Raw genomic sequence first — 525894 nt, forward strand, 5'->3', positions numbered from 1 at the left:
AAGTTCAACCAGAGTAAAAGGATGATGCCCTTCTCTGCACGTAGCATGGGGGTTGAAATTGGATGATCATTGTGGTCCTTTTCAACCCAGCCCATTCTATGATTCTACCTTAGGAATAGATGAATGTTATGCAGTGTGACTTCCTGTTGAGATGCAAACCTTGAATGCTATTCTTTTAAGTAAAATGGGATGATCTGATAACTGCAGAGCTTGGTAAAGAAATTCCTATGGTTTTAATGGACTTTGGATCAGAGGCTGCTCTTTGGTTCCATGCACACAGGTCAAACAGCCTTTAGGTTTATGTGTTGTCTAGGATTTTATTAGTTGTGCATAGAAACAGAGCACACTTTAAGCAAGCTCTTCCAATAGAAATCTATGGAATGATAACATTTTTTAAGGTGAAGAATGGTTTTCAGAAATGGAAGAAAGACAAATGGAGTTGGAGGGAATAATGTGCAGATCTGCTAGTGAAACATGTTAGGAGATAAAGGGGTCTGTATTGGAGGTTATGACCAATCAGAGTGTACCTAACATTTAATACTACTCTGTAGAGACATCATAGATACAGAACATTGTGTTATAAATCCATTCCTGTAACATGTTTATTCCATGGTAACACTGGAGCAGAGACTTCATTGCTTAATCTGTATGGTGATGCATAAAATCCATATTTATATTCTTGCTGTATGCATATTCCATGTTTGATTACAATATATCAATTTGTTGCATGAGTTTTTCTCTTTGCAACCAGTCTCTTTTAATGAGAGATTTTAGTGTCCCTGGAGAAATTATGAAAACAAGTATCCTGTCATCTTTTTTTTTTTGCTGATTTACTTGTATAGCATGTGTTTTAAGTCATCTTGCTGCCCATGGAAGGACTCATTGGATCTAGTGGGTGGAAATCACATTAACCAGACTTAATATTAAGCATTGTTGAACAAAATTTTTCTGAAATTAATGGTCACTACTTCCTTGAGTACTGCCTATTCTGTCCTATTTCTCTTCTCAATGTTTTTCACCAGCTAGTTGGAATAACTCTTCTGATTGGAGGTGGCTTATCTATCGTATTCAGTGCATTAGCTAGAATTTTGTCCTTATTTAGAGAGAAGCTCTTGCTGTTACAAGGAAAGCTCTATGTATTGCAGTAATGGGAAAACAAGAGGTAGTAAGAAATAGAAATCAATGATGTTATCTAAACATGAGTTGCTTAAGAATTCATGATTCACATTCAACTAAGATATTGATACTTAGTTGCTTTTTTAATGAAAATAAAAATCCTGTTATTTTCTTAAACTGGTAAATGACAGTAAAATACCTATGTTCTAAGCATGAGAACTGTAGCAGAGACCTTTGACTCTTGTCCAGTTCTGTCTCTTTTGATACAGGCTCTGTTATTCAGCTGACTGCTGAGCCCGGAGCAGTTGCAGCATGGAGAAACCACTCATTTAAACAAATAAATCACATTTAAATTATTAGGCTAGTCAAGAAGCGTTAGGGGCTAAATGCATACGTATGAAGCTGCTAGCATAACTGAAGGGGTGAGGGGTCTGGAGCACAGGTCTTATGAGGAGCGGCTGAAGGAGCTGGGATTGTTCAGTCTGTAGAAGAGGAGGCTCAGGGGAGACCTTATTGCTCTCTATAACTACATGAAGGGAGGTTGTAGTGAGCTGGGGGTCGGCCTCTTCTCTCGTGTAACAGTGATAGGACTAGAGAGAATGGCTTCAAGCTGCACCAGGGGAGATTTAGGCTGGACCTTAGGAAATACTACTTCTCTGAAAGAGTGGTCAGGTGCTGCAATGGGCCACGCAGGGAAGTGGTGGAGTCACTGACCCTTGAGGTGTTCAAGGAGTGTTTGGATTTTGTGTTGAGGGACATGGTTTAGTGAGAACTACTGGTGATTAGTGGATGGTTGGACTGGATGATTTTGTAGATATTTTCCGACCTTGGTGATTCTATGAAGGATGATGATCCTTAGTAATCCAAGTTATTTGCAGTTTGATTTTTCTCTACTTATTTAAAAACTTTATAGTAGCTTTGTCTTTTGACACCAAGCTTTATATTGCCACTTGAACTTTTATCTCCCCTTGGAGCTTTGCCCAGCTTGCCATATCTTGCATTTCTTGTGGAATTCCTACCACTTTTCATGAAGAATTCTGACCCTTGTCTGGATTGCTGACAGTGACTTTTCCTGCAGGCTGCTTCCTAACTGTTTGTTAGGCTCTCTAAAGAGTGCAGTTACCTGAAAACCACAAGCAGCCCTCTGTGCCCATTTCCATCTGCACATGGAGTTTCTTGGTTGCTCAGAATGAGTGTAGTTTCTCTTTTTTTCTTTTCCTTAAACAGTAATGGGGTGAGAGCTGATTCTCCTGGATATGGCAGTTTGATTAATTGCCACTACCTGTATGCCATGGGAGACAGAAATGCAGATTTGTGATGGCATAGCAAGGGATACAGGAGAATCATTTATATGATTTCCTTGCTTCAATGAGCTTCTGTGGAAATACTGATCGCAAAGAGCCAAAAATAGTTGTTTACTTTCATCTTTCAACTGTTATGAAAGATTGGAGAGGAAAAAAAGCCTTTCCAGGAAGAAAATAAAGCAAGGAAAAAAGGATTCTGTAGATAGTTTGACAAAGAATACTCTTCTTCTAGAAAAAGTGCTGCTTTTGTGGTTTTCTCATGAGAGAACTGAAGTAGAAATAGAGTTGATTTTTTTTCTCTCGTAGAATTTGGAAGTCTGATGAGAGCACACTGGAGTTTTAGCCTGGGCATTAAAAAAATACATTGAGATATTTCTAGATGTAGGAAGAAGCTTGGGAGTCTGAACTGATCAGATATCAAGGGCCTTAAATGTGAACACATCTGTGAGCATGCCCTTCTCCTCTTTGCACCAAAATGTTTCCTATAAGCACATCCTCTGGATGAAGTTTTGTGGGTGCTCTGATTCTGCATCTCTGTTTCCTGTCTTTGTCCTCCTTCTTGAGGCACTGAGAAGCAGCAGGTGACCTGCTTAGTACTCCACCAACATGGAATGGAAAGGAGAACCAATTTTAGCCACATATTTGAATTTCAGTGGAAGAGAGTAGTAAAAGTAGAAAAAAAAATGTCTTATCTCCTGTAGCCAGTGGGAAGTCTTCCATGGAAGGCTGTTGTGTTAGGAAGAGAGTCCCTTTCATTCAAATTGCAATTCCTGAAGTCTAATTCCTGAAGTCTAATTCCTAACAGCTGCCATATGCTCTTAGGCACTATCAAGTTGGGCAGGCTTTACTCCTTCATCTCCTCTCTGCTCTCAGCTCTTTGTCCTTCATTCATTCAGAAGTCTACAGGAGAATTCCTGTTGGCAGAATGCACTTTAATTTGAACTAACATGGCACTTTGGTCATAATGGGTCAAGCAAAAAAAGGAAATAACTCAAGTTCCTATCTTTTGTTGGTCAGAGCTCATTCCTGTAATGTAAATTGGATTTTTTTATGTCTGTGCTGAGCTACAAAGGATCAAGACTTGCCATAGAGGTGTTTCATTCTAACAGTTCACCCATGGGTTCCTGCATGTGTAGTAATGCTGGTTCAATTCTGCTAATAAATTAACATTGTGATAAGGCAACCCACACCTGTTACATAGCCATCTCAAGCTTTTGAGGAATCGCATCAGCTTTTGGCATATGTGTTTTGTGCAGACAAAGCTGGGAACAGACCCAGAGATAAATCTCAACTTGCTTAGGGTTTTAAGTGTCAAAGGTAGGTTATTCAAAATATTGGCCCTGAGACAAAAATATACAGCAGTTCTCTTTACAGAGGAGGGAATGAAATATAACAGCTTTGCACAAGTCATGTGTTTTTAGTACATAACTTTCACTCTATTGCCAAAAAAAAAAAGTACTAACTACATTGAATTTTGCCTGTCACAAGTAAAAGCACATTTGAAAGCTCTGGAAGTGAAAGAGCTAATGTGCCAGATCATGGATGCCATTGTTTTCTCCAAACTCCTCACAATTTTTACTTGGTTCTTCCTACTGTCTGTTTTTTACATTTCTTTCCCTTTCTTTAGAAGTTGGTGAGAAAGGGCCTCTGAGCACCAGGAAATAGGGCTGAGCATCTATTTTCAACATCCCAAAATTGTCCACACTTAGTAGCTCAGATCTGGCTTCCTCTTATCACCCGCCTTTAAAAGTGTGTTCCCACTCTTTGCTTATCCCAGTCTGAATGTTGGTCTTTTCAAAACATTAGGCTATTTCAAAGTTATCAAGCATTTTTCACATCCGCTGTTGGGAAACTATTCTCTATGCAGCTTCTGCATTATATTTGTGAGCCCGTCAATCTGACATTCCAGAGTTGCATGAAGCTGAAATCTCACTTTCTGATTTAAAAAAGTTCCACAAAATTTTGAAGGAACATGTGATTGTGGTGAATCATTGTGAGTAATTCCAATATTAGTGGTTCTGTACATACAAAAAAAGGTGTGCTTCTTCCAAGGAAGAAAGAAAAAAAGATCATGTATCAGAAGATGAACTACCATGGTCACTGTATCATTGGAAATATCTCTGAAGATCCCATTTTGTCTTCCAAAGCAGATTCGAATTAGGGTATCACCTTGTAGTCAAGTTAGTGTGGACATCAGTGTAAACCAGCTGTCCCCAAGTGTTCCTTAACATGATGTACTTTGCTAGTGGACTAAAATAGTTTTTTTCTCTATGCATCATACTTATCTAAAACTAATATGAAAAGAATAAGTTTGAGGTTGGAGGATTCTATTTTTGACATAAATACTGTATAAAGCCTGATTAATAGGGGCTCTGTACAGCCTTGTATTCTTTGTGTCTAGTGCAGATATCTAAAAAATTTGGCAGAGAGGGACATCAGACGAACTTGTAATGCTCCCTGAAGGGTCTTTGACTCCATAAGTCAGTTAGTGGATTGCACAGCTGCATAAAGCATTTCCATTTATTATGCTTGTAATGAAATAATAGTTTTCATTTAATCATCAGCCCAAGTATAATTCAGTACAAAACCATAATATACTCCATTTCAGAGAATGAAGGGTGCCACAGCATAAATGGTGTATCAGAGCTAAATTCTTGTCCCATGCTCTTTCTCCTTCAGTAGGAAGCTTGCAGCATATCAAGTCTCATGACCAGAATGTCCACATAAGTATAGACTTGGTCTTAGCAGGCTTTAGCTCCTAGTGAATGCACTTAGGGCTTACTGATGTTTGTATTAGCTACTTTTTAATACTTTGTTTTATCCTGATTTAAAGGACTAAATTCTTACATGCTGACTTCACAAACAGTGCAACTGAGAGCTGTGTCTAACATCTTGATTGGTGAAAGTACATAGAACTCATTAAAATGCCACCATTAACTCCAGGCTTCAGAAAAAAACTCCTTTGGGATCTGGAACTGCTGCCTGAATACCAGGCTGATGTCTGCAAACAAATCCGAAGAGTATCATCTCTGCGAGTTACAGCAAGACAGTGCCTGTCTTGGTACAGTCAGGAATGAGACTGGTGCAGCAGACTTGTCTTAGACTTTACTGGGGTCTCAGGTATTTTGTGAAGTGAAGAGTCTCGGATTAGACACGTGGTTGTCACTAGACTGGCAGATCCTGGTTCATTCAGCTCTTCAACCCTGTAAAGAACTCGGGGAGGAGAGATGTCAGGTCTTCGGGCCTATGCTTGTGACAGATTCACTGCATGGCACAGAAAAACACCTATTAGCTATTCAGAACCTGTTTTCGAGGAAATAAAATGAGCTGTGCATAATAGGTAGTGTTATTACTACTTAGAAATCTGTACTTCAAAGTCAAACAAAGCTTTCCTGTTCTCTTGTTGAAATACTGATAGAATTTATCCTTCAATTTGTTACTATAAATTGCCTGTAAGAAATCCCAACAGACACTGAGAATAGATGGCTAAAAATCTTTACAGACCTGGGCTCCTCAAGGGACCATCACAAATCTCATGTTGCCTCCCAAGTGATTGATTCATACAGATGATGTTCTGATTTAGCAGGAAGATGCATATAAACTCATGTTGCCAGCAGGCTCTATTGGTGCCATAGATGGAGAGTCTCAGAGTACATTCCAGCAAATGTCAGCATTAATTTATACTTGCCCAGGGCTCATCTGCTTTTTTCCTGCAATCCTGGAGCATGATGCATGCTGTGGAGGTGTGGGAAGGGAAGGAGGTCAGCAGACTGACCTCCAAGCAAAGGTGTTTGTGTCATTGCGTGTTATTCCCTCTCTTCCTGGAAGCATTATGTAACTAGGGACACTAAGCAGCAGCAGATGTCCATTCAGGTAAGTTGCAATTTAAACTGCTGGTCTGCAGGCAAGAACCACTAATGTAGACTTGCTGCAAAGAGGGGGAGCTTTCTTTACTGGTGGACTTTGACGAAAGTGGGTCCCACAGTATGGCTGTGGCTAAGGGGTCTCGTTCATATGAAGAGCTACAGCAGTTGCTGTTCTACTCATGAACAAAATCCTACAGAGAAAGCTTGACACAGATTTAACTGATACATCCCATTCAGCTTTCCTGTTTGGAAGACAACTTTCAGCTCAAGTGGAGCTGCCATCCTTGGAATTATGTAAGAGATGTGTGATGTGGTGCTTAGGGACCTTCTCTCTAATAGCAACTCATACACCAATTTGATCTCTATGCAAGTCTTAAATGAGTTGTGCTGAGTAGCTTTATAGAAGCACTTGCCCAAAAGTGTAAGGCAAACTGATGGCTGCCCACAAAGCAAGTTGCCTTACTTGACCACCACCTGCACTGTAGAGCTGAGATTGAACAGGGGTTCTTTGCACTTTGAGTGAGTTTGGGCATGATTAGATTTCACAGAGTAAGTTGCACCCTGCCACGTCAAACAGGCATGTACAGTGAAACTGCTTTTGTCAGAGTTTCAGGAAGGGTCATGATTTTTGTGTGAGATTCAACCTGTGATGATGATGAAAACTTGGAGGCCTCTCTTTTCTTTCCTGTATTTCTTCCTCCTCCATCACCTGCTGCTGTGGTGTTCCTGCCTCTCCTAATGGATTATAGCTGCAGGAAGCTGTGACTGGGTATGGCTGCTCTTATTCAACCCAGGGTACCCTCTCCGTGTAGGGAGGAGGTGCTCCCACTTCATGTGATCCAGAGTGTGGGGACTTGCATACTGGGCATGAAGTTGAAAAGGCCTGCAAATATGCCAGTGTTGTGAGTGGAAGCAATGTCTCTGATTGTTTGTTCTCTTTACAGAGATCTATTTCAGTTCATGACTACATGATAAAGGCAGTGTATGCTGTTGTACCAGTTAAAAAGTACACTACTCCTAAGCTATACAGTTTTGTTATGAAGCTAAACACATAAAAGTATTTTGAGGGTGGTGGCTAGTGGGAATAATAATGTGAGATATCAAAGGTGTTCATTTATTTTGATTAACTAGTTTATATTCTATGCTGCTTTTTCTCACATTGATTAAAACATCAGTCTTGGCTATGAAGTTTACTATTTTTTTATCTTTTACATAAAGTTGCAAGACCAAGATAAAAGATTAACAATTTGAACAATAGAATTAAGGCAAAGTTATAATTCAGTGGATGAGACTTCAGTGTTAAGTAAATCATCCCATGGAAACTGAGCTATTTGAAAACGTAGTGGAGATTGGTGACTGAAGATTGTAGCAAACAGGGCATGTCAGAAGGGCATGGCAGTCTGCATGGGCAGTTCATGCAGTATGTTTGAGCATGGGGGGGAGCAGGGAGGGTGGACTATCCCTCCCTCTCAGGAGACCAACTCACCTATTGGCTGCCCCCCAGACTACAAATCTAGCCATGGTGTCCAGTAGGCAGAAAGTTCTTGCAAAAAAAAAAAAAAAAGTGACACTGAGTACCTGTCCAGAAACATGGCTGACCAGATTTCTGGCTGCAGGGGTTGCCTCTGAGCTTGTGGCTACTGGCAGAGGTTGGCAGGGATACCACGTGCATGAGGTGTGAGCAGGTAAAGATCTACTCAGCCCAGTGGCTGAGCTTGAGGAGGAAGAGATTAAGGAGATTAAGGATTGCGAGCAGGAGGCAGACTAGTGAACCAATTCCCTACCATACCTATGAGAAAGGCAGTGAGGTGATACACCCCAAATAGTGGTGGACCCCCTGCACGGTCAACACTGGGCAGAGGGAGGGGACCAAAGAGATGGAGAGGAATGGAAACATTGCAGGCAAACCCCCTCCCTGCTTATTTTGCCTTTGAAGCTCTGCCCCTGTGTAATAGGTTTGAGGCTCTGGAACTGGAAGGGCGGATAAGTGAGTGCACCCAGCAGGTTGTCTAGGGAAAGGCAGTTCACTCCCTGCCTCAGGAATGACTTCACCAAGAAGGGTAATTGTAGGTAGGTAACTTCTTTCTAAGAGGAAGAACAGAGGGCCCCATATGTAGGTCAGACCCCACACGGAAGTATGCTGCCTCCCTGGGGTCTGGGTCAGAGATGTTACCGGAAAACTTCCTTGTCTGGTTTGCCCCTCTGATTACTATCCTTTACTGATAGTTCACACTGCTAATGTTAAAGTCACTGAGAGAAGCCTGAGGGCTAGTAACAGGGGCTTCAGTGAATTAGAGTGGTTAGTGGCTGGAGCAGGAGTACAGGTGGTGTTCTCCTCTAATTCTTCAGTGGTAGCAAGGGATACAGAGAGGACTAGGGAAACGCATCTAATAATTTCAAGGCTGAGAGGCTAATGCCACCACAGGAATTTTGCTTTTTTTGACCATAGGGTATTATACTGAGTGCCTGACCTGATGGCTTTAAATAGGTCCCATCTGTCTCAAAGGGGAAAATGGATCCTAGCCCAGGAGCTGGCAGGGCTTGTTGAGAGAGAGAGCTTTAAACTATGAAGGGGGAAGAGGATAAAACAACGCTCAGTGGACATGGTTGCTGCTGGGGCTGAGGGTGAGGAAAATGGCTCAGCTGAAACGTATCCACATCAATACAGCACGGGCAACAAACAGGAGGAGCTGGAAGCCACCAAGCAGCAGGTAAAGTATGACTTAGTTGCCATTCCTTACCACTCTCATGACTGGAGTGCTGCAATGAATGGCTATAAGCTCTTCAGAAGGGATAGGAAATGAAGGAGGGGCAGTGGTGAGGCTCTTTATGCTAGAGAGTGTTTTGATGTTGTTGAGCTTAGGGCCGGCAGTGATAAGATTTAGTTCCTGTTGGTAGGGATCAGGGGGAAGGCCAAGAGGGCTGACATCCTGGTGAGGATCTGTTACAGACAACCTAACCAGGATGAATAAATGGATGAGGGCTTCTGTGAGTGGCTGGCAGAAGTCATGCAATCACCAGCCCTAGTTCTCATGGGGGACTTCAACTTCCCTGATAGATGCTAGAAATATAATACAGCCCAGAGGAAAGAGCCTAGGAGGTTCATGGAGTTTGTGGAAGCTGGTATGTGAGCCTACTAGGAGAAGTGACCCATTAGACCTGCTGTTCATAAATTGAGAAGGACGGTGGGAGGTGTGGAGGTCAGGAGCTATCTTGGACAGCATGACCACAAAATGGCAGTGTTCTCAATCCTTGGTGAAGTCAGGAGGGCGGTCAGCAAAACTGCTGCCTTGGATTTCCAGAGGGCTGACTTTTAACTCTTCAGGACACAAGTAGGGAAAATCCCTTGGGATTCAGTCCCAAAGGGGTCCAGGAAGGCTGTATACTCCTCAAGAGGGAAGTCTTACAGGTGCAGGCTGTGCCACAAGATGAGCCAGTGGGGAAGAAGACCAGTGTGAATGAACAGGGAACTTTGACTGAGACTCTGGGAGGAAAAGAGTCTACCTCCTGTGGAAGAAAGGATGGGCAACTCAGGAAGGATCCAGATGGGATCCACCCAAGGATGCTGAGGGAGCTGGCAGAGGTCATAGCCAAGCCACTTTCCACCATCTATCAGAGTTCCTGGCCAACCGGAGAGGTCCCAGAGTTTTGGAGGCTTGTCCATGTGACTCCTATCTACAAGAAGGATCATAAGGATGATCAAGGGCCTATCAGTTTGGCCTTGGTGCCTGGGAAGGTTATGCAGCAGATCATCTTGAGTGAGATCATCTGGCATGTGCAGGACAACCAGGGGTCAGGCCCAGCCAGTATGGGTTCATGAAAGGCAGGTTCCGTTTGACCAACCTCTTCTCCTTCTATGATCAGGTGACCAGCTTAGAGGATAAGGGAAAGGCTGTTGACATAGTCTACCTAGACTTCAGCAAAGCCTTTGACTGTGTCTCCCAGGATATTCTACTGGAGAAGCATTGTGCTAGGTGTCAGATCTCTATTTGAGTAAGAGAAATCTTATGTGCCTTTTCATCCTTTACATCACCAGAGAAATTTATAGACACCTATTTCTCTGGGCAAGCTTTTTACGATTAAGAAAAAATAACTAAAAAACCCAGTTTTCCTGGGTATTAAAATAGTGATCTCAGCTGGCATCATAGAAAATACATAGCACTCTCTGTGGCCTTGGTGTGATTTGAAACCATCATCTAGAGCATATGCAGTGCAATCTCCTTAAAATCATAGTAGCTCTGATCCCTGCCAGAGACAGTTCAACAGCCAAAATGATTTTTGATCTGAACCAAAATAGTCATCCTTAGATTCTTAAAAGGAAGCAACAGAAGATGATGAAAATGTGGAAGCTTCTTCAGCACTGCCTCTAGGACTCTGTATTGGTGCCAAGCCTTACTCAGTTTGGAGTGAAACATTCAGCTTTATTCTAACTATTAGCTGTCCTGGCCTGCTGATATTTGCAAAGATTCTATTTCTTTCACAGTTTGCATTTTAGCTTGTTTCAATACTTTTTTTTTAAAAAATGTTGTGGTATAGTTAACAGCTGCGCATTTCAGATAAGTACAGCAGGCATTTTTAAACTGTCTTTGAATAGGTCTGTCTGGTAAAGAAAAAAATACCCATGAAATAATGAGGAAGTGCAGGAATACTGCATTCTGACCATCAAAGGGGTCTGCACACACTTTTCCATGTGGTGTGCATACTGCACAGGAAACAATTCATGATATGGCAGCATACTTGCATTATTCCCGGTACTTACAGTGAGTGAAAAGAAGAATGGAATCTCTAAATAAAAAACAGAATGGTAAGTTTGTGCTGGTAATTTTTCTACTCTGTTCATAACTTCATAGGATGAGAAAATTTTCAAATTGACAAACTATTTTCTATCAGTGATTTTAGTCTTGGTATAATTGTGAATATTTCATGCAGTTACATTTCTTTTGAGGAAGATTAAGTTTTTTTTATTTGTTTGTTTGTTTTTTTAAATGAAAATTGGTTTCTGGTTTGGGCTTGCTTCAGTGAGTTAACCAGGTCCCTTACTTAGGCTTCCAGGAAGTCAGCTCAATTCCTTGGGCACTTCAGTAAAACATGTGCCTTGGAAAACTGGGCTTCTAAAGATAAAATAAGGCTTTAAAGACTGGATTACTGGTTTTCTTGGAATGGCTAAGAAATTCATACAGTAAGCTTTTTTGTCTGGCAGCTGAACTGGCAAGAGAAGACTGTGCCCATCAGGTCTCACTGGTGGCAAGTCCAGTGTTGGAGATGAGCTTATTTTAAACATAAGGGAATTAGTCCAGCTTCCATTTAAATCACTGGCAAAACTCCAGCTATTTTTAACAAGAGAAGAGCTGAGGCAACAGGCATACAAAGCCCTGATCCCAGACTTGATCCCAGCTTTTCTTATACATCCACAGCTCATGCTGAGTATTGTGGTCACTTTAGCAGGATTAAGAGTGAGCAGACTGTTTGGGCAGATTTATATTGCAATTCTTTGTAAGAAATACCGATATTGTCCTTAATAAGTAATAAGTAGTCAGTTGGCAAGGTAAACTGTCACAGTTCCAAGCCAATTGATGAAGTATAATAATGTCATGTACAATTGGTTAAGCACCTCTTCTGTTGTTTCTAGTCATTTTACCAAAACCTATATCCTGAATTTAAAAAAAAAAGTGCAGGGATCTATATATTTTTTTCAAAGGGGGGGGGGGGGAGAGAGAGAGTCAGATTCCAGCCTGAGAAATGCACTGGGCTATCTCTGATTCATGCCTTTCAATATAGTTACTACAAAACCACTGGGAACATACATGTTTCCTTAGATACTGCATTAGCCACTATTATATATATGGGCAATCCAATTCCCTGATGCTAAATTTGCTGTTGTCTTTGTTATATGTATTCAGGCTTCATAGCAGTATTTTGAGGAGAGAAGGGGAACAGGAGGTAACATGCTAGCAATGTGAGACCCAATTGAGAAAATATACATATACATAAGGAAAAAGACTTAGAGTAGCCCAAAAACAGATGGGTGAGGAGAAGAGCATCCATTATATAAAAATGAGGTGACAAAATAACAGTCACCTAGGAAAAGGATTAGCCATTTATGATATGAACTTGCCACTCACTGAGAACAGTGGCAAAACCTCCACTGAATTAAATGCCTCAGTCTCTTGCACAGGACTGGTTGGATGCTATTCAGAGAATAATGTATATATGCCAAGTAATGCTGTTTTCATCAGATAAATTACTTGCCAAATCCATCACCCTGCCGTTTCTTTTCTGTCACAACTCCTGCTGAAGTCAATGGGAGTATTGTCTGCATAACATCTTTAGGACAGGGCACAAGGTTAAACAAAACACATGTGTGGCTGTCCAGGGCCCATCCAGCTTGGCTTTGTGCACCTCCATGGATGGGGCACCCACGGCTCTCTGTGCAGCCTGTGGTTTACAAGTTCAAATGTTCTGTATCAAACTGGATTTTGTTTTACAAAAAAAGAATTAAAGAGATTAAAAGAATTAATCTCTTGCTGTCTTGATAGGAACAAAGATAGAACCCGCAAAGTGCTTAGAAGATCTGCATTTCTAGCTATTAAAATACAACTCAGACACAACAGTGAACTCAGCCTCTCAGTACTTCTTATGGGAAAGTGTAATAGTTACATTAGCTGAGGTGGAATATCCTGTTGCTCTAGGAAGACATTAGAAGCATCCTAAGGGTCACAAGGAAACTTAAAGAAATAAGATAACATACAGTAGCTCATACCATGCTCTGCATGCCTGAAAGATTCTCTTTGTGAGAAATGCCTTGGGATTTGTGTCTCTGGAAACGGTTGTTCCTGTGAGGTGGAAAATAGCTGCTGAGAATATTGTGTGCTGAAGGGCACTAAGAGTGCTCAATGGTTAAGTATGCCAGGGCAGACAACGGGATGCAGAAGTGCTCTGACAGCACCCCGGTTCTCGTGGGGGTCTCAGCCCAGGAGGCAGCAGAGGAGAGCCCCGGCCCGAGGTGGGGGACTGCGGGTCTCTCGAGCCGCTGCGGGCGGCCGGCCCTCCCCCGGGGTCAGTGCTCCTGCGGTTGTGCTGTGCTGCGGGTACAGCAGCAATTCGAGGGAGTCCCAGCAGCAGCTCAGCACCTGGACCACGTCCTGAAAGAGCTGTACTTTTTTTTTTTTTTTTTTTCTTTCTCTGTACAGTTACAGAACAGGAAAATGACTCAGAGCTTAGTTGCTGAGTTTTATACATGAAACGCACGGATAGGTGTGTGCCTCTAGGATACTTGATTGTTGCTGTTGAGGGTTTTTCTGGAGTGATTTCAGAGTTCAGTGCCACTTGGAACACACTTGCCAGCGTGTTCCGTGTGCCCCCAAAGTAGGATCTAACAGCTGTGCATTTTTTATTTATACAAGCCAACAGTTTGCGTATGCAGTCAGTACACGGGGACATATGTTTGCTGGTGCAAGGTTTTCCCCGTGTCCCGCGGTGACGGCTGGCTGGAGCTGCTGCTCGCCTCCTAAGGATTCTCTCGTGCCCTCCGAGTCATCCAGCGGGGACTCCGGGAGCGACACCGCACGTCCTTCCTCGCGCTGTGCCCCGCTCACCTCCTCCCCCGGACTGCCGCCTGCATCCCCCCAGGGAGCGTTCCCCGTGGGACGGGCCGCTGCAGCCACGCTCTGCTGGCACCCGCTGCCAGGCGCGGACCTCGGCGGCCGCAGAGCGCTCTGCGAAAACTTCCGCGCCGGAGCTGCCGGGACTGGCCGCGCTCGCGGAGCGGCAGGGCGGGCGCTGGGGCGGGGCGGCGGCGCCGGGCGGGAGGCGGCCCGGGCCGGGGGACTCGCGGCCGCCCCCCACCATCCCCCCCGCCCTCAGACGGCCCGTGCCCCGCAGCGCTGCGGCCCGGTCCGGCCGCTGGGTGCGAGATGGCCGCCGGTGGGAGCCGCGGACTGCTGCGGCTGTGGCTGCTGGCGGCGGCGGCGGGGCTGGCGGCGGGCAGGGCTCCCAGCTGCCACGAAGTTCGGACGGCGTTCCAGCTGCGGCAGATCGGGCCCCTCAAGCTGGTCCCCGACGTGCCCACGGCTGGTCAGTACCGTCCGCACCGCGAGGCCGCCGTTCGGGGGCTGCCGGGCGGCGCGCGTCTTCCCGGGGTCGCATTCGGGTCCCGCTCGGCGCCGCGCCGCCGTCGGAGCGCTGCTGCCTTCGGCCCGAGGGAGGCAGCCCGGGGCTGGCGGGGCTCTGTGCATCGCTCGCGCGTTTCTGTAGAAGTCCCGGGGGAGGGAGGGGGGGAGGGAGAGCAGCGAGACGTCTGGGTGTCTGCAGCCTGCAGGTATTTCTTGCTGACCGTCACCGGAAGCATCGGACTTTTTTTTCCCCTCCCCCCCGCCCCCCACGTTTCGTTAGGGCTACTGTGATCCTTTTGCTGAGTTCTTCGCGCAGAAAAATCCTTTCAGGAATTATCTCTTAGAAGGCAAACTTGTAGCTGAGTTATTAAGGAGTACTTGTTTTGCTGGCCAGGTGTAGAGGTCCTGGGAAATGTGTCGTAATTTCTGAATTTGGAAGTTTTCTTTTGCTTGTAAATTCAGAAAGTCATTGAGAAAGACAGGAGTAATGCTTTGGAGGGATGTGATCAGCAGAACTCGGTTTTGCTCTGTTGAGCAGCAAGTCCACAGCGTTTAGTATTTGTGAAAATTGATGAGTAGTGTTATGTTCTTTTTTTTTTTTTATATAGTGGAAAAGTTGCACATAGTAAAAGGTTTGCTTTCTAAGTACTCTCTTGAATTCATTGTAAGGGAGTGAAGTGCTTCATGGAGTCAGATGATGTAAATCTTATGAATGACCATAGATCTATCTGGATAATGAAGTCATTTTCCCACTTTCCTCATGTTTTAAGAAAAATATTTGCAAGACTGGAACACAAAAGAAAAGGCTGCCAGTCTCTTACAGAACAGTCTGTAACTGCCTCTGGCTAGCACGCTGTGTGTGTGTGTGTGTATGTGTGTGTGTGTGTGCCGGGATACCTGTCAGTCTGAGTTGTTAACTTCGTTTGTTTTCAGATCACTTCAAGCCTGCAGAGGCTGATGAAAAGAATTCTTAGTTGAAACTAGTTTGGGGTGTGTTTTCTGCATTGGTTTCTGTCTGAGGGGTAGGTTTGATAGGCTGTTGGTCTGAGCAGAGACAGCTCCCGTGGGCATAAGGAATTGCACAGTGCTGGTGATCTTCACCTTCTCTTTGCATAAAGTAGTGCAGATTGCGTGCAGCTGGAAAGTTGTCTATGACTAAGGAGACCTTGGTTTGTGGTAAGAAGATATAAGCAGGAATGGCATTCTGAGGCTTGAATCTTGCTACTGTTCTCTTGTGCTGATAGAGAAATCAGATTCCAGTTGGAGAGCTATATGTGGAAGCTGGGAAAAAAAAAAAGAAAAGAAAAGAAAAAAAAAAGAAAAAAAAAGAAAAGAAAAGAAAAAAAAGAAAAGAAAAAGAAAAAAAAAAGAGAACAGGTAAAACAAGGCTTCTCGTCTACTGTGTTGTGCTCTTTCCTGAGCTCTTCCTGGAAGAAGTCTCAAAGCTTTTATAGAACATATAAAAGACTGTAATAGAGCTCTAGTATTGTGAATGAAGTGTGGGGGAAACCATGTTGTGCTCTGGAGGAAAGATGCCTCAGAGATGGCTTCATTGCATTCCTTGCGTCATACTGAATTTTCTTGTTCAATAACAAGCTCTCAGAAGATAAATGGCAGGAGAGAAGGTGAGGGAGGGCAATATCCTTTTAAATTTTAGCTTTCACAAAGAGGAAAAGGATTTTTGGAGCAGAATAGAGCTAAGGAAATGCAGTGTGCGTTGATCTTCCCTGTTTGTTAGGTGTATTTAGCTCCAGCAAAGCTCCAGTGTGTTATTGATGCCTCTTGCCAGGCAGCAATGCCTCCTGCCTTATGCCCTCTTAATTAATTCAGTACCAAAGCGTTTTCCAGTGTTTCCATCTGGCAGCTGTTATCAGTGGATATACCTTATTCTGCCCCACCAGGCACACAGTAGGGTACTGAGGGCCATTCTAAAAATTCATGACCAGCACATGCATTGGGGTGCTTCTCGTCCATCTGCATGTTGGGTTTCTCAAAAAAAAAAAAACCAACCAAACAAAAACCAAACAAGAAAAAAAACCCACAGAATTTCTGCAGTCATGTTATCTTTTTACCAGATATTTTCAGTCACAGTAGTGTTGAAAGCCTTTGGCCAGTATTTATTGGCTAACGAGTACAATGAATCTGGCAGAAGTTAGTCTTACAGATTATTAAATTCTTGTAATCTTCAGGAAAATCAGCAGCTTGGTTGAGGAGGGAGGTTTTCCAAGCTGGATAGGGAGGCAGCAGGCTGAAACTGGCTGGTGCATAGTTTCTATCTCCTACAGGTGGTGCTTGTTTCACACTTAGTAAAAGTAACTCCAGATGAATCTCACAACCCAGAATCAGTATCTAGTTATTAGCAAAATGTGTGTGATCATTAACAAAATATGCATCTTGGACAAAACATCTCATTAGCAAGAGTTGTAGCTTAGATAAAGCATTATGAGAATGTATTAACCTTTCCTTGCTTTGAAGCACGGTGTCAAGGCCTACGAGTACACAAACTTCCTTGGTTCCTCCTTGAGCCCTGGCCAGGCTTGAGGTAGAATCCAAAGGCGGAATGAAAGCAGATGTTTCCGCCTAATTGTCACATAAACTTGTCTATTCAACAACATAAAAGCTGGACACACTTGTAGTGAAGTTGGAGACCTCACCTGGGAGTGGATGCACTGCACAGGACCTCCCCGTTGTGTGATGATAAAGCAGTGGGGCAACTGGTGCTGTATCTTTCTTAATCGCTATTGCTGTCCTCACGTAGTGATGGTTAGGTGCGTTGCCTTGTTCTGTATTGTACTTGCTGTATCGCTTCACTTACTGTCTCACTGTTTTAAACTTAAGTAAAGATAAATGCACTTCTTAAGCTTGGTGCCTGTGAACTCTGTGCTGGCCCTGATGACAAGAAAACAGGTCTGAAGGCAGATTGTTGATCTCCTCCACAAAATGTATTTGCATGGGGAACAAGAAGGACCCCTGTGGAAACATCATTTGTTCTGTTCTTAAAGTGTGGCCTCCCTGAAAGCTGTCACCTCCTGTTGAGAGCTCTTAGAGATGCTCAAAAGACTCCTCTTAAATTTTCTTTCATAGTTTCAATAAAGATGTGAGATTTTTCTGTTCAGGTGAAATCTATACCGTTAACGAGTGCAGGACTAGGAAAGAATAGTGCTTTGACATGGAGTAGAGAGGAAGTCCTAACAACAGGTATCAGCAGATCTCCTTGGTCTGTCTGAAGGACTTTGTTTTCTGCTAGTGGAGTCTGTAATGTATTTCTTGTGATGCTTTTCTTGAACAAACAGTGAATGTTTCAAGGGTAATTTGCTGCAAGTAGCAAACAGATTGATCAGGTACTGCTGCTTTGGCTGGGATTCAAAAGAAGGGTCTTCCCCAAGACTGGAAATTGAGGTAATAAGCTCCTGGTTTTGTACTTTGATTGTCACAGGCTGAGCAAGCTGGGATGTTTTTGTGGGAGTTCCTAGGTGAACATTTTGATGAGTGAGAATTATATGTTGACTCCAAGGATGAAGAGCTGCATTAATCCTGCCAAGGAACTAAGCCTGTGGTTCCAGAGAGTCTAGATAACTCAAAGCTGATGCTTACCGCAATGCATGGTATTCCTCCCAGACATGGGGCTGTAGTGAGAAATACCTTGTGAACCCTGGGTTGTATTACAGTGTAGCTGCATGTAGGCACTGGCTGTGCTTACGGTTCTGTTTATTTATGGGCTTTTTCCCTGGCACTGATCACAGGGGTGGCTGACTGCATCCAAATTCACTCTAGGAAACTGGATGAACCCAACTGGGTTCTTGGACTTGTCCGCAATCAGACAGTGAATTGTAGCTGAGCCAACAGAGAAGTAGCCCTTGTTTCCTCTGCTGATCATGTAACCATAAGAAAATCCTCCCTCTTCATACAGGCCCCCAGTTCTGTCTCTTTTGCTTCTTGGCTAGTATATGAAGAAAACTATATTCAAACATGTAAGTTGTAGAGAGAAAATTGGGATGACTTCTGGTAAGCAAGAAGGATATCTGTCACTCATAAAAGAGTTCTAGGACATCTTTATCCCCTGAATGATAATCTTGTTGAGGACTGCTGAAAGGACAGTTTGCTTCTCGTGCTGCTCTACTGCTTAACAAAGAGTGTTGGCTCTGGAACTCAATTCTGAAGAGCAGATTTTGTCCTGCAAAGTGCTTCTTTATTTTCTACTGTCATCCAGCATCTTTAAATCAGCAGCATCTTTACATCAGCAGTTCCTTACCGTGTATATGTATGCATATATATATATATATATATATATATATATATATATATATATATATACACACACACACTGAATGTCCCATTGCAGAGCTGGACATGCATTACTAATTTATACATTAAATCTATTTTACTTTGTGACTTTACAAAAGAGTCCTAGATTCCTACCAGAAGCTCCTTGGATGAGTGAGAGACTGTCTCTCAGCCTGTGGCAAAGCTTCTGTCATGTATAAAGAAAGGAGCATGAGCTAGATCCATTTTTGAATATATCCAAAAATATCTATTAATCTAACCATTTTAAAATGGAGGAGGTTGTACCACACTTTATTTTCCCTGTTTTTTTTCTCTTATCACTCAGCTCTTTATTTCTATAATCTCAATGAGAACACTGTAATTCCTCTGGTAAAGACGCAGTGTTGAAACACATTTTGTTCACATCAACATTCTGTCAAAGTCACTCTTAAGCCTTGTGCTTACCAGATGTGAAAGGCACTTCTTTATTGGCTCTGGAAAGTTTTTGCCACATAAGGAAGAGCAACTAATAAGTCTTTGGTGGGAAGGCAATTTATGCCCAGGTTCCTGTTCACCTATGTGAATGTGCATACTGCATTCAGCCATATGGATGAAGAGTATGCCTGGGAGAAAGAATTGTTGGATACACATTAATGCTTAAAAAGAGTAGAATGGTTGAGATTTTTTAGAACAAGCAAAGAAATAATCTTCTTTACATGAAGTTTAATTTTCTTTTAGAAAATATAACTATCATGTCATAGCTGCTAATTGTAACAACCTTGTGAAATGTCCTTGGCATTACTTGTGCCTTGTTACAGTGGGAGATTTCCTTACATGGTACACCTCTACCAGTTTTGTCACTCTCTGAATAGCCTAAGATGAGGCCAGCTGTGCCTCAGTTTTCCCATGTTGTTGGCTGTGTCATGATAATGTTATTCTTAGGGGGCTGAAAGGCTGCCAGCAAAGGGAGCAGCAGGACTGCAGCTGGACAAAGTATCAGTGAGGTACTTTCATTTCTTCAGGCTGATTTCCCCGTAATTCTTTATGATAGGAAAAATGCTGTAGTTTTTCTTGGTTTCTGATTACTTGGAAGTTGAACCTGAAAATCATCCGTTCTTCCCTCTTTCCTTCCAGACCAAGTCCAAGAGAGGAAGCAGTTTGTCCTGAATCTCTGAGCAGTCACAGGCTGTGAACAGTGCTTATGGTGACAGCTATTGTGAGCAGAAAAAAAGTTATGCTTTTGCAGCCTGCAGCTCCTCTGGAGAAAGGATGCCTCCATCATTAATCTTGTTAAGATTTTATGGCCCTTTTCAGGTTCAGATCATCACCAGGAGTGTTAACCTGAGGCTGGTGATGACTGTAGCAAGACTTACGCCAGTGCTAATATCTTTCCTTCTCTGTTTCTTTTCCCAGTTGCCCACTCTGTAATGCCCTCATGGGAGAAATCTGTATGCAAAAAAATCTGTTCAAACTTACTTAGTGCCTCATAGAGTGAATCACTGTTCCACTGCCAGATGGAAACCTCTAGTGCTTGATGGAAATCTCTAGAACTCATATCTGTGAGCCTTAGAAAGTGTCCTCTGTGATTTGCATGACCATTTGGTCTAAGTGAGCACGGAAGACTGGCTTAGTTATTTGGACCTTTGCTGTAAACGTCTGTAAAAAAGGAATCCAAAAGTCAGCTGAGAATTGACTTCCCCCTTGTCATCAAAGAGAATCAAGGGAACGAGCCAAGCATTCCTACGATTCAAGTGGTCTGTTCTTTTTCTCTGAAATCTCTGTGCAAAAGGCTGTAGTCATTTAATTTTTTTATGATCACGTCAAGATCTGGTTATTCTGAATTGCAACGCAAAATTGAGTACAGACTTAGGAACAAATGACCTGTCCTTAAAATATTAGTGACTCCCAAGAGCTGCCTCTGTAGCACCTTATTTGCCCCTGTAGTTGTGCTATCTTTAAGTCTAATCAGAAAGTAACTGAAAAATATCCTCCCCACACCTCAGTTCTACTTAACCGAGGGGTGGTGCTAATGAAAAGGCACTAATGTGATAAGTGGAAGCCAAGTTGGCACAATAATAATTGCTATGTACATCAATAGAATAAGTACATCAAAATGAGTAAAAGCTTTTATAAAAATTAATCATGAAAATGAGCATGAACTTGAGGATCTGTGTCAAGCAAGACTGTGTGTGAAATGCATCCTGGAATAGAATGGATTTCTCTCTAAAAATGATTTTGCTTTCAGGCTATATAAAATGAGCTATAGTTCCAAGCATTATAAAGTCTTTGTAATTGAATCTTTCTCCCATGAAAGCATAAAATAGCATGATGAAGAGGCATATGTTTAATAATACCTCAGATAGATACTCATCAGTTATAGTTTAGAGCACTGCATCTGGTTCTAGGGGAAAACACAAATTTTGATGGATCAGAATAAATTTCCAAACAGCAGCCAAGCCCGTGACACAGAATTTATACCTGCTGTCTCAATCTCTGTCAGTGTGATCAGATATCACTGCTTAACATGGTAGAAGCATGTCGATACCTATGAAGAGATATTTATAAATTCTTGATTCATTCGCATTAAGATAATCTCTAAGCGATAATATGAGTGGATGAAATGAAATACCTAGCCAAAGATTTAATTAATTATCATCTTAAAGATGCATGTCTCTGCTCTGTTTGTTAGAAAGGTAATGTGTCCAGAATGCTTTGTTATGGGTGTCTTTTGTCCATTTCAAGAGCTAATTTTTTTTTGCAGCAATATTAATACCCAGAATTAGATGCCTGTTTGAACTGCTTTAACAATTCTGGACCTTACAGCCACCTTGTGGGAAGAGCATAAGGACAGGATTTATATCACCAGTTTAGGGTGTAAAATGAATCTCATGTTGTTGGGAAGATTTTGCCAAGTCCACGTGAAGTCATGTAGTCTAGTGGTGTCTGATGGCAAGGAAAGCTGCATGGCCAAGAAATGCAGTGTAATTAAATTCACTGCTCTGTGGTTCAGCAGATCTTAGCTGCTTCTGTGCAGTTTATTCCTAAAGTGAAAGGTTTCTACACTTCTGTGATAGGGTGGCACTCTGAGACTCACTATGGATTGAAGGTAACCTCTTTTATACAAAAAAGCCTTTGGCCCTAGCAATGTGAAAGATGAATTTTGGAGTACGTGTGTCCTGGACTGCCTTGGGGCTGTAAGTCTGTAAGTCTGTCCAGCACCAAGTGTCTTCGCAGTATTTAGCGAAGAATTTATAGAGGAGTAGTGATAACTTTCTCTTATGGATAATGCGTATGCTATTATGAGTATAAATTCATCTATTTCGATATTCCTAGTACAACAGTTTTAAAGGATGGTTGTTAATTACATTCTTAGCGTACTCACACATGCAAAATTAAGAAATACATTTTATACTTGTGATTTTTCAAGGTACTAGTTCAAAGAATATAGAAAGCACTTGATGGAGAAATTTTAAATCTCATGGATAATACTGTTTAATGTATCATGTAATGACTCAGAATTCTCAGGATCAAAATCCTCATTAAGCCAGATAACATCCTCAGGTTCTGTCTTGCATTTTGATAGCTAAAACATGAGAGTAAAACCCAAATGCAGCCAGGCAATTGCGTAGGAACTTCACAGCTGTAGAAGACAGCTATTTTCCCCCTAGAAGTTCTCTTTAATCAGCCTTTCTCCTTTTGATCTGTATTGCTTAGTTGTTATGTGCCATATTCTTCCCTGCAGTGTTCTTACTGGGTTTCCATCAATACCAAAGGTCAGTGTATGTAAGCATTTGAACAGTGTATATATATATGGATATATATAGTATATGTACCATATATATAGTATGTAAGCATATGAAGCATATATATATATTTGGATTTTTGGTTTTCTAATTACTTTGCTTGATTCCTGAGGTCATGGTCTTTCTCCAGAGCTCTCCATCACACAGAATGTGTGACAGACACTGTGGAGGACCATTATTGTCTAAGAGTTTCAACCCAGGAAAGAGATTCTATGCTGCAGACCACTGTCAAGTCCTTTATGAGAGAGGAATTTCTGAGAGCCACTTTCTGAATCATATCAGATAGGTTATGGTAGCTTTGTTTGGTGGCTAGTTAGGTTGGATTATTTCTGCAGATCCCTAGATGTTAATGGTTAAATGTATTCATTGTTCCAACAAGGGTCCTATTCAGAGGGGACTGTTCTCTGCTCGTTATGCATGCATAATTTCCATTAATGCTACTGGAGGTTAAGTGTGCATAGTGGGGGGGGAGGATGAAGCTTCTATTTACACAGTTATGTTTGCACTCAGAGATGTTGTAACATGTGAAGAATTGTTTGTTTCCATGGAGCTTTACTTTAAGAAACTTTAAATCTCTTATTTGAAGAGTGGATGAGAATGGGAGAAGGTGATGTTTTTATAACTTACCTACCACATCACACTCCATACTTTGTCAGTAGTTAGGAATATTACTGCAATGCAATTACTAGACAAAGTCTTTGAAAGTAGTTCAGTGCCTGGAAATGCAGGGGTCTTATTTAGGTATAAAAATAGCAACTCAGAATTTTTAGCTTCAGGCACAAAGCTTTTCCAGCTTCTTGACTCATGCTAATGAGGGTGACAAGGTTTTGTGATTTATATACAGCACAGTATTTTCCATAGAAAACATTCAGATTAAGATTCCTCACTTTTAGGTGCACATCAAAGTCATGTAAAAGCCATAAAGAAACTAAGTGGTGCCTAAGAAAGCCTTTCTAGTTCCAGAAAGTGCTTGAACTACCAAGGGTTTTGAATTGCTCTAATCTCTGACATGGGTGATGTGCTGGGCTAGCAGTTTTTTGTTTTGTCGCAAATCATCCATGCACATAGTGCAAAAGGACCCTGACAAAGTCATTTTACTTTTGAAAAGGCCTCCCATTCACATTTACATGTTTACTTCCACTTTGTTCAGGTCTTAGTAGCAGAGCATTTGCATAGTCTTCCCTTTATTCTCAAATATAGAGAAAAATAAGCAAGATTCCTGCTGTGAAATTAAAGCTCTACTCCTAACAGATCTTAAGGGCCAAATTCTCACAAAAGGTACAGCAACTTAGTGCCAAAGGAGCTGGAGTCCAGGAAAGCTTGCCCTGGGTGTTTGTGCTAGAAACTGTGAATAAGGCAAAGGGAATCTGGTGCAAATGGAGTGTAATTAGAAAAATACACTGCTGAGAGCTTCTGAAAGAGTAAGGTAATAGAAAACAGTGCTGGAATGGTCCTGAACTGGTCATCTGGCCCACTCCTGCTAGTTGGAGCCAGGATTAGTTGTATTTAAAGCAGTTCTAGATGATCACAACTTTTTTAGGTTGTTTATTCCAGTCCTTAAGGCCAGGCTGGATGTGGCTCTAGGCAGCCTGGTCTGGTGGTTGCTGACCCTGCACGTTGCAGAGGGGTTGAAACTAGATGATCTTTGTCGTCCTTTTTTTCAGCTCGGGCCATGCTATGATCTTACTGCTTTGGTTTTTTTTTCTCCCCTAATGCAAAACCTGACTCTCCTTTCTTGAAATGCAGGGCTTTTCCTTCTTATCCTGTTCTTATCACTTTCCTCCTTGCTTTAGTATTCACATGTGGAAAAACTCCTTGGGCTTGTGCTGCTCTGTAACAGTGCTCTATGCATTTGTACTGCTGATAGAGAAGGAATAAAGTTTTTTTTTGTTTGTCCTTCCAGTGTAGTATGGGATGTGTAGTAGTTAATGAATGTAGTCAAATGAGCTTTGTAATAGCATGCACACTTCTTATTGGACAAAAACATCAGTCTAAAAGATAACTCCTTAAGACCAGCGTGGTCTTAAGAGGCAGGCATTCTTTTATTATAGTGCTGGATGCATGGGAAAGTCATTCCACCTAACCGTGCGTACCTGGCACAAAAGATCTTCAGCTTATGTACATTATTTGTATTACATCTGTGACTGTTTTCCTGGATGGTACAAATGTATTCAATACTTCCCCAAAAATCATTAACTAGGATTCTGCCTCCTTGCACATGCTAAGTCCTTTTGTGGTGGTGGTCCTGAGCCCCTCAGTGATCATCTGTCTCCCTCTCTGTCTCTCTCCATGTGTCCTTTAGTTGAACTCTCTGGTCTTTTTGCTTTATTAAGGATGGAAAGTTCCTTTTGTGGATGCTTTACTGACTGCAGGACTGAGGACTTCTTGTAACTGGTTCTTATCTTCAGAGTGGCCTTGGGGGGTGTCTTGCTATGTAGGCAGGAACATACTGCAAGCAATCTATTTCCTGTTATGTAAAATGGTCACAATGGTCCACAACAATTCACCCCTTTGAGATTTATAAAATTACATACTTTGGTAGTCTCACTTATGTAATTGTTACAAAAATCTAAAATTAAAGTTCAGTAGGTCATGGATCTAGTTCACTGTTCCATTAAAACAATTCATGTCTTAATGATACATTACAAAATCGCATACATAGAAGCAAACAAACAATAAAACAATCAAATCCATTGTGCTCGATAAATTCTTAAGCTACATTGACAAACTTCAACTTAATTTCATACACATTCTTTTCTACTGTTCTCTCACATCCCATTATAAGAACAAGAAATATCAATCCTAATAATGAAGCAAGACATCCTCTGAGTGACCATCTTCCTATCCCCGGAGGACTTTATTTAGCCCATTTTGTTAATCTGCCTAATGATTTGGCTGTCTTCTGCAACTTCTCATTTTATTCGTTCCTTCTTCCAAATCCTGTATAATATTAGAATACGAACACAGTAGTGTTCTTTGTCCAACTTTAAAAATCCACACACCTCTTGTTCTAACTACAAACTTTGAAGTCTCCATCTAAATTCTGCAGCTGAGGATGATGACCTTCAAGCTCCCTCTTAACCCTGCTCCACAGCTTATTATTAATAGGCCCCCCATTAATAATGGTGTTGTTTCCCTGTTGAGCAAAGGATCTAGAATTCCAAGGTTACTTGTTGGTGACTGAACACCATTTTTTTCCAGCAATCGACCCATTGGGCATCTCCCTGGCTTCCTCTCTCCCCCTGAGGAAGGCTTATTGCCCATTACAAGATAATAATAATAATAGACAGTGACTTAACACAGTCTAACAGCAATAACCAGACAAGGTGTTAGGGACTTGAACTCCCCTTTTTCCACACATTACCCACATGCTTCTGTTGTATTCCTGGTACCTCCCTTAGAGCAAACTGCCCTGACTGTTCAGTCCCAACTTAGGATAAAGAATTGCCTTTCAGTTTCAGGCTGCAGTTAGCAAATTTACTCTTCCTCATCTGAGTTGCCCTAAATAAGCCAGGAAATATAAACATTTGCTTTCCCCAAAAAGTAACTGTAGTTTGATGGTACCTGTCTGTGATCTAAAAGGAGGAGCTCCCCCTTTGCTGCTCATGGACCTGCCACAATCTGTGACATTCTCAGATAGAAGTAAACCCCGACTGTGATGAAAAGCGTCAGTGTCATTTGTTGGCAGGGCTGTTGGCTTATGTTTGGGAAGTTTATTCTAGAGTCACTATCACAGGGGCCAAAACATGAGCTGAGTAGCAGCGATTGAATAGGGCCAGCTCATGTCAGTTTTGCTGCCACTGTGTCTCTGATGGCTGCCGTGCTCAGCTTCCTTTCTAATCACCTGCCTCTGGCATTTCTGAACGTGTGTAACCAGTGCAGTGCTGCCTGCTGCTTTGCGTGGCTGCCTTGGAACCACTCTGCTGCACTGTGACTACTTTGCCCAGCATGACTTATTAGTTCTGAAGCATCAATAACACTGTTAGTTTTGAGTGGAAAGACACAACCAAGAAGGGAAACAATCAGTTTGATGTACTGTTAATAGTACCTTGGCTTAGTGGCATAAGGAAATCATAGAGCCATAGGGGTTGGAAGGGACCTCTGGAGATCCCCCAGTCCAGCCCCCTGCTAAGGCAGGTTCCCTAGAGTAGGTCACAGACTAAAGCATTGGGGCAGGTTTTGAATATCCCCTGAGAAGGAGACTTCTCCCATCTCTCTGGGCAGCCTGTAGCAGGGCTCTGTCATCTTTACCCAAGACATTTTTCCTCATTTTCATATGAAGCTTCCTGTGTTCTAGTTTGTACTTATTGCTGAATTCCACTGTTTGGAAAAAAACTCCATTGACACTTGTTGAATGCTGATAGAGACCAAACAGTAGATGGTGCCTTTTAGCAGTGGTGACAGTGGGTCACCACCACTGGTGCAGATTTTGATAGTTCTTGTTTACTGCTTGCAAAAATGCATAGCTGATGGTGTTGACTATGTTGAAAGTTATTATTTTGTAGGTGAGAATGTGCAGTATCTAAAAACTGTTACAGTGATCTTTAAATCTATTTCCATGGCAAAAAATAGGAGACATTACTTTCAAGGTAATTTAGCTAAGTACTGATAAGCCAACCTGTTGTTCTGCTTCTCAGAGCTTCTCTCCAGTTGAAGAGCCTCTAACCTGTGCTGATGTATGTGGTTATTCCTCCCCAGGTGTTGCAAGAACTTGTGTAGGATTCTACACTTGTCCTTGTTGAACCTCATCAGATTCCCCTCTGCCCAACTCACCAGCCTTTTCAGATCTTGCTGAATGACAGCACAGCCTTCTGCTGTGCCAGCCACTCCTCTCAGCTTTGTATCATCATGAAACTTGCTGAGGAACACTCTCTTCCTTCATCCAGGTCATTGATGAAGATGTTGAACAAGACCTGACCCAGTACCAGCCCCTTTGAAACACGCACACAGCAAAATGCAGTCTCTGCTAGGAACTGTTAGCAATCTAAGGGATCAAATAAGGGGTATCCTTTCACCGTGGTTTTCAGTGATTTTCAGCCTGTTGCCTCAACTTGAAGGTTTTTGGAGCATCTTCTAAAGTATCCTGCATCAGTTATCTTGGTTCAAGATGTGCCAGTGAAATACGGGGCTTCCTGTCTAGAAGGGAGGTGGTAGGACACATTGTGTGCTGTCAGCTTGGTGGCTTTCCTGCTTGGATATATTTGGAACTTAGAGGAGAATAGCTCCATCAGAAGTGATTTCACTTTCTACCTTTTTTAATTCACAACCTCAATTGTTAATCATTGCTGCTTTCCTGGAAGCACCAGGTAGAATCTGTTCCTGGTAGAACATGGTAGAACAAGAACATTTTCCATAGTCTAGGCAGATAGACAAAAAGAAAAAGGTGGAAGGGTAGAAATCCTTTCCCACTTCTAACTTCAGGGGACCCATGTGTTAAACCAAGCTGTTAAACCAAGCTCTGTGACGCAACCTACTTCATCACTGTCCTGTCCTTTGTACAATACTTGGCTTACATAGTCTTGCATGCATATAATCAAAGAATATTAAGATAGTGTATAATCAAGGACAATTGTATAAAGGAATATTATATAATCAAATAATATTACAACATTATAATAATGAAATAAAAGAGTTAGACAAAGCAAATAGATAGGATGCTTACCTGTGTCATGGGCTCACTCAGGAAACTCCAGTGGAGTGGATCTTCAGAAGAGCAATCCTTTCTCACTGGTAGTCAGCTCTTAAATGGGTCTAGGAGAGGTGCAGCCAGGCTCCACCCCTTCCTGCAGCACAGGTGAATTGCTTTCACCTGTGCTCCCCTGGCTGACTCATTGCTTGCCTCAGGTGATCAATCAGAGGTTCAGGCCGTGACTCAGCAGTTCCCATACATGCATGGAACAAGGGATCTGAGTGTAAATCTAGGCTCAGCCTAGCTATAAGAAACAACCCATGGTCTTTTATACATGATATGAAGCTGTCATCTTCTTCTTCTGGCAAATGTGATACCCATCGTCAAAAAGGGCTGGAAAGATGATCCTGGTAGCTACAGACCTATCAGTCTCACATTGGTACCATTATGAAGTGGATAATCTTGGGAGCCATCATGGACCAGTTAAAGGTCAACCAGGGGATCAGACCCAGTCAGCATGTGTTTATGAATCACAGAATCACAGAATCACAGAATGACCTGGGTTGGAGGGGACCTCAAGGATCATGTAGTTCCAACCCCCCTGCCTAGCAGGGCCACCAAACATACACCTTTACTAGATCAGGTTGCCCAGAGCCTCGTCCAACCTGGTCTTGAACACCTCCAAGGACGGGGCATCCACAACATCCCTGGGCAGCCTGTTCCAGGACCTAACCACCCTCCTAGTAAAAAACTTCCCCCTAACATCCAACCTAAATCTTCCCTCTTTTAACTTAAAACCATTTCCCCGTGTCCTGCTATTATCAGCCCTTATGAAGAGTTTACTCCCCTCCTGGGAGTAAGTTCCCTTCAGATATTGAAAGGCTGCAATGAATGGTAGATCCTGTCTGAGAAACCTGATTTCATTCTATGACAAAGTGACCTGCTTAGTGGATGAAGGTAAGGCTGTCAATGTGGTCTACCTGGACTTCAGTAAAGCCTTTGACACTGTCCCCCACAACATTCTTGTGAAGAAGGTGGCTGCCCACAGTTTGGATGGGCGTATGCTTTGCTGGGTGAAACACTGGCTGGATGGCCAGGTCCAAAGAGCTGTGACCAATGGAGGTAAATCTAGTTGGTGGCTAGTCGTGAGTGGTGTCTCCCAGGGCTCAGTACTGGGGCTGCTTCTGTTTAACATCTTTATTAATGACAAGGAGATTGAGTGTACTCTCAGTAAGTCCCTCAGTAAGAGGGAGTGTTGATCAGCTGGAGGGGAAAAAGCACAAGAGAGGGACCTTGATAGACTGGATCAGGCAAACTGTTTGAGTTTCAGTAGGGCCAAGTGTTGGGTCCTGCATTTTGGTCACAATCCCAGGCAACCTTACAGGCTTGGGGAGGAGTGGCTGGAAAGAGACCTTGGTGTACTGCTGGACTGTTGGCTGAATATGAGCCAGCAGTGTGCCCAGGTGGCCAAGAAGGCCGATGACATCGTGGCTAGGATCAAAAAAGGTGTGGTGAGCAGGACTAGGGAAGTCATCCTGTCCTGTACTTGGCACTGGTGAGGCTTCACCTCGACTTCTGTGTTCAGTTTTGGGCACTTCAGTACAGAAAGGACATTGAGGTGCTGGAGCAGGTCCAAAGAGAGGCAACAAGGCTTGTGGAGGACTTGGAGAATATGCCCTACAAGGAGCGACTGAAGGAACTGGGGCTGTTTAGTCTTGGGAGAAGGAGGCTGAGGGGAAACCTTATTGCTGTCTTCCAATATCTGAAAGTTACTTACAGTGAGAGCGGGATTCATCTCTTCTCACTGGTGACAGGTGACAGGACGAGGAGAAATGGCCTTAAGTTGCACCAGAGTAAGTTTAGGTTGGATATCAGGAAACACTTCTTTACAGAAAGGGCTGTTAAGCACTGGAATAGGCTCCCAGGGAGGTGGTTGAGTCACCATCCCTGGATGTGTTTAAAAACTGTTTGGATGCGATGCTCAGGGACGTGGTTTGGCAAAGGGCTGTTAGGGTAGAATAGTTAGGTGTGGGTGGACTTGATGATCTTTTCCAACCTGAGTGATTCTATGATTCTGGGATATGGTACATGATGGATATTGGATATGGGAAGCTGTTAGTATTTTTTTTTTTTTTTTGCCTATGAGTATTATGCAGTTGTGTTGCACTTTTCAACACACTGTAGCTTGTAACAAGCACTAAGTTCTGCCAACTGTTCTTGCAGGAGCGTGCAGATATGCCAAGGAATAGACGAGGACAGGGGTGTGGTGCCAAAATGCTGATACAGCACATGGAAGTTTTTATTTCTTGTGAATGCTCATGCTGAATGAGTATTCAACTCCAGTTCAGTTTAGTCATGTATGATGAGCTCTTTTATCTTTTCTGTGCTCTGGGTTGCCTTCCAACAGGACCTGCCTCAGGTCCAGTTCATGACAACACACTCTAGTATTACATCACTGTCACTGGTTTTGACTGCAGTAGAATTCTGAGAACTGAGGAAAGGAAACACGATGCAGAGACTTTGTGATGCTGTAGACTTAGTGTTGCCTCCTTTAATTACTTATCGTGTCATGGGTGATGGAGCTGAAGAATTGATTTTAGTGAAGGGTGTTTATCTAGTAATCAGCTGTTCAGTTTTGGTTCAGCTTCGTAAACAATTACTACTTTGTGAAAATAATGTAGAGGTTCTCATGGTGCTTTTCTCGGAGGTTTTAGAGTTTTCCTTCTTTCTTCTTCCTAAAAGTAAGTAAAATGAAAAAGATTGGAATCCTAAAGAAATAATTTCAAATACTGGCATAATACTGACAGAAACTATCAAGTAAACTTTGCTTTCTGCCATTGACTTAGGTGCTCGACTTCAGAATGAAAATGGCCATCAGATCATAAGCTTTTGGGTTTAGTGCTGTAAAATTAAATCTTTGGGGAAGGGTGATACATGTTTAAAGGAAAGAGAATGTGTTATTGGAACACTTTGGCTTCATGGCTTTCAGGTAAAAAAGGCAGAAATGGAATTCAAATCTGAGCAGAGTGTCATGGAATTCCTCACTTCTGCAATTATGTTGTTCTTTCCAATTTCCCTTTCTGAGGGTGGTGCCTAAAGATCTATAAGTTCCTTATTTCTTCTTGATTTTTCTTAGCTTTGGTTTCCTCTTCCAGTCTAACACTATGATACTTGTAGATTGACAGCTGTAATGAAAAACAGTAAGAAATGAAACCCACCATGAATGTATCAATGTCTTTGAAATGTTCTGTGCTATACCACCTTCTACAGATCCTACCATAGCAGGTAAAGCAGTTCTTACAAAAAGAAGATCGTGTGCCGTTGGTAGAACAGTTGGCATTAATATCTGAATTATTGTTAGCCTTCAAAGTTGACATGAATGAGGCAATTCACTCCTCTCATAAAGCTATTTTTATTTCATCTTTTGGTAGAACCTAAATAGATGGCCTTGTATTTATTTGCATTCAGAGGTTTTCTTTGTAATAGGGCTAGAAACCTACAACATTCATTTATGAACTTCATTTTTTTCTGTAAACACTGTAATCCAGAGAGAGTTACATATCTCTATTTTAGTTCAGGCTTTTCACAATATGTGGTTTCTGTGGCATTTTCCTGGAAGTACTGCATGTCAGAGTTCTATGACAGTGCTATCCCCACTGGAGAGAAGTAATTGAATTGTTTATTGTTGGCTTTAGATGATACAAGGTAGAAAGTTTTTCTTATATTATTTTCTGGTAAGAAACAATTTTTGCATGTTTATGATTCATGGTGAAAAATTGTATGGGATTTTCAGCTGTGAATGTGGTGAGGTATAATGAAAGATGAGTGATAGTAGGTAGGTTTTCGTAAAAATTTGTGAAAGTTCTTGCAACTTTTCTTTCACCTCTGTATTGCAATTATATATGCTGTCCAGGAAAGTTAAGGAAGGAGTTGGCATTATACTAAATAATGTACAAATCCACTTGATGGAGACCAACTGATCTCTATCAACCAGACTGCTTTAAAATGTTCTTTATGCATCTGTCTATAGTTGAAATAAAAACATAAAAACTAGAAGGAAAGAAAGATGAATCCTCAACGAGTGTAGATTGTTTGACTTGGCATGCACTGTGGAGTTGGTAAGCCTTTGAGCATTCACAATCATACACTCAGCAAGTCTGCCAGATAGGCTCACATTTAAAGAATTTTTCTCACTTAGCATTGCTGGGAAGTCATTTTATTTAATCAGTATTAAACATTTAGTTGCCTATTTGTGGAAGTGCAGGGTCTGAAGGTGGTGGCCTTTGTGCTCTCCCATGGGCAACACAGGTAGTCCTTGCCCTGTGCAGCACCTGACACTTTGCAGTCTGAGTCTTGTCTCTTACATCAAGGCAAATAATCTGTTAAGAGTAATTTGGAAGAAGGTGCCAAAGGCAGATTAGGGAGTACTTATGGGGCTTGCATCAGAGGAGTGGTAACAAACATGAGGTAAGCAACAGGGGCTGCAACAGCCACAGTGTCTGCTTCAGCCCCAGTATAGCCAGAATTTCTGAGGAAACAACCAAGAAAACTGTGGATGTGTGTCATGAGAAGGTCTCTGCCTGCAGCAGCTCATCATCCTTGTAGGAAAGATGTGGCCATGGAACTGGACAAGTTTCTTGTCTGCACTGCTTTTCCAAAACATCCCACAGGCGTGCAAGTGGTTGGAGAAGCTGAGTGGATGGCTTTGGGGAGGAGCAGAAGAGGGCCTTGTTTGAGAGGCTCAGAGTTGGGAAGGAGTGAACCTGTTCCAGCTGTTCAGTAGTTTATGTTCCTGTGAATGGAGAGACGTGAAATTTAGGGCATAGACATGTTCTCCTCCTCAGTCACAGGCATGAGGCAGATTCCATGAGTTTCAGCTAAGGTGGAAAAATCAAAAAGTATAGGCGTGCAGTAACTGAGGGTGTTGGGCAGAAGATGGTTTGCAAACTAGGCCAAAAATCAAAATTCAGGAGTGATGAGGACTGGGCAAGCAACAAAGGGAAGTGGAAAAACCCAGACAAAAAGCACTTAGCAACAAGCTGAACAATTCAGCGTTGTGTAGATGCTATCCTTAAAAGTTCCTGCTCTGGAAGCTGACCAACGCCAGTGCTTGATGGTCTCCAGCTGTCCTGCAAGCTTACTGATGCTAACAGCTCCCTGGAGTCATGGCATCTAATGCTTCTTGCTGTTCCCCTTCCTTTTCTTTTCAAGGTTTCCCACCCCCCTCGAATTTGCTGGCATAGTTCCAGTGAAATCAAGACATCCTCCTATTTTGTCAGCGTTATTATTTTTTTTTTAAATGATTTTGTTTAGATCTATTCAAGAACTCTTGAGGTCATGCGAGTATTTTTGACATGCTTGAGTAGATGGTAGCTACATACCCTATTAATTACACCAGTAGATTATCTGAGTCAGGCATGTCCAACCTGTGCCCTGTGGGCTGCGTGTGGCCCTGCACAGCCTGTGATGTGGCCTCACAAGATCATAAACTTTTAACATTATTCTGTGATTTTTAGTGATACTTTTCATGAGTTGGTTGCACGTAGCTCTAGCATGGACTGCATAGGCAAGAGCAGAATGCTGTGGAGGGGAACATGCAGTTCTGTGCTAACTTGGCTCTCGCACCCACCACACGCACTCAGGTCAAAACCCGTGTGCATGGCATGCTATGCGCTCTTGTGCTGCTTGGTGAGTAAAGTGCACAGATTACTGAGAATAATATTTCAGCCTACCTGCACGTGTGTGTGCCTTTGTAGACACACATTTTTTGTTATTTGGCAGACATCTAATTTTTTAAATTTAATAATTAAACTTTGGCAAATATAAAATTGCCAAAAAATAATCAATCCATAAGACTTCCGAATGCAGACTTGTAGAGTATAATGTCACTGAAGAAATGGCTTATTTGTTGCCGTTAAAGTAAAAAGTACATTAAAGCCATTTTCTTTAATCTTTGCCAACCTATCTGGTGTAGCTACTGATGGTGCCTCAGCAGTGGCTGGTAAAAAAGGAGGACTTTTCAAATCTTCTACTGGATGATGCAGTTGCCACCAGCAACTCATGTTTGGTGAAACACTGCATCTCATGTCAAGAAAATTTATGTGCAAAAGCTTTAAAAATGGATAACGTTGTGCAAATTATTGTCAAAGCTGTGAATTTCATAAAGTCCAAGGGACTTAATCTTTGCCAATTACAGGAATTCCTTATATGTATGAATGCTGATTATGGGAACATCATTTACTTTTCTGATGTAAGGTGGATAATTCAGGGTAAAATGCTAAAAAGATATTATCATTCACGTAATGAAATCAAGTGTTTTATGGAATCAAAATGAAAATTTGTGCCAGAACATGGATAATGGTTCACAGATTTAGCATTTTTGATGGATTTGGCAGCTCTTTTAAATGAGTTAAATATTCGTCTTCAAGGTGAAAATCAGCTTGCATGTGCTATGTTTCAAACCATAACAGCATTCAAAATGAAAATTAAATTATGGCAAGTTCAGATTTTGGGAAAGAATTCTAAGCATTTCAAATCATTTTCAGCATTGGCTGAGCATAGTCCTGGGAACAGCAAAAAAATGCAGCCTTGCTTTCTATATTGATAAAGTAATATAAGAATAGAATTCAAGATTGAAAAAAAAATTTTTTGGGGGGGGTATATTTGCAACTCCCGTATATTATCTGCAAATTTTCAAATAAAATGTATGGACTTGCAGTCAGAAAAATTGATCATGTCACTGTAGTAGAATATTATATGCACCATGTTATTAGAGAAAAATATCCCATGCTTCACAATCACACCTCGTTCATGTCATCGCTTTTTGGCAGTACGTACAGTTGTGAACAACTGTTTCCAAATACAGGGAGAGAAAAATGTCATCAAAAATCTCTGACGAGCACCTTGAGAACTCACTAAGAACTGGAGCTGCTGCCATTGAACCAGGCTGAGTCATTACTTTCACAAAAACAAGGTCAGATATCCCACTAGCATTTTGTTTTTGTTGCACTCTTTTTTTAACATTTTAATTAAAAAAATATTAAAAGTAAGATCAGTTTTGTTACTTAAGTATTTTCAACTACATTAATATATACATACATATCCATACATGTGTAAAATAATATGTGTCCTGAGATGATTCATCTTCACTCAGTCTGGACCAGGCAAGCCGAAAGATTGGACACCCATGATTTATGTGGTGCTTGATAAAGCTGGACGTGTTTATTCCTCTCAATTATTTGAAGTCTGGTGACATAGCTGCTTTTGGCCATCAATGATGCGTTAGTGAGTCTTTGTTATTCTAAGAGGGTAAGGTTCACTAATCATGTTAAATAATATCTCTTTTAATGTACAGTAAGAAACAAGGGACTATGGAAAAGGAATTTTCATGACTTGTATTTTTCAGGTTCAACTTGTATACTGTCAAGCTGTGCTAACTGAGAAGGGGCAAATTCAAGTTCTATGCTCAGTGCTGCGTTGGTATTTTTTTAGCTTTCTGACTTTAAATATTATTTTAAAGAAGCCTTTATCAATGTTATCTTTATTTTAAAGCTAATTTTGGGTAACAGAGTCTCTGCTCCCTGTAGTCTACCTGGATGTTACCCCTGGCTGAAAGAAGCTGTGGGTTTATAGGGTTAGATGCTGTTTAACATGCTGCACTCATTTGCAACAGTGCACAGTGCTGTGCTGACATCATTCGCCTGCACTGCTTATTAATCTTTCTAGCATTTCCTGGCATGCATTTCTTCATTTAAATGTAATAACTAAGGTATTTAAAACACTGGTAAATCAAATAGTCACACTTAGAGTGTGTATGCATTGTGCTTGGTGAGCTTAATATACTTGGAGAGTTTTTCTAGTGCAAAACCATTCAAGTTGCAATGCGACTGAGCTGCATTTGCTGCCAGGTGAAGTTGGCTTGTGTTCTTGTGGATGAGTGTTTCTTGATGGTGGCCTTGCTGCTGTAGGTAATGATGGGTTTAGCTCTTGTGCCACAGCAATGCACATAAATGATTTTACAAACTTCCCGCAGTGGCTGGATCCTCTCTTGCTGGTGTGGCTGTGCAAGTGTGGGCTTTTTTCATGTGTGAAGTAGATAGTTGCAAGGGGTGTGCTGGTTGGAAATTTCTCTTTCTCATTTGATTTTGCCTCCTCCTATAGATGAGTAGTTTTTAGTTACTGAATTTTCCTCAGTCTGAGGCAGCAGCCATAACAGACGGGTGAGTATCAGACTGAGAAAGTGTTGGCTCTTGTTGAGCTGGGCCAGACTCGATTGAGGTACTTCTGGCATGATGAGTCTTGGGGTTTATGAAGACATTTAAAACAGTATTAAAATATTGGGTTTTGGATTAGATCTTTGTTTGGAAATACTGTTGAAAAGCTTGTCATAATATGAAAGAGTAAAAGCTTTCAGAGGATGGATTACACTAAGTTTAACTTCTGATAGTGCTTGTTCAGGAATATTCTGTACAGTGGATGCTATAAGCTGAGTTTATACAAATCAGGACTTACAACAAAATTCTGAAAGAATGTTGTTTAGTGTGTGCTAAAGATCCAGCTTGCTGCATTCATAGTATAGCTTTTACAGTGTGTACAGCATTTTAAAGATGGCAGGATATTTGACATCTCTGCTGCTGTCATGGAGTTATCTAGATCAATCTATGCCTGTGACAGGGGATGCACAGGCCTACTGCCCCCTGGCCCCAAAAATGGAAAGGGAAAAAGGGAAGGGTAGGGAGATGGGAACTGGGCTCAAAAAACAAACAAACAAAAAAAAATCAGCGACCGTGATCTAAGGAGGGAAACTTCTTTTACTAACTGTGATATCGAAATACAAGATAACACAATATAATACAATCTAATTGAAATTGAGGCTAATAAATCAAATCAAATAAGAGAGAGCGAGAGAGTTTTCTGAAACTGAGGAAACCTACTTTGAACTGAAGGCACACGGCTTAGAAGCACATCCACACCCCCTGCCAGGCAGCGAGTCAGAGAGAGAGCAAGATCCCATGACTTCCTTTCTCCTGTGACTTATCTTCCTCTCTGACCATGAGGTCTGCTGGGATATGTAGTTCTTCTTCGCTTCTGAGAGCCAGGTATCCAGCAAGTTGTCAGTCCACAGAACTGGAGTATTAACTCTTTAATTTCCCGTGCTTTGCATGATATTATGATGTGGAATACTCATAGAAAAAAAATTACAAAACCGTGACAGCTGCCTGTTTGAAACACTGTTAAGCTGCAATGTCAACTAGCAAAATGAATATGTATTTAGCTTTTGTTATTGCTAAATTACAGGCCTCTTTGCTTTTGAGAACTAACATGTACACTGTCAAATAGCTTTGTCAAAGGCCAAAGTCACTTTGACTTATACCAGAATTCAGAGTGGAGCCCAAAAACTCTGCTAATTTAAAACAAACAAACAAAAAAAAGTAACCAAACACCACAACAACCTCTGCAGCTGACTTCAGTAGTGGTGGCCCTGTTAACACCAGGTAGGGATCAGTGGTTTTATGTGCATTTGGCACTTAAATAATTTATTCTTGTGATAAAGTGGTGATGCCTCTGGCTTGTATTAAGTGCTTCAGGGTTTCAGGAATTTTGGGTAGGGATTGTTGTTGCTTTCTAAAATGCTTGTGGTTTAGGCTCCAGAGTAGTATAATTTTTCTTGCTCTAAATATGACCTCTAAATTTCAGAAAATACTTCATCCAGTTTTTTAGTCATTGCTCCATTCTTCCAGGTACCACGGAGTAGAAACACAGATGAATAGAGATACTTGCACAATAGGTCAAGTGCAGGTGGAAGATGCCTTTTGTGCTTTCATTGAGGAAGAATGGGTTTGCTCCTGCTCTGTTCCTCTAAATCAGGGATTTGATGTTACAAATTGGCATGTGCTACACTGTATTAGCTTGTAAGTTGTTCCTGCTGTGACTGTAGGTGTCCTGAACAAAGAAGTGAGTGGAAAGTCCAACTCAAGTTGCAGGTGAAAGGCCTGTGATTCTTTGTATCATAATGACTTTAAGGGAAGGGCTGAACTAGATGACTTGCAGAGATTCCTTCCAAACTGACTTATTTTACAGTGACATAAAATAATGAGCAGCCTGGGGGGAAACAGTTATGAAAATCCTAGATAGATATTAGCAGAATAAGATTTGAAATAATGCTATTAAGTTTTCTACCCTATTTCATATTCATGAATGTTGCTTTCTCTCTTCTCTTTGGAGTACAGAATAGCTTTGCTCTTAAACTTGAAGGAGTTTCCCATTAAGGTTTTCTCTCTGTTGATGATCAGCTGTGCTTGTGAAACATGCCCCTCGGTCACCACTGGATCTCAGTGTTCTTCACCAGTTTTCTTTCTATTGGAGAGTATATTTTGCATTAAGATGAGAGATAAGATGAATTCATTTTAGTGACAGCGTTATTAAAGACTTAAAGATAGAAATGTCGGTTCTAATTGAATCTCAGCACCCAGGTTGTTATAGTAGCGAAAACTTTTATTAGGTTTCTATAATTGTGTTAGAAGTTATAGCCCCAGGCTAATATTGAAGCAAGAGAAACTGACAGGTTCCATGCAATCAGTCCCAACCTGATAGTTCTGTGAGGGGAGTGGGACTTACTCTTAGCTGGTCTTTTAAAGCTTCAGCGCTGTCAGGGGCTTAGTGCTGTCTCTGTGAGTGCCCTCTATATTGCTTTTGCTCTGGACCAGCATAATAAATGAATCTTCTGGCTCCTGGAGTGTTCTTCTGAGGACGTAAAGGGATTGGGAGTCGCAGGAGTGTGGTTTCAGCTAAAATCTCTGTACTCACAGTTTTCTGGAAGAGATGTGTGATGCCTCGATGCAAAGAGTATCAATGGGTGCAGAACTGACATCTGTGTGGCTTCCTTGTGCAGGTCATGCATAAGGGGCACCGTGCTTTGAACCATTCTCATACAGGTCTGAGCTTGGTAAAAGTCTTTCAAAGAAGACCTCAGAGGACTGCTGCAAGGGGAAGTGTTCTGCATAGCAGCCTGACATTGCAGAGGCTGAGTAATACAAGCCCTCTGCTCTTGGACCTAGTCTTTAAAACAGTCTTAGTGGCTCAGCAGTCTGCACTATAATGTCACATACACTCCATGCTGCCAGCTCAGAAGTGGTCCTTTTCTGACCTCTGGTTCCATGTGACAGAACAAACATATGCTCATGGGGCAAGCAGGAATTAAAATTAGCCTAGCCAAGAAGCTTATTTCAACCCTAACCAGTTTCTCTAGCACACAAGAGCAGGAGAACATGCTCAGTTGGTCGTGACTGTTCAGCCCTCCTGCTGCCCTTCCAGCGCCGGCACAATGTAGTCACATCTTTGCAGCAACTCGGCTTGTGTGGGCAGAGTCATCATTCCTATTCCTACAATTACTTCCTAAACTGATGCAAGTCTGCCTCCAGAACAGTATCTTGAACGAGTGCAGTCTGTCACAACCATTTTTTGTTTCATGAACTGGAATCAAAATGTAGGTTTATTGAAATGTTTCACTTTTGGTTTTGACTTTTTTACATAAACTAGTTGTGCTTTCAGGAGAGCTGTTGAAAGCTAGAAGGAACATTTTCAGATCAAACATGATGTTTTCAGCAGTTATACTTTTTGGCAAGGCAGATTTGTTGAAGCTCCTCCCTGTGGTTTAATTCTCAGTGAGCTGTTGGCCTGACATTGACCCTGGGCACATCTTCTTTGGATGATGTGCTCAAGATTTTCAGAAGGTCTGGTGTACCCTGTTACCTATTTCTTATTCAGCTGTATGTGCCGTCTTACTGTGCCTTAATCTGCATGGTCAGATGGTGATGATGGCTCATTAATGTTTGTGTCCTGAGTGAAATCCTTGAGAGGAAGGCATAGTTGTGGACAGTCGTGCCCACTGGTCACAATTCTGTTGATTGGAGAGAGGCCAACAGCAGAGATCCCCTTGCTGCTGGTGGGCCCGGGGCCTGCTGGAGCAATGCGTGGTGAGATGGCCAATGCTGATGTTGTGCTCTGTCAGGTATCCAAGCATCCATTCTCACCTCTGTGAGGAGTTTGTTCTGTGGTGAGCCCAAACCTCCCGCAGCCTCTGGCCTGGGGGAAGGGGCAGTTCCTGCCCCAAAGCTGTGCAGGGGCAGGAGAAAGGAGGTGCAGGCAGCTGTGGCCTGGGCCCACGCAGCCCAGCAGGCCCCACCCTGCCAGCCACCATCTTCACTGTGAGGTGGAAGGCAGGCAGCTCCAGACATGTGCTGTTGCAGCATCTCATTGGGAAATTCTTATCTTGATTTGCTGATGATCGCATTGGAAATGGTTCCTTTCTAATATATATATATGTTATGGCTATTTTGTTTGTAGGTTTTTTTTTTGTTTTGTCTTGGGTTTTTTTGGTTGCTTGGATTTTTTTGCACATCTGTTTTTAGATTTGCTCTTACTACTTAATAGATACTTGCGGATTTTTTTTTTGTTTGCTTTTTTTTGTTGTTGTTCTCCCCACTTAAAATGTGTGTTACGTGAAGCAAAGGAGTATTTCTGTCTTCCAGAACTTACTGTCTCCACGGATGTAATACTGCATGACAAATAGTCTGCTGCAGCACTGTAATGCAGATTTCCTTATCAAGCATACAAACCTTAATGACGTACATACATACAAAGACAAAAAAATGAAGAGAAAGTAGAACCAAAAATAGCCCACAAAAAGTTAAGAAATTTTTAATAGACTTTCAAATTTTCTGTAGTTTCAAGGTAGGAATGACTTCAGTGCTTTTGTTAAATATAGTTGAGCCATTACTTGCTTTCAGAAATACTAAGGTTACTGTTAGACAGGCAGAGATCTGCCTGTGTATGGTTAAGCTTATAACCAGGCCTTTTCTTTTAGTTTATGTAAATACCTGTTGATGTTCAGTACTGCTCAAGCTCAGAAGTTGAAGTACTTCCCACTGGCGCTACATAGCACTTGTTATATATAAATGTAGCATCATAGTTTCTTATCTTTGGCCCTACATAGGTAAACACAGGCTGCCACAGAAATGTATTCTATTTTGTGGCAACTATTGGTGCTTGCTTTTCTGTTTCTGTTTTTTTTTTGGAAATCTGATTCAGAAAGGAGTTAAACATGAGGAGAACTAGAGAGAAATGGAAAAAAAAAATGCCACCAAGTTACCATACCTTTTGGAAAACGCCAATGCTTTTATTTATTTTTAACTGCTTAGATGTTTACAGATGTTGAGAGCTTTTCACTAATGGAGGAGACCAATAGGAGGTTCCTTGAAGCGCTGCACAGTGCATATTGGATTCTAATTTAAACATGGTTTTCACTCAGATGTTAAAAGGTCTGATGCCTTTAGCATGAGTTGTGCAGTGGATGTGTTGCCCCTTCAAATGTGCATCTTCAGTGATTTTGCTGTCCCCTTGTATTTAGGTGATTTTCTGTCTGATATGTTTTGCAGGAAATTTTTTAACTTGGTTGTTGCTTTCATGTTAGGAAGCATTATTTATTTTAATGGTATTTGTTCACTTTCTTTTAATAGAGTCAGATTTACAGATCTGTCAAGATAGAGCACCAACATGCTGCACCAAAAAAATGGAAGAGAGCTACCAGGCAGCTGTTCGAAGAGAGAGGATGCAGAGTATCCAGGCACTCAATTTTGAACTGAAGTACATGATTGTTGGCCATACCACAGCTTTTCAAGGTAGGAACTGTTGAAGTACTGCAGTCCTGTGAAGAGCAGCTTGTAAAATTATTCTGTACAGATGAGAGAAAAGCTGTTTTGATTCTTCATTTTTGTTGCACTGCACACTGTAGTCATTGGCTTCTTGTTTACTTCCCTGCTCTTTAATGATCTTGCCTTTAGGAAAAGGTGAGAGTGTGTAGTCTTGACTGTTAAATTTAAGTACCTGCCTAAATCTATTTAGGAAGAGAATGGCCCTTATTCCTGAAATCATTTTAAAAAAGGATTTATGTGGATTTTTCAAGGCATTTTCAATTATCATTTAAGTGCCTTATAGTTGTTTATGCCTTTTGATACTCTTATGTTGTCAAACCATTTAGAGATGTAGAAAGCTCAATTGAAATTTACTTTTTGAAGCTGAAGAATGAATGCTCTAACTGATGTGTAAAATGAAAATACAGTTTTCTCTGCTTTTTAAAATGTTTTACTGCTTACCCGGTCACATGCACAGGCCTGTTTTCTGGAATTATAGCTGCACTGTTGAATGTGAGCACATGAAGGATTCTGTAGTGAAAATCTGTTCTCATAACTCATGATGTTTTCAAAGATGTTTGCTCTAACGTGTTCATACTGGTTTCTTTAGTTTCTTCAAACCATTATTGTTCAATTAAAGGGAGGGAAGTGATTGTGTGATTGTGTAGGATTGTTCATTATTAAGTGTTGCTCACTGGACTTTCTCTAGGAAGGCATTTAAGCATCAACTGTAAATGTTAAATGTGAGATTGATTAAATCAGTTGTTGAGTGATTAATCCAGCTTGCTGACTTCCATGAGACTAATGTGCTTTATTTCATCTTTCTACTATGCTGTATTTAGTGCTGAACACCTTCATGGAATGGGTTTTGAAAACAAGGCAGTAGTTATTAAAATACTAAAATATAAACTTTTGATGTCTATATGATTAAGCTTGTTGTTACAAGGCATTTTTTAAAATCAAATAGTAGATTTTTTTTTTTTTTTGCTTAGTTTCTTCCATATTTTAAAAAGAAGTGACTGTTAGTGAATAAAAGATATCATATTGTAGTGGCAGTGGTAAGTCATGGCCTGAACCTATGGATCACCTCGTGGGAAGGCAGGGCCAACCCAGGGGAGCTCAGATGCATGCAGTGTACTGAGTGACCAAAAGGGGTGGAACCAGGATGCACCCCCTCCCGGTCGTCATTTAGGGGTTGGCAGAGGAGGTAAGGGCATCTTTTGCTGGAGATCCGTGCCTACCTGAGGTCTTCCAAAGGTAAGCAGCTCTTTTATTTCGTTTCTGTATCTGTGGCTGCTGCACTTAGTCTCATTCTCATTTGCTGTAGCCAAAGATTTTGCCACCCTGCTGTTATCATCTGATTATAGCATTACACATATTATCTAAAGTTCACAGTAATTGATGCTGGATGTCATTAGAGATGTGTAAATGCAAGGTGAAAAAAATCTGCTTTTGATTGCTTACTTCTTTTTTCTGTTCTATACCTTTGAGTAAAAAATGGCATTTTGGTTTATTTTACAATCAGATTTTCTAAATGTTTTGGTAACCCCCATGAATTAAAAGTTTGGTTAGAGAGCTCTCTGGAGGAATGCTGTAATAAAAAGGTCCCTATGTTGAAAAGGTGTCTGTTGCCATTGTTAAATGTTGGTGAGTTATTCAAGTAATCTTTTAGTATCGTGACAGAATAGAGAGAAGGTCAGAATAGATTGACCTACCAGCCCCTTTAGGTCAAGCCAGTGGCTGTATGGTCCATTGCTGAGGAGACCTTTTGATGAAATGAAAGTAGTAGTTAGACATTTCACACAGTTTAAATTTACAGGCATGTCCCAAAAGTGGTTAAATAGGTGGTTTGTAACTTGTTACGTCTGGCCTGCTGTCTATGTTAGGTGGAGCATTCAGAAATGCAACTTTGCTCTGTTGTGTTGGGAGCTGTGTTGTCCTTTGGTATTGTCCCAGGTGTCAGTGAAAAACCTCTTTCTCTATCTTGTGTCTTAAACATTTTGTTGCTACACATAGTACTGTGTGAGATACTTAATGAGAAGGAAGATTTTTTTTTTTGTGCTGAATTAACTGTCCTTTTCGTCTGTTTTGGTTTGTTGCTCTTTTGAATGGTGAGAGTGCTAAAAGCACATTTGAAATCTTAACAACAATAATTTCCTTATTTCAAGAAGCTCTCAGCTGCATTTTAGACATCAGGTTTCTTATTGCAATGGGAACTAATCTGGACTTGTGAAAAATAGCAGGTTTTTTTCTTTTTTTGTACGTGGTGGTGTTTACTTGTATGGTTTTCGTGCACAAAGCTTTCTTTTACAAACACACATACACTTTTTGCAGTGTTAGGAACACACTCGCCTTCAGTAGCATTAGCATAGTCAAAGCAAAGCACTAGTTAGTTCTCTTAACTGCTGATGGGGAAGATACTTCTTTAAAATTTTTTTAAAGGGGAAGCATTGCTCAAACCTTGCTGAATTGTTTAAGGAAGATAAGGGGAGGCAAGATTTGCAAGACAGGGGTAGGGAAGATAAGGCTTAAAGGATTGCATCCAGCCAGGATACGCTATTATTGAAAAGAATGTAACAGATAATTGCTGCATCCTTGTGGTTTAGGCTTAACCCAGACCAAAGTGAAAAAGGACAAGTGAAAGACATAGAACTTTCATCCTACAACCCCGGAAGATTATCACCACATCTCAGTACACATGTGGCTAGGGGTGGAGAATATGATAATAATGATAATATTCTCTCAGATGTAATTGTAATGTCCCTCCTACTTGTGGCATATATATGACTTGTCTTTATAAATAGTTCTTGTTGGAAACATCCAAATAATTTTTGTCAGGACGGTATCTCTGATAAAGCAGATTTTATTCGCGATTGCAATGGCGGGCGTCCCGCAAGCAGGAGCGCACCTATGGACACAAGATGACAGTCTTTATACCCTGTTTTTCCCTTATCCATCCCCCTGCCCTGTTTCCCCATTGGCTGGGTACTCCAGGTTCACAATCTTATCAGTTGACGTTTGTTGATTCGTGTGTTATCTGGTGTAGCCATCCTGTTGTTTCCAAGATGTCTCGGTGCTATTGATATGGTGATTGTCTCCGAAGTCTTCGTTAAACAAAGAGCACCGGGGGGGCGATGATGGCAGGCCTTCAGATGTCTCTTCAGGGCTTCCTCGGCATACCATGCTTTGTTCTCTGGTTTGATCTCGTGCAGGATCTTCTTGCAATGTGTGTGACAAAATATACATATATACACCTATATACAGAGCATGCATTCCTGGGAAGGTTTGTCTAGAGGATAAGCGATGTAAACTATCAGAGTTCTTCCCCAAGTTAAGTAGAAGGACTCCCAAAAGGAATTATGACAACAGAGTTCATGAAATAAAAATATTATCCAATTCTAATGCAGAAACAACATTTGATTCCCACAATTCCCCCTTTTTTCTTTTTTCATACACTGTTGATTTCTGCAAAAAAAATTATTTTTTTTTTTTAAGTTTCACTTTCATAGACATCTCCCTCTTCTCCACTTTCTTTATCTTAGGAGATCCTATTTTTCCAGGCCATCCTACTTATGGCATCTAACTGTTCTGCAATTCCCTTTATTGCACTCTTTTGTATAATTTGTAAATCTCCACTGGTTATAACAAATGTAGTTAATCCAATCTACATTCTTGTTGATCATCACCCATCAGGACAGTGACTCAAACCCTGCAACAATTTGATTTCTCACCTTAAAATCATCAGGACAACAAAAAGTGAAAAGTTTAAATCCTTAGCTTGCCCACATACCAAACAATTATTGATATAAGTATGCTTTGCAATGATGTTTTTCACAAGAGATATAAAAGCATTTATATCAAATGCTGCACTTAATCAAATTAACATTTCTAACAATTATAAGAGCCCATATTACTGTCTTTGGATTCACAATTTTAAGGGTCCAGCTGACTTCAGTTCCCATTGTATTTGACGGACCTTCTTAACTCTAGTATGATGTATACACAATGCTTGTTCTTTAATTTTTACTGCTGTGCGGGATGTTAGCAGCACCTGGAACAGACTTATCCACCTTGATTCCAGGGGCGAATGTGAAAGACATCTGCTATATACATATAATCTCATGTTAAAATATTATGTATCAAGCCGTCAAGGCCTTGGGCTCTAGTTCCTAGAACCAGTTTCTCTATTTCCTGAAGTTGTTCTTGTAAACTTACCACATGCTCAGTATTTCATCCCTACCTGGGTAGAGGTCCTGTTTGTACAACATAAGGCCTTTTGTACAATATTTTGAAAGACTTAACCCCACTTTGGCTCTAGGTTTCATTCTGCTCCTAAGGAGAGCCAAAGGCAACAACTTTGGCCAGGATAGTCCAGCTTCCTGGCCCAGTTTTACAACCTGTGATTTAATTAGATAGTTCATCTTTTTCACTTGACCACTCGCCTGTGGTCTGTGTGATATGTGCAATTGCCAATTTATTCCCAATGCTTACTGATCTGTTGGACAATCTCTGCAATAAAGTGAGTTCCCTTGTTGAAGGGTATTGCTGCAGGACCCCCAAACCTTGGTATAATCTCCTGCAGCAATACTGTGGTTATTTCTTTGGCTTGATTGGTCCTGCAAGGGAATGCTTCTGGCCACCCTGAAAAGGGTATTTGTTAGAACTAGCATATACCAAAACCCTCCTTTTTCCTGGCAGTTCTGAAAAAAATCAATTTGCAATTGTTGTCCTAAAAGATTCCCTTTCCCAACAAGCCCCACTTGTACCCTGTTCCTGGTACTAGGATTGTACAGTTACTTTCTGATGTCTGTACCCCCCATATGTTTTATTATGTTCTCTTAGAACCAATTTCTGTAAAGTAATAAAGGGCACAACAATGTGTCCATCTGGGTATGTACCCACCTGTCAGCTTGCTCTCTTCCCTTTTAAATCACCAAATTCCTATCCTCCCTACAATATCTTATAGGTTCTGATTAAGGTTCAGATATTTTAAGTTTACCGTCTGGAATTAAAGCCAGTTCACCAATTTCTTTTCCTTCAGCTGCCTGTTTTGCCACCTGATCCACCATCATATTCCCAGTTTCCTGTACAGTGTCACTCTTCTGATGTCTTTTACAATGTATAACAGCCATGCTGCTCTTTGGTAGATTTACATCATGTGAATTTGTTCTCCATGTGTGTAAGAAAACCTCGCTCTTTCCAGATGGTACCATGAGTGGGTACCACCCCAAAAGCATATTTAGCATCTGTCCATATATTTAAGGTTCTTGTCAAGGCAGTTCTTTCAGCCTTCTGAGCAGAAGTCCCCACAGGTAATGATTTTGCTTCATTTACCTTGTCAGTAGCAGTTACTGCATATCCTGCCTTACAGTTTCCTTGTCTCACAAAGCTGCTTCCGTCAGTGAATTCAGGAATCCTCAGCGTTGTCCAACGGTTCCTCCTGTAGGTCTGACCAACTGGCACAAACAGCCTCCATGCAGTGCACACTGCTGGCTTGGAGGTAGCTCTGTGTTGGTGTTCTGGTTGTTCAGCAAACTGCTTCCTTCTCTTTGATCAGTGGTGCTTTCTGTTGAGAAACTTGATAGCCATTTAAATCAAGAAATTCAGCAAACTCACAGTCCACTGTACACAGTCCTCCTTGGTTACTGTAGTATCCATATACTGCAGTAAAGTTCCACTGTGAGATGGAGGAACCCAAATCTCAGGCTCACAAGTTGACCAGTTCTCAAAAATCACTGGGCTGTTCTCACAACCCTGTGTAACACTGTCCGGGTTAGCTGAGTTTTTTTTTTTGTTTGTTTGTTTTTTTCTTATTTATTTACTATTATTTTGTTTTAATTATTATTATTATTTTTTCCTTCTTCCCTTATTGGAGTTTTCCTATTCAAAGGCAAATAATTTTAGACTTTCTTTGGCAAAACCAGGCAGAAAAACAAAGAGGTGTACTTCAAATCCAGAACGGTAAACCCCACCTACTTATTCCTTAACTTGGTTAATAAAGATATACACCATGGGCTGTATATATTCAACATTTCTAACAATTGCCCTCAAATCTTGTACCAAACTATAGTTCTTGCCATCCAATTTTTCATTTGCAAGATCAGGGTGTTCTATTTAGGTTTCTATCCAATTAATAATCCAAAATTCAAAAAGTTATTTATTATTTCTTTTATCCTCCTACAGTCTTGTATCCTTAAAGGGCACTGCTTTACCCTGGTTGGGCTGGCTCCCGTCTTTAATTTAACTTTTATAGGGCTGCATTTTTGGCTCTGCCAGGCATTCCCAATGCCTGCAATCCTGTGTATACCTGATTTAGGATTTATGTAACTTCTGGGGGTACAACATTGCTTTTCCCAGTTTGTGTTAAAGCCAGACTTAAAATTTTCCGTCAATTGGTCTTGCTTGACACTTAGCTCCAATTTTCTCTACTGAATTTAATCTCTACATTCAACTGTTCTAATACATCATGCCCGAGTAACGGTTTTGGAGAACCTGGCATGTACAAGAGTTTATATATTCCTACTTGTTCTCCTAACTTGTATTTAATTGGTCCCCAAAAAGTAAACTTCTCTTGCCAGAGTTCCTACAACTATTACAAAAATCACCTACGGGTAATAATTCTTGATGTAGCACAGAGTAAGAGGCACCCGTATCAGAAAATAAACCCTTTACCCTGCTTCCCCAGCTGCTTTCGGTCCAGCGGGAGTGGAACTCTCCCCGAGCCCTTCCAGGCTCCCCCTTACCTCTTCTTCTAGGTAAGGACATCCCTGTTTCACCTTGCTCAACTTTGCCTTCCTCAGCCTGTGTTTTCCAAACCCTTTCCACTTTTCATACTTTCATCATTACTGAAATATAATGTTAGTAATTTCTGTTTCACATCCTCCCCTCCCCAGGCTTACAGTGCTCACACTGGGATATCGGTTTCCCGAGATCTCTGCAGATGACAGCTATTCTCACTTTCAATGTCCCGTCCCATCCCCATTCACAAGTCACACACCCTGCAGTTACAGCGGGAGGCTCCGGCCCCCAGCTCTCTCTCTCACTCCGAGGTGTTCTTACAAGCCGCGGTGGGGGGAGTAGTGCGGGGGATGTTCTCAACGACCCAAACTCTAATATCTCAAACTCACTGTTTTTCCTTAACCTTTTTGCCGTTGTTTTTTTTTTGTTTGTTTGTTTGTTTGTTTGCTTTTCCATAATTCCACTATTTGTACACCCTCAATTGCACATCCATATACCATTATCAATTGCATATCCATATACCATTACCAATTGCACCATTCAAGACAGTTTCTCCCACTGCCTTCAAAATCCACAAATCAAACCATACAGTTCTTCAACTTCCACAAACACCCAGCACTTGGTCTTGTGATTAGGGCACTCAATTATAAAATTGGTCCCATTACTCCATTTATGTTCCTGATTTCTTATTCAATATTCCCCCTGGCTCACCAGCAGTGTTTCTCCAGTGAGCAAAAATACAACCCAGGGGGTCTTCCCGGTATCACTTTAGACACCCTTTGTTCCACAACAGCCTCGTACATGACATAGCATAGCACAGCACAGCATAGCACAGCACAACACAACACTTTCACAACATAAACATTTAACAATCACAAAGACAATGACAATAATCAGTACAATTTATCCTCAGGATCCTTCCTCTCTCTGCCTCCTTCCAGGGCCCAACCTGCCCTCTGTATTCATTTTCCACACTTGCATAGCTGCCCACCTAATCATACATCTTTCCTCTCCAGTAAACAACATACCCAATAATAGACATCATTTCCATCCATGAGTAGAAATTTGGCCCCAGAAATTGATCTAATTGCTCTGCTACTCCTACAGGATCCTCAGTTAAGAATTTATTTTCCTTCTTAAAATTCCTTACTTCTCCGCTAGTGAGTGGGGAATTTACATGCCTATTTCCCCTTGTCCCAGTGGAACCTCCCGTAAAGGATACATGAGGGCATTAGTATGGTTAGTTTTAGGGAAGGGGAAATTTTCAGTATCTCTTTTACATTGTTCTAATTCTTTCCTGAGCCCAGCATGCCTTCCTTCCTGTAGAGTAACCCCATTTGCTTCCCCATTTTCTCCTTCTGAGCCTACAACTATTGCCCCTGGTGCTACATTGGGGTTATATGGGGGAGGTAGATTCTTTAAAGGATCCCATTGATTAGTTCTCTTTTCTAGTTCCTCCCCTCCCTGGTCCGGACCTTTCCTTACTAGTAACAGACTGGCTTCTTGAATCCAGCAAGCAGCGTAGTCTGATTCCTCCTTTGAAAAGGGGGTTTTATTCTTTAAATATGAATTCAGAATCTGACACACCAAATCTTCGTCAGATCCATATTCTGGCCAGAATATTGATTTTCCCTGTATTGGCTCTCTAGGCCATGTTTGTATACAATATTTAAGCATTTTTATTGATTTATTTATTTATTTCTCTTATCCATGTCCCTGGTCTTGGGATCATTTTCCAATTCTGAAACATTTTTCCCAAGGGGCTATCTTTAGGCACGACTTTGGAAACCTTTTTCCCCTGTCCTTGGGAGCTCCTATTCCCCATCCCTCCGGAATGCTACTGTGAACTACCCAGCCCACAGGTTACCACACTCCGATTCTCGGATTTAGGGCCAATCCCTCCGGAGCACCTCGCTCCGATTCTCGGATTAATAGGGGTGTACTGCTGGCACTTCGTCAAGTGTCCAGGGTACCGCACACCAACAGCTCCCTCCCGAGACTCTTCCTTTTACCAACACAGCCGCTTCGTCCGTCTCTGGCCGTGCCCCTCGCGGGACAACAGAACCGCAGATCGGGACTCAGCACTCGCTTCGCACTAAAAGTGCGTCTCAGTCACACACACTCACTCGAGTCTCCACCGACCCCCAAGGCAAGAATCAAACTCCCTTACCTTGGTCCGTGCACGAAGTTACCGGGTCCCCAGGGGTCAATACCCGTGCCTACCTGCCCCTTGGCTTTCTCAGAGCCCGTCCTGTATGTAACAGTCTCGGTTTCTTATCGGCCGTCCCAAGGAGTCACCTCACTACCCAGACAGGACCGCTGAAATCAGCGGGGTGCACCTATCCTGTCCAGGGCAGTAGGGAGTCCTCCAAAGAGGCGATAATAATCCCGGACGAGCCCCCAAATTGTTGGAAACATCCAAATAATTTTTGTCAGGACGGTATCTCTGATAAAGCAGATTTTATTCGCGATTGCAATGGCGGGCGTCCCGCAAGCAGGAGCGCACCTATGGACACAAGATGACAGTCTTTATACCCTGTTTTTCCCTTATCCATCCCCCTGCCCTGTTTCCCCATTGGCTGGGTACTCCAGGTTCACAATCTTATCAGTTGACGTTTGTTGATTCGTGTGTTATCTGGTGTAGCCATCCTGTTGTTTCCAAGATGTCTCGGTGCTATTGATATGGTGATTGTCTCCGAAGTCTTCGTTAAACAAAGAGCACCGGGGGGGGATGATGGCAGGCCTTCAGATGTCTCTTCAGGGCTTCCTCGGCATACCATGCTTTGTTCTCTGGTTTGATCTCGTGCAGGATCTTCTTGCAATGTGTGTGACAAAATATACATATATACACCTATATACAGAGCGTGCATTCCTGGGAAGGTTTGTCTAGAGGATAAGCGATGTAAACTATCAGAGTTCTTCCCCAAGTTAAGTAGAAGGACTCCCAAAAGGAATTATGACAACAGAGTTCATGAAATAAAAATATTATCCAATTCTAATGCAGAAACAACATTTGATTCCCACATTCTTAACCTCTACCTCATGGTGTGCAAGATAGGAGGGGCTACCTGGTTTGCACCCAGCATGTGTGCACAGTGCTGATTAAACCATACCTGTGTTATAACTGCTTTGTGGTTATAGAATTTTGATTTCTGTTAATACTGTACTGATGAAATCTCTTTCAAGACCAGTGTGGTACAAGAAGTGGATTTGCAGGAGTCTGACTTTTCCTATAGTGATAGGAATTAAATTTTGGTGGGAGGAGAGTGCAGCTTTTTTAGAGAGTGAGGGTGGTGGTGTTTGTTCATTTCATTTTACATTCCTATCATCTTATTTGCTTTCATGGAAGTCAAAAGACCAACAAAGGGCCAACAATCAGATACTACAAGTATTAATGAGAGAGCTTTGTCTTATGAATAGGAGTGTAGTAAAGCTTCCGTTAAGTATTCCATCTACAATAATGCCTGGGATGTCTTGATCTGAAGAGATTCTATTTACTTTAATTGAAAATATTACTTAAGTAATTTTGCCCACAGCAGAAATAAGACAATTTTCGCAGGTGCCAGAGCTAGATTTGCAAATTTGTAAGATTCCATTAAATATAGTGCAGCTGTAGGCAGTCTTGTTCTGTTTGGGCTAATGCCTGTTTCTGCATATGGTCATCCTTAGAACTGCAGTTTCATGCTGCTGTTTTTCCCGCTTTTAAGTCTTTGGTATTGGTGATGCAGTATTTGCTCAAACACTTCATAAATCAGTCTTTTGCTTGAACTTCTTTGTCTAATGCTGTTGCACATAATTAGGGTTGAAAGAGGCACGCTGACATCAGCTGCAGGGTTACTTCCATCCAAAAACGAACTTTTCTTTCTCTGTCTTTGCACCCATGCCTGCAGCATAGAAATGCACAGGGTGACCATTCAAACAAATGATCAAGCAGGATACTTTAATTTTGTGACTTGCTCTCCTCTTTGACAACCAGAATGTTTTCGTTTTGAAATTGCTGTTTGTTTTTTTTTTAATCCTAACCTTTTTTTAGACATGCATATAAGCAAATTTATTATTTTACCTTAAATTTGAATGGCTGTGTTTCCTATTTCTTGTGGTGATACTATGTGTTACTTGGCACAGTCATCCTTCTGCTCCCCACCCGCCTCATCAGTTCAGTCATGCAGTCACTGCAGTCCTTGGGGACAGGTCCAAACGAGGCAACTTTGATTCATTGTTTGTGGATTAGAAGTGATGTGGGTGTGGAGGCTGAAAGTTGCTGTCAGAAGAGCTATCAATAGTCTGTTAGGAAAGCTTTGTTGTGGGCAGACAGCAGAGAGAAACCTGCCATCCCTTTTCCATATCCTTTATGGAGTGCTAACAGGTGCTGTGTGAGGACCTACAGAAAGCTTGGCTCTGCTCCTATTTTATGCTGAGGCTAATTTGAGGGAATGAGAGACGGAACACTAGTAATTTATTTGCTCTGCTGATAGTCTCTGCAAAGAGACAGAGTGAGATGCTTTGAAACCTACACATTTCATTCACCAAATTATGAGGTAATCAGATACAGTGAAAAACTTGGCAGATTCCAGAAAAAAAATATTATTTGCTGTACTTTTTACTTTTACATCATGGAATAGAAATTGTTCACTGCCTGTGAAGGAAAATATTTCATAAATAAAATACGGTAGTCATAAGGCAATGCTTTTGTGTTGCTCCTCTAAAATAGCATTTGTTTGGCCCTCTGTTAGTGGGGTCAGGTGTTCCCATATCCTCCCCCCTGCAGAAGAATACAACAGCTTTGTAACATTCTGCTTCTCTCCTAACTGTGAAGGGTTTGAGAGAAGCTGTGGTTATATTCTTTGTATGGGGTGGGGAGATGTGAGATGGAAGAGGTCCTTGTTGCTATTTTTAGTAGCAGAAGCTGCTAGTGTGGCATTGCTGTTGTAAATATGTTGTACTGTCCTGTTGTCACCTGATAGCAGCTGACAACTGAGAAGGACGTGAATGATACAAGGCAATGGGAGAACTGGTGGTAGCAGAGTTGGATCCCGGAGCCCCTGGTTCTCAGTGAAAGGTCTGAAAGTGCATATCCAGTTGATTCCAAAAATCCCTAAGCACAAAGTTCCTGATTTGGCTGTCTCTCTGGTAAACTGAATGGGTAAGCTGGCTTCTGTATGTCATGGGATTGATACCAGTACTGGTGATAAGTACTGTCCAGTCCAAGTGGCCCAAACACTTCCAGAAGTAACCAGAAGAAAGTGCACAGGCTTACAGGCAGTCAAACATTTCAGATCTTAATTGGCTGAGTTGCTTTGTTGCTGGCATTTATTTTTACTGAACAAGAGAGCCTACAAACAGGAGAGGAATCGACTTTTAAAAGGATGATAACTTCAGGACAAGGGGAAATAGTTTTGAGTTGAGGAAGGGGAGAATTAGGTTGGATGTCAGGGGGAAATTCTTCACAGAGAGAGTGGTGAGGTGCTGGAACAGCTGCCCAGAGAGATTGTGGATGCCCTGTCCTGTAAGTGTTCAAAGCCAGGTTGGATGGGGCCCTGGGCAGCCTGGTCTAGTATTGATTGTGGAGGTTGGTGGCCCTGCATGTGGCAGGGAGTTGGAGATTCATGATCCTTGAGGTCCCTTCCAACCTTGGCCGTTCTGTGATTCTGTGTAACTTAGAAATATCAGCTTGAAATGTAGGTGACTGGCTAATGGTGTTAAGGTACAGTGACGTTTAAAAAAACAAAAGATATTTGTCTGGGGAAATGCACTCTGTTTTGTAGTTAAATAACACATGCAGTATAGTCATAATACTGCTAACAGATACAGTACAAAGTCAGTACTATTTAAAAAAGAGGGAAAAAAAAGAGCTAACAAGCACCAAGCATCACCATTGTGCCTTTGGTTTGCTTTGCTTACTGATGGATTGCAGAAACATAGAAGTTTTTTAATTAGTATTTTTTTATAATCTTGTATTACATGGCTTCTTTCTTACTCCTTTCTGCCAAGTAGCATTTTGTATGCTGATGACCTTTGAGCTGAAAGCTGCCCGAGATGTATAATTTTGTTTTGGCTCACTGCAAAGAAAAGAAAGAAGCTTCATTAGAGTATTTCTGTCCACCTCCTGTATGCTGTCTATTCCTATTTCCATTTCAATGGGCCAAATGATCTGTATTTTCTAGCAGGAATGACAGCCTAAGGAAGGCTAGAATATTCCTTCTTAGCTGTAGCCTCACGTGGGCAAACTGCGTGCACTTAGACTGCTGCTGTTTGCCTGCTGCTGTTCTTTGTTGAAACATACAGAGCTCTTTATATGGTACTTTCTGTCTGTAGACCTTGAAGCACTGTTGAAAATGACTTTGTTGTTTATCAGTGCTAGAATTATATGCCATTATTGGCTTTAGAACCTGATATTTAGCTAAAACTTCAGTCTTGGTCTGCATACGGGATGGGAGGGGGGATGCTAAATTCTTTTTGTTAAAGTGTCCCTTTTCAGCAAATTAGAAAAGTATTTTTGCAATGTGCAGTATTACCTAATGCACTCAGTTTTCTTTTAATTTTGCATGTTCATAAGATAAAACTTTGAGACGTGTCAGGGTCTGTGAGTAAATACTAGCATAAAGTTGTGAATGGCAGTTGTTGAAGTCATGTTGCAAACTGTGCATTTGACCTCTACCTTCCCAGAAGTTGGGTGTGCACTTCAGTCAAGATTCTAGATGCAGAGATACTAGGTAAGAAACAGATAACATGAAAATGAAAAACTTGTATTGCCTGACCTTGGTTGTCACCAAGGATGGGGCACCACCAAATTTCTGGGCAACCTGTGTCAGTCTCACCACTCTTATAAAAAATCTTGTTCCTTTATAAAGACACAGTCTAAATCTCCTCTCCTAGTTTAGAGAGGATCCTGCTGAGGAGCCTGTGCTCTTCTTTCTCACATCTTTCCCTTAGATACTGAAAGGCCACTCTCCAGTTTCCCCAGAGCCTTCTGTTCTCCAGGGTGAACAACCCCAGCAGGTTGAGGCAGTGATCCTGCCTCTCCACTAGATGATCTACTGTGCATTAAAGGAACGATATAAGGAATGTTTTGTTTTTTATATACCTACAGACTGGAAATTAAATGTGAAAATGAACTAAAAAATAAACTGTTATATTTAAGATCTTCTGTAGTGCATATTCAGCATAAAATGAATGTGTGTAGACAGAGGCTTTAAAGTCCTGTGAGGCTCTACAAATCTTTTGATTTTTTTTTTCCCCCTATGCTTTCATATCCCATTGTATGTGTTCTGAAAACTGAGATTTTTTTTTTTACTGTATTATTGTGCTCTTTGTATCTGTTGTAATTTCTATGGAAATAAATAGGAGGCATTAGTTTGGGAGCAACCTACCCGCTTCGCCATGCTACTGATTGTTATGAAGAATATGAGACGGCATTAATTTTTTATTCTCTCCTCCAATACAAATAATTTTTCTTTTTGGAGTTGTGCAGATTGAGAGCAAACAGAAAGGTTCTGCTTTTTCAAGCAGTGCTGTTAGTTCAGAAGGGGAAAATGGTATCATTATTGTTGAGCATGGAGAGAACAGCTCTGGCTGAGAAAGCTAAGCTGCATAACTTTGGAAGATAGTATACTGGGAAAACTTTGTTTTTGTCTTGTTCAAATACTTTCAAAATTGTGTCACTGGCTGCTGTTTGAGATAGGCTTATAGTAATCTTCAGTCAAATGTAGGCTCTTCTCATGATTGTTCTTACTAAATGCATGTTGTTATGAAGATTTCTACTTGACTTCTGCATTTCATATCAAATGTAGTACAGAGAGCTTGTTGTTTTGTCAAAAGTTCAGCACAGTTAAAGTGTTTTTTCTGTGGCCAAACTGTCCTTTGCTTACGTTTTTCCCTTCACCTTCAGATTCAGCAACGCCATTTGTCTTCAGCTTGTACTTTCTAATGGGGTTCTTCATCTGTAAACTTGCTGTCTATTTATCACAGCATTTTTTTTTGGTCATGATCTGTAATAATTGTCTTGCAAATGTAAATACTAGTTGTTTTCTTCACACAGCTAAAATCTCAGCAAACACTCCTAGAATTTGCATATTAATGATTGTATCATCTTTAAGATTCACACTACTAGTGCCTATTCAGAATTCAGCTTGTTTTCCTAGCCATTCTCTCTTTGATTCTGCTGCTCCATCTGAAATAATGCCTTTCATCTTGTACTTTCCAGTGTAGGCCATAATGCTAGTCACTTGTGTTTTGTGATCTAAATGTCACAGTTTCTGTCACAGACCAATAATGCCAACTTTTTCATTCACTTACCATAAAAATTCAGATGGCATTTTCTGTTTTCTCTAGTGCTGTCTTCTGTGTTGGGGAAGCATGACTGGAAAGATCATCTACAATTTCATTATCTTCCTTTAAATGCCTCTCCTTAAGGTCAAGATAAACAAAATGCTTGTTAAAGTCAATCCAAAATATGCTGAAACTACTGCTCGCTACAATGACCAGTTTTGTCATGCTTATGCCGTTTCTTGTCTTTCCTCCACTGTGTATGTTTATCTGTCAGATGTTGTTTGCCTCTGCTTTTATTGGCAGCTCTGAGACAGGCACCATTTTATCCTGAATCTCTTGTACCTGTGATCTTTATGTTTTGTTAGCATCCCTGGGTACTATAGTATGCAAATGACTTGTTTGGCATTTTTTGTGTGTTTCTGATTGCATTTCCCACCCTCCTACCCTGTCATTTGGGCAGCATGTCAGAAAGATGAAATTACTAGTTTATTTCCCCCTTTGATTTTTCTTTTTTTTTTTTTAACGGGGAAAACTGTCCTCTTTCATAAAAAAAAAATATAGATGACTTGATATGCTTTCAAAATACCAAATTTAAGTGAAAGATTTAATGAAAACCGAGGATGAACAATTAATTCTAGCCTTGGACTGTAAATTCAAGTAAGTCTTTCAAACTCTATCTAGTAACAAAGGTGATGTCCACAGAAATCTTTATAGGATTACAAAAACTATTAACCACGTTGCATATAATGGATATTTTCTAAAGCACAGTAAAACTGTTTTAGTCTGTTTTTGTGCTGAGATGACATGTCCCTAAAGAATGGCTACAAGCATGTTGAAAGCCTGTGGTTGAGAGAGATCAAGACAACACAGGGAGTCGTGTGGCCGGTGTATAGTATAAACTGCCTGATCAAGCAGAGGTTGTTGGTGAAGCCGCCTTCCTCCAGCTACAGGCTCTCGTCCTGTTGGGGACTTCAACCAACCTGACATCTGCTGAAAAAGTAGTTGAGCTGTAGGAAATCCAGGATGCTCCTGGGATGCACTGGGGATAACTTCTTGAGCCAGAATCACAGAATGGCCTGGGTTGAAAAGGACCACAGTGCTCACCTAGTTCCAGCCCCCTGCTATGTGCAGGGTCACCAACCAGCAGACCAGGCTGCCTAGAGCCACATCCAGCCTGGCCTTGAACCTCCAGGGATGGGGCATCCACAGCTCCTTGGGCAACCTGTTCCAGTGCCTCACCACCCTCTGGGTGAAAAACTTCCTCCTAATATCCAACCTAAACCTCCCCTGTCTCAATTTAAAACCACTCCCCTTGTCCTATCACTATCCACCCTCACAACCACCATTCCCCTTCCTGTTTATATGCTCCCTTCAAGTACTGGAAGGATATCATAGAATGGCTTAGGTTGGAAGGGACCTTAAAAATCATTGAGCTGTAACCCCCTGCCTTGGGCAGGATTGCCAATCATTAGATTAGGCTGCTTGATCTTGAACACCTCCTGGTGGGACTGTCTCTTATTTGGACACCATGGAGGTATGCAGTGCTAGACCTGTTGCTCACCAACACAAAGTAACTGACTGCTGACAACAGGCCTGTAGTTGCCACACGGTATTGGAGTTCACACTCATGAGAGAAGTCTGATAGAGTAAGTCTAAAATCAGGATGCTGAATTGTAGAACCGCTAAATTCCAGATCTGCAGGGAGTTAGTCAAGAAAACCCCCTGGGAAACTGTCTTCAAACACAAGGGAACAGAGCTTGAAGGTTTTAAAGGAAGCTTTCCTTTAGCTCTCCATCCCCAGGCATAGTAAGTCAGGAAGGAAAGACAAAAGACTATGGCTGAATGGGACCTGATGGTCAAACTGGAAAGCAGGAAGAAAATGCACAGGCAGTGGAAACAGAGGCAGGTTCCCTGGGAAGAATATAGGGATGTTGCTAGGCTGTGGAGGGTTGGGGTCAGGAAGGGCAAGGCTCAGTTGGGACTGGCAAGAGGTGCAAAGAAGAGCAAGAAAAGCTGCTATGGGTACATAGGCCAGAAATGGAATGTCCAGAGGGAATTAGCTGATATTGTTGCCAGTCCACTCTCAATGATATTTGAAAAGTCATTATGGGCAGGTGAAAGTCTCTGGTGACTGAAAAAAAGGCAATGTTGCACCCATTTTTAAGAAGGGTAGAAAGGATGACCCAGGGAACTACCAACCTGTCAGCCTCACCTCTGTGCTGGGGAGGATTCTGGAACAGATTCTCCTGGAAGCTATGCTAAGGAATGTGGAAGAGAGGGAGATAGATAAGGGAGAATCAGAATGGCTTCACCAAGAGTAAGTTTTGCCTGATCAACCTAGATGTCTTTTCTAATGGCCTAACTGCATCAATGGACAAGGCAAGAGCTACTGATGTCATCTACTGGGACCTCAGTAAGACCTTTGCCATGATTCCCCGTAACATCCTCCTCTCCAAATTAGAAAGATGTGGATTTGATGGGTGGTCTGTTAGATAGCCAAGGAACGGGTTGCGAGTTCATACCCAGACAGTGATGGTTATTGGCTCCATGTCCAGATGGAGATCACTGGTGAGTGGTGTCCTTCAAGGGTCAGTTTAAAATCTTAATCGATTATATTTGTAGTGAGATTGATTGCTCCCATGGCAAGTTTGCAGAAGATGCCAAGCTCAGTGGTGCAGTCTGAGGGACGGCATGCTGAATGAGAGACTTAGACAGGCTGAACAGTTGGCCCAGGGGAATTTTATGAGGTTCAGCAAATCTAAATGCAAGGTGTGTGCCTGGGTCATGGCAACCCCTGCTACCAGTACAAGCTTGGGGGGGGGTGTAAGGATGGAGCACAGCCCTGCTGAAAAAGACATGGGGGGTACTGATGGATGACAAGCTGAGCATGAATCAGCACTGTGCCCTTGCTGCCCAGAAAGCCAACCATATCCTTGGCTATACCAAAAGAAGCATGGCCAGCAGGTCAGGGAGGTGGTCCTGCCCCTCTGCTCTGTGCTGTGAGGCGACACCTGGAGCACTCCATCCAGTTGTGGAGTCCTCAGCACAGGAGAGACATGGAGCTGTTGAAGCACATCTAGAAGAAGGCCACAAAAATGATCCCAAGGATGGAATGCCTCTCCTACAGGACAGGCTGAGAGAGCTGGGGCTGTGCAGCTGGAGAAGAGAAGGCTGTGAGGAGACCTGATAACAGCCTTTTGGTATGTGAAGGTCTGCTGGAGTAGGGCAAGGGGAAATGATTTTGAAATAAAATAGAGGAGATTTAGAAGGGATGTAGGGAACAATTTTTTTGCAACAAGGGTGGTGAGGGACTGGCATAAGTTGCCCCAAGAGGGAAAGGATGCCCTGTCTTTGGAGGCATTCAAAGTTAGGTTGGATGGTGCTCTGAGCACCCGATGGGGCTGTAGGTGTCACTGTTTATTATGGGAATGTGGGACAAAATGACCTTTGAAGGTCCCTTCTAACTCAAATGTTTTTATGACCTTATAATACAGTGGTAGTAGCCTTGTGAGTAGTTCTTTGTTTTAGTTCTGCATGTTGTATGCAGGTTTACTTTATGAAATAGCTTCAGTTGTTTTTCAAGCACACAATGCATGGAACTGTGCTAATAGATAACTAATGGTTTTATTAGTTCTGCCAGAAGCATGTTTGGTAATGATTTTTGACTGTTTTCTGTCACTATATTACTTTGCCTTTTAAGCAAAAGTGTTTTCTTGTTTATATTATCTTTGTGATGAATATATGAACTCTATGGAGTTGCTTGGTCTGAGGCTTTGAATTGATGGCATTATTCCCTGTGAGGTGATGAGAGAAATACAAGTTAAATTCTTCTTAAAGGAAACAATAAATCATCTAGGTAAGATGTCTTCTGATTTAGCCTTAATAGTCACAATGCAGACTGCCTTCCTGAGGGCATTTTGCTTTTGCTGTCATCTGATACCAAGAATGTAAGCAATTTGGGGCAGAGACGGGCTCTTCACTATCTGTTTAAAATTATGCTTTGTTCAATCTGGGCAGCGCACATTGATGCTAGAACTGAAAACCTAGTGAACACACACATAGTGTTTGTGTCCACTTTTCACCTGTGAATTGCTGTAATTATCTTTCATCATTTTCGTTCTTCCCAGTGCCTTGTCAGGCTGTGGGCCATATCTCCAGAGTATGAATGTATGGTGAGAATGTTATTCAGTAAATCAATGAAAAATAATAGACTAGATAGAAAGAGCACACGTGCAATTTGAAGAGTGTGCAGTCATCAAAAGAAAATGAAGAAAAGCTTGCAAAAAGTGGGCAAATAAATCTGAGAGCTTAACCAAGGCTTTACTACAGTTCTGCTGTTTTTTTTGTTTTCGTTGCTTTTGTTACTGTGTTTTTGAAATTTCATTTATTGTCATCATTCTTCAGGAAGTATGTCCACAAGTTCAGTCACCTGGTGAGTTTTCTCATAGCACTTCCACAGAACTAGCATTCCTGCTCTCTCCTCTAATTATATGATGTCCCCCATCTGTGCTGTGTATGTGAGTAATGTGTGTGTGTATGTCAGTAAATCTCAAGTACTGAAGTTGAATTGCTGCAAATACTAACAACTCCACGTTCTCACTTTTCCAAATTAGTCTGACATTTTGTGAAGGAAGTGTATAAAGACCTGAGAAGAAATGTGTTCTGATGTTTTCTCAATAGGAGTCTTAGTGTATGAAAATGGCTTCTGCCCTAAACTACATTCAATAAATAAATAGGACTGTCCTTCAGTATACTGGGGAATCTAATTTTTGTGATAATTCAGCTTTTAATTATACATCCCTTCCCTCTGAAAGTTTGTTGAAGTTTCACTTGCTGTTTTATTCGTCCTCTTACTATGAAACTGAAAACAGAAAAGACATTATCTTAGGCCGTTTCTAGATACAAAGGTTTCAGAATTTTAGATGTTTTTTGTACAAGACTGTAGGCACTGCAACATTGAAATAAAAATAGGAGAAAAAAAAGTTGGAGATAATGAACTAAGTCCAGAAAGACTGATTTACGGTCACTTCATTCTCACTGTTGCATTTTCAGACTTGAAAAAGAAAATGATTGAGACTGGCAAGGTTAAGGCAGCAGATATCCCAGAGCAGGTATGTTTTGGATAATACAACAGCCAAACCTCAGATCTGTGGCTCAATAATGAAAGTATAACGTGTCAGTTTGCAGTGAGCTCTCTTCCACCAAGTGTAGGCTCTCAATTCAGAAAATGCTTTAAAATTTTCAGATTAAAAGACATTCAAAAATACATTGTAATTCTTTTCTGGCTTTATTTTATGAGTTATATGTGGAATGTCTGAGATTCTTCTAGAAGATTTTTGTTTGAAATCACCAGTTTTGTTAAGCAGATGCATTTTTACTTTTAGAGCAATTTGTACGTATATACCTTTTACTAATACATATTATATTATTGATCTAAACCGTATAGCTGTACAAAGAAAGATTATAGAATATTTTCTTCCAGTTATCAACAGAAAGTGATTTAATGCTGCTGCAGTCACACATGGTATTTTAATTATGGGATAGGACCTCACCGTGCTGTGTACAAATCTAAGAAACTGTGCCAATCCCAAAAAGATTATTGATACCATAGCATGAGACAGAGTGAAATACAGACAGAGGGTGTTTAAAAGTAAAGGTGACCCATTGTTATGATGGTATTGTTGTTAGGAAGATGTTGCCTGTGTAGTCTGTCTTTCATCAGCCTAAACAGATTGAAGTCAGAAGGTTCCAAACCTTGACTAAACACGACTATACAGCGTGGTAGGACAGTCCCTCCAGGATTGGCAACAAGTGCTCCACTGTGTTCAAACTGGCATGGAGCATGGTGTTAACGAGTTGCAAGAGAAAGGTTGTCTTCTTCTCTGGTATTACTTTGGAAATTCGAGCCTGAAGTCAGCATTGTGATGTATCACAAAGAGTGGATGGTTTGTCTGAGTTCCAGGAAATTCAGAGGGATCACCCCTTTCCTTTCCCAAAAGCCTGTACATCGTGTTACCTACTGAGAGCTGCATCTGTATCTTCAGCAGCCCCGTTTCTTTGACAGGGAATTCACACATCGCCACTCCATGTACTGCATTTCAGCAGTGTAGAGCAGTGTCTCAGTACCAGTAATGATGTGATCCGTGAAACAGTCACCTTCAGGCTCCTATTGGTTCAGTAGGTTCTGACAAACTTGCAGACAGTGTTCTTTCTCTTCTTGTGTGAGCGTTCATGGGACCCACCTGGCACAAACTGCAATATTCCAACATGGCCGCCATCAATTCCAATGCACTGAAGCTGATATTCAGTTCCATTACAACGAGTTCCTTGGTTGTAATCCACTGATTTCCACAGATGAGCTGATTGAGATGTACTGCCTTCTGTGGTGTGACAGCTGTGTGCCATCATCTGGAACGTGGCTTGTCTTTGATGCTGCTCTTGACACTGCTGAAAGATCCCATCTCACTGTGCTCATATCCTCTGCTTGTTCTCCATCAGTGTTCAGCAAGCATTGATGAATGTCAGTGGATGCCATCTCTTCTTCAAGGAGGAATTCAGTTCCACACCTTTTCTTCATACACACTTCTATGTCAGATGACACTTTGTCAGACTGCCTCTCTGCTGCCATCTGTGGCACCAAAATGCAACAGAATATTGGCAGGAAGATTCAACCTCTACTGCCATAGTACCAGCCTCCACCTCTGATGTCGTGGGCCAACATAATAAAATAAGAGGCATTACTTTCAGAGCAGCCCTTGTGGTTCAGTCAACTTTCTGTCTCAGTATTACTTCAATTTTCTTCTTTGGTTTCTTATGCTTTTCCATTAGTTGCCTATCTTGAGGAGGAAAAGAGGAAGGAGTATGCACGTGCTAAAAAGGGAATACCTTGAATGTTGGTACCCTTTCTTATCAGCTGTCTTACCACTAGTTGAGGGTGACTGCTCGTCAGTTGGACAGGTGACACAGCCACCTATTTTTGTCTTCTTCACTTCTTCCCATGACATTGATATGGAAGCTCCTTTGAAGTAGTTATTGGACCAATCCTTTGTAGCCCAGTGTGGTGAGTTAGACTAAAATCTATAAGGGTATGAATTGAAATAGTGTGAAGGAGATTGGTATGCAGAGATATCTGTTAAAATTCATGATATGCAGACATAATTCCATCTAAAACTTACCCTTATGTCTGGTCTTTAGTCACAGTGGCTGCTCATCATAACTGTACAGAAATATCAATTGAGGATTTTTGCAGAAAACTTCTAATTTGAAGTTATCGTAGAGTCCTTGTCCTGTGTCTTCTTTACATACATCTGTTTAGATTATATTTCAACACTGCTAGCCATGCAGCTGGAGTGTGAGGATATTAATTGTAGTTATGCCTTTCGTTAGTTATTTCATTGAGAATTGGGGTTTACTTAATGAAATACTGGATCCAAAATTTGACTATTCCTTTGAAAACTGAAGACATTTTGTATGCAATCAGATGTTTTGGATTTAGGAAAACTTTGTGCGGTTATAAACATAATCCATTGCATACTTCCTATTAATTTTATTTTGGAAATGAGGAGCTAGTACCATCAGCTAGCAGCTTCTCACTGACCCTCTAACTGTTCTTCAGACTATGCGTTAGGCTCTTGCTTTTGGTTTAAATCAGAATGCTGGTCATCTGTAAGTTCTTCATTAGCCTTACCCCTTTGCCACCAGTGCCATTTTTATTAAAAGAATGATTTTTTTTTCTGCCTTTCCAATTAGATTTCTTAACTAACTAGAGGACTGAGTTCTTCCCACAGCCATGTCAGGTGCTCAGTAGTGTAAGTTTTTCAGTAGGTATACTGTACAGATGCTTAAAGACGAGAAATTTTTAACATTTGCTTACACTTCTCTCTTCTGCTCTTCACTCTTACATACCAGATTGTGTTGAAATGAAGTTATATGGCTGTGTTATCGGAGAGCAGTGTTAATTGGGAAGTGAATCTTGGCTGAATAAGGCAGTTTTGAACACCTGTTCTGTGTATTTTTATTCTAGAACAGTCACGAAAAAAAAACCCTGAGATATCTGTGGTCTTTCTGCATCAGAATAAGACTTGGAAATAAGGAATTTGAGTCTTCCACAAAATCTACACCTCAGTCTTATTGTGGATTATTCACCACTATGAAAGTGCAACTTGCATCAGATTTTAGAGATCTTAACAACCTTGGGCTGCTGAGGATAGCAACTAAATCTGCTCTGAAGTATTAATCTGACAGGAATGGTTTGAGAGACTGGCTCTTTTCCTGTATTAAACAAAGACTTTGATAATCATAGAATCATAGGATGGCTTGGGTTGGAAGGGACCTCAAAGATCATTAATTTCCAGCCCCCTGCCGGAGGAAGGATTGCCTACCTGTGGATCAAGCACTAGGCCAGGCTGCCCAGGGCCCCATCCAACCTGGCCTTGAACACCTCTGTGGATGGGGCATCCACAACATCTCTGGGCTGCCTGTGCTGGCACCTCACCACTCTCTCAGTAAAAAAAACTTCTCCTTGGCATAATGGTCAGATATAGCATACCAAATTTGAGATCCATAGTCATGCTTACATTTGGAATAGATTTAAATCTTAGTGAATGCTTATCTATTATTCTTATTCCAGAGGCATACCTATGGAAACAAGTAGCCTGGGATCTTTCTTTAACTTAGTGTGTGGCTTCTCCTTGGTTTCTCTTTCTAGTATCTACATTTTCCAGACATTTCATTCTTGGAATGCTGGAGGCCCAGGGCTGCTTGTCAGGAGGCACAGTTCATCACTCCAGAAGCCATGTCTTATTCTGTGTGGCCAGGCATAGCTTTCTGTAGCTCAGCTCCAGGGTTCAGTTTGACTCTGGATCCATCGAGTTACTTTTGCATAACTAGATAGAGATAGTAATTGTAGGTGGATAAATAGCACTGGAAGATGCAGCTGATGAGCTGACCAAAACCAGCCATGCTAGACTTTGGTTCTACATGTATTTAATCAGTTCCTCATGTGTTATATATCCTGCTTTTTCCTCTTATTGGTTTTGGCCTTTGTTGTTGTGTGAAAGTTGTTGCAGAAAATGTGGTCTAACATCTCTGGAAAACCATCCATCTGTTTGAATCCATACAGAATCATCCAAGGAAAAATTCTGGCATGCGGCAGAACAGCAGAACACTGCTTCCCTCCTCAACCCCCCCATAGCCTCCATGAACATTTACAAATCTGTCCTTCTGTAAATTTCACCTATAAAACACAAATGTGGCAAGCAAACTATTAGCTCAAAAACCTAGGAATAGTTGTAGGTATCTTTTTCATTTCTTCTTTATTTAAAATTAATGCTCCAAAAAGATAAATTCCGTCAGTTGCAGTTACCTACAAAATAATGGTCAGAAGATGTATGCATACTGAAAATGTAAATAAACAACAGCTGTGTCTTAGGAACATTAGCAGATGAATGTGGAATTGAAGAAATAGTAGACTGCCTATAGGAGGGTGTGAATCCTTTGTCCAAACTGTTTTACTATTGATTTTTTTTCTGCAACTGTGAGTACATCAGTTTATTTCTTCTTTAAAAAAAAAATATATATATATTTGTAATTGAAAGCAAAATACATTCTCTGGTAAGCATCAGTGCAGTTCAGAAATTTTGCAAAATAATTTGCGGGTCTCACATGAGGTAGCTTCTACCAAGATGTATATTGGTGCTAACCTGTTCCTTCTCATCAAAGGAAAGAAATAGTCCCCTCTGATTTTAAATTAAATAGTCTTTACAAAACGGAATAAGATTTTCCCCTTATACTTTGGCCCAAAAGCAGTTGAAAAGTCTAGTAATCTTTTCATTGCTTTAAATGAACTTGACACCCTACTCCAAGGATAAAATGAAAATAGAGTTTTTCAATTAGAAAGCCAAAGGAAAAGGGAGGCTTCTTTTTCTCAAGTGAAGATTGCTATATAAGATTGCTAAAATGGCAAGTCAGTGAATTGTTGGTAGGAGCCAGCTCCAACTCAACACTGAAATGCCTCCTCCTTCCAACAAAAAATGCTTTCTGCAAAACTGGATTTCTGTGAGAAGGATCATTCCTCTGCTCCAGCTGGGTGCAAGTAGGAAGTCAAGAAAGCAAAAGAACTTACCAAATTTTAGCACTTAAAGTGTTTTACATATGTGTATACTGATTTTATTAATTTTATACTAATTACTAATTTTATAATCTGTCTGAACAGAGCAGTTTTGAGGCTATAAACATGGTTTCAACCCCATCAAAAATGGGGCTTGAAAAAGTTTGGAAACCAGTACTCAGCTCTCAAGGAACACAGCGTTTTAATCATAATATTGCAGGCTGCTCTCTTCTGCCTTCCCAGTAACTTTCCTATGGCTTTACTCCTCAGCTGGTGTAGTGCGGAGTGCCATGTAGGAACGTTCTTATTGAAGAGACTGTGGGGTTGTCCTGTCTCTATTCTGCTTTCAGGAATACTGACCAAACTGAATAGAAGAATAAAGGTGTTTATTGAAATTCTGTAGACAGCTACACTAACAGGATGAGTAGCTTCCTTTTTACTTGGAGCAAAGACCATTGTGCAGTATCAAACAAAATGATTTCCTGAAAATAATACTCATTCTCTCAGCGGGGATGTTGTCTGCACTGATAGTATCCTGGATAGTGTGTCAGATGAATGAAGCTGTCCCAGAGTGTTAAAATAACACTCCTTCCTAGAAAGGAGCTGCATAGTTGCATCTAACATGTTGTCTCCTGTTTTTAAAGCCTCCTGTTCTGCTTTAGTGCATGTCCCATTGTCTTTATTTTATATAACAGAGTAGCTACCTTAAAGCAACCACTGATCCTTATGCAGTGAACTGTCCTGCTGCTTTATTTTCATTTGTTGATGTCCAGTTGCATGCTAAGTATGAGTGGAAAGACAGACCATCTCCTCTTTGGGAAGGGTAGCATCTCTCCTTCACGGTGTTTTGTGCACTTGTGACCTTATTTTGCTTTCACTGTCATGAGAGTGTTCCTACTTAGTTGTCTAGTTTTTCTGTGTAGCCATTCACAGCTGGCATTGCAGGTCTGAGCTTTCTGTCTGGGATGAACCTTCTGCATGGGTGTAGTATGCACCACTAGATCAGCTTGACATGCCTGGGGCCTTCCATCTCATTGAGATAGACTGTTCCGTATAGTGTGTCTAAGGAATGCATTTTTGTTCTGCCAACTAAGTTTCTCAATTCCTAAGGAGGGCACATCCTCACATTCTTTCTTTCAAAATCATTCATGGTGACTTGACTGATCACGCAGATCAGGTTCAGTCCTAGGTTCATGTACTTTAACAGTAAACACACACTTAGGTATTTTATTGGCTTGGCATCAAAGAACTTGATATTCTGTGGTTCAAACCTTTGGATAGTTTTAGTGGTCAGTCAGGAAATGAGTTTCAGCAGCCTGAGGGCTCTTGGGCAAAGTAAATTAAGTGTATTTACATGATAACCTTCAGATTTCTTAGATTCTTATTTTTGATAATTTGTCTGAGTAAAGATTTGGATATAAAAATGTAATTAAACTTTTATGATAACCTTTAGAGTAATTCAAACATGTTTTCATGTTGGCTTGTTATTTAAAACTAATACAGTGACTGGTTCATGATGCAGGTAATGACATTTTCTCACACTGTTTCAATATTTGTGTTGAGCTGTTAGCATGAAGAGGCTCTTTTCTTGTTAGCTTTTGGATGCTGTTTCTTTTATTTTCAGCATGAATTATAAATATAAAGAGCTATGGATGTGTGTGTTCTTTTATTTTTGTTTTCAAACCATATTTAGATCCCATCTTTGGAGGTGCTGTCTCCAAGGGAGAAAGAGTTTTGAGTTTTTTGCAATTAAAGAGCTTCATTTTGCAATTAAAGAGCTACATTAGGAAATACTGCTTTTCTGGAAGAGTGGTCAGGCACTGGAATGGACTTCCCGGGGAGGTGGTGGAGTCACAAATCCTGGAGGTGTTCAAGGAATGTTTGGATGTTGTGTTGAGGGATATGATTTAGTGAGAGCTATTGGTGATAGGTGGATGGTTGGACTGGATGATCTTGTATATCTTTTCCAACCTTGGTGTTTCTGTGATTCTGTGATTCATTCTTTTAATTTTTACAAAATAATTCTTTTAATGAGCACATGAGGTGTGAAACAAAAAGTCCTGGATGTTTTTTATTCCACTTAAGTTTTTACAGGCAAAACTAAATCTGCTGCTTGAAATGCTATGCTTTTTTGTTTTATATTGCATTAATCAGCACTGATACTGAAGACTTCCTGATATGATTTGGCTAAAATACGTTATTTGATGGACTGATCTGTAAATGATGCTGTACAAGTGACAGTTCAAGTCATGTGAATAACACAGCAAAAAACCAATAGCTTCAGGTGCATGTTTTTTGTCCAAACATAAAGTTGATATAATTTGATGTTTATATTTTAAACTTGTAGCTCAGAAAAAGACTCAGAATTTATTTTAAAAGTATTCTCTGTTGAGATAATTACTAACAAACAATATACGAAAATGAACCAGAACTACTGACAAGCAGTACTCTAGGATGAAGTGATTACTATCAGAGTTGGTGGTAGTCTTTTTTCAGCATGAACAATAGCAATAAAAGTAGTGGGAGAAACTTTATTTATTTGAAGATGTAAGTAATAATTATGGTGTGCGGTGACAAATCTGAACCCATTGTAACCTTTAGGCCAGAAAGAGTGTGGTGTCATTTTGTTTATAGTGGCGGGTTTCAGTTTGCAGCGCGGTGTGGCAATATGGATGCTATTGCTCATAAGTTGAAGAATAGAATTGATTAAAAGTGTATGCATATGTCTTTGGCTGGTGCCATGAAGAATTAAATAAGAAGAGATAAAAGAAGATAAGGAAAGGGAAAAGAAAGGAAAAGGGAAGAAAAAGGGAAGGGAAGACATTTCTCCCCTACCTCTTGCGGAAAATGAAATTTTTTCAGGCAGCATTCCTGAAGTGTTGCAGTCCTTTCCAAAAGATCCATTCACTGTATCACAGGGGCCTAGGAGTTCCCAGCTGTCCCTGTGTGGCATTAGTGTTTTTAATTAAAATTCATGGACTGGATTCAGATCAGATCCAGACTGCATCTTAACTCTGTGAATGTCTTTGGACATGGCTGAATTATTGAACCTATTTTATCCAGGAACATTAACAGCACGCTTTCAAGTTACATCTGCGGTTGAAAGTTATCTAATGATACCGTTAGAATTCTGTGTAAATACTACTGGGAATCCCATATACTTGACACTGGCAGCACTCAAGATACTTGGCAGTTCCTTGCTTTTCCAATTCTAAATGCCTGTTACTAAGGAGCCCCAAACCCAGCCCGTTCCAAAACATCTACATACAGCCACCTTTTGGGAGAATGTGTGCACATGTTAAATGTCTCTAATCTTGGATAGCTTCTCATTTTAGGCAACAGAATTTCCTGATGAAAAATTTTAAATACTTTTCCAGTCATATTATTTATTAAATCCACATTAGATGTGAATGCCCATGGAATAAATTGATTTAAACTCTACAGCATATCAATAAGCTATTCTTATTAAAAAAAAAGGAAGAAAGAAAATCTTTAAATAAAGGAAACCAGATGCACCTAGCACAAGACGGACGTGGAGCTCTTGGAGCAGGTCCAGAGAAGGGCTGCTAAGACAATCAGAGGGCAGGAACACTTCTGTGAGGAAAGGTTGAGGAAACTGGCTTGTTTAACTTGGAGAAGAGAAGGCTCTGGGGAGACCTCATTGTGGCTCCCAATACTTGAAGAGAGCATATAAACACTGGAAGGGGAATGGCTGTTTATGAGGGTGGATTATGATAGGACAAGGGGGAATGGTTTTAAACTGAGACAGGGGAGGTTTAGGTTGGATATTAGGAGGAAGTTTTTCACCCAGAGGGTGGTGATGCACTGGAACAGGTTGCCCAAGGAGGCTGTGGATGCCCCATCCCTGCAGGCATTCAAGGCCAGGCTGGATGTGGCTCTGGGCAGCCTGGGCTGCTGGTTGGTGACCCTGCACATAGCAGGGGGTTGGAACTAGATGAGTACTGTGCTCCTTTTCAACCCAGGCCATTCTGTGATTCTATGAGAACTCATGTAAGTTTGGTGCTTTTCCTTGGCTTCTCTTAATGAAATGGTATCAAATGTTTCTATCCAATGTAATTTTTAATGTAGTGATGTCTTCTGGCTGGAGAGGCTCTTTAGTTTTTCTAGAACAATACATCTCAGTGAAGCTGCTGCACTAGGTTGGTTTTTGTGTTTTTTTTTTTTTCAGTAGGGTAAGTCCTGTTGTCTGTGGATGATTTCTGTTTTGATTTTGTTTTTTTAATACATTCTGACAAATTTTCAGAAATAGCGAAGTGTATTTTCAAATAAACAAAACTAACTTTTTAGGTCCCAGTGAAATGGGGAATAAACCAAGCAATATGAGAATTATTAGAGTAGTATTAAGTTTCAGAGCTTCGAACACAGATGTGGTAAGTGTGCTTTAAGGACTTCATTTAAATCTCTCTGTCAGCAGAGACCATATGTTTTGACCTGTAGGCTTGTGCCTGAAAATATGTGATACTATTGAGGGCGAACTTAAGAACATGCAGATAAGACTTGAGGAACAGGGTTTTAACAGCATGTCTGATATTCAATTCTGTCTACTCACTTCCCAGTCTTCAATCCTGATTTAAAACTTGCTTTCCTCAAAACTGGATGAAGTCACTAGTTGGTACTGAAGTGTGTCAGATTTCACACATCTCTTATAAAGACTAACTTGAAATAAAGGAGAGAAGGAAAAACTGAGAGAAGAATCTACTCAGAAGTGCTCGTTGGAAGGATTTTTTAAGTTCTCCCTTTTCCAGGTTTTCCATTTTCCAAGTTCGTGTTATGCACCATTGTTTTATGTCTTCCAGGTCAAATTCCTTGGAAGTGAAAAATCCAGCTTTAGAGCAGAAGACAAGTTTTCCTCGTCTGTTTTCAATTGCGTATTTGAAAGCCTGAGAATGCCAGAGTGCACTGGATGGCTACTGATTTCTTGCACTTGCAAGTGGCTGTTCACAGCAGCATAGTGGGTGCTGCTGTGGGCAGAAAAGGGGTTGTTTGACTCTTAGAAGCTGCTGGAAACAAAATCCACTGTCCCCCAAGTGAAGTCTTAGGTAAGATAGGATAAGTTAAGTTTCTGAAGATAAGTAGTGAGCAGTCGGTGAGATGATATAAGTGCAGGAAAAAGTTGCTGGGCAGGGATTACTCCGTGAGAATTGAGGGCATTGTAATTTTTAGAAGACAGGCATTTCTAGGGCATATGCATAGGATTATGGGGGTAAAGAGGAGGATAGAACAGGAAAGAGTCAGTGTGTGTGTTAATGATCTCCCTGAAGGGGAAGTCAGCAATAATTCAATTTCTCCTCTTTCACAAATTCAAAACACAGAGCTTCCTGGCAAGGAGTCTAAGGTTTTGCAAGGAAGATATTGACTTCTGAAGTGTGGAGTACTGATGTGAGTCTAAAGGATTTAGGTTCTTATCTTTGAATAGGAGAAGGTTTGGGACTCTCGTAGCTTGAAGATGACTTCACCTTGCTTTCAAGTGAGATCATTCAGGTTAGTCATTAAAATAACAGTGTGTGGAGAGAATATTGTCAGAAGCTTCTGTAGCTAATAATGCAATGCTGCCCTGAGATAGCAAGTTCATCTGTCAAGTGTAAGGTGTTCTGAACAATCAGCAGTGATGGACTGCAGTGGGGTCTTCTCATGCATCTTTGTCAGTGAAAAATTTCTGCATGATTTTGATCCATCTATTGGTAGTGTCGTAAATTTCTTACTCTAGTTTTGTGTACAGTCACAGTCCAAACATTTTTACAGTCCATGGAGAAAATAGTGCAAGAATTTGTTTACTGTGGCAAATATTTAGAGAGTACAGGGTGTTTCAGGTTTGGATGAAGTTTACAGTATTAGTCCGAATTTACTCCTCAAGCTAAAGAATGTTTGCTAGAGTAACTGCATCATAAGCAAAATGTTCCTAAAATGAAATAAATGAACCATTTTCCAGACTTGATAATCTGCAGGGTTGGTACACAGTAAAACCTCTTGATTTACTTTGGGTAGGAAAAGCAGCTTGTCACAACAGTCTGTTAATGCTGTAGAACAAGATTTAGCATAGTCAAAGCACATCACTGGTAGCTCTATTTCTACAAGGGTTGTGCTGAAAGTAATGCCTCCTATTTTGTGATTTTGGCCAGTGATGTCAGAGGCAGATGCTGGTGGGATGGCAGTAGAAGCCGGCCCTTCCCACCAGTATTCCATAATGTTTTGGTGCCATGTGCAATAAATGGCAGCATGAATGGTAGTCTGACAGAATGGTTGACTGACATGGAAGTATATATGGAGCAAATGTGTGGAATTAAATTCTTCGATACGGAAAAAATGGTGCCCACTGATATTCATTGGTGCATGTTGAATGTTGGTGGAAACCAAACAGCGGATGTGAGCACAGTGAGAGGTGGATGGTGCATTTCAGCAGTGGTGACAGTGACGTGAAAGACAAGCCATGTTCTGGATGGCTGTGCACAGCTGTCACCCATGAAACGAAGAACATCTCGGTCAGCTCAGCCATGCAAATTGGTTAATGGTGTGAATGTGTTGAAAACTAAAGTTTTGTAGCTGAGAATTTTGCTCTATGAGGTGTTATTGTGCTCTTTGTATTTATTGTTTCCGCACAAATAAGAGGCATTACTTTCAGAGCAATCTATGCATTTTTCTCTCTGTTTTGAATCTGATAATCCCCTTATTCCCAACCTTTTTTATTATTTATTATTATTAAGGCTAATTCAAAACAAAACAAAAAATAAACAATTCATTCATTTTTAGTGTCTGAAGAGTGCAGATCAGCAAGCTTCTGCGTTCTTTTATGAATTTTCATCAGTATAAAATAGCAAGTGATAGGGAGTGGCATTTCTGAGCCGGCATCCCTTGAGTTAGAGAAAATTGTCCTTTTATTGTCTTGATTTGGGCATATCCTGTAGATAGAACACTGGGTTTTCATCTTTCCTATTTCTTGCCTGTGTTTAACCTGTAGTGACAGACTGTTCTTTTTGCAGTGCTGCTATACCTTATTGGCTGCCAGCTACCTCTTGGCAACATCATCAACTTACATCTTGGATCTTGCTTTTTAGCTTTCCCTTTCAGAGTGCACAGTGGTTACTGTACACAGAAAGTAAATCAATTGATCTTATTGATTTGATCTCATGATTCTAATGAGATGATGGCACTATGGTCAAATGGTCAAGGAAAATGGGGTGGCTATTTGTCGGTGTACAGACAGAAACTGAAGTATGGGAGGTCTGAACTGAAGTCTGTCTGCAGTTGTGCAAAACTTACCCTTTTTTTCTCATCTCTGATGGTCGTTGTTACAATCTGCTCTCATCTGTTTGTGCAGCAGTTGGGTATTTTTTTTCTCCCCTTACAGTTTTAAGCTGGTTAATTTAATAGAGATTGTTATGGAAATATTTTGATCATTAGGAGAGTGTGACAACATTTTCACTGGAACTGAAGAATTGCTTCAAACAGGAACTTATAGCAGCTACTTTGATTTTTCATACAGGTTTTTGTTAAAAGTATCATCCTCACTATAGACGTGATCAATGTAGATACTATAGTATCTACTTTTATAATACGAAAATGATACTAAACACTGTCTGTAGAAAGCACTGAATTTGTATTCTTGGCCAAAGAACAGTAAATTGAGGCTGTGATTTAATAAAAGGCTTGTAGCAGAGGAAAGATGCAGAGGTTGACTTTATCACAAGTGGCATATAGTTGTCTTTGGATTCTGTTGCTCCCAATCTGTATCCCAATTCTAGATTGTATACTCAGAAGACTTCATAGAAAATTTTTGATTTCAAAGGCAAACACTGAGTCTGCAGGATTTCAGGAGTATTATTCCTTCTCTTAATTTGGGTAACTGTACTGAGATGATTTGATAAGCCTTTAAACTTTACTATCAGTATGAGTAGTCAACTGAAGTCTGGTGGGAAGTTGCAACAGTGGATATCAACAAAAGATCAATCCTTGCTCTGCAATTCATATCGTGTGAAAAGGTAAATGGTAAAAATGGCATTGTCAGGTACACTGGTAGAACAAAGTCAATTGCTTGGCTTTTGTTTAGCTATCAGAATTCATATTCTCTTATTTCTCCATTCCATCCTGTAAACCTATCTTTCAAAGAATATTGTATTTTTTGAGATCTTTTTAAAACTAACTGTTGTTGTCGTACCAGATCAGCCAGTTGGATATTGAACATGATTTTTGGAAGAAAATCTCAGATTTTAAGAAGTCTCTGCTTCTTCCTTTCTACGACTTGAAAGAATGCTTGGTCAGTTTGAATTTGCAGGATCCAGAATGAAAACTTGCAGCTTGCTTTTTTTTTTTTTTTTTTTTTTTTCATTCCACATAGAGCTGCATAGTTACCTCAGCATCGCCTAAACTGAGTTTGGGTTGATTTAAAAAAAAAAAAAAAGCCAGAACATCTCCTTTGCTCCTAGCTTTGGCATTCTTAGGGAGAAAAGAAGCTGCAATGTGTAAGGAAATTTTTACAGAGCTCAGTTATGTGGAAATGTTGTCAATTGTGCTTGTATTTTCACCTGGTTTTGGTTTTATAAAGTGGAGGCTTCCAATAAGTACTTAATGTGATTTGGTCAGTCACAGAAACAGCTTTTCAGTGTTTTTGTTGATTTTTTTTTTTCTTTGCACGAGTTAAAACGTAGCAAAGCCAGGGCTTCAACTCTCTTAAGTAGAAACAGTCTGAAATATTCAGTTGCCTGATAAGTTCACAAAGTCACCATTGGAGGAGGACATAAAATGAGATCTGTGAGTTGTTCTCTAAAAAGATATGTTTTCCAGTTTTATAATTACTTTTTTTAACATTTTCTATTTGTCAGTGTGATTTGTGACTTTTAGAAGCAGGCACCAGAGGCCAGTTGTAGTTGTCATACAGATGACGCCTCTGCTTTCCAGTTCACGCATGTAAGAGTCATGTTAACCACCTTTACCCTTTCCTCAGTGAAGATATAGTTTTAGCTGATTATCCTTCTTCATTTCCAAGTCTTCAGAACAGGTGGGAATTGCTGTGTGGATATAGCATATCCACATATAAATTCACATATGGTATTTTTTATTTTTGTCCTCCCCTAATTTGTAGGTCTCTAACATTCATTAAGGGGAGCTTTTCTGTGATGAAAACTTGAATTATGATTTTGCGGAGCCAGAAGTGTTTCTTTACCTAGGTATGCACTGTGTATTGCTTAAGTACTGCTTTTTGGAGGTACTGACTGATACTTTTAGTGTTGCTAGTTGTATAATCAATGAAAATTAAATAAAGGAATATTATATAATCAAATAATATTAAGATGTTATAATAATGAAATAAGCAAGAGAGTTAGGCACAGCGAGACAAAGAGAAAAGATAGGAGGCTTACCCAAGTCGTGGGCTCGCTCAGGAAACTCCAGTGGAATGGATCTTCCAAAGAGAGAGAGAGATCCTTCCCCACTGGTAGTCAGCTCTTAAATGGGTCTAGGAGAGGTGGAGCCAGGCTCCACCCCTTCCTGCAGCACAGGTGAATTGCTTTCACCTGTGCTCCCATGGCTGACTCATTGCTCGCCTCAGGTGACTAATCAGAGGTTCAGACCATGACTCAGCAGTTCCCATACACTCCACCCCTTCACAGCATGAACCAATGATCAGGTTGACTAATGGGTAAGCTTTTCCTAACACAGAGACCCACTATATCACAACGCTTATACAATTTGCATCACGACGCATGTTGGTACAATTCAAGACAAGTGATGATTGGTGAACGTTGATATTCTTGTATAGGCCAGTGCTCGATGAAGTTACTAGAGGCATGCGGTCGTCAGGTGCAGGTCCATCTTATGTTCCATCAGTCCCATATAGGCCATCACTGGGTGTCACACGTGATCTGACTGTAACACTGGAACGCTTTGATGGCATTTTGTTCCTTCCAGTGATCCTGAAGGCTCGAAGACTCACGGGGAGTAATACAGATGTTTCAAGGGTACCAGGAGGGGAAGGTCTGCTCTCCAGGGCAAGATACAGGCCATATTTCTATCCTGGGTCAACACTTCCGCTTGTACTGGGGCACGTCCCAGCCGCCTGTACCACACCTTCTGGCCAGATATCTGTGGCTGCATAACTATGTCAGGCACCAGAGGAAGTGTCCTGATCTGCCATAGGGACATGATGGGGGTCCCTTTAGCAATGAAGATCGGAGTGTTGGCCACAATATCAGTAGGCCATGTACCTATTACTGGAGGGACTACTGAGCCTCCCACCTCCAACAGTCTCCGTCTCCCCCAAGGTGCAAGTAGGCCACACCACTTGGGTCCTATCTGCACCTTCCAAGGCCATTTTATCCTATGGGTGCCTGGTTCTAAGTTCTCAGGGGCAGGGAGCAGAATATTATTTTCATTGCCAATCTGGGGTCTTACCTGATAATCAGTGCCCGTAATTTGGATCCTAAGCGGGGTGGCCCATGTTGTCTGTAGCATTCTCAGGGCACTGGGTCTGCTGTCTCGGGGTCTTTCATTCAGGTCCCGCAAGGTTTCATACAGTCTTTTCATCCACCCCTGCAGGGACTGGGAGTCTGTCTTCAGGGCAGCCTTAAGAATACCATTACAACATTCAGTGAGGCCTGCTCCCGTGGGATTATATGGCAGGTGGAATCGCCATTCAATGTTGTTTTCTTCTGCCCAGCGCTGTATCGTTGCACCAGTAAAATGAGTCCCTTGGTCGCTCTCGATGACTTGAGGTGTCCTGTAGGCAGACATCAGTTTAGTCAGTGCCTTGATGCCTGCTTTGCTTTTGGTACTGGATAGGCCTGCAGTAGCCCACTTGCAGTGTCGATGCAGGTCAGGGCATCTCTCGCCCCCTCAGACCGAGGAAGGGGTCCAGTGTAATTGACCTGCCATCGCTGGAGAGGATTGTGTCCTCTAGCAAGATGGGCTGTTGTTTCCGGAAATGATCTCGGTCTCATCTTAGAGCAAGCGTCACAATCCTGGCATGCCTGGACGACATCAGGTAGTTGTATGGGCAGCCCCCATGTTTTAGCAGCTGCCCACATTGTCTTTTGTCCTGCATGCCATAGCATGTACCTTGAATTTTTGCTCGTGATATGATGCAATCAATTCTAAAACTGCTACTGAACTAGCTATAAATGGGAGTTGAGAATGTATGTGCTGTAACTGATTTCCATGTGACAGGCACTATTTTATTTCTTCAGCATATTCTTAGAATAAAAATGCCCATTTTCTACTTCAAAACAACATCATAAAGGGATAGCCATTTCCTGGCCATGGTGCAGTTGCTGGAGAAGGTAGATTTGCAAGTACTTTTTGAAATAGTTGTTTGGGCAGAGTGCTGCACTGTTGCAGCTAACTGGCTTGCTGCAGTGCTGCTGAACAACTGTGCTTCAGCCAACTCAGCAAGCAGAGGAATGAGCTCAAAAGTCTGCCGTCATCCACACAGAAGTATCCATCAGCAAGTGTCCCCAGCATTTGCTACAGGAGTGTGAGCTTGTCTACGTGCCTACTGCATTGTGAGCGATCAACACTGACTGGTGTTAGACATGGTCAGACTGTGAGAGGAAATTGGAAGGTTAAGAAGTATCCAGCAATCAGAGAGAGAGATTGATGGCTGGTATCATGCAGTGACACAGGCAGACTGATAGTCCAGTCTTAAGTCCCAGCGAGGGGAGGAAGAGAAGGAGACTTCCAACCTGACAGGTGGTAAACACATGTAGAATGAGGGAGACTGGACCCTCATCTTGGCTCAGGGCAGGAGAAGCATTCCTCTTCCCTCTGAAGTCCACCTAACCAATAAATATGAAGCACTGAGATGGAAGGTCAAAATCAGAAAGGGGCAACCACATTAAGATGGTCCAACTGAGGACCTGAGTTACAATGAGTGCAATTTAAAAAAAAAAAAAAAAAAAAAAAAGGCAACGGGTCTTAGTTACTAGGGACTCTGCACTAAGAGGCACTGAGGCACCTATTTGCTGACCAGGTAACTTCTCTAGAGAGGTTTGCTGCCTGCCAGGTGCTCATATTCATGATGTTAGAAAAAGGATGCCAGATGTGATAAGGCCAGATGATTACTATCCACTGGTGATCTTTTAGGCTGGGTGAACAAGACTAAACTAGGAAATTAAAGAGCATTAAAAAAGACTTTATATTCCTTGGGAAGTTGTTGAAGGGTATGGGAGCACAGGTAGCTTTCTCAATCCAACTAATTGGTGATGGGGATCTGAGCAGAAACAGGAGAACAAACCAGTTGAATGAATGATTATATAGATGGTGTCATACCCAGGGCTTTGATTTCTCTGATCTAGAATGCATCTTTGACATACTTGGAACTATTGACATTGGATGGGATGCAACTGACCAGGAGGGGTAAGAATATACTAGGCAGCAAGCTGGCTGGGCTCATTGCCGGAGCTTTAAATTGGATTTGGTGGGGGAGGAGGATGAACTGCTGAGTGGCAGAGAAGAGCCAGGGAAAACTGTCACTTTAGGGCAAGGAGCAAAAACCTTGAATTTGCCCCAGAGTTTTTTGTGAGGGCTTCTCCAGGAAGGCAGTGGCTCAGCTGAAGTGCCTCTATATCAATACATGCAGCATGGGGAATAAGCAAGAGAAGATGAAAACAGTGGTGCAATTAGGAAACTATGACCTAGATGCTATCATGGAAATGTGGTGGGTTGTCTTATACAACTGGAACACTGTGACTGAGGGCTACAAGATTTTTAGAAGGGACAGGCAAGGTCGGAGGATTGGGAGAGTTGCACTCTGTGTTGAGAAGTGGATAGACTGCAATGAACTACCTGTGAGAAACAGTCACAAACATGTTGAGGGAATGTTGAGTCACAAACATGTAGATTAAAATTAGGGACCAGACCAACAAAGGACATCTGGTAGTCAAGGTCTTCTACAGGCCACCTGATCAAAGGGAGCCTGTTGACGAGGCCTTCTTGCTTCAGCTACAAGAGGTAGCATGCTTGCAGGCTCTCATCTTGATGGGGGATTTCAACCACCTAGACATCTGCTGGTAAAACAATGTGTTAAGCTGCAAGCAATCTGGGAGACTCCTGGAATCTGTAGATGATAACTTACTGGTCCAGGTATTGGACAAACCAAACAGAAGTGAAGTATTACTAGATCTGGTGGTCACCAATTCAAAAAAATCATTGCAGAGGTTAAAACTGGAGGCAGCCTGGGCTGCAGTGACCATGCCCTGGATGAGTTGGGGATCTTGAAGAATGTGAGACTGGAAAATTATCGGATGAGATCCCCTGGGAACCTGTCCTTAAAGATAAAGGAACAGAACAGAGATGGCAGCACTTTAAGGATACCTTTCTGTGAGAGCGCAAGAGCTCTTCATTCCTCAGCAGAAGAAATTGGACAGAAAAGGCAGGAAACTGGCTGAGCAAGGAGCTGCTGGTAAACTGAAGGATAAGAGAGAAAAGTATAAGCAGTGGAAGCAGATGGGTGTACTGGGAGGAATGTAGGGATGCTGTCCTGGTGTGTGGAGATGAGATCTAGAAGGCTAAGGCACAGATGGAATTGAACTTGGCAAGGGATGTGAAAAATAACAAGAAGGGATTCTTTGGATACATTGATCTTAAGAGACAGGCAAAGGGGAGTGTACCCTCTATGATAAATGAGAAAGGAGAACTGACTTCCTCGACATGTAGAAAGTTGAGGCACTTCAGTTCTTTGCCTCAGTCTTCACTACCAGTCAAGCTTCTTGTGTCCCTTAACTTCAAGGTAGGGGATGGGTGAGCAAAATCCCTCTCCATTGTGAGACAGAGCAAGTCTGAGAACATCTCATGTGGCCCATATGATGTACGTCTCAGGGTTCTGAAGGAACTGATTGATGTGGTCATTGAGATGCTCTCCATCATATTTGAAAAGTTTTGGCTGTTGGGCAATGTCCCTGGTGACTGGAAAAAGGGAAACATCACTCCCATTTTTAAGAACGAAAGAAAGGAAGACCTGGGGAAATACAGGCTGGTGAGCCTCACCTCTGTGCCTGGGAAGATCACAAAGAAGATCTTCCTGGAAGATATGTTAAAGCATATGTGAAATAAGACAGCCAACGTGGCTTCACCAAGGACAGTTTGTGCCTAACCAATCTGGTGGCCTTTGATGGAGTGATGGCATTGTTGGATTAAAGAAAGGCAACTGATGTCATCTACCTGGACTTGTGCAAGGCCTTTGACATTGTCCATGTGACATCCTTATCTCTAAGTTGACAAAATAAGGGATTTGAAGGCTGAACTATCTGGTGGATAAAAAATTGGCTGGATGGTTTTAGCCAGAAGTTTGTGGTCAATGGCTCTATGTCCAGGTGGAGGCCAGTCACGAGTGGTGTCTCCTGGGCATTTTTATCCTTGGGACCAGCGCTCTTCAGCATGTTTATCAATTACATAAATGATGGGATCAAGTGAAGCTTAAACAAGTTTGCAGATGACACAAAGCTGAGTGATGCAGTTGACACTATAGGGATGCCATTCAAATGAGCCTAAACAGGCTTGAAAAGTGGGCATGTGGGAGATTTAACAAGGCCAGGTGCAGGGTTTTGCACTTGAATCAGAGCGATTCCAGATGTGTGGGAGAAGAAATCAATAGCAGTCCTGTGGAGACAGACTTGGTGATCCTGGTGGACAAAAAGCTGGATGTGAGTCAACATTGTGCTCTTTTAACCCTGAAGGCCAACTGCATCTTGGGCTACATCAAAAGAGGAGTGGCCAGCAGGGAGAGGGAGGAGATCATAATTCCCCAAATTTTATACTGTTTTAAACTAAAAGAGGGAAGATTGGATGATATATTAAGAAGAAATTCTTTACTCAGAGGGTGGTGAGACACAGAAACAGGTTAGTCAATGGAGTTGTGGATACCCCATACCTCAAGAAGATAAAAGGCAGCCTGATCTAATGAGTGGCAGCCCATCCCATAGCAGGAGGTGGAACTGGGTGGGGTTTGATGGTACCTTCCAACCCAAGGCATTCTGTGATATGTTAATATGGGTATGAAACTACTCTTACCATTAATGACAGCAGTAAAGTGGTTGTTGGTGGAAACCAGTGTCTTTAATCCAGAAAAGAACAGTTGAGACTTCCATGGGTAGGTTTGCATACAGCCCTATCAAACAATATTAAACTTATCAGAAGCAAAACTGGACAGTGCATGTGCGTGTTTATGTACAAAATACTTCAATACTGGATGACAAAGAAAAATATTCTTGTTAAAATCAGTGACTGTGTGCTTTTGTCCTCAGTTACCAAGAATCCCGTGCTTTGAAAATCTAGCCTTGACTTGCAAAGTTCACTGAAAAATATTTATGATGTAGAAAAATGAAGGAAATATTTTTAAGGCTGTGTAACCACTCTAACTTCAAGGTTTTCTGTTATCTTTGTCTCTTTTTCCACTATCTTCAAAAACCTTATGTTTCTTTGAAGAATTGTTTTATTTAGGGGAACATACTCAGGAGGCAAGGTATCTAAACTATCTCATATGGCATACATTTTTACTTGATTTGAAATTTGTGCAGCAGCTTTGTGTAAAAATTGTATTTCACACATTAGTCGTGTGTAGAAATGGCATGGGCTACAACAGTAGCAGAATGTTTCAGACTTCTGAAACACCACCATGATCCAGCCACCATGTGTTTAAATTAAAGAGGGTGAGTATTTCCATTGATTTCTGAGTGATCATTTGCAATCTTAAAATTCAGTACGAGGTTAATAAATTTCACACAAGTTAAATTTATGAGAAATAATTAAGTCAGTATTGCTGCAGTTTGTTACACTGTGAACTTGGTCTTTTTTTCCCCTTAAATTGTGCAGTGTGAGTTGTAAACCCAGCTTAGTTGTGAGAGATGTAAGTACTTGCAGTAGCTGAATAGGAGGTAGTTGTATACATATGGTTTTGATAAATGGACATGAGTAAACAAACGTTTGCTCTAAATGTTTGGAGAACATCTGTTCTCCATAATAGTTTTCTATGAGATTCGGACCATAATATGACTTAAGTTCAAACGCTCAGGGGATTCCCAGAAAAATAAACACAATTTCCTTTTCCAGATCTTCTCATCACTGTATTGTTTTCCAGTGCTTTGTTGTTTTCCAGCATAGCAGATGTTAAACAAAATGACCTACAGTCTTGTTTTTTACTGGTCATACTTTGTGAACAAGGCTTGTTTACAGATGTTATCCTAAACCATTTAATCAGGTAGAAATCAACAAGAAAAGAATGTGATTAGTATCTGGCATCTGTAGTTCAGAAAGAATTCTGTAGGGTTACTACATGCCTTTAACAGAACATAAGAGAATGATTTTTTTTTTTTTTTGCCATACACTATTGAAGTGTGCTTGTACATGAACACTCACACCCACATGTACCTGAAAGTTACAAGGAGGCCTGTTATCAGGCTTATTTTTAGGCTTTTGGTTGCATGCTAGGCCAGTAATGTCCACGAAGGAGTAGTTCTTGGATTCATATGGCACGGCTGCATATGACAGTAAGTTGCCTCCTCAACTGTTCATGCTGAAGCATGTGTAAACTTCTGTTGTGAACCTGTTACTAAACTGCCAAAACAAATAGCTGTTTTTAGGCTACATTTGGAACTTGATATGATTTGTTCTGCAGTTTTGTAGTGCCTGTGGCCTTGGATTCCTCGCAGAGAGTATTATGAAGTAGTGGTGTGGATGTATAGAGTGCTGCATGTACCTGGCCATTCAGCTTCATGCACAGAAGTATAGCTAATGCACTGAGTGACCCCTCAGTGGTTTGGGATATGGTAGCTGATGTATCTTGAATTTACATTCTAGCATGATGTGCACCAACTTTTGGGTACAGACAAAGCCATAAACTGACATTGTACAGTAATTTAAGTTTATTTCTCTATTTAGTTCTCTGAGTTTCAAATTTGACCTACGTGAGTTTTTCTAAGAAGGCTTTCATGTCACATTAACATTACTGTTATGATCACAAGGCAGATTCTCATGTAAAGCTGGCATCCAACAGCCCATTTTTAATTTGGTGCTTGCATTCCTTCCTGAAATGCTGCATATGATTAAGAAAGGCAGGATACGCCAGCAAGGCTGTTAGAGTTTGCAGTCTTTAGAGAATTCCCCAAATCAATATAATGATTTTTGTAAACTCATCCTAGATATTAAACTTATCTTAAAAATGCATTTGTGTTTTAACCATGACACTCATGGCTTTCTTTGCCTGAATATTTTGAAAATATATATATTTTTTCCCCCCAGGTAATAGTGAAGTAAGTTATTTTCAGAGAGGCAAGACTTTATGCTCCATGAACAAAAACTTTAATACATATAATTTCCTGAGCCATGGTGTGTTCCTATGAAGTATACAAACTTTTATGTTTGAAGATGATTGAAACACTAGCATTAATGGTTTGAGTCTGAATGTGTCATCTTTGCTTATCCTAGGCAGTAAAAGGATAAGAGGGAGCAGATTATTTAAAACATATGTAGTTTTTAGTTGTGAGAACATCCACTGATGCTGTAATGGAGAGAGGAAAGGTCAGTGACACTGTTGCCTGCAGTTCAGAGATCTCTCAGCTTGTATTGACCTGATGTAGTGAGTCTCGCAGCATGGTGACAAAATAAATGTGGCTGTATTACTTCCAGACATGAGCTGTCTCATGCAGAGTTAACTTGGGTTGTTCTTCTGGCATGATGAAACTGAAGTCTTGAAAAGCCACCAAAGGGTGATTGAAGGCTAATTTTTTTTTCCTTCTATGGAAGCTTATACTCTTAATGGAAGTAGGTCATCACAGCAGTACTGAAAGCATGACATATACTAGTTCTTACTAACTATTAATCTTGATTTTCTAGACCATCAGGTTTTTGTTTTGTTTTCGCAAAATTTCAGAGTAATTTGAATCAATAGCTTTATGTAAATATCAGTTCATAAAATCACAGAATCATAGAATGGCTTGGTTTGCAAAGGACCTCGAGGGCAAGCAAGTCCCAACCCCCTGCCACAGGCAGGCTGCCAGCTGCTAGATCGAGCAGATCACCCGAGGTCCCATCCAATCTGACTTTAATCACCGCCAGAGATGAGGCACCCGCAGCCTCTCTGGGCAGCCTGTGCCAGCACCTCACCACTCTCTCAATAAAAAGCTTTGCCTGACATCTAATTGAAGTTTTTCTTCTTTAGTTTAAGACCATTTTTCTTTGTGCTATTATTATCTACCTATGTAAAAAGTTCATTTCCCTCATGTTTGTAAACTCCCTTTTAATACTGGAAGGCTGCAGTGAGGTCTCCTCACAGCCTTCTCTTTTCCAGATGGATGAAGCTCAGCTTCTTAAGCCTGTCTTCATAGGAGAGGTGCTCCAGACTTTGGATCATCTTCTTAGCTTTCTCTGGATGCTCTCCAATGGCTTCACATCCTTCCTGTATTGGGGTACCCACACTTGGATGCAGTACTCCAGATGGGGCCTCACTAGGGCAGAGTAGAGAGGGAAAATCACCTGCTAGCCTCCCTTCTTCTAATGGAACCAGGATACCATTGGCCTTCTGGATAGCAAGGCACACACTGCTGGCTCATGTTGTGTTTTTCATCAACCAGGACCCCTGAGTTTTTCTTAGCAGAGTCCCAAGGACTTTTTCTGCCAGTTTGTATACATATCTGGGATGACCTTGACTGATGTGCAAAACCTTGCACTTTGCTTTTTTGAACCTCATTAGGTTCATAAGGGCCCACCTTCCATATTTGTCAAGGTCCCTCTGAATGGCATCCCTTCCTTCTGTTGTATCAGCTACACCTCTCAGTTTGCTGTCATCAGCAAACTTGCTGAGGATGCGCTCAATCCCATAATCTATGTCATTGATAAAGATGTCCAGACAGAAACCTGGGGACACTGCTCATTGCCAGCCTCTGCCTGGAAACAGAGCACCGACCACAGCAATCTGGCTGCAACTTTCCAACCAATTCCTTATCCACCAAGTAGTCCATTCTTCAAACCCATCTCTCTCCAATTTACAGATAAAGATATGGTGGAGGAGCATGTCAAAGATCTTGCAGAAGTCCAGGTAAATGACATTGTTTGCCTTCCCTTTGTCCACCAATGCCATCACTTAATCACAGAAGGTGACTAGATTGCTCAGGCAAGATCTGTTCTTGGTGAAGCCATGCTGTTGATTGAATTCAGTGTTTTAAGTCACGTGGTATTAAGTAGTCTGTTCATACAGTGTGTGCAGACCTTGCATGTCACTTGAACCGCTGCATTCAGTATTCAAAGAATGTTGATTTGTGTAGAACATGTTACATTTTCCTTTACAGTCAGTCTGCAAAGCCTGTACGTGCAGGCAGAGCAGGATGGAAACCTGTATCTGCTTTGTATGTAGCCTTAGATGCAGTCATCAGTCCTTACGCAGTTATGCAGAACCACAGTTTTTTCTTTCATTTAGAAGTCATGGCTTTTAATGCCTTACTAGGGAAAATGGGCAGAATTATTCTGTCTTTCTGTCCTTGGTGACAAGAGTCTCTTCAAGTTTTTGTGCTTTTTGCAGTGATAATTGTCCGGGATATATTGTGTATATGCTGATTAAATATTTAGTGCTTGTAATTGGAAAGAGTTTGTCAGTTGTGCTAACTGCTGTCCTGGGTTTCAATCCTCCTTTCCCCTTTCCTCCTGCTTTGTCTGTCTGAACATCACAGAATCACAGAATTGCCAGGGTTGGAAGGGACCTCAAGGATCATGAATCTCCAACCCCCCCGCCACATGCAGGGCCACCAACCTTCCCACCTAATGCTAGGCCAGGCTGCCCAGGGCCCCATCCAGCCTGGCCTTGAACACTTACAGGACAGGGCATCCACAATCTCTCTGGGCAGCTGTTCCAGCACCTCACCACTCTCTCTGTGAAGAATTTTCCCCTGACATCCAACCTAAATCTTCCCTCCCTCAACTTAAAACCATTTCCCCTTGTCCTGCAGTTATTAACCCTTTCAAAGAGTTGATTCCCCTCCTGTTTGTAGGCTCCCTTTAGGTACTGAAAGGCTGCAGTGAGGTCACCCTGCAGCCTTCTTTTCTCCAGGCTGAACAAGCCCAGCTCCTTCAGCCTGTCCTCATAGGGGAGGTGCTCCAGTCCCCTGATCATCTTTGTGGCAAAGACATCCCTTGTTGTTTTCTCTGTCCTCGTAACAGCTCCACTTCTCAACTTCTACATCATCAGTGCCATTTTACTATGTGTTAAAACAGTAGGTGACTTTGTTAATGGCAGTGTTCTTCATATACTGTCATGGGTTCCAGCACTACCACTGCAGGCAACAGAACAAGGCATGAAATTTGTTGTTAAGCCTTTTTGCCAGGCTGTGTTCAGATTTGGTAGTCATTCTCTTAACAGCTTTTGTATTTAGGACTAGAGGGAACGGCCTCAAGTTGTGCCAGGGGAGATTAAGGTTGGATGCTAGGAAAAATTTCTTCTCAAAAGCCTGCTCAGGTGCTAGAATGGGGCTTCCCAGAGATCTGGTGAGATCTCTGTCCCTGGAGGGGTTCAAGAAACGTTTAGATGTTGTGCTAAGGGACATGGCTTAGTGGGGAAATAGTGGTGGTAGAGGGGTTGTTGGACTAGATGATCTTGGAGGTCTTTTCCAATGTTGGTGATTCTATGATTCTATTTGGAAAGTTGTCCTATATTGTTATGAAGGTGGAAACAATGAAGAAATGGTTAGATACTGGAAAATCTGGCTTATGACACATGAGATGTATTCATTGGAATGTTGTGGTTTAACCCAACAGGTGGCTGAGCACCACACAGTCTTGTGCTCGCTTCCTTCCCTTCCTAGTGGGATGGGGGATAGAATCAAAAAACCAAAGTATATATAACTCATGGTTTGAGATAAAACTATTTACTAAGATAGAGAAAGGAACAAGATAATAATTATGACAAATATATATTTAACAAGTGATGCACAAACAATTGCACACCACCCGCAACCAATGTCCAGCTTGCTCCCAAGCTGCAGGAGAGAGCAAGATAAATCCCCCCTCCCCTCCAAAACTCCTTCCACATGATGCCATATGGTATGGAATATCCCTTCGGCCAGTTCAGGTCAGTGGTCCTAATTCTCCTGCTCGGCTCCTCAGGCCCTTCACTGGGAACAGCCACAGCTATGTGCAACACTGCTTAGCAACTACTATAAACATGTTATGAAAATTGTTTCTCTCAAAGAAACAAAACGGAATCATACCAGGCACTCTGAAGAAAACAACTCTGTCCCAGCTGAAACTAAGACAGGGAAACAAGATCATCTGAAAGTTATGACATTAGGCAGACAGGTTTCAATGAATTGTCAAAGATCAAACACTTGAGATCCTTGTGAAATTACTGTCCTTAATGCATATCTCATTAGTTATCTCTGTTAAAGACAGGGTTGTTTTTGGTGTGAAGTCTTTGATGCCTCCAACCTATTTGGCATATCCTGTGAATTTGGTATGTCATTTGAGCATATCTTCAGATACTTATCAGTAGAGCTTATTCTGATGACATTCATGGCTAAGAAATGAACAGGATTGCAGAATACTTTGGCCTGAAGAAATATTTTATGTCAGTGATTGCAGTAAATGATACTGTACCTAAGTATACCTAATGTAATGTACCTCATAACAAGCTGTAGAATGTTCAAGGTCTGCTCTGAAAGTATGCCTCCTCTTGTATTATGTTGACCCACAACATCAGAAGTGGATGTTGGTGGGATAGCAGCAGAGGTTGAACCTTCCCAACGATATTTCAGTACATGTTGTTGCTGTGTGACAGATGGCAGCAGAGGGGCAGTCCGGCAGATTGGTGCATGTATGGTAACTAGTGAACCATGGCCTGAACCTCTGATTGGTCACCTGAGGCAAGCACTGAGTCAGCTGCAGGAGCACAGGTGAAGGCAATTCAACTGTGTGACCAGAAGGGGTGGAGCTTGGCTGCACTTCTCCTAGACCCCATGTAAGGGCTGACTGTCACTGAGGAAGGATCTCTCTCTGGAGATTGTTCTTCTTGGAGTTTTTTTCTGTGAGCTAAGGACCTGGGTAAGCTTTTCCATTCATTTCCAGTTATGCCTTTCCAATGTGATAATCTTTCCAGCTATATGCTCTCTAAAGACTAACCTAACCACTCTGTATGCTTGTCAATTATACAGGCATCTGACATGGAAGTGCAGATGAATCAAAGCTGTGTCCTGTGGAGGAATTGGATTCCTCCAGGTGGAAAAAATGGCACTCACTGAACATTGATGGAGACCAAACGGTGGGTGTGAGCACAGCGAGGGGTGGATGGTGCCTTTCAGCAGTACTGTCAACAACAGGTCACCTCTGCTGGTGCGGATTTTGATGAGCGTGACTTGCAGGCACGTGAAAACACAGACCTGATGGTGGTGACTATATTGAAAAAGTGTTTTGTAGTGCTGTTTTTCTCTTTGTATCTTTTGGAGCAAACTCTGTGAGAAGCCTGAAATAAGCAGCTTTTCGCATTGTGAAATGTAGCTGCTCTTAGAAATGAGAAATTACTGAGTGCTATGAGTGTATAGCCTACTAGGAGATCCTTCCATGTAGACTATCTGCTCTATTGCCTGATCTGTGGATTCTGCCAATGGGGGAAAGATGGGGCACAGTAAGAAAAACAAAACTGTACTCAGTAATTAGCTTGACTTTTTTCATTCGGCATTGAGGTATGCAAATAAGCAATGTGAATCATATCTAGAAATTCCTTGTTCTGAAAAGAAAGTAGGAAAGGGGACTAGCAAATTGATGTCCCCTGAAAATATCTAGCCACTCTATACTAGACTAATGCAAGTTCTGGACAAAAGCCAGGCACTCAGCTGGTGCAAATCAGTGCTGCCATGAAAGTTTGTCACTATTGAGACTCTGCGTTCGAGCTCTTCAGGTACATTTCTTGCTCATTCAATTACAGAGAGAAGATGGAATTATGATTCATGGAAAGGTTTCATTGTTGCCCAGTAATTTTTCAGCTAAATTAATTATGCATTATTAATATAGTTCATTTCTTTAGAAAAAAAGATTTGTTTATATAATACAGTAGAAACAGTGCATATGAAAAATATTATTGATCTGGGCAATATGTTTTATTGAACAGTCTCATTTTTTCAAGTTTTCCCCCTTTTCAATTGGAGAATTACTATTTCTCTGTTTTTAAAGCTTCTATTTGCAGCCTATCTTAAGTGTGTGTTGAGGTAGGGTTTTCAGAGCTATTTATGTTGATCTTTCAATACAAACCCTTCCAAAATCCAAGTTATGTGTTTTAATCTTTTTTGGAGCAATAAAGATACTGTTCTCTAGACATTTCTAAATGAAACATTTTTATTAAGTAACTGATAATAAGTGTTGAAGAGCTCTCTCAGTCATTTGTTAAAGATTTGCTGTACTTGTATCAGTAATGGTAAAGAATGACACAATCCTGAGAAATGTTGGAAGAGAAATTTATAAGCTTATTCTTTTATGTGGATCTGTTGGAAGTGAATTGTACTGAGGTCTAAGATGTATTAGAAATGATTTCATGAAGCACTCATATCAGAATGTAGTTTTTTTTTTTAAATATATAAATGGCTGATTCAGTTTTTCTCGTAATTAAGGTGTATATGAGCTGTAACAGAGACAGATAATATTGCTTTACTATTATTTGTGCCTGGTAAAGTTATGAAATAAAAAATTAATGGGTTCCCAGAAGAATGTTAGTTTAATAATACTTCCTGTATTCTATGTCATGCAGTATCAGCTTTACGTGAACAGGAATGTGTCATGCTCAGCCTCCAATGTTTGCATTCCTGTTACTTATCTGTAGCTGAATGGATTTGAGTAGCTCTTTATCTCGTTGCTTCTTGAATACACTTTTCTGGCATAATTGAATACTTTAGGTATTTGGCTTTCCTTTTGTTGTGGACTTGATCCTTGAGGACTCATTTTGGAGAACTGATGCATACACTAATGTCAGGAAACAAAGATGGTTAATCTCAAAAAAGAACAGCAGAAGTGAACTTTCTTTGTAGTAAATATTCTCTGTTAGAATGCCTTATGAAAAAGTCTCCTATATTGTGTATGCCTCCAGTCCAAAGGAGTGGTTGGATCTTGTGCTCTCAGCTGGCTGGAAGGCAGTAGCTTTTACAGCAGGATACTTGCCATGAGCTGGCTAGCTGGCTACCAATTACAGTGCTTGCTGATTTGGGATTGAACCATATGCTACCAGGGGAGACTGCTTCATCCTTGGTTTTGTGTACCTAGGTCTAATTCTAGATTATAGCCTGAAGAGTTTTAGGGTAGTTAACCGTACTTCAGTGATATACTGACAGGTTGAGCCTATATGGGATTAATTATCAAACGTGAAGTTTCTCAAGAGAGACTAGGGGAGGTAAGTGCCTAGTTGTATTAGTCACTTTTGGATAATTCCAGTGTAAAAGCCTAGATGATTCTCTCTCTTCCTCATCTCTCTTAAATATTGTTAATTCAGTTTCAAAATACGTAGGTCACACTGAAATTAATGCCTCTTATTTATTTCCATGGAAAAGACAACAGATACAGAGTGCAATAACACATTGATAAAATGCATTCTCAGCTATGAGACACTTTTTTTCAACGTGGTTACCACCATTAGCTGTCCATTTTCACCTGTGATGAACAAAAGTCTGCATTCTGGGCTCATAAAAATCTGCATGGCTGATTGGAGCTGGGATTGTCTTTCACATCACAGTGACCACTGCTGAAAGACACCACCCATTTCTCATTGTGCTGATGTCTACTGTTTGGTCTCTATAAATATTCAGCAAGTGTCATTGACAAAATGTGATTGGATATTGTTGGAAAGGTTCAACGTCTGCTCCCATACCACCAACATCCACCTCTCAAGTTCTGGGCCAGCATCATAATGTGGGAGGCATTATTTTTGGAGCAGCCCTCATATGTAATGAAGTTATATAAGCAACAATACTTCTATTTTTTTTTTCTTTTGTTAAAACATAAAGAAAGACGAGCAACAACATTAAACAAATTAATTAATTAACAATTAATTAACATCAAACTGGTGGAATATTTGATCTTGTTTTTGTGAAGCTACTATGTCAAACTGGTTCAGTGGAAATGGTTGCAGTTCTTAGTGAGTTCCCAGGGTGATCTTCAGAGACTTTTGATGACGTTTTACTCTTTCTATACTTTATCCCTGGGAACAGTTGTTCACAAATGTACATACTGCCCAAAAGCAATGACATGAGTAGTATGTGATTGTGAAGCAAGGGATATTTCTCTCTGGAAAGATAGGTCTTATAAAAGTGTAGTAAAGAGACACGATGAAATTTTTGAGTTGCATATTTGATTGTACATCTGTACTCTGTACAGATTGTTCTTTGTATATTCTAGATGAAAATTCTCAGGTGATATATGCATGTCAACTGTAAATGGAGTTGAAAATGTACCAAAAATTGATGAATTTTTCAGCAATCTTGATATCCTGAATTTCTTTATTAAAAAAAAAGAAAGCAAGGCTGCATATTTTTCACTGTTCCCACGACTGTGTTCAGCTAGCGTATCAAGGTGTATAACATTATTTGCTGTAACATGAGTTAGCTCTGCACTGTGACCTCACAAAATCACAGAATGGCCAGGGTTGGAAGGGACCTCAAGGATTGTGAAACTGCAACCCCCCACCCAATGCAGGGCCACCAACCTTCCCACCTAATGCTAGGCCAGGCTGCCCAGGGCCCCATCTAACCTGGCCTTGAACACCTCCAGGGACAGGGCATCCACAGCCTCTCTGGGCAGCTGTTCCAGCACCTCACCACTCTCTCTGTGAAGAATTTTCCCCTGACATCCAACCTAAATCTTCCCTCCCTCAACTTAAAACCATTTCCCCTTGTCCTGCAGTTATTAACCCTTTCAAAGAGTTGATTCCCCTCCTGTTTGTAGGCTCCCTTTAGGTACTGAAAGGCTGCAGTGAGGTCACCCTGCAGCCTTCTTTTCTCCAGGCTGAACAAGCCCGGCTCCTTCAGCCTGTCCTCATAGGGGAGGTGCTCCAGTCTCCTGATCATCTTTGTGGCCCTCTTCTGGACCCTCTCCAACAGCTCCCTGTCTTTTTTGTACTAGGGGCTCCACACTTGGACCTCCTTGTGTCTTGGTTTCAGCTCAGACAGTGCCAGCCGCACACTGATGTTTGGTTGTTGCTGAGTGATGGGTATGGCCCAGACGTAACCTGCCGAAGAAGGGGAGAAGTTGTGCAAGATTGGAGAATAGGATGGGGCATAGGTCCAGTAGCTGTCCTCAGGAGATAAGACCGTAGCTATGTCTCCTCCACTCTTATCTGTGCCTAACATCGTGTGGGCTGGTACAAGGCCTGAGCTATGACCAGAAGTTGTCAACAGAAAGTGCCACCTTTGGCACATAGACCATACAATAGTGATATAATGTGATGATTAATGTATAAGCAATCTCTCACATTTTTGGGAACTGGAAATGAGGTCTTAAGGAACGAACAGAAGGGGAAATGCGTGTTTTGCATCAAAGAATGCTATTCTGTGACACTTTTCATTTGTTCATTAAATGACTTTTCTAGTTTCATAAGGAAGCATCAAAACTTTGGATATACTTTTCTTATGGTACTTTAATATGTTAGAAAAGGAAAAACAACAGAAACAACAGAATATTTGAAATAAATGTGGTGGTGTAAAAACACTATATACATCCGATTGGATTAGTCCATTTAATCCAGTGGTGATTATAAAAGATTACACGTTTGTTTAGAACCTTTCATGGATTAACCTGGCTAGTTAAGGTTGATCAAATTAGACGTTGTTCTTCAAAACAGTCCTTTAGTTGTATAACAGATGGCCAGTATTCACTGTAATTAGAACATAGCCTTTTGTTTATCAATTTAAAGTATGGTAGCTGAGCTTTTCATCTTCTTTGTTTACTGCAGAAAAACCTGAATATGTGCATATTTTATATATTAACAATATTTTACTTTGTAAAAATTAAGTATTTTTGTGGTATGTTCTTTAGTAGTATTCTCTTTTCTTTCCTCTTCCAGTGGCGGGTGAAAGGTATTTTACTTCCCTAATTTCTCTAGTCTCATTCTTTAATGTGGAAAATACACCAGTTAATCAAATACTCATATTTCAGTTTAATGTGCTTGTAAATCTGAATGCTTCATCTAATTTTCTCCAGAATACTCTTGGGAAATAAGATTTTGTTAACTAGCCCAAAGTAATTCTCCAAATACATTGCTTTAAAGCAGATTTTAAAGAATGTTTTGTCTCTGTCAGAAACCCAGTAGCTCAGATGAAATAATGGTGGTGGTAGGGAACAGCACTGGATGTGAAGGTCTGTGGGACTACCAGAAAAATGAAAATTCTCTTACTGTGTTTGGCGGTTTTTGTCAGTCTCTGTTAAGTGATTTCGTGACAGATGTTATCCCTTTTCAGACTGTGCTTGAGCAGTCAGGTACTGGTACTGGACTCTGTTTTTCTTTGGGTTTGCAGTCTGGTAGCCTGTTCTTCCTATTCATTTCCTGATTATTTGGTTTCCGTGTAGGCTTTCTCCACCAGATTCTTGGCTTGCTGAACCAAGTCTCTCTGAGCCCACTTACTTGCCCTATTTCCAACTGCTCATCCTTATTGCTAACTTTATCCTTGCTCAAGCCTTTGGATATAGCAACTTAGTTGAGAAAATTCCTGGAAGCATCCTTTTGTTGCTGGGAAAGTGAACTTAGCAATTTTTAAGTGTTTGTTTCTCTGCAAATTTTTCTGACCTTAAACGCTTAAATGTTACGTAGCCTCCTTTGGTATATTGTCTGCTTGTAGTCTTTCAAAAACAGTTTCTCTAATATTTCTCTAATGGGATTTTCATCATAACAGCCAAAAAGAAAAACCAAACCAACAGTCCAATAAAAAAAAAAAAAAGCTTGCATTTATATGCCTATTCAGTAGTAAGTACCTATAAGCATTGTAACATTATGGGCCCTATTTTTACTTTCATGACAGTGAATTGATATCCTGGGGCCAATTCTTTAAGTCATTACTCAGTCTTTATTCACAAAAGCTTGGCTAATTTAATTTGGGAATGAGTGACTAGCTATGCATTAAGCAAACCTGGCTGAGCACCACCGGGATTAAGCCACTGGGATTAATAATGGCTCTTAAATAGCAGTTGTATCTCATTAACTTGGTGAATTTTAAGCTTTTCTCACAATTCTCTAGTGCAGGTGTGGGTATTTAAATAGCAGAGTGAAGGCTTTTTGATAATAGGCCTTTTTCTTGTTTAAGGGTTTGGACTCCTGAAATTGGTCCTTCAACTTTTTTCCAGTATTCTGTGAATCTCTGCAACATATTACTGTAGGTAGATAAGTGTCTCAAAAATTTTTTTTGTTTTGTTAAGAGGTAGAAATCATGCCACAATATCAGAACACAGTTTCAGTGTTGAAAAGAGATCCACCTGCCTCTGAGGTGTGCTGCAAGAGGACAGGGGTGGGATGGGCATAGCAGTGTAATGCAGCATATTTTGCATCTGCATCATTATGATGATGCAGGGATCTTTGTTGCCTTTGCATTACCTTTCTGTGGGTGAAAGTGGTCCCTGTGTTAGTAGTGTCTGTGCTGCTTGAAACTAGCATTTAGACAAACCTGCTTGCTTATATTGTGAATGAGCACTTCAGTGCTGGCTAGCATTAATGTTTGCTTATTGCACAAAATATATATGTGCTATACTTTCGTACAGGTATTTTATGCATCAGAGTAGTCACGCCAGGGAGATAATAGGTAAATTGCTACAAAAGCATGACAAAATGACAAATTAGTCATGAAGCATTCATTCTGGAAGATGCATTATTGCAGATCCAAGACTTGCACTTTCTTTTGCCATCCACTTGGCTTGGTGACTTTGAGCCCATTGTTTAACTATTTCATAGTTTCTAAGGCGAGATACTTACTGAATTTTTGTTTGCTTGTTTTTTTAATTACCTGCAGGTAATTTCATTGAAGTATGATCTTTAGGTGAAGTACAAGTAACACACACACAACCAGATTGCATGGTCCTGCCCAGAGACTTGCTGAGGCATTATGTACGTTACAGAAGATGCATCCCAGTGCTGGAAGCTTCAGAGGAGACGTGCATGTTGTTGACATGGGCAACTTCTGTCCCCTTCAGTCGTGCATGATTCACTGAATACAGACAGCTGTCCTTCCCTCACAGCTCACAGCACAACAGGCAAATATCACCCTTCTGTGGGGAAAGCATTTATGGTGTTTGGATGGCAAGCTTCATTTAGAAGAAAAAAGTTATACCCAGAAAAAATAAAGTGTAGGAGGAATGATGAATTACATTAAGATTTTGGATCAAAATAGTTTTTCAAAAACAGTGGCATTTGAAACGCAATCCAAATGTGTCATGGTTATGGTAATAACTGTGTTTACAAAGAAAATAATTTGTTGGACTCTTAATAAATGTTTTGAGCTTTAGTTTTTATTAAGGAGGCAGAACGTTAGTGAGAAATGAAAATGAACAAAATCCAAAGCACTCAACTTTTTTTGGGAAAAATAACCTTGAAATTTTAAAATTGCTGAAGTTTCTTTTTAGGGGAAAAATGTAGCTGAAGCTTTTGCAGCTCCTGGTTCATCAACTAAAGTGAAAGTATAAGATTTGTGTAGTAACTTTTCTTTGATTTTCATTTTCCTTCTTTGCTTTCCTTCCTACTTGCATATCAAGTGCTGAGGAGGAAATTAAATTCTGAAATTGAAGTAATAACTGAACAACAGCACATTTGTACAGAAGAGACTATATAGCCCCAGGGAAATTAATTCTGATTGAAATGCTACTGTTTTTAGACTTTTCTACATATCACTATGTATGACAAATCTTTCATTTTTCACATTTTGTTTCACTCTGTTATTCTTTTGTGGCAGCGGGTTAATTGCGAACCTGTCAGTGGAAAAGTTTCTCACCTGTCAGGAGGCTGATGGTAGGGGAACAAGGCTGTAGAGAGAATAAAGGAAAGTTCAGAGTACTGTTTTGTATCTATATACTAGCTGATTCCACTGAAAATACATGAGACACGGGACTTCCTGACAAATTTCAAGTTTTCTATCTTAGCGGTATATTGTATGAGTCCAGTTCAGAAGTACTCAGAAATGGTCAGTTTGTATGCATGTGCAGTCCCTTTGGGGTCAGGAGGGCTACCCACAAATAAAAAATTAAGGTAGCTTTTGTATGGTGCGGTTTGGGATTGCAGGTATTTGTTTACAGTGAGCAAACACTGCAAATTCTTCAGTTTTTCACTGACTTTGTAACATTAACAGTCAATATAGAATGTAAAAAATGTTGCTATAGAGTAGCCAAAGATTTCTTACCTGTTCCTGAGAAAAAAGTTGTTTGAACCTGAGGGATGAACCCATAGCCAAAACTCCTGTCAAGGTGCAGCCTCTCCAGGGCTAAGTACAGAGGACAATCACTTCCCTGCTCCTGCTGGCTGCACTATTTCTGATACAAGCCAGGATGCCACTGGCCTTCTTGGCCACCTGGACACACTAGTGGCTCACGTTCAGCTGGGCACTGACCAGCATCCCATGTCCTTTTCCTCTGCATACTCTTCCCATGTCTGTAGTGTTGCCTGGGGTTGTTGTGACTGAAGTGCAGGACCTGGTACTTGGTCTTGTTGAGCTTCATCCCACTGGCCTCAGCCCATCAGTCCAGCCTGTCCAGATTCCCCTGTAGGGCCTTCCAACCCCCAGGCAGATTGGCACTTCCTCCCAACTGCTGTAATCTGCAAACTTACTGAGGGTGTACTCAATGCCCCCATCCAGGTCATCAATAAAGATATTAAACTGGTCAGGCCCCAGTACTGACTCTTGTGGAACACCACTTGTAACCAGTCACCAGTTGGATTTAACTCCATTCACCGCCACTCTCTGGGCCTGGCCATCCACCCAGCTCTTTTCCCAGCAATGAGTGTAGTTGTCTAGACCATGAGAGGCCAGCTTCTTCAGGAGGATACTGTGGGAGACAGTGTCAAAGACACTGCTGAGGTCTAGGTAGACTATGTTAGCAGCCTTTCCCTCTATCCACCAGTCAGATCACAAGACCACAGAAAGAGATCAGATTGGTAAAGCAGGACCTATCTTTCATGAACCCATGTTTTCTACACCTGATCCCCTGGGTGTCCTGCACATGCCTTGTGATACCAGTCAAGATGTTCTGTTCCATAACCTTCCCAGGCACCAAGGTCAGGATGACAGGCCTGCTCACCCTTCTTTTAGGTAGGAGTCATGTATATACGCACACTGAACACGCACAGGAACTGACTTGCTGTACATCCACACTTCTTAGCATCTAGAAACCTGCTAGAACCATCAGATGTTTAAAAAAAAAAAAAAAAAAAAAAGGCTGGACAAATCTGAAAGTCTTAAACTTTGAGGCAGCAGAGGGAGAAATTTGTTTTTTCTAAACCAACTAAGGGAATGCAGTATCCAGTGACTCTTGTATTGGATGGAACTATGAAATTACTGATTTATTTTTGAAAATTTTCTCTTAGGTATTCAGGATATATTTTTAGAAAATGTGGCTCTAGGTGTTGAAGTGAGTGTAGAGTGCTGCTGTTGCGCTGTGCTTACTAAAGCTTTACTGTCCACTAACAGCTTTAGCTGTTGATCTGGGAAATTTCAGCCTCCATTGCTTCCCTTTCTCGCCTGCCAAGGGTTTGTATGGCACAGTGCCTTTTGGGCCAGGCCATCTAGAAAGGCAGTTTAGAAGTTCATCAGTATGGAAGGTAGTTTTTCAATTGTATCTTAGGATATAATGTGGGAGTCCTTACAAATGGTTGTAGAAGTCTGTCCTATGCTTGTATTTAGTAGAGAACAATATTGTTTTCTTCTGTGTACAGCAGTAAACTGTAGAAAAATGAGTTTTTGTCAGAGGTCATACTCTACTGTAAATGTAGAGTATGAAAATGGGCAGTGTTTCACCAGTTGCATCTTTGTCTTCGATGTAATTCCATGTTTTGCTCTCTATAACTACCTGAAGGGAGGTTGTGGTGAGCTGGGGATCGGCCTCTTCTCTTGTGTAACTGGTGATAGAACTAGAAGGAATGGCTTCAAACTGCGCCAGGGGAGATTCAGGCTGAACGTTAGGAAATACTACTTCTCTGAAAGACTGGTCAGCCCAGGGAGGTGGTGGAGTCACCGATCATGGAGGTGTTGAAGGAACATTTGGACACTGTGTTGAGGGATGTGGTTAAGTGAGAACTATTGGTGACAGTTGGATGGTTGGACTGGATGATCTTGTAGGTATTTTCCAACCTTAGTGTTTCTGTGATTCTTTTCCCCTTCCTAACTGGATTGCAGTATATATGTGGGAATGAAAAATGTAGAGCTAACTTGTTTTATTTATTTATTTATTTATTTTAGCCAAAACCAGCATTTTTTACTTTATTCTGTTAAATACTGACGCTCTATCAAATGTTGTTTCTTACTGGTAAGAAAAATCTAAAGATTATGTGGCAGTTAAAATGGGGATCTTCCATTCCCTTGTATTTTGTAGAGCTTTATTTAAAGATTTCTGCATGCTTTAGACATTTTCTGCTTATCAATATATTCCAAATTGCTTTCAGAAGCAAATGTATATTTTAAAGCATGATAAGTTATATTTTGCAACTTTCATACAAAATGTTTAATTCCTGATATTGGATTTTAATCTATTTGCAACTGTACGATTCATTTGGGTAAGCAGTATGAACTTAGCATTTTACTCTTCTGTACCAGTAGGTTCTGAATATTTAGTAGGAATACAAAAGAACATGAAATGGTAACTCGGGGATGATGTTTTAATATGGTGTTTGAAGAAAAAGTGAAAAGGAGTGACAATAGAATATGTTTGTTCTGTTAGAAAAACAGCTGGAGTAGGCACGTGGCTGTAAGAAGAATGGTGTTGAGATAGGTATTAACAGAGTTAAATTCAGAAGTGTGACCTGTGGCAGAGATGAAAGACATTCTGCAGCATAAGGAGTGGCAGAGAGCATGATGAATTGTCTAGTAGAGTGGAGAAGATTAATTCATTAAGGCTGAAGGAAGCAAATACATGGAGCATGCTGAAGATGTGTGAAGGATGATACGTGGCAGTTTACTTCTGTCATTAATCTGGAGATGTGCCTACTGATTAACAGAGACCCCTGAAGCTATGAAGAGAAAGATCTCATTGGGGACAGATCTCAACACTGTCTTAGTAGGAACAGGACATTGCTCTCAGAGCTCACCGAAAAACATGGTATGACTTCTGTAATGAAAGAATCAGTCTGTAACTTTTGCTTTGTTTTGTCAGGTTAGTTGAAATGGGAAATGAGTCCTAAATTGCTTAAATACCATGAATTGAAATGCATCTCAGCATTTCAGGAAATAGTTTTTTGTTTGCTTGTTTGTTTTTTAAATAGTTCTGTGTGTCACTTTTTTGCAAACTTCTAGCATGTCGATGTCAAATTTGCCAAAAACACTAAAAAAAGTATTTCTGAAGATACTATGAAGTATTAAGGGCTTGGGGATCTCTGAATGTTTTGTTATTGTGCTCTTCTGCAAAAAATAAAAAAATAAAAAAATAAAAAAAAAAGCAGCTGAAGCAATCTTCTGTTTATCCGTGCACCATTTTAGATGTCATTGATCCTAATACTTCTTCAGTCTTAGCTGCTTCAGTTAGGTGAAGGTTGGGTCCGGGTTATGTGACTTGAATTTAAATGTCCAAGTTATCTCATGCTCCCTGAAGAGTTCTACAGTCAAAGCTGAGACTAGGTTATACAGACACTGGAAAAAATAATGGCCAACTTGCTTGAAGTCCCTTCTTAATAACTTGAACAGTGTGAACACTGTTTAAAAATGTGGCTGTGATTAAGTATGGAAATAACAACTCTGGTTTAGGCATAGTAGCTACTTAAGCACACCAGTCTGTCACTTTAAACAGGGATAGCACCATGAGAGAGAAGGAGCAGAAAGGCAAGTGAATCCATATGCTTAAACACAAAGTTCACAAGGTTATTTGAGCAAAAGAAATAGCTGTCAGAAACTGGAAATCCAACACGAGGGACAGAGGCACAGTCCAGAGTGGGATGTGCGAGAAGGAAACTGAGGGGCTTGAGATGGAATTTGAAGAGCAGAGTCAAAGACAAAAACAAACAACAAGAAATTCTTGTGGTGTATTGAAGATTGGAAAGACTGTGAGAGAGTGGGTAGGTCCCCTGGGTGTGATACTCTATACCCAGAGCTGTCAGTTGCAGGGCTTCATACAGTTATGTGTAAAATATCTGAGGAGAACTACTTCAGGCTATCAGACCTGGGACTGGATCATTCTCTGTTTTTTTTCCCTCTGTGACAGCTTCTTCACAATGACTGCTTTCTGTCCGAAAAACCCATTTCACCCTTTCCTGTTAACTGCAAGATCCAAAAATATATTCTGAATTTCCCCTGGATATTTTTTCAATATTTTGATAATTCTCAGTTAAATCAAATGTCAAATCTAAGGACCAGTGAGTATATGTATGTGCATAGCTCAGGTTCCCATCGTAACATCAAACTTTTTGTCTCTCTTAAGATGTGGGTGGATGTTGGTCTGTGTAAGCCTGATAGACTGCTTGGCTATAGTACCATATCTAAATAGTGTGATCAGGATTACCAAGTTTATGCTCTGGTAATGTAGAGAAATTTATAATGCTCCTGAACCTGCTATACAAACCAGCATTATTATGGAATAGTAAAAAAAAAACTTCCAAATTTCATAATGCTTGTTGATATTTAATTATTCTGTTCCATTCAGAATTGGATTAATAACTATTATTTTTTGCCATGCCAAACTCTGCTTCCATCACCGTGTCGAAATTCCCCAAGTAGGAAATCGCCTCCTTGGCCTCTGAAGAGGAGATTGAAAACTAGTTTTCAAGTTCATATCCTCTACAAATCCTCTCTCCCTCCCCCCCCATTTACCTGATGCCACTTTCATTTTAATGGCTTCTTGCTCTTCGTTAGTCTCTGCTGAATTACTGTTTGGTGTGTTCTCTTCAGCCCTGCCTTGCTAAATTACAGTGCAAGCTTTTTCGGCATCAGTGAGTTTCTGTTTCAGGGCTGTCCAACAGCCTCTTTGAGCAGGGAAGTGCTTGGTCCTTTCAGAGCTTCCTTTCACTAGGATGGGGAGGTTTTTCCAGTGTTTTCCAGTGCTGCAAACACTATCCAAACACTTTTGTTTGAAGGTTCTATGCAGCAGATCTAGTCTTCACCCATCTGCTAAGGAAATGTGTCTCTCTACTGTGGAAGGTTAAGAAATCCAAGAGGTGCTTAGGACAGATCCCTCCTGCTCAGAGCAGAGCTCTCTTCTTTAGCCCTTAGCAGGAGTCATGTGGCTGGGGAAATTGGGAAAAAGGAGATCAGAAGTGGGGCCCTATTGAGATTTTTAAAATTATTTACCTTTCTAGCTTAAGATGTTAATTTTCTCCTTTTCCTGTCTTCCTTCAGTAACATCCACCCTCCTTCCATCTTTGTTCTTTGTGAGCCATGTCAGTAGGAACAGTCCAGTCCAAGAGACATCTAGCCTGTGAAAGCTCCTTAGCTGAGTGGCAGGGTTGGGCTGTCACCCTTTCTCCTACTTATTAGCTGCCAGAGCAGGTCTGCAGTACAAGGGTATTAAATATAAATTTATAAGGGAATTCGCAAATAGTGCAGATATTGTGTGTAACTAAATGGTGAAACTGGCAAAATTGAATGCAGTCATAGTGACATCATGAAACCTGGATGACATCCAGACATTGAGTGAAGTGGCACAGGCAGGCCAGGGAACTGTTAGAACCAGTAAAAAGGAGTTAATAAACATTAAAGTGTGTTTGATAATGATATTATGAGATATTTAAGGCATGATGTGTCCACAAGATTGGAAAAATTATGGCCAAGGCAGAATACATATGAGGCACTGGTTTATAACCATTCCCACACTACATCAGCCTTCCTCCCAGTCTTTCAGAAGAGGGGTATTGTACAAGATGAAATTGAGGAACAAGAGAAAACACTTTGGCAATCTGACATTTGTGGAACAAGAAGGCAAGAGATTTGCTAGAGGAATTCAAATGCCCTTACAGAATTCCAGTTTTTGCAAAGTTTGAGGCTGGTTTCACAAATCCTCTTTCCTGGAGGAAAGCTTTTGTGCGCTGAAGTTCAACGGGGATTTGTAGATTAAGAATTGTATTGCAAAAACAATATAAACTATATTGTATATATAAATACGCCAATGTGCTTTCTTGCACTGGATCTAAAATGCAGCAGATATGTTTTCCTTCAGAGCACAGAATTTCTTAGTCTTTATCTGTTACCCCTCATTTTAAGTCTTCCAATAATTTCATTATTTGCTTGGGAAGTGGTTCACCTTGTTCTTTGTTTTGTTTGTTTTGTGTTTTTATTCTATGCTTTTGAAGGGATCAATCGCATTACAGAGTTATGCAGACAAAATTTCATGCCGAAGAGTATTTGTTAAATCAAGCAATCATTTCTGGGGCTTCAGAGAGTAGAAATTAAACAGTGGGCAGTATTTATTGTAATGGATTTAAAGATCTAGAAAAAGGAGAAGTGGAGAATTCATCTGATAATGAAAATGCCTGTATCTTGAAATTTCTTCTGAAACAAAACCAGCAATCTGTTGAAATATTTCAGTGGTGATTTCCCTCCTCCTTTTAAAAATCTGGTATTTCGTAAAAAAAAAAAAAAGAATTGTTTTTATGGATTCCAAATCAACTTGAAGGTGAAGATGAGCATTTCAAAAAGAAAATCATTACAGACTGTTTGAGTTGAGTATCTGTTGCTGCCCATATGTTTTTTTGTTTTAATATGAATTAAAGGGCAGAAATGAGTGGTGAAAGTTAGATGCATTTTTAGGATGGAACAGCAAGTGACCTGATGAGAGCAAATAAGAATAACTGATATAGACCAGGATGTGAAAACATTACACAAGTGAAAAGACTGGACTATATTATACTAAAGTTAATGGCTGCATATATGAAATAGTTGTACCATGCCCTTTTTATGTCTGAGATGTGTATGAGTGAAGGTTCCTGTCATAGATCTGAAGGGAATTTTTGGTCTTTGGACCTCAATAATTTTCTGATGGGAAAAAAAAAAAAAGTTGGCATAAATATGTACCCAGTGTATTTAAAAGCATGGAGACTGTTGCACAGGGATATCAGACAGTAAAACATAATACAGTGTAAAGCTGCAGCTTACAGCTCCAAAAGTCATCTGTCCCAGATTGGTTCCTCTGCAGCAGGGATGCCTGTGTATCTCACAAATGCATTCCAGTTCTTCTCTAGTCCAGGCTCCCCAAAATTTTTTGGAAATTAGAGTATTGGGTAACACAGGTCATTCACAATAGATGTATGATGTGATAGAAGTATTCCAAATATTTTTTAAGTGTCAAATTTTTCCTGTACTACTGACCACAGTTTTGTTAGTTTAATTCTGAACTTTTTTGCAAAACTGTCTCTTAATCTACCAGGAAAGGGAAACTCTGAATTGTACTTAAAGCTATACTGCTGAAGGCAGTCTTTCAGTTCACAAAGTGATGGAAGCCTGCTGTACCAGAATGGCTAATTTACTTTCCTTATCAGAATGATTTATTTGCAACTCTTATTTTAAATTGTGTTTCTTAATAAAAGATTACAGAGCTTTAAACAGGACTATAAAAACTGGATGTATATGATAAAGTTTAACAATACTGTATCAGGACTTCAGAATGACAGACGTACGTAAAACATAGTTTGATCTCCAATTCAATGTATAACGTTGGCTTGATTGAGTTTCCATCACTAACAACCTATGCTTAACCAAAATAAACCAGATACGCATAGTAGTGTATCAAGTAGCTGTAAGGAATAGCAGAAGCAATTGTGACTTCAGTAACGCTGAGAAGTAAGAAAGAAAGGAAAATTGTAACGTGTTCCAACAAAGACCTGCTCTTGATCTCTGTTTGAGCTTGCACTCAGTGAGAAAATTGAGAACACTGGTGGTCTCCAGCAAGTAAAGCTTAAATACTTTAGATCCCTTATTGAGTCATGGCCTAAGATGAAAAACGTAGCTTTCAGAAGTGAAAAATAAGAGGACTGCTCCTTCTTGTGGAAGAGGCTGAGCAGAAATAAATGAATAAATAAATCTGCGATGCTCTCCCCGGAGTTATGACACTGTAGAGAAAAAGGGTACCATCTCTGATGACCTATCTCAAAAGCCCCTGTTAACAAAATGAACGTCAGCTCTTTGAGATGCCCCATCATTCAAAGTCACAAATGGACTTTCTCTAGCAGTTCTTGAAGATCGGCAAGCCCAGAGAAGAAACATTTGCTCACTTTTAACAACCTTCAAGTCCCTAGAGGTGCAGATTTCAGAATTGTTCATAGGAGCTTAACTGAACTGAGGACTCAGGCAGATCCCTGAGGCAGCTCACTTCGATCCAGTCATGAAGATTTATACCTTGAAATGAAGAAGTTGGATTTATATATTCTTTATTCCATAGCCTATCCTATTCCTCTCTTAGAAATTCCACTACTGCAGCTGTGCATGCAAAAAAATGATGTACTGAATTGAAATCTGGTCAGTGACATACTTAAGAAATGAAGCAAACTGTGGTCCTTGTGAAGCCCTGCTCATCTCAGAGGGTGCCTGAGTGTGTGTGGCAGCATGGCGGTGCAGTGTCAAGGTGGGCTGATTTCAGTCAAGGAGTGCAGCTTTCTGCATACTATTTTGTTGTTTTGGTACTTTGGTCTGTGTTGCTGGGATTTTTGTTCTGTAAAATACCCTTTAGGTATTTTCTTTCTTTAAAGGAAGGAATTTCAGGTAGCCAGTAGGTGTGCTGTATAATGGATGGGGTACTTTCCCTGCTGAGTAACTGCAGCTGGCTCCTGACAAACATCTCACTAGCTATGGAACTGCCAGCATGTGTACTTCTGCCAGTGGTGAGCCACCTGCTGAACACACACCAGCCTTTTTATTTGAAGGAATTTGGGAGGATAAATTGAGGGGAAGCTTTCAACAGAAAGAAAACTCTGTTCTGTTTGTACTGAGTTATTTTAAGTACTGTCCCACCTCTAATCTTCCCAGTAAGAGAGGCTTTGTGAGCATGTGAAATTTTGAAAAGCAGTACCCAGTTTGTTTTCCTAAGCTTAGTGATTTGGATTTGGTGTCTGCTGCAATCAGTTATGGAAGTCTTTTCCACCATGTCTCTTCAGGAATCCAGTGAAATTTGTTGTTCTGACTGTCAAAAACACCCTGAGCAAGTAATCTTCTTCAAGCAAACATCCTTTCACCTTCGCATTTTATTATCAAATAAGTTTGCAAAATTGTCTACAGGGGGAGACAGCAGAAAATAGATGTTGCAGGAAAGATTTTTGGCTTTTGAGCATTAATTGCCTGTTATCTGTAATCTAAGGCCAATACCTCTGCATTTTATCTAGATGTTGATATCCTTCTGAGTGTATAATGGAATTGTGGACAGTACATGATCCATTTAGCAGCCTGCAGCTGTGCTGTGGAGTAATACTGAAGAGTGTTTCAGCTGAAATACTGCGTGTTGTTATATCACCAGGCTTGGTGGATAGTTGTCTAAAAATCTGAAAAACGTGAAAGCCACTGACTTTAACTACTTAGATGAAAGGCCGTGTACATAGAAGTAGCTAGTTAGCTTTTATTTTTTTCTGTAGCTTATTTTGCCTGGATATCTTTATGGAGATTAACCCAAAGAGGAAGGGTGAGTAAAATTGGTAGTTTCACAGTATATTGCAGAGTGAATTTGGTGTGCCTCAATCCAAAGCCAGAAGAAACAGCTGGAAGGTGTTTTGGCCTGTGATTTGTCAGCTAGAAGTATGCAGTGACTGCTGTTGGGAGGCTGGCTGCCATGGTGAGTAACAATCCTTGTCCCTGCAGCTGAAGGCTGGAAGTGGGAGGGCACATGCAGTGCAGTGCTGCAGAGCCAGCTGGTCAATCTGGGTTACAGCCGTCACTGCTGAGCGCACAGGGTAGCATTATTACTGTTACTGTTTTCTTCACTTTAACGTTATTGATAAATGCAGCTTTATTTACTTTTTTTAAATAGGATTTTTTTAAGTCTTATTTTGTGACCTTAGCCCTCAAGTGGCACTCGGAATTGCTTTTTTTTTCTTTTTTCTTTTTTTTTTTAATATTTCTACATTAACACATAAGCTCAGAAAAGGAAAAAAAAAAAATCAGCTTTGTTAAGCTAACCCTATTTCCTTTGTGTGTTTTTCTCTTAGATTTTTAGAAGTGAGTCATGATAGACCACCTTGCTAATTCAGCTGGAAATCATGAAACAGTTCATGACCTTCTGAAACAAACATATTAGTTTTCCTACTGCCAGTTGAACTCTATAATCACAGGGTTGAAAAAATTGTCCCTAGAGACTCCTGACTGGTTGCTCTTCAGTTAATGAGAAGATTCCCAGAAGAATGAAAAGATTCTTAAAACTGAGTAGATCATATTCCTTCTGCTTTGTGTTGAAGGACTTAATATTTTTGGTTCTTTCATCTTAGATAATGCAAATCTTTAAAAATATTAAATCCTTTCCTTTCTCCATAGCATTTAATACACCAGAAGATGCAGAAGAATACAAGCAGAATACCTCAATTTCTTCTGCGTCCCAGTGTATCTGTCAGCTCTGGAATGTTTCTGTGTCAGGAAACATGAGCACGCAGTGCAGCAGTTCATCAGAGACAAGTTTTGTAGAGTACTCAGTGCTCTGGTGGAAGTACAGTTCACATCTGGATTCTAGAGATATTTCTATTCACCTTATAGGTAACATACATAGTGTTCTGTATCTCAGTGGTCATCAGTGCTGTAAATCAGGTGACAGTAACTCCGCAGTGCTTTTTGGTTAGATTTCTTGCTTGCTGAGCCCAGTTGTGTCAGATCCGTGATGCTTTGAGCCCCAACAGACCACCAACCTCTGAGCCTTCATTTGTCTGTCTGATGGTGGCATCATTCCTTTCTGGTCTTGATAGCTGGTCCAGCGTGTAGGTGGTAGAGCTTCTAGTTTCTCTGTGATTTTCATTTTCATGAAGGCTGCACAAGCAGTTTGACCTGATATGTTTGGAATTGTCCCTCTCCTCAGCTAGTATATAGCAACATCTCTGCATATCCACGTTCTACTTAGGCATTAGCTCTGTCCTCACCTAACTGCATTTTAGTTTCTGATTCTCATTTGGCACTAGTGCACAGCTGTTACGGCTTGCTTCAGAACACTTACACTATTCATGGTGTCCTCATCCTCACCTAACATAATTTCCAGTTCGCAATGTTTTTTGTAAACCCAGGGAATTTGGAGTGCTGTGATGAATGACACAGCCAGCCCATCCTGCAGTGGTTGAATGCACTGAGATTGTTCCTCAAACTATGCATAATGTGATAAGTATCGCATTCCAAATTATATATACTTATAATAAAAGCAGTTTGCTTGGGTAGTCGAAGGAGAAGTGATGTTCCCCTTTTATTCTGTCCAACAATTCTGTCCAGTGGGAGGAAATTACCTGCATGATGTAATCCAAGGGATTGCAGTAAGACTACTCCCATGCTAGCACACATAATGCAATTATTCACAGCATTGAAAAGCTGCTTACACTTGTGGGAAAGTAACTCCTAAGGAACTTCAGAAAGAATAAAGTAATTGTTTTGCACTGTCTCCTGACAATAGCAGTTCTGTATTGGTGCTTTTCATGTGTGATCACCACAAGCAGTTACCTCCCTGGCTAGTCTCAGATGTAGTAGCATGCCCTGGCTTTCTTTCCAGACAAACATAGCTTGAGTTCCATCTGTTACTGCATATGTCACTAACAAGTGTGAGTTATGAGAAATATGTGGTTACAGTTTAATATTCAAACTGTTGTGAACAGAAAATAGTAAAAAACTGTGCAAGACTTTGGCACTGGAGTGTTCTGCTTATTCAGAGGAGTTGCAGCCATATATACTGAGTATCTGTTCTGAGGAAACCAAACTGACAGGGAGTGACTTTTTAAGAGCCCAAAATAAATCCTGTCTAACACCACGCACAACTTGGATTGCTGGGCAAACATACCTTTGGGGGCTGACTAAATTTTTGTGATATTATTCCAATATGTCAGAAGTGAGCACAGCATGAAGCTTATTTGGAAAGATATGTTTGTCTCATCCTATAAAGTTGTTTTTTGTTTTTTGTTTTTTTCCCACAAAATATTGTCCAATTTGTTATTTTTACTAAAAAAAGGTTGTTTTTTTTTAAAATTTTCTAAGGAGAAATTGAATTTTCAGTTCACTAAACATCTTTAAAACTGTATGCGGAGTTCTAGTCTGAAACATAAAAGCACACAGGTTTTTTTCTGTACTTATCCTGAAATGCGTGTTAAGGAAATGTCCTTCAAAGCACGTGTAAGCCAGTTTGACAATTGCAATGCTACTTGATGGAGGTGTGGCTTCCAGTTAGCACTTCAGCGACTGATCAAATGAATCAGATAGCATTATTTCTGCTCCCAGTCTCTGAGGGTTATCAGACCTCTTAAGAACTTTGAAGATAGCTGTGTGAAGAACCTAACTATCTGTGTAAGCTGACTTTGTGAAAACACTACAAGTATTTTCTCTCTTGTGTATTGTCAGAACTTTCTAATGAAGTAGTTGTACTTGGAAAGAAAATTAAAAGCATAGCCGATATAGTTGAAGCGCAACTATAGTTATCAGCTCAGTTATTTTGGCCCAACTCCTATTAATACTATGAATTCATGTTAAATAGTAGCTGGGGTGTTTGAACTTTACAGGTATAAATTATATGAATTGGAATTTTGATAGCCATTGTCCTCAGGCCTTTTACTATTCTTCTAGATTATCTTACCCTTGTGATGCCAGAAGTCCCTTGGCCTTTACTGCACAGATATTCCCAAAGAACTATGCACTTTATTTATCTGTGAGTGGAAGCCTAGGGGTATCATAAAAGGTTAATGCCACATCTGGTCTCCAGCTCTTTGCTGGTCAACTGATTTAGTTTCACTTGAAACAGTTTAAAAAAGAGCAAATAATTGCACTCTAAGTGCTGCATATAGAAATAGCATGCACATGTACTAACATGTAATGTAGAGAAGTACTAAAAAGCTAAATTTAATAGCTTTTTCAATCATTTTGTTCACAAACAGTTTGAAGATGAAAAAAGAAGCAGTTCAAAATCAAATTAGCAAGCTGTAGCTGTTTTGTGAAGCATAACAACTTCTTCAAGTTTTCTCCGTAAACTCTTCCACATAATGTGTTCTTTAAAAAGATCAGGGCACGAAGAGACAGGAAGGTTTGATTTGTCGTAGTGCAAATGCAGAGTTTTCCCTGGGCTCTGATAAATCCTTTTGCAGTTTGTTGCAACTTCATTGTATGTTGTGGATTTTCTGAAGGATGAGGCCAATGTGGCTACTAAGCCTGAAAAAGTGTGTGATATAATTACAGTACAAACAGCAGTTTGGATACATTCTGCAGACTGCAGAAATCATTATTTAATTTCATGGCATAATGACCAGAGCATAACAAAAGCTTGATACCTGTCACTGGACTGTTCTATTCTTGTTAAGGTGTCTTTTAGACTTGTATGTCTGCCCACTTCTTTTCCCTTTGCACAAGCAGCCTGTGTAGCAGTGAGCCTCTTTTGTAGTTGGTGATATCACTTCTATTACTGATGCTTCCAGAGGCAAATACTTACCAAAAGTTAATGGTATTTAGTGTTTGTCAGTCCCACCAAAAATAGGAGCTACCTATTTCTTCCCATTCACCCTGTGCAAGATTGTATTGTAAAGAAGCAGCTTACGTTCATGGAAGAGAATAAAGTGCTCTGGGAATGTTTGATTCAGGAAAAGAAGTATGTTCAGTAGTTAGGGACAGCAGTCAGAAGATGTGATTGCTTCCTATACGATGGCACAGCTGTGCCAGTGCTGCAAAGAATGTTTATGTGTATGTAGAAGACAAAGCTTATTTTAATACCATGAGATAAGTTTTCAGATGGTGCTTAATAGTGTTGGCTTCCATTGCTGATGATGAAAAAAAATACTTTCTTGTTTTTGGATCTCTGTTTCCCGTTCTGTTTATGTTAAAAGCAGCAACAGGAGATGAGTAGAAAACAAGAGAGGCTTCCACTTGATCCAACTTTGGAGTTGGAGTTTTTTCTCTGGCCAAAATGTTTATGAGCAAGGTTGCAGTATTTCCTGCTTACATGCTGGGCATCTTATTTCCATGAGACTGCTTATATTATGATGCTTATTAAGATGTTATTCTTGATCAGTTTTGTGAAGAGCTACTGCATGTACATGTAGGAAGCCTGCCATTCTAAAAACACATGAAAAAGTGATAAATTATGTGTTAATAAAGAGCTTTGGTGCTTTTTTCAGTGTAATGACTGAGGACAAAGCAGAAGAAAAGGTCCAGCCCGTGACATTCTGTATTGTGGTGTTTTGCTAGAAGTAAAGAAATGCAGCAGAAAGTTTCTTTAAGTAGCTTAATGGAGTTCAGGTTCTGTCTCTCTAAATGTGACACAGTGTGTTTTGCACTTACATTCTTTTCCAAAATAATCCTAAAATCTAAAAAAACAAACAAACAAACAAAGAAACAAAAATCCCACAACCCAAATTTGTTTGTTATTTAATGATGCTATCTGAGCAATCTTTGTTATTTTTGTTCACATACATAAATGTTTAGATATTGTTGCTTATGCATGAATATGGAACTCTGAATTTTATTGTGTGTGTTACGAGAATTTGTACAAGTGTGACTTCTTGTTGTGTACATAGAATTCTGCATCAAATTTCAAATAACCTGTACTTCATTCCTACTGCTGCAGAATGTGTTTGTCTTGTCCTGTGTTTTGGCAGAAGATTTAAAGGACTTGAAAGCATTAAAAGGAAGCTGCTTTCAACAAATCTAGCTTTCATGCATTTTGTAACTTGGTACTAAGTGAAAGATATTGAAGGGAAAGGGGCCAAATGTTAGTGTGGTCCTAAGAGACCCAAGAAATAATGGAGCAACTTCAATTTGTCATTCTTCTTTTATGATCACGCACAAATCTAAAGTGTATACATACGTTATTTCTGTATAGTTAGATACAGTGCTGGCTTCTACTTTTGGTTTCTTGACCATTCCTAAATACTGTCATTAATGTTTATAATACAGTGGTTTTCCTTGTTGCAGGAGGACTTTTGTTTTGTAAGTTAACGTGTATTCAGTTATTGCAGAAGGAAAGGAATGATAAACGTAGAGGCCTTGCATTAGCAGGGCATTACTCCCTTGTCCATGCTGTGGTGTGAGGTGCACACAGAAGCCTAACAGCAGTGACAGTAACTTGCCCTTCACACGTGTCGATGTTTGCACTCAGTTTTGGAAGGCTGGCCTTGGAAGACTCGGGTTTCAGCTGGAATAGGCCTGTTGTATGTGAGCCTCTGCTGCCGAGCAACAAAAATGGCCCTCTGTGCACAGGGGTGTCTGGTGCTTAAACTGACTTTATTTTGGAAAGGTGGTTCCCACCCTAGTGTTAAAATGTTAGGTACTTTTCTTTGGTCTGTAATGTTGGTTAAAATCTGCTTCTGCTTTGTAAGCACAGGATGAACAATATGAACAAAATTCTCCTCGTGAAGGTGATGTTCATTAAGGAGTCACTGGTGTGTTAGTTCAGGCTCCAGACATGGCTTTGATTTCTCCCTGTAGACTTCAGTCAAAAAAGTGGCTCTTGAGGAGCATGAGAACAACTGTGGATTTCTATCTGCCTATTTATTTTAATAATAAATGAAGGAAAAACTTACATAATGTCTCCTTCACATTCTGGAGAATTTTACAACTTATTTCTGCTCAGAATCAACATATTTGCATATATTTGTACTTTGATTCTGTGGAAGGTTGAGATGAAGGACTGTAAAGATGACCAAGTATTTTTCTTCTTTGAGTGTGCTGAGACTACACAGAGAAACATCCTACTTCTTAGACCTTTGAGGTCTAGGAAGTGTGCAAAGTACCGTAGAAAGTCCATTTAAAGTAAATAATCATCTTTAAAAAAGGATAGGTAGACTCTCTTGCACAACTGCTTGAAGCTGCATTATTTCTAAGAAAAGATCTAAGAATATCCAGCTGACCCAGTAATTTGATTCTCTACTGTCTCTTAATGCCTTACAACAAAAAAGTCAAGTCCTGCACATTTCCTTCTCAAGGGTGATTCTTAGATTTATCATTGGCATAAGGAAGCATATGGTACCTTACAGATGTTTGCAGTGTACCTACAACCAGCAATGTTTTTGTATTGAACACTCGATGCTCTGGCTCTTTTTGCAAGAGGAATAAAGCTATGTGCCATTATCATTTCTCTTGTGTAAAGAAAAATAAACGGCACTCAACTATTTTAATTTCATACCTGTCACAAAATAATGCATTTCCATTTAATTGCATGCAGAATTTTGATAGTCAAGGGACATTTGAAAGTAAAGGGCTTATATGATTTCTAGTCTACAACCTATTACCCCAGGAAGCTCCTAAAATCTGTTTTGTTGGGAGGTACATTGTGAGCGACTCATCTTTCACTAGGGGCTGTTATTTTCCAGGAAATTGAGAATACGTGTAAATTCATAAATGTGTTTCATTTATTCAGATAAGGAGGGTGATAGTTGCAGAGTTTACAGAGGTGGAAGGCAAGGGTGTGTAAGAATCTACTGGCATCATTGGAGAGAGTCCCTGCTTCCATAACCTAATGGTAGGCTGCTTACTTATAAGGGATGAAGTGAAAGAGAAAGCTCCCAATGGCACTTTTTTCATGCTCTTCAGATTTCCGTTGTCTTTTCAATGTGATAAATAAAGATGGTGGTTAGATTTTTCATACAAATAAAGGTAGGTGAATTCAGGTGAATTGTCAAACACAAAAAAAATCTAATGGTACAGTGGCATGTAGCTGACTGCATTACAATTTAGTTGTGTCAGCATTTCCATCACTGACCAAGTTAGGATTTTTTTTTAACGCAGCTGTAAAAGTCTGCTTCATCCTGAAACTTGGCAAGATGTTTCTCTGTCTGAGAAAGAGCGTCTTTCTTTTTAAATGGAAACGCGTTTCATTTTTTGATATTCTTTCAAAGTATTGGTGGTTTAGCATCAGTGAGAATGCTGAAGTGATTCTCAGGCAGAAGGAAACAGCTCGTGCGTGTGTGTAAAATACTAATGTACAGTGAGATATCTTGTATTATCTATATCGTTAAATTGCCCTTTGTGCTGAAGGGATTGTAGTGCTCCACATAGCAAACAAGCCAGTTGCCCAGAGAGATGTAACAGAGGAAGGCAGTGAGCAGGCTCTTCTGCAAAACTTGGCCAGTGTGTGCTAATCTTACAGTATTGTGTCAGCTCCTTTGCTGAGCTGATCTTTGGGCTAGATCAGTTTGTGTTACATTGGTCTGAATTGCATGGTGATGTTCAGCTGAATGCAGAGTAGGATTAGACTGAAAACCCATTATCTGGCCAGTCCTCAGGGGGCACAGAGTGATAGGTTTCCTCCCTTAGCAGGAACCACTTGCCATTCAGAGAAGTGTGAGCATGATTTACGTCAGAGGCTTTTTGTTGTACAGTTTCCAAAGAAAGCAGTGGGAATAGTTCAGATTACTGACTTCTGTGTCATCAAAAAATAATCTTGGGAATTGATTCTATGCTTGTTACTGTCTACAAATCTGTCTACAAATTCTAGCACCTTGGTCAGAGTATAATAGTTACATTGTGCAATTTCAAATGCCTTAACTACAGCATTTCTTAAATCTTTTTTCTTTTTTCTTTTTCTTTTTTTTTTTTTTTTTAAAGCATTCAAAAATGGTGTAGCAAAGTGAAATACTGCTTTCCTGAACTTAAAATTTCATCTCCTTTATAGAGAACTCAATGTCAAGTTCTGGCTGGAGCTCAGGCCAAGCTGATGTTAACAGTGAGAGAATTTCTTCACACAGTATATTCTCTTATTCCTCATTTGTTCTTTGCAAGAAGTGCATCTCAGCCACCCACTCACAGGACTATGAAAGAAAAGCTCCAGCTTACGTTTACATTCACTTATATCAATCTGTCATTGAGCTGCTGTCCAGCAGCTCTTTGTACATTAGCTTTGTCTTGTCCTTCATTCTAGCATGTATCCACTCTGCACGTCAGCTATCCAAATGTGCACACATATGTTTTTTGTACGTCTAGACAACATTTCATACAACATAATTGCCTTTACACTTTTCCCCATTTTTGATGCAATGTTATTTCATAGCAGTAGATACCTGGGATGAAAAGCTAGCAAAACTTTAAGCTGTCATTGTGTTATCAAGATACTGCTTTCACAGACTGTTAAATTATTAAATCATTTCAAATAGCTACAGTTGAGAAGTACAGGTAATGAATGAGGATGAACATTTCTGAGCATTGATGAGATGTACATCTTATTCTTTGACTTTTGTCAGGCTTCACTGCATCTTTATTGCAGGTTTATAGGAAGATTAAAAATGAATTTTTGCCCTGTATTTTATTAAATGCTGATATTGTATAATTATTTATATGGCCCTGTGCAGTACTAATTGTGTGATGGGTGTATTGTGGAACCTCCCTGTTATCAGGTATTCCTGTCATAGTTCCACAGTTGCATGGCTTCCATAATTCTGCCTGTTCAAGTATTCTGCTGTGTAGTTTTATAGAGACATATTCAAGACATTGAAAATGTTGTAGTCCTCTCTAAGTACTCAAAACCAGCAGTGCTTGTTGATGTAAGGGATGTTTTGGTGACATGTCTAGCTGTATTGCCCAAATGCAGTGTGAGTTAAAAATAAAAATTAAAAAATCCAGATACATCAGACCTGTGCCCACTGGAGTCTGTGAAGATCTAGCAGTGACCACTAGAGCTTGAGCCAGGGTCTAACTAGAGAGAATACAGTAATCTTTCTTAAAAAAAAAAAGAAAAAAAAAAAAAAGTCTGTGTTAAGACATTTCTTTATTATGCACATGTAATATTTACCTGTCTTTTTTGTCATGTTACTGATGAAAGCTGTATTAACTATTAGTGTATCCATACTGCTGATTTTGTATACCTGTGGGTGTCCCTGCTCAGGACATTGTTAGTTCTGTGAATTAGATGCAAGCTGCTTGCTGTTAACATCTAACATCTTTCTCTCTCTCTCTCTCTCTCCTGCCCCTTTTTTTTAGAGGCCTTTGAGTCCTTCCTGCGCTTAGCTGAAAATCGCACAAGATCTCTGTTTGAGGCAGCTTACAGACCTATGGCAAAAGAAGCAGCAGAGCCTGTTAAAGAACTTTTTACAGACATCTCCCTCTACATCCTGGGTGCAGAGACTACAGTGGAAAATGCAGTATTACGTTTTTTTGACAGTCTTTTTCCTCTGGTGTATAGTCGGCTAATAAATCCAGGAATTACTGATTTGTCAGAGGACTATACAGAATGTCTTCGGCTTACGAGGCAAGACATAAATCCTTTTGGACACTATTCTAAAAACATGGTTACAGAGCTGTCAAAATCTCTTTGGGCAAGTAGGATGCTCAGCCAGGCCCTCAGTCTGGGCACTGAAGTGATAAATACTACTGAACATGCTGCCCTCACCAAGGAGTGCAGTAGAGCTCTAGTGAGGATGCAGTACTGCCCACATTGCCAGGGTCTGACACTGATCAGACCCTGTGTTGGATACTGTCTGAACGTGATGAGGGGCTGTTTGGCCAGTGTGTCGGAACTGGATATGCAATGGAGGGAGTATATCTCCACACTGGAATATCTGACTAATGAAATGGGTGCCTCGCATGATCTGGAAATAGCACTGACGGGAATCTGGAACTCCATCAATGAAGCCATCCTGCACGCACAGTTAAATGGACCACAGCTTTCTGCTACAGTAAGTGCTAGGTGATCACTCCCTACCCCCATCTATAAATTTCATTACTAAATATTTGAACAAGTTTGTGTTTTCTGTAGATCAACTTTTGATTTTCAACCAGATCTTTTTGGATCACATGAACAGTCCATGAAAACATTATGGAAGGGGTTCAGTAGAGTCTGCACTGAAATGAAAGGAGGGATGGGGGTGTGGTGGAGGTATTTCTAGCTTGTCTGCAGTATATTACAATATTATACTTGATATCAACAGCATACTTTTCATACTTTAAAATAGTCGATCCTGGAATTCTAGAAACAATGTTCCCCTGGCATGTAAGTATTTGTAATGTATGGAGGCATTCCATAGGCAATAATATAGAGGGTTGAAACAGTGTGTTTCCAAATAAATTCAAAGAAATTTACTTCTTCATAATTTAATAGTCACTTCATTTTTGTGCTGATGGTTGAGACATCAGAAAGGTAGGAGAGGTCTACAGTGAGTACCCTCCTCCAATGAAAGTTGGAAGAAGCAATAGGAAAGATGCTTATTTGATAGCATTTACATTAGCAGAAGAACACAAATACAGTAAATTAATTCCATCTTTTTAAAGTGGGAGACTAAGGTGAACATAACTAGGATGGCAGAGTTCTTATAAATAATAGCATCATCTTGACTGATTGATATTCTCTCAAGCTTTTGAAAGTTACAGCGGAAATTATTGAAATGAGTAATGGTGTTATCTGATGACATCTCTGTGAAGTTTAACATGGCTATCAAAATGTAGTGTGGCCTTAAAGAGGAGAAAATCTAATTTAAAAAGAGAAATGCGACTAGATCTCTCTTTCTTAGGAAAGGAATTTAGAAGGAAATGTTCAGATCTAAAATTTAATTCCTATTCTGAACTTGGGTCATCTATTATGTAAAAGGAAAAAAGAGCTGAAAGATTCTGTGCAAAGAAAATATGGCAGGGGTGTTTCTGGGCTAAGAACATTTTTTTGCCAGGAGGAAATGGCTGTAATTTGTAACCTTCCAAGATATGTAGTGCCACAGCTCCCTTCAGTTTAGAAGAGCTGTTGGAAACAGTGACCGTATATATGCAACTGATATATAAAAATAATAAATAAATAAATAAATGCCCCCCACTCCTAGTTATCTGATAGAATTTTAACTGTATCGTTTGAAGTGATTTTAGTTCACATTGCCTGAGGTTCTGCTTTTCCTTTACATCCATGACACTCACATCTGCTAGTTTGATAAACGGGGATAAACATGAAATATTAAGAAAAGATTTGTCTACTTTCTTAGCTGCTACGCTATTGGCCTTGGAGCCCACATGTGGTGTAGAACAGATCTTGCTCCTGCTAACGTCTTGCTGGTAGCATCATAACACATATGTATATGTTTATGTATAACATATATGTATATGTTTATGTATAACATAAAGCAGTGTTAAGTCCGGAATGCATAATGAACAATATTCTCACATCTGTTCTCATTTTCCTTATCAGATTATTTATATGCAAATCTAGGAAAATATATTCTTAATTAATACATACTAGTTTTATCTGAGTATAGATAGATACCTCTTAAATCATCGCATTGCTTCATTATTGATTACGCAGTAGTAATTAGGAATAATCTGAAGCTTCCTGACTACTGGCAGCAAAAATGGTCTGAGAGATAATACTTTTTGCTATATATACAACATGCTACAAAATACTGAATTGTAATTCTGCATGGCATTTGTAAGCCTCTTTGTATGCTCTTGTTTAGTTTAATGATGGAGTAAAATGCATACATAATCCAGATGATACCAGATAATTACAGATGAAGTCAATGAGTATACTACTTCTAGCTGATTTCAAAGCGGCATTACCTCTGAAGTTTGTGACAATTTTCTTTGATGGATATTCATATCTTTTTTTTTTTTGACTTTAGTCTTTCTCAGTTCCCTTGCTTTGAAACTTTGAAACGCTTTCTTTCTTCCATTCAGAATGCATTCAGAGGTGTTGTTTGAAACTACATTAATTCTTTCTCCCAAGCAAAAAAAAAGAAGGAAAAAAAAAAAAGAAAAGAAAAAAGAAAAGATTGTCTGTTGGTTTAGGGACTGCTCTGCAGGGTAGTAAAGGGTGTTTTCTGTTTGACAATGAGGGACTGTATACCAGTTTGTTATTCTCAGTCTTTAGCTTTTTCAGAGATCAGATTTCTGCAGGGTAAGATTGTGATTTGAAGACAGAGCGTGTTCCACTATTTGAGCAAGTATTTAGTCTGATATTGATTTAAAACTTTACTGAGTAGTTCAGAGGATAACCTTTATTTAGAAAATCGAGCTTAATTAAGTTGAGTTTCCGTCTCTGAAGAAATGGAAAGGAGTTTAATGTCCAGCTTTAGGATTTCTGTCTGTGAGATGGCTTCTTGGAATCTGGGCCCCAGTTCTCAATTATACGATAGTACCCTTTCAGATTACTCTAAGAAGGTTTTGTAACTTTATTTTTTCAGAAAAAGATGACTTCTCTTTTCCATTCACATAAATGTAGAGACCTTTTCCCTTGCATGAAGTTTAACTTCTGCAAAAATGAAAATGTTTAATGTATGTGTAGTTTCCATTACAAGTGCTGTAATTGGTTTCATTCAATTACAAATAATCTATGGAAAACTCATTCAGGAAAGCAGAGCCCTCCTAGTAATTTTCATTTTTCCTGAGGCAGCCTTAATTAATGCACCTGCCCTTTTGGGAAACATTTTACATTTTTTAATAGGTAATACAACTAAAAATTAGAGTTCATTTTTGAGCTTGCTGCCCGCCTGAATGATAATGAATAAGAAGTTACATTTTTTTCTTTCAAACAAGAGAAAGGACTGAAGGAAACCAATAGAGTGCACAGTGTACTTTCCTCAAATGAGGTTCAGTCAATTATTATAAAATTATATATTAAAAAATCCTATTTATAGTAAGGGTGCATAATTACAAGAGAGTAACCTCTGCTCATCTCTTTCATTACAGCCAAGAAATTGCCCCATTTGCTGGGATAGCATGTGTGAAAGGTCACCTTTAAGATATTAGTAACCTCTCCTCAGATTCCTCCAGAATGTGCTGTGCCATTTGTTCAATGATACTGGCTTGCATCCAGCTTACTTAACCTAATGTGGGCCAGCCACGGTCTGCAGCATCAGCATTCACAATCATTACTTTCTGGCTTGTCTGCTGAAATCTAATTGTCTTTCATATTGGTAGGAGCCCTGATTGCTTCTTGGAGCCAGGTAGAGACACCAACTTTGTTCACTCTTCCTTGTCATTTTTGTGACTTTCTCCATACTTTTCCTCTTTTTGTGTTTTAAAAGTGAGTGCTGTTTTCTCATGCACTCAGTCTACTGTATTGCTTTAGACCAAACTGTATTTTTGCACCTTTCCTGCTTTTTATTTTTTATTTTTTATCCCAAGTGGAAATAAAATATCCCCAATTAAAATGCTTGGAGGAGGAGTTCTGAAATGCATGCTGGCCTCTGGCATCTGGGGAGGTATATGTGCTTGCTTATTCATTGTAAGCCAAATTCTCTCTTCTCTCCTGATAAAATTCTGTAGTCCTTAAAATATTTAAATTATAATTACAGAAATATTAAAATACAAAAAAAAAAGTGTAGGTCAGTCCCTGTTGATCAGGAGCATACTGCAAGTGTCTTGATTAAAGCACTGTATGTGAGGGATGCTCTTGTTCACTAGGGGGAGTCCCGTTTTTTTGCTTGTCTATCACAAGTAGTTATCTGCAACAAATACTGTTGGTGCTTGTGCTTCCTTGAATCGAGTCCCAGAAAGAGGGCATTCCTGCTGCTGGTGCTTGAGGCACCTAGCAGGTTGAAAAGCATAGGTGGGAACAGGTAATAGGAACTGAATAACAGATGTACAGATGATTTCTATTGGATCAAAAAAGGTTAGAGTATGTGTAGTTTCCATTACAAGTGCTGTAATTGGTTTCATTCAATTATAAATAATCAATGGAAAACTCATTCAGGTCTCATAGAGTCTGTCTGGTTGTGCTAACTAAAAATTTGCACCTCCAGAGGTACTGAATGTATTGCAGTACCGCAGTTTTGGCTTTGTCTGGAGCATGGTGGTTTTGCATGCAGATGTAGCACTGCTGACTTTTCTGCTCTGGATCTGAAGCAGAGATGGAATGTGAGTGGGTGTCATACTGGGCATACAGTTGCTGTAGATTCATTGTCCTGCTCAGGTACAGATTCCCCGTTACTTTTGGCAGCTTGTGGTTACAAACAGAATTGCTTCTCCTCTGTAGGACAGAATATATCATATCCTATGTAAAGAAGTGTTCTGAGGTCCAATAACAAAATGGTTCTGTCATTTACAGAATTATTGAAGTATATTAGGTATGCATTTTTGCCCACATTGAAAAGCTCTGTGACCGTGGGTCCCTTCTGAGCTTCTGGAAATCAAGGAATCACAGAACTGTAGGAATCATAAGGGACCTCTGGAGATCATCTAGTCCACTCCCCTACTAAAGCAGGTTCTGTTCACACACACAGAAGAGTGTCCAGATGGGTCTTGAATACCTCCAGAAAAGGAGACTCCCCCTAGGTTTCCCTCTCTGGGATGCCTGTTCCAGAGCTCTGTCACTCTCACAGTAAAAAAGTTCTTCCTTCTGTTTGTGTGAAACTTCCTCTGTTACAGTTTCTGCCCGTTGTCCTTTGTTCTATCCTCACACAGCACTGGAAGGAGACTGGCCCCATCCAGTTGACTCTCACACTTCAGAAATTTAGAAAGCACAGGACGGTGTACCCCCATAGTGAGCAATACAGCCAGGCTGGTAACTCTGGACAAGGAGAAAGCTGAGATACGCAACAACTTTTATTGCATCAGTCTTTGCTGGTGGCTGCTCTTCACACATTCATGCAACCCTTAAGCAGATGGGTTGGAAGATAGGGACTGGGGGAGCAGTGTCTCTGCTGTAAGAGAAGATCAGGTTTGCTGCCACCTGGGAACCTGAACATCCATAAGTCAGTCCGTGTGTCCCATTGAGGTGCATCCCAGAGTCCTGAGGGCACTGGCTGATGTCGTCACCAAAAAGCAATATTGCACCCATTTTTAAGAAGGGTAGAAAGTACAACCTGGGGAACTACGGCCTGTCAGCTTCACCTCTGTGCCAGGGAAGATCATGGAGCAGATCCTCCTGGAAGCTATGCTAAGTAACATAGAGAGGGAGGTGATGCAGGAGAACCAGCATGGCTTCACTAAGAGTACGTCCTGCCTAACCAACCTAGTGGCATTCTGCAGTGGTATAACTGGATCTATGGACATGGGAAGAGACTGATGTTGTCTGTTTGGACTTCAGTAAGGCCTTTGACGTGATTCCCCGTAATATCCTCCTCTCCAAATCGGAAAGATAGAAATTTGATGGGTGGACTGTTTGATAGACAAGGAACTGGTTGCAAGATTGTACCTGGAGACTGGCAATCAGTGTCTCCATGGACACTGTCTGGATGGAGATCAGTGCTGAGTGGTGGCCAGTATGTCCTTAGATCCGTGCTCTTTTATTTCTTAGTCAGTGACAATGATGGTGGGAGTGAGTGCACCCTCATCAGTTAGTGGATAACACCAAGCTGTGACACCTGAGGGATGGAATGCCATCTGGAGAGACCTAGACAGGCTGAGCAGTGGGCACAGGAGAACCTCATGTGATTCAACAAATCTAAAGTGCAAGGTTTTGCACCTGGGGCATGGGTACTTTCACTATCAGTACAAGCTGAGGGATGTAAGGATGGATTACAGTCCTGCTGAAAAAGGACCTGGTGGTACTGGTGCATGGGAGCTGCAGATGAACTAGAAATGAGCCCTCACAGTCCAGAAAACCAAGTGGATCTTGGGCTACATCAAAATGAATGCTTCCAACAGATGGAGGGACATGATCCTGCCCCTCTGCTCTGTGCTGTGAGGCCTCACCTGGAGAACTATATCTAGATGTGGAGTCCTCAGTACAGGAGAGACATGGAACTATTGGAGCATGTCCAGAGGAGGGCCACAAAAATGATCCCAGGAATGGAACACCTCTCCTACAGGACAGGCTGAGAGAGCTGGGGCTGTTTATCCTGGACAAGGCTCCAGGGAGACCTCGTATCAGTCTTTCAGTATGTAAGAAGGGAATATAAGAAGGGGACACACTCTTTAGCAGGGTCTGATGGGATAGGACAAGGGGAAAAGATTTCAAACTAAAACAGGGGAAATTTAGACAGAATATAAGGAGAAAGTTTTTTGCAATAGGAGTGGTGAGGCATTGGCCCAGGTTGCCTAGAGATGTGCTGAATGTTCTGTCCCTGGAGACATTCAAGGTCAGACTGGAGCAAGCTCTGAGCACCCTGATCTAGTTGTAGATGTTCCTGTTCATCACAGTGACGTTGGAGTAGAGGATCTTTAAAGGTCTCCTCCAACTCAAACAATTCTATGATTGTGACCTCAAAATGCAATATTTCTATGAAACAGTGATGAGATCTCTCCTCAGTCTTCTCCAGACTGAAGAGTCCCAGGTCTCAGTCTGCGTTGGTATGGGAGATGCTCCAGGCTCCTAATCATCTTTTAGCCTTCTTCTGGACTCTCTCAAGAAGTTCTTTATGTTTTTTGAACTAGAAACCCCAGAACTGGACACAGTATTCTAAATATAGCCTCAGCATGTCAGAATAAAAGGGATCACCTCCCTCAACCTGCTGGCCGTGCTCTTCCTAATGCACCCTAGTGTACCACTGGCCTCCTTGGACACAAGAGCATGCTGATGGCTCATGGACAAGCTGTTGTCCACCAGAACCCCTATCTATATTCTTCTGTTCAGATCACAGTGCTCTCAGGTCTACCAGTCAGCCAGTTCTGAGTCAACCTCACTGTCCACTTTTCTATCCCCTGCTTCCTAAGTTTAATTACAAGGATGTTGTGGGAGAGTGTCTTCACCTGTCTTCAGACTTACTGAAGTCAAGGTACACAACATCCATTGGTCTCCCCAATGTTTTTCACTTGTGCTCCCAGGGCTTTATAGTCGTCTTTGATTCTGCTCATGTTCTGCCCACCTGCATTGTTTGTGCCTACATGAAAGAGGATGGAAGGAATAGTAGTCTGTACTTTTGATGATCTGTGGCACCCTTTCAGGAATGTCACAGGTCTTGGTTCCTGGCAGGCAGCAACCTTCTTGAGACCTCCTGTCAGGCTTACAAAGGAGACTCACAGAATCATGGAATGGCCAGGGTTGCAAGGGATCTCAAGGATCATGAATCTCCAACTCCCTGCCACATGCAGGGCCACCATTTAATACTAGACCAGGCTGCCCAGTGCCCCATCCAATCTGGCCTTGAACACCTCCAGGGACAGGGCATCCACAACCTCTCTGGGCAGCTGTTCCAGCACCTCACCACTCTCTCTGTGAAGAATTTCCCCCTGACATCCAACCTGAATCTTCCCTCCCTCAACTTAAAACCATTTCCCCTTGTCCTGCAGTTATCTACCCTTTCAAAGAGTTGACTCCCCTCCTGTTTGTAGGCTCCCTTTAGGTACTGAAAGGCAGCAATGATTCACCCCGCAGCCTTCTTTTCTCCAGGCTGAACAAGCCCAGCTCCCTCAGCCTGTCTTCATAGGGGAGGTGCTCCAGTCCCCTGATCATGTTCATGGCCCTCCTCTGGACCCTCTCCAACATCTCCCTGTCTTTCTTGTACTGGGGGCTCCAGACCTGGACACAGTACTGCAGATGGGGCCTCACAAGAGCAGAGTAGAGGGGGACAATCACCTCCCTGTCCCTGCTGGCCACCCCTCTTTTGATGGAACTCAGGATACCAGTGTGCAAGAGCACACTGCTGGCTCATATTAAGTTTTTCATCTATCAAGATGAAAAGGACCCCCAGGTCCTTCCTTGCAGGGCTGCTCTCAAGGACCGCTCCTTCCAGTTTGTATGGATGCCTGGGATTCCTCCAGCCTAAGTGGAAAACTCTGCACTTTGCCGTGTTGAACCTCATCACGTTCACCCGGGCCCACCTTTCTAGCTATGTCAGTGTCTTTTAACAGGCAGTCACATATTATGAGCACTAGTGTTTCTTTTTACATTATCTACTGCAGGATGCCAGTGTGGTTTCTTCCAAGAGATCTGTTGGCCCTGGGTATCATGTGTCTCAATAGCTGCAAGGGCTTCATGCCTGTTTTGTTAGTGAAGCTGTGGGATGGAGACCAAAGAAGAGCCCTGCATTTGTGCGTCATCGGGGACTAAGGTGTCTTCTTCTCAATATTGTTCCCATCAGAATATATTTATTAAACAACCTACCAGTCTGTCTCTCATCGTCTATAATGCTATGCAGCCTTTTTAACTGCTTCTTGCATATCAGCTCAGTCTTAAAAGATCATCCACCTGTGTGCATCAAGTACAGGTACTTACCTTGTCACTAAAAGATTTACAGCACACAGTACAATCAGCCATCTGAACTGAAGTCTTCTTACTTGCCATATCTGCCTAGGTGAATGCATCAGACATCCCCAGGGATTTCCCCAAAGCAGAGTTGTCTTAGCCCTCAGATGAGTGCCCTCCACTGTACTGATAGAGGTCAAAAGAACTTTGCCTGGTTCTGCACCTTGCAAGCTAGTCGCTGCAATGGATTGCTGCTGCCAGCAGATCTGAAGCAGACTGCATGCACAAACTGCTGCACAAACTGCTACAGGTTATGTAACGGTGCCAGTGCCTCTGTATAAAGTTTACTGATCGTGAAGAAAGTATGCAAAGGCAAGTTAATGTTCATCAGTTTAACAGAGAGGTGCTCACATTACCAGGGGCAGCTGGCTGATAGGACGTCTGTGCCACCCCTTAGTGCTGTGGCCATATATTTGACAGTGGGAGACAATAAGGCATCATGTATCAGGATAAGCAAGGTCATTTTCAGAAAACAGGGAGACTCATTTACAGCTACAGAGCAGTTTATCAGAAACAAGTTTCTTCTAGCTACATGCAGGAGCTAGAGATGGTTTACTTGTGTTCCCAAGCTAGCACGAGCCCTTTCTCACAGGCTAGTCACATGTTTAGGTCATGAGCTATATTTTTTCACACACTCCACCCCTTCATGTCTTGATCTGGGATATAGCTTGTTTGAAGATACCTGGAGTACACTGCGTCCTAATCTTACGTAAGCAATAGCATATGCAGGAACTAATAAGACAATAAGACAGAATCCAATAATGCCATACAACCATTTTTACCACCATGAAGTTATGAAGGCTACCAAGGTAGAGAGGGAATCATGTGTTAGTTGTTCAGTTTGAATAATTGGAGTCTCCATCTGTGTCATCATGTGACTTACATATTTGGAAACACCGGGAATATACAAACAACCATCTGTGTTAATGATTGCACAGTTCCTCTTGAACAGCAGTCAATATCTTTAATGCCATGTGATTCTGTAGTACTATTTTTTGCATTTGTTCTAATTCCTGGTTAATCAGCCCAGTAGCTTGTTGGGTTAAATTTAGTGCTTCTGCAGTATGATTAGCTAACACAGATACTTGACATTTAATAGAGATCACTGCAGCTTATGGCAAGAAGCCAGCCATGGCATAGGACCACCAAGCAGTCCATTTATATCAATATCTGATGAGAATAGTTTGCCAATTAGTTGGTGTTTGTGGTAATTTGCACTGTATTGTGCTGGGTACACAGGACACCCCCCAAGTACATCATGTAGTCCAATTAAGGAGTAGCTGCAGACAGCCATATTGACCACAAACTCACAAAGAACCCTGTGCACAGAAAACTCATTAGAACCCTTATTCAAGGGTAAGGATGAGGTAATATATCTACACCAGCTTTTGGGTAAAGCTTCCACCCACACTTCAGTTCCATTTGAAGAGTTCTCTTCAACAGAATATGGTGTTTGGTGTCTTACCCTCCCATTAAAGGTGAAAGCCAATGTACACCATTCCATATTTGGTCTGTGATGGTCTGTCGGATGACAAGGTCATGGACAATTCTGCATTCAGACTTCATCATTATTTTGGGTGTCATTTCTTTGAAGGTTGGCCATCTGCTTATGCCTACAGTCCTACTCCATTGAAGAGTTCCTTATACAATAAAAATCAGAGTATTGACAGATATCTTTAGTCAACCAGGTACTGAGTGCCTGGAGAGTTACAGAATCTCCCTTTTCCAACAATGTCCCTTAAGGAGCAAGGATGCTGCACTGTTTTGGCATCACATATACCTGCCATTGCCATTCTACCATATGATTATCTGATTCAAGGTCAGCAGAGGCAGGCAGCAGTAGAATGTTCATGGTGTCAGTTTGTGGCTTTAGACATTTTTTGGTCTCCCTTATCTGTATCCTAAGTGGAGAAGCCCAAGTAGTTTGTAGCATGCATAAAGCACTGGGTTGGCCATCTCTTAATATTGCATGTAGTTGTGTTTTCCACTCCTTCATAGATTGTGAGCCCAAGTACTGTTTTCAAAATGTCACTGTAACTTTCTGTAAGACCTGCTCCTCTGGTTTGTACAGTAAGCGAAATCACCATTCAGCATTATTATCTTTGGCCCATTTCTGTACAGGAGTGCCAGTAAGATGTGATCTTTGATCACTGTCAGTGATTTGTGGGGTCCTTATTATGCCATTAATCTTCTGAGTCTTCTGATTGTATGGGCCTGGTGAGCTCACGGCACTGAATAGGTTTGTAAATAGGCCACTTACTGTATCTGCACAGGTCAAGGTGTATTTTCCACCCTTAGATCACCAGAAGGGGCCTATGTAGTCAATATTCCACTGCTGTAATGGACTGTATTCTCAGGCAAGGGGGGTTGCTGTTTGGGATAGTGGGCAAGGTTGCGTCTGCGCACAGGCTTCACAGTCCTGGCAAGCCTGTAATCATGTCAGACGTGTATCAGCTTTTGCTGCTGCCCATGTGTCTGGACTTCTTTCTGGCGGGGTAATTGTAGTAGCTTCTGGCAAATAGTTGTGAGAAATTAATGGATCTAATATTTTCTGTAATTCTTCTTTTAATGGAGAAGAGGACAAGCAACTATGTTGATTCAAATAGGTGACCCATCATGCTACTGTTTGAGATTAGGCTACCCATGTCTTAGGAATATGCATCAGATCTCTCACCCAATTCTGGATAAATAGTGTTTTTACTATAACTTCAGCTGTCTGTGTTATTGGTTCCATTGCTTGTAATGCAGAATATGTGGCTAGTAATTGTCTCTTTATCACACTAAATCATTCTTCTGCTCCGTGCCATGTCTGGGACTGAAACCCTATCAGAGTGGCCCCAGTTGGCACCCAGATCCCACTTGAGTCACATGCACATCTAATTTGTGGAGAGAGTGGGGTCAAAAATGCCTTATACCTGTAGCTGTTTTACTGCTAGCCTTGCCTGCTGAAAGGCATCCTGTTGTTGGTCCAGTCCCACATCTGGCCTTTTTTTTTTACCAGCTGATAGAAGGTTCTTAAGATCTGTGTTAAATGTAGTATGAACAACCACTAGTATCCCAATATACTTAAAAACTCTGGTAGCAGTTTTACTGTCTTAGGCACAGGGAATGCTTTTATTTTGTTAATAACTGCATTAGGTAGGACTTTTGTCTTACACAACCAGGCAATGCCCAACAATTTGACAGATAATCCAGGTCCCTGTACCTTTTAAAGATTGATGGCCCATCCCTTCTCCTGTAAATAAGAAGACAAAGAGCCTACTGTGTTGTTTATTGTAGATAAAAATGTGGAGATTACAATTAAATCATCAATATAATGATATACCTTCACATTAAATGGTTTGTCTAAGGTAGCCAGTTCCTGAGCTATTAAGTCATGGCAGTAGGAAGGACTGTGCAGATACCACTGTGGAAGGACTTGAAAAGTCCATTGCCTGTCCTCCTACAAAACAACAGTGATTGCAAAATTATATTATAATTTAGAGTACCATCTATTACCCTACTTTCATGAACTTCCAGAGTAAACATTTGATGAGAGTACATAAAATTACAATGTCTATCAAATATCAAACAGCCATTCTCCACCTACAGAGGAATCACAATGAGAGTCCCTGAAAAAGTTCTAGAGCATGCTGGAGACCAGTTCATGGCACCCTCCTGGAAGCAATGAGAAACTGGATAAAGCAGTCTGATTGTCCTTGTTATTTCTTATTTATTTTGGATCTTTAAAGAGAAACATTCCATCTTGGGAAGTTTGTTTTATGTTTTTTACCACCTTGATTGTGATGGTGGTGCTCAACTGCTTCTTTTACAGTCATTTGTGATTTGTGGTTGGAGATATAATTAGGAATTGGAAAGGAAGTGTACAGAGAGTAGCAGTTAGAATCTAGAGTCATTTAAAAAAAACACAAAGAAAATATAGTTTGACAGTTGGTCTCAGCTGGTTTGTTAATCTCCCATCAGTGATTCTAAAAATTTTACCCCTACTGCAAAGCAGGAAGTTTGTAGTCAAGAGGAATATCCACATAACTCTTCTGTCTGCATTTCTGTTGTCTACACTGTCCTCCTTGATTTTTCAAGCCATTTTTAAATGGATTCCTCTCTCTATTTATATTACATTATTATTAGTGTTTTGATTTTTAATATTAAACAAGACAATGATAAAGATTGAACTAGAAATCAGTAGTGGTTTTTTGTTGTTTGTTTCCAATAATACTTCCTTTTTCCAGAAACTTTGAGTAGACTTTCAGTATCCTTAACATATGCTGCAACTCAGCATATTTTCTTAGCTAACTGGAAGTTGAAAGGATGTATACCTTTAATTCTGAACGAACAAGGTGTATAGGTACTTCTTAGATTCAGTTTAAGGGAGGAAAGAGGCATCTGCCTATGAAATAACATTTGCAGTATATCCTGAAATGCCTATGTGATTGCACTGAGCTTGGACCAGAATTTTCTGAGTGGGGAAGAAAGTTGGGAAATAAAATGTAAAGGCTGCCACAACTTTTCCGTTATAAATTCAGCAATGCATGGAGGGCTTAGGGAAAGTAATTTTGATGGTCTGATGTCATTAGGAATAGAAAGCACAATCTGAGGAAAAACAAAAAAGAGACCTGAGAGGAGAAGGGACCACTTTAGGTCACCTTTAAGGAAGAGAAAAGGTAGTCAAGTTGAAAGCAGTAGGCAATGAAACGTGGTAACTTACATATTTGATAAGGAAATGGCAGTATTATGAACAAAAGAGCTTTGTGCTGAGTGATTCACAGCAACAGAGAGTTTCTGTCAGCTATTAATGAAATTGATTAAAGGTAATGAACAGTGTCATAAAACACTCCTGGAGACTAGGGAGAACACTTAGAGCTGAACTCACGTGCTTCCTTCCTGAGAGTTTTTCAGTCAATAAGTAGAAGCACAGAACTTAGCGGAGGTAAGAACAGGATGTTCAATGCCTTAGATTGCTGAAAATAACTAAAAATGTACAAGGATAGTTATGTTTGTACAATATTTGCACTTATTAAAATATCATTCCACTTTTTCTAATTACTTGATACCAGGAAATCTCATTTGAAAACAGAAAATGGAGGAAATGCATGGCTATGATGAGGTCTGTAGGTGATCTTGATGGAGCTGGAATAATGGCTCTATTAAAGCTGTCTAATGTAGTAGTGTTTCATGCAGATGTGATCTAGAAGCCACAGTCATTTATGCTAATGTCATGATTTTGCACATTTTATTCCTGCAAACCGGTGTTACATGAGTGTACATCATGTTCAAATGCTTTATTAATGAGGGATAGAAGGAGACTTTTTGGAAACCTGGTGAATTGCACTGAAGGCACATCTTGTAATGTAATTGCCTATTTTTGTGCAAAAGATGGTTCAAACGGTGTAGGACATGCAAAAATATGTCTAATTTGATATTTTATTGTATTTGTCTTGGGCTGTGTAGTCATCAAGTGATCACTCCCATCTATCAGTCAGGAATTAGTTTTTTTTTCTAATGAGCTGTGCAACTGTTTATCTGGAGTCTGCCATATTTCAAGGGGTATAAGCATCTAGTTCTTGGAGTCAGCTTTGTAAGTTTTGCCACATGTTATTTGCTTGATTTAAAAGCATTTTGATGCTTGAGTACTGTAGAAGTTTCTGAAAATTTTCTGAATTATTTCTGATTATTTCTGAAAATAATCATCTAAATTGTTTAATGCTTTAACCTTGTTCCCATCTGTTAAAAAATTTGTCTGGAGAATTAGAGCTCATGTAGTCTTGAATAGCTCTTAAAGGGGATGTAAGCAGCTTTGTGGCTTGTTGGGTAATGACAGTTCTCTTCCATGCAGGTGTTAGATAACAAGGAGTAGCCTGATCTCCTGGTGTTACACATCATCTCAGTAGCAATGGAACTGCCTGAAATTTCATATTTACCCAGAAATGTCATTACAAAGAAAGTTGAAATGAAACATTTCCAAATTCTAAATTACCATTAATCAGAGCAAGAATAAAAACCACCATGAAATTACAGTTGAGTTCGTTCTGAGGTACTATCACACTGTCATGTTATTTGACTAAATACATACCCAAGAATTTGATTTTAAATAAATATATAACCTTAAGTTTCTTTTACAAAAGTTATTATTCATTTAGATGTCCATGTTTGCATCTTACCTCCTGAGTGCTGACAGTGTTTAACTACACTATTAGTGAGACATTAATCTGTAGTAAGATAACCTCCTCTCTTCTACTTTTCATTCTTGAAATCTTTAAGTTTTTTGTACATGAAAGCTGAAAGTTTTATGTTAAACATTTCTACTGGTCAGGTGGATAGATGGAGCATTTTACCAGCTTTTGGTTTGAAACAAGCTCTGATTGAGATTAAGCAGTTGTGCTTAGTGGTGGTCATTTGGGGCATCTTCCTTCTGACAAAGGCTTCCCTCTTTGAGAGGGATCATGCTCCATTCTTTCACTTACAACCAAGATACAGTTGTTTGGTCTAGTTTCATTGCTGAAGTGCTTTTGGAAAACACATTAGGTGTTAACTCAGTGTTTGTCTTTGTGGTCTCAGAAATGTTAAGCTAGTATCTAGGTGAATGTTTTCGGGAGATTTTTCATGCATACATTTGGTGTTCCACCTGAATTGTGATGGCATGTTGTAATGTATGGTGCAGGGCCAGTAAGTTGTCCAAACACAGAAAGGATAGGTTAAATATAAAGACAAGAAAGAGTAGCCAGCTTTTAGAGCGAAAAATGTGGCACTTAGGGACGTGGTTTAGTGAGCATAGTGGGGATGGGTCAACAGTTGGACCAAATAGAAAAACTCATATTGCCTTTTGCATATCTTTTTTTTAGGGGACAGGATTAAAAAAATAACATCCAATATATTTCTGAAAAGTACATTTTATTTCTTCTTTGCTGTTTTGTTTTGTTAACAAAGATACACCATTGATACTGGATGTAAATATATTGCTAAAATTGCATAATTGATGAAGCAAGGATCCTTGATCATTGCAGGAGTGGTGAGCTTGCCTCTGTGTGATGCTAAGCACTGTATTCAATAGCACAGGTGTATGCTATCATGTGAGCATATTAATGTCCACACATACATGCTTTTCCTTTCTCCTTCGTCTAAGTGAAGCTGCATCTGTTTTACAGTGTAGATAACCAACTCAGTTCTAAAACACTAGTTCATGTAGCAGCTTTTTTTTTCGTAAGAATTACCTTATTAGGTATCCTATTGTTTCAGATTTAGTTCTTCTTACTAAGGGATTTGTATCTGCATGATATAAGCAACTTTTCTCAAAACAGCTGCTTTGTTTCATTTTGTTCACCAAACTGAGGCTCTGATACTTTTCAGCACCTTTTGGTTCCAGGAGGATTCATTTCTGTGAACAACGGAGCCAAGTGTAATTTTAATTAACAAAAAAAAAAAAAAAAGAAAAAGAAAGAAAGTCATGACCTGTGTAAAATGAATGGACAGAAAGATGTGCTCATTTTCAGCAAACATGGAAAAGTGTGCCCAAGGTCACAGTGTGTGTGTGTCCTGTATCTGCAGCTGTATGAAGAGATGTGGGTACCAAGGTCTGCCACTGGCAGGTATGAGCTACAGAATTCAAGTGCTACTGAAGCCATAATTATAAACCTGCCAAGGTAACAGTCATAATTTCACTGAACACTCTGTGTCTTGCTTGGAATACGATTTTGGTGTCAGCACTTCACCATTATTACAGTTGAAAGATGAAGGATGTAAACATGGTATGAGTGCAAGATTTTGCTTGAAACAAAATCAACGTTTGGGATAATATGGAAATAATGGTACTCAGGATGACAGCTGATGTGCTTAATGTTTCAGCAACAGTTGTGTACATTCTATTCACTGTTTCTACTTTTCTTCCTTCTATTCTGTGCTTCTGTTGTAAGCCTCCAAAGATTGTGCAAATCATCTACTGAAGTGGAATGTTATTTTCTTCTACAGAATCAATGCAAACTACAAAAGAAAAATCAGATGCACAGATGTTCTTGTGGGCCTGAAATTCTGTATTGCATTGCATTAAATGCAGTTGTAGTGCTTTGGAATCTTGGCACTTTCTGTTTGTTGTGGTTAATTTTTGGTCTTAGAAATTAACAAGGCATCAAACAATGAAGCTGGAGTGTTGCTGGGTTGGGGTCTAGACCCTGCTAAAAAATGCAGCTCTAGCTCAAGCTAGACTGCTTGTTATTCATTGTAAGGCATCTAGCTGTGGGAGTGTTAGATGTTTGACAGCACTGAATAGCTTCCAGTCAGCCATACAAACTACCTCCAGTGAAGTGGAAAGGACCATAAAATTGTTTTAGCAACAGCTAATTCTCTTGAGTCTTTCAAGGCTTTTTTTTCCTTTTTCCTTTAACTATTTAGTTGCCAACGGAAGACGTGTCAGTTTGAGCAGTAAATGTTCCTAGTTTGGTTGCATGTTTTAAGATCTGTTACGTCAGCTTTTCACTAATTTTGTGTTTAGCACAGTTTCCGTTTTGGAGGGAAAAAGTATACAATAACAGTACCTTTCTTTGAATTAAAAAAACCACCAGAACACTGAAATACAAGGAAGCTTTCATGGTGTTGATTGTTAAAAAGCAATTAAAAAAAAAAAAAAAAGATTTCTAGTCCTATTTTTATCAAGTCTTTTGAGCGTTAGTCTATTAACCTGTTGTGAACTGGATTCAGCTTCATGTCCCTGCTCATCATTTTGCAGTTGAAATGTTGCACAAACATAGTCTTTCTTTTACAAAAAAACAGCTTGTGGACTTACTTTGTCGTCTTAGATCTCCAAGGATGTATGTTAATTCTCCCATCTCTTATTACTTCAAGTCAATTCCTTTTTTCTCTTGAATAGCTTAGATTGTGGATTCAGTGTTTGAAAGGACTTAGTGTGTCCTTACCTGCCAAATGCTTGCTGCTTACTTCATAATGTACTATAGATTGGTCTTGGAGAAACAATCTTCAACTCAAAGTATTTTTAAATAGTCTGGGAGACACTGTGGGAATAACTTTGGAGGAAGCCTGAAAAACTTTGGGTTTTGGAGTGCAAAGGGAAGATGGAAAATGTTACAGCTTCATTACAGGGACTTTGAGAACCAAGAACTTGGCTAAAAGCAGTTCAGTTTTAGTTTGGTGAGTGCAAGGCTTCACTCTGCTAGCAGTAGGTGGGTAAAGGAGAAGGGAATAATGAGCAGAATGGTTAGCTTAGCAGCCATAAAACTTGGTGCCTCTTGTGAAGAGCTTTCAGTGTCGTACGCTGGGAAAAATATTTCATTCAGCTGGGTACAAGCTATTCATATCTTCCTTTTGTGTCTTTTTCCCAAAATGACTTAGGTCATAATCACAGAATTGCAGGCATTCGGTGGGACCTCTGGAGCTTTCCCAGCCCAGCCCAACTGCTATAGCAGGTTCCTTACAGCAGGCTGCACAGGAAGGCGTCCAGGGAAGTTTGAATATGTCCAGAGGAGACCCCACCACCTCTCTGTGCAGCCTGTGCCAGGGCTCTGACACCCTCACCATTAAGAATTCCTTTCTCACATTCAGTTGGAACTTCCTGGGTTCTAGTGATAATTGATATAAAATAGTCATTGCCAGCATTTTGATCTTAGAGTAAAAATACCGGCTGTACTAGAAGGGCAGCCAGAAACAGCACATGGGGCTGCCTAGTGGCACTGAAATTGTCATGTGAAGAAACCTAGGACATGGTTTGGAAAGGGCAAACTCTTGGTGACTCATGATATACATCTGTAATAAAGCGAGGTGAGAATCACTGGTAGTTTTATTCATTTATATAAATAGTTATATTTATATATACTTACTGTGGCTCTCTGAGCTTTTTGTTAATAGTAAAGAAGCTTTATTTTTTATAAGTGTTGTCCTTTTTGTCCATCTTTAAAATATAAATAGCTTCACAGAATTTTTTTCTAGTCTTCGGATGTCTGTGTGATCCAGAAAAGTTGATGCTGTCTACTGCACTATGTAAGGAAAGATGGAACAACAAATCCTCATTATTGTACTGACCATACATGCATCTAGAGAAGACAGCCTGCATTTTTATTTTGTTACTTCAATCCTAGGGATAACAATGTGGGCTCTTCAAAGCTGCCCCCCTCATATGTAGCAGCCAATCTCTCCCCTCAGCTACTGAAGCAAACAGGGTAAGCACCTTAAGCAATCCTTCTTCAGAGGACTCCACTCAGAACAAAATATGACGTGCAAGGAAGATGCATACTTTTTGTTGCCCATGAATTCAAGCTCCTTCAGATGTCAGTCTGTCTACATCGCTAACTGGAGATACCATAAAAGTTTTCAAGTCAACACAGGATCTGAGCGTGTTACGACAATTGTGCGTTTCATCTGAGTTACTCAGTCTCTAGGACTGCTGCCAAAGCTCCTCTTTTACAAGAGTAAGTGCCCGTGTTCTTTTTGATTGTGGCAGGGAGCGATGGCTCCATTCTGTTTCTTTTATGAGTCTCTTCTATCCAAATTTACATCATCCATTATATACCTTTTCTGGGAGACCACATAGTTTGTACTCTCCTATCAAATACAGTTTTCCTCTCATTGCAATCTTAAAATTCATGCATTTGTTAGTCATGTAAACATATGAATCCTCATATCCCAGAAGCGTCCAGCTGCCATATAGTTTCCTAGAAAGCACTTACTACTGCAGATACTGATGTGGAGGGTGAATAGGAAGGAGAGAACACTATATTGTATTTTTAAAAATGTATCTATCGTGCAAATGTGAATATTCACATCTCTGGTTTATTCTCCGTAGCCATAGGGAAAGAGTGCAGAGTCATAGAGATACGAACATGTAGGCATGTGGCAAGCAGTGCAGAATGTGGCAGTAATTGCATGCCTCAGGTTAGGCTACAGCAGTCCTACAGCAGCACCCCACCCAGAAGCCAGCTGAAGTTGCATGTGTTCAAAAGCATGATGTTCTGTAATGCTTGCCTTGTGTGTAACACATGGGTGTTTGGTGTTAGGATTTCCGTTGTTACTCTAGGGTACAGCAGCACACTCCATGAAAACTGTGTGCACCATAGGCCTGAATGGGCTTCCTGGGAGCCCTGGGCAGTCTGCAGAGAGCTGAGAAGAGGGGAGTCAGGGCTTCTGCTGGAACAATGAGCATGAGGCCTTGTGGCTGGGACTGAAAAGTCTTGCTACCTTGTCTGGCAGGAGACAACAGGGAAATGGCATATACAGCAAGACAGTCAGAGGAGCGCTTGGGTAATGAAGAGTGAACTGGGTCATCAGTGTGCCCCTGCTGGATGCTCAGCAGCAGTCAAAGATGTGCAAACTTGTGGTTTACCCATTGGTCTTTACAAGAAGGTATCCATGCATGAAGTAATCCTTATGGCCTTTCTGCTAAAGGCTTCACTTAATAAGATGGTTTGATTTGAATTGCTGATATTACTCCAATATATGGAGTATGCCATTGGTTCTCTTTTTTGTCATTTGCTATATCATTTTAATTTCATGATTTTTTAAAATGTGACATTGTTTCCTTTTGTGGACGCAACAGGTCTCACTGTAAGTGCAAAATGTCACTTGGATCTGACTGCATTTTTATAAAGCACACACTTAATCACAAGTGCCTGGGGGAGAATTTTATTTTGTGAAAGGAAAAGAGGATGAATAAAAACAATAGGAAGAGATTTAGAGGAGTATGAAGTCAGAGGGAGGCAAAGCAATGAGAAAGGTATGTAAGAAATTGAGACAAAAGATGTAGAAAATAGCTAGAAAAATAATTATGGTAACATTATTTGAAGCCCCTATATGCCTAGTTGTAGGGCAGCCCTTACTGTACCAGGTTCATTCAGGAGTACAGCTGTTGATCATGTTGAAGATACACTGGGAATGCTGTTGGCCACCTTTTCAAGAGCTTTGTCAATAAACGACTACCAACAGCAGCTGCAGGATTTAAGTAGTAACCGAAGCAGCAACTGATTGATTTCTGCTTGGCAAGTTGTTTCTTCTGATGCTTTCATGTGGCAGGAAAATTCACTTTGCAGCTAAAAGGTGATGCTTGGATTTTCCTCTCAGGCCTCAGCATAATGATGAAATTCCCCCTTGATGTGTGATGGCCATACATCTGGTCATATGGTGAGACAGTGCTAAACTTGGTTGGTGTGGAACAGGCTGTGTTTGGCCTGGGGGACCATGTCTGTTTTCATGGACACGTCAGCTTTGGAACTGCTAAAGTTTACAGTCCATATGATTTTAGATTGCCATTGCAAGTTTGTTGAAGTCTTCACTCTTAATAGTCTGTTTAATGTGCTTAAAGGCCATGTTCAACAGGATCAATGATATGGCTCAGTGATGCCTGTGCTATGGACAAGCAACAGGGCATCTTATATTTGAGCAACTTTGATGAGTTTGTCCTTTCTGTCCTCCATAAAAGGGAGTGAATTGAGAATCTGTGCAACTCTTGGAATTGCATCTTGATCAGTTTCCAGACATTTTCAAATGACAGCAAATACAGAGTTCTGTAGAAAGATGGTCGGTCTTTAGAGGATAAATATTTAGTGAGACATGAAGGAATATTGATGTCAAAGTCCTCTACAATCATAGCCTGAATCATCATCCTCTCCAGAGCGACAAAAAGAGCCAACCAGTCAAAAAAAAAAAAAATTTCTTTTTTTGTGGCTGATTTTGTTTGTGCTTTAAGACACAACACAATATAAATATTAGCTTGTCATTGTAAGTTCTGAGCAGTTGCAGTTTTCCCTGTGTGTGCAGTGTTTATTTGAAGAATGTTTTATGAAAGGTTAGGGAGAGAACAAGAGGTCAGTGCTCTACTGGTTTGCTGCCAAAGGCCGCGTGGCTATTTCTTCACAGCATCTTAATTGTCTGGTGGGAACTCTTAGGACGGTAAAGTATTTTCAATTACTACTCTGTGTTATTCCTGCATTACTTAAACTAGTTTCTGAGAATAAGCTCTCTAAGGAAATATGCTTGCTTGATTAGCAGAAGAGGAATAAGGATTATAAAATTTACTAGAATGTCATACTCTTCAAAGCTGTGCAGCCTTGCTGGCTGTGTGGGATGGAGCCCAATTCCTCTCTCCCATACCTGCCCTAGCAGGTTGTTGTGGCCATTGCCACGGTGTCCCCTGTTGAGCTGTGTTGTTCCCTTGAGTCACTGTGAGCAGCTGGGAGAGGAGGGAAGTTGCTGTCAAGGTGGCTTTCCAGTACAATTCCCAGTCTGACCAGAGTTCCTTCCTCCGGTTTTGAAAGCCTACTAGACTTTAATATGGAGGGTTAGGGTCATATAGGTCATTTCTCCCCAACACATTTCAATAGAAAAGTAATTTATTTATTTATTTATTTTAAATTGGAGTGACTTGGCAAGTATTTTGCTAAGGATTTTTATTCTGAAGCAATTCATGAAATACTTGCTTGTTTTTCTTTTGTCTTACAGAGTTTTAAGTTTTAAAAATACACGAAATATGTATATATATTGAAAGCATAAACTAATCATGTTAATTGTACTTAGTGTTACTTTCAGCTACTTTATTCATCTACCTGTAGTCTGCTCTTTCAGAAATTGAATGGGAGGACCCCACTTTCAGTGTTGCTTGATCAATTCAAATTTCCTATGAAGCCATGCATGATTTATAAGCAGAAAGGAGAATGAAGTGTAGAAAAAGAACAAGGAGGCCTTGTGGGTGCATAATGGGTGCAGAGGGAACATAAGGTTTTTACAGCTCCTGGCTCTGTTAAAATGATGCTGCTGACTGCATCCTCATCACCTGAGCTGCATCCAGCACTGCCACCTTCTCATCCCACATCTGGAGCATTGCTGCACAGCAGCAGACACAGGTTTTGGAGCAAACACTAGGGCAATTAATAGAACATTTCCCAAAGATACTGTAAACCTCGGCAGTGTTGCATGCTTAAGGGAGACAAAATAGGTATGAGCAGTTTTCCCCTGCAGAAATGAACTTTAAATCATTACCTCTCAAAAACTAGTGCTGGATGCTCTGTAGTGGTCCAACAGAGACTTTGCCACTCCTTTCCACCACAGTGCAAGCGAGTGACTCCATTGCTTGTCACCTGCGGATATTTATTGTGTGTCAGCATCTGCATTGTGCTGCTGCTCAAGGGACAATTTTTCACCATGTCAAATGTTGGTTACAAACGGTTACCAGACTGCACACAGTGCTTCAGTAACACTAACAAAACAGCACTGGGGAAGCACATCCATCATGCTGGACAGTTGATGGAACCTGCGTGGTGTCCACATATGTAAAAGCAAAGTAATGCATGAGACAGCCCAGGAGGGCTGAGCTGAGCTGATGGAATTGTTTAATATCTCAGTTTGGGATTTCAAAAGTTTGGCTCCCTCTGGGCTGGGTGATGCAAGGGGGAACCTGCCACCAGGAAGTCCTTCTACCTGAACTTCAACAGGAGGTGGCATCTGGGAAGCAAACAGCTCTGTAAATCAGCAACAAGACTCTGGATCACCATCCCTACAAGGCTTTGGGAAAATGGCCAAGTATGTCTGTGGTGGAGAGCAGACAACGATGGAGTGAGGATCTGGCTGCAACCTGCCAGCAGCATGGCAGGGGAAATGAAGGCATTATCAAGTGGCAGCATGTAGCTGTAATTGAAAGCCTTTTTGCTGCTGGAAACACTCAAGGCTGCCACTCTCTTGTCTGTGCTGCCACTTGCAGACACTTTTTTCATTTGCTCTCTGTTTTGCTTAAGCTTTTCATCAAGTGTGCCAATTTCTTATCGTACAGCCTGGATTGCAATTATAGGTATGTAAATATGGAGGTATTTACAGCCCCTCTCCTGTGTTGTTTTGTATATAAATATGCCCTGCTTGTAGCCTTCTTGTCTGCAAATGCTGGGAGCAGTAGGCATTGCCTGGGGCTTGGCAGGGTAAATCTTTTGGGGAAGCTGGTTGCAAATGAACATCCAACATCCAGCATCCTTGGGCTCTGCTGGAGGATGCTGACAGCCAAATAGCTGGGTCATCATAGGGAACAACATCAGCAAAAGCGATGGGACAAGTGAGGCTGCTCCTCTGCTTCCCCCCAGTGCCTCCTTGCTGCCTCCATGCAAGGATTTTGGAGCTGGAGTGCAAGGGTAAAAGCAGCAGCTGAAGAGCTGAAAATATGAAATATGAAGAAAGGCTTTAATTTTTTACAGAATCTCTTAATCCATTAATTACAGTGAGACTTCTATACAGAAACACCCCTCTCATTTAGGACTGCCTAAAGATCATCAAGATGGTAATGACTTGTGGGGAAGGAGGAGCTGGGGTGGGGGACAGGCTGAAGTCATGGGCTTGTCTACAAGGAGAGGAGCTCTGCCCCTATCAGCAACAAACCAAACATGGAGCTGCCACAGAAGCTGGGCAAATCCACCTGGGCACCTGAAACAGTTTTTAAGAATTTTAACAGCAGTCTTGAATGTTCCCTCCCCTACTCCATCACTATGTCATTTTTCTTCCCCACTCCCAGAAAATTCCAGGATGCAAAAAAAAACCAGGTTGGTTGCAGGGGGAAACATCCTCAGCTGATGTTCCAGCCCTGCACCAATGGGAAAATGGCTCTTTACACTTTTGGGATGTTTGTGCTGCACAATGTGAGGATGGAACCTACCTTCGTTCTTCCCAGCCTTTCTTTTACCACAGTGTCAATGGGAACTGGAAGCAGCACAAGAGCAGAGTGGGGATGAATGTGGCCAGGAGCTCCCAGATTGGTTCAATGTTTGGTCTCTGTTCCCTTTGAGAAGGCTTTTGCATGGGCTCCAATCAGAAGAAGCCTCAGCCAGCCACCAAAAGCTGTTGAGACTCTGCAGTGCATTTCTGCTGGGTGTCGGGGCCCCCTGAGTAATCAAGGGGACTTTTTATTTTTCTATTACCTACCACTGGATTTCAGCATTTAAGCAACAGCAAGAGTTGAGAGGTCCTGGTAAAACCTCAGGAGGGTAGAATCAGCACAGTAGAAGCATGGTTTTATTGCTTTGCTGTTCTTCAAATAAAAAGAGAAGAAAGGAGAGAGGAGAAGGGAGAGCCATACCCTGCAGAATGCAGGAGAGGGGTGCCCTGAAATTAAGGTGATGCTTTTATCTCCACTCCTGGACTGCCCTTAGTGTTCAGGATATAATGAAGTGCCACACTGTGAATTGTAGCATCTCTCCCCTTGCAAAGAAACATTTGCATTTGGCAGCTGTTGGGCACTTACCTCTCCATAATGTCACTCACTTACAGTATTTCTGTTGCAGATAGCCCAGTTGCAGAGGGAGTGGTTCAGCAGGATTCATTTATATTAGAAATTTAATAATAGTTCCATCCACTGACACCACCTTCCAGCCCAGGTCCCTCTGACCCGAAACAAACCAAGGTGCTTTTCCATGAGAAAAAAAATGGCAGATGAAAACAGATTTGCCTTCATGAGATGTGTTATACATTTAAAGGCTGCAGAGCCCATGGTCTCACAGTTCTCCCACTAGGACTCCACCTTTGGCTAAGTGAGCAGCTCACCCTGTCAGGAAGTTAGTAATCACCAGTTCTAAGTGCTGCAAAACATGCAGTACTGCTCCTTTGTCTTGCTGATTTTCTAAAAACGTTCTCTGAGGAGACCTAATTGTGGTCTTCCAGTACTTGAAGGGAGCTTATAAGTAGGAAGGGGAGTAACTTCTTATGTGAGCTGATAGCAATAGGACAAGGGGGAGTGGCTTTAAAAAAAAATAGAGAGGAAATGTCAGTTAGCTATTAGGAAAAAATTCATTACTCAGAGGGTTATGAGGCACTGGAACAGTTGCCCAGAGAAGCTGTGGATGCCCCTGGAGGTGCTCAAGGCCAGGCTGGATGGGGCAGCCTGATTGGGTGGTAACCAGCCCATGGCAGGGGGGTTGGAGCTCAATGATCTTTAAGGACCCGTCCAACCAAAGTCATTCTATGATTCTGTGATTAATAGCTCCTTCTCAGTAGTGCCATCAACATACACAGCAATCAGGCCAGTGTACTTTAGCTTAACCCCTACTCATTGAGCCAAGTCTTAAAAAATAAACAAAATTCAAGGAAAAGAGGTTTTTGGCAGAAAGGCTGAGTAGGCATTATGGATATAAAAATATGGGAATCAGTTTTGTAAGAAACTGAGTACTCTGGCCCCACTCTGACAGAGCATTTAAGCAGAGGCTTAGTTTTAAAGCAAAGAGCAGAATGGCTACCTAGAATGGCTGGACCCATGATCCTGTGCCACTGCTTGGAGTAGGAGCAGGACCTGTGTTGCTGGTGGAGCTGAACCACGGGCAGGCATTGCTCCTGACTGTGTTGGGATGGCAGTGCCCACCACACTGCAGCATGAGCACAGCAGGTCCCTGGGGCTGCCCAGGGCTGTGCTGCTGCAGCCTTGCTGTGGCTGGGGAGCACTGCTGTCTCCTGAAGAGACAGGAAGACAAAGGTGTAGAAATTCTCCCTTGCAGCAAACAAGGAATTTTGTCAATCTAGTGACTTCTCAGATGTCCTCTTTTTTCTTGAGGTTGCACATAACTGTGCTGTATGTGAGCCGTTCTGTCCAGAAACAGCCATATCGTATCCAGTCGGAGGGGAATGAGCGAGCAGCGGCCAGTGTGTCAGTCAGCTGTCAGTGTCCTGACATTTTTGTGATGAATTAGGCTCTGTAGATGCTTTGTGGCTTGGCTAACACAAAGACTGTTTTTTGCTTTACCACATTCCCTAGTGCTGCTCCTACAGCACGTGATCTTACCAAGTCTTTTTTTAAATAGACCGAAAATGAAATTCAGAGCACTCCTTCAGTGGGAGAAACCACATACACATTTTGGGATTAATTTTTATATCAAGTTCTAGTTGTTTTTTTTTTTTTAAGTTTGTGGCAAAGATGCATTTCTGATATGTCAGCAACACATGTTTAATGTGGTGTTCTAATTTGACATGCTTATTTGCTTCTCTTTCCTACAGACGCCATAGGTTATCTGTATTTTGCATTGCAGAGTACTTGTATGTGTGCTTCTTGGTTTTATACATGCAAAGTGAACAAACCCTGATCTCTTTGTGGTGTAAGTAAAGGATACTGTTCCATGATAAATAAAGTGGAATGAGTATTGCAATAATCAGTCCTTCTTTGATCTCTTTAGTGTGTTTTCATAAATCACTAGTGCTGATGATTGCTACTTTCGTTTTTTCTTCCTGAAATGGATTTGCTATCATAGTCATGTTATTCTCTTGCCATTTGTATTTAATAGAAGTAAGTATTCTGGTCTCTAATTTTGGACTCTTTAATTTTGTGCTGCACTATCTTAGATGATGTTCCTTCTAGTTTTTCATCACGGTACAATTCACATAGTAGAGGTGACAAAGTAAAGCAGCATTTTTCTGAATGGGCTTTACACAAAATGATGAGTCTTTCATATTTAGAATTAACTTGGAAGTGAATTATCTAAAAGTCACCTATGCTTCAAAAGTATACAAGTATATTTCCTTGGAAGTGTCTAGTGATGGCAAAAAGGTACAAAGCAAATATCTGGAACAAAAGGTTAGTTCTAATACAATAGACATGTCTGGCATGGCAAGCAGTCTTAGCTCCTACACCGCATAGCAATTAGAGGAGAGCTTGGTGAGAAAGTTCAAACTGCAGAAGATTATCCTTTCACAAATAAACTCTTTTAATAGGCCTCTCTTGAAAATAGTAAGATTATACCTCTGAGAGAAATACCCCTTTAAATAAGTTTTTGTTACTTAAAGTTTGTGGAGACTTTCATATCGTGAAAGTAACTTTTCATTCTTTTAAATAAGGTATGCATTTTCTACCAAGATCAGCTAAACTGACTGTAAGTCACTTAGGGAAGTAATAGTCTTTGAAGAAAAAAAAAATGCTGAGATTTGCATAGCAAAATATAACTTTGTTCCTTTTTATGGCCGTGTTTTGTGAGTGCATGAAAGTTTCTTCAACTTCTAAGTTATAGTGTCCAACTCGTTTTTATATACCCATCTCATTTTCTAGGGAGCTTGAACTTTGCATTCTTACAATAAAAAAACATTTTGCTGTGGTGCAAATCACATTCAAAATCTTTCACTGGGAATATCCAAATACAAATTGTTACAATAATGTGTTTCATATTCCAATGTAAATATGGAAACTTTCTAAACATATTGAAAATACTGTTGCACAAGAATACATATAATTTATTACAAAATCAGGGTGTAAAAATTTTAAGTAATTTTTTACAGTTCATAGAATCACAGAATCATAGAATCACCAAGGTTGGAAAAGACTCCCAAGATCGTCCAATACAACCATCCACCTACTACCCACATTTCCCCACTAAACCACGTCCTTCAGTACAACATCTAAATGTTTCTTGAACACCTCCAGGGACAGCGACTCCACCACCTCCCCGGGCAGCCCATTCCAGCACCAACTCTTTCTAGGAATTTTTTGTCCTAATATCCAACCTGAATCTTCCCTGGCACAACTTGAGGTCATGTCCTCTCATCCTGTTGCTAGTTGTGTGGGAGAAGAAGCTGACCCTCAACTCATTACAGCCTCCTTTCAGGGAGTTACAGTGAGCAATAAGGTCTTCCCTGAGCTTCCTCTTCTCCAGACTGAACAATCACTGTTCCCTCAGCTGCTTCCCATAAGACCTGTGCTCCGAATTCCTTTGGAGACACTCCAGGGCCTTGATGTCCTTCAGCGTAGTTAGAAGCCCAAAACTGAATACAGTGCTCAAAATGTGGCCTCACCAAAGCTGAGTACAGAGAGAGGATCACTTCCTTGCTCCTGCTGCCTGCACTATTTCTAATACAAGCCAGGATTCCGTTGGCCTTCTTGGCCACCTGAACATACTGCTGGTTCGTGTTCAGCTGTGCGTAGACCAGCATGCCTAGCTCAATTTCTTCTGCTAAGTCTTCCAGCAACTCTGCCCTACACTTTGCATTGCTTGGAGTTGCTGTGGCCAAAATGCAGGACCCAGCACTTGGTCTTGTTGAACTTCATCACCTTGGCCTCTCCACAGTGATCCAGCCTGTCCAAATCTCTTTGAAGGGCCTTTCTACTCCCAGGCAGATGGACACTTCCTTCCAACTTGGTGTCATTTGCAAATTTAACTGAGGGTGCACTCAATCCCCTCATTCATCAGTGAAGATATTGAACAGGACAGGCCCCAGTGCTGACCCCTTGGGAATCACTCATGACTGGTCGCCAGCTGGGTGTAATTCCATTTACCACCACTCTCTGTGTCTGGCAAGTTCTTTATCTAGCAAAGAGTGTACCTGTCCAGGCCATGAGATGCCAGCTTCCCCTGGAGAATGCTCTGGGAGACAGTGTCAAAGGCTTTGCTGAAGTCCAGGAAGACAAGTCAACATCTTTTCCCTCATCTAGCAGGTGGGTCACTCGATCATAGAAGGAAATGAAGTTGGCCAAGCAGGACCAGCTCAGTTCACTTCATGAACCCATACTGGCTGGACAGTTGTCCTACACATACCATGTGATTGCAGTCGAGGTGATCTCTTCCATTACCCTCCCTGACTCCGAGGTCAGGCTGACAAGCCTGTAGATACCTGGATCCTCTTTACAACCCTTCTTGTCAATGGGAGTCATGTTGGCAAGCCTCCAATCCTCTGGGGCCTCTCTCCAGTTGACCATGGACGCTGATAGATGGTGGAAAGCAGATTGGCAGTCAACTTCACCAGCACCCTCAGCACCCTCGGGTGAATCCCATCAGCCCCAGGGACTTGTGACAGCCCAGGTGGAGTAGCAGATCTTTAACTGTTTCCAGCTGAATCATGAAGGTTTTATTCTGCTCCCCATCCCAGACATCCAGGTCAGTGGATAGAGTACCTTGAGGATAACTAATCTGACTTTTAAAGACATGTATAGAAGGCATTGAGAACTTCAGCCTTTTCGTTATTCTCAGTGGTTAATTTTTTTCTTTTTGTTCTATTTAGAATCATAGGATCATAGAATCATTTGAGTCAAAAGTGATCTTTAAAGATCATTTAGTCCAACCAAAGACATTCTAAAGAAAACCATAGGACTTCTATACAGGACAGATAATGTTATTTTGTATAGGTGTGGTATTAGATTATCAAACTGAAAATGTATTTAATAGAATTTACCATTGTTTAAACTTAATTGGATCTCTTTTCTGCTCCAGATAATGAATCAGTAGCAGAATAAAGTCTGGTTAAGTCCAGTGATGGAATCTTTAGGGAACTTCTGGGGTGAAGTGGCATAAAAAAACAAATATTTGTGTCACTTATTAGTTTGATGTGTGTCTTCTCTGAATTCCCATTTATATGCTCCGTCCATATTCTTCAGAAGTGGTACCTGTTCTGAATAAGTGTACTTTTTATAAGCAAACAAACTCTCTTGCATTTAAAAAGCAAAATTAACAATATTAATAGTCTACATTGTTTCATCTTTATTAAGAAGAAACAAAAATTATTCTTAAAGAACTGTATCATACTACTGCAGTTTTTACTGAAAACTGTCTTGCTCACTGCTTTTATAAAATTTACAATCTCATACAGTTCCAAAGTCATACGCCTGGCAACCATGACTTTTAGAATTCATTTAGTAAATACTTTCATTTCATTATCAACATATAAAATATTCATCCATAATGAAGACTACTGAAAACCTTGCAAAAGCTACAAAGAAAGAATTTAATGTGGCAATTCAGTGGAGTTGCATAATCTCTGTGTGGTTGCAAAAAGGAAGAAAAATGCTTAATCAAATACTTGTGTGTGTTCATTGGAAGTGAACTCTTAATTAATTTGCTTTGTTATGTTAATTCTGTATGTAGTTGTAGTAATTCTGATGCTAAACAAGGAAATAGATAGAAAGTAGGGATGGCAGGGATGGAGAGAATGTCAGTCATTGCCTTATACCCTCAACCTCTTGAGTTGTTAAATCCCTATGTTTGGAAAGCTCTTGTTCCACCCCTATTATTTCCTGTTAATGGCTTTTTTTTTTTTTTTTTTTTTTTTAAATTCTCAGTTTTGTTGTGACAAAAAGGGGAAATTTTTACTGCTGAAATGGACTGCCAAGGAAGAGCAGGCATGTCAAGTGATACATCCTGAACTGAATGCTTGCTTACTTATTGCCAGTAAATGTTGTGGTTTTTGTTTTAAAAACAGTTTTCTGTCTTCTTCCTCCCTGTAAATTATTTAGACTACAATTGGTAGGGTAATTTTAAACAATTTTTTGTTCTTTTGCCTTGTGTTATTTTAAAGTGAACTGTCGAGAATGTTTGTGAAATTAAGTAGCAAGTCCTGAATCTTGCTATTCTTGTTGAAAACTTGCTTCCTGAAGGGATCAGTGCTGTGGAAGTAAAAGCTGAAGAGAACATCTTCCGTTCTTGCAAGTCAAAATATAGATAGCCACAGAGGTGTGAGTAAAAATGCCATTTGTGAAAGCTGATGATAGATTGCTATTGTAAATTTTGGGATATCTGTTTTTTGAAAGCATTCCAACTCTTATTCCAGGTAAAAGCTTTTCCTGTCTGGGCACAAGCTCAGATTGTTTATTCAGAATTAAGATGTTACTCTGTTTATGTTTCAGAAATCTAACTAAAATTCAGTTCTGGAAGGGCATTCTTCTGAAAATTAGTAGGAAGATAGCAGTGCAGGCAGTGTCTTTGAAGCAAAAATAATATAGTACAAAGTGCAGGGAAAAGCAATAACCAGTACTAAAGAAACATGGAAAGCACATGTGTTCAGGAGGACTGAGACGACTGAATAATTGCCGTTGTGCAAAAATCCCTGGTATTTGAGGATGCTGGAAGGAGGTAGAGATCAGAGAATCGAGAATCATAGGGGCTGGAAGTGACCTCAGGAGATCGTCTAAGCCAACCTGACCTGCTAAAACATGTTTCCTGAAGTGGGTTCCATAGGAAAGCAGCCAGGCAGGCTTGAATATCTCCAGAGGAGGAGAGTCCACTATCTGTCTGGGTAGCTTGTTCCAGGTCTCTGACAGTAAAGAAGATTTTCCTCATGTTTGCTTGGAACTTCCTTGGTGTTCCAATTTGTGCCTGTTGCCCCTTGTTCTGTTGCTGGGCATGGTTGAAAAGAGCCTAACCCTATTTGCTTGACTCCTGTACTTCAGATGTTTGTAAGCATTGATAAGACTCTCTCTCCAGCCCTCCCTTCTCTAGACGGAACAGCCCCAGTCTCTCAGCCTTCCCTCATACAGGAGATGCTGCAGGCCCTTTATATCTTTCTGGCCCTCTGCTGGACTCCTTCTAGGAGATTCCAGTCATTGGTGAACTGGGGAGCCCGGAACTGGACACAGTATTTTAAATGTGGCCTCACCAAAGCAGAGTAGAGGGTCACCTCTCATGACCTGCTGGCCATGCTCTTTTTAGTGCACCCCAGGATACCATTGGTCTTCTTGACCATGAGGGCACACCCACTGGCTCTTGACCGGCCTGCTGTCCACCAGGACTCCCAGGTCCTTCACCACAGAGCTCATCTCCAGTAGATGAGTACATGTTAAGTACTGATGCATGACTTGCTCTAGTTAAAGCTCATCAGGTTCTTCCCTGTCCAACTCTCCTGTCTGTCCAGGTCTTGTTGAATGGCAGCACAGCCTTCTGATGTATCAGCCATTCCTCCTCACTTTGTATCATCAGACTTGCTGAGGATGGACTATATTCCCTTATCCAGGTCACCGCTAAAGATGTTAAACAAGACCCAGCACTGACCCCTGGGGAACACTACTGGTTACAGCCTCCAACCAGACTCTGCACTGAGCTCTGCCAGTCAGCCAGTTGTCAGTCCATCTCATTATCCACTCATCCATCCCATGCTTCCTAATCTTCACTACAAGAATGATGTGGGAGACAGTGTCAAATGCCATGCTGAATTCAAAGTACACAACATCCACTGCTTTCCCCTCATCTTCCCAGCTGGAGATGGCATCATAGAAAGCTACCAGACAGTCATTTAGATGTCTCATTGGACTAGCATCTGATGTGGGAGGCTCGTGGGTTGAGGTTATTACAGTATGTCTCAGGTCTGCAGTGTTGTTCTCTTTGCCAGAATTTAATGAAAAGTGCTTAATCTTGCAACAAATAATCTTATCTTAGGGTAATAGAGCTGGCAGATGAAATTCTGCTTGTGGCATAACCCATCTCCTGCCTGAGGAAAGAATTACTGTGTTTAAGCCTTTTCTGACAGTTGTTTTTAAACTTTAAATCTCTAATGGTGGAGGTTTTGTGATGTCCCCAGACACTTTTCTAAAATCTTTGCTATTACTGTAAGAAAATTTATCTTAGTATCTAACTTAAACATCCATTGCAACATGTTGTTACTTATTCTCTCTTGTGTATATATATGTATTTTTCTTGATATGGCAAATAGGTTATTCTTATATGCAGCACACTTTTATATACTTGAAGATGGGGAGTGTACTACTCTGTGCATACTGCTGCCAGTTTCTTTAGCCTTTCCTTATTGGCTTTTCTTTAGATTTCTGGTCTTTTTCATTGCTTTATACTCAGTGTGTCAAGTATCTACATTATATATATATATATGTATGTAAGCGTACATAAAGTATACACTTTACATTTCATCTGTCCAGATAAGGGTTTCCTCAAATAACATGATGCATGCAGAGCTGGACCCTGTGGCAGGCAGTCTGAGGTCAGCAGGGGCCCTTCAAGCAGTCAGGGTGCCTGGAAGGAAGGAGAGATGTGAATGTTTCATGACTCAGGAAAGAATAAAACCCGAACTGGCATTGGTGTAGCAATCCTAGCTCATCTTTTATAGGCAAATTAAGAGAAAGCTGGGATTTTGAAGATGCAGATAGCTACTGGAGATGGAGCGTTTACTCTTACATATTATAAGTGTTGTTTCTACTCTGCTCCTGTATTATATGCCATGTCTGCCGTGGACAGTTTGGTACATAACTTCATTACATAAATCCCTGGTGATTTAGTCTCTGTGGAAAACAGAAAAAGGGTGTATTTGTTCTGCGATGCATTACCAGTAGTCATCTATAGCACGTGGACTGGTTTTTGTTGTTGATTGTTTTTCTAAAATGCATTAACGTATTTCATGGCTGTTATTTTTTCCTTTCTACATTTCAGATTTTAAAAAAATGCTATCTCCTGATGTTTATGGAGAGGTAAATATTGCCTTATTTTGCAATGGCAATGTGCCCTTTTTTCCAGGCTAAAAAAAACATTTGTCTTTTCACTGTTAAGAATGTTCTGAGATGTGCAGATGCTACAGTGGAATTAAATAGTGAGAAACAATTTCACAAGAATTAGATTTTTTTTTATCAGCACTGAGCAAATAATCAGGAGACGTAGTAAGGCACAGGTGATGATAAAGCAGCTGGTGGTTATATGCATAAGAGCATTATTTTTGGAAATAATTTTTTCAGCTGCCTTAGAATGTTTTAAATGCAAGTGGCTGAATCCAGAACTAGCTCATGCTGGTGCGGTCAGCCATAGTATGCATTACTGTGTTATCAAACAGCCAAATGATTCCTAACAGAACTTTTCTGCTTTGCTTTGGCTGAGGATGAAACAGAGCAACGTTTCTTCCCAGTGTTTTTACAGCTTACATTTGTACTGGTGCAGTGCTGTTAATGTCAGCCAGCCTTTAGGTCTTAAAACTGAATTTGTTTTTTATTCTTTTTTTTTGTTTTTCACACACTGTGGAATGAATTACTTACATTTTTGCTGCCATCCAACCAACAACTGCGAAGGGAACTCTAACATTGTTAAACATGGGTTTGATACCTACTGAAATAACACAAGAATGAAAACCTCATTCAATTCAAAATGCTGCAGAATGCATTGTATTTTGTATCCCTCTTAAATTTCCATGGGGTCTTGTAGTATTGAGAACAGAAGGTCAGATTCCCAGGTAGATGGTATGGCAAAGTTTATTCAGTTAGGACTTTTTCACTGTAGTGTGGGTATCTTTTATTTGGTAATTTAATACAAGTGGAATTGTGTTCTGTACATCTATTTGAGTATGCCCTTTGGCTTGCCATGATGAGATTATATATTCACTATTCACTATATGTCAGCAAACAGTAATTTCACTTGGGTTTTTCTCTTGTTTCTCAAGTGGTCTAATTTTTTTCATAATGGAATGAAAGGAAAATAAGAAGATTCCAGTTAGGAATCTTCTTTTGTTCTTAAAATTAACTGTTAGAAAAAATAATCAACTGTGTTTTTTGGTGGGTTTTTTTTTTGTTTGTTTGTTTGTTTTTTGTTTTTTGGCATCTGCTTGGGCATTGAGAATAGCCAGCAGAACAGAAGGAAGAACTTCATGAGCCTAAATGATTGTATATCTCATAGGTCATACTGCACATAGAATTCCAGCTATCTCAGTATATCCATTTATTTGGTGGTATAATTCTTCACTATAATGGAAATTGCAGTGGTTCTGAGTTGTCTGACAAACATCTATGAAATTAGACTGACTTTACTGTTAAGAGCAGCTACTGGACTTTGCTTCATACTAGAGTTGAATATACAGAACGCCAGTGATGATTTGAAATCTAAAAGAAAATACCTCAAAGCAGCACATGTTCAGATGAAGAATTTGGTCATGCATGTTTTCCAGCAGCTGTTTTTATTTTAGGTTTAATTTAAAATGCCTTCAGCTTAATTTCATGTTCAGAATCATCAAAGCCTACCAAAAAACCTCAGATTTTGTTTCACAGAGATCATTATCAAGTTCTGAGCAATTGTATGTTTATTACTTCCATATTTTGCATTTCTAGGGTTTCATATACTACCCAAGGGCACAGTCTAACTCAAAGAATAACAAGAATCGGCATGCTTTTCATTTGCTTTTTCATTATTATACGCATACTATATTATGACCTGTTTTAGAAACAAGCCAGTTTTGCTTTTTAACTTCCTATGTCTCTCTTAATGTTATGTTGCCCAGGCTCTAATCTCTAACGTTAATAATAATAATAATAATAATAAGAATAATAATAATAAAGTTATGAAATGAAGGGATTTTGGTGCTGATCCCTATTCATGCTATGGCCTTTCTACAAGGTTTTGTTATGATAAAGTTGTATATGCAGGCAATTTGGGTGACTCATCAAAGCAGCAGAAAGTCCACAGCATAGTAAGTCCTTTGTGTCTGAGTGTACTTTTTCTTGGGAGATAGGTTGTTGTATCTGGCAGATCAGATACATGGTCACATCTTGTACTTTATCAGTTTTGGCCAAAGCTTACACTTTAGTCTGTTTCTCATCAAGTGTTCTTTGCTGTGGTGTTATTCAGAGCAGCGATGCTAATTTGAGTAACATAGGTAAAGGCACTAAAAAAAAAAAAGGACATGCCACTGTTCTTTCAGCCCAAACTGTTTCTTATGATGGAATTGATGGATGAATTCAAAACATCTAGGCATTAGGCTTAGACATCTAAAATTCGGGAAAAAGTTATTACCATCATATGGTGGAGAACTGGGGGAGCGAAGTTTTTTACTGAGAGAGTGGTGAGGTGCTGGCACAAGCTGCCCACAGAGGTTGTGGATGCCCCATCCCTAGAGGTGCTGGCTGGGGCCACGGGCAGCCTGGTCTAGTGCTTGATTTATGGATTGGCAACCCTTCCTGTGGTAGTGGGGTTGGAATTTGATGATCCTTCAAGTCCTTTCCAGCCCAAGCCATTCTATGATTCTATATCTGTCTTTTTGCTTCAGCTATGGTGTCACGGAATTATCTCTGTGTCTATGACAGGAGAACAACAGGCCCATATGATGTAATGATGTGGAATATCAATAACAAAAAATCATAAAACTACGACATATAATAAACCACTTTTGTCATGTCAGCTACCTGCAAGAAAAGAAACAGATGCAAAATGCTTTTTACTGAGGTAATCAATCATCTACAGTGGCTGCAGCCCACACTTATTTGATGCAGCCCAGGATGTGGTTGGCACACTTCCAGCTTGCCATCCACCAGTATCCCCAAGTCCTTTTTGGCAGGACTGTGCTTCATCCTTACATCCTCCAGCTTTTATTGGTAGCGGAGGCTTCTGTGGCCCAGGTGCAATTCTTTGTACTTGCGTTAGTTTGAACCTCATGACGTTCTCTTGGGCCCACTGCTCAGCCTGTCTCTGTCTCTGGAACAGGTTGCCTACTGTTGTGGTTGATGCTCTGTTCCTGGAGACATTCCATGTGAGGATGGATAAGGCCCTGGGCAACCTGATCCATCTGTGGTACCCTGTTCATTGCAAGGGAGTTGGACGAGATGGCCCTCTGAGGTTCCTTCCAATCCTAAGGATTCTGTGATTCTATGATTCTATTCTATCACATTAGCTCTGCAACAGGCTGTCTAGCTGATATGCTGCTATGAAGAAAGGCATGCTAGAAGAGGCTATGAAGAAGGTGTGCTTAGGCTCCTCCACATCTGTCAGTTCTCAGGGCAATTACTCATGGAATTGAAATTACTTTTAAGCTGTGTGAGATGAGTGCTGCTGTGTAAGGGTGTCCGCTGTCAGGACACGAACACAGGTGAGACCTTACAGCACAGGGAGGCTGTTGAAATGAGTCTGCTGCTCAGAAGGGCTCTCTGGGATGGCACTCTGGTAGGAGGGTCTGGTCCTTTTGCAGATTAGTGCCTGGGTAACTTGAATTACCAGGGTGCAGTGATGCAGGCAGAGTTGGCTGTGTGTGAAGAAGCACAAGGGACAGGTGGCCAAGCAGGAGGCCTGGCCAGCCTGTCCTTTCCATGAGCCTGCTGCCGAGAATCAGCTCAAGAGTTCTGGCTGCAGACTGTGGAATGGAGGTGGGGATGTAAGTAAAGCCAGCTCACAGTAAATTACTTTTTTCTTTGCCCTTGTTTTACATGATTGTGGGCATGCTTTATGAGGGCAGTGTCTCTTGGCACTCACATTGAAAGCACCAGTGGCTTAATTTAGCTTTGATTTGAGTCAATACTGCTTTCTTTCGTTGGAGAAAAGGAGAAAACAAACTCTTCTCTAGTGCACTGAAGGAAGTAAAGAGATGTGTGTTATTCATGGAAAAACTCCTCATACATGTTTTGCAAAGCAGATGAGCACTGACCGTATAGCTCAAATCAACTGCTTCCAGTTCCTGTTTAAGGCAAGTAAAATAATTACTGAGTGAAACAAACTGGTGTATTCAGGGCAGTTTAATTACAGCCGTAAAGAATAAGTTGTGCTGCATTGATGATTGCCAACTTTGTTGCTGTGCTGGGCTGCTGGGTGGTCTTGGACTCCTGCTTAGGTGCGTCTTGCCTGAATTGTCTTTGTGTTTGGGTCTGCAAAGGGAGCCGTGGATGCACTAGGCTGTTGGTGGGACCAAACTCTTGTAAAGTTTGTAGTCCAGTTTTGCATACCCAGGAGTTTTGGGTAGGCAAGTATGTAATCGTGCAGGCACTTTGCCAGGGCTTTTGAACAGTGCATGAGATTTAATTGTCAGAGAACTAAATTGCCTGTCAGAAAGAAGGTGATTGGTTCCAAGCCTGCTCTACATACTTTTCCCAGATTTTTTAATCTCTCTGCCCTAGCTGCCCTGTCTGAAAAACGGGAATAAAAATAAGAAGTTACTTCCTATTGTGTGATACAGGCCCTGTGATGGGAAAGTTGCAGTGTTGATAAATGCCATGCAAGACTCTAGCTAGAAGTGGAAAGAATGCTTCCCAGAAGCATGATGTTCTTACCAAGAAAATAATTGACCTACAAATGTTGTCAGTGCTGCTGGTTGGCAAGTGGGTAGGAAAGCTTCAGCTGTGCTTTCTGATAGTGTGTTTTAGTTTATTTGTTGTGGTTGTTTTTTTTTTTTTAATTGTTAATCACAAGGCATCCGAATTTAAATGGAAGCTTTTCCCACTGAAATTCAGATGTCTTTTTTGTTTATTTTTAAGAGCTTGTAATATGAATTGAACTATAGCAATTTGACAATACTAGATTGCAGTCAGTCTTGATAGTTCTCTTGCTAACAACTGTCTTCAGCATTATAGAGTGTGACTTTAACCCTCAGTTCCCTCTATGGAAGCAGTACCTGTGTGCATTTTAGATGTAGGAAACAAAAATACCAAATCTTGATGGTGTTCTGTTGAGGTGTGAGATGAATCTTCAGTAAAGTGCCCAAACACTGAAAAAAGCCTTGAGAGTTTTATGTACACTCATGCACACTGTATTTTCTCCTGCTCTTTCTGCTGCTTGGTTTGCGTCCTTGTCTGAGATGTTTTGTGCTATGATTAATGTCTCACACATCCATCAGAGGCATCCAATTTTAAACATCCTATTATTGTTTTCTGGGAGAAGGTAGTGTTTTCCACTCAGTGCACTGTCTCCATCCTTTTTGATGGCCTAACTCCCAGTAATATCTGCCTGAGATTCTAGAGTGAGAAGAAAACCTATCTGTTTTGGTGTACATTGTAAGCAGCACCCTGCTGCTGAGTTAGAATTGATTTCTTCAGGTCACAGAAGAGAAGCCTTAGAATTTGCTTATAATGTACTTATCTCAGTTTGGAGTAAACACTTTTGCTTCTTAGGGAGTGCTTCCTCCATATATTTTCTTGAAGCTTGGTTCTTAAGATATGTTTAATTTCAAGTCCTTTTCTGACTGCAAAGGAATTTTGGTCAGGAGCTGTTAAGCATGTGACCTGGGATCCCTTCTTTGCCACATGGGTGTTCTGCCTGTCCTTTGTCCTCAGCTCACATCACCCTGCTTTCAGCTATCCTGAAGGAGAAGAGAAGCCGCACAGAATACACAGTGGCCTTGAGAAGCATTTCAAACTGCCTTCTTTTGGATATACCAACCACATGAAAACTACTGAGAAAATATTATCTAAAGACTGGAGACAAAACACTTCACTTTAGAGCTGTTTTTAGGAGGAAAGTGCAAACAGGCCCGCCAGGATGATGATTTCTGTTGTCTGGGCTTGTGCCTTCATACTTGACTGCTGATGCCCACCTCTGAAAGTATGTCAAACTTGAAGCTGAAATGCATGTTCTGAGAATTTTGTGACCAAGTTATACATGGATCACATCTGACTCAGGTTCCTCATAATTACTTTCAAATTTTTATTTGTTCACATATAAAGAATGAGTGTTTGTAGTCTAGTTGGCCAGCTCTCCAAAATAATTCCCATGTTTCTGTAGTAATTACAATTGCAGTAACTATGTGTAGATGAGCACCAGACTCCGGTTGGATCATACTAATGATCTGTTTCACCCAGTCTTCTCTGGCAATGCCTAAAGGAGACACCCTTTTGGGAGAAACAAAAGCCTGACTACTTTCTGCCATCCGTACTCTCCCAGCATTACATCTCTTACATAGGGACTGTTAGAAGGAAAACATCTGCCTAATCCTGCTGGGATATGTGCATGGATCTCATGGATATAATATTCTCTAGTCCCTTTTGAACCTGCTACTGCTGCCACTGAGGCAGCAAGTTCCAGAAGTTCACTGGGGAAGGAAGTACTTTTATTTGTTTTAAATCAAGGTTTAGACTTCCATCAGCTGCACTAGTTTTGGTACTGTAGGTAGCTAAACAGTTCGATGTTCACCTTTTAGACTAGAGTTCATGGTCAAGAGTGAATCTTGACCACACATTTTCTAAGAAGAGTCATTCTCCGTAGTCTCTCTTCACGAGTCAGCTGCCCTGTCACTTGATTATAATTGCCCTTTTTTTGCATGTTGTTTACCACTCCTTCTGTAAATGTGAAGAAGAGAACACGGCACTTAAAATGTGGGTGCACCAATGCTGTATACAGCAGCAAAGTGTGTTCAGTACCTTTTCTTGAGTGTCCTGGTTTTGAATGGTGTAGAAGAGGTGAGAAGGGCCACAGCCAGGAGAGATGACCCACAGTGGGCAAAGCGATATTCCGTTACACATGACGTGTGCTCAACATAAAACCAGGACAGGTGGCTGCAAAGACTGTTCTTGCTCAGTGTCTGTCTAACGAGAGGTTGTCTGGTGGTGAGCAGCTTTGTGCATCACTTGCTTTGCTTATTGTTTTTTTTGTTGTTTTATATGTTAGGAACTTGTGTTTGCAGTGATGCCCGCAGCTGTTCAGTGTTTACTCTGTACAGCACTTCCATAGTAGGGGAGCCTACTATATGAGAATGAGTGTTCTACAGTTTTTTTAATATACTTGCGTTTCTGTAATAAATATTATTTTTCTATGCTACCTTTATTGAAGCTTAGAAAGCAAATTCTGAAGGGTTTTTCTTAGTTTAATTGTAAGTTTAATGGAAGAAAGTTCCAGTAGAATTTTGATAATTGGTTTCACTTCAGAATGGGAATAATTAATAAACTCATAAAAGGCAGAAACATTTTGATACATTGCAATGAATTTGAAAAGTGACAAGAGAAATTTGAATTTAATTCTTTTAATTGATTTTCTTCTTATGTGAACTTTAACGTTACCCAATTGTTCGCTCTTACAGTGACTTAGATTGATTCCCAATGGGATTTTCTTTCCACACTAGATTATTAGAATTAATTATAAAATGGAGCTTAACCTTTCGTGCTGTCAGTGTATAAAGACAATTATCACAACAAAGGCAGACAGGAATGATCAGTAGTGAATTTTGGGAATGGCGTAGGGAAATAGTAAACAAGATTCCTGTTGGTGTCTTGAGACAGTGTAGTAATTGAGTGACAAGTGTATGCCTGACTCAATCAAAATGAGTTCTTGTAGCAGGCATGTAAGTCTGAAAACTGAAACCTGGTTGTCCCATAATTCAGTGTTTCTTGTTTCTCTCACTTCCAGCTTCACAGCTGAAACCGGTACCCCCCAGTTCTAATTTGAAACTTGTTAGTAGAGTGTGCAGGGTGCAGTCTATAGCTTGAGGCCTGAGCAGCCAACAGGAGCCAGGCAGAGGGCAGCCTCAGAGGCACGTTGTCAGAGGGTGCAGCAGCAAGCTGTCTGCATTGATTAGCAGAGCATTAAGCCAGATTAAATGGGGAGAGGGGATGGAATTCTGAGTGAAAGAGAAGAACCAAGGAATACTATCACTTTAGTATGCAGCAGGGGAAGAACTCAGATTTGTTGCAGAGGACTTTAGGAGAGCTCTCCAAGAAGGCATCACAGCTGATAGTCCAGCTGAAGTGCCTCTACACCAATGCATATAGCATAGGAAATAAGCAGGAAGAGTTGGAAGCCATGGTACAATTAGAAAAATATGACCTGTCCTGGAAGTATGGTAGGAAGAATCAAACAACTGAATACTATGTGTGGGGAAGTCTCTGCACTCTCAGGACGCGCTAGAGACATAACAGCACACCGATGTGGTTAGAAGTTATTAGTCTGCTTTATTCTTAAGCACTACTCTATTTCTACATGTTAACAGAGCATTCTGCAGAACACTCTTCAACCGTTCACGCAGGCGCTTAGCCAGTCAGAGCCGTGAGATGTTCTTTCTTCTTCTAAAGGTGTCCTTGGTTCTCATGCCACTTACCTTGCTCCACAGCTGCTGCTCTGAACAGTTTTTTCTTACGTTCCCAGAGCTATGATCAAGGGTTACTTTCAAGCTGTTTGAAAGGAAATGGCGGGGCAGGATGGGCAGGAGAACTGCCCTCTGTATCAAGAAGTGGACAGATTGTGAAGGACTGTCTCTGAGAAACAGCAATGATCGAGTTGAGAGCTCATGGATTAAAATTAGGGACCAGATTAATAAAAGGACATCTGATGGTCAGACTCTACTACAGGCTGCCTGATCAAGGGAATCTTGCTTGATAGGGCTTTCTTGCTTCATCTGCAAGAAACATTTCACTCACAGGCTTCATCCTGATCATGCATTTCAGCCACCCAGATATCTTCTGAGAAAGCAACGTGGCTGGCTGCAAGCAATCCAGGAGACTCTTATAGTTGTTGTGGTTAACTTCCTGCTCCACACTTTCTGATAAATGTGAAGGGAGAATTGGCTTCAACAGACATGGAGAATGCTGAAGTACTCAATGAGTTTCTTGTCTTGGTCTTCACTGGCGGTCAGGCTTCCCATGCTGCTCAAGTCCCTGAGCCTCTAGGCAATAGATCAGGGTAGCCAAATCTCTCCTACTGTAAAAGCAGAGCAAGTCTGATATCGCCTCATGAAGCTGAATGTGTACAAGTCTATAAGGCCTGATGACATGCACCCCAAAGTCTTGAAGGAACAGGCTGATGTTTGCCAAGCCACTTTTCATCTTATTTGAAAAGTTGTGGCTGTCAGGTGAAGTCCCCATGGCTGGAAAAAAACACAGACTCATAGAACCACTGAAATTGGAAAAGACCATTGAAATCATTTAGTACAGCCATCACCCATCACCACCATGGCCACTAAACCATGTCCCTCAGTGGCACATCTACAAATTTCTTGAAAATCTGCAATGACGGTGATTCCACCATCCCCTGGGCAGCCCGTTCCAATGCCACACTGCTTTTTCTGAGAATTTTTTTTCCTAAAAATCAACCTGAATATCCCCCTAGTACAGCTTGAAGCATTAGCTCTTGCCCTGCCTCTGTAAACTGGGAAAAGAGGCCAACTCCCACAACACTACAGCCTCATTCCAGGAAGTTGTAGAGAGCAATCCTCTTCTCCAAACTGAACAATCCCAGCTCTCAGCATCTCTGTTCCAAGTCTGTATTGTTGCCTGGGTTGTTGTGATCGACCCATCACTTGGTCTTGTTGAAGTTCATACACTTGGCCTTAGCCCATTGATCCAGCCTATCCAGAGCCCTCAGTATGGCTTTCCTACCCTCAGGCAGATTGACACTTCCTCCCAACTTGGCGTCGCTTGCAGGTCCAGTGAAGGAGCACAGTGATGAGCAGAGAGCTGGAGGACCTCTCATGGAGACAGGCTGAGGGAGCTGGGCTTGTTCAGCCTGGAGAACATTCTGGGCATACATCATTGTGGTTTTCCAATACTTAAAAAGAGCTTATAAGGAGGAGGGAGATCAACTTTTTACATGAGCAGATAGCGTTAAGACAAGGGAAAATGGTTTTAAACTAAAAGAAGGGAGATTTAGATTAGATATTAGGAGCAACTTTTTTTTTTCTCAGTGGGTGCTGCAGGTTGCCCTGAGTTGCAGATGCCCCATCCCTGGAGTTGTTCAAGGCCAGGTTGGATGGGGCAGCCTGATCTGATAGCTGGCAGCACTGTCTGTGGCAGGGTGTGTAGAACTAGATGATTTTTAAGGTCCCAAAACTTTGCTACATTGCATACAGCTCAGGGGAAATAACTTGCTGGAAAATCTGTATGCATTTTAATAATATCTTGTAAGTTCAATCACTAGAATATTTTAAAATACTGCTTCAAAGAAAGCAGTTCACTGTGAACTAGTGAAAAGGTCTCCTGCTTCAGGGAGTTAAGATACTCTTGGTATCTGGAAGGGCATGACATTTTTCCCTTGTTTGACTATATAGGATATATTAAATATGACCTCAGTGTTTAAGGTTGCTCAAGCTGTAAGAGTTCAAAAGATTTCAAATAAGATTTTTTTTCAATTTATTTTGTTAAGCCTTTTCAATAATTGTAAATAGTCATTCTTTTAAAGAACAAATAGCAAGAGGTTGAATAATCTACCTATATATGAGTCTGTATTTCATTACAAAGAGTTCACAGAAGAAATGTAGCTAATGGTTGTTGAAAGATATTTAAATAACATCATTGGTATATATGTTAAAAAAACAACTTTAAGCCCAGTAAAAATGTATATGTTTATGAAACATTGATTATTCGGTTGATATAAGAGGAATCAATCCAAGTTATCAGTTGTGGGTTTAAAAACAGTAAACTGTTAGAGAGGACGTATTATTAAATATCATACAATTCAGCTTTTTGTCCTATTACTTTACAAAATAAATACACATTTCAGTGAGACATCACAGTTCACTTTTAGGTAATAAGAATGTAGTTAGCTTTCTCTACAGCTCATTGAAAACATGAAACAAATGGGACAAATGAGGAGTAACTCAAAAGCCAAAGAAGAGTTGGGTTTTCACATCCAAAGACGTACAAGTTTTCAAACCACCTGTATATACATGGGAGCTGTGGTGGAATGAAGTACTCTGTCCTTGCTGCTCTGAAGAGGATAGGAAGAAAGAGCTCCATCAAAAGAGGGGTGGCCAGCAGGGACAGGGAGGTGATTGTCCCCCTCTACTCTGCTCTTGTGAGGCCCCATCTGCAGTACTGTGTCCAAGTGTGGAGCCCCCAGTACAAAAAAGACAGGGAGCTGTTGGAGAGGGTCCAGAGGAGGGCCACGAAGATGATCAGGGGACTGGAGCACCTCCCCTATGAAGACAGGCTGAGGGAGCTGGACTTGTTCAGCCTGGAGAAAAGAAGGCTGTGGGGTGAATCATTGCTGCCTTTCAGTACCTAAAGGGAGCCTACAGACAGGAGGGGAATCAACTCTTTGAAAGGGCTGATAACTGCAGGACAAGGGGAAATGGTTTTAAGTTGAGGGAGGGGAGATTTAGGTTGGATGTCAGGGGGAAATTCTTCACAGAGAGAGTGGTGAGGTGCTGGAACAGCTGCCCAGAGAGGTTGTGGATGCCCCGTCCCTGGAGGTGTTCAAGGCCAGGCTGGATGGGGCCCTGGGCAGCCTGGGCTGCTGTGAAATGTGGAGGTTGGTGGCCCTGCATGTGGCAGGGGGGTTGGAGCTTCATGATCCTTGAGGTCCCTTCCAACCCTGGCCATTCTGTGAAAGAACATCTGGTGGTCCACAGTAACCTGAAGGACTGAGATGCGCTGCATGTGGGGACCACCTGTGCACTGTGTGCTCCTGCGTGCGCCTGCTGTGATACCGATGAAATGCTCTGCCCCAGTCTTGCATAATATGTTGTTCCTGAACGTGTCAAATGGTATTTGACAGGGTCTGCTGAACTGCACTTGATTCTTCCTTGTGCAAGGCAGTTCAGATCTCAACTGAGTCATAAAAGAATTACTGTTATTACTAATAATATCTTATAATTGTATCTCCCATCTTTTAGTCTTTCTAAAGATTAAAACACATATGCAATAGTTTTAAATTATGTGGGATTTCTAGTGTTTTCTAGAGTACTGGGAAAAGAGGGCCTAAAATGACCACAAGGCAAAAAAAAAAAAAAAAAAAAAGTGACTTTGACCTGCTGTTTCATTAAATGATTCACCTTCTTTTGAATGGATAAAAATTTCCACCGAGAAATAGTTTTCTTTTCCAAAAGTACTGTGGTTGTTTGAATTGCAGGAAGCTCTCAGTATCAGAAAGAAAACCCAGAATTTAAGGTTTGGCAACTTAATAGATGATTTTATTTCTTTCATATCAAAAACACATAAAAAAAAAAAGAAGAGTATTTTCATTTGGATGCTTGAACTATTGATTCATAACAAAGACAAGGACTTTAAATCCCTTTGAAATTTTGCATAGGAAAACAAAAAAAAATCAGAGAGGTCTTCATTGCTTATGTACACTCACAGTCACCCTCTGTTGAGCTCCAGAGAGCTCAAAAAGATACTTTTTTTCTTATATTTTCATTTCCATAGTGTTTTCTATTATATTTTATGAAGCTTTGTTTTAAAGTGATGTAGTGATGGTCCATGGTGTGGCAAGAACAATATACACAGTGAGGTGGCTGGCTCCTGCTCTGACTGCTGCGTGTATGTCAGGGTTAATCCAGTACATTTGCATTCACTTGCTAGTTTTACCTTCTTTGCAGTGACTGGACCAGGCTGTAGCTTATACACTTAAAATTGACAGTAAGTGCCATGCCTGAACAGATTCCAGATTCCCACTTTTCATTATTCAATTGGCCTGTTTGTTTCAGAGGTATCTTGTAGATAGGTTTCTGATAGTAGTTATCCAGAGGAGATGGGCTAAGACAGAGAAAATTATCCTGTACTGCCATGGAAACAAATACATACAATGCAGCGATGCAGAGGGGCAGAGAAGAGCAGATATGCAGCCATGACTCAGTATGGACATAAAAGATGCAGCAAAGTACAGAGGCTAGCATGAATCCCTCTCAACCCACGTTACAGTAGAAAACTGAATAAGGGATAACAGAGTCAGCACTGCGTGGTATGATGCATTATGTGTGATTAAGGCTTTTGCTATTACCATGCCAGTATTAGGATTCAGTATTAGGATTTCTTTTGTCCTCTTTTTGTGTTTGCTTCATGTTGCCTCTGACTTATTTGTGGATTAGAAAGAGAAGAGCTTTATTTTACTACTGTGACATAAAACTGTTAGAGCAGATGTATAATCAATGAAAATTATATAAAGGAATATTATATAATCAAATAATATTAAGATGTTATAATAATGAAATAAGCAAGAGAATAGATAGGATGCTTACCCATATCATGGGCTCGCTCAGGAAACTCCAGTGGAGTGGATCTTCCAAAGAGAGAGAGAGATCCTTTCCCACTGGTAGTCAGCTCTTAAATGGGTCTAGGAGAGGTGGAGCCAGGCTCCACCCCTTCCTGCAGCACAGGTGAATTGCTTTCACCTGTGCTCCCATGGCTGACTCATTGCTCGCCTCAGGTGACTAATCAGAGGTTCAGGCCATGACTCAGCAGTTCCCATACACTCCACCCCTTCACAGCATGAACCAGTGATCAGGTTGACTAATGGGTAAGCTTTTCCTAACACAGAGACCCACTATATCACAACGCTTATACAATTTGCATCACGACGCATGTCTTGAATTGTACCAACAAGTGATGATTGGTGAACGTTGATATTCTTGAATTGGACCAGTGCTCGATGAAGTTACTAGAGGCATGCGGTCGTCAGGTGCAGGTCCATCTTATGTTCCATCAGTCCCATGTAGGCCATCACTGGGTGTCGCACGTGATCTGACTGTAACACTGGAACGCTTTGATGGCATTTTGTTCCTTCCAGTGATCCTGAAGGCTCGAAGACTCACGGGGAGTAATACAGATGTTTCAAGGGTACCAGGAGGGGAAGGTCTGCTCTCCAGGGCAAGATACAGGCCATATTTCTATCCTGGGTCAACACTTCCGCTTGTACTGGGGCACGTCCCAGCCGCCTGTACCACACCTTCTGGCCAGATATCTGTGGCTGCATAACTATGTCAGGCACCAGAGGAAGTGTCCTGATCTGCCATAGGGACATGATGGGGGTCCCTTTAGCAATGAAGATCGGAGTGTTGGCCACAATATCAGTAGGCCATGTACCTATTACTGGAGGGACTACTGAGCCTCCCACCTCCAACAGTCTCCGTCTCCCCCAAGGTGCAAGTAGGCCACACCACTTGGGTCCTATCTGCACCTTCCAAGGCCATTTTATCCTATGGGTGCCTGGTTCTAAGTTCTCAGGGGCAGGGAGCAGAATATTATTTTCATTGCCAATCTGGGGTCTTACCTGATAATCAGTGCCCGTAATTTGGATCCTAAGCGGGGTGGCCCATGTTGTCTGTAGCATTCTCAGGGCACTGGGTCTGCTGTCTCGGGGTCTTTCATTCAGGTCCCGCAAGGTTTCATACAGTCTTTTCGTCCACCCCTGCAGGGACTGGGAGTCTGTCTTCAGGGCAGCCTTAAGAATACCATTACAACATTCAGTGAGGCCAGCCCCCATTGGATTATATGGCAGGTGGAATCGCCATTCAATGTTGTTTTCTTCTGCCCAGCGCTGTATCGTTGCACCAGTAAAATGAGTCCCTTGAGGTGTCCTGTAGGCAGACATCAGTTTAGTCAGTGCCTTGATGCCTGCTTTGCTTTCGGTACTGGATAGGCCTGCAGTAGCCCACTTGCAGTGTCGATGCAGGTCAGGGCATATCTCGCCCCCTCAGACCGAGGAAGGGGTCCAGTGTAATTGACCCGCCATCGCTGGAGAGGATTGTGTCCTCTAGCAAGATGGGCTGTCATTTCAGGCAACGATCTCAGTCTCATCTTAGAGCAAGCGTCGCAATCCTGGCATGCCTGGACGACATCAGGTAGTTGGATGGGCAGCCCCCACATTTAGCAGCTGCCCACATTGTCTTTTGTCCTGCATGCCATAGCTTCTGATGTAACCAACAGGCAATGTTCTCAGAGGGTGAATTCTCAATCCATCAAACTTGGTCCAATGTGTCAGCTTTATCATTTCCCAGTGACCGTAGGGGCTGATGACATGGTAGACATATAGTCCTGTGTTTGACTGTATTCCATATGTCTAACCACATGTCTTTGCCCCAGATTGGTCAGGCATGGATAGTCCATTCCTGGGTGGCCCACTGTGCAATCCAAAGAGTGAGCCCGCAGTACACAGCCCAACTATCTGTACAAAAATTCAGAATACCATCACTGGGTTCCTTGGTTATAACCATCCACACGGCTCGCAGTTCTGCCCATTGGCTGCTCTGACCATCCCCCTCGTCAAACCAGATTGTCTCAGTCGAAGGATGCTATGCTATCGCTCTCCACTTGCTCGGGTTGCCCTTGCTGGACCCATCTGTATACCAGGCATCTTCAGGGATAAGATATTTTCCCCTCCTGAAGGGGACTCTTCTCTGGTGGAGCGACCAGTGTTTCTTTTGGTGCATCACAATGATAGGTCACTGGGCCTAGGATCTTCTGAAGCTCTTCTTTTAAGGGTGATGAAGACAGACTGCTCCTTTGGCTGAGGTAGGCGACCCATTGTGCGACTGTTTGTGCTTGGGCCACCCCTGTCTCAGGAAGGTGGGTCAGATCTTTCACCCATCCCTGAATCGGCAGAGTGGTCTTAACTATAACTTCAGCCATCTGGGTTATTGGCTCTACTGCCTGTAATGCTGAATAGGCAGCCAATAACTGTTTTTCAATCATACTGTATCTTTCTTCTGCTCCATGCCAGACCTGAGACCAAAAACCAATGGGGGTCCGAACAGAACTCTGGCGTTGCCACGGGCCCCAACCAAAGCCATCTTGAGTAACATGAACGTCCAACTCAGCTGGGAGGGTAGGATCAAATATACCCAATGCCTGGGCTTGTTTAACTGCCACTTTTGCCTGTTGGAAAGCATCCTGTTCTGTTCTGCCCCAGTCCCATAGCTGCCCCTTTTTTGTGAGTCTGTACAGTGGCCTTAGCAGCTGCGCTGCGTGAGGTATAAAGGAACGCCAGTAACCCAGTATACCTAGAAACTCTTGCAGCTGCTTTGATGTTGTAGGGACTGGGAACGCCTGAACCTTATCTATGGCAGCACTGGGTAGTACTTTGGTCTTTCCTGACCAAACCACCCCCAGGAATTTTACAGACAGGCCCGGACCTTGCACCTTTTGGGGATTTATAGCCCATCCCCTCTGTTGTAAATAGGCGGTTAATGAATCTGCCGCCTGCCCTACTGCCTCCAGTGAGTCGGATGTCAGCAGGAGATTATCAATATAATGATACAGATTAACATCATCAGGTTTTTCCCAATCAGCCAGGTCACGCGCCACTAGATTGCGACAATACATTGGTGAATGCACGTACCCCTGTGGCAGGACCTGAAAGGTCCACTGCCTGTCTCCCCACATAAACGCAAATTGATCTTGCGATTCCTCAGCAATTGGGATACTGAAGAACGCATTTGCTAAACCTAGGACACAATGATAGGTTTTTATCTCCCTACTCAACATATCCATTAGGGAGGCAATATTGGGTACGGCCACATGAATAGGCAGCGTGACCTTATTTAATTCTCTGTAATCTGTCATTCTCCATGTGCCATCTGACTTCCACACTGGCCATATGGGGGAATTATATGGGCTGTGTGCAGGTCTTATAATGCCCACTTTTTCTAATTCCTGCACCGTTCTCGATATTTCATCTTGCCCACCCGGGAGTCTGTACTGTCTTACATTAGTAATCCGGCGCAGTTTCAGCAGGCAAATAGGCCCATGTTTCGCATGGCCTCTTAATATTGCCTGCACCGCCCGGGTACTGATACATCTCTGTCGAAGTCTGAACTCTCCCACAGTTGTCTGGAGAGCCAGACCCCATAGAATATCTATGCCCAAGATGTACTCCTGGACTGGGGCAATAGATACCTTATACTCCCGGGGTGGGAGACGCCCAACCCCCAGTTTCAACCATGTTTGGGTGACAGGAATAGTCTGTCCCCCAAAACCAGCAATCATCACTGTCTCCATCAAATTTGGTCGGATCTCTGTAAATAACTGATGTTTCTGCTCCGGTATCCAGTAGTGCCATAACCCTTTGAATGTTTTTTCGGGACCAGTAAATCGTTAATTCTACATAGGGCCTCCAGTCCCGTCTGGAGGCCCTAGGGGGACTAACATCCCTCGTCACGCCATGAATTGAGCTATGTCCAATTCTTTTGCTTCCAGTGGCTCAGGCATTGTAGCCCGAGACACCTGAGGCGGCTTTTTTTTCTCCTATTACAAACAATGAAATCCTTTAAGTTCCATGTCATTGTTGGCATTCTCTCTATAACCTTTACCCTTGGCTTCTTAGGGTAGGTCTGAAATTTTTGGTTGTCCTTTACTTGTTTCCACAGTTGGAGAAGGATATGGTTGGGCTGGCCATCAATCTTAGCAAATTGGACGCAGCCCAAATTAAATCATTAAACATTTGTTTTCAGGAGACCCTTATGGGTCCCGATTGAGGAGCTCGGGTAGCCGGTATTTTGGTTTTAGTCACCAGCAAGACCTCGGCTTCTTCTAGTGTCCGAATGTTGCACCTATTCCACAGGCATTCTGTTTCTCCTAGGTCGGCCACTAACTGCGCAGCCTGCTGGACAACTGCTTCTGAGGCCGCTAGGGGATTTAATATAGAGACCAGAGTGCCATACAGATGGGAGGGAGCTTGTTGTATAATTAGGTCTCTCATCCCCACTGAGAATTTGACCATATCAGGGCCATCAAATGTGTCTTCATGAATTGTTTCCCTTACACCTAGTTCACAGATATAATTTTGAAGGTCCTCCATGGAGGACCACATCCCTGTATGTAAAGGAATGTCAGATTTATTGGGCCATACCATATGGCAGGCCACCATTAACCATTCATTATAGAATGGTTTTCATCAATATATTGATTACCTGCATATAGTCTCTGCCTGAGAGCAGGATGGGCGGTCATAGTAGCCAATTTGGCTATTTCCGGGCCACTCACCAGAACACTTTCTGCCCCAGAATCCCACAGTCTTAATAACCAAGCCGGCACACTTTCTCTAGGTTTCTGCTTAAGTCGCTGTACTGAGTCCATCAGTTCTGTTGCCATGTACAGCCAGGCTGTTATGTGCAAGTGGGTCTGAGCAGGGGGCTACTGATCAGGCGGCACCCCTGCCGGTCTGTCCTGTACTTTTTTGTTTTTTGAGTTGTAACAGGACACTTCAAGTGCATTTATCAAAATTGGAGATTCGAGATCTGATTTAGATTTTGTATTTTCCTGATCAACACAGTCAGTTGATTCAGGAGCCTGGTCATTGTCTATTGAAATACTATGAACTTGACCTATTGGAAGATGTAGAATTGTTTTTTTCCCTGTTAATAGGCCGAGTTCCTGTTCTAACTTTTCAATACAATCTTTTAGAAGTTCATTTTCATTCACTAAAGTATTATTCCTCATTTCAGCATTATTTAAAGCATTTAATAGCAGCCATGCCACTGTAGAAGCAGCTAATTGTCTTTCTCTTGTGACTAAAATATCTTTGACTAGTCCCTGAAAGTAATCTGCCAGGCAATATGGGGAGATGTTTCCCACAACACGTAGGGGGCCCCATTTTTCAATGATAGTTGCCAATTCATATAATGGGGATCCCGCAAACCCTGGGATCTGCCCTGGAATTATCTTATCTAGGGGGTAGTGTTCTCCCCCTTGAACCATTTACAGAAATTCCAAAGAAAGGACATAGTGTAAGTTATAGTACATTCAGCTTGCCTGCCTGGCTTACCAAGTATATAATCAATGAAAATTATATAAAGGAATATTATAAAATCAAATAATATTAAGATGTTATAATAATAAAATAAGCAAGAGAGTTAGGCACAGCGAGACAAAGAGAATAGATAGGAGGCTTACCCATATCATGGGCTTGCTCAGGAAACTCCAGTGGAGTGGAACTTCCAAAGAGAGAGAGAAATCCTTCCCCACTGGTAGTCAGCTCTTAAATGGGTCTAGGAGAGGTGGAGCCAGGCTCCACCCCTTCCTGCAGAACAGGAATTGCTTTCAGCTGTGCTCCCAGGGCTGCCTCATTGCTCGCCTCAGGTGACTAATCAGAGGTTCAGGCCGTGACTCAGCAGTTCCCATACAAACAGATAAATGTATCAGGATGGTAGAGCAATGTCAAATGCACAGTGCCCAAAGGATAAATGCATGCTTGTTTTCTTCCCTTATGAGAGACTTCAGGAAGGACATTAAGGGTATGTGGCTGAGCAGCGTTAGTCTTCAGGACCTAGGATCTCAGGCGCTAGTGATCCCTGTGGTGTTTTTTGGTTCTGTTTCTCCATGGAAAGAGCACTTACTGTATTGACAGTTATTTATTTGTGTTGAATTTTTCTACTTATTTTAAGGGAACATTGTCTTGTTAAAGGCTAGGAAGCTTGTTTGAGTATAAGCTTGTTCAAAATCCAAATAGGGCATAAGACTCTGCTCTCTCTACATAGGGCAGATGCTCCACTAAAATTTCTTGACCTTCATGCTCTCCAAGTATGTTTCTACATGAAAGTTGGATTTAGCAACACTTTCATCAGTCAGCTTTAAATTGATCTATGTAGAAATGTCACCATTTCAGCTTGTTTCTAGATGTGTTGTAGTCTGGTATCCAGTGACAAGTGCACAGTTGATGGCTTTCTGGTAACTGGCTTTTTTCCCTATAGCTCATCTGTCTGCAGACAGCTAGTTTCTAGATCCTGGAAAGTAGAATAATTTATTTCTGTCCCCTGGACACCTTCTCTTCTAGTAAATACCAACAACAAGGAGCAGGCTGACCCTTGGGGAATTAGAAATCATTTTCACTGTTCAAACAGTTTTTCTTTCCCTTTCTTTCATACAGGTTGATAAAGTGTGTGGACAGCCCAAACGCCAAGAAGGGAACCTGTCATCAGGCCATATAGTGCCACTGAAGAAAGCAACTGAAGCCCAGACGCTTGTATTGGCTCATGCTAGTCTGAACAATAAAAGAAGGTAACCCTAAGCAACAGCTGAATTCAGATAAACTCTGCCTCACAATTCATGCTAGTGGTTCCTTGTCCCATAGCCTTTAAGCCAGATACATAATTTTGTCATCCTGTCTATGTGTACTCCACAATTGCCATTGCTGATAGTTAGACAAATGTGTATGTGATATTGCATTGCAGATCTCTCCAAAAACAACAGGCCAGACTTGATGTCACTATTTAGCACCAAGGTGTTTTTATTTCCAGAAACTTTCAATGAAAATGATGAGAGCTTTTCCCTCCTAAAGTCTGAGTTTTTTCCACAGTTGAGTCTACATTACTTAAAATGCAATTGCTCAGGACCCAGAGGATGTAGGCTTACCCCAGGGCTGAGGTGAGAAGGGGAAATGGGTGGAGAGGAGAGATTCATTACCATGACACAAAGTCAGTGATTTCTCAGGGCAGAAAGAGCAAGTTCTCCCTTCTCATTGATGCAAGCAGTAAGATTCCTTGCAATCTGCCTGGTTCATTGCACAGATGAGGAAGAGCAGAACTACTTCTGTTCAGGATTTTGTGCCCATTTTGGCTTCTGTTCTTCAGCTGCATGCCATTTGAGTAACTAGAATGCTGAATTATTGCCACTGGCCTCAGTCCTGGTGTGAGCGTCCTTGCTCCATAGTTATCTGATCTTTCTTTTCACTTTCTTTCACTCCTTCCATTGCTCCCAGATTAGCTTTCTGCAAATGTGAAGGTGGGGGAAGAATGTCTTTGCAATTCATTGATGTTACGTGAATAGATATCAGAGCCAGCTGACTATAAAATCACTATGACATATTTCTGGCTAACAGGCTGTTTTCAGTAACACCAGTGTAATTCTGGAACAAAGTGAATGGAATTGTTCTGGGTATAAGCATCTAAAATTCCCAGGGAGTCTGTGTGTATCTCTGTATGTTGATAACAGCAGTATTAACATTTATATAGCCTGGGTCCTGGTGTCCATGTTGTGAAGATGGCATTTTTATCTGTTTTTATTTCAATTGTCACCTATCGTGAGAATGAGAAAAAATTATATAGGTAGGAGATAGCAGCATGCAAAGTTTTTTTTGAGTGATAGCAGTACTTTTATCCTTGTGTAATTTAAAACTGAAAATGTGCTAGGGCTTGGAACTAATCGGTTTTTTACAACGTACACAGAATATCAGAGAAAAGGGCATTAAGAAAATCAATAAATTCAGCAGAAATAATCCAAAGAATGGTGGTAGTTCTATTAACAAAATAGGCTTAGAATTCTATGGTTTTAAAAACATATCTTCTGTATAACTTCACTGGGACTTAAATCCAGGCAACAACAAAGGCAGAATTAACAGCCTGTTAAATAGTGACCTCTCACAGAAATTGGGAATTGGCGTCTTTAGTAGCATGACAGCAGTTCTTTTGCAGTTTAGGATCCCCTCCATACCTTTGGGATTATTTGAATGCTCACCTTTTAAAATGTAAGTGAAAAAGACTTTCTTTCCACTTAAGTGGAAAAGAAAATGTATTTGAACTATTCTCTATGGGTTAGACTTTCCCAGACTTTGTCTGTTCTCTAAAAATTACATTACCCCAAACATCTAAAGTGAGGCCACCCTTACAGAATTAGGATTAAGTGTTACTGAAATATAGCATCAGTAAGTACTGTGGATGCTCTTGCATCAAAAGTTAGTGATGCAGCCATAATTAGTAAAAGGTGGAGAATGTTTTCCAGAACTTGCAATAAAACATATAGCATAAAGTTTGTACATTGTTTCTGTGACTGTGAAACAGTAAAAAAAAAAAAAAAAACAACCACACAGTGAATGGCTTCTATTGTTTGCCATCTATCATTCAATCACGTATATCAATAAAGAGTAATTTTAGGCAATAAAATGTCATAATGATGGGTAAAATCATTGCTGCAGTGGGTTGTACAAAAGGCACTTAGTGACAGGTTACTGCTGCAGGGGATCTAGGTTATGAAAGTAATTATGTGAATCTTTCCTAGTGCTGTTCCTTCTGGCAATTTAAAAAATCAGGAGCAATAATGTCAGTTGTCTGTCAGTTTAGATCCTAGGTCACACTGGGATTCATCCCAGCTGAGCCCCAGGCTGCTTGTCTGTGTTGTACACAGCCCTCCAAATGATCCTTGTTTCAAATGGCATACAGAGCATGACTCCTTTATACAGTAAGGAAAGAAAATGAAAAGAAGAAAAAGAATGATTAAACACTCCCCAGGAAAACAAAAAGCGATGGCTCACTCTCTTCATGCACTAGAATAGTGCATTAAGCTCAAAGAACCAGTCAGGGCAGCAGCAAATCTGTGGGATGTACCCTTATAGATGCACTTAAAAACCTAGTACCAGTTTATACTTGCATACATACACTTGTTCTAAAGGTACTGCATCTTTGCTAAGCCAGTTATAGAATCAAGCTCCTTTTCCAAAGAGTCTGAGAACCTCTGGTTTCACCTGTTCATTGGAGCCAAAGCTTCCCAAGCATTTGTAAGCTAGGCCTGTTGAGATGGTTTCTCTTTGTTGAGCTGGGCTTTCTTCTGGCCCTGTGTCTTCTAGGGTCTGGTCGGAGGAAGTTCCACTCAAGGGAATCACCCTTTGCTGTGCAGTGCAGTGTAGTCCTGCACACTCCCTGAATTTGGGCAGCAGCTGGATCTGCTGGGGGCTTTCTGCTTCTCTCACTGTCACATGGGTTCCTATGAGATTTCTCATCTTTATTTTCCCCCACATCCCATTCCTATTTTTTGCTATGCAGCACTAAGTATCAGGAAGAAAATAACGTTAAGAAGATGAAATTTGAATAATTGCTGCATGATCTCCTAGCAAATCATCTCCTTGATTAAGCTGAGAAGTATGCATTTCTTAAAACCTTTTTTTTTCATTATGCAATAGTATTCAGTGATTAACTGAAGCCGTCAGAATTGGTGCTTCTGTAATTTTTTAATGTGGAGGTTACTAAAACATATAGTAAAGATGACAAGAAAATTGAAACCATATGATGGTACACAGAATGTACATGGCATGTACAGAATCTAGATCAGTAGATTGGAATGTTGTTGCTGAGTTCAGCACAATGTACAACACTGGACAAGGTTCAGACTCCTGGAAAATGCCTTTTGGCATTTCTTCTGTGTGCAGTATTTCCAGCCACTAAACACAGACTGGATAGAGATCTTTCTACAGAGTTCTGTTATGTTTGAGAAGAATACAACATGATATCAAGTCCCTAATTGAAGGAAGCAAGCTTTGAAATGATACTTTGGTGGTATTTCTTTGTTATTCTGTGAGCTTGTGGATGTGTCTTATACATCTTAAAATAAAATTTCTCATATCTTTGGGAAGGCTGGAAGTCAGGATCATCTCTTTTATTTGAAATTATCTGTTGGATCAGGCATCACATGGTTTTATTGAAATCTAAGTAGTAAGGTGCTAGTACAACATAATTGTTAGCACCGAATGCAAATGAATTTACTGCAGAGAAAAACAAAACATTTCTAGGTCATGAAGGCAGAAGTTTCAGCTGGTCCAAATTCTGCCTGATACAAATACTGATTTCTCTTTTTGACTGGCTGTGTTGGAAGCACTGCTTCCGTGGTGGTGGATGGCACCTGATGCTCATAGCAGGTCAGCCCTGTCCTGGTTCCCAGAAAACAGGATATGCTCTGGCAGGGTTTTCTGAGAGCTACTGAAGGAGGTGGAGGTACTGTCTCTCTCCAATAGGACTTAACTGGATTGGCAACTATCACTGAATCTGTTTGTTGGCATACTGTACTCCAGGTGTTGCCATTATGCTTAAGAGTACTGGTATAAGAAAGAGCAGAATGTGTTTTCAAGTCATTAAATTGCATCAGGATGTTAAAGACAGTATTATTTGAAGGACCTCTGATATCAGTGCCTAAAAAATGAACTTGCACTAAGTAACTGCCAGATTTTTTTTTCCAGTTTTTCCTCAGATACAATCCTAAAGCCCATATATTCTGCTTTGTAAAGTTGCTTTTTGCAGTCATTGATGCAGTCTGTCCAGAAATGAACAGTAGAAGATATCTGTGTATGCAGTCTTTGTTAAGAGAGCAAATTGCTCATTGCACAAGAAAGCAAGTTCTACTCATTTGTATCCCCTTTTCCATGACAATCGTTCTACACTGTTTCTCATTATTTCCCTATATAGCCTCATATATTTGCAGTTCTTCCATTTGGTATCGGTTATGGTTAATTTGAGTCCCACTGAATTTATTTTCAGCTTTTGGCTGTGTGCTGCATTTGTTATTGTGCTCTTACTTGAAAATGATCGAGAGAAACAAAATCTCTGTTGTATTTCTTCAGCATTACTTTGACATGTTTAATTGCATCTACACATTGGGAAAATCTCATGACAATTTTCCTCTTTATTTGTTTTCTTATATTATCCTATGCATGTGCTTGATGACCTTTCTCTCAAATAATTTTTACTTTTCTCTTTTGTTTCTCATTTTTTTTTTTCCCTCATTTGCCTGAACTCCTGCTTCTCTCCTACTCCCAATCTCTGATTGATGCTTATTCTCCCCGGCCAATTCCAGTTCTCTGCCTCTGAAAGCTTCAAAGAATGACAAATCAAGAAGTTTGAAAAAAATCTCTCGGTAAGGATGAAAACAAAGTGACATGCTTAGATTCAATGCTTTGCTCATCTCCATTGTAAGCTGCTCCTTTAGCTGTAATCTAGTAATTGGCATACCTTTGTGTGTGCTGATTTTATACAGCAAGACATTAGGAAACACTGCTTTCTCTGCCTAGCGTGTTTAATTTTATATTGATGAAAAGTAAATGCTTTCATTGGTTAAGACTTGCACATACAGATCTTCGTTTGCAAAGATGTTGTTTTAATATGTCAGAACCCCACTGCTGAAAAATTGGAGTTAAAGCCTCTTGGGGTGAGCTGAGTAAGATGAGCTTTAGCCTCTCTTAAAGGGGTGATTTTTAACTCCTTCAAAGGAAACTGCCTTTAGAGGGCTTAAAATCTTCAGCATCTGTGTCAGCTTTCCATAAATAGATGCTCTCAGGATGATTCTGTCCAAGAGGTGTCGTCCAGGCTTAACTTCAGTGTGTACATACACAGAGCTCCTGCTTGTGAGTGGTCAAGAGGCAGAAATACTGATTTCTTCCTTATAAAACCAAAAATTCCTATTCACTCTTTCCTCCACTTTCTTGCAGTGCTAGGGTAAGCTTGCTCCTTAGGACTATATGACGACTCATTTATCTAGAGTAGGATAGTCACATGTTAGACACATACGATGGCAAAAAAAAAAAAAAAAAAAAAATGGGGAAGTGAAAAGACTGTTATGTGGGAAAATAACCCTGTCTCAGCCTTCAGGATAGATGCGTAATAGTAGCTTTAAATGTTCTTTAAAGCACCTGTTACTCCCCAAAAAGTAATGCATCCTGACAGCTCATGTGCCAAATTCCACCCAGCTGCATCCCCAGGCACCTCTTCAGGACAGTGTTGTCCTGCAGCCTGACAGGAGAATGAGCCTTCCAAAAGGAGGCAGATAGCTCTGTGATAATTTTAGTGAATTTTTGTGTCCTCCTTACCAACGTTTTTAGCTATCTTATACCAAATAGGAGCTTCTGGATCTGTGGATAGAGGGTAATTTCTTGTATCACAGTGCTCCCAGTTGTGTGCTGAATTAACACTTGTTTTGTTACAGTGTGCAGTTTTTTGGCTGCCTCAGTCAGATACGTATTATGTGTATAACCAGATTCTGGAGGCAGCAGTTTAGCCACAAGGCATTTTTCTGTATGTAATCAGAAATGGGTTGTTTGCACAGGCCAGGAATTTTGGTGGTGCTCCAAAGCAGCAGACACAGCCATCTCTTGTGGGCATGTTGCCAGAGTTGATGGGAGAGAAATTTCTTTCCAGTATGAATGTGATGTGGATAGTGATTATGGGGAGGAAATGGCCCCACCACATCCCAAGGAGATGGCATTCTTTTCTCTTGTTCCATGTGTATTTAATGGCATATTACAGGTTTTGTCATGGGATGTTAGCTTTAGGAAGCGTTTTCCACCCAGGGGCTTATTGACAGTTCTTTATTTATCTCTCTTGTGTGCAGGGAAGGGAGAAGTATTTGATTCCAGTAATGGGGAAAAAGCAAAACAGAACAGCACCACTCTTTTTAGTGATGGTGTTTCTTTTCTTTTTTTTTTAATCTCTTGAGGCTATAGATGTGAATTTCTTTAAGATTTTGAAGTGTTAACGTTTCTTGAAACTGCTTTTTGTATGTGATAACAATGTGATGATAACATGTGATGACAAGTATGTGATAATGGATGATACGCAGTAGTAGAAATACACTAGAAATAAATTTTAATTAGCTTGGTTGACTTTTAATTTTTCTGTGGGATCTAAACTTTGATTTTCATAGAGAACTAAGTTTACAGGGGGCTTAAATCTTGTGTACGGTTCTGTTGTTAAATGTATTCTTCCTCCATTGCAGAGAATTCATCAATTACATGAAGCGATCCCGAACCTTTTATGCCTCTATAGCAGAAAGGCTGTGTGATGGAGACCTGGTAATGAGAGACAGCTCAACCTGCTGGAATGGAGAAGATGTTGTAGAGAGGTAATGTTACAACTGAAAGTTTTCTCTAATGGTAAAAAAGATTACTACAACTGTTTCAGCTGTTCTCAGCCAGTACTATCAGCATTAGGTTTCCCCTTCATACTGTTGCTTATGTGAACAAGGGTTTTCCTAACATATATGGTTCTTAATGCTGAGTTTTAGATACTAAATGTATTAAAGGTATCAAAAATATTAAATGTAGTGGAACACTTTCTTGAAGGGCTCTTTTGAGGGGTCATTCCCTTTTTCTATAGAGATCCTACCCTCTAAAACCAAATTGTAGAAAATCACCAGGCTTGCTTTGACAAAGTACAGTGACAGTAAATCAGCAGAGAATTATAGGTAAGGCAAGAATGTGAATTAATCAACATGGTTGTCTGGATATGAACAAAGGTGAGAGCTGAGCAACTTGCTTATCTGGCCTAAACACTGGACTGATATGGAGGGGAGATGTGCTGATTAACACCTCACCCGAGGCGTGCTGGCAATGGCATCAATGAAAGATGCCTGGAACGGGGCCGAGGTGTCCCAGCCTGCTGTTGTTCCAATGAAGGTGTCAGTTTGGTGAAGCTGGGAGAGCAGCCCCACCTCTGTACCAGACACTGGCCTCAACCCACACTTAATTAACAATGCAAGCCTTCTTCTAGCATGCCTTTTAGCACACTGATTCAGTCTCACCTCATTAAGAGCATAAATCTGGCCCTCTGACAGTATTTTGCTGAGAAGAGACACTGCATTGATCTGGACTTATCTATGGGTCGGACCCATCCTCCTGTCCCCAATAGCAGGATCACCTCTCCCAGTAAGATACCAAGATGTTGTGTCTCTATAACTGCAGATGATACCCGGGTGAATTGTTAGGTAATTACTGGCTATTCTTGAGGTACTAGCGCTAGGTAAATGTGGCTAGTGAGCTTATCAGTGTCAGTTCTCAATCTGTTATCTGTCACCTCAGTAAACTATCTATTTTTAACTCTATGAGCCATTTCCAAGTGAAAGTCCTTGAGAGATCTCTGACGGGTGTTGACTCTGGTAAGTGGCTCTACGCATAATCCATTAGACATAAACTGTCGACCATGCCTGGGACTAAGACTGAGCCTCGCTGCACTCAGATTCCAGTAGGCATAAAAAAGCCAGGGGCTGCTTTCTGAGCGTGGTGGCTTGGCGAGAGGGCTGCCCCAGTGAGCTGCGCGTCAGTCAGATTCGCACCCTTAAAGCAACAGCAAGAAGTACCTCTGCAACTGACTCTAATTTCCTTCCAGTCTGCAGTTTATACATTCATTAATACAGAACTGAACATTGTCTTTATCCATAGTGAAAAAACAGGCTTTTCCTGTAAAGGTGTGAGAAAAATACAGTGACAAGGTGGTGATATACTGAAGGATTTCCCTGCCATTTCCTTTGAATGTTTCTGAAACAGCACTTAGAGTAACAGCTCCTTTTGGAATTGCCCAACATTCTTACCAGAGAATACTCTGTGGGAGTTCCTACGAAACACAGTTAATAAATGCACTCTTATATTCTGGAAGCACTGTAGGATGAAGGGAACTTCCTAGTTCTCTAGCTTTTTTTTCTCCTTTTGTATTTTCTGACTTCCCCACCACTCGCAGCCTTCACAGGCTAAATTATTTGCTGTCATTTCTGTTACCCTGATTAACGTGAGACAAAAAGAGGCATTCGGAATGTAACTGTAGCTGTTACTATCGCTGTCAAAGTGTATGTCAGTTTGTATAGTGAGAGTTGTTTGGCTGTGTGCCAGTGAATATTTTCCAGAGATGTCATTTCGTTAAAACAGAGATGTGATGTGAGATTGTGTTGGCTTTCACAATTTCCTTTTAAAGTGCATTTTGTAGTCTGTAGCAGTTCTGAAGGATAAAGTTCTAGGTTTCTGTTTTCTTCCATCAAAATGATTTTCATTATTGAAAAAATTGTTTTCTAGAAAATGTGGAATTGATTTCAGCATGGAACAAATGCTGCAGTTACAGGCAATTAAAAGGCGTTTGGACTCCCACACAGCTCTGCTTAAATTTTTCATGTGTAAATAATTTCAGCTGATTATGTTTAAGATATGTGTGATAAATGCATGTCTTACACATTCTAAGATAACTTTAGATGCTAATGTTTCAGTGTACGTAGTGGTGTACATATTAATTGTAGTACCATATATTAGAACAGTATGGCAGTGGTGCAATATTCTAAATTTTAATGTATAGTGATAGTAACAGTGATTAAGGCTTTTAGCATAAGACTAGCAAAGAAGAAATGGGGACAATAACAGTATTTCTAATCAGTGTTTCCATTTCAGAGTCCTTTGTGTTGGTAATGTTGCTGTGCCAACAGCTGACTTCTAGAACTAACAGCCTTCTCCTCCGGGAAAAAAAATGCGAGAAGCAAAACAAAACAACAGTGACTATCTGAACAAAAACACTTAGTTTCAGTTTTGGTCTTCTATTTTGAATAGAAATAACAATTCTGCTGTTGTTTTTGGGAGTTTTTTTGTTTTTTTGTTTTTTGTTTTTTGTTTGTTTGTTTTCCCCACCTCTGCCAGTCTGTAGGTTTTGCAGAGCGAGGTGCATGGAGAAAAGCTTTTGATTTGAATAAAGTATGAGGCTAGGAAAAAAAGCAGTAGGGAAAAGACTAATGAGCCCATATGTTTTGGTGTTGTTGTTGTCTTTTTTTTAACCACCAAACCATGAAATAGAGATTTGTAGCTAACATATTTCCCATATTTCTTGAGCAGATTAGGAGGAAAAAAAAAATAATAATCATGCTTTGAGCCAGACTGCACTGTGTATTCATTTATCAGTTGTGTCACAGTACTGATCGTTTTAGGAGGCTCTCTGAGCAGCCTGCACTGCCAGCAGCACTGTACAGCACCACAAACATGGCACCGGCTAGCTGGCAAATCTTAGTCCTCTCATCATGTGTTTGACAGACTGGACTTGACACCAGTTCTGCCCATAAGAGAACTAAACCTTATGCCCTGGTGATGCCTGAAGATGCGTTTCTCTTTACTCTTTCTTCTTTCCCAGGAAATAAGCACCAGCAATAGTAAATAGCACTGAACTCAAAATAGAGCCTTATTCTTAACTGAGAAAATAGATCTCTTCAGTTAATCTGGTGCATCTTGCATGAAACTGAGTCTTGTTACTCAGGATGTGAAAATGGCAAAAGCCACAGTGGGTTTCCTTAAAGATTCTTGCATTTCATAGTGCTGTTTGAAAGCTGAGTGATACCTGTGTTACATACAAATTGGTGCTCTAAGTCTTCAGGAAAAACAAATTCAAACTTCTAAAACAATTTAATGCATGTCCGCAGCCTGTAACAATATGAAGTTGCTACTCTGAAATGGAGATCTGACGTGCAGTTAGTAAAGAGGCTACTCGTGTTCTGTCAGTGGATATGAAAAACAGATATTAAAAATATGTTTTTTAATCTGATTATACAAGGGCTACTCAGAAAATAATGCCTCCTATTTTATGATGTTGGCCCACAACTTCAGTGGCAGATGTTGCTGGTATGGCAATAGAAACTGAACCTTCCCATCTGTATTCCATTACATGTTGTTAAGGTGTGACAGATGGCAACAGAGGGGCAGTCTGACAAATGGCATCTGACGTGGAAGTGTGTATGGAGCAAAGGTGTGGAATTTAATTCCTCCATGCAGAAAAAAAGTCACCCATTGACATTCATTGACAATTACTGAATGCTGATGGACGCCAGTGGGTGTAGCACAGTGAGGCTCTGTGTCATGCATTTCAGCAGTGGCAACAGCAATATGAAAGACAAGTCAGATTCAGATGGCCATGCACAGCTGTCGCATCACAAAATGAGGAGGGTCTCAATCAGCTCATCTGTGCAAATCAGCAGATTATGACCAGGGAACTGTGTACTGAACTGAATATTGTTGTCAGTGCATTGGAAACGGTGGTGGCAGTGTTGGAATATCACAAAGTTTGCACCATGTGGGTCCCATGAATGCTCACACAGGAACAGAAAGAATACCATATGCAGGTTTGTCAGAACCTACTGAATCAATAGGAGGCTGAAGATGACATTTACCTGGATGACATCATTACTGGTGCTGAAACACAGTGTCACCACTACAAGCCATAGTCATAATGACAGTTCAAAGAGTGGTGACACATGAATTCCCCATTGAAGAAAAAGAAGCTGCCCTTGGTGGGTAAAATTATGTGTACTGTCTTTTAGGATAGGAAAGGGGTGATCCTTCTGAAACCCAGACAAACCATCCACTCTGACCACAACACAGACACTAACTAAGCTGAAGTCTCAAACTTACAGAGCCAGAGAAGAACACAGTTTCTTTCTCTTGCAGCACAATAATGCCAGGCACCATACCAGTTTGTAGACCACAGAGCACATTGCCATTGTTGGCTGGACTGTCCTACACACTCAAAGTATAGTCTGAATTTGGCACCTTCTGACTTCCAATGAGAGATGGACTGAGTAGACAGCATTTTCATAGCAAAAGCACCATCATAGTAAGTGTGAAACAGTGGGTCACCTCCACTGATGCAGATTTTTACAAGTGCAGCATGCAGCCTCTCATTCATTGCTGGCAAAAATACATAGCTAGTGGTGGTGACTATGTAGAAAAAACTGTTTTGTAGCTGAGAATTTGTTCTATCAAATAGTGTTATTGTGGCTTTTTTTAATCTGTTACAGTTTCCATGGAAATAAATAGAAGGCATTACTTTTGGAGCAATCTATGTAGTACTCTGGATTGGATTTCATAATGTTTTAAGCAATGCAACAGTAGGCAAAATAAAGTTTGAGCTGCCAATAAATACACAGTAGAAAAGTATGGTTGTTTCTGCTGATATGAAGCTATGCTTCTGGTCTGCTTTCTAGATGAACAGTGAAACACAGCTCTTCTAGCAGTCTTCTAATGTCATTTCTGGAGTTTTGAAGACAAATGTAGTATCTTTCTGTTAATGGCTCTTTTAAGCAACTTGGTCCTGGAACTAGATTCCATGTAAGGAATAGTATAGTCTGTGGGGCTAGTAGTATATAAAGTGCTCAGAGAAGAATAAGCTAGAACAGAAGAACTGAAAATAATACTTTATGAATTGAAGTAAACTTGTGGATATTGCCATACTTTAACTTCTCTTTCCTGCAAGTGTGTCAGAACAAAATTTCAACACCATGTCAGAGAAGAGATAAGAAGTTGACAGTATGAACTATCATATAGTGCCAGAACACCTACCACCTCTAGAAGAACTAAAGAGCTAAATAGCTGAATTACTCATTGTGGTGCTGCATTTCTTAAAGACTACATCAGTAGCAAACAATGGAAAGATGTTAAGCGTGAAGTCTTTATTGTCTTTTAATAGCAAAATTAGGGTTTGAGGAAGGCGTGGTTGATAAACTCAGTAAAAGTACATAACAGCATAATCTGGAGAAATTATATGAAGGTAAGAGTAGGATCAGTGTATAATCAAATGAATGCTATACTCAGGGGAAGAATCAGTGTGTTGAGAGTCTTCAGAAGGAGATAGTGATCTACCCTGAGTACATGCTTGTTGTGCTTGGATTTCTGATAGATGCTCAATAAGGTCCTTCACACAAGACTGGCAGAAATTAAAATGGGGGTAGGAAATCGATGGTATAAGCTGCAATAGACAGAGGTCACCAGTGACACTGCACAGGGATTTGTGTTGGAAACTGTGTTGTTCGTCTGTCATCAAAGTCTGTGAAGGGTGGTATATAGGGAGATGACAGCATGTGCTGATGACATTAAGTTATCCTTGGTAATAGAGGTAAGGGTCAACTGTAGTTAATTGTGGAAGGAACTCATGATATTGAATGACTAGGCGATAAAATGATATAAGAAATTCAGAGGCAAGTACAAAGTGATTGATGAGAAAAAAAATCCAAATGTCAGATACAAAGCAGTGGGTGCTGAGGTGGCTGTCACTGCTCCCAGTACATGGTTTGAGTGTCTGTCTCTCAAGCTCAGAATTGTATAACCCAATAGAAATGTATGGTGGGAGCAAAGAGGAGGCTCAAGGGTTGGATCCTGTGTGAGTAATTAAGGCACTTCAACCTGGAGCAGAAAAAGCAGTAGTGAGAATTTGATAGGAAATTTGGCTATTAGGAGAGCAACTTGTAAAACAGCTCAGCAGATAGAGGAAACCAGGTGTCATGTCCAAGCATATTTCTCTAGTTGCAAAATGTTAGACAAAAGATTTTCTCCGATGATCTTTAGGCAATTATTTCCGTGGACTTTCTGTGGTAGCTGAACTGCAAGAACCTTCCTCTCTCCAGAAATAAAATATCTTCAGCTAAATTAAATGCTGGCATTGAGTCACTTTCTCTGTTCTCCCTAGATGTGGTAGCTAAACTGCATTTGCTGATCCCAAGCCTCATGATCATAAATGATAGACTAGTGTAATACAGTACCCAAGAAATTTCCTCGTAGCTCATCTTGGGACTTCTTGTTGTTAGAGTTACATATTTGGACAAAACTCATCCAAGTTTTTTTTTGTTTTGTTTTGGTTTTTTTGTTTTTTTTTGGTAAAGTTTAATGTTTTGTGAAGTCTGGCTGCAGTAGAGTAGCTTTAGGAGAGACTGATAGTAGTGAATGGAAAGGAGATATGGTTTTGCTGGCTTTCTTTTGGGGTGTGCCTATGTAGAACAGGTGAGTAATCCTGACTTGGAAATAAAGAATGTTGGGATGTGAGTATTATATTAAAATTAGATTATCATTTAGTCTCTCAGTCTGTCTACTTATTCCTCACATCTTCTATTTCAAGAGAGATAAAGCAGTCATCGATTATAAATAGATAAGCAGTGATCTGTATACAGAAAAAAATAAAATATTGTGAGCATAGCTGGTGTTCATTATAGCGAACCCTATGCTTTGCAGCTCCCTCCCACTTTTTCCATGTGGCTGTGACATGACCAACCTAGTGGCCTTCTCTGATGGTCTAACACCTGATAAGTGTCCCTATCAGGACAGGGGAAGAACCATGGATATAATCTGTTTTGGACTTCAGTAAGGCCTTCGACGTGGTTCCCCACAACATCCTTCTCTCCAATTGGAAAGATGTAATTTGATGAGTGGACTGTTCAATGGATGAGGAACTGGTTTTGAGATTGTACCCATAGTGGTGGTCAGTGGCTCCATGTCTGGGTGCAGGTCAGTGAAAAGTGGTGTCTCCCAGGGGTCAGTACTGGGACCGGTGCTGTTTAATGTCTTCATCAGTGACATTGACTGTGGGACTGAGTGCACCCTCAGGAAGTTTGTGGATGACACCAAGTTCTGTGGTGTGGTTGACATGCCTGAGGAATGGGATGCTATCCAGAGAGGCCTAGATAGGCTGAGCAATGGGCCCAGGAAACCTCATGAGATTCAAAAAAGCGAAGTGCAAGGTTTTGCACCTGGGCAACCTCCACTACTGATACAAGCTGGGCGACGGAAGGAGAGAGCACAGCCCTTCCAAAAATGACTTGGGGGTACTGGTGGATAGCAGCTGGACATGAGCCAGAAACTTTAATTGCCTCAAATAGTAAGTACGTGGAGGCTGTAATTTATATATATATATATACATATATATATATATATATAAAGTTTATTAAAAAATTACAAAAACACAATCTGTTGGTAAAGCTACTTTCTGCAGTACTTCAGAGTTGTCAGGCTCAGTGCTGGCTCCTAGGCTTGCTGCTTTCCCTTTCCCATGCGGAGAGCCAGGTTGTGCCTAATGAGAGCACAGCAGGTACTGGCCTGGCTGCAGGTGGTGATCTGAGTCCAGGCTCCTGGCTGCTTTTGATTCTGTATTTTACATTTACAAAAAAAAAAAAAAGAAAAAGAAAAAAAAGAACATTGTCAACCTTCAACCTTCACATAAGTCTGCATGGTGAAAAAACAAGGTTTGGTAGAGAAATTGCTCTTCATAAAATGCGAAGCCAAATCATGACCATGACTTCCAACAGCTTTTCCTGCCTAAAGGGCATGACAGTGAGACATTCTACAGGGTAAGACAATACAGTAGATAAGGAATTAGTTTTGAGAGTTACTGCATCTTGATACCTAACTGTGGAACAGATTGGAAGTTTCTGTGGCATTAAGTGGTTTAAGGGTTTTTTTTATTTTTACATATTTTGAGTAACAGAATTGCTGGTGGCATCAAAATTTTTTCTTCAAAACTCATTGTCAAGTATGTGGTTGTTTCGTACTTACACAAATGCAGATGAAGAGGTGTTCAATTAAACAGGAGCTTGGGCTGGTGTCAAAATACTTTTCAACAGTAGAGAGTTAGGAATGCGTGAAATGAAGACTACATTTACCAACTGCTGATTTTTTTTTAACGTCTCAACAGATCTCAGGCAATTCTCTCATTGCATTTTAGCAGTCCCATGTCCAACACTCATTTGAATAGCCAGAAGACATTCTGGTGGGCTGAATCTCCAGAAAGCAGCTGAAGATAGTACTGTGGCCTTCTGATCTATACTGCACTTGTAAAATGACATCAGTAAAGTCATGCAGAAATAGGATATTGTGTCAAGAAGGAATTAACGTTCCTGGGATATTTTTTTTTTATTTGCCATTTTCATCAAAATATTTCCAAAGAAACTGGGAAGCTGTCTTAAATCCTAGTGATTATTTGGTGTCTCATCATGAATATAAAAGATAAAAAAATGAATATAAAATAAAAAAAGAGGAATTCTCTGTCTATTGCTTAAAATTCACAGCCTTTCAAGAAAGTATGAAATTAGGATCATATACAAAGTATTTTCAAATATGGAAATATTGAAGAAGGAGAGAAAAAGGGAAAGAATTATCTTAGTTCCTATGCATCTTCTTTCCTCATTTTAGTTAATTGTTTTTAGACAGTCAGGTTATCCCATCAAATCCCCCTCAATTGCTGTAATTTTTACTCTTAATTGAAGCTGTTTGCATGTATGTATGGGCAGGAATTGCTATGAGTGTTAGAAAGAGCTGCTTTAACTCTAATGTAAGCCATTGTAATATTTGTTGCTGTTGTAATATTTTTCTGTTACCCTTTGGTTTGTCAGGCTTCACAGTTGCTGAGCTCTTGCCATTCCTAAGTTGTAACCTGTGTATAAAAGTTAAATGGGGAGGTTACACTCACCTTTATTTGGAGTGGGAAAAAACTATGGTACTAAGCAATTTTGTAATAGCTGTCTCTAATTCAAAAGGAGATTTCCCAAGTTTGCAAAAGAAATGGTCCTTTTCTTGTGGCCAATTAGTTTGATGTGGAATAATCTTAATGATTTTTTCATCACTAGAGTAATTCTGTTGGTGAGAGGCAGCCTTCTGTTGCACAAATGCAGATCCCATCTTCATTTCAGATGTGTCTCTTTTTAAGATTTAAGGGAATATGTTATTTGGAGTGAGTTTTTCTGAATGTGGCAGTTTTTGATACTGATGTGGCATGAAAATGCTTGAGACAGGCTTAAGTCTTCATTCTCATTTCTCCAGTTCAAAGGATTTAAAAGATGATAACAATAAATCTATATAACTGAAGCCTGAAACATCTTCCTGTTTTTTGGAGTTGGGGGAGCTACTTTTACAGTAACTGCTTTTCAGCGTGGAGCCCCTTTGGAAATTAGAGATATAATGTTGTGTGATTGAAAACTTCCATTTAAACTAGATTTTTAGCTGGATTACTGTGAATATGAGAAGGAGGTTTTGTAACACCCTGTTTTGATTCCATCTTTTGTTCTGTTCTTTTCTTGTTTTTCTTGGAATTTTGTATTAAATGGGGGGATTATGGGACACCTCTCTACAGGCTTGAACAGATCGTGTCACGGGTTGTTAGGCTCTGGAGGCCTGTGTAAGCTGGCAGAGAAAGGAAGTAGCAAATCAGTGACTTTCTTTACTCAAAATGTTTTCCTTTAGAGACTTTCAACTTTTATGAGTTTAGCACTTTCTTTGTCCCTTTTCTCATTTCCTTAGGCTCTAGCAAGCAGCCATCTGGATATGGAGAACAGAGAGGATCATTAGAGGTCCGTTCCAGCACAAGCCACTTAAGTGTTCATTTTCTGTTATTCTTGTGCCATCAGTGTAAACAGTTTCTGGAGACATACTCATTGCTGCAGTTTGCAAAGTGCTTTTGCTTTGTGCGGTGTTTTGCAGTTTTTGGCTTATTTTCCAAGACTTCTAAGATTTTGGTTATGTTTTCTTTCTTCAGAATCCTGTAGAATAAAGCAAGTACCCTATGTTGCAACAGACCATTTAAGACACAAATTTGCCCAAGCTTAACCTTCAGAGTGATGCAGAGCTCTTACATGCTTCAAATAGCATGTTGTGTCCTTTCACTGGGACACGTGGGGAGAGAGTATTACAGTTCTTTGCCATGCAGGCATGTAAATGTAAATAAAACTGCTGACTACCCTCTGCACAGCCCAGTCAGTCAGGGAGAGATGGCAGCCGTCAGTAGTGCTGCTCACTGCATGTGGCCAGGGAATCCTAGTTTGGGACTCTGCTTGCCAGCAGGAATAAACAAGCAAGCAATACTAGGACAACTAACATAGCCTCAAGGCTCAAGATTTGGGAAGGGGACAGGCTTTCCAAATGTGACTGATCATAGTGCAGAACAGGAGCAGACGGAGACGTCTTTCTATTTTCTGGTCCAAAGTTTGCAATGTTTGTGCAGTTGCATATCATGCCCTTTGCTTTAATACTGGTGACCTATGAAATACAGGCAGTGGTCCAAAGCAGGTTGATTACAGGGAGTGCTGGGTAGAACTGAGGTGAATACGGAAACCAGAGACAATTCAGGTCTAATTTAGGTTTTCTGTACCAGCTGTTTAGTTGAATAAATCACATAGGCATATTCAGACTTGATGACACAAGTTTGAATTTACCGCGTGTTTTTTTAATGTCTGTTCTGAGAACATTTCAGTGTACTATACATTTAAAGACTCTCAGAAGCGTTTATGATGCACTTAAGTATAGAGTGTAAAAATATGCTGTTGGTAAATCTTGTCCTTCTGTGTGAGGAAGAAAAAATCTGAAATTTGACTTACTGCAGAAGAACTTCCCTGGGCCACTGGCAGGTGTTTGAGAAGTGCTGTGAGAGACCGTGTCTAAGGCTTTGCTGAAGTCTAGGTAGACTACATTGACAGCCTTTCCCTCATCTACCAGTCTGGTCACCCAGTCGTAGAAGGAAATGCCATTTGTCAAGCACGACCTGCCTTTCATGAACTGGTGCTGGCTGGGCCTGATCCCCTGGACACCACACACATGCCGTGTGATCTCACCCAAGATGATTTGCTCCATTACTTTCCTTGGTACCGAGGTCAGGCTGACAGGCCTGTAGTTCCCCGGATCCTCCTTACGGCCTTTCTTGTAGATGGGAGTCACATTAGAAAGCCTTGCCTTTCATTGTAATTCATGCTCTACATGTGCTCTACAACATATACTTATACATGTATATACATATATACATATATATGTATAACATATATCCATAAGAGTTTTTATCCATTCGTCTGAAGCTGACTAAACTGGCTCTGTTGCCCATGCAGTGCCAAGCTGCAGAACATGAAGGAAGGAGGTAAGGAGAGTTGTAAAGATATTGATTGAGTAGTGGAGGTAGGGCTATGTGGAGGTCAGATGTGTATAAAACAAGTTGAGGTAATGGAGCAGCATTTAGCCAAGAGATGCTGGAAATAAAACAGCTAAGGGGGTGCTTAGCTGATTGGAGTAATTATTTCTGAGAATTCCTGTTGTAGAGCTTCCACCATCAGGCAGAAAAGGCCAATCTCTGTCTTCAGGCAAAGGCACAGAAAGCCACATTCAACTCTGTGGAATTCCTCTGAATATATGCTTGATTGCAGAGGAGAGTGTTTCTAGAATTAGGGCTTTGGGATCAGTTATAAAAGACAGAAGAGCCAATATGTTTAATGTGCCAATTCTACTCTCTCTGGCTTTATATTTAGGAACATTTTGCAAATTGCAGTAAAGTCCCATGAATTAAAAATGTCATTAGAACCACAGCTTCATTCAGCTGCGAAGGGAATTCAGGAGGTGTTTAGTCCAACCTCCAGCTCAAGGCATGGGCATGTGTGAGGTCAGAGCAGGTTCCCTGGGGCTTTATTCAGGCTGGTCTTGAAAACCATCAGTGACAGAGACTGCATGAGCCCTCTGAGAGACACAATCCGCTTTTTCACTGTCCTTGTGGTGAAAAATATTTATCTTATGGTCAGACTACCTACTTTCAAATTTCGTCTGTTATTTCTTGTGCTTTCACCTTGCATCATAGTGTTTTTGAACCTGAAAAACTTGACGGTTACACAGACAACAAATAATAGATGTCAGTGCTTAGCAGTCTCTCTTAATAGTTGTCATATGCACTGGGAGATGCAACAACCTGCATTGCTGTCTATTTTTATAAAGAGAGAGACTTCACTAATGATGGAAGGAAACAATTTTGTTTCTAATGAAGAACATTATGCACAATATGAGATCAGAACTGCATCTTACCCCCCCAGTTGCTGATCTGTAGTACTTAGATAAAATATGTGTGGTAGGAACGGTGCTGCCTCAGAGAATTGTACTATTGAAGATGCTCACAAAGCAAAAACCTATTTAACTAAGAAAACATGGTAATACAAGGAAAGAGATGTCTAAGTAAGCAGTTAATATTTGTCCCTTTCAATTGAATAAATTCAATTTCAGATGAACTTCTGAGGATTTCTTTAAAAGATGTTAGTCAGCTTTTGTTTATGAACAGAAAATACGGTCCTCGTGAATTTGTAGTATTTGTGAAAACGAAAGCTGTTCCATCACGTTTCACTAGTTCTGTCAAATAGGAAAATAATTAACTAGCATTGAATGTCTTCTATGCATGTAATCCATATCAAGTAATTTCTTATGAAGAAAAAAAAAGCACACAAATTCAACTAACAAGCTGTGTTGATTCTGCAAGAGTTATTGAAATACCATATAATAAAGCCTAAGTTGTTTTTCTTCTGCAATATTACAGATGCCAACATATTCCTATTATTTATTTCCAGAAAGAATGTCACTGAAATATCTCCTAGGGGGCTTATAGAAATATGCATACTTAGAAGAAATATTTTCTGTGATGATTTCAGATTAGTACCTTGTAGAATCCAGCAGTTAGGTCGCTCTATTGCTTCCAGTTTTGACAGCTCTCTGTCTTTCTCATACTGGGGGCTCCACAATTGGACACAGTACTCCAGATGGGGCCTCATGAGAACAGAGTAGGGGGGGACAATCACCTCCCTGTCCCTGCTGGCCACCCCTCTTCTGATGGAGTCCAGGATCCCATTTGCCTTCCGAGCCGCAAGGGCACACTGCTAGCTCATGTTAAGTTTTTCATCCATCAGGACCCCCAGGTCCTTCCTTTCAGGGCTGCTCTCAAGGACCGCTCCTTCCAGTCTGTAGGGATGCCTGGGATTCCTCCGGCCCAAGTGCAAAACTCTGCACTTTGCTGTGTTGAACCTCATTAGATTCACCCATATCCACCTGTCAAGTCTGTTGAGGTCCCTCTGAATGGCATTCCTTCCTTCTACCGTGTCGACCGCATCACTCAGCTTGGTGTCGTCAGCAAACTTGCTGAGGGTGCATCCATTCCGTCATCGATGTCACTGAAGATGTTAAAGAGGACCGGTCCCAAGACAGACCTCTGGGGGACACAAGAAATATTGGACTGAAAATTTATGATTTGAAATATCAGTTAAATGAAATAGCATTGAAAGCATTCTTAATGATAAGCCTAATTCTTTCTCCTGAAACTATATGATAGACCCATATGTCTGATTTCTTTGACGGTCTTTTAGATGAAAAAGGATAGCATATGATGTTAGATTTTTTGCGTTTCTCAAAAGAGTGAGTGTATGTGCTGTCCAATAGCAGAACACTTTTCTGAGTGGAATACAACTTTTCAGACTCCTATAAAGTTTTCTTAGTGCTTTGTGTAACCAAAATGTGATCATAGAGTAAAGTACGTTAAGAATTAAAATGTCAAGGACAGTTCCACAAACTGTAGGCTGATTTTTAGGATGTTCCCAGATAGGCCATACATATGTAGTGTCAGAACTGAGCAAAAACTCATGTATACAAGTGTTACCAAAACCTTGTTTTTGGAAGAAACTCATACTCTGAAGACATTTACCTGTAGATCTAATACTTTTTGGCTATCCTATTACATAAATGAAAGTGAATTAGTGCTTATAGAAGAATGAGAGCTGGACAAACTTGTGCAGTAGGTCCCAGTATATTTCTACTCTTCGACTATTTTCATCTTAAACAGTCCTTTAATCAGGTGTGTATTTCTGTCCACTGACCTTCAGAACTGTCTCAGTTACCTCTCAAGTCCTTGTCCACTGTCAGCATCTACAAGATCCTTTTGCTTGAATGACTTTTTTTGTATGAAAGAAGTTTTCTGTGGTGTGAAAAAAACGCTAGAAGGTACACCAAATATTTTTTACACTATTTGAAGGAGAAATGGGAGATGTAAAGTCATCAATGTATTTAACAGACTGAGATGTGAATTTTCACATTCTGCCTCATAAATCCCATGTGCCTGCAGTGATGAAAACTGCATTTATAGACTGTGCACAGCATGACCAGATCAACAGAAAAAAAAACCACCACCCATTCAATTCTTTCAAATTTTGTAGTAATCAGTGTTTTAGTAGAGCTTATCAAATAAAATAGCCAGTTTTCCTTTTTCCAAGTAAAAATTAATGAACATGAGCCATATTTTGCTATGATAAAAACTGCAGTTGCTTAAAAGAAGGTATATTAGTGGAAAAGCGAAAGGTCTCTACTTCATGGCTAAGCTGTTTCAACCTACTTGGTATGATCCCTTTGAGGATATGAGGTATCGCCCTGCTCTGTAATAGCTTGTAGCCCTCCTCACACCTTGGCACCTTGTTCTTTTAGCTTTTAATTGTAGCAAATGATACTGTTTACAGTCTGATGTTCTGTTACTGCCAAGCCTTTCTGTGTACAGCTTGTGGTACTTGGGTATACACTTCTGATTCTGCGCACCACTTCAAGGAAGCCAACAGTAAAAACCCAGGTGAGCTCACAGCAGCTGGTAGGACTGTTGTCTGTGTGTGGCCATGCTTCATTTTTGAACTAAATTGGATATGTCAAATTAAATGTACTCTGCAGTTTGATCAAAGTTTTATGGTTCTGGGACAATTTTGCTGTAAATTGTTTTCCATTAATGTAAATTAGGACTTCCTTTTGGTTTTATTTGTTTTACAGGTACTTTGTTTCTAAAGAGTGAGTCAGAAGTCCACTTTGGGTATTCTCCAAGCCCAAATGTCATCAAATATAAAAATCACCTCTTTTTTACTGGATTTTCTCAATTACACTTCCTTTGTGTAATTTGTGTACTTTGGGAGTAGGATGCTGGCAAAGTATCTTAGACATACTGTAATGTGCCTGTGATTTACGTGTCCACTCAGCCAAATTCTTAAACAACTAGTTGTAGAAAGGTAGAGTAGAACCCAGATTTAAAGCTGAATTCAGGATATTATTTCCACTGAAATGTTTCTAATTGGAAGATACTGATTCATCAAAATTAAAAAAAATAAAAATAAAAAATCTGGTTTCTATCTTTGGACACTGCAGGGTCACCAATTATTAGACTGTGGGGAAGTTGTTTCTTTCTCCTGTTTTGAACTCTACAACTTTCTTTGCACTCTACAACTTCCTGAAGGGAGGTTGTAATGAGGAGGGGTTTGGCCTCTTCTCCCAGGCAACAAACAGGACCCGAGGAAATGGCCCCAAGCTGTACTAGAGGAGGTTTAGGTTGGACATAAGGAAGAACTTTTTCTCTCAGAGAGCAGTCAGGCACTGGAATGGCTGCCCAGGGAGGTGGTAGAGTCGCCATCCCTGGCAGTGTTCAAGTGGCACCTGGATGAGGAGCTGTGAGATCTGGTTTAGTGCTTGTGGTAGCAGTGGTGATGGGAGGATGGTAGGACTAGATGATCTTGCAAAGTTGGATCTCCTTTCCAACTTTGTGATTCTATGATTCTATTAAGCAGCTCTATATAAGCAATGAAATATTTAAGGAGAAAAGAATCTTAAGTTCTGTAGCTCTGTGGGTCGAGTACTCAGCTGCAGTGTAGGCAGCAGAGGTATAAATCTGCGCTTTAACAAGTGAGTGTCTACAGTAGAATCGTTATTCTTGTGTGAAAGATCTGGAGTTTTCTCAGTACAACACAGGTAAACTTTTGAAATGATGGTATTTTTGGCAGAAGAAGAAAATTATTTGATGCCTGTTTCTAGCCCAGAAATTATACTCCTAATAAAACCGGGTTATCTGAGCATGTTTGCTAACTATGGTAGTATTCAGAGCCATATCCTCTCTAGACCTGCTGCTAGAGGCTTGCAAGGTGCAGATCAGATGAGTAGACACAAAGATGGTTTGGCAAATACTAGTGTTTAAGATAAGTTTCACTTAAGCACCTTTAATTCCACAACCTCTCAATTTTATTGATAAAAGCAATGGTCTTCCTCTGTCTTTCCTTGCCATCTATGTGCCTTCAATAATAACTGTTAGAATTGCTTTTTGGAAACAAAGAATGGCTTCTCTTCTGGGAGTAGTCTGCTTAAAATACTCTCAAAATACTCTCATGCAGCTACAAGAACGAACCCTGTGGAGTTAAGAAACAAAGAAAATGAGCACTGATGAACAAGCAGTACATTATTTATGTTTATTTCAGTTCAGTAGGCTTAAGCCAGTGCCTCAAAATTTATGTACAGTAATTGATTCACTGTAATTATGTGTCTATGCTGTACTCTATAGCACTCTGCAGAGAATCCTTCAGGAATTTCTGCTTTTACCAGGATGCTGATGAAAGCAGGTTTGGCTCTCAAGCTGTTGGTGCATCAGAGAATATCCCTGTGCTTCACCTTGTGAAATGGAGAAATAGAAAGAGTTGTAGAGGTGGACTTGATTTTTGAGAATCAGAATTAGCAGGCTTTTTCAGAGAAAATGCTTTTAAAATGTTATGCCTGAAATACTAACACATTTCTATATATTGACATTTTAAGTACAAGTTAGAAAATTACATTTCATTAAGATAAATGTGTCAGACCTTACAGTGTTCTAAATGCCTGTAGTTAACACATGATAATGTTCATTAGCTGATTGGAAAATACTTTACATAAACAAGATAATAAATGATTCATGACTGTAGAAGTGCCTGGGGCCAAAACAAAAACAACTGCAGTCATATTTTCCATTTCTGAAGAAGCTGGACAGTCGGGCACAATTAGTCAGATGTAGAGCATTGCTGTGGCTTCTTCAGCAATGTCTGTCTTCCCTTCAACTTCCTGCCAGGGTGAGGGAGATGAAAGCCACCAAAGCACCTAAAATTTAAAAAAAAAAAAAAAAAAAAAAAAAAAAAAAAAAAGTAAACAGCTGGAGTTACTGCAGCTTCAGTCTCTTTGCTTCCGCTTCATTCTGCAATACCTGGAATACAAAACTGCAAGGAACTTTTGAAGCTGTTGAAATTTTGGCAGGACATTGGCCCTTGAAACCAACTACAGATCTGTCTTTTCCAACCTTAATGATTCTGTGTTAATTTGTATCCAAATGATCTTGTTGCAAAGGCACTTGCTCTGTAAAATTACAACTTGTAGCCCATTTAAGTGGGAAGATACTAAATCAGCTTTTTTTTTTTTTTTGCCAGGGGACTTAGCTTATGAAATGTTCCTGGTTTGCTGACACACTAAACGGAGTAAGAAAGCTCTCCCAGATGGGTCCCTAGGTGGTCTTAGAGCAGTCCCTATTGCTGCACAGTTTCTTTCTCTCTGGCAATGGTTGTTTGTGCTGTTACATGGTCATCAGCCCACCAGGACAGACATACAGAAAACTACAGCTGCTCGAGTGCTGAAAAACAATTGGAGCAGCTGTTGGAACGTACCCAGATTCAACCTCAGGGAGTGCTGATTTTACAAGCTCTTGAGTGCATAAAAGGGAAGTGTATATGTCTTATTTGTTAATTATTACACTTGTTTCTTAAAAGTTTTGGAGAGCACAAGCAACAGCATAGGACTTAGCAGAATAACCTGCCTCACAAACTGCCCATCATCACATTAATGCTAAAATAACTTACCAGATATTCAGAGCTTTGGAGCTTATAAACAGAAATTAAAGTAACTTAGAAAATACCTTAAAATAATTCTACAGTACTAAAGTAATTGTGATAAATAATACAAGGTGCACATTTACAAAGTCATTTAGCAGCTGAAATTACTTATGCTTATGAAATATTCTATAGCATGGAGTTCAGCATTTTATAAGCTTTCATAACTCATGTTAGAACTAGCACTAAATGGTTTGCTTACAAACCATTAAGCTATAGGTGAATTGAATTAGGTTAAAATGATTAGAAAACTGAGGAAAACAGAAACCATTACAGTGTACATTTTTACATATATATATTCAATTAAATATATATATACATGTGTGAGCAAGTTCTTTGGAAAATGAGCTATCTTGAGAATTTCACACGCATTGACTTAGTCAGTTTTATAGAATTGCCACACATTGAGATTTGGCAGAGGGCTTCTACCATCTTCTTGCCAACAAAGAGCTGCTGATTGCAAGCAGACTTGGAACATGAAGAGATTTCACTCTAATAGGAAGACGTTCTTCAGTTGCATCCTCACATGCTGATGTAAATTATTAACAGTGTCAATAGAAATTCTCTATATAAGGTCCTGGATTAAAAATAGAATTGTATTCGGTTTCTATAGTGACAATTTGTGTATGTGGTTTCTAAGTACTTACAGCAAACTCTATGATTTGCAAATCAGTGCTTTTTAACTACTCACATTGTTCACTTTGTATTAAAAGGTCATGGTTTTGGTGTTTTTTTTTTCCTCCAAATAATAGTAAGCATCAATAATATTGGTTGATGGTAACAGCACATATGTATGGGATAAGATTTAAGTAACTTAGGTGACAGTGTGTAAGTTGTAGTGGAAGTGTGAAGTTTCTTTCATAGCTGTTAACAGTGAAAGCAAATCTTCTGATATGCAATGCAGGTAACACCCTGCTGTTAGAATTAAGTGACACAACTCTTCAAGGTTCCCTCCAACCTCAGCCGTTCTACAATACAGGAGCCAGCAAGTCTCTTTTTAGATGATAAACCAAAACTAACTGTAAATTGTATCCTTGAACTTAAAGAGTTTTGGGGTTAAAATCCTTTTCGATTTGCTGTGGAGACTAGCTTCAGAGCAGACTACACTGGGCAAGGAATCTAGAGTAAGAAAGGCCAGCAAAGAAGCTCTTTTTAAGGCTTTTTTTGAAGCTAGCAACAGTGGTGTGGTGTGCTGTGCTGAGGAACTGGCAGCTTGTGAGCAGGCTCTGAGTCAGCAGGGGTGGAGCTGGTATATTAGCGGCACAATTTAAACACCTGCCCTTAACGTTTGCACCTGATAATAAGCTTTAAATAGCTTCAGGGAGCAAAGCTTCACAGAGCACACCAGGTGAATAACCATTATTGCTTCCCATTGAGAATGGGAGGCTCAGTAAGTGAGTACAGCACACACAGCCCATACAGTGCTGCAGCTGTGGGCAGTGGGTCAAGTGGTGAAGGCCGTAAGTTTTGTTTCTCCTTGCTAGGGAGACCAGCTTTTGTCTTGACCGTCTGAGTCTATAGGCCTAAATGTGGTCTCCGCTAAGCAGCAGGCTTATTCCAAGAAGACTGGCAACCCAGATGGAGGACCTGCCCAGAAACGTGGCTGTTCAGGTTTCTGTCTGCAGGGAGTGCCTGAGCCTGCTGCTGCTGCCTGGGGAGGTGGCAGGGATTCCACCTGTGTGAGGTGTGAGCTGTTATGTAATAGCTGTTTGTTTAGACAGTTGTTCTATTTTCTGCTAACTATTCAAAAACTTGTACTTTGCTAAAAACTGATGACAAGGAATGCTTCATCTCAATTCTCAGCCATTTAGTGGCTCAAAAGTTAAACTCAGACCATAAGTTTTTATTTTAGCTTATAGTTCAAAACTGGTAAAATAAATGTTTTTTCTTCCTTTGCTATTCATCCTACGTAAGCCTTTAAGTCAGAGTTCTTATTCTTTGTAGGGTTCTGTTTTGACTCATGAGGGGCTCCAGTCCTATCATTATACATTCCAAATTACTGCATCTACTCATAAATAGTGTTGTAATCTTGTAAGAAGTCTGTCTGGTGAATACCTTTAATTTCTTGGTACTGAATACACTAAAATTAATGCAGTAACAGTTAAGGATGACATATGAAGCTGAATATATTCATACTGGCATATTTTAACATACTGCCCTAACTTCTCAAAAATTGTAAAACATTTTAAGAAGAAACCCAGCAGGAATTTTAGTCAATTAAAACAAAAAGTTGCAGAACACGAAGAACAAATAACTCAGAAAAAAGTCAAATTATAACTCTGTAGTGATAATGCTGAAAAGACAGAAATATTTCTCTTCCCTTTCCCACCCCTTCTAACACAAAGTCACCACAAGAATTTTTACTGGTCTGTAATTTACTCAAAAATTCATCAAAACTCTTGTAATTGTCTTGATATTACATTAGTTGTGTAGATTTCATCAGAAAGACTGTACAGTGACTTATGTTCATTCTCATTGTAAGCTTTGCTGCAGAAGATAATTTTTTTTTTCTGTATAAAAGCAGCTCTCCACTTCTTGCAGCTTATGGTATTGAATTGCTCATCACTCTTTCCAAGTCAGGTGCCAGGGTTGCATAGGTTGGTACTATACCTTTCAGATGATGCATCTTCCACATTTGAAACGCTGGGGTTTTAAAACAAACTGGAGTCAATGACCACATTCTCAGCTGCTGAGATCTCCTGTTAGGGTAGTGTAGACAGAATATGACTGACATGGTATAAGTATTCACTGAGCTGACTCCTGATGGAAAGTCTCATTTTAAAAGCCCATACCCTCAACAGGTTGTTTCACTGTTGTTTTCTTAACCAACATTAGATTCTTCAGTGACCACATAGTCAGCTTTTATTTGACCCCACTTTTCTTCTTGCTGTACTTATTTTGTGAAATACAATTAAATGCTCTTGGCTATTAAAATCTAAAGAAAACAAACAAGTGAAAAGTCAGTAAGTAGTCTTGGTGGATGTATGTAGTTGTGTGTCACTATGGGTATTTTACTGCTTTTTACAAATCAATCTATTTCATCTCTTCTAACCAGCTGAGGATGTCAGGGTTGGCACATTCGGTAGAAATGTGTTATTTAAAAATAGCATTTCAAACATTTTGCTTGTGTTTATGCATAGTAAAATAAATAAATAAAAGGTTTAATTTACCAGCTGTTGTCAATACATTTCCATAAATATAGGCACATTTGAATACATATACCTGATACTAAGACGAATGCAGTAATTAGAGTAATGATGTAAGTAGAGGAAGGACAGTACCTAAAGCAATTAGGGAGAGGGATACATTCTGTTAAAAGCCAGTGATCCCGAGCAACAAGGCGGAAGTGATGAACAACACGTGGTATGTTCAGATGGATATAATGGAGTGAGCAGGAAACATGATGAGCAGCTGGTGTGACAGAAGCACTGCCACTGCTCAGGAAAGCGAAGTCAAGGTAATAGAAGTGGGAGAAGGCATGACATGCTGGAGATCACATTGCTTAACGACCTGCAGATAAACTTGTCTGTGCACGAGAAGCAAAAATAGAGAATTGCTGAGAGGCATATGGAGGACATGGACACTGGGGGCAAACATCAGTGCCTAAGCCTGACAGGAGAGGGCATCTATGAGGGTGGAATGGGAGAGCTTGCTTTAGGTAAGGAGACAGGAAGAGTATGTCTAAGTTAGCTTAGTGTTGTGATTGCTCTCTATAAATACCTTGCCACTGAGGGAGGAGAGTTATTTAAGTAAAAAAGGTTGTTGGCAAAGGCATATAAGTGGGTGTAAACTGAGTAGTGGTAAATTTAGCCTGTGAATTAGCTGTCAGTGTATCTGAGAACTGAGCTGCTGGAATGATGTATCAGTAGAGTGGAGGCACAACTTCTGTTTTAATATGAAGCATTTTAAGCCTGAAAAAAACAGATCCTGTGGCTCAGGAGTTCACTTTCGATCCTGTGTCAGGAAAGCTGATGTCTGAAAGAGATCTTTTCATCCACTGCTCTGGCATCACGCACAGAGACGGTTTAGGTCCTGAGCAGGGAGGAGGGAAGGAAGTCAGAGCCTGCCGGGATCTCACTGTCCATTGCCACATAACGAATCCATTCATTCACCTTCATAGTCATTTATGTCCCACCAAAGACAAAGGGAGAAAGTTTTGCTCTATTAATGTCATACAATTAATGAGAGGGGGAAAAGATTTTGACTTTTTTTTTCCTTCATGGGAGGTCTGATAGTGAACAAATGTTCTTAGGAAGAATTTTAGCACTGACTCTACATGCTCAAGATTATTCTTTCATTATTACTTCAGTAACTCCGCATAGTTAATTGGTCTTTGATTTTTCACTTGCTCAAAGGACAGTAAAGCTCAGTGTCATTGATTCTTGTACAGCATGAAATCTGCAGTTGTTCCTCTGTGATATTTCCTATCCCAACAAGGGCCCCCAGATCTCGTGCTTTCCTCACAGTTCTTGCTCTGTGGTGCTAGAAGAGAAATTGTTGAAAAAGATACATTTTTTTCTTCTTTACCCTTAGCGCAGATCTACTTCCTACAGCAGCTGCTGACTGCAGATTGCAGATAGTTGGTTAAAGTAACCAATGGTTTCCCTCATTGAAATGAAAAAGTAGTTATAGGATGAAGTGTGTTATTGTTAGTTTTACAATGGTGATAACCCACTGAAATGTTTAAGAGATAGTTGCACTGATCCATTTTCCTTTATGGCACAACCCTGTGGAAGTTGACAGTTGCTATGGTTTCACATTGGTCAAAGTTTGTTCCTCTAGAAAAGAAAAACAAAACAACTTGTCATGTTTTTTCCTAGTGAATGAGGTATTGTTGTGTGAACTGGAGTCCAAGCAGATAAAAGGAATTTGAATTTGAAAGGAATTTCAATAAAAACACTGAAAGAAGAAAGAAAACATGTCGGTTTCCAGAAACAAACTAACTTGGAGGTCACTGAAAAATGTGAACCTCAGTAAATTTCTTAGAGCAGCACAGATGTGCTTACAATGATGGTGCTTTTCCACCCTCCAGCTCTCAGGTGCTTGGGATGGCTCTGGCCAGAGGTATGACAAAAGAGGAGAAATCAGTGCTGAGACAAGTTACTCACTTGAAAAGGCTTCATTGTGTGTGATGTCTTCATTGGAAAATTTTCCCAGAAGGAAATAGCTGTTTTGTCTCATGCAGGAAAAATTGTTTATCAAGTTAAATTGAGAGAAAAGAAAAAAATGTAGAGTCATTTATCTGGTATGAAAATACTGTGATTTCATTGTTGTGCTGCATGGATCAATAACACTACACACCTTGTGTTTCTTGCCCCCTCTTCCCTTATAGATAACTATGGATTTTCTCAGCTTCTCAAGCTTGTCATTCTCATATTCCAACCTCTTCTGAGCACAGTGTCATTGAGATTCTTTCACAGAGCAGCCAGGGCCATTGCTTTATGTGAAGGACAGAATGGATATTTTAATGGTCTATATCTATGTAATTTATGTAATTTATCACATCTGACAGAAAGTATTTGCACTGATCCTGTCCCTGCGGCTCCCTGCAGAAAAGCAGTGAGGGACCATGTGCAAAGTTCTGTTCAGGTTGGCCGCTCACCATTCAGCCACAAGGACAATATGACCCACCTTCCAGTATTGCTTTTTTCCCCATTTCTATCTTTTTACCATTAGACATCTGTCTTTGTAGATCTCAGGGCTGTGCATTAAGGGGCCTTAAGCTATTAAATTGTGTTCGTAGCCGACTAGAATTGATGCTTTCTAATTCACTTACTGCTGTCAAAAGCCAAATTGCTCTACTGATCCATGTTTGAAATAACAACATAAATATTTGGGCCGATTTCATGTGGATTAGATTTTGATGATCATTAAGGTGAAGGATCTGATATTAAAAACAAAAAAGGTTTTGTATGAAAAATCGGTATGGGCACTGTGCAGTTATCTTCTAGATATAACAGAGCCTGCAAGTTACTGATAGTTCACTGACATCAGGTACACCTCTAATTATCAGACTCTTAATCTATTTATAGAGTTATTCATTCTCTTGGCATTTATGATACATAGAACTACAGAATTACAGAATCATAGAATGGCCTGGGTTGAAAAGGACCTCAAAGATTGTCTAGTTTCAACCCCCTGCCGTGGGGAGGGTCACCAACCACTAGGCATCATCTTAATGTACCAAATACTAATTTCTAATTCAAGTTGAAGATTTGCCTGAAGTGCAGTAGCAGTTGTGATGATCTGTTTGCTTGAATTGTTTTCCTCTTGTTCTGGTGTTGTTTTGTTTTTTTCCTACTTACTCTTTTGTACTTACATAGCCTCTGCATACAGAACTAATTTTTAAAAAGTTGATGGATGTGTGACTGTAGTTGTAGTTGAAATTGCTGTAAGAAAAGCACGATATGGATGTATGTATACTGGCATACCTGGCTTGTGAAAACCTGTATGCTGTAGTTTAAAGAGCGTTCAAACGGAAGATTTTCACTTTGTAGCTGTACCAGTCTATCTGTGACCAAGTCTGGTTTACAAGCATCCAAGCAGCCACTGTGTGGAGACCCTGCAGCACCACCTGAGCAAATGATAGTCTGGGGTGCTTAAAAGGTTATTTCCCAAATATACAGTCCTAGCTCGCAGCAGGCTGCAGCTGAGATATTTTCTGAGTCTGTTTTTGTAGCCCACAGTGGACTCCAGTACATTTGCTGTATGAAAATTGTTTACTCTTCTGGGCTGTGTGAGGCAGCGGTGGTGGCAGTGTATGTGACAAGTAGTCTGTTCCCATTTTAACCTTGCTCTCTCTCAGTTTAATGTAATGCCCTGTTCCATTACAACCACCCTGATACTGTGTAAATAGCAAACTTTCTTTGTATTTTCCAGGCTGTTCATGATTTTATTGTCATTAATCTAGACACCCAGTTAGCTATTTCCCACATTATAGAACCCTAGCGTACTTAGTGTGTCCCAGTATTCTGGCTATTCCACATTTTAATATTCTTATTACTATTTTTATATTTTTACTCTGTATCCTTTTTAAGGTGGAATAACTGGTACCACACAGAGTTTTCAAGACGCAGGCTTACAATGGATTTGTGGTAGTAAAAAAAATATATATTATGATATTTTTTTTATTTGGATTACAAAATAGAGAAGGAAGTCTAACATTGTTTGCCCTTTCTGGCAGTGGCTGCCATTGTCAGACTGATGCAGTGACCTGAAATCTGCTTCCTGAGAGGCAGTGGCTGTGCATCACCACTATATTCACAGAATCACAGACTCACTCAGGTTGGAAAAGACCTTAAAGATCATCGAATCCAACCACGACCTAACCATACTACCCTAACTCTAACAGCCCTCCGCTAAATCATGTCCCTGAGCACCACATCCAAAAGGTTTTTAAACACATCCAGGGATGGATGTCTGCTAGTTCAGTGCAGCTTAATTAAGATTGTTCTGGAGCTGTCTCTAAAGATATCAGAACATCTACCAGGACATCAGATTTCTCCCTGCTCTTTTGCAAAAAGAAATGGATATGAAAGTTTTGCCATTTTCTGTGGTTACACACTGGTGCAGCTGCTGGTTTCCCATGTCTGAACTGACGACTGGACAGATGCCTGTGTACAGCAGAGTGGATGACTCAAGAGGTTGTTACCTGACTGCAGAAAAAGGAACTTGTATGTGTATTTCTCATTACTGGCTTAATTAAAAGTCAGAAGGGCTGCTAAACAAGCTTAAGTAAGCTTTCATCTCAGCCCAAATAGTCTAGAAGACGCTTTTAATACCATTTTGCTCAAAAAGTCTGTTTGGAAATTTAGCCTCTTTAATTCCTTTAATCCTTCTCTGAGCATTTCTTGCTCTTTCCGTTCCACAAGGAGGTCTGTATTGAGAGATCTTTAATCTTAGGGAAAACCAGCGAGTTCTCTCCTTAATATATTGCCCTGTCTCCAGCTAGTGGAAAGCCCAAGCTCACATAGTTCTCCAGCACCATAAGCTTGCTCCTCTCCCACTTCCTTCTTGGCAGCTTCAGTGCTCGTGCATAGAGTATACCACCATTGTACCATCCCTTGGAGTTAAGCAAGGCTGGAGCTTTAAAAATTCTGGTTTTGTCCGAAAAGTGAGTGGTATTCCTTTCTTTCTCTGTTAGATTACAGGTTAGTGTTTCTAGCAGTGCAGTACTTGCAAGAGGATCATGTCAGATCTGACCGTTTGTCCAGTGTGCATTACAAATAAGCAAACATCAACAACGGAGTTTAAAATCACCAGATTGAAAGTATGCCTTGTTAACAATCTATTCCTGGAAAGAAATCATCATAGAATCACAGAATCACAGAACTGCCAGGGTTGGAAGGGACCTCAAGGATCACGAATCTCCAACCCCCCTGCCACGTGCAGGGCCACCAACCATTCCACCTAATGCTAGACCAGGCTGCCCAGGGCCCCATCCAATCTGGCTTTGAACACCTCCAGGGACGGGGCATCCACAACCTCCCTGGGCAGCCTGTTCCAGTACCTCACCACTCTCTCCGTAAAGAATTTCCCCCTGACATCCAACCTATATCTCCCTTCCCTCAGCTTAAAACCATTTCCCCTTGTCCTGCTGTCACTCACCCTTTCAAAGAGTTGATTCCCCTCTTTGTAGGCTCCCTTTAGGTACTGAAAGGCTGCAATGAGGTCACCCCGCAGCCTTCTTTTCTCCAGGCTGAACAAGCCCAGCTCCCTCAGCCTGTCCTCATAGGGGAGGTGCTCCAGTCCCCTGATCATCTTCGTGGCCCTCCTCTGGACCCTCTCCAACAGCTCCCTGTCTTTCTTGTACTGGGGGCTCCAGACCTGGACGCAGTATTCCAGATAGGGCCTCACAAGAGCAGAGTAGAGGGGAACAATCACCTCTCTGTCCCTGCTGGCCACCCCTCTTCTGATGGAGACCAGGATCCCATTTGCCTTCCGAGCCGCAAGGGCACACTGCTGGCTCATGTTAAGTTTTTCGTCTACCAAGACCCCCAGGTCCTTCTCCACAGGGCTGCTCTCAAGGACCTCTCCTTCCAGTCTGTAGGGATGCTTGGGATTCCTCCGGCCCAAGTGCAAAACTCTGCACTTTGCCGTGTTGAACCTCATCAGGTTCACCCGGGCCCACCTTTCTAGCCTCTCGAGGTCCCTCTGAATGGCATCCCGTCCTTCAACCATGTCAATCACACCACTCAGCTTGGTGTCGTCAGCAAACTTGCTGAGGGTGCACTCAATTCCGTCATCAATGTCATTGATAAAGATGTTAAAGAGCACCGGTCCCAAGACAGATCCCTGGGGGACGCCGCTCGTTACCAGCCTCCACCTGGATATAGAGCCATTGATGACCACCCTCTGTCTGCGGCCTTTCAACCAGTTTCTTATCCATCGAGTGGTCCACCCATCAAATCCACATCCCTCCAGTTTGGAGAGAAGGATGTGGTGGGGGACCATGTCAAAGGCCTTGCTCAAGTCCAGGTAAATGACATTGGTCGCCTTTCCCTTGTCCACCGATGCCGTCACTCCATCATAAAAGGCCACCAGCTTGGTCAAGCATGACCTTCCTCTGGTGAAGCCATGCTGGCTGTCACGGATCACACGCCCTTTCCTCATGTGATCAAGCATGTCATCCAGGATGATCTGTTCCATGATCTTCCCAGGCACAGAGGTGAGACTCACCGGCCTGCAGTTCCCGGGGTCCTCCTTGCTCCCTTTCTTGTAAATGGGAGTGACGTGACCCTTCCTCCAGTCATCCGGGACCACACCAGACAGCCACGACTTCTCAAATATGATGGAGAGCGGCTCGGCAACCACCTCAGCCAGCTCCTTCAGAACCCTGGGATGCACGCCATCCGGCCCCATAGACTTGTACACATTCAGTCTCATGAGGCGGTCTCGGACCTGCTCTGCCCTCACAGCGGGGGGGGATTTACCACCCCAGTCCCCACCCAGAGGTGTAGGGATGCAGGGCTCAGGGACGGAAGGAGTACTGGAGTCCTGGCCACCTGTGAAGACTGAGGCAAAGAACTCATTCAGTACCTTGGCCTTCTCTTCGTCCGTTGAAACCAGTTCTCCTTTTACGTTTACCAAAGGAGGTACACTCGCTTTGGCCTGTCTCTTCTGGCTAATGTACCTATAGAAAGTCTTCCTGTTGTTTTTCACGTCCCTCGCCAAGTTCAGTTCCACCTGCGCCTTGGCTTTCCTGATCCCACATCTGCAAGTCCGGACAACATCCCTGTATTCTTCCCAGGTGGCATGCCCTTGTTTCCAGAGTTTGTACACACCTTTCTTCGCCCTCAGCTCCCTCAGCAGGTCCTTACTGAGCCACGCCGGCATCCTCCCTCCTCTGCCCGCTTTCTTGTTCAGTGGGACAGAGAGTTCTTGCGCTCTTAGGAAGGCGTCCTTGAAGAGTAACCAGCTCTCTTCAGCATTTTTGTTTTTAAAGAGAGCATCACAGGGGATCTCGGCCAACAGTCCATTGAACAGCTTAAAGTTTGCTCTCCCAAAGTTCAGGGTCCTGATGCCACTCTTCACCAGGCCCACAGTTCTCGAGATCACAAACTCAACCAGAGCGTGGTCACTGCAACCCAGGCTGCCTCCGACCTTAACACCATTAATTATATCCTCCACATTGGTGAGCAGCAGGTCCAGCAGCGCTTCACCTCTGGTCGGTCTGTCCAACACCTGCACCAGAAAGTTATCATCAACACATTCCAAGAGCCTCCTGGACCTCTTGCAACTCGCCGTGTGATCTATCCAGGAGATATCCGGATGGTTGAAGTCCCCCATCAGGACAAGAGCCCGTGAGCACGAAGCCTCCCGCATCTGAAGCAAGAAAGCCTCGTCAACAGTCTCCCCTTGATCAGGTGGCCTATAGTATACTCCTATCACCAGCTGGCCTTTGTTAGACCCATTCCTAATTCTAACCCACAGGCTCTCAACCTGATCATGACTGTTTCTCAGAGGAAGCTCCTCACAGTCTATCCACTCTTTGACATAGAGGGCTACTCCCCCACCCTTCCTACCTAGCCTCTCTCTTCTAAAGAGCCGATAGCCCTCAATGGTGGTATTCTAGTTATGGGAATCATCCCACCACGTTTCCGTGATAGCAACAAGGTCGTAATTTTCTAAGCACATCATGGTTTCCAACTCATCCTGCTTGTTTCCCAGGCTGCGTGCATTAGTATAAAGGCACTTCAGCTCGGCTTTCCGTCGCACCGCCTTTATAGATGGTCTAGGTTCCCCTAGAACAGCAGCATCCCCAACACCCCCCTGCCCCAGTCCATCCCTTCGTACTTGACAGTCGTCGCCCAGCTCTTTCCACTACAGAGAACTGTAAAACACAACTCTCAGTGTTTCCACTGAGTGAGAGCTGAATTCTCTTATAGTTTAATTGAGGAACCTGTGATCCCATTAACAAAAAATTAGCTTGGTTGATAAAATCAGATTTTGTACACGTGGAAAGCAGTGTCCATTTCTTGGGTTACACAAGATTAGAAAGAATGGAAAAGAAAACAAAGGATGACACATTCTGCTAGTTATATTTATATTGCGCTACTTGTATCAAATATAAAGGGGAAAAAAAACCCAACACATAGAAATATGACAAATGCAACAATAATAGACCATTAAATACACCCTTACTCTATTCATTGCTAAAATTTGCTCTGTTAAATATCAGATTTCCTAAGCAAAGTGGGATTGTCTTTTTGCATCTCACTCTCCAGTAGTTGTAACTATTTGAATGTAAATCTTTTGTCATGACCTATCCAGCAAGTGGATGTTGACTTTGAGGCACTTACAAAACATTATTATTAGGTGTGAATTATTTACTTATGTCGTGTCACCTCTTCATAGTTATTTGTAGGATCTGTCCATGATACTAAAAGCAGAAAGCAGAATGAAGGTGTGAAGGTGCACAGTGGTTATTTGGCATTGTTCAGTGCATGTTACTTACTTTTTTTTTTTACTAACAGAGACCCCAGTGAAAATAGGAGTAAACTTTGCAAAAGAAAAGCCATATGTCAAGGATAAATTGTAAGAGGTAAGAGAAGCAGATCAGGCTCTCATTTTGTGTCTGCATTCTGGATCTGGATGGATCACAGTCTCTAAGCTTGTGACTCCATTCAAAGCATAACAGCAGTGGTAGATATTTTATGTGGAAGTTCAGGGCCATTGTAGGTAACTCCCTCATCATCAGCTACAGAGGCATAGTGCTTTTCGTGTTTGTACCTAACAAAACCTCCTGACCTGAACTAGGCATAGGCAAATGGGCCAGAGAATGGCAGTGCAGTATTATCATTTGAGGCAAAATTTAGACTAATACTTTCTCAAGAAAGAAAGAAAATGATGGGATGACTGATTGTTCTGGCTGTGGTTCCAAATTTAGATGTAGTTGGAGTAATATGGGAGTCAGATTCAGTGAAATCCAACGTAGTATGATCCACGGTGTATCTTCCAATAAAAGCGTTCTTTATTCTTCTGTCCTGTCACTGATAAGCCATTTGGGACTGGAAAGATCAGTTTTGTGTTCCTAACTGCCACTAACCGAGTTGTCACCTTAGCGAAATCAATTTCCACGTCTCCCAGCTCTCAAGCTTTGTCTGCAGGAACTCTTTTCCTCACTACGTGTATACGCTCTGCTTTGTAAAGTCGTGCCATGACCTCATGATAGCATCTGCTCATTGCAGAATTGATGAATTACAGCTATTAGGGCTGGCAGTAAAACCCACAGTGCAGCATTATGTCAGAATCACAGTTTCCAAACAAGAACGGTGTTACTCAGCTGAGTAGAGGATTGCTGGTTACTTGTTAGTACTGGTAGTTTCAAAGAAAATTATTTATCAGGCATCTCTTAAGACTGCTTTGCGATCATATTACTGCATCCTTCTGAGGTTCACAAATAATTGATGTCTGTAAAAATGTTTGGTTTTCCATTGAGGCTGTAGAATTTAAAATAAATTGGATTGTAGTTTTAGGAACTACTGATGGAATTCACGGGTTTTTTTGTTGGTGGTGATTGTTGGTGTTTTTGGTGTTGTTTTTTTTTCCTGTAGAATTAGGAACTGTGTGACAGCTTAAGAGTGAAATGTAATAAAACAGCCTTAGAATCAATCTTCCTTATTCTGGCCTGTGATTGTTCCAAAGAAATGCTTACCACTGTGTAACACATCACACTTTGTCAGGAAATGTTCTTTTTGTCAACACATAAGAAAATAGGTAATTACATTGGCAGAATTGGCAGCAAAATAGGCTTAGTAAAAGATGAGGTGGTCAGGTTTCCAGCTGGGATTCTGCTGTGTGTTGGATAATTTAAAAACTTCTCAGAGTGCTTTAGGAGAAATTCCTTATCCTAGACTTACTGTAACACCAGAACAGCACAGAATTTTGTTTGCCATTCTCTTCTGCTTCAGCCGTGTCAATTTGTGAAAGACTAACCAAAAAGAACTTCTGATATTTTTCATTTGCTTTTAGCACCTGTCGCATGCTCTGCAGTTGTAAACATACAGTTTAGAACTCAGTTATGAAATATGAGAGATTACTAGCAGGAAACATTTGAACTGGCATTTTATTACATTCATTATGTTAAAAAAAAATAACAAAAACAAACCTCCCTAGAAGGTAGAGTATTTAGAAACTCATTTCATGTTTTTCTTGTTACTCTGCAAGTTTTTTGTTTTTTCTCATTGCAGCTGATAAAAGAGAAAATTAGGTTTTCCTTCTGTCATGTTAGTATAATCTTGTACTTGCATCTAACTGGAAGATTGTGACTAACTCATTTGATTGTGACTTGTGGCTCACCAAGAAGCCCAGGGAGTAGTAAAAGTGAAGGATCTTATAGCAAATCCTCTGGATGGGTCTTGTCCATGTGAGAACCTTTCAGCAAGAGGAAAGTTGTCTTTTCTTCCTAGAAAGTGATCAGACATGAATATGTCCTGAATCGTGATTTTAGTGTCAAAGACAAGGTGCATTTAAAGGATGATTCTGACAGTACTGGCCAGGAGTGTTGCAGGAGATTAAGTGCTGGAAATTGAGTGGCATTCATCTGAAAGCAAATTTTGCATCTGTGAAAAGCTATAAAGAAATACATATTTTTGTAGAATAATCTGAACTCTTCCTAACACATAATATTTATCAATATCAGATGCTTCTAAAAGAGAAAAAAACTGGCAGATGGTATTTTTAAGCTGGTATTTTATGTGCACCAGGCTTATGCCCTCAGATGACATTTGAGAAGAGGCATACATTCTTAAGTCACCAACATAAAAATGTTGTTTCTATAGACCACAAAACTCCTTGAAGATCATAGAATCATAGAATACTCAGAGTTGGAAGGGATCCTTAAAGGTCATCTAGTCCAGCTCCCCTACAATGCACAGGGACACCTACAGCTCTATCAGGGCACTCAGAGCCCTGCAGTGTCTCCAAGGAAAGGGCATCCACCACATCTCTGGGCAACCTGTGCCAGTGTGTGTAACCCTCATTGTAAAAAGCTTTTTCTGTATGTCCAAGCATTTCCCTTGTCCTGTCACCACAGGCCCTGCTAAAGAGTCTGTCCCCTTCTTTCCTGTCACTCCCCTTTAGATACTGACAGCTGCCCTCAGCTCTCCCCGCAGCCTTCTCTTCTCCATCTGCACAGCCCCAGCTCTCAGCCTGTCCTGTAGGAGAGGTGTTCCATCCCTGGGATATTTTCTGGGGCCCTCCTCTAGATGTGCTCCAACAGCTCCATGTCTGTCCTGTGCTGAGGACTCCACATCTGTCTGTTTCCCAGGAAGAGGAGAGGTAGCTGTGTTTCCCTCAGACATGTGATTTACAGCATAACCAAATGGCTGCAGTTGAATTCTAATTGACTGCAGTGTATTAAGATCATAGAAGTGGCCAGCTTAAGATAATCAATACAGAAGTCCCAGATCCACTACATACTTTTACTCTTTTCCTATGACTGAGGCAGTACTAAACTGAAACTGAACTGCTGTTATCTTCAGTCATTGAACAATGGTACTTTTTAAATAAAACAGTGCAGCAGAAATGCTAAGTCATGACCTGAAGCAGTGACTGAGCACCTGGTGGGAAGGCAGGGCCAACCCAGGGGAGCTCAGGTGCATGCAATTTACTGATTGACCAGATGAGGTGGAGCCAGGATGCACCCCTTCCAAGACCTCATTTAAGGACTGGCAGTGGGTGTGACGGCATGTTACCAGGAAATCTCTGCCTTTCTGAGGTCTAGATGGCCCTTCCCAGGGTAAAGAAATTCTTTTTCTGCACTTATTGCTATTACCTGAGTAAGCTCTCTTTCCTTAGTCTGAAGCCTTGCTGCTTCTCCTTTTTGTGACAGGCAGATAAGCTGGTTTGGGAAGGCAGCATAATTTGATGTATAAATGAACTTGTAAACTTCTGTGGTGTGATAAAGAATAACAATGTGTATAGTACGCGTGCACACACACACACACACACACATACATACATATATAAAAAACAATTTTTTTTTTTTTTTTTTTTTTTTTTTTTTTTTTTTTGTAAGAGTAGATTTCTGTAAATAAAGGCATCATATACGTTATATAGGACTCCCTATCTGGATCTGGAGCTTCCATCTTCCTTAACAGAGCAGAAGTCCAGTGTAGACAGAAGTATCCAGAAGCTGACAGTGTTATCCAGAAGCAGACAGACATTTTAGGAGATGCTCAGAAAATCTGTGGTTAGCATTAAGTTGAATTGCGAGTTTACAAATACAAACTACTTTTTTATTATTATTATTATTATTGAAAAGTTTAGTGCAGGCAAGATACATATAGTAGAAGATGTTTGCTGCATTCATAAAAATGCAACAGTGAAAAATACCTAGCTTTCAGCTGGGGTTAGCTGATTCAAAGCAAAGCTAAGTAAAATCATACATAGCAGTTATTCAGGGTATAAAATATGGTATTTTATTATTAATGCTTTTAAATACAGGTGGGATAAATCTTGCAGTAGTACTGCTCCAGGCAAGATCATAGCAGCGGTGCTCAGAAAGCAGTGCTTCCTCTTTTATTATGTTGGCCCACCATGTCAGATATGGATGTTGGTGTGACGGCAGCACAGACTGAACCTTCCTATTGATATTCTGCAATGTGTTGTTGTTGTGTGACAGGCAGCAGCAGAGGGGCAGTCTGACAGAATGATGTGTAATGTGGAAATGAGCATGGAGCAAAGGTGTAGGATTGAATTCCTCCATGTGGAAATAATGGCACCCAGTGACATTCATCAACACCTATGGAGACCAAACAGTGGATGGAACTCAGTGAGGGATGGGGAGGTGTGTTTCAACAGAGGCAATAGAAGATCATCTCCACTAGTGCAGGTCTTTATAAGCATGAGATACCTGCTCTTGTTCATTGCTGGCAAAGGTACAGAGCTCATGGTGGTAACTGTTGAAAAATAATGTTTTGAACTCTCTAAACAGTGTTACTGTGCTCTTTGCATCTATTGTAGTTTCCATGGAAATAAACAGGGAACATTACTTTAAGAGCAACCTGTGCACTTTATCAAGAATCTTTCGTGTGTATCAGGCACAAATGATTGTCCAGATTCAAAAGATGGAATATCTATACTTGTATTTCAGCAAATAAAGTAGGTTCTGGTGGGAAACAACTTATTTTTTTAATTCCGGTGAGACTTTCTGTGGGTTATACAGTGGAGTTTCAAAATCATGCTCATAGAAACTTTGCTACCTAATTCACTTTATAAAGTGAGATTGCAATCTGCTGTTTTTCAGGAGAGCTTTGAAGTCCAACCCTGCAGCCTGCAAGCTCCTTACTATGGGGAGGAATCATGCCATGGCTTTGCTGGCAAGAATTGCACATGTTCTCTGCCTGCTGTAGCCTACAGCCAGCAAAGCCTGTGGCAGCCTCTCCCATCAATCTCACTTAAATTCCTGAGGCTGGCCTGGTGCTGGAAAGAACAGCATATTACTTTAATAATCTCTTTCTCTTGGTAGTGCCATTGTTTCTGTTTCCATTCTCCCTCAAATTTTAAGGAGCTAGCAGCACATGGCTCAATGCTCAGGCAGTGGAAGAGGAATTTCTTTTCTGTCAGAGCTCATCTTTTTGAGGAGCAGCCCCCAGGGCTGCCCTCCCCCCTGGTCTTGTGAGTGATGAGAGGCAGTGGCAACACTTGGCACATGGATGGATACTGATGACACCTGTTGTCTGTACACAGCCAGCAGAACAGGATACATTAATGCTTGATTTACCTGACAGTTGTCTTCTTCAGCAAAGATTTTTTTTTTCCAGTTTTTGTAATTGTTTTTGCCTGCACTGAAGGAATGGATGTAGCTGTAAAGTGTGCTTGTCCCTGTGCTTTGATCTGTTCTTTTCTGAAGACCTTTTTCACATGGAACACTTGAGCTACATGAAAGAGATTACTGCCATTGTTTTCTGCCATGCAAGTCCAGGTTTCCTATCCAAAGGGCTCTAGCAGAGCTGTTTTTATATCACTGTAAGTAAATAAGCATGAGAGAACTGTTTTCAGCAGTTCCAATAGAATTTCCTGAGCATAGACCCTTTCTGAACTTTTATCCTGGCCCTCTGAGGCGTTTTGAGATTCCTTTGTTATGTGCCATGCAATCAGACTTATGACTGTCACTGACAATTCATTGGTGTATTGAGGAAAAATAACTTTCCAGTTTATTAAAACACTTGCCTTCAAGAATAATATTTAGAAAACTTTACAGATCACATGTGAATGGTAATTTCCTGTGTTTGTTGTGCAGTAGTGTTTTCAAGCAGTGAGTAAACAAAAAGAGGACTTACCTTCCAAGATGCTCTCTAAGCAGGGGAGTTAGTTCAATAAATTAAAGTTATCAGAAGTTAATTACTTGATCAATTTTTTTAAATAAGTTTTTCATTATAGCCCATTTTTACCTGTGGGCTCTTATATAAGCAGTATTACATACTGCAATCTTGGCTTGCTAGTCATTTATTAATATTAAATTCCAGACCTAAAATTGTTTTCAGTTTCTTTTTAATAAATGTGCCTGGCATTGTCTATTGATGATTGATAGATTCCGAAGACAAAGCAGAAAAATCATTTACATCTAATGATTTTTCATTAGATCATTAGAAGTAAATATTTTTCTGCTTGATTAATAGAAAAACATCTGAATGCTACCAGAAAGAGTAGGAGACAGTATCTGCTTCTCTTCAGTTGTCTGGAACCAGCTGTACTCACAAGGTGGCTGCTGTGACTGGAGGGCAGATCCCCTGAGTACAGAAGGGTATGGTGTACTGAGAAGCTCTGTAACTCTGCCCCACACCTTTGTTCAGAGTTTTCATAGATGTATATGCAACTCAGAAAATGTCAACTCTGTTCACAAGCAGCCTCTGCACACCCTTGAACTTACTCTACACATCTTAATGTAAAAATTCTTTTTTTTCCAGAAGGAGTAAAAAAGATAGTTTAGGTGTTAAACTTCATTTGAGGCTTGGGGAGGGTGGGGGTAAAAGGAGAGACTGAGGAGAGATTGAGGGCAGTGGTGCTGAGGAGGTGAATTACCCAGTAGCAGAACATGAATATTGTTTTATTGTTAGTCAGATTTTTTTTTCTTAGAAATAGGTCCCAAATTCAGAAAATCCAGAGAGACCAAATCAAAACTGTGTTCTCTTAAAGTTTTGGGTTTCCTTCTTCTATTTTCAGTGTGTAGCTCAGATACAATGAGAGAGGAAAACAGAAATGTATGATTCTTTAAAGCGTCATATCATACCTTTCAGAAGAGAACAGTTCTGAAGACTGAACTATGAAAGCTGTATTGGACATATTTTAAGAAGTTATAGATGTTTTATCTATGTTGTTTATTTTCTATAGAATCATAGAATGCTTTGGTTGGAAGGTACCTTTAAGATCACCTAGTTCCAACCTTCTGCTATCGGCAGGGACACGTCCCATAGCCCGGGTTGCTCACAGCCCCATCCAGCCTGGCCTGGAGCACTTCCAGGGAGGGAGCATCCACAGCCTCACTGGGCAATCTGTTCCCACTCTCTCACCACTCACAGGAAAGAGCTTTCCAAGCCATTTTAAAGCCATTTTCCCTTAGCCTGTTGTAACCTGTCCTTATAAAAAGTCCCTTCCTAGCTTTCCTGTAGGTTCCCTGCAGGCACTGGCAGGCTCTATAATGCCCCCCAGAGCCTTCTGTTCTTCAGGATGAAAAGCCCCAGCTCTCTCAGCCTGTTCCCATAGGAAAGGTGCTCTAGCCCTTTGATAATCTGTGGTCCTCCTCTGGACCTGCTCCAACAGTTCAGTGTCCTCCTTGTTGTTGGGGGCTACAGAACTAGATGCAGTACTCCAGGTGGGATCTCAAAAGAGCAGGGGGGTAGAATCGCCTGCTGGGCAAACTTTTCTTAATATAACACAGGATGCGGTTGGCTTACTGGGCTGCAAGCCCATGTTGAATTTCTCATCAATCAATGCTCCCAAATCCTTCTCCTCAGGGCTGCTCTCAAGCCATTCTCTGCCCAGCCTGTATCTCTGCTTGGGATTGCCCCAACCCAATTGCAGGATTTTGCACTTGGCCTTGTTGAACTTCATGATGTTGGCATGGGCCCACTTCTCAAGTGTGTCTAGGTCCCTCTGGGTAGCATTCATTCCATCTAGCGTGTCAACTGCACCACTCAGCTTGGTACTGTCTGCAAACTTGCTGATTCCCACTGTCCGTGTTGCCTACAAAGATGTTAAATAAGACTGTTTTTTATGCTGAAAACATTTCATCTGTAAATGTGAAAGAAAGGCCTTCAACAGCAAGAAGTATCAAAGCAAATTTTCATTTTAGGTTAGAGTCTAGACTTTTTTTTTTTAATGCATTGTCAAAACATCACCTCATCTACCTGCCTGTCTGCTTGTAGAATAGTCTCATCTGGTTTACTATCTTATCAGCAGAGTTTGAAATGGTCACATCTGTGAACTGGATAGTAGTGCATGAACAGTGCAAACAAAATGCTGGATAACTCTTGATATCATTTTCTTATAGCTGTTTTCTGTAGATAATCAGTAGAATTATTTAGCCCTTAAAGCTAAAGTTTATTTTCCGTACTCCAAAGGAAGAGTTGGTGTAAATCAGTGTTGTGCTGCTTGCTTCAGATCAGCTATGTTGATTTATTTGTTTGGATAGGTGACCTCATTAGCCCAGCTGGCAGAGGTCAGGTGCAGCAAAGACTGAAATCAAGAACAATATTTATCATCAGCAAATTTCAGTAGCCTTTCCTTCTTTGAGAGTCTCTTAACTTTAAAGTCTGATTGTATGGATTCTTCTGGAGTAAGCAATCTACTCTGTATGTTTGGGAAGCTAGAATATTTGTCTAGAGGAATCAAGCTTGTATTTAGTTTTTTTTTTTTTTTTAACATATGTATTTCAAAGATATGGGACTGAAGGTGGAAGCTGTGTTGGCAGAAAATTTGCTATGGAGACTGTTCTAAAGCTTTCCCAATTCTTTGGGCCACAATTAAGGATGGCCTGGAGCAAAAAAAAACCAAAACAACTTTTTGGTGCACTTGGGCCAAAAATCCTTTCAAAAATGTTTACGGTTTATTTTCTTAAATCTAACACTTTCAGTCTTTCACAGCTGAATGAGCTTAATCATCCTTGTTGATCTACTTGTTTAGTGTCAAGATCAGATTCTACTGAGGCAGTAGAGCAGTGCAGAGTCTGCAGCTGATGAGAAGCTGCCTGGGGTGGGATGCAGCAGAGCTGCAGGAAGGGGAGCTGGAGTGCAGTGCTTGTGTGCTGCTACTGCCATCCCTTGTGCAGCCATGCTGCGTGGCCTCGTGGCCTTTGTGCAGAAGCCTGTGAGTTCCATGCTAGGTGGGAGCCCTGCATTCTTACATTCCCTTATTTGTCAGATTTAGGTTGCATTTACAGATTGTGGCTAGCTTCTTAGAGACTGAACTCTTGGCAGAATTTGATGCATAAGGCTGCAATTTTGTAATTGTTAAAAGATGGGCTTTCATGGTTTGTCATTCCCACCCCCATCCCTTCCACCCCCCTCCAGCTACCCATAAGACTGTCTTACTGCCAAAACCATAATGACTGATATATCAGGTTTTTTTTACTGTTAAAGCAAATGATTCAACGTTTGCAGTAAAGGACTTTATAATGCTCAATGCTCACCTGGCTATTGGTGAAGAAACTTTACATATTATTAAAACTATGTGGATATAAATTGTTATGAACAAGTAAGATTTATTCTAATGTTGGTTTGTATGCTTCCTGTCCTTCTGGTGTTAATGATTCCAATAGTGGAAATGACCAACTTAGTGATTTGGCTGGTATGTAGAATTGCTTTTTCTGCAGGGTGAGCTGTGGTGTCAAGCGGAAGAAGGAAGCAGTCCAGGCTGCCACCTCCTGTTCAGAGCATGTGCCCCTCAAGGAAGCAGCCCCAGGACTAAGTCCCACTTCAGTGAGCTACTTTGGCACGAGCAGAGCAGGAGCAGATCTCCTGTTCCTGGACAGGCAGGTCTGTCTGGGCTGCCCCTCTGAAGGACAGAGTTTTGGCTTCTCTGCTTATGGCTTAACTCTGCCATCGGGCATGGCAGAGGGGGCAGGCCAAGAGCAGTGTGAAAGTACCTGTCAGCTCCATGGTGCCTCTGCTCTGACATTAAGCACTGTTGTTTTTTTTTTTTCCTTAGGACATCTGAACCATAACATTGGTTCAGATGGTGCTGAAAATACTCAGGAAGTTTCTTGGCATTTTTTTTTATTATTGGTAGAATATCTGATGAACAGCTGTGCAGGATGAGTTACTGGTGTGACGTCAGCAAAACCAGAAGTGATATCAGACTTAATGCAGAATGGGTTGACCTCACCTTTTCCATTTCCTTGAATATCTAATACATTTAGGAAATGCAGAAATCAGGTATTTGAAGTCAAGTGGTCTGGTAACAAACTGCACTGCCAGTAACAAACTGGTAATTTTTGCCTGTCTGATGCTTACACAGGGCTTAAGCCCTTCTCTGTCAGAGCTCATGAACAACACATGATCTTTCATGAAAACCCAGCAAGTTTAAAATGCTTTCTGCTCATTGTTTGCAAGATCAGCTAAACATGTTAAAAGCTTTCTGTAACTTTTGTGCATTCTTACACACCCATTGTGACCCTTCCACAGAGCTCTTCAGAGGAAACCAGCCCTCCCCTCCCTAACAGTTCATAAGCAGTTGTTGGTTAACCAGGAATTTTACCTCTTACTTCACATTTATGAGCAGATTGGAAACTATTATGTCCATAATAGGAGGAAGAGGCTCAGAATTTTGTGGTATGCCTAGCAATAAAAAGCAAAGCAGTTGTCACATGCGTTTTGGCTTGAATCATGACAAGAAGCAGATGTGTGACATGCCTTTTCCTTTGCTTGCATTTATGCCAAATGATGTGAAATTCTCAAATATTTTCTGTTTTGTATTGCAATTTAATCTTCTTCTGAATAAACTCAACGTGACAGTGAGTCCATCCAGAACAGTTGCAGTTTGACATCTCTGCAACTTTTCAGAAAGTGCTTGATTTATGTTTATTTTCAACTAAACTAGGGGGAAGATCATGTTTATCTTGCGGTGAAAAGATTAGGTGTATTTTCAGGTTGGAAAGCTGTAAAAGGCATACTATCAGTTTACAAATAATGGTTGTATATTTTAAAAGCAGAGGCCAGTGAACTCTCTTGTACAATTTAGAGCTTTATTATTCAGGTTTAGATGCACTTATGTCTTCTCAAAAATACAGGCATGATTGAATCCAAATTTATCGGGTGAATCCAGTGCCAGGGTTGTGACGTACCACGTGTGCCTGAGCATGGAAATGGTGCTGTCTCCAGGAGGCTCATCCTTTTGAGAGTATCAGTTGGGGGTGCCTGTACTGCTCAGGTTTTATTTTTCAGATATATTGCTGTGATTCTATTTTCCACTTTTATTTAAATAGAATCATGGAATCATTAGTCATTAAATAATCTCAGTTCCCGTGATCCTGTGCTCCAGACCCTTCACCAGCTTCACTGCACTTGTCTAGACGTGCTCCAGGGCCTCAGTGTCTTTCTTGCAGTGAGAGGCCCAAAACAGCACACATTACTCAATGTGCAGTGTCACCAGAGCTGAGTACCAGGAAAAATCACCTCCTTGCACCTGCTGGCAGTGCTGTTTTTTATACAAGCTAAGATGCTATTGGCATTCTTGGCCACCTTTGCACACCAGGCTCTTGTTCTAACTGAGCACTGACTAATTATCCCAGATCCATTTTTTTCTGCACAGTCTTCCAGCTGCTCTGCCCCAGCCTGTAGTGTTGCCTGGACTTGCTGTGGCTAAAGTGCAGGACCTGGTACTTGGTCTTGTTGAACTTCATCCCACTGGCTTCAGCCCAGCTATCCAGATCCCTCTGTAGGGCCTTCCTACCCCCAGGCAGATCGACACATCCTCCAAACTGGCTGCCACCTGCAAACTTCGTGAGGGTGCACTCAATGCCCTCATTCAGGCCATCAATAAAGATATTGCCCCAGTACTGCCCCCTGGGGAACAACACTCAGGACTGGTTGCTAACTGGATGTAATTCCATTTACCACCAGTCTGGGTCCAGCCCTCCCGCAGTTCTTCACCCAGCCAAGTACGTAGCTGTCCAAGCCACGGGCTGCCAGCTCCCCAGGAGAACACTGTGGGACGCCAGTGTCAAAGGCTTTGCTGAAGTCAAGGTAAACTACATCAACAGCCTTTCCCTTATTCACCAAGCGGGTCACCTGATCTGAATTTTAAGGACAGTTGTAAAGAAGATGTTGAAGACTTCAGCCTTTTCCTTAATGGTCATGTTCTCTGCAGCATCCAGTAATGGATGAATTTTCTCCTTGACCTCTTCTTACTTTTAATACTTACTTTTTTATAAAAAGTTTTTCGTTTTCTTACGCCTGTGGCCAAATTGAGCTCAAGCTAGGCTTTTGCCTTTCCCATTTTCTCCCTGCATACCCTAACTTCTTGGTAATCTCTCGGAATTGCCCATCTCCTCTTCCATAGCAAGTAGATTCTCTTTTCCTCTTGGAGTCTAAACTCCCTGTTCATCCACACTGGTCTTCTTCCTGTCTGGCTCATCTTACAGCACAGGGGGGACAGCCTGCTCCTGCACCTGTAAGACATCTTTCCTGATGTGCTTCCAGCCCTCCTGGACCCCTTTACCTTTCAGGTCTGAATCCCAAAGGATTCTCCCTGTGAGTGTCCTAAACAGTTCAAAGTCCATCCCCCAGAAATCCAAGGTAGCAGTTTCACTGACCTCCCTCCTGACTTCACCAAGAATCAAGAACTCTACCATTTCATGGTCACAAAATGGGACAAGTGACATGGAAAATTAGTCAACTTTCAAATGAAACATGAAAAGTTCCCAGTAATTCTCTTAAAATAGACCTGCACAACTGTGCCATCTCACTTAGCATCTTTACCAAAGAATTTCTGTGAGGCAGTAATTCTCTCAGTGTGAACTATTACAATAAATTTTCCTAAATTTCTCATTTTCTGAGAAGCAAATAAGTTATTTCATTGGGGACTTGAGTAAAGTTGAGTGGCACTCTCAGGGTTTGACCCATAAAATTAGGTACACCAGGTAATACCTACATGCTTTCTCTTTACTAGTTACTCATTATGCTAGGACATGCAATTTTTTTTTTTTTTTTTTTTTTTAATACAGTTAATCTTTCTTGAAGACAGTGATTTTCTAAGACCTCCACGTATCTACCTCCTGGTAAAAGAAAAATTGGGAAACTTGTCTCACCCCATAGCTACACATTTTTATAGTCAATAAAACTCTCGGATGCAATAGCTGTGTATGATTCCTGAATTTTTACTTCATTTCTGCATCTTTAAAATACAGTGTTTGGCAGAAGGTGTCTTTTAATATTCAGGTGCAAAACAATTTCCACAAGGGCACCCCAGAGCCAAACTATAGTGCTGCAGCTGCTCTGATGTGATCCGTGCAGCTTGAAAACTAATCTAGAAAACCCATACTTTTAATAAAAGGGAAAGATCTTTTCTGTGGAAAATGAATTCCTTTGGGTGTGATACAGGAGAAAAAAAAAATCAAACCTTGAAATATATGAATCTTGATTACACTTTGAGAATTGCTTGTGTGCTTCAAAAACGTTTGCTCAGCTCTGGTCAAAATCCAGTCAGAATGAATGAAGCTGAAAAATTAAAAGCTACATGGGAGATCCCTGGCAAGTCAAAAGTTGTCTTGTTCCAGAAAGGAGGAAACAGTCACCCTGAGTCTTGTCTTCCACCACAGTTATATGATGGGTTGTAATTTATGAACAGTGAGTACTGGTTCAAGACTAAAGTTAGTTGTGAAAAGTATAAAAACTGGGCTCCTTAAGCATGGAAAAGTAACCCTACAGTTTTAGGATTTCAAAACAAAAAGAAAATGCAAGGCAAGAATAGGAAGAGAAGGGGCCAGTTTAGATGGTCAGATGTGTAATTCAACCTGGCATTATCCCCTGATGGAATTTTCAGGAAAAACTAATTAAGTACATGGGAACATTAAGCAGTAATTCCATATCATCTTCTGGTGACACTTTTGGAAAAAAACATTTTTTTTGACACCATTGGAAAAAAGGGAACCTTTAGTTTTGAGCTGAACTCTGTTCTGCCTTTTAAACATACACAAAATCTAAAGTGCTTCATGTCAGTGAACAAAGCAGATTTTGGACTCTTTTCTTGCATTACACAAGGTGCTACTTCCAATGTAAAGAACTGTAAAGAAATCAGGAATCTTGCAATTTCTCTGCTGGCTGAAATTGGATCCAAACGATTCCTCTTCTGCTTCCTCACAGAGAATATGAAGTAATGACATGTTCTGGGCTAGGCTTGGAAGTGCAGGGCAATAAATATAGTGCAAACGTTGATTTCTCTGGACTCTGCAGAACTGGAGAGAAACTGAGAGTCCCTTATTAACAGGAACTTTTTCCAAAGTAATGTCCTATAAAAATATATTTATTAGACAATAAATTCCAAAGAATTGACAACTAAAAGTGGTCTCTCATGCAAGTGGTCAACACTAAGCAAAATTCATTTTGACAGTTTAATCAAAATCAAAGAATTGAGCCTGCATGTGAATTTTTCATATATACTGTTTCATCTATTTCAACAATTTAAGGCAGAATTTCCAAAACCAGCAGTAGTGCTTAAAGCTCAATTCTTAGTAATGGTCTGAATATCTGTATCAAAAACAAAACAAAACAAAAATTACATTTATTCAAAAAATACTTAAATTCTTTTCTTCTTATCACAAAATGTTGTTGAATCTCAAAATGCGCTGCTTTCACTAAACACATTTTCTTTGTACAGTATATAGAAGCATTTTAAGAATTTTAAAGTTTGATTTATGGTGCATTAGCATGGGAAAAAATTAAGTAAATAGCAAACTAGGATAAGGCTCCTTTCCCATAGTGAGTCTGTCAAATGCCTATACAGGCATTCTAAGGAAGCAAATATGAAGACCAAAGGGCCTCATACTCACACACACAACTCATTTTTCCAAATACAAAAGCCAGGTACCTCAGGTCACTACATGAAGATTCAAATTACTGCACGGCTCGGTGAGGTACATCAACTCAACCACATGGCAACTCTAAAGAGTTGCAGCCTTCCACTGGGGTGCTTTTGATTTAGAAAAATAAATCTGTTGTTCTCCTCTGAGGGGAAGACAAGTCCACCTTTCCTAGCCCTTGAAGCATGCAAAATTGCCCTCACTGCCACACACCTCCTCAACTTCTCCAAGTTGAACAGGGCATGGAGGAATTCCAGGGCTGCTCACTCTCCTCTCAACCTCTTCATGAATTGTAAAATAAATACCACGTTCTCAGCACACATCAGAGTCTTCAGGAGCCCAGAAGTTGCAATCCAGACTCCTACTGCCAAGTTTTGTCACATATCTCTCACAGCAGTTATGAACTCAAAAATAATTCAGAATTTGGGAACAGGTAGTTCTGTGATCAACTGAACACATGATGCCTTTCCTTTGTAGATTTTCTCATGTGTAATGAAGCTGAACTCACCCTCAATGAGCAAAAATATTAACACCATTTCCCTCTGCTTACAGAATTTGCAGAGTCAATGTTACACTTCTTCCTTTCCATTAATTTGGTTGTGACTGGCTTAGTTTTGACTGAAATTGTTCAAGAAATGAAAAATGAAGAGCAGGCAGACAGAAGAACACAAATTACAAATGCCTTGTTTCTGTAGGAAACCCAGCCAAAATCAAAAACAACAAAAAAAGCTTTTTTTATAATAACATTGAACAGCAGGCAGAAAACCTCAATCTTGGATCCTTGTACACACCTGGCTAGCTCTGCTGACACTTAAAAAAGATATTTAAAAACAAAATTATTTCAAATATTTAGTAACAGTGAGGCTGTGCTAGAATTTCCATCCATCTGATATGTTTGATTAATGATTCTACTGTCTTCAAGCCAAGTTCAGGAATATTGCAAGAAACCCAAGTATCTGATTTATTCCAGCACCTGGGACATCACCTTTGCAGATAAAGCTGCATTGGCATATAAACAATTATTAGCACTTTTCAATTCTGCAAAATTGACTGAAATGAGAGAAGTATTTACCAATGGATGAAGATTTCATAAAAAAAGAAATTCAGTAATCTATAGGATTGTCATTGTGTATGCAGGGGGTTCTGATGCCAGGAACATTCTGGGCAAAGAAAAGGGAAGTTAATCAATACAAGTATCAAGAACCTACCATGCCATGTACCTACATATAAAACTATAGAATCATTAAGGTCCTGAGGACCACTGAGATCATCCAGTCCAACTGTCCACCTACAAACACCATTGTCCACTAACCCGTGTTCCTCAGTGCCATATCTACACCTCTCCTCAACACCCCCAGAGGCCGTGACTCTATCACCTCCCTGGGCAGCCTGCTGCAATATCTCACCACTCTTCCTGAGAATAAAAGTTCCAACCTGAACCTCTCCTGCTGCAACTTGAGGCCATTATTTTTTATCCTACCTCTGTTACCTGGGACAGAACCAGACCTATGATACTGCATAAAACATGGCTTTTCATGAAAATAGATTGCTTAGCTCTCCTACGTCTACTGCAAGAGCTGTCTCAACCAGCAGCTTTCAGCATAAAAGCTCAAATCATTTATCTGTGAGCAACAAAATTCTTCCCAGAGTTCGGAGCAGGGGGAAGGAAAAGAGGTGTCTGTATGAGACACTGTGGTGGTGCTGTAGTATAATACACTTACGAGCAGCTGACGTGCCTGTTACATTAGTCACCAGTATTTAATGAAGGATGGCAGCGCTGTGAGAAATTTTCAGAAAAAAAATGGGGATGGGGATGCAGGGCAGATTCTCTCTCCAGTTTGCTACTCTGCTGGAGGACACTTTTTTCTTCCCTGAAATAAACCATTCCTCCTCCCACCCCTCACATAAGCAGAGTCTACCTCTGACTACATACAGGTGCTGAGCTGCCCATTCCTCCTCCCATACAATTCCCTTGTACATCTGACACAAGTAAGTAGCAGAAGAAGGAGCTGTCAGCTAGGTCTACCAAAGATTTTTTTCCTTGAAGCACGAGAAGAGACTAGGATTGACCTTGAGTGAGTGTATATTAAACAACAGGAGAAAATCAGGATGAGGGTGAGAAAGGATTTATGAACTTTGGAGGAAAAATGCTGTCTCACTTGCTGAACTGGAATAAATGATCACGATACCACTGGCTTTAAGAGCATATTACTTTCTGCTGGCTGAGAAACTGGCCTAGCTGAAAGGAGTTGGGCTTTGAAAGAGCTGTGGATGTCAGGGAGTGATCTAAGCCAAGTGGATCCTCAGCCTGCCATCACCACAGTCTTAAAACACCCCATTTTTCCCAGCCACCCAAGTTATGAACTTCTGAACTGGCATCAATAAAATCTATGAGGCTTTATATAAGTTAAGCTTTATATAGCTAAGTTTTATTATCAGTTATCCCAGCACATATTTGACAGCCTCACCTTGTACCGTGTGTAATTATTCATGCTTGTCCATAGCAAGATAAATGTGTCACTAATAAACTGTGGCTGCACCTTGTGCTAGTGTAAGTGACTGGGAATTAGTCTTTCCCTTTTTTCACCCAAGAATTAATAATATTGTTTGGGAGCTGCACTGAATTCACATAAATAAAGTCACCATTAGACTTCTGAAACAGATCAGAAGTCAGCTTTTAATGTTTATTTGCTCCCTAAGGAACCAGCCCATCACATAGAGCTCACACAAGTGGTGAAAAGCCAACAGCTCACAGTTCGTGCTCAGGTGCAGATGTATGGATGGGTAGAAGGAAGCATAACCAGAAGTGAGGCATCACAGTGCACTCAGCACACCTGACTGGTCACATTACAGCTCCTTTCCAAAGCAAAGGTGCTAGACTGAAAGCAGACTTTGATTGTGTTGGCAGAGTTCACAGCAGACAGCATGAGTAATCTAAATTAGAGAAAACACACTTGAGAAATATTATCAAAAGGTGAGGCACAGAGAAAGAAAGAAGAAAAAAATCCACCTCATCTCTGCCTTGTACAGAGCTCCTAATTCAACCCTTTACTGAATTAGGAAGAAGATATCTCTTTGTTCAGAGGACATTTTTCTCTGAACAAGGAATCACAGCTTACATTTAGTGTTCTTGAAAAACAACATGAATTACTGGATCAAGCTTGTGGGTTAACACACATGCTGTGTGTTTATCCATATGACATGGAGAAGCACACATCTTAAACACACCTCCAAGCTAGAAGAAAATCCCATATTGCTCAATGTCAGCACCAGCAAAGTTCTTTAGCATTGTGAGACTGGAAGCCACTGAACAAAGCAAGCCAACAAGAAGGTAGGTAAGTCCAGCAGCCTCATACTTGCCGCCCAACTCATCTACCTGCACCTCTCCCACCACAGGTGTTCCCTAACCATGACATGAGCACAGTGGCTGTTGGTGCCATCATCATCTGAGCTTGTTCCCATAGAAATATTTCATCCTTACTTGGAGCATTTTGCCTGAAATGGATTAGGTGGCAACATAGATCTAAAGCTGAGAGAAAGGCTGGGTTATCATCTCTGTTGTACTGATCAGAAATTGAAGTAAAGAGAGACTACATCACATCTGGGTGAAAGAATTCTCAGATTCCCAGTGTCGTAGCTCAACCCAGACCCACAATGTAAGTTAAACATTGGGTTTCTTAAACTCTTATTCATAAAGTATGGAAAGAAGAAACACAGTTCTCAGTCCTTTTTGTGTTACTCTTTGACTCGCCACTGCTTTCTTCCTTCCCCTTGGTGCCTTTTCCCCCACACAAGCCAACTTCCACACACAAAAAGGTTTTCTCTCCCAGCTTCTCTCGACTGTGTGCTTACACATCCTGCTGAGAGCTAGCATCAGGCCCTGAATGACAGGTTTTCCTAGCACTAGGAAACAGATAGCTGTGGTAGAGTTTTAAACTTAGACAATTAAAAGTGTAGCAGCACAGATGCAGCTGTTCTCTATAAAAACAAAACTAAGATATGAGTGAGCAAACAAAGAATCACAGAATTGTTTGAATTTGAAGGGTTGCTTAAAGGTCATCTAGTCCAACTTCCCCTGCAATGAACCCAGGGACACCCACAGTTCCATCAGGTGCTCAGAGCCCCATCCAGCCTGACCTTGAATGTCTCTAGGACATCCACCACACCTCCAGGCAGTCTGTGCCAGTGCATCACCATTCTTATTGTAGAAATCTTCCTCCTTATATCCAATTTAAATTGTCCCTTCTTCAGTTTGAAAACATTTCCCCTTGTTGTGTCATGACAGATCCTGCTAAAGAGTCTGTCCCCTTCATTCACAAAGCTCCCTTTTCAGATACTGAAAGGTTGCTGTCAGCTCTCCCCGCTGCCTTCTCTTCTCCATGCTGCACAGCCCCAGCTCTCTCAGCCTGTCCTGTAGGAGAGGTGATCCATCCCTTGGATCATTTTTGTGGCCTTCCTCTGGATATGCACCAACAGGTCTGTGCCTCTCCTGTTCTGAGGACTCCACATTTAAAAGCAATGCTTCACCAGTGCAGAGCAGAGGGGCAGGATCACCTCCCTGATCTGCTGGCCATGCTTCTTTTGGTGCAGTCCAGGATACAGTTGGCTTTGCGGGCTGCAAGGGCACACTGCTGGCTCACATCCAGCTCTCCATCCACCAGTACCCCCAATTCCTCTCTAGCAGGGCTGTGCTCCACCCTTTCACTCCCAGCTGATACTGATACTGGGGACTCCAATACTCAGGTGCAAGACCTTGCACTTGGATTTGTTGAACCTCATGAGGTTCTCCTGGGCCTGCTGCTCAGCTTGTCTAGGTCTCTCTGAAAGGCATCTCATTCCTCATGTGTGCCAACCACACCACACAACCTGGTGTCATCCACCAATTTGCTGTGAATGTAATTGATCCCACAGTCAGTATCATTGATGAGGATGTTAAACAGTTTCCAGTACTGACCTCTGAGGGACACCATTCATCACTGATCTCCACCCAGGCACTGAGCCATTGACCACCACTTTCCATGTATGATCTTGTTACCAGTTCCTCATCCACTGAACAGTCTACCCATCAAATCCATATCTTCCCAAATTGGAGAGAAGGATGTTATGGGGCACTGTGTCAAAGGCCTTACTAAAATCCAGATAGATGACATCAGTGGCTCTTCCTTTGTCTACTGACACAATTACACCATCATTTAAAACAACTAGTTTAGTCAGGCAGGACCTACCCCCAGTGAAGCCATGCTGGTTATCTCCCACAAATTTCTCCCTCTTTTCCATGTGCCTTAGCTTAGTTTCCAGGAGAATCGCTTCCATAATCTTCCCTAGCACAGAGATGATAATGATATCTAAAGGAAGGCTATACCGAGAAGTTGTTTCAATCTTAATCATTTCATACATCATTATGAATTGAACTCCTTCCATCATAACAGTATAATTTTTTCCCTAGGGTAGTCTTTACCAAAAAAAAAAAAAAAAAGCAAGCCTCCTCACAATTACTGCTTCACGGAAAAATAATTTGTTTTCAAACAATTCAATACAGTGATCACAAGCACAGTTCAGTTTGGCCCCTTTGCTTCAAGAGAAGATGCACAGCAGAAGAGCATCTTGAATTTTAGTATGAACTAGAAAGTTACTTAAAACTTTAGGAAAAAAAAAGAATATTTGAATCTGGCATTTATTTTGCATCAGTGACAAAATTTTCAGTGTCTGAAATCTGATGATGCATTTGCACATTTATCCAAGAGCACCACAGTTCCGAAAATAGTTTATAAAGACAACTACAACATAACTATCCATATTAAGGCAGAGAAAGAAGAACTGAACAGTATACCATTATATTCTCTGTACTGCATTGCATTCATTTAGTGTAAGTGGTAGCAACAGTGAGAGACTTGGACAGCCAGGCCCACTACCTATACAAAGTGACTCAATTTTCATCTGCAGAGACTTCAGTCTCTTGAAAGAACGGCTCACTTCAGCGCAGCCACTCTTAATTGCTACTGGTGCAACTGGGTTAAGAACCAACCACTAAAACCCACAGTGATTTCAGTAATTCAGAAGTGTCTGGCATTCTTCCCTTACTGCTGTAAGACTACCTGGCACAGAAAAAACACAGATGTAATGTAAATCTCTCTCATTTGACCATGGGAGGATAAGAGGGGAGATACAGCCCTGAGAGAACAGGGGGTGAAGAGTTCTGCCTTAACGTTTTTCCTATGTGCAGTATAAACAAAGCCATGGGGAGCCTCTGGGGAGAAGGGAGTTGGTTACATTGTTCAGGCTGTGGTTATGTTGCTGGGGTTTGGTAAATAAAAAACATTTTTATAGCTCATTAAGCGGTGCTTTGGGAGATGTTCTCATATCCACTTTCAAGGGGCTACGGATAGCTATCATTGTGTGGTGGGTATGGGAAGCAGGCATTTCAAACTAAAGGTTTGGAGGAAAGGTATTCCATATTGGGCTGAGGAACACTGGTGTGCAATCTTAGTTTACTGATGTGGTGGTTGGTAAAGCATCACTGCTTTCACTTAGTAGATTTGATAGAAGTGCAGTATTTCCATTCAAAATAATCATCTAACTGGAGCACTTTGGCTGATTCCACGAGACCACTCATTTATTTTTGTATTTTCTACATTGTATGAGAATATCTTATGTGCACATAGCTGGAAATCCCATATGTGTCTCACAGGAGTTACACTGGTATTGCAGTGTCTAAGGGATAACAATCTTTCCACTATTTCTTTGAACAAACATCAAAAAATACACACTGGTCCTCCTCCTAGCAAACAGAGCACTTAGTGCAGACCATTACCCCAAAGCAAGCTGTGTCCATGGGGAAGGGAGCCTCCCAATAGCACTCTTCTAACCAGCCAGTCTTTGCTTGCAGACAAGACATGGATACAGAGGCAAATGTGGACATCTTCCCACATCCCCTTAGGAAGTTCCTTCACTGGAGATCCTAACAAATTTGGGTGTATCGTTCTTTTCAAAAGATCCTCTCATCCAGAAAACACACTCAAAAAAAAACAACAGTCAAAGAAAGTGCTGTGGAAAAAAACACCTTCAGCATCTCTATCAACATAGGTCTTTTCCCCTTTCTGGCTTTGCTGAAGCACATGTACTGAGAAGGAGTACATATAACCCAAGACCTCTACTGACTTTTTTTCTTTTACCTTCCATGGATTCCCACTGGTTTCCAATGATATAGGCAGAATGACTCTCTCTTTCACAGCACAGGTAAATTCTGAACAGTTTTTGCCTTTCCCCTCTTCTTTATCTTGCAGATATTTTCAGGGGAAGAAACAGAGACACTTCTACAGCTTAATTCAGCCTTACTGTATCTTTGGCACTGTTCTCAGGTTGATGTAAAATGTCGTCATTTTACATCTGACTTTGACCAAGAATGTTAAGACGGTGCACTGCTTGTAGAATTTCTACTTTCCCTGCATATAGGTGTGCCAGTTTCAGCTGGGATAGATTTTTCTTCAGAGTGTCTGGTATGATGCTATGCTTTTGGTTCTAAGAGAAAAATAAAGTTGATAACACACCAGTGTTTTTGTTCCTGCTAAGCTGTGTAGCACACAGCCAAGCCATTCCCAGTGAAGGACCCAAGGAGCTGTGAGGGAACCGAATTACCACAGCTGACTTAAACTGGGCAAAGGGAAATTCCATACCATGCGACATCAAGTAGAAGGAATTTTGAAGGGGATGGGACATAGGAGTTCATCTTACTCTCTGCTGCTGCTCAGAGAGTAGCCGGGCATCATTTGGGGAGTGGTGAGCAATTACTTGTGCATCACTTGTTATATACATTTATATTGATAGAGTCATAATTATTATCCTTTCCCTCTATCTTAGTAAACAGTTTTATCTCAACCTATGAGTTCTACCATTTTCTTCCCGGTTCTCTCCCTGATCCCACTGGTAAGAGGGGAGTGAGCAAATAACTGTGGTGCTGAGCCACCTGCAGGTTTAAGGCACAACAAAGTGTTTGCAAGGAGCTGTGAGCTGCTCCACATCACCATGGAAAGTAATGTTACCTAGCCTCAGTCAGAGGAAGGAGAACAAAAGTGAAAGTAAAGGTCAGCAACAGAAAAAGGCACTGCCTACCACTTTCTTTGGTATGCAGTGATACCACCCTCTAAGTAGCAAGGTGTGCAAAGGAAGAGGTGGAAAGAAGCTGGTTTATGACACAGGAGAATAGGCATTCTGCCTCCTCCAAGATAGACTTCAGGCATTTGCAGGGGGAGCACTCTGATTTAAATTATTGACTTCGGTGTCATGTCAGTCCTGATTTAGGACTTGATTCTGAACCACAGCAATCAATGCAGCCCTTTTATGTGCTGAAGAACTTGACTGTAAATGGGTGAAACTCACCTGTCTTCAGTAACATCATCACTAATAACATCCTGAAGATTAACTCACAGAAGAAATTTTAATGGCTATGTTGTGGCCTAGGATTACTTCTAGAATCCATGAAGTTATTTCTGGTCTTTTAGAAGGAGAAATTAACTACATTCAAATGTCAGAATAACAGAAGTTTTAGCAAAAAGATACTGAAGTGGCTGAGCAAGAAGCAACTCTTAATCCTGAATGGATTTTAGAATCATAGAATCACTGAGGTTGGAAAAGACCTTCAAGATCATCATGCCCATCTATCATCTAATACTAGAAGTCCGTCACTTAACCACATTCCTAAGCACCACATCTACACATTTCTTAAATACCTGTAGGGAGGTCAACCCCCCACTTCCTAGGGCACCCATTCCAATGTCTAACCACCCTCCTTATGAAGAAATTTCCCTTACTTCCACTCTAAATTTCCTCTGGTGCACCTTAAGACTGTTTCCTCACATCCTATCACTTGTCACTAGATAAGAGACCAACAGCTCTTCACTACAGCCTCCTTTTCAGGTAGTTGTAAAGAGCAATGAGGTCTCTCCTCAGCCTCCTTTTCTCTAGTCTACACAACCCTACTATCCTCAGCTGCTCCTCATACATCTTGTTTTGTAGCCCCTTAACCAGCTTCATTGTTCTTCTCTGAAGGTGTCCTAGAAACTCAAGGTCTTCTTGTAGTGAGGGGCCCAAACAGAACACAGTACACAAGGTGTGGTCTCATCAGTGCCGAGTAGAGAGGTACAATCACATCCCTCATCCTACTGGCCATGGTCTTTCTGGCACTGGTGCCAGTGGCAACTCTTAGCCACTAGGGCACACTGCTAGCTCACGTTCAGATGGCTGTCAATTGGCAAGCACGCTCAGCACCTTTTCTACCAGGCAGATTTCTAGCCATTCTTCACTCATCCTGCAGCACTGCAACTGTCACAACAGCTGTTGGTCCTGGCCCACTGATCTAGCCTAACCCAGACCCATGTGCAGAGCCTTCCTACCCCAAAGGAGTACATGCCACCCAACTTGACACTGTCAGCAAACATACTGAAGGTGCACTCGATCCACTCATCCAGGTGGCCCCAATACTGAGCCTTGAGGAACACTACTTGTAACTGACTGCCTACCAGATTTAATTCTGTTCACAGCAACCATCCAGTTTTTTACCCAGCAGGGAAACAAATGAAAATACAAATGAATAAAAAACAAAACCCAAAACAACAAAAAACTTTGATACTGGTTGGAGTTTTTCTCCTGAAACTGGTCTTCACTTGACATCATCCCAAATCCACAATACTGTTTGATCAAAATCTGAAAGATCCTTATGAAAAACTGCATTCTTGAGACAAGGTTAGAAATTCTATCACTAAATATCTGATAACCTAAATATATCCACACATCTTAATTCATACAGCTTCAAATATCACAGGAATTCTCTGACTGCCAAAAGAATACGAAATTAGTCGTTCTGTGTGGTTCCAGCAAAGAATGCCCCTGTTCACACTGGAGTAACTGAGCCATTTAATATTCTGCCCTCAGTACTATGAGAAAAGCAGACAAATCACAGCAACTACCTTCTGTACGCAAGTCTAATGCTAACCTTTCTGAGTGTGGAATACTGCATGAATCCTCTCTTCAGACTAGAATTGAGGGTTACATAGGCAAGTAAAATAACCATGAAGTAGAAGTGGTAAGTTATTCCACTTTTAACACTTTAAGGAATTGTTAGTTTCCTTGTTTTTTTTTTTTGTTTGTTTTTGTTTTTGTTTTAATTATTTTTTAAAATAAAAACATTCTGTGCGTTACCATGAAACATTTTTTCTCATAATAGAGCAGTTAATAAAGTACCCTGCAGGAGTTAGTGAGAACGTGAAAAAAAAGTCTTTTAAAGAATGCACTGTACACAATCTCTAACACCACCAAAATAGACTTAAAGGCTAAGATGTACATGCAAAGCCATAGTATTTTTTAATTGAAAGTTCAATGTTAGCACTGCGCTTGAATGAACAGCTAAACCCCAGGGAGTGTCTGGAATTAATCTATTGGATGGAAATTTCCTGATTGGCAGCAAACAGGATGAAGTTGGCAGCCAAACATTTTCTGGGTCTGTTTCAAAGAAATTATCCAAGACTTGAGTAAGAACCTCCCTAGGGCAGGAGTCTGTCACAGCTCATCAGCTTATCAAAACGACCCTGTTTCACTGGGCAGAAAGAATTGGATTAAATTTTACATTCAGTAAACGCTCCTCACTGCTTTTTTCAGCATAGTACACCGTGCACCTTTGTATCTTCTGGGAGACTTCACAAAAGGCAAGTCTCAGTCCTTCAATGTTGATCTTAATTCTTAATTGCCACAACTCCTCAGTGCCAAAGCAATAGGCATAAGGAAGTGACACAAATGCTCGTGTGTCAATTGTCCCACTGCCGCCCTGCACACAACTTTGTGAACTGTCTTCTATTCTAAGGCTCTGAAATTCTAGCACAGACAGTTCCCCTGTCAGCTGTGAAAGCAGAGAAAAGTGTTATTTCACAGACATGAGGAAGATGTTAAATTCAAGGCCAGTACTTCTAGACTATTTCTCCTACCCAATGCATATTTCATTGCTCTTTTCTCTTTGCCATATTTATAAAAGTGGAAAAAGAAAAAAATGCTAAGTAAAGGATGCTAATCTAAAAAAAGAAAAAAAAATCAATTGTAAATCATTTTGAAGGTAATTAGTATGTAAAACCACAACAGCACTGCTGCTTGAATGTTTCCACACAGATTTCCAGACTTACAGGAAAAAAAAACAAGGAAGGAAGCCCGAGGGCAAAACATAAGAGGGATTCTTTCTTAATACTTTTAACATCTCTTACTTCTCTGATAAGAAATAAATCTTCTGAAGGAAAGAGGTACCTGCTGGTATCATTAAGAGACTTAAACATGGCAAGACAAAACTCCTTGAAGTCAAAGCAGCTACCAGTGTCAAAGAAAACAATGCAGCAGTTTATATTTCCAATCCCAAGTTTTATGTTACAGCAGAACATTTGGTCTTTTAACAATTAATGATAAATCAAAAAACTGACAAGGTACTGGGATCCTACTCCTTTCAAAGAGATGTAGAATGTATATCAAGAAGGAAAAATAAGAGCCTTCTTTTGTCAATGTGTCAAATGGAAGCTGCATTAAGGGACCACTATTTTCTGCCACAACAGCAGTATGGAATTTCTGACTCAGCATTAAGCTAACAAACTGGATGACTAAGCTTCAAGAAGCACAGATTCCATTTGAGATGAATTGCTCTTTTAGAATCCTTAACAAATGCATGCAACAAATGTATGACATCTGTCCTTAATATTAAAAGCTGCCTAGTAAAAAAAAATTCAATGTTGCTACAAATCATTAAGGTTACAAAAGATCTGTAAGATCACCTAGTCCAACCGTCCACCTACTACCAATGCTGCCCACTAAACCGTGTGCCTTGGTGCCACATCTAAATGTCTCTTGAACACCTCCAGGGACCACGACTCCACCACCTCCTGGTGGAACGGGGGCAACCCATTCCAGTGTCTGATCACTGTTTTGGAGAAGAAATTTTTCCTGATGTTCAACCTGACTCTCCCCTAACACAGCTTGAGGCCATTCTCCCTCATCTGATTGCCGCTACCTGGGAAAAGAGGCTGATCCACACCTCACCACAACCTCCTTACAGGGAGTGATAAGGTCTCCCCTGAGCCTCCTCTTCTCCAGACTGAACGATCCCAGCTCCCTCAGCCGCTCCCCATCAGACTTGTGCTCCAGGCCCTGCACAGCCTTGTTGCCCCTCTCTGTACACACTCCAGGCCCTCAATGTCTTTTTGCAGTGAGGAGCCCAAAACTGAACATGGTGCTCGAGGTGCAACCTCACCACTGGAGTACAGGGAAAAACCACCTCCTACTCCTGCTGGCTGCACAGCTCCTGATACAAGCCAGGGTGCCATTGGCCTTCTTGGCTACCTGGGCACAATGCATGCTGGCTTATGTTCAGCTGAGCATCAACTAACAGCCCTAGATCCTTTTGCTTTGTACAGCCCTACAGCCACTCTGACCTAAGCCTAAAAATGTAGGTAACTAACAAGAAAGAAAAAACTAAGAAAGCTAAGAAAAAAAAAACAAAACCTAACATAATTCCTTATACAGCCTGGATTAAAAGCAGCCTCAATAACATTGAATTGCAAGATCTGTTGTGGGAATGAAGTGAGGAAAAGTAGTCAAAACTTAACTAGCCTTTCAAGCATTTTCAACCCATAAATGGTTTCTTGCACATTCACACAATTCTGGTTTAACTACTTAAAGCTGAACATGCTTCTAGCATCAGTATGAAATACTGCTAGCTGCCTGATTTTCACATCATTTTCATACCTAGTGGCTCTGATGGGATTGCTGAGCTGCTCCAGAGGTAAGAAACAGAAGACTAATGTGCAGTCTTTTTCTTTATAAGGGGATTTTTGTAGATAGTTCTTTTTACAGACTCTCACAAAACAAAGTATAATTTTAATGTTTCTGTGTACAAATATTAAGAAAACTTTATTACCATTTCTATAGGGAAAGCAATTAAAATCCATGCTTGAGCTCACTTTGAGTAACTGCTTACTATATTAACTTTCAATTTGTTATTCCTCAACAATTTTTTCCCTTACACGGAGATCATGTTTGAGTGCACCTTTGGAATTTCAGTATAATTCAGTTCTATCTACTAGGAAAAGAAGTCTGTAGACAAAAGCCCAGCCACAAGTATAAGAGATGACTCCAATTCCCTGACATGATGATTTATCATCAATCTGTTCAAATTATGCTATTTGGCAAAATTTAGATTTGCATCTTTGCTCTCCTCAGCAATAGAATAGATTGCTGAATGTACCTGATGATACATCCAATTATTTGGTGTGCAGTAAAAGTTACAAAAACATATTTTCATTCATTAAATTCTTCTTATTCACATTGAAATGGAAGAAACTAGTGTAAGCAAGATTACACTTTAATGAACAGAAACAAAACAGGAAAAATACAAGAAGACAATATTTGAAAATGGTTTTATTTATTTTGTTTTCTTCTGAATTTTCTTAATAATCGTGTCATTTGGGATAGACAAAGAACAAGGACAGCTACAACAGGTATTAATGAACTTAAAAGAGGAAACCAGCTTATATGGAACTGTTACAAAGCCAACACATCCCATAGTAAGGCAGAATCTACTGTTTCCAGGTGTGCTGGGATCAACAGCCTTTATGGTACTTTTGTTTTTTTTAAGACACTAGTCTTGATAGTTACTGTTTGTTCTATCAGACCAGGCTGTTTACAGGAGCCCTTCTCATCTTACTTAAATCCATTTGCTGTATTATCACCATTACAAGTAAGTGTTCACAGGAGTAAGACTGCAGGGGCAAAGAATTCCAGTATCCTTTGTCAGTATCTTTTAATAGGAATAATCACAATCCAGTATTATAATACTTTGTGACATTACTTCTTTGCCCCCTGATTTTTAGATTTGCTTTAAAAACAAACAAAAAAAACTGAATTTGTACAAAAATAGGCACAATCTGCAAGTTCACCTGATCTCTTTTTGCACAGCTTTTTAAACTGCAAACAATCACAAAAGCCAGAAGACACAAATAAAATATATTTTTATTGCCTAGCAAAATAAGATACACATTTCAAGTAACAGCAATTGCACATACTGTATTTGTGGAAAAAGACTGCTCTAATTTGCAATGTGGGTCCAATTTAGAATGTAAAATGGTTGTAAAGCTGCAAAGTATAAGTCCTTTTTTAATAACTGAAAGAAGGCTATTTCTCACATCGTTAGCACAAACATGGAATCTCATACTGGGCTGAAAATGATTATGAAAAATGTTACTATCTATCTTTATTAGGCTATAGTCAAATTCTCTCATTTAATGGACTCAATTATCTAAGCTTCTTCAGGATTGAGGACTGATCCTATAATCAGATGGCTCTTTGAAAATGAGCTGGACCTATCCACGCACACCTCTACATGAAGTGAGCCCCACTGTCTTGTTTTCTATCACGATTAACTCTGGAAAGGAGGAACACTTCTTTGACGTATACAATTAGCTTGCAGAACTTACTGCCACAGAACACCACCGAAGACAGAGATTAGGAAGCTGAGTTTAAACATATGTAACACTCTCTATGCTTGAGAGTTTTTTGATGATATTGAGCTCAGGGCTGGCAATGACAAGGTTGAGTCCCTGTGAGTAAGGATTCGGGGGAAAGCAAACAGGGCTGAGATCCTGATGGGGGTCTATTACAACCAACCTAACCAGGATGAAGAGATGGGTGAGGCATTCTGCAAGCAGCTGGCAGAAGTTGCACAATCACCAGCCCTTGTTCTCATGGAAGACTGCAACTTCCCTGATATAATAAGGAAATACAATACAGACCAGAGGAAGCAGGCTAGGAAATTTCTAAAGGATATGGAAGAATACTTCCTGACACAGCTGGTATGTGAGCCTACTAAGGGAGGTACCTCAGGAGACCTGCTGTTCACACACAGAGAAGGACTGGTGGGAGATGTGGAGGTCAGGAGCTAAGGACCATGAAATGGTACAGTTCATGATTCCTAGTAAAGCCACGAGGCGGGGCCAGCAAAACTGTTGCCTTGGACTTCTGGAGGGTGGACTTTGAACTACTCAGGACAATTGCAGGGAGAACCCTTTGGGAATCAGTCCTGAGGGATAAAGGGGTCCAGGAGGGCTGGAAGTGCATCAGGAAAGATGTCTTACAGGTGCAGGAGCAAGCTGTCCCTCCGTGCCATAAGATGAGCCAGAAGGGAAGAAGACTGATGTGGATGAACAGGAAACTTCTGCTTAGATTCCAAGAGGGAAAGAGAATCTACCTCCTATGGAGGAAGGGATGGGCAACTCAGAGAAAGTACAAAGAAGTTGTTAGAATATGCAGGGAGAAAATTAGAAAAGCAAAGGCCCAGATTGAACTCAGTTTGGCCACAAGGTAAAAGAGAACAAAAAACTTTTTATTAAAAATATTAAAAGAGAAAGGCAAGGAGAATCTCCATCCATTACTGGATGCAGCAGGGAACATAACTATTTATGATAAGGAAAAGGCTGAGGTTCTCAACATCTTCTTTACATCTATCTTTAAAAGTCAGACCAATTATCTTCAGGATATTCTACCCCCTTATCCAGAAATTTGAGATGGGAAGCAGAATAAAGCTCCCATGATTCTGGTGGAAACAGAGACATTCTACTCCTCCTAGACTGTCAGGAGTCCATGAGGCCTGATGGAATCCACAGAAGGTGCTGAGAAAGCTGGCAGAAGCAATTGCCAAGCCACCTTCCATCATCTATAAGCACTCCCTACTGGTCATCCAGAGAGTTCCCAGAGGACTGGAGGCTTGCCAACAGGATTCCCATCTACAAGAAGGGTCATAAGGACCTACAGGTCCTTCAGGGAACCTTCAGGGAACTACAGGTCTGTCAGCCTGACCTTGGTGCCTGGAAAGTTTATGAAGCAGATCATCAAGTGAGACCACAAGACATAAGCAGGGCAACCAGGGATCAGACCCAACCTGCATGGGTTCATAAAAGGCAGCTCCTGCTTGACAAACCTCATCTTCTTCTATGATCAGGTGACCCGCTTGGTGAATAAGGGAAAGGCTGTTGATGTAGTTTACCTTGACTTCAGCAAAGCCTTTGACACTGGCGTCCCACAGTGTTCTCCTGGGGAGCTGGCAGCCCGTGGCTTGGACAGCTACGTACTTGGCTGGGTGAAGAACTGCGGGAGGGCTGGACCCAGACTGGTGGTAAATGGAATTACATCCAGTTAGCAACCAGTCCTGAGTGTTGTTCCCCAGGGGGCAGTACTGGGGCAATATCTTTATTGATGGCCTGAATGAGGGCATTGAGTGCACCCTCACGAAGTTTGCAGGTGGCAGCCAGTTTGGAGGATGTGTCGATCTGCCTGGGGGTAGGAAGGCCCTACAGAGGGATCTGGATAGCTGGGCTGAAGCCAGTGGGATGAAGTTCAACAAGACCAAGTACCAGGTCCTGCACTTTAGCCACAGCAAGTCCAGGCAACACTACAGGCTGGGGCAGAGCAGCTGGAAGACTGTGCAGAAAAAAATGGATCTGGGGGTGTTGATTTGTGCATGGCTGAACATGTAGCAGCAGTGTGCATAGGTGACAAAGAAGGCTAATCACATCCTATCAGAAATAATGTTGCCAGCATGAGCGAGGAAGTGTTCATCTCTCTGTACTTGGCGCTGGTTAGGCCATACCTTTAGTAGTGTTTCCAGTTTTGAGTCCTTACTTATAAGAGATACATGGAGGCCCTGGTGTGTGTCCAGAGAAGGGCACTGAAGATGGTGAGGGGCCTGGAGCATAAGTCTTATGAAGAGTTAACCTGAAAGGAGGTTGTTGTGAGGTGGACATTGGCCTTTTCTCCTGTGTAACTAGTCATAGGATGGGAGAGAATGGCATGAAGTTGTACCGGAGGAGATTCAGCTTAGACATTAGGAACAATCTTTTCTCAGAAAAGGTCACAATACTTTGGTACAGGCTGCCCAGGGAGGTGGTGGACTCACTGTCCCTGAAGGTGTTCATACTAGGGAACATAATTTAGTGGGCAGTGTTGGGTGGCAGATGAACTGTTGGACTGGATGATCTTAGAGGTCTTTTCCAACCTTGGTGATTCTATGATTCCGCTGCTCATCCTTAGAACACTAACCAAGGATTTGCAGAGGTAGTCAGGAGATGTCCCCTAACTCTTGTTTTTGTCTGTGATAACCTATAGAGAATGCATTGAATTCAACATATTTGGATGAGACATCTGTTTTTCTTATCTCTATAACCAATTCTTTTGCCTAATCACATGTGGTCCAAGCAATGTCCATGGACACAGTAATCTATAAATCTTAGAATTAGAATCAGAACTGTGCATATTTATGAGCAGAGAAAAGAATACTCAAAATGCCTTTGCTCACATTTCTGTGGAATGGCTTTTGCATAGATTATCTTGAAATATACTCAGATGTTGTATGCCAAGAACTGGCTCTTACCGTGAGCAAAACTCATTCTTTGGCATCTTGATTTAATTACAGATTCAGCCTGACATTTGTTTTGACCTTGTTGGAGAATTCATTTTTGAAGATAACAGAAAAAACTCCGAAAGATTTAATGACTTACTAAAGAGGTGTTCATTTAGACTGGGAAACTTGGCTGCAAGTGATCCCACATGGCTGAGGGTATTCACTCAATTTCTTTCAAAGATTCCAGAAAATATCACTGATGTTTGATACTGTGTCAGACTACCTCAATGACAAGCAGATATTAATATGTTTTCCCCTGAAACAAGCTGTCATGAATAACTGGACTGTGGTGTGTTTCCCGCTCCCTCTGATACTCAGCCTGTAGATTATGGCATAGTGTGGATGCTGACCTGTAACTCCAATGAATGCAGTATTACACACTGGCAGGCAGCCAAGTCGTAATGCAATGAATGTATTTCCTCATAAATAATATTTTGAAATACTACCACCTTCTGGCAGCTAGGGAAGAAAATTTCTTGATGAAAAACCATTACGGTGTCCCATACTAAGAGAAGGAGCTCTTAAGTTAACTCTGAATTTTGCTTTCACTGTATTTTCTTTGCAGGATCTTCACTTTCAAAGTCTTATTGGTACGGATCTCCAATGTGTTCCTGTCAGAAAAAGTGTCAAGTGCTATTTCTACTTCATTTTCCAGCTTAGTCATTTGTTTTAACAGGTGCCTTCAGTCTTCCAACTACTAGTGTAGTTGGGAAGAGGTACCCTTTTCATGCCTTATTTCCTACTGCTCATTCCACATGCAGTTTGGGAAACAAACAGGAGGAGTTGGAAGTCACCATGCTACTAGAAAACAACAATGTAGTTGCCAACACCAAAACTTGGTGGGATGATCCCATGACTGTTGACAGCTGCAAGCTGTTCAGAGTGGACAAGTGAGGAAAGAGGGGAGGAGGCACTGCCTCTACGTTTGGGAAGGAATAGAGTGTAGAGAGCTGTCCCTGAAAACAGGCCATGAGCAAGTCTTGATGATATTTGAAGAGTCATAGCAATCAGGTGAAGTTCCTGGTGACTGGAAAAAAGTCAGTGTCATATCTATTTTTAAGAAGAGTAGAAAGGATGACCCGTGGAGCTACCAACCTGGCAGCCTCACCTCTGTGCCAGGGAAGATCATAGAACAGATCCTCCTGGTGGCAATGCTAAGGTACTTGGAAAATAGTATAACTGGCGTTGCTTTATCAATGGCAGGTCCTGCCTGACCAAACCTGTGGCCTTTTATGTTAGTGTATCTGTGTCAGCAGACAAAGGAAGAGCCACTGATGTCACCTTGCTGAAGTCCACTTCAGTAAGGCCCTTGACATGATCCCCCACAACATCTTTCTTTTCACATTGGAAAGTTATGGACTTGATAGGTGGACTGTTCAGAGGACAAGTAACTGGTTGCAAGATTGTACCCAGAGAGTGGTGGTCAGTGGCTCTGTGTCCAGATGGAGATCGGTGATGAGTAATGTCCCTCAAGAGTCAGGACTGGGACTGGTTCTCCTGCAACAATCTTCATCAGCGACACTGCCTGCGGGATCTGTTACATTCTCTGCATATTTGCAGAAAACAACAAGCTCTGTGGTGTGGTTGACACACCTGAGGGATGGGATGCAATCCAGAAAGATGTAGACAGGCTGAGCAGTTGGTCCAGGAGAACCTCATGAGGTTCAGCAAATTTAAGTGTGAGGTCTTGCACCTGGGTCATGGCAATCCCCACTAACAGTACAAGCTGGGAGATGTAAGGATAGAGCACAGGAGTTGGGGGTACTGGTGGATTGCAAGCTGAACATGAGCCAGTAATATGCCAACTGCATCCTGGGCTGCATCCAAAGAAGCATGGCCAGCAGGTCAGGGAGGTGGTCCTGCCCTTCTGCTCTGTGCTGTGAGACCTCAACTGGAGCACTGCGTCCAGATGTGGGGTCCTCAGCACAGGAGACACAAAAACCTGTTGGAGTTGGACTAGATGACCTTTAAGGGTCCCTTCCACTCAAACAATTCTATGATTGTTATAGAAATTTTATAAATATAAGGTGATTCCAAGCATTTACAGTATAACATGTTGCTGATTCACCTTTGGAGCTAGTAGTGTAGGAATCCATTAGTATACATCTTGATAGCTTAGATGAAATGTATTCCCAGTGTTCATTTGACTACAGAGACTGTTCCAAGAATGCTGCATTTATTTATAGTAAAGAAAGAAATGTGGCATAGTTCTCCTCACAGGCAGACTGGATTCCCAAACAGCAGCATCTCTTCTTTAGGCATAAAGGACTGTTTAAAAGAAAATAAGAATCTTTGGTGTGAAAGAGACTTTTGGACAGATGGAGCTGTTGCTCTCTTCTTCCCATAAGAGCCCATAGTGGAGCCCTTGGAGTGATTGTGGCAGAGTTCAAGTTCCCTTCAGTGGGAGACAATGAAGGGGTTTGTCCTTGTCCCCTGGTCCTTCACTTCAGTCTGAAATACAAAGTTCTTGGATTACAAAGCCTTGGAGATCAAGTTTCTGATCCTGTGACCAGAGAGAAGTGCACTTAGTGGCTGCACAGGAAAAATTCAAAGCATGCAGGAAAAATCCTTGTTTCACAGAAATAAACAGATGTTGTAGGCTTGTTTGAGCTTCACTTTTTCTTTCTTGCTGTCCCTTCTCCAAATCCCCAAACAATTACTCTCTAACAATACAAGAAGTTGTATTTATATTAATTTTTTTTTTCATCCATAGAGCTTTTTAAAAAAATAAAAAAAAAAATCTTCATTTCTTCACCAAGGATCTCTCCAAATTTTAACCAATTTGCTGTGAGATTGATTGTTGTTTATGTTAAAAAACAGGGCAGACAAAGCAAAACTTTTGTATGAAGAATTTATAGGGCCCTACTCAAAAGACTTTGAAGAGCTGGAGAAGTCTTGTACTTTGTAAGAAAGTTCTTGAAATGAAGAGGTTGCCATGTCATACAGCTATGGTGGAAATGAGTGTGGAATTCAGGTATCCTGCCTGTGGTCTGCCTGCAATTGCTGTCACTGTGGTATAATCTGATAGCACAGTAGTTTAGGTGCTTGGAATTATTTCATTTTACTAAATAGTGAATATTTGCAGACAGTGACTACCAAAGCTATATATTAAACAGTAAGTGTGTTTAAAAAGATACTGCAGCACTAAGCAGTAACTGAAAAGAAACCTGTGTGCATCCTGAAACATTGCTATTTAGTGAATAGCAGTTTTCTGCATTTTAACAGCATTGTTTTCATTATGTGAAAATAGACACAGCAGTGTCACTACTTAAAAATGCCTGGATACTTACATTAGCTCTCAATGCTGCTTAAGTAGAAAGATGTGTAATATTTTCTCAGAAGGAGATTGAATAATGACAATGTTGTAAATATGCTGACTCTGAAAGGCACAGGTCCCTATATGGGTAATTAACAACTAAAGAAAAAAGGCATACTCTAGGAAACTAATTATCTTTATTCCTATCTGACAATGATTAATTTATAGTTGAACAGATGCTACATAACATTAAACTGCAATAAATTCTATCTTGTGCTGATAGGCCAGCAAATGAAGGAGACAGATAGTCTAACAAAAGAAGAATCCAGTCTCTTTTGAAACCTAGTGAGTATGAATTTGTGAGTCACGCATGAAGTAAACTGAGACTTGGTGTGAGAAGTAGCTCCAAGGTATGGATCTGTGAACAAACTGAACTACCCAGGCAGAGAAATGGCTGGCTGCAGTTCTGTGTAGTGAGGATTACCTTTCAGAACTCTCTCGTGAATTGTGTGTGTGCAAATGCAGCAGTGATGCCACCAGGACCAAGGAAAGATCTGTGCCCTGTAGAGCTCCATATCTGAGAATAATTCAGTTTTACCTTTCCATGTTCAGAAAAAGAAGAATGTATCTTTTCCCCATTTTACAGTGCCTGTTTTTTCTCTTTTTTTTTTTTTTTTTTAGTGGAGGAGATAGTAGAAAACCCCTTGATTTGTATTTGTATTCACATACTTTCTTACACAGATTTGTGTCTCAAATAACCTGTTTTTCACAGAGAGAGTGGTGAGGTGCTGGCACAGGCTGCCCAGAGAAGCTGTGGTTGCTCCCTCACTGGAGGTGATTAAGGCCAGGATGGATAGGGCCCTGGGCAATCTGATCTAGTGCTTGATCTAGTGGTGGGCATGGTCCTCATAGTCTTCAGCAGTAGGTTGGAACTAGAGGACCTTTGAGGTCCCTTCCAATTCAAGCCAATCCAATTTAATGCTTCTGTGATTCACAAAATATTGTAAGTTTTAGTCTTTAGTTGTCTTTTGGGGAAAAATTTTGGAAAAGGATATTTATAATGTCCTACTAATTCTACTCATTTATAGACTCCCCTTAGGGAGTGAAGGAGTAAGTAGAACATTCTGTGAGAATGGGCATCTGTGGATCCATCATGATCAGTGAGTTATCGGAGATTTTAGGAGAAATTGGATTGTGATAGAGAGAAATAAGTAATGTTAAGTTCTTAGGTTGTGATCTGTTGTATTTATCCAATTACATCATGTCATCTGGATTGGTTGTTGGATTATGTCAGGGTGATGAGGCTGTGTGGTACAGTGTGTGGCTGAACTACTCTGGAAAAGAGAAGGCTGTGAGGAGACCTCATTGCACCCGCCTGGACGCCTACCTGTGCGACCTGGTGTAGGGATCCTGCTTTGGCAGGGGGGTTGGACTCGATGATCTCTGGAGGTCCCTTCCAACCCCTACGATTCTGTGATTCTGTGATTCTGTGATTGCAGCCTTCCAGTATTTCAAGGGAGTACAAAAACATGAGGGAAATCAATTTTTTACACAGATAAATAGTGATAGGACAAGGAGAAATGGTTTTAAACTGGAGGGAGATATAGATTAGATATCGGGAGAAACTTTTTTTAGAGTGATGAGGTGCTGGCACAGGATTCCCAGAGAGGTACATCTCTGGGGGTGTTTAAAGGCAGGTTGGATAGTAATGGCAGGTTGGATGGGGTCCTGGGCAATCTGATCTAGTTCTTGATGATCTTTGAAGTCCCTTACAACCCAAGCCATTTTGTGATTCATTGATTGTGTAACTTAAAGCATGCATTTCAATATTTCTGGAGCTGCAGTTAACGAAGTGATTATCAGCAACCAGAGGAAGTTCTTCTGAACAGCTCTTTGGTAGCTGTTGCTGTACAGGTCTGGAAGGGCAGGGGCTGCGTGTGCCTGTAGTGCAAAGTCCTGCTCCTCTGGCCAGCGTAAGGGCAGTGTGAACAAGAAAGAATATGTAGCTCCGTGGGTGATAGTCACATTTAAGATGATACCAAAATGTAACTTGCTGACTGCGGTAAGAATTTGTCTCAAGCAGAAGCTCCCTAGTGGTCATTCTGTTCAATTTATTCTGCATGTAGCTTTGAAACAGCAGAGAGACAAGGCTGTTTCATCTGCTTTGGGCTCGACCCTATTAGAAAGGGCGACTACACGTGTAAGGGACTGAGGAGAGAGAACAAATGAAATACAGCAGGAGGTGATTTCTGATGAACTGTGCTTGGATAAATGCATTATGATACAGAGTAATTTGATGGGCAATGTGTATGGCTGCTGGGATACTATATTAAACAGAAAAGAGGTCCAACATTTTGTATACAGTCACTGTTATACACATCAGAAGAACCAGTCATGTCCAGCCAGTAGCCCAGCCCAGCCCTGGCTCTTGCAGCTGCCTGCTGCCCTTGCACCATCATGATGGTGGCTCTTCCCTGCCGAGCAGCCCGGCCCCAGGCACGCAGCCAATCACTCTCAACCACCAAACATTGGTTTGCAGTTAGCACTGTCTGAGCTGAATTTGTAAGGAAATTGCATGGATTGTCAAAAAAAAAAGGCATTCTGTGCAAAAAAACAGACAAATATGATATGTATCAAGGAATGTTTTGTAAGACAAGATACTGGAACTGAAAAAAAAAGTCATCTCAATTTTTTTAAAGTTACAACTCAAATGAACTCAATTATAAAAACTAATTATGTGGCAGCAAGCCTTATTGTAAAAAAAAAATCAAAAACCATTTACTGATGGCAAGTTTATTAAGCCACATATGGAAAGCACAGCAGATATAATTTGTCCTGATTAAAAAAAAAAAAGAAAAGCAACAACAACAACACAAACAGATTTTTCTAAAATCAGTTTTATCTCACCAAGAATATAGCCAGACAAATTGAAGAAATAGGAAAATGTATTAAAAGATGTTTGGGGAGTAAAGCTGGTGATTTCAGATTTTATGCTTTGGCTATGGATGAAAGCACTGATGCTACAGATGTGGCTTAGCTTGCCATTTTCATTAGAGGTATTGATAACAGATAAAATGTCCCTGAAGAAATTACTTTTTTGGTGCCATTAAAAGACCCAAATAAATCTCTTGATTTGTACGAAGCGGTAAAAATTACATTACAGGGATTCTCTTTAACCTTTTCCAACCTATCTGGTATAGCTATGGTGCCTCAGCAATGGTAAGTAAAAAAAGAGAGACTTATAATATTATAAGAGACGATGCAATTGCAACTAGCAACTCATATTTGATGAAATATCACTGCATCTAACATCAAGAAAATGTGTGTGCAAAAGCTTTAAAAATAGATAATATCATGCAAATTGTCATCAAATCTGTGAATTTCATAAAGCCCAAGGGATTGAATCATCACCAATTCCAGTTCCTTGAAAGTATGGATGCTGACTGTGGGGACATAACTTGCTTTTCTGAAGTGGTTAAGTCAGGGTAAAATCCTGAGAAGATTTTATGATTTGCAAAATGAAATCACGTCATTTATGAAATCATATGGTAAATTTGTGCCAGAAAATGAAAAATGGCTCACAGATCTAGCATTTTTGGTAGATTCAACCACTAATTTAAATGAATTCAGTATGCATCTTCAAGGTGAAAATTAACTTAATGGTGCCATGTTTCAAACCATAACACTGTTCAAAATGAAACTTAAATTGTGGCAAGCTCAATTTACAGCAAATAACTTTAGGCATTTTGATACATTGGCTAAACACATCCCAGCGAACAGCAAAAAATATGCAGCTTTCTGTTTTGATTAAGCAATTTGAGAACATATTTTATCATAGAATCACAGATGGCCTGGGTTGAAAAGGACCACAATGATCATCTAGTTCCAACCCCCTGCTGTGTGCAGGGTCGCCAACCAGCAGCCCAGGCTGCCCAGAGCCACATCCAGCCTGACCTTGAATGCCTGTAGGGATGGGGCATCCACAGCTCCTTGGGCAACCTGTTCCAGTGCATCACCACCCTCTGTGTGAAAAACTTCCTGCTAATATCCAACCTAAACCTCCCCTGTCTCAGTTCCATTCCCCCTCACTATCCACCCTTTGCTTAAAAAAAAAAAAAGACAATTTTTTTGTTATATCTTTTACTCATATTTCCTCATAAATATGTTACCTGCAGATTTTCAAACAGAATGTATACAGTTGCAGTCAGATACTGAACTCAAAAATTTGATTGTCTCTTCACCAATTGATTGTCTTTTATGAGCTCTAGCTTACCAGAGAGCAGTCACACAACCACACCTTAATTGTGTCATCAGCTTTTGGCAGTACATACATTCGTGAACAACTGTTTTCAAGGATGAAGCACAGGGAGAGTAAGATTTCATCAGAAATCTGTTATGAGTGTTTTGAGAATTCGATAAGAGTTGCAACCATCACCACTGAACCAGGGTGATGCATCAGTTTCATAAAAGCAAGGTCAGATATCTCCAATAGTTTTATGTTTTTGTTTCTCCCTTTCTTTCTGTTTTAATAAAAAATATGAAGATTAAAAGAGGTTTTGTTACTTAATATCTTAGGTATTTTATATGTGGCCCAAGACAATTCCACTTCCCTCAGTGCTCGAGTGAGCCAGAAGGTTGACATCTGTGAATTAAACCACTGGGAACAAGGCTTTGGGAGGGAGGCAGCTGGAGGAGAGGATTGTCACCCATGGGACACATCTGGCAAAGAGAAAAGGAGACACAGGTCATTTGCTGTCTGTAACTCATGAAGGGGTTAGCTGTGAGATGGGGAAATACAATGTGCCTTTAAACCACTCTATGTATGATTCAAATTTTTTTTGTGTATATAGTGGATTTATGAATTTAACTTCTGAGATTATATTTTAGAACTTTTTTTTACAATCCCATGCGAGGACCAGGAGGTCAGAAATGCAATGGTTGTATGTGAATTATTTCCACCCATGGATATCTGGGGTTTTCTGGTTTTCTGTCCTTTGTTAGGAATCTGAGTGAGCTCATTTTAATGAGCAGTAGTTGTTGAGTTTCTATGAGAGCATTTAATGCCTTGGATATATTATACTACATGCAGTATTCGTGTCCAAGGTCCAGAAAATTTAATGATATTATTGTGGACCATTTAGTATGATGGTTTACTGATAAACTTGCTGAGTTCAGCATAACTGTGGGATATGTTTGAGAGTTCAGGAGAATTTTTTTTCTATAGAAAAGCTCCTTTTAGCAACCTGTGATTGTTTTACGACTGTTGTCATAAAATAAAGTCTAAAAATCTTAAGTGTGCAGTGCATTCAACATTCCTAAGGGATGGGATGCCATCCATAGAGACCTAGATAGGCTGAGCAGCGTGCCCAGGAGAACCTCATGAGATTCAGTAAGGCCAAGTCTTGCACCTGGATCATGGCAACCTCCAGTGTCAGTACAAGCTGGGAGATGTAAGGATAGAGCACAGCCCCGTGGGAGAGGAGTTGGGGGTTCTGGTAGATGGCAGCTGGACACGGGCCAGCAAAGTGCCTTTGCAGTCCACAAAGTCAACCGTATCCTGGGCTGCACCAAAGAAGAACAACCAGCAGGTCAGGGAGGTGGTCCTGCCCCTCTCTTCTGTGCTCTGAGGCCTCACCTGGAGCACTGTGTCCAGATGTGGAGTCCTCAGCACAGGAGAGACATGGAGCTTTCAGAGCACGTCCAGAGGAGGGCCACAGAAATGATCCCAGGGATGGAACACCTCTACTGCAGGACAGGCTGAGAGCTGGGGCTGTGCAGATGGAGAAGAGAAGGCTGCGGGGAGAGCTGAGGGCAGCTGTCAGTGTCTAAAGGGACAGGAAAGTAGGGGACAGACTCTTTAGCAGGGCCTGTGGTGACAGGACAAGGGGAAATGTTCTCAAACTGAAGAAGGGGAGATTTAGACTGGATATGTGGAAGCAGTTTTTTACAGTTAGAATGGAGAGGCGCTGTCATAGGTTGCCCAGAGAGATGGTATATGCCCCGTCCTTGGAGACATTCAAGGTCAGGCTGGAGGAGCTCTGAGCACCTGATAGAGCTGTGGGCGTCCCTGTTCATTGCAGGGGAGCTGGACTAGATGATCTTTAAGGGTCCCTTCCAACTCAAATGATTCTATGATTCTATTTGATTGTTCTTCCATTCTAAAACCAACCTAATTAACATTTATTGGTCTATATGGATAAATCAGCCTGGAGAAGTGGGAGCAAATGATAGTGTATTGTTGAGAGAAGAACTAAAATGCAATTATAAAAATTCCTTGCAAAGACATTCACTCGTGACTGCCCCCTCCTTTTTTAATAAAACCTTGTTTCTGCCCCTGGGACAAAGAACGGACTTTGTTCTTTTGATAGATTGCTTTTTAAGGTTCATCCGTGAGATTACATTGTTGAGCCTGTATACCAGTTGCTAGCAGTACTCTATCACTGCCTGCAATTATCAACTGATACTGTGAAACTGGCGTCCAGAGAAGCTCTTTAAAGGGACGAGAGCAATTTTGAGAAGGCTGGTAAAAATGGGTAAATCTAGGCAAAAGCTACCATTTCACCTCAGAAATTCTGAAGCATTAGTTTTTTAGTGAACTTGTTCCTTTTTGATCCATTGCTCTTCTATTTGTTGTTTTCATTTATTTAGTTAGTCAGTTTGCACTAAAGCTATTACTGAACAGTAGGATACCATTCTTCCCAGCCAAGGGTTTATCATCAAGTTTTGAAAAATGTATTCTTTAAAATAAGAATAATAAGAAGATTAAAAAATAAAATAGTAAAATAAGAGTGGTGTCTCCCAGGGGTTGGTGCTGGGGCCAATACTCTTTAATATCTTCATCAGTGACATCGGCAGTGAGGTTGAGTGCACCCTCAGCAAGTTTGCTGATGACACCAAGCTGTGAGGTGCAGTCAGCGTGCCTGAGGTGTAGTAGGCGTGGCGAGGACACGGTGTGTGACGGGGTCAGGTTCCCTATGCTCAGGGCTTGCCAGGTGCTGTCCCACGATAGGACAGTGTGAATGCAAGGGGTGTAGACAAAGCAGGACGAGAATATTTAAGTGCCTGCTACATTTTAATAAACGCCATTTTGCTTCACCTATACTTGGGGTCTGTGTGAGCATTTGGCCCCGACCTGGTATGGGGTCGGTTTCGCTGGCAAAGCAGCACCTTATGGGGTGGAAAACGAGTGTTGCAGAGAGAACGGCAACACCTGAGGGATGGAACGCCATCCAAAGAGACCTAGGCTGAGCTGTGGGCTCAGGAGAGCCTCGTGAGGTTCAACAAATCAAAGTGCAAGGTCTTGCACCTGGGTTGATGCAACCCCCATTACCATACAAACTGGGAGATGAAACGATTGAGCCGTAGTCCTGCCTCAAAAGGCTGGGCGTGCTGGTGGATGGCATCTGGATGTGAGCTCAGGAAGGGTAGATTTAGGATAGATATTATGAAAATCTCTTTTACAGTGATGGTGGTGAGGCACTTGGACAAGTTACCTATTGATGGTAACCTGTTGGCATAGGTTAATGCCCTGTCCCTGGAGACTTTCAAGGCCAGGCTGATCAGGCCCTGTGCATTGCAGGGCAGTTGTACTACTTGGCCTTTAAAGGTCCCTTCCAACTCTGTGTTTTTCCATCTACTCTATCCGTAGCAAATGGAAGCGAAGTTGTGTTGCCTAATCCAGAAAGCTGGCAAAATAAGAGAGAACAGCAGACCGACTCTGATTCGTTATAACATGTTACATGTTTATGTGCTGTAAACACGCATTCGGACTGAAGCGTCACGAGTTTAATGTTAGTGTAAGTTCACAGACTGTCTAAGCTCACAGGTCAGATTTTTGCTGTGTGCCCTTTGAAAGTGTGTGACAGACACTTTGTAATGTTTTTCTTTTTTTTTTTTTTTTTTTAATCAAATAATATTTAAAAGCTTACAGGCTTCAAAAGAAGAGAGAAATGTGGTTCCAAAATGGTAGTTCTTTTTAATTCACAGATACGCAGTCTCTCAGCAACAACAAAAATGTGGGGTTTTCCATGATGGTATTAGTGTTGGATTTTTTGTTGTTTTTTTTTTTTTTTTTCCCTTTTCATTTTGCCTTAACGGGAATAGGGAAAAGAAAACTACTTTTCAAGCCCTCTTACCCAAGCTTTACAAACACTTCCTTGGCATTGTTCCTTTTGCTATTTTAATGTGGAAACTAAGGAAAGGAAAAGATTTTTTTTTTTTTCAAAATAAAAAAATTATGTGTTTTCAGGATTTATCTCCTTGATCTTCAATTGCTGTAAATATTGATGATGCACTCCAGTTGTGCACAACAGAATGCGCTGTGGGATTAGTGGTGGCACATGTGGGGAGGAGCTGAGATTTGTATTCATTCAGACCCCAATGGAGGAGGAGGGCAGGGAGCCGTGTACTCGTGCTGTCACAGGGTAGCTCAGCAGCTTCCTCTGCCTGTATATTCCTCCTTCCCCCTGCTTCCTTGTGAGGCTGTGCTTGCTTCAGGCTGACTGGCAGACAGAGGAGTGTTGCAGCATAATGTTGCCTTGGGGGGGGATATTTTCCTTGCTTGAATTCTGGACTCTGGGCAGGGAGATGCCTTATCAGAGCAGATCTGTAGTGGTTCTTATATGTATCTGTTTGCAATGTCATTTATAGTATTTTCAGCATATGGCTGCCTTTGGTGTTCCAGTTTAAATTTACATCTTCACACATTCAAATCTCCACACACACCAGTCTTCTTGAAACTGGTACTTGTGATGGTACTCAACTATTTTTGCAGTGCCTTAACTCCCATGCTGACCATCTCATCCAAGGATTTGGCAACGCTAAGGAACTGCAGATGCTTACTGGAAACAGTCTGAGGAAAGGAAAGGTTAGAGTAACTTCCTCCCAGAGAAAGGAGTAGAGAAGATGGCAAAATCAGTCAGGTTTGCACAGGTGCCCTCCTGAAAGCAGCATGTCTTGTAGCAAGGTTAGGCTGAAGTTAAATGATTTTGAAAGGTGCCAACTAATGCTTTACAAGAAAAACAGTAGTTTTGTTGTAGATATGGTCCTACCAAAAGTTGTACTGATTTGTTAAGAATGGAGTGTGTGCAAGGATTACTGTACATGCAGGAGAGCAGTTACCAAGAGCGGTGGTGTGACCCCACTGCTCTCCCACAGAACAGGTTAACACTGCATAATCTCTGCATGGTTTAGGCTTGAAGTTCCTTAATTTTCTCAGGATGATTGAAATAGGAGCCAGTGTGTCTCTCTGTTGGACTTCTGTGACAGACAGCAGCAGCGCAGCCCATGCTGCCGTGCATCTGTCCGTGTGAGGTCACAGAAGTGTTTTTACTCTTGGACAGCGAGGATATAAAGGCTCGTGGCCCAATGCTGCTTCAAAGTAAATGAATTGAGATGGTTCAGTTAAATCAAGAATGGTTAGTTTGATAATTGCAGGCAGAGTCATAGGGGTTGTATTTGTCGTGAATAAGAACTGACAGGTGGTAACAATTTTAGGCAACGCTGGCTTTATGCACAAGAGATCTCATCACACCACCGTGTGCTGGGTTTTTGTTGGAGTTTGCAGAAGTTTGATAAAGATAACTCTCATAATGTGTTTGGACTCGTGCAAGACTCTTGAGAAATGCAAGGTAACATTCCTGAGACGTGCGTGGTTATTAAATCAGCATGGTCCACATCCACTGGATTAAAACCGCCCAAAAGATCACAAAAAACTAATAGGAAATGAAAACAGTTGTCTGATGAGTCTGCTTAGTTTGTACTTATTCTATGGGGATCTTCATTCAGCCTGACGTGAGTCAGTCCCTGTGTCTGGGAAGGAAACACAAGATTACTGTCACAGAAGAGAACAGAAGTATTGTAATGGTAAAAATAATAATAATAACCTTGGCGGATATTTGAAAATTAGTCATATTTTTAAACTGGCTGCCTCTTCACATGGAACAGAAAATTCTGGAAGAGCTTAGTTTGATAAAAACGTACAGGCATTATTATAAATACAAGCACTGCTCTGAAGAATCAGATTGGCTAAATACTGCTTTGTCCACTGAGAGGGGAAATGGGCTGTTTCCATTATCTCTGTCTCACTTTATCTGTGTGAAGTCTATGCAGAGGTCAGTTTTTGCAGATAATTGCTATACAGCTGATATTTTACACATTACTTGACCAGAAAAGCAATCTGTCATTTCAAGTATTTCTAATCTCATAGATTACCTTGTAGGAGCACTCCTCTGGCCATGGCAGCGTGCAGCACATTGCACATACAAAGCGTATCTTCAGGCTTTGGTGATAAAAATTTATGTGTGTCAGCCTTGCAGGCACAATTCCAAGTCGGCACATTTTCTCTGTGTCCCTGTGGAATTGATCTCTGAGGTTCCTGGTCATTGATAACCTGCACAAACCCAGGGAAAGTGATACTTTTGCTCACATGTCACTGGGAGCCTGCCTAGGCATGCAGGAAGAGAATAAACACAGCTTCTTTATGTTACACAGCTTACAGACCTGGCAGAGCGACTTCTTGCCTCTGTGCTGAGAGCCTCACTGCAGAAACCAGAGGGCAGCAGACATAAATCTAAGAGCAGCTTACAGGAGGGCTTTGCTAAGCGATGTTGGAAGGCTCAGGAAAATGTCAAGCAAACAAATTCCTTTGTTTTGCATCACTATTATACAAATGCAGTTTTTAAAGTTTTTTTTTTTTTTTTTTAAATCTCAACTTCTAAGGTCTGTAAAGCTTGACAAACCATGTGTTGGAATGTCTTGTGCCCAACACCCTCAAACACTGAAATATCAGATATTCAAGCCTCTTCTCTCCAAGTCTTTTCAAACCTTTGGTCCTCTTTCAGTGTTAGCAAGTCTTGTACCCCCTTGTTTTTAAGGGAAATGGCGTCTTGGCCTGGATACCATCTCTCTGGCACAAGGGAAGATCTTAATACATTTTTAAGATGCATTTTGTATTTGCATTAATTTGCTTTTTAAGCAGTGTGATTCTCAGAAAGTTTTTCTTTGCATGCAGTTCATAAATCAAACTCAGTTACATGCAGAGGTTTTCCTTATAAAAATAATATCTGTTTCAAACAGGCATCCTAGCTTGGAGAAATGCTTCCCTGTTACTGAAACAGATGATTGTTATTCTCAGAGGACTTGGGTACCAGCAGTGGTTACCCGCAGCATAGCGGAACTGATGTATCCAAATGATCTTTTCTGTGTGAATTTATAGATGAGCTATTACTTTAGAATAAATCTAGATTAGTGTATTAGAATGACTGGCCTCAAACACTGTCCTTTGAAGCATTCTGATTTGCGGCCTGCTTGGCTATTGCCAGTGTTATTCTCTGTATTCAAAGCATTAGACGGTCATGCTGAGGTGGAGGTTACATTTGATTTTTCAGAGACCATTCTCATGCTGGAGTGTGGGCCTTTGGTTTGGGGGCATTTCCATACTTCAAAGAAAACACAATATTCTTTGAAAAACATGTCGCATATACCAATCTTTTGGTCAGTATGGATGAATCCTTAATGCACAGAATCTAGATGCTGTATTTCGTGGGTAACATCTTGTAGACTAAGATGCAGCGGCATTTTGTTGTGGTTATCTGTGAAGTAATAATGTTCACGCTCCCAGGAGTTGAGCAGAAGTAAGAAACCCTTGTGCTTCCATTCCCTTCCTCAGGTGTGACATTGGATTGCTGCAGGCAGTGCTAAACACTGTGCCCGGCTGGGCCAGCTGCTGACAGCTTACTGTCAATCCCCTCTCTTTGAGCTGGTCAAGAAAAACCCAATTATTCCACACGTAATTTAGTTACATGGCACAAGGGGGAGCTCAAGGTTCAAATGTTGCTGAATATTCATAGCATTGTGCAAAGCATCCCACTAGCCAGACTTTGTTTTAAATTGTTCAGTGTATTAGACTGTAAAATGCTCATTTCCTACGTTGTGACAGTTCAACACCGGCTTAATGGAACTAGAGCTGCATGGCTGTGGAGCAGAAGTGGGGCAAGCTGAATTTTCCTCTCTGTGTTGAGTTAATATGTAGTCATTCATGTCTATTTTTTTTTTTAACTTAGCTATAAAAACAATCTACATAAAGTCACTATCCATACTGAATGTAGTTTTATGACTTCTGAGAGTCTGTAGGAGGCAATCACTCCATAGCTTTAGTAGACAAATGAGCTTCAGCAGTAATACTATTCCGCTTAACTTTTAATGGAAATATTGGTACTAATCATCCTTCAGCAATAGATGTGCTGTTGTTACTTGAAATTACCTTAAAATGGAAGTGTAGATCCTGTCAGATTACTTTTTCTGATTGGCATGTCAAATGAGCACAAAGAAATGACAGATAATTATTGCATCAGCTTTTAAATTGGAGCTGAAAATTCTGAGTCTGCTTTCCTAACCAAGTCTGAATTTAAGAGGTAGCCAATCAATGTCTGCACTGGTCTGCTGTGCCCATTTGCAGCTAGCTGAAATAACAGCAGTAGCCTTGCAGGGACGTTCATTTAGTGACTTTGAGAGTGTCCTGAGGATGCAGAGGAACAGAAACAGACCTCATCCCTCTCAGTACCTTCTGCATATAGGGATTTGCATAGGTGCTCTGACAAAAAAAAAGCCAGCAGTGGCTTTTAAGTAGATTTTTCTAAGCTTACAGATTTATTTGTGGTCAGAAATAATCAGAAATGATAAATTCTACATTCTGGGGTGGTTTTTTGTTTGTTTGTTTTTTATCTGGTATTACGCTCTTATACAAAAATATCTTCAAGATGAAGGCTCTGATAAAGGATTCCATCTGTGTATGCAGCCTGTGTAACACGCTCAGGTTGGTGACTGTATGTAATTCCTGAGACAGTGTGCCAGCCCTTTGAACTGCTGGATCTGCATTGTGAGGTCTCTTCTCTTGGATGAGAAATCCCTTCTCCGTTGTGTTTTTTGGAAGACCAGTGAGAAATATACCATGAATAATGTGTAAATGACAATATATCTCTGGGAGGAAAGGGAGAGACAAAACGTAAACTTAAGTAATCAGATTTCATGCTTGGGGCTACAAGCTGGCATCCATGGTTCAGAAAAAAACACATTTGTTAGGGCTACAGTAAAAACTTCCTTTTTTTCTCCTTTGAAGCATTAGAAGTGAGGCAGTTGCCAGAGGCAGGAATTCAGGGCTAAATGTGCGGGTGAGCTGATCTCCTCTGGCAATTCCAAGGTGCCACCCACAGCTGGGAGAAGTTACAAATGAGGCATATTGGAGCTGCTGGGGCCTAGCCCTATGGAACTGCAAGAACAGTTTAAGCAGCACGTAGTAAGAAAGGGCTTATTTATTTCTATATTACTCAAATTTAACTATTCTATCACATTTCCGTTCTCTTTGGTGTTTGAGGGTTAACCAAAATAGATTTTAAGACATGTGTAGTAGGAGCAGTGAATTTGCCTCCAATTTGTAAAAATAAAAATTAGGAGCAGTTTATAGCACACTGGGGTCTCATTATCATTAAATAATGAGAATGCCAATAAAAGGTTTTTCATTTCCCCTCCCACAAGCATACAGCTGTGCAATTAATGACTGCCTCTTACTGAGGATGCAGACTTCCATTCCTGACATCCTTGACCTGGTGAGCCCAGGTTGCTGCTGGGTGTCTCTGCTGCCTCTGTGTGTAAGTTGTGGTTTAACCCTGCAGCCACTCAGCACCACACAGCTGGGCACTTCCTCTCCCTGCAAGTGGGATGAGAGAGAGAATTGCCAACAAAATGGGTTTAGATAAGAGCTATTTATTAAGACAGAAAAGGAAAATGTAAGCAAAAATGAGACGATTGCTACAAAGAGAGATGTCTGCAATGCAATTACTCACCATCTCTGGCTGATGCCCGGCTAACAGTACAACTGTTCACTGACCAGTGCCCCATCAGCAATGCCACATCTCATCCCCTGCTGACCAACACCCAGCAATCCCCAGGCATCAGCTGCCCCCCGGCCAACTCCCCAGAACTTTATGGCCCTCCCCATGATGTCACATGCTATGGAATAAGCCCATGCCTAATTCAGACCAACCATCCTGGCTCCTTCCTACCCCCTGTCATCACATCATCATGGTGGTGGCTCTTTATTGCAGAGCAGCCCAGCCCAGTCCTATGTGTGTTCCCATCACTCAGCAACAACAGAACATCAGTGTGCTGATAACACTGTCTCGGCTGAAACCAGGATAATGCAGCAGTGACAAGCAATTCCCCAGGGGCCTGAAGCAATGAAGGTCTGTTACCCGTGCTGATTCACCCAAAGAAGTGATTCTTGCTATGGGTACTGTCAGTAATATCACTACAAGTGCCACTGGCCTCATTGCTACTGTGCCCAAGCATTTGACTCAGGCTGTGATGGTGCAAGAGTTGTGCAGTATTATGCAGGGCACATGAAATATACTGGAAGGGTTCTCTGCTGTATTTCAGTTGTTTTCTTAAGCTAATCACCTTTTCAGTCCTTTTTATCTCCTCTGATAGATACTTAGAGTTTTAAAAGGGGAAGAGGAAATCAAGGCAGGGGATTCTCACTCCTTTCTAAGACCTCTACATGCTGAGTAATGCAATAAACCAGAATGGGAAACTTGTAAAATGACACAGTGCCCTCAGCAAAACGGTCCTACTGGTGCCCAGGGGGGTATGGCCCAGCAGTACCAGCAGGATTTGGGCCGCAGAGTTCAGCTGGGAGCAGTCTGTCAGCTGTGTGACAGCTCTCACAGGCTGTTTTATGATCAGGATGGGAATTATATCTCTCCAAAACACAGACCTGTGCTTTGCTCTTTATTAATAAGTCAGGAGCCTGCATCGTGTCCTAAAGGCCTACGGCCTCTAAGCATTGGTGTCTTCATCAGTAGCTCTTAGTTAGGGACTGTGCTAATAGATTTCATGTAGCTTACAGTGTACTAGCCCCACTCCTGTACACAGTACACAAGTCCAGCTTTCAATCCAATTATTACTCCACTGATCTGTGCAGGACCACTCACAGCTTTATCACGACTAAGGTCAAGCTGCAATCCACCAGCATGGAAACCTGCTTGCTGCAGAAGGGAGGGTGAGGGTCAGCTGGAAAACTGTCTCTGGAGTAGGGTTCTGAAGTGAGGCAGCAGAAAAGCAAGTTTCACATGGGTAAAGAAATGCAGTCTACTCTGTTCTTTGCTCTGTCACAGAATATGGGGTTTCTTCTGATGCATGCTCTGTGAACAGGGCAGATCTTTGCATCCTGGAGCTGTGACTGCCCTGCTCTCTGTCCAACAAGTGATTTTTTCATCTGTTGCTGTGACTTTCAGATGCATTCCTTTGTGAGCAATGGCATTAAGCCAGAGACTTTGATTGCTTAACAAACCTAGACTTGGCTAAGCTAATTATCTAGTAATATCTGATATTTTTGTCTAACCTTTTTGTGTGGATCATATATTGCTCTTTTCACAGTGAAAACTAATAATAGATTTTTTTTCCCCCAAGCAATTTGCAATGTTTGCACCATTTGCCAGAGAGAGAGCTGTCATTAGAGTTTCAGAGATGCTTTTGAGAAATAGATTAATAATCATTGCTGAACATAACTGTCTACATGGAGGGTATTAATTTTTGATAATAATTACTCTTGTGTCAAGGCAAGATCCAACTAGTAGCTTGTAAGTATATGTAAAACTATATAAAAACAGAGGAACATCTTGTACATCTCAGGAATCAATGGATTTAGACACTAAAAAGATCAAGAGAAAGTGACTGTCAAGAGTGAATTCTGAATCATGGAATCATAGGATGGCTTGAGTTGGAAGGGTCCTCAAGGATCATGAAGTTCCAACCCCCTGCCACAGGCAGGCTGCCGGCTGCTAGATGAAGCACTAGGTCACATTGCCCAGGGCCTTCCAACCTGGCCTTAATCACCTCCAGGCCCGGGGCAGCCACGGCCTCTCCAGGCAGCCTGTTCAAGCTGCTTGCCCTCCTCTCAGTGAAAACTCTGATAACTAATCTAAATCTTCCTTCCTTCAGTTTAAAACCATTCCCCTCCTTGTCCTTTCACTATCAGATTGTGTAATAAGTTGCTTTCCCTCCTATCTCCCTTTAAAGGTTAAAAGGCCACAATGAGGTTTCCCCGCAGCCTTTTCTTCTCCTGACTGAACAAGCCCAACTCCCTCAGCCTGTCTTCAAAGGAGAAGTGCTCCAGCCCTCTGAGCATTTTCACAGTTCTCTTCTGGACACTGTCCAAAATCTCCACATTTTTTCTGTATAGGGGGCCCCTGTCCTGGATGCAGATGGGACAGTCTCCTTCCTGTCCCTGCTGGCCACCCCTCTTCTGATGGAACCCAGGATACTGTTGGCCTTCCAGGCTGCAAATGCTCACTGCTGCCTTATGTTAAGTTTTAAATAGACCAGGACCCCTAAGTCCTTCTCAGCAGGGCTACTCTGCAGGAGTTCTTCTCGCATTTTGTACACATATCTGGGATTACCTCAACCCAAGTGCAGAGCCTTGCACTTTGCTTTGTTGAACCTCATGAGGTTCACAAGGGCCCATTTTTCAAGTTTATCAAGGTTCCTCTGTGTGGCATCCCTTTTTTCTGTCATATCAACTGCATTGCTCAACTCGATGTCATCAGCAAACTTGCTGAGGGGGCACTTAATCCTGTCATTTATGTCATTGATAAAGATGTTAAAGAGTACTGGTCTCAAGACAGACCCTGAGGCACACACAGCCTCCACCTGGACACAGAGCCACTGACCACAGCCCTCTGGCTGCAACCTTCCAAGCAATTGCTTATCCATCAAATAATCCATTTTTCAAATCCATATATCTTGAATTTAGAGATGAGGATGTGGTGGGGGACCATGTCAAAGGCTGTGCACAAGTCCAGGTAGACAATATCAGTTTCCTTTCATTTTGTCCACTAGTGCTGTCACTCCATCATGGAAGACCACTATATTGGTCAGGCATGATCAGCCTATCTACATATGCCAGCTGTCTTGGATCACCTGCTCATCCCTTGTGTGCCTTAACATCTCTTCTAGAAGGATCTGTTCCATGATCTTTCCAGGCACAGAGGTGAGGCTCACAGGCCTTCCTCCCTTTTTTGTAAATGGAAGTGATGTTTCCCTTTTTCCAGTCACCAGGGACTTTGCCAGACAAACATAACTTTTTAAATATGATGGCAAGCGACTTGGAAACCACATCAGCCAGCTCCTTCAGAACTCAGGTGCACATCATCCAGCCACATAGACTTCTACATGTTCAGTCTCATGAGTTGGTCTCAAACTTGTTCTGCTTTTACAATGGGGAGGATTTTGATCCCCAGTTCCCACCAAGAGGTTCAGGGACATCAGAAATCTGAGAAGAAGTGAAGACTGAGGTGAAGAACTCATTGAGTATCTCAGCCTCTTCCCTATCTGTTGTAGTCAGTTCTCCTTTCTCATTTATCAGAGGACATACACTTTCTTTGACCTTTAGGTGTAAAATTTTTTTTAGTTACTCATTGGTTTGCTCTGAAAAAGGGAAGTGCATCTAAAATGAAATCACAACCCATTTTCAAAAATTAATTTTAAATTTTAAAATCCTTTCTCATTCCTTGTTCTTTAAAAATATGATTTGCAAGTACAAGATTGAAGGGTTTAATAAATGTTTGCAGAAAATATCTTGGCATTTCTGATAGGAAGCATTTTATTTCAAATAGCAGAACTTGATTCACAGCTTTTCTCCCTGCTTGCTCTGGTGAAAGAATTTCTGCTCAGTTAGGTAGCCAGCCTTCCCTTGCTCCTGTTGCCTTCTGCATGACTTCTAGAGCAAATGGATTTGTTTTTTTCTCTTTCTCCTACAAATTGCAGACTTAAGTGTCCCTTCTTGATGCTCAAAGGGCTGGAGCATGTCTCCTACAAAGAATGACTGAGGGAAATAGGCTTGCTTAGTTTGGAGAAGACAAGGCTCCAGGGAGACTTCATTGCAGCTTTCCAGTACTTGAAGGGGAGCTTATAAACAGGAGGGAGATAAAGTGATTTTACATGGGAAGACAGGACAAAGGGGAATGGTTTTAAACTAAAATACGGGAGAAACAGATTGGGTGTTTGGAGCAAATTCTTTATTCAGAGAGTGGTGAGGCCCTGGCACTGCTTACCAGAGTGCTGTGGGTGCCCCATCCCTGGTGGCAGCGAAGGCCAGATTGGATGGAATCCTGGCAGCCTCATCCAGTGGGAAGTGTCCCTGCGCATGGTTGGGGTTGCAAATGGACAGACATTGAGGTCCCTTCCAACACAAGCCATTCTGTGATTCTGTGACGCTATGATTTGATTACCCAGAAGCATAGCAAAAGGTCACGGAAGAAGGCCTAGAACACAGTTCCATACAGGCTAAGGTTGGAAGCTGCATGGTGGTTGGGCTGATCCAGGCCTGCCAACTGCCATTGCATGGGAGTGCTGCTGAAGCCTATTCAGATCCTATTGTAAACGTTGAAATGTCACACGCAGCCCTCTTTTTTTTTTTTTTTAACATCCTTACATCATGTATTCTTCCATCTATTATTTGTTTTTTTCCTCCATCCCTGCCATCATCATATTTTAGCACTCAGATAACAAGTGATGCTTTGTTTCTCGTGATTGTGCCACAGCAAACTGCCTGCTATTTTTTCACTCCTTTTGTTTTGTGTTCAAAATGTCTTTGGTTCTATGCTTTCTCTGATGCAATACACATCTAAAAAGAGTCAGGGAAACTTCCTGTGTTTTCTTATGCTGATTTTAGCAGGAAAGCAGTCAGCCCTCTTGTTATTTTCCTGATCTCCATAGGTCTTATGCTGAGTGCATCAGGTGCTTGCTTCCCTTTCTGCAGTGGTGCCAGCTCCAGTGCTTGCGCTGTGGGAATCTCTCTTCATCTAAAGGATCACTTGAAAAAACACATAGGGCAGCTGCTGAACTTGAGGAAACAGCTCTGTCCACTTGGCTCACAGCAGACACTTGAAACTGACAGCTCTTTCTTTAAGAGTGCTCATACTCAAAGGTCCAAAGTACTTTGTGTGGCAGCATAAGCCCACAGAAAAATAGCATGGTACTCAGTAGGTCTTTGCCAAATCTTTGCCAAAAGGCACCTCCAGAGTCCTCCAGCAGGTGAGTAAGGGCTCACCTCTCCTGGGCCACGCCAGCCTGGCTTGAGAACATGTCCTGACTGCTGCCATGTCTGTCCTAGCCCTGGCTGGGAACACAGCATTGGCAGCTGCAGCTAACCCTGAGGTGTGGAGAGGGCCAGGGAGAGGGCTGAAGTGAGCTGCTGCACCCAGAGTGTTCCAGCAGTGTGGGTGATGACAAGTGGACTGGGGCAGCGGGCTTTTACCTGGAAATGTGGCAGAGGCACCTGGTTATTCCTGTGGTTATAAACTATGGGGATCAAGGAAAAAGAAGGATGCAGTGGGTGAGTGATTGTGAGAGATCAGCATTTGGTTCCTTCTTTTTAGGATCTCTGCTTAAGGTTCCATAAATTCCTTCTCTAAAGGTGAATTGAGAATAGCAGCATGTTCTTCCTAAACAGCTTACTTCGGATGAAACTTATGCACAAGAAGTCAGGGAAAGTTGGGCATTGTGGAGATGTGAATCTCTGTAGCCACTGCCACATCAGTGACTTTGCTGGAGTACATTTTAGTTGATTTCTCTACTGCATACAGCATAATGCTGTGTTAGGGTTATTTCTTTTTATGTTCCATTGTTTGGTCTGTTTATTTGTCTGCTTCCAGGGGTCTGCATCTGTCAGCTGAAAGGTGACCATACATGTCTGCGTATGATGGGAAGGGTGTTGAGTTTTCTTGTTCTTAGTGAGGCTCATGATCTGCTTTGTCGTCATTTACTTGGAGATTTATTATGCTTATTTTTACTGCATCTAGGGTAACAGCATTGGAGCTCTCGTGTAAAGGAAGGGAATTTGTGCAACAGGAAACTGAAGGAACATGCCCCAAAACTGTCCTTATTTTTCTCCATAGGTATTCTTCGACCTGGTATTTTGTGGCGTATGTATATATGGTTAAATGTTTTAAAGTGTCTTTGATGCAGTTAATCCTACAGTGAACTTGTGTTCAAGTTTTGTTGCAGTTCTTAGTAACGGAGAATAAAAACTCACTCTATCAGGTGATTGTGACCTTACTGGGAAATAAAGTAGAAGAGAAGCTAAATTGTGGAAGGGAATGTTTCTAACCAGATATAAATCTTCAACGATGTTAGAAGAATAATTGAACAGTATAGGTCAATTAAATTGATTTTAGTATAGATATTCTCTTTTTCAAATTTGTGATGACAGGAAAATCTTTTTATGTTTGACTTCTCCTGCAGTTATTTTTGTGAGAGAGGTATTAGAGAATCAGGGAAAACAATGCTTTGTATTTAATGACAAAAGCATTAATTGAGGCACCACAGTTCCCTACATTGTTCTTGAGGTTTTCAGCCATGATTAGGTGAGCACTTCTCTTGGACAAGTGCTGAGACACTTTGATCTCCAGAATAGGCCGTAGTTGCCCTCTGCTAACACTGACTTTTTCTACAGTGTTTTCAAGAGTGATCAAAACAATGATTTTTGCTTCATACTGAATTAATCTTTTAGTTAGATAATTAAGTTAGAAATAGAAATAATTTAGTTAGAAAAAACTTAAACTGCTAACTGCCTAAATTGTATGCAAACCCTGAAGCTGGTACTGAAAAATTGCATGTTCACAACATAACCCTCTGATGATAGTATGACAGACATTTTGGTGCATCTTTAAGGAATTCCAGCAAAGAGGATGCCTACAGGATAACCGTAATTAAGGTGAGCCTAACCCAGTGTCCATAGCTATGAATCAGTTACAGCCAAAGATGCGGAGTGTCTTTTGTTTTGGTGTTTTGCTGTTTGGGGATCAATAAAAGCAGGTTGTCCTGATCTGTGCCAGGTAGGTAGTTGCAAAAGGAAGGAGTTGGATGAAAGCTCTAAGTCTGCTGGTGAACTGGTAGCTCTTACAGCTTCTGTAATAAAATACTGCTTCTCCTATGTGGAATAAAACTTCTGTGCTTTGGAATGATGAATTCAGCAGTCTTCTTGGTTGAAAAAACTAAGCAAAGGAAAAGAGCAATCACTCACCACCCTCCAACTGATACCCCATTGATATACAACTGTTCACCAACTAATGCCCTGCCAGCAATGCAAGGTCTCTCTCCCTTGCTGACCAACAGCGAGCCAGGCCCCCAGCAGGGGCCAGCCCTGGGTTAGATCCCCACAGCTTTATGGCCTTCTGCACAATGCCAAGCAGTATGAACAACCCCTTGCCTAATTCAGGCCAGCTGTCCTGCTCTTCCCTGTGCCTTCTGCCACAAAGGCAGCTGCTCTTCTGCAGAGCAGCCTTCCCCAACTGCTGGTGTGCACCTATCATTCAGCAGCATCCAAAACATTGGTGTGCTGTTAACACTGTCTCAGCTAAAACCAGGACATTTTTAACCTAGAAATAGAAATGGTTTAGAAGCGTGTACCTTGCTCCTGCAGTGCAGAAATGATTGATTATTCTTCATCTAAGGCCAAGGGACTGAGCACCTATTGTAGAGTATTAAGACCTGGTCAAAAGGGGAAAACAGTGGTACCAGTAAGAGATGCCTTCAACCGTTCTGCACAAATATATCAGAAATCTAGGAACATGAGTTTAAATGTGTGTATAGTAGTGCATATTTTGAATATGTGATGGTCAGGGTCATCCATAAGGAAGCAAGGGGAGGTGACACAGCAGATGCCTTTTGAGGGATCTCTGGAGATTTGAACTTGGAAGAGAAGGTGAACCTGGACTACCCAAATGAGGTTGAACAGAAAAGAGCTTTATTTGGGGATAGGTTTGAAGGCAGAAAGATTGAATATCTAATAAACACTGTGTTTAAAATATAGTGACTTGACTGCCTCAGGGATGGGTTCCTTGTGATGAGAGAGGTGCTCCTCTGTCAAACCTAGCCATATGATTACTTCCTTTTTGGTTTTGCTGGTATGAGTAAGCACCATACAGGTTTAAACCCAGAACACTTCTCTAGTAGCAATACATCTAATCCACCTCCTGTGGCCAACACCAGCTAAATGCATTTTTGTTACAGAACAGTCATAGGTCAGCACTGCAATACAGGTGAGCAATGATGAACAGGGGAAGTAGGCAGTGAGTGCCCAAAGAGGTACTGGGAAGGAAACAAAGCTGGGCCTGTACTTGCATGACCAGCAGAGTAGGGACATTAAATATCAGGATCAGAACTGTGGCAACTGTTGAGAACAGAGACAAGAAACCTGAAATTGCTGTAGTGATCTTCAGCTGCACTGTCATAATGCACTGTTAGGCACCAGAGGTGTTTTGGCTATAGACATGCACAAACAGGTGACACACAGGCAGAGCTGCTGGGGCAAAGGGCTCCAGCTGAGCCCGTCAGGTCAGAGCTCATGCAGAGCTGGATGGAGTCTGTGTGTTCATTATCACTAGCTACTCATTAATCTGCTATGTGTATCTAAATGTGTTTGAAGAAACAGACTTCTGAGGATAACTGCAGTTTTGACCTCCTAACGTTAATGCCTTTCTGTTATATTTTGTTTAACTTGACTTTTAATGAGCCACGGGCAAGGTCTTCTCCTTGTGATATGCGCTTGGTCCCGCACAGATTTGGATGTGCCCTTTTTTTGCTTCCTAAAAATAATTGTGATTGGATAATAGAATATCCTTTTGTACAAATATGTGTCAAGCCTAATTTCTAAGTGTCAGCAACCAGAGTGTCTGTAAAAGGAATTGGATCAATGTCACCTTTGCTTGCAAAAGCACCTGTCAACCAGATGTGAGCTCTGGCTTGATTTTCATTCTTTCTCCACTGCTGTGAAGTTTATTGCTAGTCTGCACTTGTTCTTGTTTTCTTCCCAGAAGTAGAAGTCTGCTCCTCTCTTAGGAATTTCTTTTTCTTCTTGCTGAGTCAGTCTGGTTCTCCAGAGTGTCTTCCACTTCTCCACTTAAAAGTTCGGCAGTCATATGTTCCCACTTGTCTTCCCTGCCCCTTGGCCAGGCTGTGTGTGAGCAGCCCTTGAGGTGTGCAGGGTCAGATTCTGTCAGGATTTAGCTCTGCACTTGCTCTAGAAGTTACTGAGAAAAAGGTGTTTCAGTTTAGCTTTTACTTTTTACTTTTTAGCTTCAGTTTTACTTGTCCTGCTAGGAATGGACACAGATGTCCCTTTGCTAATCATACTATTTGTTTATTGTACTATTTCTGTCCTGTTTCCCAGATTCATTTAATGGGGAGTGCTCTTCATGCTGACAGTCCCTAGTTAGCCTGTCACTCTTTGGTTTCATGTCATTCTAATGAGAAAAGAGAGATCATTTGCATGGAGCTTATGCCTTTTCAAACTGAAGAGCCTTCCTACCTGACGTTAGTCCAGGCAAGTGCTTTCCCTCAACGGAATAAAGGCCATCCAGTTAACTTGTACAGATTTCCTTGGTGCTTTCAGAGTGCCTTGAATGTAGCATTAATATAGCTAGGGAAAGAAAGGAGGCTGTTTCACCCGCAATCTGTTATAGCATGTATACAATGCTTTTCAAGTATTTTACATGTATCCTTTGAAAGTCAGAATGCTTTTAGAAAACCTGATGAATATTTGTATTTTAATTGCTAAGCTCTTTTACGTATATACTTGTAATTGTTATTTTCAGTGTATTCATGGGGTTGCATCGCTTTGAAATTTCAGGTAACTTAGTTTTGTACCTGCAGTCTTAAAACTGCCTTTACAATCCAGGCTGCAGGAGGTCTTTTCTCGTGCTGGAGAGGTGGAGAAAGACCATTAGAAATGCCATTTGCCTTTGTGATTTTCTTGGAATTAGCTCACTAGCACACAGTATTTCTCTCATAATTCCCCATAGTTACTAATAAACAAGATTATGAAACTTCCAATGAATAGTTCTGGCAGAGAGAATGTTCACATTGTGTCACTTCTTTTTTTACTTCATAGAATCTTCAGGACAGTTAAGCTCATCATGAATTTGATTTGATCTTCCTTGCAGTCTGTTGGCAGTTACTTAATTGTTTCAAAATGAACTCTATATAGATATTTTTAAATAACTGAATTGTTTTATTGGAAAATATTTTTTCCAGTTTTGTTTGGGACAAAGGGTCTGATTGTCATATGAGATATCCAGATTTTGCCATAGTATAACTCCACTGACTTCAGTAGAATTGCTTCTGCTATACAGTGGCATAAATTGTATGTTTTTCCCTTAAAAGCAAACAAAAAGCCCCTGTGATTTTCAGGTTAATCAGGAACCTCAGAAATTTGATTTTCAGCAGTCACCAAAAGCTTGCTATCCTGCATGCAAGGGTTCAGAAGGTCTGTAGCTCTGAGAACTTCCCACATGTCAGTGTCATTCTCAGGACATCATTTGTTGTCCTTTCTGTGCTGCTCCGTGGAACTGAGCTCCTCTCCCTGCAGTCCTGCTGTGAGCAGAGGCTGGCTGAAACCATCCTATTAACAAGGACTATATCAATTTAAGGTAATGGAGCTGGCTGCAGGACAACCTAATGGATCACAGTTAACTGAATGAATGCTGTAGTCATGAAATCTCCCGAGATTTAATTCTGTTAAATGCTTACACACTGATTGATCAGATGAAAATATGCTGAACTCTAAGACAAAAAGAAAGAAAAAAACCTCTTATCTGCTGATTATCTGACAGTAAACCTATTAAGATGCGTTTATTTTTAAATAAACTGTGGAACAAGCTGCCCAGAGAAGCTGTGGATGCCCCTCCATAGAGACATTCAAAGCCACATGGGCAGCAATGGGTGGCAACCAGTCCACAGCAGGGTGTTGGAACTGGGTGGGCTTTAAGGGACCTTCCAGCACAAGCCATTCTGTGCTTCAGTGAATACGTGACAAAGAAGTGTGTAGTTCCTAGAGAAGTCAAGGATTGACAATTCCTTGTTTGTCACTACTCAGCCAAGTTGCCCAACATCCATAATCCATGTTTTCTGAACTGTTACAGAAATGATAACTTTGATACAGGTATTTCTCCATGCAGTGCTGCTGTGGGAACTGGAAGCACAATCTGCTTGCTGCTCGATTCTAACAAGAAGGATGGAAGGAGCTGGGGTAAGCTTTCAAGCCCTCAGCCTCTGCACAGGGATCCACTGAGGGACCAGCTGGCTGCAGGGCTGGCTGCTCCTAGAGAACTGGGGTTGAGCATTAGGAAAACTCCAGGAAAGTGGCATCTGCTTTGCTTCCTTGAAGCTACTTGCTAAGCTGCATGTAACTTTGACAACCATGCTAGGGCTATAAAACTGCTATATATTTTGCTTGTCTTCCCACTTTGCCTAGAGGTGTGGGCTGAAGCTAATCAAATCAAAGTTGACAATCTTAATGCATTATTGCAAACTAATTCTTCAACCTTATAGGATTTTTTTGACACTACTTTTACTGGTTGTTGCATACTTCTGGTTGCTTTGAGTTGGGAGAAAATCAGTCCTTGCAGAGCCCTATAGGTCAGAATGTTGCATGCACACAAGAGAAAGGTTCAAAAGTTGTGCATTTGGAGACATAACAGGATGGTATAGCTCAGCAGTGGATTCACATAATTCAAGCCCAAGGGTCAAATTATGAATAAATATAAGACAAAACATGCCATCTGGTGAACCGTGCTTCATATAACTGAATTAGTTGTTCACTGGATCTCAAGTCCAGTTTAATAGCTTATCCATATTTCTTATTGCTTCTTACTGAATGACACATGGAAAGCTTTTCCCTCCCATCTCCCCTCTAACCCTTTAACCTCTGAGTCACTTAGTGGGGGTGGGTGGTAACTGCTCTGACAGTGCATTCAGTACGCTGCTGAAATAAACAGGCTACTTCAGAATTTGTTTTAGCAAATAAGTGAATGACTGGCTCAAACATATGGGTGTAAAAAGACAATTTAATTCATTATGGTTTTATTTGCATAGTGCTATCTACTTCTGGATGGTTTTACAGGCAACGTATATCTCTAGAATAGTTTCCTGTGCAAGAAATTATGCATAAGGATGAAAAAAAGTAGAGCTGGATGTGAAGTAGTCGTTGTAAAGTCTAGTTTTGTCTCACTGGTTTCACGGTTTTTGTTGTTTATAGAATTAGGGGCTTGCTTTCTTCAGCCTTTGCTGATTTCAGGCTGGTGGACAGCTATTAGTTTTTTTGAAGGCTAAGAAAACATTTAATAGGTGGCTCACTCTGCAGGTTTTTTATGTTATTTTCTGTTGGGGGAGAGATATTGTTGGGGAGGAGAGATAGGGCTCCCATTTTTATAACAGTGATGAAATAAATGGCTAAAGTGACTTTCAGGACCACTTGTCTCAGGCACTAAGTGTTTGAGCTTACCAGTATGTCTCAGAAAGTTCTTGCTCTTTTAGTCATGATGATCACAGCAGAATTATTCAAGCGGTACTGAAGAAAAACGATGAAAAAGATGCATGGCAGATTATGAAAAATAATTGTTTCTTTTTCTTTTCCTTGGTATTGTGCAAAATTATGTTAAAAAAATGTGGCCAACGAATGAGAAAAGCCTTGGCAAATGTATCTATAATTTTGTAGCTTGTGAATCGGGTTCAGTCCTGGATTTTCGGTATAGATTATTCTGAAATTTTTCGTGCCTGTTATGGAGAACACAAAGTCTGCTGTGGCGTTGCTCTGGGATCCCTGCAGTGAGTACGTGTGCTGAGACTGGCTTCATTGGAGAAGGACAGGCCATTAGCTAGTGGATCAGCACATGGGGATCTTAGTGACACAGCTCAGGATAACAGCACCCCAAGCAACGGGAAGCCATGGAAACAGCTCCAGCAAGAGGCTGATCAATAACACTTAGAAAAGCTCCTATGAAAGCTTCCTTAGACACTTTTATCCAGACTAGTGCTGTCTGCAGCAGGGAACAGTGAAGGAAGTGCTGTGAACACAGCACTCAGTTCCTTAGATGCGGTGCTAAGAAGCATGCTTAGTGGCAATAAGTAGGTGGATGGTTGGACTACATAATCTTAGATGCCTTTTCCAACCTTAATAATTCTATGATTCTCTGTTTAGGACTTTGGTGACTAAATTGCTGGTTAGATCTATCCCTGATGCAGTTCCTGCATTGGTTTGCCTGGAAATGGTTGCCGCCCGCCAGATCAGGCTGCCCAGGGCCCCACTGAATCTGTTGTTGGATGCCGCCAGGAATGCAGGGGCACCCACAAGCTTCTCTGAGCAGCCTGTGCCTCACTGCCCTCCAAGTAAAGAATTTCCCTCCAATATCTATTCCAAAATTCACTTATTTTAGTTTTAAAACCACTCCCCCTTTATCAATATCTGCCCTTGTAAAATGTCAGTCTCCAGCCTGTTTTATAAGCTCCCTTCAAGGAGGCTGCAATGAGGTCTCCCCGGAGCCTTCTCTTCTCCAGGCTGAGCAAGCCCAGCTTCCTATCTTCAGGGAGGTTCTCCAGCCATCTTTGAGACCACCCTGACTCGATGATCTCTAGAGGTCCCTTCCAACCCCTACAATTCAGTTGTCTTTCTCATACTGGGGGCCCCAGGATTGGATGTAGTACTACAGATGGGGCTTCATGAGAGCAGAGGGATACAGTCCACTCTGCCCTCCAGCCACTCCTTTCTTGATGCAGCCCAGGATGCAGGTGGCCTTCCATGCTGCAGGAGCACACTGCTTCCTGATGTCCAACTTTTCACCCACCAGGACCCCTAAGTCCTTCTCCACAAGATTGCTCTCAAGGAGTTCTCCAGTCTATACCTGGGATTGCCCAGATCCAGATGCAACACCCTGCATTTGACATTGTTGAATCTCATTAGGTTTGTGTGCACTCACTTTTCAAGCTTGTCCTGATCACTCTGGATAACATCCCTTCCTTTTATTGTGTCAATTGCACCACTCAGCTTGGTGTTATCAGCAAACTTGCTGAGGGTACACTCAGTCCCGCTGTCTATGTCATTGATAAAGATCTTGAAGAGCACCATCCCAAGGCTGAGCCCTGGGGGACACTACTCGTGACCGGCCTCCACCCACACATAGAGCCACAACACCCTAGCTCCCTGTCTGGCTAGTTCTTTGTCCACCAAATAGTCTACCCTTCAAATCCATCTCTCTCCAATTTAGAGATAAGGATGTCATGTGGGACCATGTCCAAGGCCTTGCACAAGTCCAAGTACATGGTATCAGTTGCCTTTCCTTGGTCCACTGTTGCCATCACTCTGTTGTAGAAGGACACTAGATTGGTCAGACGTGATCTGCCCTTGGTGAAGCTGTGCTGATTGTCTCAGGGCACCTCCTCATCTTGCATGTGTCAACATAGCTTCCAGTATTATCTGTATTTATATAGACAATAAAAATGTGTACCTTCAGTTGAAGTGCAATTCCATGTGTTAACAGCATTTCCCTTTTCACCCTTTTGTAAGCCTGCAAACAACTATGTTAGCTAAGATGTACAATAATTGATTATATCATCTTGATTATATTATATTATATATCTATATATATATTCAATCAATAATTTGATCCTCCATGAAGCTATGTTAAGGCGCATACAAGACAAAGAGGTGATTCGAGACAGGCTTCACCAGTGGTAGATCATGCCTGACCAATCTAGTGTCCTTCTGTGATGGAGTGATGGCTTCAGTGGATGGGGGAAAGGCGATGGATGTCATCTACCTGGACTTCTGCAAGGCCTTTGACATGGTCCCTCACCACATCCTGCTCTCTAAATTGGAAGAGGTGTGGATTTGAAGGATGGACTGTTGGATGAATTAGGAATTGGCTGGCTGGATGCAGCCAGAGGGCTGTGATCAATGGTTCTGTGTCAGGGTGCAGGCCGGACACAAGCGGTGTCCCTCAGGGGTCAGTCTTGGGACCAGTGCTCTTCAACATCTTCACCAATGACAGACAGTGGCATCGAGTGCACCCCCAGCAAATTTGCGGATGACACCAAGCTGAGCGGTGCAGTCGATGGAAGGAAGGGAAGCCATTCAGAGGGACCTGGGCAGGCTGGAGAAGTGGGCCCATGAAAACCTAATGAGGTTCAATAAGGCCAAGTGCAGGATGCTGTACTTTTGGGTTGGGGCAATCCCAGGATTTATACAGATTGGGGGAAGATCTTGAGAGCAGCCCTGCGGAGAAGGACTTGGGGGTCCTGGTGGACGAGAAGCTGGACATGAGCCAGCAGTGTGCGCTTGCAGCCCGGAAGGCCAACTGTGTGCTGGGCTGCATTAAAAAAGGGGTGGCCATCAGGGAGAGGGAGGTGATTGTCCCCCTCGGCTCTTGTGAGGCCCCATCTGCAGTCCTGCATCCAGGCCTGGGGCCCCCAGCACAGGAAGAACATGGAGCTCGTGGAGCGGGTCCGGAGGAGGGCACTGAGATGGTCAGAGGGCTGGAGCAGCTCTCCTGTGAGGAAAGGTTGAGGGAACTGGGCTTGTTTAGCTTGGAGAAGAGAAGGCTCTGGGAAGACCTCATTGTGGCCTTCCAGTATTTGAAGGGAGCATATAAACAGGAGGGGGAATGGCTGTTTGTGAAGGTGGACAGCAATGGGACAAGGGAGAATGGTTTTAAATTGAGACAGGGGAGGTTTAGGTTGGATATTAGGAGGAATTTTTTCACACAGAGGGTGGTGAGGCACTGGAACAGGTTGCCCAAGGAGGCTGTGGATGCCCCATCCCTGCAGGCATTCAAGGCCAGGCTGGATGTGGCTCTGGGCAGCCTGGTCTGCTGGTTGGAGACCCTGCACATAGCAGGGGGTTGGAACTAGATGATCATTGTGGTCCTTTTCAACCCAGGTAATTCTGTGATTCTAATAATCGAAGCTATTCTTTGGAAATAGTGTAAATTATGGTTTGAGAGCTGAATTCTTTTATCATTTGTTTTTTTTGCTTGATTTTTGACTTTTAAAGCATCACTGTTTTGCTTGAATGATCAGTGGAATAACATTAACATGAGTCTCAAAGATCTGGAAGATAATTCTGTCTGCACATATTGTTCCTTGAGCTCTAATGTAATGATTACATTCAAGATTGTTCCAGGGATAGTATTTTTATACAACTTTCCTGACGATTTCTACTGACATCTCTGGGTCATGTATGAATAAAGTACTGGAGCAGTAACCAGAGTTAACAATTCTGTACTACAATATTTCAGTTAAATTGCAGATTATTAAATAAAGCAAGCCAATTTCTGCTCTCGCTTAATGTACATTTCCAGTAATTCAGGATCTGATGTCAAAAAAATAATGTTTTAGATAGTGCAAAGAAGTGAAGTAATCAGATTATCTTTCAGGAAATGTATAGTGTTCATTCCAAGCTATATCAGCATGCTACAGAGCTGGCAAAAAGATTCATTGTCTGCAAGGTAGCCGTTTGGGTCAGATGGATGTGCTGTCTTTTCCTAATGCAGTCTTGATTCCTGGCTGTGATGGTCTGGAGGAATTCTCCCCTCTCATTGGCTGTATGACTCTCCTTCGGTTCTGTGCCCTGTCCTCAAGAATTGTAGCCACCGTCTCTGAACTCATCATTTTTAGTTCATCATTTAATTCTTTCTGAGATTGATTTTGTTATAGGTATGATCTCATTGCTAGCAGAGTTTTGGAAACCCAAAAGCTGACTTCGTTGTATTCTGCAAGTTAGTCTTTTGCCTATCTTTACATCATTTGGAAAACAGATTACATCCATGTCACCACCGCTAAAAGTCTACAGTTGATTGTCAGGGCACTGCTGTCCTGCAGGTTGTGTTCCAGACCAGCACTAGACTAGTGCTGTCTTGGAGCCTCTCGTTAGCAGTTGGGTGTTCAGTGACTGCTGTACTAAAACTGGACTGGACTGGAGGGGATGAGGAAATTATACACAATTCACACAATTCCTGCATGCTTTCTCTGACATCTAAAATTTAGGATATCTACATTGTAAGTCTAATTGCAAGCAATATGGCAGTGAAACTATCCTTGTATTATTTATGTGTCTCTCTAGAGCTTTAAAGCTGATTCCTAAACACTGGTAGAACTTATAGCATGTGAGTATCTCCTTTGTCTTGGTGGACCATAGACTCATTCATACAAAATGGTTGCTTTTGGATCAGGTTCAAAACCATCTCCACATGGATCATGCAGGGTCTATTCTGTTCCCCGTCCCTATCTACCAGCACAGGGGGCTGTGTTCCCAGGGAGTAACAAGTCTTACTATTAAAGACTGAGGCAAAGAAGGCATTAAGTACCCCTGCCTTATCCTGATCCTTGGTCACCAAGTTGCCCTCGGCGTCCAGCAAGGCATGGAGATTCTCCCTATCCCTCCTCTTGCTGTTGACATATTTATAGAAATATTTGTTGTTGTCCTTTACCTTATTTGCCAAGATCAGTTCTAGCTGGGCTTTGGCATTTCTTATTTTCTCCCTGCACAGCTTCACTACGTACGTGTAATCATTATAAGTAGCTTGCCTACTATTCCAGAGACCATAAACTTTCCTTTTGTTTTTGAATTCCAGCCAAATGTCTCTGTTCAGCCAGTCCGGCCTCCTTGCCTGGTGGCTTGTCTTCTGTGACTTGGGGATGGTCAGCTCCTGCATCTTTAAAATAACTTCCTTAAAGTATTCCCAGCCTTTCTGGGTTCCCACACTCCCCAAAACTACCTCCCAAGGGACCCTCTCAACCATTCCTAAAGAAGTTAAAGTCTGTCCTTTGGAAGTCCAAGGTGGAAGTTCTGCTGACTCCCTTCCATGATTCAATAAGGATCAAGAAATCTACCATCTCATGATCACTGTGCCCCAGATAGCCTCCGACCTTTACATCCCCCACAGGACCTTCTCTGTTAACAAACAACAGGTACAGAATTTTGCTTCCCCCCATTGTCTCCCTCACCAGCTGTGTCAGGAAGTTGTCTCCCACTCACTGTAGGAACTTCCAGGACTGTTCCCTATCTGCTGTATTATAAATCCAGCAGATGTCTGGGAAGTTGAAGTCTCCCACAAGAACAAGGGAGAGTGACCTTGAGACCTCACCCAACTGTCTATAAAGTATTTTGTCCACTTCTTCATCCTGGTTGGGTGGCCTGTAGCAGACTCCCTCGGTAATATCAGTCTTACTGGCCTTCACTTTTATTCTGACCCATAAGCTCTCAACCCAATCATCACCATCATTAATTTCCATACATTCACATTCTTTCTTAACATTGAGGGCTGCACCACCGCCTTTCCTGCTTAGCCTGTCTCTTCTGAAAAGTTGGTAGCCATCCATCACAGCACTCCAGCTGTGCAAGTCATTCCACCACGTTTCTATGATGGCGACCATATCATAGCTTTCTGACTGCACAATGGCCTCCAGCTCCTCCTGTTTATTACCCATGCTGCGTGCATTAGTGTAAAGGCACCTGAGGTGGACCTCCTTTTGAGTGGCAGTAGTCCTAATACCCCTATGACCATACTCAGGTGTTTCCATAGCCACCAACCTCACACTAACCCTCGTGTTCTTCCTACAGAAGGGTGAGTCGTCATCCTCCTTCACCAAGACACAAGACAGTGGGATCTTACTAGCGCATCCCCTTCCCATAAGCAATGGGACCTTACATACGGGCTCTGTTCTAACGACCCCAGTTACACCCCCCAACCCCCTTCATAGTAGTTTAAAGCTATATCAATGAACCTTCCCAATTCCCATTTTAAGACTCCTTTCCACCGGTGGGAGAAGCTGGTCTGGTGCAAACAGAGCAGAGGTCAAAAAACCCAAACCCTGCCGGGCACACCAGGCTCGGAGGCAGGTATTAATCCATTGGCCCATCATATTTAGTCCCTCATTATTCCTTATAACTGGAGGGATAGAGGAGAACACAATCTGTGATCCCGAATCCTTTTAGAGCTTTAACCAGGGGTTAAACAGAGAGCAGTCAAGAGTAATGAAAAGGAAAAGCCTTTCTATTCACTGCTGTTGATGAGTTTCTAATAAGACAGTAATGCACACAGAGGATCACTGAAAGGCTGGTAGAGTCCATGAGCTGACTCATTAATCTAAATTTCTTCTGTACCGCGATAAGATGATCTCAGAAAGCCTTGTCAGGTGTCTCTGTACATCTGCAGTGACAAGCGTATATTTTCATCTGATGAACAATGAGGAACATTCAGCAAATAGCCCGGTCAGTGGATAAAGGTATAGCCAAAGGCAGGCTTTCTGTGTTGTCCAAGTGATTCGGTAAAGTGGGTTGTTACAATTTAAACCAGTCTTGACTTGAAAATAATCCTTTATCTGTGTTCTTCCTGGGGACCTTGGTTCAGCTGTCAGAGCCTGCTTGGAAGATCAGAACCTGGCCATCATTTTTCACATGCCGTTGCATCATGGAAGATTATGCTTCTGGATTAGTTTATGCTCTTATGACTTACACAAAGAAAACTTAGTCCATTTCCTTAAAAAGCTCTCCGAACATAAAAATATAAACTTACTGAAATAGGTTTTCCTTAATGTTTGTCCTTTTCTAAGTACTGTCTGGCCATTAGTGAAAAAATGGTGTTTTTTTCCTCAATTCTTCGTTTAAACTGTTTGTTTGTCTTCTTTTCCCAAGCAGTGAAATTTATTCATTTTACTGAAAAGGTGGCTCTGGTTCAGTTCTTTCTCTCATCTGTTTGGTGACAAACAGTGCCAAACTATGAGGGCTGTTCCAAAAGTAATGCTTCCTATTTAAAAAAAAAAAAATTAATGTTTGCCCACAACATCAGAAGTGGATGTTGGTGGGATGGCAGTAAAGATTGAACCATCCCACTTATATTAGAAATGGAAGTAATCTCTGTGGCTTGTAGAATTGATGTTCATTTGTGGTTTGAATAATCTGATGATACCACAGAGAAACTAATTTTGTTCTCCTTGGTGTATTTAAATGCATAAGTATTCATTGCAATTTTCTATTACTATCTCCAGAATATTTACTTTTGGAAGTTTTCATTCAGGTGATTTTTACTTCTGATGGTTCCAATCAGTGATGTTTTCTGCTTTTTTTTCAGTTATACCAGCAGAGTTGTTTCCAGTGGACTGAAGGCTCAAATTAATAATCCAGAACTGAAAGTCAGAGGACTAGACCCACTCATCAGCAATTTGATTGATAAACTTCAGAACTTTAATCAAGTAAGTAACTTTAGAGATGAAAGCATTTTACCACCAGATCTGACGGCAGAGCTGAAGCCAGATGGATGGTACCTAGATTTCCCAGAGCCCTGAGAGAGCCCTGGGTAGGCCAGGTAACAAAGGCAGCCAGAGATTGTCTTGTGTCACCTGGATTATAAATTGTAATGAGACAAAATTATTTGCCTGGAAGTTGTTGTAATTCCTGGCTGTTGCCCCATAGCGTTCAGTTCACTGTCCTGTGGTCTGGAGTCCCAGTGAGCAGCTCCTGAGTCCCACAGTTCACAAGAGTCAAGCTCTGCTTTGGAGCCCTGTGGAATTGTGCTGGAGGTGTGTCTCTTTGGTTGTGCAGCTTTGTGGCATAGATGTAAACAGATGAGAAGACAAAACTAATCTGTTAACTGTGCAATAACTGAATTGCATAGAACTTAAATCAGGACAAAAGGTTCTCCCGGATGTATCAGCTATGCCTCTTTGAAAACATCATGATACACCAGAAGAACCACTGAGTTTGTCAAATGCATGATTAACCTCTGTCTGCCTCTGTCATCTGCTAGTCCCCGTGGATCTGCAGGCTTTTGAAGCTAAAGGCACAACTCTGAGATGTTACGGCTGCAGCACAGCTCTGTGAGCTCTTACAGCAGTGCCACTCCAAATGAGCTGGAGCTAACAGATTCAGCAGAGATTGATTTTCATTTAAAGTAGGCGTGTTTTCTTGTCAGCTTGGAAGAATGCTTTCAACAGTGCGTTCACAGTCAAATGTGTCTGCACGAGTCTACTCATAATCCTTCACCATTAGGGAGTGATGGAGCCCTTTTTCTAAAAAAGAACTGGATGATTAAAGGCAACCTTTGTGGGTGGGATGATCAGGAAGAGAAAGAATCTGCTCAGTTAAAATGGGAGGAGGAATGGTTTAGTCAGGATGTTGGGATTTCTTAAGACCATGACTGTGAGAAGGGAGTTGTGGTTTGATTTCTTATTTGCTGTTATTGTTACTTGTTATTATTATTATTATAGCCCTCTTTTACTTCTCATCAGCAACAAGTAGTAAATCCATAACCTGTAATTGGTGTTTCCATTAAATCTGGATTGTCTTTTATGTTCTGTAGTCTGCGGTTCAGGGATCCTTTGTATTGCACTGCTTTAACTTGCCATAGGGGATTGCAGCAACTAGGGTGATATGATACTTGATATTATGGTGAAATAGACATTATGTGGTTAGACTGATGAAAAGAGTAATTCATTATTTATCTGCCTTTGTATGTTATCAAATAGAATGTTAATTTACTTTATAAATATTAGATATATCCGTCTGTGTAATCGTCCTCTATAAACACAAACAACAGAAAATAGTTAGATTAAATTAAAAGTAGCTGTGTATGGGAAATGCTTTGTCTGTTGTAGAAAAAGAAAATCAGAACAGTCTCATTACAATGAGCTGCGTACCAACTTTCTTATGTACACTTAAAAAATACCTTCAAAACACACTTATTAGTTAGAAGAGTAAAACTGAATTCTTCATATCTCTTCATCTAAGTTGGAAGTATTGCTTTCTGTTACTTCTAATTCTTTTTTATGAGAATATCATCTTTAAGTAAATGTAACTCCCATCAGATCGAGATGCTTAGCAATAATGTATTCCAAGGGTAAAGGATTAAACAGAATATTGATTATTGCCCTAAGATTGTTCGTTCTTAAGTACTTGGAATAATATGAATTCCTTTGATCATAATTTTAGTAAGATTTCTTCAGAGATCAAAGCATCAAAGAGTTGCTAAATATCCAAGGCTTTCACATATATCATCAAACACGTGTAGTTGTTTTTTTTTCTTCTTGAGTTTTGCTTTCAGTTGTGGTATTAACACACAAATAAAAACTGGCATTGAAAAGCCAATTAAATCTGGATTTTGAAGAGCCATTAGAGTGTGTAGGCTGTGTAGACGAAGAGTGATACAGAATCCTGGTATTCTTTTTATGAGCACTAGATCTGTTGGAATCTAAGTAGGGAAACAATGACAAAATAACATCTTCGTATTCCCCTAAGTATTTGAGATTAGCAACAGTATTTTAAGCAAGAGTTGCATATCTCATATGCAGAAACAGAACAGAGAACAAGGCAACACACAGGATATCCATCAAAGCTGATTTAGTGTGTCTAGGTCCCACTCATCTTCCTCCACTTAGCTAATATTGCTAAACTGCACAGAAAAAAAAAGTATTCTTGGTAAGAGGCAGAGACTGAAACACCAATAGCATTTCTTTGCTATGAAACCAAGCTGTAGTCTTGTAGTATCTCTCTGACAGAGGGCCTGAGCCTCTTGGCCCTCTGTCTCTGACTTGTCACAGTGCACATTTTTGAAAATTGGGATAATCATGTGCTGGATTGATTTGGCATACTGTTAGCTACAGCCACGTTCCAACCAACAGCATTTATTTTTCCCCAGGTTACACCTTAGCTCAGCACTTCCACAGCTTTTCTGGAGCAAGTGGAATTGCTGCTGCCTCAGCGAGCCTTCTTGTGCCTGTGGCTGGATGGAGCCCAGCCCTTCCAGCACAGAGCAGGCTGAGTCTAGCACCTTACACATCATCTGTATGCTAGTCTTCCCCATTTCTGGCTTGCATTTAGGTGAAATGCCAATTCATTGGAGATTGTAGTAGTTTCTCACTCTTTTCATCTTGGAGTTAAATCCTCACCATGTATTTTTTTAAACAAAATGATTATGCAAATAGCAGGCTACTTGATAACACTTTGTGAAAAGAAATTCAGAAATTACTGTTATTTGTGCCCTTGTCAGATAAGGTATTTGAAGGGTTTATTGTAGCTGTTGATTCAGTGGAGTTACTGAGTTACAATTTACTATAGGTAAAAATTATTGTAATGCAGAAACAGATCAAGTGAAGTTCCAGTTGATTTTGAAGAACTAGCAGTCAACAGTGGTATCTTTTCCATCCCCCTTTTTGATGAATAGAGCAGATGTGAACTGCAACAGATAATAAATATGAAATCCCACATTGTACCTTTTTTGAGGGTACTTTGTGCCACATAATTGTACTTTAATATGTCTTAGTGTTTTTCTTCAGCGTAATGCTTTTCACAGTTCAAACACAAGAGCTTAGGGGGCTAAGGATAACAATCCAAAAGCATCAATTGCATTTCAAGCAATTAATATGTTAGGGAAAAGGGGAAAAGCTTTGACTATAACTTGCCTAGGAGGGCTGCACAGGCGTTCTCAAAGAACAGTAAAGTGGTAAGTAATGTACAAGTTTAACTTCTTTGTCTTTTGTTAACCAAAATCTAATCTTGACAGATTTTAAGAATACAGTGTGTTTTGCTATTGTCATTCAGAGGTGGATGCTTACAGCATGGCTGTAAGTCAGACAGACACTGCAGTATCCCAGTGCTTAAAGTGAGAGTGATATTGAAGCAGAACTTGCTAGATTTGGCCCTATGTATTGTTTTCCTCCCCTACTGAAACCACATGGATCTGCCAGCTGGCCTAAGGAAAACGTGTGTCTTGCAACAAAGGAAAGGAAAGATAGAATTAACAAAACACCAAATGGAAATGTTTAAAGTCCTTAAAAAAAGAGAGAGAACAAGGAAAAAGCAAATTTACTGTTTATTTCCTGCTTTGCTCCTGTCTTCAGATAAACTATCATCTCACATTACTTCATAGTTATATAGTTTATCATCCAGTTGTTATTTTTTTCAAAATGTTCATGCTTATTGGATTCATGGGCTGTTTTTCTTCTCTTCTGCTAAAAATCAGACATCTCTTTGCTTCCAGATATAAATGCTGAATGCCCAGCTCTGAGGTAAGTTGGCCTTTTTCGTAATCCATATGCAATGAAACAAACTCATGCCAATGCTTGAAAGTATCCAGCTTATTCAGAGACTGAGTATAATCTTTCTCTCTCTGGTCTTCTGTGTGGTTTTTCATTTCTTAGGAAATGTACACGTTTAATGTATGCTGTATAAAAATATCAACTATATCAGATTTCGTCATGGCTCAGATTAAAACAAGAAAAGATACATTAGTCCTGGCAGCCTGGGAAGTTTAAACAAAAATCAAGTAGCAGTTTAATGCTCTCGCTTCTTAAATAATTGACAGATTTCTATCAGATGTAGTTCTTAGCAAATTCTTTTAAGCCCAGAGCTTTTCAGTGTTGTTACATTTTCCCATTGACTTGTCAATCAAAGCTGAGACAAAGTACTGGCTGTCTGTTGGGGGGGTTCCTTTGTTACCAAGAAAGGTCGAAATCAGTGACAGCCCTTTTTGCAAGGCAGTGTAGCATACAGCAGTGCACTGGGTTATAGTGGCATGCAGAAGGCTGCATGGCGATGGAGATGCTTCTCTAGGAAGCATTCCTTGTAGTGAAGGCTGTAGATCCCAGGCAATTAAGAAGAAATGTATTCAAATAGTGGGCTGGGGCATCTGAAGTCTGACAAAATCCTCTGCTGGCTGGAGGTTTCTGCTAACCACTGCTGCTATGAAACTAGAAGTGTGTGCCCCTTCCTCATTTCTAACCATTTCATGTCCCTGGTGGGATGCTGGGTAGCAGGGAGCTGGGGGCTGCAGGCAGCTCAGCAGGCTCCTGCTGGAAACCACAAAGATGTGGCTGTGAAGGGGGAAAAATTTAGATAGATCCTCTTTTCTGTGAGCCCTGAGAGGCAGACCGGCAGAACAGCCAGTAAGAGTTAGCCTTGAGCCTGTTAGTCTGCAGCTGCAAGCTCCTAGTGCAAGGTGTGGGAGCTCCTGAGGATGTGCAGGAGTGCCTCATCACATACCCTCCCATTTTATAAAGAAAAGGAGTTTGGGAGATCTGGATTTGGTTCTGCAGTGGCTTTATAGCTCCTGCCAAAAGCAGAAGTTAGTCTGTGAATCAGCATCAGGGGGCTTGCTATAGTCCAGTCCTGCTGAGAAGCCGTCACAGAAGCACTGTTTTATGGAGAGCACATCTTAGTGTTGTAATCTAATCCTAACGGAGTTATACATCGTGCCTGGTTGGAATCTGTGTACTTTTGTTGTCCTGAGGTCTGCAGATTGTTTTTGCTAAATATAGTGATGCAAGATACAATTAAATAATATTAATTAGGATCAAGGAATGACTTTTCAGCATTAAAACCAACATCAAGATTTCAGTAGAAACAGAAATCATGTGACATACTAATGCAACTAACCCCAAATGAAACATTTTAATATAAGACAAATCTGAATCGTTATGTAAATCTGGCGTATTTTATTATGTACTAGAAAACATAGAATGCTGAAATGCCCATTTATTATTCATGTGTTGTGCCTCAGAGTATGCAGTGCTATTTGTCTTGCAAGCATTTGCAGAAATTATTTGCCCAGATGGGCCATTGTATGTGTTTTGTTTTGCTCATTGGGGGAAATTAGTCTTAATAAATCAAAATCACATATTGAGTCACAGTTGTGACTTCAGCCAAATAGGGGAGAGGAATGGGAGAGCTACTGTTTCAATCCATAACTGAGCCAAAACATTTCACATATAGGAAAACATATTTTGAAAAGAAGAGTGCTATTTTAAGAAAAGCCAAGATCTGTCTGTTGGCTGGAGTGCCTGATTCTAGCTGCATCTGATGGCTGTGCTCACAGCTGCCCTGAAAGTGCTTGGGATTCTCTGGGTGGCATCTGGAAGGAAGGGGGGTTGAGCATTGGAGGTCTCTTCTTTGGCTGGACAGTGGGACTTCTCCATCAGTTGTGGGAATACTGTGGTTTCTCACCTTCCCAAGAGAACTGTGGGACTCTTAATAGCTGTTGTCTTTGTGATATGAGATGCTAGCCAAATACATGCATTTGAAAAGAAAAAGTTGCTATGTTTTTCTTACTAGAAGTGTCCCTTTTTGGGTGATGGCAGAGGGGAGGAATTTTCTGACACTGCTAGGTTAGCCTGTTTTGATGTTAATTGATTTTTTTTTAAGCTAGAAAACAACTACCATTGATTTATGTCCAACAGTGGAATTAATTAAGATTTAGTCACAATAAAAATAAAAATTACTTTTTTAAAGTAATTGTACTTTTGTACCAATTTTCTTTCATTGCTTTAATACTTGTAAGTGATAAGCATTTCATTTAGTTATGATCATTAGTACTGTGATCATGGTATTTGCTTTTGATCTCATTTCTGAGGTACAATCACATGCTTGTTTTTGGAGGTGGTTTGGTAAGTTTACATAATATAAAAGAAAAGCAGAGGTTTATGATCATTGTCTTTATAGGGCAGGTGAATGGTCTTCAAACAATTGATTGGTCAGTGGCCAAAAGCAAGTACTATACAGTGGACACAGCAGCAAAAAGCAGTGTAAGAAACAAAGCTGAAGACTGTCCAAACTTGGCTTGTCAGGCTCTAGAGGATCTGCCCTGGCTGTCACAAGTGGAATCACGTTTTGCTACTGAAGTAAACTGCCACTTCCCAATTAAAGCAAAAAGTCTGTTTCCAGCAACCATCTGCTAAATGAGACCCAAGAAACCTCAGACCAGGTGCCCTCAGAGGTTTCTATTAGTGGGTGATTGATGCTGGGGACCGAGCAGGACCTCAGGTGCCCCTGGGGTTGGCTCAGGGTGTGGGCCCACCTTTGGGTTTTAGAGAGGTAGCCTGAATGTTGGATAGACTCATACTATACATTCGTATCTATTGTCAGAATTCCCACAAAGTCTTCCCATCTCATGCAAAAGTCTGAGTCTTACCCGTTTGCTAATACTGACTCTGAAAGAACCTTCTGGTAGGGACGGAAATTGCCTCATTTCTAACTCTCTTTCTTAATTTTTATCTTCTTACCTTTGCTGTGACATGGAGATTTGTAAATAGACCAAGCTCAGCCAATGCCAAAAATTGTAGAGGGAATTTTATAAACCGTCATACAGTCTGATTTTCACCCTGTGTTATTTTTATGAATACTGGCTAGTCCTTAACTCGTACCATTTTACTTATCTTTCTTACCCCCCATGAAATGTTTTGTTTTTGAAAATCAGCCTGGTCTGAGTCCATTTAAAAATAGCTGGGTTAGGTGCATTATGTAAAGGAAGCTTGGAAGCTCATCACCTGATTTCCTTGTGCTCCAGGCAGTCTCTGCAGTTTGCTCCTAACTCGATTCAGTCCTGTGTAGGTACAAGGCCAGCAAGTAGACTTGAGAGGAAACCATAGCAAAGAATGGAAAGTCATTTCTTTGGCTGCAGGACACTGTGCATAGTTTATTATAAACATTGTTCTATCTGGATTAATAGGGGTAATACTCTAAGTAGTTTTTCCAAAATGTATTAAAGATTTCCAAAATCTTATTAAAGACTATTTTTAGGGGCATGTACTTTAATTTTGATTCTTCTTTTGCCATCTTCTACCACTATTTGCCAGAATAGAGAGGTTACTGGAGAATAGCAAACAATTTGAAGTTGGAGAGGATAATCTGGAGATCATCTGTTGAAGGCAGAGCCATTGACTGGGATATCTAGGGCTCTCCAGGACCAAGTCCTGCATGTCCAGTGAGGAAGATTCCATCTCTTCACTGGGGCACCTCAGCTTTGTGTGTCTTTGCTTGCTTGCTTTTACTGGCGATAACAAAGACAGTAGTCTTAAATGCCTCAATTCCTGTTTTTAGTGGTCTCAAGGTCTGGCTTGAATTCATAGACAATAGTGCTTAAGCACAGAACAGGCCCTTTATACCTTTGTACACAGAAATATGTTTCAGCATGTAAATCAAGAGTAGTTATGCTGCTGCTAAGTTGAGTGATGCCTAGAAGTTCCTGCTTCCTCTAGGAAAACATGCAAAGGAAATGGCCGCCGGGGCAATCAGCTCATGCTGGTGTCTCACATGGAGCAGGTTCCTGTGCGTGTCCAGCCTGCCAGGCTGCCACAGTGTACATGGGCAGAGAGGAATGATTGAGCAGAAGCTGCAAAGTACAGAATTTGCATGCACTTCTAGCTGGAAGAGCATTTGCTGCTCTGCATGTGAAGCTCAGAAAAGCCTTGGTGTGTTAGGATAGCGTTTGCTGGCTGCTGTGCTTTTGAACAGCACAGTGTATTTTGTGAGGTGTATGTAAGGGGCTGTTTGCTGTGGTTCCTACTCTTGAGCACAGGTGGGACACTCACAGCCTTCAGCTGTGACTTCAGTGCTGAAGATGTCATGTGGCCTTCATTGTCTATACCCCTCAACACCTCAGGCTTACACTGGTGTCTAGCCTTACAAATATGATTTCTTTACTACGTACTGTTCAGTGACACCTACAGTCTGCCCTTCTTCTAGTGACTGTCTGCATTTTAAATGAAATAATACGTTTATTTCTCCTGCCTTTTTCATGCATCTGAAATGAGCCTGTGCCTCAGTGCGGATATGTGGGAATGGATCTAACTTGGGGCTGAGTATTCCCAATCCCAGATGTCATGCATGAACTTGTCATTATGCAGAATAATCACCCAGGAGACCACCAGTTCCCTCCAGATATGGGTAGCCTTGCTGTTACATTAACACCAGTAGCAAAGAGAAAAGGAGAGAAAGTAAATAAGATGGTGCTACTTCTCGTGCAGAAACTACACTGGCATCAGTATTTTCTCCTAGAGAAATCTAAGAGAGCGTTCACAAAGGGTAATGTAAGCAAGCAAGACCTGGCACATATAATCATTTTCAATTCCAGAATCAATATTTATGGCTCTAACTTTAGGGATGTAAATAATTCCATGGGTTATTCATTTTTTATATAATTATATGATGTGGGAGTGAAGAACATGCTCAAAGTATGAGGTGCAGAGACTGGAGTAAGCCTGCCGTGGCGAAACCCTTGGTGTACTTACTGGAGAAGAAACCACCTTCCTCTGTTGCTTAACTCAGATCTGGACAGCGAAGGCTGTCTCCCTGGATCACCCCTTCCCATGGACAACAAAGGGGCTCTTCCAGCAAGACCAGCAGTGAGCACTATTACGTATCCTTCTCCGTTTTCTCCTTACCTGAAGCCGTCATTTCAGTGTGGTGTTTCAGCACGCAGGCACTCAGCTCTGCAGTCAGGAGCACATAGGATGTCTGCTTTTTGCTACGTGAGCACCCACTGTGCCCTTGCAAATGTATTTCTGCTTCCCAGGCAGTGTGCACATCTCATCCCAGGAGGAGGTGTATAGCAGGACTGAATTGTTTTGAAGCAACCACAATGTGTCCTCAGTCTTACATACTTCATTCACATCTGAAGACAACTCTACATAGGCATCTATGTTCTTTTAATGCATATAATGAAAAAGAAAAAAAAAAAAGGACACATACATTCTGTTGTTTCCAACATTTGGAAGAAAGAAATTTACACTAATTTATAGGTAATTCTACTATGGAAAATAATCTTTCTGGGTGAGAAGGACTTTTCCACAGTTAGGAAAGTATGTCTTATAACTAATTCAAACGAGTTGAAGTGATAGTCAAAGTTGAACACAGCGTTGAATAGCCAGCAGCAAATATCCAGAGCACAGCCTTCTGATATGAAGCACGTCATGTTTTGAGTGCTGCCATATGTCTCCACATGTCTCAGCCTCGCAGACACCATCAGAAAGGCTCAGTGGTTGCTTTTAGGGCTCTCTGGCTTGTTTCCTTTCAGTATCTATGAGAGGAGTTGCTTATGGTGGAGTTTTTCAGAGTGACATGTTCATGGGAGTGAACTGGCAGACAAACAATGTAATTATTGGATAATATAATGAAATATGTCTTGTGCTTCGCTGCAGTAAAATGATGCTGAGCCATATTTGATGTGGCATTTGAAATAAGAGAATGTAATAATAAAAAATGGATTGCAGAATGGTAAATGGAAAGCTTTGGATTTGGTTTTCTTAGACTGTATAATTGGGTCTGGATGAAATCATAAAGCGAGGGCTTAGTGCCACGGCGAGCTGCAGGCGCTTCGAACCCCTTGATGAAGCTGACCGTTGTGCCAGTGACTTGAATATACGTTTAATATTAAAGAGCTTTGTTGCATGAAGTTCTCGTCTCGAGGGTAATTCTAAGTCATGTAGCACGATACTGAAATCTTAACAGAGGTGTTTGAAATGAATCACTTCAGCTCTTAGAGGTCAGATTTGGACTTCATTTAGAGTGTTCATGAACCATATGAAGCAATATTATATTTTCTTATTAGAAAGATTACTTTGGTTACTATTTAAAATACCTTTTTATTTGAGTTTTTTTTTTTTTTTAAATCTGGTTTGCTAATCACTTCCAAGGATTTTGTATATTAAGAAATTGCACACGAGTCCCCAGACTTAAAACAAATATCCTTTGGGGTGGTAATGTGATGTATGAACTAATAATCCAAACAAAACATAATGAATTGCTACTTCTGAGACAAACAAAACTAAATGGACTGAATTTATTTTGAAAAATGGAATAATTGCTTTTTGAAATATGAGGTTTGTATGTAGCTCCTAGGTACAGTGGTTAATGCCAGAAAGTCATGAGTGAAGGTGCAGGAAATGGGATTATCTGGCTAATAAAACAGCTCGGCTCAGAAGTAAAGAAAAAAGCACCTAAAAATTTCAAAATTAAGAAAATAAAAATTCTGAGCAGTGCAAAGTAGAAATTGTGATACATAAAACTCAGGAAGAAAAGCTGAAGGGATGATGGAAAACCAGTTGGCTAGAAGGGCCAAGGATGGTAAGAAACTGCCTTATCCTGCATGAGGAGGTATACTGATCGGTAGTAAACAAATAATAAGGATGCAGAAAGTGTTTCTGTGCAACATATGAATTCTAGTAAAGGCTTTTTATTTTTTTTCTTTATTCTTCAATGAGACCAGAGCTGCCCAGATTGCCTGCCTGTCAGCCTGCTCCCCTGCAAAACGTTAGGTGCTCAAGTTCAACTGCATTCCCATAGCCCATTTCATCTGTGCAGGAAGTTTCTCTCATTCTGAAGTTCCAGAAGCCTTTGGACTATGCAGACTTGTTAACACGTGGCAAATCTGATTTTTGAGGAAAGGCTCCTGGAAGAAGTGCCTGGGAGGGATGCACAGAGAGCATAAATGGGGCAGAGGCCGCAGGGCACTGTGTCTTCTTGGGAGTTGTTGCTCACAGGGTTATAACTGTAGGTCTGTTGCACTGCTTCAATTAAGCCAGTGCAGTCTTTCTTATGTGGGTGCTTTCTGTAATGAGTTCAAGCAAACCAAAACTTGAATGATCATAGTCTGGGTTTGGCAAAAATAGTTCAATATGAACTGTCGAGCTGCAGTTAAACTAGTAAGCCAGAGCTAAACAGGCTGCTATTGCTGTGCTGTCTGCTGTTGGGTTTGTAGCAATTTCAGAGAGATCGGATGATCGAAATGCATGAGTTCCTTCTGGCTGGTACAGAGAGAGGAAAAGAATAAGACCATGTTGCTGGAGTCTCAAATCTATGAAAATTCTTATCTGTGGAGAATAGCCAACGAGTAGTTTGAATCACAGGGAAGATTTTAACCTCTTTTTCTTTTTTCTTTTTTCTTTTTTCCTGTAAGGGATTGGGAAGTTGTCTAAATAGAGGAAGTCTGGTCTGGTTCCTATTAGCGTGATTATCTGGGTCCCAGAGAATGCCTCATCCCTAGCATGCTCTGTGGACAAATTGTAGAGTATGAAAGAAAACACCAGAAAATTCAGTCTGCTTTTCAGCTGTCTCCTGTTCTCATTTTTTTCCCTTATCCCTGCCCCTCTGCCAGTCCCTGCTGGCAGTGAGATATCTAATTTTGCCCATGGCAGTTGGGTGGCAGTAGATGGCAGTATGCAGCGCCCATGGCAGTGAGGTGGGCTGTGTGCTTGTTGGGGGGTGAGTGTGGGGATGTGGGAGACACAAGTGGATTGAAAGCAATTTGTGGAGGATCTGGGAGTGAGAGTCTTCCTGGCAAGGCCAGAATTTGGGTCAGTCTCAGCATTGCCCCAGAACATCCCTCTGGGATGATGCAAAACATCCCAATCACATCAAATGGCCACAGGGTTAATAACACAAGTTTGGGTGAGCTGAGGGTGTGTCAGAGGGAGCAAATGGGAGATTTAGTACATTTGCACTTAATCCCTGGACTTGGGTTTGGATTAAAACCTTGATCATCACAGTTAAAAGTAAATGGCAGTTGTGTTACTTCAGTTAAATTTCATTTTGTAAGTCCTATAAGGAAGAAGGGAGAAGGCTGGCTCCTGAAGAGGAGGATGGCATTGATTTCTTACAGAGAAAGAAATGCTGAGAATTCAAACATTCCATATTTTCTCTTTCTAGTCCAAGACTAAGCAGAAGGTTAGCAGCAGGAGAGAAGATACTGAACAAGACTTCTGTTTCTCTTGTTCTTCCCAGACCCTCCTGTACTCTTTACAAACCTCTGTCACCTGCAAGTCCACAGCATTTGACAGCAGCTCAAGCTTTCATTCTAGATGCTGCTCATTAATGCGGCTTTATCCAGAATGCTTTATGTGATGGAAACTAGATGAAATGTCTACAACAGCTTGAACAGGCTTCCATCTTATCTGGGCTTTGGTAGCTTTCAGAAATGTGTCAGCTTTAATGTACTCTGTTAGCATGTTTGTGAGTATATGTGTGAGCATACATATAATTTTGATCATTACTAACTGAAGGCAGCAGACTCAAAAAGCAGTTGATGAAGCAGATGCACACATGTCCCTGACAACTCTGTCAGGAGGTGTGGTTACCTGAGACATTCATATTAACATGATTTTTTCTTGATTGCTGTCAGAGAGGATAAATTGATGGCCACCCACAAAATCTCTGTCATCTGTGAAGCTCCATTCCCACCTGGGGGGCTCACCCTGGGCAGCAGGATCCCCTACTGTGAGGTCCCTGGGGGTTCAAACACACCTTCCCAACCTAGTACCCCTAGTGTCAGCTCGTGGCTCAGAGTTGCCCTTTGCACAAAGATTCACAGGGAGTAAGTTCCCCAGTCTCTGAAGAAAAGCTGAGGGCTGGGATTTGCTTTGGGGAATACCCTTTAATTAACAACCACCTCTGCACATCCCAGTGTGAGACCCACTGTAGCTGGCCTTAAGGCACTTCAATAAAAGGTGAGGTTTATTTTTAGTCTGCAAACAGTTTTGTGTTCTATTATGCCAGATAGCTGATGTGACTTCACTTTGTCCTTTTAAAGGATGACCTTTACAAGGGTGCAGATCTGAGAGGGATTTTCTGTCCATGAGCTCTAACTCTTTCAGGACTCTCAGGAGTTTTTAGACATGTTTATTGATTCAAGATTCCTTTTAAGAAGGGCAGAAGTCCATGCAGCAGTTCAAGCTGTTCTGTTGGCCTTCACTACACAGTGCACATTCTGTGGTAATGTTGTGCTATCTAAATTCTGGGGGGATCTTTAAACATGCAGGTTTTAGCTTATTGTTTTCTTTGAAGTTTCACACTCATCTCTCCTCAAATTTGAAGTTTTTAGCCTTAAGCATGTGAGCAGCTCTTACTGCTAAAGGGTTAGGTGGTTGGGTTTGTTTGTTTTCCTCTCACCACTGCAGAAAATGTGGAATTGCTGTTAGGAAATAGATATTTTTCGTGTATAATGGAAGTTTATTCACATTGTTTTAACAACAATGGAAAGAGCTAGAAAGAGAGGAAATAGCTGCAGCAGGAATAAATAGGGAAAGTTCACTGAGCAAAGTGCTGCTCCCTCAATGGTCAGATGTCAGAAGCTCAGACGTTTTTTCTAGCAGCTGGGGCATAAGACAGAGGCATCTTTGCAGCAGATGCCCAGATTTGAAACAGAGTCAAGAAACATGCTGCATGTTGGTTGGGGCAATCCCAGACATGGGTACAGACTGAGGGAAGAACTCAATGAGAGCAGCCCTGAGGAGGAGATAGGGGTCCTGGTAGATGAGAAGCTGGATGGGAGCTGGCAGTGTGCTCTTGCAGCCTGGAAGGTCAGTGGTTTCCTGGGCTGCTTCAACGGGGGGATGGCAGCAGGACAGGAAGGATCCTCCTCTACTGTACTCTTTTAAGGCCCCATTTGGGGTACTGCGTGCAGGCCTGGGGCCCCCAGTACAGGAAGAGTGGTGGAGTGGGCAAGGAGGCCACTAAGATAATCAGAGGGCTGGAGCACCTCTCCTGTGAAGAAAGGCTGATGGAGCTGGGCTTATTCAGCCTGGAGGAGAGAATGCTTCAGGGAGACCACATTGTGGCCTTCCAGTACTTGAAGGGAACATGTGCACAGGAGGGAGACTCATTTCTACTGTGGGCAGATAGTGATAGGATAAGGGGGAATGACTTTAAACTAAAATTGGAGAGAGTTAGGTTAGATATTAGGAGGAAATTCTTTACTTGGAGGGTGGTGAGGCACTGGAACAGGTTGCCCAGAGCAGTTATGGTTGCCCGATCTCTGGAGGTACTCAAGGCCATGGCCCTGAGCTGCCTGTGCTGGTGGGGATCAACCAGCCCACAGCAGGGAAGTTGGAGCTTGATGATCTTTATGGTCCCTTCCAATCCAAGTCATTCTGTGATTCTATTAACTTCCTTTTGAGCTCTCCTGTCAGCTTGTTTTTGTAGTTGCTGGTGCCAGAGAATGACCCCAGTGCCAATCTGTCTGCCTTGTAGATACACGTGCAGGTCCAGTGTCGGAAATTGTCTGCCCATCTGTCAACATTGGCACAGGTTGGCAGAGCTCTTGGGTCACCTCCCCCAGTAGCATTTCAACCTGCCAGGTATCTGAACCTAAGAAAACTAAGAAAATATTAAAACTTTGCAAGTTTAAGGAGAATAAGTATCTGGAGAGCGTGAGTCCCCACCTGCCAGGAGGAGTACAGAATGGACTGTGCTTTATATCTTAAAAAACTCACAATAAGGGGTAATAAGAAAGAGAGCTCTGAGCGGCCTAGCTGCAAGAAAAGCTTCACTCAGACCTCATGCCTTCTTACTGAGGAAACAATCCAGCCACAAGACAGAAAGCCACAGGAAAGCAGGCTGAGTTCTGCTTCCCACAGGACAACTTGTTCTATTTGTGCCTGTGCTCTCAGCTTTGCTCTCCCAGTTACACTCAGCAGTTTGTTGAACAAAAATGTGGTAAGCATTCCCTTTCTCCAGGCTACATGGTAAGAACGATTAAACTCTTTACTGACATAATTATGAGCAAGTAAGCTCTCTGTGCCTCTGTTGACCCTTTCCAACCACTGCATTGTATTGTCTCTGTTAGTGGCTGTAAATAGGTCTGTAGTCCAAAGCAGAGAAGATTTTGGATGTGTTGGTTACTCTATTTGCTTAACCAGCAGAGTAATGAGTAAGAAGAATCACTGGTGTTAAGAGCTTTGAAAGAAAATATCTCTGTCATCTGCATTTTTTTGACTAGAGATTGAGTTTCTTGTCACTGCACAGCAGCCTCATCCATGATCTTGGACCACTCGTGTGGTTGATGACTGCTTTCTGAAAAGTGATGACATTTCAGAAAGGCCTCACTGTGCTGAGAATTGCAGATTCCCAGCACTTCTGGAAAATAAAAATTAAGTGCTCAGCAGGAACACTTACCTGAATATCGCCTAAGCTTTCCTAAAGCTTCCTTTTTGTTCATTTTACTGTACACATCATTAAACTATAAATAATTATATTGTGTAATTGAGAGATGATGTCACACGCTTGACAGCTGTCAGTCACATGTTGTGGTTTAGGACTGAATGACTATGAATTATTAATGCTTCAGATTCAAGAGAGCCTGTTTAGCACTTCATAGGCAAGGGACCATTGTTAGAAAGCTTTCAGACTACAGCTGCAGCCCTTCTCATAGTTGAACAGTGTGTGGCTGTGACTGACATTGTCAAAATGTTACTGTACACACTGGAAAAAGGCTCCATGAAGCCATCTCAAGATGTGCTTCTTTCCTGAATAACTAATATGAGACATCAAGACATCCACTATAATCCCACTTTCACTGGGGGCTACATGTACATGAGATGTTGCTTCATAATACTGTGCACTGGAAAATTCTGAATCCATGAAAGTCACATCTGTGATTCTGTTTTGCCATTTGTTTCTGAACATGTCTCTGAGTATTAAAATAAAATCGTAGGAAATAGAAGCAGGGCTCCAAATAAAATGGTTATAGTTTGACCCGTGTTTGGTTTTAGAATAACATTTATCCAGAAAAGAGTTGTTTTCAGTGCACTGGAAGTCTGGAGCATATATTTGAGAAAGAAAGAAAATTGTAGTTTGCTGCAATTAAGTTTTGGGTGTTGCTGATATTTGACAAGTTTGCCTGTTGCAGATTAATGGCAAAGGTAAGGAGTCAGAGAAGAGGAGATGAAACAAGGGCAGAAATCTGGCCTACAAAAGGAGGCAAAAAGGTTAGCCAGTGAAAGAAAAAAAAAAAAAAAGAAAATAAGGGAACAAAAAGTCTTTTCAAGTTGGAAAAAAAAGCTGTAGTTCTGATGAATGAACTGCCAAAGTTTTGTGAGTTCAGTTTGCTGAAAATGACCAGAGTTGGACTGCGCCTCGGAATTCTCCGTTGCTTCTGAACCTACAGATGTGCATTAGAAATCTTGTGAAAACACGTTTCCTCGTGGTGTTTTGATACCTCTGTCCTGGCAGTTGTCCAGCAGCAGGAAACATGAAGGGTGCAACAGCAGCGTACGTTATCTGCATGTGGGTTTTAGTGTGTGCACACGCTCAGTCCTTCCAGATTTTTGGGGATCATTTGGCATTTGCCTGTGGAATAGGTTCAGGATGCATTGGCACTGAAACCTTAAACTTATCTTGTAGAATATATCCATTGTTCATCCCAGGAAAAAGAAGTGCTTCAGAACAATGTGCAGGTTCATTAACATGGGGATTTCCTTTTTTCTTTTTTTTTCCTTTTTTTTTTTTTTTTCCTGTGGCTTTGTTTTATTAATCAAGCATCCCCAGCCTTTGTGCAGAGCCTTAGCTGCCAGCTCCGGTTCCTGTGCAGGAGTGGGAGGTGTGTGTGTGTGTGTGTGTCAGGGCCTGAGGTCTCTGCCCCACAAGGAGGAGAGAAGTCTCATCAAAAGCAATGCTTTCCTCCAGCGCTGTGTTCTGTTGGAAATGGTGAGGGAGGACTGAGTCAGGAGGGGCTCCCCAGGAAGACAGCTCTGTTGCAGTCAGGGTATGTGAGGCACCTTTCATCATATTGAACAGAAGTAGAATAAAATAGTGTAAAAATGAGGGAAGAGCGAATGCAAAGCTTCAGGTGAAGCACATTCACAGGTTGAAGATAGTACTGTCAGATGGTAAATGAAGTTAAATGTAAATAAAGCAGGCTTCTAATCACCGCTTTGTTAATGCAGACAGAAATAGTTGGTCTTTCACAATCTCTGAGAAAGGCTGAATTGGTTTGTAGTGCCTTCTCATCACCAGAACTTATGATTATTATTATTCCAAAATACTTTCTAGCAGCTTGGTGAGACAGAGCTCATAGCAGCTTCTGATTTTGAAAAAAAAAACGAAAAACCAGAAAACATTTATGTAGCAATGAGCAGCATTCTCAGTATTCAGCTTGAGTAAGGCTGCCTCGCAGGATATGGGTAAGTTGAGTAGAGTAAAGGACGATTACGTGGCAGAGGTGGAGAAGCAGTCAGAGCAGATCCATAAGACAAATGAGAACTAAGTCATAGTATCCATCTTGCCGACAAGCTCCTGGGGTTCCCAAGGACAAAGCTCTCCGTCACATTATTTCCTAACATGTAACATGCAGATAAACAACACCTGCCTTTGGTGTTACTGTGGCAAATGCTCTGAAGATGCCAATTCTGACCAGCGAGGATGAGAGGTGTGAGATGCTCAGCACCAAAGGTTGTCCTGCTGACATGAGTGAAGTGCTGGGTTAGGACACCGGCTGTCAGTTGCATGGCAAAATGGGTTGAGGGTTTTTTTGATAATTTAGCTAGAGCTTTGTCAAATACATATCACTTCAATGTAACTGAAAACTAAAGAAAGAAGAAAGTTGGACATAAAGCTGAAAGCAAAACCAATCTCTATTCATAGAGAATTAAAGATCATCATTCTTCACAGTGTGAGGTTCAGTTGTTGGAAACGTGATTGAGGTAAAGGATAAGCTGTTCCTTGGAAAGATGGCTGCCTTTGTTTCTGGAGCTGAAAGCAGCAGTGGATATTGTGATAGATGAGGAGCACTGGCCTGAGAAAATGAAAGGACATGTTTGGTGGGAATCACCTTTCTTCTGCCAGAATTGCTGATCATCTTGAAAGGATTTAAACTATTTTCCTTGAGAACTGGGGATTAGAAGAATAATTGCAGCTTTCCAATTTACAGAGCACTGTGGTATCCTCCGGACTGTTTGAGGGGGAGGATGTTCTGCCATTACCATTTAGTCTTTAATAATCCCATTGCTTTCAAGTTTTTTCTTACCTTGTTTTGAAATATAGAAGTATTTTGAGGGAAACATCTTCTGAATGTTAAGCAAAGTTACCTCCAGCTCAGGAGATTTCACTGCCTGACAGCTTCCTTGTGGCAACGATGAATTTGCCAGCAATTAAAGGAACAAAAGCAAATTTAAAAATGGTACGGATGGAAAGTGTGCTGTACGTGTGTACGTTTAGCACTAGAATATGTATATTTAAAAGGAGATGCTGAGTTTATACTGTGCTAATGTGCTGTCTGTACTAGAAGGGACAGATTGAAGGGCATGTGTCAGATAATGTAAAGAATTGAGATTCTGATAAACAGTGATTGGTACAAGAAATTTGCTAGGCTGAAGAGTTTAAGAAAAAACATTGTGATAGGAAGTAGAAGTGAATGAATGACATCTTTAAAATGCCATTCAAAGCCATTAATTCTGTGTGATTTCTGTGTATCATGCAAAATGATTAGTAATGTTCTGGACAGTTGAGAGTACATATTGGCAAATAAATTTTGTTAGCAGCAGAAAAAAAATCACTCCTCACCTAGACAAATAGGGATGAAGTTCAATAGTATTAACTGAATTCATTATTTATTATTTGGAGCTCATTCTCTAAAATGTGCTTATGATGTACCTTTTCTTATCTTGCTCTGCCTGTGGTAATGGTGATACTACTTGGCGTTTGTAGGATGCTCTGTATGTGCTCAGCACACTACCCCAGTTTGCTTGGTGCCTCTCCTCAGCTAGCCAGCTGCCTAGGAGCTGGCTGCCCTGGTGGCTGGGCAGAAACACAGCAGAGCTGGGATGAGCCCTTGTCTCATGTTTGGATGAGGACCTTGGGCCATTTGACAGGTACCCCAGGGTCAGGGGTTAATTCCAGCTGAAGGTCCTGCATTTCTCCGGAGGTTATGGGATAGCTAAGAAATTGGTGCTCTTTTCTGTTCTCTTTAATCGAGACTGCTTTCATTCCAATTGCTCCTTTGCATGAGGAAGCTCAGTGCTGCAAGGCAGTACTCGCAGCAGACAGACCTCCCTTTGTACAACAGTCCCTGCTGACGCCGTGACTGATTGCAGGGGTGGAAAAGCAGAGCCTGAGATTTCATATCATTTTAAAATCAAACACTGCAATTGGTGATGCAACATTTTGGATGTTATAGCTGACAGATTTGATTGTAGTGTAATGCAAACTGAGTAGTACTTGAATGTAAACTAATTTAACCTTCAACAGCAGGGCTCATTAATTCACGTGCAATGCAAGATGTTAAATACACAATGTACTTACTGAAGCAGGCTTTATCTCCTTGTGCTGTTGTCGCTGTTCTTGTTCAAAGTACAGCCTATGAATTACATGGAGTTTGGATTGGAAATAACAGCAGTCAGAGCATGAACTTGGGGTATTTCGTTTGCATCACACGTTTGTGGACAGCAGCGGTCATTGTATTTTATTAGGTACTTATAAACAGAAGCAAAGAGGGAAATGGACGGCAAAGTTGATCCTACAAATTCTTCTTTTGGCAATTTCTGATGCCTGTGTCAAATTCTTGTGTCTAAGCTAGCCACATTCATTATAAAGAGAGAGAAACAGACACTCAGTTCAATGGTTCTGTTGTTTCCTGGGCCTGCTTATCAGGGAGGTGCTTAATTCCAGTCTCTTCTACAAAGCACTTAAAATTGCCTTAATTTTTATCAGTGCCTAAAGGTAGGATGTAGCACATCCTCAGCAAACCCGTTGAGGTTTGAGAGGTTGGTGATGGAAAGAAACACCAGTCACAGGACACCAGTGTTCCATAGGAGCAGACAGGCTTTCCTGCAAACGTGTAATACAGGTGTTTGCTCACTGGTGCTTTCTAAAGCAATCACAACTTCCAGCCTTTCAGTTTACCTGCAGATGACCCACAGCAAAGTTTTGTCCTCTGCCCAACTTACTGAACAACTTACTGACTGCTCCTTAAAAAACTTTAATCAGCACTTTTCTAAGAAACGTTTTATGTTTCAAATAAATCAGCTCCTGAAAGAAGCTCCAGTATCTCTCAGGCATGCTTTCTTCGTGTCGGTGAGGATCAGCTGCAGTTTGCATTGCTTTGAACTGTTGCTTTGATAAAATTGCGTTCAGCATTTATCATTCTTCCATCAGAGGAAGTTATTTTTTAATTTAGATTTCTAAAGTTACCTAAACGTTAAGATCCATCCAAATAATCTCAATTATCCCATCTGTGAAGCAAGACAGAAGACTTCCTTGTTTTTACCCTGTATTACTGTTATGAAGTTCACTGTGTTGATATTTGCAGTAAATATGGAACTTAGAGACAGTTTAGATGTTTTCACTTGTCATCTCTTTGATGAGGAGTTACAGGAATACTATTACAAGCCAATTTTAGTCCTTTGTCGAGTAGGAGAGAGGAAGAGAATTTCTAGGAGAGATTCCAAGCCCTTTAAGTTAGATTCCTCATCTCCCTGTGAGGAAGGAGCCACTCCCTACAGAAGCCCCTTCTCCTCGCGGGCATCTCCTGTCTTCTTGTGCTGGCATAGCACCCAAGCAAAACCTCCTAATCCTTACTGAGGCCTCAGAATTTAATACAGTAAGTGTTAAACCATCACGGTCTTATAGAAGCCATTTCAGTGCTATATTATGTTAGGAGGAAGGATGATGGGGAATACAGTTTTTTCTATGTGCCAATAATGACACTGAATGTATGTGCCAAGTACAGGAGCAATGTAGCAGCGGTACCACTGGGTTATCAGAGAGCAAAACACTGCTGTCACCTTCTGCACACTGCTTTGATTTTGGTGGGAGGGATTGGCTATGGCAGTCCTCGGGATATGAAGTCTTGTTCCACCTGGCAGAGTTTGCCCTCAGTCAGTCCCAATGGAACATTTACCCAACACAGATTTGAAAAGCAATCATCATGTGCTGGTGCCTCCATGCTACACTTTAGCAAGTGAGAACGAGTGCTTCTTGGATAGAGATCGGTTACCATGTAGGGATGGAATATTAATTAAAAAGAATTGTCCTAATACATAATAGTATGATTTAGGTAATAACTTCAGTAGATGCTATTACTCCTGCTGCTGTGTTGTATCGTGATAGTAACCTTCTCTGAAACTCTCCAGGGTCAATTCTGCCTTTCAAGAAATCCAGTTCTTTTACAGCAGCTGACAGAGTGCTCTGGTTTTAGCACTTGAGCAGTATGCCTGTAACCCATCTGCAGCAGACAGGGACTGAAGTACCTGCTAACAGCCAGGTGCTGATTTGGGCAGCTCGAAGCAGGGTGCAGATGCTGTAGTTAGGTTAGAAGTCTAGATTTTGTACTGTTTTCGAAGGGCTCAGAATCTCGTGAAATATGCCGTTTTTAGCACTGTTGAAATCCATGCTGTCATTTTCTCTGTAAACAGGGTTTCAGGCAGAGCAGCTGATTTCTCTTCTTGCAAATTCTGGGCTTGGATGCTGGTAGAGCATCGCTGAGTATATTGTAGTCCCACACTGTAGTCCCATGTGGGTGTGTGCTCCTATCACAGAGCCTCCACACAGACCAGCACAACTTCTAGGGCCAGCTGGTGACTTAACTGGCCAGGAGATGCATTGGCTGTGGGAAGACATGTGCAGTGCCTGCCCTGCGACAGGTCTTGATCTGGTATTGGTATTTATTCCTGGGAGTCAGGAGCTCCAATCAGTGAAAGTTAAAAACTAACAAAACAAACACACACACACAAAAAAAACCAAAAAATAATAACTCTGTTTGTGAGAACAGACTGCCATAATTTTCTTACAGTTCTAGGCTGGAGTTGGGAAGTATTCACTTTGGAAGCTGGATTAGGTCGGTGTGTCAGAAATGCCTCCTCTCTTCCTTTCTCTGTCACGATTCCAGAGCTGAATCGCCAAGTAGCTTTTTGTTCTTCCCTCCTAGGGCTGCATGCATTTAAAAAAAATACTTAACACCAATTAGTTTGACTAATTTACATGAAGAAGTGCAGAAGATGCCTTTTTTTCCATAATTAACTGTATTTTGCAATTCATTAAAATTCTGCAGCCCTACCCATAATGGAGCCCTATTCAGTGCATGGGAGATAAGTGCTTAATTCCAAAAGGGGCAGATGGAGGAGGCAGAAAGGAAGAGGAGGAGGGCAGGATTGGCTTTTGGTGTATTAGTTATGAATATTCATGAGGGAAAATGAAGCTCTGCAATTTATGTTGGTTTTAAGTTTATTTTGTGGGGTATTCACAACGCTGTCCTCAACAAATGGTTCATGTGGGCTTCCCCTGGATTTAATAGAGCAGGATCATGGTGATGGGCTACTTAATGAACCTGAAGCATGCAAGCATGTGAGGAGCAGACGGAGGCTGTGTCAGGCACAGTGTGGATGGGGAGGCCATGCTCTCTGGGAGGAGGCCATTGAATTGTGAGCTGCTCCTGAAGTGTGGCTTGCTTCTGTAGTAGCATTATGTGCAATTTTCTGCTATGTCTATTTGTTAATTGTTCTGGTTTCAAGTGGGACAGAGTTGATTTCCTTCCTGGTGCCTGGTATGATGCCATGATGTGGCTTTAGGAGAAAAACAATGTGGGTAACACAGCGATGTTTAGTTGATGTTGAGCAGTGCTGCACAGAGCTGAGGACACTTCAGTTTTCAGCTTTGTGTGCTGCCCTGCCAGTGAGAGGCATGGGGGATATGATAAGCTGGGAGGGGACAGAGCCAGAACAGCTGCTCTGAGCTGACCTCAGGGATATTCCATACTGTATGATGGAAAAGCTTGTAAAATGCTGGAGAGTTAGGCAAGGGTCAGCTTGGAGACTGTCTGGGGATGGGTGGTGAGCAACTGCATTGTGCATCACTAATTTTGTTTATGTATGTATGTAGAATCACCAATGTTGGAAATACCTCCAAGATCATGTAGTCCAACCATTCACCTACCACCAATATATCCCAATAAGTCACGTTCCTTAGTACAGCATTTAAACATTTCTTGAACACCTCCAGGGGCTCATATTTCCCATTTAAGATTTTTTTTTCCCTTTATAACTGAGTTTTGCTGTCAGATGAGCCTCAGATGTGCATGTCAGCTGGTTGAAATCCCAATCGGATTCCCATGGTGCTTGCTGCTAGGAGAGCTGGCAGGATGGTTTCCCTTCCCAGATCAATCTGGTCTGAATGTTGCTGAGTATCTGTCCTTGTGTCTTCGTAGCACTTTGTAAACAGCCCAAAATGAAATGATAAACTGAGATATGGATAGTGTCTAATTAAAACAGCGTAACGACTTTACCATATCCTGCATGACTCATTTCTGTCTTTGATAGAAAGTACCAATACAAATATCAAAGACAGAAAACAGTTTTGATGACTGGTCTAGTAATATTAATAGCATTGACTTAAAGCCACACTGCATAAAATGCTAATATCTCATCTGGCCCGTGTCTCTAAAAAATATCTTTTGAATGACTCACTCTAGAATTCTAGCACTTGGGTAGCTTTTCACTTCTCAGAATACATCAGTCTGCAAATCATGCTTTTATAAATTCAACCTGGAATTTGCGATGTCTTTGTGTGTGTGTTTACATATTTGTTATGTGGAGGGGAATAAGGAGCAGATGAAAGAAAGAGGAGCAATGATACAGGGGTGGAGTGGAAGTGAAATTCAGAAAGCTTGAGTTGGGTGTAAATGGCCAAATATTTACATCCCTTCAGCTGCTTTGGTGCAGGGAGAGGCTGGAGGTCTGGTGGGGAGAATAAGTTCCCTTTGACCAGGTCGCAGTGGTTTACTTTGGCTGCTCCACTCATTTCCCCTCACATCTGTTTTATTTCATCTGGAGATCAGGAGGAAAGCCAGAGCTATAGATGCAATGTTGGGAGCCACAGATTTAATTGAGCTTTCCTTTTTATTTGTTTGGGTTTTCTTTCCCTCATGCGTCTAGGGTTTCTAAATACAAAAATTGAAACAGTAACATAAGGAAAAGAAAAAAAGAAAGAAAGAAAGAAATATATTTGAAACAATTCTGCTATCCCTGCAGGCTTACAAGTTCAGACCATCACTCTAAAATAAATCATAAAGCTGCTTATTACCATCTATGCTCAGCTTGTTCAGACACAGGCACACTCAGGAGGGGAAGCACAGGTCTTTGTCACTGAGAGAAAATGCTGCAATCTGAAATGTCCCTTGAGGCACCTGGGTTCAAAAGGATCAATGTGTAACAAGAAATTAGCCTAATCTACAGAAGTTCCGATCTCAATGTTAGAAGTTTCTGAAAGAGAGGTCGTGTATTGCAAGCTCAGAAGTTAAAGCCAAAAGCCAGCCTCCACCCTGGGTCTCACTGCTGGCAGTGCCTGGGGCCACAGGGCATTCTGCAGAAAGCCCAAAGCATGTCTAAATGTTGCACAAACCACAAACCTTTGGGATGTAATTCCTAAACTGAAAATGTGGAGAGCTCACTGATAGTGGTAGCGTGATCCCAGACATAAGCTTTCTTGTTTAACTTGTGTTCACTGAAAGGAAGGAATTTCCTCAAGCACGTGCCTTTTTCAGCTCCATGCCTTCCTGAGCTGGGCGCTGGCAATAGAGGCAAGAGGAGGGCAGAGTGGCGAGGAGGGAGGACGAAAGGCACAAAACCAGCAGGGACATCCTGGTGCCCACAGAGCACTGAGCAGCAGGTTTCTTTGGGGCTCACTGGTTAGCTCAGTCATGAAATATGAAACAGCTATTGACTGGAATGGAGGAGCACATCAAGATTCATTGAGCCAAGATTTAAATACTGATTGAGGCAAAAGCAAGCATATATTTGCTACAGGGACCCATTCGACCACATTTAGTACATGTAATGCTGCTTTGATTCTGTCTGTCTTCATAGTTGAGTTTCCTAAGAACATTGTAAGGGCAGAAAACTTGTATATGTATATGTGTACATGTTTGAAATATACGTAAGTATGTATATGAATGTGTATATGTATAAATAAAGGAAAAATCCATTTTAGATAATAGGACTGACACTACCATTAGAAAAACAGACACGGCAATCAGTAATGCATGTGAAAAGTCATGAATATAGACACAGCAGTGAGCTCAGAAAGAGACCTTACAACAAGCACTGCTAAGCTGGAGAGCCTCCCCAGGAGCTTCCAATCTCCGTGTGGGACAGAGCAGCACTCTGGCTGTGTTTCAGGGTCCTTGGGATAGCCCCACTGGCCCAGTGTAAGCCCCTACAGTAATCAGGGGATGGGATGTGGGGGAACTTGGGCAGGTGAGTGAGAAGCCGGGGTCAGATTTGCTAAATATCCTGGTAGTTTATCATACACATGCTCTCGATGATGGAATTTTCTTGTGTTCTATATGGCAGCTCCAGTTAAGTGTTTCCCTCAAGTCAGTGTCTCCTGGTGGCATCTTTACCTGACATAATTAATGTGTGTTATTTTTTAGGAAAAGCCACACTTACAGTGCTGTAATATGTTATTTTATATCTAAAAGTGCAGTTGTAGTCATGGATTTGCATTTATAATCTTCATTGCTTAGTATGTATTAAGGTCAGATGCTAGCACTCTGTTAATTTTAAATGCTCCTAAAGCATGTCCAAGAAAGTAGGATAACTTTTGCACCAATAAATGGGGTTTTTATCACTGACAACAAATTGCTTCCTATTTAGCTCGCACCACAAATGTGAAATCATGGTACCTTTAACAGCAAAGTCATTCAGCATGGCCACTGTAGGTGGGTGTCAGCATTTCCTTTCTCATCGCCTCCACTGAGCAGCTTAGAATTCAACGGTAACATCCAACTCAAGGCAGACATTAAATGGACCAGCTGTTAACACAATTTAAGGGGTTATTCCTCATCAGCTGCTCCATTTCAGAAGAGTAACAGTCTCTTTTTGTGACCCATCAAAAGCCAGTATGTTAGCTTCCATAATTCACTGTGCTAATGCTCACTTTGCAGCATCTAAACTTTAAGTGTGTTCTTTCCAAAGTCAGGCTTGGTTTGGGTGAGGCTTTGTGTGGGCAGCATTGTGGCTGCTTGGTTCTGAGTCTGAGGGATGAGGAGAGCCAGAGGTCCTTGCTTCAAAGGATTCCCCCTGCAACCTGCTCCCATCTCCTGCTACTGTGGACTCCATTCCCGTGTCTGCGTGAGCTGTGGGCACAGAGTTGTGGCTTCCCAAGTGTCTTCCTGGACAGAAGCTGGTAAATGGATTGGTGCAAAGCGGCTTTGCAGAAGCTTGCTGCTCCCGAACCTTGCAGTGCACTGTGCCTGCCCTGGGTTTCTCTGGGACAGAACCTAAAGGAGGGGCAGCTGCACAGGGCTGTGCTTTAAGTCTCCAAGTCCAGAGGCAGCAGCTTATCTTGAAATGCCTTAGGGAAAAAAATCTGCTCCAGTCATTTAGATACTTTATTCATTCTACTGAAATTGGTATGTGTTTCCAAGTGCTTCTCTGCCTCAACAAATGCCTCCTAGAACATCATTTTGTACACTCTCTAGGGCAGGAAGCCTCATTTCCTTCACTTCTTGCAGCTTTGTGCATGTTTATAGATAAACAGGTAATGATTCAGAAACATGAGCCACTTTGCTTCTTTTGAAAATATTATTGCCCGCTTTGATAATCAAAGGAACCAAATAAACTATATTTTATGTGGAAAGAAAGAGAATTCCTCCCTCTTTCACCCCTTTATCTCAGGTATGCTCAGTAATTGCAGCTAGGAAGAATTTGCCCTAGGAAGATCTCCCATAAATCTAATTAAAATAGACTTGAATCTTTATAAAGCAGTAATTCGTTGGTGCATCCAGTTATGAGCACCTTATGGCAAATGGCATGAATCCTCTGAAAGGCCTGAAAGCTGGGAATGGAAAAGGAAGCTGAGCTGCAGAAATGAGAACCTTTAATGTCTCCTGGAAAAGGCATCATCTTACAGGGCAGGGGAGTACGTGGACAGTTCACATGATAATTGCAAATCCCTGCAGTAAGATTTGAGGCTTAGAATTGCTCCTCTCAGCACCATTGATCCAAGCTGAGAGAGCTAACAGCACAGTTAAGTTGTAAACTGGATTTTTTTTCTGCATGTTTTAACCTGCCCCAAACTTTTCCCTGGCTGATAGCACACACGTGCACAGCAGCCGAGCATTTGAAAATGCATCATCACTTACTGCATTGCTGTACTATGAAGTCCTTCACAAGGAGGTATGTTCTCGAAGGAATAGGAGGAAAGCTTTCAGTCTTGCTTTAATATACCATATTTTGCACTTCGTATTGAAGTCTGATGAATGAGTGCTGATTTAGAATTCCTTTTCACTTCCTGCTACAGCTCACTCTATAAATCAGATGGATAGGACCACAAATTGGGTCAAGAGAAACAGGACTCCAGAGCCCCATAGAAAAATGCAATGGGGGAATTAGCGTCACCAAGTCTTGTGCTCATTTTTAATATTTAGTTACATTCCAATGGAGTCGAGTGGAAATAAAAAGTCAGATTAATATTCAGGCAGCCACTGTGAAAGATGTCTCTTGAACTACATAATACTTGAAATTTTACAGGAAAAATATGATCAGGGTAAAACAGTGAGTAGCTAAAGCTTTCCAGTGGTTTGAGTAATACAAGTAACCAAGAGAATGCTGGGCTTTTTTAAATTAGGAGTATGATGGCTTTTCTTTAAGAAGTAATTTAGTAGGCCATAGACTTAGGATCAGCTTCATGAAATAGTGTTTTCAGGCCCAAATATCTCCATTCTGTGGCACAGCGATCCTCTGGGGAATATAGAACGAAAAAAAATGATGTATTGCTGTATCTAGAGATTTCCAAAGAAAACATTAAATTCATTGAAATCTATGCAAGGAAAACACTGAGCGCCTTTTTTTTCACTGTAAAATAGGCTAGCTTCAAGAATTCTGAAGGAATTATGGCTCCTTATTGAATGATTCTCTAAGGGTTTTTTGTTTGTTTGTTTGTTTGTTTTTCTGTAACGAATATTCAAGAAATACTTTTTATCATACAAGCAATCCAGCACTCACACCAGCAAAGGGGAGCACTGCTGGGCCCCTCTTCCATCTTATGCTACCACTTCAGAAAACTGAATCCCCACATTTTTCTCAGAGCCGAGTCAACAGGAGCTCCCGTGAGGTGAGTTGTTCTGTGCATTATCTGCCTCACTGACAGACATCACAGCCGCCTTTATCAGAAAGGAGCTGGCAGCTATCTCCTTGTTGGATCGGATGCGAGGAAGGTAATCAGCCCTTTGCATGGGCAGAGGGTTCAAATTGTACATGCGTGCATGGAAGAAGGCAGGGGTGTGAAATTCAACATCTCTGCCAACAGTCTTGTGTGCAGTGAATGTCTCTCCAGTCCTTGAATCCAGTGCCCTGCTTTTATTGGCTCTGGGCATTGGGGTCCTGGAACAGTACTGAGGGAAACTTGCTGCTCTTTGTCAGCAAGAACTGATGGACTCTATAGACTAAATATAATAATTAATAAGAAGAAAAGAGAAAAGCAACAAGAAGATAAGTGGAATCCCATGTCAGCATATCAAAAATATTAACCATCCCTAATTGGTTGAAGGCTGTTGCGTGGCAACTGGCAAAACTATATACAATATGTTGTTTGTCTGTATTCTCTCCGACTCTTTCTCTCTCCCTCTCTCCTGTTCATCAAATTGTCTGTTCAAACTTCAAATAAATAACTGTAATAAAAAAAGCTAAGGCAGATTCTTACAAACTAAATGAGCCTTTCAGACTCACAAAAGTCTGAAGTGCTGGAATTTTTTCCTTGAAAGGGTTAAACACTGAGATATTAACAAATCATTTTGTCCAACTAGCGTGAGCTTCAAACATGCAGTTGCATGCATCCAGAGGTGAAATATCTTCAAAGAATACAGCTGGCCTGATTGATGAACATCAGTCTGCCAACCTGCACAGATTTACATGAGTGCTTACACTATCTGTTAGGCATTTCCTGTACTCCCATGATTTTTTTAATGGGAACTGTCAAGGCTTACAAATGGACAGTTTTCCTTGCATTTCCTCCCAGCTCTCTGTAAGCAGTCATGCAGATGTAAGGCTCACACTGGGCTGCTCATTGTGCAGTCACAGCCTTGGAGTGGCAGCTCTTTGCAGGATCAGCAGGACCCAGTACACAGCTGTGATGTTTAAAGACTATAAAGAGCTATGTGGGTGATTCAGCACACTGACAGCCGAGTGTTGGTGTGTCTCTGCTGCAGGGATGGTGGGAGCTGTACTTAGTGAAACCTCGTGGCCAGCTGTGGGCACCCCTTGTCCGATGCTGTGCTTCCCTTCCTATGATCCTTGTGAGCGTGAGCTGGCTATCCAGCAGCTCAGCATGGCTCTAAGAGTTTGACAAGCATTAGCATACACTTTGATATTCATGTAGATAGGTTGTGATACTGCAAGGATAAATCAAGAGGTGGCAGGTCTCTTTTGGAAGTTCATGTTGTGTGGGGCTGTGCTTTATACTCAGTGAGCTTCAAACACGCTCCTGACTTGTGAAGTTCAGTGCATTTATTATCAAGTGCGGATGCTGCTTATCTCCTTTTAATACTTAACATCTTCAAGATTTGGAATGTTATTCTCTACTTGGGACCAAAACCAGGTCCTGCGAGGGTGCCCTTTCCCTGCCAGACAGTGTAGTGGGAAGTTGGGAACTGTTTTATAAAGCTTGAAGTGAGTAGGAGCAGCATGCAGGGGTCTGTATTGAGACGATGGAGGCGGGCTAGGCCTTAGTCAAGGTAAGGTAGTGTGATCCTGGGTGGGAAGGATGAGGAAAGGACAAGAAATTTTGAGATATGGGGAGGAATTGTAGTGCACGTCTTTGACACAATTCTTGGGGAAAAAAAGGGAACCGAATCCTTTTCTCTCTCACAGAGATATTCTCTTAAACTGCAAAAAATCCAGGAATATCTCTGTGGTCAGGTGCTGGCAGCAGCAGAAGGCAACAGTGTAAAGCAGCACTTCAGTTTCTTAGAACACAGTGAAGAATTAATAATAATAAAGGCTCGTGCAGCACACGTTCAAAGATTAATGCTATAATAAGAAAGCAAATGTTTGTATAGGTAGTTCAGTGAACAGTTAGGGTATATTTTGCCTACATTATTGTCCGCTGAGAGCATTTCTTCCTCAACACTTGCTTTTTTTCTCTTCTGATTAGCTCTCTTACCTGTCCATGCTGTACAGCTGGAGCACGTATTTGGACAGCTATGTTCAATCTGTTTTGGAATTGCTTAAGAGCTTGACTAAATCCTTTGATCTCTGTGCACAACCAATGAAATAATGTGCTTGACTGCACAAATCAATCGATAACAAGTTTGATTTAAAGATTAAGAATGTAAATGAAAGGAAACAGCAGATAGGTCTGCCTGTTTCTTTTTAATGTGTTCCTGCTTACTCCCCTAGCTGTCTGTGCACATTATTTACTATAGCATTGTGCAGTCTCCAAGTTTGCATAAACCAGTTTAATCACTAGGACTTGCATAGAGTGCAGCAGTGCCGTGGCCTAGTGAGATTGCTTTGAATGATGTTAGTGAGGAATGACGGTGCAATTTGTTACCAAATTTTATTGATCGGGCCTGCATTTCTCAGTTGCTTCCTGAGACTGTAATGGCCATGGATGTGCATCATCTAAGGGCACCTCTGTCTTACGTCCTCTAAACCTACGTGTTATATCACTAGGGAGGCTGGCCTTTGGTAAAATCTCTGAGGATAGGTGTCCCATCTGAAGGTGGGAGTCTTTCTTGGGAATGTAAGTTTCAATTTTAGAGAAGACATGGGGGGAAAAAAAAACACAACAGAAAACTCTGGACAGAAGCCTAATTGCAGTGATGTATTTTTAATGCTCCATCTACCTAATGATATTCATGCCTTGTGGAATAATTCACTGAAAATGAAGTGCAGCGCTAAATATTGTATCTCTGTGGTGTTAACCAGACTTACATCCTTGACTGATTAAAGGTTTAGAAAATGCATTTAAAGAGTTTTGGGCCACAATGGAAATGTGTTGCCCACATACCATGTATTAACAAGATCGTCAGAAGGAGAATCCCAATATATGCAGGCAGTAAGTTGCACTCCCTTACATTTTATAGATGCGTCATTTTGCATATGAAATGTTCTCTTTCACGTGTGTGTCACTGGCACTGGCACTAAATAATTCTGAAGCAGTTGAAACTAAGAAGGGAATGATGTCTGAATGTGTTGCTAGAAGAAATCACTCGCCTTTGATGGAAGGAACTGAGTTAAAATGTGCAAAACTGTAAGAAACAAATCTGACATCTCAATAGAGAAGTGGATGGTTTCCATTAAGCTTGCTAAATCTGCCTTTCTCAGAATACCCAATATAGTCTTTTACGCTCTTGATTTTAACAGGCTTTATAACAGGCTTTATCAAACTCCATCTCAACCATATAAATATGTAGCTAAGATATCTAAAATATTTAACAGATGTAGAACAATAGAGAGACCTCTACAGCGTACAGCAGAGGCTTGGTCCAAGTTAAACAGCTATCGTGGATTTTAAATGTTAAACACAGATCAGAAGATAGATATTATCCCTCACTGTACGTAGGCTGTTCTAGCACTTGAGCAAGAAATGGAAAAAACTCTCGACTAGAATCTTATCTTTGAAATGAGTAACCTGAAAGTGCTTTGGTTCTGAACGTGCAAGCTGCATTCACTTCAAAAGAACATGTGAGCTTAAATCCTGCTGCAGATAGCAGGTACGCCTTAATTTAGAAGATATTATTCTCTACAAACTTAGTTCTAGCTAAAAAAAGTTAATGAAGACAGCAACTTCACATCAGGCTTATTTCTGCCATAGCTATGGGTACACATGGAAGAAAAGGTCAACATGAGTGCTTGCTGCCCAGAAAGCCAACTGTATCCTGGCCTGTTCCAGAAGCAGCATGACCAGAATGTCAGGGAGGCGACTGTTCTCCTCCGCTCCACTTTCCACTACCCCTTCAGCACTGCCTTCAGCTCTAAGGACCCTCAGGTAATAAGGACATAGAGCTTTTGGAGCAGGTCCAGAGGATGGCCACAGTAATGCTCAGAGGGCTGGAGAACCTCTCCTATGGAGGCAAGCTGAGGGAGCTGGATTTGTTCAGCCTGGAAAAGAGAAAGTTCTGCAGAATCTCATTGCAGCCTTCCAGTACTTACAGGGTCCTACAGGAAGGCTAGAGAGGGACTCCTTCTCAGGCAGCATAGTGATAGGACAAGGGGTAAGGAATTTAAACTGAGAGAGAGTAGGTTTAGATTATATATAAGGAAGAAATTGTTTATTCAGGGAGCGGTGAGGCCCTGGCACTGCTGCCTAGATAAGCTGTGGATGCCCCGTCCATCCCTGGAGGTGTTCAAGGCCAGTCTGGATGGGGCTCTGGGCAGCTTTGTGTGGTGAGAGGTGTCTGTGCCCATGGCATGAGGATTGGAACTGGAGGGGCTTTAAGGTCCCTTTTCCAATTCAAACCATTCAATGATTCTGTGCATAGGATTTATATTAGATATGCAGAGCAGACTGCCATGGTGGACGCTTTGCAGGGAGACAAGGAGAATAGACAGAACCAAGTTATATATATGAGATCAAGCATAGAGGGAGGAACTAACCCTAGAGTAGTTTGAGAATGAAATGGACACATGAACCTCAGGAAGCAAGGCAATGATGGAGTGAAGAGTTGGGATGAAAGTCTGAGAAGCCGTAGTGTGTATGTGTAGGATATGTATAGCTAATTAGAAAGATCTTTTTGGAAGAAATTTAATAGGAAGAAGGGAGATTTCACAAAAATGTAGCAAAAATGGTTGCTTCAGTCAATTATCCCTTCCTTACAAACTGTATAGAAAGCAAAACCATAACTTGGTCTGCTGACCATTAATCTTTGTGTTAGATTGTTACAAAGACAATACATGTATGATGTATTATTAACACAAAATTCCACATTTATGACACTTTGTTGTTGTGAGATAAATTCCCCATTTTGACAATAATACTAAGAATTATTATTTGTCCACTTCAGTGAGAGCAAATCCTTAGTAATATCTGAGTCTTTCACTCTATCAAGAACATTCTGAGAATTTTTAAAGATGGGAATTCAACTGCAGATCCAAAGAAAGGACAGGAGGACACTCCAAAAGTAACAAAGTTACTTTTTATTTCCATCGAAACTGCAACAGATACAGTGAGCACATAAATACTGTTTTATAGAGCAAACTCTTAGCTACAAAACACTATTTTTCAACATAGTCATCACCAATAGGTATGCCACTACCATTAGGTATTTCCACTAGCAATGAACAGGAGCCTGCATGCCACGCTTGTATAAATCTACTGCAGTGGAGACATTCAATGTCGATGTTGCCACTGCTGAAAAGCACCAGTCACCTCACTGTGCTTCATCTTCTGTTTGGTCTCTGCTGATTCAGTAAATGCTGATGAACTTCAGTGAGTGCCATTCTTTTTCACATTAATTCAATCCCATGGCTTTGCTCCAGTCTCACTTCCATGTCAGCCACCATTCTGTCAGACTGCCCCTCTGCTGCCATCTGTCACATGACAACGATGTGTAATGGGATATTGGTGGCAAGGTTCAACCTGTGCTGCCATCCCACTAACCTCTGACACCATGAGCCAACATCATACAATAGGAAGCACTGCATTTGGAGATGCCCTTTTATAAAACATATAAATGCGCTCCGAGGCACGAAGTTCACTTGCTCATAATAAAGTGCATTTATTTAGGAACTATGAGTCTAGAGAAACTACTGAAAGAAAATCCTGAGACAAATGTAATGCCATAACTGAACAATTATAAGATTAGAAGATTTAACATCCATTGTTGTGTCTCCTTTCATACTTCTGTTAGCATTCCTTCTTTCATTTCCCATTGTTAAACAATCGAAACATTGGTTGCTCTAATGTGTGACATAAGACAAAACATTTATTCATTACAAGACAAAGAATAGCTCATCAACAAAACATACACCTTCACAAATAGATCTGAGAGGCACAGCAGATTGGAGTAATTAAAAGTTTCTCTCAAGCACTTCAAAACACAGATACCTCAGCTCTGAGTTTCATATTAATCCAGCCTTCCTTGAAGATAAAATTCAAGAGGAAGGTCCTTCATTATGGCTCAGTATTGCCTTTTCTTTAGCAACAAACATGTGAAGTGAATATGAATTAGGATGCAATCTATTTAAATATTCACTGTATGATTTGCAGTATGTGTCAGGATATATTTCACTATGAGTAAAACCTGTCAAATGAAAGGGGTCAAGAGGAAATTAAATTTATAACATGGGCATAATTAAGCACCATTCCCTGTATTAAAATCACAGCTTTTTGTCAGCTGTTTATATACCGTAGAGGTGGTGAGATCAGACTTAAAAAGACAAACCCAGCATTCAAACAAGCAAGCCTGTCATCTACACAGTAATGACAGAACAAAAAGAGAGAAGGGAGGGAGAGGAACATCTTTTTAATTATTATAATTAATCATGTTTATTACAGAAGTAATAAGGGACCAGCTAGGAATAGCCCTCAATTGTGGCAGTAAATCCAAGAGTAGGCAGTTCCTGCAGAGCTTATACTCATAGACAAGATCAGGTAAAACTCTGGGGAAGGTGTCATAAACCAAAATGGAGAGCGTTATAGAGAAGGTAGACCTTAACACATTTTCCACAGGGCTCTTTGCCTGTTTCCCTAAATAAGTTGGCCTGGAAGATCATTCTTTCTGTATGCCTTTTTTGTGTGTGTTGTGGTTTAACCTGGCAGGTAGCTCGGCACCATACAGTTCTTCGCTCTCTCCCCTCCTCCCAGTGGGATGGGGCAGAGAATCAGGGGAAAAAACAGTAGAATTCATGGGTTGAGATAAAACTATTTACTAAGATAGAGAAATGAAAATGGATAATATTTCTGACTATATGTACATATATACACACACGAATGTATATAACAAGTGATGCACAAGCAATTGGTCACCACCCCCCAACTGATGCCCAGCCAGCACGTGAGCAGCAGAAGAGAGACATGTGAACTTTCACCCCCTTACTCCCACACTAGTGACTCTTTCATGTCCCAGTTGGGTTAGTCAGTACTGGTGTGCCTGGATGCTGCGTGTGGCCAGCATAGAGCTTGGCACAGTGGTGCCTGCATGACTGGAGAGGGAAAGGCTGGCATCGCGCTGGTGACGTCTGCTAGGAATGTAAATTTTCATAATGCCCTCGTGCCATCCCTTCCTTGTGTTTCATGAATTGTGGTTATGAAAATGCCCTGTGCAATACTGAGGCTATGCAATGCAACTGCTCATGCATGTGACTGAGAAGACAAGCAGATGGGAATCTGCCTCTGCTTAGATCATCCTTTGTCATAACAAGTAATTGTATCTCCTGAGTTGCATATGAACACGGAGTGTTTGTGGGGTTGAATGTACAGGAGGCAGGGCTGTTGCTGAGTTGATATGGAACCGAGACATGCTGCAGCTTGTTCATCATTTCACTGGTATCTCAGCATCAGGAAAGAATGCTGATCTGGTTCAATGCGTGCAGTTGACTGTAAAATTCTGTATTTCTCATTTGTAGCATTTTGTTTTAAACAGGTGTATTTTCTGGTTCTTGCTGCAGTTTCAGGCCATGATTAAATGGAAGCAAAGCAGGACATGGGTACAAAATGCCAGATCCATGACACGATTGCACCGATCACATCTCTTCCCTCACACAGAGGGGGCTGAGCCAGCAGTGGGCCAGGCCTGATGTTGCAGGGACAGGCCAAGGCCTCTTCATAAGTAGAATATGGACTTTCCTGGAGCTGTCTTAATCATTCCTTTCTGGCTTTTCTTGGCCACATTTCTGATCTGTAGCAGCGAATTGCTAACGAGCTCATCCCCACAGGGGAAGTGTGCTCATGGTCAGTGGTGAGACCATGGTTGATTCCTTCTCATTTCTACTGAGAAACATCTGCAGAAATAACTGCAGGACAAGGGGAAATGGTTTTAAGTTGAGGGAGGGGAGATTTAGGTTGGATGTCAGGGGGAAGTTCTGTACTATGAGAGCGGTGAGGAGCTGGAACAGCTGCCCAGAGAGGCTGTGGATGCTCCGTCCATCCCTGGAGGTGTTCAAGGCCAGGTTGGATGGGGCCCTGGGCAGCCTGGGCTGGTATGAAATGGGGAGGTTGGTGGCCCTGCATGTGGCAGGGGGTTGGAGATTCATGATCCTTGAGGTCCCTTCCAACCCAAACCACCCTGTGATTCTATGTTTCTATAAATAAAGATTCAGAGTCATTAAAAAACTGTGTGAGATAGCAAAGAGGAAAAGTGGTCGTAGCCAAACTTCTTTCCTCAGAGGGCTACAATGAGAGAAAGAGGTGAGGTGACCACAGTGGTCCTTTGCAGACCTCCAGTGAGTTAACAAAAGAAGGAATGGGTGGAAGAGGAGTTTCCACCTGTAAAATGTGATAATTAACATCCAAGCAGAAATGACCAAGAATCCTCATCCTCAGCTGAGTTGTTGACCATATTTGGGTGGAAAAGAGGGTGCTGTTAAATGAGAAAAAGAAAAAAAAAGAGATGAGTGGATCACACAAGCAGTGAAGAGAAGCTGAGCAACAGGGATCAAGGGCAAATGAAGTAGGGAGCAAAAGCAAAAGAGGGGGGAAAGCAGAATAGCTGAACAGTGTTTTGTGAAAAACTGTCTGCCAGCGGTAGCTCTCAGGCCACTTTGCTAGGATCACTTGCAACGGCTGTTAATCACCTATTCCATAGTAGTTCTCATTATTGTAACAGGAGCCAGCTCTAGTCTACGCCTCTCTCACCTTCAGTAGCACTGATCTCTTTTCTTTGCTTCTCTTGAACACAGCTTGAAATTCAAGAACTTCAGTCTACAGAGCATTTCAAGGGAGAAAAAGAGAATGTTTGATTTAATTTTAATTAAACAAAAAAAAATTTTATTGCCTGAAAAACCTTCAGAAATTTAGAGACTTTAGTGAAAATTATTCTAATTGATTAGGTGTGAACTTAGTCACTTGAAAACATTCTGGAACAACAAGTGAAGTTGTAAGTGTAAAACAACAGGACAAATGAGTGTTTCATGCATGTACTGAAACTGCTGAAATGGTTTCTGCAGTACGATGCTCGTAGCACAGCTCTAGCGCTCTATTCTGAAAATCTCAGCCCTCTGCGTGGAAACAACAGTTCCTTTATACTGTTTGAATAAGATATACAGAGAAAGGTTCAAAGCCACTTACATGTCAGGTAAATGTGGACCAGTTCCCAGTCCTGAATTACAGGTACAGTGCAGGTAGAATGCATTTTTTTCAGTGCACCATGACAGCTTTTGATCTTTGTGGTCAGATAAACCTGCTAGAAGCTTTTGAGAAGGCAAAAGGAGCAGCTGATAGCCCACAAAGACCTTTTTCCATTTAGCGTGCCTCTTCCATGCTTGCGTAGTATTTAAACCTGTGATGAGAAAGACAAAACAACCATTCCTGCCCTCCTGAAACGTTACCAATAATCTGCCAGAGCTGTCCATTTGCCCATACATTGGATTTTAACCTAGTTTCATAAACAAGCACAGCTTTCACAGTTGTGCTCTAGGGTGTCCCTGTCTGTCAGGCTTACAACTCTTTCTATCTATTTTTAATCCCTGAGCTAATGTTAGCTAAATGCAACAGATTTTTAACACCATGAGCAAAGGACAGTCTGGTAAAAAGACTGTACTGTGAATTCAGTCTTCATAAGACAGAGAACCTTCGTGGTTCACATACCTGCTGCTTTCAGGTACGTTCATCCCAATCTCTTCTTCCCTTTTTAAATAGAAATGACTTAGCAAAACCATTCAGTCATACATCCTCACATGTTACCATGGGATCATAGCATCTGGAAAGAGGGAGTCCTTGATTGTCAAATTCATGCGACATGAAATTATTTGTTTCATTAGAGTACTTGGCTTTCCCAAATGAAACAGTCTGGGTTGGCTCTTCACACAAAATCAGTTGGAACAACTCCACTGCATTCAGCTCGCTGGTTCATAGCAGCACAGGCTGCTGTCCTGTCTTCTTCTGTACACGTGTCACCTACAGAATAGTATAACAAATTTAGAAATATGATGGATTTCAGAGAAGTCCGATGGCAGTGAGGCAGCGTGATTGTTTACATGTTTTCCTTTGGGTTCCAGTGGTGATAGAACTGTTAACTTGAATAATGAATAATTTATGATTTAGCTGCCAGCATCAGTACATCTTAAAGGAATGACAGGCGTTGTTATTCATGTTCTTAACATGTTTCCTGTATTTTATTCCACATTGTATTTCAGTGCTTGGTTGCTGGGATTTAGAGTAGAGGACACTAAACAGAGCACTGCTTCTGTCATGTTTTAACATGAAACATCAAATGCAGAGCGTGAGTCCACTGAGCACTTCCAAATAATGAGAGACTGATGTTCACAAGTCTTTCCAGTGAAATGTCAAATTTCTCATACTATGAAAATGATCTTCGCCAACATAAGCTTGAAAGCAGATAATTATCCAAGAACATGAAACAGAATTAATATGCACTGGAGCATGTCATGAAAATTTCCTTCAGCAAATAGAGTAATTGCTGTCTCAGTACAAAGCAAGGAGAAAGGTTGGCTCTGTTCTTTTGATGATGTAGAGTAGCCACTGTTTACTTACCTAACTCATGAAAACACACAGCTTGTCAGAAGGATGCCATTCAAGGACTGATGGAGTGCATCCAGCCTCCTGATTGCAGGCACGTCTCAGTTCCTCATTCCCAAGTCTGATCAGACAGGAGATTCTTGGCTATTATTAGATACCTAAAACCTGATGAGTTAGAACTCCTGGTCAAACAGTGTTTGCAAACTATGCAAAACCCCAGCAAAAAATTAACACATTTTTTGAGCCACGTTTTGTCTTCAAGCACAGCTGGGATGCTTCATTCTTAGTCTAGAGGAAAGAATGGACATCATGGGATAAGTAGACATAATCTGCCCATACAGAAATCAGACAAGTAAGAAAATAACTAAAATGGCTAGTAGGAGAGGTTCTGGTTTGTGATTTTGATTTTACAAATCAATTTTCTAATATTAGAAACCAGCAGAATGGAAGCCTGGAAGAGAGCTGCTGAAATATCACATGCAGCTCATTGACACCATAGGCAACTTTTCAGTTTCATTCAGCCAAATCTTGCAAATACATGACAATTTTTGTACCCATCTTTCTCTTAGTAGAGTTCTTGCACAATGATTAACTGATATATAAAAAGCTTGCTTCTCATCTTTATATTTCTATGTTAGTTTTACTCTCAGAGATCTCTCCACATTTAAGGGAAAAATATATTCATAGACAGCAATCAGATTATCTCAGTCAACATTCAAAGAAGTCTCTTTTTCTTTTTTTTTTTTTCTTTTGGTCATTTCTTTAGCCCTTCTTTAAAGTTAACCCACTTGAAACTCACTTCTTCCAAAAATGGAGAAATGATGTCTGAAGTAATGCAGAACAGGCTCATTTGTGAGAGCATGGGAGATGACTTGATAGGCCTGGCTTGGTACCTTGCTGAGACACAGGTTGTTCATCTCCCAGCTTTTTGCCCTTGCTATTCCAGTCCTAAAGCAGGATTAAAATTATTACAAAGAATAAGTGCAGCTCCAACTTGTGATATCACAGTCCCCCATCTAATTTGTGCATGGATGCTGCACTCCATGTCTGTGTCTAGAGGTGTTGTAGCTCACAGTTTTCTTGCAGTGTGCAACAACTACTTTTGGCACTGGCACTCCTAACAGCCCTCTGCCTTTGAAGGTTTTGTGTCAAAAAGCCCCTTTCCCAAAAGTGAACTGTTTGGCAGAGCCAAAGAACTGTCTAAATGCAGCTTCTGCATACTCTTCACCAATAATGGCATTGTTTATCTTAGATTTTTGTTACAATTGCCTTTTAACTTCAACAAGATGCAGGAAGTCTCAATGTAATGAGAATTTCATTAGCTATAGGCTCTATTTTCAGACTATACATACAGCAGTTTAAAAAGCAGAGTTTATTTTTGGAGAACACTACAATAACTACCTAAAAGTGAAGGGAGTGCCTGTGGCAGGGACTAACCCAGATGTATGTATTAGGCACACCAAGCACTGGGTGAGTAGGGTATATTACATTATACCAAAAGTTAACTGATTTTCATGAAGTGAGGTACAACGTAAAGGAGGGATAACTACTTGCTTCCTTGACCTGTCTTAGTGAATTCAAAAGAAAGTGTCTTAATGCATTTTAAACAGCTGAAGTACTTGGTTAAAAGAGATCATTAACTAGAATAAGTCCTTTTTTATTTGTGCTTAGTTTACATAATTCACAATTAATACTTTCCAGGGAAGGTATTACAAATCTAAACTAGGAGCAGTAACCGCAGTATAAAGAAGGTGAGTCTGAGAAAGTCCATGAGAAAGAGTTTCATGTAAAAAATAGAGAAGTGATTACGGGATTCTTCCACAGAAATGCTAGGAAGGTATTTGCCTTGTAGGAATTCAGGTGCAATTTCAGAAAATAGCATTTTAGTGCTGTAATTGTGGGAGAGGGTGGGGGAGGGGGGGAGGGAAGGAGGACATGGGAATGACAGAGCAAAGCAAATAAAAGCATCAATTGCATCAGCTTGGGAAAGATGAATAAAGTTGAAAAGCAAGTCCTGACCTTCCCAAAGGTAATACAGCTAATACTGAAGCTGCATGGAAACACAGTGGGACAGTTAGTGAAATAATTAATATATTTTAAAGGGAAGATTTCCAGAACAAAGTAGAAAGGGAAAAACAGGAGGTAAAACACATTAGAAATGCATGTGTCATTCTCCCCACAAAGTGGATTTGGTTGAGAGTTGAAGTACACAGAATTGCACTCAGTCTGCATGTTCTTCATTGAATGACTGTATAATCAAAGAATATTAAGATGTTGTAATAATGAAATAAACAAGAGAGGCAAAGCAAGACAAAGAGTAAATAGGACACTTACCTGTACCCTGGGCTCACTCAGGAAACTCCAGCAAAGTAGATCTCTAGAAGAGATCCTTCTCTACTGGTAGTCAGCTCTTAAATGGGAGAGCTGCAGCCAGGCTCCACCCCTTCCTGCAGCACAGGTGAATTGCCTTCATCTGTGCTCCTATGGCTGACTCATTGCTCACCTCAGGTGATCAATCAGAGGTTCAGGCCGTGACTCAGCAGTTCCCATACAATGACTTAAACCAGAAACTTGTCAAATTTATTTGAAAGCTGGGTTTCTGGGAGCTGCAAAGTAAGAAACCAGTGTAGAGTAGAAGTCCGTAACTAGTTACAGATCTGGCATGGTTATTCTACGTGTGTGCCACTTCAGGTGGAAGCACTTCAGATGATGTGGGAAATTTAACAGTAGAACAAACCAGAAGAAGGCAGAAGAAAAAATGGAAAAAGAAAAAAAAAAAGGGCTCCCCAGATGCAAAGTGTAGCTAGAGTGGAGATACACCAGGGCAGAGGAGGTATGGGGGCTGTTGGTCCCCATTCTGTGGGCACACTTGTGTCATTTGTGCTTTGCATGTGGCACTTGTGCTTTCCATGTTTCCATGTGCTCAAACAGGGCCTTCCCCATCAATTTGTACACAAGCAGCATCGGCATAATGAGAAATACAAATCTCAGCGCACATAAATACAGGCTACTCAGGCAAAAGGGAAAATCATAAAACAAAGGCATCTACCACTACTGGTCCAATTCCCAAAGTGGAAAAGGTCTGGTCAGGAGAGATGGGAATACAATTCAAAAACCATGGTAAATCGTTAACCATGTTGCATGAATTATGCATAGCTGTTCAATTAAATTGTTCTAATATTGCACAGGTGACTTGTAAAGCAAGATTTTTTAAGCAAAGGTTATTATATGAACCTGAATAAATCCAGCAGGAGGAAACCTTGGAGGTGTCATTTCTTCCAGAAGGTTAACTGTCCATCTTCAGCTAAAAAAGGGATCCAGGAGCTGCATGAAGCTACCTGAGTTATACTGCTGTCAGAAGAAGCTAGAAAGGGATAATGCATTGTGGCTTCTGGATTTCTCTGAAATGAAAACCGGGGAAGAACAAACCAAAGAAAATGTCAGATAAGATTAAGACAAATAAGTTCATTTGGCTTATTTATGCTGTAATATATGAATGCTAGATAAATGTGTAAAGAAGGAAGAATAGCAACTGCCAGATGCTTTCAGAAGGAAGCAAAGAGCATATGTGGAGGAAAATTAACCATAAATGTTATCTCAAAAAAGAGGACCTCTTGGAATAAGCACGTCTATGGCAGTTATGTCTCAAATCTGTTGTATTTGTTTTGTGAAATGACAGAACATCTGCTCAGTCACAAGGCCCCAGTAAAATGCAGCTTTATGCCTAAAGCAGTGTGTCAGTCCTTAAGAAAAAATGTATATAAAAAGAGAAAAACAAAGGAGCATTATTTATTTCAGTTGTAGTCATTTCTGACCTAATAATGCTTTTGAAAGGATTTTTAGTTTTATTTTGAATAAAGAAATGAATGACAGGACTGAGTCATTTATGACTCTTTTCAAGATTAGGCTTTGTGCATTATTTGGGTGGAAGCTGGCAAAGTGCTTTGTTCCTGAAAATCATATTTATGTAATTGAAGTACATTTTAGAAGACTACTTCTTAGCTTGCAATTTCTAATTTCAGTTTATAATAAGCCACTTTTTGTCAGATAGATGTGCTGACATGAAAACTGGAAGGAAGTTAGATTTTACCTCAAAACTGTCTTTTCAGAAAAGAAAATGATTCCCACTGAAATTCTATAGAAAACTAATCAAAAAGTTCCTCATTAAACTATTAATATATGGGATTTGTCTCTGAATATTCCAGGCACACAGTTTTTAAGTGATTTTATTCAAAAAGCGCGTTCTCTTATATTTTCACTGCTGTATTCACTGACCTGAAAACCCTAAAACTGTGATGCAAATTTTAAAATCTGTCTTCTGACAAAATTAATATTACTCTACAGCTTACAGCAGTACTGGGACTGATGTACTTTAATATCTTTATCAATTATATTGACGGTGGGATTGAGTGCACCCTCAGCAAGTTTGCTGATGACAGCTAGCTGAGTGGTGCAGTTGACGGGATGCCATCCAAAGGGACCTAGACAGGCTGAGCTGTGTGCCCAGGCAAACCTCATGAGGTTCAACAATAGAGCACAGCCCTGCTGAAAAGGACCTGGATTGTACTTGTGGATGGCAGCTGGACAAGAGCCAGCAATGTGCCCTCACAGATCAGAAAACCAACCGTGTCCTGGGCTACACCAAGAGAGGAGCAGCCAGCAGGTCAGGGAGGTGATCCTGCCCCTCTGCTCTGTGCTGAGGCTCACCTGGAGCACTGCATCCAGATGTGGAGTCCTCAGCACAGGAGAGACATGGAGCTGTTGGAGCACGTCCAGAGGAGGGCCACAAAATGATCCCAGGGATGGAACACCTCTCCTACAGGACAGGCTGAGAGCTGGGGCTGTGCAGATGGAGAAGAGAAGGCTGCGGGGAGAGCTGAGGGCAGCTGTCACTATCTAAAGGGGGGCTGTAAGAAAGAAGGGGACAGCAGACTCTTAACATGGTCTGTTGTGGAAAGGGAAAAGGTGAAATGGTCAGACTTTTAAAAGAGAGGAGATTTAGATTGGATTTAAGGTGGAAGATTTTTACAATAAGGGCAGTGAGGCACTGGCACAGGCTGCCCAGAGGTATGGTGGATGCCTCATCCCTGGAGATAATCAAAGTCAGACAGGATCAGGCACTGAGCACCTGATAGAGCACTGGGTGTCCCTGTTCATTGCAGGGGAGTTGAACTAGTTGGCATTTCAGTGGTCACTTCCAACTCAAAAGATTTTATGATTCTGTGAGTTCACATCCTCTCAGAAGTCTCTGAATTCTGAAGGAACTCTTTAGGTGATCAGGAATATGTGTGCTATGTCATCAGGTATTAATAGGGGACCACTCTCATAGGACATCTTTCTTCTCCATGAAACCATGTCAGTAAAACGTTGGGTTTTTTTTTACTTAAGTTAGGAGCCTTTGCTGGAGTAAATAAAATGCATGTGTATAATCTTTATCTGACTCAGAGCTGAAACAGATACTAAATCTTTTCCATAGAAAGACTGTAAAGTTTCTCAGAAACACTTTAGAGTCTTATGAACCTAATCCACAAGCTTGCAGTTTGGAAAAATTCTGATTCAAAATAGTTTTCAGTTGGGCTGTGGAAATTTTGCTGAGCTATTTCCATGAGCTTTTCAAATATGCTTTGTCTTTCAAATATGACAAAAACTTGAAGATTTAGATTTTAAGCTGTTAGGATTCCAGTATCTTCTGGAATCTTGAGCAGCAAATACCTTCTGCATTTCAGTGCTCAGCCTGAAATCCATTGCAGTTGTTCAATCAAAGCATCAATTCTCAGCCCCAAGGTAGGTCGCTCCCAGGCTGGAACTATTGAGCAGAGTTGCCAGAGATGGTTGGATTGCATTACGCATCAGCAGGCGGAGTGTAAGTCACCAAGTATATAGCTTAAGAGTAGCGCTTAAAAATGTAAGTGCCATCGTTGATTCTAGTCACTGCTTTCTGCCTTCCAGTTTGGGGAAGGGACTGCTGTGTGCTCTCTGGCCATCTGGGGAAGGCTGGAAGCTCTGGAGGCTGCTCTCTTCCCCTAGGAGAGTTGTTCACATGTTTCAGCAGGTCATGGCTGTCTCTGAAGAGGTCTTGAAGATGGATAGCAGTGTTAAAGTGTGTATTGAGGACATTCCCTGTCCACACTCATCTTCCAGACCTTGTAGAGCTGAAAAAAAATGTAAAGGACATTGTCTTTCTATTACGATTCTTCTAGAGCACCAGCACCCTGTTTGATCCTGACACAGCCTGTGCTGTTTCAATGCAGTCTCAGGACTTTGAAAGGGTGTCTCTGATTCTATGAGGAAAGGAAAAAGAGAAAGGCTAGTATACACTTAGCTATCACACTGAATCAGTGCTCTCACCAACATCATGGGGCAGTTGTCAAGGGACAAATGTTCCTAACTCACACTGCTTCACCTCCGGGAATGTGTTGATTTATGTATAAGCCAGTATGTGTGTACTAAGTTGGGTTCTTGATTAATGATAGTCATAGATCCAAAAGCTGTTGATGGAAAAATTGTTGAAAAGATTTGGGAAGTGCTGTACAAGGGGGAAAGACTAAGTGGGTTGCACTTGAGCTGGTTCTGAGTTGTGATGTTGTGCTTCCACATCAGAGTTCTGTCTAACTTGACCTGCCTCTATAGGGGCAAGCCAAAGAAGAGCTGGGTCAACTTTGAATAGCAAAGGGGAGATGAAGGTTTCAGCTGTGTTCAATTTCTTTTTGTCGTGCAGGCCTTAAGAACACAAAAGTATGTAAAGTGCTGCAGGTGCGCCATGTTGAAAAGCTGAGCTTTTCTTGGTCTTTTTCCAAAAGTGGTACACACTTAGTTCAAGTATTTACTTGTTTTAAGCAGGGGTCAGATTGAGCCATGAACGCTGAATGACATTTTTGAAAAGAAGATTGCCTTAACAGGCAATAAACATTTCTGCTCTGACTGGCAAACAATCATTAACAACCTTCATTAAATTTTACATCTGTTCCATTCACCACTTAGCCATTTCTTTTCATTCTGAAAGACTATAACTAAGAATGAATGACCCTTCTCTAATACAGTCAGGACTTGAGAAATCTGTGAAAGAACTGAGTTATCTTTCTTCCTCATAGGCAAATTTTTCCAATTGTTTAACAAAATGTTGTTTTGTGTAGTCATGACATCAGTCAAGAGACTGATGAATAGCAAGGCTCAGCATTAGTCAACTTGTTTTTTAAAAAAACAGGCATGCAGTAACAATTAGACAGTGTCTGATGCTCTTCCCCACTGAAATCCATACCCTGTCCTCTTGCTTACTGATCCTCCCACTGCAAAGTGGTTTACGTCTTCAGAGTAAGCAAACACATCATTTCAGTGAAAGGGTGAAAAAAATCCCCAGTTCTGCCATAAAGAAGTTGGTGTCTGTAGATCAGGGTCTCTGCCATGCTCTCCAAGCTCTCCAAGCACTTATCATCCCCAGAGTGGAGGATGGCAGCTCAAGGCATCTGAAGAACAAAGAGAGTACCCCAAAGAGCTTCCCACTGCAGAGAAATGGCTGCATTCACTGCCATCCATCCAGCCCACTTGTGTTAGTCTATGCTCCAGTTCCTCCAGCTCACAGCGCGCCTCCTTTTTAGTGTGAAATCTGCTTGAATCTTCAAAGGAACTACATTTTAAAATGCGTTTCCCTCAGTACCAGGGATAATCACAGTTCTCTGGGCTAAAACGGATCACAAAGTCTCAAATGTATCTACAGCACTTTACAGAGAAATGTGTGTGGTAGAGGCTATTGGGCAGCTCTGGCCAACTTCAAACAGTGTTACAAAGTCTTTCCATTTGGTTAAGATATACTGGTGTAACAGGAATAACATTTAATCATACCTTGTCATACCATATGGGCAGACCTAACACAAAGCTGATGTTGTGTTTCCAATCAAAAGTTTGATGGTAAGGGTTGAGGGTCATCTGTGGTGGATATATTTTGATGGTATAGTCTTTTACTCCAAGAATACAAAAATACAGTAGAGCTAGAATCAATCTATAACGTGAGAAGCAATTCTGGAGAGAATGTGAACATGCTTGTTGCTTTGTAAACCCAGCAATCCAGCTTGGTCACCAGAAGCAGGAGCTGTGTAAATATTCTTACCATTGTTGATTCTTTGCTTTTTCATTTTAGCTGGATGCTGAGAAAGCAAAATTAAAACTGGAAAGATGGTCTTCCCGAGATACTGGCAGTGGGGGAGGAAGAAGTGAAGAGTTGGAGACAAGTGGGGACTGTGATGATGAGGATGGCTGCCAAGGATCTGGTGACAGGATTCACACAGCAGGTAAATGCATTTTCTCTGGACACATACAAAGTTTAGAAATTCCTATGTGTCACAGTTAGGTGGACAGAGCTAAGGTTTGCACTGCTCAAGTTACTGTCAAATTTCTATCGAATTCAAAGGATTTCAATCTTATTACATGAACAACTGCAGTAGAACTAGAATGGTACAGATAGTAACACAGTACAATTTAACACTTGTCCTGCAAATAAGAGACTTAAATTTAGAGTGAAAAATGTCTGTAAGGAAGTCTGGATCATAGAAATATGGGAAACTCTTTCCTAGATACTGTGGGCACTTCAAATAAACAGAATATTAATGCCCATGTAGACTGTACTAAGTGTTAATATAGGTATTGATTGATTGCATAATCATACTGAAGGATGATCCAAAGAGAATTTTGCTGAAAGTATATATTCTCGAAAAAATACCTGAAGTACTGTTTTTAGTGGTATTGAGTAGTTGGATAAAGATTATCCTGGTATAAAATATCTCGATAGCCTCAGATATGCATTCTGCAATATTTATGCTTGTAATTACTTGAGTGATACTTCATCAAGCTTGGAATCAGTGTCAGAATCTAACTTCCAGCAAAATATTGACAATTTAATAGGTAATTTCGTACTGTAATAAACCATCAAGAGGTGCAGTGTTTTCTACTAAGCAGTTGAAATAACTGATATGTCGTATCTGGAAGTTCTGATTCACATCAGGTCATCAAAGTGTAATTGTATTAATTATTGATAATTTATGTAAATATATTTTCACCTCTGCCAGTTCCCTCAGCACTCTCGGGTGAATCCCATCGGTGGTCAGGCAGTGGAATGGGCTGCCCAGGGAGGTGGTGGCGTCACTGACCCTGGAGGAATGTTTGGATTTTGTGTTGAGGGACACAGTTTAGTGAGCAATAGTGGTGATAGGTGGATGGTTGGACTGGATGATCTGGACGGTCTTTTCCAACCTTGGTGATTCTGTGATTCATTTGAGTGAACAAATATGTGAAATACAAGCATAATAGTGTTCAAACATAGTGCTCATTAAGGTGAGATAAAACGCAGGTAAGCTTTAAACTGCTATTTCATTCAGCAGAGATAAACATACGCCTCTTGTTTATCTTCTTACCACTAGTAGAGTGAAAGAAAGTATACCATACTCAGGTAGGACTTGCAAACTACATTTGATGTAGGCTGCGTTCAGGACTTTGGTTGTTCCTGGTATGAGTATTTGTTCAGGAAAACTGAGCTTAAGAATGTATTTTGAAATATGTGCAAAATGTCAATTTTATCTTACAGTACTAGGTTATAAATATCTACAATACGGTATTTGTTGTTGAGCTTTATAATCAAGGTGAATGAGGTACTATTACATAGATATGATTCTTAACATTTTAAAGTAGCTGTGAGTAACAGATCAGGTTGAGATTCTCAGTGTCTATTCACCCATATTTTTGAACAGAAGAACTTTGATGCAATGTTATTTTAAAACTATTTGCTTAGCTTTTTTTTCTTCCAATTTTTGTTGTGTTTTATATATGAGCAATTAAAAGATTGCTAAGTTTTTCAGCCCCTAGAGATCTGTGAGTGTAAATACTATAAATAATGTGCTTTCCTCTCTATGTGGTATGATACAAACAATAGCCAGGTGCTAAGTACTCTTTAATGAACTATTAAACTATAAATACACTGTTTGGGGAGGATGTGTATGCATGTTTACGCACAGTGGTAGATTTCAGATGTTCAAAAATAAAAACTTGAAAGCTTTCAAGACTAGGCTTGCTGCTGGTTTTAATAACGGTAAATAAAGGAAATGCGTAATGTCTCTTCTTTCCTTTTTGCTTGCAATCTCTTTAAATAAAACATTCTATGTTGATATCATCCTGGGTTTAAAAGAATTCTATTTATACAAATAGCTGTTTCATAGTTTAGTAGGGTTTATATCCAATTAAAAAAGAAATCACAATTAATTGTAGAAAATAGTATAGATTCATAACAGTAAAATATTTCATTGTGCAGCAATAGTACTTCTGTTTCCTAATTAGCTTTAAAATGCTATACTGTGTACAAGCCACTAGCAGTAAATACGTTTGGCATATCTGGATACAATTAAGAGATAAAATGGAGTAATCTCATTATAGAACTTCTTTGCTTTAATAGAATGTTAAAGAAATAAACACTGGATTAGATTAGTTGCATTTCCTCTTGCTGCATGTCTGTCAGATGATGTTTCTCATTGTATATCCTGTGAATTTGTTATGTTTCCTAAACTTAAAAGCTGTCAGTTCCATCTGACTGTTGTTTTGTAGAAGCGGAACATGCCAACATTGATTATTCTGTGTTCACTTTAAATATACAGTAAATTGAGACGTGAATTGAGACTAAAGCTAAATCCCAAATAAAACCCTGATTTGAAGCTCAGAAAAGTCAGTGGGAATATTCTTACTGACTGCAGCAGTCTTGGAGCTGTGCAGTGCCACCGATCTCATCAGTGAACACTGTAACTTACAGTCACATTCTGGAACAAAAGGAATAAGAAAGGAATAAAAATCCTTTCCAAACATAGGCGTTTTGCCAGAGCAATGATGCTTTTAACAAGTTCGTGGAAAACAGAAAAGAAGGAAAACAATTATCAAGTTCTGAAATACTGCACTCAGAATCCAGTGCAAATTTGCTACATCTGTAATTTCTTTGAAACCTATACGAAAATGAGACTTACAATTTATGTGTTGAGTTCCACTTTAAGCATAGCAAAAGATTCAGAATCATTTAAAATAGTTTCTGAAAACATACTGAACACTTCCTTCCCGTCTTCCTGAGACAAAAAATCCCTTTTCTTTGACAAGAAGTTGGCAGTTTTGCCAACAGCAAGGCTTCCATCACCAAAACATCTCTTCAGAGCTATTGAAAGATCCCTCTGGACAGAGAATATTGCCATCTCTCCAGTTTGCTTTTTCCAGCTACTAACAGGGAGTCTGTCTTCTAGGTTTGGAACTTCAGTGTGCACCAGGTGGAGTGGCTTTGTGCCAGCCAGGTGCTTTGTATGATCCCTGTCCCTATTTGGTGTGTGTTGTATGCTGTGTGCACTGAACTCTCTGTTCAGCTCACCTCATGGATATTAAAGTCTATGTTTCAGTTCCTAGTTTAATATCTACACTTGGGTAGATATTATTTAGTACTTTTCTTTGCTTTTTTTACCAATAAAACTTTCTTAGCAAAATCATAATTACCTAAAAAAAAATCACTATTTGTAGTCATAGTGGGCTGCATTATCTATCCTGTATCATATGTGCTTATCCAATTGGTTTCATACAGACAAGATAGACACCCTCTCCAGATGCCAGCAGCCTCTCAACACGTTAGGTAGGGTAGGAGGTACTTAAGCATGTCGAGCTCCATCAGGCCTTACCAGTTATCAGAACTGTCCCTTCTTGGGGAAAGCTGGGGAAACATTAGATTTCAAGCAGATCCATGTGCTTGTTGGAAAGTGGCAACTTTTTAATGATAGCATCTGTTAATCATCTTTGAACAAAGCTTTGTTAGAAGAGATTTAAGAGGAACAAATCCTGAACATAGATGGGGAAGTAGCTGTGCAGTTTGGACCACTTTAGTCATGCAGGTTTCTGGGTAGAAGTGCAAAGCAGAGGCTTGGTCTGAACGTTGCTGGACAGTGTGATCGTGTAAGTATGGTCTGATGTGAATTTCATTCACAAAAGGACTCACAGAATGATGTGAGGGCCTATTCTTAAATAGGACTGTGCAGGATACTCAGCAGTGTACAAGGCTCAGCACAATGCAGGATATAGCTGCTGCACTGTTCACTAGGGGAGGGATTAGCATCCTGCAGATCATGAAAAAGTGCAGCAGCAACAGATTCACGTTGTACCCTACTTCTCCTCTCTTTAGTGAAAAGGAAAATAAATGCTTCAGTCTGATCAGTGAGAAGTGGGAAGGAAGTCCCTGCAGGGGATTTCCCACTCCCAGCTGTGCTGCACAGCTGTATGTTGTTAAGAAGCCTGATCCAAACAGTGACTGCCAACAATAGATCTCTCTTCAGAGAAGTCATCATGTGGTTTTCCATTAAATAAGGTTTAGAAGGTCCACCAAGGTTGGACCACAGGCAGGGACCTGGTTTAGAGGGAACCCCAATACCTCCATGCTGTAAAACAAAAATTACGACAAAAATTAATCCAAACTTCTGTCTAGATAAGCCTGAAATAACATGATGGAAAGTCAGAAGGCATTTAGCAAGTGTGAGATCGCAACTGTCTTCACACTGGCAAGGCATCCAAACAGCACAGGTTAAGAAGAATATCTCTTTTAGCCTATCTTTGGGCCCGTTCCCAATGGAGCAGAGTAGGCAAAGCTAAATGTCTGAGATACAGGAACTGCCATCTTAGCCTTAAATTTGCCCATCAGTGGGTATCATCTATCTATGATAGATCTATGCTTATGTAATCCCAATAAAAAATTTATTCTGTACTTCTAATTCCCTCTTAAAGCTCCCTTGAGTACATATTCTTTGATTTTAAATATCTCTCAATAGAATATACTGCTTATTCTCAATTTCATTATTCAATCTACAGCAAGTTTAGTTCACCAGCACGTTCAATCTGAAAACATGGCTCCAACCCCTGGCCTTATTCATGGTTGTTGAGGCAATACACGGTGTTACTGCATCTTTCTGCTTTAGGCAGATGTGTGGGAAGTGTTGAGTTCCAGCCTGAAACACTGATGGACCACCTGGAGAAAAGAACTGGTCAGCCCTGGGAGCACAGGTGAAGGCAATTTACCTGTGTGACAGGAAGGGGTGGAGCCTGGCTGCACCTCTGTCAGACCTCATTTGAGGGCTGACTGCCCCTAGGGCAGGATCTCTTTCTGGAGATCTTTCCTTAGTGAAGCGTTCTCCTGTGAACCTGGAATCTTCTGACATCGGTAAGTAATCTTCCCTTCTTTTATAGCATATTTCTATCGTGCTACTCCTTCAATCTATTGCACCTTTGTTGTAGTATCTTTCCTGTTGTATTGATCTGTCAAATTGCTATAGCAGAATACCTGAAGGAATTGTCCTGGTTGTACGTTTTCATCTTCAGGGCATAAAGGAAGCATTGGGTTTTCAATCCAGAGTACCTTTTTAAGTGCAGACAAATAAACTTTCTTATTTTTTCATGTCTTCTGATGTATATCTAGTCTCAACAGTTATGGGAAGTTAATGTATTTTTCCTCACTGCTTATGAATGTTTTCATTATCTGTTGGTTTGGTGGTGGGGTTGGTTTTTTGGTTTTTTTTTTGAGTATCAAGATTATTTTACTCTTGATTATGTTCTCATTCTTCCTATTTCTCTGTCTTGTCTAGGAATCAATACTACCATATGAGCTGTCATTTTTAATCGTGCTTTATTTCTATTCATGATGTTACAGGATGCACTTACACTTGTATTTATCCAAATAAGTAATTGTAAAGCTGCTGACTTTGTAATTATTAGTACGAAACATCAATATTGTGAGATCATAATATCTGCTGGCAGTCAGCCACGCTCACGAAGTTCTCATTGCTACACAACTTCTCTTCTTTGCAGATTATCTTAGCTCTCAGAAATATGACATTTTTAGTATCTGTCTCCCAGTCTGGAGAAATCTCTCCATCATGCCTTGTCCCTGGCCCATGGCCTTGTGTAGCCGTTCCCTTATATCCTTTGTTGTGCAAGATATTTTATCTCCAGTTCTGCTTTAGATAGCCTATAAAACCTGTATTGCTCTTAGTGTTAATGCCTCATTACATCTATAAAACAGCGTAGTAACAATTTAAGCTGTCATGTAAGATTGATCTTTTAGGTAACTCACTGGCTTCCGAACTTTATCATTTGGGCTAGTAGGGATGGGCCTCTGTCTACAACGCCTGTGAGGGGGCGTTGGGCATCCTTGGGGCAACAGAGGAACCTCACAGCTGCAGAGTTCTGACTTGGAGTTGTGTTGAGAGGTATAGTTTGGGAAGAGGTATGGGAACAAGGAAGACCAAAGTAGTGTGGATAGTCAGGGTAAAAAGCGTGGGTTTCAGTTAGTGCTGATGGAAGTGGATAAAATGGTGATGAGATGTGTCGCTTTGAACTTGTGGTGCTGTTGCAGTTACCTATGGGGCACACTTTGCTGAGCATTTCTGTGCAGCTGATGTTCTGAGCAGCTCTGTCCTGTGCAAATAGGACAATAATGCAGTAGAGAGTGGAGTTCGGAGATGGGGATAGGATGAGAGAGCGTTTGGAGGGGAGAAAAAAGTTTTCCCCACTTCTCTATCCCAAATTTTTCTTAAATATTTTATAATCTTCTGGCTGAGATAAAGTATTGTGTGTCATTTTAGCCTCCTTCATTGCACAGTATAATTTAAACTGAAATGCATATGAGAAGAAAAGTATAATCATTCTTAATTCATCCTCAACATTTACATGACAGTTTGAGCTGTAAGTGAAAGGGATTTCTGTTCCTTTGGATTTTTACTCCTAGAATCATGGTGAGCTTGGGTCCATACAAGACAGGAGTTTTTGCCAAGCCGTATAAATCACTTTGTGTGTGGCTGGATAAACATTTCCCTGTAGGAGTTTTTTTCTATTGATAATCAGAATGCCAGCTAGAGGAATGACAGGCTGAGTGCCAGCTCTGTGACTCTGGGAACAACTTTAGTACTGCATTTGGTACCTTCAAAGAGATAAAAATGTGTTTTGGGATATGTAAATCACAGCAGATTTTTGATCACTTCAGCAGTGCGTAGACAAAATTAAAAGGTAACAACATTTTAGTTCTTCCATTGCTTTATTCCGTAAGGAGAAATTAAACGCTGGAGAGATCAAGATGAAGATGTTTGGCGCTTATCTGTTTACTGTAGTTCTGCATAAGCAGTCATCAGAGACTGTGCTGTAGATCACTGATGGGTATCATGCTTTTACCAACCTATTAAAAATATTGCAGCGATCTGTATCCAGTGAATGAAATTGCTACAGCTCAACACTTTTTGCTGACTTTGACAGCAGAATTTTATCTGGTTACTTTCCACGGGAGCAAATCGATGTGTTCGTACTCTTCTGAGATGTGATTTGAAAACAAACCTAAACTGAAAACTCACGGATGCAATTTTCCGCTGAATTGCCACTCGTGGATATTTCTCACAAAATCAACTTTTACAAACAGAAACATCACAACACTGAGCAGCCCCAAACTGGAACAGCATAGGTAGGCTGCAGAGAGCATGAATGAAAAGAGATGATTTAGTATATGGCTTGGAGAATATGCCCTCTGAGGAGAGACTGAGGGAACTGGGGCTGTTTAGTCTGGGGAAAAGGCTGAGGAGAGACCTTACTGCTCTCTTCCAGTATCTGAAAGGTGCTTCCAGTGAGAGCGGAATTGGTCTCTTCTCACTGGTGACAGGTTGAGGGGAAATGGCCTCAAGTTGCACCAGAGTAGGTTTAGGTTGGATATCAGCAAACACTTCTTTACAGAGAGGGTTGTTAAGCACTGGAATAGGCCCCCCAGGGAGGTGGTTGAGTCACCGTCCCTGAATATGTTTGAAAACCATTTGGTTGTGGTGCTAAGGGACATGATTTAGCGGATGGCAGTTAGGGTAGTATTAGTAGTAGGTTAGGTCATGGTTGGACTTGATGATCTTTGAAGTCTTTTCCAACCTGAGTGATTCTATGATTCTGTGACTAGCGCTATGAGAAAGGTGAGGTCCTGAGAGCACCCTTCCTGCTGCAGGCCAAGAGCAGTCTTCAGGCAGAGACTTTGACCTCCATGCAGGTCATGCCTACCGCTGTGGTAGTCATCTGCAAGCGTCAGCATGGCACCCAGAGGTTAGAGGCCAAGCTCACTGGGGAGTGAAAACTACCCTCCTCAGGTAAGTCTCGTCAGTTGTGTGATAGATCCTCCTGACAAGAAATTCATTTAAGAGCTGTAATATCCTGTCATGCCAAGTACTGATGGGATAAATGTGAAGGCTAAGCCAGTTTGCTCCCAAAATGCCATAAAGTCAAAATTAATTAAGAGGAGTTAACAAGGAAAGGTCCTTCAAATTACTTCAAAATAGATAACTCATATAACTTAATGGCAGCACCATTTAAAATGTTAATTCCATTATGCTATAAGTTTAAAAAAAAAAAAAAAAAAAAAAAAAACACAAATCCTGCAAGCCTAAGGAAAATGCTCTTCACCTGCAAATTAGTCTTCATCCCACACAGGGGAATGCTTAGCTGATAACAGCTAAGTGCCAGCTGCATCAGGCAGCACCACGCGTTGTGCCTGCCAGGCCTTTCCTCCTCACCAGCAAAAGTAGGAGCCTGAGGACCTGTGTGAAGGGAGCGGTGGTGCCTCTAAAACCTTGCTCCTTGTTTTGAGGTATTTGCCAGACTTCTTCATTTCAGGGTTTTAGTAATATCCAGAGCCCTAGCTGTGAGAAGCAACGTGTTTGAGAAGTAACATGAGGATCTCTGGAGCTTAAAAAACATCACTTTTCTCCAAGAAAGGTAGACAGTAAAGGCAAACCTATGACCTTGTTTTATTCCAAAGGCAGATTATTCCAGGTTAGTTAAGGTAAGGTTACAACTTACCACAACCTTAAAGTCACTCAAAGTCTGTCATCTCTCATTGCATACATGTGAAAGGCAAAGAACAAAGGTGTTTGACGGTGGTAGCAGAACTGAAAGTCGATGAGGAATGAAGAGGTTCTGTTTCTCCCTGCTGCCACCTTGCCTTGTTGCATGATTCATGAGGAAAGCTAAGAGGTTGCTGCTCCTTTAACAGAGGAAAAGAATAGCTTTGCTTTGTTTTTTCCTCCCTCCCTGTGTTTAGACTAATGTGTCTTGGGGCTATTTTGTCTTTGCTTTAAGGAGAAAATGCCTGGAATGCATCAGGTATACATTTAGAGGTTTTCTATTCCTGATTGTTCATTTTAAGGTTTAATAATACACCTTAGAGTGCTGTGGTGCCTGAAGCCAACAGATACGCCATCACAATATACCAGCTGATAAATTTAGGGTCAAAACAATACCCTGAAAGAAAGCATAGTTTAATTCAGTGCAAAAGTGCTATGCTCTCTATATTCAATTTAGTATAAGAAGAACAGAACTTCAAGCTGAAGTATGTGACATATGAACTGGATTGTGTATTTATGGAGCTAGCTCTGCCTGACTTGAGATCAAGGTACTTACAGTAACTTAAACCAGCTGAAGTTCTAGCACATCATTAAATACCTTCCTCGAAAAGAGCTCAAAGATTAGAAACATTGTTCCTCAGTAGGTGATTTTGCATCTGATTTATCCCTCAGTGGTCTCCAGTCTTGTGGATTTAAGAGTATTTATTTTCTGCCTGTCTGTCCTCAGAGCAGTTAAGCAGCATTTCCTTGAAATTTAACACTTTTCAGGATGGGCAGGACAGCTGACACCTTTCAGAGGAATATCTGAGTTTTGTGCAGACTCAAGGAGACTGTAATGCCATTTGCCAACCCTAAGCCGAGGAACTGAGCATGCATTGCAGAACAGTGAAGTTAGAAACTTAATTGTTTCTATACGACATCCTGGAGTGTGATCCTGTGCAAACAAGGTGAAGCCTCTAAATTGTGGGTGTCCAACCTCTTGGCTTGCCTGGGCTACATGGAGTGAAAAGAAATTGTTGCTTGTACATAGATTGCACAGAAAGTAACGCCTCCTATTTATTTCCTTTAAAACTGCAACAGATACAAAGAGTATAGTAACACTATTTGACAGAGCAAATCCTCAGCTACAAAACAATATTTTTCAAGATAGTCACCACCATCAGTTGTGCATTTCACCAGTGAACAAGAGCTGCATGCCGCCCTCATACAAATCTGCCCCAGCAAGAATGACCCACTGCTGCTGTCACTACTGATGAAACACACCACCCACCCCTCACTGTGCTCACATCTACTATTTGCTCTTTGTAAATGTTCAGTAGGTGTTGATGAATGTCAGTGGGTGCTCTTTTTTCCACGAGGGAGTTCAGTGACACACCTTTGCTTCATACACACTTTCACAGCAGATGTTGTTCTGTCAGACTGCCCCTTTTCTGCCACCTGTTGCACAGCTGCAAAATGTAACAGAATATTTGTGGGAATGTTCAGCCTCTGCTGCCATCTACCAACATCTGCCTCTGACATCATGGGCTTATATCATAAAATAGGAGGCATTACTTTCAGAGCAGCCCCTGTGAAACATGTAATGTGTTTTAATTTAAATTTAAATAAGTAACAAAACTGTGTGTGTGTGTATACACATATAACTAAAACATTTTAAAAAGCCTATAAAACTAGTGGGTCTTTTGACCTTGTTTTTGTGGAAATGATGAATCACCCTGGTGTGATGGCAGTGGTTGGAATTCTTAGTGTGCTCTCAAGGTGTTTGTCAGAGATTTCTGAAATTTTACTCTTACTGTGCTTCATCTTTGAAGGTAGTTGCTTACAAATGTACATGCTACCAAAAAGTGATGACATGAATAAGATGTGATTGTGAAGCGAGGGATGTTTTTCTCTTATAAGAATTCTTACAAAAGCCTGGTAAGGAGACAGGATAACTTTTTTTTTTTTTTTTTTGATTGAATTGCAACTCTGTTTCATTTGAAAATTTGTAGGTACTGCATTTGTGTCGACTGAAAATTGAGTTGAAAATATACCAAAAATGTTATACGAATTTTTCGGAAATCTTGAATATTATTCTTAAATTTCTTTATCAACATGGAAAATAAGGGTGCTGTTCACAGGACTGTGTTCAGCCAAGGTATCAAAATGCATACAGTTATTTGCCATAACTTGAGTCAGCACTGCTCTGTGCCCTCCCCTTATCCTGGTTTCAGCTCAGTGCTAATCAGACACACAATCACAAAATCACATGCTCATCTACCCCATGCTTTCTAAACTTCCTTCCAGTGTTTGGTAACTGCTGAGTGATGGGTGTATGCCCAGAGCCAGGCCACTCAGTGGGGAAGAGCTGCTGCCATGATGGTGTGGGGCAGGGGGTGGCTGCAGGATGGGCTGGGCAACATGCAGCTGTAGACCATGGGTTGGACATGCCTACTCTAAACTACGGGTTACTTAAGAGTCTTTGTTGTAGTTGTCAGTGGTGGAAAAGCCAGCTGGATACAGTATCTTACAGCACCGCTTATAATGTTTTGGGTCTAGTTTCTCCATTTCCCTCAGTTAATTGTTCCTCGTGCATATTCCTTTCAGAAGTTTTTCTTTTTCCTGAATTACATTTCTATCTCTAGTTAATATTCTTTAATGTCAAAATTAGAGATTTCAGCCCTTGTCTTCTTGTCTTTAGGGTTCTATGCAGTTGTTCTAGCATTGAGTCTTTCTTTAATCAGTCTCTCAGCCCCTCTATTTGTGCTTGTTCTTCTCTGAATTTCTAGTAGTTTATCAAGTCAACTTGAACATATTTCTGAAATAAAGTGACATAAGGAGCCAACCAAATTTTGAATTTTATTAAATACTATTTTGAAATTAAGAGAATTTCGGGGGGTATGTGTTGAGGTATCTTGTGTCACATTAGAGTCTGTTTATCTTCTATATATACGCTTCTGTCAAGATAACAAATTAATGTTGTTGAGCAAGATTTAAACCTTTTAAAATTTAATGTTTCTATTTTAGTGCATTCTGAGGTTATCTGTATTTTTGATCTAGGCATGATTTGCTCATGCAGAATGTGCACAAGTGAGCTATCTTGGTAGCAACATTCCCCAGAAGGGGGTAAGATGCAGTAGTCTGATATCAAACCATTCAATTTAGCTGCAAAAATCATCAAACATTCTCAAAATCCCAGTTATAGCCCATTTACCATTGAATTGTTGTCCACAGATAGCAGTTAATTCAAAGATAAGCAAGATTATATCAGTGTGAGGACTGAAATGTCCTTTGAATCCCTAGAAAGTAGGTGCACTGAAATCAGTTGCTTTGGGGGTGAAATTTCACATTGCCTGTGCCTAAGGCTTATCCATTATTCACACAGAGAACCTTAGAAATTCTCAGCTTTCAAACTGTTTGGCATTCATCTCAAATTGAAGAAATTAGGGAGAGTTTGCCATTGCAGTATTGAAGCTGCCAAGTAATAGATCATTATCTGATATGTATAGCCCAGAAGTAAGACTGGCAACTCAGACACACTGCTGACCATTCAGCAGAGAGGTCCTAATAATCCAATCTGGAGCAGCAGGGATAGGAATAGCCTTCTGATGTGAAGTCAGACAAGTAATTTCCTATTTAAAATTTGATTAGATAAAATCTTTTGAACATGTGCTTGTAAAGGAACAGCTTGTTTAAATATGTATACTGCTGCAGCGCATGCTGTACACTGTTACAACTGAAGCCAGCACAAAGAACATTTGCACTAACCTGAAACGTGCCAGGAGGGGCACAGCACTCGGGATAAACTCTCTCAGGATACATCTCTTACAGAGTGACAACAATAGAGCTGATGGGGGAAATGTAGCTTTCATTCTACAAGAAAAAAAAATATGTATTGGAAAGGTATCATTGTCCAAAACAGAAACATTTGGCAACTTATGCAATTAGGTAAGTATTAATTTGAAGGGGATATTTGTGTAGGTCTTCAATACAGAAGGGGAAAATACAGAATCAACCTTGAATATTTTGCTACCTGAAAAAAAAAGTCAGATTTTAAAGCCATCATTATCTTGGTGTGCCATGCAGAGAGATCTTAGACATCTATTTGATTTCAAAACATTATGTAATAGAAATTAGCAGGAAGAGTAAAGGCAATAAATTCAATAAATAAAAATTAAAAAAGAGAGAGATGAAATTTTGCTCTAAAACTTGACTCAGCAGTCATGACTGGGAGTTTTGCCTTTGGCTTGAAGAGGTAACAATTTGAGCAACAACTGAAAGGTCAGTTTCTGCTGCCCATATGCTTGCTTTGCAGGGTAGCATCACAGCAGCTCCAGCCAGAGAAGCTGCCTGCAAAATTGCTGTGGAAGTGAGTTCTTGCCTGGGCCAAAATACAGAAAATGACAATGTTTCAGGTTGAAGAGCCATGGTAAAGTAATGCTGTCTTTTGCTCATATCCTGATTTATATCATTTACAGAGCTCATGGCAGCATCTCAAAACAGCTATTGATAATAGAGCATACTGTCAAAACTGGGATGCTGTCCCACTTCAGTTTCACTACAGAATCCCATTGCAGCAGCTCAGCACAACTGTAGCCATGTTGAACACTTCTATCACTCGTCATAAAAAGGGCTTGCATAATAGTCCTGGGAATCGAAATATTCAAATTGTGTTCTGAAAAGGATTACTTTGGAAAGCGACCAACTGCTTTGATTCACTGGAAGTTTGTTTTTGTTGGTCTCTTTTCATGGACTTCATTTTTTTTTTTATTTTTTTATTTTTTTTTAGTAAAACCTCAGGGACTGTAGGTCTGCAAGCCCACTCTATGGAAAATAATCATTTGTACAAGGAGATCTGGTAGATATGTGCCGAATTTGTGTCCTTTCCACAGGATCTGCCCTGAAAGCAAGGATTGAGCGTGAATGAATCCCATCCCCAGTGACTGCTGGGGGTGCAGCCCTACCCAGCAGAGCAGGAGTGTGCTGCCTGTCTCCAGACTACTTTAATGTTTTGGTGACTTGACATGAAGTCCACATGGATATCAGTGACTGAAAGGAGCTTAATCAAAAAAAGGTCTTTAATCATATCCTGAGGTCCTGTGGCATCTCAGCACATCTTGGCAGCTTGCTGGTAAATGAATCAGATGCATTACAGGGACAGGGACATAACAGTGCTTCAGAATCATACTCAAATGCATCAACAGGGAATGCCCAGTGGGAATCTCCCTATTAGTCCCCCTGAAAATGAGTAATCAGTAGCCATCCATGAGAGTAGAAATACACAGTCCTTTGGATTTAATGCAGAAGATACTGTCAGCTGAACACTCTTTGTCAAGAAAATTTGCATAATCTGCATCAAAACAGAAATTGGAAATGTACCATCTCAAAGAGGAATTGAAATGAAAGTTTTAAGCTGCAGATAAATCACAAACATTTGCAAAGTATATGAAAATATATTGTGAAGTCTAAAGAAGTCTGCTCTCTAAAGGAACAAATGCAATTGCAGAAGATGTTTTTGTATCTATATAAGTAGACTAAAAACCCATCCATCTATGGAATATATCAAAAGAAGGTATTGTAAAAAACAAGCAAATTATAAATTCCTAGAGGACAATTTTCTTCCACGGATTATGCAAACATTGCATACACTTCAAGTAAAGTCTCCTTTTATTAAAAATGTAACTCATGATATAACATGAATAGCAATTCAGAATCTATATTATTCTTACCTGATAAAAGGATATTGAAAAAATGAATTGAACTAACACAAGTGTGTTCAATATGCATGAAATTTCTATTTAGCCTGTGAAATGCAAAGCAGATAGATAGTAGCCATTTCCCATACTGTAATTACTGTGTCACCATTTGTAAAGCATTTATGCAAAGTACAGTCCTTGTGGCTAGCCATGTGCAAACTCTCTGCGTCTTGTTAAAAATCAAATTGTTGATTTCAAACCCTTTACAATGCTGGTTTTGATGATTCCACTGTAATCCATCACTAGTTGTATTTCATGTCATCAGCCGCTTACTTTTGTATGTATTCTTGTTGGACAGACTTATAATATTAAGATAGTCTTCAATTATCTATTGTACATACTATTAAAAAATGGAATCCTACTTAATTTGTCCCCTTGTGTTACAATGAAGGCTTGAACACTATAATAGACATATCTTTTCTTAGGGCTTCTTTTTCCATTTTTGCGGATACGTGCATTGATTTTTAGCAAGGCTTACTTTTTCATGTCTACTACTTTTCCCTGGAAGGGCCTTATCCCTTTTCTATACTAGTCACAGCCATTTGAAACTAGATAAATGCTTAGGTATGGGATGTGCTCATCAGTTAACTTCTGAGATAGAAGAGATAGCAGGGGAAAGCCTTCTTTGGGAGTGGCCTCTTTCATTTTCAGGAGCGATGGGGACATGTCTGTGCCCTTCTCTGAGCTGCAAGCCAAACATCATTTAGATCTTGAACTAAGGGACGTGTTCAGTGGAGAAGTACTGTGGTGATAGCTGGACAGTTGGACCAGATGATCTTGTAGGTCTTTTCCAACCTTGCTGATTCTCTGTGATCAGGGTGGCTGCTGTACACCACCCGCTCAGGCAGGTCTGCTGGCAAAGCATCTGCAAGGGCAAGGGGTAGCACTGCAAGGCATGGTTTGAAAGATGGAAATCCAGGGCATGTCTGCTTCCCTTGGGAAGCAGCTGGGAGCTTTGTCTCCCTGTTGTCATGCTGTTGTTGCACCTGTGATCCTGCATCAGCTGATGGCAGCCCTCAGCAAGGCTTAGCAACGTGCACTCACAGGCACGTTAAACTCCAGTGATGTCTGCCTGAGTTGGTGTGAAGCATGGTAGGGTAAGCTTGCAGCTGTCTGCAACAGCACGTCTGTGCACTTTTGATTTGCAAAATAAGTAGATGTGTGATCTGTTTTCTCCTGGGGTCTCGTATGATTCACCATTATCATAACTGTGCTACAGATAGACCACATTAATGCCACTGCCTTAGAATGGAAGGCTTTTGGTCTTGGAAGGTGTTAAGATATTAAGAGCTAAGGCGATTTGTCCTGAAACAAATTTGTAGAAAAATTGCCCAGTGTTAATGTCTTAAAATGCCTATCATCAAATGTGTGACTGCTAAACTTTCAGACTGTGTGTGATAATATAATAATTGGTGAATCGGTTGGAGGCTCACACCTTTTCCTTGGAAGTTCCATCTTAATATTCTTCTTCAAATTCTTTACTGGGCAGAGGTAATGCGCACGTGCCACTCAGTGCTATGGAGCACTGGTTGTCATAAGTTAAGGATATATTTCCTTTAATGATTACTTGAATATCTTTGTTAGGAAAAATTTGTGATGAAATTAACAACGAATTAATATCACAGTGCACTAGGAGTGACGTTTTATTTGGCTTATTGTTAATGAATATGTTCGATTTGGAGGCATGAATGCTATAACTGATCAAAGCAAAAGTATTGTTTTGAAGTAAGCAGGAATTGTTGTCTATCCAAACTGTGCATACATATTAACAAGGCCTCTATGTGAGAATTGGTCGGATACTTTTATTATGGCATAGGTGGTGAAACAGCTGTGTGTCGAGTAAAACAGCTACATTGGCTGCAGTCATCTTTGTTTCCTTTTTGATGTAATGGCTTGTAAAATGTTGTTAGGAATAAATCCCAGGAAGTGGGGAGCTGCATGTGGTTAGGGGTTTCTCAAGAGCTGCAGTGTTCACAGTTTCTTAAGGCATGAAATGATTTGTTCCCTTCGTGCGTGTGCATCTGTGGATTAATTGTATTTGTATGGGGATTTGTATGTTTTGAATACTGTCTAAAACTATCAAGGCTATGGAAGAGGCTACATTTCTGTTTAATTAAATACATCATTTTTGAGCTGACTAATAAGGGTTTCAGATGAGCTCCCCAAAGAAGCTGGAGAAATTAAACACCAAAGGCATTTTTTAGATCCACAGGGTAGGTCTAATTCAGTTTGAACACTCTCCACAGTATTACAAAGAGTTTGTATTTTCTCCTACTGTGGGTAAAAGTGGAGCCTCTCAGCACATCCCTTCCTTTTTTGGAACTACTCTCCTTTACCTGGTTGTTGATGAGAATTCTGTAGAGAACACTTACACACCTTGTTTCTCATAATTTCTCATAATATTAGTGAAAAATATTAATAATGAGAAAACAATCAGCTAAATTTGCTTCTTTTTCAAACCCAAATCTTTCTTTTACTACACTGTGTCAAAAATGTCTACGGCTATGAATGTGCCAAGATCTTAATGCAGCCCTCAAGGATCTGTCACTTTGGTTAACACCAGCTAAGTACCTGCCACCAGGGCTATCATCTTTTGAGTATGTATTAGAAAAGTCACATGAGTTTTGAATAGAGCGGTACATTAGCAAAAAAAAAAAAATTAATTGGTACATATAATGAGGAACACACATAGGAATAATATGCTCTGTTAAAATCAGATTACCTCCAACTTTAAAAGTATTTATCTTAAAATTTAGAACAGTCCATCTTTGAAGGCAAGCAGACATGGCCTCATGCCAAAAGAAAAATCAGATTTTCTGCTGCAGGATATATAGAAAATCATAACAAACCTAATTATCTGTTACCACTGCTAAAGACCCTTCGTATCTTAGCACTCTTGAGATTTAGCAGATTGTATCATGTCTTCCTGATGAGCAGTTCTGACTGAGAAATGAAACCTTCAGACTTAGTGAAATAAAAAAAGGATTCAATTTTGAAAGATGACAGTTTGTGAGCTGCTTCAATATAAAATGGTGTAACTGCTTTGAAATGTTTAAAATTTAGTGTATTTCCTCATGCTATATGTTTTGGTTTTTGGGTTGTTTTTTTTTTTTTTGTACTATAGGAATAAATATCAAAATAGTTTCAATTTTCTGAGATCTCTTTGCTCCTCAGCCTTTCTTAGAGGTCAGGATATCAGCTTGGATTCTTCTTTATTTATTTTCAAGGTTTTTCTCACAAGAGACTCAATACAATTATCTTTTTTCACAGCTTCTAGGTAATAAGAATCTATGGAGCATTCAAAATTTCTAATTTTTCCCTGTAACTCTTGAGCACTTTGTGATCCCAGTCCATTTTGAAATGTCAGCAGGCTTCCAGCAGGTGCTGGAGCTGCCCAAAGGGGACATGGGCTGCATGGGGAGAGCACAGGAGCACTGTGGAAGGCAAGGCTCTTATTTGGGCTGCCTAACTTTCAACTGTTGCTCTCTGTTCTTTATTAACATTCCCTCGATATTGCTTGTGAGTTTAAAAGTTCAGTACTGAATTTCTGGCTGTAGCTCAGCGCCTCATGATTTAGACGTTGGCATTTTTATAAGCAGAAAAGAATGCATTCATCTGTGGCTCAGGATGGGAATAAGGCCACCAGTGTCCCCGTGCAGTGCAGCTCAGTCTGGCCCTGGCATTGCACGTGCCTGCAGCTGGCTTCACAGCTCTCCTGAGCCACCGCAGCACTGGGCTGTTGGGCTGCCCGGCAGCCTTTGCTGCACTGGGGCAAAGGCTCAGCCCCCTGTCTGTGCTGACCCCCGCCTTCATTAGGCCCTGCTGCCTGGAAGGGCCTCGTCACACATACGAGCACATTTGATCATAATAATTCTATTTAAGCCTAATTCTCTACTAATGCTTTTCAGGCCTTCGGTGCCAATCACAAATCTCATTCCAACATCCTCCAGACACAGTCTTCTCTCTCGCTTTGAAAGATTCCAGTTCACGCAGTCTGGCAGAGTGTAAGGAAACCCCTCAGCCCTTGCTGCCAGCTCTGTCTCACATCTGGCCGGCTCTGCTGGCAGCAGAGCTTGCCAAGGCCCAGTGCTGAGCACAGACAGCAGCAAGAGGCTGAGGCGAAGCCTGAGCTTCCCCATGCTCAGGCTTGCTCACATTTAGCAGAACTTGGGGTCATTATGGTTATGTGATATGTCAATTAAGAAGAGACAGGAAATAGTACTTCATTAAGTGCCCAGGAGCACGCTGTGCTCATCCTACCGTCACATGTGCACACATAAGGCAGAGCTGGCTGTGGTGGCTTGTGGGGAGGACAAGGCCTGTGCTTGTGCCTTTGCCCTCCAGGCTTTAAGCCTGGAGCAAATCTAAGCAAATGCTTAGTCAGATCTCCCTCATCCTCAGCTCATGTTATTTGTATGCTTAATTTTAGCAGGTTAGTTAGACAGAGAACAGATAAGAACTTTCTTTTCTGAGCTTTCTCTCCAATCATATCTGATTTCCATTGTTTCCTTCTGTTGAGAGCATAATGGATATTTTTTCCTGATTCCCGTCTTTATAGCTCCCTACCTTTGGGGATCTATTGCACTTAAGGGATGGATTTTCCTGCCACTTACCTGATTTCAACTGGGAGAGGTGTTCTGTTCTACGGGAGCAGGCTCAGATGCTGATAGCTGTGAAACAAGTCCCTTATTCAGGCGGCTATCCCGTATAAGGTGGCATAGAGCGTTGTCACATCAGAAATCAGATTACCCTTCCAAATCACCTCTTCTTCCTCTTGACCAAATAGCATCCTGAAAAATGTGTTCTACAGCTTTTTGCAAAGCTGCAGCCCTTACCCTGCTAGCCTGTACACTCGCACGCAGACATTCCAACCAAATTGCACGTCTGCATTCATCTGGGATCCTGCATAATCTTCTCCCTCCACCCATCTTCAGCATCTGCTTATCAGCTGAACTAATTTCTGTTTGCTTTCTCAGCTGCATGTTAGAGCCTCAGATTACTCCAGCTTTAAAAAGCAACACTTGTTTAATTAAAAGGAGTTGCCAAACTGTCTCAAGAGTGCCAGATGTAATAACAGGAATCATCGCACTGCTCCTTTCTTTTATTCTCTCTTCTCCAAAACACCTAACAGCAATCAAGAACAAAATTAGCAATAGTCAGCCTAAAAAAAAAATGAAAGAAAAAATAAAACATAGCCATGAGGAAAAGCGAGTAGTCAGCCCCGTAGGATGAGCTGCAGTATATCAGTGCATCTTAAAAAAGACAATAAAAAAAAAGACAAGTCCTCTCTGATTCGCTTGTTGCCGTGTTCATAAGTGTCCACTGTTATATTCGTTGCTCTGTCACATTTGAAGTTGTACGTAAAATATTGAGAAGACTGTCAGAAAACCTATTGCAATACTTAAATGTGACTATGAAAGTGAAAAATTGATTTTTCCGTAAAGGCGGATTCTCTAGTGAAATTATGGCCCTAGTGAAAGTGTACTCCATTTCAGCATGTTTTAAGGTGTGCCTCTTGGATAGCATGCTAATGTTATACCTAGATGCACTGTCTGCACATACTGGATCCTTTGGGTGTGCAGAAATTCAATAAGGAACAGTTCTTTTGTATGATAGTATATCCCTTGTGTAGTTTTCTATGCAGTACTATAAAATTAATTCAGCTTCTCTCCATATAGAGCTTATCTACTGCCCCAGCATTAGGGTATACTTCTCCTGCATTTTACCTGGGAGATGATATTTGTAACTTCATTTTGTTAGAAAATTCACTTTGGTCATTTACAGAGCAACTTCAATTCCAGAGTCAGCTCCTTAGCTCCATGCAAAATATTTTTTTGCAACATTCTACCCCCGGGTTAAGTTGTACCGGAAAAAAAGAACTAAATATGCCAAAAAGCAAGCTAGTTTGCTTACAGTGTGGTGTGAGGTTGATTACCCTGCCTGTGACAGGGTAAAACTTGAAGCATTGATCAGAAGCCAGAACCCTCACTCTTATGAGAAGTTTTGTCTGTAACTTTTATAATGCCACTGGCCTGTAATTCAAATACCCTTTTATTCATGAGACTGTAAATTATTTTTGCTTTTTTTCTAAATATCAATTATTTCAGCTTTTGTTTGGGGGGTTCGTATTTGCTTTTAAGAAAGAGATTCTGAGAAAAGAATCTCCACTGCTTGCTTCAACCTGAAAACTCACTGTCTAGTACTGGAAATTTGACTCAACTTTTTCCAGTTCTGCATATAATACCCTTACACCTTTGCTGACATGATTTGTAGAAGAAAAACACTTAGTGTGATGGTCTGTCCAAAGCATCCTGTCCTTCTTTCAAACTTTTTAAAATAAATCAATCTTAAAGTTTTCTACCATTGTTCCACTACAGCTACTTTCTGCTCCTAGCCGAAGTTTGCTATAGACCTTGACAGAATCACCATTGGACCTGAAGGTTTCTACTGTTTTAGTTTCCCATCAGACATTATGATTGGCTATTATTTACGTTGAATAACTGTCCTGTAATGCTTCTCACAGGCAAAACATGTTACGTTGGGACAGACTCATATATGTTTAGAACTGAAGCACTTTTGTCCCTGTTCCAAAAACTGGCATAAATTGCAAAGCCGAGGGACTGTGAAGATACTGTCACTCACATTGACTTGAGTCATTTTCAGTGAGTCAGGGATTAATCCAGAAAAAGTTCAATCAAGTCAGAGTAAGTTCAGCCATTATATGCCTCATCCTTTTTCATAATTAATTTTTTAACAGGTTAGATAAGCCATTCTACAGTCTCCTTCTATAAGATGAGCTTTTCATTCCTGTGTAAGCTTTTTGGTTCTGTGGATCTCCTTGGATCTTTTGGGAACATTCTGGAGCTCATTTTTCCAGTCTTTACTGTTGATGGTACTTTCAGCTTATGACACTCCACCTTGTAGCAGAAATGAATACGTCTCTAATTTAAACTTGGTATTAAATTTCTACCCTAATTCTCTGTCTCCTATCTTTGACATCATCCAGTTTGAAGTTCTGATGCTTTGTTGTACTGGCAGTGTCTTCCACCTTCACGTCCTGAAGTCCTGGCTTCAGTGTCCAGATTTCTGATGAAGATAAATTTTAGGACATCTGATAATGTTTCCTTTAGCCTAGTATCCAATAGTCCTTCTTTCAGTGCTGGCTATAGATCTCCACCTTTTAATCTAGCTTTACCCATTTTTAAATTCCTGCTTTCCTGTTCATTTTTTTCTATCTTGATCAGTTATTCCATTTTTGGCATCATAAAAAGTGTTGATGTCTAGCTCCAATTGGAATAGATCTTATTTTCATCATCAATCTACCTTTGATACTTGTGTTAAACCCTTCCTTCTGTCACGTTCACAGCTGCCAAAGAGGCTCCAGTTCTGCAGGCACCCCTGAAGTCAGCTCACAGCCTTCAGTTGCCCAACCCACCCATGATTTCAGTCCTAAGCACGGGTACAGAATCACAGAATGGCCCGGGTTGGAAGGGACATCAAGGATCATGAATCTCCAACCGCCCTGCCACATGCAGGGCCACCAACCTTCCAATTTAATACTAGACCAGGTTGCCCTGAGCCCCATCCAATCTGGCCTTGAACACCTCCAGGGATGGATGGGGCATCCACAACCTTTCTTGGCAGCCTATTCCAGTACCTCACCACTCCCTATGTAAAAAACTTCCCCCTGACATCCAACCTAAATCTTCCCTCCCTCAACTTAAAACCATTTTCCCCTTTTCCTGCTGTTATCTGCCCTTTTAAAGGGTTGACTCCCCTCCTGTTTAGGTACTGAATTAGCATTTAGGTACTGAAAGGCTGCAATGAGGTCACCCACAGCCTTCTTTTCTCCAGGCTGAACAAGCCCAGCTCCACGTACTTTACTGCCCACTGGTATGGTATCAGAATGCATTTGATGGAGTTGTTCAGAGTCCTGGCTTCCAGATGCTCACCTGCACTTATCTAGGTTTTTAAAGTTACGTTCCAAACATTGATTCTCCCACAGCCCTAGTTGCCTTGGGACTTCTGGAGTTTTGCTTTTACCTGAGGTGGTGTGACTTCAGTATCCTCATGCTCAGTAGTGCTCTGAGATGCTGGGGAGGGACTTTTTGTAAGGGCATGTAGTAACAGAATGAGGGGAAATGGTTTTAAACTGGCAGAGGGTAGATTTAGACTAGGTATAAGAAATCCTTTCCTATGAGGGCGGTGAGACACTGTGACCTACTTAGGTCTCTCTGGTTGGCATCCCAACTCTCAGGTGTGTTGACCATAACGTGCAGCCTGGTGTCATCAAATACTGAGCACTCGCTATTCTGCTTTCAGTCTTTGCAAGCGCTGTATGCCTATGACATATATTTTAATTACAGTGGACTTCAGTGGGGCTGACTGTGGTCGCATCAATCTAACAGTTCTTGTTAGAAGTTAGTTTGGCCAAGTGACGCAGTGGGACGAATATATATGCATTCATATGCATGTATTTATATAATGCAACTGACAGTAAGCAGTAACAGCTTGTCTTCTTTGCACCAAGAAACAGCAAATATTGTGAAGCTTTGCTCTGTTACACTGAAAGGTTCCTCATTTCATATGTGTTCCAGATACACTGAAATAAAAGGCCTAACCAGGTGGTTTGACAAACACATACTGGCAATTTCTGAGATGCCATTTTGCAGTTTGATGTTGTGCAATACTTGGAAAAGTTTGTCAAATTGATTTAAAAACAACATAGCATAGGTGAATGATGTGGCCTTTCACGCGAGGATCACTTTGGCAGTTCAGATCTTGCAGTATCTCAGAAGTTCCATGACCTGATGTGTATATAGGCATCATAGATGTGCTCCTTGTGTATAGGTTGCAAAAGGCTCAGCATGCCAAGCACATGCCTGGCTGGAAGGGAAGAGCACTAATAGTGTACAGCACTAATTATTTACAGTAGGGTGTTTCTGCGGAGTTTTAAAAGTGACAGGGAGCTGGTGTGCCTTTGACTTCCCCAGTGAGCCTGTACTTGTGTGCCTGATGGCCAGCTTTAAGTCTTCTATTCTTTGTGGTATTTCCTCCTAAACAAACACAATTTTATATTACTTGGATAGGCTTCTCCAGCCCACCTACTTGCATGGTATCCATTACAGCTGTGCTGGAGCTCTGTAGCTTTTCATCTGTTCTTTTCTCATTATGCCCCCAAGACTTGTTTTCTTAATTTTACAGCTGGAGAACTGGAACAAACAGTCAGTGGGAAGTGGGCCAACCATTCTGCATGAGTTGTTTTGCATTGGTTTCAAGTGAGTTTCTCTAAAATACAATTTAAAGCTTTATTGTTCCTTGATTAATATGCCTCTCTGTTTATAGTATAATGCCACATTATCCATATTGTTCCTCATCCTTTTTATAAATATTTCTATGCCGTGTTTACTTAGACAATTGCTGCCAGATGTTGACTGTATGAACACTTCGCAGCTCTTTGAGAGCTGCACATGCAGTGTGCCAGGGTCCGGAGAGGTGAGGAGCTGCAAGCTCACCTGGGACCTGCCCTCCTGTTCAACAAACCAGACTGACGTGGGGAGTAGCAGAAGTGGGTCAGAGCCTGGGATCCAAACCTCCCAGTGCCAGGCCTGGCTGCGCCTCTAGGACTCCAGATCCTGGCTGCCCCTTCACTGAAGCTTTCACAAGGGAAGGGTCATGCGGGAGTGAAGGTGATACAGAGAGCAGAGTACCAGTTGTGCCCACCTTAGGGTCTGGATGGTAATGAGGGCTGAAACGTGTGAAGGATAGTTTTGCTCTGGAAAAGGGAAAACTAGTGGTAGCTCAATTTCTTCTATAGATTTTAGTTTTTCATTTTTCATTCCACACCTCTTGCTGTGAGCTTCAAGACAGATAATCTGTCCTAACTGGTTTCTATTTAGATCTGCACATAGGAAAACAGGCTGGAAAGCCTGAAATATGGGGCTTTGTGAGTCTGCATACCCCTCTCAGACTCTGACAACTTTGAAACATCCTTTTTAGAGCTCAGAGGAAATTTTAGGCTGTCAGACAAAATGAATAGAACAAAACAACAGCATTCCTGCCAGGCATCTGCACTTCCATGACGTAGCAATCACTCTGAGGTGTCATGACATAAATTGGCTGCGAAGAACTGTCAGCTTACACCACCCATCCCATGGTCCTGTGACATTAAATCAAGTACTCCATCCCTTGCAGTGTTCCAGTCCCTCTCTGGTGCTTCTGGTAACCATCAGAACTTGGAGTAAAAGAAGTCATCTGCTGCTTTATGTTCATTTAAGATAGGTATTTCCACTGAATGTAGCATTAGGAGCTGTAATTTGATTGTTGCCAGCTAACAGACTAGCCCTGCCCCTGGTAGTTACAGGAATTAGCAGTCTTTATTTTGCAACATTTGAGCTATTCACATTGTTGACAGGTTGCAGTGCAGGCACCAGATAGCCCATTTGTGTGCTGCAAAGAGCTTTCAAGCGAAGAGATCACTGTGCCGTTGAAATCAGGTATGTAAAATAAATCACACAAGGTTTTGCAGGCCATAATGCTGTGAGTAAATGCAGTAACCCTCTCTTTTTTAGAGCAAGAAACTGATTCACAGACATTCTGCAACGTGCACTAAGAGTCTCTGGAAACCATCCCAACCAAAGTCTTCCAGGCTTTTGGAAGAATAGTTACTGGGCAGTTCTAGGTAGTAACTGAGATGCCCTCAGACAGAAAAGGAGTGCAGCTTGTCCTTGTACATTTCTCCTGCTGTGACTCAGCTGAAATCTGTAGACTCTCACCTAAGGAGTCTGTATCCACTGTTTATGCCTTCCAATGTTTATACATCACTCCTCTGAAGAGTGCAAACAGCAAATTTAGATTCCACAGCCAAATGTGCAGACCACAAAGCTCAAGGTTAAGCATAATAGCCAATACGGGCAATTGCAGATGCTAAGATCTGCCATAGCACCCCACACTTGGAAGTCTCCTCCTAAGGGCTGCATAAAGATGAATCTCTTCCCTCTCCCCTTCCCAAAAGCAACATAGCTCAGGTCCATACATATACCTACCATCTTTCACTTGTCACCAGCTGTGTGCACAAAACGCCAGGCCCAGCCTTGGGTACAGATGTGCATGGCTCACTAGGAGCCACAGATGTTGGGCTTTTCCCTATCCTTGGTGCCCTGAACCCTGGCACTGGCACATACTTCCTGGAGCTCAGTCCCTTTTCTCTTTAGGCCCACCCTGATCCATTTCAAGTCTTGCATTGCTAATTTATTCTGATTTTTGTCTAAGTCCAGGTAATGTTCAATTTGTTCTTTTCCTGCAGTGATTTGAAAACCAAGCACAAAAATAAACCAAAAATGATCTTATCTTTTGCTTGTTGTGTTGTGGTGTCACATTATTTAAGGGTCCCTTAAAGAACAGACTAAACAAATCACTATTTCCTTTATATGTACCCTTCAATTATATTCTACATAGTCCATCTTTTTCCTATCAGTCATTGTTTTTGTTGTTATTGAATATTTTTTTTTAAAGTGTTTTCCACTTAAGTATGTTTAGACAGTTTGTGGTCTAAGTTTTGGCATTGACATGAGCCTCACGTGTGGCATTGCATGTAATTATAGAGCTTTTGAAGCAGACATAAGGCACATGGGTTGAGCTGAGTGCTGAGCTGTGCCCCCGTGCAGTGCTTTCCTTTGGGGTGCATGGGGGGAGACTCAAGTGGCTGTGTTGGAAAGAAGGTGGACGTCCCAACATACTGGAGGAATATCTTCAACTAATTTACTCTAACCAAGTCTCTCAGTGAACATGAGACTTCAAAGAAGACTTCCCATCCTTTCTAGATATATGAAACGCCATGGCATGGAGGTTATTTTCCAAAGGTGTCTTATCTAGAACAGAGTTGTTTGTGCATAGGCCTCTGTAAAATACTGATTTCCGAAGGAGATGGGGAGAATAAGCTGCAGTGATACCTGCATGACAGGGATTTGTCTTCCCAACTTGGACTTTCTCTTGAGAGCTCATGAGATCTGAACCAAGAAAAAGGATTCCCAGCCACTAGATTGGTGCACTGCTTGTTTGCTGAATGTTTTCTTCAAAATGAAATGTGTTAATCTGCAGTGCTTCTGGTCCTTGATTAGATTTACTGATTGCTAATGGGAAGAAATGTGTTTTTTGGTTTTGGGGCTAGTTTATGAAAACAGCCTTCAAAAGATAACTTTTAGCGTTAGTGGCGTTTCTTTCTGGGCTCAGATTCTGTAAAGTAATAGTGCAAAAACTGTGGTCAGTTATCAGTTTTTCATGTATTGGATAACTTTGGCATCTGAAGGCAGGTCATAATTTTTTTATGGTAACTAATTGACATTAGAGAGAGAGAGAATGTAAGTGTTGCATACGCCTATCATTCTTCGATGTTTGTCATTCATTCAGGCCAACTTGATGAAACTAATTCCAAAAGATACACTGAGTTTAAACATCACTAAAAGCTCAGTCAGAGACTCAGTTGATAAAATAATTAGTTTTTTAAAATATGAATAAACATTACTGTTTTGGGGAGATGTTATGTCAATGAAGCCAGACTTCTCTCTTAAGGCTAGTACTGCACCGAAGCTGTAACACCAGTGGTACTAACTGATATTTGGAAAAAAAATTTAATTCCTGTTTCCAAAGCCATTTGATGCTGTCGGTATTTGTTACTGTTCTGGAGCTTCAGTTTATTTTAAGCACCTGTGGTATTTTCTGAGGTCTTTTGCTTCCTTCTAGAGTACGTTTGCCTTCTTTCTTGGCTTATGCTGCAGGGTATTGTTTTTTGTTTTTTTGTTTTTTTTTTCTTTCTGGGGATTGTGTCAACTCAGGAATGTAAGTGACTGTGTGATGGATGCTGTGGTGAAGGCTTGAATGTGCTACTAATCAGGACTTGTCTCCTTATCACTGACTCTAGCAGCAAACAAAGCTCCTTTTTCCATGCCGCTGCAAGCTCACATTGGCAGTCACAGTGGTTGAGAGCAACTAGAGATTGCTGATTATGTTCCATGCTCAGACTGCAGCCTATGTTTCTAGCCAGAGCCTAGGCAGACAACTGCTGATTCAGAAGAAATACATTTAATGTCAGAAAGCCTGAAGGGAAAAAAACTGACTTCAAAGCATAAATCTGAGCAGTAGCCAACACTGTTGGTCGTGCTCTTTTGAGTTCCAGAATGCCAAATCTGCAGGATAGGCCTGTAGAACGGGATGGCTGTCACAGCTCCTGCCATGGCTGGTACTACTTCTCATTCCAGTTGAATGGATATCACAAATAACAATGGAAAAGAAACATCGTAATTAAATGCTTGTATTGTCCAAGCCAGAGTTTCAGAAATGTAGTCCTTGACCCTCAGACTCTTTTCCAATGGGCGAGGGAGAGCTGGCTGCAGCTTGAGTGCTGGATGTGTCCTCCTAGAAGCACAAGTGGTGTGTGTAACATCTGGGGTGTCTGATACCCTGCAGCTGCCAGGAGGTTTTTGGTTTCCCGTGTGGAGGAGGATATCTGGGACTTGTGCCCTGGGTCTCTAGCTGATTTCTTTGTTAAATTGGTGCTACCATTTTGGAATAAATCATTTTATTGCGTTGTATTCTAAAAAAAATAGAATAGTAATTGTCAAAAAACTTTGTTCTACAGTGTGGGCTCAGCAAGCTACTCAGTAGCCAGCTGGGTTATGGTTTTTGTGCCAAAATCATTTTCAGTCCTATCAATGAACAATTATTTAAAGGGTTGCAGTTTTTCTATCTTGGTTTTTAAGATGCATCAACTATCAGTTTGATACAGGGAATGTTTCTGGGTACATACTTGTGCCAATTAAAATTAGATTTCCAGCAAGCTGAAGACATTTCCAGTTGAGTTGAAAATCATTGCATGTAGTGATGGGATAAAGTGTAAAGAGAAAGCTCTGCTGCATAGGAATTAATTTGAGGCCAACACATACTACTTTTGGAAAAGGATCCCAGTGCTTTGGTTCGCAGACAGAATCTCAACTCATCCATTAGTGTTTGAAATTTGAATGCTGTAAAGCAGATGGGTAGGAATGGGCAATGCCTCCACAGTTTCCACCGTGATTTTCCTTGTTTTGTACCAAAGAAACCTGATTATCACTTAAGCAAGTATTTGGTCTTATTAGTTTAGTTCTGTTAGCTGAATTATATATTATGATGCTCGTTGATCCAGGTCCTATTTGCAAGACTTTCAGTTGCTAGTGATAATTAAAATACTCTGAAATATCCAGCAGAATGTATCAGGCATCAGTTCTGTTACCCCGGGAATGTTTGATACGAATTTTAAGCTGGTAGAGAAGGATTACGTTGATGTTCCACATTGAATCAGGTTTCCTTCAGGTGGATTTTAGACCACACAGCACAGCGTGTTAAAGCCAGGAAAGCCAACCCTGGGTCAGTAGCCTCAGTTCCCAGTGTGACATGCCAGAGCCAGCGTCTCGGCTGCAGGTCTCGTGTGAGGAAACAACTTTGAAAACAAAGAACGAGTGCAAAATGGTGATCCCTGTCTGGGCCTGTAGGCGCATGGCAGTTGCAGGAGCCCTTCTGTGGGTCTTGGGGCCTCGTGTGCACAGCTGCTGACACCTGAAGGTGATTCCCATTCTAGAAAGCATTACTTCGCTGCAAAGGAGTCTGCGTGCTGGGATTTCTTTACGTGAGGAGTGGGAAGTCAGCTGTCCTGCTGTGGCCGTTTTAAACTATCCCTGCATTGCGCAAGGGCCTCTGCCCAATTTGATCTGCTGTGGAGACTCCTGTAATGGAAGGATTTTATCAGTGCAAAGGTGGGCTCGGTGCATGTTGGAGAAATAGTATCTCTCTTTCACGGGGTCTTATATTGACGGTACAAAAAACCTCTCAGTTTTCTCACAATTAGGGCATTTTCTAATAATTTAAAAGCTTGAATTACTTACGCGTGGAGCTAAAATAACTCTAAGTGCACTTTTATTGCCTGGCTCTGGAGCTGCCATTTACAGGTTAGCAGCCCTAATGCTTCTGAATAATAGGAGAGAGAGTATATGCAGTACAGTGTTAGAAAATGATATGTGTCATGTTATTTGGATGCAAGTAGAGCACTAAAAGCCTCGTTCTATTTTGTACTGGATGTTTTCTTCTGATATCTCTGGTTTTAAAATATCTTCCTGTAGACTAGTTAACACAGAGATGTTTTGAATGTGTAAAAATGCTGTTGTATGCATCTTATAATTAAAGACATTAAACTAGTCTGGTGAACTTACATTTCCAGTAGATGGCTATGCATAATTCTTGGTCTAAAAATCCAGAGTTGGTTTCCAGCTTTCTGGGACAGGAGTCTTATTCTTGCTTTTCTCTCACATCCTCCTTGATTTTTTAATGTACTTAAGAAATTAAAGCCGGGAAATAGCTCACTGTAGGGGAAGAAAGCTATGAGGTGTCCTGCAAGTGGGAAAACAGAGAGACACTAAAAGTTACCAGCGTATGTCTTTTTTTAATTATTATTTCTAAAAAAGGTAGGATTGAAATTTACAGGCTGCTTAATTGACTTCATGTTCATAAATGCCAGAATCTTTTATTGGAGATGGGGGTGACAATCTTACCTACAGAAGGAAGGAAAGCAAAGCACGGAGACGAAGTGTCTTCTTTCAGTTCATAGGAGTTGAACTGAATGGCAGAAGAGCTGCCAGATCTCTCCCTCTACATCCTCCAGTGCTGGGCTCCATCCTGCCTCCTCGCAGCCTTCTGGCTGCCCCTGGTGGCACTGGGCTGCTGAGCAAAGGCCTTTGCCCCTCTGGGATAAGTGCTTGGTGCATGCTTTACCCATAAATACAGATTCTGAACTGCCAGCTAGTGCTGGCTCTTTCTTAGTGTGCTTACAGAGATCCTCTGTGTTCCCACTGAACTTCATGTCCACCTCTTCAAACACAGCTTGTTTCATACTTTTGGCTGGTTGGAAGCTGCGTTGCTTTTGGGCTGTAATTATCCCCAGGAAGTTAATGAACAATCAGAAAGTTGAAATAAAAAACCTTCTGTTTTTGTTCTGTGGTGCCTCAGCAGGGATGGGGGTGTCCTGCAGTTAACTTCTCATGAATGGCAACTGCTCCAGATTCTTCCTCCTGTGATGTGCTGAGCCCTCTCCTGTTCTTACATGACTTTTGCTGTAGTGCATTAGGCTGGATGGTGGCTGCAGCAGTTTTGTTAAAGAGAATAATCCACATCTTCTCCCAGTAATAATAATTTTGTATACCATGTTGAGCTTAGTCAAAGTTTGTCATTCTCTGATTTTAAGAAAACAAAAAATTCTTCCACTAGGCTAATTGATGTATACGGATATATAAATCTATCTGTCTGTATGTGTATATGTGTACTTTTCATAGACAAGAAACAGCATCCTGAATCTACAGCACTGGACTTTCAAGAAATATTGTCTAGTTGCCTGTACTTTTTGTTTGTTAGGCTTAACTCCTAGTACTCCTGTATTTACAGGTCTCTAAATCAGTACTGGGACTTGTGTTTCTTTGCACTTTCAAGTGTCTTGAACTGTGAAATCAGTACTACACCCAGGTTGACTAAAACTAAGCTTCGCACTATGCTATGTAGCTTTTTCGTATATTTTCCATTTCCAAATGTCATCTGGCAGTGATGCACTAATCTTTCTTCTCTGTAGTGTAATTTTTATTTCGTATTTCCTCCAGCAAAGCCTTAATCACTGTGTATTTTGCATTACTGTTCGCCAGTAGATGCACGATTGTCTTTCTTTAAATTGTATTAAGTTATCCATCTGATTACCTGCTCCAGCAGATTGTCTGGATCATCTTGTACATTGCCTGCCATGAACAGAATTAGCCAAATGTCCTGTTCTTCTGCAGCCGTGAAGGAAGGACCTGACAATTTCTTCCAGACCAGTATGTTGCAGCTTTTTCACTTGACCAGTCACTAACTCAAACTCAGTACTTCTTGTGACTCACCTTCATTAATCGTATTCTTGAAGCCATATATTTTTAATGATTGTACAGTTAAACCCATAGAATTTAGCTTACAGAGGATGCTGAGCGCAGAGGTGTTTGATGTGCAGTGACCAAGCTGTCTGGAGTTGGCAATGCAATTTTCACCATCCTGTGACATTTTAGTGCTTTCTTCTCTTGCCTACTATTCCTGACCCATCAGTTGAGAAGCAGTGTTCTGGGCCATTTGCATAACCGCTAAATGGGATTTAAGTTTACTGGACCTTAAGGCATGTCCTGTTTGATGCTGCGTTCTGTGCTATTTTGCTGTTTGTTATGGTTAGATCCTGTGAGCATGAATGCATACAAAATTCGTTGCAAGGAAGCCTGCGCTAGAAGACATGCTTTTGATTTAGGTGCAAGTTCTTTGCTGGTCAGACTTCCCCCAGCACCCCTCAGTGTTAGGCAGAAGCTCTTTGGTGGCCAGGGCATTGCTTGGGCTCCATTTGCTTTCAGTCACTGCCAGATCAGGTGAGCAGTTCAGAAGAAGACCCAGCTGTTAAAGCACCCGCATCACCTCCCACTATTAGGCTTTGTTCGTGCATTCATTTTCACTGTGGCTCATCCCCAGTGTTAAGCCAGTTTCACTGGGGTAGATGAGCTCTTATGTGCAGGTGTATTGTTCTGAAACAAAAAAATGATAAGAACCAGTGTAAAGTTTCTCACTTGGATGAACCACGTCGTGCCGGTACCTTGTGCATCTCTCAGTCCTGTACCAAGTGCAGGTAATGGGCTGAATTAAGATATCATATTAGCGCCTTAAGCAAAGGAAGATAAAACAAATCACAAGGAGCAGAGCCCACACAGTGCATATTTTATTTATGCTACCTGTGCTGCACTGAGCAGAACAGATTGGGATTCTGTATTCTGCCTTGCACTTCAGAACCATGCTGTGCAGTTCTGAGCCACGAGGCAGCCCAGAGATAACAAGGTGGCCCACATTCATGTCTGGGGTGAGCAGAGCTGCTGCTGCTGATTACAGTAACATCTCACCAGCTTGTGCTAAATCTGAGTTAATTCTGAATTCTTTTTTCCAATAATTTTCACTACTTTCTGACACACATTGTTCAGAAGCCTTCCCCAGTCCTAATGTCTCTTCCTCCTGTTCACTAACCAGGATTTTAAAAACCATTCTTCCCTCGTCAGGACCTGGTCTGTACAATTAGCACACCCTGAGAGCTAGGTTTTCTGGAAGCCAGTGCAGTTTGTCCACTGTGGGCTGTGCAGATTGAGTCACACCACAGCGAGCTGCAGTCTGTCTAACCACAGACGTGAAGTCTGGCTTTTTGGTGGTGCTGCTGAGGGCTTCAGGATTTGCTCTCCTCTGCATTGCCAGAAACAGCAGACACCAGATCTCTTGACACCATCCTCCATCCCAGCTCCTCAGGGATGAGGATGCCTGGGATCCAGAGTGCTGTGTTTCTTCACTCCTTGGACCTGTATCTCGCAGGGCTGCCACTGCCTCAGATTCCTGATCAGCTGCCCCTGAACCCTTTTCTGCCATTGTGGCTCCTTTGCCATGATGAACTTGTTCTCTAGACCCTTGCCTCAGGATTTGCAAGTGATACAAACACCATAAGAGAATGATTATTTTTGTATCACGCAGGGATTGATCACTTCCCTTTTATAACCTCTGGGGGAAACCTGACATTGTAATCCACTGTTCTGCTAAGCCTTCTCTGTGTGTGTGTGCATGCACACGCGCGACAGTTTTATTTCAGTTCTGAGAGTAAGCCTAAGGATATGAGGAGACCAGGAGGAGGAGGTTCTTGCCAAATCCACAGTGATGCAGCAGGGCTGTTACCTGCTGTGTGCACCCATAATGCTGCAGACCTGAATGGGAAATCAGTCCCAGCCCATCGTTCAGGCTGTGCAAGCAGGAGCTCACTGTGACTGTAACACCCTGGGGTAGTAGGATGTGCCCTGAGAACTGAAGCACTCACTGCTCTCTGCTTACATTATGTAGGCTGACTGTGGCTTAACAACTTCTGGGCGAAGTATAAAAGCTGATTTTCCATTACCTGGAGGCTGTTTGAAATTCTGGTGTTTTGTCATAACATATTTATGGTCAGGAATATGTTAGGACAGGCTTGTTTGCATGCTGGTGTAAAAGTTCAATACAGAACAGGCTGAGATGATCCGTGATACACCAGATGCTATAAAAATACAAACACAAAAGCTGTTATAAGGACGTCATGTACAAAGATGTTCCTTTTCTCCTGTTATTGATGGAAGTGTTTAGTCTTATGCCTTTCTCCTTTTGTAAGCTGCAGATGTTACACCCTCTGTGTAAAGCATGTTCTCTTTCTTAGAGCAGCAGCTCTAATTCATCCACAGCTGAAAAAGCTTAAGAATACCAGCGGAAGAAAGAAATCAGATAGCTGCAGTGGCCTCATTGCTTGAGTTAAGTCGTTGTCAGCTACAGCAGCCACTCCTCCACTTCCTTTCCTGCAGTCACATAAACTTCTGCACAGGGCTACAGGAATTTTTTGTGAACTGCATCTGTAGAGACCCACTGTGGAGTCTGCAGTGGGGTGGATCTGTGTCCCTGTCCCTGCAAGTGCCAGTCCTGAGCTGCCTGTTCCTAATTCAGTAGTTTCATTTCACAATGGTTTTAACCACAAGGAAGACCTGGGTATTTCTTGCTCAAGTTTCACTGAAATCTTTCTCTTTCCAACAGCTGCCTGTAGGTAACTGTGAAAATGCTCCAGCATTGCTGGTCTGACACTGCAGACCTTTCAGCAGGCTCAAGAAGTTCTGGTCCTTCCCAAAGATACAGTTGTATTGCACTGTTGCTAATACCTTTGGTATGTCTGTGGTTTGCATTCCCTCTGGGGCATTCCTCAGCTCTCTTGATTTTTAGCCTATGATGGGAAGCAGTGGATTTGGTTCTTGCTGCATGGAGCAGTTTCTAGGATTTGGAGCATTCTCACAAATGGGTTGCATGTGTTTGCTGGTTCTGCATTCTTGGAGATGACAAGCTCTAGAATGGATTCTTCTTCCATAGGACCATGTAATGTTTTCCACATTGAATAAAATAATTTTGTTTTCCAATAATTGATTGTTTTAGAAAATAGAATTGGTAGCATGGCCTCACTTGGAAACCTTTGCTTGCTTTGATGGAGCCACCTGTCGATGCACCAAGCATCTTCTGCTGTGCTCACAGCACTGCTGTGTGATGCGTTTGGGTCATGCAGGCAGGGCTGTGCATGGAGCTTCTCCTCATGTGCAAACAGCATCGCCACTGTCAACACCTGTGTGGTGAAAAAAAAAGGATATATTTTAATGCATGAGATGAAGACTGTTTATGCAGTGTTTGTGGTGTATGTACATGGGGAAGAAAGCAAGCCTGTGTTCAGATCTCAGTGCTGAGAACACTATCATTTTAACTTCTTGCTGAAGTTCCATGTGCCCAGCTGAGCAGGAACCACGAATGCCAGCTCCTTACCACAAGTAGTTTCCTGTCCTCTTTTTGCCTGGTGTATACATTGAGTCAAATTTGTCTGTATTCCAGTAGTATTAAATTCATTTCATTTCTATGTGACAGGAAAATTCATCCACATTTTAATAATACTTGAATAGTTATTTTTGTGTATTTTTTTTTTTTAAAGTAGTATCTCGGCTTAGAGTAGATTGCCCTTATTAATTGTATTCCCCTAGGAGGAGAAGAAAATCAGAAATAATAGAAGAGCTTTAGCAAGGGAGTGGCCAGTAGTGTCACTAACCTTGTGATTTCAAGTATGGATATTGTCTTACAATGTGAAATGCTTTATGTTTAACATCCACAGCAGTGCCAGGCTGTTAATGAGATGCAACATAATTGATTATTTCTTTAATGAACATTCTACCAAAAATATCTGGGGGAAGAATTGTCTGTCAGCCTTCTAAAGAATTCCTTTAAGCACAACTTTGCATGTGATTTGAGATAGAGAACTGTGCTTAACTTTGGGAAGGATAATGGTTCCCTCCTGCCATAGACTGAAATAAACACTCCTCGTTCTGATTTCTGCTTTAAACCATGTTTTAGAGTTCCTGTTAATAATGCTACTGCATATCTGGCATTTTCCCATGTCAAGATTCATCTTTTGCCCACATATTTCTCCATGAAACTACCCCTATATTTGGATACTTCTAAACCAGTTCTCAATCTACTGAACCTGCTGGAAAGATCTAGTCCTCAAAGCACGCAGAGGGTGAGTCTGGGGACCTCCCAGCAGGGTATGAATGTCCAACTTACTTCAACTCAACCTGCTGGTTGTTTTGCAGAGCAGGAAGCTGTTTCTATACTGCAGAACAAAGGATAGAAGCAAATAAATGCATAGAAAGCAGAGGGGTTGTAATAAGGGTCGTAGACTTCAGAAATGGTTGTTAAGCACTGGAATAGGCTCCCCAGGGAGGTGGTTGAGTCACCATCCCTGGATGTGTTTAAAAACCGTTTGGATGTGGTGCTCAAGGACACGATTTAGCGGAGGGCTGTTAGAGTTACCTCGTGGTTGGACTTGATCATCTTTAAGGTCTTTACCAACCTGAGTGATTCTATGATGCTATGATACAGGAGAGCTTTTTTAGCATCCATTAGGAGGCTTTATGTGCATTGGTTTGCAATTTGCTATTAATAGTGCTGTAGTAGTTATTAAAGAAGGAATTACCCACTGACACCTCGATCCTTCTGATGCTGAAACCACTGCTCACGAATTCAAGGAGACTCATTCCTTCACAAAACAATTTTGAAGCTTTGGTAAGATCTGCCTCCATTAGGCTGGACCCTCACCACCTTAACTTCAAGGAGTTTGCACTTCAATATTAATGGTCCCAAGAAGTTTAATGATTAATGTTGGAGATGTTATAGTAGATACACCGATAACAGTAGTTTTCTTATGTCTATTTCTTGCTGAATTCTGTGTTTTGTATTTCTTCTGAAGTTATCTGAAAGTGAATCCTTTGAGTAGCTTTGTGATGAGCTCTGTTGCTGGCCAGCTGATGTCTGAAGAGCCATTAGAAAAGTTTAGGAAAACATTCCTTGAAATCCCTCTGCTAAATAATAATGTCAGGTATTGGTCCAGTAGTCTCCAGTGTGCGGCCCACCAGGGTTGGCTTCATCACTGCCTCTGTGTATCCGCATTACCCCGGTCTGTGGGCAGCATGAAAGAGGATTTCTGCAGAATCATATTTCTCAAGGAAGTTCTCTACATAGCGGCCACTCTCACTCACAAATGCTGCACTTTTAATGCAGCTTTGTGCAGCAGAGGCATTGTTACTATATTGAAAAAAAATTATTCTGGCTAGGTGTTTTTGCCTTTGAAACGGTCCACAACCAAAACCCTGGGGGAAAATGAGCTTATAATTTTCTATTTCAAACCACGTAATCACCAAGGAAATTAGCATGATTCATTTATTTTGGAATGTGTGGATTAACTAGCAATTAAAGCCTTATAGTATTTTTGTTTATGGAACAACAAAGGCTGATTTGAAGCCTTTACTTAAGTTGCAGCTCATTGGACTGTCTTCATACCTGGTGCAGATAGATAAACTCTCTGAAAGCAAATGAAGTACCTGTGTGTAGCTGACCATAGCCCACTTAGCTCAGAAATATGATGGGTGTTCACAGAAGGAACTTTCATTCATTCACAGCACCTGTCTCCATTGCATTCAGCCCAATCAAGCTATGACATTGAAATTAAATGACTTTTGGTGGTAATAATATGAGAATAAAAGCAAGACTGGAGAAAGGGGGAGATATCTGGATGGCAGCAGAGGCATGCAGTGAGGACGAGCCACATAAGGGGCCTTTAAACTGTTCTGCAGAAATGACTGTATGCACCAGATGAGCATGGAACTATTTGCTTTGTCCAAAGTACGTCCTTCCACTGTAGAATCTACATTGTCTCTTTGTAGCACAGCTGCATTGCAGCATGGCTTCGCCCTGGCTCCGAGGCCAGTTTGCAGGTCTCCCTGAGGGATGGCACTGACATCCCCCCCACAGCACCCCCACAGGCCTGGCTGTGCTCCCTGCTCCACAAGCATTTGGGGTCTGCCCAAGTAGTGCGGGAGGCTGGCAGTGTGCTGTGGGGAGAGGAAGGATGGCATCGTGCAGAACCAGGATAAGGTCAGCACCTGGAAGTTGGCTCCAGGTTCCAGGCTGGGGTTGTGCAGGGAAGCAGCTGCTGGGGAAGGTGGGGTTGTGTGTGGCTGCTGAGAAATACCAGGTAAAAAAGCAGCATGCTGCCCTGCCGCTTCCTACTTTGAGGTCCGCAGCGATCCCTACAGTTTGTGTGAAGTTTAGCACAGCTTCTAAGTGCCTGTATTTGTTTCTGCTGTCATTACATTAATTGTCATTCACTGTGCAGCTGTTATTTTCTGATGAAAGGCATGCAGTAAAGTAAGGTATATAGTATAAATGCTCTATGTGCATATTACACATGTAGTATAATATATGTAATCTGCAATGTATTTTATTAAACACATGTTGTGTAATGTGCATGCAGGATGTGCAATATTCATATTGAAGCATTGGGGTTTGGAGGGACAAAGGCATCAAAGTGTGCCTAGGCAATCGCCATTGAAAGTGGCTTACAGGGAAGCTGCTGACCATGCAGGGCAGTTGTCTCAGTCATGTGGAAAGAGCAGCAGTGCTAAGACAGATCTGGGCCAAGCTTGTGTGCCAGGTAACTGCTGGGAAGTGCGGTCAGTCAGTTTCTCAGGCTGAGCTGCTATGTCCACGTGAGGCCTGGACCATGCCTAAGGGAGCAATGGAAGGCTAGAGGTTATAGGAACATCACACAGCTTTGTAGATGTGGCTGGTTTCTGCTTCACGAAAGTCACCGAAGCTCTGGGTGGCATCTCCATGGCACGAATTTCCCATCCTCAGAGTGGTAACATTCTCTTGTGTTTGAGAGCATATTTTCACAGAGTCCTTAATAAGATCACTGGTAAAGATGCAGTGGCTGTGGTCCCAAAGGGTCTGCTTTGCGTGTCCCAACAGGCAGTAGGGCTTCTGCCCTGCCTGCTGCCTGATTGCCTGAAGGTGCTGTCCCCAGTGCAAGCGCCTACAGCTCTTGTGGCCAAGCTCTTGCCAAGCCACAGGCACCAAGTAAGTGCTAGCAGGCAGCTGGAGGACAGGGCAGTGTGTTTGCAGCCTGCCTGTGGCACCTGGGAAGAGCCCTGCTGGGGAGGGGAGCACAGCTGCGGGCTGCTCCCTCAGCCAGTACTGCTCCTGCTGCTGGGAACAAGTGCTTCATCTGATTCCTCTAAATACTTCATTGCTTCTAATGATAAATGGCGTTGACACAGCAGTTCCCCGGTCCTGAACCAAGCTGTGTGCAGCTGCATTTCCTGTTTATGCTCGGTTGCTGAATTAGTCAGATTTTATCTGAACAGCTTTGCTCTTGTTTTTAACCAACTTCCTAACATTTTTGTGCTTGGAGGGGAAGGATTTAAAAGAGCCATGTTTCTATGAATCCAGCCTCGGGTGGCTGGCACTGAGAGCTCTCCAGCATGCAGGTTCCCTTGCTGCTGTCCCCAGTCAGGGCTTGGCTGCTCACCTCCAACCTTTTCCTCCTGTCCTGCAAAAGCAAAATGTCTGTGCATACTACTCTCTTGCCCAGTCAGGACTTGTCAAACATTCAGTTAAATAAGTGAAGAAAAGATTTAAAAACAGGAGAGGATAGCAGCCTTTTCAGGACACGTTGGATTTCTCACTTTGATCAAAGTGTATTGTTGTTTCCTGGTTTTCCTGTTTTGTTTTGTTGTTGTTTTTCTTTTCTTTTTTTTTTTCAGAGAACATTGGAACAAACCATTTATTTTTCTAGGTTAGTGGGTGAGATCCCATGCAAACTGTTCCTGAACTCATGGCTGCTTTCCTTGTCCAGGGACAGCCTACTTTCCTTGTTTATATTTAGCCTTCTCGTAAGCATGGACAGTTCCTAGAAAACAGCATCTTTTCCTTTATGCAGCCAAGTCTGCCAGACACATTCCAGAGAAGGCAGTTTTGTTTATCATGCTGTTTCTCTAGCCTTACTGTTTTTGGAGGTGTTTCAAAAGGCAAACACACAGAAAGCAGTAGCCATTTCAGTCCCAATCAAGTTCTCTAATGTTAGCTGAAAGATGGGTTGTACGACATGTCATACCTGAAATTATTTAACCGATGGCTGTAATTTAAATCAAAATACTCTGGGCTAGTTTATGAGAAAAGAACTAGGTGAGATTTCAATGAGAAACAAATATAGATGAAACTTTGAACTTTTTTTTCTGATGCAAATTTTGCTCCATCTTGATTCACACAGGCAGATAGTGACAGGGCAAGAATGACCGGCTTTAAATGAAAAGAGAGACGATTTAGGTTAGACTTGCTCAGACTTGTTCATCTGTGTCCCCAGCAAGCTTTGAGACAATGATGTAAAAGAATAATCTCTTACAGATGTTAGGAGGAAATTCTCTTCTCAGTGTGGTAAGGCACTGGAACAGTTGTCCAGAGAAGCTGTGGATGCACCATCCCTGGAGTGTTCAAGGGATGGGGCCCTGGGCAGTCTGTGCTGGTTGATGGTAGGGGCTGGGTGGGCTTTAAGGCCCCTTACAACCAAGTCATGCTGTAATTTGCTGACAGTGAACGCCAGTCCCCAGGCACAGTGCAGTGGCACTGCCATCACTTGGAGAGGAAATAGGCGTGTTGCCAGGGGAGCTTTCCGTGTGAGGGCTGCCTGCCTCTGGGTGTGTAATTAAGCAGGTCTTTTCCCAAGTGAATGAATACCTGCATGATTATGAGAAACCTAACACAGAAATTAGCTAATAATACTGAGGTGAGCAGAAAAACAGCAAGTGTTCTGTGTGTAAGTATCTGCTGCCAGAAAAATAGTGGGGCAAAGCTCTCTGCGTTTGTGGGGCTTTCTCATTAGAAAAGTCACCTGCGGAGGGAAAGCCTGCCTTCCTTCTGGCTTTGGGAAAACAGCCATCGCCTCGCAGCATGTCTGCACCTGCCTGCTTCTGGCTGCCTGGCCCCACAGCAGGTGAGCTCCCAGCCCTTCCTTACTAGCCCACCCCGAGTCTCGCCTCACCGCTGTCCGAGACCTTCATCTCTGCCCACTGCTTCACCAGCAGTTAGCTTTATGTGCCTGGCTTCGTTGCTGTGAGCAGCAGTCAGTGCCCAGGCCTCCAGCATATAGGATGTACAGAGGATCAAGAGAGAACCTGGCATCCATACACATGCAAGCTTGGGTGCTGAGAACCACCCCATGCAGGGCACTACAGCAAGCTTTGTGCAAACGAATGAAAAATTAAAAAAAAAAAAAAAAGCAACAAGAAAAACAACAAAAGGAATTGTTTTATTCATAGGTTTGAGCAAATAACATGTCAGCAAATAGTTGCGTAACTCATCTGTTGCATGGTATTCGCACTCGCTGTGAGGATATTGTGCAAGAAAGCTGTGTGAAGTCGTGCCTGTGCTGGGCACAGCGAAGCCGAAGGCCCCAGGGCAGGGCAGCACGCATGCCGGCAGCCGTACGCTCTGGGTGAAGACAAGGTGCGTGAGAAAGGCCCGAATCGTGTCTGCCAGGATGTTCCTGCTGCGTTTTCTCATGGTGCAGCAGGGAGCCACTTTGGTTTTTACAGGGCTCAGTACTATGGGATGGTTTTTCTTCACACGTACGTTTAGTGATGGGTAGAAACAATGAAGGTTTTGTTAATCATGAAATGTTTGTATAAGATGAGAAACTATTTAGTCTCTGTTTATGTGTCTGCTGTATGACAAGTGAAGCTGAAGTTTCCTGGCTGCTTCTGGAGGGAAGGGACCCCGATTCCCATGGTTAAGGTAACTTGGGGGTTCTTCTCAATATGCAGATCTGAACCAAATGATTACAGCTTAGTTATGTGGACACCTTATTCCCAAAGGAACTTCTCCTGAACAACCATCTTATTTGCAAGTAGAGCATTCCTTGGTGGAAGATTTTCTGGCACAGCTATCGAGGAGCCTGTAGTCATCACAGTGGTGGCTGGAGCTGAGCTGTTGAGTGGACAGCCAGAACAAATCTGCTGCAGCAGGGCACTGAGGAATGCATCCACAGGCAGTCTGCTAGATTGGGGTAGATAATGCTGACTTGGTAGCTTTAGTGGTAACTGGTTATTATGTATAGATATACACCTGTTGATCTGTCTGCTTATTATCTTCCCTGCTCTCTCATCCACTCAGATAGAGGAATATTTTTCACAGTCATATATGTCATACATCTATGCTAGAGGGGAGCAGGTGTCACAAATTGTTGTAGTGCTTTGTTTGCAAGAATTGTTTTCTTTTGTCTTAAGTGTGCTTTCATTTTATTGTGATATAGATTGCATTGTGAATAGTTTTTCAGAGAGCAAAAATAAGGCTCAGACTGGGGTTTGCAGACTTCAGCTGGAAAATACAATTCTCTTTCTTTGTTCATGAGCAAGAATAAAGTGACAGGGTTATGTGGGAACCATTTCAAAGTTGTCCCTGTTGTTTGTTGCAGGGAGATTATTCTGGTATCTGGAGGTTAGATCTTCTTGTGTACTCATGTAATTTGAATTTGCAGCTTCTCTTAAGGTGCCATCCTGGTTGTGTGTGCTGTTGACTAACTCTTGGCATGCAAAAGTAATGAACAGTAAAAAAAATAATGACTTTGGTATGATGTGGAGGAAATTGAAAAGTGCTAACACTCTCTTTGTCCCATGTGAAGTTTAACTGTAGTCCCAGGTGCACCCTACTGTACAAGGAGGAAGAAGAGAAGCAGGAGCTAGTTGGGACAGGCAGCCAGAGAAGAGAGGCAGAATGAGAATAGCCTCAAGTGGAATGTGCTACAGGAGCAATCCAGCTCTGCAAGGAAACTTCTTGCCAGCACCAACCAACAGCTGCCTGCTTGATGGAAGTATGGAGGGCAGTATGGATCTTCTCTTCCCAACCTAAGGTCATTATATTTCTCTGAAGAGAATAAGTCACATGGGGAAGCAGCTAAGAGAACTGGGATTGCTTAGTCTGGAGGATGCTTAGGGAGGACTATACAGTTCTCTACAACTACCTGAAAGGAGGCTGGTGTTGAGGTGGGGGTCGGCCTCTTCTCCAAGGATGAGAGAGAGAGAGTGCCCTCAAGTTGCGCCAGGGGAGATTCAGGTTGGATATTAGGAACAATTTCTTCTCTGAAAGTGTGATCAGGTGCTGGAATGGGCTGCCCAGGGAGGTGGTGGAGTCGCCAACCTTGGAGGTGTTCAAAAAAACATTTGAATGTGGTACTAAAGGACATGGTTTAGTGAGCAGCATTGGTAGTAGGTGGATGGTAGGATAGGATGATCCTGGAGGTCTTTTCCAATTTTTGTGGTTCTATGATTCTGCAATTCTAGACCACTGTTTAGTAAGTCCAACAGTAGCACAGATCCTTTGTAATTTCAAATATGAAGCCTCTGCCAGGAGAACATAAACTGAGGATCTCAAAAGATAAGCAGGGCTTTCATAGACATTGATTTTTTAAAAATAATTATTTTTGTAAAGGGAAAAAAAATATATCCGTGTGCCTCATCCTTCATCTGTAACCCAGAAGTGATTAGAGACTTCCTGTGAAGCAAACCACAGATGGTAGAAAAGATGTGAATAACCATATTGTAGAAGAAACATGTAAGGTTTTTCTAAAAAAAAAAAAAAAGGCTGGCCAGGAAAAATCTACCAAAGATGTAACTTTAAAAAAAAAAAAAAATTAAAGCCTTTAATCATTCCTAGAAATGAGATCCCAGCTGTAACGTTTAATTCATAAAGCTGCCAAAGACTTCTATGCCTGTGGGAGTTAGACTGGCATCCATGATTAATACTAACTACAGGTGTGTGTCTGAGTTTCCGAATAACCAGCCATAGGGGAGGTCTCAGAAATTACTTAACCCTGCCCAAGTGGGCTTTCTCAAGAGACCCCCTGCGAATAGATAACAAGAGGAAAATTGTAATTTTACAGCAGTTCAACAGATAATGTCAAATGCCTCTTGGGGCACCTTTCGCTTTAGCAGAGGAAAAGCATTAGACATGATTGAAGGGCCCTCTCTGTGTTACAGAAATGAAGAGACTCAAAGCCGCCCAGTGAGTTGGTGCCAAAGGAATAACCCACAGCTTCTGTATTTGCTTGTCCTGGGCAACTTCAACTGGGGAAAAAAAGCAGAGAAGAGATAACCGTAAGCGCTTACTTTCCAAGGGCTCACTGGAAGACCCAGTAGCAGCAGGAGGTTCAGGAGATAAGTGAGTTCAGGAGCTCAACCAGCTGTGCAGAGGGACCCAGCTCTGTCAGAGTGCTGGGCGCCCGCCTGGGCCTGGCTCCGAGCAAATTGACCCTTCTTCTGGGGGAGAGTGAGGGCCACAGAGATGGTTATCCTCTTGTTAGGAGGGAACAGCATTCCATTAATGAGAGGAAGAGACACTGCTCTAAGGTTACAGTAGCATAACTAGACTGAGGGTTAATTCCTGTCTCATATGACTTTTGTAAACATGTATCCATATATCCACACTGTCACTTTTGGAAGACTTTTTTTTATTATTATTATTATTTTTTTAACATTTATAGATCTTATTTGTTCTTTAAGATAAATGGATGGAACAAGGCATTTTTCCTTTTGGTATAGCAAATCTATAGGCTAGTTCTTTAAGAAATATAGCAAGCACCCCAACTCCCCAGTCCATCCAAGGAGAGAAGCATCTAGTGGTACTGAAAGGATAACAAGAGAGCTGCACAGACCAGGTAGGGTGCTGTACCAGGGCAAGGGAAGGAGAAACACCATGCAGTGTCTTCTGGTGACACACAGGGAGATGCTGAGCTACATGTTTATGGCCCTAGGCTTGCTACCTGGTTGCTGCCAGAGATCTCACCATGCACTGGACAGCACCTCTAAATAGCAGCATAACTCTAATCAGCTGAGCCTTTGGTACTGCAGAGAAGATTGCTTGGTAATACAGTGGAAACAAAGACAAGCTAGATTTGGAGAAGGTGCTGTGGAGTAGGAGTGGGAAGAGACACCCAAAAACTGCAGCCTCCAGTGTGGAAGGCTCTGGGAGGGAAGAATGAGTCCTGATTCAGTGCATATTGTACATGGCCATCCTCAAACATCAGCTGTGTATGGTTCTCATATAAACCACTTGTGTTGAGAAATCAAATGGACATCACCAAACAGCTGGAGCACCTCTCGTAAGAAGAAAGGTTGAGGGATATGGACTTGTTTAGCTTTAAGAAGAGAAGGCTCCAGGGAAAGTGACAACTTTTCTTTGGCGCTGTCTCTAGGCATATCAAGGATAAGATTAGGGGCAATCAACATGGCTTCACCAAGGGGATGTCGTGCTTAACCAACCTGGTAGCCTTTTATGAAGACATAATGGATAGATGATAGTAAAGCAGTTGATGTGGTCTATCTTGATTTTAGTAAAGCCTTTGACACTGTCTCCCATAGCATCCTCACAGCTAAACAGAGGAAGTGTCGTCTAGATGTTCAAGCAGTGAAGTGGACTGTGAACTGGCTTAAGGAAAGAAGCTAGAGAATTGTGGTCAGTGGGACAGAGTCTAGTTGGAGGTCTGTGTCTAGCGGAGTCCCTCAAGGGTCAGTACTGGGACGAGTACTTTTCAATATATTCACCAACATCTTGAATGAGGGAATGGAGTGTACTGTCAGCAAGTTTGCTGATGACACAAAGCTGGGAGAAGTGGCTGACATGTCAGAAGGCCGTGCTGCCATCCATTGAGACCTAGACGGGCTGAAGAGTTGAGTGGGGAGAAATTTACTGAAATATAACAATTGTAGAGTCTTACATGTAGGCAAGAATAACCCCAGGTACCAGTATAGGTTGAGGACTGACCTGTTGGAGAGCAGCACAGGAGAAAGGGGCCTGGGGGTCCTGGTGGACAGCAGGATGACCATAAGCCTGCACTGTGTCCTTGTGGCCAAGAAGTTCAGTGGTATTCTGGGGTGTGTTAGAAGGTCTGTGATTAGTAGGTCAAGAGAGGTTCTCCTCCCCTTCTACTCTGCCCTGGTGAGACTGCATCTGGATTATTGTGTCCAGTTCTGGGTCCCTCAGTTCAAGAAGGACAGGGAACTGCTTGAGAGAGTCTAGTGCAGAGCCACAAATATAATTAAGGGAGTGGAGCATCTCCCCTGTGAGGAAGAGCTGAGGGAGCTGGGTCTCTTTAGCTTGGGAGAGACTGAGGGGTGACTTCATTGATGTTTGTAAATATGTTAAAAGGTGAGTGTCAGGAGGATGGAGCCAGGCTCTTGTCAGTGACATCCAGGGATAGGACAAGGGGCAATGGGAGCAAGCTGGAACATAGGAGGTTCCACATAAATATGAGAAGAAACTTTGTTACAGTAAGGGTAACAGAACATTGGAATAGGCTGCCCAGAGAGGTTGTGGGGTCTCCTTCTCTGGAAACATTCAAAACTACCTGGACACATTCCTGTGTGACCTGATCCAGGTGTTCCTGCTCCAGCAGGGGGATTGGACTAGGTGATCTTTCGAGGTCCCTTCCAATCCCTGACGTCATGTGAAACCTCATCGTGGCCTTCCAGTACTTGAATGGGAGTTTATAAACAGGAAGGGGTGTGACTTTTTATATGATCTGATAGTGAGAAAGGACAAAGGGAAATGGCTTTAAAATAAAAGGGAAAAATTAGGCTAAATGTTAGGGAAAAAGTCTTTACTCAAGGGTGATTAGTCACTGAAACAGGCTGCCCAGAGAAGCTGGAGATGCCCCATCTCTGGAGTTGCTCAAGGCCAGACTGGATGAGGCTCTGGGCAGCTTCATCTGGTGGTTGGCAGCCCTGTCTATGGCAGAGGGGTTGGACAAGGTGATCTCTAAGGTCCCTTCCACCCTAAGCCATTCTATGATTCTGAGATCATTGGGTGAAGTACTTCACAGCACTATACGTGCAACCTCTCCTGTCCATTTTCACTGAGCAGGAAAAAAGCCTCTTGCTTTTTTAGAGAGGAGGCTGTATGGAGCTTGAAAGCCAAACTGTAGGGGGTGGCAGGCACTTCTACATCATGTTTCAGAAAAGCACAAGCGATTCGCTTTTCTTTGTTTGTTTCACTGTCATGATCCACTTTGACAGAAAAGAGGAGATCTTCTTTGTGAGAAAAGAGCAGGGAAGGCATGCTTGTTGCCCAGCCTGGCTCATGAGGCTGTAATTTATGCTACTAAATGATCAGCTGGGAGAGGCCAGGGAAGTTTAAGTAGCGTGGCCAGAGCTTGGAAAGAGAAGCAAATTGACAACACTTGTGAAAATGTTGCTAAGAATGAAGAAATGCAGGGCCTGATGTAATGCTGAAAGGAGTGCCAGGTGCGTTTCAGGTGACAGTTTGGATTTTGGTGCAGCTGCCAGCATCTCCACATCTGTGCATACTCTGCTGTTCTCCTTCTTGCTTAAAAGCTTGAATTCACTGTATTCTGCTTTATTCAAAAAAGTAATAATTGTTTTTTAAAAAGGCTCCTGTGTGTCACCACAGACAGCTGAGGACTGTGCAGCTCCTGACGGAAGTATTTAAAAAAGACTTGGGGTTGATGGATTCCCCGCAGAGAGAACAGCAGTGGACAGAGTGCAGGCATCTGAAGGCGAAAGGCAAAGTCCGTGTGGAGCTGTGATGTGTACAAGGATGTATGACAGGGCCTGACAAGTATTGTTCACATAATGAGCTGCTTCAAATGAGGTCTGTCTTCTTTGATTCATACACTGGGAGAAGTAGCCTAAGATACCAAAGCTTGCTATAGAGCTGGTTTTATTTTGGCTTAAAACAAACCTATGCATAGTTTTGTGTTTAATACATATTTTAAACGCACTGTGATTGTGGAGCACTATCTTTTTTAGCCAGTCTAACCTGAAGAGCTTCAGAAAATTTGTAAGAAATAATAATTTGAGAAATACTTGTTTTGGATAGGCTTTTTTTTTTTTTTTTTAAGCGTCAGCAAAATAAAGAGGCTGTCTTCTGTTGAAGTTTTTTCTGTGTGACTCAGAATTAATGTCTGCTAAAATAATTGTGCTTTGTCACAGATTAGGCCAGAATTGTAAAATTGAAATAAAAAGCTAAGTGAATGATCCACTACTGAAGGTGCTGAAAAACCGTTCCTGAGTAGAAATAGTCTAGACACCAAATAATTAAGTTACGATGACAGATGATAGTTTAATAAGATGATCTGCCTGAGACTGCTTGGTAGGCTGGCAATCTTGAGCACTCCTAACAGCATTGGCTGGCACATCTGGTGGGAGGTGGCAGTGGGGATTTGAAATGAGATTTCTGTCTGACAACTGGCAGTTGTGAAAGAGGACTGCACAGTTTGCCTTTTGAGCATTGTAGAAACTTGTGTTGTCTGTATATGTTAGGCAGTTTCTTCACATTACATGTCTGTTCTGGGTTTCAATGTGTACTTTTATTTTTATCTCTTTTATAACCAAACTTGTAATCTAAACCAATTCTGCAAGTACTGAACGCTTTATGATCTAATTGTTGGTGTCTGAAAGTTGTTGTATTGATGAAAGAAACACAGTGCAGCTTGAGGATTTATCTCAGAAACAGTGAGTTCCCATGTAAACAAACCTTTCCACTGAACTGGGGTGATTTTCACTGGAGAAAATGAAAATGCAGCTTTTGGCCTTTGGGCAGACAGGAGTGTTTCTCCAGTGTACTAATGTATTTGCCAGTGTGTTTGCCAGAAGCAGTGAAGACATAGACAACAGCAAGCATTAACTATTTGATATCAAGGCCAATGCATATGATGAGATGAGAGTCAAAGGCGCCCCAATATCAGCATGCAATTCACACCCTGTCAAGAGTTTCTTTTTTGGTGTAAGGTGCATCATAGAGCACAGGTGACAGGGCGAAAGGGAGAAACTTGATATCACAAAGCAGCCCTGGCCCCATAATATTTCCTGTTTGGGAAGAATCCAGTATTTTAAAAATAAACAAAGCTGTTAAGTTGGAGTCTCATGATTTTTTTGTGTGTCTTTATAAAGCAGCACGTATTCTGGCAAAAGCCAGTTTACTGCAGGAGCAGTGCAGAGGAAGAAGTTGGGAGGCACTCCAGGAGTCACTGTGCTTGTATTAGGCTAGCACAGCAGCTGCATTTGCAGCATCTCAGGAAATAAATCTCATGCTGAAGAGCCAGTTCAGTTCTAGAAGCACACTGTTTCCCATCAGAACACAAACCAAGAAAGGACAGGTTGGAGCAGAGGCATAAATCAAAACTAAGTGTGGTCTGGGTTTGTAGATGCTCTGCTGTCCAGTCAGAGGAAGCTGGGAAAGAGGGACCTCAAAGAAAGTATCCAACTTATGCTAGAATACTACACTTCTGAGCTTTGCTTTTACAGGAGAATTTATTTAGGTTATCCTATTGCCTCTCTTGATCTGAACTTAGTAGATATAAGTATACAACCTTGAACATGAAGACAAATGTTGCAGCCAGTAGAGAACCTCTCTATTAAATGCGGAATAATTGTTACTGATTTTCATGAGCTCCATTAATTTGATAGTAGGACTTACTATCTGACATCTCTAACAAACCATAGTGTTAAAATTCATCAATACAGTCTCATATATGCCAGTATGTAACAGCAGGTGCTGCTGTAATTTAGTGAAACATTCCTATTTAGTGCATCAGTTGCCATCAATGTTAATGTTTAATTTGTGAGTTAGTGCAACACCCACCAGTATAAGAGGAATGAGGCTGCAAACATAACATAAGATATAAATACTGTGACTCTTGCTATTCAGTACATCCCATATGCTAGCTGTTGATAACTATGATTTTTCTATAAATACAACAGTGTACTTTGACCTTTAAAAGGATGAGAGGAAAATTGAGAAATTTACTGTGAAAAGTATCTTCTAGATGAAAAAAGTGAAAAGAATCTAAATTTAGAAATGGTCAAGGGGAAGGGTTATTAAAGATAATTAGGTGCTTTTCTTAACATGGTTGTTCACCAAGATGAGTTCTTAGGTCTTAAAACTCAGGTGAAACAGGAAATTCTGGTTAGGATTATGTATTTCTTAAAGAGGGGGATTTCACCTGACGTAAGCAAAAATGTCTTGATTTAAATGTTTTTGGATGAGATTTCAAGACCTCCCAAGCATATGAGCGTTGTCATCCAGATTTAAGTTTGTGGAGATACCTGTCCTGTATCTGCTGAGCTTGGGAGACATGGCACATACCTGCAGGTCAGCAGCATGCCTCTAGCAACCCTGACTTTGAGTATCTCTCCCAAGGATCTTGGCTAAGTGGTGAAGCTTGTTCAGTGATGACTGATTGCTGTTGCCCATGCTAACTAATTTGCAGCTAACTAACTAATTTGCAGCTAACTCAGGTATCTTTACATGATCTGTATCCTAAATCATGGGGGAAATATGGTTTGTGTTTGTGATTGGCCAGACTCTGTGTGGGGACTAATTCTGCCATCTCTGTTCTGTGGTCTGAGGCAACAGTCATATGACAGATAGGTATCATCATCTGCCTTATCACATAATCGGAGCTGCAAGTACACGCTGCTGTCTCATGTCCAGCATTTTGTTTACAAGGACCCCCACATCCTTTTCTGCAGAGCTGCTCTCAATAAGTTCTTCTCCTAGTCTGTATACGTATCTGAGATTGCCTTGACCCAAAGGCAAACCCTTGCTCTTGGCTTTGTTGAACCTCATTCAGTTCACATAGGTCCACTTTTCAAGCCTGTACACGTTCCTCTGGGTGGTGTCCCTTCCTTCTATTGTATCAACTGCCCCACTCAGCTTAGTGTCATCTGCAAACTTGCTAATGTACACTGTCTATGTCTTTGATAAAGATGCTGGAAGAGCACCAGGCCCCTGGAGGACACTCATCGTGACCAGCTTCCACCCAGACATAGGGCCACTGACAGTAACTTTAATTCCTTAAAGAGGCAGAAGTTCATTCTCCTGAAGTCCTGACTCTACTCTTTGCCAGGCCAGTATTCTTTGAGATCACAAACTCAATCAGGGCATGGTCACTACAGCCCAGTCTGCCTCCGATTGTAACCTTTGCATTGGTGAGCACCAGTAACAGTCCAGTAACGCTTCTCCTCTGGTTGACCTGTCCAATATCTGGACCAGGAAGTTATTCTCAGCAGACTCCAGGAGTCTCCCAATTTGCTTGCAGCCTGACGTGTTGCTTTCCTAGACATGGGTGGTAGAAATCTCCCATGATGAGAGCTTGCAAGCACAATGCCTCCTGTAGCTGAAGCAGTGCCTCATCAACAGGGTTGCCTTGATCAGACAGCCTGTGGTACACCCCAGTCTCTTTGTCTGATCCCTAAACCAAATCATGGCTGTTTCTCAGATGATTAAGATTTTTTTTTCCTATTTGTTTGCAGGTAATAATATTAACTTAATCTGGAGGAGCTTACTTATGATCTTCTTGTTACTGCTCTTTTTAAAAATTTTATTCACATAAGAGCAACAACGTATTTGCTAAAATACCAGGCTCCTGAGCACATCATCTTCTATCTTTCTTTGTTTAAAGCCAGAAATCAAAGATGCTTCAGCCTTGCTGTTCTTAATGTCAATATACACAAGATATTAGCAGCTTCTCTTAGTCTGAATGTTTACTAATGACATACAGCTCTTTTTGTATAAGCCTTCAGTTCATGTTGACAGCATCCTGTTGTCTGTGTAATTCATCCTTTTCTCCAGTTCATAAATCCTTATGCACAGAAGACTATTTCAGTAATGAGCCCCAGTGCCAGGTTGTTCTCCCATTTGACATGAGAATCCCAAGTTAAAATCAGTTCTGCTTCTCTTCAGGAAGGGCTATCTGTATAATCCTGGCAATACGAGAAATTTCAACCTGACATGCTGTCTGTGATGAGTGGGAATGACATTAGGTTATTCCAGAGAAGTCAGTTCACCATTCCATCTTCTCTGATTCATAGTCCCTCACAACTTGTCCTCCCAGAGAACTATCACAGCAAATGTTAATAAAATACTACTATTATTTGGCAACTGAGCTATTTGCTGTGCTTAGTATTTTACCAAAATTTAACAGTACTAGACTGAAATTGAAAACACCTTCACCAGGTTAAGATCCTATCATGGTAGAGTCCCCAGAATGCTGACTTATCTTATTCTGATTGATTCATTTCACCCCGTTTGGTATGTCACCAGCTGATACAAGAGCATGAAACAGCCTGTTTCATGCCAGGGGGAAAGTGTTCTTTTGCTTTGTCGTCTTCTGCCCTCAAGACAAAATTCACAACATATAATATGGAAATGCTAGTTGCAGGGACATGTTTTTTACCACTATCCCATCTGGGTACAACTTTAATATAAGCATCAAATTAGCAAGTGTCTTATTCCCTTAAAATATCTCCTTAGCTTTTATAGCATAGTTCAAGTATGTGCTGTATTTTTCTTCCCATCTCCTACCATCCTCACCAGCCTGACAGTGTTTCCTTGGCCCTTTGGTGCCTGAACTTTCTCTTGCTGGTAGAAAATTATAGCTCAGCCTGTTTTCTTCTAATCATGGGAGTCAGGAAGAAACATCACATATCATGAGTAAGTGACATTTAGCACATCGAGTATAATCAGTTGCAGTTCTTCCTGAGCAGGCGCTGGTAGATTTAAGAAGTCAACACAGTAGGAAACATCTTACCCACAACAGTTTGCCTACTCAGAAGCAGCGAGTTGGACTTTATTTAATCTATATCTCCTTTAAAATAGCGGTGTTAGTAAATGGGACACTCATTTGCATCTTGTTTTCTGGAAAACCTCTTACTGATTCTGCTCTGTGGCACTGCAGATCTGTGTATCTGGGGCTGCAAGGATAATGTTATTGCCTGCAACTCGCACATCTCCAAGGACATACTGCGGGCTGTGCTGCCAGGAGACCCTCAGCCATTCCTCCTGCTCCCTGCAGACACCGGTCGATACTTTTTTCTCTCTTTCTGGTGTCATCTGTGCTCGATGGTAGCAGCTCTTACAGCAGGTGCTCATCAAGAAAACACGAGCTCAGAGTTCCATTCACAAAGCATTTTTTGATCTGCATAACTCCTTGTGCTTAACATTTCCTAGGAGAGCAAATGAGACCATCAGTGAAATGGGCATGTGTAAATTCATCCAGGAGACTTGGTTAAAGTACAGATAATGGCTGACGAAGATGGGTCAGAAGGGGTTTGAGAGGTGGGTCTGGCAACTTCCATAGCAGCCTCATCTCCAAACACATCAGGCTTCATGCTACTCTAAATTATACTTATTTCAGACAAAAAATAACAGCTTTGGAGCTTTTACAATGCCATCTCATGTAGCTAGAAAATGAGAACAAGTAAAGGAACAGGAAAGGACATCTTTGCTGCATTTTGAATTGCATGCTTCCATACAAACAGCACAGGTTCACATGTGGCAGCAGCATGAAGGAGCAGAAGGCACGAGAAAAGACAGATGCAAATACTGAGGGCTAGAAGAGAAGCGTTTTTCCTTCCACTGACATCCACTGTGCAGTAATACAGTTTGTTATTAATATGCTACTTTCTGTGACAGTTCCTTTGGTATTGGGGTCAGGCGTATATCTGTAGATCAGTATGTTTAATAGCAGAGTGAAAAAGTGCAGGCTTTATAAGTCAGGGATAAGCTCTACTTTATTTGGACTCTCGTTTAACCTACTGCTCTGTTTCTCATCTTGTTTGAAGGCCAGATGAGGTAGTGAACTGAAGTCAATTTAAAATGCCACTTAGGGTGATCAATAATTAACATGTTTAAACTTCTATTTGTGGACAACATGACAATGTTATTTCTCACAAGTCAGTAAGAAGACACTTTGTTGAACATATGTGAAGATCACTACTTATTTTTCAATAACTTGTAAAGTTCAAAACCTGAAGATGCCATCAGGTTGCACTGAAAGTCCTTCTAGAAGTCACAGGCAAGAGCAGTCATACTGCTGCTCCCTGACTGAGTCAAGTAATTCATTTTATCACTGAAATGTACCGTGCAGGAATGGTTAAGTGCATGATGTGGAACCAGCAGGAGATGGGGAATATACACTTCTCTGGACATTCAGTCCTAGGATTTGTTTATATTCATTCTGAACTCTTCACGTAGCTTTTTATTTGAATTCCTCTGTCTTCAGGTTCCCACCATCAGGATCGAGTTTTCTGGCTAGTGAAGAAGTTCAGTACTGCCACTAGTTTCTCTCTAGGAAGATACAGCTGCACTGGAATCAAGGAAGCCGACGAGTTTCTTTTTGTAAATAAAAAAGAGGGCTTCTCCGAATTTCCAATATTTATGTATAAAAAGGGGCTGACAGTTCTAAAGTAATTGAGTTCCACAATTACACATCAGCCTGGCCACAGCAGTGCACAGCTACTGCTCAGGCTGACCTGCCTGTCCAGATTTACTTTATAGACTTCATTGGTTGTGTTTTGAGCTATAATCTCACATTTGATTCCATTACAAAAGATTTTCTTGGATGGAAGGGAGAATCTGAATTCCTCAGCATAACTACTCTTTTTTCTTCTTTATTTACCTTTATCACATACAGGTTCTAGTAGCAGCAAAAATTGATATGCATTTGTATCGTGGGTGAAAAGTGTTGAAAAGCACAGGGAGATCAGTGACAATTTGTTACAAATACCCCTTAAAAACATCTTGTAATGATTCTCCTTTCAGCAAGCTAACATATGATTTTTTTTAGTTGACTTGCTGTTAATCTCTTTTTAACCAGAATATTCAGCTGTACTGAATCCAACTCAATGTAAAAACCGATGTAAAGAGGTCATTATCCATTAAATAATTGATCTTGTTATTATGGAGCAAAAACAGAGGGTCGTCTTTGCTTTTTGTTTGCTGACAGGACCTACTTTCTATAAAAGCATCAGCAAATGTTAATTGTACTCATCTACTTTACAAGTTCATTGGCTGGATTATTTGCAATCTTGCAGGTTGTTTGCAGCATAAGAGAGACACTCGCCTTCATAATCTAATTCAGTATCTAAGAGCTGACACCGTGCTGTGCTGCTAAGAAGGATGCTTCTTAGATAATTATTATCAAAGCAAGTCACTTATTTTTTATGAAAATCTTATCTGCCGTTAGCACAGGAAGTAAGATATTCTTTACTGGAACTCGGTATACACTTTTTCTCTCATTTCTGGTTTCTTCTTTAGTTGCTCTTTAATTATACCAATAGCATCTCTTACTCTGCGTTGTGTTTTCTTCCAAGTGTGTTACATATGAAAGTAGAAACAAAATATGAGAACAGTGAAAAATAACCTGTAAATCATATCTTAAGCAATATAATATTATCAAATGTGTTTCACATATTTAACCCGTCACCAGCTCGGGGTCAGCTGCTCTTCTGTTTCTTTCTGGCTCCATTTCTGTTGTTGAACCTTACCCGAGAGACCTTGGCCTCTGTCATCAGTTGAACAAAGTATCCAACAGTGGCAGCAAAGCATATCCAGGCGCCCCACACTGTGTGATGTGGGAGTAATGTTTAGAGATGCCACCACTCCTGGTTCACCTGGCTGTTCCTGGCCTGCTGTGGGGCAGTGCCCACACTGATCTGGGCCTTTTGGGAAGTCACTGCTTTAGCTGCGGCCCAGTGCAAAGTCCTTTGTTGTGACACTTTGAGGTGTGCGTTTCAAGGCTATCTATTGAGCTAAAGCATAAAACAAAGATGTAGAAAGTAGTTTCAGTATATCTTTTAAGGGACTTTCTGAAAACAGGCTCTGAAATGCATTGTCCCTGGGCTTACAGTTAGTACAGTTTCCAGTCCTAGCCTTATGTGGTCAAGGATCTAGCCTTAGGGTCATACTGTGTAACTCAACTGGATACCCAAGGGGATAAAAAAGCTGCAACCTGATCGATGTGAGTTCAGTGGCACTGACAATAGGAATTAACCTTATTACACTGATATGGGATTGCTTTCTTCCTAAAACGTTGAGCTCTGCTTGTTTTGATTTTCCTTAATGACCTGTTTCACCGATTTTGCCAGGAGAAGTGCATGTAAAATGTTCTTTTCTTCTTTGGTAGTGCTGCAGCACTCATACCAATGTACATGGGACAGTGGTAGTGCTGCTATTAAGTGGTCCTGCAGATTCCAGCACCACATTTTAGGTTTTGTCCGATGTCGAAGGAGAATTACCTGCCTCAAGGAAGAGGCACTTGTTCTTCTGTCATAGGTGCAGCATCAAGCAACTTACATTTGTGTTTCGAAGCTTAACTGTAGCATATGTACAGGGCTTATTTATACGAAAAACAAGTAGCTCTGTCTTTAGAGCTCATTTCAGCTGTTTGTCCACAAGAAGAGTGTACAGTCAGTGGGATTTCCACATGGAACCTCCTCAGACCATTGCCAAGTGAATTATCAGCGTATAGTAACATGTGAAATACTTCAATTTCATTTTGAGCTGTTGAAGACACATTTTCACCACCTATTTCAGGAAAGTGGCTCTCCTACACTTCCTGAGTAGACTGTGAATGACAGGAGAATCTGTGTTCCTGCAAGGTAATTCAGAGAACTTGAATGATCTCCTGGCTCTGAGTTACCTTTGGGTTTACCTTTAGAGCTATACAAGGCTCTTAAGAAAAATAATTCTTTACTGCATCTCTAATTCCCCAGTGCTGTAAATATTTCATGGTGCAAGCATTCCCTCTTCTGAAGTTGAGTTACGTAGAAATCATTGAAACCATTATCTAATAAGTAATGTATTGTAAGATATGACCTCTAAAGATTACAGACTGAAGCCCCAAGTTTTAGTGAGGAACTTTTGAGCCAATTCACTGCAGGTAGTTAACAGATAGGCTACCTTACCAAAATAGAATGTTTTCTACCATCTGTTTCTAGTACTTGGCTAAGACAGGATTGTATATGCAAACCAGAAACAAACCCTCTGTAAAAACTATTAAGTGTAAATTGCAGTATTCTCTATGTGTAGACATAAGTGAGAATAATTTGAACAGGAGGAACTGGTGTTGTTCTTTTAAAAAGCAGTTACTTGCTTAATCTTCTGTTAAACATTTTGACACTTTCACTATAGAAACAGCTGGTAATTTTTCAAGTACAAATATGATACTTCCCTGAGAAATTCATATTTGACTGTGAAATGGTACGTACAGACCAATGAGATAGGAACAGTTGTGGTAAAAGCTATGTCCAGCGGTGAAATCTGATGCTCAGTCCAGCACGGTTGTTTTATTTTTCATGAATATAATTATTTTGTGTGGTTCTTTTTTTGTGTTTCCAAATGAAGTAGAAGTTAATGAAGTGCAGAAGGATGGAAGTGACCCCTGATTGCACCTTGTCCTGTTGTTTTATATTCTGGCACAGCAATGAATAACCTGCTAATGTGGAGTATTTTGCACCTCATTGCTGACCATACTAAAAGTTTCTACATTCTCTAATTCTTCAGTAAATGTGTACTGTATTCACTATTATGGGTCCATTTCATTTATTTCACTCATTTTTCTCTTTGTAATTAATTTGCTTCCCCTTATCCTATGGTAGTTCTAAACAAAGCCAAATCCAGTTGTTTTAATGATCAGTTTTTATTAGTTCTGCAGGCTAACTGCACTGCAGCAAGATGTCATTTGAGCCCAGTGTTATTATACCTCCACCTAAATGATTAATTTAACCTTTTTACATATTGCAAGAATTAATAACGTAATAAATCAGCAGAGGTCTATTGTATTAAGTGATGTATGTAACCTATCAGTGATTTTGTTTTAGTTGTACTGTGTTAGTTTTGTCACTGACTGATCTCAGCTGCTCCCATATGAGATTCAGAATAAAGAGAAGAAAGTGGGAGGGGGCCAAGATCTCAAGAAATAAGTTTGGATTTTCTTAATAATGGCACTAAGGGGAGTTGTTCGTTGGTTTTAAATATGTAAATACAAAAGCCCCAGTATGCACATAGTGTTATGTGGGTTGAAGTGTACTTGTTTCTCGTATCTCTACTCTGATGTGTGTTGTAGATGAAACCATGTAGACTAATGGCTGTACTGCAGAGTGCAGGATCAGGGCACAGAACAAACACAGAGTGAAAAAGCAGTCCCTTCCCCAAAATACAGCTTTTGTCAACTGTAGTAACTCCAGATCAGCAAACAGCTTTACCAGCATGAGAGGCAGAGGCTGAGGGTTTGTACATTTGGGCACTGGGACTCTTGGAGCACTGTGAGCATTTTGGGCTCAGCCATGTTCTGAGGCAGCCTTTTTGACCAGCCCTGAGGGAACTGTTTTGGCAAATGAAGGCTGGTCATCAAATAATACAAGTCAGCAGGTAGATCTAATAAATATATTGATTCACACATGAATAAATACAAAGGCATTCCATGAGTCGCAGGGATACAGTTGAAAGACCCAAGAGAAGACTCACTCCAGTCCCACTAGCCTGCCAAGCACAGAGCGTGCAGCTGGGAGGGATCCCAGCAGGCAGAGAGCAGGAGTGGCAATACTGTTCCTGGTGCTTTTCCCATCCCAAGCAGGGCAAACAGAAAGCTTTAATTGGTTTGTGGTTCCAAAATGCTGCACAAACACCAGACGGTGGAAGCATTGCAGTGCTTCTGAAAGGCCCCAAGCCTGGCTGCCAGGAGGGAAGCAGGGTGGCTGCTACCTGGGCACTGCAGGCTGAGCAGCACACAGCAGGCCTGCCTCACTGCGCCTGGCACCGACCCCAGCAGGCTGACAGTGGGTTGGTCGGCAGCTCACCCGCCTAGCTGGGGGCTGTGGGGAGGGTTTTACTCATTCTGTTGGCGTGGCCATTCTTTACAAAGAGCCCTCATTCAAGGGTGTCTGCTGAGCCCATCTCTTCTTTGTTTACTGTGCCCAGCTGCTGCTAATAGTGGCTTGTCCCAGGAGAAGTGGTTTCTGCAAGGGGCGGGGATTCAGGCCCTGCCTGTGTGTTTTGAGAGCTGTGGGCAGCTTGAAGTTCTGTTTTTGAGAAGGGAGTGAGGAAGCAGAGGGCTTTTTTAGCCCATAGGCAGTGCAGGCTGGATCAGGGTAGTTGAGGAGAAAAGGAGATGGAAGGAGAAGTTCCTGGCAGGGCAGTCAGAGGGGAAGGCCCCGTGCTTTGCTAGCTGCAGTCCAGGGGCAAATGTGCCAGAAGGACCTTGGCTTTTGGAAACAAAGGACTGGGCATGAGTACTGGGAGCCTGCAGGGAGGTGACTGGAGAACCCTCAGCATCAGTGCGTTTCTTAAAGCACAGAGCAGAACTGAAGGGATGTGCAGGGTTTCCATTCCCCAAGCTATGAGCAGCGTGAGAGCTAGTGGTAACTTCTCCAACTTCTCCAACAAGAAAGCCTTGAAAGGTGTTTGCTGTGAGAGGGGCCAGCTTGCAGCATCCCTTCAGTGAAGGGCTCCCCTATCCTGTCATGTCTTCATAACATCTGGGTGGACAGCTGGAGAGGCGTGGGGCAGTCAGGGACACCACTCCCAGGATGGATGTCTCCTATTGCTTTTCCTGGAGATAAAAAATGCAGATTTTTATTTTTTATTTTTTTTCCCCTGTTCTTCTTCCTTTCTCTTCACCTTTCTTCTCTGCCTGTAGCACTGGTGTAACCCAGGTGAATGCTGCCAGGAACTGTCTGCCAAGAACTGAGAGGGCAGTAGGAAAACAGGAATCTGTGCTCCTTTAAGGGGAAGTTAGAAAAGAAACAAACTGAAAATAGTGAGAAGAAAGGTAAAAGCTGTCAGGGCTGTGGCAGGAGCAACCCATGTGCTAAAGCAGGGACACAACAGTGCTCAGCTCCAGATCTGCTGTGCCCTGTGGTGAGTAAATGAAAGCGCGAGGAAACACCATGTGGGAGGTGTTTATAGAGATGCCAGTATGTATAGCCACTTACGTAGCATTAAAAACAATAAAGTATATAAAAATTTTGTAAAGATTATTACAGTAATGTAATTAAAGACCTGCTGGTGTGTGTGCTCAAAACTTGAAAGGAATAGATTTCAAAGAAACAAAATGAACTATAAGCAATATATGACATTTGTGGTTTTTTTCTTAATTGACTTCTGTTGGATGTTGAGACCAAAGAAAATTCAGATTGATTAAAAATTATGTTATTTTCTAGGCTTAAAAAAAAAAAACAAACAAACACAAAATACACCTTTGAAATGCACCTTTGGGAGCTTCAGTCCTTCCTTCCATATTTCATGCTTTTATTACTGAAAATGTGTAGCTTTTTTCAGCCAAAATTTGTCTGGTATGATGTTCCACTAATGGGACCATTGGACTTAGAATCATAGAATTGCTCAGGTTGGAAAAGACCTTAAAGATCATCAAGTCCAACCACGACCTAACCATACTACCTTAACAGCCCTTTGCCAAATCACGTCCCTGAGCACCACATCCAAATGGCTTTTAAACACGTCCAGGGATGGTGATTCAACCACCTCCTTGGGAGCCTATTCCAGTGCTTAACAGCCCTTTCTGTAAAGAAGTTTTTCCTGATAAAAAAACTTCTGCTAGGATGAACAGTCTGCTCTTACTAGTTTCTCTTTCCCCAAGTAAGTATTTATTTAGTGATCAAATGTGTCTTAACTTTCTCTTTCATAAGCTAAATAGAGCTCCTTGAGATTGTCACAGTGTGTTTTTTCATCCTTTAATCAATCTTACAATTTACAGCCATATCAAATTTATCAAGCTCTCTTTTGATGCGTGAACACCAATGCTAAACATAATATTTTGCTTTCAGTAGTGGCAGTAGACATTGTGGTAATGTACCTTATTCAGATTTCCCAATACACACCCAAAGAACTTTAGTCCCTGTATAGTTACTTCCAAGTAACTGCAGTCGAGTCATGATGCCAGGATGCTCTACTCAGCCCGTGTACTTTTTCCCTGCGTGCCTAGAACTTGCTCTGTTCACCTCCCACCTGACTGATCAGCTGATGCAGCAGTCAGGATTGCTGTTTTTCCTGTGTTAATTCTTCTCTTCTTATCATATAGATGATTCATCAAACAACTTTCCTTCAATACTAATCACAGGTTGAATGAAGACAGTTAATGAAGAAAGCCCAGGTTTACCAACACTGCTGTGCTTGTAGCTATTCTAATGCATATCAAAAAGATCATTCTGTAACATAAATGCCAATTTTACCCAGTGAAGAAAGGCTTTACTCTGTCAGCAATTTCTAAATGCTCAGTTTCTTCCTTCTTATATTGTGCAGTTGTCCAGAAATGAGCTCACACAGTAGTGGATAGAGCTGCCTAAATAATGCGTCTGCACTCACTGTGTCATGGGAATTCCCAGCCACCTTCTTTATAAAAATCCTTTCTTCATGTTCTTGGCTTTAAGAGTGAGGAAGGAAGATATGAGATTTTTTTTTTCCTTTGGGGGCTTTTTTTTTGGCCAGTTTGTTTGTTTTTCTTTGTGGGAGCAGAGTTTGGAGTTGGAGAGTCTAGGTTAAAAGGTAATTACTTTTATAGCAATTAAAACCCAAAACTCATTGAACCAATTTCTAATACAAACAGGATCAGCATTAGCTTTTAAAGGATTGCTATTATCGTTTCAGGACTTCAATGTGATTTAAACTGTAATAGATATAGATTTCTATATTAGCGTTCTTGCTCCTTGTATTGCATTTCTGCTGCCATCTGCTATAACAGGAATGGCATTTTTCACTTTATTGACTGGACAGTGGATTGGAATACTACATTCCTGCACTCTTTGGATTGCAGAATGATTATAAGCTTACAGGGAGAAAGGGTTAGGACAATTCTGCTGCTGTGAGACTTGCATTTTTAAAGTAGCAGGCACTAATTATTAAATGAGTATAGATAAAAAGGATTTTTGACTCACTCATGGTAAGGTAGAATTTTACCCTCAAGAACACAACAAATGAACCAATGTGCCATTTGCCTTCTTTCTGGCCCAGATGAGGTCTTGCTGCTGCTTGCTCAGGATCTATAAAAAAGGGCCCTTCCCTGTGTTGCTTGGGAGCACTCTGCATGCAGATTGCCTGCTGTCTCCCGCTCCAAGCCAGGTTTTCCACTGGTGGTGCATGGCGCATTTGGAAGATGATTTGTAACGAGTTGCTCTATTAATGGACTTTATTGCAGAATGCTTTTTAAAATTGGAATATACTGAAATGAAGTTCCCTCTTGATTATAACTTTTCCTAGAAAAAGACGATTTTGCCTAATGATAGAGAATGGTAATGAGCAGCACTTAATTAGCATAAATTAAGTTTAATGGGAACAAATTCTGCTACCGCCAAGTAGTTAAGAGTTGTTTAAAGAAAAGAAATTCTGAAGGCTGATCTTACAATACCTGAATATGTCAACTAAATTTTAATATCTGTGTTCTCCAGGACGTTCAGAGGGCCACTGCCAAGTGTGTAGCTAATGTTCAGTGGCCTTAATTCAGGGATGTTTGGCCCAAATTGCTCAGGTTCATGAAACACACGTGGTGGGAGTCTTATTCTTTATTTTCTTCAGGTAAATGTGGAAGTTTATTTCCAAATTTACCATCTGAATGTATTAACATGGCCAAGATCTGAGAGTCTCTTCAATTTATCTCTAACAAAAATCTTGCAAGTATGTATTTGCTGACTCCCTCAGTGTATTTTCAGAGTTTCCATCAATCTCTATTCTAAAGATGTCCTTTGTCATTTGCTGCTTTTGCATTGTTGAAAGAAGTTGGGTTTTTTTTCTCCATGTCTAGCCATTCTAGGGTTTCTGCCATACATTATCATTTCTTTCCAAATTGCAGTCTGGACATGAAGATTTCCAGATTTCCAGATATTCTATCAATATTTCCTGATATCTGAGCACTTCATTTCTCAATCTGCAGTGGCATTATTGTATGTAGCAAGTTGCAAGCATGACCCAACTTAAGAGTTTTCCTGTAGAAGGCTGCTTGCTCAGGGAGATGTGCCATGTTCATCTTCTCTGAGAGTGAGGGGATAGGCTTCCCAAGACACAGAGTAGCAGAAATAGGAATTTTGAGGAGAGAAATCCCTGTCTATGGATGCATCTGACCAACATGCACAAGTCAAGCTTATGTTGACCCCAAATGTGAACTCGGAACAGAGAGAGCTGGAGGAACTGGTTCTAGAGAAAATGAAGTATTCCTAAAATATCAGTCATAGAAAGAATGGAATTGTGGAATAAAGCGAGTGAATTTGAATAATAGATATATTGCAGACAAGAGATATATGAGTGTAATACTTAAAATCTAATAGAAAAGGACCATTGTACTGAGGATCTTCTATGTTAAGATGTTAAGTAGTGTCACGGAGAGCCCAGCCCACCGACACTGTGCCTTGTACTTCAGTGCTGTGCTCTAAGCAATGAAAGGTCACTGCATCTGGAGGTGGCAACTTGAACATGAACCCAAGTTCAGCGCCAGGTTAGCATGGCTCCAGGGCAGAAGCAGCTCATTATCTAATGAGCAACATAAAGCAACAGGATTACAAATAGGGAATGTGGTTTTAATTAATTTGTTGCTGTGTTTCTGGGCAGACTGGGTGGTCTAGACCATTCATTCTCTTACCTAAAGCAGCCTGCTCTGCTTGGGGTCAGTCCTAACCGCACAGGTTCAAGCTCCTTTTGTGGCTTCCTTCTTTTGTGTTTCTTTCTCACACTGCTGTCCTGGGCTAAAAGCTTCAACGTGCCAGGCCTGAACTCACAGCACCTTCCTCAAGGCTGGCTGCAGGATCCTGCTGGCATTACCACAGCTCCTCCAGCATTCTCTGAATAAATCCCTTATTTGTTCTTTAGAGCAGCAGCAGGCTTTTGTGCTCCATTTGTAGAGCATGTAAGCTTGGTGGTGTTTTACCCAGGACTTGGCCTTCTGGCTGCTATTAAAAGTCTGACTTGAGCTCTTTGTGGTTAGTAAATAACTTGTCCATGTTTTCTGTAACAGTTTTTAATTTACAGATGAATATATTAGTAACTTCATATTTGGATTTTTAAGTAATTAGTCCAAGTTCAACACAATTGGAATGAATGCAAAGCAGCTGAATGCTACATGATTTTTGCACCTCACACTGGGCATTTAGAGATGAGGGCTGGCTTTGGCCATTGCAGACTTCTTTGGGGACCAGAGGAGTGAGTTGCTCACAGCCCAGCGTGCAGCCCTGACCTCAGTGTGTGTCTCTGGCAGCCAGGAGTAAACCTGGTGCTGTGGAGGTGGGTGGAGGGATGGGCACTGATCCTTTGTGCACTGGGCCATGTCACAGTCTAATGAAGCATAGCTCTCTGATTTCAAAACATAACAACTCCAGCAAACAGCTCCACTTCTCTTACCCATGGCAGTATCTGTTCACACCTCTTCTAGAGGAGCTAGTAAAAACTCTTAGAAAGCAAGGATTTCAGTTCTGTTCTGGAATAAGTCCTCACAATCCTGAAGATACTTGCATGGGCTGTTGCTAAAATGAAAAAGTCCTCCTCCATATTTATTCTCCCAACATAGCTGCAAAGTAGGGAACTAGCAGGTTCCTGTGCAGGCTGGGAAGGGACAGGCAGAAAACCTCTCATTTACCACAGCTACCACAGCAGACAAGGCCAAGGAAAGGACTCTACCTCCAGGAACACCAGCCAGGAGCCTGCACTGCAGGTGGGGTGTCCTCAGCACATAGACAGGAGGGAGCTGCAGCAGTGCAGGCTTGTTTGGTAGCTGCTTCAGGGGGAGCCTGCAGTTGGCAGTGTTCATCATCTCACTCATAATGGAGCCATTACACCACAATCACAACTCCGAATTGCAGCTCATAATTTTCAGTTTGTTTTCCCAGTTAGGTCATGTTTGATAAATGCAGAAATGTGTAGGGAGCAGCTTATCTCACATTGGCAATTTCTTTTTAAATGGGCAGCTTGGGTGTACGTTGCATGAAGATTTTTTTAATGTAAAAAGGGATTCTGTAACAAGCGTCCGCAGGTATCAGGTGGTGAACTCAAAGTGTCCACTTGTTGAGTACAACTCCTATAGGTTTTAGGCATCTGTTAGCTTGCAGCTGCTCAAGATTTTATAAGCGTGTGTATACACAGCTGTACTTGAGTATACGTGCAAAAATTTTGTCATATTAGATGTGCAATTCTTTGTAATGCTGCCCATGTTGTCTTAAAGACTGGCTTAAATTAATCTTAATAAAATTCTTCTGTAGGAAGTAAACAAAATTCCATTATCTGCTTCTCTCCAGACAAATGCATACACATGTCATTTGTTTAATTCATTATCTGCATCTTTGAGTTTAAGTGGTGCAAGCCAAGTTGCTCATAGCCTAACAGTGGTCTGGGAAGTACCAGTGGCAGTGCATGGCACGTCCCTGCCCCAGATTGTCCATTTCAGAATTACTCTGGAGAAGTTTTCAGCAAAAGGTACTTCAGCATGCTTGACTGGAAGATGGAAGTCATTCTTTTTCCCGTCTGGAGAATTTTTTGCCATAATAAAGCAGCATTCTCGGAAATGCTGAAGCTGAGCCAGCCTCCCAAGGCTGTCCCAGGAAACTTTGTCAACATTTTCAAACTTGGAAGCCAGACTACAAGCCATGCAAATATACATTTTAGGGCCAGATTTTCACAGGCACTTTCTAGCTGCAGATAGGAGAACTTCTGAGAGTACCCACACAAATCCCACTCAGACACCTTCTGACAACTGAGGGACATAAAATCATAAAGAAGAAATTTTCCTTCTGGTATTTCAGGTAGCACTTCTCCCAGAGGTGCAGTGTTCCACATCTCAGGAGCTGACTTGGCTAAAAGGGGAAGCCCAGCCCAGGGGATGCACATGGCAGTGAGCATGAGCCCTCCCTCCGCTACCAAGCACCATTCCCAGTGAGGACACTTGGCAAGTATGCAAAGCCAGACCTCGCGTGTCTGTCCTGGCCCCATGCCTAATGCTGTGTGCATAAGGCAGTTCTCTGAATGCCTGTAACAGGATCAAACTGCTAAAGTGTTCATCACAGCTACCACTCAGCAACAGTCACCCTTGGTTGGTGACTCATCTGTCCCCCCTTTTCCTTTTGCCACCCTCCACCTTTGTCCCTTCTGTTTGCCTTCTGGGTCTCCTGTTCTCACCCCAGTGCTGCCCTGTGTTCTTTTTCAGGGTTTTCTTTCTCAGTTCTTTCTTCTGCCACTGCCACTAATTTCTTGCTGTGGCACGGTCTGCTGTGCTTTCTGCTGCTGGATGAGTTTGAAAGTGCATCTCCCTTTCTCCAGGCTTCAGTCATCCAGTGCTGCCATCACTCATGCCCATGTTTGTATTCTCCATTCAGTTGTTCTCTGTTCCCAAGGTTCAGTCTGTATGTCTGCAAGCGTTCTGCTTTCGTCTTTCCCTCCCCATTACTAACTGCTACTGCAAGTGCACCCCAGCCCTAGGCTGACCTTCACCCAGTCCAACTCAGACATATAAAACAAAATTAGCCAGTATTGCATAATTCGATAAACAAGCCAGCCAGCAGATCCTGTAAACTGCAAGCTGTGCACCTACAGTAACATGACCTCAGCCCATTAAAATCACGTACTTTGCATCTGTTTTAGGATTTGTATAAAATGTTGTACAGAGAGACTTTATTAGAGCTTAGTAAACCAAAAGCTGGTCTTGGATTTCCATCTGTCAGGAGTTATTAGACTGAATGTGCCACAGGGGTTAAGAAGAAAGTATTAGAAGTTTGAAACAATGTTTGTTGAAACTGCTGATGAATTATATAAATGCACGCTGTTTATCATACTGCTGTCATCTTCGTAATGCAAAATGATGGGGAAAAATACACTCAGTGTAGAATCACACGTCAAGAAAAAAACTGATTATGCGACTAAACTGTTCTTGGCAATGTTTTACCACAGCAAGATGTAAACAAAACATCAGTGTGACGAAATTGCTATCAATTCCAGAGAGCTCTCACTTACCTGAAAGCTTCCGCAGGCACTGCCAGTAATGCACATTGCAGTGCTCTTACATGGAAAATGATGTTTTAATTCAGGGAGATTATACAGAAATTCTGGTGGCTGCTTTCAGTGGGTTCCTAAGCTGAAGTTATATTTCTTTGCAGTTGTGATGATAAAAGTGAACAATAGCTGCACTGTCTGTGCCATACAATTTCTTCACTTCAAACTGACTGCAAGGGCTTGCAAAAGGGAGCTGTTTCCCAAGGCAGCTAGCCGAGTCAGCTACTGCATTTCTGCCAGATTTGTGACTGAGCTCTGAACTGCTATTTTCTAAGTCACTAGAGAGCAGCTGAGAGAGGCGATCAGATGCTTTGTTGGCTTGCCCAGTGCAGGGAGAGCCAAAGCCTCTCAGGACAGGCTGCTACAACAGTGTATGTGGCATCAGGCATCGTGCACGTGCCATTCAGTCACTGTGAGAATGGGTTTTTGAAAGCTAGTTGACAAGTCTTTCAGCTGAACCAGTGGACACTTAAAATTGGCTCAAAACAAGAGTTGGTTGTCCAGTGTTCCAAGCTGTCCACTGCTTCTGTTTCTTCCCACACACAAGCCAAGCACTAGCTTACTAATTTTTGGTGGGAGAGCAGTTAAATGCCTTTTGTTTCTGTGTAGCAGAAGTACAAAACAGAAGTAAACATGTCTGAGAGTTATATTTAAATAAATATCTGCTGCCAAGGGAAGCACTTTCTTTCTGTTTGCTAAGCACTCTGAGATGGACATTGAAGCCCAACACAAGCTGTTTCTGCTCAGGCTGTCCATGAGGATCACCTTGCTGCTGATGCTGGTTGTACCAAACAGCCCTGTACTGTCTCCTTCCTAGACTGGATGGCTGAGATCCTTTTCCAGCTCCCCTACAGAGACATAGCCGAGTTTCAGCTGCATCAGGAAATCAAACCACCTGTTATCATTCAGAGTCTCATAACCCCAGTATAGAAATAGCCTTTCAACTGCTGAGTTCCATTCTCTTTGCATAGGCTTTTTCAGAGTCCTGACAGCTATGTAGAGGCATCTCCAGCAACACAGCAATGGGTGGGCAGCCTTTGGGTACTCCTGGTGGCCCTCGAGTACTGTGACAATTGTCAGCACACAAGTTGTCTTAGTGGAAGCTGATGCTTTACAAATACAGCCTATATTCAGAAGAGCATCTCTGGGAAAGCATTGAAGTGCACCTCTTCAATGTTAATAGAATTGAAGTACTGACTTGAAGAGTTTGGTGCAGTAAGGATTTTAATTAAAGTACGCTTTCTTCAATAATGTGCTTTAGATAAAATCAAGTCTCTTAGACAGCTTCAGTAAAGAAATGTTTCCCATAGTAGTTGGAGATACGTGGTGGAATTCTCTTTGATTTTAATGCGGATGTAACCCTTAATTTATTTTTCTTTCTTTCAGTACGTCTCTGAAAAATAAATTTTGGAGGAATTTTCTATTGTGTACATCCATTTATTCAAGTTTATCACTTCTTTGATGTCTTTTACAACAAATAATCAAATTCATGAGATTTCTGGTGCATTGGCAAGTGCTTACTTTCAGTTATTAATTATTCCAGAGATAAGACTTGCCAGCTAGCGGGTCTACTTGTATATACTAAATATGCTGCAGTAACATTTTCCTGTATAATATGAGCCCAACAAGACTTTTTAAAAAAAGAAGTTGCAATATACCAAACTTTTCACATATCCTGGAAGTTTATGAAGTTGCTAGAAACTGCACTGAATTTTCTTTCCAGCGGTGAAGAAGCCCCCCTTACATCTCTCTATGTGTGGAATTACAGAAGTTGTCCCATTAGTTGAGAAAACCAGATCAAGTGCTTTGTTCTGGTTTGACCTTTGATCAAGTGCTAACATGAAAAAGTTGAGTGGGGATTCAGTCAGACGGCAGCCTTACTGGGCGGGCGTTGATGAAAACTTCAGCAGTGCCTCCTGTGTTCTCTGTTTTGTTTTCTTAGACAGGAAAAAGAGCACTTCCTGCATTAGTTCATAGAAATCCTTCAGGGACAGTTGGTCAGGATTAATCTCTTTCCCACGGACAGGATGTAGGACATGCTTGCAGGACTATACAGACCCATCACTGCAGTGTATCCATCAGTTAGAAAGTGATTCTCTTGTCTCTACAACCTCCTGAAGCAGATAAATTCTCTCCCCACTTGCACAATGCTGGGAGTGGGGCTCAGGGGAGCCAAGATTGGCTGGGCTGTGTCTGTGACCCCGGGAGCTCTGCGTGCTCCTGTCCCCACAGTCCCCAAACTGGAATGCCTACGGGTCACTGGCAGACACTGGGGAGACCCAGCAGGTCTCCTGTAGCCTCTTTCAAAGTGTTCACCAAATCAGCATTTAGACTTTATTTCACTGGCACTGTGTAATCATGTAGTTAAGCAGAACAACTCATTTCCAGATCCCAATGTTAGGGACCATCCAGACCGCCAAACCCCCAATCTCAGTACATTACAGCCTAAAGGGGCTGAAGGGGAAACTTGCCTTTAGGTGTTTAACTGTTGGTCCAAAGCAGCTCTGGCTGTATGCAGGGCTCGTTCTCCATATTTGGCAGGAGTATATGCTTGTGAGAGAGGTCATTTCTTTGGGGGCAGTGCTGTGTTTTGCCTTCGGTCTCATTTTCTCGGGAAGTGTCAGAAGGTTTGCAGTTTATGCACATGTTGTATGGCTCTGACAGTGTGTCTATACTGCTACCAGAGGTGTCATTTTTGTAAGTCCATTTATTGCACAGTATGCATTAAAATTTGCTTCTTAGCTTGGCATTTGCTCAGACACTGCTACCCATGTTCTGGGGCTTCTGTTCTCCAAGAATGAGAAAGAGCAGAGAGCTCCTCTTAAGGGGAGTTGCAGTCAAATTGCAGCAGGAATAGTGTGCAGGACAGGCAGCAGTGTGCCTGGCCAGCTGTGACTGCAGCCCTGTTAGTCTTCCATCCTCAGCTCTTATCTGCTCCTGCAGTGCTGCACTGTGCAAGGGACCCAGCACAGCACGCAGCGTTACATCTGTCAGCAGTTAGCAATGCGCACATTGCATTCTGCTGCTACAATGACACATCATTCCCTTCATCTCTGAGGTTTGATGACACTACTATTTCAAATGCCAGTGTGAGTTTTTCTGTCCTTTCAAATAAAAAGGAATATTTGAACTACCAGAGAGGAAATGATTGGTGTCAAGTCAAAATACTGATAAGTTTGTTTCTAATGAATGCTACTCATCCAGCCAAGTTTGCTCCAGGAGGAGATGGCAGATTCAGGACTGAATATAATCCCTGCTATCAAAAGATAATTACGAGAGCAAATACCTGTCTGTATTCGTTTTCAGCTAGGTGCTGAGCAGAAAATGCCACCATGCAAAATGCTGGATAGGAAATAGAGAGGATTTCAGTGTTTTGTAACATATTTTCTTAGAGGTGATAAAAATGAAAGACACACCGTTTGCTTTTACAGATTTTTTCACTTTGAGCCAAACCAAAAAAAAAAACATTTCAGATGTGAACTTTCAGTCACTTGGCTCTTTGTAAGTGGTGAAGGCCAGAAGGAGTGCTGGGCATCCCTGCACCCCAGGTCTGTGTGTGGACAGCTGTGCTGGGGACAGGGCTACTGCTGGGCATCATTTGATGCACGCGCTCCTCCATGGGCCCAGTCTTTTCCTTCCTGGCATCACAGTTAACTCTGAATAAGAATTAAGTGCAATGGGGTTTTTACAGGGGAGTTCTGAAGGCTTATTTCCCCACAGGGAATCTTTTGTGCAATTACAGTGCCTAGTTCCAGAGGGAAAAAAAAGAATGTGTCAAAACTCTTTTTGGGATTTTGAGGTTTGATTAAAGGACTGTGCTCCTCTGTGCTCTTTTTTTTTTTTTTTTTTGTACTTATGCATAACAAAATATGATCCCCACCAGAGCACATAGAGAAGTTGCTGGTTACAAGCAAAAAGTGCCTTCAGCTTTCCTCTCAACAATGCTGTTAACTTCGTGCAAGACAGAGGCCCTTATTTTTCCCCAGATTATTCCAGGCACTTCTCCAGTATAAATAAGAGTAAGTAATTCATATCCTGAGATGTCAGAAATGTTTAGGGAAAGATTTTTCCCACCAAGCCATTTGGTTTGTGTGTTGGGCTGTGCTCTGTTCCCTGCTCTGTGGCTTGTGCCTTGTCACCAGGAGGAAGAGCTGCTTCCCTGCCCAGCCACTGGCCAGAAGCAAGCAGAAGATTATCAGAGGATAGGGTCAGGTACCATGACACCTTCTGTAATTCCTTTGGTTTGGGAGTGGGGAAAAAGCTTCTGATGCAGTCATACGGTGTGCAGCCATCCAACTGCACATCTGTGCTGAGAGGCAGCCCTAGCACTGCCTGCCGTGGATGTGCTTCCTCCACATCCCACATCTGAATTCTGGGCACTTTCTGTCAGATACGGAAGGGCAGAGAGCTGCCACTCCAGCTGGGACAAAGCAGGCGCAGTACAGGCACCTCCCTGTCATCTGGCAGGGCACAGCTGGAGGTGGGCAACCAATCTTGGGTCCCAACAGTAGCCTGCCTGCGGGGCTGTACACTGCAGAGCTTCTGAGCAGCCCACAGCTTGCCTCACTTCTGCCTCTGCTCAGTGTGCGTGCTCAGCTGTGTCACCTCTCTCCTTAGCGCCCTTCTCAGCTGAGGAGTGACTGCCAGCCTTGCTTCATGAAAGTGCTAACAAATCCAGTAGCCAGAGAAACTAGAGCAAAGGGGATGGCAGCAATGCCTTGATCTATTCGTTTGATTTATATTAGAATGGGTTTATAATGTCTGTAAATTATTACTTTTCCAAGAGATATCTAAACAAGTAAAATAGACTGCTCTGCATGCTCCCACATATCCTAAAGCTGTGTGTGTATGCGTGCAAATGAATTTCTTCACCTCCCCTAGCCAGCTGCAGCCATAAAGGCCCAGTGGCTGCGCAGCATGGCAGTCCCACCCCTAGTGCTTGTATGTGGAGAAGCCCTCTCTATTCACTTCCCTATAGAGCAGACACTAATGGGAGATTCTCTATAGGTCTTTAACCACCTTTTACCTTCTAAACCAGATGATGCTTACAGTTCTGTGTTCTGATCAGTCAGACCATATGTCTCAGATGCAAGATGAGCGCAAAGGTTTCACATTCAGGCACTCCCTTGAGATCTCTTTGAGCAAGAACTTTGCATACCAGCAGAGCTCCCTGTGCCAGCACAGCCTATCACAGGGAAAGGCTGAGCCGTGTGGGTGCTGTTGTTGGTAGCATAGGCCTAGAACAAAAATAAGTGAGTATTAGCAAGTAAGGGAATAGGGGAAAGTGCAAAGACAACAGTAATATTAAACATGTACCAAATGGCCTTAAAATGTTCATTGCATTGTATACTGAGTCAGGCATAAAGTTATCTGAAGATGACCATTCCATATAACCTGAGGATAATAACCCTCAAGATGTAGCAGGCAAAGCAAATTACTCCCTCTCTCCGTATTTGCAGGCCACATTTGTTGTATATGTTGCATGGGAATCTCCAGATGCTGAGGCATATGTTGTCAGTGGGTGCCTTCACTTCTTAGAGGGAGGTCAGGTGGCCCTGTGACTTCTTACAGAAACGAAGAATTTCGGAATTAAATAATAACTGCCTGCAGTAAGCTTGAAGTGTTTCAGGAACATGGAATCATTTGTCTCCATCGTAGGAAATACTAAAAAATCACCATCCACACACCAAATACCAATCTCATCTAACCTTCTTTGTTACATCAGATAGGAAACTTCCAGAGGCTGCACGATTTGGGGGAGGCTATTTTATCTTTTATCTGCTCAGTGCCTGTTTGCTGACAGCTTTCTGCAGTATATCAGTGCTTTTGGTAGTTCCTACTGCACCTCACATCAGCAGAAACTGTGATATTCTTGTATATACATCTGATCCTTTTTCTTCTAAGAACCGTAACATCATTCAGCCGTTCATCTTTTATGAGTTTGATGTCCATCCTGTGCTTAGCCAGATCTACCATTCAGTTTTGCTGCTCCCCAGGTAAACAAAATAAATGATTGTTTGTGGGCCAGATATTCCCAGTTCTCTATAACTCATGATATGATTGTGCTTTAGAACTTTAGAACAGTTCTCATTGAATATTGTAGGATTGTAAACTGTAGAACCCCTCATTAAATATTGTGGGCTAGGAGTCATGATCCACATGTGAGCTACTAATCTGAAATCCAGCATGATATTATTTATGCAATTTGTGTTGATTTGGGGATAAGGCAAATTACTTTTTGGTAAATATCTGGATTTAGAATGAATTAACATCTGCCTACATCAGCCTGGGGATTGAAGGATGCAGATATATTGCTGGCTCAGTGTAATTGCAGGTTTCCTCTGTGACCACCACCTACATCATTTTAGTCTTTTTATTGGCTCAGTTATCTGATCTGAAAAACGGGAACAATGCTTCTAGGAGTGCTGCCACATTTATTGTTTGTAACATCTGTTAGGACTCTAGAATGAAGTTGTTGCCACTTCTTCCATTCATTTTAATGGAATTAGTGTCAAAATGGCAATGCTTTGATATAAGAACTCCTGCGATCCCTCAGTATCTGCTTTAGGAGGCCAAAATATTTGGCAGCTGCCAAAATGGTTTTCCATCTGCCCAGGTCTTTTCTCTTTAACACATGTTTTATAGTGCTGAGTAACTGTATTCATTTCAGCTTATGTCATCTTGGATCTTTGCTCAGGCCAGACTGAAACACCCCAGTTCACAGTGAGTGGAACCAGGCTCCATAAGCAGTCTCACTGGTTTCAGAAGGGCTTTCACTGACACGTTGTTCTGTTCATTGTTGAGAAGGGGAACAAATACTACAGCCTGCCCTGTACAGTGAAAGCAACATAAACGGGGGGGTAAGGAGTAGGAACTGCAGAGACAAGGAAACCTTTCATAAAAAAAACATGCAAAGAAACTGTGATTCATCTGAATGCCTTAACTCTAAAGAAGAGCTTTGACTGGCAAATGATAGAATATAGTATAGAAGCTGGCATCTGTAGTAAGGCAGAATTTAGAAAGCTCATTCTAAATAAGACCATAAATTATTTGTCTTCTGTACCATAAATTTTACTCAAACACTGTGAATTCAACTGAAGTATGACTTTAGCCACTAAATAATTCTAGGATTTAAGGGATGTGGTGCTTCTGGGAGGGAGGCAGGGGCTTGCTTGGTCTTGTAACATTCATTTTTCAGTCATGTTTTACAGGCAGACCTTTTAGAACTCATGTGATGCACCAGCAGCACAGCTTCAGAGCTATCGAAGAAGAGCACTGTTACACCTGGGTTAAAAGATTAAAGTCTGAAAGTGATGTAAAGTTTTAAAACTAGAAATGTTTGTGTGTCTGCTAATCTGCCTGCAGGCTTTCTGTCCCCATGCCCACTCCAGGTGTGTGTCCCTGTTGTGCCATCCAGCTGGTACTGCAGGGCAGCAGTGGGCCATGCTGGGTGCACATGTGATGCTGAAGATCTGCTTTCCCCCAGCTATCTTGCTACCTGAACCAAAGAGAAGCTTGTTAATGGTGGAAATGGGAAAAAAAATACTGGTTGCTGTTCACATCTGTAGTGAATACTGCTGCTGGCCTGTTCTTGGTGCAATGGTGTGGGCTGGGGGTTCTCCCTGGTGGGCACCCAACTGATACTGACCTTGATGAAACACGCGGTGTTCAGTCATCTCCATGCCAGCTGCTGTATCGTGCCCTGGTAGCAGCTACATTGGAACCCAACTAGGCAGAGCGTGGCTGCTCCTGTCATTTGGCAGTGTGCTGCCTGGAAACCTGAACAACAGGTGGGTTTGCTCTGAGCTGCATTTCAAGGGTTCAGTTTTAGTGGGCGTTAGTTGGACATTTTGCCTAAAAATAAGACAGCTTACTTATACACTCCCTTGGAAAAAGCAGTAGGCTGATGTTCGCAATTGCCCATTTCCTATTATTTCATTTGTGAAGAAGGTAAGCTGGTGGAAGTTAAACAATCTAAATCTTGTGCCTGCTTTATCATTGCCAAAGCTTTACCACTCAGAATCCCCAATTGAAGTAGTCGTGTCTGCAGTTTGGGAGGGGAGGGAAGAAGTGTTTCCTTTTCAACGTGTACACAAAATTTGGTAATGATTTTTTACCAGGCTGCCACTGCCTGCTCTGCTTCCATTTTCAACAGACTGTCTCGTAAAGGGGAAGAATTAAAGCACCAGTAGTATTCAAATTGGCATGCAAGTCACACTTTTGGTCACATTTGGGATTTTCCAACATCTTGAAATTTTCCTGGATAGCAGCTAAAGCAGAGAATAAGCTCTTGGTACAATCCATAAGCATAATTAGTTGTTTAATGGCTTTAAGACAAGCTCAGGTTTTAGTTATACCAAAATCAGTCCAGTTCCAATAATCTTTCCCTAGAACAACATATTACTATATTGGAGACAAAGCTCAAATAATTCATGTTTTCTTTAGCATGAAAAATAAATTGAGACTGCTTAGCTGCTGCATGTTGCTACGTTTTGAACTACTGCAGGTCCATAGCCCATATCCTTATGCAGAAAGACATTTGTTGTTTCTATAGTTAGAAGGTGAAAGAGCAGGATTTAATTGTAATTAAATAGAAAAAAATAGGAAATTGAATGTCTTAAGGAAACCCATGAGGAGAAAAAATAAATAAAAATTTGGCTTGTGATTTTAAGGAAAAGAGCAGCCCATGGACTTGTGAGGTCTTACAGCTATTGTCTCCCTCGGGTTACAGCTGTGCAGGATAACATGCTCAGAAAATAAAAAAAAACATGTGACAGCAAAGCCTCCAAATCTCATGTGCTGGAGGTGCCGGTGACACACAGTGCATCCAGCCACATGCCCAGCTCATTCCTTGCTGAGGAATTCAGGAGCTGAGCCTTTCAATCCACTCTCCTTGGCAGTACTGCAGGATTACTGAGGCTTTGAAAAGCAGGATTGTTCTGAAAAGGAGGTGGCATTCCCAAGCAGCCATTTGCAGGGCTATTGCACATCCCCGTAACACGGGGCCACGTGTGCACACACATCACAGCCACAGCTCTTTTCACTGCCTGAGCACCGGAATGAATGCCAGAGAATTAGAAGGAACTGGCCAGCCTTCAAGATTTCTTCACAAGGACTTCTGAATCAGCTCCTGTACTCTGTACTCTCATGTCTGTGTGTCTGGTAATTTGCTCTACTTTATGTATGCTCTGTTCATCATACAGATTGGCTTTTCTTTCTGTGGTAGTTCCTCTTACTTTGCCAGCACCTTGCCATTTGCAGCTTTCATGCCTATTGACAGCATTTTGTCAGCCATAGCTGCCGATGTATATTCCTTTTACAAGGAATTGTTCACCCTCAGTTTTTATAGATAGCTACAGATTTCATCACAGACTGATTGAATAATTTGTTTTCGTTTGCTTTTCATGTGGAATAGATTCAACAAAATGAATAATCATTGGAAGATTGAAAACAGAGATGAGGAAGCTTTTCTAGTGCGTACCAAAGCCATTCCTGTGCATCTAGCCTGGTTTGTATTACCTTCAATGAGGGAGTTTTGCAGCTTCCCATAGGCAGCTCCCTGGGCAGCTCTAACGCTGTGCTCAGCCCCAGCACACCGCCCAAAGATTATTTTCTTCTTCTGTTGATAACACTTTGCTTCCCCAAACTCAGTCATAGGAACATGAGCAATGAGCCTGTCAGTAAAGCTCCAATTACAAATTTATAAGTTAACCAATTTGTTTCTGTTTTTGTAGTGGAAACTAGCACAAATGCAGAAGAGAGCCAGCCTCAGCCCCTACTGAATTGATCCTTACACAAACTAGACTGCTGACCCTTAGTATTTTACAAGAAAACTGTTTTTAGTGTTGCATTGGAAAGTGCTGTCATCCCACAGCATTTTTTTTCATTTATTATTATTGTCAGAACTAAACTGCTTCTTGATATTCAGTGAGGTGCCACGATTTCTAGCAGAGGAACAGATGTGATTTCTTCTCCCACGCCACAGCTGGAAATGAATGCTCTGAGTGTTGCCAACTCTCATCTCGCAGTATCTTCCTCTTCACAGAACAGCTGTGTCAGAACCTATGGATTGTTGTGGCTCAGTGACATATCACAGGAGTAGCTATGTTTCCTATTAAACAGATTATCATGACTTCCTTTAAGCTTTGAAGATGTCATTAGTTAGCACTGCTTAAGTTGCCAAGTCAGTGATGGAAGGGCATTGTTTAATGCGTATGCCAACACAGATCGGTTGATCGTGGTTCTAAATGAATGGCCAGAAATCCTTCAGTCTTATTGCTTTGAATGTTCTTGATCTCAATTTGTAACTAGATGGGTACAAATCTATGGCATTTCTAGTATATTTGATTGCAGCCTTGCTATATAGATGGTAACTTGGTAACTGCTCCAGATACCAGTAAATGTTGGGTTGGAATTAAATCTAAATCACCCACCATTGTTCTTTACTGTCCTTTATTTATCAAGGTAAATTTCTTCCCATGTTTGATTTACTATTAGTCTTGATTTGACAGTAGTGCAGGAATATCTCATTCAAGATAGCTACCCTATGATCCTTGGCTAGACCTGCATAAATTACTAAATTATTAAAACATGTTAATGTTTTAAAGTGCCTAAACAGGTTAGTAAATAAATTGGAGGTTGCAAATATGTTCTGAGCTCCTTGTGCTTTTTATAGGAACTGGTTAATTGCTCAGAGAACAGCACTCATCCAGCAGTGATTAGAAAGACTCCTCCATTCACACTACACTGTCTCTGCCAGTGTGGGAAACTATCACCTCTTCTTTGTAACACACCAGTCTTTATGAACTTTACTTCAGATCTCTAACCTATCCTTAAATTAGGTCACTTTTTCCCCAGCTAGCTCAGTAGGCAACCCTTTTTCCATCAGCTGGCTCCAATTATATGATCCTCATGTGCTATCTCTGACTAAATGCTCTTTGAAGTTAGAAAGTGAAAAGATGCCCTTGGTAAGCTACTTTGATTCAATTGCTTCAAACAGAGAGATTGCTGTTGAGATATAAAGGTTAATTTCACCCATCTCAACTCAAGTTAAACAAGAATTTAATGAAGTCCAACAGATGCTGAGTATACTACTCCTGATATCCCTGTTTTTCCAAATTCTTTACCCAAATTCTTTACCTTGATGATGTTTTTTCTAGCAAACTATATGTTGGTTGGCCTAGATTTTTGTAAGATCACAGAAGCCAGGGATGAGCCTACTGAGAGCAATCTAAGATGCTTAGTATGCTTTGAAAAATATTAACTGCTTGCTTTAATTGCTCAGTGCGAGACCAGTGTTCCCAGTATATGCTGAACACTGCGAGGAATTGTCCTATACCTAGCATGACAGACGTGCAGCTAAGCACGTGGCCAAGCCCAAAGAAGTGTTTGTGCTGTTTCTGTTTTGGCTCTGACTGAAGTCTGACTCGAGGGCAGGAGCAGCACTGCAGAAGTAGAGAAGCTGGGCTCAAACCCTTACCCCACAGAAGAATAAGCAACATGGCGTGACATGTATCAATTAAAAATACAAAGTCTTTTATTAAAAAGGAAACCCCTTCATGATCCCAAGCGTGTAACTGACTTGCAGATCAGATCTTCCAGAATGCTGGTGCCATAGCAAGTGGAAGGGTCTCTGACAGCCTACGATGTCAGTGATATGCTGCGTAAGTAGATTGTGACAGTCAAATTTACGGCAAAATTCTGTTATATCAAGATTGAATCTGCATGCAGAATACAGTTTGCTATGTCTTAGCATCCAAAGGCTGTAGCATAGCAGCCCCTGAGAGCAGGTTCACATCAGAGATGTTAATTGTTCCCAAACATCGGGCAAGTAATCTGCATTTTGAAGAGGCTCTACATGGGCATTTCCATAATTTATGTTTTACAAAGTCCACTGATGCATATTTGCATAATAGACCACAACAGTGCCAGCAGGTCCATTGCAGCACATGGTGTCAGCTTTCATGATGTTCCAGTGGGTTTTTCCCTTTATTGGAGCTCTTATGACACAAAGAACTTGTCAATAACTGATACATCTCAAAGAGAAGACTGAGTGCCTGTCAAAGCTTCTTTGGCTGTATTGGCAGCACACACAAATCAAGCTACATGTGCAGTCACCTAAGAAGTGTTTTGCATATATCCATGCCAATTCTGTGCATAGAAACAAGTGAAGATGATTTATATATTTACTGTATTTAGGGCCTTAGCTGACCTAGATAGAGCAGTCCATTCCTTCTCTTGGAGTCTCCCATCACACTTCACTCACTTGCAGCAATATCCTGATGCTTTCAGGCTTTCCAAATTCTTCCTGCTTAAAAAATTAAGTTATTTTCTCATCACCACTCTCAGCACCTGATCACAATCCAGTGGAGAGGTGCTGCAGGTGCCAAGAGTAGGTGTCTGGCAAACAGTCTGGCGTTATCACTAGTCCCACCTGGGCAGTCAACCTTGAGCATCTGTATGGAGAAGCCAGCTGAAAGCTTGAGGTCTTTGAATCCCAATGCAGTATTTATCACTCTCAAAACGCCATGGTTGATTTTTTTTTCCTTTTCATGATAGAATTAATACCTTAAGGAGTTAGATGTGTGGGATTGTGGCCAGAAGTGATTCTTCCACATGGCTAAATGGGAGAGACAAGTAGTTTCCACTTTGTCACTGCTTACCAATGTAAAGTTGAGCAACGCTGTAAATCTGGGAAAGGGAGAAGGTTTATAGCCTTCAGTATGTCATGTACCACACTGGGCTAAGCTAAACTCAGTGCTGCTACTTTTGATGTAGATGTCTCTCATTAAATTGGCAGGAACATTTTGCCTCACTCACCTGGGACAGAAGTAGGGAATGGAATCAATGCCAGCCCTGGACAGGAATTTCCTTCCCTTAATTTGATGCATAGGCTGAGTGTAGTCTTCTGCGTGTCCTAGCAGTTCTGCTTCATTTTGTAAGACATTTTATTAGAAAAGTTTGGGTTTTTTACCCTTGGTTGTGTATCTCCTTTACATTTGTGTCTTTGTGGATATTCTTTATTCTGCTAAATGTGATAAGGGTTCATCAGATCCTCTGCATGCTATTAATAAGATAATGCTTTTAAGCCTTCAGTATTTTTACATGAAACATGTTCTTCTTCTGCAGATATTCAGTAGAGTGATGGCTCTAATCATCCTCTCTGTCAATAACTGTCAGCTGTGACAGAGCTGGGATTCTGGTTGGCTGGATAAGCCTAGCAATGTGAAATAGAGGATATGCATGCTAAATATTTGCCACATTAGAAAAGAAGAAAAGACTAATTTAAACTTCCCATACCAGAGGCAAAGCAAGTCTAATGCCATGATATTTTCCGTAGCTGCTCTTGGTAGTAGGTCTAAAATTATTAATCTAGGATAATATCTTGCCATCATTTTTTATTTTATTTTATTTCAGTCATCACTGAAATGAAAGGTTGGAAAGATTCAAATAAATAAATATTTCCTACCTGTTTACTTAAGGACCAGAGCTATCCATTGGCATTATAACTGATCTTTTATTCATATTAACAGAAATCAGATGATGTGTGGATTGATGTGATTTCAGTGTCTATTCCATAATTAAATATCAATTGTGATTTTATCCTATTAGAATGTATCTAAAAGATTATTCATATAAGGTTCTGTTTGTGCTGAATAAATAACAGAAATACAAGAAACATTTGAAACTTTCAGTGCTGCCATCATTAATGTGAAGGAAATGGGAATCCAATCATTTAAAAATCTTACCAAAGGAATTATGTCTGTCGATGTTTTTAAGAGAGCAATGAAATAAGTGGAATAATTTGACTGGCTTTTAAAGAGTGAAGAATGATGAGAGAACATCATGTTTGCAGGGAGAAAGGAACCCCTGAGATGTCTTGTGGAAGCGTTTGCAGTTGGCTTTCTGTGGTCGTCTTGCTGGAAGTCAGTGCCTTGTTTCTGGTTACTATGTTCTGGGATTTAGTTGGGCTGCTTGAAATGTTTGTGTTGAATCCATCCTGCCTTGCAAAACCAGCTGTGAGCTGAAAGGGTTTTGCCTTGAGACACCGGGCTCTTTGGTGAGAGGGGAATTCTGTGGTTTACTTTCCACTGCCCATTCCTTACAGAGACATCTGCCGATGCTGAAATTGGAGAGCGTGGATCTCATCTCCATGCCCTCCTCAGCATCTCTCGTGGAGGGAGTCACAGACCTCACTCAGCAGCAGAGACCAATTCCTCGTGCCTCTTCTTTTTGCTTACCTAATTTATATACTGGTACTTCATTTGAATAATTCCTTCCAGGATATTTTGGTCCACAAAATCACATTGCCCTAGGTTAGACCTAGGTGCAGAGAGCTCATAACAATGTTGCAGAGCCTGTTTCAGTCTGAGACCCCTTATTTGACTGGGTAATGCACAAGAGACCTGGGTTCACGCACCCCCTCCTGAATCAGCCACGAGAAGGATTTGAACCCAGTTGCCTTCCACCATGGTTTCAACTGCTGTCCTTGTTTGCAGATGGTAGTCTGCTCTCCCACTTTCTGGTGTGACCCGCAGGCCCATGCCGATGAGGGCTGGCCGAGAGGAGCGCTGGTGTCCTTCCTCCACCTCCATCGCAGTGCCACAGAGCTGTCAGCTCCCTGGGCCTGGGTGCACGAGCAGCAGCAGAAACAGTCATGGCTTCTGGGGAGGAGAACAGAAGCACCTGGGCACTGTGCCCCTGTGGTGCAACTACTGCAGGGAGGATGCTCTGAGAACCTCAGTGCAAAAATACTTGGCTCTGGCAGCCACATTGTCACGCACAGAGTTCTTGGCGCGTTGGTGCGGCTCATGCACCAAGTGGTTGTAGTACGTGCAAACCTAGTCATCCTCTCAAGCCGTGTGGCTCTTCCTCATCTTGGGCCTGGAGAAACTGTCAAGGGTGCTTGTCTGATTTGTGTTTTCAGCAGAGGGAGAAGCTGCTGTTCAGATATAGGCCTCAGGACTGAGAGACATATGCTGGTGGGTAATATATTTATTCTGGTGGCATCAACTTTGCTTCAAGTTAAGCTGTTCCGTTCAGATCCTTGCTGTAAGTTGAACTTACTTTGCTACAAGTGTAAGATCATATCCAACCTTTTTATAAAATGAAGCTTTGTCTGCTTAGAGCTGTAGAGCTAAATTAAAAATACAGTTACAAATGTCAATTGCAGATGCAATTAGCAGCTTATGAAAAGGCTGGATATTTGTTACATGTAAATTTTAAAGCAGGTAAAGATGCAGTTTCCCCTTAAGGGAAAGATCTTCTACAATACATACTCTTTCTCTTCTCAAGAAGAGAAGGAGTTGTCTGGGGGAGAGGAGCTGGGATGACTTTAAATGTTTTGTACTCCCTTTCAAAATAAGTTTATGTTTTCCTCATATACAATTTAATTAAGCCTTCAATTTGACCTTTGTATTGAGCAATAAAAGTTAACTGGGAAAGATGTGGGTAGAATGAGAACACAAACAAAGCATGCCCTGCGTCAGCCAGTGTGAGAACTGTTTCCGTAACCAGAACTAATGAGATCATCAGGACAAAAGCAACAGCCAAAGCATTTTCAATTATTACTAATATTTTTCTTCCTTGAGCCAGTTTATATTTTTCTTAATTACACAGCTTTGAGCTGTGGCGTGATATTTAGCAGATGCCTTCGGCACTTGGCGTGCTGATCACTTGCACACTCCAGACTGGCAGGGGTACCTAATCTTTGAAGTCTAGAGTGCACATTCATCTTCAGCTATAAAGGTCAGCCCTGCATTCCTCGCATCCCCCCAAACTCCCATTAAGTTTAATAGGAGTTTTGACCACACGAGGCATGCAGTATCAGGATCACTCTCTGTCTTCTGGATATTACCAGTGAGGCATGTACAGAATTTCTAAACATAACTAATTAATTGCACCACACAGTGATGGCAGAAAGCTGTCACGGAGCTTTTTAGTTGTTTCTTTCATTACAAGAAAGTTACGATAAAAGTTCAACAGATTTACTGGGAACATCATGTTTCGCAGATACTTCCATGCTGTGTCTTAGGATATCATGTCAGCTGTGCTGTAGTATGTATGAGGTATCTGGCAAGCTAAACAAGCTTAAGCATACAACCACAAACATGTGCCTAGGACTAGACTAAAAACAGATGTTTCCAGGAAATGTAAAAGATGTTTGACATGTTTTAAGTCTATACTTTCAGCTTGTCTGCATTTGAATAAGTCTTATATTAATATAAACAAAATGACTAAACCTTTTCTTGCCAGTGACTGACAGATTAATGGAACTATTGCTGAATCACACAAGGTTTGTTAGGTTAGATTATTTCTTTCCTAGAAAAAGATGGAGTGTTCTGTTTTGACATATACCATTTTAGGGGCTGAGGCACTTATGCATGCGGGCTTACTTTTCAGCCCTCAGAACAAAACATATATTATTATGGCTCATGAAAATCATGCAGGGTTTGCTATGGTAGCTGTATATCAAAAGTCAAGCAAATATAGTGATGGGTTTCCTTACACTAGTACAGCTAAGATTTATTTTCATTTATTTATATTTTGGATTTCCATATATATAGACAACAGATCGTTTGTGAATGGAGGAGGAGTTGCCACTTAATCTAAGTGTGGCTTCCAGGCATCTGACATCTCAAATTGTCTTGCAGTTGTTCCTGACTCTTCTTTATTGTTTTTTGTTTTTTTTTTTCATTGTTACCTTTGACTCTTTTTTATAACTGCAGCTCCTGAAAGTCCCGGGCAGTGTTATTTCTTGAGGAGAGTGGCTATGGTTCTTCTCACCCCGGGGGAACTTAAATTCAGAATGCACAAAGTGTTTGAGAAATAAAGTAGTTCACTTGCTGTCCTACAGGGAGGAAGTGATCTGCCACAGATCCCCCTTCTCTTCCAGTCTCCTTAAAAAGAGAAACAGAATGACTGCAGAGCTAAAACTAAACAGACTGATCAACCTGCATAATTTTGACTCGTGTTACATAGCGGACGATGGCAAATCCCACGTTTTGACAGTTGTATCATGAGTTCATCACATGCTGGGAGTTCTCACATTCCCATTTCCACGGTGTTCCAGTTTCCATGTCTGCTGCAGCTGTAACTGGAAATAATTAGTGCTGATCTTAATGTCAGGATAATAGATTATTTGGAAATTGCTGTTACATTTTATGGTGACAGCATTGTTTTGCAATTTCAGAGTTCCTTCCTTTGAACACGTAGAAGTAATTTCAGCTTTTGCTACCAGAGGTGATAAAAAGCTAATAATAACACTGCAGCATCTACTGTAATTTAAGAGCCAGTTCCACCAAGTTGCACCTTGTTTTAATTTTCTTCCAGTCTTGTCTGCCAAAACCAAGCCTATGATCAAAGTGAAATCAAGCAGCAGAGCTACAAGGTTGGGAGTAAATGTAAGGACTGACCAGTTCACTTTAGACCTGTGTCTCATTGTAGCCATGAGGAGACATTCAAATCCCGGAATTAATTTGTCATCGTAGTTGCTGAGATTCTGTCTTTTCAAAGCACAGTGTTTGCAGGAAAGTCTAGGAAGAAATGAATGGGTCTGGCTTGATGTAATTAGAATCACAGAGTCATTGGAAGGGACCTCCGAAAGCCATCTAGCCCAACTCCCCTGCACTGCACAGGGACACCACAGCTGGATCAGGTTGCCCAGAGCCTGATCAGCCTGGCCTTGAAAGTCTCCAGGGATGGGGCATCCACCACAACACTATGTAACTTGTTCCAGTGCCTCACCACCCTCACTGTAAAAGACTTTTTCCTTAGACCCAACCTAAGTCTCCCTTCTTTTAGTTTTGAAACCATTTCCTCTTGTCCTGTCACCACAGGCCCTGCTAAAGAGTCTGTCCCCTTCTTTCCTGTCACTCCCCTTTAGATACTGACAGCTGCCCTCAGCTCTCCCCGCAGCCTTCTCTTCTCCATCTGCACAGCCCCAGCTCTCAGCCTGTCCTGTAGGAGAGGTGTTCCAGTCCATGGATAGATTAATGTTGGAAAGCAGAAATAAACAATCACCCCCTCTTTTCCCCACTCTCCCTTCACAGTTATCTAGGTAGAAAGTTCTCCCTAGTATTTTATAGTGTAAAACCTTGGAAAATGTCTTCAAAATCTGCATATTTTTTGTGGGCCTGGTGGATTGATGAGCATTGATTCTCTACTGGCAGGCTGCTGTAGCTGACATGTACAGGCCTAGCCTGGCAAATCCATTTCATTTCTATTTAAAACATCCTCCAGAAAATGCAGGAGCAGGAGCTCTTTGCCTTTACCCTTCATGTCAGTGGAGATGTTGTTCTTATCTCAGGAGGGCTCGGTGGCACTGGCAGATTTTTGGGGGGAAAAACACTTCACCACACTGACCATCTGCAATCTCAGAGAGAAGACTGAGCTCTGGTCAAGAGAAGGTCAAAAAAAGAAAAGTTTTTTCCTTTCTTTTTTAAATTGATGAGCTTATTTGTCCCTTGGCAGGACAATAGCCTCTACAGATGTTTAAGTAGACCTTGCTGATGCTGTTCATTAGCAAGCAATAGCATGTGAGTGCACCAATCAATAGTTTGATAATTCCCAGCAGTGCCAGAGCAGCCAACTGCAAAAGGTTTAGGGTGGTGTAACTATTGTCTGGGCTGCCAGAATTGCTGACTTTGTGTCAGTTAACTTGGTAATAACCTAAAAAAATAATACCCACTTGATTTTTCCCCTGTATCATGACTGGCTGAGATTAAGGTGTGTTGTAGTGTGTGACTCACCAAACATGTTTGGAAGACATACTCAGCCCTCACTGCAGGGGAGGTTTCCCATGCCTAAATTGGATGGCAATGACAGGTTTGTCTCTCCCTTTTATCCTGCCTAGTCTCTGTAAGGAATGGTATTGATTCACATAAGTATTTATGAGAAGCTCAGTGCCATCTTAGCAGCACGTGCATTACTGGGCAGCAATCTGCAGTCACACTGTTGAGGTGAAGATAATCCTAAATGCTCTAAACGTTGAGGTCAAGTAATTTTAATTATGTGTTTTGTTAATATTGTCAAGCTGTGAATTTAACTACAGTTAATGCAGATGAAAGATCAGCTAAGGAGGGCGACTCAGTCCCTTGGACTCACACAGCTGCTGTCAGCACTCACAGTGATCATGGTGCCTGAGGGGACTTGGGGCCATCTTCGCTGACCCCAGCAGGCTTAGTCCCTGGCAGGAGTCCTGAATGGCTGCTCATGGGGGCTGCTGGGCAGCCAGCTGCCAGCACTGAATATCCCTTCTGGCAGGATTTGAGTGTTCACGCTAGAAGCCTGGATAAGGGAAAGCAGGGGTGCTGTATTGTGATTGCTATGTAGTGTATTACAGATCTTAAAACAAATGTTATTAGAAGTATATACTGAAATTCTGAATACATCACATGAGAAAAGTAAGTTCACATACCAAGGTCCATAGGCCATCGATATGAGGTTAGCTAAAGTCTTCAAAGATTTAAACTCCATTTCTGGAAAGAAATGGAATGATGATGTTAAGGAAGATTCCAGCAATGGAGAGAGCTCTAACCTGGGAAGCACGGAGCTTCAAAATGCAGAAGGTAAATACCAGAACAGACTGAAGCTGGGGCTTCTGTTTGGTTTTATGAAGTCATGATTTGTGGGGTTGATTCTTGGGTATTGAACCATCTGGGGTTCACTTTGTTGAGACTGGAGTTTCATTTCTGTGCTACTCTTTACACTGACACTTTATTTACCATACTATCTTTTTGCCTTTTGAATGTCAGTAGTAGACTGAACATAACCAGCCCTGACTCTGAGAAGAAGGTTTGAGAGAAAAACTCATTTAACTCTGAGCATCTCAGACAAAAGCCTGGAGTGAGTAAGCAGCTGGAACTCTTAACAAACTGGAAAAGGACATGAAATATTTGCTGAAATTTGTGACTTAAAAACCGAATATGGGATTGAAAAACATGCTGAATTGGATTAGGACTAGGGCTATTCTTATTTATTTATTTTTAAGCAGAGAGCTAATTAGAATCCTAAGTTAGAATTGTCTGTCAGAGAAGCACTCTGCTGTAAAGACAAAGAGAGAATTCAGAGTTAAGTCCTTTCCATGTAAAGGATAAAGTCAGAATTTTCTAATGTATTATTTAATGCTTGTTATGTAGTGCATTAAGCAATCACTGAGAGGAAAGCTTTTAAAAACCAACGGCTTCTCTGATAGCATTAAATCTTACCTTAGATTTTTTGGTTAGGTCAATATTAAGAAAATAAATGAATTAATACATTTCAGTCTGCCCGATTTATAGAGGCCAATCAAGTTACAATGCTGGACATGGCCAAGTGAAAGAGGGGAATAGATTTACCTGAGTGAGGTCTTAATTTAATCAGCTGGCCCCAGAGAGCTGAAGTCAGCAGGCTGGGATGATATAAGAGGCAGCAGAGAAACAGCATGTTTTCCACAGTCAGAAAGGAGAATGACAGTGATGGAAAGGAGTCTAGGCAGTGTCAGAGCACACCTATTTCCGTGATTTATCCTTAATTTACTTTAATGACAGTCTGAAGGTTGTCCTTTTTTTTTTTTTTAAGTGTCCTCAGAATACTGGTATTTCCTAAATATTTACAGCATGCTTTTTCTCCCCCTCCCTTCTGTTAGTTCCACTGCAAGCTGGAATTGAGGAACATTTTGCCATAGCAAATTTGGAACAGAATGGCACACTGCTTTTTTCCCACTGCATTTCTTGCCAGCTGTGTCCCTTCTCTGCAGTAAGCCTTGAATCAGGTTTAGTAATCGCAGGCTCCTCTGGATCAGTGTTGATTGTCCAGGTTTCAGCTGGGCAAAGGATGATTCACAGTATTGGTGTGGTGCCATGTTGTGGCTGTAGGAGAAAAAGAACATGGGAACAGCAACTTTTAGCTGTTGCTGAGCAGTGCTGCAGAGAACCGAGGACACTTCAGTTTTCAGCTTTGTGTGCTGCCCTGCCAGTGAGGGGCTGGGAGGGGACAGAGCCAGGACAGCTGCCCTACACTGACCATGCTGTATGGTGGCATGTGGAAAAACTATGAAACTGGTGAGTTGACCGAGAGGGCTGGCACTGTGTAGGGACTGGCTGGGCATTGGTCAGCAAGTGGTGACCAAGAACGAGAAGCTTGAGAATCGCTTTCTTTGTAAATAAATATATTTATATTTCCATGTATACATGGAACACTGGGGAAGGGGAAGCAGTGAGCAAAAGGCTGTGTGGTGTTCAGCTGCTTCATATTATGATAAAATGGAAGAATTCGTTGCATTTCTTTTACAGTTTATACTGGCAAGAACAATGTGTGCTTTCCCAGTACAATAGCTCATTTTTATTATCAAGTGGGTTTATTGATGGTTGGTCAGAACTACTGATATGCAGACAATGATCTCAGATTGCATTTACATGTCTGGAATACTTTCTGCCTTTCTAATTTCTACCAAGAGCTTGCTTCTCTGATTCAGAGGGGGGTTCCATTTGTTTGTTTGTTTTTTAATTATAAGATTGGGCTGTTGTTTAATTTGCATGACAAAATTACACGTTCTGCATTATGTGTGTATGTGCATTGCATTCATTAGTATCACAAAAAAATTTTTATAGCTTGGACCTGAACAATTATTGTTAATTTATCAATTCTTGCAGGTAAGAACTTGGTTATATGCCAGGCACTTAGGTATGCTTTTGCAGATCATGTCATCATTAGAGGAAGTACTGATTTTTCCCACAATGCCAGTGAAGGACTCAATGGCAATAAGATTGCAGTGATACTTGCAAATATAACTGGAAACCTTTATCAATCATTTTCTCATTTGAAAAGTCTGTGTTTTTGCAAGAAAAGACTACCGATACTAGTTTTCTTGCATATCTAATCCTTTACATAAAAGTGTCCCACATTGTCCCAAAATGCATCTGGAGGGATGAAAAATAAATAAATAATCAGTGAAACGGATCCATATCTTATGGACAAAACAAACGAACAAAAACAAAAAAACCCTTTTATTTACTAGGCAAAATGATGAAACAAAACTTAAAGCGTTTTCTCTTTGTAGCCACTTTATTTGTTCACATTGATAAATAAGGCATATCAGACACCTATGTAGTTCTTTGTGTTTGTAGCCTTTCTTGCCAGATTGTCCTACTGTACCAAAAGTCCTGTGTTGCTTTAGAGTGAAGGCAATGCAAAAAGAAACTAGGAAGCTGGCTTTTGAATTAAGTCAATATGTTCTCCAACTCTCTTCCTATGGTAGCTTAACAACTTGACAGGTATTTCGCATGTTACAAAACTGGTCAACCCTAGCATAAGCCAGTTCTTATCCCAGGTGAAAATGAAGGTATTTTTAAAGGGATAAAACTGTGACCAGGGTAGGCCGGAATTCCTGAGCAAAATAGTGGGTGCCTAGCAAAATGACGTGGCCATTGGGTTCAACTAAAACGTTAATATAGGCATCCTGTCACTTTCTGTACATAGTTTGGTTATTCAGGCTAGAGTACTTATGCCATTCCATGTTCCAGATGTGTGATTAATCCTACATTTACTTTCATGTTTTCAGATATACTCAAGGACAAGAGAACCCATCCAGAAAACAGAAATGAACCAAAACCAACCATGAAAAAGATTGTCACCACAACCACCACAAGCACTGTCAAGTCATCCTCTAAACACAGTGTAACTGGAAATGGGAGCAGTGCGGCCCTGAGTTCCTCACTTGTTATTTTAACAGCACTAGCAGTTCTGTGGCCTTGCCCCCCATAGCTGCACACTACTGCAGCCACTGCACAAGCCTTTCTGTTCACTGTCATGTATACCTGCAGCCTTACCCAGAGAAAACAAAGCGAAATAGCTGTCTATTTTACTTGATGTTAGAATAAATATTAAACAATGTGCTGGAGTTGGTGGATAGGAAGCGTCCTCACCTAGAGTGAAGATAGCTTTTGACAAAGCCCAGCCAGGATGCAGAGAAAATGATGACAGATATTCAATTAGCTTTAGTTATGGGATAGGAATAATTGAGAACATGAGAACTGTGTATGTGTGTTACTGTTTTTCTCAGTTATATTCACTGGAATCAGATTGGCTGTTGTTTTTTTTTTTTTTAAGTTTTTTCTGATAAATTAAAGGAATGGTCAGTCTTCAAATCTAAGCCAATACATGCATTATTCCTCCAGTGAGCGGCTAATAAGCTACATCTACAGCTGTAAAACATGCTAAAGTGAAGTACTTTGACCAACTTGATGAAATTCCTAAGTGGTCAAGAAGATCAAAGCATGTCTGAAATTTCTTTTAACTGCTACTGTTTAGATTGTAGGAAGCCGCACAAAAGCATAAGGCGTGTTTAATATATCAGCATACTTGCCTTAACAATTGCAAAAATTAGAAACACTTTGTTTACTGAGAGCAATATAGATAGTGAGTTTCCCTGCTCCACAAAATGGTATCACCAAATGCTCAAACATATGCTCAAGGCTGATGGGATGAATGTCCAGCAGCAGGAAATACCAGCACAATAGTATTTTCTTCAGTTGAATGCAGTTTTGTACAGTGGTGGGGGGGAAAAACATTCAGTTAAAATTCACTTTGTCTGTGTGTTGTTAAAGAGAAAATAACTTTAATTTTCCATAAAGGACTGAGAGGTGTAAGTTAATGGGAACTACCATTAAACACAACCAAGATTTTGGGCATTGTGGATCTCTGAAATCAACTGTTTCATAAACTCTGTATTATTTAATTACATTTAATGTTTAAAATTTTCTATCACTATAGGTGTAAATGTAAAATAGTCAAATCTAGAATATTCTCTATTACATCTCAATTTCTATCCTAGAAAATGTCAAAACGTGCATTATATTTCAAGGCTTCTTTTTTTTTTATCCATCATATCTTGATATATTATAACTTTTCAAATGGAAAGTACTAAACTTCTAATGGATTAAGTGTCAGTGTGTGTTTTCCAACAGCTATGTTTACAGTACCATTGAATATATGTATACAAACACAACTGTATGAATACAGCAATTAATGATAAGTTTGTGAAACATTAGAATTGTTATACTTGCTGCATTTCATAACTGTTACAACAACTTAATGTCCATTTTCATGTTGTAGACTGTTATTGTGTACAGTTTTATAAGATTGAACGTAAAACTTTTTTTTTTTTTTTTTTTTTTGTAGAGCATCTCTTTTGATATATAAATCTTTTGATACTTACAGTTACACAGCCACTGACATCATCCAGAAGAACCCTATGACTCACTAATCAGCTTCAGGCATTTTATTGAGAAACCTTGATTGTGAAGGACATCTTGATTTAAAGGAAGTGTTATGTGTCAGTGTTACTGAGTGCCATTGTATGTAAAGTGGCAATAATGCAAGACAACACAACACATAACCGGACAAAGACTCACTGTGCTTGCCATGTTTTCAGATGGCATTAGTGAACATGTCTAATTATATTTGCAGAGATGGGGTCTTCGTTGTTTTGGTTTTTTTTAATTGGGCTGTAAGTTTTCATTGACAGATATAGAAGTGTAATCAGAACCATCGACAGGTGTGAAGGAGTTGGCTCTAAAGTGAAAAAAAAAGAATTCTGAAAGTGTTCAATTTTAACGTTGAAACAAGGAGATGAAATAGAAAAAGATTCTTGTGCTAAAGTGAAATATTTTCTATTTTGTGTTCCGATTTTTCACTATGCTAAGGTTATTAATATCACTCAGTAGGGCTTTCCAAATCGTATCAGTGTAAATCAGGTTTCCCAAAGGTACAAAAACGTCTGTCCAGTGCTTTCCAAAGTTTGGGGGCTGCACCAGTCTATTGAACCATAATTACAAATGCCACATTTTGCATTCATTGTCACTGCCCTTGGGAAGAGTGCACTTCTACCTGAGGAGATGTACTGTGAAAGAACACCATTGCTCCTTGCAGCCTTAACAGATCGGTTGTGACTGGTACTGTTAAACAGCCTGGTCTCTGTGTACACACAGAAATGTGCTTTTAGCGCACACATGCATCACCAGCTCCTCGGGTAATACTGATCACTGTGGCTTCACTGAAGCAATATAACATTTTTCATGCTTATGAACGTAGTACATTCTCACATTTGAGATCCTGAGTCATCATTCAGGCACACGTGTTGGCATTTGCACCCTTAAGTCTCCATCAGTTTTCCTATGGATAGGGATAGGGTTTCAGGGTTAGGCTCAAACACTGCCACACTCCAGCAAGGCAGCAGCTTGGCCTTTCATTTCTCACTTGGAAAGTGGGAACTTCAATACCTGGAACATGCATGTCTTTTTGAGGTCTTTGTGTTTTTAGGGCAGGCCAGTGATCCAGATAGCCTCATATTGAGCTGTAGCAGGGCAAGTTGCATGTGTGGAATAACTCACCCAGAGGATTTTTTGTTCTTGATAAATCTCATGACCTTGCTAAACAAAAACCTCTGAAAAACTAAGTATTTGAATTTTGGGTTTGGTTAGCAAGTTTTTGTCTGAGGTAGCATTGATTCTGTAATTATATGATTCTGTAATCTTCTGTGTTCTAGTGACAAAACTAGAACAAGTGGCAAGGTAAGGTAGGTCCATTGATTCATTTTGTTAATAGGCACAGGACAGGGGAACAGACTGCAGAGGATTCAGTTGCTACCAATGCATTTCACAGTGATGTACTTTTACTCTGTAAGAAGAGTACTGGTCATGAAATATGTTCATAATGTGCATCAGAAGTGGTGCAGCTTTTAAGAGCAATGCAGTATATTTTTACTGATATTTTATGATTTTTTTTTCGTCAGGATCAGTTGCATTTACATGTGAAAAAGTATTTTCCATCAAACAAAAAAATTATACTAGCAAAGGCAAGACAAACTGGCTTCGTCAGGCAGGAAGTGTTCCTTTTTGGATGAATAAGATAAATCTTGTTTTGATATTAGGGACGCATGTAATTCTCAGTAATTGCAAAGGTCTAAATTGGAAATACTTTTGAACTTGTCTATGTAATATTAATGTAAAATAACGCACCAGTCTAAGACCATTGCTGTAACTTTACCTAACAGTTATGAATTGTATGCAGCCACTGCTTTCTGGATGTTTATTGTATAGCTACAACCTTCATTTAATATTTTGCCAGTGCTGGAAAGTCTACTTGCTGCTGCTGTCACGCATTTGAGTAGAATCAATCTATATTTTCCTCTTGATAGTGATGTATCCTTCTTAGCAAATAAGGTGGAATTGCTGTGAACATGCGGTCACCTCTCAGTATTTGACTGCTATTTAGGCAGCATGTTCCATCAGGTTCACGTGAAAGGTTTGAGAAATTCCCATGTCACTGTTCTCCTTCATGGCTGTGGATGCATCAGGGAGAAAAGCCAACACAAACGAACAAAAGTGTGTATGGCTGCAGCGTGCCAGTGCATGACAACGTCCAGCTGTCTTTTCTGAGGCTCTGAGCCAAGTGTTTCCCTCTAGTTTTCAAGCAGTTTTTTACACCTCTCTAAGTTAGAGCATGGAGACTGGCCAGGCAAAGAGCAGCTGGAGAATCTACAGACTACATTTCAAGGCACTTCGCTGACACCTCCTATGAATTGCACTTGCTTAACAGTTTGCATGCTCTCTGAAAATTGGCAGCTCATTTTCAACCTTGCATTTTTTTCTGGTTTGCCTGTTGCAGATGCTGTGCCCTGTCCTGGAGCGGATCAGATACTTGGTCATTGTGTAAAGAACTGTGATTCTGTTCTTTCACTCAATAATGAACCTTCTGAGGTACAGATGTCTGTCAGAGCCTGGTAGAGTAATACAGATAATAATGTCCAGCTGCATTTACTTTAGAGGCTCTGTGTATGGGTATCTGGCTAGGAGATTCATATCTCTTTGATCTCTTAAGTCACATGCCTATTTAATATATTCCTATTTCCTTTTGTTACCAGGACTGCACCATGTATGATTATGTTTCAGTTTGAATCTCTAATGCTATATGCGTCTTAATGCTGTCCTGATGGGTGCTGTGTGCAGTCTAGTTTCTAATGTTAGATGAGCCTTTTTGCCCAAATTTACTGAGCCATTCTTATTCAGTACTGCACATGATTAGTTTTAAGCAAGACCTGTTCAAGTGAAAGAAGCTAAAGCACATTAAAGTAGGAAACAAATCCGGAAAGTCCTTGTGTTGCTGAACGGGCCTCTTCACATTAAACAGATTATAATGTTTAGCTAAAATTAGAGTCAAAATTTCATAACTGATGTGTTCAAGAGGATTTCAGCCCAGTTTTTAAGCAAGAATTAATTGATACACATGCTTTCTTCATCTCTCTCTATAGGGGTTAAGATAGGTCTGTACATATATGGAACATTCCCTAAAATGTATCTTGCACATAGTATCAGAAGTGCTTATATCACAACTAGCCAAGAGCATTTGAGACATACATTTTCGTTTTTAGCTTTTCACTGATCACAATGCTTCTTTCAGTGACATAGGGCACATGTTAATGAAAAGTGAGATGTAACAGTCAATGTTGCTATAGCTGTGACGTGCCTCATTTAAGATGTGATCATGTCTTATGCCTGTTGCCCCATTAGATGGAATTATTTTCTGGTTTGCACTGTCACTCCCTAAGGAGCTACATTTGAATTGTATTAAATATTAAACTGGAAAAAAAAATAGGCCAAGAGACTATAATAAGTAGATGAAAAACTCCAAAAAGTATTCTGTATTTAAAATAGAGGATGCTTCTAAATAAGAAATTCCATCCAAACTAGAACAATTTTCTAAGTCCCTTTCCCTGTCTCTGTGTTGAGCCCCATTCCTTTGCGCTCCATGCAGTGCAGTACGAAGCTTGGATGCAAGAAATTGCTGCACTCAGTTCAGGAAAATGAAACTATTGCTGCATAGTGCAATTCTGCTTTTAAGAGGAATGTATTCAATCTGCTGGTGCAGTTACTTAAGCACTTGTACAGTAAATAGCTGCAGTTGGTACAGCTCTCCAAAGAGGCTGTTGGACACACAGTGAAGTGTGATTTTTGCCTCGCTCCCATAGAACTGAAGTCATACTTGGTCCTTTAATAGGCTGATTCAGACATTCTAATTATTATTGACACTACAGTGATTTCCCCCGCAAAAATGTAATGCTTTTCTTAGAGAAGGACACGAGAGAGGCCATTGATGCTTTCATGAGGTGCACAAAGTACTTTGTTAAACAGCCCGTAACCACCTCTGAGGATTTTTTTTTTCTTTTCTGTGCAAAATGCATTAATACTGCCTTGCAAAAATATGCTGTTTGCCCTAAATCATTTCAATTAATCTTTAGTAAATTACCCACTACTTTGTAATTATAATATTTGCAGCTAATTTAGTGCCATTCTAGAAAATCATTTGTTGTATAATATAAGCAATTAACATTTATTCATTTTTTCTGTTGCAGAGAGATACATAAATTATCCTCAGTGGCCTTTCTGTACACCTAATTAGCACCTGTTTGAATTATTCTACAGGATATGGACATTTCATTTAGAAAATAAATGCATTGCTAGTTTCACGAACTACTTGCAAATATGCAGTTATAAAAACTCATGAATAGAAAACCATATTTTCATGTGTCTTCTCTGTGTGTAAGGTAGGCTAGGCTCTTAGGCTATTACACATAGAATAGGTGCTGACATTTAAAATGCATTTAAAATGGAAATAGTCAGATGCCTCTTTCTCATCATTCAGTACACTATCACAGATTTATGTTGTGTTCTGTAATGAAAAGGAAAGCAAGGGGATGTTGAGAAAGTAGCTTCCAGTGTCACTCCCAGCTTTCTGTATATGGTTATACAGCTGAAGCATTGTATTAATTAGAGACTATCCAAAGCATTTCTATGCTGGAGTGTCAAAGATACTGTATTAAAGTGGTGGAAATTAAAGCAGATTGCTTCAATATTCTAAGTAGGCTTCAAGATAAAGATTCATTTTACGTTTAAGTTCATAGTATATTAAGATCATTTGATCTTTTTAAAACTGAGATCTGAGACAAACATTCTATCAAAAATGTCAATATGAAATACTGGTCATGTATGAAATCAGAAAATTAGGAAACTGAAAAGCTTTGAGATTTCTCCATGGGTATGAAATGTTGCAGTGGACCCTCAGCACCCATAAATCAGCACAGTGCCTTTCATTTCAGTTCAGCTGTGTAAATTTTAGTTAGTATCTATCCCCAGAATGAAAATCCTTTCCTATCTTTCAAATGGGTAGAAAATCAAGAGTAACTGCAGAGGTTATGGAATTTGCATAACAGTTTTACATTCCCTGTGCCACTGATCAGATCGTGTCATCATGCCTCAAATGAAAGTCTGCTAACACATGGGATGCCATGAGTCTTGTGGTGTTTTCCATTTCTAGGGGCATGGCCAGGACCTTTTCAAGAGAAGCAGCAACAATCTGGGGCTACAAGGAGATGTTCATACTGTCACTTTTAGGGAAGAAAGTCTTTCCTGGAGTTTTGCTGATATTTTATTTTATGCAAAACATCCATAATTGGAAGGAAACCAAAACAGGATGCAAAGTTCCACAGTGACACACATTCACCTGTCTGGAGTTGTTCTTGGTGCATGCAGTGTTAACTGTCTGTCTGATTGCCATGAAAGAGCTATTTTGGCTATTTTTGTTTGTTTGAGGCAAGGCGCAGGCAAAAGCTTTTTACAAGTCCACAAATCAGTGAGGGAAATAGGAAGATATTTGGTGGCAATGTCATTAAAAATGAGAAAATGAATTTAAGTGGAATATTTGAGTTTCTACGTTAGGGATGAACAATGCAGTTAAAAACCATTTCCAGAACGACAGTGTAGTTGCATACAGGAGGAGGGTAATGTAGCAGCATTAAGACATAAAATCTTTATTATACAGGGTAGTATTGGAATAAAAACGGGATCCAGTACGCAAATCCTTGCATCATACCACTACTTACTGTATGTACTATACTTCAGAACTGATATTGCATGAATGCCTACAGTAGCCTACAGTACACTAGGGTAGAAAATACTGTAAAATACATGCTTTACCATTTAGATATTTAAGGAATTAGTTTGTGGTCTCATAGTCTTGCTTAGTTCATTTTATTTTACAGGAATTAATGCGCTGCTTACATTTGTATTTTACATTAGTTGCATCCTGGGTATTTTAAATAAATTGTTTTTGTCCCAAGCTGTGTTCAAGCTATAATAATTGTTTCTATTTTCAAAGCACATTTGATTTGCAGTATATCTGCTTATATTTGATCAACTACGTTTGTCAATTTTCTTTAGTCTACTTTCAGCACTGAAATGCAATAAAGGGAATTTTAAAAAGGAGTCTGAAATCAATATCTTAAAAAAACAGAAAAACGTCGCTACTTTGAAAACATAAATGACATGTTTTGTAAAGGACAGTGAGCTATGAAATGAAATAAAAATAAATAATCCACAACAGGAAATTGCTGCCTTCTAATAGAATTCTTGTATTTCTTTCTGCGTATCTTTGAGCATCTTTGGAAAGTACAAAGAAGACAAAATCTTAAATAAGATTTTCATCAGTTTGTGCCACATTCTACATAGAGGATTTAGACCTTGATTACTGCTAGACAGCATTTAATATTGTAGTCATAGTCTGGCAAAGAAAGATTTGTTTCTTCAGCAGTGTAACTGCTTCCTTGCTTTTCCTTCTTGTAATAAAGATAGTGAGATGTAAAGGTGTTGCTCTTCTGGGAGCTCTTAATATTATTGAAAAGGCACAGTACTCAAAGGAGTATCCACTATTCCTCCACACAACAGGTAGGACTTTTTTCATCAAAACCCATTCCGACATAAACAATCATATCTAAGCTCTCCATTGATGAAGGCCTTGCAGTAACTGCATGCCATATTAAAAGCCTGGCCCTTGGTTTTGATTAGGATCACATTACTTTTCTGTATATCGGAAGAAGGAAACTCCCTGCTATTAGCTTCATGTTTTCATTGCTTGTCAGTTAGGAACTTTGCAGTTTCTCTTCTTTTGTGGAAAAAAAGCATACTCTGGTAATTCTGTCATCAGATTCTGACTACTGTGGTTGTGCCTCTACCATTTCATAAAATCACAGAATTACAGAATCACAGAATGGCCAGGGTTGGAAGGGACCTCAAGGATCATGAATCTCCAACCCTCCTGCCACACAAAATGACTCAACAGAGAACTTTGTTCCTGTGAATGTTTTTAGAGCTACTTTTCATGAGCTTCTGTTCATTGCTCTTTCCTGCTTTTTTCCTGCCTCTTTTATTTCCTATTTTTTAAATCATATTTAGGAGGTTCTCTTGTAACATTTCCAACTGGGTTGTATGACGACTGTAGGACAGACCACTGAACAAGATCACTATCATGAACTAAGTATTCTTTTAATTGTCTTCGAATGACCGTGTTCCTGCTATCTACCTAGCTGGTTTTTGTTGTTTTTGGTTTCTTACCCATTCTGTTTTCTGATTGCTTAATTTGACTGTTGCTCCTTAAGCACCTGTGATTCCATTTTTCCTTGATTCCTTCAAAAAACTTCCTATTTGAGGTTTGCGAATTATATATGGCTTTTCTCACCATCTATAGAGAGTGCTTTTAGCTTATGTACTCATTTTTGACCCATCTCCAAGGATAATAGCTAGCAGCTCTTCTCTGTCAATGCTAGAAGAAAACTTGTTCTCTGAAGTGCTGCCTCATAAAACCCTTTTAAGTTTAAGGATTTCATGTTCATCCTCTAATTAAGCAGGTGTCTAAACCTGTGAAGCAGCTTCATTCTGAAATCCAACCAGCTCCACTTCAAAGGTGTTGTTTCATCTTCCATAGATGTGAAAAAAGAACACTTCTTTGACGGTTCAACTCCGTAAGGTTATTTTAAGATAGGCTTTGCCTCTCACCTGATTCAGTTCTTGTTTTTCCAAAAATACACAGAATCCATCAGATCTGATGAGATGTCTCAAATATGTTCCTTAATATTGACATGAGTTCATCTTTGACTGAAGATATTGTTTCTCCCATCAACAATCCTGAAATGAGACACTCAAACTCTGGAAAAAAAGGTGCATTTAGCCTTATTTGTCATAGGAATTCCAATATGGTGCAGCTCCAAACACAACCACTGACTCACCAGAATGGTGGTTAGCCTTATGATACTGAGATAGGCAGTACGACTTAAGCTGAGAAAGTCTTCCTGTACTGCAGCTTTACATGTGAAAACACTATTCTTTTGGAAAATACACTTGTGAAATTACTAACAACTCAGGAACCAAACATGAGCCACCACTCTCACAAAAGAGCAAACTGGAACACTTCTGCTTATGTAAGAAGCAGATGGGTTTTATTTGCATTTATTGTGTGCTCAGGGTGATTCAGAGTTAACTTTGGAATAAATAAAGAATTCTAAATGCAATAGTAACCCCTTGTCCTACACCTACCAGTTTAGATCCAACAGGCACTACTTTCCCACTTTCCATGTTTTCAAGATAACAACATATGAATGGAAGGAATTTGCCAGAGCAATGAGGAGATGATGACACAACATATGTGAGCCCTACTCACTCACAGTGGTTACTCAGCAGTACTAAAAGACTTCGGGATTCTCAGTCATTTGTCCAGGATAACACCTAGAACTTGAAATTGCCCACAGAGAAAACAGAAAACTCACCTGTTATGGGAGTGCCTCCCATTGTTCAGCAGGTGCTATTCTGTTCTATCACCTGGAGAAGCAGCTCCCTCTCATGGGGCACGTTTTCCTCCAGGGTTAGCACTGGGTACTGCAGCATGCTGGTGGTTCAGGCTCATGTTTCTCCTTCCAGTTTCAGAGTTATCCTGTTTTCAGTTTCCAGCTGTAAAATCAATATTTCATTACAGAGTAACTCCATCTGCAGATTTAGAAAATAACGGAGTCCTGTTGGGTCTAAGATGTGGATTTCCTCAGGTTTGTCAGGAATTAGAAACTGCTAAGAGTGGCAATTGCTTTGCTTTCCCCTGGACAGTATCCATGTTACCAGCATACTCACTATGCACTGCTCTGTTTTCCTGTTGCATTCACCTTGTGGTCACCACTTACCACTTTTCTTTCCATTCTGAGTTCCACCTTAAACTGGACATAAAGTTCTTGAGACACATTCAGTGCATCAGTTTCCTCAGGGCATTTCTTTTAATTTAAGGAATGGTACAGAGACTCCAATTAACCTCAGATGAAGAGACCCGTAGTTCGTTGTCTGTCTGGGAAAATGAACCTCAGGGAACTGCACTCCTGCATTCCAAGTGCGTGTCAGAACCACAGTCAGAATTCATGTTTTTGTCTCCTCCTCTGGCATGTAATCTATTAGAACAGTGTGAACAAACAAGTTCATTAACCTCCCTGAACCTTAATTTTTATTCCTTGCAGAGAATAAATTATATTTACCATGAGTGAAATCTGAAAAAATAAAAATAAAAAAAATCAACACGTATGAAGAAAATCAGCTTGTGCTAACTTAATACACCACAGTAACTACCTTAACCTTTTCTCATATGCAGAACAGGAATTCTCAAGTAAACACATTGGTAAACACTGGCTTTCTAGTGTTGCACATAGGATTATGTCTATATCCACAGATATGCAAGTAACTCAGAGTGACAACTCACTTTATCTGAAAAGAAAGTCAAAACTGTAAGACAGAAATTTATAACAGCACATCCAGCAACAGGAAACTCTGAACCTATACATACTGATGGAAAATTGTAGTTAAAGTGCCATTTGTCTTGTCTCAGAAGGAACTGAATCGGAAAGTGAGATCCCCAAACGTATTCTTCTAACACTAGAGTTAAAGGTGACTCCACAGTGATGCAGAGCAAGCTATATGGTCATTTAACCACAGCCTTTCTTCTATGCTGGAGTCAGTTCCAGCCCCCCCATCCCTCAGGGCTCAGCTGTTCCCCAGAAATGAGGCTTGTCTTACACAAAGGTCAGTAGTGGTCTGGCGCTATTATCTATTTCTCTTTTCATCTATAGGTACGTAGTTGTGCAGAAAAGCCTGCAGTATCAGCAAGGTTTGTCAAATCCTTAAAGTCTTTTATGAGAAAGGTGTCTCATCTAACAGACTCTGAAGAACTTAAGACACACCTCTGTCTCCTTATGTAGGCACTTCCTTGGGATACATTTCTGGGCACATCTCTTGCTTCTTAGATTGTATAAGGCTGTGTGTTCTCACTGAGTGTAAGATAGACAAGACACAGAAGTGCTTGCTGATGATGACATGTTTTTTTCCCTGGGGAAAATAAATAAATAAATAAATAAAAATTCAGAAGTAACTTGTGGCCATGATTTAAAGAGCTAAAAGGGCAAACCACTGTGTAGCATATTTTATTGGCCATCTCCAGTGGGCACTCACCTGTGGATACCTTCACTTCCAGAGCCCAGCATATCCAGGACATGCTCTAGGGAAAAGTAAACAAAGAATATTTCTGCCAGCATTTCTAGGGAAGCCAGACTGGGGTATGAAGCTGCAGAAAAGTTAACAGTGGCTGAATTATAGACTCTTGGAAATAAGAGGGCTTAATTCATTGCATATTGAGAGCAAAGTAAGGCAGTGATTTAATAAATGACTAAAGGTGCTTCACTTTTATGATTGTATAAGACAGCACTTTGTGTTGTCTCATGAGCAAAGGTCAGTGAACTGTCAGTCCTCATTACTTGGGCAAATGTTCTTTTGAGAACTCTCAAACTACTTCATGGTCCATGGAAACGAGTACATGTCTTTAATGGTTATCTTCAAAAATCAATAAGCATAAGGCTTGAAAAGAAGCAAATCAGTAAATGGAAAGAATCGTGATTAAAGAGACAGGCAGAATTGAATTTAAAAAATGCATTACTCAGAGTTACCAGCTTGTCTCTTGAGGGAAGAGTTAAAAATTACAATTCCTGAATGGACTGCTCTACCATCTCAATCTAAAACAACCTATCCCAGAAAAGAAAATAGCAAAGATGTGATATAAAAAAAAATTGAAAGAAAGAAAGAAAAGAAAGGAAAGCATAACAGAGAATGATGGAATCATTCATGAGTACATTTCTTCCATCTCCAAGATTTAAATTTATGTTCTGAATTTCCTTTAACTGTGAAACTGAAATCCCCCAAATAAATATACCAGGGCTGCTCCAAAAGCAGTGCCTCCTATTTATGATGTCAGCCTACAACATCGGAAATGGATGTTGGTGGGATGGCAGCAGAAGTTGAACCTTCCCACAAATATCCCATTGCGTGTTGCTGTCATGTGACAGATGGCAGCAGAGGGGCAGTCTGATGGAATGGGGCTGACATGGAAGGACAGATGGAGCAAAGGGGTGGGATTAAATTCCCCCATGTGGAACAAAAGGCATTCACAGACATTCATCGGTGCTTGCTGAACGTTGATGGACCAAACAGGGCATGTTAGCACAGTGAGGCAGTGAGTGGTGTGTTTTAACAGTGGCAAGAGCAACAGTGGTCACTTCCATTAGAGCGGATTTGTATGAGCATTCAGGCTCTTGTTCAACGCTGGTGAAAATGCAGAGCTAGTGGTGGTGACTGTAAAAGAGCTGTGTTTTATAGCTCAGAAATTTTACTATCAAATTGTGCTCTTTGTATCTGTTGCAGATTCCATGGAAATAAAGAGGAGGCATTACTATTGGAGTGACCTACTTACATCCTTGTACTGAACTGTGCAGTGCATTCGCTTCAGAGTTCCTGACTTATTCCTGAGTGACTGCAAGACCACATCCCCCTGTTATTTTGCTTTGTGAACATTTATTTCCATTCATCATCTTATACTGCCTAGCCATTTTGAGTCATGCCTTCCAGTATCTGAAGGGGAGCTGCAGGAAAGAAGGGGAAAGACTCCTTAGCAGGGTCTGTGGTGATAGAACAAGAGGAAATGGTTTCAAGCTCAAAGAGGGGAGATTTAGGCTGGATATAAGGAAAAAAGTCTTCTACAGTGAGGGTGGTGAGCCACTGGAACAAGTTACATAGTGTTGTGGTGGATGCCCCATCCCTGGAGACTTTCAAGGCCAGGCTGATCAGGCCCTGGGCAACCTGATCCAGCTGTGGTGTCCCTGTGCAGTGCAGGGGAGTTGGACTACATGGCCTTTAAGTCCCTTCTAACTCCAAGGATTCTATGATTGTATGATTCTATGCTCCCAGATACAAGTTATCTTTCAGAAACGACTTTTTAAATTGTTGTAGATAGAATTACAGCATGCTCATTAGCCTTTTGCATCCTTTTTGTTAATCATGATGTCTTTAAAATAGCCTCTCAGTAAAATAGTCACTCTAGATCTTTTTTCATTTCTCCAGCAAGAGAAGTTTGCCCCCCTTATCTCACCAATATTTTAAACCTGTCTTTGAACTCTCGTGTTTTCTCGACGTTTTCCTTTCTAATGTCAGATCTAGAAAAGAACAAAGCCATTTAGGTGGAGGAGCACTACGGACTTTAATAGCATTCCAATCTCTTACGTAGAGTCCTAAGTGTATGCACAGCAAGTGTAAGGAAAGCAAAATGTCCCTTCTGTTCACCAACAAAATAAAAGACTTTTTCTTTCCTTCAGTTTCAAGCTCTCATTTAAATTTATCAATGGCATTCCACTTTTTTTTTTTTTTTTTTTTTTTTTGCCCCTGCGTTTACCCTCTCTAAGTATCTTGGAGGGCAGAAGAAGAAATAAAAATGAGAAGGGCAGATCATAATAACAGAAAGCAAACAAACTACATCTTTATGTAACAAATTTCATCTTTAATTATTTGTTTGTCTTGGATAATGAAAACATTTGAGTTTGGACTGCATCAACAAGCATCAAATGGTAAAACATCATTCTTGCAACTCCATTCAGCAAAAAGAACTTACAGTCTGACACTAGAAAATAATTACAGTTACAGTGTGAAAGAAAACATTCCCCAAATCTACTCCTTTTCTTATCACCATATTAGATATGAAGGAAGATTCAAAATCTATCAGGAAAATTAATAATACTAAGAAAAATATTGATTGAATTCTTTGCCTATGTTATTGAAGGGGAAGTATTTTCTGTCAAGACTGAGTATTGGTTTTGGACCTTTGTTAGGCTTCATCTTTTATTTCTCACCTTCATTACAATGCAATTTTTAAAGAGGAACAAATTTGTTATTCCACTCAAAGGGAGCTGAGAATTCACTTATGGACTCTTCAGCAGAGGCAGAGACTTAAGGTTCCCTTTAGCCCATGTTTTCTTTTGTAAAGAGCACTTGAAAATGTCTGGGCTTTCAACGAAGAGAGCCTATCCATGAGAGACTGAAAAGTGGTGCTTGTTAGAGCTTACTGTCTTTGTGGATGATGACTAATTGATTAATAAAAAATACAACAACAACAACAAAACAGATCACACAGTCCTCCAGTGAATGAATAACTGTTTTTTCTTTTTCTTGCTGAAGACATAATGAGAGATGGATCCCCAGGAGTCATCCCCTAAGGAAGAGATGAGCAGTATAGTATAATTATGTGAATTCAATACCCACCCAGTTTATTTTGAAATACATCTGTGCACATCCTTTGAAGATATCTTCTGGAAGAAATTCCTTTGTAATCTGTCATGTTCCACTGTGGTTGGCAAACATCTGCATGTGCAGCAGGGAAGAAAATGGAGAGCATTTATTTTATCAGGTCTTCTTTAGTGAGGTTTAACCTTCCTTAGTCTTTCAGTTTCTCTTCTCTTCCTAATCACTTCCCTTTTGAAGTCACCCTGCTATTTGTGAGCATTCACATTTGACTTAGGTATTTCATTCAAGAAATTTATACTGAAGGTTATAAGGCGGATGCATGTGTACAAACTCTTTTAATCTTCTCATTTTTCTCCAGATGAACAGTGATTGGCAACATGAAAACTAAACATTATTAGTTTCTCTTGTTGCTTCTTCAGCAATAAACCCTCTTATTTGCTACTGAAAGGCAGAGATAACCCCTCTGAAGAGTCAAAAAAACACAATAGCTGCTGAGTTGATTTATTCCCAGATAGGAGTGAAATAATTTATTTCAAAGTAACTTCTAGGACAGTTACATCATTTGGTGTTTTCTTTCTTCTGAGACAAGATAAGAGATGATGAACAGAGAGAGAGAAGATATCCAAACTGCACAAATTGAGAAGCAAAATACAGGGGAATGGAAGGTTACCTGAGGAAACTAAAGCAAAATATGACAGTGCCAAAATACCTAGTAAATGAATTTATTTCCAGGACAAGGGTTGCTGAGTTCTTTTCACACAAAATCTCACAAAAACATCAAAATACACAGGAATAATTAAAAGGAAGTTAAATACATCAGTTGTACAGAACCTATTGATGCTGTTAGACCTTATTAAAACCACATTTAGCAATTGGGCCTACCTTGGAATGGGCTTCTTTGGCCCTCTCATTTTAGTAACTGGCACATGGAGAAAAAATGGCTGCTTTTACCTGGCAGTTCTGGGCTCAACTATAGAAGACACCCAGTACTTGTCTCACTCACAAAGAAGTTGCCAGTCCCTATGACAGGGGACTGGGCTTGGACCTTCCCATGGAAATGACCTTGCAAAGCTGAACCTCTCCTCCAGCTGCTGAAGACAAAATATTTCAAGCATTTCTGTTAAAAGTGTACACAGAGCCAGCAGAAAAGCAAACAGAATTGAGAAATCATAGTCAGCAAAATAGGAAAAATATTCTTAATGCTAAAAAATACCAATAAAAATAGCAGGTAGGTTTGTCTTTCCACAGTACTAAAAAGATTTCATTCCCTTCTTCCCTGGAGCACATTGTGAAAGATCTTTGATTTTCTTGGCTTCCTGAACCTTGTATAAATTAAAAGCATCTCAAAGAACAGAAAGAGGCTTGCCTCTTTCAAGAAGCCAACATCACTGCTAGTTTGGGCTTGATTATTTCAGCCCCTTCTTTTGGGGCTGGGCCCAGAATGCCTTCCTGCCCAAAGGAGCGTGTGAGGTGCGGGCAGCCCTCCCTGTGTGCGGAGCCGGGGCCCCTGGGCTGGGTGAGGCAGGGGCCGTGCTCAGCTTCCTTCTGTCAGCCCCTGCCCACAGCCAGGCTTCTGGTGGCTGCTTTCTGATCAGCCTGGGTGCCTTGGTTTTGTGCATCATGGCAATGGCTCATTTAGCCCAGTTCTGCCCCAGGGCAGAGCTGTGGCCACCCAAGCTTGTGGTCCTCCCGCCTGCCAGGGCATTGCCAGGAGCAGAGGATGAAGCAGGCCTATGGGCTTGGGTTCCAAGGCTCCAACAGGGTGGGTCTAGTTGTCTCGTTGAGAAGCACTGCTGTTATGGCTGGTGGCTCTTCAGTGTCCTGTTAGGCCACAGCTGCTCCTAGTTGGAAAAGTACAGTTTGCTACCTGCTGTGTGAAGTTGCGGTTCAGCTTTGAGCATGTTGTACTGTGTCCTTTGCTGTGCAGGGCCAAGAAATAGCGATGTCAGCGCAGGCTCATCTCTTCTTCCTCTCCTCAGGTGCAAATCAGCCTCCCACTGTGCCTATTTCTTCTCTGCCCCAGCAAGGCCATGTGTGGCACAGTGCGGGCTGCGTTGTGCCTGGCCTGGCAGCTGGGTGAGCAGGATGCATGTGTCTTCCTCCTAATTACTTCCCTGTGCTCTATGCTTTCTTCTACTAGGAAAAAATAGTACTTCTTTTTTTTTTTTTCCTCTTCTGCTTTCCTACCTTCTTGCCAGAAGGTTACTGGAAGAGGTAGAGGGAGGAGAGGCTGGCTGTGGGGCACTCCATACTCCACAGCGCTCTCCCACAGTTTTCTCCTGCAGTTTTAAATGTACCTCAAAAAAAACATTGCTAGTGGGAAAAAATCCTCACTTCATCCTGTAGGCTGTGAGATGTACCACTGCAACACACTCAGGATTTTTCTCACTTTTCACCACAGGCAAACTCATTACTTAAATACGGGTAAAATAGAAGCATGAGTAAATATAAAATACTGCTCTGTGCACAGATGAGTTGTAAAAGCACAGTTGGATCTGCTTTCCTCCAGCCTAACGTGATGGAAATTCACATGACTCAAAGAAAGCAGTACTAAATCTCTTGTATTTTATTATATGCTGCATTTTCTCTGTCTAATTTGTGTGACCTTTGTCGTCATTTGGAATCAGTACTCATGGCTTTGAAATGACAGATCCACAGTGGTACGCTGTGCCTGTTTACAGACAGCCCCTTCCGTAAGGATGATAAATTCTGAATGAGAGTGGAAGGGAGGTAAAAGAGAGAGAAAGCATCTTTTATAAGGTCATTCAGAGGTCGTGGGCAAAATAATTACCTGTTTTAAAAATCTAATTTTAAAAAAATTGTAAATTTCAGTGTTTTCCTTCTTAATCCACATATTGCTGGCAGTGATGGTAGTGAGTGCCGGTATAATCTTCATCTAGATACAGTGTCGCAGGCTTCAAGAACTCTCTGATACAACTCTAATGATTTTTCAGAAATATGTCTTAGGGAGGAATGTTTTGGACTTTGCATTCCTTGGCAAATATGTAAGGAAAAAGATGATATTTGTGAGTGTGGTTATCAATATATTTTTAAATTATTGGTAAAAAAAAATAGAAGAGAGTTTGGAGAGGGACAACCAATAGTAGTGTACAAGCACTAAATATGTAAGGAAGCTTTCAGTCACACAGAATTTTCTAAGAGAGAACTCTTATGAATGAAAAGCTACACGAAAGCTAAATTAAGCTAATGAAAGCTAAAACTGTTAGGATATTCCAGACAGTACAGAAGAGAGAACAACTAGATTTTCCTTGAGCTCATGTCAGCTTGCTTGATGGGGTACCTGGCTACAGTGAAAAAAGTCCTACATACAACTGCAAATGATAGTAATCTTCAGAATATGCATTTTGAGCTTTTTTCATCCCCTGATTGTTGATTTGAATCTGAGTAAGACAAATAAACATACTTTTAAGCCGACATCCCTCCAACAATGCAAAAATGATTATATTCTTCAGTTTGTCTTTTTTTTTTACTGGTCTCCTACTTCCCTCTTCTGTTTATCCCATCTCTATGCAGACATATACAAAAAAAAAAAAAAAAAAAATTGGAAAATCTGTGTTAATTCTTAGCTGCAAGGTTATCTTGACTTTATAAGGGTTACATGCAGAATTATTCCTCCACATTCCTCTAAATAATGCTCACTCTGTTTTCCAGTTGCTTCATTGAAACTTACTTTGTCAGTTCTTTATAAAATCAGTCATAGCAACTCAGTAATGTAATTCTCAACTGTGGTATAAATACAACTGACTTTTAGTAGAAATGGTTTCTAGTGAAAGGCTACAGAAGCAAACCTAGAGCCAAAACCAGAATAAAATCTGAGATGATTGGTTGCTCTGTTGAAACATAACCAGATTCCCTAGCACCAATGGCTTTGTCAGAACACCATGCCTCACTGCATAGTGTTTTAAATCCAGCCCCAAATGCTTTATTCACACTATTCAACATTCCAAGTACCACTCCTCTCATTCATCTGTTCAACACATTAAATGCCAAATGCCTTTGCTTATTTTGTCTTCACAGAGCTGATGCAAGAAGAGATGCAGGGTGATTCTCACTGATCCTCCACAGGCCTCTGGGCCACAAGAACGGAGTAGTAAATCTCTGGAACTTGCCTTAGTGTCCAGAAAGTGTCATTATTTCACTTCAGTCAGACCTATGCCTGCTGGTCTGTCAGCCCTGGAAATCTTTAGAAAGAAGAAAAGAAAAAGGTGCAAAACCAAAGCTTTTGTGAACCACATCTTCAGCATGATTAGGCTTCACACTTTTTCAGCAGTTTCTTGGGACAGAAGTCTGTTTCATGATAGTTAAGGCTATTTTTCTGGTTGATTTGTACAAGAGACTGAAGATGCCAATTGGACCCAATTGGAATCTGTCGCTACCTTCAGGTCATTTAAAGACTTTTTCTATTGTGTGCACCACAGGAATTTCATAGCTCCAAGGAGAGTTACATGATGTCTTTCATCAAGACTTGGCCAACAGAAAAAGAAAGCATGCGGCCACCAGAAAATTTTGCAAGCTTCTACTGAGTTTCTGTTATCTCAGTCATTCAAAGGAAAAAAAAAAAAAAAAACCAACAATGATTCTATACATGCATGTTTATTATAAATTGAATACATTTTCTGGTCCAATTAATCTACATTCCTTGGAAAATGAGAAGAAAACTTTTTGTAGCAATTTGAAATCAAAGTAGCTTTTGTCAAGCAGCAAGTAATCAATGGACAGACCAATACAAGTCACTGTTTTCACAGACCTTGTTCAAGTAATAAGCAATCCAATTACTCCTGATACAGCTCTAGTGGCTCATCTGCAATTGGTTCAAGTGGATCAGACATTGCACACTGAGCCAATCCCTAAATCATCCATGACGGTACTGCTGGCTTCGTGCAAATCACAAAACAAAATGAGACAAAATTTATCTTAGGCTTTGATTAAGTTCTGCTCCTCAGCATAAGAAGTGTTGACAAATGTGTTTTTTTTTAAGACAACATGTAACTAACCTGGAAATGTAAACATGGTCTGGAAGGGCAGGTCCTACATTTTTAATTTGTTCTAGATTCCGTTTGTCATTTCAAGTACTATTTAAGCCAGAAAATATTCCTCTAGGCCCTCAAGTTAATATACTTATTTTAGCCTCCTTATCCTGTTAAAATGAAGAGAATCGGATTGTTCTGAGTAGAACATCTGTTTGAAGTCAATCTGTGTCCACTGTAAAGGGAAACAATATTAGTGAAGGGAAGCAGAAGGCAGCATTTCAAAATGATATCCTCAAAGCATTTTCTACAGATGTCTCAAAGGTTCTTAGAGTATTATGAAGCATAAAAGACATCTGGTCACATTTTTTATAATCTCATCAGGGTATATAGAAAATATTTTTCCCTGTTTGACTCTTGACAAGTAGAAGTACTGAAAGGTTTTTTTTATTTGCTTATTTATCTTATTGCTGTGTGAATGTACCCGCTGATTCTTAACTATGCTTTATTAAATCACCAAGTACACTCACTGTAACATCTGACTCTCTCCAGCTTGTATATAGCTCTTCATTGAATCATTTGTAAAGTAGGAGATTTGGGGATATTTTTACACTGTGCTATTGGGCATGTTGTCTTTCATCTGCAGCTGCTGGGAAATCACTCTTTTCTACTCAAGAGTACTATTGTACTTCAGTGTTAACAACACTTCAGCTTGGTCTGTGGAAATACATTACTTCTCCCCTAAAGGCAAAACACTAAAATGACATTGCCAATGCAGCTTCCAAAATCTCCACGTAAGGAACTACTCCCAGTGTTCTGCTCCTTTGGATTAATGTGTGTTGCCCAGCCAGGTTAGCCAGTTATTGCAGAATCCCAGTTAGCCCAAAAACATTTGGAAGAGTCTAATTTTGATGAAACAACACAGCAGGCTTTATACTGTGATTTGTCATCTTGACCTAGTTTGATGTGGCCATTTCTTTATAAAGAAGTAATTAAAAGAAAAACATAGGAAAATACTCTTTGTTTTGTTTTGCCTGGAGGACAACATACTTTACACAGTTGCTACATTATGCTATATTTCTCAAACCAAGGATTTTCATTTAAATTGCCAATGCATTAGACATTTTATTTCATTTATGTGATCATATTTCTGAGGGCCATGTAAACCACACTCTGCAAGACTTAGTTTTTTCTGTTGCTTGCCTTTTGTTACCTATTTTGCCAGAGGTCAATATGAAGTGTTAAGCTTCATGGATGTATTCCCCAGTCTTGGTTTCCACTTCTAGACCTGCTCTGGACCTCTTGTTCTGTGTCCCATATCCAGCTTCTGCCCTTTTCCATTTCATCCAAGAAAGCAAAGTTTTCCTTTGCAGATTGTTTTTGGGGACTTCTCCTGTGTTTACATTGACAGTATTTGCTGTAGTCTGATGGAGTTTCTCTGAGACCAACTTTTTTGTGACATAAACATTTAAAAATAAAATCTAAAAGAAATAGCTATATCATTACATTAAAATTGCAGATCTGCCTTTTGCTTTTCCAGATGATAGGTTGTACCCATAAAGCAAATTAATTTTTTCTATTACAGTGCAGAACAACTCTTCCTTTCCCTTCCCACCCCAAAGTCAGAACAGACAGATCTTTCCAGTGAACTGCAAGCCTCCTAAAAAAACAGGAATTAAATCTACTCGTGGTGGATGCCTTTGCTTTATACAAGGAGTTGCTGTATCCTTACCTGCTTGCTGTGCTCTAAAGGAGTCCAAGTGACAACGTCTGGCATCAGCGTGGCCTGTGGGATGCTTCCACGTGCTCTGCATCTTTTCCCCAACAGCAAAGTCCTCTGTCTGAGCACTTAGCGCAGCAGGAGCAGCCAGAAACCTGCCAGTGCTCCGCAAAAAACATCAAGCTGCTGATGCCTCTGATAAAGGCATGAGAGTGTACTCAGGAGGCAGGAGCTGCAAAATCCTGCCAGGTGTAGCTCTGATTTGCCTCCTTTAGGCAGCAACCAAATATCTTGGTGATGTGGCTGTTACCTGGGCTGGGACCCTGCACGTCTCTGCTGGGCACCAGCCCGCTTCTCTGAGATAGGGGCTGGAAGGTGGTGGTCACTTGCAGAGAACAGGCTCCTGCTGCAGAAGGTAGATGGAAATGTTCATTTGAAGCGAGGACAACTATTAACTGGGTGAGGGAAACCAAATGGACAATAAGAGGGGTGTTTTCCCACAGCTCATGAGAGAAGCAGGAAGGCAACAAGTGGGGAAAGAAAGGAGTCCTCGGAATTTGAGGCTGGGGATTTATTGCTTGAGGCTTATTAGACTGATCTACCTGCCTTTGCTCAGGGAAGCCTGAGCAGAGCCTGTCTGCGTGTGCTCCTCTTTTGACCCCCAATTTTGGCAGTAAATTCTGAACTGCGAGTGGCAACTCTGCTTGTCTGGGATCAAGGATGTCCCTGAAGTGTTACTTTGTTTAAATAATCAGGTCTAAACTGATAAAGTCTCCTGACATCAAATGGCAGCATGAAATGTTTTTTGTAAGCCTTTTACCCCACAACTGGTGCTCTGTGCTTGCTTGTTGCCAAAGCCCTAGAACTAACGGTGGAGAGTGGCCAGGTGCAAGAGGGATCCCCATCTCTGTTTGCCACCAAAATGTGGGCAAAGTTGAAAACTTTTGGCAGACTTCACCTTCTCTTGGTAGCTTGTTGCCAGCTCCACAAGAGCAGGACTCTGTGGTTCCTAATCTACAAAACCCTAAAACTAAACCTAGACTGTGGCCATGTCATGGGTTGCGATTCATACTGATTTGTATGAGTTGCTAGAGAAAATCTTTTTGTATCACCTGAAACACTGAGTTAGTTTTATAGACATCTGGTTTGAATTTAGAAACCAGTGGTAGAAAATAAATCAAACTATCTAACATTTACTACACTCTGTGAATGCTTCACAAAAGCTTGCAACCATAATCCTGAACAATTCTCTGAAAGTGCTTGGTTTTAGCACCTCACTTGAAAAGTTAAAACCAAAAAGTCTCTTTGGGTCTTTCTAGTCCAAACATACCTGTTGTGCCTTGAGTACTGCAAGATCTGAGGTCGGGCTGAGTTTATAGGGTATATTTCTCACAATCCTCTCACACAAAGACTGAATTAAAACAACAGCCAAGTGACCCTTCTAAAACCATTGAATGACCCAGCTTTTATCTTGGTGGTAAGACATCCAGAGTTTAAATGAGAACCATGCTACTCCAGAAGTTTGAAATTTCCCCACTGCATTGGCTCTATCAAGTGCCTGCAGCACAGACACATCATTTAAGTAACATCAGAGATGGAGCCAGAGCAGGCATTGCATTTTGAAGTAGGGAAGATCCTAACTCTCCAGTGGTGATTGTTTCATGGAGCCTGCCCAAGCTGAGCTGTTGATATTACACTTAGGCCATCAGTATGTTTTGTCTCAGGAATTTTGATGTTGATACTTGAAAACCACCTCATACTGGAAGGATGCCATTTGCAGCTCCCAGCAGAGCCACTAACAAATGTGCCAGTGCCCTCCTGAGATTTCCTGTCCCACCTGCACAACAAAGCAGACCTTTTCACCCACACAGGTGGCCTGTGGGCCTGGCACAGGAGTCATTCAGGGAACATGTTTGTTTCCATGTTCTGGATGCTTTGTTTTTCTCAGGCTGATGCACTCAGAGCACAAATCACCGGAGTTACATATTTGTTAGTATGCGATGACAATAAACTTCCCTTTTTAGTTTATATGCAGCAAGAATAGGGGAATTGACATGAAGTGTGAAATCATTTTGGAATGTTTTTATTGATAATCACTTGGGTATACCTGTAGCTAAATTATATTTTTCCAGCATTTCAAATGGAGCACTTCTAATCTTGCTCTGTTGTAATAAAAGTCAATGTTTTTCAATTCTTGAAATGGATTTTTCCAGACTATTCTTTGTTTTTTCCAAACTTTCTCTTTGCTTAGTCAATAGTTTGATCTTTGCATTAAGCAGGGAGCCTTTCCAGAAAAGCAGAATAGAGCAGGAAATCCAGTACTTCTCTGAGAAATGAAAAGAATCTCTGTCCTGTTTTAAGATAGCAGAGAATTGCATCCTTACAGGAGGTGATCTCTAGATGAATTTGTCTCATTCTGGAACCTGTGGGCAAGTTACTATAGGGAGGAGCTTCATTATAAGCAGAGGGTATTTATGCAAGCACTAGTTAATAAATGGCTTTCTGGAAAAAAACTGATAAAACTGAAACAATATTTTTTTATTAAAAGTTTCAAATTTCCTTTAAAAACAAAGAAGAGGAGGGGAAAAAAAGTGTCTTTATGCTGACTTTTGTTTGCCAAAGGTTTTTTCCAGTGTATCACTTAAATTTTGAGTACACATATTGCTATCTCCTTGAAAAAGTAGTCCAGCATTACTTTGTTAATGACCACATGGTCAGGTTTTTTAATGCCAGTATGTCCTAGAGGCCACCTCCTCAGTCAACTCCTTAAAAATTATTTTCACCTGTGCCCACAGTTGCATCTTCTGCATACTGAAGTTGCCTATTGGTTCTGGCTCATGCTTATGGAAGGATGCTGAACACTTTGTTTCTTAACTGAGTACTGCCCATGGAGCCTGAATAAGGAATGTGATGCGCAAGCACAAGGGATTCCTGGACTGCTCCTTTCTAAGAAGTTACACAAACGTCAAGCTGGGAATTGAGCTACACTTCATTCTCCCTTCTCAGCTCAGTCATCCAATGTGTTTTTCTGGTTAAAGTGTTTTTAAGAGCCACTGAGGGATTCTGCAGCCGTGTAATGCAAAAGAGTTTTGAAGAGCAATCTGTTTCTCTTTCATAACCTTACAAATCATAGTGGCTGTCCTTAAGAAAGGGTTATCAGGTGGTACAGTTAAAATACAAGTAATAGGTTGTAAAGGTCTTTGGGATATTACTGAGCCTTTGTCCTTCTGCTCTTCCCATTGTCTTGTGTTTATTTTTTATCTCCTGCTTAGATCAAGCTCTGCATTACAGTGGGTTTGGGGGACACTTTTATGCTGCATTTCTACACATCAAGTGCCAGAGGTAAGGACTGACCTGATGGTGCTCTTAGCCAAAGTGTGTATGTTGGGGCTGTGCCTTGGTCATATTTCTACTGCCCTTGTTGTGTTGGTGTGAATAGTGTCCCTGCCGTTTAGCTTAAGTGACATTTAGTCAATTCCTTATTCGACTTGTGTTGTTTGTTTCTTTGCACAGCTTATGGTAAGGGACTTGGGGACCTTGTCCTCCAGTGGTGCCAGTAGTATCGCACCCCAGTTAGCAGAAAGGACTTCTGGTATAAATACTAAATACACAAACTTAAAAATTCACATTCTAAAGGGCACTCATCTGAACAGTAGTTGTAGACTTGTATCCAAATAAAAAGTGAACACAAAGCTTGTGTTATGCATATGTTCTTGCAAATAGATGCAGATTTCTTTTTTCTTTTTCATTGACCCAGTCTGGATCTATGCTGGATCTATGTAATGATACATGCTACTGTTCCCATGGGGCAGCTGGAGCAGTACAGTGATGATGTACCACTGGACAAGGGCCCTGACCACATTGCTAAAACTTGAGTGTCCAATTTGTCATTGACAGACTGGAGAGAATGCCACAGATGGTTAACCCACAGCTGGAATACCTGAGGTAGGAGGAGTCTGTTCAGCATGAAAAGAGGGGGCTGGACTGAGGTATCTATGTTGTTGTTGTCTTTAGCTGCATGTTGGAGGCTGTATGTCTATAGAGAAATTGAAGTCATCTCTTCTCAGAAATGCTCAGCAAAAGATCAAGAGGCATTAGGCCCAAACTGTATCAGATAAATTCTTGTTAAACATAAAGATGTAGGTAGGGTGATTAAGCAGGAAAAGAGGTGACCAGAGATGCTGTGGGATCTCAGTCCTTAAATACATTCAGTAGTACTAAACTGGGCAGGGTCCTGAGCAGCCTGGTCAGATTTCAGAGTTGGTGTCACTTTTCTCAGGGAGCTGAAGATGATCTTCTAAACTGCACTAAGATTCTGCCAGATCTAGATTGGATCTATAGAGTGGGATCCTGCTGAGAGAGAGCAGCTGTGCCTGGGTCTGGTACAGGGAGGTCTGTAAGACTGGGCTGCTCCCCAAGGGTCTGTTTGAGCAGGGCATCCTTCATCCGTTGTGAAGAGCGCAATTCTGATTCTGCTTCATCTATTAGGCTGAGGATACTGGACCTGCTGCTGGTGGCTTCTTTTTATCCATTTGAGAGCATTTGCTCAAATTCTGGCAAACTCTACTGTACTGCTGACCTGCAGCAATTGCCCTTTCATGATCGTTTTTTCAGTGAATGTAATAGCTAGTTCCATCCTACATTTTTGGAAATCATTTCAGAGTTTCTAAGACAGTGATTCCACCTCATAAAAATGACAAAAGATTACCTAGCCTTCACTGGGTTAAAAACACCACTGGTAAATGATAATAAATAATAAATCCCAGTCATGATTCTGGGAGGAGATTGCTCCTTCCCGAGGTGCAGTAACGTATAAAGCTGGAAGAAGCAAAGTTCAGTGTTGTTTTAGCAGTGCTGTTTGTGAACTTCATCTGCCTGTAAAGGTGTCTTCTGCTGTTAATCATTAGGTCATTAAGCTGAGCAGTGCTTCTCCGTATGCAGTCTGGGCAAAATGCGTTGGTGCATTAGCACATAGCAGAACTCCACTGCAGACTAATGTTCAGCGGGGGGATGGAGCCCTGTGAAGAGCAGATAGAAGGATTGTGTAATGCCTGCAGATGTGGGAGTTCTGGATCTTCTGCAGTGAGCATAGTCCTTTTAGTGCATGGCTCTTCAGACAAAAGATTCATTCATTTAATCTGAAGCATCTTGAGTGAAAAGAATGCAGGAAGTTCCTATCAATTATCACACCAAAAAAAAAAAAAAAAGAGCGAAAAAGCTTGTATTTCTCTGGGCAATCTGTGTGCACTCCAACGTCAAGCTGTGCATGAGAATATGTTAGCACAAAGGAAGGTAGTATGCTCTAATTAGCAGTCACAAAAATGAAATAGCAAGGTGTTATTTCAGTGACTAAGAGCCAGACGTGTACAGGTTGCGATACGTGAATGTTATGTAGATACACTGTACTCTCAGAGATGGTTTTTCACTGGAGAATACTGCGTACTATTAGGCACTCATCACATACAGTTATACTCCTTTTTTGTGGGGTTCATTTAAATTAAGCTCGAAAGGCTGTTAAATGCAGTGGTATTTCTGTAGTTATGTATCAAAAGTACAGTTGGATGGAAAATTTCCAAAAACAGGTTTTTTCCCCCTAAGAGAAGGAGTTTGTTGGAAAATGTCAGTTATGTCAAAACCAAAATGTTTGAGGAAACCTGGCTGCTTGACAACCTATTGCTGACATTTTCATGGGCTGCTACCAGAGAGCTGTCTGGTTTCTTCCTGCCTTATTGGTGCCAGGGAGTTTGGGACTCACAGCTCCAGTGGGGCTTTGCATGTAGGCTGCAGCAATGACTGAGGCCTTAGGCCTTCTGCTCAGTCTGGTGCAGGTCTGGAAATGAAAAGCAATGAGCTCCTCAGCTTCAGCGTGTGACGGCTCACACCAGTCCCCTTGGCAAACAGCTTAGACAGCCATTGTTCAAGGTTTCGTCTTTCCCATCTCGGTAGGGTCCCACTGACTTGTAAGGACTTGTTGTGAAGTCCTTCAGAGTATGAAAGTATGCAGAAAGTCCTCCATGCTGGGAACAATCAACTGTTCCATTTCATTCAGGAAGAAGAAATGGTTTGAGTTTTCCTACTTTTATTTCTCTCTAAAATGTCCTTTCATTTTCTTCTTGTTCTAATTCAGAACAAAGTCTTTCACAAAAGATCAGAATTTCTCATAGGAAACAAATCCTGAGATTTTTCCACCCTGTGTTCAGTGTCTCGGAGTTTTGTTCCTGTGGGACTGGTGGCTTCAACAGGCCACTAGTTGAGCCTTTGCTTTTTAAGAACCATTTCTGGATCCGCTGGTGAGATTAATTAGAAACATCACTGTTCTGCTTTTGCTTAAAACTCTCTCACAGAGCACACTGAAGCAGAAATTGTATGCATCCTGTTAGCATTCTGTATGTTTTACTGGATGCATCTGTTGGCCCGGTTTGACTTCATTATTCCATCACAAGGATGTCTCATTTCTTTTTTAAACCATTTCTAGAATTAGAGTTCGTATAGAGAAAAATTAGAACAGAAAAAAACGCTAAATCCTTTCATCGCATTAGATGCCGTCTAGCTGATTTCCCCTTGCCTGCCAGGTCTAGTACTGAATGATTTTGAATGTTGTTATGGGCTGCGCTGACAGCAAACCTTTTGCTAAGGCTGTTACGTATGAGGCATTTGGTAGTAGTACCTCTTCTATTATGAAACTGAGCAGTTGTTTCCTCTGTCTCTGCAAAATATTTTCTTTTTCTTTTGCCTGAGCTGCACAGATCTGGACTGCATTATTTATGCTCAGTTCACAATATTCTTTGTTGCAGGAACAGCTGCTAAGTGGAGCTGGGAAGGAGTAGTGAGGAAGTAATTGCCCATTCCACCTTAATCACTGATAGCCTCACTAAGTTGTAGGATTTGAAGAACAAACAGACTTCTTAACTTTTATCACCAAGACCAACAATATCAGTTGTTGAAACTACTTGTATTTTAGACTTTAGAGGAAAATAGACAGAATAGAGATTGTATTTGCTAAAGATAATTGTTTATGGATAGTGTGTACAAGGTATCTGAAATTACTCATGATTACAATTCATACACTTTGAAGTCTTATGTGATAAACTTTCAAGTACTGTAAATGTGTATAATCAAGAAGAGAAAGGCAGAGACACGGAGCCAAAATTCATTCGTTGACCATTCACTTAGCCTCCAGCTGAAGCTGATTGTGCTGAAACACCAAGAACCTCACGTAAAGTTGTTTGTGTTGAAGGCTGTAGAAACATCTTTCTGATTGAGACCTCTGTACAAAATTAAGTGGGACAGTTCAGTCAGCTCTAGCAGTCTGCAACTCCTGCTGGGGCATGACAGCAAAGCCTGGGTTTGCACAGGGATAGTCCTAGTGAGGCAGTTCTGGCTGTCACAGTCCAGCTGTGGGATGACAAGTTCTTGGCATGAGCAAGGAGAGATGACCATTTTTCCTGCTGAGGACAATGAACAACATGACTAAGAATAGGTTTGGCTGATTTGCTGTTACCCAAGGAAGGAGAAAGGTGACACTGAGGTGACAGCTTCAAAATAAGCTGGAACCATCCAGCACATCAGCCATGGACTCCTTAACCTTCTGACAGGCTGAGACCAGGTGCTCACACCAAAACTGGTGTAGGATCCATACTCGGCTTAGGGAAAAACACTGCAAAATGATTACACACAAATTCTACTAGTAGCTCTGAAACATCAGTGTAAGACATACTCATCTGAATATAACAGGCTTCAAAGTATGAACTCCCTGGAAGCCAGGTGTTCATTTCTGACACACTCACACAGTCCTTCTGCCCTGAAATGAACAAGAGGTCTGCCAGCACAACAGCTCCTGGGAGGCTTTTGCTGCTGCCATCAGCTTCTCCAGAGGTTAAATTTTCAACTAAGTAGAACAACTAGCTTGGCAGTCCAAGCAAAGAAATCCTTCTGAGCACGGATCCTGGCACTGCTCAACAGCATGCAGATAGGTCTCTGAATCTGCCTCAGCTCAGCAGCAAAATGAGTGAAATGGCTTCAGTAACAACCTATGCAGGTGTATTTTGAAAAAGCAGCAGAGGTGAGCAGGAATGTGGGATATTCAAGTTTATGGGATTGTTTGTTTGTTTGTTTGTTTGTTTTTCCTCCTTTGGAAACACAAATGGGGTGTGTACTGAGCCCCGAGCAGAGACTGACCCATAAGACTTTGTTTAGGGGCTGTAAGGGAGAATGCAAGACCCTCACTGCTGCCAGTGAAAACTGGGGAAAGATTTCTAATTACTGTAAATAAGCCTCCACTCCAAATGTTGTAATGATTCACTGAGCACACGTAGCTGAGAGAATACTCCAGCATCCATGAAATGTCATCTGTAGACAAAACACGTCTATAGTGTCAGGAATAGAATAGGAAAACAGGAAAACAGTACAATTGTTAAAGAGAAATTGTGTGATCACATGATGCAGAGCCTGTTTGTAATTTTTGCTCTCGTTACTGTCTGCTCTCATTAATTCCTTTTTCTTGCTTTGCAAATTATGCTGATAAATAGAAACATGCATTTGTTTCCCTAGATCCTTAAAAACACAAGCATTTCTTCTGAGTGGCATGTGGCTTTTTCCTTTCTTCACAGCAATACAATCAGTCCTGGCAATTTTTCCACACAACTGTGTCCACAAATTTCCATTCCTCTTCAGCACACATTTACTTGCTGGGCTGTGCTGAAGCACCAGCCTTTCATATGTACTTTCATTCAGCTCTCCAGTAGGAGGATTATAATCACTTAACATTTTTAACCCCAGTAGAGGTGTGTTTGACTTAAAGTCATTCACAACATGCATCAGAAGGGAGTGAAATGAAACATTAGCTGTGCAAATTTTCTCTGCTCTTTGAAGCCTGTGAAGAACTGAGAACAATAGGAATGAGCTTTTCCCAGGTGTAGGTTGTTTAACTAGAGCGTGCACATTATTCCATGAAACAAAAGTCCTCAATGGACAAGTTATTTCATTTTCTCCACCTCAAAGCTGACAGGTGGGTGTTTGCCCTGCGGTTGTTTCTTTGTCACTTGTATTTGCTGTGGGGGCTTTACAGAAGATTCAGTGCCACGTGCAGGAGCACAAGGCTTTATAATAAGCACGCTTCTAAGGCCCGTGTCCTTCACACCCCAGGACACAGCTTGGCACACAGCATGGCACATGTCCCACGTGCCCCTCCGCAGTGCCTGGTGGGAGCCAGCTGTCTGCTGCCACCTCTTCACCACCACACTGCACCCCCATGCCCAATGCCCGAGTACAGGAGCTGCTGGCAGCTGTTGTATGAACAGCTAGGGCTTACATGTCCCCTGGTCCTGTCAGGTGATTTGGTCAGAAAAATAATCTATAAAGAGATCGTGATCATAATCAGCTGCTTAATATACCTCTGAGATGTGTCATCCCTAAACGTTCACAGGGCAATTTAATGATAGCACTTATTAAAGAAGCTAATAACACAGGTTGTAAAACCTGGTATGAAAGCACAATATAATGGAGGAATGGTTATTAGCAGATCGCTCACTCTTTGAAGGGTTTGATAGGGAGGGGCTAAGAAAAATGTAATAGTTCATAAATACCTGAAAAATGTTCTTCCATGTTCAAGTCTTTCCCTGTTTATTATAAGCTGTACAAATGTATTATAGGTTTTCAGTGTAATGCTCTAATAAGCTTTCTGATTCGTGATAGTCTGTTATTACTTATAAAATGGGATCTGTAATAAGTGCCTCCTGATTAAGTGTGAAGAGCTTACTAGCTTACTTCTTTTCTCTGTCCCTTACCAGCAGGTTGCTCTAGGTGCACTCTGTAAAGGAAATAGGCAAATATGGCAGCACCAATGCAGCATGTTATTTTTTTCCCATTTATCCTCTGGGTGTCAGTCTCCAGTTCAGAGGCAGCAGTCAGCGTGTGAAGTCTCTTTCACAGAGTAGTGGAGACAACACAACAGTGATGAGATGATGATGCTTTGTTATGAGACCAAAGACACAAAGAAGGGTTCCTTGTAGGCAGTCCTCTCCACTGTTAAAACTGATATATAATGCTTCGCTTCTTGCAAGCTTCAGGCACGAGTCATAGAATCATAGAATCACAAGATTGGAAACGACCTATAAGATCATCTAGTCCAACCGTCTTCACACTCTTCTTTGTACTCTTCTTTGTTTCATTTGATACTCATAGCTGCATTTGGTTGCCAAAAAAGTATGGGTGACGAACCTCTAAGGTGAGCGTGTTTTTATACAAGCTTAGAAGACATGTGCAACGTAGCTTCACTTTTCTTCATGTTGTGTACTTGTCATGAATAGCATATGCTGTTTCCCAGGTCAAAGTAGTAACGGTGTTGAAGTTATATATATGAGCAATGCTTTTAAGTGAGGTGAGGTCTATAGGGAGATGAAATGCTTTTCCAAAGACCAAGTGGAAAAACAGATGCTTCCAAGAAAATAGTCCTTTCTACATATCACTTAGAATTCATAGCTCTGAGAGCTGAGAGCTGAACAATTGCTATTACCATTCTACAGGGCTGAACAGAGTTGAAAGGAAACACAAACTGACACAGATGAAGCCATTTCTCCTGAGTTCTGTTCAAATTCTTTGCGATTTCTGTTCAGGTATCATCTATAGATGTATGAAGAAATGGTAACTGGTAACATGACAAATCTTTTTAAAGCTGAAACAAGAATTGATATAAAATGAGTTTAATCAAACACTTCACTTTCAAAAATTAATCTTCAAGAATTCACATACTCAGATATTCATCCTTAAAGCACCCAAAAACTACTAATGATTGGCAACAGAAATTAAAAGGAGATGTTCATTCATTCTGTCATCTTCAACACTCATTTCTGGAATAAAAAGGTTTCAGGCATATATTTTGTGCCTCTGCAAATGTGCAGCCTTGTGTGGCTTTGCCACATGGAACTCAGTCAAGATGATGAAGACTGGACAAGAACAAGAATTGCTGAGTGAGCTGAATGTGAGACAACAGTAACCTCAGGCTGTGCTGAGGCTGGGTTGCAAGGGTTAGAAGGGATTTACAGATGGACTTGGATTGATGTTCTTAAGTATTTTTATTAATGGCAAGGGAAGCTGCGAGTGTTCTTATGAAATTGGTTCAAAATTGAGAGAATCAAAGTACTGTGGTGGAGATGCAAACTCTGAGGACTGAATCAAAAGAGTGAGCAGAAATTCAAGTACACTGAGCAAGCCTGTACTGTTACAGAGTACTCATCAGTTTGTTGTGCAGTGTTGGAGCTCTACTGTTAGAAAAAGGAGGAGCAAGGGATAACTATATTAATTGATCAAAGAATGGCTGTCATTGTAAGCAAGATGAACATGAACCTAAAATATGTGAGACAGTATTTTTCCACTGAAGATACGTCTATCTGCAATATTCTGAGTTAATTTCATCTTAAATGGTGTGAATAATTCTAGTCATATGTTTTCTGAAAGGACTAACTTACACTGGAAAAGGTACAGAAAAAGGCTGCTAGGACATAAGGGAAGTGGAAAACCTGTCTTATGCGTCTTTATAAATTTAATACGTGAACCAGAAGATAGATTTATAATCGTTGCCTATGTGTACTCTGTGGAGTAGTGTCAGAGGCTAGGTCTAGAGCTATTTCCATAAAAAGAACAAAAAACAAACAAACAAACACAAAAAATTAGATGTAGCTGATGACTGATATCACCAAATAACTGTCTACTCAGTTTTTGACCTAAGTAGGCTGTACTGGGTGGAATTCAGATCCTCTTTTAAAGTAAATTGATGCTATTCTTCAGATTTCAGTGGAGTGCTGGTTTTGAAAAGTTAAAAAGAATTTTCTTGTTGAGATATAAATGTGGTGAATAAGGGAACGGAACCACATGAAAGTAATACATTAAATGGATTATTTTCTCATATGCAATTTTCTCATTTTAAGTGTCTATACTTAGTCAACACACCCTGCCATAACCAACTGCATTTTTCCTTCAACCAATCATGCACATTTTTCCTTCAGGAGAATGTTTCAATGCCATTTTTTATTTTCTAATATCCTTCATTGTTTCAAACTGCTTTATATCTGGAGATGATCCAGTACTCTGAAAGCCTGCCTACTGTAGGCAACCCCTTGGAGAATAATAGCTGCAGCTTCTCAGATCTTCAGACTTGATCCTGCCATGGCTTTTTCTCTCTGAAACTTCTGCTTCTTTCTAAATCACTTTTCAGTGCTGAAGTCTCCACATGCTTGCTCTTATCTATTGCTTGATTCAGCACATGTATTTTGTTGGATCAATGTTTAAACTGTCCCTGTCAAATTGCTGACTTGTGTACCTAACAGCAATGGATGGTCAGCAAGACTCTCTGGAAAGGAAAACAAATAAGTTAACTTTTATAGGTCTGAGAGAGTGGCTTAATATGACTCACCACTTGCTTTAACGATGAATTGTGACTCACTGTGTAGTGTGCAGGGAAAATTAATGATAGAAATAGCAAAAAACTCTCTAGCAGTCACACCTAAATGCCATGTATGGTGATTCACAGCATCTGGAGTTCCCCTGTCCCACAGGAAGACCAGCAGATGACTACCTTTGGAGGCCCAAGGCTAAACTAGGCCCATATATACTTCATCACTTTTGCGATGCCTTCTGAGTGGATGTGGAAACTTATTCTTCTCCCATGTTGCTATTGCAGGTAGCACAATCATTGTGGAGCTGCCGTGTAAACCTAGGACTACTGAAGTATGGGGATCTTCTTCAGCTTCTGAACCCAACCTCCATCTTCTCAGGCCATCAGTCAGCCTTCGTCCCATGGACAAACCAAAATGAACAGTGCAGTCCTGTTCATTAGTAATAATAACGGGGAATAAAGGGCATAGAAGAAAAAGGAAGTCTCTACCTCCATTTCAGGTGATAGTGCCTTCCATTAGTTATGGGAATGGATATGTGGTAGGGATTATCTTGCAGAAAATTATGTATGGTTGGCTGTGCAAATGTGTCTCATCATCCTATAAAGATTATACGCATATCTTATTCTACCTTAAGTCCAGGAAATCCCTCAATAGCTGACCAAATCACTTGCTGACCTTACAGCTTTGAATCCTGATGTTTCTGTCTCATCTAGATGCTGTTTTACTATTTTCCTTCCTTTAATATCTTATCTGTGCAAGCCGTTTATCCACTTGCAGTAAGCTTTATGTTACCCAGATTCAGAGAAGATGAGCAGCCACCATTTCCTTGACTCCTTTCAGGTGAGTGACCACTCTGTACTGCTGAGCATTTCACAGCTCTCCCTTAGATACTGCTCAGACCTTCCCTAAGATCAGAAGTGTTCTTGGTAGTCTCTAGCACCTTTTGGGTGGGAGCTCACTGCTCTACCAACATAAACCAGTAGGGTAATTCATTATTTCTCCTACTGTTGTGGAAATAAACAGACACAGATTAATTGTCATCAGCATCTTACATAAGCCTGTAGTCTCTAGTTTTACTGTTTATGATGTATTTATTTCCTTGCTCTTTCTGTTATGCAGCATTTCAGTAGTCTCTTGGTCTATATCGCTCCAGAGGTAATATGATTGACTTGTAAAACTAAACCATCACTGTTTTGAGGAGATGTTTCCAGCACTTTAATAACCAGTTAGTCAGTCAGCTGTGTTCATTGTAATGGGAAGCAGGAAATAAATGCTAAACAGCTTGGTGGTTTGACCACAGCAACAATGAGCTCTGAAATGACTTTCTGCTATAGGCGGAAAGTATTTATGAAACTGAAATGTTTCTGTTAATAAAATACAACTGTAGCCACTCAGAGAAAGATAAATGTATAAGTGCTTTTCTTCCTATATGATTTAATACATTCACAGACTGGTAATGTCTCTGGCACAAAAAATAAAATGAGAAAAAAGAGAAATGTAGAAGCAGCAGCTTTGAGCTCAGTTGCACAAGCAATAATTTCAACTGTAATATTTCAATTTATTCTTTGTGAGCTGTGATCATGAGGTAGTAGCATCCAGTACTTTGGCACCAGAAGGCTTCTGCAAATCCAGCTGCATCTGAGGGTGGCATTCTGGTGCTGGGAAGACCATGCAGCTGCCACCAATATCTTGCATTCCTAAAACCATTCATCTTCCAGCATGGTCTAATCCTGAAAGTCACAGACAAGACTCATTTTAATATGTAAGGCTGAGAATTCCCATTGGGACTCAATTATTATATATTGCTGGTGAAGGCAAAAGAATGCATGTCACAAATTCAATTACCTTTGGATTAATACTTCTATGCTGGGGTAAGTCTGTGTTTAAAAAGTTGTTTTTTCATACTGACATAAACAGTATGTGGGACCTTCAAAGACATGGGCTGTCAGTTAGACCCCATGTTACAGTAGGTTGAATGTAGCCCGGGCCTGGGTTTAAAAGCCTTGTTCTTCCTCAACAGCTGAGTTTATCTCCCATCTATCTATCTATCTATCTATCTATCTATCTATCTATCTATCTAGTGGCTATGACATCTGAGGCTTAGGCTGGTAAAACGCAAGACTACTTTATAAAAAACGGCAATGACACAAAATAGTTTTAAATAAAATGAGCTCAAACAAAGCAGTAGTTTACTCCAACAGCTTTCATTTACCTGTTTTGTCTACCAAAGAAAAATCCAGATGAGACTGTGAATTTGTGAACATACAGCAGGTGTTGCTCACATGCTTACCTAGTTGGAAAGCTGGGTGATCTTAGCTTTGCTTTCAGTGAAGTCATTGGGAGTTTGTCCTTCACCTTAGCAGGAAAAGAGCCAGACATCAGGTTAGTCTACCTACCCAAGTGTCAGCACAACCACGCACCCAGAAGGAATCAAGGGGAAAAAAGCAAAAAAGATCTGAAGAATAACACACCAGGTGGGTAGGTTTATACTTTTATTGGGATTATGGAGCCAAACATGGGCTAGCAATGAGTTTTTCATAGAGCAGAACATCACACGTTAGCCAGAATGATTTCAGTTATCTGATTTAGTTACAAATACTCCCTTAAGCAGAAGAGCAGTAGCCAAGAAAGAAAAAAAAAAAATTGGACTCAATATTAGTACATATTTTATACTCAAAAGATAAATGCTTTCAACATTCCTTTAAACACTAAAGCTATAAAAAGTATTGGATGCAAAAAAGAGGTCTTCAAAGTCATTAAAAACTTTTCCTTGCAAAAATAAGCAAATGAAATGAGAATTCAACATGCATTGCATTTTCTCCTTTTAGCTTTAGGTAAATACAGCCAGAAGTTCAGTTCACTATTTATTTGCAAACACTGCATAATAAACATAAATGTACTGCTGTTAAGAATAATAATGCAATGCTAATGATTCTGAGAAGCAAGGGAATAAAGGAACCATCTGAAAGAAAGGGACAGGTAATTAGGCAAAGCAGGGAGATGAAAAGCTAGATAAGTACCTAAGAAAATAATATGGTAGAGGTGATTAAGAATAAAGGCACAGAAACCATCCATTAAATACTTGAACAAAAAATATGGAAAGTGCTGACAAGGATGAACCGTGAAAGGTGAATCTAAACTGCAAGTGTTGAGCATTTGAAATGTAGCAATCCCCCTAGACCATCTGATCACACAATCCACTGTTTGCGAAACAGATGGGGTAAGACTTCTGAGTTGTAACCAAGAAAGTGTGACCGCTAATGAAAACTTTGCAAGAGTGGTAGTCTTGTTTCCCATACCTGGTTTAGAGTCCTTTACTGCCTTGACAAGTTTCCAGCTCTCACAGCTGCTCCCTCCAAACTACCTTTAGCACTACAGACTCACAGGAGCCCCGCTTTCTGCTTTTCACTGGTGTTCAGCCCTGCTTTTTCACTCCTGGCCCATTTCCTGCCATGCACTTGGCCAAGGAGGTTTCCATCTCTTCTTGGATGGACTCCCAGTGAATGGAAAGTTAGAGGATGCCACCTGAATCAACATATCCATGCAAAAAGTACAGAAACTGCGCGCGAGAGAGGATGGTTCTCAAGCTGACAATTATAAGGCATTAGCAGTCCTAATGGATCAGCACAGAGGAAGGGGAAGTATGTAACAGCACTGGTCACCTAACCACAGTGACCAATGGATTATATAAGTTAATCACGACTTTAAGTGGATGTTTGTTCCTAGGTCCGTCTGTACCACTTTTTCCATTCTCTTTGATGGAATGACTTTGTCTCTGTTTCCCAGCTTTTTAAATGGAAGAATACAGGTGAATATAGATATTGTAGAGATGCTAACAGAAAAAAAAAAGATGATGATATGAGACATGGAAATATGTGTGTGCACAGAGTACTGAAGCTTTAAACAACAACAATAAAAGTAATTCACTTTATTAGTAACTATGAAATAAAATATTCTAAAATCTTTAACTTAATGTTTTTTTGTTTTTCAGATTAAAAAATAGAATTCCCATTTGCAAGTAAGATTGCAACTACACCATTTGTAATATTATGTCTGTCGGTGAAGACTGAAGTCCCTTCCTTGCAGTCAGTTGCTACAGAGGCATTGCTGGGCAGCAACAGCTTTAGTGCTGCTGGCAGATGGCTCTGAGTGAGGAAAGTTTTAATTGCAATTTACATCTGGAAAGGAACAGTAACGTTGTAGAAATTCAGCTTTTCCCTCACCAGTGCAGCATAGTGGCTGAGCTTGTCTTTGCTAGGAAACTGCCCCTGTTTTTTCAGCAATCAGATGGCTGTAATCAGCCACATTTTTATGAAATGAGTGCTCTGAGTGTTCTGAGCAATCTGCTAGGAGCAGTGACTGTTCATGCTGAGGGAGCCCATGAAGCAGTAAGTGGGCATCAGAGGATGAGGCCTCATGAAATCCATTGGCTGCTTTGAAAGTTGTATACCTGTGTGCATTGCTTTCTCAACTGTGGAGTGTTTTAAGGGTGTTGTGGTATTTAGTCAGTATCTGTTGAAGGTAAAATGTAAATATTTCAAGTGAATGAATTTCCCTCAGGCAGAGCAAACTTGACTTTTGTCTAAGATTAACTGCCGGGCTACTTGGTGTGCTTTAATAGTGCTTTACTTTATCTTGAGCAACCCGCTGTTATTATTATTACTTTAACATTTCTAGCAAAACATTACCTGTACTCCTTAAGCATGTCACGATAATGAAAATTTAGTTGATTCAGCGATTAACTGAGTTGATTTAATTATCTTGGTAAATAATATTATATGCTAATATAAGGTAATTTATTTCTTTCTAATCTCTGAGGATCCTATATGCTGCAATCAGATTATTTAAATATTTACTGAAACACTTAGATGTTATAAATATAATAAAATAATTCTGGAGTGACATTACAGTAGTGCCAGCATAAGTTCCTTCTCTGCCATATATAGAAGGGGAAAATATTTCTTCTAAGCTACAGATGCAAGGAAAATGATTTCATAGGCATTTCCAGGCCATCCGTCATGCCTGCAGCAATCCATGAGGTTGCCTTTGCAGCAGATGGAGCAGGCAGGCTGTGCCATGCTGACCTGCCCTTGTCCCACTGGGCTCCCCCTGGCTCCCCACATGAGGGGCAGCAGGCCCAGGTGGGTCACTGGACTGAGGCCAACTGAGTATGAGTTTTAACAAGATGAAATGTCAGGTCCTGCACTTTTGTTATAACTCCATGTGTGCTACAGGCGCAGGGCAGAGTCGCTGGAACGCTGTGTGGAGGAAAAGTGCCTGTGAGCATTGGTCAGTGCTCAGCTCGACATGACCCACCTGTGTGCCCAGGTAGCCAAGAAGGCTAACAGAATCCTGGCTTGTATCAGAAATATTGTAGTCAGCAGGACTAGGAAGTGATCATCCCTCTGAAATAGGAACTGGTGAAGTTGTACCTCTAGTACTGTGTTCAGTTTTGGGCCTCTCACTACAAAGTCATTTAGGCCCTGGAGTGTGTCCAGAGAAGGGCGGTGTGAAGGGTCTGGAGCACAAGTCTTACAAGGAGCGGCTGAGGGAACTGGGATTGTTCAGTCTGGAGAAGAGGAGGCTCAGGAGAGATCTTATCAGTCTCTACAGCTACCTGAAGGAAGGTTGAGGTGGGGATCAGTCTCTTCTCACACGTAACAGTGATAGGACAAGAGGTAATGGCCTTAATTGTGCCAGGGGAGATCCAGGATAGATATTAGGAAACGTTTTGACTCAGAAGGTGAGGTATTGGAAGAGGTGAGGTACTGGAACAAGTTGCCCAGGGAGGTGGTGGGGTCACCATCCCTGGAGGTTTTCAAGGAAATATTAGATGTGGCAGTGAGGGACATAGTTTAGTGGGCATGGTGGGATAGACTGATGGTTGAACTAGATGATTTTAGTGATCTTTTCCAACCTTACTAATTCTTTGACTCTGCGATTCTACATGGTGTGCAATAGGGCCAGGTGATGTGGTGCAGCAGGACCAGGTGATGCAGTGTAGTGGGACCAGGCAATGCGGTGTGTTGGGACCAGGTGCCATGGCATGTTGGGACAGTGCAGGGAGGATTCCCTCAAGGTGGCTCTTGTTTGACCAGAGCCTCAGCTTTGTTGCTGGCTCTGCTGCTCCATCAGTTGTCCAGACTTCCACAATGCACAGTGGCACACTGTATGTTACATGCAGTGTATGTATGCCGTACATTTGAGTCTCATTGCATCTTGCTGTAGTTCACTGCGGTTAGCATTATAAAGAAATGAAGTATTTACTGCTTTAATACGTGCCAGCCTTAAGAGTCTCATAAAAATTCTCTATTGATTCAGTTCTTTACTAAACTATTACATAAAACTGCTATAAAGTTCCATAAAGTTTCTAATTACAGGGAAGCCTGCATAAGTCTGTATCTGGCTTTTACAGCATTTCGAATGCAGCCATTGGGAATCATGAAGGAATCTTGTTACACAGAGTCTTACATCTCATGGACATGTTCTGAGACAGACAGGTTGCTGAGCCTGACCTCAGTGCTTTGGGAAAACGATGACAAGGAGTCTTACAATGAATAAAATGTCTGGCAAGTAGGTCTGGAAATGAGATCCATTAAAACCAAGACAGAATATTCTCATACAGCTGTCAACAATATGTAGAAGTAGCCTTGAAATGCAATGGTTGCTCCACTAAACTCTGCACGTTTTCTTAGTTTGACAAATGCAGAAACACTCCAGACTGAGGAACACTAGCAGGTTGCTGAGGTCTCCCTAACTGCTGACTGAGTGACAGCTCTGTTCTTGCAATGACGTTACCCTTACGTGGGAATTTCTGAAGTTGTTTATGGTCTCTGCCATCAGACTGACAGCTGAAATAGCGAGCATTAGGCAGCTGCAAGAATCTGCATAACCTGAAATTCATGCTCCTGATAGGCAGGATCTGTCAGCGGGTGAGATCTGAGCGTGGTCAGCCTGCTTGGTGGTGGGTCTGCATGCAAGATGCAACGCTTGTACGCAGGCAGTGGCTGAACAGTCTGTTGTGCAGATAACTCGTTTTCAGGCCTGAGCTCTGGGGAATGTGCAATATATGATAAAAAGCAAAACTACTCAGTAATATGCAGCTTCCGAGGCAGAAGACAGTTCTTCAGTGTGTATGAGCTGGTAATTCCCAGGGAATAAGCTATGATTGCTGTAAGACCATGTGCATCACTTCTAGCTTAGCACTATAGTGGTGGCTTATTGATATTTATATCACCTTTTAAAAGCATCGTAGTTCTTCACATCTGCAATATATAGAGAGCTCCGTCCAATCACTCTCAAACACCACTGTGCACGCTGTGAAAATGAAACTTGTTCTTGCACGTGGGCAGGAAATTCATGTTTACAGTTGCCCACTTTGAAGACTGAACAGTCAATTCACCCTACCAGATCTATATTGCTACTATATATCTATTATTCTTGAATGCAGCTTATTTTTATTTTCTTCAGAGGCAAGCAAGGCTGACTTTGGGTGAGTGTAGGCTGCATTCAGGGTTTGGAAATGTTTGCCAGCACAGCCTTCTGTGCACAGAATCTCAGGAGACTTGGGTGAGCTTGGGTGGCCAGGGCAGGACATTGGCAAAGGGCACCCACAGATGCCCCTGCTTAGGTGAGGAACAGCTGCAAAATCAAGGGCAACATCAGCTCACCAGCAGGGGCTGTTCTTATACATAGGGAGACAAAAGCACGTATGAAAAGGAACAGTCTTTGCAACACCTGTGTCTGGAATGCCTGACACGAACCACAGAATAGCAGCTAGAAGACAAGGTACTCAGGAAAATATTTTTTATTTCCCTTTCCTGTCACATTGAGTCAAAGTCAGACTCCCAGGTGAGAGATTGGATCAGAGAGCAGCCTGGGTGCTGAAATCCCGAACAGAGTTCTCTGAACAGTTGCAGATGTGTCTCAGTCTCAACAGGTTGATGTAGGTAGGCACTTTTCTCGTATTTCATCCTTGCCAGCCTCTGCAGAGTAGGAGTCTGTCTTCCTAGTCCTCAAACAATCCTGATCCTCAGAGCAATGCTGTGGTTGTTCCCCGCACCAAATCTAGCCACTGTCGAGCAGTTTAGCAGGCAGGCTCTTTGCTTAGGGTGCAGAAAACCCAGATTCAGTTATTGCTTTTGTTGTGCTGCATGAGTTGATGTGTTTGGGCTACCCTGAGCTGTGTAAGGACCCTCAAGCCCTTCCACTCAAGCTGTTCCATTTTGCCTAACATAATTAAATATTAATTGGGCCAATCTGAGAGAGTAAATGACTTTTTATAGCCTGGCAACTAGGCCACTCAGCCAGGAGGAAAACTGAAGTCCTAGCAATTGTTTTACATCCAGAAGCACACAACTGTTTTTAGCATGAATGTTAGATTTTTGAAAGCATTTAGGTGGTACCTGTTTGTTACCTACACTGAGTACATCTGATAACCAGCCCATCTTACCTGAGTTCCCAAACTAAGAACCTCTGCACTGCAGTGTAAGATTTAAAACAAAGCAAAACAAAAAAAAGTCAACCTACCTGGTTGAGCTAACTCTGAAAAATTGGAGTCCGAATCTCAGCTGGATCTGGTGATTCACTCTAAATGCAGCTTTCCCAAGAAATTGCAGCAAGTGGCTGCAAATCACTGCCTTGTTACCTGGCTTGAAACCAAGAGGGCTGCTGCTTCTGAAAGCCCTGTTGGAGATGCATTTTTAGATGAGCCTTTTCATAAGCCTCCACAAATAAAAGATTACACTTTGCCACAAGATTTAAGCATACATTTCCTGCTAGTGTAAGTAACTGTCTGTTGAACTAAGGGACTGACCAGGGTGGTTCCCATGTGCTTGTGCCAGGCACTGGTGACTCTGAACCCATCAGGCATGGATCATCCATGGGGACCATCCTTCTTGTGGCTGCATAGACCTCTCTGAAGCAGGGAGGAGTTTGTAGCCCAAGCGACGTGTCCTGCATGAGCAAGCTAGCACAGATCACTTTTGCTGCAGTGGAACCATGTGCCTGATGAGGACATGCTTTCACTTCCTGGCAAGCTGCAAGCACAAGCTTTCGTATTACAAAGCAGGCTAATGCTACAAGCAATCCTGCAGGACTTTGTAACGCTGAAGCACAGGACTTCTGCAAGAAGAGATGGCCCAGCAGCCCCTGTGTGACCCAGCAGGGTGGACACAAGGAGAGCAGCAGATGGCTGTGTGTGGAGCCGGAGTGCAGTGGAGGAGCCTGGCTTGCAAGCATGTGCCCACAGGTCTGGGGCAGGGAGGGAGCAGTGCATCCCAACAGAGCTCCCAAGCAGCTGTGGGAATGCCAGGCAGCACTGGCTTTACATAGTTTAAATAACTGAACCAGCTGAATAAGCAGTGATTGTAAACATTTTGTAAATTTTGCTGTTAAACATCAGTGGGCTTTTTTAACTGTATCTTTTGTCTGCAAAGCATGTATATTCATTGGTTTGTTCCAAAATCACAATATCAATTCCCTCTTCACTGAAAAATATTCTTGCTTCTAATGAAATGCATAAAAATATAATTCTTCTGTTTATTCTAGAATGCTTACAGTAGGTGAAAGAAGACAATATTTTTGTTTATGAAATTAAATTCTGTGATGTCTGGATCTCTTTTTAAATTAAAAACCTGTGATCCTTGAAAGAGAGGGGATCTTGTTCTTCACTCCCAAAAATGAACTGCTATTCATACAGAATTTGTAGGCTTTTTCAAGCATCCTGTGAATGCATTATGGCCTTCAGCTTTCTCATTATAAAAATCTGACAGTAAAAAATAATGCTTAGCCCAAGTTATTCTTAGCATTCGAGAAATGTATGGTCTAGAATCAAATTAAATGCTAACTTTGTGATTCCTCTCTGTAATAACATGTTACTGTATTTAAATAGAATTAGAGGAGGTATTTGCAGATGGACAAAATTACGTGTCTGGCTTTTTTTTTTTCCTTTGTTACAGAGGTTCTTCATTAAAGATTCACAAGAAGACATACCTGAATAATTTACATTGCCTTAATTCACTGGGCAGGATGGTTAAGGTAAAAAAGACCACAGTCATTCAGGCATCAGAAAGAATATGTTCCAGACCAAAAAAAAAAAAAAGAGCTTATTAAAGCACTCTCTTTGAATAGCAGACGTTGTGTATATATGTATATATCTACATTTTAATGCTGGCTCAGGCTTGTTTATTTTCTGCAGGTGGCTTCCAATTTTAAGATGCAGGATTGATAGCGGAATTATTTGCTGTTTAATAAACTCTGGGCCATTTTCATTGCAGTCAGTGGAAAAAGAGCCTTTGGCATTTTGCATCCTTGCCTCGTGTTAAAATAAAAGGTCACAGAGAAATGTACCCTTGACCCTGAAGTAGAAAAGCCTATACATTTTCCCAGCTATTCTCACAGTGATTCATGGCAATGTGGAATACTCACTACAATATGGTTTTCAGATAGTCATATAATAAAATATATAGCTCTTAATCTTCAGCTCTATAAACATAGGCCACTACCTCGTGGGAGCTCCCATGATTTAAGTATGTGAAAATACTGCTCTGACACAGTCCTTACTGGGACATTTTCCAGAGGACAGCCTCTTTCTGTGGCTATCACTATCTCCTTAAAGCCAAAGATATCATTAAACATATGCTTCGAGGGACAGCAATACCTATGCAAATACATCCTGTAATCTTTATTGAAATACATGGGAATATATTTTGACATATTCCAAAAAGGTAACAATGGTTTCCATAGTCTATGAATACTTCTAAATAAAACCATGCCAAATTTGTTAATGGTGCAAAGGTTCTGTTGTCCATTTCATGCTGCTGAGATGTGAATATAGCCAGATGCAAAATCAACCCAGGAACAGGCTGCTTCTTAGTTGTACTGCACTAATATTACGTATTATGTTTGTTCAAACGCTATCTCTCTGATTAGTGAAGCTTATTAAAAATATCCTTTGTTAACTCCATCAGAATAATTAAAGAAGAAAATAATAACAGATGCATTGTAATTTCTCAGTGAAAATTAATAACCCAGAACTTTGTCTGACATCTCAATTAGATTATAGCAAGAAATTGGACATGAATGAAAGCCAGCCCAGTTCTTCAGGCTTCCTGCTCAGAAGAGTGTGGAGCAGATCATTTCTCTTTCATAAAGTCACGGGTGATTTAAACATAGGTAAAAGCTTCAGTCCATATCCCATCTACTTGATGTCCCTTCAGATTTCCAAAAAGTAATTTGTGGTTTTCCAAAAGATGAGCCTCAAACTGTTCATGACAGTGGATGTGAAACTGAATCAACTAAAATCAATGGATTTTGGTGTTTTGGGTTTTTTTTTAATTTCTTTTTTTTATTGTGGTTGGATGGTTGTTTTATGTTTGTGCTATTTTTTTTCCTTAGCATGCAACTTCTGTGTCAGCACGTTTTGGGAGGAAATAATAAAACAAATCTGTAGTGGCTGAAATTGCACTTGCTGTTGGCTCATGTGAAATATTCCTCCTCAAAAGTGGAAGGTCAAAGTGTTCACAACTCAGTACTTCAGTATTGCTATTTAGAATCACAGAATGGTAGAATGGTTTGGGTTGGAAGGGACCTTTCAGATCACCTGGTTCCAACCCCTTTCTGTAGGCAGGGACACGTCCCATAGCCCAGGCTGCTCACAGCCCCATCCAGCCTGGCCTGCAGTGCTCCCAGGGAGGGGGCATCACAGCCTCACTGGGCAACCTGTGCCAGTGTCTCATCACCCTCACAGGAAAGAATTTTGTCCTAGTATCTAGTCTACCCTTGTCCAGTTTAAAGCCATTTCCCCTTGTGATTTGTGATATTTAGAGCTGAATCCATGCAATGAACTTAAATGCCATAGACTTGTGTGTGTCAAGTCAAGTGCAAGCAAGGCACCTGGGCTCCAAGAGGGTGGTGTGTGAGGAGGTGCTGGGCAGAAGGGTTTGCAGGCAGAGGTACCGCCTTGTACCAAATGGATCAGTGTAATTGGGCATGTCACATAGCCCCTTCTGCAGGATATCCCAGCTGGATTCAGAGCAGTCTGCCATGGATGTTGCCATAGGAAGTGCCAAACACACGAGTATATGCTGAGGAGAGGCTGGCACCAGGATGGGAGCAAGTGCAATTGGTGTGCCTGTGCTGTGTCACTGTGTTCATGCTGGCACCTTTCAGCTGTTCCCAAAATATGCATCCTGCTCCTCCAAAGTGCTGAGCACCCGATAATTCTTGCTTGTTTCAGCAGGAGCTGTGGGATAAGTGGTTTGGAAAATCAAGTGATATATTTCTCTACTTGTAATAGCATTGCAGGATCTAGTTTTGAAATGCTTGTCTGAGATGCTTTTCTTTCTCTTTGAATGCCTCTGAAGTACACATCAATTTAGGAACTTCTGATTCAGTTTGTCAGCATATGGGCAATAATCCTGTTCAGAACTCAGTGGAAATCTTCCAGTGGGCAGTCAGAAAGTCAGTGCGTAGTTGAATAAATGTAGGAATTTGTTTGGTTCTCATGTTTCTCCAATGGAAACAGCTTCTTGTCGAACCCCTTGCTTTCCTGGCAGGCTGCTGCTGGCTTGGCACCATGTCAGAATCCCTCAGGCAGGGAGAAGCATCTCAAGGCAGCACACACAGGAGCTGCAATCCCAGGCCTCACGAGCCCTCAGCATCAGCTGTCCGTGTGTCTGGCTGTGAGACCAGCAGCATCTCAAGCACTGTCCCCAAGGCATGGCATTGGAAAGCCCCCATCTGCTTGCTACTCAGTGATAGGTCTGGATTTGTCATAAATTAGTATTCCATTCTGTGGTAGAATTTCAGGATTATTTTAATAAAAGAATTCACCATATTCCAATGAAACAGGGTATGCTTTTCTGTTCTGATGCAGTAGGAATTCTGAGCTTCTGTTTCTTTCTCTGACAGTGTATGGTTGCTGTTGCTGTAAATGCTTGCTTCTGCAAGCAGAGAGTTCATCTTCCTACCATTCTCCCTCTAACCAGGAAAAAAAGTCTTTCTCATGCATTAGCAGCAGGGAATACCATTTGTCCCCACTTCCTGGCTTTCCTGGCAGCTGCAGACAAATGACTCTCCCACTAATAGTCCCTCTGCTTCAGAGATTAGTGCTTAAGCATGTGAAAACAGTATTTCTCAACTTATTTTGATGGAATTTTATTTGTAAAGTTTATGCAGAGCTTAATCAAGTCGGATGCTATGAGACCCCATCCAAAATCTTCTTTAACTGGTTTCATTAAAGAAATTATGGTTTTCTCATCAACCATAATATTCTTTCTGCATATGCATCCCCACTGGCATTTTATCATCTTGCCTGTCTAATGCCAAGCACACTGTAGATTATCTTTGTAGTCGTTCTCTTCTGTGATACAGCTGTGAACTACCTTATTCTCTTAGAAAAGATTAACAGCCAGTACACTGGGTGAGTTGCAGCTGGAATATATAACTTGCAACACAATTACATACCAGAGGTGACACGGACAAAGAAATGTTAGCAAGCTCTCTTTAACTATCTAAAGCTAACCTTTTTCTGAGTAGTGAGCAGAAATAAACAGGTATTAACCAAATGTGACTGCTGCAGAGCAGAAGGAAATTTCCACTGTATGTGCAGCAAGTCTGGGGTGAGCTCCCAGTAGGATTTAAGAGGGGGCTGTAATTGTGCGGTGGGGAGGGGTCGCTTCATGCACGTTATTACATGTCCTGGTTCTCTGCAGAGTGGATGAGCCTTGGTGATACTTGGTGTTAGGTTTCTGGTCTTCAAAGACGCTGCCAACAAAGAGATGGTACAGCAATGACCTCTAAAAGCCGCAGTGCTTGGGTGGCTTACTTGCTTGACTGTGAGGCTTACTGATGGGGCGGGTAGGGAAGAGGAAAGGCAGCTGTGGCTGTGGTTACACTGGGCCTTTCAGCTTGACCATCCTGGATTCTCTGAGGGGATGGGAGTGTTTCTAACTAGGCCTGCCAGCATCTTTTTGCAAAGGATATGCCAAATCCAGAGCTTCTGGAAACCAATTGTATCCTTTATGTTTGTGTAAACATTTAGAATTAGGTTCAAACTTATAGCAAGAAGTGTCCTTCGGGGAAAGGAATGTGGGAGATCAGAAACACTGAGGGCCACAGCAGTGAATGCAGCAAACTGTGCAGCATCCTCCCATGCTTTGTCACAGTGGCGTCCATGATCCTGGTCCCCTGCAGTGCTGAGTGCTGACCAGTGACAGCCTGAAGAATGGCGTGTCTCTGCACAGCAGCAGAATAGTCAAGTCCCATGCATAGAGCCTGATGCACTGACACCCCCCAGAGCAGGGAAGGCAAAGCAGTTTACTGAAGGAAACAGTGTTACATGGAGGCTAGAAGGAGATGGTGACTGGCTGCATAGTATAGAATAGCAAAAATCATTTGCATACATTCAATTAAAGTGAATTTAATAGCTGCATTTAAACTCTTATTCTACAGCCTAAATGTGAGTTGTAAATGAATTAAAATTCACAATAAACACTGCATAAATAAATATATGTGTTGTTCTAATCTATAACTGTAGTAATGTTGCACATTCAGTACAGTTGCACTGAATAGCTTTAAGTTGCTATTGTAAGAACTGTTGTCCATCAAATTTTCATGTCGTGTTTATATTTTTGCTATTGTTCACTGGTCAAGAGAGAGGATTTTTTTCTGTTTTTTTGTTTGTTTGTTTGTTTTTTGTTTTTTGTTGTGAAGTTTGGAAGTTAGTTTAGACTTTAACAATTTTGATTTGGAAAGGAAAGCAAAGCCCTTAGGTCTCAGTGTTAAGTCCAGTACAGAACGGCTTCAGAGAAATTCATTTTTGCTTCTTGGTACTGGAGAAAATACCTGAGTGGAACAGGCATCATGACTGTCCAGTGCAGCATCCTGTCTCAAGAGTGGCCAATGGACCAGAAGGTGTACATGCTATACATCTTTACTAAAATCTTGTGGAATAACATTCACTGTCAGACAAGTGTTAATTCTCCATGTCGAATAAGATGCGCAAAACTTATCTCCAGATGCGATCTGAGCATTTTCCTGCAGAACTCAATTTGTGAAGGGAAGACATCAAAATTCATGTCAGTGAATTTTTTATCAGTAAAAGCCACATGTGAGAAAGCAATTCAGTGAATAATGTGCTTTATTCAGTACTTCTGAATAAAGATCTCAACTCCATAAACAGTGCTAAAAGCTGCCAAAATTCTTGGAAGGTGCTGAGAAGTCCTCCCTGCTTGTCAGTCTTTTGCATTAGGCACTTTTATCCATTCCTTTGGGATGTAAAATTTATTATGAAGTAAAATTGCCTTGAAACATTACATTATGAAAACTTTAATGAATTGCTTCCTGTTACTAATTAACCTTGCAGCTTTCTCTTTAACCCTGAACTAAGCAGTAAGCACGAAACAGTTCTGTTGATTAAAGATGCTGTAACATATTGACATGGATAAAAATTAAGCCAGTAAGCTCCACTTGCGTCAGAAAAATGCTCTGGCTTTTAATCTAGTGAACCTTTAAGTTAGCGACTCACCTGTTGACATCAAGCAGTGAATGAAAAAATACCTGAGAAATGAGTGACTTGGAGTATGTAATATGAAATATTAAAGAAATGCAAAGCCAAATTAGGAAACGTTTTCCATTCAGGGGTGATTGCCATGTCCCTGACAGACACTTTCCTAATCCATGAGACCACCCTCTGGAGGCATGGTGCCTCTGCTTAGACTGGGCCCTGACCTGGTACAGTGAGCTGCTGTTCCCTAAGGACCCACTATATGCCATATCTGTAAGGGGAATTACGTTCTGGTTAACACCAAGGAAGCCAGGAGAGGACTATCAATGCCTTCATCCCATCCTCCCACACAGCCTGTACCCACTGTGGGGAGGTATTATTCCTTTCAGGACCCTACTGTTTTTTGTTTTCTGTCTGCCCCAGAAAAAAAGCAGTTGGGATTATTCAATAAAGACTCAGCTGCAGCAAAAACTGTAACACAGTAGTCCTAAAAAAATGGGCTCCCACAAGATTCAGTGCTTTTGAAGCATACTGGGATGAGAACTCTGCCAGATGGGTATTAGAAGAGTGAGTTAGCACAATTTATGAGTCCAGAAAAGGATGGGGTCTCATTCAACTATTTTGGCTGTGTGGACTTCTTCAGTGTATCTTTAAGCTGCTGCCCAAGACTGCTCATGTTTTGTTTCTTTCCCTGTTTTCTTTGTGGTGCTTACTTAAGTATTTGCTGATGAACTTTTTGAAGCAAATTTTAGGAACAGGCTGAAGACTTCAAATAGTATTCACAGTCTCTGACACAAATGAACAGCATGTCTGACATACAGGTGCACATCATGGGCTTGAATGAGTCCTTTTCTGTATTCTAATTCATTGGCAAAAGATCTTTTGGAGGTCATCCCAACATCTCAGCACAGCCCATTAAGCTGAGGAGAGAAGGGAGGATAATGTAAAATGTTCATGTGACATGAAGTGGTCATTTAACAAAACAGAGAGTCAGAGGCTTCATCTGAAGTTAAGAGTTGTTTAATTACTGAGTTTTTAAAGGAGCAAACGTGGGCATCCCAGCGAATCCAGCATCAGAGCGCAGGCACTCTCCCTCCCTGCACCTTGAGCCCACAGCACTGTGCCTGCTTTGTGACAGGCTCTGGGCCTGGTTTGTCACTGGTGCTGGGTCTGGTTTGTGATCAGCAAGTTTCTCACCCTGCTGCCCTGCAGGTGCTCCAAGCAGATGGAGCAAGAGCAGGAAAGGCGTCATCTTTCTCCCTAGCTGTGTGTGCTCCTGAGAGCAGTCTGTCAGGTTGGCAGCAGGTGGGAAGCAGGATTTTGAACATGCGCAGTTCCAAGGGGCCTTGTGATTGATTGTGAGAGCCTCCCAGTTCCAATTCCAGTTACTGCACTGTGCCCATCTAAATCCCCAGAGACAGGTTGTTTGGGTGTGTGCACCCTGTATACATTCTCCATAAACTGTCAGGCCGGCCTGCTGTGTGCCATTAGATTGCTATGTTGTAACACAGAAACCACCCCTGCACAGTGAGATTGTTGTTTAACAGGAGAGATTGTCTGTATTTTTATGATCACATATGAGTGCCAGGTCTGAGCATCTTCATTAATTTTGCTCTGTCTTCTATTGAAGATACAATATATTACAGTTATTGATTGTCTACTGTGGTCAGTAGTGATTGTGACTTGGAGTGATGCAGATTTTTTTAAATTTTAGGTCTATGTGATTCTTAATCAAAGAACAGATTAGTTTTGAAGAACAGGTGTGCTGGAGTTGAAGCACTTGAATTTGAGGTGATTGGGTGCTTTATTCTCTGAGCTATTTTTTGCCTCTTCTCCACATCACAGTGTGCTTTTCCTTGAAGGTTTTTCAGCTTCGTAGTAAATCCCTATCCTCGTGTTTTGCTCCAAACAATATTTCCAGTTACTGATATTGATCTAATAAGTGCTATTACAGTACATAGTGACTGGTTGTTTTGAAATCTTCTGTCCTGCCATAGATGAGAAAGACCAAAGTAGATACCATGTCATCACATATATAGATAGAAGCTCTTATATCATATGCTATGTAGATCTTACACTGGATTTAATTCAGGCCAGAAAGGATAAACCTCATCTGGCAGGACAAAAACAATCAAATTCTATGGGATATCCTTGAGAAAGTAAGGAGCAAGAGATCAAATGAAGAAGCTTTAATAAAATTCATTATTATTCCTTTGGTTTATTCAAGATTTAGCAAGTGACTATCCAGGCTTAATGGCATTAACTGATATTATGACAAGAGGGGATATTCCACAGATACAGAGGGGAATTAGAAATATGCAAGGTTAACTGAAATGATAATGCTAGTAATAAGCCACTGGAACAAGCCTGTCATTCATCCTCTTGCTCTACTTCTGGATCCTGATTATCATGTCAGTTGTTCTCATCCACTTCAGTAAAATGAAAGTGTGAAAGAGATGGACACATTGGTCATATATTTAAATCAAACATATTTAATACTGTAAATACAGATTGTGACTTGCCACAGATTATGTATCATATGTCGTGGCGTATCGTTTTATTGACCAAAGATGCAATATAGCCTAATGCAGTGAAAGGACACAGCCCTACTGTAGGTGCCATTTTCATGCACACGTACAGAGTGATGTGATGCATCCACTGCATATGGTGACTTTGAGGAGGGCACCCAGTCTGCTTGTGCTTTGTGTTGTGAAGCCGATGGACTTTCTCACTTTGGATTCCTGAATCTCTCCATTTCATGCCTGTTAGCCTGCCCTGGTCTGTTCTATGGCTAGACATCAGTGCTCTATCTTACCAGCCTCTGACGTGTTTCAACTGAGTGCCAAAGGCCACTTGTTGTCTACTAACACAATTACAATTGAATGCACAGTCCTTTTTCTGTAGATTTTTTTCCCCTAATTTTTCAAGCTCTGGAAGACAGTAGCAAATGTGTGCTGTAGGGTCAGTCCCACCTCTTCCCAGCCAGAAATCTAACTGTCCATCTTTCTTCTACACTTGTGTTTTCTTTATGTTCCAAAACTGCAGGCAGTTGGGTTCTCCAAAAAGCAGCAGTGGAAATAAGGATAGTCTAACGCATATCATTTTCCCTGAGGTTCTAGACAGGAATTAATGGAGATGGGAACTGGAGGTGGTAATATTTCAAGCGTGCAGAATGCTGAGATGAGATAGGAGATTCCTCAGCTCCTCATCTGTATATTTATTCCCACTCACCTACCTCACCCCCACTCCCTTCAAAAAAAAGAATAAAAAAATAGGAGCATCCTTGTGAGAATTCTCAACTATTTTCCTTTAACAGCAGTAAAAAGTGCCTGTAAAGACAACTTGTCATTTGTTACCTTGTGGGTAGCTAATTTCATTGCCAGATTGTTTTTCTTGGTCTGGTGCTTCAGCAAGCGAGAGCTGCATGCGCTGCAGATGTGCTGTCACATCACGTCTCACTTGAGGAAAAAGGCCATAGTGACATGTCCCAAAACAAATTTAACCAAATTCTCTGAAGCCAAGTGAAAACACATTTTCCTTCTATATGTTTTAGGCCAGTAGCTAGAACAAGACTACTGAGCCACAAAGATAATCAGAGGGCTTCAGCACCTCCCCTACGAAGACAGGCTGAGAGAGCTGGGCTTGTTCAGCCTGGATAAAAGAAGGCTGCAGGGTGACCTCATTGCAGACTTCAGTACCTAAAGGGAGCTTTCAAGCAGGAAGGGAATCAACTCTTTGAAAGGGTAGATAACAGCAGGACAAGGGGAAATGGTTTGAAGTTGAGAGAGGGAAGATTGAGGTTGGATTTCAGGGGGAAATTCTTTACAGAGAGGTGCTGGAACAGCTGCCCAGGGAGGTTGTGGATGCCCCGTCCATCCCTGGAGGTGTTCAAGGTCAAGTTGGCTGGGGCCCTGGTCTAGTATTAAATGGGAAGGTTGGTGGCTCTGCATGTGGTAGGGGGGTTGGAGATTCATGATCCTTGAGGTCTCTTCCAACCCTGGCCATTCTGTGATTCTGTGACTCCTCATCATACAAGGGGTGGCTATGCAATTGGGCAGCTGGACAGAAACTCGGTTGAGCAAAGTAATTGAGTGCATTTATTATTATTATATTTCTTGAACATTTATGATTGTTGTACAGAGTTTTGGATTTGAGGAGGGTCAGTGGAACTAAAAAAGAGGCATTACAAGAGTTTGGGACACTGATGTTATTCTAAATATTAACAGCTTTCTCCAGCCTCCACAAGTACTGCATTAGACAATTCCTACAAAAGGGTCCTTTTACACAGTTACAAACTGTAAGGATTGGAAAAGACCTTTAGAGATCATTGAGTCCAACCCTCCTGCTAAAGCAGGTTCCCAACTGTAGGTCACAAAAAGGCTCCCAGATGGGTCTTGAATATCTCTGGAAAATGAGACTCCACAACCTCTCTGGGCAGTCCGTGCCAGTGCTCTGTCACTGTGATAGGAAATAAGTTTTTCCTTGTGTTAGTATGGAACTTCCTGTGTTCCAGTTTCTGCCTTGTGCCCCTTGTTGTATGTGTTGCTTGTCACTAAAAAGAGTCCAGCCCAATGAACTTGATTTCCTCACTTCAGATATTTAAAAACAATTGTGACATTTCCTCTCCACCTTTTCTTCTCCAACTGAAGAGTCTCAGGTCTCAGCCTTTCCTCAGCTGGAAGTTGCTCCAGGCCCCGAATCATCTTTGTCACGCTCTGCTGGATTCTTTGCAAGAGATCCCTGTCTTTCTTGAACTGAGGAGACCAGAACTGGACCCAGTGTTCCAGATGTGGACACATCAGGGCAGAATAAAACAGTGAGGATCAGCTCCCTCAGCCTGCTGACCACATTCTTTTTAATGCACCCCAGGATATTACTGACCTTCTTGGCCACAAGGTCACACTGCTGGCTCATGGCCAACCTGTTGTCCACCAGGACAACCGGGTCCTTCTCTGCAGAGCTTCTTTCCAGCGGGTCATCCCCCAACCTGTACTGATGTGTGTGGTAATTCCTCCCCAGGTGCAAGACTTGCTCTTGTTGAACCTCATCATTTTCTTTCCTGCACAAATCTCCAGCCTGTCCAGATCTCACTGAATGGCAGCACAGCCTTCTGCTGTGTCAGCCACTCCTTCCAGCTTTGTATTATCATCAAACTTGTGGAGGGCGGACTCTATCCCTTTGTCCAGGTCATTGATGACAATGTTGAACAAGACCAGACCCTGTACAGATCCTTGGGGAACACCACTAGTTTCAGGCCTCCAACCAAACTGACCATTGATCACAACCCTATGAGCTCTACCAGTCAGCCAGTTCTCAATTCACTTCACTGTCTACTCATCTATCCTGCACTTTCTATGCTTCATTCCAAGTATGCCATGGGAGACAGTATCAAATGCCACGCTGAAGTCAAGATACACAACATCTGCTGTTCTCCCCTCATCTATCCAGTGAGGGCATCATAGAAGGCTACCTGGATTGTCAGGCAGATTTCCTCTTGGTGAATCCATGCTGACTATTTTGATAACTTTCTTCTCTACCAATTGCTTGGAGATGGCATCCAGAACAAGTAGCTCCATCATCTTTCCAGGGATGGAAGTGAGCTGACTGGCCTGTAGTTTCCCAGGTTGTCCTTCCTGCTCTTTTTGAAGACTGGTGTGACACTGGCTATCCTCCAGTCTTCAGGGACCCTACCCATTCTTCAAGACCTTTCATAGATGATAGGAAGTGATTCGATCATCACTTCTGCCAGCTCCCTCCAGCACGTGTGGGTGCCTCCTGCCAGGGCCTATGGAATTGTATGTGTTGATTTTGACTAGACACTCTCTGATCAGAACCACCTCAACCAAGGAAAAGTCTTCCATTCCTCAGACTCCCTCTCTTACCAAGGGGCAGTCTTAGTAGAAAACACTGAAGCAAATAAGGTGTTCGGCATCTCCACCCACACTGTCCCTAGTTGTCTTTTTATTACTGATGTACTTAAAAAAAATAAATAAATAAAAATAAAACCCTTTTTTTTTTAGCCTTTTTAGGCTTTTTTTTTTTTTTTTTTTTTTTAGATGAAATGAGGGAGGGGAGCAAGTATTGATTCTTGAAGAAAGATTTCAAAGTCTTCCACTGAAGTTTGGGGACAGAGTGAGATGTCCCTGAATTATTAATTCCTGCTCTGAGTAGGTAAAATTTATGTGCTGCTCACAGCATAGAAAATATGTGTTTCTTTGGCTAACAGTGAACTTTAATAAGATACAGTCTAGCTTCTGTTGGTGTGAAAATGGGAACAGTTTTCGAGTTTTAAGATGTTCTTTCATACCTAATGCTTCCCTTAAATTTTGTTCCTAGCCTCCCGCATCCTTATCATGCAGTTAATCATTTGGCAATGAATTTAGCCATCATCTGTCATTTTGCATATTTTATAGTCTAATAACCATTGCAGCCATTGGAAGAGGCGAGTTGTTAATGAATCTGAGATAATATGATGGTTCATTCCAGGCCCAAAACAGACTGCACTTTCATCCCTGAGGAACTTTTCAAGAGCATCCAAGAATGCCAAGTCTTTGCACCTGTCTCCAAGCTATACTCAGAATCTCTTCAATTTATTTTTGCTTCTAAGGATTCACCAGCCATAGTGTTTCTGAACTGATCACTTATCACCACAGTCATCTGTGTTTTGGGCATCTTTCATAGCTACAGTTCATCCTTCACAATACATCTGAGTTAAGACACTAATTAAGGGCTGTTGCATCTTCTCTTGGAGGTTAGTATTCTTGTACTTCTGAGGCCTCAGCTTGGAGACTTCCTGACTAATGTCAAGGACTGAGCAAATTACTCAGAACTTCTTGTCAGCTGTGTTCCTTTTCAAAAGTTTAATTAGCAGAGAATAACGCAATTTGAAAAAAATGTAGCCAAACCAAAAGCCAGCTCCTGCAAGATGCTTAGCTTGTTAGCAGTAAAGCTCTTAGGACTATATCTCTTTTGGAATTATACAAGCTTAAGACAGTTAGAAGAACTCCACAATCAATGAGTCCCAAACCTGCTTTTATGCACACCTGCAGATAAGCTAAAAATATAGAACATCTGGTGCACATGGGTATGTATTTTTAAAATGAGCATTTTTAATTTTTCCTTTGCTCTGGGTGATGGTGTGTGGGCTAAACCAACATAACGTCAGTAGTGTGCTTTAGAACCAAATCAGCCCCGAAGTATGATTATTCCTTCATTTCTGAAGACATATAAGCCATTCTGTAGAACTCTGGAACTCTTTAGAATAGGAGCTACATATACATTTTTTTATTGTTATCTCATAGTGCAACAGGGGTTACTGTTTGAAGCATTTCTCAGACTTCCTGAAAATAGAAGGAAAAGTTTAAAACAGATAAAAGAAAGTGCTTCTTTACACAGTGGGTGGTGAACTTCCGAGCTTTGCTGCCACAGTAGTTTGTAGAAAGTACCAGAAGGCTCAGGAAGGGACTAGATAAGTTCACAGGCCAGAGGTCCATAAATTGGTATGATGAGAACCTGGGCAAGTGGGTTTCCCATAAGACTCTTGATGCAGCAGCTTTGGGGGAGTTCAAAGTAGAGAAGGCGTAGGGAGTTTCCAGGTTCACATGCCCTCTTTAAATAGCTTATCCCATTGTACTGAGAAGGCAACCTAGGCTGGACAAATCACCAGTTGCCCAGGAGAGCAGTTTCTAGGTTCTTACATTCTTTATATAACTTGTACTCAAGCAGTGCAGGCTGTTAATTTCAGCCTTGGCTCTACAGATCCAGTCCTTGTGAAATCCAGAATCAAAAGTGGGCACTTTTTGGAGCCCTCCTGCTGTAGGAGTAGCACAAGCTGTTTCAGAACAGAGAGAAGACATATCAGCCAATCTCTGTAGGGAAAACAGTTACCTTGACTTTTCCAGAGGAGCTATACTTCATAATGCAAAGATTCATTTCTCACTGAGCCACTTACTTTCAGAGGTAATATATCTTTAGCCATTTCCATTAGATCACTGTCCTTCTTCAGCACTGTTCTCTGGCACAGTCACTTGGCTTCAGTGTGAGGTGAGTGTGAATAGGAGTGGCAATTGGTTAACGTGCTCTGAAACACTCCGTTCATCTCAAGGTGTTTGCAACTACTAGCTGCTTTTACAGTCACTTGTTTTCATAATTAACTGGACAAATCAAGGACACTGAATGCCAAAGCAAAAAGCTTTTTTTTTCTCATATAGATAATATACATTCAATTTACGAGACTCACACATCTTGGATTTTATTTTCTTACTTGAATCCATTTAATGCTGCAAAATAATGTTTGCTTCAAATAAGAATTTTCTTTTTGTGTTCCCACTGCTTTATACCGTGCATACGATGATATATATCTCTGCTGTCCTTTTCACAGAGCTTATGCAGTAGAAATCTCTCTTTAGGGTCAGAACATCAGCTGACAGACATGTGCTGCTCTGACTCCAATGAAGCTATATTGACATTCTTTGGCTAAAGAGAGCTGGGGCAGTATCTCTGAGAACACAATGTAAAGTGCGTCATATTTCTTTTGCTGGTTCAATGACTGGAAGAAGTCCAGAAAAAAACAATGTGATTAAAAATGGAAACTACTTTTCAAGCCCTCTCTGCATGCTGGCTTACTGATTACATGAATTTACTGGGGATGCCTTTCACTTAGCATAATGCAAACACCTCCCCACAAGCAAGCTTGTGTTAAAATATGTGTGCAGTTAAAATGTTAGGATCCATCTAGTCTTCTTATGATCTTGGCAATATAACTGAATGTACTTTTTCTGGGAGAGTACCTTTTAATTGACTGTACCCCAATAAAACTCCCACAGGCTTTCAGTGCTTTCCATTAGCTTCCTTTCTGATTTCACCATATGTAAGGTATGGATCGAAGGCATCTCGGCACATATAGCACACAAAGCAGACCATTAAGAAGTGTGAAAGAAAAGCCAGCCAGCTCATACGCAAACCCAGTATAATAAAACCAAGAGAATGTGGCATAAAGGCAAGCCTAGTAACTGTCAAGAGGAATCACTTTGGTAGTAAAAGAGAAGTTCAGATATTTAGAAGGTACTGGATCTAAAGCCTGTTCAGGCACCAAGTATTCTTGTCACATTTTGCATCAGCCATGATTAAGAACTATTTGAGGGTTAAAGTGTTTTGCGGTATTTATCAGTGGATCATTAACCTTAAGAGCATCAACATTTCAATTGTCAGTAAGATTAAAAAAGGCCCATTATAGCAAAATGAGTACATTGTACATAGAGATATTGGAACGCTGATGAATTACTAGCTCCGCTCAGATACAGACTTCAATGTGGCACAGCCTTCAGTGTAGTGAGAGAGGGAAAATGGATTAATTGCTGTGTGACACATAATGCTGGAGAGCTTGCAGCAAACTAAATGAGATGGTTTAGCACATGGAGAGACTTACAGGTTTTATTCACAAGAGAAAGAGTGTACATCAGCTTTTAGTTTCTGTAAGTGATGCCAGTAAAGAGAGTGCAGAGAAAAGCAGACCTGAGTAATGACATCGTGGACTCAAGCCCTTATTTAGATGTGGAGGAGAAGAGCCTAGGCAGGAAGGAAGGTTGATGCCACAAACAGGACAAAGCAGAGACAGAGTCCAGGCAGTATGTCTTAATCAGCAACACCTACTGGATCTACCAATCCCTTATTTATGTGATTCCAGATAAAGATAACTCAAAGAACCATCCAGGCCTCATGCATAAATTGTGAATTTAGGGCCCATCCGGTAGGCCTCATTGCTGTTACCTGGCAGTGCGCTGTGCATATAATGTGCTGGGACCTGCTCCACAGAGAGCAGCAGGCACAGAACTTCCTTCAGAGGAACAGCCTCCTCGTTTGCAGTGCTTCCAGCTGAATCCAGTGTAACAGAAAGCTTGAGGGAGGAGGTTGTAGGAAGAGAAGAGTTTGGGATAAGGAGAACAAAGCTCATGGTGTGGTTCTGCAGCAGGGGTCCTAAACCTAACAGGGACGGGAGCTCTGCCATCTCTTAGTGATAAAATCAGGGTGTGTTTGGCTGCAAGGAAAGCTTTAGGAAAAACATCTTTTCTACACCATGGGTCACATCTCTGTCTGCTGCTTGCTGTCACCAGAAGCCTCCCATGGGAAGGACTCTCCAGTGTGCAGGAACAGGTGGGTTTGGTCCAGGCTGCTTGTGGCCAATGTAATAAAAGCAGGAAATAAAGTCTGCCCTGGCAGTCCACTGACTCCATCACTTCGTAGTTTAGGTTTTAAGTTATAAAAGTTAAGACATAACAATGAGCTTTTGGGAGAAGATTTTTGTTGCTCTCTTTTTCCTCTGCTGGTTATGTGTCAGTGTGTATACAGGAGAATGCTGTTAGAGGTTCATTTATTCCTGTCAGATAACTTTCATTACTGTAATAAAATTCCAATGTTCAGCAGCTTTTATTTCTAGATTCTGAATTGTTGTGCTTTTCTGAGATTTCCTTCTGACCTATAGCATGTATGAGGTAGGTGAGAGACATGTCTAGCATTTTGTGAATGTCTTAGAAATATCAGAATTTGAAACAGTCCCTCTCTGGTAGATCTAATTTCAAGCTCTAGTAAGCCCATGGAAAAACACTGCAGACCAGCCCAGAAGGAAGCAGTAGGAGCAGGCTGTGCTCTTTTTTAAAAGTGAAGCATCAGTGCAGTGATGACCAGAAAGGTCAGCCACAGCTGACAATTACAATCCTCCAAAACCAGTTGTGTCTGGGATCCAGAAGCCTCCTCCTCGCTTCCGTATTTCCCTTTTGTCTGCTACAGAAGTTGGCACCCAACCTGTTCAGCATGAACAGGCACCAACACGTGTTCTGCTAAGGAACCTTATGGAACAGAGATGGGTTGGTATGAAGTTCTGCCCAGAAAAGCTCTTGTACAGGGAAACATAATTCCTTTGGAGTTTCCCAAATGAAAACAAATATATATTCAGGCCCACTGCTAGGTGTCCTGCAGATATGTAGGAGGTCTGATCTTTTGGATTTACCATAATCTGAGTGCATGTTCACGGTAATTCCAGTCTGTCCCAAGAGAATACTGTGCCTAGAAGCAGGGTGCATGGCCTTGCATGGCACCTGTTACTACTCTGATTATGATGCTGTCCTACTCCAGCTGTGCCTGAAGCACTCAAACAGTGTCTCCAGTGCTCAGAGAGAACCTGCTAAAGTATCTCTGCATAATCACAGCTGCTTCTCCTTTGCTGTTGAATGCTTTCTTCTTCTCATGTCCCTATTAGAAAATGGGTAGCAATCTCTCCTTTTCAAACAGCAGACATTTCTGCTTGAGATAGTGCAGGTACCATAAGGCATGACACCCAAAACAGAATCATAATCATGAGCTTTATATCGGACTGCAAGAATGAAACATGGCTTGAAAACTGGATTACTGTGGATTAAGAATACTTGATTTGTATTAATGTGGTTTCTGGTGAAGTTTTGCTCATAAAATTTAGTTTTAAAACATTCTGGAGTTGATAAGTGTCTATTGGCTGCTAAATAGAAAGAAAGGAAAGAAATAATTAGAAACAAAAGCAGGGGGCTCATGAAGGAGATTTCTAATGGGAATTATCACACTCTCATTATATCCATTCTTGTCTAACATATTTTATACTAATCCAAGGGAGAGTTTGCTGATATATAAATACTGTGCCAAAGTGGACTTGGTATGGATGCTACTCCAGATGGAAAGGTACAGCATCACTTGTAGATACTGGAAATAAAATACAAAAGCCACTACATAAGACTATGTTTGGATAAAAGCCAGGGATGGCATCTGGGAGCAAAAATAGCTCCAGTCCCAGAGATTCATTGGAATGAAGGGAAGGAGAAATCCCATCCAAAAATGATTGGATGGACAGCAAATTATATGAACTTGTAGTGCAATGCAAAGTGTTTATTAGGAGAAAAGGTTAAGGCAGTTGTCATCTCTGGAAGCAAAGATGACGTGTCATCAGAGCATGGGATCAATAGTCTTTCTCCATGTTTGTCTAGAAGGCAGAACAGAAGATGTAAGTAAGGAATGAATTAATGAAATAGAAGCATATTCTTATACTTTAAAAACATACTAAAATGCTATGTGGCTTTAGAACTGTAATTTTCAGAGACTAAATGGAACTATGTGGTAGGTTCTGCTGCCTTACATCTTTGAAATAAACAATATAAAATAAAGTCTGGAGCTTGTGAGTATCCATAAAGTCTCTGAAAAGACATCATCTCAGTGCCAGCACCTGCTGCAAATGAAAATGGAGAAGGGAACATCTTCATTCAGATAAATGCTTCATTTCTGATCATTATTGGCTAATTCTGCTCTTTTCATGTCTCTGTGTTTCCACTGGCATAAATGAATTTGTCCAAGGAGGTATCAAAAGATCCATCTTGATTTATAACTAACAAAAGAGTTGATCAAGTTACCTTTCACAACAGTTAAAAAGACTGAATCATTAACAGTATAGATAATTAAGAGCGTAGTGACTAATTGATTTATACATAGGTCGCTCTGAAAGTAATGCCTTCTATTTATTTCCATGGAAACTAGAACAGATACAAAGAACACAGTAACACTATGTGGTAGAACAAATTCTCAGCTACAGAACTGTTTTTCAACATAGTCACCACCATCAGCTATGTATTTACACCAGCAATGAACAAGAGCCTGCATGCAATGCTTGCACAAATCTGCACCAGTGGAGGTACCCCACTTTTGCTGTTTCCACTGCTGACGTGCACCCCATCCCCCAGTGCTCACATTCACTGTTTGGTCTCCATCAGCGTTCAGCACGTATTGATGAATGCCAGTGGGTACCATTTTTTTTGCATGGAGGAATTCAGTCCCACCCCTTTACTCCATCCACACTTCCCTTTTGGTCAGACTGCTCCTGTGATGGTATCTGCAACAACACATAACGAGATATAGGTGGGAAGGTTCATCTTCTGCTGCCATTCCACCAGCACCCACCTCTGATGTTGTGTGCCAACACCATACAATAAGAGGCACTGCTTTCAGAGCAGCCCTGGTCTATAAATGTATGGTTATTTGTCAAAACGTTTACTGTTAGTAATGTAGTTTTTGTGACACAGCGCTGATAGTATCCTGCTGACCACCTGCATTCAATCATTATCATTAAATAGTTTGAAAATATTTTTCTGTTTCCTCATGATGTCTGAATATCTGTGGTCAAATACTTGGCTAGCTTTGCTCATTGCCCATCTTGTGTTACTGAAATTAGACTGCTCCAAGTTAACGACTGCTGGGTCGACTAGTGGAAATGGCTGTGAGGCTGACATATGTACATCTGAACAATCTGAACAGCTTTCTGGAAACAAAGCTATTCTAAAGAGTAGCAAATATCTGGGGGAAAGTTATCTTCTCCGATTTCTCTTGCTACTTTTAGTTAACTTAAAGCAGAGAGGAAGGAATACAGGAACAAAAGATTATCAGGAGGTGTGAATCTATGTTCCTCTGTGACTATGTGTTTTATAAATATTTGATACTGCTCTCTGCATGAATGGAGCTTTGTTTGGGGGATTTGAGCAGCAGATGTTTGGCTCTGCCTGATATCTGCTTTGGCAGCACATCTACTTGCCTGTTTTGTGTGACGCAGTGCTGAAGCCATGTTTGGTATTTATAGTCTTTTGAAGATACTAGGCCAGGCCCAAAAGCAGCGGAAGCCATGGGAAGACCTACATTGACACCACTGGCTTTGGACCAGGTTCAGACACTGTGTTTCTCCAAGTAAGAAAGGGACAAATGCTGTGCTTTGTTGTGTGGCTTTGCTGGAAAATGCTTCTTCTTATCCTTACAGTCTTTCAAATTTCAGACTGTCACCCCTAATAAACCCCGAATGTTTCTGTATTATGAGTAAAAACTTTAAAATGTTTATATTTCCATTTGTATGTTTTCAAAGTAAACGTGGAAATCTGATCATTTTAGCTAGAATTGAGTTTTTGTACCAGCTACTAAAATATTTGTCTTACTTTTGCATTCCCAGATTTGGACTAATATTATTTTAAGTACTCTGTGATCATAATAGAGTTGGTCGTTCTTGCATAGAACTATGCAGTGCCAAAGACATTTCTTAGTGCTATTTGTTAGTGTCTGCTGACTAGCTAAGAGTCACTGCAGATATACGATGCCCTGAATTTGCTAGAATTTAACCTCCAACAATTTATCCCTGCTGCCATAAACAAAACTGGACCAAAATGTTCCTGCTCACAATGAGCTAAAAGCCAGTGAGGAGAGCAGGAAGGAGAGATTTCAATATTGCAAGCACAAGGAGGAACCATTTCTTCCACCTATGTTCATACACTGAAACAGGAATTGTCATTTGACAGCGGAGAACTTATCTGTCATACTTACAGTTCTGTTTGCCATTCTGCACCCTTGCAAAAGCCAAAAATACATGAGCACTTCTGTGGCCTCTCTTCCTTGAGTCTTAGCCCGCTTATGGTCTTGTGTGGGTTGTAACTTTAAAAGGAAGAGCTGGCAGCAAATGAGCCAGAGGCTTTTGCATGTTCTTTTTTTTCTCTCAAAGCCTTCTGACCTTGAAAAGCCTTAGAGCTGCATTCCCACATGAAAAATAACATCTACTTAGTGCTGAGCGCATGTATTGTTGCACAGACAAATAGACAAATAGCAATGTGAGTACATGCCTTGATCATTTATCCTCCTTGGAGGGCCATAAACCACAAGTAAATGTAACAAAAGCAGAAGATTAATAGTGGCTGCATAATGCTTTGCATTTTTCATAATGGTTCTCCACAGATAGGATCAGTAAGTGTCACTAATTGGTAGGCACTTGTTCTGCAAGGGAGTCTGATCCCCCTTGTAGTGCAGTCAGAGGCAAACCTCCCATTCTCATGTGGGGAGATAGAGGCAGGCTCTCTGGAAGTGGTTAGATCACCCCCTAGGAGATGCCATAGTGCATGAGCTGAGCAAACACAGCAGCCTGCATGGACAGCACCTGCCAGGCTGCGTGCTGCAGGGGCCACTGTGTGCAAGCCTGCTGGTGGTATTCAGACCTGGGGAGAAATAGGAGGTTGGCCGTGCACCTGCTGTTGAACTTAACCTATATTCAGCTGAATGACTGGGTTGGCATAGTAATGTAACCTGCGGTCTCCTGCTGATCTGCTTCAGATCTTCCCCCCCTGGTTTGTTAGCTGCTGCTGGTGCTTGTCCTCTGTGGAACTGAGGGTGCTCTGTTGGAAGCTATTTGATGGATGACCCAGCCAGCATTGTGCAAAGGGCAAGAGCATGCAGGAATTTCCCCTGTTGATTGCCATGGAGGGCAGTATGGGCTTGGGAAAACACTTCCATCAAAATTCTATCAGTTTTGCTTTGTTGCTGAAAGAGTTTTTATTTTGTTTTCCGTAAAGAATAAGAATACATTGTGTCTTTCCCAGTTCTTGAATTCTGAAATTGCCAGCTCACTTACGTTCAGTGTTATGGCGAGCAGAGGTACCTAAGTAGCACTCCTGGTGCCAGCGCAGCTCTGCTGCTCCCCAGGCATTGCCCAGTGCAGGCAGGGTACACAGCAGGGCTCTGAGAGCCGTGACACCACTGCCAGGCCTCACACCATGCTGGTGGGCACCCCAGTGCTTTGAGCACTGCTTTGGGCAGGCCGCTTGGCTTCTGAAATTGCCACACACGCATACACACTCTGCAAGTTGTTGCCAGTTCTTTGCAGTGTAAAGCATACACTTATATGGGCTGTGCTGCCAGAATTTCCCCAAGTGAACCCAGACAAGATCATCATATGCGGATTTATCTAAAAGCTGCCTGATGGTGTGGGGTCTTTTTCCATTTCCGCACATCCAGAGTGCCAACAACATACATCTCTGCTCACATTCACTGTAATGGTGAGTATATGTGTAAGTATTTCTGTTACTAAAGCAATAAAATAACAAGCTTGGAATATGAACTTTGTGGTAAGTCTCAAGACCAAAACTAAAGCACCAGCTTTGTTCCTTTCAGATGGATCATCAATTAGTGCCAAAATAATAACATGTAAGTAGGTCTTCCTGAATCCAGGCTGCCTTTAAAAAGCATCCAAGATCCACAGGTCATTAGTTGGCATGATGTGGATGTTCATAGCATTTACCCTACGAGTTTTTGAGAAGCTTCTGAGTGCCCCAGGATGCTCTTCAGCGCTCTCTCTCTGCTATTTACTTAGTGATTACTGCAAGCACACCAGCTTGTGTGAGGTAAGGACTTGAAAGGAGAGGATGCAGAGTGTCATGAAATTCACTTAGGCTGAGGAGAGTCATGGGCTATTCAGAGGATAAATTGAGCATTCAAAAGTAAAATGAACATCAGGTACTTCTGGGGTAATCAGAGATAATTACTCCCAGAAAAAAGTGTATCTGAGGAGAGAGACTGTCTGCCAGATAGGCGTCCCTAAAGGGAAAGGAGCCTCTCTGCTGCAAACCGAGGAACATATGCTCTTCCCCCCATGCTGTACAGTATGGGAAAGAAAAGGAACAGAGCTTTTAGCACAACCACGCCAGCATGCCTGCATACACTGGATGCTCAGTGTCCTGGAGCAAGTGGAAGCGCAGGAGGTGAGTGGGGAACATCTGAACGGAGGCTGACTGAGGCCAGCAATTCACTGTGACAGAATTTGCTGGAAACAAAAGAAGAGTCTGAGAGCACAGATTTCAAGCAGCATATCATATCCAGGCAGCATTCATCAAACTTTAAAATTTCTGAGCCTGTTTCACTCAATTGCCATGTGAACAGCTCACCAGTGCTCATGTCCCCCCCCCACAGATCCACAGCACTAAGAGCCTTCTTCTCCTTGCTGTTAAAAGCACATTCCTGCAAGCTTTCAGCTACACTTTTATAGTTAAAAAGTAATCTTTTGCCAATGGAGATTCCGTACTGCTTCTGAAAATCCCTGCCTATAAATGGGATTCTATAAGAAGGGGATATTTGAATCCTACTCTGGACATAAGCAAAGTAGGGTCATCATCAGAAATGATGCCTGATAGGTAAAGGAATGCCCAAAATGATTCATGGAGGGTTACACAATGAAAATTGGAAATTAACCTGAAAGAGCCTCAAAGAGGAATAACAGGAAGAGTTAATGGGGCTTGCTAATGCAATTGAAATTATCTGGGTAGGACTGTCCCCCTGGCAAGATTATTTGCCTTCTGAGGGTTTGTTCTTACAGAAGCATGATTGAGTGTACCTTAAGCAGGGAATGGTTTGGTCTGGCAGAGTGGAGAGTGGGTCACACTTCCCAAAAAATGGACTGGATTTGTAGCTAGAGTAACAGTGCTATCAAAGAACCATAGAATTGTATGATTTGGAAGGGACCCTTAAAGGTCATCTAGTCCAACTCCCCTGCAATGAACAGGGACATGTACACACCTAGATCAGGTGCTCAGAGCCTGATCCTGCCTGACCTTGAATGACTCTGAGGACACTGCATTCATCCCCTCTCTGGGCAATCTGTGCCAGTGCCTCTCAGCTTTTACTGTAAAAGACTTCTTCCCTATATCCAATCTAAATCTCTCTGCTTTTAGTCTGAAGCCGTTTCTCCTCATCTTGTCACAGCAGACCTTTCTAAAGAGTCTGTCCCTTTCCTTCTTACAATCCCTCTTTAGATACTGACAGCTGCCCTCAGCTCTCCCCGCAGCCTTCTCTTCTCCATCTGCACAGCCCCAGCTCTCAGCCTGTCCTGTAGGAGAGGTGTTCCATCCCTGGGATCATTTCCGTGGCCCTCCTCTGGACGTGCTCTGAAAGCTCCATGTCTCTCCTGTGCTGAGGACTCCACATCTGGACGCAGTGCTCCAGGTGAGGCCTCAAAGCACAGAGCAAAGGGGCAGGATCACCTCCCTGATCTGCTGGCCACACTTCTTTTGGTGCAGCCCAGGACAGTGAGGGCATAGTTCTGGCTCACCAAGTCTTTTTTGGCAGGGCTGTGCTCCATTCTTTTGTCCTCCAGCTTGTATTAGAGGGGGTTGCTCAGGTGCAAGACCTTGCATTTGGATTTGTTAAATCTTATGAGGTTCACCTGGGCCCACTTCTCAGCCTGTCTAGGTCTCTCTGTTGGCATCTGATTCCTCAGGCACGTTGACTGCACCTTACAGCTTAGTGTCTTCTTCAAACTTGCTGAGGGTGCACTTGATCCCACTGTCAGTGTCATTGATGAAGATGTCAAAAAGCATTGCTCCCAGTACTGACCACTGACGGACACCACTTGTCTCTGATCTCCATCTGGACATGGAGCCATTGACCACTGTATCTCCGGGTACAATCTTGCAACCAGTTCCTCGTTCATCAAACAATCCACCCATCAAGTCATATCTTTCTGTATGATGGAGAAAAGGATGTTTTTGGGGTATCATGTCAAAGGCCTTATTAAAGTCCTGTTAGATGACATTAGTCTTTGCTGCACAGTTATGCCATCACAGAAGGCCACTAGGGTGGTGAGGCAGGATCTTTCCTTGGTGAAGCTTGGTGATGCTTGTTATCCCAAGACTGAAGATTTTTTGATGTCTGAGAAGAGCTTTTGGAGAATATTTTTTACATCTCAGTTTAATTACAAACATGACTGAAAGTAAATTATTGAAAGTACAAATACAGATAAAACAGGGAGATTTTATGAAGTAATTAGAATGACATTCATAAAACCTGTGGTCAGATCAAAAATACAATTCTAATAAAAGTACATCTGCTAGGATCTTCTATTAAGCACTTTGACTATCCATTGAGAAAAACAGGGGGTTGTTGCTTTTGGAGAGCTTTTTGTGTTTTTTCACTTGTCTCTATGAAAACTTTGCACTGAGGTCAGCTCAAAAAGAAAACAACCCATATGGTCATTTAAACATATCCCTTCCATGTCTGACCTGGGCTCAGGGACATGATTTAGTGGAGGATTCTTAGTTAGTCTAGTAAGGTTAGGTTGCGGTTGGACTTGATGATGAAATCTGAACAATTCTATGATTCTAGATTTATCCTAGCCTCATCTATGCTCTTTTATTTATTTCAGACCTGAAGAGATCCTTATGGTCTTGAAAATTTGTGGTTTGTTTCCAGCTTCATCATTTACTCTTAACTTTTCCCACAAAGATCGTTTCATTAAGATCCTACCTAAATATAACAACATGACTGTGGACACAGTTATCTTACGCTATCTGCATGTAGGCCAAAATATTTGTTTGTTGCTACATGATGTCTTACATTGTCTTTGTGCCTCATGTCTTTGCAATGCGTTCCCTGCCATCCCAAAATATTATTCTTTGCAGAAGGTGGAAGTTTGTCACCTGATTTTGAGAACAAGGACTGGCACCACAGGATTTTGAAGAGCAGTTGTTGTGTCAGACGAAGGAAGGGCTCCCATGGAGCCTGAAGGAAGATACTGCAGTGAAGATGGAAGGAAATCTCGTAGTCTAATCAGAAATGAGTGGCATTGCTAAAAAAATAAACCTGGATGTTCTGTGTCCAGATTTTAACCTCAAAGCTTAGTGGATGGTAGGGTTGTCTTCACCTGTCTCCAAAAGACATAGCATTCTTGTGCTGACTTTCCTCTCTGCTGTCTGTTCTAACGGGCAGACGAATTGTGTACAAAATTAGAAATCACATCCTCAAATTAGATGTAAGTAAAGCATAGGAAAACTTCCTGAAAACTATCCACTCCATCCTTTCTGTCTGTTGACATTGCATTTGTGGTTACATGGGAATAGATCATAATCTCCTTTCCCTTACAGTTCAGTCATTCAAGGGACACAACTCTCCACTCCATGGACATCCCTAAAATTCCTATCTAAAACACTTCACAGAGATTTTCGGAAAGGAATGTAAGCCTATCTAGAAAATGAAGTCCTTCTCAGAGTATTTTTAATTGGAAATCACAATCTATAAATTGTATCAATAGAAAAATATTGATAGTTTCCAAAAGAAGCCATAGATCTTTATTATTTTTTTCAGAAGAATAAGGCATTGAACTATATAGCACCCTATATAGTACAGTGTATTTTTATTGTCATTGCAATCAGAAAACATACTGACTATTTTCCTTTTGTATTCTCTATTCAAAGCTTCTTCTAAAAGCTTCTTCTGAAAGCTTAACAGCTTAGCTTTTCATGGAGATGGTGTGTGGTGAGAGTATAAAGTTTTCTTTTCCAAGTATCTAGCTTGCCTGGGGAGACAAGTGCCATCCTTGGACAAAAACACATTCCCACTGTTATCTGGCTGCCAGTGGTGGAAGCAGCCCTGCACACGGGGATGTTTGTGTCGCTGATTTGTCAGCTACAGGTGAAGGAGGGAGGCTGCCGCTACTCAAAGGCTTCCAAGAAAACAAAAACATTGGATTACCATTAAATTTTCTTTTGTTGCCATATGCTGCATAAAACTGCATGGCTTGTATTCACACATAAGCAAAGATCTTACAACCCTGTACCAAAACTCCCTGAGAAGGGTCTTGCACACAGCTGTATTCATCTGAAACAGAGAGATGCTTCCAGCTGATGTCCTGCAGCGAAAACGCATGGTTACACCTTTGTTTTCTCTAGCAGAGCAGAGGCTCACCCTGCAATTAAAAGGTCTGTTGTTAGTCATACTGTGGGCCTGCTGGGTAGTGGCTTTGGATCCTTTTACCTCTTAACAATAGGAAGTCAGAGGAACTGACTGCATGTTGCTTTGTGGATTTTTGGTGGTTTTTTGGGTGTCATGGTGGGAGTATCTGCTCCTGAAGGCAGAGTTGCTGCATCTGTGCAGCCCAGTTTGGGCCAGTAGGCCTGTACACATACTGGTGCCGTGCCCCTTTTGGTGCTGTGTGAGCACATGGCAGAGCTTCAGAGAATCAGTGGTGCTGATTCCCAAAAGCTGTGCTACCGTACAGTGCCTTTCTCTTCCTTCAGCAGCATCTGCCTCTCAGCCGTGCCTGCCCTGAGAAGCTGTGTGTTTGGAAATGTCTTCAACAAACAAGGGATGTACTCAGTTGTTGATAGTTCTTATAAAGGAAACAGCCTGGCTGTGGCCTTAAAATCCAGTTCCTTATATTTGAAAGAAAATTCTTCCCTGATGTTTATTCACAGTCAGGAGACACAAAATAGTCTTTGCCTTCCAGGCTCTGTGTGAGTAAAGAGGAAGGACAGAAGCTGCGTGAAACAAAGACACTAATGGCTCCAAAATGTGCCTGGTCTGACTGCTTGAATCCTGTTCTGAAGTCTTTCAGATCTGTCATCTGTATGGCCCTGTCATCTTCAGTCAGCTCTCTCTGTAAGCACTGTTCCCCAAGCCCTGTCTGCAATTTAGGCACCACCTCAAAGGTTGCATGAAAGGAAGATAGGAGGAGGAGGACAGCTTTCTATCTTTCTTCCAGAAATGGTTTCACAAGTGTTTTGTTACCCTACAGCACCAGGGAAGCAGGGGAAAATATGGATTAATTACAACATGCTTTCAAAACACATCACGAGTCTCTGCTAAAAGGTGACCACAGGATATTGATCACCATTTGATTTGTTTTGTTCTTGTAGCAATGCTTTTCTCTGCTTCCCACTTTTTTTTTTTTTCTGTTTTACTTTTTGTCCTTCTTTTCTGTTACGGAATCACTGCAGGTGAAACTAGAGTGTTCTGATACTAACATCTTCCTATATCCCAAAACAGTGAATTAACTATAATTATACTCATTGCTTTGCTCATTCATTATCTGATGAGTTGCTTTGTTTGTATGAATACATTCATCTTTCTTTGGAAGAGAAAGAAGTAGCTTTTTGTTGTTATTTATTTTTATTCTTGTACAAATGAAGTCTGCAGACCTGAAATCTGATTTACCAGAGGCATCTTTCGCTGGCTTCATCACAGAAATTATGGCTACAGTATTTATATGGCAAAATGACAAGACTACACATCACTCTTCTGAGATCACCCTACTCCTTTAACAGCAAGACTTTCCCAGAATTTATTTTCATTCCATACATTGTGTGTGGTGCATAGGTTTAAAACAAACAAACAACTGTAATAAATCTTCCATACAGGGAGAGAATCCATTCTGAAATAGTTGTATTGGAAAAAGTGAAAACTCCTACACGATCTCTGCAACTGTGAAATAAACCCAGCTGCAGAACCTCATGGAAACTGTTCTTCTCTCATTCAGCTTATACTTTGATCAACAGTTTTGACTACGTATTCAAATGTAGAATCTTACATACCCACGAGCTGAACGTACAGCACTGTGCATTACATCATATGGCCAGAGAGACTGTTACTGTTATGGATAGTCTGGGTGCATTAGGACTTTGGTGAGCATCTGGAAGCAACTCCAGGTGCAGGGAACTTGTTCTACCAGCAGCAATGTCATTAACATACAATCTGTTGGGAAATGGTTATCAGCTCAAAATCAACTACAGCTTATAGCTGGAGTGAAGTGGACTGCCATAATTTGTATATATTCAGAGCTGCTGTCTTAATTATTGAACGAAGCCTTGTTCTGTGGCAATCAAGTATTAAACAGAGAACCATGGTGACTGGAGAAATATGAAGACGATTTGCTCGCCAGATTTACAGAGGTGGAACGAGGCAGAAAGCGATTTGGTGTCATGTTTGTTAGATTACCATGGCTGGCCTGTGGGGTCTACAGGAGAACCAAAGTGGATGAAACATTCAATTCTGTTAAAGAGAGAAAGAGAAAAGAAACAGAAAACCACCTGAAGGCCTTTTCCAAAAGGCTTTAAAAATAAGCCCTCTCTGAGGGCCTGCAATTTTTGTAAACTCGGAAGAGCAGCTTTAAGAAAGTGTGTTTCCAGATCAGACTGAAAATACCAATCAAGAATGTAGACGTGGGTTTGGATTCCTGTCCGTAAACAGGTAACGCAAAAGCACAAAATGCTGGTGGCAGTGCTCCTCAGCATTGCTCTGGCATATTTTCTGCTGTAAATGCTGTCTCTACGTGTCTTTGCTGTGGGCAAAGATGCAGGCCAGATGAGTGCCTGACCCAAATCTCTTTTCAGAGCACTGTGTTTCAGACACAGGTCATACAGTGGCTCCCACTGGCTGCTGTGTCCAGCTGCTGCAAGCACATCTCCCTCCTGGATCCACGTCCTACCCCTGCCCGGTTTTCCTGTTGCCATGTATTGCAAGTGATCAAAAGTCTTGGGAAAAAAAATGGGGAGAAAGAGCTTTGCTGTTCCTTCTCTGCTCCTCCCTCTGTGTCACTGAAAGATAAGGGGATGTTCAGCAAGGAAATGTTTTTCCCATTTGTCAAAATTACTTTTATAAGAGATTTGCAAATAGTATTTCCACATTTTTGCCTAAAAATGGTTCTTCTATCTCTACTTGCTTGCAAAATACACATCGTTGCATGAGCCAAGATACACAAAAATATTTCATAATTTCCCAAAACTTCTTTCTTTCTTTTTTTAAACAAACGCAAGGTTTGTTTATACTTAATTGGTAAGTACTTAGTCTGCTGAGGCTATAAAATAATCAGCCGGCATCCCATCCGAATTCCAAATCTCCCTCCCTCATCTGAGAGCAAATATTTGTGGTAGTCCAACCGGTTGCTGTGAACAAGGAGTTGCTCCACTGGCGGGAATGCCTCCTCCTTCTGCTCGTCCTCTGCCTGGGCAAGGAGGCAGCAGATGGGATGGGGCTGATGAGGCTTGGCAGGTCTGCTGGGTCCCAGCAGTAGGACTTTGCTTGGAGGGGAAATATTTCTGCTACTTGGCTTGCAAGGGGAGTGCATCCACTTGGTAAGCTGTGCCAAGTCCTCAACGTCTGGTATGGTTAATAGCAATTCAAACAAATAGACTGAAGTCAGCAAACACTTGAAAATCCATAACCAACAGCTAGCCAGGCTGTTTGTCCACACGCAACAAAGACACTGTGCTTGTTTAACCTGAGTAACGAAGTTGCTCCCTGCACCATTGATTTTTGGGTCCCTATGCATAGCTCCCCGTGTGACATTTGTCCTTCTGCCCAGCTTTGACTGCGTTGTGCTGTAACCTGGGATGGATGGGCATGGGGATCCTTGGTCTCAGGAGGCTGCAGCCTTTCTGCTTTTAGGCAGGAGCTGGTTAAGTTCCTTGGCTAAAACAAGATCCAGCTCAGGCGTGCTGTTGACAGCACTCAGAAAAATTCTCAGGGACAGAGTCCAGCTCTCCCTGGTGCAGCCTTCCCACCAGAACTACAAATCTAGCTGCTAGCAGCTCAAAGTCTGTGCTGGGCTCTGAGCTCTCCTGACTCCTTCATCTTTACCCAGATGCTTAGTTTGAGCCTTTCCCTCTTACTCATGTCTGGTTCCACATGTTACTGTGTTAAAGGAGAGATGAGGTTGGAAATAAATCCCTGATACAACTGTAACTGTATCATCCAACTACAGAGGGTGTTGATTTCCTTGGAAATTACAGCAGGAAAGGGAAAGCTGAGGAGGAAATAATGCTCTAGTTTTCATTTCTTTTTGCTGCATGCTTGGGGCATGTGCATGCAGAGGAATTAGGGAAAGTTAATCCACATTAACTTCTGAAGGAAAGTACTTCAAATGCAGGAACCTAAATTTTGCATGTGAGGTCTCCTAAATAGAATGCTGTGCCACTTGGGTTCTTCGGGCAGTGTTTGGGCAGTGTGCTTAATGTAACTCAAGTCATCAAGAGAGTGCCTGTACCTTTATATGGCTTGTCTGCCCTGGGCTCTGCCGTTAGTGTAGGACCATGGAAACAAGACAGGGATGTGTACACAGAAACACTCTGTCCGACAGTACTCTCTCTCAGGACCAGATTAAAACCAGGTGTGCTTGTTGTGTTTAGGCAGGATTTTACCCATAGGAGATGTGCGACTGCTGCTCCAAGTCTTGGTGCTCCCTGAGCACACAGCTCTTGAATTTCAGATATTGTTGATCAGTAACTGAGACTTCAATTTCCTCTGAAGGTCAATCTGTGCTCTTTCTCTGGGGAAATCCTTGTAGGCAGTTTTGAGGTGATAATCTCCAATGAGGAAAGTTATTTGGTTTTAATGGAGTTGTATCAGCAAGAAACTTGTCTGTGAGCTGTGACGGCACACTAGAGGCAGCCCGATGGCACTGCTGCCTGTCCTTGGCCTGCAGAGAGGCTGAGGACACAAGTAATCCTCCTCAGAAGGGACTGGCACTCTCTGGGATCCCCACGCAGTCATGTTGCTGCTGTATTTCTTTGTAACAAAAAGGACCATGCTGTGGTCTGCATCATGGGTATCTCTGTGCTCCTGGCCCTGAGCAGCATCCAGTTTGCACACTGAGACTGACTGCAGTGAGATCCTGTGTCACAGATTGTGCTCTCAATCCCTGCTTTGCAAACTCCAGATCAACCCCCTGGGAAGCATTACTCTACATAGCTTTAGCACCAGCAGATCTGTACAACCTTCTGAACACCTTAGATGTGATACATTGAGGTATCTTGATAGTTTATACCTCAAGGCCAGGCTGGATGGGGCTGTGAGCAGCCTGGGCTAGAGAGAGGTGTCCCTGCCTATAGCATGGAATGAGGTGATCTTAAAGGTCCCTTCCAACCCAAACCACTCTATTATTCTATGAAAAGCAGTAGACTTTATTGTATCCACTTACTGTATGTTTCAACTTAGTCCTATACTGTTTCTATGAAATAAAACTACAGTCTTATTTAATGTATCTGTATACTTATAAATAAGTTTCCATTTGTAGGGGTCTGTACTCTTAATTTCAACATGCACAGATATTTTACAGTTTACATATGCATATATAAAGTAACACCTGCATCTTGTGCATGTATGTGAGAGCACATAGAGATTTCCATATTGTCTAACCTGATTGCCTGCATAAAATATTTAAGAAATGAAATCAGAACGTAATTCTCTTTATATTAATTCTGTGATAGTGGTGGGTTTTAAGGACACACCCCACCAAAGTTTTCTCACAAGATGTCCAAGACATTACCTAGACATTGTATGAGTTCCAATACATTTACAGGAAAGCTAACTGGGGCACTGACCTCACACCAACACTAATGATTCAGAGAGCACAAGATATATGATTTCCACATGTTTTAAGTTAACATGGGTGCTGACATGCAGTGCTTGTCACGCACGTACATGAATTGCTCATTTGGAGTTCATTCTGAAGTCCCCAGCCGTAGCTGCATACAGCTTCTTTGATTTCAGTTTTAGTTTTCTCCTGAATGCTGAGAGAGTCCAAAGGACTATTTGTCTATGTGAAGTGAAATAAATAATATTTTTCCTTAAAGATGGCTTTAGGCCATATCCCTTCCTGCATGAGGGACAGTGTCAAAGAGTGAAGTGTTTGCACCACTTTTCTGTGCAGTGACCCCAGCTGCCATGCAGTCCCTTGAAGCCTCTCCAACCAAGGGGACCCGCTCCACACTGACTGTTCATGCAGTCAGTAACAGGTGAGTACTGCAGAAACAGAGCTGCAAACTGAGGATGCTGCAGGTGGCTCTATCAGAGTGAAGGAGCTAGATCCCAAAATGTTTCTAGTGCCATGTCCCAGGAATGATTTGTGCTGCAATACTGACATGAACCATACCAGGGAGTCTGGCGGCCTTTCAAAAAGATGCCCGCACTTCTCCTCCTTTTTATTCCAACTGAACAATATTGATTTGGTCCAGGCAGAGGCTGGGATATGCACACATCATTTGCTGCATTTTCTGATAAGCTAAATCCACTAATAGTAGGTAACACAGGGAGAAAATTAAACACTAATTCTGTCAGAAATATAAGCTCCATCAGCAGACTAGATGAGCACACAGTGAATGAGAATAGGGTCTAGTGTTAAAGCATCAATTAAGCTTGCTGTAACATGTGCCTACTGCAAATCAGGACCACAGTCTTGTCATGGAAAAGTAGATGAGGATGTTTTTAATGCACGCTCTATTCGTTACATGCAGTCCTGCTTTAAATGAAGAAAAACATATTTGCTTATATCCACTTTTATGGGAATAACTGTGAGTGCAAAATTAGCTTTAACAAGGATGTCCCAGAGTGGAAAGGAGCCTTTGTATGAACTGTCAGAAAAATTCCTTTAAAAAATGTTTACGTGTTGAGTTCCTAACCGGCTGTTAGAGAGATGAATCTGATAAGCACTTAGCTGAAAGTTTCCCATAAGGAGGAGGGAGGAGAAAACAGATGCCTGTTTAACTAGAAGCGTGAAAAGCACGTACAGAAAGTCAGAGACTTTTGAGACAGAGAAGATGAGATGCATGGCCTACCAGAAAAGACCACCTGTCTGAAGTGGCAGAACAGATTGTAAAGCATGGCCAAAAAAAAAAAAAAAAAAAAAAAAGACATGCTAATACTTATTACTTTAAACAAAGAGTTTGGTGTAAGCAGCCAAAATAACAGAGAGATGAAGTAGCCAGGGTGGAGTATTTGGCAGCTGCTTTGTTCAGTTTAGCTGTGATGGACGATGAAATGAGTGTTTTAAATGGAGAGTGCCATTGTGCTGAGGATGGCTTTGGAGGTCAGCACTTTCCTGTCCTGCAGAGGTGGTTTGGTGACTCTGAGAATATGGGCACTCAAAGACACTGCATGAAATTGTCCTCTTACAAAATATTATTTGAGACCTCCAAGTCTTTGTTTCGAACCATGAAGGCAGTCAGCACCAAGTGCCTCACACGTGCTGTGCTAGGTTGTGGTGCCAACGGAGCATCAATCATCTGCTGCACAAACCTCACCAACAGCATTGCTGGAGAGAGATAGAGAGGAGATTTTAGGATTACTGTTTCTCATTTTATGAACTATTATGAACTATTAAATGTATTAGTTGTTCTGGTAAAGTTCAACTGTACTATGACAATGTTGGATGGTTGATGCTTGCTGTACTCTTGAACGGTTCTTTTTACTGAAATTCCTGATACTTGCTATTTATTTTGACTGCAATTCAACTGCCTTGCCTGAATGGCTGTGTAATGAGCTAACAGCCAGGATGAACTTTGTGTCTGTTTAAGTGCTTGTGGCTTTGGTGTGTAATGTAATATGATGCTGTCCTCTGGGACAACGTGGGAAAATGTAAAAACCAATTCCATCTGTGTTTGCAATATTAGAAGGGCAACTTCATCAGGTTGGGCAGGCTTGGCTTCTTTTTGTAGTAGGACAGGTAAAGCAATGCTGTGTTTCTCAAACTCTTTGCATTAAAATTTTTTTAATATGAGTAAATATTTGCAGAAGTTACATCTAATGGATTCTTCACTGTACAAGGGTAGCTTACTTTGTATTTTATTGCGCCTTCTACAAGCAGTTTGGCAACTTTCTCTTCATTTAACCATGAATACAGAGAGAAAAAAAAAAAAAAAAAAAAAAAAGCAAGCAAAATCAAACCCAGTTCTTGTAAACTCAGTCATCTCAGTCATCTCAATAAAGGTTTATGTGGCTACTAAAATCTTGAGATACTCATTTAATTATACATCTGACTTTTACTGTGTAAAGTCAGAAATTCCGCAGGCAAGGCCAGCTTCTGCATTGTTCATCTTACAAAGATGGAGACAGATGGGTGCTTCTTCCATCAGCCTGTTAGCAATTTATAATGGACAATGTGAGTTCAAGGGCCTGAACTATAAAGTGCTCTAAAGCCAGCCATGGTGTCAGAGGGCATGTAGCAGTCTCTGCAAAGGCATCAAAACCAGGCATGGTCCTAGGGACTCCACTGTGGCTCTAGGAGTCTCCTTCACAGCTCAGGAGCAGCCTCAGATTTTTCCTGCATGATAAGGGTTTGAATCTTGCTAAACAGTGTGATCTTAATCCTGCAAGATGCCCAAAGCTACAGGAGAAGAACAACACAATGTCACTGTTTTCTTGAAAGAATGAAGACAAGGGACACGTGGAAGAAATACAGCCAAGCCTGAGGTATGCTCTTTCAGATTGAACAGAAGTCACAAGATCCTCACACGTTCACTCTTCTGGTCATAAACAATGAAATTGGTCTGCAGTCAAGAATATGAGAGCAGTCCTCATCAGTGCACAGGATATGGGATCATTCTGGTCGTGAAAAACTTTAAAAGGTTCCTCTTTATTCCACCCCAGTTACTTCTGCCTATCTGAACACAAATTTCTGCAGCCTCTTCCCAGGCTACTTTTTTCTAAGAAAAAAAAGGCCGTTTCCATTTAGAGCCCTCCAAGCCCCATCTACCATAAGCTTTTCTTTGACCTGCTTGGTGTGGACAATTTCCCTAGCATACATCATTCTGCCCACCCTCTCTTTACCAGACGTGGTCAACCATTAAGCTAATTAAGCTGTATGCAGGATTAAGTCCATAGGGCTAGATTCACAAAGGGACTAAGGTGTTTGAAATGGGAATTAAGCTGATTATCAGCATATCACTCTCATTATACGGGCTTTGAAACTTGTATAGCCTTGTGGTTGTGCACGTTTCCTCCAGGAGAGTTCCTGTGTGTACATGGAAGGAACAGAGTCCCCTTTATGTTGTTTCCCCAGTGAGAACTGCCTCAGGGTGAGTCCTGGCATGGGGGATGTTCAACCCCCACATCATTCTATCCAATGTTCTGAATATATGAAATGCTGTCTTTTCCAAATCCACGCAATACGGTTTGCTTGCTCCATGTAGTAGGAAGGCCTTTTTAAACCATCTCGTTTCACACCTTTATGTACAAAATCGTCAGGGAACAAAAGACATTTTTGTTAGCAAAGGCTCACAGAGTTTTTCTTTCATGTGTGACAGATGCTTTCAGAATCCATGTGAGGGAGCCTGCATAATTGATACGCAACACCAGTGACCCAGTCTGAATGACTTAAAGTCTTTATTTTCATCTCGGGTGGCTCAGAAGCAGCCAGTGGAATTTGTAAGGCTCCATTAAGATGTTCAGGTCTTCAGACCCTCTAGCAGTGGGACCCATGTAAATACCTAAGGACAAATAGCCTAGATTTCATTAGAGATAAAATCCACATTGTGAAACATGAGAAACCAAATGTGATAAGCAAGTAATTGCAGGCTGGTTATGTATAGTGTCAGCCCCGGCAGGAGGAAAAATAATAAAAGGAGGAAAAATTACGAGCTCGAAACAGCAACAATTGCCTTGTGAGTCCTGACTGCCACATGGCATTTCCTCCTCTCTGTAAGCCTTAGCAACTGTTAGCAAGCTTAATAATAAGAAGATAAAATGGAAATTTCTTGATACTGTACGCTATTCAAAGTGCTGTCTCTGTCAGAAGCATATTGTACTACCAAGTCCTCTTCAAATTTTCGTCTTCATCCAGGCATAAAGGTTCATCCCAAAATGAGGAGAACTCAAATGGATTTGTTTTTTCTCTTTGAACAATATATTTGAATTGCCCAGGGTTTTGCAGGGGCTATAAGTTTCCCATGGATGAAATTGAATATAAAAATTACGTTTCATTGTAACGAAACTTTACATATCATTAGTCTGTTCATCAATGCTTCTCTCTTTCATATTCTGATGTTCTTCTCAGCCCCCAAACCCTATGAGTCATGGATCATTGCAGTGTCCATGCCTTGTTTTCCAGGGCAGGTGAGACTGCAGCCCTTGAGGGCCATGGGAGCAGTCCTTGCTGCCCCATGCCTTGGGGCTCCACGGCTGATCCAACCTTCTGGAGCATCTCATCCAACAGCCTAAGCATCACAACATTCAGGAGGGTCTGGGTGTTCTGTAAAAATATACTTGGAGTCACACAATACTCATTTTCAGTGAGTTTGTGAGAATCAGCTTAAGAGATGTAACTAATGTTCAGCTCTTCAAGTCACCACAAATCATTGGATGAGTTGCTTATCCTCTCTATGTCACGGTGCTCTGTTTAAATTGAGGATAAATTGTAGTGTTCCTTCGTCTGCCATGAACACAGGATGTTCTAAAATAGGAACCAATATAATCACTTGGCTTCTCCCACCTTTCTGTGTGTGAATGGCTCCTGCTGGGCACCTCTGAGAAAAGAGCTGCGAAGCCACCTGGGCAAGCTCCAAAATGGCACTTCCCAAGTTCTGGAACAAGAAGCAGCACAGCAGTTGTATCTGTTTGTCATTAGGTATTAATATGCTAGTCTAGAAGGTAATATTTGTTCCCCTTCCCACTCTAGTTTCAATAAGGTTTCTAAACATAGCTTTAGATACTCTTTTTCCCCAGCTTTCTGTTTAATGATGAAGCAAAGAAGGATATCTTACAGACACACTGCACTTCAGGGGGAAAAAACTTGTTGAAGTATGGAAATCACATTAAAAATGATCATATCAGTGACTATGAATAAATTGTCAGCACCATTCAGTACAGCTTAGTGCTATAATCACTGCAAAGCTTTTTACAACACATTTATGTTTAGTGGCTAGTGTGAGAAGCTTATAATTTACATCTGATGTACACGGTAGCAAATGCATCTTCAATAAGTGCACTAGCTAGGCTGGACTCTGAGTTAATTGCAAACTTCACTGCCTAAGAAAGCATTAGCAGACATGGTATGTAGTGGTATACAGCCACTTCAACGAGCCAGACAGGTTCTGCACAAGTGAATCCAAAAAGAACAGGGTTACAAGTGAGACACCAGAAACATTCCGAAAAGGGAAACACAAAGACTGAGCTCGAGGGTTCAGGTCTTGACATTTTCCAATTGCCAAGGATTCACGTCCCTCTTCTCCAGGAGCTGGCGAGCTTTGTCAGACTCTGCACACAAAATTGTTCTGGGACAGTCTCCTTCAGACACTCTGAAAACTCCCAGCTTCACATCCAGAGGAATTTGATGGTGCGCCACTGAGTAACAATTGTGCCTTTGACTGAAGTCACAGAGACTCTGCTATCTACCAACTGTTACAGAGCACCAGCTTCATCACTTGCTAAGGGTAAAGGACTGCATTTGTTCAGAAACACAGATTTGCAACAGTAAAGCCAAGTTACAAAGAGAAAAAACAACAACGTGCTTACAAAGCTAAGAGATCATATAGCCTTAGAAGGTTTGGGTCTTTTTGTCTTCTCTCCAAATATTTTGATTAGTATACACATTTTTATTCTCAGATTACATGATGACTTCAGTCTTGTGATTTTTAATGATACTGAGCACCTTAAGACACAATGGCAGCTGTATCATGGTAGTTTATAATTCTACTTACATTTTAATGGGACAAATGAAATTTATTACCAGCAATCCATGGAGTTCAAGAACACTATTGAAATGTGACAGAATTAAAAAAAATGGGGGTGACTTCTCTTAAAGTTTCATGAGATTCGTTTTAGAGACACCATCACTTGTGGAATACAAGAATATGTTACTTTGGCCAGTGAACACCATGCCTGTACAACTCATTGTGCAGTCTATCTACTGCAGTATTGGTCTATAGGTCTTTGTAGTGCCAAACAAGTCACTGTGATTAAGTGGAATTAGTAGATGATACGGTCCTTAATGCAGAGGTAATAATAAGACTTCCCTCATTAGTACAGGACTGCTATAGCTTTTTAATTGATTCTAATTGACATTTAATTAGAAAATGTGAATCCCCTGTGTCCAGTTCATACTTTACAATATTCCAAAGTACTCTATTATTTCTTTTCTACAACAGAATTCCCAATTTCGCATTAGAAAAGAATAAGAAAAGTTGTCTTTGACTCATGACTTTTGAGGGACTTGTGTACGGAGATTGCACGTCACAGACTTAAGCTCTTTATCAGCTCTCAGCTTCTAAAGGTCACCATCATCTGTCTCAGGAAAGAATCCCTTTTTCTCTCTCTGCTTTGGAGTTTCCCAGTGCCAAAGTACCTCACAGATAACTGTGCTTGTACTGCATGTATCAAATATTTCTTTGGGAAGTAATCCAAAGACTGTGTGTTCAGATTTTGTGCTGAGATGCAGACAAAAGTTTCATCATTTATGAAAGACTGAGAATACCTGTGAGTCCATATATTGAAAGAGCAGTGAAAGGTACTCAAATGAAATACCATATTGTTTCAGCACTGGAAAGAATGACTTGAAATAGAGAGGGAGAATATTCTACTCCTCAAATGAATAACACAAAGAAATCCCTGTGCTAGCGTGATATGAAAGTTTTATTGCATTCTGGATTTTCAATTGCACTATATTAAACCATATTAATATTTGGTTTTTCTAGGGTGGTAAAAAATCATCGGTAATGATTAATTTTTCATTTACACTCATGCCAAATGATCAGCCTTACTGCTCCAAGGCCAGTCAATCATCTCACTCTGATGGAACTTTTCTGCCTTTAAGGCAAATGAAACTTTTTTCTCTCTACCTCAAGTGCAGATAACTTATAGGATGATCTCACTAATCGCTCATCCTGTGTGCCACAGCTGTTGACCCGTGATCCATCAACATAACTGAAATGAAAAGTGATTTCTCCGGGGCAAGAGGCAGACCGGTACAGAGCTTTGTTTTGTACCAGAATATAGATTCTATAAGAAGTAACCAGATCAAGCCAAATCTCTGCCTAGCAATGCTGTTGCTTCCTAAGGGGGAAAAAATCCCTGAGAATCAGATCCAAAACTGGGTAGAGTTTCATGGATATCTTTATTCCAATGAGCTTCAGAACAGGAATTTAATTGGGTCAAATAAAGATAACCTAACTAGGAAGTCAACTATTCAGACCAAGGGTTAGCATCCAGCCTTTTTTAGAATCATAGAATTATTTGAGTAGGAAGGGACCTTAGAGGCCATCTGGTACAACGACTCTTCAGTGAACAGGAACACGAATAGCTCAATCAGGGGCTCAGAGCACTGCCCAGACAGACCTTGAGAGTCTCAAGAAGTGTCTTCTGCCACAATCCCAAGATCGTCTTATTATAGGTGGTTCGTAGCACTTCATAGAATCATAATCAGAGAATGACCTGGGTTGAAAAGGACCACAAGGATCATCTAGTTTCAACCCCCTGCTATGTACAGGGTCGCCAACCAGCAGACCAGGCTGCCCAGAGCCACATCCAGCCTCGCCTTGAATGCCTGCAGGGATGGGGCATCCACAGCTCCTTGGGCAACCTGTTCCAGTGCCTCACCATCCTCTGGGTGAAAAACTTCCTGCTAATATCCAACCAAAACCTCCCCTGTCTCAATTTAAAACCATTCTCCCTTGTCCTGTTGCTGTCCACCTTCACAAACAGCCATTCCCCCTCCTGTTTATATGCTCCCTTCAAATACTGGAAGGCCACAGTGAGGTCTTCCCAGAGCCTTCTCTTCTCCAAGCTAAACAAGCCCAGTTCCCTCATAGGAGAGGTTCTCCGGCCCTCTGATCATCTTAGTGCCCTCCTCTGGACCCACTACAAGAGCTCCATGACCTTCCTGGACGCAGAACTGCAGATGGGGCCTTACAAGAGCCGAGTAGAGGGGGACAATCACCTCCCTCTCCCTGCTGGCCACCCCTTTTTTAATGCAACCCAGAACACAGTTGGCCTTCCAGGCTGGTAGATGAGAAGCTGTCTCATGTCCAGCTTCTCGTCCACCAGGACCCCCAAGTCCTTCTCCGCAGGCCTGCTCTCAAGATCTTCCCCCAATCTGTATAAATCCTGGGATTGCCCCAACCCAAGTACAGCACCCTGCACTTGGCCTTATAGAACCTCATTAGGTTTTCATGGGCCCACTTCTCCAGCCTGCCCAGGTCCCTCTGGATGGCTTCCCTTCCTTCCAATATATCGACTGCACCGCTCAGCTTGGTGTCATCCACAAATTTGCTGGGGGTGCACTCGATGCCACTGTCTGTCATTGGTGAAGATGTTGAAGAGCACTGGTCCCAAGACTGACCCCTGAGGGACACCGCTTGTGTCCGGCCTGCACCCTGACACAGAACCATTGATCACAGCCCTCTGGCTGCATCCAGCCAGCCAATTCCTAATTCATCCAACAGTCCACCCTTCAAATCCACACCTCTTCCAATTTAAAGAGCAGGATGTGGTGAGGGACCATGTCAAAGGCCTTGCAGAAGTCCAGGTAGATGACATCCATTGCCCTTCCCCCATCCACTGAAGCGGTCACTCCATCATAGAAGGCCACCAAGTTGGTCAGGCAACATCTGCCCTTGATGAAGCCGTGCTGGCTGTCTTGAATCACCTCTTTGTCTCATGTGTGCCTTAACACAGCATCTAGGAGGATCTGCTCCAAGATCTTCCCAGGCACAGAGGTGAGGCTCACTGGCCTGTAATTCCCTACGTCTTCTTTTCTCCCTTTCTTAAAAATGGGATAACGTTTCCCTTTTTCCAGTCACCGGGGACTTCAACAGACAGCCATGATTTTTCAAATATGACGGAGACTGGCTCGGCAATCACATCAGCCATCTCTCTCAGAACTGTAGGAGTTCTGAAACAGAACAGAAGTTCCCACTTCATAACTCACAGGCTGAGAGCTGGGGCGGTGCAGCCTGGAAAAGAGAAGGCTCTGGAGAGACCTGAGAATGGCTTTTCAGTATCTAAAAGGGGGCTGTAAGAAAGAAGGGACAGACTCTTCAGCAGGGTCTGTTGGAAATGGACAGGAGGAAATGGTTTCAAACTAAAAGAAGGGAGATTCAGATTGGATATAAAAAGTTCTTTACGGTAAGGGCAGTGAGACACTGGCACAGATTGCCCAGAGATGTGGTGGATGCCCTGAGCACCTGATGGAGCTGTTGGTGTCCCTGTGCATGGCAGGGGAGTTGGACAAAATGACCTTTAAAGATCCCTCCCAACTCAAATGATTCTATGATTCTATGATTCCTCTTGAACAACGTGAGCTTGTATTGAAGCAAAATAGCATTTTAAACAAACTAGCCTCCAAAAACATTAATCCTGTCCACCCGTTTTGCAATGCAAATCTACTAGATTATTGCCTGATCTGTGCTTTTGCTGCAAGTCTGATGTGTGGTGCAGATTTCTTAGTGCAGCAAAGGAAAGGTAGGCATGGCTGGTCTTAAAATCTTTGCTTACAACACTTGCAGAGGAAAGCATTGGACCCAGTGCTTCCTAGCTGCATTTAGCACAGAATGTAACTACAGAAAATTTTCAGCAAAAATTCACTCACTTTATGTTTCTTCTAATGTTGTTCTGAAGTTGATCATATATTGAAACTTGACTAATGATATTTCATAGAATCATAGAATTATAGAATCCTTAGAGCTGGAAGGGACCTTTAAAGGCCACGTGGTCCAACTGCCCTGCACTGCACAGGGACACCACAGCTGGATCAGGTTGCCCAGGGGCTGATCAGCCTGGCCTTGAAAGTCTCCATGGATGGAGCATCCCCCACATCTCTGGGCATATTTGATTGTGTGGTGTATTTAGCCTTACAATACAAAATTCCTTTCTATGCTCTGTGACATTTTTTATTACTTGTGCTCTGAAACCTTTGTATTTAGCTCAGAATTAAAGGCTTTAAACAGTTGATTTCTGAAAGGGAAGAAAATGAACACAAAAAACCTCCTCTAAAACTTGCTAAATCAACATATTTGTTCACAAACCAGCAACAAAAAAAAAAGATTACCCAGGAGACCTGCCTTTTTCTGATTCATATCCTTACTTTCTTCTGAGTGCCAGTCCTGCTAACACCCTTTCACTTCTTTTGATTAGTTCCTCTTTTCTTCTTCTGTTTCACATGCTATTTGTGCTTTTCATCTGTCCCTTATCTCTGCCTAAATCTCCTATGCCTCCTTAAGTTTATCTTCCCAAGATACCTTCCATCTAGTTGGTAGCATTTTAGGGAAGAACATCTTCCAGTAGTATAACAGCAGACCAGGTTCTTACATGCCCAATAATGGTGTAAATCAGGCATCCCAACCCACGAACAGGATACACCAGGAGCTGTATTCTTTTACAGCTAGTGTTTTACTTCTGCTAGTTCACTTATGCTGGCAGGAATAATTCAAGAGTAAGGCATGATACAAACAGTGGTCAGGTCTCCACCTCGTTTAGTAAGGGAAATACTGTAAATCCCACTACTAGTTGTTTTGGACTTTCACAGAGAGAACAATACCCTTTTGCATCCATCTCCTTGATGCTTTGATGAGCTGAGGTGCCTGAATCCCAAGTGAAATGGAACCTGCAGCTGGCAATTGGCTGGGTATTTAATGTGACTGACTAGGCAGTCTTAATTTTGCATCTGTATTAATGGTTGTGTGTGGACATCATCAGACAGTTGAAATTATGGATGTTGGTAATACTGCTGTTGACCTCACTAGAAAGAAGACTCACAAATACCAAGTGGTTTTGAAAATCTCACTGAAGTGTTGCACAGTGGTTCTGCTGCTCTGAAGGCTTAAGGATTAAGGATGCAAAGAGCACTACTAACAGCTGTGCTCAGGCAGCTAGCACACCTTTCATACCTTTGCTGCCAAAGCCACACTGAGAATGACACAGGAGTGATGCTAAGTGGTGCACCCCTGATGACAAGAGACAGGACGTACTTTTAAAAGTGCTCCCATTATAAATGAAGCTTTATAGTGAGTATGTCTAAGGCAAAGTTAGAAGAGCACGCCAGTAGCCTGCTGTTCTGCACTGAAGCAAAGGTATGTGGGGAATATAGGAAGTTGAATAAATACACAGTGACTGAATCTGAGACAAACGAAATGGTTGCCCTCCATGTTCCATAGAAAATGAAATTCTCTACTAACCCAAACTGTTTATATGCAATATGAGTGCCTTTGAAAAATCTATTTATGATCACTGTCGATGGCAGCTGTTCAGTCCACTGTCTAACTGTTAACCTTGTAATTTCTCTTTATACTTCTATTAACTGGAGCTTTGGGATTCACAGTTTATTCTAATTCATTCATGATGACAGGAAGCCCAAGTCTCTTGTGTCAGTACTTGTGAGATGTATATATATGCTATATGTGGTATGTAAAGCATATATATTAAAAAATGTCTATTTACTGAGAGGTGATTTTTGTGATGATCTGTTCTGAGCATCGGTATCAACAAAGGCTTCAGAACAGGGTATGTCAGTAAAAATAAATCAGAATATAGTTTTAAAATATTTTGACCTTGTCCAACTTCTGTTAATATTTTCCTGGCTTTCAGCATATTCCTTTAGTCTTCTCAGGTAAGGGTTTAAAGAAAAAAATGTTATTCTGCATTTTTAGTGAAGCATATCTGTTTATTTCTTACATGGCTATATGTGATTCTGTTGAAGAAAAGTTTATCAGAGTTGAAGAATAGCTTTCTTTTGTTATGCTGTCTGTGGATGTTGAAGGAGAAAATGTAGACTCAGGTCATACCATGATATTAATAGGTAAAATCTGTATTAGAGTCCAAAGGAATTGTGTTGTTTCTGCCAGGATTGAATTGGGTACTTGACAGTGCTGGGTTTCTCGGTTGTGTAGATAAATGCAATAACAGAAGACTGTCAAGGAACTTACAGGAACATTATCAGTGAGTATCAAGACTGCAAAACTTCTCCCGTTCAGATCACACTACTCTCAAGTCGCCAGAAAAATTATATAAGAAAGCAAATGTTGACTATACCAAAGTGATTGCTCTAATTCCAGTTTCATCTAGTGATATAGATTTGAAAATTATTATATAAACCTAAGGTGCAGAAAAGCACTGCTTTAATTTGCCCATAGAGAAGAGAAAGAACTATAGGTGAAAATACAAGGGACTCAGAGGAATGGAACTGATGTCCTGGGAAGTATCAGAGACCAAGAAATCCCCTCACTGAGGGGTGCCCCAGGAAGCACAAACACATAAAATCCTCAAATACTCCTATTTTTTGTTTCTTTCCCCCCTCTTTAATCCATATTTAAGAAGTTCTGGGAATTAAATTACATTTCTTCTTTCTCTGTACTGCATTTGTAGAAGTGCAATTACAATACAGATGGGAAGTGGAGGGTCCACTGAGGGCAGATGACCTAATTTATGGCCTTAGATTCTAAGTCTCACCAGAATGTCCAAGCTAGCTCACAATTATTAGTTATTAAGAAGATTGGAAGGGAGGCCAGAAATCTTACTAGACCAAGTGATATACCTGTGGGGAAAAGTAAAAGATCTGTCATAAACAAGACCTAGAAGTTGTTTTCAAACACAAATTTTGGACCGACGGAAGGTGCATGTCCTCCTCCACATGTGACTGTGTGTATGGGAACTGTTGAGTCACGGCCTGAACCACTGATTGAGCATCTGGGGAAAGGACTCAGCCCTGAGAGCACAGGTGAAGGCAATGCAGCTGTGGGACAGGAAGGCTGGCTGCACCCCTCTTAGACCTCATTGAAGGGATGACTGCCACTGGAAATTCCTCTGCGGTGAAGCTTTCCCCTGTGAAAATGGAACCTTTTGCCCTTCCTGTATAGCACCTCTCTGTCATGTCAGTCTTTTGTCATCACATCTTTGTTGTAATGCCTTTCCCATTGTATTGATCTGTCCAGTTGTTACACCGCGTTTGTTGTGTTGTGATTCTTCCTAATTACTATTAATAGGTGAGCAGCAGTTCTAATTTATTTTTTCATATGTTAACATGGAGGTCCTTTAATAGATTTGACTTTCAGAGGGTGATTGCCTGAAAATTTTAGGAAATGTATGCTAAACTCTGGTTGGCAGCATTTAGAATCAATGGGATCATGAAGTCACATCAGCATGGAGCTGGCCCATGGGAGAGATCATAGAATTGTAGAATGGCTTGCGTTGGAAGGAACCTCAAGAATCATCAAGTTCCAAGTGTGAGTGAGGGAGCTGTTGTGAAACAAGTAGCTACATCATTTAAATAAATGGTTATCTGGAGGGAGAAGGTGATGTATGCTTTTTAATGAAAAAAGAAAACTCCAAGTAATCGCTGAAACAAATGGTGAGATCTGTAGACTGACAGTGAATAATAGACCAGCTAGGAAAAGCAATTGTGTGCTTCCATTCTTAAGAAAGTCACTTCTTCTGGCAACCAACCAGAGACTGGAGCCTTATTGTAGAAGGAAATGAGTTGTTCTGCTGACTTCACGCACACAGTGAGCTGGCTGCAGAGTTTCTACAACAAAGTTATTTTAAAAGAAGTAGCAAACTTCTGCAAATGAGATTTGTTAATATGCCTCAGAGCATTCAGCTGCAGTAATAGTGACAAAATGCACACCGTGTGCAGAGTATAGGAATAGATTTAAACATCCTAAATTTGACTCTCAGATTAAATGTCCTAGCGTTAGAAAAACGTTACCTGAGAGGACGCAAATCCATTAGCTATCAAAATAAACTAGCGACCAGACCGATGGATGTAACGTGCACAGGCAGCTGATCTGTGTACTGAACTTTATCAGGATGCCACAACGCTGTTTTTAATCTCATGTGAAGTGATCACGCTGTGTGATGTCAGATGTTTTGGGACTCCTGCTGCCTGCGAGATTAATAGAAGGCTCTGCATTATTCAGCTATTGTCATCCTCCCTTCTTTTTCCAAAGGAAATACATATTTCAGGTGTGGTAAGAAACAGTAAGTAGGTAACCTTCAGATTTCCTTTTCTGGGAAGCTGTAGGATATTCTGATTACTTTGTAATCAGATGAATGAAGGGCGGTCCAGGCAGTAAAGCAGCCCACCTGCTGAATAAGTAACAAAGGACTATTCACTAAAAAAGCACCAGTAATTAATGCTAGAATTATGCAGGGTTTGGGGCTAGTTAGTGGCCTGATGTAAATGAGTATAGCCCTAATGGTACCCTAATTTACACCCACGTTAAATGTCATTTAAAGCTATTTACAGCAGCATAAGCATTAATTTCTATAATTTCTCCCATCAGAGAAGAGATTCTTTTCTATTTTGTAATGTGTAAGTGGTGGTTTAAGCATTTGCTGGGAGAAAATGTCGGATCAGCATTTCTGGCTAGAAACGGTTGTTCTGTTAAAGATAATTGTGTTTTTCATGATAACATGTTGTATGCGTTATATTAAATGTATTGAGCAATGAATGGCATAATTAAAAATATATCAGGGATTTCCAGCGTAAAAAAAAAAAAAAAAAAAAACAAACAAACAAACAAAAAAAAAACCTGTGCCTATTCTGAAGACTTCAATATAACTATAAAAGCTGATTATACATTGGAGTTCGAGTGTAAAGATCTTGGAGAAAGGGCTCTTTAGCACACACAAAAGATATCTCTGTATAATGGCTTATAAACACCTTCACTCAAAACCTAACAATATTGAAGGGAGATGACAAAGAACTACTCAGAAATCCATTTAACTGATAAGCTGGATGCTCCTAATAACTGAATTTCAAGCATTACAGTGAAGCAGGTGAAAAGAGTCTGAAGCAAAGAGTCCTGGCTGTAGGAAACCCTGCCATTTCAGGATAGTTTCTAGAGACAGTGAGGTTTTAAGGCTTCATTCTATACTGATAGCATCAGCCCCTCAGTATCCACAAGGAGCACTGTCTGTCTGTCTCCTGGTGCTGGGTACTGCAGGAACAGGGCCATGTAGTAGAGGTTCCTGGGCAGCTCATCCTATCAGCCAGACTGACTTTCAAAGGAAAACCAGTCAGTTTAGGTTCTGGATGGGAGCCTGCACCCAGTGCCAGCTGCACAAATGCATGACCAAGCAAACAGTGATTCTGAGTGTCTTTCTATGCCTGCAGAGAGATTGAATCTAGGCTTGCTGTGCTGGATCTAACTAAAAGCAAAGATGTCTGTGCTGCTGCTGCAAGCTCATGTCTGGACATGGGTCTTGGTTAGGCACTGCTCGAGAGGCGATAAGATCTGCTTGGAGAACTGCTTCATCATTCCCACGCAGCCTGAGGGCAATACAATTAAACTGCACCCAAACCGAGGCTAAGGAGCCACCACAAAACTTCATGGATTTTGTTTATCCTGCCTTGAGCTTTCACTAATTCAGGGACCTATACACTTCACTCTATCTCAAGCAGAAAAGTACTACACGGCCACAGAATATACATTGTGGTTGCTCCCATCTCTTTGCACATGCACTGCCAAGACTTAGAGGCACATCAGAACTTGGTATGGGATGTTTATGAAAGGATAGCTATTGGCAATGCAGGTAAAACTTTGGTGTATGAGAGAGCAAGCATCCTGCAGTGACTTATACAGAAGAAATGTCACAGCTTGCATGCAACAATTACAGCTGACTTTTACTAAAACAAGAAGCATCAATTACTTGGTACAGGATAGTCCTATCTGGACCTCGATATGAGGAGAAAAAGAAAAATCAACAAAACAAAGAAAAAAAAAAACAAAAAAAAAACCCTACCTGGATCCTAGAATAAATGCTAGAGCTTGTAAGCAACATATGGCAGTCTCAACCAGAAATGGCTCTTCAGAAGGGCCCTCTCTCAGATAAAGAAAAGGCAGCACTTAAATGGATGGGGAGTGGGGGGTAAGGGAGGGGGGAAACTATTTAGAGGCTGAAGTTGTGTAAGAAGAATGTTTCGTAAAGGTACAGGGAAGGAAGATTACTGTTTTTAGATTCAAGGTGTTTCACAGTTCTGCAGTGAATGCCTATTGCAGGGGAACTAGATGATCTTAAAGGTCTCTTCCAATTTAAGCCATTCTATGATTCTGTGAATTAGAAATAAGTGTATATTTGAGAATTTGGTGTATTTGAGTTATCAAAAAGATGAGGGGGAGAGCTGTTTAATGAATAGTGTCTTCATGGAGAGGGAAACCACAAAATAAAGATTTTATTAAACCAGTGAAGAAGGATATAATGAAAATATATTGCTGCAAGCTAACAGCAGACAAATTTAAATTAGAAATTGAGTGTGTGTTTTTAGCAAGTTGGGAAAGTTCACCACTGAGAAACACTGCTAAGAATCATATAATCTCATTATAGAAAGGCCTGGGTTGGAAGAGACCTTAAAGATCCTCTATTTCTACATTCGGTTCATGTGGGTCCACATCACAAGTCTGTCCAGGTACCTCTAAATGGTGTCCCTTCTATTGTGTCAACTGTACCACTCAGCTTAGTGTCATCAGCATTGAGGCTACACTCAATCCCAGTGTCTATGTCATTGATAAAACAGATGGACACCAGTTGATAAAACTGGTGGACACCAGTTGTGACCGGCCTCCACCTGCATATAGAGCCATTGATTACAACAACCCTCTGGCTGGGCCATCCAACCAATTCTTTATTCACCTAATAATCCAGCCTTCAAATCCATATTTCTCCAATTTAGAGATAAGAATGAGATGTGGGATCAAGTCAAAGGCCTCGCACAAGTCCAGGTAGATGACATCAGTTGCCTTTCCTTAGTTCACTGATACTGTTGCTCCATCATAGAAGGCCACCAGATTGGTCAGACACGATTTGCCCTTGGAGAAGCCATGCTGGCTGTCTTGAATCACCTCCTCATCTCACATGTGGCTTAACATAGCTTCCAGTAGGATGTGCTTCATGATCTTTCCAAGCAGAGAGGTGAGGCTCACTGGCCTGTAGTTCCAAGGATCTCCCTTTCTTGAAAATGGGAGTGATGTTTTCCTTTCTCCAGTCACCAGGGACTTTGTTTGACAGCCACAGCTTTTCAGATAAGATGCAGAGTGGCTTGACAACCACATCAGCCAGTTCCTTCAGAACACTGGGATACACATTGTCTGGTCCCATAGGCTTGTACACATTCAGCCTCAAGAAGCAGCTCAGATTTGCTCTGATAGTGGGAGGAATTACACTCCCCTGGCTCCTGCCTAGAAGTTAAGGGGCACAATAGGAACGAGAAGCTTGGCTGGCAGTGAAGACCAAGGCAAAGATCTTGTTGAGTACCTCAGCTTTCTCCATGCCTGAAGAAACCAATTCTCCCTTCTCATTTATCCCAGGGACTACACTCTCCTTTACCTGCCTCTTATGACCAATGTTTCTAAAAAACCCTGTTTTGTTATTTTTCATAGCGCTCTCCAAGTTCAATTTCATCTGCATTTTGGCTTTCCTGATCCCACCATGTATCCATGTGTAGACACATCTGGACAACATCCCTATATTCTTTGCAATCCACCCATTCCTGCAATCCACCCTACCTATACTTTTCCTTCTTTTTCCTCAGTTTGACCTGCAGTTCTTTGCCCAGCCATACCAGTTTCTTGCTTCCTCTGCTTGATTCTCTTATACTGGGTCATGGAGAGCTCTTGTGCTCTCAGAAAAGTGTCCTTGAGGAGTTGCCAGCTCTGTTCCACTGCTATGTCTCTAAGGACAGCTTCTCGGGGGATCCAGTAATTCCTTAAAGAGCTGACAGTTTGTTCTCCTGAAGTTCTTGACTCCACTCTTTGCTAGACCCATGTTCCTTGAGATACTGCACTCAACCAGGATATGCTTATCTTTCAATGATTTCTTTGCATTGGTGAGCACCAGATCTAGTAATGCTTCACTTCTGTTTGGTCTGTTCAATACCAGGAAGTTCTCCTCAGTGGACTCTAGGAGGAACATTGGTGTTTGTGTTTCTTAAGGATACACTGCATTTATGTGCAAAGTTTTGGATCTAAAAACAGACCAAACTGGTGATTACTAGATTGAGTACAAGGCTGAGTGGAAAGAATAGAAGCCACTGCTAGGTTGCACTGAGTGCAAAATGCAATTGCACCCTTATGATGGCCACACAGTGTGTGTGTGTCTGTCTGCCTCTGCCCTATGAGCCAAGCTTCCCCAGGAAGCCATAAAGCAATTTCTTTCCAGCCACATCGCACAGCAACCTCCTCACTGTCTCCATTAGAGATTTTTGGTGACAGTTTATTCAATTATTAGGACTTCATGCTTAACAGCTCCGTTTCAGAACATTAAGAGAAAATCCAGTAGAGGGTACAGATGGAAACAACAGCTGAATGTAGCAGAGTGAGCCTCAAGAAAGTGACAGTTCCCATCCAAAATGCTCTATATTCCTTAAATTACTGGTTTTGCTGCCTGGCAGTGATGCAACCTGGGATAAGTTCTCCGTGTAGTAGCTGGTCCTCCTGCGGAGAAGGAAGGGCCGCCCCTGTAGCAACAGCCAGACTCAGCACCCTGCTTCCACCAAGCAGCCCCTCACTGCAGCTCTTCCCACAGCCAGCTGGGAGGTGTGATCTGACTTCAGAGATGCTCTGAGCAAATCCCAGGGAGTTCCTGACAACGATGTGATCAGAGTCTGAGTTTGAATGTGTCTTAACCTGGCTTGTTTTCACAGAAAGGGGCTCTGCTTGGCCACGAGGTGAGTTCTGTGATCACAGGAGTTTGAAACTGCCTGTTACTCCCAGGTTCTACATGAGTGTTATTTTGCTTCTGCCTCTTTAAGGACTGCCCCTCAGGGCTTAATTTGCTGAAATATTAGGCATGGAAATTAGACATGCTTTTTTAACTTCAGTGCATATCTGACTACCCTATCAGCGAGATGTAGGGGTGAAGCCAGTGAAGGTGACTTGACCTAACTTGTTCCACATCATGGCCCACAGGTCTGTTTTCAGCTCATGGCTCCCTCTGGGCTAATACCCATTTCCATTTATACAAAGCTCATTTTTAATCTAGGCTTACTCAGGTAAAATATTTCAAATATTTAGGAAAGAAGGGAAAGGACAAGTTTCTTTGTTGTGAGAAGAACTGAGGAGTTTGATAATTTTGAACACCAGTTATCTTCAACACCAGATTTTGACAAAACACGATTGGATTAGGATTCAAATTCCATTTCAAGCATGCGTTGGAAGTAGAAGTCAGCAAGCACAAAGACAGCCACAGTCCCTGTCATGTGAGAACCTGGGAATGGAAGGTCAGGAGAATGGGAGCATCACAGGACTGTGGCTGGGGATGGGTGGCCAGCCAAAGCCCTGTGCAGAGCCTGTGGCACAGGCAGCAGAGCCAGGCTGGGGCAGTGCAGCCACAAGGGAAACGTGGAGGCTGCACTCAGCACCCGCTGGGAAGCGTGCTCTGTGCACGTACAGTGGGTTTTTCTCATCCTAGCCCAGTATTTCAACAGAGTCCTTAAATGTCAAGCTGACCCAGTGCATTTTTTAAAAATATGACTGTTTTATCCTGGCTATGGGGGTGTGAACATTGGCAGTAAATTCAATGAGCATTCTCCTCCACGGAACTACAGCCACCCAATCAAAACAATAGCAAAGAAATTGCTGTTACATTCACACTCAACTTAATCCACCACCATACTTCAGCTACTTGCATTGCATCTTTTTTTGTTTGCTCGTTTTTAATTACTGTCTTGGTTATGTTATTAGGGGATGTTGACAACATTTCATTTCATCAAAGGCTTTCACTTAATTCATTGTGTTTCTACATACAATGTATCTTAGATTAGATATTAGGAAGAAGTTCTTTCCTGTGAGGGTGGTGAGACACTGGCACAGGTTGCCCAGTGAGGCTGTGATGCCCCCTCCCTGGGAGCACTGCAGGCCAGGCTGGATGGGGCTGTGAGCAGCCTGGGCTATGGGAGGTGTCCCTGCCTACAGCAGGGGGTTGGTGCCAGGTGATCTGAAAGGTCCCTTCCAACCCAAACCTTCTATGACATCTCTGATGATGACATACAAATAGCATACTTGTTAGCAAGTTTTATAACGATGTCCTGTTTGCTTTAATACTGGTAATAGTGCACTCTGTGAGGGAAAACCTTAGACACTGAAAAATCATCTTGCTTATTTCTTTCCATTAATTAGGTCTGATGGGAGTATATCTAGGGCAAACAGATACCAAGGATCTTGTGGTGCTTTTGCCATACAGATAGAGGCATCACCTACTTTTATAAAGCTGTTTAGCGATTGCCACTAGTGTATTTTAAATGAAAGCATAGCAACAACAGCAGAGATTACATATTCTATTTGTCACTCTGCATGGGCTTGCACAGTGAGTGTGAATGATAAAGGTTTTGTGTCATCAGCAGACGTGGGTGAGATCAAGTCTAGAGCCAGGCCCACAGCTCCCTGCAGCACAGATTCCCAATTCCTGCCTGCTGTGCCCTGTCACACTGCTATGCCAGCCCAGGGGCAGAACTGGCATGACTCCTTATGCCCAGAACAGGAGAAATGAAACCTTATACAAGCTCCAAAAGAGGTGAACGCCTGTGTGGTGGATATGCCTGTGGTGGATATGCCTCCTGTGCCACAGGAGGTGGCACTCTGTAGCATGATGAACGTAGCTCCAGAACGAACCTTATGCACAAGCAGTTAGAAAGGAAAGAAAGGGACATAAAAACTGATGTTTATGACTAATTTCTTACTGAAAAAGGCTAATTTGTGTAAGTAAATTAAATGGGGAACATGCTGTGCTGATAGAGGTGGTAAGACAATAAGATACATTTCTCTCTGAAGTGGTGTAAGCATCTTGCTGTAAGAACACACATTGTAAAGAGCTGTAAATTCAGGTTTTTGCCGTGCATCCCAGTTCTTAGGGCTATGGGGCTGTTGGAGTCCCTGTGGCTCAAGTCAGGCCACTGGCTCAGAAGCAGAGCTGGGCATTTGCTGAGCAAAGTGTGGAGGAGAATTAAAAAGTACTCATCTTTCTCTCAAGGGTCGGAGTGCTGTGAAAATACCCTTCCGCAGAAAGCAACAGTGTAAGATTGATTTTACATTCTACAGCCATGGTTGTCCAAGTGTTAAGTGAGAAGGCAGGATAAATTCATTAATTGAGGGAATTTCCAGGCTAATTTACAGGTGTTCAGGGACCTGACCTATTTCAATTTGAATAACAGCTGATGACAGAATTCGATATCCACAAACATTCTCTTTAAACAGAGGGGAGAGTTGTTTTGAGTTGGATTTTCTTAATTAGTATTCCACAAATATGGTATGGTTTTCCTAAACCCAGCTAGCACTTATGTTCTTAAAAGATTTAAACTTGAAATAAAATCACCATATTTCACTTAAATGACAGAAAATAAGAGAAAAAAAGAAATTTTTACTTTGTTGATTTCATCTGAATTAAGGGAAAAAAAAACCATAAAAGCTGTCAGATGCTCATTAGACATCTCTTTTGACAATTAGGCTCTAATTTCCAGTTTCATTTGCTTAATGGACAACTGCCTTGTCCATTCACTTTATTTAAGTGGATGCTAATTAAGACTAAATTACAGTTCTGAAGGTGCTACATGCTGTACCCACCTGAAAGCAAACGGTCACCTACCATTCATTCTATTAAAAGATGGAAACAATGAGGAAAAGGAAGAAGAGGAACTAGGGAAGATGAGTTACTATCAATCAGATCCAGTCTTCTGGTTTTAGAATTTTTAATACCGTATTTAAAGTGGTTTTTGTTTTGTTTTTATTTTATTTTTTATTTTTTATTATTTTTTAGCCTATGTAGAAAGATCAGCTAATATTTAGATAATGTTATTGTGCCCTGATGTCAAATTTCATGAGTAGGTTACAAAGAAATGTGTTTGGCTTACAATTTCTTTTAAGTGGGGCAGGGTGTGGAACACAGAGCTCCAACAGTGGGTTAGTTCAGCTGGATCCAATGTCACTTTTTGGTTAATACAAAACACGCTGCTTGCCCGAAGTAACAATGGCACCAAACAGTTCCCTTTTGGTAACTGTCTGCATTTCATGACAGTCTTGAGCTCTCAGCAAAGACAGTCCTGGTCTTGCATACTGTGCACATCTGTGGGGTGAGGAAAGCCCCTGGCTCTGGGATGTTTGCAGTCTCCTGGGATGTAATCTAGGTAATGTACTGACTTTACAGATCTCTGTAATAGGCTTCATATAGTGGGAGGGTTGCTCTAAATGTGCAGTCTCTCATTTAAATCCAGGCTTAACCTTTAGTACAGTACTGCTTGTCAGAGCCATCTATCTGTTAATCATTTTGATTCCCTGCTGACTGTGTTCCATCCATTCCCATCTCTCTGCTCTGGCTTTTCTTGACTGTAAGGGGAATAAAGTATTTTTCATTTTCTGACCCAAAATCTTGCCATAAATTTTCCACAGAGGTCAGAAACTCTGCATATAGCAACCTCTAGAAGTAAACCTGTGCTAATGGCAACTCTACTGCTAACAACAGAGTAATAAAATTGATAGATAGACAGCTCTAAACATGGCTATCAGCTTAATAACGGATATCTACTGTGTGAAACAATGCAAATACATTCCTGAGAACAGCTTCTGCTCTCTGTAGCATTGTTTAAGAAATTGTTAAGCAGAGACAGCTCCTGTGAACAGTATTTCTTCTTCTCCTAGAAAAACATGTGCAAATGTACCCAGTTCTAATACACCAGCAGTCCAAGTGACTATGACAGGGGAATATAGTTTCTGTGATGTTAACTGGATGTGATGTTAACTAGATCCCATACTTCTCCCCAGGGTAGGTGATCTTGGCATTTTTAAAATGCTACATTTATAAAGAATAGTGGCATCTTTTTGTTTAAGAGATAAAAGTTGAGATTCCCATGTTGTCTTTATTGGTGAAGCATTCATTCTCACAAAGACTAATGTTCTTATTTAGTTCCTTGACTCCGCTGTGAAGTAGGTTCACTGCTTCTTTAATCTTTACAGGATAAGCAACCAGCCAGAGGCTGATAGTCACCGACAGCTGTTAGGCACTCTCTGCCTATTAGATGCGTTAATCAAATTTTCTAACTGTTAAGAAACTTCAGCATTAGCAGAACAAGATAGTTTTGTCTTTTTGACTAGATTTGTCCAGAATATGTATATTCTGCAGGTTTGTTTGTTTTTCTAACAGAACGTCTCAGAAGGAATTTGAAATCTTTATCCCTCTCTTTCATACAGTCACAGAATAGACTAGGTTAGAAGGGACCCCACCTCCTCCCACCTTCTGTCAAAGGCAGGGCCTGCATTAGGAATACTAGCTATCCACCCTTGTTTTGACCCTGCAGGTGCACAGGAAGAATCTGGAGGGAATGCCATCCATGGCAAACTAGGCACCTTGACAACTGCAATGAATGTATTCACAATATCTAAGCATGCTTGGTGAGTCTAGCTGCAGCATGCTGCCATTCATTTGGTCTCTACCAGGAGGTAACTCAGGCCAATCTGGTAAAGGCATCAATTGCTTTATAAGCTGACATCAAATTTCTTTTCTCTATAGTGGTTATTGCTATGATAACAGCCACAGGAAACATTTTTAGAAACTGAGTGTTCATTTTGGAAATCTGTGCTTCAACTTTTAGCCCTAATGCAAACAGAGCTTGCAGGGTTATCTATTTGCATTGTTCTCCATGACCATGTATGATATCTATTACAGTGAGTGCACATATGATTAAGAAAAGAGATTTTAATGCATATATGTGTATGTGTTCAACTCATTGTGCTATCAGTCAAACTTCTCATAGATAATGGTCATTAGAGCAGCCTCTTCCTTCCAAGTAGCACCCCCATTATATTCTGCACCCCAAAACTATTGTTGTTGGATTCTGTGTTCCTTTTCTCTTGCTCTTTATCCATCCTCATCCTTTCCAGTGCTTTTGGGCTGCTGCTGTCCGCACATCATCCCCCAATTTTCCTGAAGGTCCTGAAGCATTGAAGTTGGAACACAAAGCAACTGGTCTGGCTGGAACTGAATGGCTTCACCTGCAAAAGGAGTAAGAATGACAGATCTCTGTATTCATACAGCATCCCCCAGAACAGTAGGTATAAAATCAGTTTCTGGATGTAGGACACAGCAGAAACTAATAGTATAGGTTCTGGCCAGAAAAATGTACTTTAGGCATATGTGGTGCTCTAATGGGTATAGAAGGAGCATGCTGTGCATATGTAGGTACATCACTGGGCCAAGTCCCCTGTGCTGTAACTGCTATTTTCCAAAGCTAATAAAACAAAAATGCTAATTTCATGAGCCATCTCCTGGAGTCCTCAAAGAGCTCCCTGTCCCCTGGGATTTGGGATGAAGTCAGATTTATGGCTGGACTGCTGTGGAAGTGTATGTGTTCCCATGGGGGCAGGGAAGAGCACAGACAGTGCTTACAGTGGGTAGCTGCTAGTTTTCCTCCCTGTGCTTGTCCTGGTTTCCCCATGCAGGTGGAGCACATGGTGCTTGGGCCCTGAAGCACAGTGAGGGAGCTGCACCAGTGACCCCCAGCCGTGGCACTTGTGCAGCTCAGTGTATGGATGGGGGAGGCTCCGGGGTCCCAGGGCCACAGCCCCTCGTTGTTCCTGGCACACCAAAAGCCTCCAGCAGGCCAACAAAACTCATTTTTTCACCATCTCTGCATGGCCCCTCATTACCACCACATCAAGCCCGATTTTCTCAGGCCCACCAGCCTTCCTCATAGCCCCGGTCCTCACATCACTCTTGCTCTGGCTCTAGGAAATGAGAGCAGGCCTGGAGTCTATAAAACAGCCTGCAAAACTGAGATTCCTCTGGGCAAAGGCTCTAAAGTAGTCATATTTTTCCAACAAGCATCACAAAAAGGAGTAAAGCTGAAGTACCTGTTTATTCCTACAGCATCTTAAGGAACATTAAATGTGAAATCAGCTCTCAGGGTTAAAACCTGCTCGCTGTTGCTTGTTCCACTGTCAGTTGTCAATCTGCAGCCGTTCCCACAGGATCACTGTGCCTCACTGTGTCAGCTCTGCTGTGCTCCTTGTCAGCTTCACGAGGGGGAAAACTGGCAACCGGCACACAGGGATCAGAGGTGGAATAAATTGAGAAGGAATGGTTTATATAAACACGAAGGTCTTGGAGCTCAGGAGCGCTGAAAACCAACAAAGAATTAAAGATATATCAAGTATGGAGACATCAGGCATGGTTCTAAATTAAAGCAAAAGGTGAGGATCTGTGAATGCTGTTAAGCAAAAGGAAAAGACCAGAGATGGTACTAAACTGCAGCAAAAGGAAGCAGGAAGAGCTAGAAATGAAGGCAATCAATTATAAGAATACGATTTTTCAGTCAGCTGCACTGGTTAACACTAGAACAGAAGTTGTAGGAGGCTGCATGGTTTTTTCAGAGTAACTTCTGTGTGTCTACATGTGATTCCAGAGATGCAGTGTGAGCTTGCAGCATGCAGTTTAAGCCATGCACGTGACACTAGGCTCATATTCTGAACAGGTGTGCTGAAACCTGGTAGGGAGCGTGCTTCTGTGCCCATTTCTGCCATGGGGCAGCTGCAGCTGGAGCATCACTCCTGGCAAAAGGGCCATGTGAGAGCTCTGGGTGTATGTGAAATGGGGAAAAAGGTTAGCAGCCCTCGGGATGGTCCAAAAGCAGCACATTTCAAAAAAAGGCCTCATTCAGTTCCTGCTTCCAAAGACAGTGCTTGTTGTTCAATGTGTTGACTGTGAAAAGAGTAACATTTGAAGGCACACACACAGGATTCTGTAGCCTGACATCCTACAGGTCTGTCCGTTTTGCTGAGAAATCCTCACACTGACCTCCCAGCATCTGTTAGAACTGATATATTTTTAGACATATGTCTGCTTTGGACTTTAAGACTTGAAGAAATGGAAATTGTAACGCATCCCTGAATGGTCTGCTCACAGAGCTGCTTCCCTGGTGGTTAGAAAAAAAGAAGGGGTCTCCTCTCATCTGAATTTCTATTATTCAAAGATTTTTGTCATGCCTTTCTCTTCCAGATAAGGAAAATTCTGCTCTAAGAACTTTCTTTTCCACAGACACAATCAACAACAAACTCACTCTGTTATGATCTAGTAGGTAAATTGAGAGTGGGTTCACAGCCGCTTCTCACTATAGGGTTCTTTTCTTACCAGCTGCTTATCATTTTGTTATACTGGAACCAGTTAGCTTGTTTTTCCATCATGGTTATTTTCCAAGCTAAATGACTACTTACAGCTTTTTTTTTTTTTTTTTTTTTTTTGGATTGTTTTCTAGGTTTCAGCCAAAGAGATTCAGTCATTAGCAAGAATAACCAGAAGAATAACATCTTCTGGGTGGTTTCTTTGTTTTAAATGTTGAAATATAAAGAAGCCTTGACAACTATAGGTGCATCTTTGTTACGGAAATGAATTCCATGATGTTTTGAAGTCTCTGATACCATCTTGCTTGGAAAAAAAACAAAAACAAAAACAAAAACAAAAACAAAAAAAAACCACTAGTTTTGCCCTGAAAGCTGAGCTCAGTTAATGTCCAGCAGGCACAGCAGTATTTAGGACCTAGCTGACAGGAGCAAGGCTAAGCCAGAATGTTGAATAACTCCCCAAGGCACATACACTGTCCATTTTACGTCCCAGCTGAAGCAGATGACGAATGCACCCAATAAAGGCTGCCTCCAAATGTTTAGTGCAGCTCACAGCTGTGACCCCGCTGGCAGTCGGGCCCTCACACCAGGCCACACGCAGCGTCCCCCAGGCGCTCTGCCGGCCCGCGGCCCTGCTCAGAAGTTGACACGGCCATACAGGGACAGCTCCTCTGCACTTGCCACCGTTCCCATGGCACAACGTGTGGGCAAACCAAGCGTGTGTGAGGCCTGTTCCTGCTGCCGAGGGTTCTCCAGATGGGCCGAGCACCTCTCTGTCTCACAACGTGCAGCTGGAGCTGACAGCTCCAAATGCCTCGCAAGAGTAAGCACTCGACATGCAAGAAAAGCGAAGCAATCAGCATTTTATGCATGTCGGGATGTGATCGTGTTTGTTTTAATTCATTCTCCAATCGGCTTTCTCTCAGATAAACAGCTCTCATGCTTAATAATGCCCACACCTTCAACCAAAAGGCAGCAAATGCAGCTACAGGCTGTTTGTGAGCAGCCTTCTGCACAGAAAAGTTTTGTTTTGCTTTAGCTCTGCTCCTAGCACGTTAAATTTTATGGGCTCAAATAATATTTTTCTTTTGTATTAAAGTAAAGAATTTGCCTTCCGTTTCATCCAGGGAATTGCACTATCTGAAAACACAGGTTCCCCACACATTTCCTCATAGCTATGTGCTCTCATTGCTGGGGTAGAGCCAGAGCTGCTTGCACACGTGTGTGTGACACGGGCTGAGGGATGATATCTGTGCTCGGCCCACACGCCATTTCTTTCTGTGAGCAATCCTGTTAGAAACAGACCTCCGTGATCAGTGAAAAACATATTGACTTTAATGCCTCTTGGCACTGAAAATCATTTGTTCTGTCCCACCATGGCAAGTCTATGCTAGCAGCCCTGGTTATGAGTAGAGAACATTTTATTATTTATCATCTTTAAGCATGTTCTGCTCCGAAGAAGTGCTGCTTTTAACGATAGATATTTGGTGATGTGAATATAAAATACATCACAGTTTCTGGTATCTTTTTAATTTTACAGATGACACAGCTTAAAACCAGGAACATCAAGTAAAATAACTACTGCTGAGAGGGAATAAAAGTTGGCAGGTATGGCAGTTTAAAATAGCCCTATTTTCATCCTAAATATAGGCTGGTTTAATTGAAATCTAGTGGTAGCTATGAGACAGCTGCTGTATCAAAGACCAGTGACAGCCTGCTGAGGTTAGAAGAATACAGGCTGCCTGTATCTCTGCTGAGATTAAGAGGCATCACAGAGAGCAGAGTAATAGATAGATTGATGAAAAGTTGAGTTCTTAAAACAGCGATTTGTAAAGCTTTTATGCAGTTTTATTTATAATTTATTTGTCTTTGTCCTCCTAGTAAGATGGGTTTCTGCCTGAAACCAGAGGTGTGGTGCGAATCCTCGGTTGCTGTGACCTGCTTTAGCCCTGCTGGAAAAGAAGCCACAGATAAAAGTAAGTCAGCTTTCCCCTCATAAATTCTGCTGTGTAGAAGCAATAATGGTATGATTTCCAGGGTTTTTTTCCAGCACAGACTTTCTTAAAAATGGGTATTTCAGCTCCATGAGGTCAGCTTAACCCCATCAGTTTTCAGATGGTCGTATGGTTTAGGCAAGACCCCTCAGTACAGTAAGGCACAGTCCCATGCTTGCAAACAATAAACGAAGTGATGTAGTGATCCTCAACATAGCAGTGCCACCAGTGCCCCACTCAGTTACCCCACTAGCCAGCAGGGCCATGTGCAGAGACCAGAGACCTCTGAAAGTCCCGTCAAACTGAAACAACTCCACGATTCTAAGATTTAATTATCAGAAGCAGTTGGGTATTGCAGGTGAAAAGTGAGCATTTCTCATTATGCTGCTGCTTTCAATGTTCTATAATGACCAAGTAGAACTTTTAATTTCCATGCTTTCTGATTATTACTATTTTTTCAGCTTCATACAATCTAAACTCCAAGCTCTTAGACTTATCCTCCCTGGCAACTATTGTTATTCTTGCTTTCTAGTTCTTAATTAATATTTGCCATGTTCTTACTAAGGTAAGTCTGTACTTTCTCGTTATATGAAATTAAAAGTAGGTGAGCTTAGTTACCAACTAAGAGAAGCTTTAGAAAGCTATAGGACACCTTCATATGTGGATTTATTTTCTTTTGATTTTGATTCTCAGGAGTGCCCTTAAGACCTTCTATCTACCCTGTCAATCAAATGAATCAGTGAGTCATTGTGTCAGAGATACAGTGTCGTGCATTCCATGTTCTGTGGGGAGTCCATGATTTTCCTGATTAGTGCACACAAACAACACTTCGTAGCTGTGTGCTGCTGATGAATGAATGCAAAATAAGGTGAGTGAAAAATCTTCTGCCTCAGTTTTTGTGATTGTTGTTAGGAAGATGTCGATTTAATTCCTTTTCTTTGCCTCATGCTCCCTGGGCTGGCAGAATAGGCATTAGAAAGGTGAGGCAATCTGCCTAAACAGGAGAAAGCATCTTAGCAACAGATCTTCTAGCTGAGTGAAGAGCATGCAGGTGAGGAAAGCAGGAAGATATGTGGAATGTGGGAGAAGACAATCCACAGAGTTATGGGATGGTTTGCACAGACACGCTGAAGGCTGCCATTGTGGTGGGTGAATTGAGTGTTCTGATGAACCTCCTTGGAAATTAATAACTAGCGTACCTCGCTGATATCATTGTGCATTCGTCATAGAAACAAACAGCAATTTGGGAAAGGGAACCAATGACCTCTGAAGCCTCAGAGGTTTTCTTGTACCCATTACTGCCCCAAATGTATTCCTAAGTATCACATCACACAAGCATGCTTCTCTCCCCTGGACTGCCATGAGAGCTGAGGGTGCCCAGCATCCATGAGAGGCTCCTTGCATGCTGCAGGACAGGGCCAAGCGGCAGGCAGCCATGTGCACTGTGATGCCCCACGTGTGCAGGCTGCTGCAGCTGGGTCCCAGCAGAGCCACGTGCTGCTGCTGTGGCACCAAAGCACACTGAGCTTCACTGGCCAGCCTGATTTCTTAATGCCGCTGTTTATGTAACTGCAACTTTAAATGGTTTCAGATAACTGGATTAGTGAGGTTAGACGCAATAAAGTTATCTGAGACGGGATCAGACTAAAGGGCTGTCTCTGACAATGGCCACTACTGACTTGGAGAATAGATTGTACAGCAAACTGTCACCCTCTGAGCTTTAGCAGTCTGTGCCTCTGGGTGAATTCAGCCAAGAGTCATACCTGTGCTTAACAGATATGTAAGATCCCCACTGATGGTAGGAGGAGTTTTGCATGAGAAAAAGTATTCCAGCCATCTATTGAGCTAATGAATAATTTTGTGCAGTACTTCTCTGCATTTGACCACATCTGATTCTTTTTCTTATACACAAAAGCAACGGTCAAAATGATAACACCAGAACTTCCAGACCCATATGAACAGAACAGCTTTAAAAAGGCTTTAATAGGTTACTTTATGGAGGGAAGGATTTTCAGTTCCTTCTAAAATAGATAGTTTTGAACAGTTCATTTCACAAAACATTAGGAAGGAAAGATTGGAGGAAATCTGTATTTCTCAGCTTCAAAATTGAGCTATAGGCAGAGTGTTTGCCAGCTCATTTTTCTTTTTTGCTGGAAACAGACATTTGTGAGTTGTGGAAAACAAGCAGTGGGAAGGGGGAGGAAATTGTCTGAGCCTGCATAACAAGGTTAGATAGTATACCTGTATAATTTATAAGAGGCTATGGCCACTGCCATTCCTTGATACCTAAGAAGGCCATTGTGGATACACTGCACAGTTCTCACCTCGTGCCCAGTTGAGCCAGGGGCATCCATAGATGGTTGGCTTTTGCCTGCCCCAAGGACATTGCAGTGAAAGCATATGTAAGTCAACTGTCCTAAATTCTAGTAACTCCTTTTGTAACTCAACTCCAGCTATCAGGCAGATGCTAGAAAATTAACGTTAGTGATGGGCTCACTAATAAGCCCAAAGCATTTATGAGGACCTAAGGGCTCACTGCAATGCCATCAGCAGTCTCGTACACATCGTGGAGTGTCATAGGAGTGAAAATGCACATCTCGTGAAATTATTTTCACGATGGTGCCATATGGGCTGGAATGGTTTTGAGATTTTTTTTGCCATACTCTTCATGCAACTAACTAAACCCAGAAACATGGGCAGAGGGGGGGCACTGTGAGAAGGCCATGCAATAAGGAAGTGGAGTTACAGCATTCTCCCTGGAAAAAGAATGGATACTTCAGGGTATGTTCTGGTTTTGAGGCTGTGCGGTGCTTAGCAGCCTGCTAGGGTAAACTCACAACAGGATATCACAGGGGAAGGCAGGCTACAAATTTTTATAGGTCAGTATTTTATGGGCTGCTTAACTGAGATGACTGCGTACTTCAACAGTGAGCGAGCCAAGAGAAAGTCTCCTGCTTACTTCCAGCCTGGAGCTGGAAGCGCAGCACATCAGAGATTGCTCAGTCCTCTGACACTGGATCTGTCTCCAACACGGCAGACTCTACACCATTATTCAGTACAGGTCCTCAATGCATGCAGTTTCCAATAGTTTTTCTGATTGTGCCCAAAAAGTAAATTTTTCCTATTGCCTAGTTGGCTTCCTACTTGCCTCACACTAAGATACCTTTGAATTTATGCACTTAGTAAACTTGACCAAAATAAAAAAGCCAAGAAAGCACAGAAATCGAGATAAAGTTGTGAAATGCATAGTTGCATTGTCTAGGAGTACAGCAGGAGTAAAGTACAGGGCTTTGTGGCAGCAGCTAGACTTTGTTTTCTCAAATGCTAAAGACATTAACTATGAAATAGTAATTTCTTCTCTTATCAACTGCACGTTCCATTACGCAACCACTTTGTCTATTTCCGTTTGATAAGCTATAGTTAGGAAGGCTCTCAGCGCCTAATTGCTTTGGTTTAATAATAAATTCATACACCAAAGATGTATGGTTTATGTGCATTGCATCAACAAATAATATTTGTTAGCTGCTGCTGCATGGGAAGCAAAGAGTTGCGGAAAGAAACCAAACCCAGAAGATCTAGCCCCAATTTTAGTCTCAAACCTGAATCTGTGTTCAAAACTTCTCAGGGTACACACATCAGTCAGCAGAACAATATGTTAGTGCATTTATTATGTTAGTGCATTTATTATGTTATCAGGGTTTTTTCTCTTTCTTCCCCTTTAGCTCTGAGAGTGGAAAATCAGGAGATAGCAAGGGAAAAGAACAGTGCCAGCAGAGTAGAACACAACAGGCCCAAATAATCCAATATTTCATCATTTAATTTCACACTCATTGGGCTGCGGGGGCATTACAGATCGTGGGGAGAGTAATCTAAGAAGGGTGTTGGCTTGATGATGATACCATCAGAGTTTAAAGAGGTCTGACAGTGCTCTGAAAGCGCGTGTCCTTCCTTCTCCCACTCCTTCCCCACTCAATACAGATGAAAGTGACCTCTGGGGATCAGCTCTGCCGAACCCCTTCAAGTAGTTCCGCAGTGTCGTTCTTATTTGTACAGTATGTGAAAGAACAGTTCAGATGAAACTCCTGCCCTTTAGAAAAGTTTGTATGTACCTCAAAAATAAAAAGAAACAAAAAGAAGAAAGGCTATTTTATTTTAAAGCCGGAGCCTCTTTCATGGTCCCGTGATCTCATGAGTTCTTTGGCTGGCCTGTGACCTTTCAACCTTGCACTACATGTTTCTTTTCTAAATTAGCCAGTGTTGAGACATCAATGGGGGAATATCAATGTTATTATAAAAGGCATCATTCTCTCCCAAAAATGTCAGTGTGAGTGAGTCATTGCACCTAACTGCTTAGCTTTTGTAAAGCAGCAAGGAAGATTTGAAAGTGAGACCCAGGGTCCCCCAGTCCACCAACTTCTATTTAAACTGCTTTAAAAAGCAATGTTCCTACATCTGCCACAATAGAGGCCAAGGAACTAAGCTTTCCTCCTTCAGCTGCATAAGAAAAGTAGCGCTTAAGGTAAAGTTATATATATGTGATATAAAAATAGATAGATATTACAAATAATTGATTCTTACAGCTATGCTCAAAAGTAAAAAAAAAAAAAAAAAGAAAGAAAGAAAGAAACAGAAAAGCCCTTAAGAAAGTGTGCCGGTGGGTTCTATCATTTCTTGCAGCCAGCTTTTGTGCATCTTCTTGCACAACTCATGCTCTCTGGTTTCTAGCAGGTTGAGGAAATTAAATCAGATGAATCTCTCTATTTTTAATCTTAAGAACGTGGGCTTGTGTTGTCTGGCGTTCTGAAAAACCCAGTATGGATGTTTATGTGGTCCTGCCAAAAGAAGTGGAATACAAGGAGGCAGTAACCTTGCAAAAGGACATCACACTTTTAAGAGTGCTGAATCCTCAGCCAGGGTAAATGGGTGTACCTTCACTGACACCGCTCTGCCTTCTGGCCTTCCAGCACCAGGAACAAGTGTAGGCAGAGTGGATTCTCTGTCCTTGTGTTGCAAAATGCGTTGATCTTAAAATGAAAAATGTGCTGGACCATCCATTCCAGACGTAACTTATTCACAGGTAAAGTTAGATCAGAAGTGAAGTTGGCACACATCAGGAGATGGGTGTCACCCAGTAATTATCCAACCCACAGCACAGAGAAAAATGTATGGGAAGGATGAATTTTCAAACTCAATCTCTCCTCAGCATGTGGAAGACTGCAAATATTTGCTCTTAGCTATCCTGCCAGCTAGTTGGGGTTCAACCCTAATTCACCTGCACTTCTGGCCCAACACTGCTAATTTCTTACAGGCAGGCAATGCCTGAAGTGTCAGAGGTTCTGCTCACAACTACAGGCATTTGGTGCCTTCCAACACCGTGCTGTCATTTGCCTCATAGCCAATTTCTCTCTAAAAATAGGTTATGTTGTACCTAACTCCATATGAAGGAAAAAAATAAGCTCTTGAGCAGAACCTGAGATAGTTGTATTAATTCATCTTAAGTACTTTGGTCTGTAGTGTTTAATGTAGCAACAGCTGAGGATGAAGTGTTAGCTGAGAAGTAACATTAGCATCGCCAGATGCCCGTATGGCAACGCCGCACATTTCTTTCTGAATGGCTGCAACATTTTTTCTCACTGACAGCTATGGGATGTCTGTCCCAGTTCCATGTGCATCGGACCAGTGCTCAGCACCATGTTTTTGAACTGGGGTTTGTAAGAACAGAGTGCTCTACGGGCTGCTTACGCCATTGCTCAGATCGATAACGATGAGAATGAGGGGAGATTTATCTTTGATAAATCCTTTTCAAAAACAGACAGTTTCTGGATATAACCTCTTGAATGTTAAGAAGTCCTCTGATTGTGGCTTCTGCAGGAAGTGGGAGAAATTTTCTACAAATCACTGTAGTGGCACAGCTGAAATCACATACCCTAGTAATTCGGAGGCCTATTTTGAACCATTTTGTATTACTGAGCTAAGCTCTGCTTATCAAACATAAAACATAAAGAATATGGGCATGGTTCAGTGCCCTGCCCATATTCTTTAGTTGCTGCTGTACACATTTAGGGAGCGTTGTTGAAAGTCACATCCAGAAAGAATGAAACCTACTTCCTAAGGCAAGCTCAGTTAGCAGAGGTTCTCAAATGAGTTTATGGTGTGGTGTGGGATTTTTTTTATTTTTTATGTTGTATTTTTTGGACTTTAAGTCTTCTTATTACTGGGAAATCTCTGCATCATATATAACAAAAGTACAGTGCTGAAGGGTGAAGTCACTTGTAAAAGATCTTTAAAACAATGCGTTTCTTTCAGTCACTGCTGTAAAATTGGGTTCTTCAACTCAAAATACAGCACGGGGTGGCAATTCCCTGCCTTATCAAAATAACCTGTTTGAAATTATTCGGTTGTCCCTAATCTCCCTCTGAAAAGTACTAACCACGCAGCGAGGAATAAGCACTGCATTTTGAAGGTGTATGCTGCTCAAGGACCAAACAGCAGGATGGCTGCCTGCTGTGCACTGCTGCACTTTTCCTCAGCGCAGCCCCTCTCTTCCTCAGCAGCAGATTTGTGGTCATCTGGAACCCGAGTCTGGCTTCCCTGAGACCTGGGAAAGATCCCCAGCTCCATACACCTACTGAATGATATTCCTGATTGAGTTATTTGGACACGCAAATCCCCAAAAGCCTTAGCATTTCTGTAGGACAAACAGCTTCTTGCATAGATCCAGCTGGATTTGTCAGCCGTCCGTGGATGCCCCAGCAATTCCGAGGGGCTGATCCAATATTTTTAGTGACCAAAACAAAAAGATATTCTGCCTGTACGTGTCGTGGGGAAACTGAGGGTTCTTAATGAAGGAAGATCCAGTGGAGAAGTAAGCAGCTGTAGATAGCAAAGCATTATCTAGAAAATCTCTGGATAACTTAATTAGATTTGACTGAGCAAAACACATGGCCAGCTTCTGCTGAACAGCAGCCAGTGTTGGGGAGGGAGGGAGGAGGGCAGGGGACGAGCTTTCATGAATTCCTGTAGGAGACAGATACAGCAGAGATGAAAAGAAACCGGCAGAAAAGTGACTGAGATACTCATACTTTGATGAAGATTTATAATCTAAAGATGCCAGGTTTTCTGATGTTTCTGCAGAATGAGACGTAGTGTAAAACTAAGGGAAAGGTGCTGAAGATTTCATTACATGACATCAGTGAGGAGGAGGAGGAGGTTACAGATCACCTCTTCTTGCCCATCTCCTTTTCCTCCTTCCTCCCTACACTGCAGCAGTGTACTTCGTGCATTGTGAATTCAAGTGGGGATGCTCTGTTCTTTCAATGTGGCATTGAAGGCACAATACAATTTGATAAGATATCCGGGTTTTTTTGCTGCTCTGGTTTTGCTCCGAGACTCTAGGTCGGTATGCCTCAGTACAGGTCCATTTTAGAACCAGCTGGAGATCTGGTTCTACATACTTTGCTGTATGAACAATTCTTAATTTGCTTCAGTATGAAAAACAGAGGTACGTCCACTGAAATACAGAACTTTTGGAAAGTTGTAGAGGAATAGAAAACATCCTGTGAAAGTTGGGGTTGTAAGAAGCCTCTATTTGGTCGTATTGTTTTTTAAACTGTAGCTTTCCACACTTGTGCCAGATGATTTGGCTCTTCATCATTCCTGTCTCTTCATAATGCTTGGATCAGCTTTTCAGTGGACTTTATTTTTTTCTTGTGACTGTTAAGAGGCAATCTCCACAGCAGGATGGATTTTCTGTCTTCCTGACTCTTGCTGGCCAGCCATGTGCTATTCTCCTCCTCTGCATTTTGTCTACTCATCTTGTGTCTTACTTCACTCTTTCTTTTCTACCCCAGTTGTCGCTCCTCCTGCCAGTCCTTAGATAATCTCCTGTACGCTTTGTGCCAAGCTCCTTTAAGCAAGTCTTCCCAAAGTAGATCTGGTCCTCAAAAAACCACACGATTTATAACACATGCCAAAACCATATTTTCATCGTGACAGTTTGAAGATGTTTGTTTCAGCGTTTTTTTTTAATGTACATAGCCACAATCCTGGGTATGCATACAAACATAATCAGTGAAACAAACAGATGTGCTTCAGCACCATGAGGAGGAACCACAATCCTGGCGTTCCATAGTCCTGGCAATACAGATTCCCATATGCGTTCCTCTGGTGCTTGCATTCTGCCACTGCTGTAGCTGGGTTGCCATAGGTCTCCAAGCGCTGTGTTGAGGCCTGGGATGGGGAAAGAGCTACAGACCGTGGAATCATCGTTGTTGGAAAAAACCCTCAAAATCATCAACTCCAGCCACCAACCTGACCTGCCACGTACCTCCTGCTACTAAATTAGAGCAGATACATAGAAGTAAGAGCTGAAGTAACCTTGTGTGACCTTGTGTACATTGTACTTGCTAACTTGGCATATGGGCTGTACTCCTCTGCTTACAGTCAAGATCCTTTTTAAAGACAGAGTGGGTTGGACTTTATATTATCCATGGCATGTTATTTCCATGCTCCAGAAAGTCCACAAAGCAAGCTTCCAGCTCAGGAGCACCAAACTTTGGGTAGCTTCAAGCCTTGGGTTTCTAAACTGTGTGCATCAGAGAGATGTAGCAACAACCTAAAAGCACAGTGCTGTTTGTGAAAGAACTGAGAGCTGGGAAGCAGCAGGGGCTGTACTGATGCACAGGTTTTAACTTCTGGTCACAGTGAGGGCCACAGTCATGACCTTCATTACAAAACCCTCCCTGTCTTTACAGTGAGGATCTATTAATTCCCTATGCTGTATTTCACAGATGATTTTAGTTAGGGAGATTTCCTAGGAAATCATTAGGCAATTTCGTAGGAAAGCAATGACTTTCCCCTTCCCAACTGCCATCTTTCCCCTCCCTGGAGCTGTTAATTTGTGTCACTTCTTAATCATTTCTCTGAGAGCGAGCAGTTCTGAAGAAGCAAACTGGCAAAGAAGCAAAGCCTTCCTACAGGTTCAGGTCTGAGCAATTTGCCCCAATCTATTCTTGTTAAGGAATTTTGGTGCCCATGGCAAAGGCGGTTTTTCGATGTGCGCTTTTGGATATCTGTTAATGTGTAAACTCCCACAAGTGCTTAAACTGAGGTGCCGGTAGATTCCCTGTCCTTTTTCCATAGAAAAACCTGCCCTAAGACAACTGATCTTTGGGTTCTCCACCTGTTTGATGTGTTAGATGTGTTAGATACCGGCCAAAAACTCCTCTGTGGGAGAGCTGGAGCATTACTCTTCACTCGGTGCTGGCAGACGCCCCATCTCGGTGGAGTGCCAGGTTCAGGACTGGGTATGCTGCTGTAGGAAGAAAACCCAAAAGCAGAGCCAGCAGCTGAAAATCCCCTCTCTTGTCCTGAAGGGGCACTTCGCACCTCCCAGGTCTCTGCTGGGACTCCCGGGCTCCCAGTTAAGACGTTTTCCCCGCAACGATCAGGCAAAGCGGTTCACGATTCGTCTTTCTGCGTTTTCCCACCACATCCGGGGGAAATCGGAGCCTCGCGGGTTAAGAGCCGGACCGCGGCTCAGGCAGACGGGGGCTCACCGCCCGCTTTCAGGACGTCCTTCCCGAAGGGCAGAGCGGACCACCCGCTCACCGGGCGCCGCCGGCGCTGCCCGCTCGCCCCGCGGCCGAGACGCCGCATTCGGGAGCCGGGCGGAGCAGAGCAGCGCCTCGCCCGCGGGCCGCTCCCAGGGCCGGCCGCGCTCCGGGTCGGGCGGGCGGCGGCGCCGTG

At 41.4% G+C, this 525894-nt stretch overlaps 1 protein-coding gene and 2 long non-coding RNA genes across 9 annotated transcripts; 1 reads left to right on the plus strand and 2 right to left on the minus strand.

The window, feature by feature from the left end:
* Positions 1-14162: 14162 nt before the first annotated feature.
* Positions 14163-446653, plus strand: LOC116236404 (glypican-5-like). 6 transcript variants are annotated; one of them, XM_090146955.1, is made up of 10 exons: positions 14163-14359; positions 41610-41771; positions 116076-116770; positions 170079-170209; positions 174767-174826; positions 176681-176806; positions 276151-276271; positions 323320-323470; positions 388410-388556; positions 412193-412275. In XM_090146955.1, exons 1-9 carry the CDS (start codon positions 14200-14202, stop codon positions 388541-388543), a joined length of 1740 nt encoding a protein of 579 aa, XP_090003081.1. In that variant the 5' UTR covers positions 14163-14199; the 3' UTR covers positions 388544-388556; positions 412193-412275. The 6 variants fall into 6 exon arrangements, with proteins under 6 accessions (XP_090003081.1, XP_090003084.1, XP_090003082.1 ...); XM_090146958.1 differs by lacking the exons at positions 388410-388556; positions 412193-412275 and adding exons at positions 347035-347108; positions 348245-348520; XM_090146956.1 differs by lacking the exons at positions 388410-388556; positions 412193-412275 and adding an exon at positions 446494-446653.
* Positions 312871-317558, minus strand: LOC116236405 (uncharacterized). 2 transcript variants are annotated; one of them, XR_016469522.1, is made up of 6 exons: positions 317520-317558; positions 315201-315350; positions 314295-314603; positions 313776-313986; positions 313344-313409; positions 312871-313068 (listed from the first exon to the last, which is right to left on the minus strand). It is a non-coding gene; the product is annotated as an uncharacterized LOC116236405 (long non-coding RNA). The 2 variants fall into 2 exon arrangements; XR_016469521.1 differs by lacking the exons at positions 312871-313068; positions 313344-313409 and having other exon boundaries at positions 313491-313986.
* Positions 446654-511585: 64932 nt separating the features above from the next.
* On the minus strand, positions 511586-515220 carry LOC149916514 (uncharacterized). Its single transcript, XR_016469411.1, has 3 exons — positions 514626-515220; positions 512888-513153; positions 511586-512029 (listed from the first exon to the last, which is right to left on the minus strand). It is a non-coding gene; the product is annotated as an uncharacterized LOC149916514 (long non-coding RNA).
* Positions 515221-525894: the final 10674 nt, after the last annotated feature.

The sequence above is a fragment of the Phasianus colchicus genome, chromosome 10, assembly GCF_987193195.1.
Source record: "Phasianus colchicus chromosome 10, bPhaCol1.hap1.1, whole genome shotgun sequence".
In the NCBI taxonomy this organism is placed as follows: domain Eukaryota; kingdom Metazoa; phylum Chordata; class Aves; order Galliformes; family Phasianidae; genus Phasianus; species Phasianus colchicus.

Bases quoted from the DNA above. Each gene is read 5' to 3' on its own strand.
- LOC116236404 (XM_090146953.1), top strand. From the start codon at position 14,200: ATGGCCGCCGGTGGGAGCCGCGGACTGCTGCGGCTGTGGCTGCTGGCG. The intron at 41,772-116,075 runs GTAGGAACTGTT...CCTTTTTTTTAG, and splicing joins CCATACCACAGCTTTTCAAG to AGGCCTTTGAGTCCTTCCTG. The intron at 323,471-412,192 runs GTAAATGCATTT...TCATGTTTTCAG, and splicing joins TGACAGGATTCACACAGCAG to ATATACTCAAGGACAAGAGA.